Source organism: Sus scrofa, chromosome 11 (genome assembly GCF_000003025.6).
Source record: "Sus scrofa isolate TJ Tabasco breed Duroc chromosome 11, Sscrofa11.1, whole genome shotgun sequence".
Lineage (NCBI taxonomy): Eukaryota > Metazoa > Chordata > Mammalia > Artiodactyla > Suidae > Sus > Sus scrofa.
Window position 1 is genome coordinate 9376066 of NC_010453.5, and position 439058 is coordinate 9815123.

The 439058-nt window shown below is 42.6% G+C and overlaps 2 protein-coding genes and 2 long non-coding RNA genes across 4 annotated transcripts; 3 read left to right on the forward strand and 1 right to left on the reverse strand.

Moving 5' to 3' along the window:
• On the forward strand, positions 51171 to 103186 carry KL (klotho). The gene is made up of 5 exons (XM_021065566.1): positions 51171 to 51980; positions 92523 to 93033; positions 93803 to 94071; positions 100176 to 101283; positions 101825 to 103186. The coding sequence occupies exons 1-5, from the start codon at positions 51171 to 51173 to the stop codon at positions 102160 to 102162; spliced, it is 3036 nt and encodes a 1011-aa protein (XP_020921225.1). The 3' UTR covers positions 102163 to 103186.
• Positions 129202 to 147672, forward strand: LOC102159614. The gene is made up of 3 exons (XR_002336488.1): positions 129202 to 131772; positions 145647 to 145964; positions 147318 to 147672. It is a non-coding gene; the product is annotated as an uncharacterized LOC102159614 (long non-coding RNA).
• On the reverse strand, positions 142070 to 362305 carry STARD13 (StAR related lipid transfer domain containing 13). The gene is given in 18 exon segments (XM_021065185.1): positions 142070 to 144488; positions 145112 to 145288; positions 148638 to 148855; positions 149517 to 149738; positions 150575 to 150689; positions 151235 to 151445; positions 156048 to 156246; positions 163840 to 163999; positions 165412 to 165505; positions 165508 to 165584; positions 166819 to 166984; positions 166987 to 167208; positions 167211 to 167810; positions 167813 to 168215; positions 179452 to 179515; positions 200144 to 200225; positions 203715 to 203786; positions 361922 to 362305. Coding segments are annotated over 18 exon segments (3324 nt in total). The 5' UTR covers positions 362046 to 362305; the 3' UTR covers positions 142070 to 144370.
• Positions 256361 to 256617, forward strand: LOC110255745. The gene is made up of 2 exons (XR_002336489.1): positions 256361 to 256490; positions 256567 to 256617. It is a non-coding gene; the product is annotated as an uncharacterized LOC110255745 (long non-coding RNA).

Below are 439058 nucleotides of genomic sequence, written 5' to 3' on the forward strand. Positions count from 1 at the left end.
AATGAGGTAAATATTAATCCTTCCTGGCAGTGCAGTGACCAACTCCCCAAGGAGGAACTACAAAACAAAGAAGGGAAATCAAGTGACGCAGAGAACAGAAAGGAGGGAAAAAAGAATCAGTAAGCTGGGTTCAAGGTCAAAGTAAATGAGAGGTTACAGATGTACGAGCTCTCTCTTCACATTTTAGACTACTGCCCTCAGATGCTCATTGCTTCTGGAAAGGAGTTTTATGGCATATTCTGATACCTGGGCAGTGTGCCCCCCCTTCCCCGCCACACAGCATGGCTTTTAAGCTCTTGATTCTTGGACCATCTGTGAAGACTATTATGTAAGGCAGTAGTCTTAAACTTTAATATTATATAAATCATCTTTTCAAAATTCGGATTCTTGGGATACATTGATGGGGCGGGCGCCCAAGGATCTGCATTTCCAACAAGCCTCCCAGGTGGTGTTTATGCTGCTGGTCCAAGTACCATACTTTGAGCAGCAAGGCTGTCGGGCTTCCTGGCTGGAGTAAGTCATGGGGCCAGAGGAACCCACGGGTCCTTTCTGGCTGTTAAGATCAGAGGATGATTTAAACCGAAACCAAATTATAAAAATGGAGACTCACTAAATTTTACTTTCTTTGTTCTCTGCAAAATTCCCTGTCAGCATAACCTAATTTTTCTCCCCCAGCGGCAGTGAGGTTTGACGTGATGCTTGACATCATGGTATAGACTCTGTGAATCTTTACTACAGCCCTTTGCAGTAACTGTTACTACTTTTACTTCAAGGTGAGGAACTGGATAGTAGGCATTGAAGTTAGAACTAGAACCCAGATCACTTGTCTGCAAGCCCTAGATTGCACCTCTAAACCACATGTAAACACCTCACAGACCCTAGAGAAGGTGAGAGGGAGCAGATGTCCATAAACCAGCTGTGACCAGTCTGCTGGGGTTGTGACAGATACTTTAGGCGGAGCTGAGGGTTGAGGGAGAAGCAGTGTTAGGTCAGAACACTCTGGGGAAAGAGGGGAGATTGCATTCAGCGTGATCCTCTTCACCTGATGCCCTTTTTTTAAAAAAAACAACTATTCTGGATTATTTCATGATGTATAGTATCTACTTGCATCTTTTTTCTTTTCTTTTTTTTTTTTTTTTTTTTTTTTTAATTTCACAGCTGCACCTGTAGCATATGGAAGTTTCTGGGCCAGGGATTGAATCTGAGCCGCAGCTGCAACCTATGCCACTGCTGCCCTTGACGTCCACTCCCTCCATGACTGCACACAGTCAGGCTGCTCTTAGTCTTATCAGGGGCCTCGTGGTCCCAGAGGCACAGGCCTGGAATCCATCAAAATGAGATATATTTAACTTATTCATTTCCTTGTCCCAGAAGTAATTTAAAGACATTAATAACAATATGCATTTCCTGTATTACTCTTCCCAGGGTAGCTGGGAAGATTTTTGAGAAGAGATTGTTCAGCTTCAAGGACAGGATTTCTAACAGTAGAATTTGGGAGATTTTCATTTGTGGATGTGGGAGGAGGGTTAGTGATGGAGGAAGAGTGTGGAGGAGGGGACACAGCTGCCCACAGAGGCTCACATCCGTACACAGTGGCCCCACCGAGGTTGGGGGGAGGGTGGGGCCCCCACTCAGCACCACTGTGTACCGTGGCTTTTGAAAAGTACTTGACACCATTTGAAAAGATAAAGTATATTAAGGTGAGTTTATTCAGCTGGGTTTGGAAATGGCCATGAAGTATGAACACAGGCTGAGGAGAAGTAAACAGTGATTAATAGCAGCGTCTGCTGGGCTGCTCCAGGGACCTTTATTACATTTTATCTAACAGCCTCATTAATGGTCTAGAAGAGGTGGATGCTAACAGAACTTCAATTAAATTCATGGTGGATATTAAATTGTGAGTGATTGTGAATCTAGGGAAGGCAGAGAGGCATCCTAAGAAGACGTGAGAAGTAGAAGATAAAATGCAGCATTAACAGGTGAAGAGAAATGCCTTAGAAACAAAACGTGACTTTCATGGAAATAGCAAGGGTTTCAGAGGTTGGTGTACTGTGTGCCTGACACTGTCCCGGGTGCTGTCAAGGTGTTGATTCATTTGTTCTTTCCAATAACACGATGGGGTTGTTGGTGGTGTAATTCTCACCTTGCAGGTAAGGAGACCAAGGCAGGAAGAGGTAAAGGGGTTTGCACATGGCATAAAGATACAAGTGGTCTAGAAATTAAAAAAAAAAAAAAAATCCCCTTGCATCTCTCTGTCTTGTATTTCTTTTCCTCTGGGATCACAAGGCCGTAGTAAAACTGCTTTAAAAATGTTTCTGGTTATTTGGTTTTAGTGGAAATGTATATTTTGTGTATTAGCCTGAGGATAACCTATTGAAAGAAACACTTTTCAGGCATTTCTTGTGACATAGCGGGTTAAGGATCCAGAGTTGTGGCTGCAGTGGCTTGGGTGGCTGCTGTGGTGGAGGTTCAGTCCCTGGCTTTAGAACTTCCATGTGCCATGGGCGTGGCAAAAAAAAAAAAAGTGCTTTTCAAACAGAGGTGTTCATATATCCATTTCATTACAGCCATGAATTTGGGCATCCAGTCAGCCTTCTCCGAAAGGGGCAGCCACCTTCAGAAAGCCTACCACGTGAGTGGGGACCTGATCTGCTTTGCTGCTGCTGCGTCACCCAGCTTTTAGATGAGCACCCGGCACTCAGGGGACATTCAAGAAATAATTACTAAATTCATTTCTATTAGGCCACGTTGATTTTGCCTCAACTTCAATTTGGAATTCAGACAGCATTAGGCAGTGGTTTTAATGGTAGCGAGAAGTGCTGTGGATGCCAGGTAGTGACGCACTTCTGCTCCGTGCCCTTGGAGGTTCGAGCTGCGGCACAGTGTGTAACTCGGACAAGGACATCCTCCCGGTTTCCTTGCTCGTAATGAGGGCTCGTGACTGCGCCCCCTCTCCTGCCTTCATGGGGCTGGAGAAGCAAATGAGAGGAGGCTGAGAAGAAGGCATCTGTCCACCGTGAGGCTCAGCACAAGTGCTAGCTGTCATCACACAGCTAGAACCTTACACTGGGCTTACCAGATTTCATACTGTCATCCCAGGCCACTCTGGAAAATAATTAAGCTAGTTTAACCACTCAAATAAATTTCCCATAACACCCGGAGAGGCCAGGATAGTGTGGCTCATCGCTTAAGAACAGATGGCAGCAGAGCATGCTTTCTTTCCAGGTGAACGTCAGAATCCTTGGGGCTGGGGCCAGGAATGTTGCTCCTAAAGCAGCTCCAAGGGATTGTCATGTTACCCCAGGTTTGCGAATAATGACAAGTTCACAAGAAAAGCTGCTTCCTGAGGGGAGAGTAGGAAGGGGTAGGGCTGAGAGAACAAATGGCCAGAAGGCAAGGAAGTGGTCAAAGGATGCCAGCTGTTGGGGAATTCAGGGGAACATTCATTTTTTATTTTTGGAGGGGAAGAGGTCATAGAAGGTGGTGTCAAAGTCAAGTTCAGAGACTGTGCCTTTCAGGGTGAATACAGAGCCTCCCACAACCCAGGTGAAGGCCAGTTTGTTGTTTAGTGTCTGTATTGGGAGTGAAGTGGAATCAGTAACTGCTGGTTCTGGCAGGCGACGCTTGTCTTGCAAATAGAGGGGAGTCAGCCATTGATGGAGCTCTTCCTGTACTGTTTACCAGTCCTTCTTTCATTGTACCTCTGACACACCTGTTTCCCCATGACCAGTGTCTGGTGTAAATTGTGCTCTTTCTTTGACTCAGCAATCATTGGTTGAGCACCTATTATGTACCAGGCCCTCTGTGAGGCCCTGGGAATTCAACAGGAGCAAAACAGACAGGGTCCTCGCCCTCTTAGAGCTCACAACGAAATGGGGGAGACAGGGGTAGTTCCTGTTGTGGCTCAGTGGTAACAAATCTGACTAGTATCCATGAGGACACAGGTTCGATTCCTAGCCTTGCTCAGTGAGTTAAGGATCAGGCATTGCCATGAGTTGTGGTGTAGGTCACAGACGCTCAGATCCTGTGTTGCTGAGGCTCTGGCCTAGGCCAGCAGCTATAGCTACAATTTGACCCCTAGCCTGGGAATCTCCATATGCTGCAGGTGCGACCCTAAAAAGACCAAAAAGGAAAAAAAAAAAATGTAGGGAAGACATGTTGGACATAGTGACATAGTTGGATAAATCCATATAAAAATTTATAAAAGTTTGTACCTGCCATGGAGGGAAATATCTAGGGCCCACGAGAGTTTATAGAAGGGTCTGCTGTGCTGAAAATGTCTTCGATAGTGTTCCTGCAGAAGGACGTTTGAGGAGTTCCCATCATGGCTCAGTGGGTTAAGAACCCAACTAGTATCCATGAGGTTGCAGATTCAATCCCTGGCCTTCCTCATTGGGCTAGGGATCCAGTGTTGCCACAAGCTGCAGCATAGATCGCTGCTGCTGTGGCCCAGATCTGGTGTGGCTGTGGCTGTGGCATAGGCTGGCAGAAAAAAGATGTTTGAGCTGATGTCCAAGGGCTATTGGAGGCTGGCCAGCTGAGGAGGGGTGGGGGAAATGAGTGTTCTGGGAATAGAAAGAATCTGTGCAAAGTGCTGGGGCGTGAGGGTCCTCACACGGAGGCCAACGTGGGCCAGTGTGACTGGAAACAGAGGTGCAGGGTTTTAGGGGCCACATGGAGGCCTGATGGGGCCCACATACAAGCCCTCATAGGCCAAGGTCAGGTTTGGGCTTCTGCCCCTAGGGAAATGGGCGACCCTGGAAGTTGTTACAGGAAAGGTGGCCGAGGGGGTGGGTATACATATGAGAGAGGGAGCGCTGGGGCTGTCATAACAAAATGCCGCAGAACACATTTATGTTCTCATGGTTCTGGAAGCTGCAAGTGTGAGTTCAGGTTGTTGAGGGGCTTGGCTTCTCCGGAAGCCTCCTTCCTCGGCTCGTAGAAGGTGATCTTCTCCCTATGTTCTCACATCGTCTTCCCTCCGTGTGCGTCTGCGTCCTCATCTCCCCTTCTTATAGGGACACCAGGCGTACTGGCTAAGAGCCCACCCTCCTGACTTCACTCGGCATCCATTACCTCTTTAAAGGTCCCAACGCAGTCATGTTCTGAGGTCCTGGGGTAAGGACTTCAACACAGCAAGCTCCTGCGATGGCCCAGGCGTGGCTTAGGCCTCACACCTACCTCTGTGACACTCAACACCTGTGCCAGGAAGGGCTTCAACCCTCCGTCCTATGTCCTATTATATCATTGCATTTTCATGCAGAATATTCTAAGGCTATAAACATCTAAACACGGTTTTACCGCTATACTTTAAAAAACAGTCAAATGAGGCACTACCAAGTTTTACATTGAAACAGTACCTCTGAGATTGAGTTTTAAAAAAAGCAAAAAAAAAAAAACCACCTCCCCTGTCATCTAAAGGCAAATCATTTTTTGTAACTTAATTATGAAAACATCAGATAAATAAAATCATTTTATATTATCACATTTTTTCCTGAAATGTCACTTGAAATAAAAATAAATGAACAGATACTAGCTGTTCTTTAAAATATACTTATCTGACTTGTCAGTTTTAGAGAATGAAAGACCGGAGAAAATGATGTTATTTAGCTACTGAAATTTCATTTTATTTTTCTAGTACTTGATAATATAAGAAAATCTGGAAGAGCAAATGAGAGCAAATCAGAATCATCTCTCAATTCAAATAACAATCATCATCATCACATATTCTTCATAAGGAAATGCTTTTTAAAACTTTAAAAGGCAGCAATATTGAAGAAGCACATCCAGAAAATAAGCTGTGGCCTAGAATGGAAAAAATGACAGATATCAGAATTGTTATTCATTCAACAATGTGTATTTTCTACCTTCTGTGTGCAATAACCCATGTCAAATGTGGTGATGGGCCACTTACATTAGAATTACCTAGGAAGTCTGTCACAAATGCAAATTCGTAGGCCTCATCCCAGACCAAACCCAAACATCAGGACAAAAAGCTGAGGTATCACCAATCTTAAGACATTGTACATCTTAAACCTGGCCACTGTCAGAGATAAATGTATTTTGCACTATGTGGGTAGAAAAAAGGGAAATCAATTCCGTGTGTCTCTCCTGAGGATTTACTGTTGGGTGGGGAAGCCTACACGGGAACATGGAGTCATAAGGAAACATACCATGGCACAGAATTTCTTGACTTCAAGAGAACAGTATATACACACTACTGTATAAAATAGATGATTAGCAAAAACCTGCTGGGTGCCCCTGTTGTGGCTCAGCAGATTAAGAACCTGACTAGTATCCATGAGGTCATGGGTTCGATCCCTGGTCTCAAGCAGTGGGTTAAGGATCCAGCCACTGAGCTGTGGTGGAGGTTGCAGATGTGGCTTGGATCTGGTGTTGCTGTGGCTGTGGTGTAGGCTGGCAGCTGCAGCTCCAGTTCAACCCCTAGCCTGGGAAATTCCATATGCTGCAGGTGTGGGCCTAAAAAGAAAAAAACCAAAACCAAACAAACAAAAACAAGAACCTACTCTATAGCACAGGAAAATCTGCTCAGTAGTTTCCCAATTACCTATATGGGAAAAAAGAATGGATATATTTATATGTATGACTGATTCACTTTTGCTGTAATCTGAAACTAATACAACATTATAAGTCAACTATACTCCAATAAAATTTAAAAAAAGAGAGAGAAAGAACATGACTGTCATTTAGCCTAATGCTTTCAGGTTGCAGTGAGCACCTAACACCAGGAGAACTGATGAAGCCAGGGCCATGCTTGGGAGACGTGCTAGGCTTCTGAATCAGCATTTGATCCGTGTTAACCTCTACCGTCCTTTGCACCAAATACATTCAGGCAGATACACGGCACACGGTCCTTACAGAAAAGGGGGGGGTTGGTTTCTGCCTAAGAAGCTTGGTTCTGTTCTTTAAGTGGACACATAATCTTTGCCTTTTCCAACTTTGAAATAATCATGCAAGCATGCTGCCGCGTATGGCCCTGGGGAAAGCTCACCATCTGTGCTGGTGGATGACTGAACACGGACTGGAAAAAAGAAAAAGGTCACCCAGGCAGGGCTCATGCTTGTTGAGCTTCATTGATTCCTGGAATTCTAAAGTCATCTCCTGGAATTAATTTTTAACTTATCTAGGTATGTTTTTTAGAATATAATATTGATCTTTCTGAGGAAGAAAATAAAGGGATCGGAGTATTTTGTCCTAAAAGATGGAGAGGAAGTTACTATCATCAAGGATGCAAAATGTTTTATGAAAGAACCAGAGAAGAAATAATTATATTACTTTGTGAGGGATTTAAGCTCTAAAAAGGGAGCTACCTGCAGGAAAAAAGTGTTGCCATTTCCTTATCCAATGGACTTTGGAAACAAACGGGTTGTGCTTTTCTTGGGTTTCTTCTAAATCCAAGGCCGTGGCCTCCATCACCGTCTATCCTCTGAAGTCCTCCAAATCCTAATCCTCAGCTCCCACCTCTCCTTGCCTGTGGTCCCTTGGCATCAGGGATCCAAAGTTCCTTGGTAGCAGATAGAGTTGAAAGTTCAGCGGGACTCTTGTTGTGCAGATTTATCCCCGTTAAAGAGCCAGAACTTATTACCCTCTGGAGCTCAGAGATGGAGAGATAGGAAGCCAGACTTTTCCACGTGGTAATAATTGGGGCCAATCCTGCTCACACCCCTTAGTTTCTGGATCCATGTTTTTTTTCCTACTGGGGACAAATCACTCTACACTGGCCACTGGTTGAGTAGGTATACTGTCTTGCAGGAGGCACCCCATCTGTGCAGGGTATTACAGCCCCATTGGCTGCTCAGCTGTTCCTCCAGCAGATAATTCTGTCCCTGTGTTAGGCTAGCAGCTTCTGGGTGATCTGCTATGAGAGGGCTCAGTAGGTTCCCTGGTCGGGGAACCGATGTGTCCTCTGCCACATCTCCTTACTGAAAAGTGAGGTTGCTGATGTTTGGTTTGTGGGCTGCAGTGTGATGAGGACTGTGAGAATGTGTATTCATCACTCTGGAGCCTTCAGGCTGAAGTCCCGGCTGAGGCTCTGTGAGCAAGAAAGGCAAACGGGTGTTAGAATATTGTCAGTTCTGTCAAGAACTGGAAGGGGTGCCATGTGGTTATTCTCCCACCAGGATGATGGTTGGTCTCCTTGAGGGAAGGTGTCACCTTGGGCCCCAGTGTTGGTTTGTTTTGCTGGCAGAGCTGGATCAGCTTTGGCAAGAGGGAGGCCACGCTGCTGGTTCCTATGAGTGGCCTCCACCTCTGCTCAATGACTGCTCCATTCATATGACTATTGGGTCGTCCAGCAAATACATAAATAGTTAAAGTTTTTATTTTAATTGTCAAGTATGGTAAATATTTATAAAAATGACTCAGATAATCCAAGCGTCTCGGGGGAACTATGATTTTTAAGAGTGTAAGGAGGTCTTGAGACCAGAATGTTCAAGAAGCACTGCCCTGGACCAGTGTGTCTCTGACTGGTCAGAACCTCTGGGTCGTGTGCCTACCCCGCCCAAGAGCTGGGGCAGGGGCATTGTCAGCTGCCTCGAAACCCTGTGGACCATGAATGGGGACAAGTAGCTCCCCAGAGACAATCTAGGAGGCATTGTTCACAAAAGCCAGGGGGTTGCATACTGTGCCCCAAACCAAACAAAAAACCCCGCAAAATCGAACACTAGGTATTGAGTGTAGCACATCAGTGCTGTTGAACCCTCAAGGGCCTGCTACCATGTAGAAGGAATACTGTTTGTTCAGTGACGAAGTGAATGAAGGAAGGAATGAAGAGTGGATGAAAACGTGAGTGATGGAGTGAACAAAGGCTGGAGAACGATCCAGATAACACTGAGATCAGACCAAGGGTAACCGGGAGCCAAAACAGGGTAGGAAGGTGGGGCAGCAACAGCTTGTCCATTGCCTACCTCCTCCTCTGCCCCATCAAGGCACAGGCAGATCCACCAGAAAGCCAAAAAGCCCTTGAAAACAAGCTGGGCAACTTGCCACTGCTCTGAAGGGAGGCCCAGGAGTTCGTAGGTAAAAGGCAAGGTTGAATATGATACTTAAGAGCTGACATGGCCAGTCCAGGGGACAGTGAGCTACAGTCAGGCATTTAGGAGCAGCTGCCCTTTGGGAGTGACTAGGGATGCTGTCTGTGTACCTGCACACGAGATACATGTTTAGGGATGCTTTTATAGGGACTCAGAAAAGAGTACAACTCACAGAGCTGCACAGGACTGGGCAGAAGTCACACAGCTATGGGAGGAAAGTGACAGAGATGCTTTTAACAAGTAATTGCACTGGAGGTGCCCCAGGGCTGGGAGATGCTGAAGTGAGTCAGAGCACTCTGTCTGCCAAGAGGGTTTAGTTGAGAGTGCTGATCACAGCTGGGCTCCAAGCCCGTGCTCCCTGCCTCATTGGTGCTAGGCTGCAGCTCTGAGCAAATCAGTACCATGTGTGTGTGTGCGGATTTCTCTTCCTAGAGGGAAGGGCCACTGACTTCCTGGCTTCCAAATGCCTGAAATTGAAATGTGTGAAATTGAATATTGCCAGCAAATATACTGGCAAAGTGCTTTGAAATTTTAGTAGGGACTTCATCATCCAGTAGATACGGTGACTCCTCTTAATTGTAGGGATGGCTTATGTTACAGCCAAGCCCAAGAGGAGGAGTGGGGAGGTCTGGGGGCTGCACCCTGACAGAACATGGCATAATACCTTGTAATTTTTGTTGAAAGCCGACCATGATGTACTGGGTAAAAAGAACTTCTGTAAATAGCCTTTCGAATTGTGGTGGTGTAGTATGGGGGAAGAGAAACATTCTGTAGTCCTATGATTAGGTCTCAGTGTTTTACTGAGACTGTTCCTCTGACTGTGAACTTCAGAAATGCTTTTCAGTTCCTGTCACAAACTCCTCCCTGTCCCTCCACACCTTAGATGAGACAGGATGGCTAGAGGGGGCTAGAATCAGGTATTTATCTCCCAAATCAGGCTCTGATAAAACCCCAAGAGTTTCTCTGGAGAACAAGGCTTGTTAAGAACAGAAGGCACTGGGAGTTCCCGTCGTGGCTCAGTGTTTAATGAACCTGACTAGTATCCATGAGGATGTGGGTTCGATTCCTGGCCTCACTCAGTGGGTTAAGGATCTGGCGTGGCTGCGAACTGTGTTGTAGGTTGCAGACATGCTCGGATCCTGCGTTGCTCTGGCTGTAGTGTAGGTCAGCAGCTACAGCTCTGATTGGACCCCTAGCCTGGAAACCTCCAGATGCTGCTGGTGTGGCCCTAAAAAAAAAAAAAAAAAAGAAAAAAAACAAACCCAAGAACAGAAGGCTCTGATGTATTTCAGAATGATTATTTTTCCCCCTAGTGGGAAGCCTAAGGGTATTTTTTCCCAGTATTGACTGTGAGAACCTGGTAGAACTCTGGGAGGTAAAACTTAGAAAAATGGGGGCACAGCTCCCTAAAACTGGGCCCTCCCTGTAGTTTTTTCTCCCAGACTTGTCCTTGAGCTTCCAGCAATTTGTCTCTTACAGCTCAGGTTTTCCTACCCTGGTATTGTCTCCCACAGAGATTTCTACTAGTAGGTTTTCTACTCCATTTGAGTTACAGTTCTCAGTATCTACCTGTCTCTTTCCAATTTGGGGGGCCATAGTTTGTCTTGTGACCTCAATTTTCTGACAGATCTAAGAAGAGTTGTTGTTTTTCAGTTCATTCATCTTTTTTCTTTGGATGGAAGAGTATGGCATGCTCCTTACATGGTGTGCTGAAGACCAGAAGTATGTAATTCTTTTCACTACTTTGTAACATTTAGAGAGTATCCATTAAGAGTGCTCACTCTTCAACTAGCATAAGTAACAACAAAGTGTATTTAAGGTAATAGCTTTGAGAGACCCTGCACATAGAAATCAGTATGTTCTGGAGGGGATTGTGGATGCTCTGCCCATCTAACTTGGTGGTGCTTCATGTCAGAAGCCCAGGGGGAAAGCATGACAGAAAGTACTGACCAGTGGACAATAGATAAAGATCTTAAGAAGTGCTGACAGCAAAAATAGTGGTTTACCAGATGGCCTCTTAACAGTGTACTAAGACTAATGAGGAAATACTTTTATAAGCAGAATGGGTTATATGAGAACATTTGGGATTTACTTCTCTGATATAGTAGACCTTAGGTAATACCTACTGGTGCTCAAAGTGAGGCATTATACTTTTAAATCGTAAGCATATAGTATTTGTCCATATGTTATAAGTATGGATAACATAGACTTGGCATATTTTGATGTACAGGCAGTAATTTAAGCTTCAAGTGTATGTAATAATTATGATTCCTGATGAAAACAGAGAAATGGCACCACATGGAACAGTTTTTATCAAATGGGAGCCAAAACCCTCTGGAAAAGGGATCAGAGAATTTGCCCAACAGAGCTGGGAAGAGCTCCATGGAGCAGACTCTCCTTCAGACCCCTCTCAGCGCCATCCCCTGTGTCTGATCCTCTTTCCACTGTATTCACATCAGCACTTGCCTTTTATTCTGTCTGGCCTTTGGTCCACTCTTCCAGGTAGCCTGGGGCAAGAAAGAAGGATCATGGGAGAGACAGATGTGGGACCTTGAGAAGTAAAATTAGCCATTCCCGCTTTGTTATTTTATTGTGTTTTGTAATCTTGTGTACAGCACTTATTGTCTGTGTCTTCCATCTCATTAGATAGTGAGGTTCAGGAGTACAGAGTTTGGATTTACTCTCTTATCTTCTACAGGGCTCAGCACATGCCTGTTATACACTGGGTGCTCTATAAGCATTTGGTGGAATTAAACTGGAATGAAATAAATTGAACTAAATTATAGTAAAAATAAATGGTTGTCCGAGGTCTGTATCAGTACCACTTAGTGGTTAAGGGTGTAGACTTTCCAGGTAGCCTTTCTGAAGGCTACAGAATTTCCATACTGAATGGGTTTAGGATCGCCTCGTTGTTTGGAAGAGAGGACAAGGGAATTGTGCTAGAACTACATTCACAAACCAGATCAAGTAGCCTGCCTAAGCTAATGCTTGGTACCACCTTTGCTGCAGACAGATATGGGTAAAAATTTCTCCAAGCCTCAGTTCCACATATGTGAAATGGGAATAATAATGATAATGATAATAAAAGTAATATATATAATTATTTTTATTATTATCATCATTACTAACCCCCAGCAGTGTTGTGACAACTACTGAGAGACTGCGTATGTTGTATATTTAACTTAGGCCTGGCCTATAGTAAGCACTCAAAAAAAAGCTATCACTACCACTGTAACATCTTGAGTTGGTCCTATCCCTAAAATGGTAGAATGCTAGAGCTAGAAGGGGTGTCAGAAATAGTAAAGATACAGACTTTGGAGTCCACAGGCCTAAATGTGGATCCTGTCTCTGCTCCCTCCTAGAAGGATGACCTTGGGCAAATTACTTACCCAGTGAAGCCTCATTATGTAAGAATCACCTGGACTTGTTAAAATTCAGATTCCCAAGGCCCCTCCCCAAATATTCTAATTAAATAGTTTTATGATGAAGCCCGAGGATCTGCATTTTACAAGTTTCCAAGGGATTCTGATGCATGAACCCTGTGGACTCTGGTTTGTGAAATGTTGACTTAATCTCCAGAATTCTGAGGCTTTTGCTTCATACAGTGAGGCAGTGATACCTGCTTCATGGTTTGGGTATGGAAAACATCTGGCTGCAAATCTGGTTTATGGAAGATGTTCAGAAACGTTGAGTCCCTTCCGTCTGGATATTGTCAGTTATTTCATCCAACCATGTGCTCTAGTGTCAGAGAAGAGACCGAAATTTCTAGAATGTGCTAGAAGTTGACAGAAATCAGCTAACACATTCAGGAGCATCAAACCATAGAGGCTGTTAAGCGTCTGTGAAACACGCTAGGTGTATTTTGAAGAATACAGGCTACTAATAGAATGGACTGCTACTCCCTCCATGTAAGTCAGCCGTGTATGGAAATCAAAGATTCCAGTCTGATGAGCACATTTCCCTGCTCTCAAATGCCAGAAGCCAGGGAGCAGCGAGCAGGGTCTGCACCATTACCCCTGGCAGCAAGTAATTTCATAATGAGTTTTGGAAGTCTGACTACTTGCCAGCCTCTGATTCATTAATGTAATATTAGCAGAAAATTAACAGGGGGTGATGACCTCAAAGGACATGTGGGGAGAAGAAGGCCAAGCCCATCCTGAACTGAGACAGCTACTAAGAAAATGGAACTCGTTTGCCCACGAGCAAGGGAGCTTTAAAGGTTCTTGTTTGCAAAATGTGCATTCCATCCTCTTAGCTGGTGATTGCTCCTGCTGTTGCTATAGAATGGAACTTTGAAGCCCTGGTATCTATAATAAGCTAGATGAGCTCACTTGTTAATGCTTTTTCCTTCCTGTTATACTTTTCAGTATGTTAAGCTGCTATTTAGCTTTGAATTGTCACAATCTGTGGCATTATATAATGATATAATTTCTTTGCTATATAATTGGTAAAGAACTTTGTGATACTTCTGATTGGAGGGGGATTAAAAACTGTAGAGAATCATAAGGCTGTGTTTATAAAAATGCAAAAAAACCCCCAAAAAACAAAAAACCATTCCCTCTCCCCAGACCAAGTTGGGCAGAAACCATTAAGATTTCTTCTTTATTTTCTTTCATGCAAAGAATATACTTTCAACGAAATTTTTTTCTCCCTTTTCATCCGTTGTTTGTGGACATAGGATATGTAGCAGCAGGGGAGGAGATGAGAAAAATCTACTGTAGGCTGGTTCTGTTTAACAGCTTAAATTCAAATTTGCTTTTAGAAAGAAAGAGCTTGTAATGTTTTATTCAGGTTCAGCAATGGTAACATCATCAGGATGGAAGCCTGCCTTACGGAAAGAATTTTTATAATTATAAACTCCTAACTAAAGCTTTGAAACAGAATCTGATTTGTCTATAGGGAGGTTTTTTAAAATTTTTTTAAAATTTATTCATGCATTTTCTCATTCATTCAACAAACATTAGCTGCTGTCATCTGTGCTAGACAGTAGGAAGAAGGAGGGGAGAGAGTTGTGCCCTCAAGGAACACTCTGATCTCCTTTTGAATCATCTTCCATGGCATCCTTTGTGCTTCATCACAACGTGCTGGATATTCTGTTCAACAAATACCTGTTGAAAACAACCCCATCAAAAAATGGGCAGAAGATCTAAACAGACAATTCTCCAAAGAAGACATAGAGATGGCCAAAACACACATGAAAAGATGTTCAACATCACTCCATCATTAGAGAAAGGCAAATCAAAACCACTATGAGGCACCACTTACACCAGCCAGAATGGCCAGCATCAAGAAGTCTACAAACAATAAGTGCTGGAGAGGGTGTGGAGAAAAGGGAACCCTATTACACTGTTGTTAGAAATGAAAATTGGTGCAACCACTGTGGAAAACAGTATGGAGATTCCTCAGAAAACTGCAAATAGAATTACAATTTGATCCAGCAATCCCACTCCTGGGTATCTATCCAGAGAAAACTATGACTCAAAAAGGCACATGTATTCCAATGTTCACTGCAGCACTATTTTCAATAGCCAAGACATGGAAACAACGTAAATGTCCATCGACAGAGGAGTGGATCAAGAAGATGTGGTACATATACACAATGGAATATTACTCAGCCATCAGAAGGAACAAAATAATGGCATTCTTAGCAACATGAATGGACCTAGAAATTATCATGCTGAGTGAAGTCAGTCAGACAATGAGACACCAACATCAAATACTTTCACTGATATGTGGAATCTGGAAAAATGACACAATGAACTTCTTTGCAGAACAGATACTTTGAAAAACTTATGGTTTCCAAATGAGACAGGTTGGGGGTTGGGGGGATGCGCTGGGAGTTTGGGATGGAAATCCTATAAAATTGGATTGTGATGATCATTGTATGACTATAAATGTAATAAATTCATTGAGTAATAAAAAAAACCCCACAAATACATGTTGAATATTTCCTTTGTGTCTACATGGTCTCTTCCTATCCCATGGGGCTCTTGTGGGGATTAAGTGGGTTAATGCAGGTAAAGTGCTTGTTAGCATTGCACTGGGGGCCTAGGAGGTATTTAATAGATGTCTGAGGAATTAAGTCACTTAATGCCCAGTGGGAAACTGTTGCTGGGAAAAGATTGATAATGACCCTGTGGTAGTGGACTTCAGTAGGATGAGATAATGGAGAAGCATAGCTTTTACCATCTTTTGACAGGGGTAATTTGGCATATCTCCTGCAGTCATGCTCTTTGACTTTCTGGTCTGCCTATTTTTACTTAGATTTCTCTCTTTGGTTTCAGCCACTTTGTGATTCCCTTCCTTCCTTTCTCCTTCCCACCCTCCCTCCTTCTCACCAGGTTTCCCTCATATTCATTCTACTCATACGGCCACTGTAAAGTTCCAGCAATATTACTCCACCAAATTTATTCAAGGTAATATAAGAGCAGCCTTTAGTGGACAGGCTTCCCAAGAGGACCCATGGAGACACTAAGTCATTGGCCAGTAGGAGTTAGGGCAGGGGCCAGGCTGAGTCTCTGTAGGTTGGGCTGGCCTGAGGAAGGGGGTGGGGGCGTGGTGTCCCTGTTATAGCTTAAAGTATGTAGTTGCAGTTGACTCTTGAACAGCATGGGTTTGAACTGTGTGGGTCCACTTATTTCGATGTTAAATACTACATAGGATGCAGAGGAACTGCGGATAGAGAGGGCCAGCTGTGCCTCATACTCAGGTGAACCCCCATGTGGTTCAAGGTCAACTGCATACATATGTCCGTTGATATTTACACTTGCATTAAATCTTATTCAGGGGAGTTTTGATACTCTGAGTTATACAACAAAAATTTGATCCCTCTGGTGAGAAGCGCTGAAACTAGGATGAGTGACTGGGATATTTGAAGTAAAAAGAGTGAGGAGTTATTGATTCTTAGCGATGGGGGTGGTGGGGTGGTGGCAGGAAATACAACTTGAAGAGTTCAGCTGTCCTTTCCTCAGCACTTATTTAGGTATATCAATTACATAAGATCGTAGGCCAGGAAAATAAATATCTTCTACACTTTAAAAAACTTTTTAACAAAGAAAGGATCTTGTTTATTGCCTCCCAAAGAGTCAGTCCGTAAACATATCTTTTACCTTCCATGAGGACAGACAGTGTCTCTCCTTTAGGTCTGTAAGTTTAAGGAGGGCAGCACCAGGTCTGCTTTTGGTCACCATAAATCCCCAGATTTATGGTATGGTGCCGGTGCCCAAAAGTGCTCAATCCACATCTATCAATGTAAATGATCAGGTGTGTGAAGTCTCTTTGAAATGCTGCATTTTATAGCTCAAATATTCTCAGTAGGATTTTTGACCAAGTGAGAAATTTAAAAACCTAAGAGAACATAGATAGCAAAGCGGAACATGCTGTTAAGGAACAGCTCCACTAATGGGATTTTAAACCACTGGTAAGAGTTCCGATAAGATATTCTGATTTTAGGTAGTAATTGTTTGAAGAACTCAGAATCGACAAGATGATACCCACAATTCTACAGGGAAATTCGTGGCAGAGCCCCAAGGCTGGCCGTTACTGTGATGATCTAAACATTCGTTGTGTGACTGGATTCAGTCTTCAGACTGGGGAAGGAATGATTTATAAGGGAGACATGAGAAAAACAGAACAATCCCTGACTTCACCTTACTGAGAATGATTTTCCAGTTTTAGCATCAGCAAAAAATGACTAGACTCAAGCCATTTGTGTAATCCCTGGATATATAGAACCCAAATAGGTGAACTCAGCAGGGTTGGCTTATTGACAGACTAGAATCAGTATCTAGTCTTCATAATTAGTAGCAGTCAATTTTAAATCATCAAAATATTCATGAAGGGCAAAGAAGTTGACTCAGTGGCTCACCTAAGGCATAGTCACATTCTAGGGATGAGACAGAAATTTAGTTAAGAAATAAAGATAGGGAAAAGTTGGAGTTCCCATCATGGCTCAGCGGTTAACGAATCCGACTAGGAACCATGAGGTTGCAGGTTCGATCCCTGGCCTTGCTCAGTGGGTTAAGGATATGGCGTTGCCATGAGCTGTGGTGTAGGCTGCAGATTCGTCTCGGATCCTGTGTTGCTGTGGCTCTGGCGTAGGCTGGTGGCTACAGCTCCGATTAGACCCCTAGCCTGGAACCTCCATATGCCGCAGGAGCGGCCCTAGAAATGGCAAAAAGACCAAAAAAAAAAAAAAAAAAAAAAAAAAAAGAAAGAAAAAAGATTAGGAAAAGGTTAAAAAAAATGCAAATGAAAAATAAAATCTCATTGTTGAATCTGTCAATGAATTAGACTGTATTACATTGATAAACTGTTGATAAGAGCTGACAAGCATTTTGCTCTATTTGATGGATTGTCCTTATACCTACTACAGCATTTTTCATGATATGTTATTAATAGAGGGTTCCAAACCTTAACTAACCAATAGTTGCTTCCTGTGCTAAGGTTAATGACTTCATAGCAGGAAAGTTTGTTTTAGGGAACTGACAGAGTGTGTCTGCAAACAGGCAGCTGAATTGGACACAACTGAAAGATTTGGTTCTCAAATTTGCTGTGGCTCATTAAGATAGTACTTGGAGCAGAGGCACAATTATTTCTTGGATCCTGGTGTTTGCATCGTTGTATAAACAGGCCACAGAGGAATGGAACGACCAAATCTTTCCCTTGCATCTATTTGACCATGGAAGTACGCATATGGCTGTTATCTTTGGTACCAGTGAACCCAAGCACAAGAATATTAATTTTGAATATTGCCACTATGCTCACTGGAACTACTTACAAATAAAACTATATAAGGAATTTTGTTGTTTTATTGTTTTAACTCTTTTTTGCTCAGTGTCAGTCTCTGGCAGTTTCCTTTTCTGCTAATTACCGTTGAAATGCGTAGTACTCACAGACTGAATTATATGTATATATACACCCAGAAGTGACATTCTCAGATCATATGATAATTCTATATTTAATATTTGGAGGAACCTCCCTACTGTTTTCTGTAGTGACTGTACTGTCTTACATTTGGAGTGTATCTTTATGACGCAACCTCTTTTTGATATGAAAAGGTAAGGCAAGCAGGCCCTCTGCCCTGGAAGAAGCCACCACTGGACTTTTTCGTTGAACTCAGAAGTGTCTCTTCCCTTGGAGCTCTGTGCAGGGGGAGGAGATGGGCTAAGGGCACAAGGAGCTGGGGCCTTATTGATGCAAAAGGGTACCAGTCCCCTTACCGCTTGTGTGATTCACTGCTTTCTGCCCTGGAGAGACAGAGAAACACCACGATGCTTCCCGTGCTACAGCATTAAACTCTCTGGCTATAGAAGCTCGGGGAGAAACTATTAAAATTTCGTAACCATCCTGTGGGCTCTGATATAAAAAAGCTGGCAGGACACAAATTAACATCTTTTTGAACACAATGTTGTGGGCAGGTCAACTATACTTCAATAAAAAATTAACATCTTTTCTTGATAAAAAAACATAGTATGGCAACACTGAGTTCCATGTTAATGTAAGAAATGCTTGGCACTTATTGGAACAGTACTTTGGGTATAAAAAAATGACACACGGAATTACATTGCATTCTGAGTCCTGTTTTAAAAAAACGATACCATCATTTCATTTGTCTGAATGGGAACCAATGGGGTGGAAAAAGCATTAGGGAAGAGATTTCTATTCGTATTTATTTCCTTCTTTCAAAATCGAGCCATTTTATCTCTTTTAAATGAAGATTCTCATCCCACATTCTCATCACTCCTCCCCTCCCTGCACATCAGAGTCATAAAATAGTTTTTCTATATGAGCAATTAATTTCTTTCTCTATACAAATTTTTTTTGGGGGGGTTGTCATTTTATACCTATGAAACAAAAGAAAATTTGATTCAGAAGATTAGAAACACATTCTTGCCTGCTATAATTATAAAGATTAAAAGCACTGGGCCTCATCTCAACAATAAACTTTGAGGACAAATATATGTTTGTCCAGATGTTTGCCAAACTTGAGAGAGCACTGTTTCATTTGCTGCAGCCGTCATGGCACGGAACCTTTCGTGTGCTGGTCCCTGACGCCCCCACACTGCAGCCCTGGGCCATCCTGTTTGTGTGGGAGGACAGTGACACTTAATTCCAGGGCGAGGACCTTGTCAGTGCACTAGGCTTGAACTATTTAAGTGGCACGAATGAAAAACATTGTGTGGTTTTTCTGTGAGTGTTTATGTTTCATTGTACTCCAATGAATAAAACCCTTCTTTTCCACATGTCTGAGTAGATGAAATGATCAAGAAAGAATGTGTCCCACATGTGTTCAAAAGCAGAGGAAACAGCTAGCTAAATTTAGGATGCTATACATAGTCATGACACTAGAAGTAGTTTTTAATTGATCCAATTACTTTCTGGTCATTAAGGACCCCTTTGTAGTTTTTCAATTATATACGTTCCTCTGATAGTTAGTTTGAGGTAACTACTTGGAGGGTGTTTTGGGGTGAGCTCAACATCTAAATTGGTAAACTTTGGGTTAGCAAGTTGTCCTTCCTATTAAGGGTGGGCCTCGTCAAAGCAGTTGAAGGCCTGAGTAGAACAAAAAGACTGGTCTCCCCAGGGAAGTGGGGATTCTCTGGCAGTCGGCCTTTGGACTTCATCTGCACCATCAGATGGGTATCCAGCCTGCCAGCCCGCATTGCAGATGCTGGACTTGCCAGCCTCCAAAATCATGAAACCAGTTCTTTATAATCTCAATCTCTCTCTCTTTCCCCTACTGGTTCTGTTTCTATAGAGAACTCTGACTAAGACAGTTCCTTTCCTATATTTACATTTCCTTTCTCTCCCTTAATTCCTACATTTTGTAAGGTGAACTCAAATCAGTATTTTGTGCTTTTTTTTCCCTTTTACTGGGAAAGTAAGATAATTTGTTCTAGATAATGAAAAAATGATGTAGGAATATATAGGGATACATAAATAAGAATATATCAGTCAGAGTTCTACCAAAACATAGAATTCCATCTAAAAGAATTAACCAAAAAGTGACTACTTACAGATGTGCAGACCAAGTTAAGGGAACTGTAACTAGGAATAGTGAGGCCTGGGGGAACTAACAAAAGCAGGAAGCAGTTAGTACCTAACAGCCTGAGAGGACAAGGATAAGAAACCATGTTCCCAGAGCCCATGAGCCCTGGAGGGGCCACCCAGTGGGGCTACCGTAAAAGGAGGGGTGGCTACAGTCAGACCATGACGGACTGAAGCAAGAGCAGTGGAAGAAAAACGCTGATGGATCATTCTCTCTGATCTCCTGCCAGTGCCTCCTGTTATTGCCTGAACCCAAGCAGATGTCAAGGGCCAGGAGCTGGGAGGTGTAGTCTAAAGAGGCCAGCCTCCTGGAGCACACAACAGGGTGAGAGGGAATGGATCTGGGGAGGTTAACAAGAACAGCACATTTTAAAAATAAGCCAAAAGATTTTGCTACAGGCTAGAGAATTACCACTCTTAACCACCGACGCACCTCCCAGCTTTGATGATGTATGGACACAGCCTGGAAGACTCGCTGCCCTGCCCCCTGGATTTCACCTGACATCCACTGGTTCCACCACCACCTCCAGCCATCTAACCCCAAGCAGAGCAGATGGCTCGCCTCCACCACCCTTGGTCAAGTTGGTTTTGGCATGTTTCCCATCCATGAAGGTTGCTCTGGGCATCCCAGACAGGCTTCTCCCTTCTCTTCTGCAGATGCTGGCCTGGCTCAGCCAGCTCCCAGCAGGCCCAAGAACTGAGTGGTACCTCTTGAAACCATCACAGCTGACAAGACCACTTGGACTCTTTTTATCTGTCATCTGACTTCAAGATGGTGATATATATATATAGTCACCTGCTAATAAAAGCCTGTCTCAGATGATTCTGAAGGACACAAAAATTGATAAAAATCAATCATTTTTTTCTAAAGTTTTTGGAAAGAATGCATGTATGTAAAATTCTAAATCTTACAGTTCAAACAATGTGCCTTCATTTGATAAAAGACTCTCCCATTTCAGCAATAGAGTGTTTTGAAATGATTTATATCAGAATTACCCACTAGGTCTGCAACTAGATCACCTGGAAACTTAATTTTAAGAGAACAGGGCAGATAAAAGGGGCAAGAAGAAAAAATGGTGTTACTTGAGCCCGTGGGAGCTGGGGCCACCGGGGTGAGGTGGATGAGGTGCGTAGGGTTTGAAAGGTAGGGAGATGCTTACTCTGGGCATCTACAAGGGCAGAGTTGGCACTGGCATACGTGCCTCCTTGAATTTTGCACCTGAGGTGCATCTCCTGCCTTGCCCAAGTATGGCCCTGCTGACGTGTCTGTTTTTTCTCCTGAAGAAAGCCCCACCCAGCACTGTGCACTAGCTTTTTCTTTCTGCAAATTTGCCCTTCTTTAGAGGCATCAATGTGATCCTACTCACTGGATGTAAGAGGAAAATTTATAAACGATATAGAGAACCTTCTGAAACAGCCGAGGGTGATAAGACTGGATGGAATTGACACAGGGGTTATTTGCAGAGCATAGGAGAGGAGCCAGAGTCATTCAGAAGCTGAACCTGATCCTGAGGCTTCAGGCATTTAACTGCAGCCAGAGCTGGCAGCCAGTGAGCACAAGTGAGGGCAAAGGAAGGAAATGCTGATTACTTACAAAGATTCCCTGGTATCCTAAATCCTGCCACTCATCCATTCCTTTGGGTAAATGATCTTATTTTAAAAAGGAGACACTCTTGTTTAAGTTGCAGGAGGGTGGGTGGTACAGTTAGATGGCCAACACCATCTTAGGAATTAATTGTTAAGATCGTTCACATAAAAGGGGAGGTGGGAAATGGTGAAAATACATTTCATATTCTTCACAATATTTTCTCCTAGGGTCAGCATGAGACTCCAGAGGCTCCAGTCAGCTGGTGAGACTCTGTTGACCTTGTTTGCCTCTCCCTGTAGGACTTCATATGCAGAGCAGAGAGAAGGCAGCCCAAGAAATCTGGAATGAACGTTTATGCTAAACAGTTGCTGAATGTTGCTGAATGTATCTGTTCCTACGTTACCACCAGCCCCATGTCTAAGCGGCTCAGGCTATGATAACAAAATACGCAAATCAGGTAGACATTGGTTTCTTGTGGTTCTGAAGGCTGGAGAGTAAGATCCAGTGCTCACTGACTTGGTGAGAACCTGGTGAGGACCCACTTCCTGGCTTGAAGAAAGCTGCCTTTCCGCTGTGTCGTCACATGGCAGAAAGAAAGAGCTCTGGTCTCTCTCTCTTCTTACAAGGACACCAGTCCCATCACAGAAGCTCCAACCTCATGACCTCAACTCACCCTAATTACCTCCCAGAGGCTCCCTCTCCAGTCACCACCAATCTTAGGGATTAGGGCTTCAACATATGGACTTTAGGGGGACACAGACATTCAGTCCCTGATGACGTGGTACAAGTCACACACTGTGAAGATGTTTGGAAAGATGCTGGTAGGAGTGTTGTTAAAATGTGAGTGTTTTGACTTCAGCTTGACTTTGATACACTATTCTAATGTTTTGGATAGTTGGTTTCACACACGCTGAGGTTAAATATATTGCATCTTTCTTCACTTGCAAAGGAAGTATGTGGTCCTCCCAGCTCAGCAACAGATGGCCAAAGTTTACAAAACTACTAAAAAAATAGACTCCATGTATTAAGACAAAGTTCACTGCTAACATTGAACCATTTCTCTCATGTTTTGATCTATAAATTCGAATCTGGAAAAAGAAAACACTGGCCATCCTTTAAAAGGCACCAACACCCCATTTAGCTGTTCAGAGCAGTTTCTTTTGGGGGGATTAAAGGCAGTAAATAAGATACTTCTGTGAGCATGGCTATTTGCAGCAGCATTGAGGAGAAAACTGTTGGCGTGAATGGCATCCCACTGCATTCATTGTGATGAAAATTGAATTATTTTCCTCATAATATATTGCGGCTAAAAATTTACTAGGCAATATAGCATTAATGAAAAATCTGAAAAAGAATTAGGAAATAGGCTGTGGCATAGGCTGGCAGCTGTAGCTCCGAATAGACCCCTAACCTGGGAACCTCCATAAGACGCGGGTGCGGCCCCTAAAAAGCAAAAACAAAACAAAACAAAACAAAAAAAACTCAATTGCTGTGGAATACTCCTTCATGTGAACGTGCATAGTTCATAGTTCATTTCTGCATTCATTTGTGATGGGCTTCAGGTTGGTTTAGGGTTTGGCTCCTGTTGCTGCAGGGTCCGTCTCTGTCCTGGTGCAGTGCTCATGAGTCTGTGTGTAGCTGGGAGCAGCACTGTGGGTCTGTGTGCACAGAGTTCATTTTCTGAAGCGAGACTATTTCAGAAGAGGTTGCACCCCCACTGGGTCCCAGGCTTACCTACCATTGTTCCACATCCAGCTGATATTTGATACTGTGTCTTTAATATCTGCCAGTCTGGTAGGTGTATGCATAGTTTTTCTTATGGTTTTAATTCCCTGGGTTATTAGTGAAAATGTTCATTTCATTGCATTCTTGGACTACTTTCTAAGGCTTAAAAAAAGTTTTTAAAATTTTGGTCAAATGCACATAACATAAAATTTACCGTCTTATCTATTTTAAGTGCATATTTCAGGGTCATGAAGTAATTCACACTGTTGTACAACCACGAACATCGTCCTTCTCCAGAAATTTTTCGTCTTGCAAAACTGACACTGTCCCCATGAAACACCAACTCCCCATTTCCTGTCCCTCAGCCCCTGGCTGTCCTACTTTTTGTCTCTGTGGTTCTGACTGCTCCAGGGGCCTTGTGTGAGTAGATCAAACATTATTTGTTCTTTTGCGTCTGGCTTATGTCACAGAGCATAATGCCCTCAAGTTTCATCTGTGCTGTAGCCTGCACCAGAATTCCCTTCCTTTTTAGGCTGGATGACATTCCATTGCATGGATGGACCATGTTTTGCTTCTCCATTCATCCATCAATGGACACATGTAATATCTACATTAATTTCTCATATCTTATAATATTTGTGGAATAACCAGAAAAGCCTATGAATCAAAAATTGTTCACAATTATTTTTTTTTCCTTAAACTTCTTAAGAAAAGGGAAAAATACAAATGGACTTTACTTATGTTCAAAAAAAAAAAAGAATTAGGAAATAATAATTGTTTACATGAAAGCTATTCAGTTACTTACACCAGAAAATCTCTCAACTTCAGCATGGCCTTCTTCTCCAAAGGGAGACTGAACACTTGAATGCCTGCTGTCAGTGTGTATCTATACCTGCATATCTCTGTGTAACTCTCCCACAGATGTTACTCTCGTGGTTAACCAGGATGTCTTGGGAATTGTAGAATTAAAAAATCTAGTGAGGAAATACATTCCTGATATTACAATCAATTCATTGGTTTATTTATATTTAACTGAAGTATGCTTTTGAGAGATATTTAAAAAAAAATCGTTCTGTGCCCACACCCATCTGCATCTGCAATAGGATGATCAAAGGAAGAACTGGATGAAGTTACCTGCCTTTACATAGACGTACATGAATGTATCTGTGTTCCCTTTGTACATCAGCTCACTCCCTGCCGTGATTGCCGGTGTTTTGATCTTGACGGTAAAGGCGAACTCCAGGGCACTGAGTGACGCAGGAGTCAGGGTTGAGAGGCAAAGTGCAGCTCTACAGAGGGGCTTGAGGGGCCTCGTGAAGGAGATAAAAGAGGCAGCCGTTCTGTAGACACCTCAGTCCTCCCTGGAGGCTGTGTTTCTAGGAATTGAATTGTAGCATTGTAACAACATTTATTGGGGAATTTAAAGGGAGGAAGGGATCACATCACTGTGAGGTTTTTTGCTTTTTTGTTTTTTATTTTTTTTTTAGCATGAAAGCAACTCTCAGATACCTAGAGTAAGGAAATAAGGGGTCACCATACGATAAACAGGAGTGGAGAATCAAGGAGAGTAAAGCCATGAAACAGACAGGCTGAAGTTATGCCACGGGGTACATAGTCTTTCTTAAAAGTTTAAAGATGAATAAACCCCTCAAATCCCTAAAGACCATTCATGAGTTAAAATAGTGGACTGTGTCTCCCTTATTTTTCCTTGTCTTCTAATAATGTTATTAAATAACTGAATCATTGTTGATAAAGAAATCACAGTGACCCCAATTTTCAATCATTTGAATGTATCCTAAAGCAATTTTGCTAGTTAGGTCATAGGAGACAATTTCATATGAGAAGACTATATTTGAATTAAATACAGTGATGATACAATGACATGCATTGAATGCTAAACATACGCCAGGCTATTCCAACTGCGTCACTTCTGTTAACTAATTTCGTTAAGTGAGGGAACAAGCATCACAGAAAATATGCATTTTATTGTTGGTAAAGTAACTCGTTTTTAAAATCTGGAACTGCTAAATGTAATAAGGTGAAAATAAAACATTTGTGGTCCCATGGATCACAGGTGACACAAAGATGTAAGACATTTGTTATGTCTAAATTGGACAAGGAATTAACATATGGAATATACAAAGAACTGTGTATCAACAACAGCAAAATACTGCAATAGGAAAAATGGGCAAAATATGGGACAGTTTACAGAGAGAAAATGCTTTGAAGTGATAAACACATGGACAGATGGTCTAACATTATTAACAGAAATGCAAATAAAATAATGATATAGCACTTTGTGCCCATTAACTAGTAACTAATCAGAGAGGCCAGTGTTGCCCACTATTGCCATGGGTGTGAGGTTAGGAGCATTTTGTCTTGTTGGTGGAATAACAGTGTGGGCAGCCATCTGGGAAGCAGTGACACCACTCAGCTCAACTACATGTACACGCAGGGGTGTCAACTGCAGGTTGTAGAGGTGATCTGATGTCCTTCACTGGGAGTGGACTAGTTGAAGGGGAGGGCGCACGCCCGTGGAGGACCATACCACAGCTAGAAGAAGCCAAATCCGCTTTCCATGCAGGAGCATGAATAGATCTTAAAACCGTAGCTGTGAGTGAACAAAGTAAGAAACAGATGAGAAAGAGACATAATTCTATTTCTATAAATAAAAGATATATCCTAAAATTGTATAATTCTTGGAAGAGAGTGAAAAGACAACCTATGGAATGGGAGAAAATATTTGTAAATCATTATCATATATCTGATAAGGGTTTAATATCCAGGATATATATCCAGGATATATAAAGAACTCCTACAGCTCAACAACCAAAAACAAATAACCCAAATTAAAAACAGGCAAAGGAATTGAATAGACATCGTGCCAAAGAAAATATGCAAATGCCAATAAGCATATTAAAAATGCTCAACATCACTGATCACTAGGGAAATGCATATTCAGACCACAATTAGATTCTACCTAGTACTCATTAAGATGGCTGTTATTAAAACAAAAACTAAAACCAGAAAAGAACAATTATCAGCAAAGATGTGGAGAAACTGGAAACCTGTGTATTGCTGGTGGAGACGTAAAGTGGTGAATCCACTGTGGAAAAAAGTGTAGTGGCCCTTCAAAGAATTAAACATAGAATTACCATGTAATCCAGCTGTTCCGCTTCTGGGTATATACCACAAAGAAGTGAAAGCAGGAACCTGAGCAGATATTTGTATATCCATGTTTACAGCAGCAATATTTACAATAAACAGCGAAAACAATCCAAGTGTCCATCAACAGATGAATGGACGAAGAGTGGTGCAGAACACAATGGAGTATTTATTTATTTATTTATTATTATTATTTTTTGTCTTTTTGCTATTTCTTGGGCCACTCCCGCGGCATATGGAGGTTCCCAGGCTAGGGGTTGAATCAGAGCTGTAGCCCCCGGCCTACACCACAGTCACAGCAATGTGGGGTCGGAGCCGCGTCTGCAACCTACACCACAGCTCATGGCAATGCCAGATCGTTAACCCACTGAGCAAGGGCAGGGACTGAACCCACAGCATCGTGGTTCCTAGTCGGATTCATTAACCACTGCGCCGCGGCGGGAACTCCAAGACAATGGAATATTTATTATTCAGCCTTAAAAAGGGAGGGAAAAAAAAAGAAAAGGGAGGGAATTCTGACACATGCTAAAACATGGGTGAATCTTGAAGATATTATGTTAAGTGGAATGTGTCACAAAAGAACAAATGTCTCATTGTACATATATGAGGTACCTGGAGTAGTCAAATTCAGAGGGACAGAAGGTAGAACAATGGTTGCCAGAATTTGGAGGGAGCAGGGAATGGGGAGTTTTTGTTTAATACATACAGAGTTTCAGGCAAAATGATGGAAAAATTCTGGAGATGGATGGTTGTGATACTTGCACAATATTGTAAATGCACTTAATGCAACTCAAGTGTACACTTAAAGTGGTTAAAATGGTAAATTTGATGTTATGCATATTTTCCCACAATTTTAAAAAGAAAAATAAAATTTAGAAGATGACAAAATATGTAGTTTTTTTAGTTTCAGACTAGGAGTGCAGTATTTTTTTTTTAAAAAAGGATAAGGATAAGGGAGATTAGGCTTATGTCTTTACTGATGTGAAATTGTTAAAACAACATGTAATAATTAGGGGTTGATAACTATGAAAAATTTTAAATTAATGAATTCAAGAATATTTCAAGAGAAAAAATATATTTGCACAGAACAACAAATACACACTTCAGGGTATTTGTAAAACTCTAGAATGTTTGCTGAGGGAGGAGAAATGGGTTCGTTACAAGAATAAAAGGAAATAAACAAGTAAATGGAATAGAAGGAGGGAAAAATACTTACAATCTCTCTACTCAATTCAGTTTAACAATTACTTATTAAGGCTCTACTTTTTCCAGATACTTTATTTGTATTTGTTTTTCTGATAGTATCTGAGCCTAAATACGATTTATGAGCATGGGATAATGAATTGTTTATTTATTTTAGTTAGGGAATTTCATGTGCCATAAGAACAGAGAGAAAAATAGAAATTTATTACTAGAGAAAAGTATCTTCTAAGACCCTTTATCTTGCTTATATGATAAGATAAACTGACATATAATAAATGAGATTCTATCTCCAGTGTAGCTTTTATTACAAGCAATGCTATTAAACCATTAAAAGCCAAGGAACATAATTAAAACTAGCTATAACATAAAAAAGTGATAGATTTGGGGAAGATGAAATGTTATTTGGATTATTTGTATATTACTCTTTTATGAAAAATAAAGCCTTAGAAGTATATTTAGGTATTTCTAAGTCCCAAGTTACTGCAAACTCAACATGCTCTAATAAAACTAATCCTTAATGACCCCCAATCATTTATTAAGTCAACAAATATTTATTATATTTCTACCATGTGCCAGACACTGGGGCTCATTTACCATTCTACACCATAACTTTTGAATTTACACTGTAAATCAACTATAATGGAAAAAATAAAAATTGTTTAAAAACCCCAAAAATGGGAGTTGCAGTTTCGATCCCTGTCCTTGCTCAGTAGGTTAAGGATCTGGCGTTGCCATGAGCTGTGGTGTAGGTCGCACATGTAGCTCGGATCCTGCGTTGTTGCTGTGGCTATGGACGTAGGTCAACAGCTGTAGCTCTGATTCGACCCCTAGACCCCTAGCCAGGTCGACCTCCATATGCCGCAGCTTTGGCCCTAAAAAGCAAAAAAAAAAAACAAAAAAAAAAAAAAAATAAGAAGAAGAATTTATATCTCTATCCTAGAATTCCCTGAATTCCAAACCCATGGCACAGTCTTCTTCTGCTTCTTTTTTTTCTTTTGTCTTTTGTCTTTTAGGGCGGTACCCACAGCATGTGGAAGTTCCCGAGCTAGGCATCAAGTCAGAGCTGCAGCTGCCGGCCCACACCACAGCCACAGCAATGCGGGATCTGAGCACAGCCTTCTTTACACGACTGCTTGACTGTATCAGAAGTACTCTTGGGATAGAACATGATGGAAGGTAGTATGAGAAAAAGAATATATATACATGTATAGCAGAAATTGATACAATACTATAAATCAGTTATACCATAATAAAAATAAAGTATCCCAAACGTGAAGAAGGTATTTTAATCCCCCAAAATCTTTGCGATTCACCCCCAAGAAACATTCTTTGAGTTATTTTTCTCCCAGAGAATGGCTCCTCCATCCATCACATTGACACACGTCAGAATCTAAATGTTATCCCCAATTGCTCTGTCACTCGTCTAATCCAGTCCTTTTACCAAATCCTGTTGTTTTCATCTTTTAAATATTTCCCAGATCCATTCATGTCCCTCCATCTTCAGTGGCCATCGCTATCCAAACTACTTTATCAGCTCTTATTTCTTGACAGGGCTTTCTGCTTAAAATATCCTCCACCTCATTCTCTACACTGAAGCCAAACCTAGTCATGTCATTTCCGATCTCTCTCGCCCTCTTAAAAATCTATGTCTCTTCAGTTGAAGGAAAAAACCTTTAAGGTGGCCAGGAATGCATTCGTGGTATGCTTCTACCTTCTCTCCTCGTCCCAACCTCCCCTTTGTTCTCTTTGCCCTTCCAGATGGGCCTTTAAGCCCCTTGTATGCCCATGCTCCCTCCTGCCACAGCATCTTTGCACGTGCTATTCTCATAGAATTCAAATATTCAGCCCCTTACCCTTTTCCTTTTTTTTTTTTTTGCATAGTTTATCCATTCCCTCACAAATGCTTATTGAAAACCTACTACATGTACATGTAGGCAATAAATCAGGTGCTCATGAATCAGTAATAAAAAAAGAAAGCTCCCCCCCCCTTTTTTTTTGCTTTTTAGGACCACACCTGTGGCATATAGAAGTTCCCACACAGGGGTCCAATTGAATTGGAGCTATAGCTGCCAGCCTACATCACAGCCACAGCAATGCCAGATCTGAGCCGCTTCTGTGACCTACACCACAGCTCATATCAATGCCAGATCCTTAACCCACTGAGCAAGGCCAGGGATCAAACACTCATCCTTATGGATGCTAGCTGGGCTCTTAACCCGCTGAGCCACAATGGGAACTCCTTCCCTGCCCTCTTGAAGGTTTCATTTTGGTGAGTTGAATGAATACTTAGGTGGATTAACTGACTTAGTTCAGCGTTCCTTCTTTAGAGAAGTCTGATCAAAGTTGATCAGATCTCTTTGTTACAAGCTCTCAGAACCCCAGGTACTTCTTTTATTTATTTATTTATTTTTTTGTCTTTTTGCCATTTCTTGAGCCACTCCTGTGGCATATGGAGGTTCCCAGGCTAGGGGTCTAATCGGAGCTGTAGCCACAGGCCTACGCCAGAGCCACAGCAATGCGGGATCTGAGCCGAGTCTGCAACCTACACCACAGCTCATGGCAACGCCAGATCCTTAACCCACTGAGCAAGGCCAGGGATCGAACCCACAACCTCATGGTTCCTAGTAGGATTCGTTAACCACTGCGCCACGACAGTAACTCCATGGTACTTCTTACTAGTACTTATCGAAGCTTGTAATTATGCATTTATTTGAGGTTTTATCTGAATAACTAACCTGACTCACCGTTAGTCTGTATGATTTCATTAGGGCAGGGACATCCTGTTTTTATTCATCACAGTATCCTTGGGATCTACCACAGTGCCAGATGCATAGAAGGCCCTTGATCTAGTAAATATTGAATCAAATGAGAACAGAAAGTGGCCACTGTCCTAAGGCTAGTGCAGCAAAAAAGGCAGATGAATAAACAGATGATACATCAGAATAAATAATGCTCAGATGATGTACAAAAGATGGAGGGACACCTAAATCTCTTATTTTATTGTTTGTTTTTTTAAAATAGGAAGACAAGGGAGTTTCCATTGCAGCTCAGAGGTTACAAACACAACTAGTATTCATGATGACGTAGGTGCAATCCCTGGCCTCCCTCGGTGGGTTAAGGATCTGGTATTGCCATGAGCTGTGGCATAGGTCGCAGATGAGGCTCAGATCCTGTTGCTGTGGCTGTGGCATATGCTGGCAGTTGCAGCTCCAATTTTTTCCCTTAGCCAGGAACTTCCATATGCCACAGGTGTGGCTCCCCCCCAAACAAATAAATAAATAAATAAAATAGGAAGATAAGCACATTTATATGCTGAAGGTTAACTGCTAGTGGAGAGAAAAAAGATACAAGAAGGAAAAGCAGTGATGGAGAGGCAGCTTCCCTGGAGAGAGGAGAGGATGGGGTCCAGAGCCCTGTGGGGGCAGATATGTGTGGTGGTAATGGCTGAGGAGTGCTCCCTGATGGTATCAATTTCTTTGTGAGTCATAGACTGGATCTGCTCTGTCCAGTACAGTAGCCATGCATTACATGTGACAATTGAGCCTTTTGAATATGACCCGAAGATTTGTTGTAAGTGCAGAATGCACATAAAATTTTGAGAATTTAGTACAAAAAGTAATATATCTCATTAATAATTTTTTATTTTTATTATTTTATTTTATTTTATTTTAGGTCTTGTTGTCTTTTTAGGGCTGCACCCGCTGCATATGGAGGTTTCTAGGCTAGGGGTCCAATTGGAACTGTAGCCCCTGGCCTATGTCAGAGCCATAGCAACACTGGATTCCAGCTGTGTCTGCGACCTACACCACAGCTCATGGCAACACCAGATCCTTAATCCACTGAGCGAGGCCAGGGATCGAACCCACATTCTCATGGATGCTAGTTGGGTTTCCTAACCGCTGAGCCACAATGGGAACTCCTCATTAATAATTGTTTATATTAATGACTTATTAAAATGATAATGCAGTTATTCACAGTTGTTCTGTTCTGTAAAGTTGCTGTGAACACTGAATTAGTGAATACTGAACCATCGCTCCTAGTAGAAATACAGGATTGGTTTCCTGAGAGCCTCTTGTCACATTTTCACCAAGTGATCAATACATAACCTTGTTTTATGTGTGTTTATATTTAAGGACATCTTATGTAATATCCTTTATCTCATTGACATTGAACTCAGGACTGAATAAAGCTCATCTAACACATGTATTTTTTTCCATAGACACATCACAGCCTTCTTGTGCTCTGGAACACTAGACAACACTTAAGCACTATGCATATTGGGAGCCAGTTTAGGCAATAAAAGCATCAACCAAAAAAGCACAAAAATGCAGAAAAAAAATGGCGCTAAGTAGACTGCAAAAAGGGTACTGTTTTAGGTGTTTAGTGCTATTAGAGCTGAAATAGAAGGCAGACACTTGCCTTTCCTGTGTGAGCTCAGCTGTGATGTGGATCAGGCAACTATAATTTTTTATCATTCTTCACATGTCCACAAATGACCACGAATGTGCTCCTGTAGAGAGTTTGAGGTTACAAATAAATTTTAATGAACAGGCAAATTTTCAAATACGGAATCAGTGTTCTACCACTGAACTGTTAGAACTAATAAATGAATTCAGTAAAGTAGCAGGATACACGGTCAATGTATAGAAATCTGTTGCATTTCTATACACTAATAACAAACTATCAGAAAGAGAAATTAAGAAAATAATCCAGAGTTCCTGTTGTGACTCAGTGAGTTAAGAACCTGACTAGTATCCATGAGGATGCAGGTTTGATCCCTGGCCTTGCTCAGTAGGATTAGGATCCAGTGTTGCCGCAAGCTACCATGTTAAGTCGAAGATGCAGCTCAGTCTGGCGTTGCTGTGGCTGTGTCATAGGCTGGCAGCTACAGCTCCAATTGGACCCCTACCTGGGAACTTCCATATGCCACAGGTGCAGCCCTGAAAAAGACAAAAAAAAAAAAAAAAAAAAAAAGGAAAACAATCCCATTTACAGACAAATAAAAAAGAATAAAATACTTGCGGATAAATTTAACCAAGGAGGTGAAAGACTCGTACACTGAAAACATTGATGAAAGAAATTGAAGACATAAATAAATGGAAAGATATTCTGTGCTCATGAGTCGGAAGAATTAGCACAGCACAGGGAACTGTATCCAGTCTCTTGGGGTAGAGCTTGATGGAAGATAGTATGAGAAAAAGACAGTGTATGTATGATCAGGTCACTATGTTGTACAGCAGAATCTGACACAAATCAATTGACACAAATCACCTATACTCTAATAAAACATTTTTAAAAATCATACTACCTAAAGCAATCTACAGATTCAATGCAATCTGTATCAAAATTCCAATGACATTTTTCACAGAAATAGAACAATCTTAAAATTTGTATGGAACCACAAAAGACCCCAAATAGTCAAAGCAGTCTTAAGAGGAATAAAGCTGGAGGTATCACACTCCCTAATTTCAAATGATATTACAAAACTAATTCAAAACTATATGTATGGTATTGGCATAAAAACAGACACAAAAATCAATGGAACACATATATGGTCAATTAATTTAAAATAAAGGAGCAAGCATATACAATGAGGAAAGAACAATCTCTTCAGTAAATAATGCTGAAAATAGAATAGCCACATACGAAAGAATGAACTTGCACAATTATCTTACACTGTAGATTAAATTCAACTCAAAATGGATTAAGGACGTGAATGTAAGACTTGATACTGGAGATCCTGGAAGAAATGCCCTGCAGGCTGCTTGACATCAAGCTTGGCAGTGATTTTTTTCACTTAACATCAAAAGCAGGGAGTTCCCGTCATGGCTCAGTGGAAACAAATGTGACTAGTATCCATGAGGATGCAGGTTCAATCCCTGGCCTCACTCAGTGGGTTAAGGATCCAGTGTTGCTGTGAGCTGTGGTGTAGGTCACAGACACGGTATGGATCCCATGTTACTGTGGCCAGTGGCTCCAGCTCCGGTTCAACTCCTAGCCTGGGAACCTCCACGTGCCTCAGGTGTGGCCCTAAAAAGAAAAAAAAAAAAAAATCAGGAGCGAAGGCAAAAATAAACAAGTGGGACCACATCAAACTAAAAAGGTTCTGCACAGCAAAGGAAACCATCAACAAAATAAAAAGGCAACCTACTGAATGGAATAAGATACTTGCAAATCATATATTTGATGCGGGGTTAATATAAAAAATATGTAAAGAACTCATACAACTCAATACCAAAAATATAATCCACTTAAAAAATGGCCAGAGGATATGAATATACAGTTTTTCCAAAGACAAATGGCCAGCACACACATCACATATACAAAAAGATGCTCAACATCACTAATTACCAGGGATATGTAGATCAAAAGTACAAGAAGGTAAGACTTCACATGTATTAAAAGAGGGCATCAAAAGAGAGTCAGGGAGCACCTTCCTTGAAATTTCCTAAGGGCCTTTCAGTGCCCAAGAATAGCTAGATGCACACAGAAGGGGTACAAACAATGTGGACAGAAAGCTGGGGGTTCTGGCTGAATTTACAGGCTTGAGGACAGTTGCAGAGTAAAGTCAGAGGAAAGGCACTTTTCTTACCCTACAAACTATCCTCAGTAGTTTACCATTAATAACTGACTCCGAATCTGGCTCATTGCCCTGGACCAAGCTTTCTCAGCCCGGCTCCAAAGTCCTCTAGGCACCTGGGGCATGAAAAGGAGCTGGTGACGCCTTTGTGCCCCTTCCCTGCCTCTCAGGTGTGTTGAGAATAGTTAGGGAATTGTTTCATACATAAGGCTCCTTTTAGGGGACGTGTTTCTGCAGCTAAAATCAAGTTTGAAAGCCATTGCCCTAAGTCCTGTAAATGAAAATTGAGGAGGCTTATGGGACGGACTTGCAGGAGAGCCGAGGCAGGAGGCGGCAGCACAGTTGAGCTGAGGACAGCAACGTGCCTCATCCTCCTGGGGCAAGATGGCCCTGATGAGGGACATGCTTTGCATTAGGTGACTAATTCAAGTGTTTCTGCCTTGGGGAAGGACGTCAGATTTTAAGTGTTTCTGAAAATACTGCTTTCATTATCAGCCACTAGATACTTGAGAACAGAATGAAAGTTCCAAACTAGATTCTCACTCACATTTAATTCTTAACTCCCCTCAGTGTTGCTAGAGGCATGTTCCAAAGACACACAACTACAGCAGAGATGGTGTTTATCTTGGGTTTGTTGAGCAGAAAAGAAAATTAAAGGATGAGATTATCTGTCGTCTTTAGATGGCTACTTTAAAACACCAGTCAGTATCCTCTATCAGTTTCCCCAGGTTATTCCTTCTTTTTGAAATTTCTGTTCTGCCTCACTCCAACTCCCTTTTGGTTTGCAATATAACACAACTTAAGGAAGTTTACTTGAGATCTAAGTTGCTGAAAATGTGTATATGGAATAATAATCGTCATGATTTTTATTCTTCCATATGTATTTGCAGAACTCTACTCTTATTATGATAATTTTAAATTTCTTTATATTTTTACATCTCTGAGGCTTTCCATAACAATAGCCCAAAGAGTGAATTTAACAAATTGTAGACTGTAGAACATAATTCACTTATGGTCAGATTTAAAGGCATATTCCTGTTATGTCATTAGGTGCTATTGTGTTCTTTCCTGTACTAGAGGAAAACCCTTTCTCAACTGCACGTAATTGTATGCACATCCCTCTTTACACGCGGTTATTCTATACCTTCTTAGGCAAACTCATCACGGCCTTGATGAATTATTATTTAATATATACATCACCAACTTGATTTCTTGGTGCTTATTTTCTAGAGAGGTGCAAAATAAAATGACCCATATTTCCTTGAGCACATATGGATCATCTTTAATTTAAAAGTAACATTAGAGTTTGTTTTTCCAATGTTTTGCATGAATACTACTCTTATTCTAAAGGCCAGTTTGCCTCCTTATGCCTTTGATGTCAGTGCCTGCTCAGTAATGCACACAACACCATGAAGGTTTTCATGGCAGCACTCTATATTCTCTTTGTACCAGGGGCCGAATGTCTTGTTACATTTCTGGCCCACTTTCTCTATTCAGCAGATGTCTTCATTAGGCTTCCTCTGACAACTCCTATAGCTTTCCCTGTGCGGTTTCTGTTAATTCCAAAGCTTTTGGTACACATGAATGGCTTACACTTTCCCCCCCTAAAATCAACTTCCTTGTCTTTGTGAATCTTGAGACTCACCAGGCAACCTGCCAGCCAGGAATCAGTTTTGCTGTGCGCTCTTTACTTTTAATGAACTAAAATAACCCAGCAGATTCTGGCACCTCCCAGAACATGAGGTATCTGGCTGGATTTTATGCGTATCAACCCTGCAATGCTAACACCTTTGCATTCACTCTATGGTTTCCTCATTCGACTGGCTGATTTCTCTGGGGCAGTTCGTAAGAGCATTCTCTGGCTGTTTTGCAGGCTTGATGTAGATGTTTTTAATCAACATCCCCCCCCCGATTATACAACTAATAATCTAGAAAATTTGGAAATTATAAAAAGAACACACACAAGAGTTAACATTACTAGGAATCTCACTCCACGGAGGGAACAAGTGTTAATATTCTGGCACATTTTCTTCTAGCCTCTTTGTTGAAACACACAGAGATATAAACACATCCCTACATGTAACGAGATGTCCTGGTTGAACCCGTACTGTGTCCTTCTGAATTTGACTATCTGGAAATTGATTGGCCTGCTCACCCCTCCAGGCATGAGTGTGTATTTGATGTGCTTGGGGCCCTCGTTCTCTAGATGGTGTGTTTTGGGAGAGGGGTTTGCTGGCTTTTTGTTATGTCTCCAAGGGTCCAAGTGAAGACAGATATAAGGACAAAGGCAGCAGGGACCAAGGTGTGATACCTCTTTTCCACCTGACCTTCCAGATGGAGTTGCGACCTTTAAGGAGAGCAGAACTGGCATAGCAATACAATGACTTGCCTTTGGGCAGACACTGAGCATTTCCTGCTGGGTTTTTTTAGCCCTTCATGTGGCTCCACCAGCAGTAGACAATGTCTGGGGGGCAGAAGCAAGGGAACAGGCTAGAGGCCAGGTAGTAACTCTCCTTGAGAGTAAGATATGAGCACATGTGAGCGTCCCTTTGGAAAGACTTTTAAAAGGGAGTCCCCCAATCTGGTAACATAGCCCCAGGTCTGGTCTCCTAAACTTTTGCTTCAGCTTTCCTCCCATGGAGCTTCAGAGAGGTCATGGTGCAGTACGAGGTGATGATAGCTCCCACTTCATTCCTATTTCTGCTTTTCAGGTCTCCCAATTCTCAAAATACATTGTCGCCTGCCACAACACTGCCCTCTCAGCATTTATCGTTAATTTCCCCTAACACCATCCCCAGGTCACTGCTCCTGCCAGGGTGCAGGGATCTCTCCCTTCCTCGAGCTGTGGGGACCGGAGCTGGGTGCCTGCATTTCAGTGACCATAAGTTGGAGTTTTGTAAGAACGATTGATCACAAGCTCAATCATATTGTAGTTGCTATGGCACCTAAGGGATATATGACCTGCCATCCATTTGTTTATTTATCCCGCCCATGTTTACTGAGCACTTTGCAAGACACATGGGGCATTCGCTAGATACAATGCCACAGGAGCAGAGATCTGAGAGGGGGTGGGGGGGCATGCTTCCTCCCAACCACAGGGAATGCTGCTGCTCTAAGCCAGAGGGTCTGTGTGGCTCCTGGACACAGAACTAAGACCCGCTGGCAGAAAGTGCACCAGGTCAGATTCTGTGGAAGGATAATATTTGGTTTGTTGCACGGTCCTCACCAAGTAGCAATTTCCCTGTCACAGCGAATGTTTAGAGAGAGGACCAACAGGATTAGAGGAGACCAGTACATGGGTGGGAGTTTCAATCATAAGCTTCCTTCCAAGTCTGAGATTCCATTTTTTGATTAGAGTGGAGTCTCAGGCTGGATAAAACCATATGATTAGGGGTATTGGTCACTATCAGCTTTGAACTTGACAGAATCCACTCTGGCTGGTTTAAGCAGAAAAGGGATTTGTTTATTAAAGGATATTAAGTCACTCACACAATGGTTGGGATGCTTTTCAAAACACAGTGGAGGATGAGCTTCCAGGAACAGGAAACCACTCCCACTCTTGTTGCCGCCAAGTGTTGGTGGCACCAGGAGGGACTAGATGCCCAGTGGGCTGATGGCTGAGACCTGGCTTCTCTCTCCCTTCCTTCCTGCCTTTGCTGCCTCTTCTCTGTGATTACAGTCCACTCCTCTCCTCCAGACAGTTCTCTCTCTCTTTTTGGCTGTGCCCATGGCATACAGAAATTGCCGGGCCTGGGATGGAACTCAAGCCACAGCGGTGACAACGCGGGATTCTTAACCACTAGGTCACCAGCGAACTCCTAGTCTTCCTTTTCTGATGTTGCCTTCATCAGAATGTGGGCTCCATGTTTGGAACTTCTCTTTACATTATATCGTATCTCTTTTCTGGGAAATAAATAAAGTTGGGAAGGAAGAGACTTAAGGAGATGGGGGATTGTTTCCATTCACGGAGTATCAGTCTTTGTTGGCCATTGGACCAGCAGGCATTGCAATACTGAGTTAATCCTAGTGTGATTATTTAGCTCATAGGTTTCCTTTTCTCGCTCTTTGTTTTTTCTTTCTCCTCTAGGGTAAGGGATGGAGAGTTAGTATTTATAAAGTAAAGACAAAAGGAAGAAAATTCCTTCCTCTGATTCTCTGCCTCAGAGGTAATGGTTTTCTTTATAGATGTATTTTTTATAAATGATGACAAATCATCCTCCGAAGCTGTAAAATTTTCATTTTCATCAGTGCACACTTTCCTGTACTCTAACACTAACTGTTAAATTTTCTCCCATTTTTAGGTAAAAAATGGTGGTCTCTCTCTCTTAAAAAATTTCCTTTGCTTTCAGTGTAGTAGTTCTTGTTTCCTTACGTTTATTGGATATTTGAATTTTTTTTCCTTCGTTGATTTGCCTGTTTGTTTCTTTGACAGTTTTCTTCCTGAGTGGATTATCTTTTTTAAAAATGTATTTATAGGAGAACTTTATAGATCATAGATATTAACTCTTTGTAATTATTTTCTTCTAGATCTGGCTCTGACAAGAAGTAAATTCTAAATAGTGGCTTTACTCGAATTGTTAACTTTGTCAGCCTTTTCCTGTATTTTATCTGGGCTTTGCTTTATGCCAGGAAAGGCTGTCTTTATCACAAAAGTATAAAAATACACTCCTATATATTTTATAGTTTTGAATATATATATATTTTTTCAGTTTGCTATTTAATCCATTAGAACAGTTTTGTTAATACGGTATGAATTTAGAATCTAAATTTATTTCTTTTCCCAAATGAGTGGCTATTTTCCTCAGTCTTTAAAAAAAATTATTCTTTTAAGTTTTAGTTCTTGTTAAATTACTGCATATATATATATATAAACACATATAGATGTGTAGACATCTCTCTCCCTCTCTCTCCTCTCTCTCTATATATATATATATATATATACACACATATTTTTTATGTATGTCCAGAGCTATTTTCTACATTTTAGTTTTACTGCTTTTTCACTATTCCTATTCCAGTAATATATTGCTTTGATTTTGTTAGTGTAAATCCTTCCCACATTCTTTCTTTCACAGTTTTCTTGATGACTTTTGCACAATCAACATTTCTTTTATCACAAATGACGTTGAATATTTTTCGTGTTTCTACCGTACCTGATTTTTCTCCTGTTAATTCCTGGTGTGCATTGCCAATTTAAGCATGCTGATTCTGAGATGAAGGCTTGAAATTTCCCAGTTGAAATGCTGGGAAGGCCCTGGAGGTGTGAAGTGAAAGGGCAAGAAGGAGGTCACAGTGGAGAGACTCACATTTATGAATCACTTTCACAGCTGAAGCCAGGGACTAGTTGAGCTCCCAGAAGAAGGGTGTCAGGACAGAGATGAGTGGAGGGCCAAGGACAGGAGCTGGGGATGGTAAACAGGAGAAGAGGAGCCAGCTAGAATCGCAGAATTCACCCTGGAGAGGACAAGCTAGAAAGATCAAATGCTTGGGCCCATGGGGCCCTTGCCGAAACAATAAGAACTTCAGGCTTTCTGTTTAGAGAGGGACAAAATAGTGCCAGCTCCACACCAGCACCGTTGGGACCATTCTGCTGTCACTTGGTCAAGAGTTCAGACTCTACACCCAAATTTTATTAGTCACTCTCACAGACTGATGCATTTTGGGTCGTTTTTCTGTGCGAGTGATACATTCCAACTAATTAATTCACTTTCCACCTCGACCAAGGCCTCTGATGACTCAGAATACCAATTTCAAGCCTGTGGCTGGGAGCAGGGTGGTAATATGTGAGTCTGAGGCATTTGGATGCTAATTGGGCCATCCAAGCTCTGAACGGTTGACCTTGGTCCTAATCAATAAAGGAGACTGGCCATAGTCAAAGAAACAGTGAGCTTGGTTTTGTACTATATGAAAAGTATACCTGTTTTATTGTCTCAGTGAGAACTAGGTCACAAAATTGTGTATTTTAAACACAAGCATATAGACAACATGAAATACTATGTATCTGAGATAAAGGTGGTTTATATAGATAGTGACTTTTAAAATGCATGCTGTGTAGCTTCAGCCTTGCTGCTCAGTGATGTTTCATCTTCTGTTGACTGTTGAATTCACTGTAGTGATTCTTTTCCTCTTTTTCCTATTCACCTATCGTGTTGACTCTCAGCAGCTGACTTAGGTTTCTAAACTCGCAGAAGATACAAGTCATAAGTTTTTAGTTTCATGTCATTCCCCTGACCCCCACCCCCACCCTGTCAGCTTCTCATCTCAAAATTTGTCTATACCTTCATTTCTGCCTCTGAATCTCTCTGTAGCTCTAACCATATCTCTTCCTTCTCATCTCAAGAAAATACAATTCTTCCTCACTTTGAACCAAAATTTATTGACATCAATGTCCTTTGCATACAAGTAAAAAAAAGTCAAATAATGTTAAAAAGGCTTTGTTAAAAAATCGCCAGTCCCCTGATTTTGCCTCTTTCAACTCTTAGGTGTCTTTTCTTGGTATTTCACCTCCACAATTTCATATAATATGCATGTACCACTTTCTTTTGAATTCATACAATTGCTTAATATGTTATAATTCTCTATAACATTCATATGAAGGATAAATGTGTAAAGTTCATTCATGGCTGAGCCAAGTAGTGTGCTATGATAACATTTCTTTCATCATACAACTTTTTTTTTTTTTTTTTTTTTTTCCTGGAGAAGAAATTTTCTCATTATTTTTCTTTCTTTGAATCTGGTTCTGATTCTTGCTTTGTTTCTTTTCCTTTTAGCATGCCTTTTAATTTTTGTTGAAAGCTAGACATGACATGACATAAAGGGTCAAAGGAACTAGGGTAAATAGGTCTTTATTGTAATATTTTATGTTTATTTGGCCAGGAGTAAGTTGCGTTTACTATTTGTCACAGCCGTGGTATCAGAGGCTAAAATTTCCTCAAGTGTCTTTTTTTTTTTTTTCTGTCTCTCCTATTGTTTGGGATTTGTTTCTTTGTTGTTGCTGTTTCTTTGGCCATGCCCTCAGCATGTGGAACTTCTTGGGTTAGGGATCAAACCTGTACCACAGGAGCGACCAGAGCTGCTGCAGTGACAATGCCAGATCCTTAATCCACTGCACCACAAAGGAACTCTGTTTTTTTTTGTTGTTGTTGTTGTTTTGTTTGTGTTTGCTTGCTTGCTTTGCTTTTTTGCTTTTTAGGGCTGCACTTGTGGCATGTGGAAGTTCCTAGGCCAGAAGTGGAATTGGAGCTGCAGCCTCTGGCCTACACCACAGTCACAACAATGTGGGTCTGAGCCATGTCTGCAACCTATACCACAGCTCTCAGTAAAGCCAGATCCTTAATCCAGTGGGCAAGGCCAGGGATTGAACCGACGTCCTTGCGGATACTAGTCAGATTGGTAACCCACTGAGCCACAACCAGAACTCCCCAAGACATCTTCTTAAATAGGGCCTGAGGCTTACAGTTCTGTTACTGTATTCCCCTGTTATTATACAGGAACCCTAGTGATGTGGTGGTAAGGTGTAGGGAAGGGAATTATTCTGTGGCCCTGTGGCTGAGTCTCAGTCCATTAGTCAAGCTGAGCTGAGTATTTCTCTTTCTCCATGTCAAAGTCTAGATTGAGCTGGATTTGGGTGTTTCCTGTCCTCCAGGTTGATAGGTTCATGTAGGTTGATACAAATGAATTTATTTATAAAACAGAAATAGACTCACAGACATAAAAAGCAAATTTATCGTTACTAAAGGGGAAAGGCGGTGGGGAGGCATAAATTGGGAATTGGGGGTTAACAGATACACACTACTATATATATATAAAACAGATAAACAACAAGGACTTCCTGTACAGTACAGGGAACTACATTCAGTATCTTGTAATAACCTATAATGGAAAAGAATCTGAAAAAGAACGTACATATACACACACATATATATGTGTGTGTGTGTTCGTTTTCTACATACATAAAAGAGAATCAGTTTGCTGTACACCTGAAACATTGTAAGTCAACTATACTTCATTGAAAATAAATTCATAAAATAATAACATTTAAAACAAACCCCACAGATTGATTAGGCTCTGGTACAGCACTTTCCCTTGAAGGCCAGTCTTGTTAAGGAGGACAGAGAGCTCTGCCTGTATGTCCGAGTGGTTACCCTTCCCCTTCTCCTGGCGAAGCCCAGCCCTTTCCTCCATTTCACAGGGAGAATCTGGTAGGGCTCATGGAAGTAAAATTGACCAAAAGGTAGGGGTCCCTTAAAGTTGGTCCCTTCAGAGTTTTTAACTCTCAAGCTCCTCCATACCGAATCTCCAGCAGTCTGTCAGTTTCAGTTTAAAGTGTTCCTGCTGGTTTTGGCTCCAACTGTGGGCTTCTGCTCTCGGTAAGCTGAGCTTCTCTGTAGTGCCCTGTCTGTCTTCCCAGTTGTCAGGGCAGTAGTTTGCTCTGTGACCTCCTTTCTTGGATGCATCTGAGAAGAGCCACTGATTTTCATTTTGTCCAAGCTTTTTGTTGCTGCTCTTGTGAGGATAGAAGGGATGACTTCTGAGCTCTTGACATGTTGACCAGAAAGCTCAAATCCTTTCCTAAAATCTCTGGGTAAGTTTTCTTATTCACTCCTAAAACCCTATGAAATCTCTCTCAACAAAACTCTTCAGATACCTGCCTGTTCTTTTGGTGCATTTTTTGTTTGTTTCAGGAGTCGCCCCTCCTGAAGCCCTCTCTGCTGCTCCTATCTGGAATGCTTTGCTCTAAATTGGCTGCATCCTGAGGCTTCCTTTTGTTACAGTCCTACAGATTTCCTTTATGTTTCTCCTGCCTGCTCTCCTCTGTTTCATCAATCCATGTTTTTTTCTTTTTTAAAGTTTACTTCCTTGTTTTAGTGGAACACTAAAAGCTATTTTTATAGCTTCAGGTGCATGAAAAAGCACTTTTTAAAAGATCTTTAATGTCTGAAATGTCTGCTTTGCTATCATACATGTTATGACTTTGTTGGGGTACATAATTCTAGGTTGAAAAAAATTTTCCCTCAAAGTATTGAAGGCTTGGCTCCCCTGTTCTCTAATTTTCAACATTTCTTTTGAGCAGTTCAAGGCTACTTTGGTCTTGTTTTCTGTTCTTCTGGAAGCTATAAGATCTTATCTTTATCTTTGGGATTCTGAAGTTCTACAATGGGAACTTCATTTGGGAATTTTGTCATTACTGTGCTACTTAGACCTATTTAATTAGAAACTCATGTCCTTCAATTCTGAGACATTTTCCATTTTCTCCTTTCTCTCTGAGGCCTATAAGTTGAATGTTTGATCTCCTAAATTTTCCATAACTTTTCTTTCTTGTCTTCCAGTGCTTTATTTTTTGTACTTGTTTCTGAGATTTTCTTATTTTACTATATCTTGCCAATTAAAATTTTTTGTTTTTACTTGTTATCATATTCTTAATTTTCAAGAGTTCCTTTTTGGTTCTCTATTGGTCCTATTTTTATTCTTCTCCTGTTCTTGTATCACAGATGCAATGTTTTCTCTTAATTGAATATTAATGACGGTTTTCATACTCTTCCCTGAGGAGGTTCCCTCCTTATATCTGGTGCCTCTTGGCTGTGTTCCTTTATATTTAAGAATGAGTCACTGAGAAGCTGTCTGGAATCTTTTTTTTTTTTTCCTTTCTTTTTTCTTTTTTTTTTTCTTTATTGGCCACCCCACAGCATAGGGAGTTTAAGCGCCAGGGATCAGATCTAAGCAGCATTTGTGACTTACCCACAGCCATGGCAACACAGATCCTTTAACCACTGTGCCAGGATGGGGTTGAACCTGCATCCTGGCGCTGAAGAGACACCGCTGATCCGTTGCACCATAGCAGTAACTCCAGCTGTCTGGTATCTTTATGTGCATAGGCAAGGCCTGTGACAGAAGAGCTCTGATGGAGTCCCGGAGCTAGCCTGGGAAAGAAGGCTGGGAGGCCCACTGCTGGATATGCAGTTAATTTTTGTCCCAGGCTTCACTCACGCTCTTCTCGATGGATGCCACCCTGCTGTAGCCTCTTCGCTTCCATTCCTCTGGAGAGAACAGTTCCTTGTGGAGCTAGGGGATGTGTAGAGCCAGACTGTGCTTAGGATGAAAAACTGGATCTAACCACTCCATCTTCAGGCCTCCAGCTGCCCCTCTCCTTTCCTAGTATCTCAGATCTTGAGCCTTTCTGGAGCGATGTTGGGTAAACCATTTGCTTCTCAGGCATCTCTCCCTCCGCTCACTCATGGGTCTTCGTCTTCATTTCCTTTCCATACACTAACCTCTCAACTTCGCTAACCAGATGTCTCTCCTTGCTGTACTGGGGGAAGCTGTGCGGGGAAAAGATCCAGCAGCTCAGTGCCCTAAGTCCCTGATGGCCAGGCTCCTTCACTAGACATGAACTTCGTTCAAGATGGGTTTAGTTGGTGTGCAATCAGTTCCAGTCTAAGGAGGCAGTGATGTTACTTAGGAGGACAGGGCAGAGCGGGAAGTAAAGGACCCAACCCTTATGCCTTCTGCTCCACTCGAAAGAGATGAAAGCGTCCAGGAATGTCAGAAACACACAGATTCCAAGCTAATGTCTACTTGAGCTCCAGAGAGCTCAGCAGAGCTGCAGCTTCCTGGGAACCCACTTGCCTTTTGCTGCCTTTTTAGCGGCTTTTTGTCCACCACCCCAGTGCACTTGTTTTTGCTCCTTTTCCACTGTTACAGCATTCCAGCTGCACACTCTTGTTTTCTGGTCTTACTGTCTCCATTTTAATATGTGGCACCTTAAAAGCCCGTGATCAGCTTGTCTTAGATCACAGCTGATTCATCTTTCCCCTGAAACTTCCAGTTCTCCTTTTCCTTAACTTTCCACCTCTGTGTACAAAATACATAGAGTTTCTCATCTTGAAATATTTTCTCTGAACTCTGCTAACCCCTCAAGTGACCATCCTTTCTCATTCCTTCCCAGCTGGCTTGTTAGAGGAATTTGTACTTGTGGCCTTTATTTTTTCACCTCACACAGACTCATTAATGCCTTACATTGTAATCTGGCTTAAACCCCATTATGACTTAAAACATCTGTCTTCACAGTCACCAAATGATCTAATTTCTAGGTCAGTTGTCTTTTCTCACTAAGTTTGATCATCTTTCCTTTTTGAAATGCTCATCTCCTTAGCTTGAAAAACACATTACCCTAGGATCTCTGGCCCTCCCTGTGGGTTCTTTTTTTCCCTTTCCTTTTTATTCCATTCTACCCACACCCACAGATGGAGATGCGTCTCAGCCCTTGGCAGTTGTTTCTTTCTTGAAGGCTCTTATCTTATCCACTATCCTGGCATCAAACTTTCTGATCCAAATCTCTAGTCTGTAACTGCCTGCTGAGCTTCAAAGCTATAACTCCAATTATTTGCTTAATATCCTTGCTTACACATTCGACTGACACTTCAAATGTAATGTACTTAGCACTGAATTCATCTTTTATCAAAAATTAATTACACCTCCTGACATACTCAGGAGAATCAATGGTGGTGTCATTTTTATTTTCAACTCAGCTCAAAACATTTAAATCATCCTTTACTTTTCCTTCTCACTTACCTCCCAGATGCAGTCAATCTTTTGTATTGCCTCCCCTCTTTTGCTCCTTTTTCTTGGCATTTTTCACCATGCTAGGCAGAAGCCTTCCTTAACTCATTATCTGCTTTACTCTAGTTGCTTTCAAAGTGATCTTCCAGGTTCTAGTGTCTCCTCCTCACTTTATTGCCACATCAGTTGATGGTTGATTAATACCGCCGTTTTCTTAACATAAGTTGAGGCATCTTGCTTTTTGCCCTTGTAACTCCAGTACTCAAAAATATTCAGGGGCTCCTAAGTCCGGCTGGACCTCCAAGGCCCTTACAGATTTAAAGTTCAGCTCTTGGATTGTAAATCACTTTTCCTTTTGTTTTGCTGACAGATAAGCCAAACAAGGATACTAGTGAGTGGCAACAATGCCTTGTTGCCTTCCTAGTTCTTCATGAAGGTGCACCTGATACTTAGTGGCTCTGAAAACCTCTGTGGAATGAGGAACTTGCTAGGTTAGAGAAGCTCGGAGCCCTAGTATCACCCACCTTTTCAATCTTTCTGGGCTTTTCAGAGGTATGCCAGAGGAAGTGGGTATGTTGGCAGTTCACCATTCCATGGTGACATAATTTTGTGTTCTACTTCCTGTTGTATCATCAGACCCATCTGAGGTTTTAGTAGACTAGGCTTGGGCCACTGCCCACCAAAGGACACATGCAGGATGTCTAATACAGTATTGTTGTGACCATTTCTCCTTCCTGTGCTCAGGGCAGACATTACTTGTCAATCACAGCCTCCTTTGTAAGCCAGGATGTGGCTTCAGAATTCTCAGCAATGTGCTTCAGCCATCTCTTACTAATGGTTTCAGTCCTTCACTCCACAGATACATATGTAGCAACTAAACGTGTAGGCATTATTCTAGGTGTTCCAGATACTGCAAAGAAAAAGCCTGATGCCTGTTCTCATGGGGCTTACATATTAGTTGAGGATAAAGGAAATAAATAAGTAAACAAACAGGATAATTTGAGATAGTCATAAGCTCCATGAGAAAAAGTAAAACAGGAGGAGTTCCTGTCGTGGCTCAGTGGTTAACGCATCTGACTAGGAACCATGAGGTTGCGGGTTCGATCCTTGGCTTGCTCAGTGGGTTAAGGATCCAGTGTTGCCATGAGCTGTGGTGTAGGTTGCAGACATGGCTCGGATCCTGCATTACTGTAGCTCTGGTGTAGGCTGGCAGCTACAGCTCTGATTAGACCCCTAGCCTGGGAACCTCCAGGCCACAGGAGCGGCCCAAGAAATGGCAAAAAAAGACCAAAAAAAAAATTTTTTTTTAATTTAAAAAATTAAAAAAATATATAATAAAACAGGAGACTGTAATTGAGAGTGACGAGGTAACTACCTTGGACAGAGAGGTCAAAGACAGGTGCTCTCAGAATGTGGCTTTTGTCTAAGCCATGACTGAGGAGAAGCAGATGGTTCTGAAAAGAGCATTCCTGAGAGACCAGCCTTGAGGTTGGGAGCCAAGTTTGGCTTGTTCCAAGGACAACCAGGAGTCGAGTATGGCTGGAACAGAGTAAAGAGACGGAGAAAGGTATGAGAGGAAGGTAGGGGTTTGGTCGGTTCTGTTAACTGCTGCATTCTCCATGCCTAGAATAGCGCTCAGCACAAAACAAATATTTGTGTAATGAGTAAGTCAAGGCAGAAGTGCTGATGTGATATAATGATAAAACCTATTTAAAACTCTTTATGATCTGACGACCCCACCTACAACTTCAGTCCACTGTTTCCTTCCATATTTCCCTTCCCTGTATCCTTGCCTTCTGGTCTCCTTGCAAGTTTTACTCTGTAAAGCCCAGATATTGTCATGTCTTCTCTGTGAAGCTTTTCCAATCAACTCAAACTAAGATAATTTCCCTTTCCTCTGAATTTCTCTAACACCTGTCATAGGTGCTACTGGTTAACACTCACCCCAATAAAAGAAACAACTTATTTATCACCAAACATTTCACTCTGTTTTGAAGTCTTGAGCTTGATTGTTTTGCCAATGGTGGTTGCTGAGATTGTTGCTGACAACATCAGTGCCTCCTCTGAGGGGCTAGTGTCTCTGCCTGCTGAGCTGAGAGCCCATGGGCTTGGGGTCCTGTTCTGGCCCATGTGAGTCAGTGAACCCCTTTATGCTCCACGGGCAGGGGAGGGCTCTATTGGTCCCAGGAGCCCACAGGAAAAAGACTGGATAAAGGATGACGGTCAGCTTGCTCACTACCTTTAGGTTGTTGGAAATCCTCACCGTGACAAGTCAGTAAATAAGTTCAAAAATCTCCACTAATCTGTTCTCTGTACCTCAAAAAAACCTCCTTTCCCTTGCTGCCTCAATAACTTCACCTTCATATTCAAGCCACAGCAAGTAATGAATCTCTTATTTGTGGAAGAACAAAGCATTGAATGAAATCCACACGTTAGAGGTTGGAAGGGGCCTGTGAAAGAACCAAAATAAAACCGAACAAATGCAAAGCAGCAGCAGCAATTATTCACAGTTCAGGAATCCAGACTTTAATAACCATGAACAGAACCTTGATAAACAGCAAGTTCTGGAAATAAAGTTTAATTATCATGTAATCTTCATCATTCAGTTAAATTAACTATCATATGGGGACATCCTTGCAAATGCTGAAAGCCATGATGTCCAACTGGAAATGCATGTGCTTTATGTCGCCTCAGAGAAGGCAGAACTTCAGATGTGAAGCATTTAGTCACCTTGGTCCTTCTTTTAAATCACTGCTCTAAAAATCTCTCCCCCCTCCCCTTTCTCTCTTTTTAAACTGTTGGTTAAATAGAAGTAGCAATAAATACAGTCTGCCCTGAGCAAACAGTCCATACATCAATAAATGAACACTTAGCCTAGGCTGTTTTCCATGAGACCCATGAAGCATTTCTAATTGAAACTTAACAAGCAACAAGAAGCAGATACTTTAATCTTTAGCTCTAGAAAGGAAATGTGAGCCTGCATACAGACGCAGAAGCTTTTTAATTTAGCTGGACAAGAGTGTGACTCTGTGGTTGTGTGGTGTAATTTTTTTTAATTGCTGGAGTGTCACTGTTTGTTATATCACGTTTATGGAAAAAATGTAGATGCCACATGTAACAGAATAGCAATGTATTGTTCTAGCCTGATGGCTTAATCTTACTAATCATGATAATATATGCTAGTTGGAGTTGGGAATATTTAATAAAATACTGGAATAAATTTTTTGTGCTGGGTGTTGTGTGGCGTAGTGGAAACCAAACCGCTAGTATCCATGAGGATGTGGGTTCTATCCCTGGCCTCCCTCCGTGGGTAGGGATCCAGCGTCCCAGTAAGCTGTAGTGTAGACTGTAGATACGGCTGGGATCTCATGTTGCTGAGGCTGTGGTGTAATTTGACCCCTAGCTTGGGAACTTCCATATACTGCAGGTTTGGCCCTAAAAAGCAAAAAAAAAAAAAAAAATTGTACTTGTATTTTAAGGAAATTAATAAAAGTATCTTCATCTGCAAAATTTAAAACTTGATTGATTTTAAGTTTGTATGAAACAGCAGAGCAGGGATGATCACATGATAAGAATGGATGTACCTTGGACTTCCCACTGTAGCTCAGTGGATTAAGGATCCAACGACGTTGTCTCTGGGAGAATGTGGGCTTGATATCTGGCCTGGTTTGGTGGGTTAAGGATCCAGTGTTGCCATAAGCTTCCAGTGGGTAGGTAGGTCTCAGATGAGGCTGGGTCTGGTGTTGCTGTGGCTGTGGCATAAGGCCTCAGCTGCAGTTCCAATTTGGACCCCTAGCCCGGAGAACTTCTATATGATGCTTAAAAAGAAACAAACCAAAAAAAAGAATGGATGTATTTCTATGAGGATCTTATTCATTACAGATGCAGGTGTGCCAGGATTGAGGCACATCGTATTAGAGAGAAAGGCGAAGATATCTGCAAGAGCTAATACATTTGTTGGGGCTTTCCACGTTTGAGTTCTCTGTGTGCACATCTTTTTTCATGTAAGCATCACAAGCCTCTAAGTTGGCAGGACAGACAGGCCATCTCCATTTTACAGATAGGATCCCAAGGCTTGGAGAGATTGTCCCTCCCAAGATCACAGAGGTGAAACCCGGACTCCACTCCTCTCCAGTTATTCACAGATCAGGTAAACACACTCAAAGGAGACACTGGGTCGCCACCATTTCTGTCTTCGGTAACCGGAAAAACGTCATTACTCTATTTTGATGTAGAGGGTGCTTGGGCTAAATCCCTCCTCCCTTTTCCCTTCACTGATCTGGTAGCCTGTGCGAGACCAGGGGGCTTCCTGAACCGGAGCTGAAAGCTAAAATGTGATTACTCAAAAAACAGATGCAAAGGGGTCGCAGAGGTGGATGATAGTTACAAACCTGTCTCTCTCTCTCTCTCCCTCCCCCCCCCCCAAGGACATTCACAACTGTCATTTGAAGTTTACCATTTCCGCAAGATGGAATTAGAGAACAAGTGGTCTGAGACCATTAAAAGATAACAGTAGGAGGGAGAGGAAAGCAAAGGCCATCGCAAGTCATGCATCTCCTTTGTCTTCCTCGAAAGCACCCTAGACTGGGCCCCACAGGACTTGCGATTCAGGCTGCGCGAGTCGAGTGGGTCTTCACGGGAGCATTGTCCCTGAAAAGACCTCAAGAGAAAATCCACCCCCAGTCCTTCTCTCCAAACATTGCAAGTTCCGACCTGGCCCTTCCTGCCCTGACCTCCCAGTACAATCTCCGCCAGTTCCCAACCGGCTCTAGTAAATGTCAGTCACTCGAAGAGAAAGCAGGTGCTTCCCTGCGGGAGGACCCGGAGAGGTCAGGCAAAGATCCTGCGCCCACCTCGGGAAAGTTGGGTGGCCGCCTTCCTTCGACGCGCCTCGGCTCGGCGGCTTCCTCCAGGAGGGTGCGCGGGTGGTATGTAGAAGGCGGCGCGCAGGGAACTCTCCTCGCTGAACCATCCCTAGCGGCCCCTGGGAGCCGGGAGGAACAGGTGCTTTTTCTCCGACGTCCGGGAGCGGCGCCTGCGGCACCTAGCCAGCTATCGCGCCCGGGTCGCCGGCGCCCGCTCGCCCTTTGCGCCCCCGCCCCCCAACCCAGGGCGGGGGGAGGCGCGGGGCCCCAGGTAATTATTGCCAGCAGGGCCCGCCGGGGAAGCGGGGGTGGGCGCGCCGGCGGGGGGCGGGCGGCGCGGGCATAAAGGGGCGCGGCGCCCCAGCGCCCGGCTCCCGCGCAGCATGCCCGCCCGCGCCCCGCCGCGCCGCCCGTGGCCGCCGCTGCCGCTGCCGCTGCTGCTGCTGGCCCTGAGCGGCCGCTGCCTGCGCGCCGAGCCCGGCGACGGCGCGCAGACCTGGGCCCGCTTCGCGCGCCCTCCGGCCCCTGAGGCTGCGGGGCTCCTGCACGACACCTTCCCCGACGGCTTCCTCTGGGCCGTGGGCAGCGCCGCCTACCAGACGGAGGGCGGCTGGCGGCAACACGGCAAGGGCGCGTCCATCTGGGACACTTTCACCCACCGCCCCGCTGCGCCCCTCAGCGGCCCCCCAGGAGCGGGCCTGCCGTCGGGCGTCCCGTCGCCGACCCTGCCCGCCACGGGGGACGTGGCCAGCGACAGCTACAACAACGTCTTCCGGGACACGGAGGGGCTGCGCGAACTCGGGGTCACTCACTACCGATTCTCCATCTCGTGGGCGCGGGTGCTCCCCACTGGCATCGCCAGCGCCCCCAACCGCGAGGGGCTGCGCTACTACCGGCGTCTGCTGGAGCGGTTGCGGGAGCTGGGCGTGCAGCCTGTGGTGACCCTGTACCACTGGGACCTGCCCCAGCGCTTGCAGGACACCTACGGAGGCTGGGCCAACCGCGCTCTAGCCGACCACTTCAGGGATTACGCTGAGCTGTGCTTCCGCCACTTCGGCGGCCAGGTCAAGTACTGGATCACCATTGACAACCCCTACGTGGTGGCCTGGCATGGCTATGCCACCGGGCGCCTGGCCCCCGGCGTCCGGGGCGGCCCGCAGCTTGGGTACTTGGTGGCGCACAACCTTCTCCTGGTGAGTTCGAGGGGCCACGCTGGGGAGAGGGCCGCAGGAGACGCCAGGGGGCTAGAGGAGTGGCTGAGCCTCCAGTCAGAGGAGGCTCCGTTTGAGCACATCTGTGAGGTCACCTGGGATTCACACCGGGGAGGATGGGAATGGCGGCTTGAGCATCTCGGGCTTCCCCGGAAGGCTTGGAGTTGAAATGGGAGGGAAGCCCTGCAGTTGGTGTCTGAATGAGTGCCCTTTTGAGCCCATTGTCAAAAAGAAATTGGAACCAGTTTCTCCTGTGAGAAAAGGGAGCTCCTTTCTCTGTGGGTAGAGATATTCCTAGAGGTAGGGTGCGGGAGGGCTAGGAGCAGCCACAGGGAGCATGAGGAGCACGGAGGAAAGAAACCAGTTTGTTCAGAAGTCACAGAGATAGCTTTACTCTCTGCTACAGTTTGTGGAAATGTCTGAGTTCAGTTTCAATCCAATAAAATCTATCTTGCTTGTGGCATAAATTCATGCTGCAGAGAATTTGAAGGTGTCAAAATCGCATCTCTTGCACAGCAGAGATGTGATTTGTCTTTGGAAGTTCTTTCTGTAGCAGGACTGAGAACTGCATCCCCCAGCCTTGCTTAATCAGCAGGGGTATGTATCACTCCTTATATAATCTTAAACAAAGCTACCCATAAAATGCAAAAACAATTACAGGGTGATACAGATTGGGTCCTACAACAACTGTATTTCCACGACGCTCTCTCCAGTTGGAAGGATTCCTCAGGGATGAGATTATTAGCCTGACAAAATTGATTTTTAACACCTTGTGCAAAAGGCTTAATAAATTTTGACAGCAGGAAGAATTGATGTGCCATGATAAAGCTGTCTCCCAAATAATTCTTCCTCCTTTTCCTCCTTTACTTAGTGCTCAAGATTAGATCTCATTGATTTGAGGGTTCATTTATAATGTCAGTTATTGGCACACTTTGTACAGAGATTTGTATGATGAGAGACTATTTTATATATATAGTGAAAGTGTTCAAATGTATAACTTTTGGCACCATATTTAGGTGATTTGTAGGCCAACTGGAAGATCTATTTTTAAGTTTAGAATTAAGCAACATACTTTGAACAAATTCAAGATGAAGACCACTGCTACACACTTTTAATTGAAGCCGTAGATAATTGAAGCAGAGCAGTACTGGGCTATCGAGTTGACTTACTGCCTGGAGCTGCTGGTAATGTTGTAATAGTGGCTAATTAGATTGTATGTCAGCTCCACAAAACCTGTTTGCTACCACAGATCATAAAAGAATGTGGGATTTGTTTGACAAAAAATTTGTGATTTTAGTGATTCCATATTGATAGATATTTTTCATTAAGATACTTTAGACCAGTGATAATCAACTTTTTCAGTCTGTTAATTCTTTTAAGGAATCAGAAGACTCCAAATAGTACCTGTTCATGGTTGGTCATAGAAAAACTGTGGGAAAAGCTGGCCCCTCTTTTGAAGAAAATACAAGCAAATTTCAGTTTATACCATAAACAAGAGATTTGTGGACCAAGTGAAGGACCTAATAGGCCACTCCTGCAAAGTCACTACTTTATATTTAAATCAAATGAGTTCTATTTTTAAATGCATGTAATAAGCCCTATGGATATAAAATTATCAATTGTTATTATAGACACTTCCAGGATTGTTCCATGAACAAGATAGGATTTGGGACTACAGGAGCTTTCTAGTACTCTGGTATTTTAAATAGTCAACATGCTTTTGATTCTTGTGCCCACTCTTGGTCTTTTGATTAACTTCCCAGTTATATTTTTGTATCCTTACACAAAACCTTGCCAAACACTAACTATTCTTCCCAGAAATGCAGTGAACTTTGTGTTCATAAGAAATTAGTCACTGGTGGACAGTTGGTTTTGCTGATGCTGCAAACAAAACTATTGTTGCTGTAAAATATTAATTTTGCTTTCACATTTCTTTGGTTTGGAGTGTAGTCATTCTTGCATCTTCTGAAGTAAGTTGTCATGATCAAAAATGGTGTCTTAATGTTTTCCTATGATATTTTCATTCTGATTTCAGTGTTCTTTCTTGGTGTATGTGTTAGGGTGAGGGGGATGGGGGAGTTTTGATCTTATTTGAAAAGATAAAAAAAAAAAAAAAGGGAGTTCCCGTCGTGGCTGAGTGGTTAACGAATCCGACTAGGAACCATGAGGTTGCGGGTTCGGTCCCTGCCCTTGCTCAGTGGGTTAACGATCGGGCGTTGCCGTGAGCTGTGGTGTAGGTTGCAGACGCGGCTCCGATCCCGCGTTGCTGTGGCTCTGGCGTAGGCCGGTGGCTACAGCTCCGATTCAACCCCTAGCCTGGGAATCTCCATATGCCGCGGGAGCAGCCCAAGAAATAGCAACAACAACAAAAAGAAAAAAAAAAGATAAATCATATACCCCAAATTCTGGTAATGGAGTATTTTGGTAATAGAACATTTCATCCGGGGCTTAGATATTGCTGGTAGTAGACACTGAGCTCCTAGCCTATTTATTTGCGTTTGGGGAATCTGATGCTGGTGAAGGATAAAGCTGGCCAGCACCCCTCCCCACCCCATTCAGTGCCTCTGCTAATTTAGGAGTGGACTAAGGAGACCCCTCTGGGGAGGCTGGAAATTTAACCACCCCCAGAGATTCAAGAATCATTGCAGGCCTGCAGGTTGGCAGGACACGCTGCAGGAAGGATAATGGGGAGGAAGATGCTTTGCTCAAAACAGAGGTCTCTGTTTTGGGGAAGGGGGTTCAGAACTTAGTAAACCTTGATAAAAATAGTCTCTGTGTGTGTGTGTGTGTGTGTGTGTGTGTGTGAGAGAAAGAGAGAGAGAGAGAGAGAGAGAGAGAGAGGGTGGGGGCAGACAGACAGAGCCAGAACAAAAGAAGGATTTCCCTGCAGAGCCCTAGGTATCCAATGCTTTGCTCATCTGATTATAACCCAGAAGACACACCTTCTCTCTATGACTTGACGAGGGACTGCTGTGCCTTCACAGCTCTTGAAAAATGGTTCTTGGTGGCTCCTGCAAAACTAGTATTAAGGCATGTAGTTGGGAGTCCAGCTCCAGCGGTGGGTGCCGCTGAGTTTTTGTTCTGCCCATGTGTTTCTGAAAGGACTAGGACCACGCTGAAGATACAGGGGCCACCCAGGAAATCTTGCAAAGGTTTGTGCCAGGAACCTGTGGGAAAAGACAACTTCTTCCATTTAAGGAGGTGAGGCTGAGAGCTATTACTTTGGCATTGTGTATCATGCAGAGCACCTGTGCTCCTGTCTCAGCTGATCTGTCCACAGCATTTGTCCAGCCGCTATTCTCTCTTTCTTAACATACTTCCTCAGCATGGCTTCCAGAGCCCCACTGTCTCTCACTTTTTCTCTCGGCTCGCTGGCGATTCCTTCCCAGCCCCCTTTGCTTCTTGCTCCTCACTCTGCCTCTAAATATTGCAGTGCCTAGGGCTCCCTCTGGGCGGTCTCCACATTCACTCCAAGTGAGCCCTTTGACTACTCTGTATAACCTGATGACTTCAAATGGGGAATCTTCAGCCAGAACTTCTGCCCTGAGCTCCAGACTTGGATAGACAACTGCCTTCTCTACTTCGGTGTTGAATAGGCATGTCACATTTAACATCCAAAGCAAATTTCTCTTTACCCCATCTCCACTATGGCAGCTTTGCCCTTTTAGGTGGTTGGGCCCCAACCTTAGTTCCTTTCTTTTACATCTTATTTCCAGTCCATCACCGATACGATAGCTCTGCCTCCCTTCAAATTGTACACAGAATCCAACCACTTATCTTTTTATCTTCAGCTACAGGTCTAAGCCCCCGACGCATGCTGCCTGGATCATTGGAATAGCCTCCTAGCTGATATCCCTTCTTCTGCCCTCGGTCCATCATGCACTGTAACATGATGGACATGCTCAAGGGTATCATTAGTGTAAGCAAGACAAAGTCCCTTTTTAATTAAAATCCCACTTTTTCTTTAGAAGTAGCTTACATGCTCCCTTTGGCCCCACACTTCCTTCTGTGGGATGCTAGCTCTTCCTTCTGTGGAATCCCACAATGGTTCACTCTGATGTCTCTGACCACACTTTTCCTTTTACTTAATTATTTGCTTCCTTTTCAGTAGCAGGATAATTCCTTAACCGAGGAAAACCGTGTTCCCTTCCTCTATCCTAAAATGCCATCTTGCCCTTGGGAGATGCTCAGTAAGTGGCTTCTGGCTGTTTAATAGCCTGACCTTGCCTTTATAAACTGGCAATCCTAGAATCTGCTCTTTTGTCAATCTTTGCAGCCACTTTCTTATGGAAGGGGGGGGGTTACTAAATCCTAATCAGATAGGAAGATCAGTCAATATAATGGGGAAGAATCTGACATTTTCAGTAAAAACTTAGGGTTCATCATCAAATGTATGAGTCCATTGTAAAAATTCCCAAACAATTGAAAACCGTGTGATGCTATGCAATTGAAAACTATGCAACACTAATATAGTTACTATGCGACACTATGAAGACGTTTTCAGAATGAGAGATGGAATTCTTCTGGCTGGTTTTAGGAACATGCATTGGAAATGACTTTGTTATCTAGTTGAATTTTCATTCCCCAAGTAATAGTGGAGGCAATTTGTCTAGAAGCTTCATGCTCGAATTATACATGCTCTGCACTTTTGGGAAGCACTCTACCAATTTTCCTCTCATTAAGATGTTTTTGGTTTGTGGCTGGAATAGTCAACTGGGTTGAGCAATAATGTATTTTATAAACTACTTAATTCAATAGTGTGTTTAATCAGAAATGACTGAAGTATCTCCTGAAGAGCTTGACTCACTCCTTTTTGAAAGTCTGATTGAACACAGTGTTTTTTGAAGGTTATCGTCAAGTACAAGAAAAAAATTTAACTAAGAAAAGTACTAATAAAATCATTTCAAAATCATAGCAATGTTTAACAATGTCCGTTATTTTGACCTGAAGAGGGAAAGGACAGACTACCAAGCATCCAGGTGATGTCAGTGTGTATATCGCTTAAGTGCAAAATGATGGTGCCCAACCATGACGCCTGAATACGCAGTTAGTCATGAATTTTGCACACAGAAGTATCCCAAGTTGTCCTAATTTTTCAAACAATATGATTGCTACAAGTCAGAGTTTTATAATTAATTTGTACAAAAGGTACATTTCTTTCAATGAATGTTATCTTTTTAACCATAAAGGAAATTTTAGGTGTAGGAAGAGAATAAAATACATGCCTGTGAGAGGACAAGAAATAAAGACTGGGTAAGTTAGTTCCCGTCGTGGCTGAGTGGTTAACGAATCTGACTAGAACCATGAGGTTGTGGGTTCAATCCTGGCCTTTGCTCAGTGGGTTAAGGAACTGGCGTTGCCATGAGCTGTGGTGTAGGTCGCAGATGCAGCTCGGATCCCTAGTTGCTGTGGCTGTGGTGTCGGCTGGCAGCTACAGCTCTGATTAGACCCCCTAGCCTGGGAACCCTCATATGCCATGGGAGCGGCCCTAGAAAAGACAAAAAGACCCCCCCAAAAAACCCAAAAAAACCTTTTACTGCTTATCTCAGTTCTTAGAGCACAAGAAATATTTGACACATTTTTTTAGGGAGCGGCCCTAGAAAAGGCAGAAAGACCCCCCCAAAAAAAACCCCAAAAAAACCTTTTACTGCTTATCTCAGTTCTTAGAGCACAAGAAATATTTGACACATTTTTTTTAATGAATGAATAAATGTAGATGTAAAATAATCTTACTTATTTCAAAGCATCTTTTTTTTTTTTCTTTTCTTTCTTGCAAATTGAATATCCACAACCTTTTTTCTCACCCAGTATCTGGAAAGGAGTTTTAAAGAGTGAGGAAGATAAGGGCAAAAAAATTCCTACCCTGATAGGTATGTGATGTTTGCACATTTCCAAGGCAAATAATACCCTCATTTTCATCCAGTGGACCCAGAAAGAAGGGAAGGGGGAGAATGTGACCTTGTGAGTGGCTGACCTGGAGGCCGCACCATCTCTCCCACTGACCTCGCACTGGCAGAACTCAGTTCCTGATGTAAGGAGCGTGGGAATTCCTGCCGCAGAGCCAGGGGCTCCGCAAATCAAGGGGAACAAGCACTGATTCTGCCACATTGTCCACTGCTCAGCTACATTGTGAAAACTAAAACGAAATCATGCATGTCAACATGTCCTGAAAATGTAAAGAGCTCTGCACCGGTGAGGTATGAATTTTTATTGTCAATCATAACACCAATAAAAACAAAAGTACCTAAGAAATTGTCCTCTTGAGCCGTGTGGGTGAAGGAGTAGAAGGCTTTAGAAACTGTTGCCTCACCTAACGTCTTCATCTGTAACCTGCGGCATTTAATGGGGTAGAGTCTTTGCAATTATTTCAATAGCATTTGACCAAAGATTCTCAAATCATTTTTATTTTCTTTTTCTTTATTTATTTTTGTTTGTTTTTTAGGGCCACACTCGCAGCATATGGAGGTTCCCAGGCTAGGTGTCAAATTGGAGCTACATCTGCAGGCCTACACCACAGCCACAGCAATGCAGGATCCTTAACCCACTGAGCAAGGGCAGGGATCCAACCAGCAACCTCATGGTTCCTAGTTGGATTTGTTTCCGTTGTGCCACAACAGGAACTCCCAAATCGTTTTTCAAATAACCTTTTTTACATAAGATATATTACCAAGTACCTTTTCTTAATGTTTAGAAGAAGTATAATAAAGTATATGACTGACGTAATTTGATATATTGCCTAAACTAAAGATAGCTATTTAGTGAACTTGCATGGCCCCAGTCTGAATAGATTTTTAAATTAATAACATTATTGTTTAAAGTATGGATGTCAGACCACCATCCATGAACCAGTATCATTATAGTTTGATAAAATACTCAAAATAAACTGAAGCCAGTATTGCACATTAAGTTTAAATGTAATAGTTAAGCAGATATTATTTCCATATCTGAGAGTGCACTATTATTTGGCATTTAGAATAAGAGAAGGCACCAGAGCAATCCCAGGTCACATTTTTTCTCAGGACCAGCTCCTTGCGGTGGTCCTGGGATCCTCTAGCTTCTGCTTGACTATTTGCAAAAAGAGGAACCCAGCTCCTCTCAAGTTGCCCTTTTGATTTTATCTTTTATATCAAGTGGAAACCTACGTCTGTACAGATCTCACCCCTGGTTGTCTCTGCATCCCAAATCCCAGAGAATAAAACAAATAGCTTTTTGACGAGACAGCTTTTCAAAGGTCTGAAAAGGCCACTGTGTCCTTCCTAGCGTTTTCGCCTTCATTGTCACACACAGCTCTCCTCCAAGAAGAATTAGAGGGAGCTGGCACTGCCTTAGGACACCTTCCTGGGAGCCTGCTGTGGGCAGACAGGAACGGGGTTGAATTCTGAGAATTCAGATATGGCCCTTGAGAGGCCTCTTTATCTTCAGACACTTGAGGAGAAGGTGGGGAGGGAGGGGGGAGAGGTGACCTTTCTCTCTCCACTGGGGGGGGGGGGGGGTGTCTTTGAGGAAGGAGCCAAGTAGGGCTGTCTGTGTCCACTGTTCTTCCCCAGGGGCTGTGGATAGCGGAGATGACAGAGGGCGCCCGAAACAGGGCACGTGTCCTGGGTCCTGGGTTCTGGAAGCCAGCCGTGCAGCCAGGCCAGGTGGAGTGGTCCGCAGTTCATACCACAGGATCAGTCTGGGGAATGACTGCAGCTCGGGGGGGAGCACACCGAGTAGGAGGAGTGAGCCCAGACCCTTTGGAGGCTTCTCTTAAGATCCGATGTGCTGACACCAAATTGCAGCCGCCCCAGATGTTCAGCGCATATTTCTTGTCCCGGACACCAGATCCTGTCTGTGCCAAGACTGCATGGAGGGTTTCGGCTGTTACCTCCCTATGGACTTGGATTCAGTCATCTAAAACCTCTCAGGCTTTTTTCATTCTTCCCCATGTGAACTACTGTTAAGCCAGACTTCCCCGTCATCTCCTTTTGTCCTTTGTTGTGGAACTTTTAATCTTATTAAATTTTATCCTCAGTGTGCAAAGGTAAGAGGAGGATTACTACAGATGGTGGGTAATTCTTAAAAATGGAAAATAACCTCTATATATTAGGGCGATGGGTTAAAGGAATAGCAGTGCGCAGTATAGTGGAATAAATAGTACTGGCCGTTAAAAAGTTGACATATGGTGATTAAAAAGTTGCACGCGGTGTGTTATCAAGAGAAAAATGCCATTTGATACATCACGCTCCTTACCTCTCTCTGCAGTATGACAAGTGTGACTAAGCAGAAAGCCCTCCCCAGCTCTTTGGCTGTGCTGCGCCCTCTCCAGCTGCCTCCCTTCCCCCAGCTTCTTCCCTGACACACCCAAGCCAAAGTTTGAGATCCCTGCTTCCCCCGCCCCTAAAGTCCCACACTGCCCTTCTTCTAATAATACTTGCCACGTTTTATTGAAATAATTTGTTTGTCATCCCCCTCAAAGACCTCAGCTTTGAGATGCCAGGAGTCATGTTTATTTTGCTTTGCATTTGTATTCAGAGCCTTGCAGATATTTGTTGCAGAATACAAGAATGCTCCCCTCCCCCCGCCACCCCCAATGTAAAAGGAAAAAAGGATGTTAACGATGGGTTATTTCTGGGTGGTGGGATTATGGATGATTTTTTTCTTTCTGATTATCTGGATTTTTCCTAATTGTCCTATAAGCAAAATGTATTACTTTTGAGATGGAGAAACCATAAGTGGTATTTCCAGGAAAAGAAGACAGATTGAGTTTACCCATCTAATTTTTTTTCTCTCTTGAAACGACACGAAACTTCATTAAAGAAACAGTTAAAAAAAGAAGCTGGGGCAGGCGAGGGGAGGGAAGGTGTGAAGGAGGAAGGGAAAGGGAGAAAGACCAGGGTGATGGAGAGAGCAGAGTAGTAACAAAATTTCGGAAGCCGAGAAGCAGATGGATGCGTATTCCTGAGTCAGCGATTCTGCACAAACCAACTGCTAGGTTGGCTGTGGGAGAAGCCACGAATGAATCCCTCGATTGCAGAATCTTCCAGAGGCTCAGAGAATAGCAAGGCCGGGTACTCTGGAACTGGACGTGCAGGGCGTGGGTGCTAAAATGAGCGGAAGAGGTTGAAAGCTGTGTAAGAAACAAGTAGATTTCTGTGTTTCTTCCCCCAGACCCCACTACTGGGCATATCCCTTCTCCACTCAGGGAGAAAACTCAAATCTTCTGGAGAATATAAAATGGAAAGAGTCTGGACTGAAGGACATCAGACACATCTTGGGGGCATGAGCCCCACTGAAATTAAGGACTAAGTGAATATGTGTGGCTGAAATTTGAGACCCACACCACCACCTCCCCAACCTGGTCCCCAGCCCCTCTCCTCCACCCCTTCCCAGCCCTCCACTCCCACCATCCTACCAGGCTCTCGGAATGTTTGTCAAGTGACTTCTTGGCAGGGAGTCTGATGAGCTCATGTGGAAAGACCTGAGATTCTGATCCTCCAAGCTCCACAACACATGGCAGAGCCAGATCCCTCGGAAGTGATGCTCAGAGTCAGCACGCCCCACCCGCATGCCCAGACCTTCCAGTCAGAGTTTTTGTTTCTGGTTCTTAAACATGAGTAGACAATGAAGAATCGATAGGATCTGGGAGTTCCCCTTGTGGCTCAGCAGTAAGGAACCTGACCAGTATCCATGAGGACTTGGGTTCAATCCCTGGCCTCACTCAGCAAGTTAAGGATCCAGTGTTGCCGTGAGCTGTGCTGTAGGTCAAAGACACAGTGTGCTTGGAGCCAGTGTTGCTGTGGTTGTGGTGTAGGCTAGCAGCTACAGCTCACAGCTTGTATTCAAGCTGAGACCCAGTCTGGGAACTTCCATATGCCCTGGGTATGGCCTTAAAAAAGAAACAAACAAAAAACCCCTTTCATTTCTGCCATAATGTATTTAATTTACAAGTGTTCTTTTCACTCATCTGTTTTAGCATATCATCCAATACTTACTTTCCAGATCAAACATATTCTCTTTTAACTCTTTAAGAATTTACTGGGGTTTCTTAAGTTTACTTTTCTTTTTTGAGATATAATCGACATGTATTAGTTTCGGGTGTACAACATAATAATTCAATATTGTATATGCTAGAAATGATCACCAACATAAATCGAGTTAACTCTCATCACCACACATGGTTACTACTTTTTTTCTTGTGAGGAGAACTTTGAAGACTTAATCCCTTAGCCGTTTTCAATACACAACACAGTATTAACTACAATAACCATGCTGTACCTTATATCCTATGATTTATCTTATTTTACAATGAGAAATTTGTATCTTTTGACTGAGTTTTCTTTTTCTTCTTTTGGCTTTTTTTGCTCTCTGTATATTCTCAGTTTCCTCCAAGTTTTCTCCCCGCAAAAAGTTGCTCCCCCCCCCCCACCCCATGCCCTTTATTTAAGTCGGTCTCAGTCTTTCATATTAGAGGCTTTACTTAGTCCTGTTGGTTCTTTTTTTTGGCTAGAACACGTGACTCATTTTCTTCACTGGGACCGTGGCAGGTGAGGTGCAGCAGAAGCTTGGTGACTGCCTTCATGGTGAAACTTTTCTTCTTGGATCTCTTTTAAACAAGGAGATAAGGGCCTCTCTTTAAACTACCAGTGAGACTCTCTGGCTCTCCTCTCTCTCTGTAGGGACCCAGGACAGTGTAGCAGGAACCAGTCAGATCTCCTCTCCTCGTAGGCACTGGAGTGCCTGAATCATTGCACTTCCCCAGGCTATTACTGGTGACATATTTAGCAATTAGGGCACCCTTCGTCTGCTCCCTAAATATCACTCAGAATGGCATTCTCTTTGCTTCCCAGGAAACGAAGCCTCCCTTGGATTTGTCTGGTCTTTCTGAGAGGCACATGTCAGTTCAGCACTAGATAGATGTGCAGGACATTTATTGAGGGGCAACGACTGTGAAGGATAAAGGGGAAGGAGCCAGAGGAGGCAGAAGAGCCTTTAGACCATGAAGCCTATCTGACTCTCATGAAAGACAATGGGCAGGGAGGAGGATGGGGCGGGAACGGTCTCAGGTGGAATTACAGGTCTAAGAAAGATCCAGCCAGGCCAATGAGAATCCTTGAAGCAAGATTACCGTTGGAGGGGTTCATGGCTTGCAGGAATGGGTCTGCCTTAATGCCCCTGCCATGCTCAGCCATAAGGGAGTAAGTCTGTGAGAAGCATGGCCTCAGGTCCCTTGCAGTAGAAGGTCATCAGTCAGTTATGCTCCTCACAGCAGAACGGAGAGGTACGTTTTAGTGGCCACCACAGAGACCAGTGAGTTATGCCATTCAGAAGAAAGGAAGTAAAATTATTTCCAACCAGAATTTATTTATCTCTACTGCCGATCATACATGAGAGTAGAATAATGAGATTTCAAGATATTCAGAGTTTCAAAAAAATAGGTCTTCCATGAACCACCCCCCCCTTTTTTTTTTGTTTTTGTTTTTTTTAGGGCCATACCCATGGCATATGGAAATTCCTAGGCTATGGGTTAAATCGGAGCTGTAGCTGCCAGCCTACACCACAGCAACAGGGGTCTGAGCCACATCTTCAGTCTACACACAACTCACGGCAACACTGGATCCCTGACCCGCTGAGTGAGGCCAGGGATCGAACCCACATCCTCACGGATACTAGTTGGATTGTTTCCACTGTGGCACAACAGGAACTCCATGAATACTTTTATCAGGAAGTTACTGGAGGATAAACTCCACGTAACATGATATAGACAAGAAGGAAGAAGACACAGGATTTTCAAAAAAGTAGGTCTAACCCAAGACTGCGTGGTGAATTATCGACCCAGAAATTCAGATATGCAGCAGACCTAAGGCAACCAGTCCAGAAGAGTCAAAGATTCTGGAAGTGGGTCCCCATGAAAAATACTGAAGGCTGCTGTGACCCTGAAGATGTTTGTGCTAAGAAACTATTGGAAAGAATTAGCCACAGGCACGAAGAAAATCAAGAAAATGAAAACAACACAGTTATTAACTTCAAGGAAAACAAAAATAAGAAAGAAAACTTAGTCTTAATTGGCACATTATAATGCCCAGCCATGAGTAAGAGTCATATTGGCAGAATAACATCAGTACTGAGTATGAGTTATTCAGACCAGAACCTGCCGTATAATGAAATTACCTGTACGCGAAGCTGAATCTTCATCCATCATTACAGGAAGTCAGTGGATACTGTCTAAAGAAGGGCAGTATGCGAGTTCCCTTTATGGCACAGCGGGAAGGAATCCAGCTAGTATCCATGAGGTAGTGGGTTTGGTCTCTGGCCTCGCTGAGTGAGTTAAGGATCTGGCATTGCCAGGAGCTGTGGTGTAGGTCACAAATGCAGCTCAGATCTGGTGTTGCTGTGGGTGTAGTGTAGGCTGGCGGCTACAGGTCTGATTCAACCCCTAGCCTGGGAACCTCCATATGCCACAGGTACGGCCCTAAAAAGCAAATAATAATAATATTCATGAGGCAATCCACCTAATTTCAGAGAATGCTCCCCACTGCCAAGCCTGAGGTTAGAGGCATACCTTCCAGTGTTATTGGAAGAGTGGAGCTTTGGCGCTGCATAGGGCAAAGGCAGGGGTGAGACACAAAGGTGAACATGGGCTTAGCTGGAATTATACCTACAAATTTCCCATCATGTCTCTGATGGGCAGCCTCTCTGTCAGCAGGCAGCGTCTGTCTCCCTGGTGGGGAAAGGGAAGATATTTGTCCACTCAGAAGACCTCGAATGGCTCCAAAGTAAGGATCTCACTCACTGACTTTTGGGGCTGAGCTCCCTAATGAAGTGGCTGGCTTCCTAGCAAATCAGTATAGAGCATAGCTTGTTCCCTATAAGGTGTTCCCATGCCTATAATTTTTGACCAGTTTTAAGTACTTTTCTCTTAACTGTGAATAGAGAGCCAGGATCAAAAGATATTTGAAGAAAGTGCTCAACATGAAACTGGGGATAAAATAAATACACAGAAAGTCTACCCAGGAAAAACATATTATGCAGGAAATAAATATACACAGCCAAAAAAAGGAACAATCAGAAGATGTTAAAAAAAACCAAAATACTCTTGAACAGCTACAAATGTGATGCTTGAAATAAAATGTTTAGTAAAAAGATCAAAAAGTAAAGTAAAAGAAATGCCTTCAAAATTGTACAAAAAAAGAAATGGGGAGTTCCCGTTGTGGCTCAGTGGTTAACAAATCCGACTAGGAACCATGAGGTTGTGGGTTCGATCCCTTCTCTTGCTCAGTGGGTTAAGGATCTGGCGTTGCCGTGAGCTGTGGTGTAGGTTGCAGACGCGGCTCGGATCCCACGTTGCTGTGGCTCTGGCGTAGGCTGGTGGCTACAGCTCTGATTCGACCCCTAGCCTGGGAACCCCCCATATGCCGCCGGAGCGCCCCAAGAAATGGCAAAAAGACAGAAAAAAAAAAAAAAACCACTCCAATTCTCAAATGAGAAGTTCTACCAATCTAGGGGAAGGCATTCCCCTCTCCTGTGAAAGAATAAAGACCATCTAAAAAAAAAAAAAAAATGGAAAATTTTATTTATTTATTTAGTCCTTTGTCTTTTTTTTTAGGGCCACGCCTAGAGGTTCCCAGGCTAGGGGTCGAATTGGAGCTGTAGCTGATAGCCTACACCACAGCCACAGCAACTCGGGATCCAAGCCACGTCTGCCACCTACACCACAGCTCACGGCAACGCCAGATCCTTAACCCACTGAGCGAGGCCAGGGATCAGACGTGAGTCCTCGTGGATACTAGTTGGGTTCCTTAACCACTGCGCCATGACAGGAACTCCAGAAATGGAAATATCAAAGAAAGGGGAAAAGGCTTTCAAAGGTCAAACTAATAGAATGGGAATTTCCAGATGGGAGGAAAGAAATGGAGAACAGGTAATTATTAAAGAAATAGTACAAGAAAGTGCTCCAGAACTACAGAATATAAGCCTTTAGCTCTGAAGACCCTTCTGGGTTCCTCAAACAATGAACACATAGTTATATAGAGATTTAGAAAACTTGCCTTCTGTGTAATCTCCCCTAAGAGGATTTACAGAGTAAATAAATGAAATGAGATCTAGATAAGTATGGCTCCAATCCATAAGAAATAAAGAAAACTTTGGAGTTCCTGTTGTGGCTCAGTGGTAACAAACCCAGCAAGTGTCCATGAAGACTCAGATTTGATCTCAAGGATCCAGCGTTGCCATGAGCTGCAGTGTAGGTCACAGACGTCGCTCAGATCCTTTGTTGCTGTGGCTGTGGTGTAGGCTGGCAGCTGCATCTCTGATTCAGCCCTTAGCCTGGGAACTTCCATATGCTGCAGGTGTGGCCCTAAAATGCAAATGAGAGAGAGAGAGAGGAAGGGAGGAAGGAAAGAAAAGATCCTAAAATGAGAGCAGTTCTAGACAGCATCTAGTCCAGATGGAGCCAGGAGAATGGAAGGTTCTGGCAGAGAATAGGGAGCTCCTAGCAGATGCAACCCTTAAACAAACAAACAAACAGAAAAACTCATTTTATTTTGCTTAGATGTTGTGGGTCAGAATTAGGGATGGGCTCATCAGGGCTGCTTTCCTGCAGGCTGCCAGTCATTCAGGCTTCCACTGGGCTGGACATCGGGGATGGCTGATGCATGATCAGCAGTTGGTGCTGGCTCTTGACGCGACGCCCATGAGCCTCAGCGGCACCGTGGTCTCAGGTTAGTCAGGCTTCCTACAGCAGCTGGCTTCCCCCGGCGAGTATCCCAAGAGAATGAGTTAGTGTCGACTTCTGATTTAGCCTTGAGGTCGAGTAGTGTCACTTCTGTCAGAGCAGTCACAACCCCCAACCCGGGGAAGGGGACACAGACCCCCCAGTGGGAGGAGTGGGAAAGTCCCACGATTGAGGATGTACTGTCTTCAGAAAATATATTTCCCTCCAGCATCTCACACTTTCTAGCTCACAGTGATGTGCTGAAAATGCCTTATTGCACCTCCGCAAGATCTACACATCTTTCAATATATGGTTTAGAGTCTGCCTCCTCCATGAGGACTTCCCTGACTTCTCTCAGCAAGAAGAAATCTCCTTTTCTGTGAATCCCCATTGCGTTTTTGTTGTTGTTATTGTTCCGGTCCCCTTGTGGCACTTTCCTTTTCAATCTTTTGTCATAATCATTTGTGCACCTGGGCTGTGAGCTCTCCATATCCCTTGCATAATAACTTGCCCATCGTATAAATATTTGTTTAGTGAAATAATGATTACATGGGAACTCAACAGTTATGAAAGAGTGCATTTCAATTAAGAGCTCTTTTTTTTTTTCCACAACTAACTCATTTCTGAAAAATGAAAGAAAGCAAACAGTCTCTCACGAGGAGTTATAGCAGAAACCACGTGTGGCTGTTTCCTGGTGTTTATTGCTACTCTGTGAGAAATAAAGATGGGGCAATGAAAACCATGTCATTTACAATTTGATTAAAAAGCTTTTCTTTTTTTTTTTCCTTTCATGTTTAAGCCCTGCAGGTTTTTTTTTAATTACTCAATGAATTTTATTACATTTATAGTTGTACAACAATCATCACAACCCGATTTTATAGCATTTCCATCCCAAACCCCCAGCCTGTCTCCCCACCCCCCAACCTGTCTCATTTGGAAACCAAAAGTTGTCCAAAGTCTGTGAGTCAATATCTGTTCTGCAAAGAAGTTCATTGTATCCTTTTCTTAGATTCCACATGTAAGTGATAGCATTTGATGTTGGTGTCTCATTGTATGGCTGACTTCACTTAGCATGACAATCTCCAGGTGCATCCATGCTGCTGCAAATGCCGCTGTTTCTTTCCTTTTAATGGCTGAGTAATATTCCATTGTGTATATGTACCAGATCTTTTTGATCCACTCCTCTGTCAAGGGACATTTAGGCTGTTTCCATATCTTGGCTATCGTATATAGTGTTGCAGTGAACATTGGAGTACATGTATCTTTTCGAGTCATGATTTTTCTCTGGATTGATGCCCAGGAGTGGGATTGCTGGATCAAATGGTAATTCTATTTGTAGTTTTCTGAGGAATCTCCATACTGCTTTCCACCAATTTACATTCCCACCAACAGTGTAATAGGGTTCCCTTTTCTCCACACCCTCTCCAGCACTTATTGTTTGTAGACTTTTTGATGCTGGCCATTCTGGCCAGTGTAAGGTGTTACCTCATAGTGGTTTTGATTTGCATTTCTCTAATAATGAGCGATGTTGAACATATTTTCATGTGTTTTTTGGCCATCTGTATGTCTTCTTTGGAGAATTGTCTGTTTAGATCTTCTGCCCATTTTTTGATGGGGTTGTTTTTTTTTTTTGGTATTGAGCTGCAGAAGGTGTTTATAAATTTTGGAAATTAACCTCTCATCAGTTGCTTTATTTGCAAATATTTTCTCGCATTCTGTGGGTTATCTTTTCATTTTGTTTAGGGTTTCCTTTGCTGTGCAGAAACTTTTAAGTCCCATTTGTTTATTTTTGTTTTTATTGTCATTACTCCAAGAGGTGGATCTGAGAAGATGTTGCTGTGGTTTATGTGTGAGAGTGTTTGGCCTATGTTTTCCTTTAAGAATTTTATAGTTATCTGGTCTTATATCTAGGTCTTTAATCCATTTTGAGTTTATTTTTGTGCATGGTGTTAGAAAGTGTTCTAATTTCATTCTTTTCCATGTGGCTGTCCAGTTTTCCCAGAAGCACTTATAGAATGGGCTATCTTTTCTCCATTGTATGTTCTTGCCTCCTTTGTCGCAGATGAGTGGACTGCAGGTGCGTGGGTTTACTTCTGTAAGCCCTGCAGTTTGAATTTTCCCCTCCACCATGGAGGAAGACAGACCCAGCCGCTATGATTCTAGTTCCCTGTTCTGGAAACACCCTCATGGGTGGTGAACACATTTGGCCTCAGCTCTGCCCCTTGCCCCTCACTCACTGCCTTCCAGTGAGGAAGGGCTTGCTCTTGGCCGGTGCAGGGTGCTTTTTTCTGGATCTTCTCTCTGCCTGGAATGTTCTCCCAACCCCACCCGGTCTCCAGATCCACAGCTCCCTCACCTCCTTTATGCTCGTGCTCAGAAACCATGTTCTCCAATGAAACACACCCTAAACACCCCATTTAAAATGCGTCTCCCAGCACCCCTTCCTGGGGCCTTGGAGGGGAGAGTGTTCCCCACATTCATAAATACTGCAGATGAAATGTGTGAACACACATTTCTTGGGTTTGGCTTTTAACTTCAGAATAGAAGGCCCTAGAAGAACAATTAAAAAAGCAGAGCAAAAAAAAAGACAGGCACACAGCCTCTGGCGTCATAGTGGCTATTGAAAATGCAGTCTGCGACGCCTTATGCAACCTCCAGACAGAAGCTCATTCTTCAGATTTAGAAGCTGCTCAGCACTGCAGGCCAAGAGGCTTCTGCGTGTTAATTAACACCCTTGATGAACATTTGTAAATGAATCTGACCAAAGCCCAAGGGGACCAGCTTTTTTGTGTGTGATAAAGAATAATCTTTGGGGATTATTTATGGTCACAAAGGGAGACTGTAAGGAAAAATTTTCCTAGACTTGCAAATGGGGCAGAAGGATTACTGCTGTCTTTCTGAGCCGAGGCCCAGAGCAGGCCTGCCCGGGTTAATCCCATTCTCTCATTCTGACTCTCTAGGGGAGCAGAAGGGAGTGTGCCTTTGTCAGATTTGCTGTTTACTGTGGATCAGGGTGTTTGCAGTTCTGTAAGGGGAGATGTTAATGGAGATGGTTCTTGCCCAATAGGAGCACGTAAGGATTTTGTCCTATCAGGATGGAAGATGAAAAGATTAAAACTAAGGCATAGTCAATGCAAGGAAAATAAAGATGCTTGTGAGTGTCACCAAAAAAAAAAAAATCGCATCTCCTCTCCTTGGCACCCAGGCCTCTTTTACTTTAATCCATGATTTTTCATACCGTTTATCACCTTCTAACATTCTTCTTTAGTTTAGATGTGTTATGTTTGTTTTCTGTTGTCTCTCCTTCCGCTAAGATGGAAGTTCCACAAGGGGAGAGGTTTTTGTCTGACTTGTTCAGTTGGATCCCTAAGCGCCAGAACTGGGCCAAGCGTGCAGTAGGTGTTCAATAAATACTCGGAGAATGAAAATATCCCTAACGTAGATCAGTGCCTTTCAAACATTTTTGATCTTGACCCCAACAATAAGAAAGGCATTTTACATGTTGATACAGACACAGCAGAAGTCACAAAGCAAGACTTACCGTTACTACACCTGGAAATCTGATATTTTCAAATTAGTCCTATTTTATTACAATTTTAAAAATTGCTGTGGCTACACATAATTTGATTTCATGACTGGAAACTGTGGTATGAAAAATTTGATTTAACATCATGAAGAAACTGCTACCAGGAGTTCCCATCATGACTCAGTGGGTTAAGAACCCAACATGGTGTCTGTAAGAGATGCAGGTTTGATCCCTGGCCTCGCTCAGTGGGTTAAAGATCCGGCGTTGCTGCAAGGTCCCAGATGTGGCTCGGATCCCATATTGCTGTAGCTGTGGTGTAGGCCTGCAGCTGAAGTTCCAATTCAATCCCTGGCCCAGGAACTTCCATATGCCTCAGGTGTGGCTGTAAAAAGAAAAAAGAGGAGTTCCCGTTGTGGCGTAGTGGTTAACGAATCCGACTAGGAACCATGAGGTTGCGGTTCGATCCCTGCCCTTGCTCAGTGGGTTAATGATCTGACGTTACCGTGAGCTGTGGTGTAGGTTGCAGACGCGGCTCGGATCCCGAGTTGCTGTGGCTCTGGCATAGGCTGGCAGCTACAGCTCCGATTCGACCCCTAGCCTGGGAACCTCCACATGCCGTGGGAGCGGCCCAAGAAATAGCAAAAAGACAAAAAAAAAAAAAAAAAGAAAGAAAAAAGAGAAGAAACTGCTACCACTTAAGGCAAATTGAAAAAAGAGGGGAAGGCAGGCAGATTCCTTTCCACTGTCAGCTACTCCTTAAAACATATTTCATATTGCCATAATCTTAGCCTGCCTGACAAATGTAGAAGCTCTCATACATTCACCTGACACTTTTCCTTTAGAGAAAAGTGATCTCTACGGCTGGGGAAATCGAGTTATTTCAAAAGCAAAGAGCTGTAAATGGGTCTGGAAACTGATAAATGATCTTCAAGTCTCAGAGAATCAAGTCAGTTGGCATCTGCTGTTGATAATTCGAAGCAAGAGAATTGGGTAGGAGGCAGATATACACGCTGAGAAAGTAAAAGTGACTCTTGTGGAAGAAAAACACTTTTCTCAATTTTGTTGAAATCGGAGAGTAGTGGTTTCATGAGGGTATTATAGAATTACTCTGGTGGTTATGCTAAGAGATGTTTACTGAAAAGAGCCTGGTTGACTAATGAAACTTACGGTGCTTTTGCTGATCTTGTGAATATCTCGCTTATCTGAGCCCTTTATCTTCTTGTCGCTTTTTCTCATCTAGCCTGTCTCCTTACCTGTCCCTTTCATTGCTATTAGAAAAACAGATGCAAAACCTTGAAATTGGAACTCCTCTGTGTCTCTGAGAAAGTCGTGATTAATGGACCTGATGGATTCTGGTCACAGGCTGGATATTTTGTGAACAACCTAGGGTCAGTGATTTGGGAGGATTTTCGTAGCAGCAGGATTTAGTATTAAGTAGAATGATTTAAGTGATGTTGATTAGTTCTGTACAGATAAATTAATGAGACAAGAAACCTAATCTCTGATCTGTTGATGTATTTACCCAGAGTGAGTTATGAAATGATTTTTACTTCATTTGAAGGAACTTTTTATTTAAAAACAAATGAATAAGGCTTTTTATGTACTTTGGAAAAATCCAGACAAAATGATCATCAGTAACAAAAGTCCAAAATTACACACCTTGATTTAAAAAATCTGTCTTGATCTTTATCTTGCCTCCTTGTAAAAGTATGCCTTTGAGTAGCTCTTATAGTATCTCAAATTTGATTATGTATATATTAAGGGATTCTGTATTTGCAAATGACCAACCCAAACTAAAACTGATAAAGAGGAGAAAGCGCTGTATTAGGAGGTCGCTGGGGCGATTCACAGAATTGGGGAAGAGCCCCAGGAGCTTTGGGAACTGGACTTGCCAATCACCATCACCATCAGGGAGGGCCGTCTCCCCCCCTCACTTCACACATGCACACGTGAGGGGCTTCTGAACAGTCATCGCCTGTGTCCAAGACCTTAATCACATCTACATTTTGGCAGTAGCCTTCCAACTTTCAGCGTCCAGGCTGTTGGTATTTTAATCCATCCTGTTATGGATGATTTTGATTGCATGATTTTAATCCTCATTGTCTCAGAAGTTTATGCTCACCTGCTCTCATCTATTCTATCAAATCCAAGTAATTTTGTGTGCAAAATTTTTCATATTCTGATCCCACACTTTCTATCATAAATGCCTATTCCAAAAGTCACAGAGTATTAGCCCTTTTCTCTAATTAAGCTAGTATTATTATTTTCACAATGTTGAATAATTTTTTTTTGTCTTTTTTAGGGCCATACCCACGGCGTATGGAAGTTCCCAGGCTAGGGGTTGAATCAGAGCTGCAGCAGCCGGCAAACATCACAGCCACAGCAATGCCAGATCTAAGCTGCATCTGCGACCTACGCCGGATCCTTAACCCACTGAGCAAGGCCAGGGATCAAACACGGAACCTCATGGATGCAGTCAGGTTCCTTACCACTGAGCCACAATGGAAACTCCTTGAATAAATTCTTATATCTGTACCTTTAATCATAATTTGCATGCCTGGATACTCCATTGCCCTCCTCAGGCCCCAGCCGCATTCCACTAAGAGGGGTATTTTAAAAGCTTTTTATCCTCTGCCACCTACCCCAAATTTGGCACAGGCTAGAAAAGAGATTCCAGTTGTTTCGCTTAACACATGGATTGTATAGTTTCGGGGAAAGAATCACAGATGATTTGATGAACTACAGCTTGATCAGAAACATTTTGATGGAGAATAATATAATCAACTAGATCACCTGGTCAAAAATTAATCTCAGTTACTAGACTTTCTGTATTAATGATTTGTATTTCTACAAATGTTTTATGCATTTCTTACTTTTCCCCCAGAAATGATGAAGCTAAAATATAAGAAACTGTTCTTCCATGTTTGTGAAATTATAGAGCAACTGAAATGTATGACAGTAGGAGATCACTAAATCAGTAAGTGTTGAATGGTGAGGGATCAACTTAGTTGGAAAAATGTATGTCGTCTGTCCGTGTGCAAAATATGAAAACATAGTTAAACAATGAGGACAGACATCATCAGTTTAGAAAAGTGATGTAGTGTATAAGTTGAAGCAGAAAATTCCCCAAACTTGAAAATTTCAGTTACTTTTATTACTTAATTTTTCTTATTAGAAAAGCAGTGCATGCTTATTAACATAAAAGTTAGAAAATCAGAGAAAACATAAAAAAATGCCAGGAGTCTCACTCAGTAGAGACAATGATTATCCTTTTGGTACAAATCCTTCAAAGTCTTGTCCTAAGTATATTTATTTTATAATATGTACATATGATTCCACATATGAGGTAATACTGCTTCTGAGTTGTCTATAGCTAACTATAATTTATGCAAATGATCCATGACCATTTGTAGTTAACAGTTAATTTGTTCCACTTAACCTCTTATTCTTGAGTTATTTCAGCTAATCCCTGTTGTTGGCCTTTTAGATTGTTTCAAGTAAGCTAAGAACCATGACCAACACATAGTAGCTACTCAGTAAATGTTTGACTAAAAGAATACATAAGTGGAGTTTCCATTGTGGCTCAGCCGGTTAAGGACCTGATGTTGTCTCTATGAGGAGGTGGGTTGGATCCCTGGCCTCACTCAGTGGGTTAAGGATCCTGTGTTGCCAAAAGCTGCAGTACAAGTCGCAGATGCAGCTCGCATCTGGCATTGCTGTGGTTGTGGCCTAGGTAGCTGTAGCTCCAGTTTGACTCCTGGCCCAGGAATTTCCATATGCTGCAGGTGTGGCTGTAGAAAGAAAAAAAAGGAACAACAACAAAAAAATAATAAGTAAATGAATAATCTCACGTTGTTGGATGTTTTGTTTGTTTCAGTTCAACTCTTTTGCTGATGAACAGTGTACAGTCTGGATGAAAAGCTGCTAATCTATGAAGAAGCATGATGACTACTCCAACTTATGTGTGCAGAGGGTGCTGGGAAAGGAATGTCTAAAGGTGTCTGGGAAGCAAACAAGCCTTCACAGGGGAGATGAGAATTGAGCTGAATAAAGGAGAGAACGTTTCAGAGAATGACTGGGGAGAAATAGCAGTAAGAGGAAGCAGGATTCATCAGGGACTGCTTCTTAGAAGAGACGAGCCCAAGGAGAGGCAGACGGATGCACGTGATGGAGGAAGGGAGAATGTTAGCTCAGGGGTGATAGGTTGTCGTCCAAGGTAGATACAATTCCAGGTGAGGGATAAAGAGAAATCGACCTGCTTGTGGTAGAAGAGCTGGGTTCGGGAGTGGTGAGTTATATATATCGATATGAAATCGTTAATTTGTGGGAGGTTGTGAGACTTGGTGCTTGAACTAGAAATTCCACTTATTTTATCTGCTAAGAAAAAAATAAAGCCGAGCAAGCCCATCTGCTGCCTGTGTCCATGAGTTGTGTGACTGGTGTCAGGGAGGTGGACGTGAGGGCCTGGGCACAGGTTAGGGTCTAGGTGATAGCGGCAGGTCCCAGGCAGCTTTTGAGGAACTGTGCCCAGAGGCTACGGGTTATTTTTATGGATGGCTATTTTGGGGGGAATTATTTATGTGCTCTATTAGATGGTTATTTTGTGGGAGACTGCTTGAAATTCTGTCTGAAGGAACTGCAGTTTACAACCCACAGAGCTTTGCTCATAGACAGACGTGAGAATAGTTTATTTGATAATCACAAACGTTAGGCTGGCTGGTGTACTTGTTTAACAGCCCAAGGTAGTGGTGACTTTTAAAAGTCCTTAGACGTGGAATTGTGATGCTCTTCTTGAACATGTGATAAAATGATGTCAAAGGGGAAAAAATCTCCAGTGCTTTTTGAAATCATCTAGCCCTTTGACCTTTCTCAAAAGAGTGCCCCTTTATTTTAGAACTCAAACAGCATCCTGAGGGCTCTTCTTGGTTAGGGAGTAGACACAAATTAGCTGTTTGAATGATGCTGTTTATGGGCTGTGTTTCAGTTCTTTCCCCATTGGCCTTGGTCCATTTAATTAAGATTATTTGTAGGATTAAATTAATCCTTAAGGAATTATTCCATTTCATTTTTTTTCATCTAAGGAATGATAAAAAAAGCAACCCATTCAGTATTACCTCTAACACACATCTCAATGGTGACTACATCCACGCCTTCTCTAGTTTCAGGCTCATTTACCCAGCTGCCCGCCCGTCACCCTCACTGAGATGTCAAACCCATGAAGTACACAGAACTTGATCGCCTCCCTTCCCCAGTCCCTTGTTTTATTTATTTTTTGCTTCTCTGTCGTCCTTGATTCCTCCTCTGTCCTCACAGGTCATGTGTAACATCTAACTCATCAGCAAGTTCTGTTGATTCTGCCTTCAATGATAGCCCTAATCTGGCCCCTTCTCGGTATCTCTTTTGGTCCAGACCAACATCTTTTGCCTGGATCACTGCAGTAGCTGCCTAACCATCTTGCCCTTCTAGGGTCTGTCCACCACATCACAGCCAGTGATCTTTTAAAAATCATGAATCAAATTACATGACTACCACAACTTGAATAATAAGCTCAAATGGCCAGTCACAACTCTTAAGTGCTTTCCATATACTGACTTATTTAATCCTCAAAAGGATGTGAATATAAGGTGCTCTTATTATCTCTACAGATGAGGGAACAGAGGCACAGAGACTTAGATTATGTGTTCAAAGTCACGCAGATAATAAGGCTACAGAATTAGAACATCTGACTGAATCCATGCTCTTAACCCCTGTGCTAAACCACCTAGTGGCTTTCATCTTATTTAGAATAAAATCCAAGCTCCTCGCTAGGTCTCTTTGGTCCAAGCCTGCCATGGGCCTGGCTCCCTGCCGAAGCCGACCTTGAGCCAAGAAATGCTGTGAGCCGACCTTGAGCCAAGAAATGCTCGTGGAAGTCAGGAAGGGTGTGAGAGCAGAGCTAGGGAAGAGAGGAATGCAAAGCGAGGGTGCCATTTCAGCAGTTACATCCCATAGTTTTCGGCCATCCAGAGGGACTTTTTAACAGCCATGCCTCTTGGTCATTGGCATCTGCTGGCTTGCTTTGGAGGTGGGGCTGGGCGCTAGATCCCTGTTCCTGATCTTCTGTCTCAGGAGGTGCCCCCTTTGCTTGCTTTATGGTCGTTTCTGCCAACCTGCCTTGTTCCCTTCTGGCCCACAGACCTTTCTTTTGTCTAGTCCTCTGCCTGGAAAGCTTTTCCCTTTCTGGGTCTTACTTAGCCTCCTTCCTTTATCCCGATATTGATAGATCACGCCTCGAACATGCCTCCTCAAAGAAGCCTTTCGTATCTAAACTATGCTCATGCGTCCACATCCCTGTCACCTTCCATCCTCTTACTCGGTTTAATTTCCTGTGTTGTCACTCTTCCTCCCTAGAATGTAAGCTCCATGAAATAAGAGTCTTCTTTTGAACTCCGCTAATTTCTAGGAACTTTGACAAGTGCCTAAGACAACACTTGTTGAATGAAATGAGTGAGTGAGTGAATACGTGAGTATTGATCCCTTTAGTTAAAAGTTAAGTAATTTTGAATTTTTTTAAAGTAACAAATTACTACTGTAGTTTCTGAAATGAATTTCTGATTTAGAGCAAATCAGTTTTTTCTTGCCACATAAATCCTAAGTAATTTATATTTCTGTCGCTGAGATAGCTTTTCCTGTGACTAAGGCATTCACCTGCTATTGATCGATTGCTTGATTGACCGATTGATTGATCTTTAAAGTTGCACATTTCAGACATTTAAAAAATTTTTTATTATAGTGGATTTACAATGTTGTGCCTATTTCTTCTATACAGCAGAGTGATTCAGTCATCCATATATATGCATTCTTTTTAAATGTTATTTTCTATCATGGTCTTTCCCACGAGATTGGATATAGTTCCCTGTATGATACAGTAGGACCTTATTGTATATCCATTCTAAATATAATAGTTTGAAAATTGTACATATTTTAACGTTCCGTTTGCTGGGGTTTTTTTTGTTTGTTTTTCTTTTTAGGGCTGCACCTGTGGCATATGGAAGTTCCCAGGTTAGGGATCAAATTGGAGCTGCAGCTGCCAGCCTATGCCACAGCCACATCAATGCCAGATCCAAGCCGCATCTGCGACCTATACCCAAAACTCACTGCAATGCTGGATCCTTAACCCACTGAGCAAGGCCAGGGATCGAACTCACATCCTCATGGATGCTGGTTGGTTTGTTACCGCTGAGTTACAGTGGGAACTCGAATTTGATGAATTTTAACAACAGTATGCACCTGTGTAACCAGCATCCCCAAAAAGGTGTAGAATATTCCTCATCACCCTAGTTTCCTTGTGTCTCTTTGTAGTCAGTTCTCACCATAGGCAAATATTGACTTCTTTTTTTGTTTAATTACACAATTGATTTTATTGCATTTATAGTTGCACAATAATCATCACAACTCAATTTTATAGCATTTCCATCCCAAACCCCCAGTCCATCTCCCCACCCCCCAACCTGTCTCATTTGGAAACCAAAAGTTTTCCAAATTCTGTGAGTCAGTATCTGTTCTGCAAAGGAGTTCGTTGTATCCTTTTCTTAGATTCCATATGTAAGTGATAGCATTTGATGTTGGTGTCTCACTGTCTGACTGACTACTTAGCATGATAATCTCCAGGTGCATCCATGCTGCTGCAAATGCCTCTATTTCTTTCCTTTTTTTTTTTTTTTTGTCTTTCTGCCTTTTCTAGGGCTGCTCTCGTGGCATATGGAGATTCCCAAGCTAGGGGTCTAATCAGAACTGTAGCCACTGGCCTACACCAGAGCCACAGCAACAAGGGATCCCAGCCACGTCTGCGACCTACACCACAGCTCACAGCAACGCTGGATCCTTAACCCACTGAGCAAGGCCAGGGATCGAACCCGCAACCTCATGGTTCCTAGTCATATTCGTTAACCACTGCCCATGAGGGGAACTCCTATTTCTTTCCTTTTAATGGCTGAGTAATATTCCATTGTGTATATGTACCACATCTTCTTGATCCACTCCTCTGTCAATGGACATTTAGGCTGTTTCCATATCTTGGCTATCGTATATAGTGTTGCAGTGAACATTGGAGTACATGTATCTTTTCGAGTCGTGGTAGGCAACTACTGACGTCCGTCACCACGAATTACTTTTTGAGCTTTATGTAGGTAGAAGAATCATACAGTTGTATGCACGTACTTTTTGTGTCTTGGCTTTTTTGCTCTACATCATGTTTTTGAGGTTAATTTATACTGCTGCTTGAAATTGTAATTCATGATTTTTATTGCTTGGTTAGTATTGCATTGTATAAACTGACAACATAATCTTGTTGTTGGACATTAGTGTTATTTTCAGGGGTTTTTTGTTGTTGTTATTTTGAATAAAGCTATTTTAAGAATTCTTAAATCATTTTTTTAAAAGTTTTTATCATGACATTGTACAAGTCTCTTTGTGGATTTATCTTATCACTTCTTATGGGTAAATTCCTAGATGTGGAATTTCTTAAACTTAAAAAGGCCTATGTTTAACTTTATAAGAAACTGCCAAGGAGTTCGCATCATGGCTCAATGGTTGGCAAATCTGACTAAGAACATGAGGTTGCAGGTTCAGTCCCTGGCCTTGCCCAGTGGGTTAAGGATCTGGCGTTGTCATGAGCTGTGGTGTAGGTCGCAGATGCGGCTTAGATCCCAACTTGCTGTGGCTGTGGTGTAGGCCAGCGTCTACAGCTCTCATTCGACCCCTAGGCTGGGAACCTCCATATGGCGAGGGTGCAGCCCTTAAAAAAAACAGACAAAAAAAAAAAAAAAAGAAGAAACTGACAAATGATTTTATAGAGCAGTGGTACTATTTATACTTCCACCAGTAATGTATGAAAGTTTCAATTGGTTTTAATCCTTGTCAGGCTTTGTTTCCAGTCTTTTTTTTTTTTTTTTGTCTTTTTAGGGTTGCACCCTCAGCACATGGAGGTTTCCATGCTAGGGGTCCAGTCGGAGCTGTAGCCACCGGCCTACACCACAGCCACAGCAATGCTGGATCCTTAACCCACTGAGCGAGGCCAGGGTTTGAACCTGCATCCTCAGGGATGCCAGTCAGGTTCATTTCCACTGAGCCACAATGGAAACTCCCTGTTTTCAGTCTTTTTCATTGTGGGCATGCCATTTATTTATTTATTTATTTATTTATTTATTTATTTATTTATTGTCTTTTTGCCATTTCTTGGGCTGCTCTCGCGTCATATGGATGTTCCCAGGCTAGGGATTGAATCGGAGCTGTAGCTGCCGGCCTACACCAGAGCCGCAGCAACGTGGGATCCGAGCGGCGGCTTCGACCTACACCACAGCTCACGGCAAGGCCAGATTCTTAACCCACTGAGCAAGGCCAGGGATCGAACCCGCAACCTCATGGTTCCTAGTCGGATTCGTCCACCACTGAGCCACGACGGGAACTCCTGTGATGGTTTTAATGTTCATTTTCCTGACAGTATTGGTGTTGGACACCTCTCCATGTGCTTATTGAGCATTGGTGTGGATGCTCTTTGAAACATCAGTTCAAATCTTTTGTTTGTGGTTGGATGGGGGTGTTCTTTGCTTTTTATTATTGATTGGTAGGATTATTACATTTTTAAAATATAATTCTTTTGCCAGATACATATTTTAACATTTCCCCTTAGTGTTTTGTCTTTTCTTTTTGCTAATTTTTGATGAGCAGATTTTAATTTTGATGAAGTCCAATTTATCAGTTTTTTAATTTTATGATTAGTTCTTTCGATGGCCTAAGACATCTTTTCCTACACCAAGATCTAGAGGCTATGTTTTGTTCTGAAAGCTGTATTTATTTATTTTAGGGCTGCAGCTGTAGCATATGGACTATACCAAATGTTCCTAGGCTAGGGGTTGAATTGGAGCTGCAGCTGTCAGCCTACACCACAGCCACAGCAATGCCAGATCTGAGCCCCATCTGCAGCCTACACTGCACTTCATGGCAACTCCAGATCCTTTAACCCACTTGAATGGGGCCAGGGATTGAACCTGCATCCTACGGATTCTAGTTGGATTCTTAATCCACTGAGCCACAGTGGGAACTCCTGTTATATAAGCTTTATAGTTTTAGCTTTTACATTTGGTTATATGAGTTGTCTCACATGAATTTTTATGCAAGGTGTAAGATTGGGTTAATTTTTTTCACATATTTTCACAATTGTTGCGGGAGAGTTTGTTGAAAGAGCTTTCCTTTTGTTATATAAGTGCCTCAGTACATTTGTTGGAAATCAGTTGGCCAGGGATTTTTAAAAACTTCTCTATTCCCCTTTGATCTGTTTGTCTATCTTTATGCTAATATCACACTATATTGGTTATTATAGCTTTCTACTAAGTCTTGAAATCAGGTAGTGTGAATGTTTCAATTTTGTTCTTCCTTTTGGAAGTTATTTTAACTGATCTGTGCCCTTGAATTATCATATACATTTTGGAATCGACTTGTCAATATCTACAAAAATTGTGTTGGGATTTTGGATGGGATGGTGTTGAATCTAGAGATCAGCATGGGGAGAATGGATAACTTGACAATGTTGCATCTTATCTGTACAAATGGTACCTCTTTTTATTTAGGTCCTCTTTAACTTCTCTTAGTACTATTTTGTGTTGCAGGTTCAAACATCTCTTGTTAAATTATTCCTAAGTATTTCATGGTTTTGGAGCTGTTGGAAGTGATATTGTACTTAAAATTTATTTTCCAAATGCTTGTTGCTCATATATTAAAATACAGTTGGAGGAGTTCCTGTGTGACACAGCACTTAACTATCTGACTAGCATTTGAAGATGCAGGTTCGATCCCTGGCCTTGCTCAGCAGATTAAGGATCCGGTGTTGCCGTGAACTGTGGAGTAGGTTGCAAACACAGCTCGGACCCTGTGTTGCTCTGACTCTGGTGGAGGCTGGCAGCTACAGCTCCAATTGGACGCCTAGCCTGGGAACCTCCATATGCCTCAAGTGTGGTCCCAAAAAGCAAAAAAATAAAATAAAATAAAATAAAAAAGCTGGAGTTCCTGTTATGACTCATTGGGTTAAGAACCCAACTAGTATCCATGAGGACATGGGTTCGATCCCTGGCCTCACTCAGTAGGTTAAGAATCTGGTGTTGCTGTGAGCTGTGGTGTAGATTTTGGATGCAGCTAGGATCCCATGTTGCTATGGCTATGGCTGTGGCCAGCAGCTGCTGCTCTGTTTAGATCCCGTAGCCTGGAAACTTCATGTGCTGCAAGTTTGGCCCTAAAAAGCAAAAACCAAATAAAATAAAACCAAAAAAACCCAACACAATTGAATATGTTTGTTTTTGTTTTTGCATTTTAGGGCCGCACCTGGGGCTTATGGAAGTTCCCAGGATAGGAGGTGAATTGGAGCTGCAGCTGAAGGTCTACGCCACAGTTGCAGCAACATGGGATCCGAGCTGTGTCTGCAAACTACCTTACAGCTTACGGGCAATGCCAGATCCCTGACCCACTGAGCAAAGCCAAGGATCGAACCTGCATCCTCATGGATACTAGTCAGATTCATTTCCACTGCACCACAATGAAACTCCCTACAATTGAGCTTTGTGTCTTCACAATTTATTCTGTTAACCTGCTAAAATCACTGATTATTTCTAATAGGTTTTTTTTTTTTAAGATGCCATGGGATTTCTATATAGATTATCATATTTTCTGAAAATAATGGAGTTATTTTTCTTTCTAATCAGCATGTCTTTATTTCTTTGCTTTGTCTGATAACATTAGCTAGGACCTCCAGTACAGTGTAAATAAAAGTTGTGAGTATGGTTAAATTTATTTCTAAGTCTTTTATTCTTTTTGGATCTATTATAAATGGAGTTGTTTTCTTAATTTCTTCTTTGGTTTATTCATTGTTATTGTATAGAAATACAACTGATTTTTGAATGTTGATTTTATATCCTGCAATTTTGGCCAATTCAGTTTTTAGCTCTAACAATTTTGTGTGTGCATTCTTTAGCATTTTCCCTATGTAGAATCATGTCATCTGTGAATACAAATAGTTTTGCTTATTTTCAACTTCTTTCCTTTTTCTCCCCCCTTGCGTAATTACTCTGTTTAGAACTTGCAGTGCAGTGTGCCTGTCTTGATCCTGATCTTAGGAAAGCTGTCAGTCTTTCCACTAATTGAGCATGATACTCTGAGTTTGTTTTAAATGCCCTGTGTCTTGTTAAGAAAGTTCCCTCCTATTCCTTTTTTATTTATTTATTTTTTATTTTTTGTATTTATTTTTATTTTCATTTTTTTTGTCGTTTCGTCTTTTCTGGGGCCACACCCGTGGCACATGGAGGTTCCCAGGCTAGGGGTCTAATCAGAGCTGTAGCTGCCAGGCTACACCACAGCTCACAGCAACACCGGATCCTTAACCCACTGAGCAAGAGGGATCGAACCCGCAACCTCACGGTTCCTAGTCAGATTCATTAGCCACTGACAGGAACTCCCGATTTATTTATTTATTTGTTTGTTTATTTATTTATTTATTTATTTTAGTGTTTTTGTCATGAAAGATGTTTGGATTTTGTCAAGCACTTTTTCTGTGTTCACTGAGATGGTCATGTGGGTTTCCCCCTCTTCATCCCAGTAATGTGATGTATTGCGTTGGTTGTACCATCCTTGCATTTGTGGGAAAAATCCTACTTGATCTTTGTATGTACTCCTTTTAATATGCTGCTGGACTTGTTTTGTCAATAGTTTGTTGAATTTTTTATTTTTTTGTATCTACCAATAAGGGCTGTGGGTCTGTAGCTTTTTTTTTTTAACCCCTGTGATGTCCTTATCTGGCTTTTTTATTAGAGTAATGCAATGCTGACCTCATAGAATGATTTAGGAAGTTCTGTTCCTCTTCTATATTTTGAAGAACTTGAGAAGAATTGGTATTATTTCTTCTTTTAATGCTTGAGACAATTTATTGTTGCGGCCACTGGCCTTGGATTTTTCTTAGTAGTCAGACTTTTGATTACTGATTCAATCTCTTATTTATATATCTGTCCAGATTTTCTATTCTTTCTTGAGCCACTTTTGATAATTTGTGTATTTCTAGGAATTTTTCTATTTCATCTAGGCTAATTTGTTGGCCTACAGGTGTTTATAGTATTTGCTTATAATTGTTCTATTATAAAATAGAAAAGATCAGTAGTAATGTCCCCACTTTCATTTCTGATTTTAGTGATTTAAGTCTTCTTTTTTTTCCCAGTCAGCCTAGCTAAAGGTTAGTCAATTTTGTTGATCTTTTCAAAGAATGAACTTTAGATTTTGTTGTTTCTGTTATTTTTCTATTCTCTGTTTTGTTTATATCTACTCTAATCTTTATTATTTCCTATATTCTGCTAGGTATGTGTTTAGTTTGCTCTTCTTTTTGTTTCCTTAAGGCGAAAAATTAGATTATTAATATGAGATTTTTTTTTTTGTCTTTTGTCTTTTTTAGGGCCACGCCCATGTCATATGGAGGTTCCCAGGCTAGGGGTCGAATTGGAGCTGTTGCGGCCAACCTACACCAGAGCCACAGCAGCACCAGATCCGAGCTGCATCTGCAACCTACACCACAGCTCATGGCAATACCAGATCCTTAACCCACTAAGCGAGGCCAGGGATTGAACGCACAACGTCATGGTTCCTAGTCGAATTTGTTTCCACTGTGTCATGAAAGGAACTCCCAAGATCTTTCTTTTTTAATTTAGTTATTTACAGCTATAAAGTTTCACATGAATACTGCTTTTGCTGCACTCCATAAGTTTTGGTATGTTTTGTTTTTGTCTTTATTCATCTCTAAGTATTTTCTAATATTTCTTGTGATTTCTTACTTGTGAGAAACTTTGTGTTGGACTCTGTGAAGGGTACAAATATGTAGAATTTAGCCAGAGAAAATATGTCTATATGTGCTGTGAAATTCAGAGTATTTTACTTGACCTGCAAAATTTGGTGACACTAGCTCACTGGTAGAAAGAAATATGAGATCCATTTTTTCCCAGATTTTCCAGACCCTAGATTTCAGAATCTTTATTGAGGCTAGCAAGGAAGTAAGGAGGTTATCACATACCAGAAGGAAGTAAGGAGTCTGTCTTATGCCTTAAATTGGATTATTGGTGCATTTTGAAGTAACACAGTATTATTCGCCAAGCCATACCAAGCCAAATCCCCTCTAATTTATTTATGTTTTGATTGTGTACCTCTAAGTTCTCTGTTCTCGAGGTGTCAGAAATAAAATACAACCAGCTTATCTTATGAGAAAGTTTTTCTGTCTCGGCTCAGACTTTCTGCCTTTCTGTCTTTGCTTCTATCTCAGACTCAGTGGGTTAAGGATCCGGCGTTGCTGTGAGCTGTGGTGTAGGTCACAGACGCAGCTTGGATCCCACGTTGCTGTGGCTCTGGCGTAGGCCGGGGGCTACAGCTCCGATTCGACCCCTAGCCTGGGAACCTCCATATGCTTCAGGTGTGGTCCTAGAAAAAGACAAGAAAAAAAAAAAAAAGGCAAAAAAATGGAATAGTACTTAGATGAACATTCTCATCTAATTATTTCCCTAAGTCCTTGTCCATAGCTTTGTTAAATCTTAGGATAACAAGCTTATAAGATTAACTTACCTGGAATAATTAGAAAGCAATGCAAACCCATACATAGTAATCATCTCCCTGTCAACCATCCTAAATGGTGACTTTCTTACATCCAGCCCCGTGGCATTTGATTACTCAAATCTACCATCAGAAAGTAGAATGAATTCTTTTCTTTTAAAACAAATAAAGCAAATTCATGTTTATTTATTAACACTGTTTTTAGAGCACATAGCTCTGTTTCTTTAAATCCTTACTTCCCCAAATGCCTGGTAGTGTCTACAGATTTTGCAAATATACTAGGCTTAACTTTCAGATTATCAAGTAATGAGTATATTATGTTTCTTTAAAATAATGTCATACTCCACTCATGTGATACTGAAAACATGGAAATAATGAAATAGCTAGGACTGGATAGGAAAGGGTGGAATAGAGGTGACTCTCTGATGTCAGGATGGGCAGGAACCCTCTTAAGATAAATCAATGCAAGAAACACCGAGGAAAAGATTGATTACATTTGATTATATAATCAAGATACTGACGATAAAAATTTTGAATTTCACAAACCTATCATAACTAAAATTAAAATAAGAAAAAACTTCAAAATATATGAAAAATTGGTTAATAGCTATAGTATATGAAGAACTTTTAGAAATTAAAAGTAAAAATATATTGATCTCCATTTTTTGAAAAACAGGGTGCATATAAATAAATAACAAAAAGAATAAACATGAAAAGATCACATCACTAAAAATAAAAAAAATAATGAGTGCAAGTAAATAGTATTTTCAACAACTAAATTGGCAATTATAAAAAAACATTTTGTTGGCTGAATATGTGTTGAAATGCTGTTCTCATGCTGGAATGCAAATTAGTGCATAGTTTTTAGAAGGAAATTTGACAATGTTTTAAAAAAACCATAGAAATATTTGTATGCTTTGATCCAATATATCCTCCCACTAATACCTTTTTTTTGTTGTTGTTGAGACAAATAGGAAATTTATTCTATACTTTATCCCATTTTGTATGGCTTTCATCCTTAGTATTTAGTACTATCTATTACATTTTAATTTTTCTTTAAAAATTAGCATTATTAAAACTGTTATATCATACAACTAAAATTTATAAAGAAGAAAGCCTTATATACCATTAAGTATTTTATATAGCATAATAAAAAGAATAACTTAACTGGTAAGAATAACAAAATTAATATACCCTCTGAAAATAAGTAAAATATAAAACGCATAAATTGGTTAAAAAACTGTGTAACTGTGTAAATATGTCCTCACAATTTGTTACATCTTATTGATTCTTCAATATAAGCATTACACCATTCTAGGTGATGTGATAAACAAGATTGTACCGTGGAGAGAAATGGCTATTAATAATACAGTTGTAGAACTGTATTATTTAATTGTACAGTTGCATTATTTAATTATAATTATCATAAATTCTTTGATGGAGAGGAAATCAGAATCAGATCTAAGAAGACTTCAGCATTCCAAGAATGATGTCAAATGACCCCCTTCATGGTGGATTATGCACTTATTTACTATGAGATGTATTTCTTTTCCAGAGATTCCTTGTTTGTGTATCAATTGTAGATTTTTGGTTGGCAGTTATTCTGAAGTTTTGATGTAAGAGTCTATATGTATATGAGATTGTTTAAAGTTGTTGTTCTCTTAATGGTAAGTTCATCTCCAGTGTCCTGCATTTGTACCCACCTCTTCTCATGATTTCTGATTTTGGTGGTATAATTGTGCATGGATGATTTTTTATCTTCACTGTATATGTACCTTTACTGGGGAGCCTTGTCATTTGCGGAATTTTTGTTTCCTGTTGCTGTCTTGTCTTTTCTGCCTAGAGAAGTTCCTTTAGTATTTGTTGTAAGGCTGGTTTAGTGTTGCTGAATTCTCTCGGCTTTTGCTTATCTGTGAAGGTTTTGATTTCTCCTTCAAGTCTGAATGAGAGCCTTGCTGGGTAGAGTCATCTTGGTTGGAGGTTTTTTCCTTTCATCACGTTGAGTATGTCATGCCACTCCCTTCTGGCCTGCAGAGTTTCTGCTGAAAAATCTGCCGAAAACCTTACTGGGGGTCCCTTGTATGTTACTTGTTTCTTTTCCTTAGCTGCTTTCAAGATTTTCTCTTTGTTTTTAATTTTGGTTAGTTTGATGAATGTGTGTCTCGGGGTGTTCCTCCTTGGGTTTATTTTATATGGTACTCGTTGTGCTTCCTGGATTTGAGTGAGTGGTTCCTTTCCCATGTTAGGGAAGTTTGGGGCTATTATCTCTTGGAATATGTTTTCTGTCCCCTTCTCTCTCTCTTCTCCTTCTGGCACCCCTGTAATACGGATGTTGTTGTGTTTCACGTTGTCCCAGAGTTCTCTGAGACTCTCTTCATTTGTTTTCAATCTTTTTTCTCTTTTCTGTTCTGCATCTGTAATTTCCACTAATCTGTCCTCCACCTCGTTTATTCGTTCTTCTGCCTCCTGTATTCTGCCATTAGCTGCTTCTAGTGAATTTTTCATTTCAGTTATTGTATTTTGCATCTCTTCTTGTTTCAGTTTTATCTCTTGTATCTCTTTGCTCAGTGTTTCCTGTAAGTTATCCATCTTTGCCTCCAGTTTATTTCCAATGTCTTGCATCTTCTTCAGTATCAACAGTCTAAAGTCTTTTTCCTGGAGGCTGAGAATCTCCTCATAGCTTAGCTGATTTTCTGGGGTTTTTCCTTTCTCCCTCATCTGAGTTATAGTTCTCTGTCTTTTCATTTTTACAGGTTTTTGGTGTGGTGACCTTTTTACAGATAAGAGAGTTGTAGCCTCTCTTACTTCTGGTGTCTGCCCCGCTTGTGGCTGAAGTCGGTATGGGGGCTTGGTGTAGGCTTGCTGATGGGAGGGGCTGATGCCTGCCCACTGGTAGGTGGAGCCGATTCTAATCCCTCTGGTGGGTGGGGCTTAGTCTCTGGATCGGATTAGAGGCGCTGTGTGCCTGAGGGGTCTTTAGGCAGCCTGTTTCCTGAGGGGCGGGGCTGTGATCCCACCTGCATTGTTGTTTGCCTGGAGCTTCTCAGAGCCAATGGGTGGGGCCAGATTTTCCCAAAATGGCCCCCTCCAGAGAAAGGCAGCTGCTGAATAATCCCAAGAGCTTTGCCTTCAGTGTCCGTCCCTCACAACAAGCCACATTCACCCCTGTTTTCCCAGGATGTCCTCCAAGAACTGCAGTCAGGGTTGGCCCAGATTCCTGTGGAGACCTCGCTCTGCCCTGGGACCCGGTGCACATGAAAGTCTGTGTGGGCCTTTTAAGAATGGGGTCTCGGTTTCCCCCAGTCCTGTGGAGCTCCCGTGCACAAGCCCCGCTGGCCTTCAATGCCAGATGCCCCAGGGGCTCTTTCTCCCAGTGCCGGATTCCTGCATGTGAGGGTTTGATGTGGGGCTCATAACTCTCACTCCTGTGGGTGAGTCTCTGTGAACCAGTTAGTTTTCAGTCTGTGGAGCTTCCCACCCGGGAGGTATGGGGTTGTTTATATCATGAAATCGCCCCTCCTACCTCTTGATGTGGCCTCCTCTTTTTCTTCTGGAGTAGGGTATCTTTTTTAAGGTTTCTGGTCCATTTGGGTAGAGGTTGCTCAGCCTTTAGCTGTGAATTTTGTTGTTTTTAGGAGAGAAGTTGAGCTCCAGTCCTTCTGTTCCACCATCTTGGAATGAATTCTTGATGAAACAGAGTTCAGTTCAGTGTAACAGACCATGGGACCAAATGTTTTACCTGTCGTCTGGTGGGGTGGGGGGTGGGTGTTCCTTTAGCCCCATCAGTTGACACATTGAATTGATCATTACACTTTCCAGTGCTACACATTTATGCTGTACTTTTCTGCGCTAGGAAGGGGCCGAGGGACTTCCTTAGGGAGTGTGGTTGGGGAGAGAGGCACGGTCACTTGCCCTAAGTGCTTTAAGGGAGGGAAGTGATGTGAAAGAGCTCAGTGGGGTGGTTCAGGGTGGAGCAGGGGCGGAGGACTTCCTGGAGAAGATGCCATACGTGGGATGACCACCAAGTTGGGTTGCTGTAGAGGGCAGTCAAACAACAGATCAGTGGGGGGTGAGGGTTGGAGTGGAGTGGGGTGCGTGGTTAGGCCAAATGACATCTAAGATGCTTTATATTAGAGTTCTCCAGAGAAGCAGAATCAATAGGATATGTAGAGTTACATAGATATTTTTATGAGGGATTGGCTCATGTGGTTATGGAGGCTGAGAAGTACCACCATCTCTTGTGTGCAAGCTGGAGGTTCCGGAAACCCAGGGATGTGGTTCCAGCACAAACATGAAGGCTTGAGGATGAGGGGAGTCAGTGGTGTAAGTCCTGGTTTGAGTCCAAAGGTCAAAGAACCAGCAGCGTCATCACCCGAAGGCAGGAGAAGATGGATGTCCCAGCCAGTCAGCAAGTTCACCCTTCCTGCCCCTTTTTGCTCTGTTTACGTCGCACTGGGTTGGATCATGCCCACTCACATTGGTGAGACCAGTCTTCCTTACTCAGTCTACCAATTCAAATGCTCATCTTTTCCAGAAACATTTCTTAAATAGAGTATAGGATGCCCCTAGTGAACCTTGGTTCAATAACTGACCACAGGAGAAATTGAAATGGAGAGGTCAGAGGTCCTGGAAGAAGTACATGACACACCTTGAGGGAGGGCAGTCCAGACAGATAGAGGGACAGGACCCTGGACGCATACCTTTAATAGGCTCCATGCGTGAGCACTGTATGGTTCCTGGGCTGGGTCTGGATTGGCCCATTCAAACCTAAAGAGGGGCCTTATCTGAGGGGTGCATAAGGCATATAGCTGATGGGAGGTGGGGGAGATCTTTGGATCACAAGGGCTGTTGGGCAGTCATTTCAGGAGCATATATTTGTTTATGGCTGTGGGCTGTTACCTGAGGTGTGTCCTTGCACGAGGGGACCAGTGTTAGTTTAAGGTCCCTGCAGGACACGTAGTTAAACAAAATGGATATTGATGCAGAACACCATGGAGTAGCTTAGTTAAACTCTTGACAGATGTTTTACCTGCCATCTGGTAGGGGGGAGGGTGTTCCTTTAGCCCAGTCAGTTGACACAGAATTAATCATCACACTTTCCAGTGCTACAGATTTATATTGTACTTCTCTAAAATAATTGATGACTTGAAAAACACTTCCTCTTACATCATACGGTTTTATCCTTGCCCTGTCCCTGCAGGAGAAGAGATGCTATTCCCATTTGTACTAAGTGCCTGAGGCTTACACTGTAACAGGTAGCAGATTTGGGATCCAAACCTAAGATTCTTCTAATCCAAAGTCCAGGTTGCATCATTACATCACATCACTACTATGGGCTGAATTCTTTTGCAGGTGGTGGTTCCTTTACCTGCTGTGTTTTTCCTTTAGTTCTGTTGATCCTTTAGGGAGAGAGGGAATAAGCATTCATGGAGACACTACCATATGGAAACTCCGTTAGGTGTTTTACATAAAGTATCTCATTTAATCCTTATTACAGCCCTGTGAGAGAAACAGTCTGTTAAATTTAGTCTTACCTGCTCAGGTTAAGTAGTGTGGTCTAAGACACACACACAAAGTGAGGGAACGGGAATTTTATCTGACATGGAGCCTCATGTACACTTCCCTAGAGTCAAGGTCATTTGTTTCCTTGCCACACCTCCTCAACCCATGTCAAAGTACTCCAGGTTAGAAGAGCGGGCTGTGATTGTAGGTAGTTCTACTGTATGGCTCGGACTTTAGCTACCTGCAAAACTGACCCAGATCAGGAAGTTCTTGGTTGCTTCCACTCCTGCCTGTTCCTCCAACTCTCCCCATCATAGCACTTGTTCTGTAGAGCTAAGTCTGTTAGGTTTAGGTCATGACTCTCTGTAGGGGAGTGCCCATTGAGGCTCAATGGGTCAAGAACCTGATATCGTATCCATGAGGACGGGAGTTAGATCCCTGGTCTCGATCAGTGGGTTAAGGATCAGCATTGCTGCAAGCTGTGGCATAGGTCATAGATATGTCCTGGTTGCCGTGGCTGTGGCATAGGCTGGCAACTGCAGCTCTGATTCGACCACTAGCCTGGGAACTTCCTATATGCTGTGGGTGTGGCCATAAAAAGAAAAAAAAATGGCTATCTGTAGACCTCACATCAGCCAAATTAAGAAAGTTCCCCTGTCCGTCATCCTGCATACTAGCATGGATTGCTTCCTTTCTTTTCTGTTTAACTGTGAACCGATGAGATTTCTTGTCAGTGGGAAAGAGAGAGGTAGGGTGGTGGAGGTGAGGAAGATAGAGGGAGGAAGGTAGACACATCACAAAGCCAACAGCCTAGCACAGTCCCATGCCCAGTTTCTTGAATCACATGTGCAAATGCCACTATTCTTCTGGTGGATGTTTTATCCTCCATTTCATTCTTGGCATATAGAGAGCTGCTTCAGGTCATGAAAAAAAAGATACAGTCAGAGAAATGAAACATAGTAGATATTTACTAAGAAACTGAAAAGGAAAGCTATGCACTATTGTATTCCACTGAAATGTGTGGCTGACTCATAAGAATGGTGATGAGGCCATTCTTGGACATTTGCACTGAAGTGAACCAAGAGAAGATTATTAAAGAAAAAAGAAGAGTTTGTTTGGCATACAGAGTGCAGTAGTTTCTTCAGACTCAGGGAGTGGAATGAAAATTGGCATGATCATTGGGAGAATATGAGTCAAACAGAATCAGAATGGAGTTTTCCAAGAGAATATTAGGAGAGCACATGGCTGATAAACAACTCTTATATTTGGAGAAAAATAGGGGGAGTAAATCAAGGAATTCAAAAGTGAAGAGAAACTAAGTTCAAGTAAGGGAGGGGAAAAAAACCCTACTATTCTTTGTAAATAGAAAGGAAACACGTGAAAATAAGACGTCAGAAGTCAGTAAGACTTTATGGGAGTCTAAAGTCGATCTTGTGGAAGCAAAGCCCCTTTCTTTGTTGTAGGAAACTTCCAGCTGAGTGTTGACTAACTGGACATTTGATCTTGAAGCTGCATTGAGGTGTTTTTGCCCTTGGCTTGTATCTTACACTCTGGGTCCAGCAGGAAGCCAGCAGTGTCCCAGAGTTCTGGAGGGTGGGCCAAGGTTACATGTTGGAATTCCTTCTTTAATTTTTTGCACCGATTCTTAGAGAAGGACAACAATTGTGAGAACATGTGTTAGAATTTTAGTTGTGAGAGATGAACGCAAAATAATAAATGGACTCCAACAATCTGAGTCAACTTGAAAACTACTAGTCTCTTAGGATAAAAAAATATATATAATCCTATTTTGAAATTCCTGGTGTAACCATGGATGTGGGATTGGTTCTTTTCATGAAGCCTATTAATGAAAAAGTACATAATCCAAAGTCAATTAAGTAGTAAGATGTTATAACAAATTCTTATTTCATTAACTTTTCAAAGTATGAATAATAACTACACATTCAACCCAAGAAATTCATATTTTTCCACTGGCTGCTGAAAAACAATGGATATGGTTCCTGTCATGGAGAGCAGCTCACTGTGAGCTGACCTACCTCTGGATTATTTATTGGTTCCAGGTGACTTTAACATGGTCAAGTTAGTCATTAGGTTAGACTTGATGAGAAACAGATACCACTGGAACTGGGGATTCAAATATGTGTTGTATTTTCCCTCACAATCAGAGATAAATTCACTGTGGTTTTTCTCTTTATAGGCTCATGCCAAAATCTGGCATCTCTACAATGCTTCTTTCCGCCCAACTCAGGGAGGCCAGGTGTCCATTGCCTTAAGCTCCCACTGGATCAGTCCTCGCAGGATGACCGACCATAGCATCAAAGAATGTCAAAAATCTCTTGACTTTGTCCTAGGCTGGTTTGCCAAACCCGTATTTATTGATGGAGACTATCCCGAGAGCATGAAGAATAACCTTTCATCTCTTCTGCCTGATTTTACTGAATCTGAGAAAAAGTTCATCAAGGGGACAGCTGACTTTTTTGCTCTTTCCTTTGGACCAACCTTGAGTTTTCAACTGTTAGACCCTCAGATGAAGTTCCACCAACTGGAATCTCCCAGCCTGAGGCAACTCCTTTCCTGGATTGACCTTGAGTATAACCACCCTCAAATATTTATTGTAGAAAACGGCTGGTTTGTTTCAGGGACCACCAAGAGAGATGATGCCAAATATATGTATTACCTCAAAAAATTCATAATGGAAACTTTGAAAGGTAGGATTGTGGATAAAATTCTAATTTCCTGCCAAAATCTACTGGAAATGATCTGTAATAAACTATGTGAATGTATAGTTTTTAATCGGAACGTAGATATTCCTTTTGGCATCAGTAGGAATGCATTTATGTAACCCCTTTCTCTTTTGGGTCCTTGAGGAACTTAATTTTTAAAATTCATTTCATAAATGAGAAACTGGGTTTATTTAAAATTACTTGACTTTGACAGTTACTGCTCTAGATTTTTAGATTATATTAAATATTAAGTAAATCCCAAGCTATCTAGATCCCTATACACATTTTTGGGTTCAGATTTCTTGTATTGAATAAAAGACTTTATTTTTTTAATTTAAAAAATTTGTTTTATTTAGTTGATTTACAATGTTAACTACTTTTTTAGAAAAGGAATATCAATATTTTTTTGAGCAAAAAGTAAGTAGTCTGTGTCTTTAAAGACTTAGTTCATTTATTGCCTCAGGCACAAGAATAGGTGCTTTATAGAAAGGAGAACAAGCCATCCTGGCCTGAAGAGCACTCACAAAATAAGGGAAATCCAGAACATATTGGAGATAAGCCTATTGGTGAAGACGTTTATTTCTGGAGTTATCTAGGTTTGATTAGAGCCTTTCATCTTGAGAAGGGTCATCAGTTTCCCAAAGTAAGCATATGTAATTTATATCCTCAAGTAGTAAAACCCTCAAATGCTTTTGAATCCTGAGGCGAGTGCCCAGCACAGGGTCACCTTGCTCTTGTCCTCTTTCCTTTGCAGCCGTCAGGCTGGACGGGGTGGACGTCATTGGATACACGGCCTGGTCCCTCATGGACGGCTTCGAGTGGCACAGAGGCTACAGCATCAGACGTGGACTCTTCTACATCGACTTTCTAAGCCAGGATAAGAAGTTGTTGCCGAAGTCTTCAGCCTTGTTCTACCAAAAGCTGATAGAGAAAAATGGCTTCCCTCCTTTACCTGAAAATCAGCCCCTAGAAGGGACATTTCCCTGTGACTTTGCTTGGGGAATTGTTGACAACTACATTCAAGTAAGTCAGCTGACAAAACCAATCCGCAGTCTCACCAAGCCCTATCACTAGTAAGTAGTGCTTCCTTATTAGGTTGTCATGACACACTGTCCTTTCCTCAGGTCACACACGGGTCCTCAGTGGGCACATGAAGGGCACCCTTTGGAACGCTGCACCCTTCCTTCCAACAACCTTCCTGGCTTCGTACTGCACTACACCAGCTCCAAAGGGGAACAAGCTAAAAGCATACGTGTCTTTAAGATCCGAAAAGATAGGAAAAAGATAAAACACTTTCTTTCAGTACAGTGGTTTTCAGTCCCCCTTAAAGCAGTTGAGTTCTTCCGTAAACAGGATGTAATACAGAACTCCATAGTACCCGAGATCTCAGTGGAACTGCTAAGCTTGGAGCGGAAACATTAGGCTGAGCCTTCCTGAGGTATAACTGTGGAACCCCCAAGCTTGTGGAAGTACCTCCAGGACGAAAACGCTTGCACAGTGATTCCGTTATTGGAATGTCATTTCTAGCAAGAGTTCCCGAATGGAGGTGGTAAGGAAGTTCCTCCAAATGGTCCAGTAGTATTTGTGGAGCACCTGCTGTGTGCTTAGTCCTCAATATTTACTGGATATTATTGAATAAATTTACATATAGTATAGCATGATATGTAATATATAGTTATAATATTAGTGAATAATTTTTAAATTGAAATGGTAAGGAAGTTCCTCCAAATGGTCCAGTAGTATTTATGGAGCACCTGCTGTGTGCTTAGTCCTCAATATTTACTGGATGTTATTGAATAAATTTACATATAGTATAGCATGATATGTAATATATAGTTATAATATTAGTGAATAATTTTTAAATTGAAATGGTAAGGAAGTTCCTCCAAATGGTCCAGTAGTATTTATGGAGCACCTGCTGTGTGCTTAGTCCTCAATATTTACTGGATGTTATTGAATAAATTTACATATAGTATAGCATGATATGTAATATATAGTTATAATATTAGTGAATAATTTTTAAAATTGAAATGGTAAGGAAGTTCCTCAAAATGGTCCATCAATATTTATGGAGCACCTGCTGTGTGGTTAGTCCTCAATATTTATTGGATATTATTGAATAAATTCATGTATAGTATAATATGATCTGTGACATATAGTTATAATATTATTGAATAATTTTTTTAATTGAAATGGTAAGGAAGTTCCTCAAAATCGTCAATCAATATTTATCGAGCACCTGCTGTGTGGTTAGTCCTCAGTATTATTTTTAATTTTTCCAGATGTAAAGAATCCATTTTCTAGAATTGGATTGAATACTTTAATGAGCACTTATTAGATACTTAGTGTGTACAAAGCTCTGTGTTAATTGCGTGGGGGTGCTTGGTAGAGGGGTGCACTATGAGAGAAGACCGTGCTTTCGAAGGCTCCTGTTGAGGGGAAATGATGGATACGCAAATAATAGAGTGGACAGAGCCTGGTGGTAAGTGAGCTGGGTGGTTGGCGGAGGGGTGTGTTACTAAACAGAGTCTGAGTGAAAATAGAGACCAAGAAGAAGGCAGAGTTCGGGATCCACGGAGCAGCAATGGGTTTGGCATGTTGAGTGCTTCTGGCCAATTTATTATTTCTGCAGGGTAGGAAAAATAACTGTCCCTCTACCCTCTGAGTTCTTAACTGATACCCCTGCAATAAGAGATTAACACGAGAAAAACAAACTAAATTTATTAACATTTATACCTCATGTATACATGGGAGATACTCTGGGAAAAAATGAGGTGGCTTAGAACCCAGGCTTAAATACCATCTTAATAGGGAAAGGAGATGGGGAAAGATGAATGGGCCTTTAAAAGAATAGGTGGGCACTAGGATGGTTTGTGACAAAGTTTGCCTGAATGTGACAGTGACTTCAAATATCCTCTCCTGTGGTTAAAAGTTGATCTTCCCTGGGGTTCCCGTCATGGCTCAGCGGAAATGAATCCGACTAGTATCCTTGAGGATGCAGGTTTGATCCCTGGCCTCACTCAGTGGGTCAGGGATATGGCGGCATTGCCACGAGCTGTGGTGTAGGTTGAAGACACGGCTCCGATCCTGTGTTGTTGTGGCTGTGGTGGAGACCAGCAGATACAACTCTGATTCAGCCCCTAGCCTGGGAACTTCCATATGCTGCAGGTGCGGCCCTAAAAAACAAAAAAACAAAAACAAAAAAAAAAGTCAAACTTCCCTTCTTCCCTGGTGGGTGGATGAAACTCCCATGAGGGGATTTAGGACAATGCTTTTGAGTTCCTTTTGGAGGGTTGTCTCTAGAGAGGTAAGGGGAGTTCAGAGAAACCCTTTCTCTGCATTTGCTGTTTTTCAAGTGCCTCTAGCTCAAAATAATCAATATACCAAAGGGGCGTCTTTTGGGGTGTCATACTCTGAACTCCTATGGGCATATTTTGGGGTAACATATTCTGTTACCCTTCAGTTCAAAAGACGTATTTGGAAGAAGGCTTGGGTGTGAGAAAAGGCCTTCTAGTTGAAACGGGCTGCTCATTTTTGGTAAATATCAAATTGAAGTCTTTGATTTATGAAGAAATAAATCAACTCTGTCCTCAATACTTTTTTTTTCCTGAGTTGTGTCATTCTTTTGTCTTTTTCAGACCTCCAGTGAGTTTTAGGGGCCGTCTCAAATGCAATCCCTGCTTTACATTTAAAGGCAACCGAGGAACACTGTTCAGGGATATCTGAGCCCAATGGCTTCCTAGCTGCACCCTGTTCAGCTTGGGGTTTTCCTCCCTCCTCCATCCCCCCTCTCCCTTAGCCCACGTCGGGAACCTCGCCATCCTAACCTCGCTCCTGTAAATGGGATCCACAGTGGCGTTCAAATGAGGAGGCAGAGCGGTGTTAGTGCCAGAGGGGAGGAGGCAGGAAGGGAGGAAGGCCATCCTGTAGTCCCTCCGCATTAGTCCCTGGTCCTTGTTCTACCTCTTGACCTTCTGCCGAGCCCCACTTCTGACTGGGTTCTGGACCCCTGGTCATTGAGGGCTCATGATCTGCCTTGATCTCTGATAGCATCTCAGCCAGGGCTGGTAATTCCTAGCTTAGTCCTTGGGGAAGAGAAGGCTCCACCAGCATCTCTGTGCAGACAGTGTGATCAGGGAGCAGTGGGGGTACTGGAAGGAGCCCTTTCACTCCTGCTCTGTTCTCATCCAGGGACTGTGTTCACCTTGGGAATCGGTCAGTAGTGAGAGAGTTTTAGGAGTAGATCTTACTTGCTTGAGAGAGAGGAGAAACTGATCAGATGCGAAAAGTATGGCAGCAAAGAGGAAGGGAGATGGGGGAGAGAATTCCTTTTTCTCCTCCTTAGGAGCTGTTTAGACTTTGTTCTAATGTCAGCCACTCACCAGCCCTGGAGCTTTTCTCTCTGGGTGCACCGCCCTTTCAGCTCATCAGCTCAGATCCTGGCTACGTCCACCTAGCAGAGCCTGGTCGTCTCCTATGCTCCACCAGCCAGACACAAGCCCACTGTGGACACCAACTCCTCCAGAAGCTCTCGAGTGGGAAAAGGCTGCAACTACTAATTGATTCTTTCTGCTTTTTACCTTGAGCTTTGTACTATTTGGCAGCCCGCATCCCAAGCTGATGCCCTAACTGACAAAGTAAAATAGAGTTTTTTGTTAGGGTAGTTCTGATGAGTGTACGAATATATTTTCATTTACAACCAGATCTCTATAATATATTTAATGCATTATATTAGAGTCCTGAGAAGTCAGTTTTAAACCATTGAAATTCATCTTTTCACTGCTGGCTAGTATTTCAAACCCCCAATGTGAATGAGGCATACATTTCATATGGAAAACTTTAAAAATAATATCTCATTAATACAGCAGCTGTCCGAAGTCTGACCTTAGGCTTATGCACAGGGACTGTTACTGTCCTTGGACCTAATTTCCCAGCTCAGAGGTTTGTTTTCCAGTAACTGCTAATGCTCATGTATTTACTACTACAGAACCTGCTACATACTGGGGACATAGAGCTTTTTTAAACATTGGCCACTGTTAGGGGAACATTTATTCCACAGTATACTAAGTATGTACAGTATAACCATTTCTTCTGAAAGGTTCAACTTTATTATTGATTTTTTAAATTAAATATCAACAAATTAATGGAAGTTATGTAGACTTTTGCCTAAATATCCATTTATAAATGTTCTGTGTTTTTAATAAATAGATTTTTTTCTCAGAAATTATACCTTAGTCTCTCATATCTGTTTTCAGATGGACTGAATAAAAGCTGGTGTATTGGAACAGTAGAGTAGAGAAGTTACGAATTTTGTCAACTCAGAGCTCTATAAAAATAATCCAAAGAACTTCTTCAGGTTATGAACACTTTCACTTCTAAAGAGCATGCAACTCTTTTCTCTTGCAAAGCTAAGGAAACATGATTTGTGAGTGCATCACAGTGGAAAAATACTTCTGACGGCATTCCCACAGCATTAGAGGAAATGCATGCGTGGGTGATCTACAAGGAACAATTCTCCAGAAAAAGCAATTTCCCTCTGACATGCTGTTTTTTATGACTTTCCTTTATAAACACAGCACTGATCCCTCTAGAGAAACAGAAGCTCATTTGCAACAGGCCTGAGAAAGGCAAGGAAACCTCTGCTAGGGATTCAAGTCGCAGTTTGACCCTTGCATTTATAGAGGGTCAAACCCCGGAACCAATTCTAACAAGACTACTACTTTCTGCCTTTTTTTTTTTTAGGGCCGCACCTACAGCATGTGGAGGTTCCCAGGTTAGGGTCCAGTCGGAGCTGAAGCCAGTGGTCTACGCCACAGCAACTTTGGATCTGAGCCAAGTCTGCAACCTACACCACAGCTCATGGCAACGCTGGATCCTTAACCACCTGAGCAAGGCCAGGGACGGAACCCGAGTCCTCATGCGAGTCGGGTTTGCTAACTGCTGAGCCACGACGGGAACTCCCATCTAACAAGATTACTTCTGACGGGAAAACTGGCTTAGGCGGCAGGTCCTGAGGATGATCTTTCCGTTTCCATTTCTGCCATGGTTGGCATGTGGAGGGATGATTTTGCGATTTTTGACGTTGCAATTTGTCCACTTTTCCTAAATAACTGTTTTCATTTTGGAGGCTTACAGATCAGAAATTGAGAACCATTATTATCATGATCGCCACAGAACAATAATTTAGAAGATTTTAAAAAGCTATGTTGGAGCTCCCGTCATGGCTCAGTGGTTAACGAATCCGACTAGGAACCATGAGGGTGCAGGTTCGATCCCTGGCCTTGCTCAGTGGGTTAAGGATCCGGCGTTGCTGTGAGCTGCAGTGTAGGTCGCAAGCGCGGCTCAGACCCCACATTGCTGTGGCTCTGGCGTAGGCCGGCAGCTACGGCTCCAATTAGACTCCTAGCCTGGGAACCTCCATATGCTGAGGGTGCGGCCCTAGAAAAGACAAAAGGACCAAAAAAAAAAAAAAAAAAGCTATGTTGAAATATCTCATTATGGGTGGATGACAGTATGGTTTCTACATTGTTTATTACTTTCTACTGTCAGAATGAATTTGCTAAATTCTGTTGTTGACACTGATGCCAATAAAAGGCAGTCATTACGCTTACTTCCTCTATCCTTTATCTAGAGCAAACAGCAATTTAGAACATGATTTTAAGAGGCACAATTTAATTTTAAGTATCATTTCATTTTCTGACTTTCGTTTTCTTTTAAGTTTTACAATTTTTTTTGTCTAGTTGTTTTTCAATTTGAAAGTTTCATATCATTAGAGATTTCTTATACTGAAAGGAAAGCATCCAAATGACTCTGCTTGTTTAGCACAGACCAGAGGTGTAGAGCTCACTAACATTTGTCATCCGGAGGGCCCCTAAAACACGTTTTTTTGTAACATCAAAGTAACCATTCCAGAGTTAGAAAGAATTGTGGGTAAAACAAATGTGTATTGAACTAAATGGAGTATTTTCTTTCCCAGGAACATACTATTTATGCAAAATAGTTTAAAAACTCAGCTAGAAAGAGTTCTGTTTTTGCCCATCTTGCTGGCTCATTTTGTTGAAAGAACTGCCTTGAGCGACTTTCCAGGACTGTCCAGGTGAGGCTAACGGTGACTCTCCTCCTGCCAGGTGGACACCACTCTGTCTCAGTTTACCGACCCCAACGTTTACCTGTGGGATGTCCACCGCAGTAAGAGACTTATTAAGGTGGACGGGGTTGTGACCAAGAAGAGGAAATCCTATTGCGTTGACTTCGCGGCCATCCGGCCCCAGGTCGCCTTACTCCAGGACATGCACGTTTCGCATTTCCACTTCTCCCTGGACTGGGCGCAGATCCTCCCGCTGGGGAACCAGTCCCAGGTCAACCGCACGGTCCTGCGCTACTATCGCTGCGTGGCCAGCGAGCTCGTGCGCGCCAACATCACCCCGGTGGTGGCCCTGTGGCGCCCCGCCGCCGCCGCCGCGCACCAGGGGCTGCCGCGGCCGCTGGCCCGGCACGGCGCCTGGGAGAACCCCCACACGGCCCTGGCTTTCGCCGAGTATGCCAGCCTGTGCTTCAGGGACCTCGGCCACCACGTCAAGTTCTGGATCACGATGAGCGAGCCGTCTACGCGGAACATGACGTACAGCGCGGGCCACAATCTCCTGAAGGCCCACGCCCTGGCGTGGCGCGTGTACGACGAGAAGTTTAGGCGCACCCAGCACGGTAAAATCTCCATCGCCTTGCAGGCGGACTGGATAGAACCGGCCTGCCCTTTCTCCCCCAAAGACCAAGACGTGGCCGAGCGAGTTTTGGAATTTGACATCGGCTGGCTGGCCGAGCCCATTTTTGGCTCCGGGGACTATCCTCCTGTGATGAGAGACTGGCTGAATCAGAGGAACAATTTCCTCCTCCCTTATTTCACGGACGAGGAAAAAAAGCTAATCCGGGGTTCCTTTGACTTTTTGGCTGTAAGCCATTACACCACTATCCTTGTAGACTGGGAAAAAGAAGATCCGACAAAATACAACGACTACCTCGCCGTGCAAGAAATGACCGACATCACCTGGCTCAACTCCCCCAGCCAGGTGGCGGTGGTGCCCTGGGGGTTACGCAAGGTACTGAACTGGCTGAGGTCCAAGTACGGAGACCTCCCCATGTATATAATATCCAACGGCATTGACGATGATCCGCAGGCGGCCGAAGACCAGCTGAGAGTGTATTACCTGCAGAATTACGTAAACGAAGCTCTGAAAGGTAAGGAGCCCCCGAAACAGCAGTCTCTTGAAGGTTATGTCACCTGAGAGCCTGATACCTGGTAGAAACTCTCAAACTTGTACACACACTGTCACCCTCAGAGCAGGTGCTGTCCACTCCTAGCTGCAATGCCGAAGTCCAAGGGCTAGCTAGTGTTCTCCTCAGGGATAAAAGTGGAAGACGGAAAATTCCCAGCACCTGCTTTGGGCGGATAAACGCCTGGACTGTCCTGTTCTCCGTCTCAGACGGCTTCGCAGCTGCCTTGGCCTACTGCCTGAACTTGAAGGTTTAACCCAAGTACATCATAGTAGGTTTAATTATGTAAAACCTACTGTTAAATATAGCTGAATCTGCCTTGCTTTCGCCTCTTTGTTTTTGGATAAAGGAAGCCTTTTCTGATTAAATCTAAGCCTTTTCTGATAAAATCTGAGGTTTTATCAAATGGTATTGAAAATTTCCCTGATGCACCAGGGCTTTGTAAAAGAAAATGCTGTGTGCCATATATTTTAACAACTTTTCTCCTGTCCTTTTGTTTTTCTAGCCTACATATTGGATGATATCAATCTTTGTGGATACTTTGCTTATTCATTTAATGATCGCACAGCTCCGAAGTTTGGCCTCTATCGTTATGCTGCAAATCAGTTTGAGCCAAAACCATCCATGAAACATTACAGGAAAATTATTGACAACAATGGCTTCCCAGATCCTGAAACTCTGGGAAGATTTTGTCCAGAAGAATTTGCCCTGTGTACTGAGTGCAGCTTTTTTCATACCCGAAAGTCTTTGCTGGCTTTCATAGCTTTTCTATTTTTTGCCTTTGTTATTTCTCTTTCTCTTATTTTTTACTACTCTAAGAAAGGCAGAAAGAATTACAAATAGTCTTGAACTTTTTTCCTATTCTTTTGAAATAATTATGCACATATACCAGCTGTTAACCATTTGCACTTCTCAATGTTGTGAAACTATAGATTTTATTTATCTGACTTCTAGAAAACCTTTTTGTGACATCTGACAGAGGTTTTAAAATGAGCATAAGTGATTGTAAAATAATGAATAATGCGGATAGTGCCTAGATTTGTTCTTTTTTTCTTGGGAGGGTATGTTAAAAAAACCAGGGGCCATCCATTTTTGCAACACATTCTATAACAGAAGCATGAGAAATGGGAATCGGTCTGTAATGTTTTTACAGAAATTGAATGAAAAGATTAAGAATATTTTATCTGTGCACATTCCTAAATGTAGTGTTTATCTCGACATCATAATTGCAAGTGTTGGAATCAAAAGTTAGTCCCAAGTAACTCTCTGTCAACTGCCATAGTATGCCTAATGGTCTTTGTTGAACCAAGTTTCCCTTGAAAAAGAAGATGACAGAATAATAGAACAGATGACAAAAGGCCCTAGGCTGCAACATTTCTTTTTAAAAGCAGTGTTTCTATCAAATGCTGCAAATATAAATTTACATATCTGACTAATGATATGCTTAACAGAACGGATTACAGAACTCTGTATTTTATGTATAAAATATATTTATATTTTGAGGCACTCTAAAGCCCAGGTCCTTGAAGTCTTTGTGTCACTGGACCCTGCACTTGGGGACTTTCAATAAATGTGCACAGAAAGATAAGCATGAACCATGCAATGTTGGGCCCTTGAGGAAGCATAAACTGACTGAAATGCATTGTACTACAGTGGCTGGGGGTGGGGAGTGGAGAGGAGGAAAAAGTACTTGTTAGTAGCAAGATTATGATTAATTTGATTATAAACATTTATTTAGAGCAGATCTTGAAATGAATGGGTTGACCTTTCCTGAGAGAGTAAGAATGAAATAACAATTCATTTTATGAGTGGCTCCACTTTCTGTTCCTTAGAATATGCCATACTTTCTTTGAATTGGGTTTTAAAAATTTTTTTTTTTGTTTGTTTGTCTTTTTTTGTTATTGTTGTTGTTGCTATTTCTTGGGCCGCTCCCGTGGCATATGGAGGTTCCCAGGCTAGGGGTCGAATCGGAGCTGTAGCCACCGGCCTACGCCAGAGCCACAGCAACGAGGGATCCGAGCCGCGTCTGCAACCTACACCACAGCTCACAGCAACGCTGGATCGTTAACCCACTGAGCAAGGGCAGGGACCGAACCCGCAACCTCATGGTTCCTAGTCGGATTCGTTAACCACTGCGCCACGACGGGAACTCCTAAAAATTCTTAATAGGTTCAAAAGCATTTGGTCTGTTAATACTGGAAGATTTGTTTCTGTGATTGCTGAGGTCCATTTTATATTTTTGCTGCTGCTATGGAGTTTTGAATGAGTTTTGCTTTGAACTTTTAAACTGAAACATGCCACTTATTTTTAGAAAGGGCTAATTAGGTGTTATCCTTTAATGCCCCTTAAATGTATTGCTGATTTTCAGACAGGGAAGTCTATTACACTGGAATTGAGGATGCTCCTAATGTTTGCTTTATAGATAAGCCAACATCATACCAGGCAAGACAGACCAATATCATACCTGGTATAACATCTTACTGACACATGATTTTAGTGTATAAAAAAATACTGTACTGTTTTATGTATCTATCATCTTTAGAGGTGGTTATGATTTTTTTCATGAAAGATAAGCTTTTGGTGGTACTTTTTAAAAAAAATTGGACTTGTTAAAATCACAGACTGGAGAATAATAATTTATTTCTTGTATATATTTTTTCTGATTATAATAGTAATATATGTTCACTGTAAAAATTTAAAAACAGAAACTATATGTAAAAAAAAAATGAAATTTCACCACCTTTTGGTAGCCACTATTAACATAGCCTACTAGAGTTAGATCATATTGTAAATAGTTGTGTCTTTATTAATTTTCACTGTGTGTAATTCCTTTGTCATTAGTCTTCAAAAGCATGATTTTTAATAGTTGTGGAGTAATTACACTATATGAATTTATTGCAACTTATTTAAACATTCCTATTGTTGGACTAGTTTCTTATTGTTAATTGCTGTTAAATAATAGATGTTGTTTAAAAATGATTTTCTTGTTACAATATTTAATTTCCTTGAGCATAGAGAGAAGTATTTCTGTCCCTTGATAAAGTACTGTAATAAATTTGCCTGCAGCTTTGTCTTCTTTCATAATCAGATGGCTAGATACACTTCTTAAGTTTTTTTTTTTTCTTTTGAGTTGATTAAACCACATAGACTATGATTTGGGTGATGAAGAAAGGGATCTGACAGCCGAGGCTGGGAAACCGGTCACGTTGGGGAGGGTGGCCCAGGCTAGTCCCTACTGTGGAGCCGAGAGGGAATTTCAGACCTTGAAAGCTGAGAGGCACCAGAGGGCAGAAGAGAAATGGCGCCTTAGAACCATTCAACCAAGCTAGAAGGTGAGCATCATGCTGACTCCGTGTCCCCGCAGAGTTCAGGAGTCGTTTGCTCACCTCCCACCCACCGGAAGGATGCGCCGGAAGTCGGGCGGGAGGGGCTCGAAAGGCGGGGCTTTCCCGTCCAGAGGGGCGGAGACTCTTCATTCTTAACCGGCTTCGGATGGTATCACGTTCCTCCATTGATGCTTTACTCTCATGAATTCTGAGTTTTTCACCACGTTACATACATTTTTTAAAATATAGAGACCGTTCCCCTGTAAGTTCCTCCATCTTTGGGGGCCAACTCTGCCGGGGGCGTTAAGTGGTAAGCTGCAGTCCCAGAGGCCTCTGGGCTTGTTTCTGCCGCGTTTGCCTTTGCTCTATTATTTCCAGTTCTTTCCTTTGAGCAGGGGGTGGGGGAGGAGGGATAAGGGGTGGTGAATGGGGCAGGTGTGCGAGGGTGGGGTGGGGGGGTGAATGGGGCAGGGGTTTGGGGGGGAGGGTCAGGGAAGCTGAGGAGGGGAGAATCCGAGGCCTGGGTCCTGCATTTATGCCCCATTCATTTTGCCTTAGTTTGGAAGGATGGTTTGTCAGATTCACTTAAGGACATTTTTCATTTTATTGTTTGACTTCCACAGATAGTAATTAGATTCTGTTAGTGCCTTGGAATCTTTTTTTTTTTTAATATTTATTACAGTGCCCTCCAACAGAGATATAATACATGCCACATATTTTAAATTTTCTAGTAGTCACATTAGAAAAATTAAAAGGCACAGAAAATAAAGCTTAATACTCGATTTTCCCCAGCCTATCCAATATATTATCATTTCAACATAGTCATTATAGGAATAATTGAGATTTTTACATACTTTTTTGGGTCCTAAAAAAGCAGAAGTCTGGCATGTGTTTTGCATGTTCAGCGCACCTTGTACTTAGTTTGGAGTAGCCACACTGTAAGTAGCCGTGTATGGGTAATGGCTACTGTGTTAGTGCAGGTCTAAAAAGAAAGGCTTGCCTGCTAAGAAATTAACTGCATAATTAAGATATCCAAAATATTTAACAAATTAGAAGAGCAAACCTTTTCTTTTTTCTTTTTTCTTTTTTTTTTTGAAGGGCCACACCTGCAGCATATGGAATTTCCCAGGCTAGGCATCAAATCAGAGCTACAGCTGCTGGCCTACTCCAGGCCACAGCAATGCAGGATCCAAGCCACATCTGTGACCTATACCATAGCTCACACTGGATCCTTAACCCACTGAGCCACAATGGGAACTCCAAGAATAAACTTTTTTTCAAGAATCTTATAAGCTCCATAATCCATAGAAATAATTGGCATGTAAATTTACATTAAACTAAAACTATTGATTAAAACAAATATTTGATTTGATTTGTCTTTTTGCCTTTTCTAGGGCCGCTCCTGCAGCATATGGAGGTTCCCAGGCTAGGGGTCCAATTGGAGCTATAGCCGCCAGCCTACACCACAGCTCACAGCAACCCCGGATCCTTAAACCACTGAGCGAGGCCAGGGATCAAACCCGCAACCTCATGGTTCCTAGTCAGATTTGTTAACCACTGCGCCACAACGGGAACTCCAAATATTTTAAAGATTTGTATGGACAGAAGAATTCTGCAGTCTGGCCGACATAATTCAGGCACTGAATTAAACTGCTTTTCATTTTATATAGTATATAATTCAGTCTTTTCTCTAATGCGACTTGCCTATTTCTTAATTAATAGAGCTATTACTATATTGTTCTATAGCATATCCATTTAATATTTAATATTTAATATTGAACAATGCTGCTCAAAATTTCTGCCTGGGAAGGAAAATGTTCATTTGGATGATAGGAATCAATCTTGACAGGTGCGTCTTGGTTTTAGAGGGGAAAACATGTCTGTTTTGTTTTGAGTATTTAGCTCATTGTCTCATACAAAATATTGTTCAATGAAAGTTTAGTTTAATAAATATGGAAATGAATGATGGAATTAATGACGTTAGCTCACTGCTACCGCCTTTGTCCAGAGACTAATTTAATAAGGTCAAGAATCAGAAACTGCTATGTGTTAGATGCTACAGAGCTTAATTTTGTGTATTCAGAGGAAAGAGTAATAACAACTTATATATATTCACCTTTGATAACCTACCAGTCTTTCTAGGTGGCAGGGCAGTAAACTGCTGTCCTATCATCGCCTCTAGACTAATCACTAGGTGAGAGGATTATAACTTTTTTTTTCATTACTCATACTATCCTTCAATTAGTAATCTTTTTGTTGGCAAGACTTGTTATCAGGTTAAGTTCTTTATCTGCAAATAAAAAAACGAGAACTCATCTAGAAGGAATCCCTTTATATCATCTCCAAATACTTATAATTTGCCAGAACATGTAGCTTTTTGCTTAGACCTATTACCTTTTTCAGTTTTTATAACTGTTAAATATTGTTGGAGTTTTGTTTTCATAGTGCATTTCCTGGACCATTTTTGTTTCATACATTTTTCGTAAATACCCATTGTTTGATATCAAAGAGGTCAAGAAAAACCACGAGGAATCTTGCGTAGAGAATAGAAATGCCACTAATGACTGTAACAGGATGACTAAATATGGTGAAATCTCATTTTATGACATGATTGTTACACACCAGCCAAAACTCAGCTTCTTTTTTGATCTAATAGGTTAGAGAAGAACATTTCAACCTACATATTAATAGAGTCAGAAAGGTATAGGGAAGAAGAGTCACCATGTTCAAAATGGTGCTGAGCCTCAGTTTCCTCATCTGTGAAAGGGGAGTAATGTCTGTCACAGCACAGTGCTGAACTTAGTATTCCATAAAGCAGCTACCCTACAAGTATTTTTTTCTGGACTAATTACACTTACTCTTAAGGCGCATGTGATTTTTTTGTTAATCATATTTTTAAAGCTCAGTAGCATAAAACCAGGGACTATTATAGTCAAAAGATTCACCCAGAAGCCCTTTAGTTATTTTAAATATATAATGGCTTGAATATATGGAGTTCTCTTGTGGCTCAGCAGAAACGAATCTGACCAGTATCCATGAGGATGCAGGTTCGATCCCTGGTCTCACTCAGTGGGTTAAGGATCCAGCGTTGCCCAAGAGTCGTGGTGTAGGTCGCAGATGCAGCTCAGATCTGGTATGGCTGTGGCTGTGGCTGTGGCCTAGGCCAGCAGCCTCAGCTCTGATTGTCTCCCTAGTCTGGGAACCTACATATGCTGTGGGTGCCGCCCTAAAAAGATTAAAAAAAAAAAAAAAAAGTATCCATACATTTGCATAGAATGTCCTTAGTAAAACTAAACCAAATAAATAAACCCCCACATTTACTTAATAATACTAGATTATTTTCTTGGATTCAAATTTTACAAATGTTGGACTGATAGAATACTGAAGATAATTTGGCAGAAGATGTTTCTATATCAGTATGTTGTACCATCTGCTCTTTTGAAGTAATCTAATGATACAGACAAACACTGAAATTTGTATATTTGTTATTTAGTTGGTGAATAATTGAAGGCCCATTAACTAAATTTTTATGTGATTCAAAAATCTTTGGTAGAGTTACTGATTTTGGTATAAATCTTTCAATATGTTTATTTATGGTAAACTAATTAATTTTAAATGAGCTCATTTATTTCATATAAATTCTTTGCAGCTGAAACATTGCCCCTTAATAAATTGCTGGAGTAAGCTGACTTGTTTTCTTTTTAAAATCTCAATTAATTAATTTCTAAAATTTGTTTTTTTCTTTCAATATTGTAGCAGTTGTCTAATTATGGCCTTAAGCATAAATGTTGCCAAGGCATTTCAGCCTGTTTTGATCTCCAACTGCATGTGAATCAAAGCTTTAGCTAATTTGGCTCCAAGTTATTAGACTGCAAGTTCTATAGTGTTTCAAGGCCACACTGTTGCATTTAAGACATGAAGGCTTTATAACTTTTTTTTTCTCTTTAAATTATGGGTATTATGAGTCTCTGGTAAGTAGCCCAAAGGCTTCTAAACAAACTATTTCAATCAACAGGGGCAGTAGTGACAAGCCATGGAGCAGTGAAACAGAGATATAATTAGAGCTAAAGATTGATGGATCAGGTGAAAATATTCCATTAGTAAAAGACAACAAGATGAGTAAAATGAACTAGATTTTCTTCCAAATTGGTACCATTCTAAAATGTCCTTATTTTTTTTTATCTGTGCCTGTCAGTCATGGCTCTAACGAGCCAGCAGAACAAACACAGTGGAGGTTACTGGTCCATCAGGCTGACAAGATTAGAGCCTCAAGCCTCCCACAGTGCTGGGGACTGGGCAGCGGTGCCTCACCTAGACGGAGGGCTGAGGTGGGGAGGCCAGAAAGCTCCTGAAGGGACTGGGGAGAGCCTGTGGGTGGAGCAAGGGCCTCAGGCTCAAAGGGTGTTAATTCGAAATGCAGATGACCAGACCTCTCCCTACAGTCCCCACTCTCCAAAGTGCCCTTGGGGAGACGGCTGCAGCACCAGAGGCTGGACAAGGCGCCTCTCCCAGGACAGCCTTGGGGTTACACGGAAGAGTGTGATCAAGGACAGTTTCTGCTGGTGCGAGAAGGTGAGGAAGATCAGAGGACGGGGGACTGAGCCAGAGACTGGAGTTCAGAATTCAAGATGAAGCATTTTGGGTTTGTATCGGGAGGACTGTGCAACGGAGGAGCAATGCCATTCGGGGTGACGATGCTTAGAGTGTTCGTCCAGGGTCCCCGGCAGCGCATTTATAGAGATGCTGGCAAGTCTGAGAATGATTCAGGGCTTATGAGGATGGGCCTAGTAGAGGAGGGGAGGGATGCAGAACAGAGATGAAAAGGTGTGTCCAGAAAGCCAGAATGTTCTAATACAGGGAACAGGAGCAAGTGACCAATTCCTAAGCGAGGGAGCAGAGCCTCCGCTGCGGAAGGAAAGGGCTCCACTCAAGTTCAGGCAGCCTCAGACCAGACTGGGATTTTCTTTATAACCCAGATTTACTTTATAACCCGGAGCAGGTCACCAAGCCCACGGAGGCTTGTCCTTGTCTGTACAGAGAGGGAGTTAAGACCAGTAGGTTGCAACCTTGGTTGTACATTAGAATCATGTGGGAGCTTTTAAAAAGTCCCTGGGCTAATCAAATCAGATTCTCTTGGTGTGGGACCCAGGTATTTTTTAAAGCTCCCTGGTGATTACAGGGGGAAGCTAAAACTGTGAAATCGAAATCGGCACATCTCCAACTGTATTTTTATTTTTATATCTTTTTCATGGTAAGGAAGACTTTAATAAAGACAAATGACTAGGGCTCATGACTATAGCAGTTGAGACTGGGCTCAACTCCAAATGCGTAAAGACGCCGTCAAGGTGTCGAGGCATCAAGAAGAGCGAAGGGGGTCAGTGGATGGAAGATGAGTAAGAGGAGAAGCCATGGGTAAAGGGATTCTTACTAACTGGCTTAACAGGTGTTGGAGAGGAGGCTTCTCTACGGTTGGTTGAGGGATGGATATAGTTTGTTCTAATGGAGATACCGAGAGATAGAAAAGAACTTTTTCTACTGGAATGATGGAAAGGTCTAAAACAAAACAGAGTCATGCCATGGATGATAAACAGGTACCAAATTAATGCTGTCATATGCAGAACTTTAAGATACAATGTCCCAGAGACAGATTCTCACCTTAAATGCATAATGGTTTTTGGAAACAAATTCTCTCCTTTTTTTTTTTTTTTTTGCTTTTTAGGGCTATACCTGTGGCAAATGGAAGTTCCTGAGCTAGGGGTCGAATCAGAGCTACAGCTGCCAGCCTACACCACAGCTACAGCAACATGGGATCTGAGCTGCATCTGTGACCTACACCACAGCTCACGGTAATGCCAGATCCTTAACCTACTGAGTGGGGCCAGGGATCAGACCTGCATCCTCTTGGATACTAGCTGGGTTTGTTAGCACTGAGCCACAATGGGACCTCTAGAAATTCTAGGTCTAAATAAGTATACATTTTAAAATAAAAATAATTTAACATGAGAAGGTTATGGAAAAACAAGACAAATTTTCTCCTCCATATGCTTAACATTTTAGAAGAGTAACTGAATTAAGAGCCTCAGGATGCAAACATGCTATATGCTCAAACGTCTCATGATGATGTATGTTCAATACAAAATGATAGAAATAGGCCCATAGGAAATCATGTGTATATTTACCAATGATATAGATAGGATGTGAATTGAGGCATAAAATAAGAATATATCCAAACATAAACACTGAATGAATAAGCAAATGAATCTGATCTTCAAGGGGGCATTGGTGGGTTGGGCAGTTTGAAGTATGAAAAAATAATATAGTTTTGGAAAGAACTCTTCTAAGCCTGTCACAGACGAGTCCTTTCCCACCTGGAGGGGTCACTGAATTACTTGCTACTTCTCTTCAGTGCTTGGTGCTTTCTTTCATCTGTAAAGTGGTTAATGACAGCCACTTCCCAGGGTTATTATGAAGCTTAAGTGTGTTAATTGCACATGAGAAAGTAGTTCATAATGTCAAAGCCGTATCCAGCTGTAAGCTATTACTATTATCTGGCTTGCTCTCATACTGAATCCCCTCCCCACAGCTCTAGAGAATTGGCATAATTTCTTCCTTAATTTGGTAGAATTCACCAGTGAACCCATCTGGGCCTGGTGCTTTCTGTTTTGGATTCAATTTTTAAATAGATGTAAGTCTTTTCAGTTGGTCTGTTTCTTCTTGTGTGAGTTTTAGAAACTGTGTCTTTTGAGGAATTAGCCCCTTCCATCAAGACTATCAAATTTGTGGTCATAGAGTCGTAGTGTTGCTTTATTATTCTTTTGGTGTTCTTGGCATATATAGTATTGTCGCTCCTTTCATTTTTGATATTAGTAGTCTGTGTCCCTCTCTCTCTCTTTTTTTAAAGTTAGCTTGTCTAGATGCCCATCAACATTATTGATCTTTCAAAGAACCTGCTTCAAGTTTTGTTGATTTTGTGTACCAACGTCCTGTTTTCACCTTCATTGATTTCTCCTCTAATTCTTGTTGCTTTTCTTCTGCTTACTTTAGATTTAATTATTTTAGTTTAATTCAGTTTTGTTTTTTTTAGCTGTGCTATGGCATGTGGGAGTTCCTGTACCAGGCATTAACAGTGCTGGATCCTTAACCCCCTAAGCCATCAAGGAGCTCCTAATTTAATTTTTAATTTAAAGTGGTTTTTCCCTCTGGCTTCGTTCGGATATTTTTTCTTTACTTTTGATTTTCTGTTTGAAAATGATATGCCTAGATGTAGTGGATTTGGGGTTTGGGGGTGAATGTCTGCATTTATTTTGCTTAGTGTTCTCTGAGACTCTTGGATCCGTTGTTTGGTGTCTGACATTAATTTGGGAAAATTCCCCGTCATTATGGTTTCCGATATTCTTTCCCTTTCTCTCTTTCCTCATCTTCTGGTATTCCCCACTGTGCATCTATTTGCATATTGTATCATTTATGGTTGTCCCATAGTCTTCTGGGGATTCTGTTGTTTTGTTCTGTTTTTATTTTTGTTTTTTGGAGGTTTCTACTGAGATATCCTCAAGCTCAGAGATTTTTCCTTGGCCATGCCCAGTCTGCTTTCAAGCCCATCCAAGGCATTCTTCGTTTCTGTTACGGTGCTTCCGATCTGCAGTATTTCTTTTCGGTTCCTTCTTAGGCTTCCCACCTCTCTGCTTACATTGCTCATCTATTCTTGTGTGCTGTGTTCTTTATCCACTAGAGTCCTTAGCATATTCATCAGAGTTGTTTTAAATTCCTTCTCTGGTAAGTCTGAAATCACGGCTGTGTCTGGTTCTCTATCTCTTGAAGTTATGTTTTTTGCCTTTCAGTAGACCTTGGAATGTTTTGATGACTGGGCCTGATGTTTGGGGTGAACGCACCTGCTGTAAACAGGCCTTGAGTGGTGCGGTGGGGGGCTGTGAGGGAGGGGAAGGCATGCTCTAGCCTGTGAGCCGGTCTCAGTCCCTCAGGAAGTCTGTGTCTCTAGGCTGTGAACTTCCTAATGCTCCTCAGTGTCTCTCCCATCTTAGGTGGGACAGGGTGGACCCTGAGCTGGGGCCAGGCATTCCCCCCGCTCCCCCAGGTCACACGGGCTCTGATGATTATCCCCCCATAGGTTGGGTTGGGTTTAACTAGTTTCTCCTGAGGGCAGGTTTTGTTAAGAAGAACAGAGGCTTTTGGCGTATTTCAAAATGTTTCTTTTTCTCCTCTTCCTGCCGGAAGCATGGGGGGATTCTTCTCTGACCTATGTTAATAGAGCTCCTCGAGGTAAATCTCGCAAAACTGTGGGGGCCCCCGTGGCTAGATCCCCCTGGAGTTTTTAACTCTCAGACGTGTCCACACTGAGCCTCTGGCCGTCTGGATTACAGTTCAGGTTTTCCTACGATGGCACTGGGTCCTGACGTGGCTTCCACTTGTGAGCCTCTGCTGGGTGAGCCCTGACTCCCTGTCTGTCTGTCTGTTTCTCCAGGTGGGGGCAGCAGTTTGCCCTGTGCTCTACCCTCTCAGGGATCCAAGAAGAACTGTTGATTTTTCAGTCTGTTCAGCTTTTGCTTATTAGGATGGAGTGATGAGTTTCTGCCCATCACTGCTGAAGAGATAGAGAAAGGCAGGGAAGAGTCAGTGAAAGGTTGTCGTGCTGATAGAGCAAACTGGGGGGGCTACTGTCCCCCCAACTGCAGTGTCTCCAACGTCTCAGTTATCTCCCCAGATCTGGCAGGAAAGCACAAATCTACAAAGTCCAGCAAGGATCATGACTGTTTACAGGAGGGGCTTTTGAACAGTTGGGTCTGGTACTCCTCACCGCCAGCCTAAAGGCTGGACAGCATTATCCTAAGTCACCATTAAAGCGAAGTGGAAGCAGTTGACGTTTGATGCATATGAAGATGACTTGCACTGCTCTTTTGAAACTCTTTAAGAATATTGTGTTAACACAGGAACCTATACTTTACTTCACAGTATTTTGGAATATGGATGAAAAGTGAGTGTTTTATTTCTGGATACAGCTATACACTGACCGCATCATCATAAAAAGTCTCTGCAAATAGTGCTGTCAGAGCATTCATTGTGGATGTCTCTGCTTGCAGGTCTCCCGCCTCCGACCAGACGCATCTGAAGAGGAATATTCATTATCTTTTCTTTCAAACCGTCTCTTCCCTCTGTTTCCTTAATCTTGTCCAGTCAGCCTTTGGAGACGTTCAGGCCCGAGATTCTATGGTTTGGTTTTGTGTTTTCTTTTTAGGGCTGCATCTGCAGCATATGGAGGTTCCCAGGCTAGGGGTCTAATTGAAGCTGCAGCTGCCGGCCTACGCCACAGCCACAGCCATGCAGGGATTCAGCCGCATCTGCGACTGACACCACAGCTCACGGCAACCCCAGATCCTTAACCCACTGAGCAAGGCCAGGGATGGAACCCACATCCTCATGATATTAGTTGGTTTCACTACTCCCGAGCCACAACGAGAACTCCCTACTTTTTTTTTTTTTTTTTCATTCTAATATTTCTAGCATCTGCCCTTCATTTGGATACTTGCAGCCACTGTTCTCTTTGAACCTTCCACTTGGCTTTTTCCAGTAACCCCTGAGTGGGCTTCTGGCGCGTGTCCATGCTGCATGTCAAGGTCATGTTTATTCGGTTGCTTCTATCTTCAAATACTTGTAGTGCAGGTCCTTCCTCCCCACAGTCAGCGGACCTTTGCCCCTAAGTGTCCTGCTCTTGTCCTCAGGCCTCTTGACCCTCACCCCCACTGAGCCTTAGAGTCAGCACCTTCTCCCTCTTACTGAGACTTGCGTCATAGTCTGATCTCTTCCGCGACGATGTCAAGTGCTCTAGGAAGGGACCTCATCTTAGTTGTCTTGTTATTCCCTACCGTGTACATCAGTCGTTTAAGAAACATTCCTTCCGCGAATATGCGCTTCATAAAAAGGGGTAGCAATGCATTACGGATGGTTCTTTAAAAAGAGTTCACTCTTTTTCAGGTGCTAAGGCTCATTGAACTCTGGGGTTTTGCCAATCAGGCTTCTCTTTAGCAATATTTATGATGATAATTGGTGTTCAGAGTGATTACCCCAGAGCTGTACAAAATCTTGAAATGTTTTCTCCGTCATTTAAAAGAAGATCATATTAAGATGTTTGCTTCTAGTTAAGAGATTCATTATATATATCATTATGGATTATCCATTTGAAAAGAATTAAAATACAATTAAAAATCACAATATCACACTAAACACTAATCTTCCTTTGATGATTAGTTCATCCAACAAATGATTAGCACACACAATATGTGCACTAGGTTAGGAGACTTATTAAGCAGGATGTTCTCGGAGTCAGTTTATGTACATTTGAAATGCCTTGTGCATCCGTTGCGCTAGATAATGGTTTACTGTAATCAATTTTTTCAATATACATGAAGCAAGATACAGCTCTTTAAAACAGTATATTTTAGAGAACAATTACTAAACTTGCTCTATGAGGTGAAATTCTATAAATCAAAGCCGGCTCTTGGATATTCCTTTAAAGGTACCTTAGAGCCGCTGGCCATCCTGATTTAGTGGTGTCTTTGGTCTATTTCTGGACCTTGAGCAGTGGTGTGCTGGTGGCGCTTCCCCCCTTGTCTGCTCAGTCTCGGGGCAGATGCAGTCATAGGAATGCAGATTCTACTAGATGCTTTCAGCAGGCTGCTCGTGCCTGGTGGTTGCATTGAAATCACTTGAGGAGTTTCAAAAACCACTAATACCTGCTTCCACTTGCAGGGGTTCTGGTTTCATTGGTCTAGGACATTGCTTTGTGTCTTTCATTGTCCCAGTGCCTGCTGGCCAGGCTCTCCTTTCTCCTGTAGCTCAGAGGAGGCCGTGGCTTCCTGCCGTGGCTACTTGCTCTCCTCTCCATCTCCTGTTGGCTTCTCAGCTCTTTCAGGGTCTCCATAACCAGTTCTTTGCATGATATTCCCTCTGTTATAAAAGTAGTTTCTCTTTTCCTTGTGCAGGTTCTCCTGGGACCTTGATTAAGACAGCTGGCAGTGAAGACAGGGAGAGTGAATTACATGCAGTGGGAGGCAGCCTTGGACAGCCAGGCCTAGGGCAGCTGGGAGGGCAGGAGCAGCTCAGCAAGTGGAGAGGGAGGAGTGGGGAGGCTGCAGGCATCGTGGCCGTTTCCAGGGGCCGCTCATCCAGCAGTAGAAACACCATGACACAGATGACACAAATTCTCATGGGAGAATTTAATGATATGTCTTGATTTCATCCTTTTGGTGATTTAATTTCCATGTAACAGGTCACACTTTCATAAAATCTCTCAGGAAGGAAAGTAATTTCTTTTACCTGATGCCTGTCTGTTTGTGTATAGGTTTGATTAATCAACCCCAACTACCCTCTTCGTCCATACTGTTTCAGCTGAAGACACCAAATATGAATTTCAAATTCAGAATTCCTTGTTACCAAACCCTGCTGTTGTCTTATACTTCAAATTCATGACCAAACAGCAGGTGTTTGAAAAGCCTCATCCCAGTTAAAAAAAAAAAAAAGGCCCTTTAAGAAAATGCCTGTTCTTTATCTTGTGTGGTTCAGAGGGGGTGCTCCGTTCCATATTCCTTATGAGTGCTGTTCCCCTGGGGTCTGCTGACAGCGGCCGTGTAACCCAGAGGTACAAGTCCAGGCATCAGACGAAAGCCTTGTGTGTTTTTTAGTTATTACACATGGACATGCAGAGCCTGCTTTCCTGAAAGCCCGGGAGTGATCCCATGCAGATTCAGAGGCTTTTCTTCTCACAAGCACACATGTGCGTGCACGCACACTCTCTCTCACACACCCACACACACCCCCTCCTCACCCTCACCTGATCCTGCAGCAGCCTTCGCCCAGCCGTACTTTCTGCATGGCCTTAGTGAGCGGAGTTCTGTTTCTGCTCCTTTGGGGACTCCTTCAGAAAGTGGTAGTGAACATTCTCTACATGTTACCAAAACGGCCTGTTAGTCAAAGCTGGCAGTTTTGTTCTCTGGGTATAAGCTAAGAGATTGAGCCCCACGTATCTAGAGTTGAATAGTAATAATAACCTTTTGTCAAGCCTTATCTTTAAAGGTATGCTATTATCCCTGTTTTATAAATGAGAAAACAGAGGCTTACAGAGACGAATGTCATGGCAAAGGCTCGCAGCAGGAAAAGGGGGTTTGCACAGGCAGTACTGTTCCAGAGCCTGCACTCTGAGTTGTGCCATGAATCCAGAACTTCCCTATGCCTGAGCTAATCAGTCCTAGGGAAATTAGGGACTCAGAAAGAGCCAGTAACTGATTTAAGTCATTAGTGACTATTTAGAGTTAGGTTCACATTCGTTTCCTAGAAAAGATGCCAACTGATTTACAAGAAGAGAGACAACTGTTGGCTTAGAGAGCTGCAGAAAACCTCTAGAAGGAGAGACTGTAAACGGCAGATTTACAAGGCAAATTACTTACTAGGTTGGCAATAGAAAGTGCATTAAACACTCCAAAATTGAACCAATAGCGGATGGGAAACCAGAAATCACCATTGCTGTCCATCTGGATTCCCAGGCAGGGCCTTTGTTGAGAAGGGCCCTATGCTTGGTTTAATGTTCTATGATAGTCTTGAAATTCTTAATATAATTTTATCTTTGACCTTGTGTTTTGTGATGAGGCTGATGGGCCAGCGTGATACCCATGCAGGCAGCAGAGATGTGCCAGGCAGCAGGGCACAGTCATGGGTGGTTGGGGGCCAGCAGGCAGCATAGGCTCATTGCAGTTGGCCCAGGACTTCCATGCATGACTTGGGCAGTTCAGGGTTCCTGAGGGTGTGGCCAGGACAGGACCTGGAGCCACTTCGTTGGTGGCAGCAGCAGCAGCAGCATCAGTGACAGCAAAAGCAACTCTACAAGTTAGAGGAAATGTCAGCGGAAACATTAAAATAACACTGTATAAATCCACTTTTAAAGTGAACCACAGACTATATGAAACGCATTTGTACAGAGAGTAAAATCTTTTCAAAAAATTATTCCTCAACCATTACTGGTCCTAAATGTAATAAAATTTATATTTTGATAAAATTTATCAGAAATTTATCTCAACATAATATTTTTAAAGAACCCCAACAAGGTTGTCACAGACTATAAACTACTTTTTGTTTTGTTTTGGGTTTTTGTTTTTGCTTTTTAGGGCCACATATGGAAGTTCCCAGGCCAGGGGTCGAATCAGATCTACAGCTGCCAGCCTACACCGCAGACATAGCAATGTGGAATCCAAGCTGCATCTGAGACCTACACCACAGCTCACGGCAATGCTGGATCCTGGACCCACTGAGCGAGGCCAGGGATCAAACCAGAATCCTCGTGGATACTGGTCGGATTGATTTCCGCTGTGCCTCCAGGGGAACTCCCCATAAACTACTTTTAATAGCCTCAATCACAATTGCACATGCAGAAAGCATCTTCTCAAAATTGAAAATTATCAAAGACTTTATAATCTTGCATTTGCAAGAACCACCAGTATTGCTTTCAATTATATTTACTAAAAATTAAGTTACTTAAAGTATGTATTTTGATGATCTACTAAAACATTTTGCAAAAAAGTGATCCAGAAAAAAATTTTATGATTAATCAAGATACCGCATTAGTAAAGTATTATCATTTATTACATAGGATTTTGACACCAAAATATTATTTGCAAATTCTAAGTTTATGTTGTTTCCCATGTATCACTGTCACCCCTATTACTCTTTTGAAAGTAACAAAATATTCCTAAAAGGAAAGATCTTTATATTTTAGTACTTTAATAGCACTCTTTCCTGCTTTTTCAAAAAGTAGTTTTCATTGTCATTTTGCACTGGGTCCTTCGAGTATCCAGCCCTGCTCCCAGAAGAAGAAGTGATATCGTAGAAGAACAAGGAAGGTGAGGTTTTCCGCCAAGAGTCCAAGCTCCCTTTTATCCTGATGAAAAGTACAGCCCAAAGCAGAGGGAACGGCCAGCTCAGGGTTGGGGTGAGCGTGAGTCAGAGGGATCAGGTCAACCTTCCAGTGTCTAGGGGCAAAGCTGAGTTTAGAGGCAGCCTCTGCTTTTTTCCTGGTTGTCAGAGCAGCGTATCAGGTGCTGAAGGATGTTAAGAAGAAGAAAACTCGAGGAGAATGGATTGGGTTTTTCCCTTAGTCACAACTGTTATAAAAATTGCTGGTATATTTCATGTTTGCTTTTATTTTTCCAGCTTTGCCTTTTATTGCAATGGGACCTTTACAAACTACCCAAGGCTTCCATTCTTCATTTTCTCATATGTGGCGGTGAAGGGGGTGATGACAGCTGATGCATTTTGGTGACACTGCTTTGATTCATGCTAAGGAAGCAGCAGTTTTACCTACCATTGCTTTTGTGCTGTCAGAGCAAATGTCAACACAGCAGAAAAGACACATCCCATGTTAGCATTATTATGAAAGCGTTTTGATCTTATAGGTCCCCTGCAAGAGTCTCAGGACCTCCAGAGCTCTGCAGACCACACTTTGAGAACCATGACTCCCTGGTGTCATCTGAAGACCTCCAGCTGCTGGTCCTGAGCTCCAGCATTCAGGGGAGGCCAGGAGCCCAAGAGAGGAAAATAAGGACAAGCCTTAAAGTGAAAGAATTAAAACTTGAACCCAAATACAGAAATATGTAAGAGTAGTCTGACATATTTTTTAAAGACTTTCTGCATGATTTTTGAACTAAGAGCACTAGTGAATGAATTGAAGGGGAGCAGGAGATCGGTGTTGGGACTTGCATTAGTGGCCTAGAAACTCAACTGGACATAATATTTTAAAACATAGAGCAAAATAAATAACGAGAAAACAATCATGAGGGGAAAAGAGTTTGGGAGGATATATATGAAAAAACTAACATGTGAACAAAAGAAGATCCAGAGAGGAGAAAAGGAACTGATGAAGAAAAGGCAATGCTTAAAGAAGAAAATGTCCCAAGATTAAGAAGGACCTAATGTGTAAATTGTAACTATTCACCAAATTCTAAGCAGAAGGGATGAGAAAGTCGTCAGAGCTAGTCTGGAAAATTTATAAACTCCGAGAACAAAGGGCGCCATGACTAACTTCTAGACGGAAATAACCAGCTACTTTAAGAATCAGACTGCCATATGGCATGTTTTTTGTTACTGTTTTTGTTTTTGTTTTTCCCCTGCCTGGCCATATCTGCAGCATATGGAAGTTCCTGGGCCAGGGGTTGAATCAGAGCTGCAGCTGCAGGCCTACCCCACAGCCACAGCAACGTGGGATCTGAGAAACGACTGTGACCTATACACCACAGCTCAGGGCAACGCTGGATCCTTAATCCACTGAATGAGGCTGGGAATTGAACCCACATCCTCCCGGAGACTACGTCAGGTTCTTAATCCACTGAGCCTCAGAGGGAACTCCCTGTGCAGGGTTTTATATGCAACACCTTAATGGGACGGTGTTGGAATTGCGTCTGACTGTGGAGGGAAAATGACCGTAGCCTGTGTCCTGTATCCACCTATGACGTCATTCCCTTTCCAAATGGGGGCGTGTGATGCGCTGTGAACCGGAGAGTACATCACTCGTGCATACTGGTTCCAGAGGAAAGGACGAGAGGGAAGACTCTGTAACAACTGTACCAGAATCAACCTACCACCATCCTCTTCGTGGAGACAGCGAGACATGAGGAGGAGAAGCCGCAATTCTCAGCAAGGCATATGCAGTTAAATCCAGGTGGACGGGGTAGACCAGGAGTCTCTGTTAGCTACCGCCAAGAAAGATTATTAACATAGAGGGTATGTGGAAGGGTCATTCTAATAATAATCTGGAACTGAAAGTGTGAAGCTATCTCAGAGAAATCTAGAAGTTAGGGGTGAATGGGGAGAAAAGCAATGAAGCAAAGCATTTCAAAGATTGTATCTTGGACCAGGTAAGGGCAGAATTGAGACTAGGAGTGAAAATATTCTAAAAGACTGACCTTATTAGTGTGGAGTGTCTTAGTGAAGGACACAAATTGTGTCTTTAAAGTTATAGAAATGTGTTTTGTTATAAGTCCCTAGAGAGGAGAGGCAAACATTTATCAGATGGAAAGTTACAGAGAAATAGCACTTGTTAAAGGAAAAAAGAAAGTGAAAAGAAACTTATGAAAACCCAGCAAAAACAGCAAAAAAAAAAAAAAAGAAAAGAAACAACAAAGTAAATCAAAGTGAATTCAAACATAAAATTAGAAAGATTAAAATACAAAAAAAAAATGCAATGAGGTCATTAAAAACAAGGAAGTTCTGAGAAACACTCACGGTGACAAGAAGCCTAAGGGACACGAGAACTGTAAAGGTACTGCAGTGTCTTGGATGGGATTCTAGGACAGAAAATTGACATTAGGTAAAAACTAAGGAAATCTGCTTTCGTTTTTAGCTTCAACAGAAAGTGGAATTACAGGACTACAACAGGTCTCACAAACCCAAGGAAAGAGATGCAGTTGGGCCTCTGATTGAAATGTTATTTTTTTTAATCCTTTTTAAATTTTATTGGAATATAGTTGACTTAACAATGTTGAGTTTATTTTAGGTAGACAGCAAGGTGATTGTTATACCTATATAAATCCATCCTTTTCCCCGTAGGTTATTACAGAATATTGAGTAGAGTTCCTTCTTCCATACAGTAGGTCTTTGTTACTCTTTGATTTTGTATATAGTGGTGTGAACATGCCAATCCCAGTCTCTCAATTTATCCCTCCCCCCAACGTTTCCCCTTTGGTAACCATAAGTTTGGTTTCAAAATTTTTGAGTCTATTCCTGTTTTGTGAATAAGTTTTTTTGTATAATTTTTTATTAGATTCCACATATTAGTAATCTCACATGATGTTTGTCTTTCTCTGTCTGAATTACTTCACTTCCTATGATTATCTCTAGGTCCATCCATGTTGCTACAAGTGGCATTACTTTGTTGCTTTCTATGGCTGAGTAATATTCCATTGTATATGTGTACCACATCTTCTTTATCCATTCCTCTGTTGATGGGCATTTATGTTGCTTCCATGTCTTGGCTATCGAAATAGGGACTGAGGCAGGAAATTTTCTTTTCCTCCACCTCTTGATTCTGCCTCTTTCTTGTATGTCTGCTTCAAGATGTGGCTGCCTGGGTTTCCAACCACATGGTGGAAAACTGCCAGTGACTGTTCCTGAATTTAGATCTCTTCTGATTAATAGGCCATTCACTGAGTTAGTCATTCATATAAGAAACATATAGCACATGCCTTCTATGTATCAGGCACTCTACCATATTCAACTGTGGGTTTTTTTTTTGTTTGTTTCTTTCTTTCTTTGTTTGTTTTTGCTTTTTAGGGCCGCACCTGTGGCATATGGAGGTTCCCAGGCTAAGGGTCCAATCAGGGCTACAGCTAACGGCTTACACCACAGCTATAGCAACAGAGGACCTGAGCCACATCTGAGACCTACACCACAGCTCACGGCAATGCTGGATCCCAATCCACTGAGCGAGGCCAGGGATTGAACCCACAAACTCACAGTTCCCAGTCAGATTTGTGTCTGCTGTGTCACAATGGGAACTGTTTTGAGGATAAGATAAAGCAAGCATTCCAATTCTCATGGAAGTCACTAAATAGTAAGAGAGAAAGAGTTTACTGTTATTTATACAAATAACAAGATAGTGACAAATAAGACAAGTACCAAGAAGAAAAATTCTTTGTATGGTGACTCTCTTCCCCAGTTGAGTCTAGGGTATGAGGGGGGGTCTTCTGGGGGAAAGTGATATAAAACTGAGACCTAAGCATAAATACAAGTTTCCCAGCCACTGGGTACAGGTGTGGTGAACATGTTTATAGAAAAGCTAGGCAAAGGGAGAGAGGTGTTTATCCTAAGCTAGTGTCTACTACCAGGTGGATTCAATAAATTCCTATTTATTAAACACAAATTTATTTACTTACTCCTAAAGAACTGGGTTTTAAATGTCCATGCAATATTTACAAAAATAGTTGATCATATTCTTGACCACACAGAAAATCTTAATCTCAAAAGGTAACTAGGAAGTCTAGAAAAACATTAATGATACCCTAGGAAAATATAAATTTTAAATTTTTATTAACGTATATAGATTTGCAATGTTCTGTCAATTTCTGCTGTATAGAAAAATTACTCAGTCATACATACATATACATTTCTTTCTTTAAATATTGTTTTCCATCATGGTCTATCCCAGGAGATTGGATATAGTTCCCGTGCTATACAGTAGGATCTCATTGTCTATCCATTCTAAATATAATAGTTTGAACCTCCTAACCACAAACCCCAGTCATCTCCCCCCTCCCACCTCCTGCTTGGCAACCACAAGTCTGTTCTCTATGTCTGTGAGTCTGTCTCTGTTTTGTAGATAGGTTCATTTGCACCATATTTTAGATTCCACATAGAAGTGATATCATATGGTATTTGTCCTTCTCCTTCTGACTTACTTCACTTGGTATGATAATCTCTAGTTGTATCCATGTTGCTGCAAATGTCATTATTTCATTCTTTTTATGGCCAAGTAGTATTCCATTGTATATATGTACCACATGTTCTTTATCCATTCATCTGTCAATGAATATTTAGGTTGTTTCCATGTCTTGGCTGCTGTAATAGTGGTGCAGTGAACATAGGGGTGCATGTATCTTTTCGAGTTATAATTTTGTCTGGATATATGCCCACAATGAGATTTCTGGATCGTATGGTAGTTCTATATTTAGATTTCTGAGGAACCTCCATAGTGTTTTCTGAAGTGGTTATACAAGTTTATATTCCCACAAACAGTGTAGGAGGGTTCCCTTTTATCCACATCCTCTCCAGCATTTGTTATTTGTAGACTTTTTGATGATGGCCATTTTGACTGGTGTGAGTGGTACCTCACTGTAGTTTTGATTTGCATTTCTGTAATAATGAGTGCTGTTGAAAATCTTTTCATTTGTTTACTGGCCATTCATAGGTCTTTTTTTTGAGGAAAGTCTATTTAGGTCTTTTACCCATTTTTCAGTTGGGTTTGTTTTTGTGTTGTTGAATTATTTGTATATTTTGGAGATTAAGTCCTTGTTGGTGAAATCTGTTGCAACTATTTTCTCCCATTCCATAGGCTGCCTTTTCCTTTCTTTCTTTTTTTAATGGTTTTCTTTGCTGTGCAAAAGTTTGGGAAAAATATAATTTTTTTAAATTAATGAAAGAGTAGGAATTTTGAATAGTCTGAGCACCATAGGAAAGATTAGACAAGAAATGAAAAATGTATTATTGAAAAAGTTAACAGGGTTTGATAATTGCCTAGCTGAACACTATTTAACCTTAAAGGGCAAGCCATTCTGATGTAAGTTAAGTTATTTCAAACTATAGAAGAAGACAGACTAGTTATCATTGTATTTATGAGACCAATATTATTGCTATAACCTGATTTTTAAAAGTACTGCAAAAAGATCAATAGTATACTAGATGCATAAAATTCTAAATGTGATCTTTGCTACCATAATCCAGCAGTATATTAACAGACAATAAGCTATGGCCAAGTAGAGTTTATTGCAAGAATGCAAGGTTGTACATGTATCAGGAAATCAAGCAGTATGATTTATTATATCAACATATGAAAGCAGAAAAATAAATGAACATGGCAGTAGATGTTGAAAAGCCATCTTGATAAACATTCAGCAGCTATCCTTAATAATAACTTGAGGGAAATACATACAGGAGGCGCCTCTGTAAGTACAATGAAGACTACAAAAACTGGCAAACATTATTCTAAATGGCAACCACTAAAATCACTTTAATTATGATTAGAACTAAATAAGACTACTTGATGTTGCTGTTATTATTCAATATTGTCTTAAAGGTTCTAGCAAATATAGTGAGAAAAGACAGTAAAATAATTTGTATAAACACTGGGAAAAAAGGATAAAACTTTTTTTTTGATAGTTATTATATTCCTGGAAAACCCAAGAGACATAAGAAAAAACACTTGAATTGATAAGATGGATAGCTATAAAAATACAAATAACAATAGCAGGAATTACGTAAACATGAAAGTGGGAAAAACTGATTTGTGGTTGCAATAAAATGCAAAGAAATTTCAAGTGAAGACAGCTATAAAGCCCTGAAAACAAGACTCACACAAATGGAAAATCATACTACGTTCTTAGATGTATAGAATGAAAATAACTAAAATGTTAGAGCTTCTCAAATTCCTTATTACATGTATATAACATTTATGTATAACATTAATTGTGATATACACTGAAACTCCAATTAGAATCATAACATTCAAAAATAATATAAAATTACCTTAAAGCTTCTTTGGGAAACTAAAATTTCCAATAATAAAATATATGAAAGAAGACTAGTGGAGTTTCCATCGTGGCTCAGAGGAAACAAATCCGACTAGTATCCATGAGAATGTGGGTTCCATCCCTGGCCTTGCTCAGTGGGTCAGGTATACTCCATTGCGGTAAGTAGGTTGCAGATGTGGCTCGGATCCTGCATTGCTGTGATTGCTGTGACTGCTGTGGCTGCAGTGTAGGCTGGCACCTGTAGCTCTGATTAGACCCCTAGCCTGGGAACCTCCATATACCACAGGTGCAGCCTTTAAAAAAAAAAAAGACCAGTAAGTACAGATATTAAAGCATACTATAATCAAATAAAGAAAACATTGATTTTTGAAATAAACATGGTAGAGGAATTGAATGGAAAATCTTGATATAAATTCCAGAATAGACACCATTTTAATCTATTATGAAGCTGATATTTCAATTCAGTGTGGGAAGGAACGTGCTGGCTCAATTGACTATCCATCTGGAAGAAAATAGAAATGTACACTTCTCTCAGCATTTATAGAAATAAATTCCAGATTACTGAAGACTTCAAAGCAGAGAAACATGAAAATAAATCAATGAATAAATAGATGAATGAATTACTTAAATTATAGAAGAAAATCTAGGAGCCTGTACATATAATTTAGTTCATGGAGACTGTTCTTAACCAAGTTAAGAAAACAAGAGCTATAGAAGATTTTTAAAAAGTCAATGAGAAATTGTAGAATTAAAAATATGTTTGCATCACAGAGGATTAAAAGAAAGTTAATACCTTTAAAATACCGAGTTCTTACTATTTGGCCACAAATAATAGAGAGTAGATATGAATGGATAATTTATCTAAAACTGGATATAATGTCCATAAACATATGGCTACTCAAAATTATCAGTAATCAAGGAAATGCAAATTAAAGCAAAAATGCATTATCTTTTTATAACGTGTATTTAATGATAGCACCATCACTCTCTTTAGAGTAAAAATGCAGAGGAAAAGGTACTGTCATACTTTACAAATGAAATGCAAATGCAATTGCAGTATGGCAATATCTTCTGAAAATAAAAAAATTTACATGCACTTTGATCCACCAGTCTCATTCCTGAGAAGGCATTCCAAAGGAATACAAATACATAATAATGTAATTTCATGAGAACATATGTTCCGTGATGTTTATTAGAGCATTATTCAAACAGGTAAAATTCAGAAACAAAGTCAATCCCCATAGAAAAATGGCTGAATCAATTTTATAAATAAACTTGTTTTGTCTTTTTAGGGCCATACCCATGGCATATGGAGGTTCCCAGGCCAGGGGTGGAATCCAGCTGTAGCCTCCAGCCTATGCCACAGCCACATCATTGCCAGATCTGAGCCGCATCTGTGACCTACACCACAGCTCATGGCAACGCAAGATCCTTAACCCACTGATTGAGGCCAGGGATCGAACCTGTGTCCTCAAGGATACTAGACTGGTTTCCACTGAGCCATGACGGGAACTCCTAATTTTCTAAATAATTTTTTTTTAAATCATAAAATATTATATAGTCATCCGAAAGGATGAATTATAGCAAAAACTGTACACTTGGTTAGGATTTCTATGAAATATTATTGAATGAAAAAATCTTGCTGCAGAGATGTATAGTACCATATTTCTGTAAATAATACTAATACACGAGGATGTCTTGGGTATGTGTGTGTTTGTGAATGTGTGTATTGGTATGGCTATTTAGTGTGGTTTAGGAAGAAAGGAAGGAATAAATAAAAGGGAGGAAGGACTGAACTATTTAGAAAGCCAGCATGATCCCCATTTATATTCTATTTGTGGAATAATAAAAAATCAGAGAAGGCGGGGCTACTGACAGGCAAGCTTTCTGTCACTTCTCATAAGACCTGACTTTCCTACCTTATTGTTCCTACAGGTACTATTCCATCAGCAGTTATGTTCCAGTCAGCACACTGGGGAGAATTTTTTTTTTTTTCCATCTTTCCAGCCTATTCAATAAACACATGTTTCTCCATGTCCCTTTATCATTGCATTTGTTGGGTTGTGTTTGAACCATAGAAAAAGAACATGACACAACCATTTTGCCACACTTGACAGTTTACTGTAACTGCCAGTTGTTGTACCAGCTTTGTATTATTAGGTATTTTAATTAAAGAAAAACTAGAAATCTATACAAGGGAAATTCTGAAGAGCTACCTTTCTCTCAAGTCCTGGATTTACAGTGCATTGGAAAGAGAAGCAGGGATGGTGCCTGTAAAAGGCTCTGCATGGTAACTCTTGACGCTGGGAATGTCAAGAAAACCGTGAGACCAGACCTTCAAGGCCAGCTAGTCTTTTGAGAAGCAGAGATCCCCTGCAGGGGCTGTTACTGGCTCTTCCAGGGTGGGCTTGCTGTACAGTTAAACCCTTCCCCGGATTTTTTTCCTTCCTGTTGGCTAATTCCTTCTTCTCCAGGGCCATCATCTATCTCCCTGGTTTCCTTGACTTTCGTTTTTTGATCTTATCTCTCCTTACTGATAGATCACATGGTTAGTTAAAATCCATTGTTATATTAACTTATGTTTAAAGAAAAAATATCTTTTTTAAAATGATTTTTATTTTTTCCATTAGTTGGTTTACAGTGTTCTGTCAATTTTCTACTGTACAGAAAATGACCCAATCACACATACTATATCCATTTTTTTCTCACATTATCCTCCATCATGCTCCATCACAAGTGACTAGGTATAGTTTCCAGTGCTATAGAGCAGGATCTCATTGTCCACCCATTTCAAATGCAATAGTTTCAATCTGTTAACCTCAGATTCTGAGTCCATCCACTCCCTCCCACTCCCCTTGGCAACTGCAAGTCTCTTCTCCAAGTTTGAGTTTCTTTTCTGTGGAAAGGTTTATTTGTGCTATATATTAGATTCTAGATATAAGTGATATCATACAGTATTTATCATTCTCTTTCTGACTTACTTCACTTAGTATGAGAGTCTCTAGTTCCATCCATGTTGCTGCAAATGGCATTATTTTGTTCTTTTATATGGCTGAGTAGTATTCCATTGTGTATATGTCATGCACCACATCTTCTTAATCCATTCATCTGTCAATGGACATTTGGGTTGTCTTGGCTATTGTGAATAGTGCTGCAATGAACATATGGGTGCATGTATCTTTTTCAAGGCAAGTTTTGTCTGGATATATGCCCAAGTATGGGATTGCTGGATCATATGGTAGTTTTATGTTTAATTTTCTGGTATATATACACAATGGAATACTACTCAGCCATAAAAAAGAACAAAACAGTGCATTGAATTTACATGCTCGGGGACAGGGGGGGTGTCACTCCTTTCTCCTCACAGGAAATGCTGGGTTGGTTTCTTCCTCGAATTCTCTCTTACCAGACTCAGATCACATGCCTCCTTGCCTGTCTCTAGCCTGAGTATGCTGAGATCAACATTTTTTGTGTGTCTCAGAAACAAGCAATTCATGGAATTACTTTGGCTCTTGCACTTATGTGAAGCAGTGGAAGGTCAAGTCTGAATATTTGAGAACAAACCTTTCACAGCCTGTCGTCGAAACAACATGAAACACCATGCTTTGGGAAATTTCAGCTTTCTCAGGAACTGTATTTGACATGCCACTGAGGACTGGCTTGACCTGTAGAGATGGGCAATTATGTGACACTTTTCTGGGAGCATAGCACATTAAACAGTGACAACAAAAGACTCCTTGGTGAATTTTGCCACTTTGCATGACCCCCTCCCTAATCTGAATTTCAGAGATATTTAAATACCACTAAGAAGAATGGCAGCCACAATTTAAATTTGCATTATGATGCTTTGAGCATCAGTTCTTTAAAAACTGCTGTCTTTTGAGGCTGTAGCTACAAAGGAGACTCATTGTTTGTGAATCCTTTGTAGCCTCAGATGTCCACTCTTGAGGACTCTACCTTAATCTATGGGCTCTTATTTTGGGAATGAAAAATCACACAAATGTCCAGCAGGACTGGATATGGTGATTCTTTTTTTTTTTTTTGAATTTTTGCTATTTTTTGGCTGCTTCGTGGCATATGGAGTTCCAGCTCGTCTAATCAAGCTGTAGCCGCTGCCTCGCCAGGCCCAGCACGCGATCCAGCCGCGTCGCCCTCACCACAGCCACGCCGCCGATGTTCCCACTGAGCAGGCGGATCGCCCGCCCATGCCTGGATCGTCCACTGCGCCACGGGAACCTGGTGATTCTTTAAAATGCGCTGTGCCCTGCCAGGGCACTGCCTGACGCCTCAGTAGCTCAGATGCTCAGGGAGGCACCTGGGTGGAGAGGATGGGGGTGGTATGATGCTTTCTGTGACCTGGAGGCCCTTTGTGACTTTTTCACCCGTCCTTCTCCCCTATCCCTCTGTGATGGCTACGTGTGTGTGTGTACAAGGATACAACTATATGTGTGTATGAAAGTTCCTTGGTAAACAGCAAGACCCCAATGCACGCAGCTGTCATTGCTGTCTTCTCACTTTTTCCTTCATATGGAGTTTACTCCACATATGGTTGCTGATGACCCGAAGCAAGAAGATAATAGAGCCCATAGCATACAGGGCATCAGAAAGTTCCCTGGATGTTTACACTTCTAGGTCTGATGTTCTGATTCCCTGTGGTTCCCCTCATTAGGCTTCGAGATTCCGCTTGGAGGGGCCATGGTGAACTGCCATCCTGCACACTGCCTCTTCTGGCCTTGATTCCTCTGTCCCATTTCAATGGCTTTACCCACATGCTGGGAATTACTGCTACTGGAGAATCTCCTCGTTTGTGTGGTCACGCGATGTCACCTTGAGTCTATTTCTGATCTCTGCATAACATCTTCTCATTGGAATGTGGGAACACAAGGAGCTGTTCGTTTTACACTCCCCAGTCCTGGAACAAAAATTACAAAGTGTTCTGTCTTCTCAGAGAAAGACTGTTCCTCTCACTCTTATTCAGTTCCAAGAAACAACAGCTGTTGCTGTGTGTACAGTTGTTTAAAATTCCTTCATTTCATGTAAAGATCCAGCTTGATGCCTGCTTTGTGATTATCTAAGCCCTGAACAGTGATGGAGTCACAGGGCTGCAGGGGAGCTGGGCTGTGTTAAATGTGAATTTTGAGATTTATGGGAAAGATTAGGACAGCCACACAGCCCTCTGAAAAGTGAGCAGGGCAGCCAAACTACTGCTGGCATTTTATTTCAAGTGCTGCATCACTGCTTTGATGTTTTTTTATGCTTTGTACTTACCCTGCTGGAACCACTGCAAACGGATAGAAAACTAAGGAGAAATCTGCTCTCCTTTGCCACTTCCAAGGTTCTCTTGAGTTGAACGATCAGTTTCACGCAGTTCTAGAAGGGAAGCCAAGTTCTGGAGTATGTGGGGTTCCAGAGGGTGGCTCCAGTAGATCCCAGTGATGGATGGTGTCTTCCTGTGCAGCTGCTCTCCAGCATATTTCAGATGATTGGATAGATTTATTTCTCCAAGATAATCTGAACTGCCCATCTCTGTGGAAGTTAGCACACTCTGTGGTTCAAGTTAAATTGATAGTTATGTCTGTTTGCTTTTTATTTTCCCCTATAGATGAGGGAGCAACAGAGAAACTGAAGGACTGTGAGGAAAATCAGTGAATACCCCCATATCTTAGTTTTTGCCCAGTGCTCCCCAATTTGGCGCTTCCTCACTCCATGTCTCCAACTCTTGTCCATTTGGAGTAAGTGGGAATCCTGCCTCCCTTTGCCCCACCAGCCTCAGGAAAGGCAGGATCCCTTCTTCCTCAGCTGCCACCTCTGGATGTGGGTGCTCCCTTGGATCCTCCTTGGGCACAAAGTTCCTGGCAAAGCCGTGCATTACAGGGTTGAGACCAAGTGGTCATCACACGCTATCTTGGGAGTTTCTTTAGAAATTCTTGATAGGTTTGGAACCAAAGGAATGAATGTGGGGATTCTGAGAGAAGCAAGAAGAGATTTAGACTCGCCTTTGAAGTGGTGGAAGGGGAAGGCAGGGGCAGGCAGGAGGAGCCTAGAAGAGTCCTTCTGAATTCAGGCAAAGCTCCCACCCCCACTGTCCCGGGAACACAGAACCAAACCTCCCCAGGGGAATAGGGACTAAGTGGGGAAACAGTCCCGCCCACTCCCCTTGGCTAAGAAGGAGGAGGTCAGGTGACTTTCAGGCTTAGGCTTTTTTGTTTGTTCTCCCCCAAGCGCTTCCTTTTTCCAAAAATGGCTCCCACCTACCTGCTGAAGCCCCAAACCCTCGTAGCAGCTAGCAGGAGACAAAGCCTCTGATGCCCAAAAATGAGATAAAAGGCTTAATCATGCAGATCTCCAGGGGAGCACCTCTGTCTGAAACTCTTTTGTATTAAAATGTCATCGTATTAAAATGCCATCACCTTTTCAGCAGATGGGATGACTGACACCCACGGAGATGGCAGCGGTCTGCCACCCTTTTGGTTAGTGAGTGAGGACAGAGACCAGACAGGTAAGGAAAGGCGAGGAAGCCCTGTTCCGGGCAGCGTCCCTTGTGTCGCAAAAACCACCACGGTGGGTGGGGGTTTCCCCGAGAGACGACCCATTTTTAGGGCAACGGATCCACGTGCGTCCGTGGTGTGAGCGCTTCCGGTGTCAGGGCGGAGCCACGCGGTCGGTGCGCGCAGGAAGGCGGGGCTTCCGCGAGGCGTTTCCGGCTGGCGAGTCAGCGCCGCAGACCCCGGCGTGGAGGTGAGGGATGCTGGGGTCCGTCAGCCCCTGCCCCGGCGGCGGTGTTCCCTCTTCCTGCAGTGGAGGCTGAGCAGACGCGGCCGGGCGGAGAGGTGAGAGCGTCTGGGGTCGGGTTGGGGTCAGTGGGCGCTGAAACTTGGGGCTGCAGCGTTAAGTTACATCCGACCTTGAACTTGTCCCCAGTGTGTTGGTTGCGTCTTCGTCACAAGTGATGGCTGGTCTCAGGTGTGCTGTGGGGTTTTAGCGAAGCACTTGGACCAGCTCCATTAGGGGGTATCGAGGGGAGGGGAGGGCCGGGGCTTCCTCCCCTCCTGGGACTCTGTACCTGCGTGGGGTCCAGCGGGCAGGTCGGCCGGCGCGGGCGTGGGTGCGAGGACGTGGAAGCTGACGAGGGAGCCTGCCTCTGAGCACATGGAGACGCTTGTCTGGAGAACTCCCCAAAGTATCTGGGGGCCTTGGGGCTGTACTAATATCTGGAAATGAGAACCATGAGGAACTTGGTCTTCCGCGGGGAGGTACAAACTTCGCACACGTGCGCTTGGCCAGCTGCAGCCCTGCTTCCTGAGGAGCTAGGAAGACACAGCTGTCACGCATCAGCAAGTGTAGGTCTCAGGCTTCATTTGCTGGTTGGTTGCTCTACTTCTTTTCCTTCAAAGGAATAGGTCCCAGCCAATGAATTGATCATTCTTACCATTGTAATTTTTCCCTCCAAGGCCATTGGAGCTGGAGGGAAAAATTCACAGTGTGTCATTTTGAATAGTTGCTACCCCAGCCCTTGGTAAGCTTTACCCTGACCACCTAATCTGTGTCCTTCCTCTGATTTTTCTCCCCGCAGAGCCTCCCTTGTCAATAGGTATCTTGTTTCTTGGTTATTTTCTACGCTAGACTATAAGTTCCATGAGGACAGGGATTTGGGGGTCTGCTTTATTCACTGATTTATTGTTTTATTTATTGAACACCTAGGACAGTGTCTGGCACATCATGAGTGCTCCACACAGTTGTTGAAGGAATGCGCCAATCAGACTGTCCTATTTTCTGCAAGCAGATGTTCAGCGTTTGCTCATTTCAGAAACAGTCACATTTAACTTCTTGGAAGACCCGCCATTTCTCCATTCTTGGTGCTGGTAGAGAGTTGAAGTAGTCAAGGCACAAATGTAAATTACTTCATTAGCTTTGGAAGACTCCGCACTAGGTTATGAGCTCCATTTCTGGGCTTCTGTCTTCTTTATACGCCGTTTTCCTATGCCCAGCTCATTTTAGAGACTCGCATCATGGTGTAGCGGAACGTGCGCCAGGCGACGGCGTTTCAAAGCTGAGGAAGACATGCTCCACGTCCTGAGAGCTCACAGTCTGGTGGGGGAGGTAGAGTTCTTGCCAGCTAGTGAAGCGAGATACGATTCATGCAGCAAGAGTATTATGTAAGAGATGTGATAAATTCATTTGAGTAATAAAAAAAAGAGTACTATGTAAGGAAGCAAGTGGCTTTCAGGTGGGTGGTCAGGAAAGCCCATGGAGCAAATGATGCCCAAATAGAGTTTTTTTGTTTTTTGTTTTGTCTTTTGTCTTTTTTTGTTGTTGTTGTTGTTGCTATTTCTTGGGCCGCTCCCGCGGCATATGGAGGTTCCCAGGCTAGGGTTGAATCGGAGCTGTAGCCACCGGCCTACTCCAGAGCCACAGCAACTCGGGATCCGAGCTGCGTCTGCATCCTACACCACAGCTCACGGCAACGCCGGATCGTTAACCCACTGAGCAAGGGCAGGGACCGAACCCGCAACCTCATGGTCCCTATTCGGATTCGTTAACCACTGCGCCATGACGGGAACTCCCCAAATAGAGTTTTGAGGAATAAATAGGCTATTCTCACAGGACCAACACGATGGGGAGAGGGTCAGTGCAGAGTCACAGAGGTGGGAAGAGTGGCTTGGTATCACTGGACAATTGTGTGTACGATCAGGAGAGGCAGTGAGCATGGGGGACGTACCTCTAGCTCTGGGCCCTGGTCACTCTCTTAATGCTTCAAAACTGCTGTTCCGTGGGTGGCTGGACAGTTCAGAGTCCTTGCGTGTGCTGTGTCAACGGTGGCACTCCAGCTGACTAGGGTCTCTTTTATTCCTTTGCATAAACTTCCTGAGTCAAAGTTTTATGTGGCCAAATAGCAAGACAGAAGTAGAGCAGTTTCATGCCTAAGAATTCCATGAAGTAGATTCAGAGTGAAGTTTGAATGCACATGCTCCGGGCTCCCAGAACAGCAGTGGTTGCCTGTGGCTGCTCCAGTAACTAGTATGTTCTCTTCTCTCACACAGAAAAGGGGGCAGTTGAAAGCCCTCTTTGCCTATGAAAGCAAAACCTGAGAGGCATTGGAGAAGGCATGAGAAGGCATTTGGGGGAGAGGAGCAGAGCAAAGAGTTTGGATCATTTTTATGGGGCGTATGGTCTTTTGGGCTGCTGTGGCTTTCATAGCCTGTAGCTGAGAACGTTTGAGAGCTTCTACTTTCTTAATTAAGGGCTGCCTTTGTCATCTTTTAGAAGTTAAGCCTAGAACAAGTACAGTGGTTTCTTGGTAGCTACAGGGGATTGGCTGCTGGATCCCCTTTTGATACCAAAATCCAGGGGTGCTCAGGTCTCTTATATGAAGAGGTGTATATTTGCATATAACCTATTCACATCCCTCATAGACTTCATTTTTTATTTTTTTCATTGTTTAAATTATAGTTGATTTGCTGTATGCTGTCAATGTGCTATATAGAAAAGCAACCCAGTCATACATTTTATATATATATATATATATATACACACACACACAAATGCATTCTTCTTCTCATATTATCTTCTATCATGTTCTATCGCAAGTGATTGGACATAGTTCCCTATGCTATAAAGCAGGACCTTACTGCTTATCCATTCTAATTGTAATGATTTGCATCCACTAACCCAAAACTCCTAGTCCATCCACTCCCTCACCACTCCCACTTGGCAACAAGTCAGCTCTCCATGTCAGTGAGTCTGTTTCCATTCTGTAGATAGGTTCATCTGTGCCAAATTTTCGATTCCATGTATAAGTGATATCATATGGCATTTGTCTTTTCTTCCTGACTTCACTTAGTATGAGAATCTCTAGTTGAATCCATGTTGCTGCAAATGGCATTACTTCATTCTTTTTTCTTGCTGAGTAGTATTCCATTGTGTCTATGTAACACATCTTCCTAATCCCTTTATCTATAGATGGACATTTTGGTTGTTTGCATGTCTTGGCTATTGTGAATAGTGCTACATTAAACGCAGGGTTGCATGTATCTTCTTGAATTGTACTTTTGTCCAGATATATGCCCAGGAGTGGGATTTTGGATCATATGCTAGTTTTATATTTAGTTTTCTGAGGAACTTCCATATTGTTTCCATAGTGCTTGTACCAACTTGCAGTCTTGCCAACGATGTAGGAGGGTTCCCTTTTCTCCACACCCCCTCTAGCACTTGTTGTTAAATGACAGCCATTCCCACCAGTGTGAGGTGATATCTCATTGTGGTTTTGATTTACGTTTCTCTAATAATGAGTGATGCTGAACATTTTTTCATGCGCCTGTTGGCCATCCACATGTCTTCTTTGGAGAAATGTCTATTGAGGTCATCTGCCCATTTTTTGATTGGGTTTTTTGTTGTTATTGAGTTGTTTGTGTATTTTGGAGATGAAGCCCTTGTTGATTGCATCATTGGCAACTATTTTCTCCCATTCAGTAGGTTGTCTTTTCGTTTTTTTTTTTTTTTTTTTTCTTTGATGGTTTCCTTTGCTGTGCAAATGCTTGTAAGTTTGATTAGGACCCACTGGTTTATTTTTGTTTTTATTTCTGTTGGCTTGGGAGACTGACCTAGGAAAACATTCGTAAGGTTAATCTCAGAGAATGTTTTGCCTGTGTTCTCTTCTGGGAGTTTCATAGTGTATTGTCTTAGGTTTAAGTCTTTAAGCCATTTTGAGTTTACTTTTGTGCATGGTGTGAAGGTGTGTTCAGTTTGATTTGCATGCAGCTGTCCATTTTCCCCAGCACCACCTGAAGAAGCTTTTTCCCATTTTATCTTCTTGCCTTCTTTGTCAAAGATTAATTGACTCTAGGTGTCTGGGTTTATTTCTGGGTTCTCTGTTCTGTTCCATTGGTCTGTATGTCTGTTTTGGTACCAGTACCACACTGTCTGTAGCTTTGTAATATTGTCTGAAATGTGGGAGAGTTATGCCTGCTGCTTGGTTGTTTTCCTCAGCATTGCTTTGGCAATTCTGGTCTTTTATGGTTCCTTGTAAATTTTTGGACTGTGTGCTCTAGTTCTGTGAAAAATGTTATGGGTAATTTAATAGGGATCACATTAAATCTGTAGATTGCTTTGGGTAGTATGCCCATTTTAATGATGTTAATTCTTCCAATCCAGGAGCATGGGATATCTTGCTATTTCTTGGTGTCTTCTTTAATTTCCTTGATTAATGTTTTATAGTTCTCAGCATATAAGTCTTTCACCTCCTTGGTCAGGTATATTCTTAGGTATTTAATGTTTTGGGGTGTGATTTTAAAAGGTATTTTTTTTATATTCCTTTTCTAATATTTCATTGTTAGTATACAGAAATTTGCAACTGATTTCTGAATGTTAATCTTGCGTCCTCCTACTTTGCTGAATTGGTTGATCTGTTCAAGTAGTTTTTGAGTGGAGTCCTTAAGGTTTTGTGTATATAGTATCATTTCATCTGTGTATAGTGACAATTTTACCTCTTCCAATTCGGATGCCTTTTATTTCTTTTGTCTGATTGCTGTGGCTAGGACATCCAATACTATGTTGAATGAGAGTGGTGAGAGTGAGCATCCTTGTCTTGTTCCAGATTTTAGCAGGAAAGCTTTCAGCTTTTCTCCTTTGAGTATTATATTGGCTATGATTTGTCATAAATGGTTTTTATTATGTTAAGATATGTTCCCTCTATACCCACTTTGGTAAGAGGTTTTTTTTTTTTAATGAATGGTTGTTGGATTTTGTCAAATGCTTTTTCTGCATCTATCGAGATGATAGACTGACTTTTCTTTTGTTAATGTGGTGTATGACATTGATTGATTTGTATATGTTGAACCATCCTTTCAAACCTGGGATGAATCCTACTTGGTCATGGTGTATGATCTATTTTACGTGTTGTTGGATTCATTTGGCTAAGTTTTTTTTTTTTTGAGAATTTTACATCTGTATTAATCAGAGATAGTGGCTTACAATTTTCCTTTTTGGTACTATCTTTGTCTGGTTTTGGTATTAGGGTGCTGGTTGCTTCATAGAATGTCTTTGGGAGTATTCCTTCTTCCTCAGTCTTTTGGAAAAGTTTAAGAAGGATGGGTGTAAGTTCTTCTTTGTATGCTTGGTAGAATTGGTCTGTGAAGCCATCTGATCCCAGGCTTTTGTTTGTAGGGAGTGTTTTTATGACATATTCAATTTCATTTCTAGTAATGGGTCTGTTCAAATGATCCATTTCTTCTTGATTCAGTTTTGGTGGTCTGTATGTTTCTAGAAAGTTGTCCATTTCTCCTAGGTTGTCAAATTTGTTGGCATATAATTGTTCATAGTATTCTCTTTTTAATTTTATTTATTTATTTATTTTTGTATTTCTGCAGTATCATTGATATTTCTCCTTTTGCATTTCTTTCTTTGTTTTCTTTCTTTCTTTTTTTTTTTTTTTTTTTTTGTCTTTTGTCCTTTGAGGGCTGCACCCGCGGCATATGAAGGTTTTCAGGCTAGGGGTCTAATCGGAGGTGTAGCTGCTGGCCTATGCCAGAACCACAGCAATGCCAGATCCGAGCTGTGTCTACAACCTACACCACAGCTCACGGCAACACTGGATCCTTAACTCACTGAGCGAGGCCAAGGATCAAAGAACCTGCAACCTCATGGTTCCTAGTCGGATTCGTTTCCACTGTACCATGACGGGAACTCCCTTTTGCATTTCTTATTGTTTGTTTGGGTTCTCTCTTCTTGGTGAGTCTGGCTAGAAGTTTGTCAGTTTTGTTTACCCTTTCAAAGAACCAGTTCTTGGTTTTATTGATTTTTTTTCTATTGTTTTTTGAATCTCTAATGTATTAATTTTCCCTCTGATTTTATGATTTCTTTCCTTCTGCTGATTTTAGGTTTTGTTTTTTTCTTTTTTGAGAAAGGTCTGTATCTCTATGAACTTCCTCTAAGAACTGCTTCTGTGGAATCCCATAAATTTTGAATGGTTGTGTTTTCATTGTCGTTTTTCTCACAGTACTTTTAAATTTCCTTTTCACCCATTGGTTTTTTAAAGTAGCATGTTGTTTAGTCTCCATGTAGTCAGTTTTTTCACAATTTTATCCCTGTGGTTGATTTCTAGTTTCATACCATTGTCTTCAAGAGATGAGGCTTGCAATAATTTCTGTAGTCTTAAATTGGTTGAGGTTAGTTTCATGCCCCAGTATATGTTCAATCCTAGAGAATGTTCCATGCGCACTTGAAATGAATATATATTCTTGTTTTTTTTTTTGAATGTAATGTTCTGAAAATATAATTAAGTCTGACTTTTCTATTGTGTCATTAGGATCTCTGTTGCCATGTTGATTTTCTGTCCAGAGGATCTATCTGTTGATGTGAGTGGGATGTTACATTCTCCTATTATTATATTCCCATCAATTTCTCCTTTTATGTCTGTTAGTATTTGTTGTATGTATTTGGGTGCTTCTGTATTGGGGGCATATGTATTGACAAGTTTAATATTCTCTTCTTGAATTGACCTGATCCCTTTATCATTAGTGTCCTTCTTTATCTTTCTTATGGCCTTCATTTTAAAGTCTGTTTTGTCTGATATGGGTGTGGTTACTCCCACTTTCCTGTCATTCTCATTCTCATGAAATACCTTTTTCCATCCTCTCACTTTCAGTTTATGTGTGTCCTTTGTCCTCAGGTGAGTCTCTTGTAGGCAGCATATTGTGGGCTCTTGTTTTATTTATCTAGTCTGCCACTCTTTGCCTTTTGATGGGAGCATTCAGGCCATTGACATTTAAGGTAATTATTGATAAATAGGTATATACTGCCACTTTAAACCTTGTTTCCAGTTGATTTTATATCCTGTGTTTCTCCTTTGTTCATTTTTTTTTTTTTGGATGGTTTCCTTGTATTTCATACTTGTGTCCTCTTCTTTTTGTTTTTGTGAATGTAGTTTTTGGTTTTTATTTGTGATTGTCCTGTTCTTCAGGTATGTTAACCTCTTCCTCTATCTGGTTGTTTTAGGCCAATAGTCACATAGCCTCAAACACATTCTTAAAAAAAAAAAAATCAGATTTTCTTCCCCACATTTTACAATTTTGGTGTCCTTTATTACATCTTCACTTTTATCTTTTTGCTGTTCCTTGTGTTTATCATCACTTTTACAGATAGTTTTTTTTTTCTTTTAGATCTGTATACTGGCTTATTTAAGTGATTACTTTCCAGTTGTGATTTCTTCTGTTCTCTATCTTCTTTCCTATTTAGAAGGAACCTTCCAGTATTTCTTTTAGAGTGGGTTTAGTATTGCTTTATTCTTTTAGTTTTTGTTTGCTGGAGTAATTCTTTATTTCTCCTATTTTAAATGATAATCTTGTCAGGTAGAGTAGTCTGGGCTGCAAATTTTTCCCTTTTAGAACTTTGAATATATTTTGCCACTCTCTTCTGCTCTGTACTGTTTTTGTAAAGAACTTAGCTGAGAGCCTTATGGAGATTCCTTTATAATTAACTCTTTGTTTTTCTCTTTCTTGCTGCCTTTTGAATCCTCATCTTTAACTTTTGCCATTTTTAACATAATATGTCTTGGTGTGTGGCTGTGTGGATTCCACTTTTTGGGGCCCTCTGTGCTTCCTCTGTCTTGAAATGTATTTCCCTTTACATTTGGAAAGTTTTCAGCCATAATTTCTTCAAATATATTTTTCAATCCCCTTTTCTCTTTCTTTCCTTCTGGAATTCCTTTTATCCCATAGATCTCTTATATTGCTTTTCAGATTTTTTTTTTCATTTTGTTTCTGTGCTGTCCTGATTGGGTGAGTCCCATTATTCTATCTTCTAAGTCAGTAATTCATTCCTCTGCATTATTCATTCTGCTCTTCAATTCCTTTAACTCACCTTGCATCTCTGCAAATGAATTTACTCATTTTTCTTGGTTTCTCCTTATACTTTCTCATTCCTTTCTAAAGCAATCTGCATTACTGTTCATATCTTCAATATTTTCATTACCTCTTTTTTGAGGTCAGTGTCTGTCAGACTGCAGACGTCTGTTTCATTGTTTGCTCCTTCAGGGAAGTTCTCCTATTCTTTTAACTGGGAATGGTTCCTGAGCTGCTTCATTTTGCTTGTATTTTTCTTATTCTGTGTGATTAGGGAAAAGTTATCTACTGTAGTCTTGGAAGGTTATTTATATGTGAGAGCATCCCTGGGTAGTTTGTGAGGGCTTACTGGTGTTTTGTTTTTGTTTTTGTTTGTCTGTTTTTTGCTGTGAAGGCTGCTTTGGCTTAGATGCTTGCTGTCTCTTTCCTCAGTGTGTGCAGCCTGTTAGCCCCTTCATAGGGGGTGTGCTGGTGTTCGGTCTCTGCTTGCTTTCAGATGGATGGAAGTAGCGGGCAGGGCCTATAGCTAGTGCCTGGTTGCTAGGCCTTCGACAGTGGCAAGGACCTGCAGGGAGGTGGAGGCAGCACCCAGAGCCTTTGCTGGCAGCAGTGGCAGGGCATGTGCATTCCTAGGGGCGTGAGGGCAACAGATGGTGCTCGGTTCCAGAGCCGTCCTCAGCAGTGACCCTTGAGGTGACTGGAGCCGCAGGTGGTGCCTGTTCATGGGACCCCCTAGTGGTGGTGGGCCGTGTTCACCTCTGGAGTCTGAGATGGCTGCTGTGGTCTGTACCTGCCACCCCATAGCCCAAGCAAGAGGTGCCCTGGCAGCTCAGCAAGGCACAGAGAACGATGTTCCTGTGGCAGTCTTGCGCCTTCTGCTCCCCCCCCCCCCGGCAACGGTGCCTTGCTTGTCCTGTGGGTCCAGGTCTCCTCCTCTCTTGGCTGTGGCACTCTGTTCCCAAGCCCCTCAGTTTGTCTCCACAGAGCCAAGCCTGGTCCTCTCCCCAGAACTGACCCTGTAGCCTGAGTCTCAGGGCCCAGCCCTGCCAGTGTCTCAGGCTGTGGTGTCCTGGACGGTGGTGCTGATGGTTTGTGTGGCTCTCTCTCTGCTTGGCCCTCAGTCCGGCTGCTGTGCTTTTCTCCCAGGCTTCGAGGTTCCCCCTCTGTTCCAGCCGACAGGTGGCCTCCTAGGGTGCAGATGGCTTTCCTCTGTCACAGCTCCCTCTCAGGGGTCCTGGTCCTGTCCGGATTCCTTTTTTCTCTTTCTTTCTGTCCAGTTATGTGGGGCGTTTCTTGCCCTTTTCAGAGGTCTCAGGTCTTCTGCCAGTCTTCAGTAGATGTTCTGTGTGAATCATTCTACATGTAGATTTTTTTTTTAGTGTGTTTGGTGTCTTACCTCTCCGCCATCCCGCTCTCCCTCCCATAGACTTTAAATCATCTCTAGCTTTCTTGTAATACGAATTCAATGCAAATACTACATAAGTTATTTTAATGCAGTGTAAATGCTGGTTGCTGGTGCATAACAAATGTAAGTATTGCTTTTTGGAACTTTCTGGAATTTTTTTTTTTTAATTGCTACACCTGCAGCATATGGAAGTTCCTGGGCTAGGGGTTGAATCAGAGCTGCAGCTGCTGGCCACAGCCAGCAACAGCAATGCCAGATCCAAGCTGTGTCTGCAGCCTACACCACATCTCATGGCAAAGCTGGATCCTTTAACCCACTGGGTGAGGCCAGGTATTGAACCTGCATCCTCAGGGATACTAGTCAGATTCTTAACTCACTGAGTCACAACAGGAACTCCTTGGTTTTTTTTTTTTTTTGGGTACTTTTGATCTGTAGTTGGTTGAATCCTTGGATGCACAACCCTCAGATAGGGGGTAGACTGCACAGGGGTGGAAGGCAAGAGGCCCAGAGTCAGATGTGGCTGCAATTCATGGTCCAGTGGTGCAGCCATAAGTCACTTCCTCAAGCCTCACTTTCTTCTCCTCCCAATGAAAATGGAGTGTAGCTAGAGTTCACTGATGATTCTAGAAAAATAGTATAAAAATGTTCTTACAACACTTTAAGAAGAGTGAAATGTAAAAGAAATCCCTACCCATCACGGTAATGCCTTCAGCACAGGTCAGGCATCCAGAAAGGTCTGCAGATGACAGCCTCACTTCCATGTAAAACTTTATTTGGGAGGGATGTTGGCAACAGCTTATTGCAAGAGCTGCCTTGGAGATAAATCTTCTTCCCCAGGAAGCAAGGTTTTTCACTTAAAGGATGAAGCATGAAAATCACCATGTATTTTATAGGAAAGAAAGGATATATTTAATGGATATAAATTTATTTGCCTTGGCAATTATTTATTTACAATTGATGATTGATACCAACAATTGAGGTAAAAAATATACATGAGGTATAAATATAATATTTAAAGGCAATATCATATTTCATTTCCATTGGCAAGATAACAATGAGTAAAATACTGTAGTATTTGACAAACAAGCTCGATGCATCTTTCCCCCCTTTTTAAAAAAGATGCCCTGTGTTATTAATGCAGGAGTGATGTGATTAGCATGTGCATAAAAATTAAAAAGTCAGGTAATGTGAAGAGGAGGGGAGTCAGAAATACAGTCATGTTTGTTTTTATTCTAAGTATCCCCTAGGTCCTAGCTTCTCAGAGTGTGGTCTTCGGGCTGGCAGCCTGGACAGCCCGGCAGCTGTTCAGAATGCAGAATTTCAGGCCCATCTCATACTCGGAATCAGAGGCTCACTGTCACAAGATCTCCAGGTGACCCATGTGCTGCTAAGGCTTTCCTGTTCTAGGCGACACACCACCATTCATCCTGTGTGCCTGTCATATTTCCAGAAACATAGCGCCCCGTCTATGGAGCAGGACCAGCGTGAAGCTAGATTCAAATCCACCAATCTCATCTGTGCATATTAATGTACTCGGCATATATGGCTAAATGAAGATATATGCCAGAAGTGCATTTATTTTGCTCACAGAGCACTGCCGCCGAAATAGAAAATTATGGGTTTGCTACCACCTTCTTAGGTAGGCAAGGAAGCCAAAAATTCCTAGGTCATAATTCAAATAGTATGATTTTACTTGTACCATATAGAACTATATATAGCACTTTTATTCCTCTCAAAAGAATTGCACATTACGGATAAGAGAAAGCATGACATAAATGCATAAAATACAAAAAAAAGGAAATCACTCATTTTTTTTTTGCCTCCAACACAATCGCTAAATTAGGATATCGATCTCTCCCTGATATCAAACATAGCAAAAGCCCTGTACGGCTGTTGAATTACAATAAAAAACCAACTTAATCCATTAGCAATTAGTTAAGGAGAGTCAGTTTGCTTAGTCTGTACACTAATAGATAAGGTTGGGTCAAATGCATCGGTAGCTGACTGGCTAGAAGAAACATGAAATTAACAACCCTATTTTTAAAAACGAATTGAAGAACAGAGTTTTGGTCTTAACGTTCTGACTGCAGATCTCATGAATTAAGAGCATCATACATGCGATGTTAGACCTCCCTGCAGCTCTAATGGTCCAGGACTTACGGCCATCATCTCCCTTTAAATTCAGTGCAACACATTGGGAAGAAAATGCCAGTCAGCTGCGACCACACAGGCCACTGGCCAAAGAGAACGACATTTAAGAACACTATGAAGTGTATCGATGAAAACGCCATGAATCGCAGAGGCTCCCTTTGGCTGTGAACATGCAGAGGCTCTTATATGCAGCTCTAATCAGCAGGGACGTAGTGGTTCTGTTTCAGTCGCTGGCGCTGACTCCAGAGGTCCATGGTCATCTGACATCTCCCTGAAACTGTGTCTGTCTGCTGGCCCCGTGGCAACGGGCCATCAAGCCTTAAATTTGGTAAGGACGTCTCACCCACGTCTTTGCTTTAAAGAGGACGAAGTCGTCTTCCGCGATTTTATCCAAGACGCCTCTCTGTTTTAAATAACACAGACAAACTGACAACATGTCAGAACCATTTAAGTTACTTTCCTTTGGTTGGCTTATCTTTGGTAGAATATCAGGGCAGACTGAAAAATAGTTTCACACTTTGGTGTTCGCAGTAAATTCTGCAGAGCGTATAGGACTGCGGGGAAAGGGGGCCCAGAGCAACTTGGAAAGACCACGTGAGGAAGGGACTCACCGAGTCAGACGCGTTCCTTTTCAAAATAGGCAATAATATACACATTGATATTTTACATATATACAGAAGGCTAGAGCTATATACACATGTACATATGCTGTACATTTATTTACAGTTAAGAATATGCTTCTTAGAAGCCTTTAAATAGCAAATTAGGCAATGCACAAGGAATAATCCATTTAATTTTAAGTAACATAGATAAATGTTCTGATTTTTTAAAATATTATATTAGTAGGGATTTAGCCGTCTCCAGGAAGGCTAGGAAAGTTCTCCAAAGTTCTCGCCCAGCTTCTCTGTGCTTCCGTCTTGAGGCGCTCACCTTCTCCGTTCCGCGCTCTCCCTTGCTTGCTCACGAGCCCGGTCTCTCCCACAAGTGTTTACTCTCGCTTCCTCTTCCCTGAGTTTGTGTCACACCGGGGAAAACTCAGATTTTAGTTTCTGGACCCTCAGCAATGAGGGGCTGAAAAGAGTTTCTAATCCTGGCAACTTCCGCCGCACACAGATGTCCAAAGCCTTTGTTGTACCATTCTGGGGAGTGACCTCTGTGGGGACAAAAATCAGAAAGGGAGTGGGAGAGTCTCTTTCCAAATCACGTCCCTCTATCAGTGCGCCCGCCTGCTCGGGGCTGCTGCTCGGGAGTCTGGGACCCTCCTGTCAAAAGGGGCCTCAACGCCTTTGCAGCCGAGCATTGCGTCTGTCTGTCCCGTGTTCGCCGGGTGCCTTAAAATGAGCGCGTGAGCTCAGGGGTGATTCAGGCCTAAGTCTAGAAGTTGCTTAGAAAACTCAGTTTATATCCACCCAGACCTAGGACTTGGTCCCGCATCGTGAAAGCCCTGACGGGCCTGGATAAGGTAGGGCCTTCTCGAAGGAGGGCCGCGGCGGCGAGCAGCCAAGGGGGCTCGTCCCTACCGCGTGCTGGGCCCGAGGGTTGGTGTGTGTTTGCTCGGAGCAGCAGCACAGCCGTGTGACTGGGCCCGAGCGGGAGATGGAGGCGCGCACAGGCTGCGGGAGAAAGTCGGAACCTTACCCAGGGCGGGCGGAGCGAGGCCAAGCGCGGGGGAGGCAGACACGCTTGTCAGACACGAAGGGAAAAGGGACCGCGAGGTAAGGCCGCAGAGGCGACGCAGGCGAACGTGCGGGGCGCGTGCCCGGGGCGCGTGCTCACCTCAGGTCCACCCTGCAGACGTGGGTCAGCCGTGACTTGCCCGAGCCGCAGGGCTCTATGAGGTACTGCGAGTCCATCACCACGGCCCGCACGCCGCCCAGGAGCGGGGCCTCCTCGTGCTCCACGGAGAGGGACACCAGCGTGCACATCCCTTTGGGCAGGTCTGTCCTCCAGGTCCTGCAGCAGAACAAACCCGCCCGTGAGAATGACGCCCAGAGGGAAGAACGCCGAGGGTGGCGCCCGGGTTCACCCTGTGTCCTCCTCCTGCCCAAATCCGAAGCCCGGTGCTTGGATTAAATAGGAAATGGTTTCCCCGTGAGTGTGCAAAGCTTACACAGTGCAGCTCAAAGCAGGGGAGGGGGATGGCGACACAGAAAGGGGTGGCGTGTCCACTGCAGTGGTCAGAGCAGCATCTCCCTGCCTTGACCCGTGATCCAAGACTTGAAGGAGAAGGTACGTGGACCACAAGGCCCCGAGGGGACGAACTCAGCACCCAAGAGGACTAGTGATGAACCAGACCTGCTTCCTACAATAGGAATTCCTTGGGACCACGAGACAAGAGGTACAGAGTGACCCGGAGGTCGGACGTGTTTTGCAGCTTTCAGGGAGGCTTTCAGAATCGCAACCGGCGGCTGCGGCGGCTCCTGGCCATTACGAAGGGCGGGCCTGACCATTCTGGAAAGTCGCTTGCTCACTTCATACGGCAAACATCTGCTGGATGTGCCGAGCTCCGGGAAGCCACTAAGGTCACACAGATCTCCAGCCCAGCAGGAGAAACAGACCTACGACGAGGATCCTGAACCACCACAGCGAGGGCAGGGCTGTGGCTGTGCAGGGCATCCTCTGAGATCAGGTACCGGGGAAGGCTTCCTGGAGGAGGTGAGGGGATGTGTGAACTGGCCAGGCTTAGACTGAAGAAACCTAGACTTAGGTGGACTGCTCCCTGCCTTCAGATCGCTGGGTGGCTCTTGAGTGGGAGCAGATACACCCAGCTGATTTGACTCTAAACGGCAGGGCTGTGAAGGCGTGTTTCCGTCGGTGCAGAGCAGCGCCGTCTCACACATGCACTCGCCACAAGGGGACGGGCCGTATGAGCAGTGGTGAGCTCACTGTCACCGGGGCTGTTCAAGCACAGAGGGGCTCCCACTTGGGAAAGCGTGTAGATGGATGTCAGGAAGCATGAGAGCATTTCCGCTGTGGCTTAGGTGTGATGATGGCAGTCTCACTTACCTGCATCACAGGTCCTACCCTCTTGCCTCGCTCTCTCATCTGTACCTTCTGGTGGGGTCTATGCACCAGAAAGAGGAACTTAAAAAAATTTTTTTTTTATTTTTTTAAATTATAGTTGATTTTACAATATTGTGCCAATCTGTACAGCACAGTGTCTCAGTCATACCTATATACATTCTTTAAAAAATGTATATTCTTTTTAATATTTAATATTATGTTAATACTATGTGCCATCATGATCTGTCCCAGGAGATTGGATATAGTTCCCTGTGCTGTTAGTAGGATCGCACTGTTTATTCCTTCTGCACGTAATAGCACGGATGCAGCTACTAACCCAAACTCCCACTCCCTCCTCGCTCCCCCCGCCCCCCGAAAGAGGAACTGTGACTTAGAAGGTGGAAAAAGCAAGCCCTGCACAGACACTTCGCAACTTTTCCGCGCCTGTGACCATTCTCTTTTCATGCGTGATGTTGTGGTTGCTAACAAAGCGTGAACGTTGTACAGGTTTGTGGGGAAAAAAGGGAAAAGGCTTTGGTGACTGTCACTGAGGATCTTGAGGAACCAGAGAAGGGGGTGGAGTGAGGAGTAAATGGGTGGCCGCGACCGGAGACCCGCACTGGGTGGCCAGCCCCACAGGAAGACCCCCTGGAGACGGGAGGTGCCTCAGCCCACGCCTCCTCTCGGGCCTGTCCTGTCGCTTTGTACCTCTTGTCTCGTGGTCCCAAGGAATTCCTATTGTAGGAAGCAGGTCTGGTCATCACTAGTCCTCTGGGTGCTGAGTTCGTCCCCTCGGGGCCTTGTGGTCCACGTACCTGCTCCTTCAAGTCTTGGATCACGGGTCAGGCAGGGAGATGCTGCTCTGACCACTGCAGTGGACACGCCACCCCTTCCTGCCCCCCTCCCTTACTTATCTTCCTCCTAATAATTCTCTCCCCCTTACTTACTGTTTCCTGACTTTCTCTCCCTAATGAAACAGAAATCCCGAGCGAGCAGGATCGCGGTCTGTTGGGGTCACTGCAATATCCTGGAGCCTCCGCCGTGCCTGGCACACGGCGGACATGGAAGGAGGCACTGGGAGCAGCAGCTGGCAGGACTGCAGGGTGAGTGGAAGGAGGGCCTTCCAGCCGGGCCTTGGCCCTCGGCCCCCCTGAGGGGGGAACAGGAGGGCTCTGGCAGGGCTCCACCGCTGGGGCTGCCGTCCCAGAACTGATTTCCTGCCTGCAGGAGGGCCGGTGTAAAGCTGGACTTCCACAAGATGACTGATGTCCCAGTAACCGCCCGCTTTCTCCGCCCGCATCCTAAGGCGGCTGAGATAAACACATACACTCGGGGGGAAGGGACCTTTAAAATTCCAAGTCCTCAGGACCAATTCCAAAGGCATAGATAGCCCATGTGAAAAGTCACCTTCAGGTGGCCATGAAGACGACTTTAATAAAGAAACTATCTTAAATACACATTTGGGGATTTCGTGAGTGATTCCTTTTATGTTGCCAATCTACAAGAAGAGGCAGGGTTCACCATTCGTTACCGGTTAAAAAAAGGATGTATTGACTTAATTACATTTTACGGGGCTTTGCTGCTCTCCTCAGTGCCTGGCCTTTCAGGCTCAGTGTGGACTCCCCGGCCCAGGGCACAGCTCTGCTGTGGAAACTTCAATCCAAACCTAGAGAGCAGGGGTCCGGAACTCAACCCACAAATCTGTTAGAAGGGGTGTTTTTCACCGGCAGACACCAGACGCTCAAGCCTTGTCGGGCCCTGAAATCTTTCCGGGCCCCCGAGTGTCTCAGCCGAGTTGGACCTCCAAGGCTGTGCCCAGGTTTCCAGGCATGGTGACGAGTTAGGAACATCCGAAATCATGAATTCTGAAGGTGCACACACTCCGGGTGGAGTCATACAACTAGAGACTTGCTTTCCCAAAGGAGAGACACAAAATCGGGAGAAAACCCAGTCGGATTCAGTGTGCATAATTTGGCAGAAACTACGACTGGACAACAGCAGCTATTCTTGGGACTCTGTTCTGAGGAAATGAACAGTATTTATGGCCTAATAAACCATATGCTCTATAATGAAAGAGGCCGTGAGAGAGCCCGGCAGAGCTGTAAATTGGGTGAGAGAAGCAGGAAGTCGGGCATAAATAAATACAGCCAAGAAGCCAGTTTTCACGGAGGGAGTGAGGACCTCTGGGTGTTCCCCGCGGAGGCTGCACTTTGGGGGGGGGGACTGTGCCAAAGGCCTCAGTCTGCAGCTCTTACCCTGCTTGTGGAACAGAGGCTCTTAAACCCCAGAGACGCCTTACCTGAGAACCACGAAGTCTCTGGAAGGATGGGGCGCCATGCTGTTCAGCACGTACTGGTAGACTTCGGTTTGCTTGTCCAGAGTCTCCACCACCTTCCACTGCACAAAATCCTCATCCCACAGGTGGCGCTCCCTGAGCACGCGATTCAGAACCACCGAGGGGGGCGCTTCCACCTCCACGGACGCCTTCCACAGCCGCAGCGGGTGCCTGTCTCCCACCTTGGGAAGGACACCAGCTAAGGCTCAGGAGGCCCCTGGCTCCAACCAAACCCTCCAACCAAACCACCCCAATTACGTAATTCGGAAGAGTGACTCTGCATACCTCAGGGGTCGCTTTTTTTTTTGCTTCTTAGGGCTGTACCTGTGGCATATGGAAGTTCCTGCGCTAGGGGTTGAATCAGAGCTGCAGGTGCCGGCCTACACCACGGCCACAGCAACACAATATCCTTAACACACTGAGGGAGGCCAGGGACCGAACCCGCCTCATGGTTCCTAGTCGGAGGGAGGCCAGGGACCGAACCCGCAACCTCATGGTTCCTAGTCGGATTCGTCAACCACTGCGCCACGACGGGAACTCCGCCCCCACCTGGTTTTTAATGAGCCTCCTCTGATAGGGGACAGGGGTCCTGGTATTTATATCCATTATGCAAATGAGCAAACGGAGGCACAGAGGGGCATGTGTCTTGCCCTGGCTGAGGACGGAGCCAGGCCTGGGGTCCAGCAGTCTGGCTCCATAGTCTGCAGTCTGATTATGTGCAGTCAGGCTCTAGAGTGGGTCTTTGACCAAGCCCTGGGCACAGAGTGGCCATTTTCAAAGCAAAACAAAGCCCTCAGTGTGAGATGTGGCCCTTTGGGGAAATTTTTTGCACCCAGAGATTACCTTTTTGAAGGCAAGGTCTGTGTTGTCTGCGCTGGAACATGTGACCCATCCTTTGAACTTCTCCTTGGCCTCCCTCTGGAGGCCCTGGACGAGATGCTCCAGGTACGTGCGGAAAGTGGCCCCACTCTCCTCCAGCTGGGTCCCCAGGTCTTCCAGAGTCGGAGGGTGGATCTCAGCCTCTGCATATGAGTTGTGAGACTGGGCCACCATCTCCAGCGGGACCTGAACCAAAGACGCGCGGAAGAGCGACACACTGAGCTACGGAAATGCTGAGACAAGAGAGCAAAGCAGTGTCGCCCAAAACCTCATTTCAGGCGGTGGCCCAGTGCCTCGGGGCAGAAGAGGTTTTTCTAAGCTCAGTGATAAGGGGGCGGGGGGAGGGCTTCCTGAAGTCAGGAAACCCAGCTCTGTTTGAGGCTATAGTTACTACTCAAAACATCGCCCTGGTTCCGACACGTGCTTCCCATTGCCCTTTGACTTTACTTGTATTTTTATTCATTTTGACAAAGCCTGGGCTCGGGACACTTAAACTGCACAGACTTAAGGGAAACGTCAAACATGACTTAGAAACAGCTTTACGTCTTTAGCACACGCCTCCCATTTGCAAATGCCAACTTTGCCACAAAAAGTATGTCAAAGTCTAGTGCGTTGATTCCTCTGGCACATCGGTGGCTGTATTCATAAGCTGTTATTGATTCTGAGTTAACAGCCACTGTTCAGTGTCTCAGTGTCACACCACACACAAACCAGAATCTAATCAAGTCCTGGGGTCAGGTCAGATATACTGCCGTTGGCTGGCTGGCCTGGGACCTGACACCTGCAGTTGATGTAACTTTTCGTAAAAGCTATCAGCATGCTGGGCCCAGGTGTCTTTCACCGCTAAAGCCTCAATCATCAAGCCAGCTCCTCACATTTCTGGGAGGCAGAGACCAGCCCGGTGGAGTGTCCCACTGTCAGTATAAATCAGGAACAAACAGAACTAAGACGTGCATGTGGCCACCCTTCCAAGCATCTCAGCGAGTTCCAAGAGCTAAAAGGAAGCTGAGCCTTGTGCTCACCTCGAAAAGCCTGTTGCATTCCACGATCATGTGGGCCAGCCCCTGAGCTGCGGCCAGATTCTCACTGAGGTCCTTCTGGTCCGGCTTCCCGGTGGCATACTTCTTCTGGATGACTCTGTTGGGGGAGAGAGTGCTCAGAGGATCCTAAACCAAGCTCATCTCTTTGTTCCCTCCTCATGCCCAGATGCCACCCAGAGCCCAGACGCTCTCATCTCCAGGGAAATAGGACCCCACATCTCAGGTAGTCTGAGTCAGGCTACGAGTCTGACCTTCACACTGAAAAACCGTGGAAAAAGACAAGGGCAGGGACAACGGTTGGGGGAGAAATGAGTCTATTTTTCCCAAGTTGGAAACAACTTCACTGCAAGCCTGGGCCTTAAATCTAGCCTTTCAAATTAAAAGATTGTAAAATACTACTTGTGCACCCCCGCTTCCCACCGGCACACAGAAAGCAAAACCACACCCCCGGCTTTCTGGCGCACAAAGGACAGCCCTCCGAGCCACTTTGATAATTGTGCAACGCTGAGCCGCATGGATCAGGTTGCCTCCAAGCATCTTTCGATTATAAATGACATGCGGACAGATCCGCAGGCTGAAGGATGGCTTGAGGCGTGGGGAACACCTGGTGGAGGCGCGGGGCTCTCGCTGAGAACAGCTCACCTGGGGGAGCTTTCTTTCTTCAGTAAGTTCAGATGGAAGAGGGAGGGGGCCAGACACACCGCCAGGTTCATGGGCGTCATCTGGTTCTCCTCCACCAGGTCCACCACGTCCTTGAGGAAGCACAGCAGCGTCTGGAGCACCTCCCTGTTCTCGTCGGCCAGCAGCAGGACGGCGGCCTGCGCTGCCTGCAGCTGCTGCTCCTTGGGGACATCTGTGGAAACGAGGGTGCCGCAGCATTAGAGGGACAGGCGTGGGCGGAGCCAGCGGGGGAGGGTGAGCAGGTGCTCCTTTGCTGTGAAGGGCCCAGGGGCCTCGTTGTCAACAGAGGAGAGCACGGCCGCTGGGAGGGGGGCCCCCGCCGTCTGGGCCAGAAGCCCGGGCTTAGCAACGAGGCAGGGCTTGCCCAGGACGCCCTGTCCTGGCTCTTCACGCTCCAGGAGCATCCCGCCGCCTCCCTATCTTCAGACGTCATGCCCGGTCTTGGCCCTCCCCCCGCAGCTGGGGCGGCCTCGCTCAGGATGCCCAGGGCTTGGGGAAGGGGAAGCAGGTGCCCACTCTCAGGCCTGGGCCCCTTCTAGGTGGTCCCTGGGCTGGAGAAGGTGGTGGTGGTGGGTGCCAGAAGCAGAATCGGCCGCAACGATGGGAGGGAACCAAAAGGAAAAATCGCAGAAAAATAAGTGCTCCGGGCTGGATTTTGCTGCCTTCTGGCTGTGTCTGGTAACCACCTTTGAGGCCTGACTCATCGCCCTTATTTTTCACTCTGAAAGACATGTCAGGAGCTCACTTAGTCAACACCGTTGTCTTTCTCAAAGTACCAGGTTCTAAAGCACATCTCTGTGCTCCGAAGGGGTGTGGGAGGAAACTATTAGAATGTTTCATCTTTAAAAATACTGACTGGCTGTGTCCCATGATGTGTACAATACATGACAATACAGCACAGTCTATTTATATTATTAAGAATACGGCGTTCCCGTCGTGGCTCAGCGGAAACGAATCTGACTAGCATCCATGAGGACACCGGCTCTATCCCTGGCCTGGCTCAGCGGGTTAAGGATCCGGCGTTGCTGGGAGCTGTGGTGTAGGTCGCAGACCAGGTTTGGATCCTGCGTTGCCGTGGCTGTGGCGTAGGTCAGCAGCTACAGCTCTGATTGGACCCCTAGCCTGGGAACCTCCATATGCCACGGGTACACCCTAAAAAAGTAATAATAAAAAACAACAAGTAAGTATACATGCTCAGCTGTTTCCTACTGGTAGGAGTGCCTGACAGAAAAGCTCTTGGCGCTGCTGCTCTAGGGGCTGCGACGCGGCTTCTCCTCAGGTCCTGCCCCTCTCCGTCATCGAGCATCACAGGGCTGGGTACCCCCTGGTCCCCGCCAGCCAGCAAATCCACATTTCTGGAAAAGCCTGGCTGTGGGCTGAGTGATGTGGAGCCTGTCCCTGTCCCCACCATGTTCACTTGTTTCCTGGCACAAGGCAGACCTGGGTTTGGGAGGGAAGGGCCATTTCATCCAAATGATCGAGAAACCTCTTCCTTTTTTCTCACCTGTACTGAAGCAGCAGCAGAAGCAGATACTACTACTGACTTCCCGCCTGTCCCTGACGTGCTCTGCATTCAGCTTGAGCCCTGGAACTGCTTTTAAATACTAAGCTGTTTGAGATGAGATGCCTGTGCATTGTTTAGCTGTAGCTTGCCAACCTTCTTTTCAATGCTGACATTTTTGAAGCATCATGTGTCATGGCCACACGTTGTCTCAACTTCCATCTACTCGTTTCTTTATGCCTCCCCAAGAGGCACTTGTGAAGGTCAATGATTGGCCCTTAAACGCAGCATTAAAACCTTAAATGGGTATTCGCTCCCATCCTCTTTGACCTTTCTGTGACACAGGCTCCTGGGTTCCTGCCTCTTTCTTGGCTCTCAGGAGGCCGCTATAGATCTGCGTTTCTCAGTGCTGACAACCCTCTGACGGTGGCGGGTGGCTCGCAGCGCTCCGACTCCACAGCCCCCGCCCCCTTCCTCTCTGAATCCCCCCAGTCAGCAAGCCTTGAAACCGCAGGGTCCTCTGTGACCCTCCATCCTTCTCTCTCCTGCAGACCCGAGGGTTTCACATATTTTCATTTCCCACCCAACACTCTATTTAGTCCTTTGATGAAAGTCCAAGAGGTAAAAGAGCCACAATTCCCAGTCGTTTGGAAACTGTGACCGCAGACTCTGTCCGGTCTCGCTGCTGGAAGTCACCGCATGTCATCCAGAGCCTCAATTAGTGTGCTGGCTCCCCGACCCTCCGTTCTCATCTTGTTCACCACTTCTGGATTCTCGGGCCAAATATGCAGTCCTGATGGGCATTCCCCTTGGGCACAAGCGTGGCTGTCTGTGAAATGCCTGCTCTTTGCTTCTTTATCTCTAAGCCCCACCTCCTGCTCAGGTTTGGGCTGTGATGTGCTCAGGGAGGATGGGTCCTTCCCTCAAACCCAAGGGATGAGCACGTTGGTCTCAACCAAAGCTGGTGACCCCACTCCTCCTTCTGGAGGTAGGTTTAGGGGAAAAGGTAAAATTTCTGGTCTGTAGGACCAAGATAAATGCTCAACCCTTCTGTAGATGCATCTTCCTGATAAAAAGAGACACATGCCCAAGGAGGGGACCTCCTACGTGCCTCTTGCCTCTGAATGTGGTTTGGGGAAGCCATGACATTGCTAAGTAAGTTGTGGCCGTCCTGCTGTGTGACCGGAAGAGGATAACCCAGGGAGCCTGACTTCAGCCAGTGTCACTGAATTAACTGACTCTGGAAATGTTTAACTCTAGATGTCCTGTCATGTGCGATTATATAATGTCTCTATTGTTCAAACAACTGTTTGTTGGATTTTTGGCTCTGTCTTTACAGCTGAGAGCATGGCAACGGCTCAGCAACACCCAAGGGTTCCCCAGTGATTAATCCATCAAATGCAAACTCTTTGCCCTGATATTCAGTGTCCTTCCTCTGTATGGTGCCAGACTGATTTCTGGAGTCATGGGGTGCTGCAGGGCAGTCCCCCTTGCTGCAAGCCAGACAGATACCCTGCAGTGTCCTGCACGTGTGTGCTCTGAGCTTCGCTCTGCGTGTGCCCCTCGTGTAGCTCAGTCCTCAGTTGTCACAGCCCCACCAGGTCCTTGTTCTTCATCTCAACTCCCGTGGGTTTTCTTTGTAACCTGATTACGGAATTTCTCCAGTCGTGCTGTGGTGTGCTGGTTAGTGTACACGTCTCGTCTCCCTCAGCTGTAAGATGCTGAGGAGCAGAGAGCCATCCACACGCTCTGCAGGGCTCAGCACGGTGCCCTCAACATAAGCGGACTCAGCAAATGTTTGCTCAGCTAAAATAAACGCTGCTTTGATCTGTTCTGTTTTGGTTTTTGCTTGTGAGTCTCACAAAGGGTTAAAAGCATTTATCGCTTGGAAACAATCTGGCTTTAACCTTGGACTAGTGTCAGCCTTAGCCCGGGAACTGATTAAAAGTAAAAACTCATACATGCTACTTCCAAAGCATAAGGAGATTTAATTGAAAAATGCAGCTCTACCTCTTACAGCAGAAACATCATGAATTCCCTGTGATGAGGCTCCAGCAACATGTATCATTCATTTCCCTTAACCTATTCACTGTGACAAAATAATATTTATTTAGTGGGTCACCACTTTATCCTGTTTTTACAAGTGGTACTTGTTATAATCCTTTTTGAATCTGCAATATTGTGGACTCCTGAAACATATTTTGTACAGAATTCCCTGGAGCAGGAATCTTCTTCGCATTGGATCAATTCCATGTCAAAATCTATTTAATGCATGTGTTGCTAAAAACTTAAAAATCCACACACCAAATGTTTCTTCCCAAAGAACTGAGACTTGAACTTAAATATTTATAGTGGACCTTTGAATGACATGGTTTGAACCGTATGGGTTAACAGGATTATTTTTTTCTTTTCAATGAACACAGTCGGCACTCCCTACACCTGGGGTCCTGAATTGGTGGCTCCAACAGACTGTGAATCCTGTACTGTGTTTATGATCTGTGGTTGGTTGGACCCTCGGATGCCCAGCTGAGGGTATGGAAAGCTGACGATGGGACTTGAGCGTCCCCGGCAGGTTCTGGAAGGACGCCCACGTGGCTACTGAGGGCCAGTGTATAACCATAACCCTAACGGTGAGGAGAGTCACGTGTCCGTTTCTAAGAGCTGCCCCCCACCCCGAAATTATCTTTAGCAGGATATGCCTTTAAACCAATAATTGGTATTTTCAACAGTTAATTACAGGGGCTTCGCTGGGAATTATCAACTTCACATTACTTACGAAGTTCTAAGTGAAAATATAAATTGGCTGAATTAAGCTTAAGCCTTGATTAGGTTTGCTTACTTTCCCACCAATGAAAATACACTTGCCTTTTACTTCCAGTCATTTAACACATTTGGACTTTACACAGCCCGAGGCAGTGTTTTCCTTGGATAAAACACCTGTGTACAAAATAAATTCTAGCGTGTCCCCTCTTCGCTTCAAATTTATTTTTAAAAGTACATGCAAAGTTAGTTTTACACCTTAGGCAAAACCTAAGGTATATTGAGAAGGGCTGAGAAGGAAGAATTTCCTTCTCGATTGAGAAGGATTTCCAAATGCAGCCTGGAGGGTTCCACGTCAAACTGTGGACAAAGCTCACTTCTGCAGAGAGGCGTCCAACTGCAACGTCTATCTACGTCTTTATGGGAGCGTCATTATATAAATTATAACGTCTGGCTTCACACACAATCGTTAAAACTCCATGTGCGGAGATGGGCCCGCGCGGCTGCACTCACACTGGTAGATGTGGAGGAAGGTCTCGCTGAGCTTGCTGCTGAGCAGGGGCTCGGGCAGGTCGCGGAAGAACTGCTTCACCATGTCCGCCACGTCGTAAGCCGACTGGTCCTCGTAGCTGACGTTCTCGGGGAAGCTCTCGTTCATCTGCCGCAGGGCGTGGATCCGCGACTTCACGCCTGACTTTCGAAAAAGGCCCACCTGCAACGAGCCACAGGGACGGGTGAGCGAGGCCGCCTGCGCCCCGGACGGCTTCTTCCCGCGGCGGACCCCTTGGGGGCTGAGGAGAAGGAAGGGGGCCAGCGCTGGATGAGCTGGAATAGCGCCCCCCAACGCGCAACCTGCAAATGACTGATTCCGCTCCTTTGGGCAGGAGTTGAACAGACCTCCTGTCCCCGAACATGAAAATCGGAGTAATACTCCACCTTTCAGGGCTGGGGAGAACACACACGACTGTGCTTTGTACCATGTCTAGTCTCATCACACAGAAGATGTTATTTTACGCATTCATTTAACAGGTAGTGAATTCACATCCCCTGTCAGAGGCCTGATGAGCAGCCCAGAAGACACCGCCTGCCCTCCAGCATCTACCTCTAGTGGGAGTGGGGGGTGGTGGGGGGGGGTGGTGACGGAGTTGCAGCAATGGAAGGTCTGGTGGATCCCGGAGGAGTCGCCATACCCAGTGCGCTCCCCCCCCCCCCCAGAGAGAGAGGGGTTTACGCTCATGAAACAAAATAATATCAGAGGCACGTCTTCTGATTGCAAGGCCTTACATGCGTTCCTTCTCTGGAACACTCGCCCTGCGTGCTTCTCCTATGGGGAGCAGCGGCGCTTACCGCTCTGCCTGGTTAGTTCTTAGGTCTGTAATCATGACGATGGCTCCTGAGTGGCTTTTCCTCGGAGTTCAAGACACTGCCTGATGCCTGCTTCCTCCTCCTCTGCCGCCTGACAAATAAATGGAGCAGGAAGGCGCGTGGGGACCATGCCCCTAATAGGAACGAGCACGGGGGAGCAGAGCTCTCTGAGGAGGGAGGCCCCTGCAGGCGTTGCTGGAGGCCCTCCACCATCCCAGAGGCACTGAGCTTCTCTGCGAGCCCAGGCTTAGTGTGAACTCGTACACCTGCTGTTGCTCAACGCCTGGAGGGCCCTGAGTTGTTCCAGATTCTGTCCTTCACCCCCCGTCTCCACCCTCCTCATTCCCAAGGGCTCCCTGGTTGGCCCGTTTCCACGGAGCAGATGGTGGCCACATTCCCAGTGGCTTCTGGAGTCAGCCCTGCTCTTCCTCCTAATACCTGGAGAACCCCTCCAGGCCTCTCGCTGGCTACTCTGTGTGCCAGGCTGGCCTTACCCAAGTGCAGGTGTCTGAGGAGAGCTCTCTTGGTTGTGGCTATAAATGGAGAGCAGCCCTAATTCTTTTAAATTGTAGTAAGAGCAAGGGAAGAATTCCAAGCAATTAGAGAATACTCAGGTTTTTGTATACGTCAGCTGAATGGACCGCGGGGTGGGGGGGGATGATGCCGCTACTTTTTGTGGCAACAGAGACAGAATTTTTAGTAATTCTTCTTTGCATTCCAAGGCTTATCACCCTAATTCCACAGATCAGGATACTCAGGCACCGTGTCACTGAAAGCATTAATTGCTTTCTTTTTTATTTTGAGAGTCTGGAATGTCTAGAAAATGCAAAACGCTGCCAAGAAGAATCCAAAGAACATTTCTCTTCCCCTGGCGAGTTCCCCGCGTCTCATCCACGGGCCTGAGAAGAAAGCACGCGCTGTCAAAAGAGAAACCCAAGATGGCAAACGAGTGATTATCCAAGTGAGATCCAGCCTCCGTGTGTTTACGTCTGACCTCGTCCCGTTCTGCAAGGAGGCCCAGGACTGCCACAGGCTGAGCGACACGGGAGTTCTCCAAAGCCACGTGCCCCGAGGTGAGTTCCTGTGTCGCTCCCAGCTGTCCTCCTGGGAGCAGGCATTACTCCATTTGAGAATTCCGGTTACTATTACTCTTTAATGGTAGAGAAAGAGCGCTCGGGTTCTATAAGAAGACGGCGGACGCGTCTGTGTGCTCGTGGCAGAGCGAGATTCCCCTTCCAGGCTGGCCGGCTTGCATCCTGGCTTCCCGAGAGGGGCAGGTACACGCACAGCCCGCCAGTGTTTCCTTTGTATTGTCCTGTTTCCAAGTTTCTTTCTAGTTTCGGCAAATACTGTTAGTTTAATTATTTTGGTCACGTCGGGGGCTCTCCAGCTGCGGGCTCTGAGCTGCTTGTTCTGACTTAGATCTCACAGGATGTCCAGAGGGTTGTCAGGTATTTATTTGTTCAGCCTCAGAGTCTGACAGGAACCTTCCTGTCCCACCCTTAGCTTCTAAGGGACGTGGGGAGTATCTGAGGGCTCTGTGGATTTTTGGTGCACGTGCCAGAGGAAATTTGCTTCCTAAACCTAATGAAGAAAAGGTGGACTGAGATCCGAATCCGGATGTCGTAGCTGAGGATGCCGTAGCTGAGGATGCCACAGGGAAGAGATGGGAAGGCCCCCCCAGTCCTCAGAAGTGTCACTGAGCTGATGTAGGAACAAGCCTTGGAAGCACCCTACTTCCTGCGTTCCTGCCCCTTGAGCCGAGACGTCCCCGCTGCTTAGGCGTGTGCGGGCGGGGCCCCCTTCGCAGTGGAAAACTCCCTGGGTGTGTTCAGTAGAAGCTTCTTTTAAAGACGTTGAGGAGCTCCCTCTGTGGCTCAGTAGCTAACGAACCTGACTAGTATCCATGAGGACGCGGGTTTGATCCCTGGCCTCGCTCAGTGGGTTAAGGACCTGCGTTGCTGTGGCTCTGGCACAGGCCGGCGGCTACAGCTCCAATTGGCCCCTTAGCCCGGGAACCTCCGTGGGGGTGGGTGCAGCCCTAAAAAGACAAAAATAAAAAAAATACGGATGTAGACGTTCTGGGAGCAGAGGGAAGCCCCTCTACCCGTCCTCATAGAGGAGCTGGGGCCGGGCGCACAGGACTGCCAGCCGTCGCTTCGTCTCCCAAAAGCTTTCAGACCAGTGGTAATGTCTGCATTTTTGGCTAATTTTTGTTTTTTTGATTTTTTTTTGTTTTGTTTTGTTTTTGAGGTAAAACATGGAGGATCAAAGAAACCATTTTAAATCCGTTTCCCCTAAGGGCATCCTTGGCCTCACAGCCCCTGGGAGGCAGCCCCAGACCCCTCAGCCGCCTGACGAGGAAGACCCCAGATGTGTGAAATGTCTCATTTGCTTCGGGTCTGTCACGGGTGGCGGGGACCTGGGTGGTCACGTGGGGCCCACGCGTGGTTTAACGCTCTGCGGTCACCGTTTTGAAAGTCCTGATAATTTCTAGACACCTTCATGTTGCCCAAGACCCCACGATCCATGCCGAAGGGGTCGGCTCCCACCCCTGCTGACCAAGGGGAGCGGCGCGCTCAGCAACGGAGACGCATTTCGCACGCGTCTCTCTTGCCCATCACCTCGCATGTTTACGGGAAGAGGGTGAGTGTCCCTCTGATCTAGTTTTACTTTCCTTTCTCTTTGGTCTCCCACCCCAAACTCCAGCTACGCAAAGGCAAGGGCTCCAGGGGTAAGTCAAAAGCCAGGCCCTCCCTAGCCCGTCTCGGGCCTTCGCTGAGGCAGGCGCAGGCCGTGGGTGAGGGACCCTTGCACTGGGAACAAAGTGTCCTCTCCGCATAATTGGGCTTTTAAAACTTACGGCTCCGGTAGCAGGGCGCGGGCATGAAGCTGCATTAGAATTCACATTTCATCTCAGTGTTGTTCAGTCTCCTACTTGGCGGCCTGTCGACACTCATCCTTTCAGCACCTGATGACGCTTATCAGGACTTACATTTCCTCGTCAGAGGTGTGCTGCTAATGAAGAACGCTTGGCTTTATTCAGAAGGAGCGAGGCCCCCAAGAACGGTATGTGGCGGGGTCTGTCTTGGAGCTTTTCAGGCTTAGCCGCTCAGTGCAGCGACTGCATCTTCCCCAGGAGCAGCTGATGACCCGTTCTTCCGTGCAGTTGATTTAGGGGAGAAATAAAAGCTCAGCTCACAAAGCCTGGCTCCTCTCACACATGGCTGTGTCTGAATACAAACGGTTCTTAATTGAAGACTAAACTCCCTCGTTTCATCTGCGGCCAGCTGCCAGGGCGCCTGTGGGTACATCGTGTCTCATCCCAAGGAAGCTGCTGCACTTGGGAGTGGAGGGCGCTGGGCTGGGTGGGGCTGTCCTCAGCCGTTTGCGATGAACGCCTGCATCTGAGAAGAAGGCTTAGCGTGAGGAGAGAGGCCGGGCTCATGGCAGGAAGCTCCCTCGCTGGAATGAGGGGCTGAGCCTTGCGACAGTCTTGGATGGTGGTTGGTCAAGGGAGGCAGCAGAGACGCCAGGCAAGGGTGGTGTAGAGGAAGGGTGTTCTGAGACCCTCTGGGCTTGCACGACCCTGGGGCTGAGACCTCAAGATCCTGTGCAGACCTGAGTCTCCCATTCAGAGGAGGTGCTGCTGGTGCAGGAAGAACACGGTCTGGTGGGTCTCGTCCTTCCTTGTTATTCTTTCTTGTCCTGTTTTCTTTGCAGAGGCATTGGTTCTGATTTGCTCCAGTTCGCTCTTCCGTCTCCAGGGGCTGGTTTTCTTCGATTCTTGTTTCTCTAGTTTTCCCTTGTCCCTTCCTCTTGCCACCTTCCTTCTCTGCAGGAAAGGGGGGCTCCGTGTGATGGAGGGGAGGCTCTCGCGAGGTGGGAGGACCTGGCAGTGGCGGAAGTCCCTTTGATGTCTTACCGATTCTTTCTTTTGACGGATACAAGAGGTTGCCTTGTTCACTGCGGTGACATTTAGAATCAGTATTTAGGTCCATGAAATGAGTCTTTTTCTTATAAACGTTTTGCCAGCATAGTGTGTTTCAGTGTGGTGTTCTTCCAGATTAAAAAAAAAAAAAAAAGTTATTTGCCTGAAACGGAGACTGGGAGGAAGGCAGTGGGCAGAGGTGGAGGAGGCCCTGGTACCCACTGCCCTTTCTGTTCATATGACTTTTGCTGCAAATGGGAGGCTGGGGATACACATTATTCAGAATTGACAAGGGGCAGGAGGGGTTCCCGTTCCACACAGAGACCATGTGGTGAGGCGAGGAGAAGAATGTGCAGTTTACACCCAATCTTGTTCAGGAAAGCATTCAAGGTGACTTAAAATGATTGATACAGTGTAGTAAGTTTAAATAGGTGCTAACATGAGAACAAAAAGGAAATAACGATAGAAAAGGACAGGCAGAAACTAGGAATGAGGTTTGTCTACGAATCTCATGCCAGAAATTATATATATTTACCAAAGGCAGAACACGAACTTGGCCTCAACAGTAGCCAGTGTAGCGAGGAAAAGACACCCAGGTGAATGAGTCTGGCATACCTAACACGAAATACAGACCAGCCATCCCAAACCAACAGTGCTTTCGGGAGCTGGGGCCGGAGGAAAAACTCTTTCATTCTTACAGAAAAGTCATCACACGAATAATCATCTACATCACTGACAAGATCCCGACAGCGGATTCATCCGTGAGTTGTTTAGGGCCCCGTCTCAAAGTGTCTCTCAGATGGTGTCACCCCAGAGTCCACTGGGGACAAGCAATTCTCATGGGTGGTCTGGTGCGCAGTGGTTAGAAACCCGGAGACAGATTTTCAAGCAAGTGTTGGCTCCGTCACTGCCCCCCGGGGGCTAACCCTGCCCAGGGTGGATATGGGATTAAATGAGGCAAGAGACGCAGAATACTTAGCACGATAGCCCAGGAAACATGCTGGGCGCCCGAGAAAGGTTATTATTATTAAGGAATGGCATAGATGGACTGCATTACTTTAGGCATTCCTGAGCAAACACTGTTCTCTTCATAGAGCTTTTGCTCTTGAGCATGAGCTGGCCATATTCATGGGAATGTCTGGAACAAAATATTTTCTGTGCTGGGAAAAAGGCAGAGCCAAAGACTATAAGAGGATCAGCCAAGAGAGGAGATGATCTTATGTACCCTTATGAAAGTTGAGAAGCTTGGAAAAACGTGTGTCTGAATAAGTCTACCGTCCACGAAATATAATCTTGGGTTTGTACGCACAGCCCAGTAAATGCACAACTGAAGCCACAATGTCTTATGCCGAGGCGCATGGGTGCAGTACTTTTAAGAGATTAATTAGAGTGGATATTTCCAAGTATTCACAGGAGCCCACCTCACCAAAAAAGTTTTCTCAGTAAAATACCCACAGATCTCTCTACCTTTGCTTAATATGTGCTTTGGGTTAAAGCTCTAAAATAAAAATAAAAATCTAATGCTCAGCTAACCGGATTCATCGGATTGCTCTATTGGGATGGTTTTACAAGTCAGTTAATGCTGGGACATCTGCCAAAGATGAGCACCATTAGTTTCAGACAAGTGGTCTGCTGCCCTTCTTTCTGAGAAATAACAGGCAAGCCATCCAGGCCATTCCTCAAACAAAGCTGCCACCACCACAACAACAGTCACAGCAACCACTCTCACCCTCACTGTAGCGTCTAAACATGAAAAAAAAAAATGGTATTCTCTAATTAGGAGTGGGAAGGGAAGACGGAATAATGCAGCTAGTTCAAGCAACGGCAGCATCCGATGAAGAAGCTGCTCTTACTCTTCTCCGCTGAAAACTGCTCTCTGATGCATCAAGAGACCATCCCGCTTCCAAGGGTGACCTCCGTCTTGGGGTGCAGACCCGCATTCCTTCATGAGTTTGTGTCCCGAAGCTCACTCCTGTCCACTGAGCCCAAGGCCCAGGGTAAATCAGCGAGAAGGGCAGAGAATCTTAAGCTGGCACCAATTCTTCACATGGCGCTAAAGAGTACGATGGACAAAAGCCATCATGGAATTGCCTGAAAATGCCCCCACGACTCAAGGCTGCAACTTATCAAGTGGAAACATGGGTTTTACTTCGGACAGAATGTCTAATAGAGAAACTAATGAGCATGAATTTGGGGGAGCAAAGGCTTGGCCTGGTTAAGTATCGGACAAGCTGCACTCTGGGCCGATCCTAGTCCACCACCGTGTGGGCTGGCCCCAGTAGTCCTGCAAACAGAAAATCATCTCCAAAATTTTGGTTAGCTTGAGCTTTTTAATGAGCTCCATAAGATGAGGGAAGCCTGTAAACATCCATGTGTGTATTTTCAAATATTGCTGTCACATTGTTACGGGTTTTTGAGAATTCAGCAATCACACCAACTTCATCTTTGTGAACTGGGATCATAGACGCATTCATCTATGAACGAAGATACATGCGCAGCACAGTTCTTACTCTGATGTTTAATTTAGCAGCTATTATTTTCATATTTTACTTACACATTTTAAAAAGATATAGATAAATTTGTCTTCGCTTTAAGTTTTCCTGGTCATGGTGCTTTTTCCAAAGAAAATAATAAAGGGAGATATAAAGACGTAATTCTATTTCAAACCAACAAAAACGGGGATAAAAGAATTCTGTGACACCCATGGTGGCATGGACACAGTAATGAAAAAGGCAATGCTATAGACAGCTTGACTCCCAGTTTCGGGGAACACCAATTAGGCAACGATTTAACGTGAACTTGCCGTGGTCATTCCAGAGTTTCCTTCAAGTCGTGAGGAAAACCCCTCACAGAGCCTCACAAGGATGCGGCCTGGACAAATTAAATACCGGCCCTGAAGATCACAGTGCCTTTTACTTTGGAGAGGCTCGTCTCGTCTGATCAGGGACAGACCTGGGCCTGGCTGGGACTCCACACACCCCAGCCCGTGCCTGGGATCCACGACCCTACCTGATCGAGGCAGTTGCTGCGCAGATACCTCAGGGCTTGCTGGATACTCTGCGGCAGGGGCTGCCCCGTTCGCTGGACGTGGACGATGAGAGGAACGCCGAAGACAGTCTTGTCTTTGTAATCGGGAACTTTCATCCTCTTCATGAACTTTGGAACTGCCCTAGAATTCACAGAAACCAGGTCATGCACGCCGCGTGGCACACACTGCGGGGAGAGGCTGTGAAAGCAAGAGGAAGCCAAGCTTTTGTTGGAACATCCGAGAGGCACGGGGGTTCAACACCGCTCTTTACTAATCCCCTTACATGGAGGTTGTGTGTGAGCCCTGTGCTCTGTTAGCCTCCAGCTGTGGAACAGTCTGACTCACGTTAGTGGCATGGACTTGGGGCTCTGTTTTCAAGTCAAGCGTTCGACTTTCCACTTCAATTGTGACGGACACATTTCTCCAGTAATAAACACATAAAAAGTCCCCGAGAAGACAAAACAAAACAAATTAAAAAACTACATCCAGGGAGTTCCCGTCGTGGCTCAGTGGTAATGAACCCAACTAGTATCCATGAGGATGCAGGTTCAATCCCTGGCCCCACGCAGTGGGTTAAGGATCTGGCATTGCTGTGAGCTGCAGTGTAGGTGCAGACATGGCTCAGATCCAGCATTGCTATGGCTGTGGTGGAGGCTGGCAGATACAGCTCCAATTTGACCCCTGGCCTGGGAACTTTCATAGGCTGCAGCCCTAGAAGACAAAAAAAAAAAAAGAAAGAAAAAACTACATCAAGAAGAAGAATTTGGTTGGATTTGGGGAAGAAAGGAGGGGACAGAAGATAAAACACATTCCTTGACTATATCTTTAATTTTCTAGAAGCAGTTGTACTTTTTAAAGGAAAATTTAATACACGAGCATATGTTGATTTGACCACACGATTTATAACTTTCTATTTTCATAAAAGCATTGCCGATTCTTCTGTATGCCTAACATATAACACAGGACGGTGGGCAACACATTTGATACTTTTCCAAATCATCTAAAATAGGTCTGCATTCAAGTTCCAACATATGCTTTTGTTACATCCTTATTTCAAAGGGTTACTGCATATTCTGTTTTTATTTGCCAATGACACAAAAGCAGAAACGTACTCGAAGAATTCAGGGCTCTTTGAATGAAGCAGCGCTCTAAGGGTTGAGCTCTGCGTTGGGCCAGAAGGTACAAGAAACAGATGTTTCTTCGCACACGGCCAGAATTACTTTACGGCAAGTTTATTTTTCATGTCTCTGGTCACAACTGATCACCCTTTGCTTGTCTTTTTTCCTCCTTGGAGCCTGACTGCTTTTCCCCGGAAACGGACAGAGATCTGCAAATAAAGCAACGCGTCCTGCAGGCCACAGCTCCTCCAAGCTTTGGCAGCCCAGAGGCGGGCAGTAACACACAACGCGGGGCGTTATTTGCAGGAGATCAGCCGTGAAGGCAATGATGCACAGATGCTTCAGAAATGAGACCGTCAATACTGGGGCGTGCGGGACCGCCGCCTGCTCCCTGGCACGAACGTCCCCCCCCCCCCAGGCGAATGGGCTACGCACCACGTCCAGCCGTGCTTGTTGGACAGGGAGTGCTTCTCCATGATGGCCGTGAGGCGGAGCAGCGAGAGGCGCTGCAGCAGGTTCAGCTGGCCGGCGTCTGGCTGCTGACGTGGGGCGACGCCGTGGATGGCTGGGGTTGGTGCGAGAGCTGGAAGCTGTTCCACCGGAGTCGCCTTTACCAGAAAGACCGTCAGAGAAGCCCGTCACAACGTGGATGCCAGGTCGGGAAACACGGCATGTTACTAAGTGGCTCATCAAAATAGTTTTTTTTTCCCTTGTCTTTTTGCCATTTCTTGGGTTGCTCCCGCGGCACATGGAGGTTCCCAGGCTAGAGGTCGAATCGGAGCTGTAGCCTCTGGCCTACGCCAGAGCCACAGCAACACGGGATCTGAGCCGCGTCTGCAACCTACACCACAGCTCACGGCAACGCGGTCCTTAACCCACTGAGCAAGGCCAGGGACCGAACCCGCAACCTCATGGTTCCTAGTCAGTTCGTTAACCACTGAGCCACAAGAGAACTCCATCATCAAAATAGTTTCTGAGCCAAGAACATCACAAACAAATGGAACAGAAGACACGAGTTTTCCAGGTCGGATCAATTGGAAAACATCACTGTTTCCTGAGGAGGCTTCGAGAAGCGCTCCATTTCATTTGTTTATTCCTAAATTCCTTCTCAAAGTGTGAAGTCAGCTGAGACTCAGGCGTGCGCGTGCGCGTGCGTGAGTGCGTGTGAGCTGTAAGCTTGTCACACTGCTGGCCTGTCTCCACCCTGACTCTCGCTCAGTGACCGGTGCAGATGAAGCACTCCTGAGGCGAGGACACATCGCAGCCCTGGAGACGTCACTGGCTCATCAAGAAACCCAGCAGCACAAACAGTAGCGCTGTCGCCACTGGTCAGGCCCTAATGGGGCCATTCGCTAAGGTGCTTCTGAAATCGTCGTCGTGAAACTGCGCTTATGCACTTTGTCATCAGCATTTTAAGGCCAAAATAAACTTACAAATGCTTCACCTTAGGTCTCAGAGATTTCTCACAGAATTTTTTAAAGTTTAAAGTTTGGGGTAGAGCTGCTTTGCGAGGTCATGGAAAGCCCCCGTGCTTAGGCATTGGGCCTTGTCATCCGTGACGCCCGAGGGTGCCGAGCGTCGTGCACAGAAGGAGCTCAAAAAACGTGTTTCCAACAAAACTAAGGTTAAAGGGGAGACAGAGAAATGAACTGCGTGAAATGGAATCAGTCACCACAATATCTGAACAAAAGACACACGACTGTTCAAATAATTCCCAACCGCATGCATCCCTGAGAATGGAGTTAAATATTTAGAGGGTGCTCTGTAAACGTGTGTTAAACACAGAGACTGCAATTATTACGAAACGGATGAAACGTCATGTCACCAAGTCATGCCACCAACCTGCTGGGCCTGGTCAGGGAGGCCCCTACCCCGGAATCCCTCCTCTCTCTGACCCCAGCGGCCTCCGATTCGCTAAGCGACGTGGCATCTCTTTCCACATCGCTGGGTGTCGTCCGACCTTCAGAGACAGAATTGCCTTCGAAATCCAAGGTGATCTGGTGAGGAGCGGGAAGGGGCCGAAGCCAGCCTCTCCGGCCAGGGCGCTGTGCGCCTCCGGATCAGGGAACAGGGTTTTGGACCAGTCATCCACCACCTCCTGGAGCCCGTTGACGTGATGCAGGATGTCGTCCAAGTGAGGGAGGAGATGGTCCTTCTCCAGCTCCAGAAGGTCGCCGGTGCTGGCGTACAGGTGGGAGCTGGGGACGTTGTCGTAGACGCTGACGCGACTTGCCTGTGGCAGGCCGCCCCCAGCCTGGGCTCCCTGGCCCCAGGGCCCGGCTGCCTGCCCAGGGAGATGCTCCCGGTCCTCCAGTTGACGGCGCCGCCGCTGTCCGTCGGCGACAGGCTTTCGATGGAGAGCGCCTTGGGGAAGGTGCCCGGTTTGTGGTCCTTGGGAACATGCACCACCAGGTTCTCTTGGGAGTGAAACTCATGGGCGTGGTTCTGGTCCCCTGCGGCCCGCAGTGCTGTCCCCGCCAGCACGTCCAGGTCCTCTAGGTACATGCCCCCGCGCTTGTTGGCCTCCTGGCACCTGCGCTCCTTCAGGCCGGGTATGCTCACCCCGCTACTGCTGTTTTCCGACGGGCTGCTCTCACCGCTCCACTTGCTGGAGCCCGGGGGCCCTTTCTGGCCGGCGGCCGGGCCCAAGGTCTGCAGCTCTCCGTTTGGAATCTCGAGGCACTGCATGGCCTTGAAGGACTCGGGCTCCTGCTGCAGCACCGGCCCACTGATCACCAAGCCGCCCGCCCGCCCCAGGCCCTTGTGCCTTCCCTGCACTCCCTTCCCCCGCAGCGTTTCCATGCGTTTCAGAAACGACCTGGCTCGGGTCCGGGGGGCTTCTCGTTCTTTGGGTGGAAGAGGGGCTGGTCGAGGTCCCTGGGGGGCTGAGGGAGGCCGCTGCCAACCAGCGCCGCGTCCAGCATGGCCGGGCCGTCGGCGCAGAACTGCCCGGGGCCCTCGAACGCCTCCCGGCCGGCGCCCGGGCCGCCTGTCTGCCCGCGGCCGTCGCTCCCGCCGCTGCTTTCGCTGTGGATGGAGCAGACCTCGGGCTCGCTCAGATCCGTGAGGACGCTCTCACTGCTGGTGGTGTTTCGCATCCTAACGTCTCCCGACGACCCGTCCCTGTCTCCTCCAGGAAACAGCGCGTGGAGGTCGTCGACGCGAGACCAGCGGCGGCTGGTTCTTTGGAAAGTCCATTTGTTGCTGAGGCACAGGTCCTCTTCATCCGAGTCGTCACCCTGGAAGACATCGAGGAGGACGCTCGTTCCTGGGCGGGGACGGAGAGGGGCCTCCAGCGGAGCCCAGGCCCGCGTCCCCCTCCTCTCTCCTCTTCCCGCCCCTTGGAGCCTGCCCTCTGGGTCTGGGTGCCCCTTGGCTGCGGCCCTCCACTGCCTCTGTGGTCCTGGACCCCCTCACCCCTCCGAGTGACCTGCCAAGCTCCCTTCCTTCCAGTTGTGCTCCCTCCCTCCAAAAAGCTTCCTTAACTGATAACAAGGGGATGGAATGACCAACCGACTAGACCGGCTATATTATAATTAAATATATTAAAACACCCGCAGTTTCCCTTTTCACAGAGACACAGAATCCAGCCACAAAAGGTATTTACTTCTTTCCTGAGACCTCTTCCCAGCTTCCCTCTTCTGAACCCCCGGAGTCATTCTATCCCAAAGCCAACACTGCGTGGCCTCCAGACTGCTTTCTCATCATATGTTCCCTGGGTAAGTTCACAGCAAAATTCTCTCTGAATTCCTGGAAGTAGAAGCTTGGGAGCCATTCGAGAGAGAGCCCTGGTGAGGGGAGTCCTGCACTGATGAGGGGCAGCCTTCTTGGTTTGTTTGTTTTGCTTTTTATCTTTTTAGGGCTGTACCCACGGCATATGGAGGTTCCCAGGCTAGGGGTCGAATCGGGGCTGTGGTCGCCGGCCCACACCACAGCCAGAGCAACACCAGATCCGAGCCACGTCTGCGACCTACACCACAGCTCACGGCAACGCTGGATCCTTAACCCACTGAGGGAGGCCAGGGATGGAACCAGCGTCCTCATGGATACTGGTCGGGTTCGTAACCCACTGAGCTATGCCAGGAACTCCCATGGCCTTCTTGTTTTTCATCAACCCCGAAGGGGGTGCCTTCAGCAGGACAAGCACATCTGGCTGCCACAGCCCCGCTGCCTTGCTCTGTTGTACACGCTGCACCTCCCAACAATCTGCCTCGGTGGCCTGGATTCTGCCTGAATTTACAGCCCCCGAGAGAGGAGAGTTTGGGTTCCTCGGGGGCAGAGATGGCTTTATTTATCTTTGCAATTCCCTCTGGCTGGCCCAGCACAGACCATGACATATAAATAATTCCCTTCCAAGAAGAACTGAATCCTCCTTGTCACCATGTTTATTACCAAGACCTAACCGTGCAGAGTCTCAAGCCTCCACTCCGGCCCCACCGTGCGGGCCTTGGCACCTCTCTCTGGATCTGGTACAGGAAAAACCAGGCCAGAGTCCTTGTCTCCAGCATCTTCCCCATTGAGACAGCTTTCCACAGCGTAATCCAAGTACAATCATAGACTCCCCCAGTTTAGAAGCCTTCCGTTTCCTTTTGTACTAGAAGGGTATTCGAAGCTCTTTCAACCTGACTGCAGTGTCCTTTCAATTCAGCTGTCCCTCCCAATTTTCCTGCGTTCTGCTCCCTGAACCACACTGTGCCCTGACACCCAGCTCGGTTACAGGCCTAAGAGCCTAAAGGATGCGCATGGTCCCCAGGCTGCCTAGTCCGCCAGTCAGGTACTCAGCTCCTGTGTGGCTCTGAAGCCTGTGCTGACAGCCCCAAGGCCAGGACTGCACTCCCCGCTGTGCTCCCCTAGAGTCTCCTTTGGATCTTCTTTGTAGCATTTATTCTGATTCTAATGTAAGCTCTGCAGCCTTCTCAGCCCTCAGAGGTAAGCTCCTCCAGAGCAGGGCCTGTGTCTCTGCCTCATTCCTATTTATATCCTCCCCAGGGCCAAGCACTTGGAGAGAGAGGGGTGCTCCCTCACCCCCTCGCCCTCCTCCCTCTCTCTCTGGTTGACTGAATTAAGATTATTTGGCTTGACTTTGGCATCTGGTTCTCAGACCTGGTTCCCAGGGGCAGTAGCACGGGTTAGACTGACGGACTGTGTACAGGACTCTTCCTCACTCCAAAGTAAGTTCCTATCATTTATAAAAGGGGACTAAAACCAGGCCCTGCCTCATAGGTTCGCTGCGTGGACTAAATGAAATAAGGCACTTCCTGGTCCCTCCCAGAGGAGCATTTATTTGTTTTTTCCAGTGTTTGTCCAGTTCCTGCTGTGCCGCCACTCTGTTTGACACCCACGACTCATCGGTCTTTTTCCACACGGGGCATCCACCTTAACTCCTCTGGACTTGGCCATCGATCATTTTCAAGGAAACACAGAGGGAGGCTCAGTCTATAAATGTGGGACTTTCCCATTCTTCCTGATTTCTCGAAGCTCTAGAGTCACATGGGTGGGGTTAACTGACAAGTAACAAACGTTCAAGCATGAGGTGGGAGAAAGTAGAAAACTCTCGTATTCATAGAGAGTTCCATCGCCGGGGGAGTGCAGCGGGAGGCTACCACTGGGTTTTTAAAATGTCGTATACGACTTTTGTCAAAAGAGTTTAAAAAGTTGCACAACTGGAAAAGAGGCAAGACTCCAGGATGACGACTCAAAAATATACTTTCTTTTGCAGCCTTTTCTCCTTCCTCTTTCCCTGGGAAGGAGATATAAACCCTGACACCTGAGGGGCGTTTGATTCTCAGGTACCGTGATAGGTTGAAGGTGAAGGTTATTGGATTTTCATGTCACATTTCAGGAAGGTGGTGAGGAGAAGCTGACATTAAGCAAACATTCTGAAAAAGCCTTTTAGCCAATAGTTTCTGAGAAGGCAAAAGAAGGATATGCTTTTAAAGAAAATATAGATATTTTAAAATAGAAACTATAATATTTAGTGTTGGCTCCAATGAGTTCTCTAAAGGGAGCCCAAACGTGGTTACTGATGCTAGCAAACCACATACGAGTTGGATAAGGACTTCTTTATGTTGGTTTAGACAAGATGCCAAGCTGGGCACTGTGGGCTGCAGATGGAAAGCCCGCCCCTGTCTGCTGGGCTCTAAGAGCTTATTATACTACCTCTGGGCAGAAAGAGGTATTTACAACCCAACCAAGGCATATGAAAAAAAGGTGAACGGGGAAGAAAAAGAAGGCAAACAGTTCAGGGAAGTTTTGAAGTATGTAGATAGTTTGAACCAAAACAAACAAACAAACCCCAAAGCAATAAAAAACAAAAATAAGACAGAAAAAAAAATGCCCATCTCCTTTAGTACTCTGGGCATGCAGTTATCAGAGTATGTCCAGAGGGTATTGGCATGATTGTGTTTTGTTTTTCCCACCAGCACAGAATTTTTGAAATTACTCATAGGGACATATGAAAAGAGATACATCTTTCATTTATAGGATAGTTGCTAGAGGTGCCATGCACAACATGATAAATACAGTTAATAGTGCTGTGGGTTATCTATGAAAGTTGTGGAAGGTAAATCCTAAGAGTTCATTCACATCACAGAGGAACAGAATTTCTATTTCTTTGATAACGCTGTATCTATCTGGGATGATGACTAAGCACTAACTTACTGGGGCAATCACCATGTATGTTAAGCGACATTATCCTGTACACTTTGCATTTACACAGAGCTACGTGTTAACTGTATCTCAATAAAACTCGAAGAAGAAACAAAAGGAAGTGATCCATATATAGTTCTTAGGACAGTATATGGAATATATGAAGTATTCAATATATGTCAGCTGCTAATTAAAAAAAAAAAAAGAAATACATTTTCCACCACAACTCAGGACACAATGCAAATTACACTAAAGCTAAATACATAAATTCATGCTATCTTAATTATCTTTGTCCTCTAATATTTTATACCCTATTATAAGTATTACATTATTATGTTATTCTTATATCCTATCTATTTCATTTTTTAAAAATGTTGTTTATAATCCGCCAAATTCATCTGACAACCCACCAATGGGCCATGATCCACAGTGTGAAAAACATGCTGCACTAGAGTTTCAGTTTTCTTAATACACCCAGGGCCCAGCAGAAGACCAGGCACATAGCTGACTCCCCAGATATAACTGTGAAAGCGTATTGACTGTTTGAGAGATGATCAGATTTCATCTGTTTGATTTTTTTTTTTTTTGAAGCTAAAAACAAATAAGGTTTTAAAAATTTTTTAATTTATTTTTACTTTTTTTTTTTCTTTTTAGGGCTGCAGCCTCAGCATATGGAAGTTTCCAGTCTAGGGAAGTCAGAGCTGTAGCTGCTGGCCTTCGCCACAGCCACAGCCACACCAGATCCAAGCTGCATCTGCAACCTACACTGCAGCTTGTGACAACGCTGGATCCTTAACCCACTGAGTGAGGCCAGGGACGGAACCTGCATCCTCGTGGGCACTAGTCAGATTTGTTACCACTGAGCCACAACGGGAATTCCTGAAGCTAAAAACAAATAATTTGTGATTATTTAGAAATGCAAAATGAAAATCTCTAGGAGTCAGATGTGTTTATGAGAAAAACACACATCAAACTACCTTTATTCTATATCTCAATGGTTTAGTAAAGCATGGAAATACTATGGACACAGAGTGTCTGGATTTCAGCCAGGAACTGACAAAAGGCTCTTACGATCATTGTGGGCAAGACAGCTAACTGCTGGAGGTTTTGGTGTTGTGTCAGTAGCTGGTTGAGTAACTCTCTCAAAGAATACGATTAAAAGACTGGAGGCAAATGAGGGAGAGATCTCTGGGGGATGCTTTCAGACCATGTCCATTTTAAGAATAACTTGAGGGAGTAAGAAGAATTCATGTTTTTAAAATGTGAAGACGGCACCTATCATGTATGGAATGGAGGATCAGCGGGCACCTGCTGTATAGCAGAGGGATCTCTACTCAATACTCTATGATAACCTATATGGGAAAAGAATCGGTATGTGCATATATGTACTTTGTTCTGCAGCAGAAATGAACACAATATTGTAAACTGGCGATACGTCAATAAAATTTTAAGATTCAAAAAAATTTTTAAAAATGTGATGACTTCACAGGTTACTCACTACGTGATCTTGAGCAAGAGACCCACTCTAAGACGGAAACCATAACAATACACATCTAGTATGGGTTGTCAACAGAATCAAATGAAATGATATGTGAAGATGCCAGATAAATCTTAAAAGTGCAAGATAAAAGTAATTATTATTGTTAGAGAAGAGTGATATTGAGATGCATAGATAGCTTAACAGAACTGAAGGATGCTCTATCCACAAGATGACATTTCATGAAATAAAATACAAGGACCCTGACTTCCCACTCTGTTCGGGGATGTGCAGGATGGAGCAGACTTGGTTCTGATTAAGAGCCCTGAGAGTTGTGGCAGATTTAAGCTTCTTATGAGTTAACCTTGTGATGTGGCTGCTAAGCTAAGATCATCCAAATTAGGACACCTGATGAGACGCATGGATCTCAGCACTCAGAAGCCTGACGCCCCCCTGTCACAAACATCAGGAACATTTTAAGTGGCACATGGAAAGGGATATATTTCTAGGGAAAAGTAATCAGGATGGCCAATGAGCTAGACCCCACAACCTTCTATGAAAGACAATGGAAAGAACTAGTAGTTTGGTTTATAAATAAGGAACTTGGAGTTCCTGTTGTGGCGCAGCAGAAGTGAATCCGATTAGGAACCATGAGGTGGCAGGTTCGATCCCTGGCCTCGCTCAGTGGGTTAAGGATCTGGCGTTGCTGTGAGCTGTGGTGTAGGTAGGTCTCAGATGCGGCTTGGATCTGGTGTTGCTGTGGCTCTGGCGTAGGCTGGCAGCAGCAGCTCCAATTGGACCCCTAGCCTGGGAACCTCTATATGCCACTAGTGAGGCCCTAAAAGGACAACACACACACACACACACACACAAATAAAAGAAATAAGGAACTCTAGAGCAGTGCTACTTGAAGAGTAGTCAAGAGGCTGCTGTCCTCAGTGAGATGAGTTCAGACAATGAGAGCAGCATTAAAATGATTTGTTACCATTCGGCAAGGCTGTGCCATCCAAGTTCATGAGCAGTGGAACTGCATATCTTACTGCACAGGGTTTGACACCAGCTTGGGTGCTGGGCACAGTAGTCCACCTTACAATATGTGGACGTTTCAAGATTGGTTTATGTACCGTAACCCACAGTGTAATTAACCTATCTTAACCCAAAGTGTATCATCTATAGGATCCATTGTTTTACAGAAAGATAATTGTAGAAATTGGCTAGTGATTAAGGAGTGAAGATGAATTTTGAAAATACAGCCTCACTTGGTTCATTTTGAATGAACAGTAAAAAAAGAAGAGCCAAAGCTTTTAAAAATTACTTTAAAGCTGCTTCTTTGATTCCAGTCAACATTCGGTAAGACTGGTCTCTTTATGATGGCTTATATTTTACTTTTTAATTAACTATTTGCTTTTTAGCTTTTTAGAGCCACATCTGAAGCATATGGCAGTTTCCATGCGAGGGGTCAAATCGGAGCTGCAGCTGCCGGCCTATACCACAGCCACAGCAATGCCAGATCCGAGCTGCATCTGTGACTACATCACAGCTCATGGCAACGCCAGATCCTTAACCCAGTGAGTGAGGCCAGGGAGTGAACCCACATCCTTATGGATACTAGTCGGGTTTGCTAACTGCTGAGCCATGATGGGAACTCTCTTATTTTTAAATTTTTAAAAATTTATTTATTTTTAATTTTTGCTTTTTAGGGCCACACCTGCAACATATGGAAGTTCCCAGTCTCAGGGTCTAATTGGAGCTACAGCTGCCAGCCTACGCCACAGCCACATGGGATGCAGACCGCATCTGTGACCTACACCACAGCTCATGGCAACGCCAGATCCTTAACCCACTGAGCAAGGTCAGAGATTGAACCTGCATCCTCATGGATACTACAAAGATTTGCTTCTGCTGAGCCACAAGGGGAACTCCAACAGTAAATATTTTAGATTTACAGGTCATTCAGTCTGTTACAACTACTGAACTCTGCCTCTGCAGTCAAAAGAATGGGTTTGGCTTTATTCCAATACAATTTTGTTCCAGCACAACTTTCTTCCAAAAACAGGAGCAGAAGTTTGCTGAGCCCTTGTCTAGAGAAAGGGGAAACCCATATTCTGCGTTTCTCCAGAGAAGAGAGCTGGAATCAGATGGGCGAGTTTACCTCAAATCAGCTTAGCTTATTTTATGGAAGACTTAGGTAATTAGGAAAAAATAAATTGCCTTGCAATATAACGAACGCATCGTTCTAGATGCTTACGAACAGAGGCTGAGTGAATTGTGATGGATGCTCTAAAAGTAAACCCTGTACTGGACGAGGGGTTGGAAAACATGAGTGAAGATCTCTTCTAACTCAAAGAGCCTATGCTTCTAGGTTAAGGGTCTGGCATTGTCACTGCTGTGGTGCAGGTTCAATCCCTGGTCCTGGAACTTTCACATGCTGTGGGGGAGGCCAAAAAAAGATCCTGTGGTTCCAGAACCTTCACATGTACCATCTTCAACTCAAGACTGTAACACTCTCCAGCCAAGTGAATGATGGGATGAGATGTAACTTCTCTCACTTGACTCTCCTGTTTGGACCTGCCAGGAGGTGTCTTGTTTGGTGGGAGACGGGAGGGTGTGCAAGCTGGTGGTGGGTGGAGGGGGAATTGGAGAACAGACCACTTGACAATGGCGGCAGCTCCTCTGAAAAGCCTGCAGCATCTGGGCCATGAGGTGCTGGCCGCAGGGTGGCACGTAGTCATGGTTTCGGTGTTGCTGTCCAGCTTTGGTCATGATTTCAGAGAGCTCTGTTACAACTATAACTTTAACCAGGATCTTCTCTTGACACCACTCTTGCCCCCTTGGGACGTCTTTGGTGAGAGTCCTGTGTGTGTACGTAGGTAGCCCCCTTTCCTTGTTTAACAGAGAGCCTTTGATCCTTACTGGAGTTTTCCGTCTCCGACTTTAGCTTTGAATAGAACTCATATCACATAAACATTAACCATAATTAGGGGATTTCAATGAGGTCACAAAGCAAGTGTGATTTCTATAGTAATAATGAAGACGAAGCACTCTTCTGAGAAAGAGTAGCTTTGCATGTGCCTCGGTGTTTTTAATTTAGACGAAATTCCAATGTTTGGCTTTTTCTAAAAAATGAGAACATTCTCAGCTGAAATTTTATATGCCTCAGAGACTCGTGCCAACCAGACACTGCATAAGGAGGGATTCTGTATTTTTTAAACAAAATTTGACCATATTTTCACACTGGAAATAGGAGCCCCTACAAATCCACAGCTGGACTGGGGTGGCTCCTCCGCAGTTGGGCAGGAGTTTAGACCTGCATCTTCCTTCAAAGGTGACTGAAACGGGGCAGCGCAGCCCTCCCGGTCAGAAGCACCCAACGGGGCCACTTGCAGCGCTGCAGGGGGAGGAGCCTGAAGCCAGAGGCGGCCTTTGACCTCAGGCTTCCCGGAAAAGCTGGCTTTAGGAAGACTTCTGGCGAGGGGCGTGGCCAAGAGTGAGGCTGCTTCCCCACCCCACTCTCACAGGGGAGGTGACCTCAGAACTTCAGAGGACACTTTTCTCTTCTGCAAATGGTAAGGCACTATCTCGTGGGAGGGTGGGTGCGCTTACATTTCTCCTGGTGCTTTACACGTACAAGGAAAATACAAGCCCGAGCACAAATGTGGTTCACGCTCCTCATCTATTTGTGGATTTTTTTTTTTTTTTCTGTCTTGGGTCAACTCACTAAACTCTTCAAAATTAAACAAAATCAACTAAGAACCAAATTCACAGTAGAGCAATGAGATGCATGACTCACTCACTAGGAGAGATCCAGAGATAAGTTTCCACAAAGACATTAAATAAATCATGGACCTGAGTACAGATAGCAAGAAACGTCTCTCTTCTAAAAACAACAATACACTATTTAATTGTATGGATTGCTGAGGAAGTCCTTCCAGGGCTCAGGCCAGGGGCCAGAAGCTCAGGCCAATACATTTCTGAGTATCTCTGAAAGGCCAGGAGGGGCAGCTTGTGGCCAGAAGAGCTGGGCGCAGATCCTGCCTCTGCTGTTTCTGTGTTGCTCTGGGCAAATTAGCTTCCTGCCCGCCCTTCAATCGGTGCTTCTATGATATGGAGTCAGTACGAGAAACACAGAGCGGCGCTGTGAGAGTTTGCTAACCACACTGCCGAGTGCTGAGCAAGCACGCACAGCCCTATGGGAGCAGAACGTGGCCCCGGATGGTTAGGCCATTTGGGGATGGCATTCTGCAGAATTAAACTCGTCTGGGCCTCTGCAGATTAGCAACGAACATCATATTTCCACTTCTTGGGTTGATTAAAATGGGGACATACCCAGAGGAAACGCGGCCACCTTTTTTTTTTTTTTTTCTTCTCCTTCCAAACAAATTCCAAATTGGTTAAGTGTCCCGTAGTGGTGCTTGGTTCTCAAGTTTCGCTTTCTATTTTTGATCATCAGGCCTCATCCAAGTCTGTATTTATTGTTCATATATATATATATATATGAACAATATATATATATATATTTGGCTGTGAAATAGGATTAGGCTATGACTCAGGCAAGGGGGAGAACACAGGCCACCACCAGGGTCTCCTGCGTCACTGCTGAGACCAAAGCCCTGGTCACGACTGAGATTCACAAGTGGGTAAGGACCACCCACTGGACTGATTTATTTCAAAATTCAGGCCACAAATCCCCACTTTACAATGTGAAAAGCAGTATTTCATTCACGTGCATGCTTCCGTGGAGCCTGCAGCTGCGCAGGGGCTGCGAGGGTGTGCGCCACCCCAGCCAGCGGACGGAAGAAATGAAGACGGTCAGACGCTGGAGCGGCCCATGGACGGAGGTGCTTTTGTGAGGGTCACGCAGACAAGCCCGACCCACGTTCCTTAAGCCTGTCTCACTCGTGGGTTTGGAAAAGCTGGGGGTCAGGTACAAATCCAGTCACACCCTTTGGCTGAAAACAAACCATGTCATGGGTCTTTAGCGTTTGCTTTTGTGATACACAGCAGCTGCCAGGCCGGAGGGGCGGCCAGAGACGGGCGTCTGGGCGGGGCTGTGCTGGGTTTAAGGAGAACCAGGCGTTACAACCACAGCATCTGACCCTCCTGCTTCAAACAGTGTGTACGCTTCTCAAGGGCTCTGTTCAGCCAGACAGCTGTTGGGATGTTTATCCCCACATTTTTGTCTTTGGTCTGGACACATTGCTCATGTGGGAATATGTGCTCGGGGTATTGTTTTTTGCCGTTTTTACCTTCTTAGCTTCAATCTTTGGTTCCTCGCTCAAGCCCCAACATGTTTTGAAGGTGAGGTCAACCAAAATTCATTTGTGCTTTTTTTCAGGTTTTATTTTAGAAATTCAGGTGAAAGTTATTTTTATAGCTTAGGTTACTCTAGAGTGACTTAAAATCCATGGGCTGTACGGACGTCTCTGTGTAGCCCAGAATAAAGAACACTTTCTTTTGACTCAAAGATGTTTTCCCTGCCTCTTCAAAATATACTGAGGCTGGACTTGTTACATATTGAACATGTGAAATGAAAAACGCAGTGAACGATTTTAATTCTGCGTTTCTTAAAAGGATCAATTCAGTGAGAAAGAGAAGGTCTTTCAGTGGCATGTGTAGGGGCCTGATTTTTGGAGTTAGACATACCTGAGGCTGAAACCCTTCTCCTCTACTGGCTGGAAGACCATGGGCAAGGGACTTAACCTGTTCAGTTTTCTTCCTTCTCTAGCAAGTTTATTTCAGAACTGAAATCTCCACTCTTGTTCCCCCAGAGAAAAGAGCACATGCGAAGTCCTAGAAGAGGGAGGGGGCGTCGAGGTGCTAAAAGCTAAGGACCTTCCTTGAGGCTTCGAGTAGAGAGGTGAGGCGCGTCCAGATCTTGTTACACCCTCCACCCCACGCCCACCATGGAGAGAACCTGCCTGCGGGTGAATGAACCTTGAACTTCACCCCACCAAGACGCCACAGGGAAGAGGGAGGCTGGGGGCATCTGGGATGGCCCCACACCTTCTCTTGATCTACAAGGCACTGTGGAATCCCTGTGGAGAAGTGCGTCTAAAAGGGAGTGGATATTTACAATGAAACACATTTCTGAAAGATTATCGTAAAGACTGAAGGCAGTGGACATCTGCATGCAAACCCGCTGATAAAAGCAAGATGAAACACTGGAATAAAAAGACGTCGGCCTAGGTTTATAATGGACTTAGAGCTATGATACGATGGGATATTTGGAGGACCAACATAGATGGTTGGGCACTTCAGAATTTTGCTTGGGTCTGTGTTGCTTTTCATCTGTGAATATAAGCTGCTTCTGTCAGTTTGGTTGCGAGTCAGTGGTAGTAAGGGGCGCCTACCTTTTTCCTTTGGAAGTTCACATCAAGTTTCATTGAGGCACACTTGTTCAACGTATTTAGTCGTCTAAAAAGAAAGAGAAATGTGGTGATCACTACTAGCAGTGAACCTAATTCTTCTTGCCACTTTGATAATCCTCCTTTGTTACCAGGGAAGCTGAAAGTGCACCGACCACCTGTCATGTCCGAAGAAAGAACTGCACCCCCCGAAGGCACCCGGGAAAAGGTTCCCATTTGTTCTCAGCCTCCAGACCTGAGCGGACTTTCTATGAAGCTTGCCAGTCCTTGCCCCTTCCCTAATCGAAACCCAGCCCTTTCCCAGCTTTTCTTTCCACCATTCTTGGGACCTGGGGACAATCGTTTTAGCCATACTTTCACCAGCTCCTCAATTCATCTGCCACCTTGACCTTCCATCCGGCCTCTTCTGCTCATCCCCAAATATGGATCATCGTAACCCTCTGCCTTCTCTCTTGATCTTGTGAGAAAACAACTCCCATTACAGTGCTCAATTATACCTGCCACGGACTGAACAGCACCCTCCCCAAACTCATACCCTGAAGCCCTAAACCCCAATGTTTCTGCACAAGTAATTAAGGTTAAATGAAGTCATAAGGTGAGCCCGGGGCCAACAGGACTAATGTCCATAAGGGAAGAAACCCCAGGATGCTCCCCCCTCTCTCCTCTGGGAGGACACAGCAAGAAGGCGGCTGTCTGCGAGCCAGGAGGCGCGTCCCTACGCTGCTGGCCACCTTGACCCTGGACCTTCCAACCTCGGGAACTGTGAGAAAACAACCCTCTGTGGTTGAAGACCCCCAGTCTGTGGTGCTCTGTTGGGGCGGCCCATGCTGACTACTGCATACATTTTGCAATTCTCCCTCAGTTGGGCTCCTCCAGTTGCTACCCAGCATTTGTTTCAGTTTTTCCCTCTGCTGGGCATCCATTCTTAGATCATGAGAAACATGCCAGTCCCTCAACAGAGGGCCAGCGAGAAAATACAGCTTCAGTCACTAATTCTGTAAACACTTCTTCCCTGCATCATAAAAAAAGGAGACGTTCCTATTCTTTTTCAAAGCGAAGCCTGTATCATGTCTGTGATTTCAACATCCACCCTTCATCTGGGACTCGGATGCCTCCTGTACTCCCTCTCAGCTCAGCACACTCTCAACGGCTTTCTTCTACTCAAACTTCTCCGTCTCAAAAAACAAAAACGACGAACCAAATAGTTAGCAACCTAAGTAACCATACGCAAGCTACCAGTTTTCCTTCTGTCCTCTTCTGTCAAACGGCTCTACTCACCATCCCAGCACCCTCTTCCTTTTATTATTACTCAGTCTGCAGAGAGCATCCTCAATTTTCATTCACGCTGTCTCTCTCTTTTTCTTTTTTTAGGGCTGCACCTGTGGCATATGGAAGTTCCCGGGCTCGGAGTCAAATCAGAGCTGCAGCTGCTGGCCTACACCACAGCCACAGCGATGCCGGATCCGAGCCGCGGCTGGCGGCCATGCCAGATCTCTAACCCACCGAGCAAGGCCAGGGGTTGAACCTGTATCCTCATGGATACTAGTCGAGTTCTTAACCCACGTGAGCCACAACGGGAACGCCTTCATTCACTCTCAATCCCACTGCAATGTAATTTCATGAAATTCTCTTTACCAATGCCCTTATTATTAGATAACTTTTTAAAAATCACAGCATGTGGCTTGAAGAGTCAAACGTTACCCCACATGTCTCTCCATTTACCACTCTTTGGAGGTGACTCTTTCCACTGTTTCCTTTGCTGTTTCCTTTGAACACGCTTATGCTGTTACTTCTCGATTTTTCAGTTTAAGTCATTGTCTCCTGATTCGTTCTATGAAAATTGAATGTTTTTTTACTACCCATTCCCACCCGTCACCCTCCTACATGCATATTCGCACTCTTTACCTCTTATAAATACAGCGGCCATAATTTTTTGATAAATCGATGTTCAGGTTTTACTCTCGTATGACCATAGATATGCTATTCACATGTCTATCATTCTTTGATGCCTTTTCCTTTCATTCTAAACTTTTCATTACACCAGGATTTAATAAGCATCTTATTCCATTGTTTCATACAGTATGTAGCCAATCTGAAAGGCTACATACTATATGATTCCAACTGTATGACATTATGGAAGAGACAGAACTATAGGGACTATAAAAAGGTCAGTGGTTGCCAGGGGTGGGGAGGAGGGGGTGACAGGGATGAATAGACAGCAGAGAGGATTTTTAGGGAAGTGAAATGATATTATGATATCAATATATTATAATGGTGGATACATGACCGTATACATTTGTCAAAATACACAGAAATGTACAAGACCAAGAGAGAAGCCTAACGCAAACTACGGACTTTGGGTGGTAATGATGTGTTACTGCAGCTTCACCAGTTGCACTGTCCCACTCTGTGTGGGATGTTAATGGTGGGAGAGGCTGTGCATATGTGGGTACAGATGGTATATGAGAACCTCCGTACTTTGTGCTTCATTCTGCCGTGAATCTAAAACTGCTCTTAAAAAAGTCCACTGTTTAAAAGTGTAGTCTTCCTTACACTTGATAAAATGGTAAAATAGAAATCATTTTATTTCTTGGACTTTGATCCTACTGTTGTAAAAGGGATCTGTATTTCTCTTGCTCTGAATCTACTTGCTTATTGGTCAATCTACGGAAATATCATTAAAGACATCTTACACATGCACCCGCATGTTCACTGCAGCACTATTCACAATAGCCAAGACATGGAGGCAGCCTAAATGTCCACTGACAGATGGATTAAGAAGATGTGGTGTATATATATATATATATATATATATATATATATATATATATACACACACACACACACACACTGGAATATTACTCAGCCATAAAAAAGAACAAAATAATGCCATCTGCAGCAACATGGATGGAACTAGAGATTCTCATTCAAAGTAAAGTAAGTTGGAAAGAGAAAGACAAATACCACATGACATCACTTATATCTGGAATCTAATATATGGCACAAATGAACCTTTCCACAAAAAAGAAAAACATGGACTTGGAGAACAGACTGTGGTTGCCAAGGGGGAGGCAGAGGGGCAGGGAGTGGATGGATTGGGAATTTGGGGTTAATAGATGCCAACTATTGCCTTTGGAATGGATAAGCAATGAGATCCTGCTGTATAGCACTGGGAACTATATCTAGTCACTTATGGTGGAGCATGATAATATGAGAAAAAAGAATATATACACATATGTGTAACTGGGGCACCTTGCTGTACAGTGGAAGATTGACAGAACACTGTACACCAGCTATAATGGAAAAAATAAAGATCATTCTTAAAAAAAGACATCTTAGAAATTCTGGACACAATTTCCAATATCATACATGTAGCTACTTAACTTTTTCTTTCACAATGTATACATTTATCACACCATGTTGTATACTTTAAATATATTATAAATTTGTCAATTATACCTCAATAAAGCTGAAAAAAAAAAGCTGACTTGTTAAGATGGAGGAAAAAAGAGATAAAACATGCTTTATGGGGGTTTAAAACTAGGTAGACATTCCCAGCATGGTGCAGCATCAGCCTATATTTATTGTGCACAAGATAAACAATGGTGAGACTCTCCAGGAAAACAGAATGGGTGAAACACACACCCTGGAGAGATGGAGATGCGTCTTCAAGGACTGGCTGCTTCAGGTAAAAGAACATATCACATATGAGAAGCCTTCACAGCATTTTATTAAAACCACTGTAAAATTCTGCTGTGATTGCAGCCACTCTGCATTTAGGACAAATATTTAGCATAAGTATTTGTTTCCTTCTAAGTTAATGATAAATAATAAATACAAAACCCTTCAGATAATGTGAGTTAGTCGAACATGGGTAGCCTAGAAAATTATTCCTGCGTGAATAATAATTTTGATCATAAAATGATTTTCTTTGCTGCGTGAATGGTGTGTCTCCCACTGGGTCTCTTCTGAGGCAGGAAGTATAGTTTATTTTTCTCATCTGCATAAGGCCCAGCAGGAAATGTTATACCTGATTGTCTCAGTAGCTTTTCCTTTTTTAACTGAACATACTTTGTCTACATAGGTCCAAGCAGTGACTGACTTTAAAGAGTCACAGTAGACCTTGTATAGTCAGAATAACAGAATTAGCTGATGATAACAGGCTGACAGCTGCACCTTATTTGCATCCCTAATGCCCAGCACAGGCACTGGCTCAGAGAGAATCCACTCAGTAAATGTTTGCTAAGGACAGGCGCTAGGGGCCCTTTGACCTGACCCTCTTATTCTCAAATGAGGAGAATAGGGCTCCTAGAGAAACACTTGCTCAAGGGAACCGTGCGTTAGCTAGCAGAGCTGGACTTCTCCCCGCCCGGCGCTTTCTCTGCCCCTGCCTCCCCAAGGAGAATCTAGAAGAGCCCAGAAAGTGACAGGTCTGTGTCATGTACCTCATACGGGCTAGTCAATCAATGGCAGTTTCCTTCTCTCCATCTTTTCCGTGGAAAGAGGAAACCACGAAGCATGCTAAAGCTGTCTACCCTACGCTTCGAGCAAACCAAATTTACGTGTCAACACAAGCAAAGCAGTTGGGCCCTTTCAGAAGGACTGTCCACAACACCCACGCTACCAGAACCTGTTAATTTCTGCTGCTGTCTTCAGAAGGCTTTAGAGAGGTTAATAAAGGAGAAACAGTCCGAAGGCTCGTTCTAGGAGTGAACTTGAAGTCCTGGTGGCAAAGTCAACAAGAAGAGAAGAAGCCAAGGCAGCTTCATAGAACAGTGGGCCCCACGCACCCGGAACAAGTGAGAGGCTGAGGATGCAGAGGTGAACAAGAGGTGGGCCCGGACCTTGGGGACCTCACAACCCTGTGTGGAATGGGAATATGCTGAATAAGAGAAGAAGCAGTTCATGCTCTGAATGTGCAGGGCGGAACCTCCCAGAGGCGGCAATAGTTGAGCAAAGCTATGAAGGAACAAGAGAAATTTGCTGCCTGTGTTAGAAGAATGACAGGCAAAGCCGAGTCATGACAAGGTGTGCTTTAGTCTAGGAGCCACTCGTATGTGAGTGGGAATCAGTGGGGACGTGGGCAGGGACTGGATCATGGGCGGCAAAAATGAAGACGTTGGGAGCCATCGTGGTAACAAGGGGCTCCTGAGGGCTATTAGGGTAATGGAAGTCCACCGCATCGCAGAAACACAACCGGGGCAGGACGGAGAGTGACCTGAAGAAGAAAGGGTAGGAGGTGGTTATGATGGCTTCGCTGAGGGATGGCAAAGCAGAGCAGAAATAAAGTGAGAGCATATAAAGACTCTGAGTGGGAGTTCCCGTCGTGGCGCAGAGGTTAACGAATCCGACTAGAAACCATGAGGTTGCGGGTTCGGTCCCTGGCCTTGCTCAGTGGGTTAAGGATCCGGCGTTGCCGTGAGCTGTGGTGTAGGTTGCAGACGCGGCTCGGATCCCATGTTGCTGTGGCTCTGGTGTAGGCCAGTGGCTACAGCTCCGATTCGACCCCTAGCCTGGGAACCTCCATATGCCGAGGGAGCGGCCCAAAGAAATAGCAAAAAAAAAAAAAAAAAAAAAAAGGCCAAAAAAAGCCTAAATAAATAAAGACTGAGTGATGTGGAAGCTTGGGGCGGGGGGAAGAAATAGAGGATGACTTCTGGATTTCAGAATTGTCAGCTGTGCCATCAAATGCAGAAAACAGTGAAATAGGGAGGCGGCAGGAGCTAGGATACAGAGAGTATCACAAGCTCACGCTGGGATGCCTTCAGTTCTGGGGGGGCCCTTGTGACATCCCCTTGAGGTGATGCATGCAGACGGTATACACCGAGGATATGTAATAACTCAAGCAGTCATCCAGGGAGCATTCAGAACCCTGGAAACTCCCCTGCTCAAGACCTGGGTGGAGGTGCAAGAGCGGGACTTGGGCAAGTATATCAGATGCAACCCGGTGTAGCTGGTCTTGGAAGCCAGAGACTGAGCGCCACAGAGCAGAGAGACCGGTTAGGGAGTTGTATGCATTATTTAAGAAAGAGTAACGATATAAACCCTAAGGCGTGCCTTTCGGGTGTGGCAGGCATCTCAGGCAGTTTTGGAGAAGCCTGAGTCAAGGGCTGAGCGTGAGGGATCCTTGGGAATCTAGCTCAGAAAGAGAGAGGTTTAACATATTTTGAGAAGAAAATGAATAATCTGTCGCCACACAATGTTCTCTCACATGTAGAAGCGATGACATGATTTGTAAACTGACAGGTTATTTTCTTCCAGGTTCCAGTTTAATTTAACAAAATTATTGAATGGCTGCTTGGCACAGGGCAGCCAGAGCACCAGGCACCTGTGGTCATGGTTCACCCCACGAGACACAGAAGACCCCCAGCTAACATGCCTGGCGTGGGGAGCTGTGTGCAGGCTGCCTGGGCATGGAGGGGGGCACAGAGAGGACACCGGAGGGTAGAGCCGGGGGGCAGCAGCAGATCCAGGGAAGGCGGCATGCTTGCTGAGGGGCTGGGCGTTGGTGGGCAGGTGTGGGCAGAACAGAGGCGTGGGAGGGAGGTCTGGGCCATCTGAAGGGGTCCTCCTCTGCCTCCGTGCCAGTGCCCGGGCACACGAGCTGCCTTCTGCACTTGACCTACACGAAGGCAGAGGAGCCGTCCCTTCTTAGGATCTTAAATTCTCATTTCCCTTTGAAACTGCCAGACTCTGTTCTGGTCGTAGGTCTCCCATGCTGATCTAAAGGCTGGTATCCTGTGATATTTTTCTAATAATCTTGCGAAAGGCTCGAGAGGAAAAATAAGCAGCGTGATGGGTTCATCTCTGACATGCAATTCTGATTAGAGCCGCAGTCTGAACTTCTCACCCTCCTCTCAGGTGTCAGAGGCTAAAGGTTCCTACCCCGCGGCTTGGCTTAGCAGAGTTCTGGGCATGGCCTCAAAGCAGGTCAGAAACAAGTCACCTGGTCCAGGGATCAGAGGGAGCGTCTCCGGGAAGGCGGCGCCTCCCCGCGGGGCCTGGGAAAGGTCCATGTGTGTCTCAGGGTTTATAAAACAGATGCTCCAAACAGCCAAGTCTGGCCTGTACTCAGTCAGGGTGGGGCCTTTCATCACAGGCCATCCAGCAGGATGGCTTTAGGGTGTCCAGAGAGAAATGGCATCTAATTAGGAGTCTGCAAGTGGCTGTCACTGTGCCACAGATGAGCCGGTGACGGCCATGCCTCCTCCTTGCTGGCTGTTTTCCTACCATGTGGTCCTGTGGCGCAGAAATGCTGCACCTCTTCCAGCCCATAACGCCCTACACTGACCCTGGGCATCCGCTGAGAGGTGGGAAGTGGTTAAGAAAGGGTGGAGCTCCCAGTGCCAAGGAAATGAAGTAGTGTGTGTGTGCGTGTGCGTGCGTGTATGTGTGTGTGTGTTGCTGGAGGGGGAGAGGACGCACGTGTGGCACGACGTGACTTGTATCATATATGTTCTCAATTAAGATGCAATTGACGTAAAACATTCTGCAAGTCTGAGGTGTACAACATAAGGATTTGATATTTGCATATACTGTGAAATAATTACAGTAGGTTGCGTGAACATCCACCACCACACAGGTACTAATATTTTTTTCTTGTGACGCGCCTGTGTAAGATCTACTCTCAGCAACGGTCAGACACAATGCGGCCCTGTTAACTGCAGTCACCGTGCTGTCCCTGACACCCCCGGAAAAGAATCTGAAAGACGTGACAGACTCTAATGGTGAGGATGTGGGGGAAGAGTGTAAGCTCCAGAGGCAAATCAATAAAACACATCAGCCACGGTTGCCCAAGGGGGAAGAGCTAACAACAAAAGTCCAGGTTTTCCTGGGCTTCTTTACTTTGTGGATTTTGGACAAAGTTGAAATGTACATGGGCCTGTATCAGAGAAGTCGGATCGGGTGTCCTTAGCCTTTTCACTGTTCACAGTTGATTCTGATCCAGATAATTTCTCTAGTGAGAATCAGTTCAAGTTGAAGCAAGGGTCACACCAGAGATTTCTGAGAAAGGGTCAAAAACTGCAAGAAAGCAAACAGCCCAGGGGAACTGGAGGGTGGGCGGTTACTCACTCCCTGGCTCCGAGGGGCGGGGTGGGCGTCTCTCGGCTCCTCCCCCCCTCCAGCCCCACAGACCCGGGGGCCCCCTCCCTCAGTCTTGGTCCTCTTCTACTCCCCTTACTGCCCCTGGGTGACCTCACCCACCCTCGGGACCTTTCCGCCTTCCTGTGCAGAGGACTTTGCACCTCGGTCTCCAGCTCAGGGTTCTGTCCAGCTCCAGACCCGCACACGCCCCGCTGCACCGTGGACGCGCCCACCCAGCACCAGCTCCCCAGGCGCCTCGGCTCGTCACACTTTCCCTTCCTCAGACCCTGGCTGGACTCCCCTCGCCTCCTTCTTGGGCTGTTCCCTGACTCAAGGGCGTTGCCACCACCCAGCTGCTCAAGCCACCCTTAACTCTGAATAGCAGCAATAGGGATAGCATCTGTTATTCCTAGGTTCTTATGCGAATCAACTGAGATCAATGAAACGTGCTTATTACTTAACACACAGTAACTACTCAGTGGTAGGCGTGGTCATCCGTTATTTATGTGTCAACGCAATGCATTTGTACAAACATTGCTAATGTTTTTAATAATGCAATACAAATATCCAAAAATATGTAGAGAGAAGTGAATAACATTAAAAATATAAACTTTTTTTTTTTGCCCTCTGTTCTAGTTTGTAGCTTCTTGTATATTCTTCCTTGTAGCTTCCTATATATTCTTCCTGAAGTCATTTAGAATAGCTGGGTGGAACAGGTTACGCAAGAGGCCACTTAAAAACACAAAGATCAATGTTTTCTGTACAAATTAATTTATCTATCAATTCTCTATTTTTGATCCTGTCCCCCATGGCTGCCCCTGTTCTATATGGGCCATCCTGGGGTGAGGTTTGCAGTGAAGGTGGGGGTGGGGAATGAAGATGCCTTTCTTGCATATTAAATTAGTTTAAAAAAAGTGAAAGTTGAAAATAGCCACATTAAATTTCATATGCTCTAGTCTGGGTAACTCCTACTGGCCTAAAAGGGTCATTTTTCCAGGATGCTCTCCCTCCGAAACCCTCTCCCCCTTAGCTATCCTGCATCTGTCCTGATCCATCACACGACGTGTCCAAGTACACCATAATTTACTCATTTCTCAACCCGTAGGCACTACGGGTATTTGGGGTCAGATAATTCCTTATTGTGGGGGGTGCCTTGTGCACGGTGGGAGGTTGCAGCATTTCTGGCCAGTAGCACTACCCCAGTTGTGACAAGCACAAATGTTCCCAGGCCTCAAGACAGGGAGAAATGCTACCCCCACCTTGGAGTGAGAAGCACAGCACTGGCCTGAGATGTCAAGGTGAGGAGTCTGTCTTATTTATCTCCAAAGCCAAGGAAGGCCCTCAAGAGACCACCTTGATGAAGTGAAGCAAGGGACACATGACAAAGCACCATCACTCCACAGTAAATCAGTTCTCATCTCTTCAAGAAGAAGGTGCACGTTCAACTCTTAATTATTAATATATTTTTTTAAACTGGAGGTCCATGAAGGCACAAATGCAACCAGAATTTCTAACCCTGAGATTTCCAAGTTAAATTGAAGCTCTCTTAATAAAACCCAAGAAGCAGCCTGTGTGGCTTGGAATCCCAGCACCGCCATGTACCGGTTGTAACTGGGGAAGTCATTTCATACCTCTCTGTGCCTCCATTTCCTCATCTGTAAAATGGGCATGAGAATTAAATGAGCACATCTTTGTAAAATGCTCAGAGTCGTGCTTGGGGTGCACCTCGCGGCTTACTGCGATTTGTATTTATTTATAGATTCAGAATTTCCAAGGCGGAAGTGACGGTGTTATCAGGAACCCCCTGAATCCTTCTCCCAAGGAGCCATCCACGTTTCAGTCTGGTAGTTACAGATTATCACATGGCACAACACAACGTATAACAACTGTTCATTTTCTGTGATATTCTTCACGGGAAAAACTTAAAGTACATTATCAATTTTCATAAAGACTCAGTAATTAGTAATGTTATTTAACATACTCAAATCAAATATGTGCCTTTGTGTGTAGAGGCAAACTGTAAAAATCATTTTGGTTAGCACTCTCCCTCACTCCCTTGCCCCACAGGCTCATCAGTGTCACCAGCTATTCTTTTAAAAACAGAGGGCAGTGCCAGGTGCATGCTGATCCTAGTCAGTGCTGGATCTCCATGAGATAGTACTGAACAAGGTGAATGCCCTGTTTTATACATGTTATAATTCATATTTATTAACAACCTAAGTTAGGCAGATCCAACATCAAAGTAGAAATTCAGAGGTTCCCCCCGGGCATCAAGGCCCTATGTTAGCTGTCTGAGCCAATATCCTAAACCAAAGTGCTAATAGAATACGCCACGTGTTAAAAATCTCATTCAGGGGCTTTGATTTGCTGCAATTTGCCTTAAAGGTGACAAATCTTGCAAGGTATTGAGATACCTTGGCTGTGTCTATGTTCTGATATAGCTAAGCTTCAATTAGCTCATCCTGGTACTTAGATTTGCAATTAGCTTTTCATTACTGACAGGGGAAAATATTTGCAATTAGGAATTCAATCACAAAACATCAAAACAGACTTGTAATTGTGGTTGCTAAAATAACAGAGCCTGCACCATTCCAACTTGCAGGAACACATCTTTTCAGACATCCACCATGTACTGGCGAAGCAGCAACGCGAAGGCATGGTCACCATAAAATAAAACATGACACCTTCACTCAAGACAGCAAACCTGGCTGGTTTCCGAGACCCGAAAACGAGGGCTATGTGTCCACGTGTGCCCGGCCAGGCGTGGGTCCTCCCTGCCGTCGACATCCTGAGTACACTCTATTTTTCCAAGCCAAAAAAATTTCCCATTGTTCAACAACTCTCCAAATGTAACTGGGGACCCAGGATATTAATTGTCTGTCTACACGGGAGAGAAACTTCCAGAACACCAAAGGTGAGTAAAACTGTCCAAACATTTACAGGAGACCTGCAGCTCTCTTGCCTTCATTTGTCTTCCTGGCAGAGGTATCACAATTGTACCCGTCCGCTGGCTATGGTTCCCTTTAGAATTCTGCGTTAGCTCAGCTTTTCAAATATGCATGAGAAAGGTGGAGCCCCCCAAGTTTAAAAATAAAACACGAGACCAGCTCTATCACGGTGTCTGCAGTGCATGAGAAAGAAAACGAATCAAATCATACCCCCTTACTGCTCTCTAGGCATGAATCATTACATACCGTGTGAGTGGGTGAGTAATTAACCCTCCATCAGTCTCAAAGTTTTAAAAGTGCTGTCACTCCCTGCAGGCTGGAGGTCTTCCTTCTGCCTGCTTTCAGGAAATCTGTGTCTTGAAGGAACTCCTATGGAAGGCAAAGAAGCTCCGTCCATCTCTGCCCACCTACTCTGCCTGCTTCCTTTAATCTGAGGCAGGAGGAAGACGGGCTCAGCTGGGACTTGTTAGGCTGAGTAAATTGGGCCTTGCTTCCCTTTGACGCGTCAAGGAGAAAGTTAATGGCAGGGGCTGAGCTCTGCTGGAGGAGAAAGATAAGACGACCACGTCACTCACTCCTGGGCTCAAGGGGACCTCCCCAGCTACACCTGCGCAGAAGGACTTCTAGGGGGCAAAAAGAGAGGGGGCACCAGGCCATAATATATCCTAATAATCATCCCATAACCCTTTGCTCTGGGATCCATCTTGGTCAAAAGATGCGCACGCATGTTGGGCCAGACCCGCGAGAAAAATAAAGCAAGGTAATTGGCCAAAGGAAAACAGAGACCCAGAAGAACCGCCTGTGTAAGTGATTTAAATCACCTCCTTGGCGAGCTCCTCTTCAGGAGGATGCCCGCACCACACCTGCACTCTTCCTTTGGGTGTGTATGACGGCTCTGCTTCTGCCTTCTGTACTCAGACTACTTTGTGTGTCCTCGCACAAGCTGTACTGTGCTTCCAATAATAAACTTTGCACCTGTTTTTACCTCTTTGCCTCCTTGAAACATTCCTGCTTTCAACAGGGGGTAAGAATCAGGGCAGTTGTGCTTTTAGCCTCTAGCTAATCTAATGGCTGGGACTCCTGGTTGTCACCCAGGCTGCCCAGGTTCGTTTCCTGAGCCGGGAATTAAGATCTCGCTTCAAGGCATGGATCACCACTCCTTCTCCGAAATTAGATGCACTCCACTGTGACCACTCCTTTGGCCTCTGTTCTACCCCTCTTGCTCTATGCCCTGAGACTCTCACGCTCATACACCTCCAGACAAACACTTTTCTTATTTCATAATATTTTTGGAGACGGAGCCATCCTAAGAATTATTCCAGTTACAACAACCTCCTGCCACTCTAACCATTTCTACGCAAGCTGGGCCCTTATCAAGAGCACTGTGGTGTCTGGTGGTGTTGCCTTCCCACATATTTACGCAGTAGTGCCTTTGGGGTATGTCTGTATGGATCCCACCATGAGCTGAATCAGAGATGGGTCATGGGCTCTACCAGAGAAGGCTTCCTGATTTTTCTGGCTCATCCTAGTATTATTACTTGGAACTCTTGAAGTGATTTCTGTACTGGCTTATCTATAACATGTCTGAAAGGCACTTTTTTAAACAGTAGACTTGAATGGAAAAGTCCAGAGCTTAGTCAAGGCGCCTCAGATCACATACAGCAGTGGGTGGATAAGGATTTCCCACCCACATATTTGACATTTAAAACTTAGCTCACTGGGGCACATACGTCATCCAGTGAGCAGAACGGCACAGTCAGAAGCAATGTGTGTTCCTGCAATCCTCATGTAAAAATGGGTAATAGAGGTTTTCTTCTTGGTTTACAATGTAATCCTTGGTTTATATTTTAAAATAAAAATTTTAAGAATCTATGTGTAAGCTACTACAACTAATGGGTGAGTTTAGAAAGAGTGCTGGATGCAAATGAACAATATGCCAAAAAAAAAAAAACACATGCTACAATGAACAAGTGGAGACTGAAATGATAAAAAAAAGTACTATTTAGAATAGCACCTCAAAACATGAAATTCTTAATTCTTAGTACTTTCAAGTATGTGTATTATCCATTTGCTGAAAGCTATTTTGAGTCAGGGTTAAAAAAAAAAAAATCAAAAGAAACCTAAATAGAGACTTTTACTGTGTTTATGAATCCGAAGACTCAATACTGTTAACGTATCAATTCTCCCCAAACTGATCTATAGAGTCAACACAATCCAAATCGATACTCCAGTAGGATTTTAGATACCAACAAGCTGTTTCTAAATTTATATGGAAAGGCAGAGGAACGAGAATGGCCAAAACAATCCTGGCAAAGAAGAACAAAGTTGGAGGACTCACAGTACTGGATATAAGACATACCCAAAGCTAAATAATCAAGTGTGATATTGATGAAAGAGCAGACACATGGATAAATGGAACAGAGAGTCTAGAAATAGACCCATGCATATATCATCAGCTGATTTACAACATAAGTGCCAAGGCCATTCAATGAAGAACGAACAGTCTTTTCATCAATGGGATATTGATATGTAAAAAGATGAATCTTGACCTATACTTTGTATCTTATAAAAATTAACTTGGAATGGATCCACTTACATGTAAAACACAAAACTGACATTTCTAGAAGAAAAACATAGAAAATAATAGCTGTGACCTTAACATGAAGCAAAATTACTCAGGTGTGACCTTAAAAACATGAAAAAATTGATAAAATGGATCCTAATAAAATTAAAAACTTCTGTGAAACGCCACTGTTAAGAGACTGAAGAAACCAGCTACAAACTGGCAGAAAATATCAACACTCAATAAGAAGACAACCAAAATTTTTTAAATGGGCAAAAGATGTGAATATGCACTTTACCAAAGAAGATAATGAATAGCAAATACGTACATGAAAAAACATTCAGCATCATTACTCCTTAAGGACATGCAAATTAAAATCACAATGAGGAAACACTAGATAGCTATTAGAGCATCAAAAAACAAAATAAAACACTCTAACACCAAGTATCAACAAAGATGTGGAGCAAGTCAAAGTCTCATACACTGTTGCTGGCAAGTGCAAGTTGCAATACTTATATTTTAACTTTATAAGAAACCACCTAACTTTTCCAAATTGACTATATCATTTTGTATTGCCAGCAACAGTGTATGAGACTTCCACTTGCTCCACATCTTTGTTGGCACTTGGTGTTAGAGTGTTTTGTAGGTAAAACTGTCACTGTATGCAGATGACATGACACTATATATAGAAAACCCAAAGGACTCAACCCCAAAACTGCTTGAACTGATCAACAAATTCAGCAAAATGGCAGGATATAAGATTAACATTCAGAAATCAGTCCCATTTCTGTTTACTAACAATGAAATAGTAGAAAAGGAATACAAAAATATAATACCTTTTAAAATTACACCCCAAAAAATCAAATAACTGGGAATACACCTGACCAAGGAGGTAAAGGACTTATATGCTGAGAACTATAAAACATTAATCAAGGAAATTAAAGAAGATGTAAAGAAATAGAAAGATATTCCATGCTCCCAGGTTGCAAAAATTAATATTGTAAAAATGGCCATACTACCCAAAGCAATCTACAGAGTCAGGCAATCCCTATCCAATTACTCATGACATTTTTCACAGAACTAGAACACACAATCCAAAAATTTATATGGAACCATAAAAGACCCAGAATTGCCAAATCAATTCTGAAGAACAAAAACCAAGCAGGAGGCATAACTCTCCCAGACTTCAAGAAATACTTCAAAGCCACAGTCATCAAGACAATGTGGTACTGGTACCAAAACAGACATATAGACCAATGGAACAGAATGGAGAACCCAGAAATAAACCCAGACACCTATGGTCAATTAATCCTTGACAAAGGAGGCAGGAACATAAAATGGGAAAAAAACAGTCTTTTCAGCAAGTATTACTGGGAAACCTGGACAGCTGCATGTAAATCAATGAAACTAGAACACGCCCTCACACTATGCACAAAAATGGCTTAAAGACTTAAATATAAGACAAGACACCATCGAACTCCTGGAAGAGAACACATTCTCTGACATTAACCTTATGAATATTTTCTCAGGTCAGTTTCCCAAAGCAGCAGAAATAAGAGCAAAAATAAACCGATGGGACCTAATCAAACTGAGAAGTTTTTCACAGCAAAGGAAACCAAAAAGAAAACAAAAAGACAACTTATAGAATGGGAGAAAATTGTTTCAAATGATGCAACTGACAAGGGCTTAATCTCTAGAATATATAAGCAACTTATACAACTCAACAGCAAAAAAGCCGACAACCCAATGGAAAAATGGGCAAGAGACCTGAATAGACATTTTTCCAAAGTGATGTACGCATGGCCAACAGGCACATGAAATAATGCTCAACATCACTGATCATTAGAGAAATGCAAATCAAAACCACCATGAGATACCACCTCACACCAGTCAGAATGGCCATCATTAATAAGTCCACAAATAACAAATGCTGGGGGGGGTGTGGAGAAAAGGGAACCCTCATGCACTGTTGGTGGGAATGTAAGCTGGTACAACCACTATGGAGATCAGTATGGAGATACCTTAGAAATCTATACATAGAACTACCATATGACCCAGCAATCCCACTCTTGGGCATATATCCAGACAAAACTCTCTTTAAAAAAGACACATGAACCCACATGTTCACTGAAGCACTATTCACAATAGCCAAGACATGCAAACAACCCAGATGTCCATTGACAGATGACTGGATTAGGAAGATGTGGTATATACACACAGTGGAATACTACTCAGCCATAAAAAATAACAAAATAATGCCATTTGCAGCCACATGGATGGAACTAGAGACTCTCATCCTGAGTGAAGTTAAGTCAGAAAGAGAAAGACAAATACCATATATCACTTATATCTGGAATCTAATATAAGGCACCAATGAACCTTTCCACAGAGAAGAAAATCATGGGCTTGCAGAACAGACTTGTGGTTGCCAAGGGGCGGGGAGTGGGGTGGTTGGGGAACTTGGGGTTAATAGATACAAACTATGGCCTTTGGAATGGATTAGCAATGAGATCCTGCCATGTAGCCCTGGGAACGATGTCTAGTCACTTATGATGGAGCCTGATAATGTACAAAAATAGAATGTGTACATGCATGTGTAACTGGGTCACAAAAAAAAAAAATTGTATTGGGGAAATAACTATTAAGAACTAATGATAATAATAATAGAAAAGTAAAATGGGGAGAGTATCCTGGCTTATTCAGGTGGGCCCAGTGTAAGCACAAGGGTCCTTCAGTGTGGACATCAGGGGGCACTGTCAAAATGGTATGATGTGGGGAAGACTGCCAGGTCATTGATGACTTTGGAGATGGACAAAGAGCCACCAGCCAAGAAATGTAGATGTTCCCTAGAAACTGGAAACATATGTAAAGCTAATACATGCTATAAATACTATTATTATGAAAGATACTTCCCCCTAGGTCTTTCAACCTTTCCTTCCTTGTCTACTTTCTCACCCCACATAGTTTTAAAAACCTGAAAAAAAAAGGTTAAAATCTAATTTGCACCCCACAATCCCATACTTAAGAACTTGCTCAAAAGAAAAGTTATGTTCACATGAAAACCTGAAAATGAACGTTTATAGTGGCTTTATAGCCACCCAAAGTGGCAACAACTCAGATGTTCTTCAATTGGTGAATGGACAGATAAACCGTTTTATTTTTATTTCCACAGTGGACGACTACTCGTCAATCTTGTTGATTGATACACAGAACATGGATGAATCTTAGGTGTACTGAGTGAAGTGAAGCCAGGATCAAAAGGCTACATACTGTTGGCTTTCACTTCTATAACATCCTGGAAAAGATAAAACTGTAGATACAAAGACCAGATCAGTGGTTGCCAAGGGTTGTGGGGAGGGGGGAGGTTGATGGCAAAGATGCATCATGGAGATTTTTTAGGTGATGGAGTTGTTTTTTTATCTTGGTTGTGGTGCTGGTTACATGACTGTAGGCATTTTTCGAAAGTCAAAGAACTGTACATTCAACATAGTGAATTTTACTTTACATGGGGGACTCCAATTAAAGAAAATATAGATTTTAAATTCAATTGGGATGGTTTCACTTATATGTAGAATCTGTGAAACAAAACGAGATGTTCTCTTGTGGCGCAGTGGGTTAAGGACCCAGCATGGTCACTGCAGCGGCTTGGGCTGCTACTATGGTGCGTGTTCAATCCCTGGCCCAGGAATTTCCACATGCTGTATGCACAACCAAAAAAAAAAAAAAAACCCTAAATAAACAAACATATCTAAATAGAAAGAGTCACAGATACAGAAAACAAACAAGTGGTTGCCAGATGGGAGGGGGCTGCGGCGAAGAGAGATGTAGGTGAGGGAGATTAAGAACGACAAAATAAATGAGTCACAGGCATAAAATGTACAGTATGGGGAACAGAGTCGATCACCCTATAATATCTTTGTAGAGGGGGAGGTGACATCTAGACGTATGGTGATCATTTTGAAATGTACAGAGACATAGAATCACTATGTTGTGTAGCAGGAACTAACACAGTGCTGTAGGTCAATTATACTTCAAACACAAACAGCGAGTTCCCATCGTGGCTCGGCGATTAGCGAACTCAACTAGTATCCGTGAGGACGCGGGTTTGATCCCTGGCCTCGCTCAGTGGGTTAAGGATCTGGTGTTGCCGTGAGCTGTGGTGTAGGTCACAGATGTGGCTCGGATCTGGCATGGCTGTGGCTGTGGTCTAGGCTGGTGGCTACAGCTCCCATTGGAGCCCTCGCCTGGGAACCTCCATATGCCACAGGTGCAGCCCTAAAAAGACAAACAACAACAACAACAAGACCAAAAAACAAACAAACAAAATTACAGGAAGAAACGATCAGACGTGTGGCGATCAGAGGTGGGGGGAAGGAGAAACTAGATGAAGGTGGTCAAAAGGTACAAAATCCCAGGTATAAACTCAGTCGAGACGTAATTACAACATGAGAAAGATAATTCACACTGCGCTATGTCCTGTCTGAAAGTGGTTCAAGAGTAAATCCTCAGAGTTCTAGTCACAAGGAAAAAAGTGTTTTTCCTATTTCTTTAATGGTGTATCTGTATGAGATGCTGGATGTTCACTGGACCAACTGCGGTAAACATTTTATGATGATCTAAGTCAAATCATTACGCTGTACACCTTCAACACACACAGCGCCGTATAGCAACTACATCTTACTCAAAGTTGGGGAAGAAACAAGACAAGACCGAACGAGATCATCAAATAAAGATCTACGAGCATGCGAGGAAATTCAACTGGGAAAAAGATACTGTAACATGATACAATTAAAAATAAAACCTATTTCTTTTAAAAGATGCCAACTTATTAGTAAAAATACTCTTGGTTAAAACTAAGGGAAAATGCAGGATGAGGTGCTGGTTGAATAGTTCCGAGTTGGATGGAGGCGAGGGGTGTCTATCAGCCAAGCTGAGGGAAAAACACTGCTTTTCTATTCACTGCCCTTAAAGAATCACAACCAAACCATCCACTCTTCTTGTAAATGCTCCCAAATGGCATTTTTGTACCTGTTTGTTTACACGTCCAAATAACCCCAGTTCCTGAATATATATATATATTTTTGTCTTTTTGCCATTTCTACGGATGCTTGTGCCATAGAAATGGCAAAAAGACAAAAAAAAAAAAAAAAAAAAAATTCAGGAACTGGGAGGTTCAGAGGCTAAGGGTCTAATCGGAGCTCTAGCTGCCAGCCAGACCAGAGCCACAGCAACGCGGGATCTGAGCCGCGTCTGCGACCCACACCAGAGCTCAAAGCAACACCAGATCCTTAGCCCACTGAGCAAGGCCAGGGATCGAACCCACAACCTCAAGGTTCCTAGTCGGATTTGTTAACCACTGAGCCATGATGGGAACTCCCTGAATTTGTAATTTGAAGAGTTCTTCGCTCTTCTGCTCACTTAAGTAAACCGACAGTATTGTTTTCCTTGCACAAAGATCTTTTTCTTTCTTTTTTTTCCTTTTGGTCTTTTTAGGGCCACACCCTCAGTGTATGGAGGTTCCCAGGCTAGGGGTTGAATCAGAGTTGCAGCTGCCGGCCTACACCACAGCCGCAGCCACGTCAGATCCGAGGAGCCATCTGTGACCTACACCACAGCTCATGGCAATGCTGGATCCTTAACCCACGGAGGGAGGCCAGGAATTGAACCCGTATCCTCATGGATACTAGTTGGGTTCGTTGACCACTGAGCCACGATGGGAACCCCATCAGAGATCATTTCTTAATGCCAGTCCATTTTCTCTTCATAAAGAAGACATAGCGTGACCAGCTCACAAACACAAACATATGCGTCTAAAGATTCATCAATAATCTTAGGATTATTTACACACTATTCTAACATATATTGGTCTCTCCAATCTTGACAAACCTTTGCCTCATTATTATTTTCCTCTTAAACTACCATCTTTTCTATGTCAAACACAGAATGTACAAGAAAGAACGCTGGACTGCAAGTTATGAGGACTGCATTTTCAGGTCAGTTGAGCCCATAACTAGTTCTAGAGCCTTGGAAAAGTAACTCATCTCCTGTAACTAATATTTATCTCCAGCTCTGACCCCTCCCCAGGGCTTTAGTCAGGAAACTTCAAATTCCTACAGACACACACGTCTCCTCACGCAGAGATTTTGATTATGTTGAAATCTCTTATTATTACTGAAATTATAATGATTTTATTTGTTCATGTATGCTTCATGTCTTCAATTAGATTTCTCCAACCAGATTATACATTCTTTTTTTTTTTTTTTTTTTTTTTTGTCTTTTTAAGGCTGTACCTGCGGCATATGGAGGTTCCCAGGCTAGGGGTCGAATCGGAGCTGTTTCCGCTGGCCTACACCACAGCCACAGAAATGCCAGATCTGAGGCACATCTGCAACCTACACCACAGCTCGGGGCAATGCCAGATCCTTAACCCACTGAGCAAGGCCAGGATGGAACCTACGTCCTCATGGATACTGGTCAAATTTGTTTCCACTGAGCCACTATGGGAACTCCCAGATTATACATTCGTTGAGGGGAGGGAATTATTCATACATACACTCTTGCCTCCTTATAGCATCTATCGTATAGTGAAAGCTTAAACATTCCAGATTGCAGACATGACGACTTGAGCTTACATTCTCCAGTTTACTGACAGAATCACTTGTCTTTGCAAAAAATACAGCCGAGTCTGACATACTCCTGGAGGCCTCCAGAGCCTGCTCTGGCCCCTCCTGCTGTGGTCCCCCATGCTGCCTCCTCCCACTAACCCACCCCATCCCATCCCTGTCTGTAGACTCGTCTTGTTGTACAAAATAGCACTGAACACTCCTGAGATAATCTCTCCTTCTCCCTCTCTTTTTCTCTCACCCACCTTCTCTTTACCCAATCTACTGTCTGGAGCCTCCCGCTAGGATTTAAGCTACATGAAACCAGGGACTGATCATGCTCCCTGTAAGAGACTTGGAGCACAGAGTAAGTACTCAATAAATACTTACTGAATTGTTGTTGGACTGGCCCCTTCACATAGTGATAGCTATTAGACACTGAGCAATTGCAACGAGCAAAAATACTTCATGTGATTTACCTGTAAAGAGGTTCTACAAGGTCCTTTTCAAGAAAATCATGATCGTTCTTGACAGCCACAATGTTGATGGGAAACTGTGAGTCTGAAAGAAAGAGACAGAGGGCTTCACCTGCCTTGTTTTATCTGAATGGGCACCCATATCGTCAGGCCGCCACGTACACATGACCAATCTTAACAGCAGTTACTCCCCATGGATGGGTGTGCTGGTCATGTTTAGACAGCAGACAATTTCACTTTTCTCCAAATAACTGGTTTTAAGGGTACAGAAAATATGAAATATGAAAAAAACCAAGTGCTTGACCTTGGCGAGGACTGAATACTAAGTGGCTGCATTTTTATAGCTCATCACGACCACAGAGATTTGTCTGTATGAAGAGCTGTTTCACTCTCACCATGCACCTCGGGGGGAGGTTGCTCAATGCTATCCTAATCAGTTCATAAATTACTTGGTTAGGCTGATTTTATTCTCCTTCAAGAAGGAAGTTTCCAAAAATACCTGAACCTCAATGGCCTCAATAGTTTACTCTGTAGAAAAATCTTGAGTCACCCTGGAGTATCAGCTAAATACTCCAACAACTGGTTCTGTCTAGAAAAAGGGAGAAATTTCAGGAGTTCCCACTGTGGCTCAGTATGTTAAGAACCTTACATAGTATCTGTGAGGATGTGGGTTTGATCCCTAGCCCTGCTCGGTGGATTAAGGATGTAGCATTGCTGCAAGTTGAGCCTAGGCGGCAGATGCAGCTTGGATCTGGTGTTGCTATGGCTGTGGCGTAGGCCTGCAGCTGCAGTTCTGATTCAACCCCTAGCCTGAAAAGTTCCATATGCTGCATGTGAAGTCCTAAAAAGAAAAAAAAAAAATCTGGAGATCATTGGAATAGAGGTCACGGTCAAATCTAACAGAAAAGGTTGGTCCACTATCATTATCATCATCCTGCCATTCTTTCTCTTTCTCACCTTATGCTTGGCACTTGCCAATCATAATAAAGCTAACAGTATATCAAATTTCTTATCGTGAGTTGGAAAGAGAAACAATTCCTCTTCTGGTCATGCGAGTGAATTCCAGGGAGCGCCAGAATGTAGAGACTACCCCACTGTGCTAGGGAGGTGCGAGTAGTGGTGGGAAACAGCGACAAGGAGGCCCAGCTCCTCTGGTTTTAAGCCCTGGCTCTGCGACGCGCCAGCTGTATATTGTGGGAAAGCCACTTTACCTTCACTGGGCCTCTGCTTCCTCATCTGTAAAATGGGGATGGTAATAATTATAATACCTACCCTACAGTATTGTGAATATTAAACGAATAGTATACGTACAGTGTTTTGAGTAGTACCTGTCACATAGTAAGTTCCATCTAAGTATTAATTATTATTATTTTTAATTTTTTGTAGGGCCGCAACCCATAGCATATGAAAGTTCCCAGGCTAGAGATCAAATCGAATCAGAGCTGCAGCTGTCAGCCTACACCACAGGCAGAACAAAACCAGACCCACAGCTCATAGCAAAGCTGGATCCTTAACCCACTGAACAAGGCCAGGGATCAAACCTGCATCCTCATGGATACTAGTCAGATTCATTTCCACTGAGCCACGATGGGAACTCCCTGTTCTCATTCTTATTACACTTATTAAATGCATAGGGCTTAAACACAATCTGATAGGTCCATTTTACTTATAGCTCTACTTAGCCATTTACGGACTCTTCACATTTATAACGCATTAATATTTTGAGTGTACAAAGAGGGTGTACATTACAACAGAAAATATGCTGCATGAAGGCTCAAGAGACTTGGATTTTATTTATTTATTTATTTTTTAATTTCTTTTTAATTTTTTTGTCTTTTTGCGATTTCTTGGGCTGCTCCCGCGGCATATGGAGGTTCCCAGGCTAGGGGTCGAATTGGAGCTATAGCCACCAGCCTACGCCAGAGCCACAGCAACATGGGATCCGAGCTGCGTCTGCAACTTACACCACAGCTCATGGCAATGATGGATCCTTAACCCACTGAGAGAGGCCAGGGACGGAACCCGCAACCTCATGGTTCCTAGTCGGATTCATTAACCACTGCGCCACGATGGGAACTCCGAGACTGGGATTTTAATTCTGACTCTTCTATCCTATAATCTTGTTAAAGTTACTTAACCTTTTGGGACCTCTGTCTCATAATCAGTGAACTGGTAGTTGGGGGGCAGGAATAAGGTTGCTTAGACCAAAACCAGAAGACACTCCTCCTTGTCTAAAAGGCCATGAGTTTATGAAAGCTTTTATCAGAGATTCTAGACTTCGAGGCACATTCAGACATATGTTTTCCTTTACCCTCAGAGCATTTATTGACAGAAGAAGCAGGTTTTTTTGTTTGGTTGTTGGTTTTTTTTTTTTCCCCCCCAATATAAAACTGAGTTTCTAGGTGCATAGATGAGATTCACCAATGCGTAAGGGTTAATTTTGTTGCTTCTTTCCATACTCCATAAATTTTATGCCATCAAAATAGAAGTCTCTACTGTTTGGTATACTACATACCCTCTGTTTAGCTCTCAAGATCCATGTTCCACTTTTCTGTATCCTGCTTTGAGCCCCAGCTGTGTCGATAGCATCCAAGGGGACCCATGTCCTCTGCTTCCTTTTGTGTTTGACCAGTGGGAAGCCGTGGCTGGAGCCGGAAGGAGGCAGGGCTGTGAGCTCAGGACACGTCCCCTCCTGGTTCTCTCCAGAGGCTGCCCGTCATAAGCAGTGTGCTCCACTGCAAGGGCCTGCTCTGAGATGCTCTCTCCTTCTGGGCTCTGGCACCCTCTCCCTCTGTATATGGCCTTGGGCCTATGGTAGTGATAGCTCTGCTGCTGTAAGTTCTGGGCTCCGGACTGGTCCTTGTAGTCCACATCTTTGTAATGAACACCTCTAGAAATAAAATCCTCCTTGGGTTGTCCTGAATGTGCCATGTGCTTACTGCTGGGATCCTGACTAATTCATTATTTATTAGGACTATCCAAGAAGTAGATGCTTTGGTTATAATTTTAGGGGCAAGTTAAGATCTAGGAGAGTAATATTATTAACTGTCAATTAAAATACCAATGAAAGGATGTATGATGCTGGCACTAAAAGCATTTTACTTAAAACCCTGAAAAATAACATCTGATCTGTATTACAGTTTAAACATTTTCATGTAAACAGAGCTCAAGAAAAGTCTCCAGATAATGAGTGTTGTGATTGTCCAGGAAATGTATCAACAATTCATTGATTGTACTTTCAAGAAAACTAAGCACAGTGACGGAAAAGGAAAAGAACAAGGAAGGAGGTGCAGAAAAGCTCCTGATGCCAGAATCCTTGAAGGAAAAGGCAGAGTTGGGATGGGTGGTAAAGAAGTGAGAAGCAGAGAGTGCACAGCAAAAAGTAAAGAAAAAGCTAGGGGCAGAAGCAAGCCTTAGTCTTAAGTAGGCATCAGCATAAGCTCCAGGTGTCGCAAAAGTGGAGTGAAGAAGTAAGGAAAAAAATGGTTGAGAAAAGACTTGGAAGCCAGAACATACTACAGGATATTATTTAAATTTATTCTCTTTATAAAGACAGACGAAAAGCCTAACCTACCCTCGTACAACTGAGCATACTGCGGGAACCCGGCAGCACGGAGCCAGTCGCATGCTTCCTTTGCCTCAATTTCTGAAAAACACAAGGAAGGGAAACGTGTGAGTTTACTGACCACCTCTACCTCCTCGATCAGCGAGGAACTGGCGAGTGCTGGACATGTTATCACAAAGCAAAACTGTTCTCAAGTAAGCTTCATAAAAAGGCCTACCCAGAAATGAGCAAGTATCACAAAGGTACTTGTTACCTGCTAAACTATCTTCCATGTGGATCCATAAGCATTTGGATAATAACAAAACCACAGATTACGGAACACAAAGGCTGAGTTTCAGGCAGGGAAAAATGTCTTATTTATATACTTGGGAACCAGGAGGCCAGGGAGAAGGAGGAAATATTTCTGATGATTTTTTTTTTATTTTTTTTATTTTTTAACTTTCAAAGATAAAGTTAAGTCTATTTATTCCGCATTCCTCTATTCTTTTACTCTTGGGATAATGAGAGAACGAATACAACTGGGCAGCCTGTGAAAATCTGTTTTCTCATGAAGAAAGGTATTACAAAAATCCAATGTTTGATTATTTAATTTTACTAATGGCGTTAATACCAAATGCCTTATAACAAGATGTTCATTCATCAAGCACATTCGAATGATTTCCAGCTGTGAAGTGCAGCCTGAGAGTGTAAGGGTGATTATTTAGAACAGGAACACGGTTTGATGGGGCTGCTAGAATGTGAGGACCAAACCCCAGAGGCTGACATGTCCTTTGGGTGACCAGTTTTGGTGTGGACATACCAAGAGTGCATGGGACCACCTGCTTGGAGAACTTTGGAGGAGATGGGGAGAGCCTACAGTATGTGAACCAGGTCACTTTTTGACCTCGTGAATCCTGGACCATTCCCTAACCACAACTCCACTAGATAAATATGAACGCAAGGGAAAAGAAGTTCATCTGTCAAAAGTCCAGTTTCTCCAAACAAAATTAAGCAGCTGATTATAACAGGTCTCTACCCAGGCCTCTTCCTCTGCTGCTGGGAGGGAGCCCCGTCAGTTCACTGAATTTCCATTTACCCGGATGTTCATTTTTTTCTGTAGCCAGAGTTGGAGAGCACAGGGGGATCTTGGGGTCACTGCACACAAACGACCCAAGCTAACACCAGCCGCTGGCCAGCCACTGCAGTCTACGGTGAAAGCTCAGTGTCTCTGCAGCATAATGTTCGACATGACAGAGCACCTGGTCCATGTTAGGAAAAGAGACCGAAGGCCAGATAATCCACAGGCTCCAAAGGGAAGAGCAAAGGCATACAGCCCATCCCACTGATCTGGTTGGATATGGGCTGAGATTCTGGGAAACAGAGCCTGTGGCGGCCCCTGTCCCAGAGCCCGGCTTCTTTCAGCGTCCCCTAATCCACTGCCATTCCAGAGACTGACAATTTCTAAATTTTGAGTTCTCTCTCTGACATGAGGGTTTTTTACATTACTGCTACCAGGAGAGACATAATAGGTACTTGTTCCTGCCTTGTACACAACATTCAGAAATATCTGGGGCACCAAACTGGAAAAAAAATAAAGGGTGGCAGCATTTCTATGAGAAGGGATGAGACCCACAAGTGCAGTTCAAAATGAACTGGCTAGATTGTCCGGTATTGGCTAAGTTTGGGTTTTCTCTTTGGAAGGTACAAAGGGCATTTATTTGCTAAGTCTCAAAAGTTTTATTTAGCACTCATTTGAGAGTTCTTATGTGAAGGCTTCCACTTTGATAACCACACAAGAATTTCAGAGAAAGCAGGAAAGGTGCACTCTGACTGTAACATGGAGAGAAATATGGTGAATTACTCCTGAGTCAGAGATAGGCTGTTGCCTTCTCAATTTTCAAGCTTCCTATTTGCTTTCTACTTCAATATACTACAGTGGCTACTGATGAGAAAATATCAAATTTCTGGACATGCTCGCAACAGTTATGAGTCAGCAAGTCTTAGAGACATCAAGGCACAGATTTCTGTTAGGTGAACCACATGAGGAGCATGCCTTTTTCTATTTTATTATCACTTTTACTATTATTAGAGTGCAGTGTTTAAGCAGGAAAGCCCTGGAGGGACAGACCATGAAGAGCAAATGGGGGAGAGTTGGAAGGCAGGAGCTCTGCCACACAGGAAGCTCGAAGGAGAGCAGGAAGGGGGCTTGTAAAAGAGCATCCACTCCGTCGGATGCTGGCGTGAGGAGGAGAGAGAGCTGGGGGAGGGGTGGGCAGAAACACTCCTTCTGGAACTAAGACTGGTTGGGCAGTGGAGCAGGGCTCAGGCTAGCCTGGGAGATTTTATTTAAAAGGCTCTCTAGATAACTTCGTGTTGTTTGTTCAAAAGAGCAACATAGATAATGAACTGAAACTCTACCCCATACATAAAACCTGAATAATCACATCTTAACCAGAACCCAACTAAATCAAACCCTCAGATAAGCTGACTTTTCATAGGGGTAGGCATTTCGCTTTGAAGTCTCCAAGGCAAAAGACAACAAAAACTGCAATTAGATAATAGATGAGAAGCCACATCCCAGCCATGGTGGATGGCTCCTCGCCATCACTCTCCACACCCAACTTGCTCTTTCTGAACTGTCTACCAAACACCCCCACCCCCACCCCCTCTTGATATTTCAGTGTAAGGGCAAACCAAACTCTTGTTTACCACCTAATGACAGAGCAAACAGACATAATAATGGGGGCATAATTAACCATTATCAAATGGGACTTTGCCTATCAAGTTGAGTTGGAGAAGAAAAAAAAAAAGGCCCTTACAATTTCCATGGGTTCCCACAGTCCCTACTAACACCTATTAGCCAAATGCTAACGGTTTCCTCAGGGCATATTACCCAGGCAATGGCCAAAATGACTGGAGAATTAAGAAGGAATCATTATTGCCAGTGTCATCATTTCTCGAAGATCTACCTAATGAGAGGTAAATGACATTTGAGGAGATGGTGAAAAAAATCTCTTTTCTACTGACCTTTTGCTAGCCAGCACAATATTGTGTAAACACTTTATGGGTCATTCAGATCTCATGTTGACAGTTTTAATTTGTTTTCCATTTGCAACCCCCACCTGGCCCTGCGGCAGCTCCAGAATTGCAGGCAAAGCTTCAACTTTCTGTAAGTCTCCTTCAGCAAACCTGAGTGTGGGGAGGAACCAGACAAAGCCCCTGACAGACTGGCCTTCATTACCGCATTGTTAACAGAGAAAATTCAATCTGTTGGCTTGGGGGTCATGATAGGGTTTCAATAGAATATTGTAATTATTAAGTGTAAAAAATCATTTCCATTTTGTTCTACAGCAAGTGTCTATTGCTCCCTGGCCAACATACTTGCCCTCTTTCTCGGATAACAGAGTCTCTTTTCTTTGGTTTAAGTGGGGCTGACCCTCCTGGTCCCTGCTCATCACAGTCCTTGGCCCTATCACCACCCACCGCCCCGTGGAATGACCTGCTCCTGAAGAGAACCCCAGTCCCCTAAGTCCCAGGAGACCAAGAAGCTTTGGGAGCCAAGTCAACAGCCTTTTGGGGCCTGACATCAACTGGCTGAAAGGGAGATAACCAGTTGTTCAATTGGTAGCTTGACCTCCACAAAAACCAAGGAAACCTTTCCAATCCCTAAGTTTAGAAGATGGTTTGGTTTGGCTCTTGGCATTCTCTTCTATCCCATATCTGTGATTCTACCTGAGAGTAAGTCAATTGCTTTGCCTCAGTTGCCTTCCCTATATGCTTAGAACATGGTAAGACCTTTGTCCAGAGACAGACACAGCAGAGGGAGGATGGCTCACTGGGGAGCCCAGGTTGTTGCACGTCAAGCAGAGTGACAACAGAGTCACTGTGGAAATTACCATGGCCAGTGACACCAGTTTAAAAAGTAGTATCATGGTTCTGGAGTTCCCGTCGTGGCACAGCAGAAACAAATCCGACTAGGAACCATGAGGTTGCGGGTTGGATCCCTGGCCTTGCTCAGTGGGTTAAGGATCCAGCATGACCATGAGCTGTGGTGTAGGCCACAGATGCGACTTGGATCCGTTGCTGTGGCTGTGGTGTAGGCCGGCAGCTGTAGCTCCGATTAGGCCCCTAGCCTGGGAACCTCCATATACTGCAGGTACAATCTTAAAAAAAAAAGTGAAAAAACAGAATAAGAACCCCCCCCCAAAAAAAAAACCCCAAAAAAACAACAAGAAAGTATTATCATGTTTCTTAATTATTCATGCTCGGTGTTTAAACCTTACAAAAACACAAAAAGGCGCAATGAAAGAAAAAAGTCAACTCTTGCCCCATAACTAACACATAATTCAATGTATGTTATTTGTCAAAAGAGCAATGATGGTAATATTTCGGTTGACTACTTCTTGCATCTAAGTAGAAGACGTGATGAATATTTCCCCACGTTGTGATGTTTTGGTAAAAACAGGAAATTTACTTTGTTTTGAGAATGATGCTTATTTTATAAATACCTGATTTTTGGATACTGACAACTGAGGTGGGTACATCAAGGCAGCCAAGAGGAAACAGTTCAGTAGGATTCTGTCAACAAAGCCCTGATTGTGGCGATGGCTTGAAGTCCACGTGAGTTAAAAGATTTACAAGCTGTTTCTTTAAGGAAAGATCACACGGTAATGTCTGTACAGTCAGGTGGACAAGCTGCGGAGGGCTTCCATCAGGTGAGGAGTTATACTGAGCACAGCAAATACGCCATCCAGGTCTGCACGCCTCCTTCATGTTATGGTCTCATCGAATTTTTAAACTGCTATTTCTAAGTACTCTGATCAGTGTGTTTTCCTAGCTGAGCATTTCCATTATTTTATTTATTTTTTTGTCTTTTTGGCTTTTCTAGGGTCACACCCGCGGCATATGGAGGTTCCCAGGCCAAGGGTCTAATCGGAGCTGAAGCTTTGGGACTACGCCACAGCAACGTTGGATCCGAGCCGCGCCTGTGACCTACACCAAAGATCATGGCAACGCGGGATCCTTAACCCACTAAGCGAGGCCAGGGATTGAACCGACAACCTCATGGTTCCTAGTCGGATTTGTTAACCCCTGAGCCACAATGGGAACTCCACCTAGCTAAGCATTTTAAGCACATGTTTTTGGTTTACGTTAATTCTGGGCATAGCAAATACTTTTTCCATAGCTAACCCAAAGGGATATTATTCTTTCTAAATGACCCAACATTCAAATTAGGGACACATTAAATGTTATTATCATCAGAAAATTAGCTGGCTAGAAAGAACTGGTTTACTGTGGAAAGTTTAAAGCTTTATGTATTTATGTTGTTCTTACAAATCTCCTGGAATTCTGATGGACAAACTGGCTCCAATTTAAGTAGGTCTTCTTTCTTAAATGTTCATTAAACGTACTCAAGAGAAGGAGGGACAAAAAGACATCATGGATCTCAACGTGATTTAGAAAAGTAGGCTTGAGAACAGTGCTTTGTTTTTTTTTCGTCTAAACTGGCTGACATGGTGAGCACCCTGCTTCTGGAAGATTACGGGTGACTCACCCACCACAAGACGTCTGCAGTGGATGCAATTATCACCATTAACGCATAACCAAGGTATTAAGATTTCAACAGGCTCAAGGTTGTTGCTTTAGGATGCTTTATTCGGCTGAATTATTAACGTACTTCTTCAGACAAATGACTCCTTTGTTTTCGGATGGAATTTCTCAGGTGAAGTCCCTATTTATTGAAGCTGTGTTTATTTGGCCATACGCCAGGCCAGATTTGTTTAAACCCAATGCCAGGGTATCCACTCCATCTATTTGTGGATGTGAATGACACAAGCATTGATATTACATAGGACCTTGCACTAGCGCCATGATTCTTCTCCCAGGAGGGCTCTATAACCCTAATCGCAGGTTCAGGAGGGAACATCCAGTTTTGTAGTAACAACAGGCTTTGAATTAGATCCCATGTCATGGCGTCAGGCTACATCTTTTCACATTCTCTGAATTATATAATATGGTATTGCAATGTGTAAAAGTCCTGAAGAAGTCTTAAAGGTATACTAAGTATAATTATTTTCTAACGTGCATAGCACTTTCTTTCCAAATTAAGTCACTAACAGAGTTAAAATACAGGTTATTTAGAATAAATTTAAGGTTATTAATTTCTGAATATTCAAATCAGTGAACCATGTGATAAACACCCATGTTTATCTTCCCATAACTTGAGGCAACTTTTTGTCTGTTGTGTAGAAAAATATCTTGCAGTCAGATAATAGCTAACTATAGAAGAAAGAAATAAAAAGGAAGATGTATTTTATCCCTGGGACACCTAACTGTACTCGGTTAAGATGGGGATTCACGGCTATGTCTTTATGCATACATACTCTCTTCCTGAGAGCAGGAGCTGTCGACATGCTGAGGCATACTACTTTATCGCCGGTCTTTTTTCACAGGCCATGAAGTATCTTCTGCAAACGGGATTCACAGCAAATCTAATCACTTAAAAGTATATGGACGTTTCCAGGCTAGAGGCCAAATTGGAGCTACAGCTGCCAGCCTACGCCACAGCAACACCAGATCCGAGCTGCATCTGCGACCTACGCCACAGTGCACGGCAACGCCAGATGCTTAACCCACTGTGTGAGGCTGGGGATCGAACATGCAACCTCCTGGTTCCTAGTTGGATTCCTTTCAGCTGCGCCACGACAGGGCACTCTAAAAGCAATTTCTATTAGAGTGAAAAAGACTCAAGCAAATTCTATACCTAAGTAGGAGGCCTAGTCCTACTCAGGGTTGTTTTTAATCCCTCTTTTGCAGCCTTTTTGGGGAAATCATAAATATATATATATAATTTAATAGTTGTTTACTATTTTTATATAATTATAAACTAAATTATATATTTAACATAAATCATACAGAACTTTTATAATTATACATTTAAAGTCTAAATTAAAATTACATATTTTCTACAATTATAAATTTATAATGGAAACACACTCACACTCCAATATGTTTCCTAAGAGTCCCTACTCTTTCCGGCTGCCATGCAACTAGCAGTTCTCCCCCAACTAGCACGCGTGAACTTCCCATCCCACTGCTGTCCAGCTTAATCAGCTGACCCACTCTGGCCAAGGAAATGTGGGCAGGAGTAATGTATGCGAGTTTCAAGCAAAACTTCAAGAACCACCGCTGAATTCTGCCAGCTCTCCTGCCCTTCCCTTTCCAGTGAGGCTGGTATGTCTCAGGGAGTGGCTATTCTTCAGCCTGGGTCCCAGAATGACGGCACAGGGAACAAAGCCACATCAGACAAGCTGCTGATATTAATGTGAGCAAGAAATAAATGTTTGTTGCTTTATGCCACGACAACTTGAGGGACAGCTTGTTACAGTGGCATAATCCAGTGTGAGCTAATTTAACACAGCCGCCAGCGGCTCCTTTTACAGATGAAGAGAGGGATGAACAACGGCCTTTTATTTTCACCTTGATGCCATTCCTGGGTCTCCATCAGTGTGTCAGGAATGAACCACATCAGTCTCTGTGATCATTTCGTCCTGGAGTGCTGCCCCTCTGCCTACGGGGCCTGGCCGGTATAAAATTTAAAAACGTAAACAATTCTTTCACACTCATCGGTCCCACGTCTCCTCCACACACGTGTGTGCACACACATTACAAACACACACACACTGTGGCTCTCACACGCACATACACATCTACACAACTGCAACTGAACAAGGAAGGTCCTCGGGAATATACGCACTATTCTCCACGCCCATGTTCCTAACAGTATGAAAAAAAAGTTAAAAAAGGCAATGCCCCCCCCAATCAATTTCAAAGAAAAAGAAAGCCGAAAATATATGCTCTACTAGCCAAAATGTTTTAGACCAGAGTGTTTTGACTCAAGTTTTCCATGAGGCAGGGTAGCTCTTTATTCTCTCCTTTCATTTGGTACAGACTGTTCCCATCAGACGCGTGTGGTATTTCTCAGGGAGGCTGCGTGCATACACAAGCATATGAACATCCCCAGCCTTGGGAGGCTGTGGAGCCACTGCCTACCACTAAATCCCAGGAGATTCTCTGGGTTGGAGTCAGTTATGCAACTGGAATGCAAGGTAGGGGAACAGAGAGCTGAATCAGACAATTAGAAAGAGGGTTGTAATTTGCTGGCCTTGGCCAAAGTACTACCATATTGAATCACCAAGACGACAGAATCTTGAGGAACCTTTCTCGGGACAAGGGGGATGAGATTCTGGCATTGGCTTCTCTCTCTCTCATTTGGCTTCTTTGGCTTCTCTTGGAAAAGTGGAGAGTAAGAGTCCCTGGCAGCTGACTTGATGTTGTCTTTCAGGAGCAGCTCTAACTTCTACAAGGTCAGCCAAACTGCCAGGGTCAGAAGGGTCCCTGTGCATTGAGCATCATGCCCAAGACTTCTTGTCCAGGGAAGAGCAACTGCTTTGGACAAGTCCCACCACCACTAGGAAGTCAGGTATCTTAGCTTTGGACAACTTTTCTTCTATCTTATATTGCTCTAAGGCTTACTCTTCAAATGTTAAAAAAAAAATATTCATGTCTCTAGGGAATCAAACCCTTTCTGTATCTATTTTCAGACATATCTGAATGTCTATACTTAAAAAGGCTTATCTGCTATTTCAGCAGCTTAGTCTCTTTAATAACTGTGGGTACTCTGATTACACCAGAAGCTTTCATGATATCAGGGAAAACTGTACCACTCAGGCTTCAGAAGGAGCACAGATCTGTTTGGATAAAATAACTGCAAGAATACTACAGACCCTTTTCAGGTCTTTCACGCTTTGTAGGGTGGGCATGCCAAGATAGGACGTCACCAAAGCTTCTGACTCTGAACGCAAGGCTTTGTGCATTTAACTTCTCTGCAACTCAAATATCTGGATTAATCAAAACTATTGTTTGCTTAATTTAATCCAAAGATGTCTGCAACTTCAGTGTAATTCTATTATTGGCTATGTATAAAAACTTGATGGTGTATATATGGGTATGTTTTATTTTATAACATCTACTGGGAAAAAAAATACTTACTGAGAATTTTTCAGTGTGTCTGTGCCAGTTTTCTGGAATGCATTCTAGCTGTCTGCAGGGGTATTGGTTCTGGAAGGTTTTTTTTTTTTTTTTTTTTTTCCTAATCATGTTATCACTTGTCCCAGAAAATCAGGGCCAGATTTAAGAAATTAAATTTGTATTAAGTTTTCAGCTAAAGATTCATTTTCCTCCATCTCCTTCCAGGCCAAAGAGACGGCTAAGCTTAGAGGTTTACTCTCTAAATACTGGGATTTTCATTTTGCAAATCATTAGTAGACACCAGCAATATATATCCCTCACATAAAGCATTTTTTCCTTTACAGCTGCACCTGCAGCATATGGAAGTTCCTGGGCTAGGGGTCAAAACAGAGCTTCAGCTTCGGCCTCCACCACAGCTACAGCAACAGGGGATCTGAGCCTCATTTGAGACCTATGCTACAGCTTGTGGCAACACTGGGTGCTTAACCCACTGAGGGTGGCCAGGGATAGAACCTGCGTCCTCAGGGACATTATGTTGGGTTCTTAACCCATTGAGCCTCAACAGGAACGCCAAGAAAGCAATTTAAAATGAGGACAGGTAGTGGAAATAGCTTTACTCTATTTACGGTAAGGAGAGATGAAGCTCCCAGCTGAAGAGATGGGAAACCTGTATGCTGGAATCCCTCCTTTTCATCAAACATAGTGATACAGTACTGATTGGGGTCCTGCCTGTGTGCTATGATTTCAACACACGGCCTACTGATACTAAGTCAACTGAAGGATCCCATAAATATACCATGAATGCAATCAAATAGATTTTTAAAGAGTTACATAAACTATAAAAATTTTTTTTAAGTTTAAAACATGATAAAAGTTTTAAAATCTTCTAACAGTTCAATAGTAGGTAACTTCTAATTTTGTTTTGTTTTGTTTTGTCTTTTCATCTTTTCTAGGGCCGCACCTGCTGCATATGGAGGTTCCCAGGCTAGGGGTCTAAATGGAGCTATAGCCACCGGCCTACTCCACAGCCACAGCCACAGCCACGCAGCTCACGGCAATGCCGGATCCTTAACCCACTGAGCAAGGCCAGAGATCCAACCTGCAACCTCATGGTTCCTAGTCGGGTTCGTTAACCACTGCACCACGACAGGAACTCCAGTAATGTCTAATTTTAAAGAATTCTTTGGGCCTTTGTAATTATTGTTACAAATTTTTTATTGGTCCTCTTCAAATTTTAAAAACTCTGTGGGAGTGTTTTTAAAGACAAAAATAAAGAAATAAAGAAATAAACACCATGGGAAATGGCACAAGCATGTGGCATGTACACACACAACTACTTCTAAATGGGAGTCCAGGTAACCCTACCTGAACAAAATACATATAATTTAATTACCTGATTAACTTTGAGCACAGAACAATTTTTATTAATGCAGTTACTATGATGGTCTTGACTCATATGCTTGCCCAATTACTCATTAAATTCAGATATAAAATGATTATTTCCCTGAAGAACAGAGTTGAATAACAGATAAAAGCAACTTTAAATTCCCTCTTAAATGAAATCCAACAGAAGAGTAGCAAAAGCCAAACCTAAGATCTGAAACACTAGAAAGAAAGACAGAAGGAAAAGAGAAGGAAAAAATCATTTTAATTCTACCACCCAGAGATCAGTTAATACTTTGTTGGGATATATGTAACTTCTCATTCCTTTATTAGGAAAATACGCACACAGAGCTAAGAATAAGACCTATTTTACACAGTCTTTAAATAAAGTTGTAATCTGGTTCTTTCACTTGACAATGCGTTTCAAACCTCTTGCCATGCAAGAGATATCCTTCTCAAACATTCTGCTTGGCTAAATAACATTTCTACTGCCATCACTTTAAAAAGCATCTTCCTTTATCAGTTTAGGCTTCCATAATCATGGGTTAAAAATAATAAATCCAGTTCTCCGGAGGCTTTCATTCTAAATAAAGAATTTTGCCAGAATGTGCATCCTGGTAACTGTAATTCAGGGAGTACTTCTGGGTTGATATTTCTTATATTATTTTACATTCTGGATTAAGACGCATCTCATATGGTTTTGATTTATAGTCTCTGCAGACTTCAAAAAGGAAATTCCAAGTGGAAGTTTATTCATACACCAGAACTATGTTTAAATGATGCTATGGGGATGTCTTAAACTAACACAAGTCAGGAAGTTCAAAGTTGAGGTTAGATCCTGGACCATGTTCCCACCTCTTCCTTCTTGGTATTTGGAAAGTGGAGATTTTATGTAACAGCTGTTCTGCTTGTCTTTGACCTCCTGCATATGTACTCAGACAATTTCCAAGACGCATTTAAAAACTTTACGTAAAAAAACGGCATTTTCTAAAGGGTGTCACTGTAGTTTCAAGGTTACACTTACAAAACAAAACAAATAAACTTGAGCAAATAAAGAACTACTCACCGTGTTGTTTTAATGACTAGATGAATATTTGGAATCCACAAGATTCCTAAAATCTTTTAAAAATCAAAAGCAAAATGTGACCCACGTATCTTAGACTAGCATATTCACCAAGAACGCATCTCTTAGAAGAGCTCGGCTTTCTTTTGGCAGAGTTAATATTATTGCTTCACACAGGCATTCAAAAGGAAGGCACGTTCTAATTTCATTTTGCTCTTCATCAATGGCACACACCTATTAAATAAAACAAGTTTCTTCTCTTGTTGACTATGCCTAGTTCTATGAATTAACTTTTAAAAAGAGCCTGCCCATTTGTTGAGAAAAGGTTTTGAGGGCTATGCAGGCTCACTGGACACGAGAGGTCACATGGCTTAAAGTGTCAGCACCCCTCTTAACCTTCCTGACCTTGGGCAGGTTAACTTCAGCGCCTTTCAGTTTCCTGAACTATAAAGTGGGAATAAGCGGCAGTGCCCACCTCAGGGCATTGCTGTAAGGCTGAAAAGAATTATTGCCTGGGTCTGCGACTACGGCGACTGTGGAGGTGTCCACTGCGACCTTCCGTAACAGGAAATCACGGTTCTGATGGTGTGAGATTCTCTCCGCTCAGCTCTTCTTCGTGTGGCCTTCCGAAGTAGAAGGCATTGGTCTTATTTAGTCAGCAGACACCTGTGGATGCCCGTGATGTGAAAAGCCTGCTGTTAAGACAGTGGCAGGAGGCAGGGCTGATAGGTGGCAGGGTCCTGCCTTGTAGGTCTCTAAGCCCAGCAGGGAAGACAATGACATATCCAGCTATCACTACAACCTGAGAAAGCACAAGCCTTCTCGAGCAGGACAAACTCCTCCAGGACTCGGAGCAAGAGGGGACATTTTAGAAAGGAGATTAGGACTAGTGTGGCGGGTAAGATGAAACGTGAGCCAAAGGATGGGTGGCCAGCCGGTGCTGCTGGCAGCCATCGCTGTTTGCCCACGGACTGATTCTGATGTTGGGATTCCTGTGCAATCCTGAGGAGCTGCTCATGCCTCTCCATCTGCACCTAAAAGAGGGCCTCGGAGCCAAGTGCACCCCCCCATCTCCTACAGACAGATTCTTCTTACGACAATGCATCTTTTCATTCGTGGAAGATTTTGTCACAGTCTTTCTTTTAAATACTGTCGTATTGCAGGAAGCCATGCTTCCACCGCACAATGCTGTTCAACAAGCTGTACTGAGAATCCTAAATGTGACGCTTTGAAAATGTTAGTAAGGGCCTCCACCGGCTGCTACTTTCGGGGTACGAACATCGGACTGGGGAAGACAGTCTGACGATTACAGTTACGATGTGCTTACCAGTCAGTTCGTAAAACACGAGGAATTATGTGCTTGACATGTGAGGATCTCAAGGGCAAAGATATGTTTATTATTATTAGTTTGTCTTTTTAGGGCCACACCCACGGCATATGGAGGTTCCCCGGCGAGAGGTCGAACCAGAGCTGTAGCTGCCAGCCTACACCACAACCACAGCAACTCGGGATCCGAACTGCATCTGTGACCTACACCGCAGCTCACAGCAACGCTGGATCCTTAACCCACTGAGCGAGGTCGGGGATCGAACCCTAGTCCTCATGGATTCTAGTCACGTTCGTTAACCACTGAGCCACGAGGGCAACTCCAAAGATATGTTTAAACATACCAAACACATCGGCACCCTGGGAAAGAAACCTGTAGCAGACAGGTAGCCTTCATTAAAGGAAATGCCATCAGAAGATTAGTTTTCCATGACATGAGGAAAAAACCTGAACAAATAGGTAAATCTTGAACAAGGGATATGGGTTTCCTACAGACTAATGACTGGGAGAAGTGGAGGGTTAATGTGGAGTCCAAGGTCATTAGGCTCAAAAGTCACTACTCGCCTGGACAGGCTTCCTGCCAAAGTTTCCCTGCTATAAAAACATCCCAGGTGCGTTCTCAGGGATCTGCTCTTTGCGGAGGCAACTGGGAAAGTCGTCCAGATACTGTTCAGATATTTCGACCACTGACATCTAAAACCAACGGAATATTTTGCTCTCATGCTTAAAATGATTATAATTAATGTTTCGTGACTTCTGGATCCTAACCCACTGAGCAGGGGCAGGGATCGAATCTGCATCCTCACGGATGCTAGTCAGATTCGTTTCTGCTGAGCCACGACGGGAATACCAGCCTGAGGTTTTTAGAAAGAATTCAGACCTTGGGAACTCCTTTGTATACAAATATTGCTATATAGGTGCTTCATTTGCTGAGACTACAGAGCTTCCATTGAAGTCCCAATTCACTTATTCTACCACGAAACTACTCACATTTAGCCCAAGAAAGAGAAAACTTGATGCACCTTAAGAGGCTTAATTGAAGGCCAGCCTTTCCTTGCATTGCTCCCTGTGGGCGATCAATTTTTCATTTTGGAACGTGGAGAGATAAGTAACTTCTTTCTCTTCTTCTCTCACACACACATATACAAAAGCACAGAGGTGCACATATATTCTGTACACATCACAGGTAAAACTACAGGCACCCTTCAATAAACATGTAGATTCCTGTATCCTCTTAAATTATAACGTTGCAGGCACACAGGACCAGATTGGAGAACAGACTGTGTCTTTGCGGGCCCAGGTCTTAGCCCAGAGCTTTGCAAATGAATGCTGACTGAAAGAGTGAATGACTATATTAAGAGTAAAGTATTTATAGGTTTAATATTTTCAGGCCAGTGAACACCGAAAACATTTTTCAGGTATTTGGGTCTCTCTGAACTCACAGGGCTGTTGTAACATGGGAACTGTATTGTGAATGTACTTTGCAAACTGTAAGACCCTACGTGAAAGTAAGGTTTTATAATATTCTAGCTGTAAATCTGCCTCCAGGAGACACACTCCCAGATCAGTGTCTTTGTAGATCTCAATGCCGCCTATGTTTTCTGAAGGGCAGGGCATTGAACATGGTCCCAGCACAGACTGGGAGAGTTGTTCTTGCTGGCTCCCATCCCTTTCCCTTCCTCTGCATGGAATTCTCGGGAATTCCAAGGCCAGAGATTACTGCAAGATTTAGTCTTGAAAGAATAAGATTTTTGTTTTGTTTTCTTACAAAGGAATCATTCTCCCTTTTTAAGATCAACAAACCTGATTGGGATATATTATTCATACTTGAGAATAGCCAGACACAACCATAGAAAAAAGAATACTGTAAGACTTTCAAATGTTTTAACCATAATCTTTAGTAAGAAATATACTACATATAGTTGTAACCATGTACACACACACACACACAGAAACAAAGTTTCATGAAACAATAATTACACTTTATACACATGCAGTGCCACCTGACATTTTCTGTTCTGTTCTATTAAAAATTGCTGGGTACACCCATCAGCTGACTTTATGACCCTCAGTTTAAACGACATTGAGATGATACTGTTACATGAAAAGCATCTGGTTACATCCATGAATAAGCTGAATCAATAACAAATCAAGAAGCTGGGGGTCTTCCTAGACTCCTTCCCTCTCCCGAATGCCTCACAGTCTCACAAACTCAACCCCAAGACTTGCTAAGTGCCCCTCTTAGATGTGTTTCTCAACCTCCTATCTGCCCACAGATACTCTCTCTGCCTTAGCTCAGAGCCTCCTCGTGTCCTGAGACCACCGCGACAGACTCCTCGCAGGTGCCCCTGCTTCAGGTCTTGACTTCTTCACCTCTCTAAGATGCACGCATGCTCCTTCTCCTTAGAACTCCTTCAGGCGTCCCTGTCACCCGCAGAACGAAGTACCGGCCCGTTACCCTGGCCCACAGCGCCCTCCGTCAACTGGCTCTGCCTCCTAGGGGCTCACGGCCCACCTTGGGCCCAGAGGTGAAGCTCGCCGGCCCCGGGGTGCTGTTTCCCGTCCCACCCTTGCACCTTGGGATGCTTCTTCTCTTTCGTCTGTCCCATTCCTCCTACCTCTCTGCTTCTACCAAGATTCCGATAAGACATGGCTTCCTGTGTCCCAGGTTAGCCTGTCCTTCTCTGGACTTTTATGCCTGAGAGTCCTTACAAGGTAGAGTGAAATGTTTTTGTTACACATCTGCCTCCCCATTAGACACAAGCTTTTCTAGGGCAGAGATTGCCTGATTCACTTTCTGCACCTCTGGTGCCTGGCAGAGCACTTGGAACCCAGTGTGTGTTCAAGGCGAGCATCCTTAAATAAATATGATGCTGAATGTGAAGGTGCCAAGAAGCTATGCTTCTGTTACAGGTGTCCCTTGGGTACCGAGCTTTTGCCAACGTTGCTCTGCATTGATCCCCAAACTGGAATGGAATATTACTCTTTTTATTTATTCCCAACAAAAGACTTCCAGATACTGCCAGTCAAAGGTCTTTGGTGAAGGTACCTCTGGCCCCTGAAAAAGCTTTGCTTTCTTTCTCCTTTCCTGATTTGATTAAGGGAGGCTGAGGCACACACGCTGGCTTTTCACACCTTCCTATGTCCTTCATTTGAGAAGTCTGCTGCTACTGCTGCTGGGGCTGAGGGTGGGCTGAGCGTCAGCTTCTGTCTTAATCAATAACAAATCAATGACATGAAACCTCATGCAGCTTAGAGGCCTTCCAGATGTGGATCTGGAATAGGAATGATATGGTTTAGAGTCATTTCCAACCTGGATGACTCTGGGGGAGGGAGGGTCGGTCTGGTGATGAGCAAAAACTGTTAGGACCCCTCAGGAGCAAATCTGAGCCTCGTTCAGTCTGGATACCCAAGATCTCTCTAGATACACCCTGGAGGGTACCCAACTCCCCGAGGCTGCTCTATTCATCCCTCTAGGGGAATCATCCTGTCAGTCCGAGATGGCACCCCCAGGGCAGCAGGTGTGCTTTCCGTTAGGGTAACGCCTCTCTTGAAAGGTAACCACACTGGAGTAGAGAAAAGGAGTAGAGAAAGCCCCTCTTGAAATATAAGTACACTCAGCTGTGACAATTCTGGTTCTCTGGAGCAGAGGGAAAATGGGTGATATACTGGGGAGACCTTCTTTTGGGCACAAGATTTAGGGGGTTCTTCCTACAAGACCCTCCCCTTGCTCTGTTTAGTTAAAGCTTCTTCTTCCTTGAAGAAACAGCTTGTTGGACGCCGCCTCCAAGAAGCCTTCCCTAAAGCCTTCTCGCACTTAAGAGTCTCCACCCTTCCCTGACCCCTGGCTCTCTTGAATTATTATCTGACCTATTATATGGAACCATAGCTTCCATCTCTTGGTAACTTAACGCCTGAGCGCAGTGAATTGTAAATAGGAGGAGCTCAATACAGATCTGTGGTGGCCGTGCTGTTAGGGCTACTGTTAACAACTAACATGAAATGAGCTTGTATGTTTATGATTTAATAGTTTCTGATTGATGATGATGACTGATGGCCTTTATTCACTCTAGACACAGGAAAGAGAAGCTTGGGAGAAAGAATGAATCTTTTTTTTTTGGCCACCCCCATGGCATGTGGAAGTCCCCAGGTCAGGGATCAACCCCATGCCAGAGCAGTGACCTGACCCACAGCAGTGACAATGCTGGATCCTTCACCCGCTGAGCCATAGGGAATTCCAGGAACGACTATCTCTAATGGGGAAAGGAAGGAACAAACAAGGGAGAGAGGACAGCAAGCTGAGATCAAACCCCTGGAGTAGAGCCGTGGAGAGCAGCATGGAGGGGGGGCTGACCCTAGGGGTCCCTGAGCAAACCTTACGTCTCAAAGTCTCAGTTTGCCCATCCAGAAAATGAGCATAATGTGACATACACCCTTCCGAGCAGCTGGAAGGATGTGAGCGAGACTCCAGAACAAAGACGGGCGTTTTGTGTTCTGCTGAAATTCTCATCCCTGGCACAAGGCTTTGGACTCGACTCTGTGTTTGCATTTGTTGAACAAAATGAATTATGTAAATTGACAAAGAGCAGGCACTTAAAAGTTGGAGCTATTATTATCAACTGAAATGAGTACTTTTCACATTTCCCCACTGAGGCACTCAAACGGCAGAAGAAAATAAACAGCTGTCCTACGTAATTTATTTGACATTTCCATCTATATAGAGGACGACTAAAACATGCCCATCCTTATTTTACTACAAAAAGCTTTCCCTCCAATTTTAAGAAAACCGATGTTGCAAGGCGTACGTGCCACTGTTGACATCCCGTGAGACTCAAGGACTCGGATGTAAATGTAAAAGCTCTCTACGAACGACCACTTTGAGAGATGATTTTTCATTGTTTTTTTTTTTTGATAACAGCTTCCCTGAACACTAGAAAATGCAGAATTCAGGCAAATTCCAACTCCGTTCGAGATATGATGACATTGCTGGACCCAGAGGTCTGACTAGAACAAACTGAGAGACACACAAGGCAGTGGACCGCTGACTGTTGGCTAAGTTTAAGATTAGAGGATGGAGGCAGAATCTCTGCTCAGCAACATGTGATGCTGGCTTGAAAACAAAGACCTTAAATATGTTTCTATAAAATAGCAGAAGATCTTATGTTCTGTAGGCAATTCGTGTATGTTATTCAGGAAGGCAACCAACGTTCTCCAAAGATAACTTCAGAGATAGAACCCAAATGTGTTCATTCGACTCTGCTGCTTCAGATCCTTTAGGGCTCTTAAATCCTTCCAAAGGAAAGCAAACTGCTGAGGACAGTGGACCGTTCTTGAGCTCAGTGTGGGTCCGCAGCACGTCCATCTGCATCTGCACTGGGCACATGCCCCGTGCGGTATAACTCACTGCTCCCTAAAACCAAACCCCCGCCTCCGGCCGCTCTCATCCCCTGCTCCCTGCAGGTACGTTTCCTAAATCCAGAAAGACTTTCTCCCACTTGATCTGACGAGCTAATTCGTCTTCTTTCTCCCCCACCCCACCCCCCCGACTTCTTTAATTTTCCGCTCCAGTTTTACCTTCTCTGCATCTTCCTCCCCATTGCTCCTCGGTACCCTCTGAGTACCTCCTGCCCAGCACTTGCCCTGGCACTGGAATTTTCAGTTTATTCTGCTTTGCTGTTTCTCTCCACAGGCACGGGTCTTTGCATATCCTATGCCCTCGCAGTGCCACAAAGAGGCCTGATAAATGTTTGCATGACAAACTGAGGAAGCTTCCAGCACAGAGGCTCAAAGACATTTAGAGCAAGGAGTAAATGACAGTCCTCGCTCATGCTTCCGGCCACCGACAGTGAGGAAGCAGCTCACTGCTCCTGGGGACCTGGGAGGCATCGGCAGAGATTCCAAACCTCGACACTTCCTTTCCCGCTGTTTTCTCTCACATTAAAAAGGAACACTGTGGAGCTGCATCACAGCCTCAAAGCACAGGGACAGCGGATTGCTTGCCGAACAGAAAGAATCACACACTTTCTCATGAATCGAACCCCTAAAACAGAGCGAAAATGTAAGGTGGGGTGTGTTCCACTTAGATTATCAACAGGGTCTTTTAGTGGCAAACAGCTCTTTCTACTCATCAAGGAACAGCTCAAGAGTTATGATTCCGGAGTTCCCGTCGTGGCACAGTTAACGAATCCGACTAGGAACCATGAGGTTGCGGGTTCGGTCCCTGCCCTTGCTCAGTGGGTTAACGATCCGGCGTTGCCGTGAGCTGTGGTGTAGGTTGCAGACGCGGCTCAGATCCCGCGTTGCTGTGGCTCTGGCGTAGGCTGGTGTGTTAACAGCTCCGATTCGACCCCTAGCCTGGGAACCTCCATATGCCGCGGGAGCAGCCCAAGAAATAGCAACAATAACAACAACAACAACAACAAAAAAGAGACAAAAGACCAAAAAAAAAAAAAAAAAAAAAAAGAGTTATGATTCCAACAGCTTATTGTTTGCTTGAAACTTCCAAATCTTTCCTTCCATGCCCTTAAAGAACATAAATACAGTTTTAAAATATTCCACAGCTGACTACACGTAGCAAAGATGATGTTTCTAAAAGACATCCTTCTTCCTGGTACAAAAAGTCCTCTCGTGTATCCTATAGGTACTAACTGCCTTAAATCCTATACTCCTCTATCAAGTGTGGTTTCTACTTAGAGTCTAAACAGTATACTGCTAATTACATACTCCATAGTGTCACTTCTTTTATAACACAATAACAGTATCAGCAAATTTGAAGTTAAAAATCCCCAAACAACAAAAACCAAAAAAACAAACCAAAAAACAACCCAACAGAAACAAACCAAAACAAATCCATACCTCTTAGGTTTACTGAATTCTAGGTTTTAAATTCTCTTTGACATAATGGTTTCTATTAGCAAAACCCAGAGATTACTAAATTACCAATACATTCTGCCAGAAACATCCTATGAAACTCTGCTCCAAGGATTTACAATCATTCTTTTTAGGCTTCAGATCGCTGTCTCCTTGTTTCCAATCATGCTGTGAAAATAGATGGGAAACATTTCACAGCAGCGCTTTGAGATGCATGTCTGGGAAAGTGGGGGAGTATCCCTGAAGCTGAGGTCATTGTCATTTCTGAAATTCCAACTCCAGTCACTCTCCCATCTGGGCTACTTTTCTAATCTGGAATTCCCTCTCCCAGCCTTCCCCCACTACCCACCTGACCCTGGGGGAACCATGAGTCACTTCCTGTCCTTTAAACTTGTGGCTAAACTTCCCCTTCTGTAAGAGCCTTGAACTGGGGGGTAAGGGGGGTGAGGAGGACTGGGAGGGAGAGGGCTGCCGGGAAGGCAGGCAGAAGGCAGAGGAGTCCCCTCCCTCCGTTTGAGAGTGACTTGACAAGTGCTGCCAACTCTTGATTTTTTAGGAAATAATTATTGTTGTCACAGCCACGACCTTCGCTGTGCATTTTTTACTCCTTGATTTACTTCCAGGATCTGGATTCCACTCTTCACCTTTCTACTGCTTGTTTGCAACTTCAGAAAGGATGGAGGGTCAAAGACGTAAAAAGCAATGAATCAATCTCACGTTTGAAAAGCCTGATGAGCAAATCTGAGACCCACTTAAAAATAAGCGGTTGGACGGGCATCTCTTTTATTGAGATGAGCCTCCTTACTTGTCATTAATATCGATACATGGGATAGAGTACATGAATCCCAGCTCCCCAGGTCAGTTTATAATAAAAGGATATTTTTAAATTGAGAATTTAAATATAATATTGCGGCAGAGATAAGCTGAGTATTGAACAAACTCATGAGTGGACTGTGATTCCCAGCCTCCCCTGTGCACAGGCACTTGGATGCACCTGCCCTGTGACCTACACCCCTCGTCATTCTCCACCCCCCAGCAGATGTGCCAGTGCCCAGGACCTCAAAAGCTTCATGTTGAGTCAGGAGAGCCTCTGTTGGCCAAGATCTGGAGCAGAGGGCCTTGTCCTCAATGTGAGTGGGAAACAAACTTTCAGCTGGTTAAGACTGTAACACTTTGAGGACAGGACCCTCTGCCTTACTTGACATTGAGTCCTCAATGACTGTAAAAGAGTATCCCTTTATGCCTGGAAAATAGTAGGTATATGGCCAGGGTTTATGGAATAATGACTGTGGAATGAATCATAAGACACATGAAAAAAATGCGCATGGAAAGTTAATTCTGAGAAAAATGTCTGGGGATACTTTGCTCTTACACACACACACATAATCAACTTGGCTATAAATATTTCTCAAAAACTCTTTTGTCTTTTACGTCCATTTTTGTTTTCATGGAAAGTATCCAACTTGCAATATGTACCACACACTAAGAGAGATTGTGAAAGAGTTTCTTTTGAAAGGGATTCAATCCTGCCCCTTCTCCTTGACCTAACCCCCATCCCCGAAAACAAATCTGATCTCAGTTGATCCAATGGGTTTATTTCACTGTGCATCAGTTTTAGAGACTCGAATGCATTAAGAAATAGTTTGAGGTTTTCCATACTTTAATGAGGGGGGATGGACTATGGGAAGGTCTCCTGGCTCCACGTTCTCTCCATAAAGAACCTTCTTGCCCCCGTCGAACTAGTCTATGAGTCCATGAAAGTGATACATGTTAAGATACTCTGCCTTAATAACAAGACCCACAAATACCTTATATATGTGTATTTATTTTCAGGCTAAACTTGATTTCTAGGTTTAAGACTATGAAGTGACATTTGGTGTTTCCTTCCGAAATTAACTTTACTCAAAGTTACTCAAATTAACTTTACTCAAATTAACTTTACTCAATCTACTCAGATTCTGGGATAGATGCTTAGAGTCTGTCGGGGAGACGTCAATGACTCCACAACTTTTATTTACGTTTCTCTTCTGTCATTCAAAAACGTTCCGCTCCCTTTCTTTTTATTGCTTACAAATTAACATCAGGGATAGCGTGATGCCTCATAAAATCAGAAGGAAGAGTTACACATCAAGATTTTCAGGAGTTCCCTCATGGCTCAGAGGGTTAAGGATCTAGTGTTGTCATGTTGTGGCTCTGGTTACAGCTGTGGCATAGGTTCGCCCCCAGCCCAAGAATTTCCACATGCTGTGGGTACAGCCAAAAAAAAAAAAAAAAAAAAAAAAGATTTTCAAAGTTCCTGTAGTATATTTGCAAGAGGTGACAGCAGGTCCATTTATAATTCAGTTGGAATCGCCAAAGTGACTTTATCTTTTAACATTAGCATTTAATGGCTAGATATAACTGATTTTTAGTTATAAAAGAAGCAGCAAGGAGAGAGGGAGGGAGGGGGACGAAAGGAAGGAACTATAGCAATAAGCCATCCTCTTAAATTACTCAAAATACTGTCTTCTGGCTGGCACTTAGATGCTCAGTCTAGCACTAGTACTCCAGGACTAGTACTACTACTCCAGCACTAGTACTCGGCTGCGATAAACAAGCCTCTTTCTAACCAAGAAAGAACCTGTTGTTTGGCTTTCCTGCTATATCATTTGGTGCCCTTAGTATGGACAGTTCCTGGTTCACAGCTATTTATCAAGTCAGAAATTATGACAACTTTCTCAATTTTATCTTTATAAGCACAATTTTTTTTTTTTTGCTTGGCACAGTTCCTCTCCCATCAACAAAACGGATCTCTGCACCCTTTACTCCCCGCCTTCATCCTGTCCTAGCTGTGCTGGATTTCGAGCAGGAGTCCAATGACCATCATCGACTAAAATGACCGTCTTCACGCTCACCGCTCTTTCAACCTCAACCCACTCTAAATCTCTTGAAATACGGTGACAAAATGATTATGTCAAATCTAACTCTCTATTTATGGTACTTTAAAATCTGGCTTCCCAATCCCTACCCCGGGGATAAAACAAACTTCTCCCTGTCCTAGGTACCCTGTGATCACCCAGTAAGTTCACATTAACCCATGAGTAAATATTTGGTGAAAGTTCACTGTGGCTAATGAATGCCCGCTTGGGCTTCATTTTGCCCTGAATTTGTTTTATTTAACAAATATTTTATTTTATTTTATTTTATATTTATTTATTTATTTGTTTATTTTTTTCGTCTTTTTGCTATTTCATGGGCCGCTTTCGCGGCATATGGAGGTTCCCAGGCTAGGGGTCTAATCGGAGCTGTAGCTGCCAGCCTACACCAGAGCCACAGCAACACAGGATCCGAGCCGCGTCTGCGACCTACACCACAGCTCACGGCAACGCCGGATCGTTAACCCACTGAGCAAGGCCTGGGATCGAACCCGCAACCTCATCGTTCCTAGTTGGATTCATTAACCACTGCGCCACGACGGGAACTCCTAACAAATATTTTAAAGATTTATTGAGATAGGCACAAAAGCAAAACGCCAAATGTTTTTAAGACTGTGGCTCGTAGCACCATCACCATGATACACCAAAAATAGAGGATCCAGTTGGAATATCGCACTCATTTCTCAATATGCCCGATATAAATAACATACTCTTTTAAAACATCCGAGCATTCAAAACAAACAAAAAACAGCGTTACTCCAGTGCATTATTATACTCAAGTTTCCAAAAAGACTTTGGAATTTTGTAAACAATTTATAAAGTATATTTATTTTAATAAGTTATGACATAAACAGGTGCTAAAATGAAGACGTTAAAAAAAGAAAACACTGTAAGCCATCAGAGAACTCCTGATTTTCAACTTTCTAGATGTATTTTTCTTTAGGAAGTTTTGATGATTGGCCCACCACTGATGATCAGATTGTAAGCTACGTAATTCTGAAGGCCTTGAATTAAAAAAAAAAATTCACTTAGTTATAGTTCGTCTATTGTTTCCAGGAGGTTCATAAAAACTCCCTTTTAATTTTTTTTGAAAAAAAAATATATTTGGGAAATTAGAAAAGAAAAAGAGAGCCTGTAAAAATCCAAGACTTTTATAGAATAACTTTTTTTTGCTCTCAAGGAGTCAAGAGATTCCAAATAAAATGATCAAAGTGACCAGCTAGCTGTGTGACCTTGGGCATAAAACTTAAACCTCTAATCCATTCTTCTTGCCAATAAAACGAAGTCTCTTTTAGCGCTCTAAAAATGCTCTCATTTGTAAGATGAAATGTTATTCTCACAATGTATGAAATCAGTGAGGCCAATGCCTCTTTGGAACCATGTCCCAGGTCTCCCGAGAAGATAAACTAGACCTAAGTTCTGGCCCCATGACTGCAGACCACAGCCAGTCCCTGGCGAACGGAGGCCAAGAAAACCCATGTCGATGCTGTAGGAAAGTCAAGGTTGGTCTAACACTGTTGCTAGGAGAGCATCCTTGATGAGCTCTAATCCACATGCTCCGTATGAGTTCATACTGTGGTCTCTGACATAGCCAGCGAAGCATCTTGAGAAACCACAGTCTCAGCTGCTGTGTCTTTGTCCTGGACATCAACCCCAACTGCAGTTCTTTTTTTTTTTTTTTTTCATATTTTATTCTTACATGGACCACTTCTGATCTTTTTCTGTCTTGTAATCCAATTCTAGTAAAGATAAGAAGTCAGACAGGATTCCGACTGTAGGGAGAGGAATAAAAGTGCATTTTTAAAGGCAGTCAGTTATGACATAAGACGATTACTAAAATGCCTGTGAATCAGCCAGGGAATCTGCTCAGGGAGATGGGAGTTAAAGCAAACAGTGAACGGGAGTCTCTCCACGTTTTAGCAGTTCCCACAGCACCTGTCGCCGTGTTAGGCACACACTGCTGCGGTAAAACTTGTTTTGGCAACTTACTGAGAAGTTATTATTTAAAAATAAATAAGAGAAAAAATTCCAGAGCTTATGTAGGCTTTGGGCATTCTGTAGTTTGATGAGAGAGCTTGATCAAAGTATTTGCTGTGATCGGAGTATTTACTAAACAGAATAAGCTCCTTAGAGGCGAACAGTGTACTGGTAGCCTTGCCACCATCATTCCTTCATTTGTTCATCCTCATCTTGCACGCTTTTATCGGAATTTGTTTTCTTTAAAATGAATACTGTCACTGGAATACTGCAGTTTTCAAAATGCATATTCATGTTTTTTCTGACACACATCGCATGAGGAAGGTTTATAGGGCCACCACATTCATTAGATTCTTCTTTTAATTCTTTTTTTGTTGTTTTGTTTTAGGGCCATGCCTGTGGCATGTGGAGGTTGCCAGGCCAGGAGTCATACAGGAGCTGTAGTTGCCAGCCTATACCACAGCCACAGCAAGCCCAGATCTGAGCTGCGTCTTCGACCTGCACCACAGCTCACAGCAATGTTGGATCCTTAACTCACTGAGCGAGGCCAGGGACTGAACCTGTGTCCTCGTGGATGCTAGTCAGATTCATTTCCACTGAGCCACGACGGAAAGTCCTTGTTCTAATTCTTACATCACTCAAATATTCTGCTAGAGGGCATCTGCATCGTTATTGTTGCTACTGTGTGCCAGGCATTGATGCTCAATCGCTTTATGCTCTCATACACAATGGCTCATTTGATCGTCCCAACAACTTCTAAAGTGGTCACCCCCATCTTACGCAGGAAGAAACTAATGCTCACAGAGGTTAAATAAGGTTCCAGGGCCACACAAGGGGGACGCCATAAGGCAAACCACGGGCTTCTTCCCCAATCCTAGTCCTTGTTCATAACTAAATGGGAATAAGTGATACAGCAGGGCTCTTCCAAAAAAATTGTGAAAAAAAGGTGGGGTATAAATTACAAATAAAAAAGCAACCAAAGGAAGGAAAAACATTCACTCACATAATTTCCCCATTTATTTATTCATACCCTAATCAGTCATTACAGACATATGTCATCACTGCACTAGACAATCTGAGGGGCAGAAAAAGAAAACTGATCAAAGTGACGGCTGTCAGTGATGAGAAGGAGGAGAAAAGCTGACTCATCATGCAGTATTTTTCTAAAGGTCTTGACTCCTTGGGGAAGGTTCTAGGAGGAAACACTAGGGTTCTGCCGAGGAGCTTGAGAAAAGACGAGGAACAGGAACACTTTGGAAGAGCAGCACCATTTTCACAGGACACACACCAAGAGAAAGCCCAGAAGAAGCGTTTCCAGGTGTGATCTCGCACCTTCCTGACTGTCTGAGACAGACACCACCATCACCACACTGGGGGTGAGCGGTAGCCAGGTGTGCACACAGCCAGTGACAGTACCCACATTCAAACCCAGATCTGTCTGAGCCTGAAGCCTCCCGCCTTCCCCGGATGCCATGCTGCTCAATGTGGTCCTGCTGCTGTGCTGCTGCTGGGCAAGAGCGCGCAGCAGGCTAACGCAGAAACGAAAAGGAGGGCCCTAACGTGAGGGGCAGGGGGAGAACGTACACCAAGCCCTAAAACGAATAAGGAGACGTATCTGACAATCTGCACCATTAATTAAATTTAGCTGCCTACTAGCTAAGGAGCTGCAGCTCCATGGTGACTATCGAGCCAGTCAGAATTTCTAATGGTGCTGATAGGATTGATAGGATTGATAGGATTTTGCTTTTCCCCTCTCAGAGCTGAAGCAAAAAGTTCCTCTAAAGCCAAGGTTGTCCTGTTGATTTTTTCAATTAGTAAGCAGGCCAGAGTTACCTCCAGGATTGCTGGAGCTTATTTTCACTTATATAGGGAGAAAGAGAGAAATCTTCCCAGGTAGAGGCAAGAGCGCAGAAACACATGCTTCCTGGCCCTTCTTGCCTCAATCTGGGCTTCGAGTCAATGGACTTAACTCAGCAGAAAAGCCACAGGAATGGGGCAATGAACATAGCCCATGCCTAATAACCTGATAAATGAATGAAAATTTGATGACTCTTGAACCATAATTACACTTCACTTTTAAAAATAGTTGTGATTGCTAACAAACAATATTAAGTATTACCTTAAGTGAGATTTTGAAAACAAATCTTTTTTTCTTTTTTCTTTGTTTTCCATGTGCTGCAGGACCCTATCTGCAGCACATGGAAGTTCCCAGGCTAGGGGTCCAATTGGAGCTGCAGGTGCTGGCCTACACCACAGCCAGAGCAATGCGGGATCCGAGCCACGTCTGCAACCTCCACTACTGCTCATGGCAACACAGGATCCTGAACCTACTCAGAGAGGCCAGGGATCAAATCTGCATCCTCATGGATACTAGTTGGGTTCTTAACCCTCCAAGCCACAACAGGAACTCCCTTGTAAATAAATCTTAATTTAAGTATGAAGGGCTAGAAATATCCTGCTATAAAATCCAGTTGACTAAGGAGACTAACTTTTCTACTTTAAAAAAAATGTTTAAATTAGGAGTTTGGGATTAACATACACACAGTTTTATATATAAGATAAATAACCAACAAGGACCTACTGTATAGCATGGGGAACTAAATGTTTTATAATAACCTATGAGAGAAAAGAATCTGAAAAAAATATATATGTAGATATAACTGAATCGCTTTTCTAAACACCTGAAACTAATACAGTATAAAGCCACTATACTTGAATTTTTTAAAAAAGCATTTAAATGGATTAAGATGTGGTACATATATACAATGGAATACTACTCAGCCATAAAAAGAACAAAATAATGCCATTGCAACAACATGGATGCAACTAGAGATTATCGTACTAAGGGAAGCAAGTCAGACAGAGAAGGACAAATACCATATGACATCGCTTGCAGGTGGAATCTAACATATTGCACAAATGACCGATCGACAAACAGAAACAGACTCTCAGACATGGAGGACAGACTTGTGGTTGCCAAGGAGGAGAGGGGAGGGAGTGGGATGGATGGGGAATTTGGGGCTAACAGATGCAAACTCTTATATTTAGAATAGATAGGCGACAAGGCCGTACTGTATAGCACAGAGAGCTATATCCAATCTCCTGGGGTGGATCATGACGGAAAAAAATATATTAAAGAATATGTCACACATACACATATTCTTTAATATATTATTTATATGTTTATATACATACACATACACACGTATATGACAGATATATATATATATGACTAAGTCACTGCTGTATAGTAGAAATTGGCACAACACTGTAAACCAACTGTAACAAAAAAAATTTTTTAAAAAGTATTTTGATTGCGTCTTAACACAACCCCTCCCCATTTATGTATCTTGTAAATATAGATTTTTTATGGTAAGACAACGTAACATAGGTTAACCAGCATTTAAGTTCAAAAGTACTTAAACATCACTTGAGAGTATTTAAAGTACTTAACAGAATGAAAGTGTGCCGACACAAATTAGATATAGTTTGTATGCTTGTTAGTAGAAAACTTCAAAAATGTATAATGCTTTCTTAGTTTGGGGCAGAATATAGGATAAACTCAAAACAGTGAGGAATTAAGATGAAAAGAAAAACTGTTCTCCACTCCCAGATATGAGCTTCTTTGGAGAAAGTAAAAAAGGATTTTTTCTTTCTTAATGAGAAATGAATGATAAGCTGCTCTTAAAAAGGAAATTATATAGGCTGTTAGTCATTTTAAAAATGACCATAGCTACCATAGAGACTTTGATTCACATTTTTTCTGGTGACACAGCCCCTCTTGTATAAACATATACACATACCAGTATGTTATGTGAACTGCAATCTTGTAGTGACTTCAAGGAAAAACTTGTTTTTCTAAAAGAACTCATATTTTCCCATGCTTCTTCACTTCTTGTGCAAGAACTTTTTATGAGATTCGAGTAAACTGTGTTTTATTTATTTTCCTTTGTTCTTCCCTTCTTACTGGAAGAGAACATTATCTGGATGTAATCGTGTTCAAGGAGACTACATTATGACTAAGGAGACGATTTAAATCAACGACCAACAATTAGGAAGGCCCATCCTGCCACCCCTTCAGATACGGCAGTGTAATTTTACTGGGACAACACATTTCATTTCTTGTAATGCAAGAGATGAACCCACAGGAAGGAAGGCTATTTCAGTAGCCTCCAATTTTGTCTTTGCAGATTTAGCCTCTTTTCTAACCCAGCCAACTAAACTTGAAGTTCTGTAGTGGTGGAAACACAACGTGAAAATCCTTGGCCGACGTCATCCGAGTCCCTGAAGACTTTGTTTTTCTCGCACTTACTACCCCTTAACTCGCCGAAGCACTGTTCCTATTCACTGAACTGTCAGCAAGGCTGTCTGGTGTTCCAGCCACCTGGAGCTGACAAGTATTTTCCTAATAGGAAGGATGCCATAGCAACTAGATGTGTGGCATGGATACGAACTGGGAAGGTGCTATAATTTCAGGTGGGAAAAAGACATACAGCACCCACAACAGTATTACGCCAAAGAGTGCCTTGAAATTCCACATTCATCATTTTTGAGGACTAAGTTCTTTTAGACACAAGACTGCAAGTGACCCCCGCTCTGAGAAAAAAGAAGACAGTAATTAAGACTGGAAAGATCTCACATTTCGAAAATCTTATCTTTCGTCCAAGCAATGGCACCTTAGACAAGTAAATGAACCTCTCTGAACATCAGTTTTTTCATCTGTAAAGTGGGGATAGGAGTCCTGCCTCAAAGGACGGCTAAGAGGATAGCATGACATGATGTCTGTACTGTGGTTGGCAAATGGAAAACACATAAATAATACCTTGTATCATTAGGTTAAGGAGAGAGGCAGTGAATATTTATAGGATGCCAGAGAAAGGGTCTCCGAAAGAGGATACAGATGTATGGATGTGAAATTTTTATTTGTGTTTGAGTATTTTAAGTATTTTTAGATAGTTTAAGAAATCAGTTGTTGGGACAGGATTCAATATCAGGATTGGATACAAGGTGCCCTCACTTAAGCTGCAGGCCTGCTGGTGGTTCCTGAGGGAGCTGGGAGTTGTAGGGCACTGGGAATCATGTGCCCATTCTCCTTTTCAGGACTGCCCTGTGTCATGAGGTACATGCACCTGCTTGAGAACATATGTGGACATATGCGGAATACACTGCTTACTTTTTTTTTTTTGTCTTTTTAGGGCCTCGGGGGTGGCATATGGAGGTTCCCAGGCTAGGGGTCGAATTCGAGGGACAGCTGCCGGCCTACGCCATAGCCAGAGCAATGCCAGGTCCTCGAACTACCAATCAAGGCCAGGGATGGAACCGGCATCCTCATGGATATTTGTTGGATTTGCTTCCACCGAACCACAATGAGAACTCCCCCATTGCTTACTTTCTGGGGCTGCACCCGTGGCACATGGAGGTTCCCAGGCTAGGAGTCCAATCAGAGCTACAGTGGCTGGTCTACGCCAGAGCCACAGCAATGCGGGATCTGAACCACATCTGTGACCTACACCACAGCTCACAGCAACGAAGGATCCCCGACCCACTGAGTGAGGCCAGGGATCGAACCCACAAATTCATGGTTCCTAGTCAGATTTGTTTCTACTACGCCATGACGGGAACTCCCCCCACTACTTACTTTTAACCAAAACAACCCTCCAAAATGGAGAAGCAACTGAAAGATTCCTGTAGAGAAACCATGAAGAGAAGACAGTACCAATTAACAGCTCAAGAGCGGTCAACAAGAAAGTGACAAAGCTGTGATTTCCCTCCCTCTGGTATTGGCAGCAATTACATCTACCAGTTAAGAACAATAGAAATATGTTTAAACCAGATAAGAAGTCAGCTGCAATAGTTTAACTGTCTGGAAGATTATTTGAAATAAAGATGTATATAATTGTTGATGAACTTTGGCCTTTATGATCTGAAAGAGTTAGTGATAGTGGAACATGTATATAGTTTACAAAGTACAGGTAGATACCTTGAAAATAACGGCTCAACATCTTGTTATTGATAAGCATGTACATTCAAAAGAGCGTGGGGCTACCGTGCTAGGGAACGTGAGGGCCGACTCCAGTCCCATCCTTCCCAACCTTTCTTTCTCAACAAGGCCCTCGCTGTATTTGCCCTGCACTCTGGGATCAACTACCAGGCTGCTGGGGGCCCCAGGTTATCAGATGAAGCCTTAGGCTACTACAGGCTCAGCCAGCCCAAGGGCTAAGGGTATTCACCTTTTCAGCAGACCTATATAACCCATTCAGAGCACACCCACATCCATCAGCTGTACCTCAAGGCACACTGGTAGGAAATTCAGTCTTACAGATGATTTACATGCAGCTAATTTTTGGAAAAATACAACTATTTGGTTCTAATTGAATCAACTCTATAGAAAAGGGAGAGAAAGTTGTTTTTTTTTTTTTTTTAATATGGATCTTGGAGGCATCAGTCCAATAAAATTTTAACACAAGTGGGCTTGTTGTGAGAAGTTAAATATTGTGCTGCCTCCTTCTAATCTGATAAAGGAACACATTTTATGTATTTAGAAAGCGTCTCTTTCCTCTGTTAGGGGGCACACTTCGCTTCTGCATGTCCAGCATTCAACACAGCACTACTCATACAGTTAAGTGCTAATATATGTTTGCCCAACAGAAAAAAGAAAAAAAAGCCACAGGTAAACTAAACACTGGCCATCAATCCTTATATTCATACACAGGAAGGTTCTTTTCCTATTCCTCCCAGCAGCTAGTCCAAAACCTTGCCACTGATGACCAGTTCCCAGCCCTCCTCCCATGCTCTTTACTTGCTCTTGGCTGATTTCACCTCTTCCTTTGATGAGGTCATCAAGGCCATCCTACAAGGCTGTCTTCACACCAAATACATGGACCTGAGTCACTCAGTGGAAACCCACGCACCCCCACCCCTGCCACGTTGTCTGTAACCTCTTCCGTATTAACCAGACTCCCTCGTCAGGGAAGGATGCTTTTGTTGAAATAGCTCCTCTCTTTCCTCCTCCTCCTTCTGCTCAACACTGGCTCAACTACAGAGTCAGCTCTTGAGCACTGCAGGCGCATCTGCACAGAGCCTCTGCCTTTTCTGTAGCCTCCATTTGAGACCCTCTTACTTCAGAATCTACAGACACCCTCTGTCATTCGCCGTCATCGTCATTCAGGTCCCTTCTTTAAGAGGCCACCCCCTGCCACCTTTTCACAAAATTTACCGCCTCTTGCTCACCTGCATACAACATTGCCCTGTTTTATTCATTCTCCTTATCAACTGTAACTCAAACGGAACATTTTTTTGCTTATTGTCTGTCTTCTGTACTAGATCACAAGCTCTCCGAGGACAGGACAATTTCCCTGCTTTGTGTATTGATAGATCTCTCTAGCCTAAAATTCAGCCTGACACGCAATGGTACCCAGTTCATAACTCTTGACCCCTTGGAGGGTTGCATGGTCCTGGATGGATGGGTTACTGCAGGGGACCCACATGCGGTACCATCACTTCCTCCCCAATTTAGCCTTTTACCAGAACATTCATCCTAAGTTTAAGTTAAAAATCACCAGGCTCCTCCCAAGTCATCAAGAGCCATGCATGATTTACGAATGACATCTAAAAGCCTTCAAAGATCTAGCTCTGATCTCCTTTTCTAGCCCTATTTCCTGATGCAGCTACCTCCCCACACATCCTGAAGTCTAGCCATGCTGGGCGCACTTTTCTTCAAACTGAGCACCCACTATTGTTATTAACCATTTTCTGTTTGTTCAAGTACTTGCAAGGCTCAAAGAACACCAGACAGAATGCCTCCATCACACAGGGGCTCTTTTCATGGAGTGATGTATGGCTAATTCGAGAATGTGGGTTTCACCTGCTTGCTGGGTTTCTCCTCCCCAGGCTGTCTGTAATGTACATAGCTGCTCACTGGCCAGGCCGGGTACATACGGTCCAGGAGGCAGGATAATAAGCACAGGTGGAAAGAATGGTTCTCAGGAGATGGTTCAACTCATTGTTCTCTTGCGAGGAGTAGAGAACCAATAATTTCAACAAGCTTTCAGAGCATAATCTTCTCTGAGGCTACAGAGTGAGTTTACATTCTAGACTCACGAGCAACAAATTCAGACAGGATCCTTTTGGCCTTTGCAGACTGCAGAGCACAGGGTCTCCGGAGGCCCCTCTGCAGAGGCTGAAGGGCAGGGCATGCCCACCTTGAACTGCTTCCTCTCTGGTTTGCTGGCGGCACGCACGCCCTTCCTTGGCGAGCTGTCAGCGCTCTCATCCACCGCTACCTCAGACAACCAGTGTGGCTCAGCTCAGGCTGCAAAACGGTCCACCATCACCCCTGCAAGTGGAAGCCGCTGGCAAGGCGTCAACTACCACGCCGGCCCCGGGAAGGCGCTTCTCGATCTTGCACAACTTGGCCAAGAAGGAGGCTTCAAGGAGCTTCCCTGGTCATCAAGACTTGGCTTTCGTAGAGTCACCACCCCCCAACCCAGGATTCCACTTCTCCCTGCTCCCTCCCGTGACCCTCTGACTTCACCCTGGGCTTGGTCAAGGCAGCCCCTCTGGGGAGTTGTCTATCACTGTGTTTGTATTCCTTTTTTTTTTTTTTTTTTTTGTCTTTTTCTTGCCTTTTCTAGGGCTGCCCCCATGGCACATGGAGATTCCCAGTCTAGGGGTCTAATCAGAGCTGTAGCCACCGGCCCACGCCAGAGCCACAGCAACACGGGATCCCAGCCATGTCTGCAACCTACACCACAGCTCACGGCAACGCTGGATCCTTAATCCACTGAGCAAGGCCAGGGATCAAACTCACAACCTCATGGTTCCCAGTTGGATTCGTGAACCACTGCGCCACGACGAGAACTCCTCGTATTCATTTTTGAAGCTGGCACTCCTTCCCCATTTACACAGTGAACTCTGGGAAGCAGGGACTTGCGTTACTTATGGGGCCATTGAGAAACATCTTTAAAGGCGGTCCATCTTCTCTGCCCCTTGAAAACAAGATGCCAGGCCCACTGAGGACACGTCCCACCCAGCAGGAGTCCTCTGAATGACCTCTTTACTGAGGGCTTCATGGAGGGGCATTATTAGTGGGGATGTCTTTCAAGGATTATCCCCAAGAACTGCAAGAAGGAAAAGTCTTCCCTCTTGAGCAAAGAGGTAGGCAATGGCCAGCAGATCTCAGAGGTGAGGCCCCTGACCAGCTTATCAGAGACGGTGTAAAACAGAGAGCAGTGGTGCTTCCAAGTCAGCTCGGGGTTCAACGGACCCTGTGATCCTGATTTGATAGAAGATTATTTCCAGTATTCCTGTGATTTATCTTGATGTAACTTGCAGAAACTATTATGATAAAATGGCTTTACTTCTGCCAGTTATTCTATGCAGAAGAAGATTAAGTCAGGGATTATAAAAAGCTTTCACAATTTACATAGTTTTCTTTGTAGTCATTTAACGCGTAGACTCAAATTTTCCCTTTTTAACTGTTTTTTAACCTCAGTTCAAGCGAAAAGTTAAACCAGTGAGAATTTCCATCTTTCTCAGTGACAGTCTGTTTTTTAATAAAAGTGGGTAAGACAGGACTTTTAGGCCTCTCTTGATGCTAAGATTATTGTCCCCTCGGAGAGTTTTAAAACCTTAGCTCCAGAAGTTACCTTATCAACATTTTCTAAATTAAGAAAAGGAAGAGTAGTAAAATTAGCAGTCTGGTAAGATGTTGCAAATGTGATTTCTTCAAGTATACCCTTAGTTCTTTGAAAAGTATCAGGTCAGTACACTTTCATATAATTGATTAGGCAACTTTTAGACTATTAAAAACTTTATTATGATCATTAAAATAATGCTAGTATCAACTTACTTGCCATTTTTCATATTACTTATGAATAATATCATGTTAACTGGCTTTGTTCAGAAATCTTTATTTTTTATTTAAATTTTTTGTTTTGTTTTTTTTGTTTTTTCAGGGCTGTACCTGCGGCATATGGAGGTTCCCAGGCTAGAGCTCTAATCGGAGCTGTTGCTACCAGCCTACTACGCCAGAGCCACAGCAATGCCAGATCCAAGCCGCGTCTGCGACCTACACCACAGTTCATGGCAACACCAGATCCTTAACCCACTGAGCGAGGCCAGGGATCGAACTCGCCACCTCATGGTTCCTAGCCGGATTTGTTTCCACTGTGCCATGATGGGAACTCCCAGAAATCTTTATTTTTTTTTTAACCATTTTCTTAAGATAATTTCCTAGAAGGGGATTTACTGGATAAGAGAGTCTTGATAAATGCAACCAAGCTGCTTTTCAAAAAAGATGATGACATTTTATTTTTAAAACACATCTAACAGAAAAATCAAGGCTTTCTCCAAATAGGGACAGTTGATTGACAGCTTTAATTTTTCAGTGAGCTAAGTGTAATTCGTAGGACACAGATAGGACTAGTAAGTTAACGGTTTGTCTACTGCGGATGACATACACAGCTTTTCTGGCCTGAAACAGTCGACCTGCTCTTATACTATCACGGTCAAATATTCCAGACACACAAATGGGTACCGAGACTCTGTCCCAAGAAGTGTGCGATGATAGTGTACCACGCACGAGGTAACATTTTCAGAAGGATATGGAAACACTGACTAGTTCATTCATTCAACAGACATTACTTGAATACCAGCCAGCCAGTTATGAGAAGCTATCACAAACACTAGGGAATCCAAGAAACATGGAGCTTTCCCTGCCTTTGAGGAGCCCACAGAGGGAGAGAGAGAGATGTAAACAAAGAATGTAGTAGAAGAAGATAAGAACTTTATTGGAAGTTTATCCTGTGGGAACCATGAATGAAGAAGCTCCTGACGCTGTGGAAGACTAGCAAAGCTTCAAGGGCTGGTGATGTTTAAGGCAGGTTTGGAGCATGAAGAGATGATCAAAAGTAGTAGAGAAAGAATTTAGTGGCGCTCGGGGACTGGAACGAGCAGAGGGTGGAGGTGTGAGAGCACATGGAGCGAGCGTTTGGGGCAACAGGCGGGCAGGGAAGGAGGCAGAGGATGGCAAACTGGCCAGTTCTTTCCATGAAGGGCTCTCGATGTTCAAAGGAGGGAGGAGATCAGAAAGAGGGTTAAGGAGTTGCTGCCGTGGCACAGCGGTAACAAACCCCACCAGGACCCATGAGGATGCGGGTTGGATCCCCGGCCTCACTCAGTGGGTTCAGGATCTGGCGTTGTCGTGAACTGTGGAGTAGGTTGTATTCACGGCTTGGATCTTGTGTTGCTGTAGCTCTGGCACAGGCCGGCAGCTACAGCTCAGATTCGACCCCTAGACTGAGAACCTCCATGTGCCGCAGATGCGGACCCCAAAAAAAAAAAAAAAAAAGGAGGGTCAAGAGAAGCCTCTGAATGATGAGCAAGACTTGTTAAGAAAGGGAGAAAAGGAATATTCCAGGAAGCAAACAAATGACTTTAAGGTTTTTAAAGCATTTTCACATATATTATGCCACTTGACCTCCATAACAACCTTAAGTGATAAGGTATACATATCGCATCATATTACATATTCTCATACTGTAGCAGAAGAACTATGAGTCGGTGGGGTTAAGTGACTTGCCCAAGGTCACACAATCGAGTGGCATGGCTCACAGGGCAGCTGCGCTTTAAGAATTCAAACTCAGCGAACAGTGCCCACAGGGATGGTTTTGTCTGGAGTGTAGTGGTATTAGCAGCTGAACTTGGCAGGTGCGACTTCTGACTTCTGACTCCTGATGTCATCTGCACTATACTAAGCTGTTATATTTATCACTTAAAATGAAAATGGTTCAAAAATGAGAATACACTAACAGCTCCTATTTTTTAATATTGTATATACTGTTGCTTTTATTGGAATATTTTAGAGATTCTCTATGTATACACACAAATATCCATATCTTATATGAAGATGAGTATGATTTATTTGAATATGATATATATGTCTATATAAACGTTAGAAAATATTAGGTGACAGTTTGCATTATTATCCACTTACTGGAATTAGGAATTCTAAAAATTATGTATATTTAAGCACACCAGATCAGGGCAGACTGCACCCATTTTAACCTAGCTTCTACAACTTCAACCTGTTTGAGAGAATGCCTGTTATTTCACAATGCAAGGAACTGTGATGAGAAAATCAAACGATAATTACAAACAGAAAAAAGATTAGTACAAGTAGCTTCAAGAGCAGGCTACTGCAAGCAAAAGCATCACTGTATAAGATTACAGAATTTTGTTTTCAGTGACCAGAGTTTTTCAGCTTTTTCAGTCTAAGGACACAGAGGCAACTTGATAAGTGACACACATGCTAAAAACTAACAGCACAGGACACAATATAAATATCTTGCTGACATCTGAAATGTCTCTGGGCGTCAAAGAGATGGCTGGAGTGATTCGCTGTATTTTTAAGCAGTGACACAGATTTATTAGAAGGTTATTCTTTTCCTCAAGGTTGCCGAGGTAGGCAGCATAAGAGGAGCGGCTGAAATCCAAGGCTTCTGACTGTTACCTTGGTCCCTGCAATAAATTCAAAGTGTCTTCATCAGGCCTGACAGGACACTGTCAGAAATTGGCATTCTTTCACACATTAGAAAAATGGGTCTGGATGCTATCCTGTCACCTGTCAGCATATGTCAGCGCATGTGAGCTCAGCACTCGCAGAACATACTGGCGGGCGTATCTGACCCTCACAGACAGATAAGGTATACATCACAGAGAGTATGTTCCAGAATCTCCGAAAGGCCGTCTCGCACACATCTCTAAACAACTGCATAAGCAGAAGCGAGTCTACAGAGAATTCCGTCCACTGATATTCTCTCCCCCCGCCCCCTTAAATCTAGACTCTAGAAACAAGTTAAGCTTCTGAAAAGACAGTAAGACAAAATGTGCAACTTTCAGTTTCTGACTGCCCGAATAAGACAAGACATCAACGTGGCATTTATTACGAAACGTGTGGAAAGGGGGCCCTGTAGAAAGCGTGTGGTTGCTCGGAACAGCGCCACCTCATTCAAAGGTGCCAGGAACACTAACGAGACCAGGATGTCAGCAAAGGCAGAAAGAGATCAATACTCGGCCCCATTCGTACTTGTCCCACCACCGGGCACTCTGCTGACTCTATGTAAATGAAATCAATCAGCAAGGATTTCTGTAAATGCAAAAAACAGTTGTCCTCTAGACTCGGCCCGAAGATAAATGATTCCAGACGTTGGACGGCAGCCACTTTCCCACACATGCTCTGAAGTTCTGACATCCATATTGGGCCATAACACTGAGTGGTTTCTGCTTCTGCCAGTTTACGGCCTGTGCTTCTTCCACTTCTGGTTGGGACTCCACGGCTTGCTAACGCCAGCACAAAGTAAGTCCCTTTTCGCCTGTGTCAATTTTAAGAGAACTGCCTTTTCTAACACAGGGGATCCTGTGATCCCCCTCCAAACTTTCTGCTACTGCTTGTGTAAACGTATCATTCCAAATCACTGCTTTAGATCTCTTTGGAATGAGACACATCCCAGCCTAATAAAACACATGATATGGGACATGAAATGCAGATGTCTTAGGTGTAACACACAATAACAAACAGCACAAGTCCAACTTTGTTTGAAAACTAAGACGTTTGAAAATGTATTAAACATATCCAGCAGGATTGTTTTCTATGGCAGTTTATAAAGAAGATCCAGACGCAGCTTTCTTTAAAAACTATGTCAACACAATAACATTAGGAGGAAAGGCATATAGAAGTTTAGCTCATGTTCACGGCTATTTCTGCAACTGATCTCAGGGAGTTAAGTACCCAATAGACAGCATTTTCTGCCAGCCTCTCACATCTGAGAGGACACTTTCTCGCTCAGTTGCCTTTGAGGAAAGATACAGGTAATTCTGCCCATAGTTCAAAAAAATAAGAAAGAAAACCTGATATCAGTATCTTTACACTAACTGAGATAAAACAATTTTCTGAGGTTAAAGTAAATAAATCTTACTGTAAGTTTCAAATGTTTTTAAAGTGAATAATCAAAAGGAGAGCCACTGCTTTAAATCTTAAATCAAATTCTTGCTACAAGATCGTCCCTCTAAATATCAAGGACACCCAAAGAACACTTTATACACATCCATAACACAACTCCCAGTATAAATAGGAAATAAGTGTTGTCTTACCCATGCCAGGGCCTCTTCAATGGAATACAAACTTACTTTGTTTAAAAACGTCCTTAAGCTGTGCTGTACCTTTGAAACAAAACCATTCTTGTCTTCATTTCATTTTCTGCTTTCTTGAAAATCGCGTCTCTGAAACTGACAGATGGTGCATCTGTCGCTGAGTGTTTCCTCTTGGTTATCTCTGCCAGCTAATATTTCCCCCGTGCTTAGCTGTTGTCAGTGAGACTGTTCCACATCCTTCTAGCCTGGTCAATGCTGTGCCTGGTCTGAGGGTGGTTTTGGCCCCGCCTCTAGCTCTAAGAGAAAAACGAAAACTCACAGCTGGATTTCCTATAAATCCTCTCCTTTAAAACTGGCTCAGTAGCTACGGCACGTACCAGAGGAAAAAAGCTGCTGGTCTGTCCCAGACCAAGAGGGGCGATCCTCGTTTAGGGGTCTCCCCCGGCAAGGGTGTAGGTTATATAACAAATCCCATGGTAAGTTGTCCTCAAACTTCAGAGGACAGGAGGGAGGGTTTTCAACCAGGCGTAGGTTTTTCCATGCCTACAGAGACTCGAAAGATGCCCATGACTGAAACACACACACACACACACACACACACACACACACACACACACACACACACGCATGTGCCCATGACGGGATAACTCTGAACATGTTAAAATTATGAAAACTGATTCCAAGGAAAAAAATGGAAAAGGAAAAAAAATGCCGAAACAGGACATTATAAAACTGGTGTACTGTAGCTTTCTGTCCCCAAACAGAGGTCATCATTCATATTCAGATGACAGGACACCTCCTAAGTGACGAGATTTGCTGGCATTTGTACTATTGATGAACTTGGTGAGTCCAGAGAAGGTGTGGGATGCCTTTCAGGGTCTAGCTAAGGGAAGAGTGCCTACCGGGCAGAGTCAAATGCATAACATGCGTCTGCTCTGGATATCGGCGGGGCACAGGGTGCATTGTTAGGCTTGTTCTGCACAGTAAGCACACCTTATCAGGTAGAAAGGCTGCACGTTTATTGCAAATAGCTCTGTGAAGTGTTACTAAAATAAGGCGAAGGATCTGAAGACCACACTAGGATCCAGAATCACAAGACCCGGGTTCGAGTCTTTTTTGTTTCTTGGATGGTGTCCTTGAACACAAAAGGCACAGAGCAGAGCTCTGGAGCCTTGACAGGTGATTGCAAAATTAAGATGGTAAAATAATGTATTGTTATTGTTTAACTTTTGTATTGTTCTTTTCAGCAACTGAGACTAAAATTAAATCCGCATAAATATTTAATCTGGCAAAGGATGCTACCAAATCAAATACCACGGCCTGTGATAAGGGAAACTAAAGATAAGATGATTCTGGGACTAACATGCAGGGTGGAGAGTCCACGCCGAGGAAAATAGCAACTCAGGTTGTGAGCGTTTGACGTTTACGGCGAGGGCTTTTGCGGTGAGCACAGGTCAGAGCGCGGATGAGTAGTGAGTCTGAAACCTTGGTTTTCCTTCCACATTTCCACAGAAGAATCCCAGAACCATCATCCACCACTTGCCTGTGAGGCCCTCGAGAGCAGGGACACGCACAATTGGTGTCTGGTGAGTAAGGGAATGAGTGAGAAACTCAACTAGGTAAGAGCTGCTTACTCTAAAGGACGACTAGGAGGTGATCCTGAGAAGCCCAAAAGCCTCAGATTGGAAAACCAGCAAACTTCGAAGCCAGGACGACTTGCTGTCCTTCCAGTCCTGACAGACGTGAAGCCGGGATTTGTGGGGAAGGAGGATTTCTGGGCCACTGGAGAGAGAAGAGCGTTGTTGCTGGACCTCTGATCTGATCCGGCTGTCTACGCACGCCCCTTTCCGCCTCCCCTTTCTCACTTCCTCCCACGAGAAGGTCATATGCTGACCCCCAGAATGAGTCAAGAAACAGGATGTTTGTAAACATCCCTGTAATGAAAGCACAGGGATTGTTAGGTACATTCTTCCTAATAGGGGATGCAAGTCCTTCCTAATAGGGGCGGCAAGAAGTGAGCTTTCCAAACCCCAATTCCCTGCGCCACGTGGCCTGTGTCAAGGGCAGCTAGCTGTGCGCCGAGCAGGGGCGAGGAAAGGCAGATGACATGGGCTCCTGCCCGTAGCCTGCTGCCCCCTCGCTGCCAGGGCGCTCCTGTGCTCCCGGACCGAGTACACAGGCAAGTGAATCTCCTTTCCAAGCGGCTTCAGGTGTATGAGCTCTTTCCCACAAACTGAAGGATTACACCAGTTTGGGGTAAGAGAATTTACCAACTGTGAAGATCTAATCCAATGAATACTTTTTTTACTCTTATAATGCGCAAGGATTCTACTAGGAACCTCAGATACAGGCTGCTAGCAGCAGGTTTACTGTGGCTGAAGGATTACAATCTGAAACAGGATATTGTACAGAACAGTGGGGGAGAGGAAGAGTGCGGCTGGGGCTCAGGGGAGAAGGGTCACATCCAGTTTTGGGAATGGGGGCGGGAGAGTCCAGAAAACTGGGCTAGGGTGGTAGCATGAAAGTCTGGGAAAAGATGTGCCCGGGCAGAGATGAGGGAGCACCCTTGAAAGAGAAGGACACTCCTACTGTAAAGACTGAGCTCTAAGGCACAGAGACAGGAGCAAGGCAAACTCCAGAAAGGGTGAACCATCTGGTTCTGCTGAAGCACCAGGAACATGTGGGAGAATGACAGGGTATGAGACTTCCAAGACGAGGAGGGGCGGTTCGGTGGTGCGGTTTTGAATGCTGGGAGGGGACGTGGGAGTTAATACTTAAGTGCAAGCAGCAATCATGACCCTTTGGAGGTTTCTGAGAATAAATGTAACATCATCTGAGTAGTGAGTTCTAGAAATCATGTTTAAGACGGATTATAAAGGAGCGAGTAGGCAGACTGACCCTCTTAGGAGGCTACTGTAACACTTGAAGCAAGAGGTCATAACAACTTGAACTTGAAGGATGAGGGTGAAAAAAGGAGAGATGCCAGAGGCAGCTGCATACCTTGCAGCGTCAACGGACATGAGTTAGAGAGATTCCTATCTTGAGGAATTTTACCTGGAGCTATTTGCAGACAGCTATACACCCGTGCAAGTTTTAATTTCAGCAATATTTGTAATCACCAAAGATTGTCAACTACCTAAATGCCCACAAACAGAGGACCTACAAATAAGTTAAGGTACATTCACATAATGAAGTACACTCAGCAGACATTTAAAATAGACATTCAGTCCAGGAGAGCTGGTGTAGAGTGCTGGTGAGAGGACCCGGTTGCCAGTGGTTAGGAGAATGTGCAGAAGTTGTAGGCAAGGAGTGAATTTATGGCCAAGGAAAGAAAATACTGGGGATTGGAATAAGCCCTGGGTGGGAACCTCAGGATTTGAATTTTACTTTCAGATTGGCATTTGTCTTCCCCAGAAACAGGCCAACCGGGAGTTGTGCAGTGTATAACCTACCCAAGTGTATGTGTCAGCTTTGCCCACAACCAGCAACTTGAAGGTGTCAGAAACCTGTCTGATCCAGCCCTGCTCATGTTCACAGTCAAAAGCCCAATACACCTGTGCCTGGGCAGCATCAGAACTTGAAAAGGAACACCATCCATGTTTGGGACAAGAAATGTTTTTAAGGATTACATGAGATAGCAAGACAAATGGCATGACATCAGAAGCTTCCCATTTTTCTCAGACTCTGGGCATCACAAGCAATATCCATGCTTAGGTGTAAGTGCAGTGCAAGTTTATACACCAAGCACAGCATTAAACATTAGCACTGATCCACCGGTCCTCAGGCATGTAATCCTTCAACTGGGGAACGAATGTTTCAATCATCCCCTTCTTTTCAACTGCAGGGTATCTTTTTGTCTTTTGTTTGTTTTCTTTTAGGGCTGCACTCAAGGCATATGGAGGTTCCCAGGCCGGGGACCGAGTTGGAGTGGTAGCTGCCAACCTACACCACAGTCACAGTAACATGGAATCCGAGCTGCGTTTGTGACCTACACTACAGTGCACGACAACGCCAGATCCTTAACCCACTGAGCAAGGCCAGGGATTGAACCTGTGTCCTCATGGATACTAGTCAGATTCATTTCTGCTGAGCCATGACGGGAACTCCTCAACTGTAGAATATCTTTAATGATCACATACAAGAAGTAGAGTCTAGCCTCACAGAAGGGTTAGGGTTCAACAGCAAACCATGGGGGTCTACGGCAGCTGTGTACTGTTTGAAAGGGCACCCCATCGATCCGAAAGGCAATGGACGTGGCTCCTTGGGGATTTTGTTTTCTTTTTAGCACAGAGCCAGGCCTGACAATTAAACGTTTCAGCTCTGCAGAGAGGAAAAACACTGCGAAAATGGGAACACTAGAGAGGAACACAGCGCATTAAGGGAAGAGTCTTTCCAAACTGACAGACAATCTGTCTCATGCACAGAATCTGTGCAAAGCAAATTAAGGGAAGGATTTTGCAGCCAGGGAGGGCAGTGTGGCTTCATGGGTTAGCACATATTCCCTCTTTCAAGCAGTAAAAAAAAACTGTACTTCATGTCTCAGTGCCTGGGTTCCAATGTTGACTCTGCAAGGTACACGCTGTGTGAATGTGGACAGGTTATTTGAGATCTCTCCTTATTGAGTGGATAACAATAGTAGACCTCTTAGGAGTGCTGTGAAGATTAAGTGGGTTGATACATGTAAAATGCTGGGACAGAGCACGGCTTAAACATTTAATATGTATTCTCTATCACTGCACAGTAAGTCTTAAAATATAGGTGACTACAACTACACCTAAAGGGTTAAATCTGATTAATTACAATTCAAGAACCAGAATTCTCCGCAAGAATAGCTTATCACAGTACTCATCTGTAATTTATTTTAAAACAAGGGAGTATATGGTTGAGGTACATGTGTGTTTTTAGATTAACACTGCTAACATCTGATGGAGCATTCAAAGGCTGAGACTGCCTAGCTGGCCTTCTAAAGAGGGAGCCTATACGTCACAAGCCACACACTGGTGCCATCTCTCCATCAACAACCTCCAGGTAGTATTCTGAGGGTCAAAAATGGGTTTCAACCGGCAAAAAATTGTTAAGCTGACTAGCATGCTGGGTGGAATTAGGATGTTCAAGAAATACATTTGGGCTCAACATATTTCAGTGTGCAGATCCAGTTAAGACCTTTGTCTGTACCTCTGTGATAATGTCCTTGCCTAGATCTTTAAATGGTCCCAGTCATGTAATCAGTATGATTTGGTTACAAGGCTTTGGAGAGAGAAGTAGTTATTCCTCTTTCAACTCAAAACTTGCTTCCTGGGCTACCCTTATTTACCAAAGAGAACCCAAGAGTTGTGCACGACCAATTTGATAATTTTAGTTCACTTTGACAGCTGTGACTTCTAGACGATTCTGCTTGCCTGATATAGGCTATAAGGGTAAGGAAATCTGTTTTTGGAATCTGGGTGTTTGCTTCAAGCCTCTTTTCAATCTTTCATGTAAGGCTGAAGTACCTATACGGAAAGCGAAGAGCTGGGACTTCTCAAAGCTTGTATATAGGTTACATGAATCAGTGTGTGTGTGTGTGTGTGTGTGTGTGTGTGTGTGTGTGTGTGTGTGTGTGTGTGTGTGTGTGTGTGTGTGTGTGTGTGTGTGTGTGTGTGTGTGTGTGTGTGTGTGTGTAGGGGGTGTTTGCTTGTTGCTAAATGTCTATATATCTGACAGGATTTGGTCCTATGTTGAGTTATCAATATGAATTGGTTGTGAGGTTTGGGGAAAAGTAGTTGATGCTCTTTTGCCTCAAAATTCTTCTTTGGCTAACAGTATCTGGCAAAAAGAACGGAAGAGCTGTGCAAGAGCAAACTGACCATTTTCTGTTCCTGAATAAAGACAGCATGGGGCATGGAACCCACAGGGCGTTTAAGAAGATCAGCAAAAGTCCCTAAGTTTGTTTGATCAAAGAGCCCAGGACAAAGATCATTCTTTTGGTCATATCTGGTTTAGATCTTGAACTCTATGTAATTCACCAATTTCTTGGCAAAAGAAATTAGGAAAAAAAAAAAAAAACATGCCCCAAATGTACTACACATTATTTGCTTTGGGCTATGTATATAATTATAAATATGAAAATCTACTTCTCACCCTGTGGTACAGGTTCATTCACTTTTTTTTTTTTTAAGGGCCATACCTGCGGCACATGGAGGTTCCCAGGCTAGGGGTCTAATCGGAGCTACAGTTGTCAGCCTACGCCAGAGCCACAGCAACACCAGATCTGAGCTGCATCTGCGACCTGCACCACAGCTCATGGCAATGCTGGATCCTCAACCTACTGAGCGAGGCCAGGGATTGAACCGGCAACCCCACGGTTCCTCGTCGGATTCGTTTCCGCTGCACCACGATGGGATCTCCAGGTTCATTCACTTTTAATAAATGTTTTGTTATCGTCACAAAGTGAAATCAAAGACTAGCTAACGCATTTTAATAACTAATGAAAATAACTTTTAAATATTTTAATTATACCAAATAATGCTCACTGTAAAAATTAAACAAAAGTCTCTTTTTTAATCTCCAACTCCTAGTTCTATTTCTCTCCCTAGAGGTCATCACTATTAACAGTTTAGTGTCTTTCAAACTTTATATTTTTATATATATATACATATATACACACACACACGTTACATACACACACAGTTGTGTGTAACTTTCATGTATATATATTCATACAATATTGTGTGTGTAAAATATACACGTTTCTGCATACATGTACAATATACCCATGTTACACATCCATTAGACAATTTTTTTTTTTTTTTTTTTTTTTGTCTTTTTGCTATTTCTTTGGGCCGCTCCCGCGGCATATGGAGGTTCCCAGGCTAGGGGTCTAATCGGAGCTGTAGCCACTGGCCTACGCCAGAGCCACAGCAACGCAGGATCCGAGCCGCGTCTGCAACCTACACCACAGCTCACGGCAACGCCGGATCGTTAACCCACTGAGCAAGGGCAGGGACCGAACCCGCAACCTCATGGTTCCTAGTCGGATTCGTTAACCACTGCGCCACGACGGGAACTCCCATTAGACAATTATTTTTGCCTGAATAGAACTATATCACATGTATTATTCAAAGACTTAACTTTGTTCACATAACAGTCTTGGAGACCTTCAAATGAACAAATAAGAAAGCTACTAGCTTAACCTAATGGAACCCAGGGGACTGTTTAGTCAAAGATCTGCTTCCAGGGAGACCAAGCCAAGGAAGTAGCATGGCTCCAGAATGGAGTCAGAAACCTGCCTGTGTCCTTCTGGGTGGGTCACTTGCCAGAGCTGCCCCTCCTGTTCCTTTCCAATAGTTTTACATCCTGGGCAGTATGAAAGGATGGATGGATGAGTGACAAAACCAACTCATAAATAAAAAAAATTAATTGAGTAGAATTCAATGGTATTACTTGCTACAGGTGACAGACGGTTCCTCGAGCATGCACACAGGTGTCTGGAGTATGCCTGCCTTTTTTTCTACCCCATTTTAAGCAGAAAATAAATACCACCTTCTATGGTAGAGTTTCTCTCACTTACAGGAATGGAAATGCCAAAGTTTCGGCTCTGGATACTGAGCTGCTTGGGAGCACGTGCCCCAGAGAGCAAGCAGCAACGTGTGCTACTTTGCAGGGATCCTGCAAACAGGTAGGCCAGGTGCCCCAGTGTGCAGAATGAGGGCTCAGTGACTTCCCACAGTCTCTGGGGTCACAGAACACATTTTCAAGTTGCGACTTGTGGTTTTCAGGTTCTCAGAATACTCTGTGTGCCTCCAACACAATCTCAGTAGCAAACATTCCAGGTAATGTTGAAAACCAAACAAAACCAAGTTTATATTGTGCTTTAAAAACACACTCTCCCCCCAAATCCCCTTTGTAGCATTTAACATTCCTAAACAGGTTTAAAAAAAAAAAAAAAGAAAAAGAAATCCGTCATATAATTTCTATGGTATTTAATCCCTTTCCTTTTTCTGGGGAAAAGTGTCACTTTTCATTATAAAATTATAAATTTCCTATTTGTCACTAATATTATTTAAAATGGAAAATTCTGTGAAATGATTATGTTTTTCAGACAGAAGCAACCGACCCCCTTTTCTGATATACTCTCATTTTTAAGCAAATCAAGGTCCTTGGCTCAGGGCTACTTGGATTACTGACCCTGATTTTTTTTTTTTTTTTTGAAACTTTATCTGAAAAGATTACATAAGGAAAGTTGGCCCACACATCTGCAGCAGGAAGCTCTGAATGAACTGCAGGAGCAATGACAGCTGGACATGGAATCTACTTGATAAGAACTTAATTCCACATCAGGTACAGTTTAAAAATGTCAGCACTGCCTTATCTTTGTGATACATATAGGATTCTACACGTAGGATTTCTACTTCAATATTTGTAAAGTTCCAAAAGTTATAAACTTCTGGCTTATTTTGCCTAGAAAAAAAGAGAGAGAAATAGGGGGAAAAAAATCTTGGCAGCAAAAGTTCATCGTGCATTGTCAAGTCGCACTGAAGATGGAGAAGATGAAATCACGTGGGACAAGAAACACTGTGTTCACAACCAAAGGCTCGGGAGGATAGAGGCAATTAAAAAAAAAAAAGGAATCTTCATCATATCAACATCTTTCCTACAAATCGGAGGCCCTGGAGGGCTGGCTTGTGGTTTCTGATGCCAAGGCATAGAACCTTCTTTGGCACTTTCCTGGTAGGGAAGGCCTGTGAAGTGGCATTCCGCAGCTGAGACCAGAGCAGGGCAGAAAGGATAAACTACCTGCTGGGGCGAGGCCAACTTCACACAGAGGGCACAGGACAATACTGCAAGAACGGATTTGCCTCTTGAAAACTGGCGCCAGTTCGCTTCAGCTTTGTCTGCTTTAATCCCACGCTGGTCGTTTCCTTTCACTCCGACTATTTACTAACCCTTGACCTTTTTATTCCAGTTCCTATTTTCAAAGGCGTTATCTTTTAATTCTGGGCGGAGAAATCCAGAATTCCTGGGTGTAACACCGAGGCCGCTTTAATTATGATGCTAATGGTCAACAACAAGGAAGCTGCAGTTTGGAGGAACAAAGCCCCTGGTCACAGGACAGGTCAGGCTGATCACTTTCTAAACTGGCTTTCTTCCACTGTTTTGAAGATTACCTTGCCTGTCATGGCCTCGCTCAATTTGTATTGAGTGAGAGTTTTGACTTTTATTCAGGGTTACCATCAAAAATTGGATTATGCAATTTTTGATGCATATGCATTTTAATGCAATGAAATTTCTAAAAAAAAAATAAATAAAAGTCTCGGCTCTCTTTGAAAGTTCACTTTGAAATTTCAGAATAAAAGCAGACCTAAAGTAGATCTGAAACCAGCACGAACATCATCCTTTTACAACTTTGCAAACCAAAAGCATGTTCTTCACTTTTTTTGCTCCTATCTGACTGCTTTCCAAAAAGCGCTCTACCTGATTTGATTGAACCCAACTTCAAAACCAAACTTGGAGGCATACTTATCTAAAAGGCTCAGGCACACTAGGATCCTGAACTGTTTTCTCATTTTGCTGTGATGCGTGGGTGGCCATGAGCATTCCTGGCAGCTATAAGGCATTTGCTAATGTATTTGGCTTTTAAAGTTGTTAATCATACTTATCAACACAGGCAAGCAGCACTGGCCACAAAAGATTAGCTACTCAACCATAACGCTCCCAATAATCCCAGGCCAGGAACGCTAGCACTGAGTGATAACCACCTCACCTCCAACGACTCCAGAACTTATTAAAAATCTTAGCTTTTAATAAATCCCAGATTTTGTTATCCATCACCCCCTCCCCGACACACACACACACACACACACACACACTTCTCTTACAGTGGGAGTTAAGACCAAACATTCACAGCGCTGTACATTGTTTGAGTTTTTAAAAACAACTAGGATGCACATTAAAATATCACGCATATTGTGAGTTTTCAAGTGGCCTTTGCTGTCAGGAGATTCAGGTGCTACCGATCTCAAAAAAATGTGTATAATAATCAGGAAAGAGGCTGGTTTCCAGGGAAACTAAACCTTGTTTAAATCCTTTAGAAGTATTAGATTGTAACTGTAGTTTCTCTACAAGGGGAAAAAATATTGCCCTATTTAGAGAACAAGAAAATACTTCACCAAACTCAGAAGTGAGGGCATCAGAGAACTGGGGAACAGAATTAGCCTTGGGGGGGTGGGGGGCGGGGGATGGACATGTAGAACTGAGCCTGTTGGTCTCTGATTGCTGAACAATGCTCTCCCTTAAGGACTCTTCCTTAAAAGACCACACGCTTCATCAGCAGAGACATCTGTGCTAAAGTGCCCAAGCTTGAAGCGTGGCCTTTGTTCTTCCCAGCCCATCTTAACCCCCACATGGCCAATTTTAGCTTAACTTCTACAAAACAAAATGAAACCACTAAGTTTCATCTTCTATTTCAACCCTCAGCCGACTCTCAACACAGGGACCTCTAGACAACCTCTGACCATTTCCTTCATAGTACAACGTGATTACACATTTGTGTGTGTTATCCACATACATACAGACACACACACACTCAAACTGTGTGACACTCTATTCTGCTGACCATGGAAAAGTCAGAGTTTGGAGTCATAATGCTTGGACATGACATGTCATCATAAATGAGGTCAGCTTCATCAATTGGAGATGTAGCTACTTCATGAGTTAGACATGATTAAAGAATATGGGAATGGAAGACTCCAGGAAACAGAGAAATACCACCTTTTCAACGTCTTTGAAGGAAAGCAGAGTATCATTTTCCTCAAGTATCTGAATGCAAGCCATTCTAGAAGCAGAGATGGACCAGATAGCTTCCTGAGATGAAGAATGTAGTTGGTAGCATTTGACTATATATGCCATCTGTCAAGAGCCCACAGGATATTAAATTTGGAAAAAACACCTCCCCTCTCCCCAGCTCATTGTTTCTGGTGACGTGTGCAAACTGAGTACTGACAAAGCACTTGGGGAGGGGTGGGCCAACTGGAGATCGCCCCAACCTCAGGACTTTAGGGCCTCCTACCTCTGTTTCTATGGCCCATTTGAAAATCCTCTCCATCCAGCCCGCCCCTGCCAAATGGGCCACTTGTCAGGCAGGGCAAGGGGGACAGCGAGAACCACTTATATTCTGGGCAAGAAGTCCAGTGTAGCTGACAGGGTTTGTGATATTTGCAAGTGGTGGTGGGCCCCAGAGACATCCAAGTCATGGAAAAACCTGTCCCTCCAGGCTTTCCCACTCACTTCTGTGCTGGATGGCTCTTCCAAATCAGGAAGATTCAAGGAGAAATCTCACAGAGAGAGAAAGAGCGAGTAAGAGAAGGCAGTATGAACCCCTGCTGGCAAGAATGCTGCTGAACCCCAAATAAGAAATGCTTTTGTTAAAAATATTTGTGCAATGTATAAGCTCTTGTACAGCAAAGGAAACCATAAACAAAACAAAGAGAAGCTATGGAAAGGGGGAAAATATTTGCAAGTGATGTGACTGACAAGGCTTAGTGTCCAAAACATACAAACAGCTCATACAATTCAATATCATAAACATAAACAACCCAATCAAAAAATGGGCAGAAGACCTAAATACACATTTCTCCAAAGAAGACAGACAGATGGCCAACAGACACACAAAAAGATGTGCAACATCACTAATAATAAGAGAAATGCAAATCAAAATTACAATGGAACACTACCTCGCCCTGGTCAGAAAGGCCATCATCAAAAAGTCTACAAATAATAAATGGTGGAGAGGGTGTGGAGAAAAAGGAACCTTCCTACAGTGTAGGTAGGAATGTAAATTGGTGTACTCACTATGGAAAACAGCATGGAGTTTCCTTAAAAATCGAAAAATAGTTACTATGTGATTCGGCAACCCAACTGCTGGGCACACATCAAGACAAAACTGTAATTTGAAAGATACATGCATTCCAATGTTCACTGCAGCACTATTTACAATAGCCAACACATGGAAGCAACCTCAGTGTCTATCAACAGATGAATGGAGAAAGAAAATGTGATACATATACACAATGGAATATTACTCAGCCATAAGAAAGAATGAAATACTGCCATTTGCGGCAACATGGGTATACCTAGAGAGTATCATATTAAGTAAAGTTAGAGAAAGACAAATATTAAATGATATAATTTATATCTGGAATCTAAAAAATAATACAAATGAATAAACAAAACAGAAACAGACTTATAGAAAACAATCATATGGAAAACTATCATATGGTTACCAAAAGGGAAGAAGAGGGAAAGCAATAAATTAAGAGTACTATATATGAAATAGATAAACAATAAGGATTTACTATTTAGCACAAGGAACTATATTCAATATCTTATAATAACCCATAATAGAAAAGAATCTTAAAAAGAATATATTACATAAGCTGAAACACTTGGTTGTACACCTGAAATGAGCACAATATTGTAAATCCATTTCAATAACATTTTTTTCCAAATCAAGCTTAATATTAACTTTTTTTAAAAAAATTCAATTTTACTGAAGAATAACCAGCCCAGGCACTATGCTAGGGCCACAGATAAGTAAGGTGAAGTTCTTTGCATCAGCAAGCTCCCAGACTAGCAGGGCAGGTACATCGAGGAAGTGATTATTTATAAAAAGAAAGACAAAGGATATCAACAGTTACTGAATATCTACTTCACAGCAAAGCTTGGAGCAGACTCTATTACACATACATGTACAATCTCATTTTATCCTCATTTTATAGATGAGGAAACTTAAGCTCAGATTTAAATGGTGTCAGAGGCTACACAAAGGTCACCAACTCTACATTCAAATCTGGTTCTCTCTCTAAAACATGTAATTCTAAAGCTCATGCTTTTCCTACCCTGTGATGCTTGTTTCACTTCACTTGTCTGACTCAGAGCAACCTGCTTATCCTCGCTGCTAAATTAAATATTGGTAAGAAATGCTGCCAATACCTTAACACATCAGGGGTACTATATAAATTCAAGATGGTGTTATTGTGACATATCTACTTCATCTTTTCATTCAGTTGTCTGTGACAAGCAGATAATTTTTTTAGGATCTGACCAATCTCAACTTTGAGACTTTGATATTAAAAAGACAGAGAAGGAAACGTGGTGATAGATACATATTAGGTCACATCATTCTATGTTTGGTTGTGCTGAATTCATATGGCAGTGAAAAAACTGAGAAGCCTTGTAAGATGATTTCTTTAAAAGAGAAAGCCTAACTGTAAACCTAGAACTTGAACGACTCTGAAAAATAACAGTATTAGAAATACAGAGAGTTGGTTCCTTCTCTAATTTTGAAAATATAATAGACATGTACTTACAAGACCTACTGTATACAGAGTATGTGTAAGATGAGGGGCTGGATATGAGAATGATTAAAGGAAACCTTAAAATAACGTTCCGTGGAGTGAGGGAGATGGTCACTGTGGGGTACATCTTAGTTCACGCGCCTGACTTCAGAGGCGGGAAGCGGGGAAGGGGACAGTACGAAGATAAACGGCGGCAAGGTTCCAGACTGAAATACTGATGGGCAGAGGGACCGCTGTTAAATCACATGTGTACAGCATCTTGGCAAAAGGTCACAATCAGATCCCCATCCCTGCTTTCATTTTTTCCCTCCAGAGCATCTTCACCTTCCTCCACTCTGTTCAGTCCATTGCTCCTCTGAATGAAAGCTCCCAGAAGCAGGGGTTCTCCTCTGTGTTGTACACTGATACATCTTTAGTGACTAAAACAGTGCCTGGCACATAATGGGCCCTCAAATATAAACTCTACGAAATGAGTAAACCACACCGTGATGGACAGACATGGAAACTGGATGATGGAACAAACTTAACGGCTGGCAATTTTTTTGGAAATAATAAAGGAATGAGTTTTCACAGGGTCATGAAACATAGCCACCTGCAATTCGGGGGGAAAATCCCTAATTATTGATTATTTTAGGTTCTAGATATGAGTATTAGATAGTTTGAGAAATTGGTCCTAAGGGTGAAGATGATCCCTTATCAAAATTAATGTATTTAATACATAACATCTTTGGAAAAGAGACAACTCAAAGATGCTCAGGTACTGATTCCCTTATCAAAATTAATGTATTTAATACATAACATCTTTGGAAAAGAGACAACTCAAAGATGCTCAGGTACTGATTCCAACGGCTTGTACTGCCATTCATCTTTTCTATGCTTCACAACAGATACAAGAATAGCATTTTTGCATTAATAGAAAATACTCTCCCTCTATAAAGTAAACATGGCTGAAAGAATAAAGAAAAGGGCGTGAGCATCAGAGGAGCAGTAGACAGATATTCACAATGGTCTTCATATCCATCGGCCCCTCATCCATTTCGGCTCTGGAAGCGTATTCAACAGCGAATGGACGATTGACATGAAAACACTCATCATGAACTTACTTTTCAAAGACTGTGGTAAAACATACAGCATAAAATTTACCACTTTAAACATATGTCAACGTACAACTCAGTGGCATTTAACACATTCACTATGTTGTGTAATTATCACACTCGTCCACGGCCAGCACGTTTTCATCATCTCAAACGGAAACTCTGACTCCACTAAACGACTCCCCTTTCTTCAGGTCACCACCACCCTGTTTTGTGTCTTTATGTATTTAGTTACTCCAGGTACCTTATATAAATGGAATCATCCGGTACGTGTCTTTTTATGTCTGGCTTATTTCACTTCACACAAGGTCTTTGGGGTTCGTCCATGCTGTAGCACATCAGAATTTCCTTCTTTTTTAAAGGTGAATAGTATCATCCCCAATTTTTGTTACGAATTGGGACTGGAACCTGATCTTGGAGCGAAGACTCACCAGTTTGTCTTTGAGCACACCGGCTCCCCCGCCCCCGTGCCTGGGAGTCAGGCGCACACCACTCCCTTTGAACGAAGCCCTTGCCTGGCTCCAATGCTGGGCCAAGCCACCTCCTTCCTGGAGCTCCAGCTCACGCTCATCCAGTTTCCCCACGCACGACTGGCTATGTAAATTGGGCATCCCAATGCCAAATGACAGTGCAGGCCCCTTGCTCGAAATGATTAATTATTACCATCTCAAAGAGGTATCTACACACACATATTCATAGCAATATTATTCACGGTAACCAGAAGGAGGAAGCAACCTCCTTTTATTCATAAATGGGTGCGTGAATAAACATGGTGTGGTACATTCATACAATGGAATATTACTCAGCCTTAAAATGGCAGGATATGCTGACACGTGCTACAGCACATGCTTGTAGACGTTATGCTAAATGAAATCAATCAGTCGCAGAAGGACAAACGCTGTATGATTCCACTCATATGAGCTTCCTAGAGAGAGAAAGCAACACGGTGGTTACCAGGGGCCAGGGGGAGGGGGAGGGAGAAATGAGGCCTTGTTGTTTAATGTGCACAGAGTGTCAGCTTTTTAAGATCAAAAGAATTCTGAAGATGGATGATGGTGACGGTTGCATAACAACGTGAATACACTTAAACATTACTGCATCTAATGGTTATTTAAAACTTCATCTTTTCCCACAGCCAACATTGACTTATTTTATTGAATAAACAAGTAAAAATTTCTGAATTTGTGCACATCTGCAAAACTTAACGTTCGTAATACATTTAAAAGAGGTTTTGATGGCAATGTTAGGTGTATTTTACCATATTAAAATTTATTACACATTTCAAGATGGCAATAGTATAACGTTAAACCAACAGTTGGGCCCTCCTCAGCTTGGGGGCCCCTTCATGAACAGCAGGGCTGCCTGCCCATGAAGCTGGCCCCACCTCCACATCTTCATCACGCTTCTAGAATATTCACTCCTATTCATCGGCATGCGGAATGTCCTCCCACTAAATTGCGAACTCTTGATAACAGTTTTATTCATTTTTTATTTTCTTGCATCATCTCACACGTGTTTGATGCTAGACGGTATTTATTATGTTCTTTTGAATTAATTCCCATTATAAATTACACGAATGCCAACCATGTATGATTTAAAAATAACTTCCAGGCATTTATAAAGGAGGCTAATATATAATAACCAGATATAGAACATTTCGAGAAGTACTTTCAGCTACCCTTCCCCGTAGCATAGTTAATATCTATTTTTATTAAGTTTCTGTTTCTTTTTCTTCACAGTTCTCTGTGTCAGGGCTGAAGAATGAATAAGATACCCATGGCAGCCATGTAACACATATATGGAAAAGCCCTAAAAATTCTCAGCCGTTTGAAATTTTTAGCAACCAGCAATATGTGTCTAGAGTCCCCCGGGTAATGAATAATGCCACAGAAAGACGACATCCGTAACCTGAGAAAGCATGGCTCTGAGTCTAACTGCCGTTGGTCTTATCTGCTCCCAGGTCGACTCGTCTTAAGACTGAATTAATTTCGTGTTGATCACTGGTGTGCAAAGCCCTGATAAATTAAATGATTGGTAAATACAATAACTTCCAAAGAGAGAGAAGGGTTGGGAATCCACTTTCTACTTTGGAATTATTGCAGAATTTCATTTCTGAAAACAGACCATGGATTAATTGAGTTAAGATCTGATAGTTAACTAAAAAAACTTTGGTGGAAGTCATCCAACTTGCCCTGAATTACCCAGCATTTATTGGTAGTTCTGAGAGACGGGAGAAAGATGTCTAAGAGTTATCTGAGGACGGCAGTTCGCACATTGCCCATAGTTTTAACCTGGGTTCTGCACGGTCAGTGTTTTTTCATTGTTTTGCCTATTGGTCTTTTCCATACAACTGATGCTACCACATAACTGAATTTTGGATAAGCAAAGTATCACTGTATCATGAGTTTTGAGATTATTAAACGCTTATTTTCATTTTCTCAAGCAGAAGTACCTTTGATACTTTTTTTTATCATTTTATGAGATACCATCTTGTATTCTTCTCTTAAATCGTTTCCTTAATTAAAATAATCCCTCTGTATCAGTATATGACTTCCTTCTGGACTCATTTTGCCAAGATAATTTATATTTGCAAATATTTAGATGCATAGTTTAACCTTATTCCTCCTTTTATCTCTGACTAATGGTAAGGTTTGATTACAAATTTAGAAAACTACGTAACTGAAGTAACATTTGCTCTCCATGGCTGTGCAAGTTCCCAACAACTTATTACTAGAGATTAATTTTACTGTGGCCTTTCATTCTTTTAAAAATAAATCATTCTTTCAACCCAACTAAACATTCCAACCCTTCACTTTTGCCTTATATAAGTACAGAAAGTCTTTGGTAAAAGGTTACTGATTGTCGATTACCAAAAGTGTTAGGCTATCTCAACAGCAGTTTTCAAATCGAATTCTATTATCCAGTTAAAAGAATTTAGTAAACAAACAATTGCACAATATATGTAAATGCAATATTTAGCCTAGTTCAGGCAATGTTTAGATTAAAAGTCTATTAATCCGACCCATACTATAAACATACTACCTTTCAACCATGTCTTAAATTAGTAATTCTTTTTTTTTTCTTTTTTTTTTTCTTTCTCTCTTTTTAGAGCTGCACCTTTGGCATACAGAAGTTCCCAGGCTAGGGGTCGAATTGGATCCACATAGCTACTGGCCTATGCCACAGTCACACTGGATCCGAGCTGCTTCTGTGACCTACACTGCAGCTTGCAGCAACACTGGATCCTTAACCCACTGAACAAGGCCAGGGATTGAACCTGCATTCTCACGGACATGGTGTCAGGTTCTCAACCCACTGAGCCACAATGGGAACTCCTTGAATTAGTAATTCTTAACCATTTTTAGGTTTTCAAGAATCTTTCCAAAGCTCTCCCCATTAAATACATGGCATTTGTATAATCATTTTTATCTTATAAAGAGATAAAAGGTCACCAGACTAAGAACCCCAGCTCCAAAGTGTATTACACAAGAACAAAGTTGGCTCTTACAGCAAAGCAAACTCCATTCTACTTCAACAGCCTTAAAAGGCCCTAAAAATGCCTCAGTAGACACCTCAGGGATCAATTGCTTTTAGTTAGTTTCACCCATAACCTGTGAGCTTTGCTCAAGCTTCTGATGTAAAGCCTCAAGCTGTCCTGCAGTAGAGAGCTACCCGTAAAGCCATCCTCTTTAAAGTTTCTTCCTCAGTCCTTTCTAACCTAGTTCAAGGTCTGTCCATCGACCTCATAATAACCTCACTGTCCTCATACACCACTTAAAGTATCTCGGGTGGCTCAATTCTATACTGATTAAAACCTAGGGATAATTTGTTCCAGAACGACATTCCACGTCAATACCTTGAAAATATTTTGCAAGGTTAACCCAAAAGGTGGCAGGGAGGCCCCCTTGCAAAAGAATGAAGCCAGTCTAGTTCTTAGGGAGAAGAGACAGTTATTACTGCATATTCAGAGCCAGGGATTCCACCCCACAAAACACTTATTTCACTAGCAGAGTTGCTTGAATAGGGCTAAGCATTTCATTTCAAATTCAAGGTAAGGTTTACATTTTAAATACCCTGAACAAGGTAATTCAGGGCCTTAAAATCACTCTCAGTTAGAGATGCGTGTGGAGGGGGAGCAAGAAGGGAGGTGGGGTGCTGGATGCAGAGATACCGAGGACAGAAAGTGGCAGTCTTCCTTAATTTCCAGCTTTACCCAGGACAAGCACGGCTAACAATTTGACAATCTATCCTAAGTGCAGGAGCTGTGCTAGGGCCCTCAGATGAAGCGATGATGAGACAAATGCAAAACACAACACTGTGTTAACTGATGGGATCCCAAAGCCCAGGCAGCAGACCCCAACGCCCAGGCGGCAGAAATATATACTTTGCAAGTGAAGGCAACCACCTGAATGTGTGGCTGAACATGTGATAGACGGTAAAAGTGGACGGCACAGAAGAGGTTAACTCTGTTAGCTGGGGGTGCAGAGGGCAGTTATACAGAAAACAACAGACTTGGGTTTCTAAGGATGTGAAGACTCTCACCAGGTGGGGAGGAAGCAGAAAAAAGGCATCATTTCAGGCAAAGGGAAGGTCAAGAGCAAGGCACCGTGTGAGGAGACAAGGGCTCGTGGAAGATCCCTGAGGGCTGGAGAGAACCCCGCTGGATTATGGTCTTTGGGGAAGGCTGGGGGTGCCTCGTGACACGACATCCCACACAGGTCTCTGCAGAGGGACAATAGTTCCAACCCTTTTGAGATGAAACAGTTACATACGGAAATTATTAACATGCCAGAGACTTCAAATTCTTGATTAAAAAAAATGAATTAAGAGTACAGTTGATTTAAAATGATTCGATGTTAAAATTCAGCTGCTGTTATAAAATAGAGACTAAATGGACAAAGAAACTCATTCCAGTTGACAGGAGGGAACAGCTGACAACTTGATCACTGCACCCTGTGGTTAAAGTCAACCAAGACTGTGACTTCACCATTGTTCCTATTTTCCATGCCTTCAAACACACCACTATGCTACTGAATTAAAAGCCTGACGAAGAATACATTTGGGGGATTGCCTGGTGCCCGTAGGTCACACCAGTTTTATACGTTTGAATACAAGCTTCCCGAAGTTCCACCACATGTCCACTAGAGGCCTGTGAAGAGCTTTTTTCCCCCACCACAGTCTCGCAACCAAAAAGGCCAGAATTAACAAGTAGTATTGATCCAGTATCAGTAAGGCAAAGATCAAACGGATAGATAACCTCGTAAAAAGCACCTTAATGGTGGGTAACGTAACCTTCCTTCAAAGCTCCAGGACACTGAGGTGGGAAACTTACAAAACTCCTAACACGTAACTGGAAAAGCTAAGTTACAAGAGGTAGGGTTTGGAAGCCTTCGGCAACCATCCAGAAAGCCACCAGGCTCTGGCCGGCTCGGACCAGGTGGCAACACGCACCATGTGGTGAAAGAGCAGTTATAATAATTACCAGTGTCCTGGGGGGGGGCAGGGGGGCTTCTGAGGAAAGGGGGCTTTCAGATCCTCAAGCACATACCACATACAAAAGGCATAGAGGCCCCCAGGGAAGGTTCCTGGGAGGGAGAGCAAACAAAGTCCTATTGCAGACCCTCGAAGGGCCAAGGAGGGGCTGCCTAAAAGGCGGCTCCAAGGGAGCCAATGGGGAGGCAGGTGAGGAACAGTGGCAACGCAGAGACCCAGAGCGAAAGAGACCCTCCACGTGGAGGGAGAGAGGGCGACTTCAAGCCAAACGCCAAGCACATCCAATCCGCAAAGACGACAGCAGCCTGACTGTGTGCACAGCAGCAGTGAACAGGAGGGAAGCCTCCCTGCCACAGGCTCACCACCCCGTCAGACTCAAAACAGGGCCTCTTGTCATGTGTCAAAAAACAAACAAAAGCACATCAGCGTGCACATCCACCACACCACACACACGTACACACACACACACCACCTCTCATCTATTTACCGAAACGGCCTGTTTTTCACTAGGCTTGGTTAATTAGCAATCAGAAAAGAGTTGCGGCTGAGTTTGAAGAAAGAACCCTTTGTTTGGAAAACCTGTGAAAATATTCCCTCGGCAGCTTGTAACTTTCCCTGCAGATCACCCCGGGCCTGAGGACAAGCCAGGTGCCAGAGGCCTCTGTGATCCCACACAGAGCTCACAAAGGCAGCTCTCTTTGTTGTCCCCTAGGAGTTAAGCCTTAATGGGTTTACAATATGCAGGCTTTTGGGGAGAGCGGCTTGGCGGTAGTTGCCTGCTGCCAGAAACGGAGCAGAGACCAGGCCTGGTGCAGCCCACAGCTGCTGTGGCGGCTCCACTGGAGGGAGGAGCAGTTGCCTGGGGCATTTCAAAGATGTGCAAGAACACAGGGAGACGCTATGACTCCTGGAAGTGAATCTGCAATGACTGCGAGCAGAGGGTCTGCCCACATGATAGGGGAAGGATCTCGGAGCCATGGCCCTGTGCTGAAGACCATGGCAAAGGGGGATTCTCGGAGTCTCTGTGTCCCCCATCAAGTCCTCTGTGGGAAAAGCATTCAATTATAAAGTAATATCATTGTCTGCTGCTAGTGAGCTTTATGTTGCCACAGTCCTGCCTGACTTCTAAACCTCAACAATCACAATGTGGACAGGAATAAGCCAGCGCCTCTGACCTTGGTTACAAAGAAAAATGGGTGCGGCACTTCGGCTGGAACCATGGCAACCACTCATCCCAGTCCCCTGGGTTTCCAGAGATGTCCACCCGAACCCTGCCTCCAGTGTGTCCTCATCCGGCCCCATTTCAGAAAATCTTCACCTTAAGCTGAGACACACGGATGGTGGGATAATGCCGAACGATATTAAGAGCGGCGATTTCACAATCTTTTGTAAAATATACCCACTGTTTTTTCCCCCCCATTATCCTTCCAATCTATGTCTGCTTTTTGATACACGGAATTGTCTTTTGCGGAAATCTCAGTCTCTTCCCTGTTATCCATATGTTAATTCATCTGAGAATCATCCTATCTCTTCCCCCCCGCCCCTGCTTTTTAGGGCTGCACCCGTAGCATATGGAAGTTCCCAGGCCAGGGGTCCAGTTGGGAGCTGTAGCTGCCAGCCTACACCACAACCATAGCAATGCGGGATCTGAGTTGCGTCCTCGACCTACACCACAGCTCCCAGCAACACCAGATCCTTAACCCACTGAGCGAGACCAGGGATTGAACCCGAATCCTCATGGATCCTAGAAGGCTCGTTAACCGCTGAGCCATGAGAGGAACTCCCTCACACCATCTGTTCTAAAACACTGTATGCTTGGTCCATTATGATGCCAAGACTCACTCTTTACTCATTTTGTGTCTGAATTATGTGCTTCTTCAGTTCAAGCAAAAGACTCTTCAGTATACCCCTGACATGCAAAGCACCAGCTAGATACTGTGGAGAAGACAAGGACCACAAGTGCAAGATGCTAAAAATCTGGTGAAGACAATAGAAACACTGGGAGACAATTTGGAGAAGGGCTAAGACGGAGGTGTAATCAGAATGCTGTGGGTATATAAGGAAGAGAAAAAATAACCCCTAACTCCCACTGCAGAGATTGGGCCATTGATTTTCCTTATTTACTTACTGGCTGCACGTGCAGCATATGGAAGTTCCTGGGCTAGGGGTTGAATGTGAGCCACAGCAATGACCTATGCCACAGCAGTAGCAACATCCAGATCCTTTAATCCCCCGTGCCAGGCTGGGGATCAAACCCACACCTCTGCAGTGACCTGAGCCACTGCAGTCAGATTCTTAAGCCACAAGGTTCGGTGCCACAGCAGGAACTCTGGGACATTAGTTTTAAAGGAGATAAAATTTAAGACGGCCATGTGTAAGGTGATCTATCATTCTGGTTTTAGAACCGAAGTCCTGGGTTCCATGAAATCCTCCAGTTGAACACGTGAATGATAAAAGATAATTGGAACTTAGAGTTGATCTCAAGGGAGAGATGCAGTGAGGGATGGTCTCGAGAGCAATGGGCTGAGAGTGGAAGTGAGCGGGCTGGTCAGGCCCAGCAGTTGCTGACTCAGTGGCCACCCAGGCGTGGGGTCCTGGGGGAGGGGGTGATGACCTGGCAGGCAGGACAGCAGTCCCAAGCCTCTTTCTATGCATCTGTTTTGTTCTGGCACACTGCCCAAGGCACTGCTGAGACAAGGCTCAGGGCCTGGCACAGAGTGGTGGCTAAGAGGCTCTCTCTCGACTGGACATGAGCTCTCTCTAGCTTTACAGGACTCTCACAATGCACACATGCCCACTTATCTAGGCCTCTGCCACTGCCCCACAGGCAGATGCATTTTGAGAACTCTGCTTTACAATGAAGGAACTGGAGGAGGAGCAGATCCAGGGAGTTGCTAAGAGGTGTTTGGGACTCTGAGCATCACCTTGAGTTGAATTTCTAATTAAAAAAAAAAAAAAAAAAGGAGTTCCCCTTGTGCCTCAGTGGTTACCAAACCTGACTAGTATCCATAAGGACGCACGTTCGATCCCTGCCCTTGCTTAGTGGGTTAAAGATCTGGCGTTGCTGTGAGCTGTGGGGTAGGCCAGCGGCTACAGCTCTGATTGGACCCTTACCCTGGGAACCTCCACATGCTGCAGGTGTGGCCCTACAAAGACAAAAAGACAAAAAAATAAAAAATAAAAATAAAATAAACAAAAAAACCCTATGATACGCTCTCCTTTGAACTGACACAGACCCATGGGTATAGGAAATGCAAAGTTTAAAGAATGTCCCTGGTCACACAGCCACAGGTAGCAAGGCTGAGGTTCAAACTGCAGATCGCTCTGACTCCAGGACCAGTGACATGGCTCTCACTTTTTAATGCGACCGAGTTTTATCTCAGACTTTAAGCAGCTTAGCAACCTAATGATTCGGTGTCATTAGAGTGAGTGTCCTCTGTCCAATCATCCAGATGGCTGGCTGGTGTAGCAAACCTCATTGATTCTGGGACAGACCAAAAAGCATCACTCCATTTATAATCACTCGCCCCCCTCTTCTCCAGAATCTCGCAGTCACACTCTGGAAATCCCAGCAATGCAGAACAAAGCCCTGCTTAACCGACGCTGACTGAGGCATCACGATGAGCCACAGATATGCAGGACCACATTTATACACTCGTGGCTTAATGTCTACACAGAAACATTGCTAGGCTGCTTGTATCTGCATAGATTCTCCTTAACCTCTTGGCTTGGGGCCCCTGCCGAAGTAGCGATTTGATCAAGCAGAAGCTAAGCATCTACCTCAAAGATGGAGACCTTCGACTATGACCTGCTTTTTTGGTTTCAAATGATTTTTCTGTTCCATTTGTCCTCAAGGGGCTTTACATTCAGTCCTTCTGAGAAGATGCTCCTGAGGATACAGGAACCAGACCTGGTTATTTTCAAAAGTACTCCCCAGCTTTCCTTTCTCTATAGCTCCATTGCTTCAAACTCATCATTATCTTCCCTGGGTTTCCTCAAATGCTTCAGGAACTCCTGCCCTTTTGCACTTTCACAACTGACCACGGGCTTCTTGTTAGTCAAATAGGGCTGCTTGCTATGCACCCGCCTTACGAGATTTTTGAGAAAATTAACTATGAAGGCTGAGGGAATCTGAAGTGAAATAATAGGCCAATTTCTGATAAGCTGTTTGTAAAAGAAAGCTAAAACACTGTAATTTTAGTATTCTATCTCCAACAAATGAAGCTCTGCTTGGCCTAGGGCAAGTCACCTAATCTGATATATCAGTTCCTGTGTGTAAAGCGAGGACGAGAGTCATTACCTGGTTCCTTGGGATTGCCCACTTTAATCAATGATGACTGAAAAACAGCATGGAAAAAGTAATTGCTTTGTAAATGCTCCATAACAACAACTGCACACAATTTTAAGGGCTTTTAACTTCAACTCAGAACTCTCTTGTTGTTGCTTTATTCATTCTCTGATTCTTTCCCTATTCAATTCTTCTCCTATAAAAATAAAAAAATCATTAACAGTAAATTTGTATTTTTTTCTGCAGAGCTTTCCAACATTTTAAGGGTGTTAAGGGCTGTCAGAGAAAAGGAGAAAAAGCTCAGAAAGCACCTGCCGTGTGATCTCTGAGTCACAGTACAATGGTTCTCAAAGCGCCATCCTCAAACCAGCAGCATCAGCAACACTTCCCATCAAGTGCCTGGAGGTGCCCTGGGGCGCAGCAGTAAACGCACAGGGGCACCTTGAAATATTTTACATTTTTTTCAAGGGACTCACAGCAACACTGGACATCTGTCACACACTGTGCAAACTACTAGTTCAAGGCAGCTGCCAACTGCAACATGAGCCCTTCTTCTCAATGCCCCTTTCCACGGTGCCACAGCTTTGCAAAGCTGAGAATTTGACAGCTGCCATGATACAAAGCAAGCTCCTTCTTGAAAATCAGTGTGGAAGAGAAAACATGGCAGTGATATCCAACCTGCTTCCACGGCATTAAGCTGTGCAGAGTCCACTGCGACACACCCATCATGAAGTAACTGTTATTCATAATAAAGTTTTAAAATGACTTTCTTTTAATGTAAGGGTATTTTTGAAAAAATACCTGCTAAAATGTTAAGACATAAATACGTTTTAGGTTGTTGGACTCTACCTACTGAATAAAGGGAACCATGAGGCATTTCTCTCTGCTTAGGAATAGGGTTGGCGCTAGGTCTGGCAGCCCAGCCTGTGGGCACAGTGAAAACATTACGGAGACTTTGAGAGGACCATGAACCAAGAAGATCTGGGAACCTCCGATGTGAAAACTTGCCATAAATGCAAATTCTTAGGCCCCACCCCGGATTCAGTGACTCAAGAAATTCTGTGAGCGGGAAACCATCTGTCTGTTCAACCAGGCTTCCAGGTGATTCTAATGCACGTTCAAGTGTGAGAACCACCACAGCAGTGCACACCCGAAAAGCAAAGCCGTGTGCCAGGGCTTGTGGATGTTCAGTTTGCACAGTCACAACAAGCCACTCTGGGTCTGAATGAGAAAGTACAGAAATGGCCCAACCGGGGCAAACAAAACAGAAATACCAACACAAACCAATTTGTTTGCATAAACATATACTATCTACCTTCTAGCCATTCTATAATTCTATAATTTTAAAATGATGGAGACTTACTGAATTTCTTACACAATTTTTCCTGTGACATTCGGGGGGGCATGACACCGTTTGATTTCTGAATCCCGAAGCAATCTATCACTGAGCTGAGAATGAAATGTGTCACTTCCTTCAGAAGATGACTTTTAAGGCTGGTCATATAACCGTGACCCAAAGCTTTTGACAGGAACTTGATTTTCATTCTCCTCTGCCTTAACACCCAGCAGGACACACCTCAGACACAGGATCGGTATTTCTGTGAAGAATAAGGAAGAACGAGAGGCAAGGAGACCACTGGGAGTGGTGAAAACCACAGGGCTGTTTGAGTGTTGGAAGTTCTGAGTGAAATTTCCTTTGCTGAGGAGCTGATCTCCGCATTTCATCCCAGTTAATCCCATTAAGTCTTTGTACATATGCAGAGATTTTCCAACTTTTGAGCACTAAAGCGGGAGCTTTCGGCAACAATCTTCCTTGGGAGTCCCCCTGTTACCTCAGCAAGACATCGCTGAACACTGAGCATTATAAGAAAGCTAGTCAGGGGAATACGGGGGCGAGAATCTTTGTTAACTGGAATCCTCTTGTGTTGGAATGATCTTAGCATTTGACTTTGAAGGGATAGAAACCAAGCCCCAACAAGGATCAACTGTGCTTCAACTCCTCAAGGGCAGGGCCTCTGGCTCACAGTAGCTGCCCACAGATTTCTTCAGTGTTTTTATTCAATGCCTTAATTGTCAGCAATGACTTTATGGTCATTTTCTAAGGTCAGTACAAATCCATTCATCCGCTTCTTCTGCATATTTCAGTCTCCCCTTCAAAGTTTAATACGATTTTTTTTTTTTGGGCCACACTCATGGCATGTGGAATTTTCCGGGTCAGGGATGGAAACCACAGCAGCCACTTGAGCCACAGCAGTGACAATACCAGATCCTTAATTCGCTGAGCCACCCGGGAGCTCCCCAAGTTAATACTTTCTTGACCAGTATCCCATAGCTGAAGTTCTTTCTTCCGGTAGACATGCTCTTATTATCTTTTGTTTTCTCTGCTTTGTTTTCTTCCTTTTCCCTCTTCTGATGCATATGCTTCTCATGTGTTTGTAACTTCTCTTTTCTCCCTACACCAGCCTTCCCAATCCCATCCACACCAGGGAATTCATCTTTCTCCACCTGCTGATGAGGTGCTGAGCCCTCTTCTGCACTCTGGACCTCTCTTGAAACTCCACCTTTGTCCTCTTTCCAAGTCCCAGATTCCCAACTACTACGTTACTATTGAATTCACCCAGAACCGTACTGAACTCATCATCTTTCCCAGGAATTAGATTTGTCCTCTTGACATACTGAGGATTCTTAATGGAACAACCATTCTGAGCTAACTAGGTAAGAAAAGGTAAATACAAGAAGGCATCCTGTAGTCCTTTTCTCTTGGTCCTCACTTTCAATGAATCCATTAATTCACACAACATCTACATCTGGAGTACCTGCCAGGTGAAGGTGCTTTGTTAGAGCAGGACATTGAAGACTTGGTCCTTTCCAGAAGCTAAACATACATCATTTCATAATATCTTATTCCTCCTGTTTCCACCATTGACATGTTTAAAGTGGCCTTACTTCCCACCTGTACTATCGCAATTGACTCTTTTGCTGATTTTCCCATTTCCAGTATATCTTGTGTCTCTAAGTAACCTATACCTTGATGCTGGAGAAACCTTCCTGGGTCCCAGCACTTACAGTGTGAACCCTTCATCAAAAATTTCCCCTCTCTCCTTTCTCTTCCCGCTCCTACAAGACCCACTTGACCAACCATGTCAAAATTTTCTAAGGAAAAGCCTGCTACTATCTCTCCGATACTCTAAGAGATACTGCATCTCCTCTGAAAAAAAAATTATGCCTTTAAAAATAAACTAATGGGGTTGAAAAAGAGTCTGTTGTGACTCAAAATAAAATGAAACTCCCTGTCTTGCAATAAAAATCAGAGTAAGTCAGACTCAGAGAACTGCTTCAGTATCATCGACAGCCTTTTTACAAAAAGACCAAATTATGTCTTTCAGAAATGTGTCTTATGAAAACCATACACAGTAACTGATGACTATTATTTATGAATATAGCAGTAAAAATATGTTTTGAGACCAGCTCTTCCACTGACTGGTTGTGGGTGACCCTGGATTACTTCCAGTGTGGATAGTCTAAGATCCTGTTTAAAATAGCATTCACTTTTTTTTTTTTTAATTCACTCATATACAAATATAGCATCACACAAAGCCCTAGGAATTAAACAGTGAACTCAGACACAATCCAGCTTCCTTGGAATTCTTCTTTGTTGGTCCAACTCCTGGCTAGTTTCAAAGGCAACGCCAGATGGCAAGACTAAAGATTTAGCTTAAAACTAAAGATTCATTTGTTCTGAGGCACTATGTTGGACTTGGATTGGCTCCCCAAAAGACAGAATAAAGATGGGGTCAAATGAGGTGAAAGATTTGGAGAAAATGAATACACTGTCCCCCAAAGATAAAGTGATAAAAAAATTTTGCATTGGAAGAACAGCATACCTTTGAAAATTCATCTTTTGTTTGTTTGATAATGGACAGACTAGTGATTCTGAAATTTTGGTTTGAGATCCCAGGACCTAATTTTTTTTGTTATTAAGGGGGAAATGTTCAGCTTTAGGAAGCAAAAATAGTGGAAAATCTTTGAGCTCTGAGGTGAGGAAAACTCGATTTAAAGGTCCAGTTCTGTCATTCAGTAGTTGTGGAACCCGAAGAAAATCACTTATCATCTTTAGGCTTGAGGTGATGAATCTCTGGCATAATAATAACTAACATACAAGTACATATGGCAAGTCAAGTGCTGTTCAAAGCACTTTACACACATTATTTCTTTAATCTATGAAAGTCCAAAGGGAGGCAGGATGATTTTTTTTTAAATTGGTACACACACACTTAACATAAAATTTACCATCTCAGACATTTTTAATGGTCTCAGCCATTTCTGAAGTGTACACTATTTTAATGATACCTATATGAACACTGTTTTGCCCAGATTTCCAAAACTTTTTCATCATGTTGAAGGAAAACTCTTTACCTATTAAACAACTCCCCATCCCTCCCTCCCCAATGTCCCAGCAATTACTATTCTACTTTCTGTTTCTATGAGTGTGACTACAGGTATCTCACTTCAGTGGAATCATGCAGAATTTGTCCTTTTAAGATCGGCTTATTTCACTTGGTAGAATGTCCTCAGGGTTCATCTATGTTTTACCACATGACAGGATTTCCTTTTTCAAGGCTGAGTAACATTCCATTGTACGTATCACATTTTCTTATCTGTGCATCTGTCAGTGGACATTTAGGTTGTTGTTTCCACCTCTTGGCTCCTGTGAGTAATGCTACAATGAACATGGGTGTGGAAATCTCTCTTGGGGATTCTTTTTCAGTTCTTTTGGCTATATATGAAGAAGTGGGGTTGCTGAATCATATGGTAATTATATTTTTATTTTTTTGAGGAAGCTCCCTACTATTTGCCTCAGCAGCCGCACCATTTTACACTCTAACCAACAGTGCACGACGGTCCTAATTTTTCTTTATCCTGACACTTGTTATTTATTTTGATAATGGTCATCCTAATGGGTTCAAGGTTAAAATACCTCACTGGGGTTTTAATATGCATCCTCCTGATGATTAGTGATATTGAGCATATTTTCATAAGCCATTTGTAGATCTTCTTTTGAGAAATGTCTCTTCAAGTCCTTTGCCATTTTTTAATCAGGTGGGTTATTTGTTTTGTTGTTGAGTAGTAGGAGTTCTTTACATATTTTGGCTATCAACCCCTTCTAAGATATATGGTTTGCAAATATTTTCTCCCATTCCATAGGTTGCCTTTTTACTCTCTTGCCCTCTTTCCTTTGCTGCACAGAAGTTTTAAAGTTTGTTATGGTCGTATTTACCTACTGCACTTTTGGGGTTATAGCCAAGAAATCATTGACAATGCCAATATCACAAAGATTCTCCCCTTTATTTTCTTCTAGGAGTTACAATTTCAGGTCTTACTTTTAGGTCTTTAATCCATTCTGAATTAATTCTGTATATGGGGTAAGGTAAGGGTTCAGCTTCATTCTTTTGCATGTAGACATATGCAAGGGCATATTCGCTGGACCATTTGTTGAAGAGATTATCTTTTTCCCATTGTGTAGTCTTGGCACCTTTGATGAAGATCATGTGTGACCTTCATGTACATGAAAATCTATTTCTGGGCCCTCTATTCTGTTGCATTGGTCTATATGTCTGTCTTTATCATACCTTTTTTGAGGTCTTTTTTAACTGAAGTATGGCTAATCTCCAATGTCATGCTAGTTTCAAGTGGAGAGCAAAGTGATTCAGTTATACATATGTATACACACATACACACTCTTTTCTAGATTCTTTTCCATTATAGGTTATCATAAGACACTGAGTACAGCAGGTTCCTGTTGCTTATGTATCCTACACAGAGCAGTGTGTATATGTTAATCCTAAACTCCTAATTTATATATCCCCTCACTCCTACTATCCCCCACAGCAGCCACAAGTTTGCCCTTCATGTCTGAGAGTCTATCTCTGTATTGTAACTAAGTTCAGTTGTGTCATATTTAAGATTCCATATATAAGGGCCACAACACTCTTTTTGTCATTCTCTGTCTGACTTACTTCACTTAGTATGATAATCTCTAGTTTCATCTGTGTTGCTGCAGATGGCATTATTTCATTCTTTTTATGGCAGAGTAACTCCACATCTTTTTCATCCATTCCTCAGTCAATGGACATTTAAGTTGCTTCCATGTCTTGGCTATTGTAAATAGTACTGCTATGAACACCAGGTGCACCTCTCTATTCAAACTAAAGTTTTCTCTGGATATATGCCTAGGCGTACCATACTGTTTTGATTACTGTAGCTTTGTATGTTTTGAAGTCAGGAAGTGTGAGGTCTCCAGCTTTGTTCTTGTTTCTCCAGACTGTTTTGGTGATTTGGAGTGCTTTGGCATTCCATGTGAATGTTAGGATGATTTTTTCTTTTTCTGAAAAAAATGCCATTGGGATTTTGATGAGATTGCACTGAATCTATAGATGGCGTTAGGTAGTATGGACATGTTAATGATATTAGGTCTTGCAATCTGTGAACATGGGGATGTCTTTCCACTTGTTTGAATCTTCCTTAATTTTTTTTCAGCAATGTATTATAGTCTTCAGTGTGTAGAGTCTTCTGATTCTTTGGTCAAATTTATTCCCAAGTATTTTATTCCTTTTGATGCTACTATAAGTGAAACTACTTTCTTAATTTCCTGTTTGGACTGTTCAATATTAGTGTATAAAAATGCAAGTGACTTTTTTGTGTTGCCTTTGTATCCTGTTAGGTAGCTGAATTAATTACAGTTCTAACATTTTTCTTTTTTTAAGGGCCCCACTCATGGCCCATATATGAAGTTCCCATGCTAGGGGTCAAATCAGAGCTGCAGCTGCCAGCGTACACCACAGCTACAGAAATGCCAGATCTGAACCATGTCTGGGACCTACACAATAGCTCATGGCAGCACTGGATCCTTTAAACCCACTAAGCAGGGCCAGGGATCGAACCCGTGTTCTCATGGATACTAGGTGGGTTCATTACCACTGAGCCACAATGGGAATGTCCAAGTTCTAACATTTTTTTTTGTGTGTGGAGTCTTTAGGGTTTTATACATATAAGATCATGTCATATGTGAACAGAAATACTTTTACTTCTTCCTCTCCAATTCAGAGGCCATGGTAGGCTGCTATTATTAACATAATGTTACAAATGATGAAACTGTATTCTGTCATATTTATGAATTTGTGAGGATTCTATGAGCTTACAGATGTGAAATTGTTTTATAACCTATTTTAGGACCATTGATTTCTATAATCAATTAAATGTCAAAACAGACCTCCATAAAGGGTAAATAGACTCTAAGATATTTCTTAGCACTAATAGAGGCTGACAAAATCAATAGGATGAGTAAAAGGAAACTACTGAATGTTTAAAATCTAGCTGAGAAATAACCTGGACCTTCAGAATTATTATAGAGTAATAGAATAAAACTGCAAACTAAACTCTGTATGACTGTTAACTAAAACAAAAGCTTTGGCTTGTGATAAAACAGTTTGGTTTCTGCCCCAGAATTTTCTATATTGTTCAGTCTGAGTATATATAAATATGGAAAAAAATTAAATAGTATGAAATTAATAACTTTTATAGTTAAAACTATTTTAAAAATATCTTTATTATGTGTTACGCCTGACATATTTGGAGGTTTAATTGGTGTGTCTTCCTGTTTTTTTGTTCTTGGGAGTTTGCAAGACTTATTAATCCTTCTAGTTAGAAGCTATAAATTATTGCTCACTGCACAACAGAAATAACACCAGTCCCCCTCCAGACTGCTGGTTTCTGGAGGCAGGGATTCAGCTTCAGGAACACCTCTCCATTGCAACACTTCTTCAAGACTGACTGGGTGGAGGGATTCCTGTTTCCTCTCTACTGCCGTTTGGCCAACACAGAGGAGAGAGGTGATGTCCCCTCCTCCCACCGTATCCCCCCCAGCACAGTGCCAAGGGCCTCCTCTTCTTCCTCAGGGCGCTCTTCGGCGGACACTACCAATCGCAGCATCCCTCACTTGAATCCACTACCCTACCTCTGACCGTCCTCACAAACATTCACGCAACAGACATTTACTGCACACGTACCATGTTCTAAAGCTCTGAAGAACAAAAGCAAATGGAAACGTTAAGATGTGTGTGGGAGAGAGAGAGGTAAGCATCAAAGAGATGGAGTTCGGAGTGCAGACTTCCTCTGAAGCGAAATCACAGACTCATGCAAGAGGATGAGCAATTCAGGGAGCTGCGAGCAATGCAGCTTGTGAGGGTGATGGGTTCCTGGGCTGGATTTAGGCCTAAGAATGAAACGTGTTTTATGCCACCTTGAGGAGTTTGGATTTTAATCCAATGGACCCCAGGGATTTTCAAGCAGGAAATTAAAGGTGATTTCCTTCCCCCTCCCCCTGAAACGGTATCTCCAGCAACAGTGCGGAGGATAAACCATAAAGGGGAGAGAGGAGAGATGCCTTGTTGCTGGACCACTAGTTGATAATGGCAGCTCAGACTCAGCTGGAGGGCAGTGGAGGTGAAGACTGGGCAAAATCAGGCTCCCAGTGCCCTTCCGTTTCCTCACATTATCTTGTTCCTTTCGTAAAACGTGGAGATGTTCAAGTTATCACTGTTCTACAAGTTCCTCGGGGGCAGGAGCCACATTAGTCTCATGTACCTGTCAAACCTCCACCTGGCATGGAGCTTGGTACATTTTAGGTGTCTATTTAAGGGAGGAAGGCAGGAACCACGTAGATGTGGCGCAGAGAAACGGAGTGCATGGCTCCCAGGCCCCTAACTGGGGCAGTTATTTGGAGGGATACCTTTATCTGGGGAAGGGATACAGCGAGAGATGCAAATTGGGATGGGGGAGGTGAGGGAGGAGAATCGCGAACTCTCTGTGGATGAGCTGCTTTTGAGATGCCCGAGGAGCATCCCAGTGGACATGTCTGAAGTCTGCCTCTTTGCTTGCCTTCGAGAGGTGACTTGTGAGTGTGGGGGGAGACAGGAATTATTACCATAACCATTATAACAGCTCTTCTATAACCGGCACTTTGCTAGGTGGGTCTATAAGCATTAACTCGAATTCTCACAACAATTATGACAAGGAGGCATTATTCTCAAGAGATGAGGAAACAGGCTTGAATAGGTCAATAATTTCTCCAAGATTACATGACTGACCAGTGAAGTGGGATTCTCACCCCCTTCCACCACTCCTCACCTTCTCACCTCTTCCTTCCAACACACTTAGACTCTTTACAAAAATGGCTGCAGGAATTCCTCCCATCCCTGTGTGTCCCTTTGTGATTTGAACTTGCTGTTTATCAAGAAGAGACCTTGGGGGGGGAGGGGGGAGAGACCTTGAATCTGGGCTCAATCTTGTGAATTGTTTTGATCAACAAAGTTCTGCAGCTTGGGAGCCTGGGGTGGAAGAGGTCTTTCTTCCACGCCCACCCCGGCTCTAAGACAAGAAGCCCAAACTAGCCTCCCTGAGGATGAGAGACCATGGAGAGATGAACCTAGCTTACGACCAAACCCAACCACCAGCATCTGAGGGAGGTAAAACTGGCCACCAGACTCTATCAAGCTGACTTTTAACACATGGCTAAGCCAGAACCCACCAGCCAAATCCAAATTGCCAGCATACCAAATTGTGAACCAAAAAATGATTACTGCTTTCAGTTACTAAGTTTGGAGTGGTTTGTTACATAGCAATAGGTGACAGATGCATCCCTACACTCAAATACACCACATCAGGCTGTCTGTGATGAAAGGAAGAAAGCATCTCCTTATCACTCGCAGGGAGGAAGCAACTGCTGCATGTTAGAGGAAGTTCTAGACATTTCAAGTTACTTAAAACATTAGCTCCTTTTCCCAAAACAAGGAACTATTAATATTATATAGTTGAGTTTCACGGTGAGTTACATGGGTTATTGTGGGTTAGCAGGAATTTCAGGACCCTTTACTGGTGGTTCTACGGGCACATGTTCCTCATTTCGGTCAACTCATTTGTAAACTCACTTGTTGGAAAACTGCTGACTTCTCCTGAGACACAGCACTTTGCTCCGTAAAGGCCAGAGGAAAGAGAGCAGGGTAAGACGTCAGACAGGACATAATCCTCATTTGCATTTCCATCCTTACTGGAACATTTATGAAAGAAACCATCTCTCCGGAATGCAAAAGACTGCAGATGTGCTTCTAGAGTCTTGCGTTCTGGGAAGAGGATGACTCTCAGTCATAACCGAATCATTCGAGGCCACACTCTGTGGGCACCCTAAGGTGATTAGGCCCAGAATAGAGGCTTTCAGAACATCATTTAGCGAAGGAAAACACGGCTGGATACCAGTAATAAAACTAATGCCCCTGAGCTACTCATTTTTTATGACAACCTAATTGAAACGTACAAATTGCAAAACGCTCCCTGCTTGTGAGAGGGGGCAGGACTGAAATTCAGATGATTGATTCTGAAGTTTAGCCACTAAGATAAGGTTTCTTCTTCAAGAGAAAATATGTCAGTGATCTAATTTCTGAGCAACCGAGATAAGTGGAACTGTCATCTGTCCTCCTTTCCTATTGGAAAGATTCTTTGTCTTCCAAGTGAAAAGAAAGCTGCATAGATATATTTTTGTTTCTAAAATAGGTTTCTTTTCTTTCATTCATTCTTTCTTTTTTTTAAGTTATTTAAGGAGTAGATTAAATTAACTGGTAAACTCAAGAGGCCTGATTCTACTTTTAAACACACACTCATGGTAACTGAACGCAGCAGAAGAGAGATAATGGCCTAAGGACGACAATTACATTTTATTCATTGCACAAGCGGGGTTTGCTTGGAAGGTTCAGGAAGGGAGAGGGGTGGGCCTATTATCCAGAGGAACAGCACAGGGAAAAAACTCAAGCTTGGCGAGTTTTTAACAACGATAATTCCTTTCGTGTGCGTGTTGGTAGAAGAACAATGGACTATGTTTGTAGACATAAATGCTTTCCTTTCTTATGAAACAAACAGTAATAAATCCTGGGGTTCTAATATAAGACATGAGGGTCAAAGTGAATGAAGGGAAAGTGACTTAAGATGAATAAGTGACTGTCTTACTTCACAAAAGGGAGCTATGGGCAGTCATTAAGCTAGGTTTGGATAAAACATGACTATTCATTCCCTTTGTATGTGCCTAATTCCCCCAGAAACACGCACATGGATCTCCATTCAACACCGGCTGGCCTGCGTCAGAGATCCGATGTCTCTTTGTCTCAGTTGGTATGTCTGGGAGTAAAAAAAGCATCTCCGAAAACTGCTGATTTATTTTAACAAACACACCTGTCTAAATCCTACTTTCACATCTCAGCTGTATACCTCAATCAACATCGTCTTTGATTTTGTTAAATTCTACTGAATACGGATGTGTGAGCCCTTTCTGTGCAGAATGCTGGGGTAGGCAGGCACGACAGAGGATCCAAAGAGATGTATTCTCAACCTTCATTCAGCTCATTAGACAAGATAAAAATATTCATGACTGTAAACCAAAAACAGATATGGGGAGAGAGAGAGAACAGAATAGGCAGTGAGATTTCAAAGACAAGAAAGATTGTGCCTGTTGGCAAGAGAATTAAGACTGCTTCATGTGAGAAGGGCCTCGAAGGATCGATAAAAATTCAATAGACAACGACGGAATGATGGGGTGTGGTTAGGAGAGTTCTAAGATGGGTCTAATTTAAAGGAATGGCTGAGAAAAGGCCCAGAGGAGAAAGTGCACTGTGACTGAGTTTGGCTGGAGCGGAGATGCCAGGAGGCAGAGAATGAGAGCAGAAGCTCCAAGGGCAGACTCCGTGCTCAACCGAGCAGGCAGCGGGGCCTCGTGGGGAGCACCGTGCTCAGATGGTGGAGCAGCGGGTACAAGCCCAAGAGGAAGCTTTTCCAACACTGCTTCCACGACAATTACTCCAAACCACCAGCACCTCTCTCATTTTTTGGATGTAGTCTTTTATAACATTTTCCCAAGAGACCCAAACATTTCCTATATATATCAGAATATTTGTATATAAAAACATTCATTCATGTGTTCAAAGCGTATGGAGCTCCATGCCAGGCCCTGTGCTAGGTGCCAGGATTCACAGTGAACCAGGCAGACAAAAGCTTTGTCCTCATGTAGCTGACAGTCTATTGAAGAAGAACAGAAGTATGTCCAACTGGAGCTAAGAAGCGCCGGCAGGTAGCAACCAGGGAGGTGGCACAGTGTTGGTACACACACACACAAGTTGCAAAGCCACATGATCCCAATGCATACCTTGCTGCCATCTCCCCAAAGGCATGTTTCTCATCACCAGGGGCATTATCACATCACCTGAGGTGCTTAAGAAATGATAGGCAACCCCACCCTGACACTCCAATCAGGGGGCGCAGACACCCTATGTGTTCACAGCTCTCCAGGTGATTCTAATGAGCTGACAAGGTTGGGAACCCCTGCAAAGACTTTTCATTCAGGCAATTTACATGATCTTCTGAGGGGTCCTTTTATCACAGCACTTCAAGACCCAGCTAAGCTAAAACAGATTTTTTTTTAAAAGGCAAAAAAGAGAAAAAAAAAAAAAAAAAAAAAAAAAAAAGGAGTTCCTGTCGTGGCTCGGTGATTAACGAACCTGACCAGCATCCATGAGGATGTGGGTTCGATCCCTGGCCTTGCTCAGTGGGTTAAGGATCTGGCATTGCTGTGAGCTGTAGTATAGGTCACAGACGTGGCTCGGATCCCGTACTGCTGTTGCTGTGGGGTAGGCTGGAGGCTACAGCTCCAATCCGATCTCTAGCTTGGGAACTTCCATGTGCCACGGGTGTGGCCCTGAAAAGACAAAAAGGCATAAAAAAATTTTTTTTTAAATAAATGGAATATAACGTTGTTAAACTCAGATTTCTACTGTGGTCTTGAGTTCTGAATGAGTCATGTCGTCAAGAAGAAGAGGAAGATAAAAAAGGAAGATAATGCCACAATAGATTCTTTTAATGACGAAGGGATTTTTAGGTGATATAAGACTGGGCATCTATGTCAGCCCTGGGCATGGGAGCGTGTGCTGGAGATATATGCACGTATCTTCACACAACAACCCCCCTGACTCTGGTCTTTAGATCTGGAGTCGCCTCCTGATGTTGGGGGGGAAGCAGGGTGACCTCTATTCCGCCCACATGAGTCCCACCCTGCTCCTGGTCTGGTTCTCCTCCTCGTTTCTCTGTCTCTCATTTCTTCTTCTCCTACTTTGCATTCCTCTCTGTTCCTGCCTCTCCTTTGTCTCCATTTTGTTCCCTCTTCTTCCATCCACTCGCTTCACTTCTTCCCCACCAATACCTCCTCCCTCGTGAACCCCAAACATCTGAATTCCACAATATTTTCAATTATAAGTTGCATTTATTGCACAAGCTTGCTATTTCTCAGTCTTAAATTTTAGGACGGCAAGTTGAATATATCCTCTCGTTCCCTTTAAAGTAAATTTTACATGACGGTTTTTACTTTTTTTTCCATTATACCTGGTGTACAGTGTTCTATCCATTTTCTACTGTGCAGCATGGTGATCCAGTTACACATACATATACACATTCTTTTTTCTCACATTATCATGCTCCATCATAAGTGACTAGATATAGTTCCCAGGCTACACAGCAGGATCTCATTGCTAATCCATTCCAAAGGCAATAGTCTGCCTCTATTAACCCCAAGCTCCCAGTCCACCCCACTCCCTCCCCCTCCCCCTCGGCAACCACAAGTCTATTCTCCAAGTTCATGGTTTTCTTTTCTGTGGAAAGGTTCATTTGTGCCATATATTAGACTCTAGATATGTGATATCACATGGTATTTAAAATAAATTTTAAATAAGCTTCTCTTCGCTAGTAAATGGGGTAGTAGTTTCTGATGAAGAAGAAAATGCACAATAACACTCCTTTTCCACTCGCCTAGATATTACCGATACAAGTGAAGAAATGAAAGCTACCTTTCATAGGAAGCTACCACACGGCAAAGTGCCTCATGCAAATTCTCATGTAAAAAAGATCTCACATTCTACCTAACATTATCATGACTGCTGGTTTTATAAATTGAGAAAAACAAGCTGATAACAACATAACACCATTCCCCAAATGCTGGAAGGATTTAGGGGTGGGGAAATCAACACACACCCAGAGAGTACCACTATCCACAGAATGAAATTCAACCTCAACAAAACCCATTATCAAAGGACAGCAACAGAGAAAACAACACCATTCTGGTCAAATTCTTGACCTTACATTTCCATTTTTTCATTGTTTGTTTCCTGCCTGTAATGGGTTTCTTAAAACAAAGTCAATCTATGCCCATGATTTCTTAAGGATGAATCTCAAAAAAGCATTTCTTCCAAAAATCCTTCCTTGAATTCCCTATTTCCTTCTGCTTTTTTGGGTTGTTGTTGTCTTTTGGGGGGCCACAACCACGGCATATGGAAGTTCCCAGGCTAGAGAACTGGAATCAGAGCTGCAGCTGCCAGCCTACGCCACAGCCACAGCAACACCAGATCCAAGCCATGTCTGCAACCTACACCACAGCTCATGGCAACACCGGATCCTTAACCCACGGAGTGAGGCCAAGGATTGAACCTGTGTCCTCATGGATACGAGATTCGGATTCGTGACTGCTGAGACACAATGGGAACTCCTCCCCATTTTCATTCAATGATTTCTTCTTCAGGGTTTCCTTAGCCACCTACAAGGTGCCAGGCACTTTGCACGGCAGTTTCCCCACATTGTTTCTAATCCCTGAAACAAGTTTGTGATACAGATATTTGTAGCCTCAATTTACAAATGAGAAAATTAAGGCTCAAGAATGTCAGTCAAACTGTCTATATCACAGTGAACATAAGCAGAGGTGGTAATCAAACTCATATTCAGATGCCAGTGCTCCTTCCACTCCTTGAACCCCCCCTTCTCTATTTCCTCCCAATGCCATCATCAACTGCTATTTTATTATCGTACAGAAAGTCGGCATAAGCAATTTGTCTCTTCAATTAGACTAATACAGTAAAAAAAAAAAAAAAAAAATCTGGAAAATTGTATCCTAAACATTGTGAGCAATAGACATTCCCAGGCATTGTTAAGGAAAATCAGCTACTTTGGGATACCAATTACCTCCCACTAGTTCACATATACCAAGCTGAAGAAAAAAGTTCGATATGCACTGCCTAGTAACTGCCTAGGGATCAGTGTTGTCCTTACAGAAAAGCTCTATAGAGAATTAAGGATGTGACACGGAAGTACTGACACCTTTGTTTTAGAATCCAAGCTGGTACAGATACAGTCTAAGACTGCATCCTATTAAAACCATTGCTTCATATTGCTGGGTTTCAAACTTCATCTGAAACCCTATGAAGTCATGTCTTTCCAATTCTGTATTCATTTTACAATAAACCTAAGTAGCACTGAGGGTGGGGCCAGATTTTCCCAAAATGGCCACTTCCAGAGAAAGGCATGCTGATCAATATTCCCAAGAGCTTTGCCTCGATTGTCCTTTCCCCACAACAAGCCACATTCACCCCTGTTTTCCCAGGAGCTCCTCCAAGAACTGCAGTCAGGTTTGACCCAGAGTCCTATGGAGACTTTGCTTTGCCCTGGGACCCAGTGCACATGAAAGTCTGTGTGGGCCCTTTAAGAATAGGGTCTCTGTTTCCCCCAGTCCCGTGGAGCTCCTGCACACAAGCCCCACTGGCCTTCAATGCCAGATGCTCTAGGGGCTCTTTCTCCCAGTGCCAGATCCCCACACGTGGGGGTTTGATGTGGTGCTCAGAGCTCTCACTCCTGTAGGTGAGTCTCTGTGAACCAGTTAGTTTCCAGTCTGTGGGGCTTCCCACCTGGGAGGTATGGGGTTGCTTATATTGTGTAATCGCCACTCCTACTTCTTGATGTGGCCTCCTCTTTGTCTTCTGGAGTAGGATATCTTTTTGAAAGTGTCTGGTCATTTGGTTGATGACTGCTCAGTATTTGGTTGCAAATTTTGTTGTTTTTAGGAGAGAGGGTGAGCTCCAGTCCTTCTATTCTGCCATCTTAATCCTATCTCAATGCACTGTCAGCTATATGAAGACCAAGTTCTCGTCTGCCTTGCTCACTGTGAATCCTGGCACCTAGCACAGGGCCAGGCATGGTGTAGTAGCTCAATACACTTTGAACACATGACTGCACAAAAGGATGGGAAAATGGGACAGGACTGGGAAAGAAAGAGAAGGAAGACATCATAAAGGAAGGAGAGAAAACAGGATGGGCTCAGCAAGATGTAAAGTTTGGAATCTAAGATGCTTAGTGACAAGTTATGTAATGTCTCGGAGTCTCAGATTTTTAATTGCAAAATATCATTATCAACCTCACATGACGGAGCAGAGAATTAAAGGAGATGGTATATGGGCAAATAGCTAGTGTCCAGGATGTGGGAGCCAGCACAGGTTGACAGGTTTCCTTGGCTCCAATCTGAGGGCTGCCAGTGTGATCACATCAATAAGATGATGTGACTCTGAACCCTCTCAGGCCACTGGAGTCTTTGGGCCTTGTCTTCTTTGCACTACCTCTTTCCAAATGAATCACTTCATTAAAATGGAAGCTCTACAAACGCAGGGTGCCAGATTAGCATGCTGCATCCAGCCCAGCTGCGGTCGTCATGAGAAAACCCTGTGCCTTCAGCACAGATGTAGAGACTGAATAGCCACTGTTTGTAGACCTTTTGGTTTCAGAGTCGTTTATTTTTGTATTTTCAAAGAGGAAGTATCTGAGACATCATTATGTCAGCAACATGTAATAGGCTGGTAGACTCTTAGGAAGTGGACACCCATGTTTATACTTCTCAAAGTTTCTTTTTGTCACAAGGTCTAACTGGCTGTCGGTAGCAAGTAAAGCCATATCTATACGTTGGGTTACTTCTTCCCCTAGGGTAAGCCATAACGAAAAAATTTTTAACATAGATGAGAATTTTGAAAGCTATTTCTGCAAGCCTCAGATCTGGCACGCTGTTTAGCTTATCAGGTAAGGCTGCTACTTAAATAAGTAACATCTAATCCTGGATATAATTTCAAAAGTTAATTCACTTCCTTTTCAAAATAGACCAACCAGGAGTTCCCATCATGGCTCAGTGGGTAACGAACCCAACTAGTATCTGTGAGGATGTGCGTTCAATCCCTGGCCTTGCTCAATGGGTTAAGGATCCGGCATTGCCGTGAGCTGTGGCGTAAGTCGCAGACGCAGCTTGGATCTGGTGTTGCTGTGGTTGTGGTAGAGGCCGATGGCTGTAACCCTTAGCCTGGGAACCTCCATATGCCGTGGGTGTGGCCGTAAAAAGACCAAAACCAAAACCAAAACCAACCAAAAACCGTCTCCAGCAAAACCCTACCTTTGCAAATTTCTGATAAAGCCCCCAAAATCCGAACAAACAGGTTTTATTCATCCCGAAAGGCTTCAGATGTAAAAATAATCACATATTAAACAAGGCATTTAGATCACTACTGTGTTTATATTTTCCATATGATACACGGTCCTCTCGCGCCTAAAAAAGGAAACCCCATCACCTTCTACTTCAATTTATTCTGGTTGAATGTATGATTTATCTGAGACTGTGGGTAGCTTTTATGTCTCAGAGGCTGCCCTTTATTTGGAATTCGCTGCCTTTAATCTGCTCTTGGTTGCTCCACCCCCGTGTCCTGCCTATTTTTGACAAGAGGGCGATGAGAACATGGGTGAGGCTGGCTGGGATGGCCTCAGGCCTCAAGAGGCCGCCTCGGCGCGGGCAGCAGCGATAAAGGAGTGCTAGACATTCCATGTGCAACACTGAAATAGCTGCACACCAGTCCCCTGTCATTTGCTTTAACCACACTGAGTCCTAAGAAGGTTTTCGCTCTGCAGGCTGTATTTAGTTCTCCCCCTCTGCATATTTTTGCATGTACTCAACAGTTTCAGTTTTGAATAGGTCTCACTTTATAAATCCCGACGTTCAAGGCCTAGACACAGAACATTTCTAATACGATGTTGAAGCAGTTGGCAGAAAACCAATGTTGTCACCATAAACAGTACTGACCCAGCAGGTATGTACGTGTCTCTCCTGAATTACAGGTGAACTGCTCAAAATCAATTCACGGAAGATCTCATGATCCACGAAGAAGAACATTTGTTTAGATGGTTTTATAACTTTTCCCACATCAAATAATTCAGCAATATGTTCATTTGAAAGTGCTTTTCCCATTAAATTGGATCCTGTGCATTTCACAGGTCATAATCCTGCCGGTGTGCAGGATTTAGGATTGTGAAGGACAGAGACGTGTTTCTTTTGCAGGGGAGCACCAGAGAGACTGGTGGGTTAGAGAATGTCAGTGCCCACGCGGTGCCCACTCTACTCACTGCACAGAAGATCGGGCCCATCCCTGTCACATCCCCTAGATCACAATGTCATACGGGTAACTCTGAGAACCACAACAGAGTCCTACCTTTAAACCAGGGCACTGCGTTTGTGCCCCACCTGCCCCATCTCCACGGTCCTGCAGAAAGCATGGCATTGGCAGTCTTAAGATGACTGTGGACAACCTGCACTTCCTAACAGACGTCTGAGACCCTGGTGGAAACATAGGTGCCATCTTCCTCTTTCAGTCATGGCTTCTTTTTTTTTTTTTGGTCTTTTTTAGGGCTGCACCTGTGGCGGCATATGGAAGTTCTCAGGGGTAGGGGTTGAGTTGGAACTGCACCTGCAGGCCTAAGACACAGCCACAGCAATACTGGATCCGAGCCACGTCTGTGACCTACACCACAGCTCATAGCAACGCCAGATCCTCAACCAATAAGCGAGGCCAGGGATCATACCCGAGTCCTCATGGATACTAGTCAGGTTCATTACCTCTGAGCCACAACGGGATCTTCCTCAGTCATGGTTTTATGCTCACCATTCCTACCCCACTCTTCAGCTTCCTGCAATTAAGGATAGATCCTAACACAAAACTCATTTTTAAAAATATTTTAAGCCAATGGACAGCATAAACATGGTTGGTCACTTTCAAGCTGTGTTAAAATGTTTCATCCAGGAAAAAGAGAATTATTCCAAAGAGCATACAGAACTGAGACTGGGCACTAAATGAGTGCTAAGCCACACCACGGGCCACAGAACTTACCTGTGACCTTGAGCACGGATGTAATGGCAGGGTGGGTGGGCAAGAGAGATGCTCTGGTGAAGGGCAAGGCTCTCTGTCCAGCGGTGGGGTCAGGGTGGCCTTCTCAGCCAGCTCTGCTGACACTTGGCCTTGTGTATCCCTGGGACCTCCAAATGTAATTCAATCAACAGAGCAGGTAAATTCTACTAATGTCTGTTGAGTGTGTCTCTGATTTGTAAGCATATTATCAAAACATGAAATGAAACTTTTAAAATAGGAACAACCTAAAGATGATGTTTAGATTCCAACTGGACTGAAAACAATAGAAATAAAGTCCTCCTTCCAATGGAAACAAGTTTGGTGAGCAATGAACAAAAACATCAAGGGTCACTTTTTAACAGGTCTGCCACAGTCCCCAAGGAAACTGCATACCGACTCCCCAGGTAGGCTGCCAACTGGTAGTCAATTTGTAAAATGTATTAATGCTACAAGTGAACGTAGGTACTAGTGAGATGATGAATTTCACACGTAGGGTGACCAACCAGCTTGGTTTGCCTGGGACTGTGCCAATTTTAGCACCACAAGTCCAGTGTTCCAGGAAAGCCCTGGGTCCCAGGCAAGGTGGGCTGGTGGCACCCAGCAGGTGGACCACTGGGCACAAAGCAGACTGAGGTCAGGGGCACAGCACAAGATCAAGCCAGCTGCTAAGAGGATAATGTGTCTACTTGATACACCAAACACCAGGGAAGCAGAGAAGAGACGGTGAACTCAGGACAATGGCTCTGACAGTGCTGAAGGAAGACATGGATGTGACACTGGGTGTCTTCGATTATTATCGAAGCGAAGGATGAAGACATATCCGGTATATCAAGTGCCTCAGTCTCTAAGATGAACCACTCACACCTGGGGCCCGACTCTTTCCCCCAAGTCTATATAAGGAGGGAATGGGTGGGTAAGCGCTCACGGTGCCGTGAGCCTGCCAACAGCTCATTTCACTGAGACAAGTTCTCTCTTCTTGTCATGCAGGCCATGAGCTCTGAGGTTGCGAGAGACAGAAAAAATCAGATCAGGTGAGAGAGCTCCTCTCAAAACATCCCTCCTCTCGGCCCCACGTCTCCCCAGGCAGGGAGGGGTGGTTCATGGGCCATGAGTAAGCGCTTGCTTGGAACTACAGGGGGGCGGAGGTGGGGGAAGAGAGCAGGTTCTTGGTTCTACTCACCCCGAGTTGCCGAGACAGCACTCACCAGTGGTCCTTCTGCTCATGTTCCCCTAAAGTGACACACACATGATAGTCTGCAGGTAATAGAAGGCCCTTAGTCATCACCAAAGAGTACCCGTATTTCTATTAAACGTAAGTACAGACTGATTAACGTCTTCTGGTCACTTTCTAATGGTGTTCGTTAACTAGGCCTATGGAAACACTAAAGAAGACGAGCATACACTCAACAGCCAAAGGATTGATTTTCAAAATTAACTTGCAAATTAGGTTTCGTGGAGTGCCGAGGGATGAATGTGCCTCGGGCCTGCTGCCAGCCCTGAGCTGTAGCCACTCTGGTGGGTGGATCTGAACCAACGAGGGAGCTGAGAAACCCTCCTGGGTTGATGATGGGCACTTCGTCCTGGCGCCTCTGCCCAGCCTCCCCGGGAGGCCCCTGCCGGCCCGGCGAGGCGCGGAGGCTACGTCCAGTGGGGTTTCCCTTTGTCAACACGCCTCTCACAGCCACGTGAGCGTCCACGTCTCACTTGTTAACATGGTGGTTTACTCACATTCCCGCCGAACCCGTTAGCACTTAAAATGTTTGAAAACTACTGACGTTTTCATTTCAAGTCTGTAGGGAACACATTTTCTCTTCTTTCAATTTTTAAAAAACTTCTACTTTCATTTCCATGGTAATTGTAGTTTCTTACTGGAACTGAATTGCTTTTAAACTTTGAACTATTACTTTTTTTTTTTTAATCAGACCAGAGTTAGTTCAACGTGATTGCAAAAATCCTTCCTAATCAAGCTTAAAAGTGGTGATCAAAACACATGTGATGGCAGAAATGAAGTGATACCCATTGCTGCTAACCCCATCTAGCCAGGGTGAGCAGGACTGATAGAAACTTCAATGAGGGGTAATTTGTTTATATGTCAAAATGTTTAGGTTGAAAGTAAACAGAGAAGTTTCTGTATTTGAGCCACAGTGTTTACGGTGAAAATAAAGAGCTCAATCCTTATGCCAAACCCAAAGATATTTTGAAGAAAAAAATGGTGATGCTTAGAGACTGACTACAGAGCTGAGGGTTAGAGAATTTTTCAAAATGACTCTTAAGTTTCTTATCAAGAAGATGGGAAAAAAAAAACAGATGAAGCTCTAACCACATTACGAAAGGGTTCCAGACAGAAAATTAATACAGTCAGTTATTAAATGCTAATTAGAAGTGACAACAATTATACAATAGAGATGCTCAATAAGGCAATCTGAACTCTGGAGCTGGAAGAGAGGCATAAGGTCTGACTTGCAGATGGAGATCTGGGAACCATCCTTTTGAAATTGGTAATAAAAGCCGTAACTGGAAAAGAAATCTTGGAGAACAGGCTTTGGGGTGGGGAGAGGGGGTAAGATTTGCTGGCAAAGACGTCAGTAAAGACAGTCAACAGAAGCGGCAATGAAGTCAAGGCAAGAGGAACTTTAATCAAGTAGGCAGAGGTCAATAAACTCAAAAGCTTTTCTCATCCACTCTACCCTGGACTGCATGGCAAGCATCACACTAAGCATTGAGGCTGGAGAGTGAATGCTACTGACACCGGGGAAGCTGCCTCAGAGCCTCGGAGCTCAAAGATCACTGGAGCTGGATTCGCCAAAGGAGGGGCGGGGGAGGGGACAGACTGATTTGAAAAAGTGTAGATTATCCCTTAAAAAATCATTAAAAAATCATTTATAGACCATTTATAGAAATACAATCTATGAGGACCCCCCCCCAAAGAGTTCATCCTTACTATTTAGGGATTGAGGTTATTATGTCATCATGAGAGTCATAAATTATTAATAAGAAGGAGATGGGTTATTATTATCAGATTTTGCCAGCCTGTTTTAGTTCCACACAAGAGGGCAACAGAAACAAAGCAGTGAGGCCAAATTTCAGTTTGAACATCTCTGGGAATTTGCATTTAACAAGAAAAGATCATCATTGTAAATATATTTTCCAATTTGTAACAGCTGAGACTCATAAATGGAGATGGTGTGGCATATAACAGCTGACAGATTATCAGCATGTGTTGGCAAGAGCCCTTTGGCTATTAAAAGATAATTAAAACTCACTATAATCTTCCAGCTGCTTCATTTAGTCATTTTGTTTTATATGCACGTGATAAGGCTCTGATTCATTTGAAATGGACAGCTCCCCTTTATCAGCTTCTTGGGTTAAGCTGCTGAGTGATAGTCCCTCATCTGCAAATCTCCTTTCAGCTACAAAATTTATTCAAAGCATCTTCCTCTGGCTCCAGCATCAATGCTTCTAATTACCAAGGAGAATTGGGTTCATCCTTTATCTAGCATAGTTCAAGCAAGCAATAGCCCACGCATACTATGTCACTGGACTAGATGCTTCCACAACTGTCTTCCTAAAAAAGAGATGGGCCTGAGAGCAGTTGTTCTGTGTTTTCAATTGAGGAAAAAAATAAAGACAGCAAGTTTCAACTGGATTTCAAGTAAACTTATAGTTTAATGGCTGTGAAGACCAATAGTATAGAGACAGCTTATGGCAAAGGACCCTGCCACCTTTCATCCTAGAGATTAGGAAGGAGGAAAGAGAGCATGGAGAAGGCAGCAAGGGACAGCTTTTGAATATGCAGTGTTTAGACTCCCGAGCTAAAAGGCCCAGAGATGGATTATAAGCATTTCAGACTGTTTCTAAGTGCAGAGTTGAATATTCTGAAAACCATTCTTGCGGTTTTCGATGAAAGATTTTCAACTTAATTTTATATGTAGGTTTCTATACAAGGATCGCAGAGAGGTATATATACTTTCACAGTCAGACTGATTTAGAGAAGGGCTCCAGTGACAGGGAATTATATGTGCACAGTCATCACAGAGCCACAGTGATCTGTCTAGGCCTCTGCTTCCAAGGAGAAAACAAGATTTCCCCTTAATTTTCTGTTTCAAGAACAGACAGGGCTTTCACATACCTTGAGGCTACAGCACATGAGATTTCCCCCCTATGAATGTGTTTCTTTTCTATCTTTGCTTGAGGGTCTCCTTCAGAAGTCAGTCAAAGCATCCCCTTGTATTGGAAGCTCCCGTAAGGCCCTCAGAGTAGATCCGGGGGCTCCCACGGCATCCTGCATTAACACCTACTGCTGCAGGTTCACCCTGTACTGTCCTTACCTGTGTGTGGCCCTCCATCCCCACCCCAACTACAGGGGAAGCCCCTGGAGGGCACTGCCCTTGTCTTGTCTTGCTCAGCTGCAATAGGTGCTAAAATAAACCAATGGGGGAACGAGGAAGAAATTATCTTTTGACGAAGACACTGGCAAAATTTACATGGTCCTCGTTTGCATGGGGACTGACAATATTCTCCGAGATTTTGGTAGAAAGTAAGAATTAATAGAGAACCATATTGATGAGGAAGGAGGCTATCCAGGCAAGAAGAGTCACAGAAAAGGAGAGAACCTTTTCAAAACAGGCCTCTCACCCGTGTCTCCACTATTAAACGTCACACTTGCTTTGGTGTCAGTCCTGAGGATCTGACGTGAGCTCAACCTTTGCAGGAGATCTCCTTTGCCTTAACAGCACTCCCCTCAGCAACATCTACTTAGCTGTTGGCCGAAGGGAGCATGGAAAGTGGGCCTGGGTGCCTTTTTATTACGTCTCTGAGGTCAAGGGCAAAGGCCTTTCTGTCCATGGTTAAGTTAGGCCCAAGACATCACTAGAAAGTGGTGCCACTTCTGTTTGATTTTAAAAAGCATTCCTGATCATCTAACAAAAACCAAACTCAAAGAGTTTATTTATCGCTACCTACGCAGGCCCTTCCTAAGCTACAATGGCCTTGCTGATCTCCCCTTCTCTAATCAGCATCAGCTCTTTAATAAAATGATCAATGCCCCCGACCTCATCTGCACTGCTTTACTCTGCCGAAGAACCTCCAAGGGTATCTTCGCATGAGAAGCAAAGTCAACTATTTTTGCTCTTGGCTTTTAAGTAACACAGCTGCTCCACAGACCATAAGAGCTTCCTGGTTTTGCTCTTTTCTATCTTCAAACGGCAGTTTGCAACCACAGGGTCACATGCACACCGGTAGGGGGTATATGACAGCGAGTGTGTAAGCTGCCACCAGCCCGTTTTACCAAACGCTTACATCAGGCATTTTTGGGACATCTGTAGTTCTCACAACAATCCTCCGAGGTGGGTGTTATTACTCCAGTTTCGACAGAGAACAAGAAGCAGATAACTTGTCCAAGGTCACACAGCCAGTCCTGGCAGAGCTTCACATTTTTCCTAGGTCTCTCTAACTCTCCAGCCAGGGTTCTTAAGGATTAATTCACACTGCCTTCCACAGAGTTAAAACAATTTACATGATTTAAATTTAATTTGCCTTCACTCAAAACCATCCCTTTTAGAAGGATTCCCTACCCAAATAAGGAAGAAATTAGAATAAATAAGCAATGCTGTTGAAAAAAAAAAATCCCTTTTAATCGTATATTTTATACTTGTTTGCAAGTAAAGAGAAAGGGCAGAGTCCCAACTTGAGTGCTAGGAACTGCTCTCTGTGCTATAGCTTCAGTGGGTCACCATCGCCAACACAGCTCCAGGTGTTGGGACAGCTTACCCTGGTTTGATTTTACTGTCTTCCACATTTTCTGGGGACGTTATCAAATCTGAAGCCTAGAGCAGTGTAAACATACACTTCGGTGTGTTACTACTAGGCAAAGATTGACAACTGACTGCTGACTGCAAAGCACGGCAGACAGCTTCCTAAAACCAAGCCTGGACACCATCAGAGGCTCGGGGCTCACTTAGCCCCTGCAACCATGGTGAGCCAACGGAATCCTTCAGATGCGCTCATGTATATCTTTCGTACATCGGGCTCCTATCTAGAAACTAGGGCATTTTTCTATTTACATTTGAGAATCTAAATATACTTTAATCAATACATTTATAGAAGAATTCAGAGGTTTGGTTTTGGGACTCTCCATAGTGTAATGTCTTGGTAAACATGAATTTTTATCCCCCCTGAAAATAAAGGTCCTTCCTGAATAAATGGCAAATTAAGAATTTCCAGGAAGCCTTGTAATTCAAAGTTAAGACTTCCTCCCCTGAACTTCCAAGTGGAATCCTGTATATTGTCATTAGAGTGCATGCCTGATGTAATTACTTAAATTCAAATTTGTCTGCCCGAAAGTCCCTGTAGGTCAACAATTATGACCTCTTCATCTTGCAACTTAGTCTCCAACAAGATTCTGGCACACATGACGCACTCAAGAGATACTTGTAAAAGGAATGAATGAAAGGATGGATTCAGTCATATCTAGCTATTTTTTAATTTAGATCTGTGGTTCTCAACCAAAGGTGATTTTGCTCCCTTAGGAGCACTTGGCAGTGACATTCAAGTTTTGCTTCTCAACTTGGGAATAGCACACGTCTGGTGTCTAGAGGGTAGAAACCACAGATGCCTCCTAACATCCTACCACGCGCGGGATAGCCTATTTGGCCCCCAAATGTCAATAGTGCTGGGGTTGAGAAACCCTAAATTCGGTAGAGAATATCCACAAAAATTCCATAAGCAGACAAGAGATGGCAAAAATAAGCCAGATCTCCTACTAGGAAAAATGCTACGGCATTCAGTCATATCACTTACAGAAAATATTCCACAGAAACATAAACCAAATTGGAGCACACAGGTGGTCACTTTCATCTCATAGTTCATTTTTGTTTTCCTGACATAAGCCTCAGCCAGATAACATCTTGGGACTTTCAGAACTCAGCATCTGTAGGCTGACCCACAGCCCAGAATAACCCAAAAAACGAGACTTTCATTCAATAACAGTGGTATTATTTTTTACTGTGGGTCCTGACGTATAATATGCAATTCAGCTAAAAGGGAGAGAGATGAAACTTTCGAGATGACTGGCAGGAGAAAACTCTAAAAATGCTCCAGCACAAAAGGGGATTAAAATGTCACAGGAAATTTTTTTCTTGAAAATGGAATGGCTTATGAATGCTTCATTCTTCCCAGAACAGTTAAAATACTGTATGTGCGGGCTGGGCTGCCTGAGTTTGGAAGGCAGGCTGCTTGTCCTTTGTTGAGCTGCTTGCCCCTAAAAGGCTTTTCCTGGTGAACTCGGGCCCATAAGCAGTGAGAAGACAGGAGCGGAAGACGCTTCAGCTAAGGGAATAACCTGGGTTGAATTCGCCCGTCCTTTTGGAAATGAAGAGACTGCCTCAAGCTGGGACGCCAGAGGCTGAGCAGAGATGGCCAAGTCTCTGACTGCAGATCACATTGGCCTGACATTTTAACCAACATCTCTTACCTGAAGACTCATTCGTCTAAGGCAGAGGGAAGCCAGCGCTTGCACAGACATGGAATGCAAAGTGATGAATGGCTCCATCGGAAAGGCTGACTCACAACCAGACACTGTGTATTGGGTGGCATTAATCAGGTGCCCCGTCTGCTTGGGGCCTGCCTTTGCCAGATGCCCTGTAATGTTTTCTCTCCAGTTCCCATACACATGGGGCCCTAGTGTGATGCTGGCAGCACTGGGCCGCAGCTGCCATTTTTCAGCCTGTGTCTTAGATGTGATGAGGGGATATGAGTGTTGGCGGCGGTGGCGGGGGCTGGGAGGGGGCAGTAATAATTAGTGTTTCTTTTCTGACAATCTGCAGATGATCCAAACTTTCTGGGATTTAGATTAATTTCCTGTTCGGCATGTTTGCAGGATGAGAAAACAATTACCTCCAAAATGACAAGTAATTAGCTGTTTGCTTGTCTTTGCAAGATAAGATCTTACTGGCCTCCCACAACACACACAGACACCTGCCCCACCACACACACACACACACACACACACACACACACACACCCCCACACCCCTGTGCCCTGTGCTCCAGCTTTTTAGTCGTTACATTTATAAGTCTCTTTCTGGGAGATTAAAGCACAATTTCTACCCACACCTTGAGCTATAGGTCTCAACTATACCCACGTGAGCACTGCACCCATCTCTGAAGGGTGAAGATGTGGGGGCACAATGTCCATCAAAGGGATTTATGTTCCTTATGACAGGTGTGATGCATCTCACACCGCCTGGGACAGGAGAAAGGTGAGAACCACTGCCCCCTCCAGGTTTGTTCTTGCTAGGCAGGTGCCAGGCTAGCTGAGGTAAGAATGTGAGACTAAGGATCTTGGCCCCATTTCTTACTAGTTGTGGGATCCCAAGCAAGTTATTAGTTCCTCTAAGGCCCAGTTTCCTCATTTTTAGAAGGACGATTATAAAAACTCCCTGTAAAGCAGGCTCTCCCAGCAGTGGTAGTACTGACATTCGGGACCAAATAATTCTTTGGTGTGGGAAGCTATCCCACGCCTGGTAGAATGTTTAGAGAATCCCTGGATTCTATCTACTGGAATCTACTAGGACCCACCTCCCAGTTGTGGTGATCAAAATATCCACGTGTGGAGCAGCATGATCAGCAAGAAAGGGAGAATTAAATTCACATATAAATATTAGATAAGAACTTTATGTGTGAACCTGGAAAGAAGGATACTCCCTTGGGAAGCCAAGAACCTTCAGGAGCTGGGTATTGGGTCAGAAGCAGCCTGCCCTAGAGAAGAAGCTGGCACTGACCCAGAGTTTGGGCAGTGACCTCTAGCTTCTGCTTCTTGGGAGAGGTCATGGGAAGAAGTATGGCTATGACCTTCCACAAAGAGAGACTCTGCCTGACTCACCATGACCTTTTGCCCATCTTGATGTGGAGAGACAGCCATTTGATAAAGAAAGATAAAAGTAGGCTGGACTTGAGGGAAATGGTGAAAAGTTGTTTTCCAAAGAGGAGTCAAGAGACTGGAGCGGAGTGAGAGAATAGCAGGATGTGTGCAGCATGCATTAGAGCATAGCAGAGAATTCAGTATCTTTTGCACATTATCCAAGTAAGCTCATCAACTCCATCACCTGGAGGCTCTCGAGGCTTTTCATTTAATTGGGATTTAACCCGGGGCTAGATTCAGAATATGAACTACAATTCAGGCAGAGAAGTAAAACTTTAATAATTCTTATAAAAATATAAGTATTTTTTTTAATTCAAAACCAGTGGGGCACCTGTCTGAGGCAGAGGGGTGCGATTTCATGCTTTATAAAATACTTTAACATCTTTAAACTACTTCTGGAGCAGTTCATATTTGGAATTCTCTTTTTTGATAAAATAATGACTGGCTGCTTAAGAATTTGGTATAAACACCAAGAACACGTGTCCTATAGGGACATTTGTTTATCAGGTCTCTCTGTAAGTTAATCTCTGGCTTCAAACTCTTTCAGTCCATTGGCCCAATGTAACTGGTATTTTGGTTTATTCACATTTCTGAAATCAGACACTAAATTTTATTTGTGTTTAGGTGCATACTACTCCTAGAAAAGACTTTCTTTGAAAAACAAAATCATTCAAGCCAATTTGTAAGGTCTAGGGGTTTAAAATTTAAATCTCCTTACCACACATATTAAATTCATTCCACATTAGTCTTTATTAACCCCTTACCAATAAATTTTTAAAGAGATCATGCCTAAAGCAGAGGTAAAACATGTATAGTTCTATCAAGTAATTTAATTAAAATCCAGGGATTACATTATAAGTTGACCCATTATTTACTGAGCAAGAATTACTAACGACACAAATCACCAGATAGGTGTCTCCAAGGAGAATGAAAAGGTCTAGTAGAAAATACAGTAATAAAATCCAATGAATGGATTCTTAGAGCGAGTTGGGAAAAAGCCTGAGGAGATAAATGAGGAACTGGAAACACTGAAGTTTTAAAGGCACATAAATATTTTGTCATTCCAAAAAGTTATGGAGCTACATCCTACGTTTATCATCTCTGCATCATCACAGTTAAAATCCTCATTCCTCAGGGTATTTTTCTGGGTAGTCACTGCAACAACACACACACAGCTATAAGGGGAAGCCTTGAGATGTGCAATCAGACAGACTTAGTCTGACAGCCCTGGGTTCAAGGCTTGCGTGTCATTTGGGTTTAATTCAAACAGGTAACTTTAACCTCTCTGGGCCTCAGTTTCTCAGCCTTTAAAACGGGAACACCAGCGGTACCTACCATTATGAGGATTAAATGAGACAATCATTTTCGTCATGCTTCGACACGCAGGCTCAATAATCATTCCTCTCTCTCTATAGTCCATCGACCACTTCAAACATGTTCACTCATTCTTCTTCCTAAACTACTGTTTTCATCCCATTCCTTCTCCACTCAAAGACCTTCCGTAGCTCCTCATTACCTAGCAAAGAAATGCCAAACTCACTGTAGACTGGTCAGACTTCTTTTTTCGCCTTATCGTTTCACTTTCTATCACCCCTCGTTTCACTAGCTTTGGAATATATATATATATACACACACACACATTTTTAACTAAAGTATAGTTGATTTACAATGTTGTGTTAGTTTCTGGTATACAGAAAAGGAATTCAGTTATACGATCGATCCTATAACTGAATTACTTTTTCTTTTTCATATTCTTTTCCACTATGGTTTATTACAGGATATTGTGTATAGACAGTTCCCTGTGCTCCACAGTACGATGGACTACATTCTTAATTATTTAAATCATACTTTTCAATTCATTTTGTTGCGCTACTTAGATTAAGTTGCTCTGAGTTTTGCCTAGTGGAAACACAGCCACTTTCTGTAGCTCAGGCCCAATAACCTTTTTCCTTACCTTACTGCCCTGACAATGCACTCTTATTATGAATACTCATGTTTTAATAATCTGTTGGTTATTGAACCATGTACTCTCTGGAATGGTTGGTATCAGTAAGAGTTTATATGTCTTATCTCACTTAACTGTAATCTCCTTGAGAGCAGTAACCATGTTGTATATTATTCTCCATCACACCCAATACCAGCAAAGATCCTGCAATCGACTTTGAACAATTATTTGTTGAAATATTGACTGTTAGATTCTTCACTAGCATAACTGATACAGAAGTGAAATTCATTCCTAAAACATAGCCTCTCTTAAATGTTTGTATTGGTTACTGTTCTGCTACTAAAGCTGATTGCATGAGAAATTCTCTATTATCCTAGTCCTTCCAGGGGAGCACAAATGCCAGCCTAGCGGGTTGGCATGGAGGTAACAAGCTCTCTGTAAATGATAGGCCTTGACTTTTCGAGAACAAAGGAGAGCAGCAATGCACTTTTCACCAGAGGGAGAGAGTTCCATGTTCGTGGATGAAGGGATACGAGTTATTCAGATTCTAAGGAAGACATGCGGCAAACTGATGAGGCAAAAACAGATGGAATCTTAACTTCAGGATTTCCCAGATGGCTAGTGAGAATTACCCTCCAGTAATACCCGGCATGGCTATTTTCTGCTGAAGGAATGGAAGCTGAAGCAATGAAACACCAAAACACTAACAAGCTGATAGCTAAAGCCAGAACCAAGAGTTCCCGCCATGGCTCAGCAGTTAACGAACCCGACTAGTATCCATGAAGACCTGAGTTTGATCCCTGGCCTCATTTAGTGGGTTAAGGATCTGGCATTGCCCTGAACTGTGGTATAGGTCGTAGATGCGGCTTGGATCCTACATTGCTGTGCCTGTGGTATAGGCCAGTGCCTACAACTCCGATTGGACCCCTAGCCTGGGAACCTCCATATGCTGCAGGTGCAGTCCTAGGATGGCAAAACGACAAATAAATAAATAAATAAATAAAGCAAGCCAGAACCAGATTCTGGCCATTGTACCTCCACACGTCCTGCCTGGACACCATCTCAGCACCTTTGACACTCGGTGGCACAAGTTTAAAATCCCCATTGGATTGTGGGGAGGATTTTCTTTTAATGTGCTGTTATATCCCAAAACCTAATAGCACGTGGCACAGAGTAGGTCATTTAAAAGTGACTCTGTGAGTGGGTGAATGAGTGTGCCCCTCCAGGCAGAAATAGAAAGATCATGAACGAATGTACTTCATTTTCTGTAAGCAGGCTGAGTAGGTTACAACCAAGTTGAGATTCAAGGTTCGGAGTTTAGCAAAACTAAGTAAAAACAGAAGACTTAAAAGGCTGTCTTAGAAAAGAAGCCATGGGGACTGTAGGGTCTGAAGATACACTTTCCTGCTATTTGTGCTGCCTCTCTTCTTCTGGGCTTCAGAGCTGGCTGCACACTTGAGGGTGAGGTGAAGGCGGGCTAATGGGCTTCCTCGGGGCTTATCTCACATTTGACAAGAGTAGTTCGGAGGATGTGTGATTAGTTCCCCACTGACTGCCCTGCTAAGGCAGATGCACTTCATTTGGGAAAGTGAGACTTGCAAGATTAAGAGTTAGATACCTTTCCATCAGCTTCATGCCAGACCTGAAGTTCATACGTGACGTATGGGGTTTGGTCTCATTAGTTTGAGGACTAAAAATACATTCTATGATACTCAGAGTTTGACAGTTATCGGCTTTCAAAGGTAAATTCCATTTGATTAGGAAAATCCTTGTTGAAAATCCCATAGTTTCCAAGCTGCCCTACTCATATATTTCCTCCTCTGAGGAAATGTGAGACATTCTAATTTCAGATCCACTCCAGCGGTGGCTGTTCCTTAGCTTCTACTTTATGTAGTTACCCAAACTTGGGTATTTTTTTTTTTTAATCTTTTCTAGAGGAGTTAATCCACAGTGAAATAGCAGTGTTGCTGGGTTGTAGTGTCCTTTCTGTTTCCTTTCTGAATGAATGTACACTGAGCCTGAGTAAGTGCCGGGCTCTGTGCTAAGCACTTAGCATGTGTGACAGCACTTCATTCCATAACAACTCCAGGCCATGGGTGTTATTAGTTTTGCTCCCACTGTAGATGAGGAAACAGGCTTACAAAGGTCCTGGAACTTGCTCAAGATCACACAGCTAATTCACGTTGGAACTAGGATTTGAACCCAGGCCCAGAGAACACTGGAGCCCACGCTTTTACTCAGGGCACACTGCACCTGCAAACTACAAGTTTCAGAAAATGCACAGCCCTCCAGAGCCAACGACAAGATGTCTGAGAGAGTCTTTCTCTGATAAACCGAGGATCTGAAGGCTTCCTAACGCCTATGTCAAATTATTAACACAAATCACAAAACATTGCAATTTATTTAAATGGCTGACCATTGAACAAAGCCAGCTATAAATAAGAACTGTGTCCTGTAGGCCAAAGACTTCAGAGAAACCCAAAGCACCACGAGTCCGTGGGGGCGCGGAGAGATGTCCATCTTACCCTCGGAGGCAGGAAAGAAAGTGATAAAGTCTTAGCGGTCAGTTTTGCTGGAGTAAAGGTTTGGGGAAACCATCACACGCTTGGATTATTCTCCACCGAACAAGCTCCTGCCTCTTCATTCACAAAGTTTCCCCTCAAAGGCCACTGCACTCAAGACACCAAGCCTTTCCGGGTAATAACTACGTACACAGCGTGCTCAGCAACTTTCAAAGATTTTCACAGCAGTCTGGGCTTAATAATTGCCTTGCTCCTGGAATCCACCACCACCAGCACACTCGAACACGGAGAACCAAACAAACTCATGTTGAAACTACCGAACAAAACTCCAGCATCTTAAAGGAATATGTTTATAAAGGGGGCATCCTTTCACCTTTCTTTCCCGAGGCTTTGCAAGACAGGCTGGGCCGGGCAAGGCCCCAAGAGAGCCCTGGGCACGTCCTTCCTTCATCAGATAATCTGGGCAGGTGACACCAGGTCCCTTCAGGCCTCTCACTCTCAGGCAATCTGCTGTGACCACAGAGAGCACTTACAAGTCTCCAGCTCCACAGTCACACCAGGCTGTCCTGCCTAAAGGAGGACCGTCCACACTGCTGATTGGCCTTGGCAGGAAGCCTGATTTATACTGGAGATTCTTGACTCAGAAAGCATGTGATCTGTGACACTTTGACTTGTCAAAGTCCCCCAGTCGATCACACAGTGTCTTTCACTTTAGAAGGTTTTATTCTGCTCGTGATTGTAAGAAATTATTTATCAAGGGTGAAACAATATTCACTAGCTGAGTAAAAAACACAAGTAAAATTCTCGACATCTCAGAGTGGCAGAAAAATAAGAAGGAAAAGTGGTGTTTCAAATGACCCTAATTAATTACATTTTCCCTCAGAGCACATCAAATATAAAAAAATATAAAAGAGTTAGTAGTGTTGGGCTATTTGGGAACAAATTAAAAACAAAACAGAGTTCTCTTGCGGCACAGTGGGTTAAGGATCCAGCACTGTCACGGCAGCAGTTTGGGTCACTGCTGCGGCGCAGGTGTGACCCCTGCCAGGAACGTCCACATGCTGTAGAAATGGTCAAAAAAAAAAAAAAAAAAAAAAAAAAAAGAGAGAGAGAGAGAGAGAAAGAGAAACAAAAAAAAAAAAAAAAAAAAAAAAAAAAAAAAAAAAAAAAAAGAGAGAGAGAGAAAGAGAAACAAACACTTAAAAAAAAACAACAAACCACAGAGAGGCCCATTATTCTCACATCCTTGAGGGGTGATATACATCACTATTGAAGGGAGAGAAGAGTGATGTTTTACGTCCAGCTGAGGACTGAAGCGCTGGGGCTTGCTTTGCATGGCTCCTGTGCTCAGGCCCTGAGATCCCTTCCCAACAGGTGCCTGGCCTCACTTGGCCAGAACTGAGGAGGACTCCTTTCATCTGAATCAAATTCGCAGCAATTCTCTTTTCTCTTGATAAGACCACTGGATAGCAGGAGCTGGGATGATTCCCATTTGACAGAACAAGAAACTGAGGCACTGGGAGATTAAATCAAAACATCCATGATCATCAGGTCAGGACAAAAGTGTCCTGGAACCAGGCCTCCTGGTTTCCAGTCCCCTGAGCTTGCTCTACGGGTCAGGTTTCTCTTTTCACTCGAGAAACCTCACTATCTTAAGAGTCACATTGTTCCTTTGTCTTCAAGATTCATTTTCCCTGTGGAAGTTTTGTAGCTGAATGTAATTCATGTGTCTGGTTGCTTTCTCCACAATTTAGGCTGCTTGTATTGAAGAAGCAGCACTACCACCTATATCATGGGTTGTGCCTACAAACCCAGTTATTTGAGAAAACCTCAAATCACATGCCACCAAGCACCAAAAACTTAACCGTTTCTCCTTACAAACTCCCTGCCTGGAGCAGTCACACAAGCACAGTCAGTCCCACCAATCTCTTTATGTAAATAGCAGTCATCCAACAAGGGAGGAGGTCTGTTTATTATTTTTGATCCTGTTTTTGCTTCTGGCAAAATTTCACAAACAGCAGAAGTTGGCAGAACATCGGTATTTTCTTCTGACTGGCTACTGTTCTCCAGCTACAAGTGCAGAGCGCAACTGCAGCTATTCTGCTCTGCAGGCCGCGGCTGTGGCTGAGGTCAAAACTGCACAATCTGGGCAAAAAAAAAACAAAAAAACAAAAACCAAAAAAAACAACTCTAGTTCAGGGCTTCTCTCAGGAAATGGAGACCCTGGTTGAACACATGCTTTCCTTCCACTACGGAAGTGATGAGCAGAGGTCCAGGGTCCAGAGAACACTGCCGGTCTGACCTGATTCCCGCCTCGATTCTCACCTGCTACGGCCCCTGGTGAAGATCACATGTGTTGCCAAGCTCCAGGGCCCCAAGATCCCTGGGAAATCTGGGGGAGCACAGCATCCACCCCCGGCACTTTCTAGGAAGAAGGGCGGCATTTTGCAGGGTAGAGAAGGTGGGTAAGGAGTTTGGGGGTGGAGGAATCTGGTTTTTTAACTCCGGTATGCTTGTTCCTACATAACCTTGCTAGATTCCTTGCCAAAGGCCAAATGCTGCTGCCTTGATGTTTACTTTGGACAGGGCGCCCTCGCTGAAGAGCAGCCAGCCCTCAAGAGAGTGGTGGGGGGTGGTTAGTAGAGAGAATGAGCGTGAGGAATTGCTGCTGGTTTTGGATACAGAATAAAGTCCTTCAACAACTTGAGGGGCTGGAGGGGGAGAAGAGGGAGGGAGAGGAGCAAGGAGGTCCCAAGTGATGAAGAAACCCCAAACAGCCTGCCTGGGTGCTGGGTAGACAGGCTTATTACCTAATTACGAGGGTGCCAGGGTTGTCCATGGTGAAGAACGTGGGCTTCTGAATCACAAAGACTCCAGTTCAAAGCCCAGCTCTGCCACCTACTTGCCAGGATACTTTGGGAAAGTTATTTAACTCTGAGTCTTTGTCTATGCCTCTGAACAATGAATATCAAAGGCCTGTTAGGCTTTACTGTGTCTATTGCCCAGGTGAGTAAATTTAATTCTTGAGTCTTTTAAGAAAATTACAGAGTAATATACGTAGTGCTGAAAAGGGTTCCTGGTACATACGAGGGAATCCTCAACAAGAGTACGTGTAAGTAACTGTTAGGGTTTTAAAGATTTTGTCATCGTTTCAAGAGCTAAAATCTGTCGCTTAGAATTGATCAAAAGTCCACATCATCACTCCCCAGATCCAAGTATTTGATCTAAATGCACTGAAATGTTAATAAACGACGGTGTCTCTCCATGACCAATCCAAACTTCCACTTTCCTTTTCCCTCGGGTGACCCAGTGGAAAGTTCTGCCCCAGCCCAGGAGGCATGGCTCGCCTGCACCTCTGGATGCAGCTGCACAAGCTCCAGCAGCCAAAGGAAGCATGACTGACAGTTAATGAGCTGAAAAGAACCTGTCTCAATTCCACGTCATCCCTGCGTTACAGAAGCAAGCGACAGGCTTCCCAGAATAGAAGCTGCCGTGTCCAGGGCCAGTTCTGTTAAAATAACCAAAGATGGGAGAGGAAGACAAAAGTGAGAGGAGAAATGTCACGTGAAACAGAATTAGAAGGGCTCTGTCAGAAACTGAAGTATAAAGCTGGATGTGAGGAAGTAATTTCACTCTACACGGAAAGGGCAAAGGAAAAAGTTGGACTCTGAAACCATTTCTCTTCTACTGGTTAGTTAATGTTTTACAGCCACACGGCTCATTGCCAAGTTTCCGTATTCGATCAAGTGAGTCTACACGTTTCGATAGAGTCCACTCTGGGAAATGGGCTTGTTCACACAACAAGACCAAGTGAAAAATCCATTTCCAAAGGAACGACTTAAGGAAAATGAGGCGAGAAGCTTTCCCAAGTGGGAAAAGCGTGCACACGCCCTCGTCAGGTCTCTGGAAGACGGACCCTAGGGAACAAGGCCTCCCAATCCAAGACAATCAGTACCATCACACGCACCGTGTTCACGACAATAACGCCCGTGGAGCTGCTCCACACACTGCCGTGCAGTCTATTACTACTGCAGAATGCCTATTAGGACAGCTTTTCAGGGGTTTCCAGGACATCATGTGCAGAAATCAAATGGTTCATCTTAAAAAAAAATCCAAGATTAACATGTAAGTTATGATACACAGAGAATGGATTAATGTTCCCACTCTTTGTGGGGGGGGGGCACCAAAATGGAAGAGGACCTAAGACTACATATATTCCATAAACAAATGTAAATGAAACAAAAGAATCCACGCGAGTCCATTCAACTCTAAGAACAAATTTCGACAAACGCTAATGATCATATTCACGTGTAATCTTTTCTGGAGGAGTCAACAATTATGAAGGATATGCCTCAATTAAAAGGAATGAAGTCCTTAGGGGAAATGAGCAATGAAAGCTTCTTAAACAATTTGTTTGAATTAGTGGGGTTTGTATTTATTTATTTATTTTTTAGAGTCACACCTGCAGCACATGGAAGTTCCCAGGCTAGGGGTCAATTGGAGCTGCAGCTGCCAGCCTACACCACAGCCACAGCCACACCAGATCCAAGCCCCACCTGCGATCTACACCATAGCTCAGGGCAGTGCTGGATCCTTAACCCACTGAGCAAGGCCAGGCATCAAACCTGCATCCTCATGAAGACTAGTCAGGTTTGTTACCGCTGTGCCACGATGGGTACTCCCTATTTGAATTATTTTGAGAAACAGAAAGTTTCGTTTCTAAACTGCCAACTGGGCATCAGAAAATTTATCTACATTTTATAGCATTTTTTTCCCCCATGAACTCCTCTGTGCAAAGGCCACTGTCATCCTGGAACATTTCTATAAAATTAAGAAGAATCTCCAAGTTACCTTATCAAAAATCACAACATGTTGAGAGGGGAACCCAGATTACAGATAAGACCATCAGCTATGTAGCTATTAACCATGTATCACTGGTTGATGAGGCTTGTCTAGGGCTTTGCTCCACAGCCCCCACACTGATAACCTCCCTGGTCGTTCCCTCCAGCCTGGTGAGGGCTCAGTCCCCTTTCCTTCAGCACCGCTGCCCTCTCGCAGCTTTAGAGTTTACCACCAGGTTATTCCAAGAGCTGGGAACATTTCCTGCCTCCTTTATGGGTGGAAGGTGGGGATCAACAGACTTTGCTGTTTATCTTTATGAGCTGAAATGTGGCCTAAACCCACCACTTGAGGTCAGTTCAGGGCAACTGAAAGAATAACTGCTGTACAGAGGAAACAACAATTGGGAAGGACAATGGTTTTCGTTGCAGTGTGAGATCAAAAACAAAGAACCACCACCAAAAAGCCCCCACTTCTTTTTTTCAAGTTTTGTGGTAGATCCTTTGAAGGACACACAAAAATGGCAAGGTGGCAACAGGTATGCCTGTCTTAGTAAACTTGGTATATAGTACATGATTTACTCTTCGTTTGCTGATAGAATGTTTTGAAGGGCCAAGTGTACGTGAGTGTTTAATAGAAATGTACTTCCTTCTATTGAGCACTTAGTGTGTGTTCGGCACTGTGTGCTGGGCTTAAGTGTATTCTCTCATTTGTTGCAACAACTCTGAGACAATGACTATTATTAGCTACATGTTGCTTGAAGAGGAACTTGGAAATGTTAAGAAACTTGTCCAAGGTCACTCTGCTGTAAGAGCTGGGGTTCAAATTCAGGCTGCATGACTCTCAAGGCCTCCACTTGTTCCAAAGTTTAGGTATAGAAAGTTTAAAAGTTTGGGTTGAATGGACTAGGACAATCTTGATCTCATGATCAAGAGCAGAAAGTGTTTCTTGAGATTCAATCAACATGTTTCAGTTATTTGCTCCTAAGAACACCGGCTTCATTATCCCATCAACAGAGGAACTCCTGAAAGACTGCCATAGAAGAAGGCAAGCAGCAAATACCCATCTTTCGATGCTTTGTACTACCATTTCATGAGCTGTTCCAAGCAACTCCAATAGATTTGTTGCCCTGGCCAGTGATAACACATAACAATTCAAAAGTTGGATTATATAGCACACTCAGGGTTGGGACCAACAGATGATAAACTCAGTCACTGAAATTCTTTTGCACTATTCAAGCTTTCCTGAAATACTGATTTCCCTTCTTTCTGGCCAAATTACACGCTTCCCCCTCCCCCAACACCTTTTATTTTTTTCCTAGGAAACCAGTAATAAAAATATCTAAAAAACTTTATCTGCCTCAAAACTTCCTCCTAAAGATATAGCAGACATGGTATTTTCTGGTGGCTCAGTGGCTCAAGCATCCAGCTATTGCCAGTGCAGTGGCTCAGGCTGCTGCTGTGGCCCAGGTTCAATCCCTGGCCTGGGAACTTCCACATGCCTCCAGGTGTGGGCAAGAACAAAAACAGAAAACAGACAAACAACAACAACAACAAACACCCATAGCACATAGAATGGAATACTAGTAGTGTAAGGGTAGGAAAGCGAGGGGAAGGGGTGTCAGCAGATGCTCCTATCCAAACCAAGAGATCAATGCAGAAGCGAAGGCAATTTGATTAACAGGAAACTAAGTGAGGACCCTGCAGTGGATTTCATTCTCTATTTCGAGACATGCCTTTTTTTTTTTTTTTTTTTTTTGGTCTTTTTGCCATTTCTTGGGCCGCTCCTGCGGCATATGGAGGTTCCCAGGCTAGGGGTCGAATTGGAGCTGTAGCTGCCAGCCTACGCCAGAGCCACAGCAACGCAGGATCCGAGCCGCGTCTGCGACCTACACCACAGCTCACGGCAACGCTGGAATCTTGACCCACTGAGCAAGGCCAGGGATCGAACCCGCAACCCCATGGTTCCTAGTCGGATTCGTTAACCACTGCGCCACGATGGGAACTCCCCGAGACATGCCTTTAACAGGAAACGTATTGTGTCCTTGAAAGCATTTAGGAGAGATTTAAATTCCTCGACTAAGAAGTCTAGTCTTATTGAGGCGAGAATAGTTGGAATACCATTATCATTGGAATTGTGAATCTTTCTTAGTTCTTATAGTCATTTTAAATATTATAAATAATTTGGGGGTAGTAAAACCTTCTGAAGAAAACATGATTTTATGACTATCCTATTTTTTTTCCAGTGTTTCATCTGTGCATACAAATGTATATGAAATGCTGCTGTTCACTTACAGAGACAGAATACTGATCAAAGGTCTTGTCATCCATATGCATGATTTTCAAAATTACCAGGAAGAAGAGGGTTGGAATGCAGGAAGCTCAAAATACAGACATGCAAATTAGTTACTTGGAGACCCCTGAGTACCTTCACAATCTTCACTCTCTTCTCTACACGGTTTCATCCTGGTGTTTTATCAGCACGTAGACAGACAAGGCAGTGCAAATCACTGGTATCTCAGCTCTGCCTCTGTCAGACCTTTAAAACTGTCAGGATTCCTACGCCTCGTGAGAGACATCATCTGACAGTCTAGCCAGACATTTTGGCTTTATTATTGATTTCCTTTTTCTAACAGCATTAGCATGTTCTATAATTTTAAGTTATTTTCCAACTGCTCCACTTAAACTCCTTTTGATCCTGAGCTTTTCCAAAAAAGAGAATTCACGTCTTTTCAAATGAGAGTGAATAAATTCTCACAGCAACCCGTGCATCTGCCCTACCCTGGGCTGTGCCGTTCGTTCTACAGCGACTGCTGTGGCCCGTGTGGCTTTACAACATGGGGATTTGGCCTATGCGGTCTGGGCAATCCGCCCATGCATCCTCTAGCAGCTTTTTGATATTCTGTGCACTTCTCTCAAAAAATATCATTCATGATACAGGTGCTAATCCGTTATCTCTTTGTTAGCAGAGGGAAAATTACCTTAAAAATAACTTAGTTTTCCAGGGAAACTTGGTTAAGCTGCTCCTTCAACTAAACCAAACAGATTTTACTAATGAAAATGACCCATTACCTATCAGGTCACTTCATTCTGTTGTCTTTAGAAAGACTTCATGTAACCAAAGCTACATTTGGATCCTGACGTCAGAAGCTGACTCTGAGCTACCCATCAAAGCCGAGCTTCCAGGAGACTACCTCCCACGTCACCTAGAGCCAGGAGGAATTTAAGACTCCTACAGAGTTGCCTGTTTCTTTGCTGTGGGGCAGTGACTCTGCTTTCCAGCAGTAATGGAATATTCTGAATTAGCTGCTGTAACATCAGACTGCATTGGAACTCACCTATGACTTCAGCTTTATTACAGGTTAGGCAGATCCAGAGCTAAAGAGCAAGCATTTCTTTCTTCTGGTCCAGTAGTACCTATCTCGTAGGGTTACTTGAAGACTGTATTCTTCTTATAATGATTAACTCTGCCCATATCCTTACTCCTTCAATTTTCTAACTGGCAAATGTGCAGGGGCCACAAATCAGGTTAGAATATTCCTTTGGGTGCTAATTTTAGTGAAAGATAACCAATCTGCCTTTACCCAGTTGATTTGTAAGTATATAGAGCTGACCTTATGTGAAAAGAGAACCTTTACATGTTACTCCACGAGATACAAACTATTTACTGCCCAATTCATACAAGAAACACATTCCCTGAGAACTATCTGAACGAATCACAGGCCTTGAACTTCTCTAAATCAGACTTTCCAAAACGTGTTCCCAGAGAATATTGGTTTTGCAAGATGTCACTTTCTGGTATCTGGTAAAAATAAAAGGTTCCATGATGAAATACACCAATTTAAACAAAGTTACGTTACTTTCTGCAGGATATCTCTGAACCTTTCTTCGGTGCAAATTTCCAAAAAGGAAAAGAGGATGCAGTGTTTCCCAAAATTACTCAACTACAGAAGCACTTTTCCCCTATGCATCCATCAACTAGAGTTCTGAGAAGCAGACACAGAGAAATTATCGCTAGACAGCGCCCATGCCATTTCCAGATTAAGCCAGAGAATGAGATGATTACATACTGAAGCTCCTTGTGTTGCCTCATCCATGCCATCCCCCAATTTTTTCTTTTGTCTCTTGTCTTTTTAGGGCTGCACCCGTGGCACATGTAGGCTCCCAGGCTAGGAGTCCAAGTGGAACTGTTGCCGCTGGCCTATAGCAGAGCCACAGCCACGCCAGATCTGGGCATGTCTGCAACCTACCACAGCTCACGGCAACGGTGGATCCTCAACCCACCGAGGAGGCCAGGGATTGAACCCGCAACCCATGGTCCCTAGTTGGATTTGCCTCCGCTGCGCCACAACGGAACTCCCCCAAATGTTTTTCTTGAATTATAATTTTTTGTTATGCCCCCCCGTTTCTGCTACAGGGTGCTGTAAGAAATGTGCTATTGAATTCACTGTAGGAATGTTTAAAAGTACCATCCATTATGACCTGCAGTCTCTTTTATGGATTTGCATGAAAAACTGCTCTCACATATCAAGTTCTTAGGAGAAAATTCTCCCCAGTATCCAGTCCCAGGGAAAGCTGTGCTGGTATGTTTCTACCTTATGGACTCTCTCCCAGTCATGTTTTCCTCTTTGCTTAGATTAGGAAGGCTCAGGCTGAAATCCCACTTTCAGTAATTATTCGCGGCCTTAAGTTGTAAATTTCTATATAATATCCCTCCTAGTTTTAGCTTATTAATTCACCTCCATTTTTCTTTCCACCAGATTTATCTTTTAAAGCTGAGTTTTATCTTTTCTAAATGACTTGAAATCCTTGCGATAATGAGGGAGAATGCCGATGGATATACAATGTCTTTACCCACACCAAAATCATACTCGGACTGACCCTGAGGAGACGGAAAACGATTTTTACGTGATCCTCATTTCACGCCAATATCTGATGTGCAGCCCGTGGTCATCTTCTCATAGCTTCTTCCCTAGTCTCAGCACCTGTTCTCATAGCGAATGAGATGCAGAGACAGAGCACATTCCCACGGATAACCTGTTTCCATTAAATTTCCACCAATTCGTTTCCCTTTACGTAAGAAGCTTACGAAAACCCACTTGTTATTCTCTCTTTCTAAATTTGTCTGGGCCATCAAATGATACTGCTCAGACCATTAGCGGTGATTTCACCCCCCCCCTCACATTTGTATTTCTATGTCTGCCTTGATTAGGTTGCTAAGGAAATGAGAAATCTTTTTCAATTTAAAAAAAATTAAAAAAAAATTTTTGGGGGGGCCGCGCCCGTGGCATGCAGAAGTTCCCAGGTCAGGGACTGAACCCACATCATGGTAGCGACCCGAGCCACGGCAGTGACAACACTTGATCTTTAACCCACTGTGCCACCAGGGAACTCTTGAGAAATTTTGTTTTATAAGATTCGACTAGTGTCCAGAATTTACTAAGAATTAACGCACTGATTATAGAGGGGAAAGATTTGAGGGAAAAAATGAATCTCTATTCACTCAAACTAATGTCACAAAGCCCAGATTTGGCAATTGCCTGTATCTGGGATATGTGTTTATAAAATCAGAGCTAATAAAAGCAGTGAAGTGCAGCTATGAAAGTCACAATTTAGTTAAAGTTAAACTCTTAAATTTTATATGTGTACAAGCATATTGCTCTTTCCTAATTTCCTTCTAGTACTTATTTCTTGACTGTTCACATTTTTACTATGTGATGATTTTTAAAATACTATTCAAAGGTAGTTGACTTAATTCACTTAACAGATTTTCCTGTAACTTCTGGTTAAACAGTATCCCTTGTGTACAGGCCCTTTCAGTCACCAGCACTGTATAGAAAGAGGCTCCGATTCATAAAATATGAATTTGACAGTTGTCACTTTAAAAAAAAAAATTTGAGCAACACATGACTGATGCATTCTCACCCTGTTTTCTGTGTTCCATCTGTCTTTCTGCCAGCGTACTCACTCTCTATTTCGGAAAGTGGTTGAGTAAGAGGATGCTAAGCATAAAGAAAGGGCAATTCCCAAAGAAGAAATAAATGTTTAATTGGTGGAGGTCCCCTACGCCACGGGTGAGCAATGCCACCACTGAGGTTGGGAAAATCCCCAAGATACCACTTGTCCTGATGGAGGATGAGAAAGACTACATCACTAATGCCCGGTTCCATTCCCTGGGAACATAAAAAAAGGCAGTTTATTGCACTCCAGTTGAGTTCAACTCAGGGGCTATCTCTAAAAATAGTCTCCGCTCAAACGTCAATGAAAGTGCAAGTCCAACTTTCACTAATTCTCTTTTCTACGTTCAGCATTTTCTATTAAGAAAAGAGGTCTTTTGTAAGAAACAGGGGTACATCTATATGGATACTCTCCAATCGCTGTGGTCCTTGCAGTAGGACAGGCACTGCAAAAACTCCTGAGAAAAAAAGGGTTTTTTTTTTAAAGTTTCTTTATAAGTATAGGCTTTAACATTTAAGTAGTTCATAAGACTGGACATCCTAATATTCCTATAAAATTGATAATGAGAGCAATAAACAGGTATCAAAGAAGCATGTTGGGACAGATGGTAAGTGACATAATAAGGAAAATATAAATAAGCATCATCTCTCTCTGAAAGTAATACCTGTGATCACAGAATCCTAGAATTTTAGAGATGATAAGAATATCACATTTACTTAATGCAAACTCTTTATTTTATGGAAGAAAAGAAAGCCCAGAGAAGTTGTGACTTGCTCCAGATCACAAAATTAGCATCAGAAGTAGAACTAAAATCTGGTACCTACTTTACCATTTCCTTGACCAGACAGAAAAATTCCAAGCCACTGATTTATTCTACATTAGACAGCTACTCTGTTTCCTTTTTAGCTTCTGTTACTTTCGTGTTCAGCTTCCCTGCTTTACACACCCTTGTCCAAGGAGTTAGTGACTCAACTGCAGGGAGACCTTGAGAACCAGAATGAGCAATCATAGTCTGACCATCTTATTTTCTCATCAGAAAATGAAGGCCCAGTGAAGTCCCAAAACTTGCCACAGTAAAAGGAGAGTGTCTGAAGAGAGCCTGCATCGCTGTCTCTCTCTTCCCCTTCCCCCCAATAATTCAGTGGACTTTATTGGAATCTGGTCCATATTATGCATGTTTAAAGCATTCAAAATATTTTTTAAAAGTTAATAGCAGGATCAGTTCTTTCACAAAGCAATCCCATTTGCGCATCTGCTTAAATTTGGATTTTCCAAATAATTTGTGTGCGTGCACATGCAGCTATCTAATGACACAAGATCCCAGTTCTCCCTTTCGGCAGCCTCACATGCTTTTCCTCCACTTCCTCGGCATCCTCCCTCCCGTCCATCCCAATTGCCTGCCTGTGAGGGACATAAGGACCCTTATTATTCCCATTCTCTCTTCCTACAACAATTTCCCCATTGATTCAGCAAGACTGTGGGGTGAGGATTATGGGCAGTATGACTTGTGTGATAAGCTTTCACTCTGCAAAACAGCATTCTATTTTACATAGCTCTTCTCTTTTTAACTGTACTTAAAACTCCAGAACTAAAAAGATGGCTAGAGAAATGATGCAAGTATATTTTGGAGCATACCCTAAGATGAGCAAGTTTAGATTCATCCTGAGTTTGAGCAACTAATTCTGATCCTATGCATCATCAAAGATGCCTTTATTTCTCCTCCTTGTTTTTCCTTCCCATGAGTGGATCTGCTGTTGAATCATGTCCATGTCATTCAGTGATTATCTCACTGTAATGAGGTCAGTGAAGAGCAACTTACACTTGTTTGCACTGTTCCCAACAGCCATGAAAGACTAAGTTTTGATGTCCCCACATTATCTTAATATAATGCTAAATCTTCCTTGAGAGATGTATGGCAGAGTAATGCAAACAGTTTTACAGATGTGGTTGTTATTTTAAGATACCGATATGTGAACTACCAAAAATAATAGTGTTATTAATTTAATATGCACTTGATAAGTTTTAATTGAATGCTTATAGGCCATTAGTAAAATAATCTGACATTGTGTATTACTGGGTACTAACTCTTCAAGGGCTAAGGTAAACCACACAGCACTTTACTTTCAAAAAAGAAATAAGACCAGATTGAAAATCTCACAGTTAAGTGACCAGTTTAAATCTGTGATATGGTTCATTGCTATACCCTGAGTGGAAAAGACAGAGATATTACATTATTCAGAAACCAAAGGTTCAGTAGTTTAATACTCAATATAAAAACAAACCAGAAAAATGGGTATTATTGAGCACAGTCTCTAGAGATACATTCAAATACCAGCTCCTACTATGTGGCCTTGGAGAAGTTATTTGAACTCTACGTATTTCTGTTTTCACGCCTTTAAAATTGATATAATAATAGTACTCACCTGCAAGAATTTGTTTTTTGAGGATAAAATAAATGGACATATATATGCAAAGCTCTCAGAGCAGTGCACAAACTGTAAATAATCGATCAGTATCTTCTACTATTACAGTAAGCAATCTACGCATACAGTAAACCCAGTCAAATCATTTTGCTTCTGCTCTCTCAATGTCTTATGATACAATTGTATGCTATTAACAAATAATGAGTTCCTAATCACTGGACTGTTGGAATTTTTTTCAGACTTCCCTATGATGCTAATTGTCACTTCATTTTTAGGCATTCCTGAGCTTCCAAGGTTCCACTGCCCAACATCAAATAGGGAGGATGCTCAGACTTTCTAATGAGGCAACATGAAACATAGACACAGAATACACATTCGATGACCGTGCATGTGCTCCTTCATAACTGCAAGTCTTCGATGGAAAAATAATCTTCATTCCAAAAAGAACACAAGTAATTTTTAACAAAATCAACCCCTGTAAATTCACTTAAGGAGACTGTCAAAGATATTCCAAACTATCTGCATGCGCTGTCTGACACAATACACTCTACACGTATGCCGAGGAACACCTACAGGGTGCAGACTATAAATCATCATCCAACGTTCCTCGAGCCCCCACGTCCATAACGATGATGGCATCTGGTCAAGCACTGTTGTCACACAGCCCTGAAACTAAAATGGAGCTGGTTTTTATTCTAAGCCTAATGTATTTTTAAATCAAGCCACAGGGAAATAATTACTTTTGTTTCTATTCAATCAAGACCTGCACACAGAGAGTTTATGGAATGACATAATATCCTTCCTGAAATCAGACTGGTATGTAGGACCAGTATCCTTCACACATATCCAGTTCCTGAACCTTTAAAAACAAATCCCAATTTCCAAGGAAACAATCTCATCAAATGCTGCTCACTAGAATACATATTGTTCCTTTTGGAAACATTACAATAAGATTTTCATGATTACGAACTCCAACTTCCCTTCTAAAATTAAATATAATCTTAAACTCATTTATTTAAGTGGAAATTTATTTTTATAATGGCTCTAGAAAATCCTGGTCATTGGTGGTTATGTATCACCGATATAATAATTTAGTTATTTAGTTAGCCTGGGAGTGGGTGGTTATAAACTTCATAAACTTATTATGTATGTGGGGGTATGCGTGGGTATATGTCTTTTTCTTAGGAAGGTTCACCTTTCTAGTTTCTACAAACGTACCCTAAGATAAGGGGCATGTTTTAAACTATTACCAGAGAATAATGAGTTTTAGTAATCCCCCCACCCCCAGAATAAAAAGGAACACCCAATAGCTTGTAATCAATTTTCCTCTCCTCTCTGCCTTATGCAGCTGATGCTCCTGTCACAAGATTTGTTTTGAAGTTAGCAGACAAGCTTATCCTTTACCAGAAAAACAGTATCAACAAATCAGTGGCAACTCCTGACGTAAACAGGCAAAGAGGCAGAGAATGTGATTCTGATTGTCAGCCCAAGGGCTTTAAGAACAGAATTTTAACTTTCTCCTGTCAGGTAAGAGTATTGTAAAGAATCTGGGCAGGGTGAAGCTAGTCCTCCGCTCCCCCCCGCCCCCCTTAAATAAACCAGTGTCTAAGTTTTAAACATGACAGGGTGTGAGGAACCTTCAGAGAAGCGCCTAAAATACACACCGAGGAAACCTGTCTCATTTATTCTGTAGACATATACGTAGTTTTGGAAATTTATGATTCGCTGTCCTGCCGTGAAGGTTTTTGTGGACTTAATGTTGAGTTATGTGGCAGCTAAGCGCTGTCACTGTTTGCTTAAAACTGCAGCCTGAAGCTACTTCTCAAAGTTAGGTGCAGCGTGGCAGAGAAACCCATACAATGTAAAGTGAAAACAGCTTTCAAAACTGCGTTAGCACGAAAGAGAGCCAACAGAAATCAGAATTAGCAACAGCCTTCCACTGCCGGCGACTCACCTTGTTGAATTTTAGTCACTAGCTGATGGCGTGCTAGAATCCGGCTCATCCTGTAAGGAGAGCGCCTCGCAGTCTGATCAAATCGCAAATACATCTCCTGGCTCTCAGGTGTCAGGGCATTTAGATAGTAGCAGCCTGAAGCTGGGGTCCTGGGTCCCTGACTGAACATCCCGGCAGATTTTCGTTTGCCACCTCAGTCTGCCCTGTGGCTGTTTCCGTCTGCCTCCAGTCTCAGTCACGGTGCAAGGCACCCAGCCCAGCAGAGCTCAACAGACCCAGCGATTTTTAAAAAGAAAAGGAGTGCCAAAAGCCACAACTCAGAATTCCAACCTCCCCTCCTGGGCCTCACGTGACCCCGCGGAGCCAATCAGAGGCGGGCAGGAGATGAGCCCGTACGCCGTCGGCTGCCGGAGCCCCGGAGAGACCTTGCTCCAGGGGCTCGGGTCCCCGACTGCGCGGGAAGCGAAGGCTCCTGCCCTGCCTCCGAAGTGACTAAGCCCCGAGAAGCTGCACTCACTGAAAGAGCTGAGGGAGAGGAGAAAGGGCAACAGAAGAAAACTAAGCCCTGGGCACAGGAAATCGTTCCAGCTGTAAACGATAGAGAAAGCACACCCGCCTTCTCCAAGGCAGCTGCAGCGAGGTACAGAGATGGGTGTGATACACGATTTAAATGAAAAACTACTTCCAATAAGCATAAACAGCTGAGGATAAATGACCACACTTCATTACAAAAGAAATGGATAAAGCTTTTCCAGGGAAAAGTACACTTCCAGTCCTTTAATGCCCGGAGGAAATGCACTCCAGGCCCCTGACCTGCATGGGAAGCTGAGAGCTCTTACAGATGAAACTGGCACAGGCGAGGGCATCAACATATTTAAGTATCTTCCCCTTTAAAATCTTCTACTTCCTCAATTATTAATCAGCCAGAAGAAGAATACTCTTCAAGTGCCTATTCCATTTAAGACACTGCGGGAATCACAGTAAAGATGCAGATTCATGCAAAGCTGCTGTGGCCAAGCTGCTTGGGATCAGTAGAGAAGTTGTGCAAAAGGGTATAATGCAGGCCTTATGTGAAAGGGCCTCAAAAAAAGACCTAAGAACAATATTAAAGGGGAGTATTATTACTTTTGACTGGGGTGATGATGAGAGCAGGCCACACAGAGAAAGAGACATCTGGGTGGGCTTTTAAGAAATGGGTGGGATTCTGACAGGCAGGGGCTGAGGAGGGTCTGTGCCCACATATATGGACAGGGGAAACCAGAGTGTGTGTTTAAGGAAACTGCGAGTGATTCCACTTGGCCATATCCGAGTGTACATGTGGGAGTAATCAGCATTTCCCCCCTATTTTTTCTCTTTAATATTGTTTGATGTGAAGAGAAAAAAAAAATCTATAGAAAATGTTATTGAATTCTGAGCCTGGGGCTGAAGGAATAAAGTTATTTGGAAAAGAGGCATGTGGCCAAGTTGTTCTTATATTTGGTAGATTCAAACTGAAACACAGCCGGGCCTGGAATTTAGAATCCCAATAATGAAAAACTCTCGATTGGAAGTTCAACAGGACTTAAATTAGGATCTTGATTCTTGGTGCTATGGCTAACTGTGGTCAGCCCCAACACCTGCGGAATTTCTGCACTTCTGAGAAGCAGCTCATTTCGCGTAAATATCTTACTAGGTAAATGAGCACATGAATAAAGACTCCCAGGGCTACAATGGACTCTTCTTTCTCTCTCTGTTCTTCTCCCTCTCTCTCCCTCCCTCTCTCCCTGCACTTGAGAGCCTCTTCTAATCACCATGCAAAAATAAGTAAGGGTCAGGTTTTCAAGTCAGCTCTGATGCAGGAAAGGAAAGGAAAGATGCACTGGGTCCTGTTGTTCCTTTTCCATTTTTCATCAGCCCTTGATCATAGTTTTTCTATTCCAGAGGACCTTTTGTGCATGGTGAGAGGGATCTGAGATCTGGTGCCTCTGGATGTGCCAGAAGCATGGGCATTACTGGCAGACAGGCTTAGTACCCTACTGCAGTTTAGATGCTTGTGAGGCCCACTCCCCAAGCCCAGATCCAGCACTGGCTACCGTGTCATGCCGATGCTGATGCCAGCCACCTCATACACATGCTTTTGGCTTGATGTCCAATGGTGACGACTCGCTGTTGCAAACACCTGGCAGTTATCCCTTTGCAATGGAAGAGTATAGAAGAAGAGTAGAGCGAGAAAGAAGGATGGAACTTGGGAACTTTGGATATATTCTGGGAAGCCAAGCAAAGGGAAGCAAAAGGCAGGAAATACCACACAGGTGTTTTTTAGCTGTGAATAACACTTAAAGAAAGACTGACCTTTCCCAACGCCAACCTCGAAATTCAATACTGACTTGGCTGAGTTTTAGAAATAAACGGAAAGATGCTTCCTGAGAAGCCCTGCAGTGTACCTCAGGTTACTAAATGAAAATCACAATGCCCCTTTTTTTGCTCAATAGTGAACACAGGAACACGTTGAAGGACCTGAGGTGTTTTGTTCTGAAAACATTAAGATCATGCAGATGTATTCTTTGGTACATATATCAACAGATACAGATACTGTGAAGTGTAGTATTTCACAGGCGATGGCAATGAAGAAGGAAACTTGAACGTAAATTGGGGGGGGGATTTGTTTAAAAGAAAGACAACTTAGAAAAGCCCGTTTTTCCCCCCAAAATCGGTCTGAGCTTTAATAAAGGGATCTATGAAGGAGCATATGTCAACATCTCTGTCTTCCCTATGTCATGTCCAACTTGTATTTTATGGTTCAAGTAGTATCTGTAAATCCATGCAATTGCTCACCACGGCTTTGCCATTTTCTGTACTCAAAATACCATATTTAAAGCAGAAAGGTAGCATTACTTCCCCGTTAGCATCACTAATGCCTTGTTTTATGCTAATTGCTATGAAACCTGAGCCCTTTCAATGATTTTTTGAAATCATCATTTGGTCGCAGTGTTAGAAGACTTACCACTGGGTGGGCAGTTCTGGCCTGCTTGTTGCAAATATAAAATTGAGAAACTGCTGATAATCTTCCTTGGGCTGAAATGTCCTCCATGCATCTCAAGAAGAGAGCTCTTCCTTTTCACTGGTGAAGGAGGGAGGGCGCGCTGAAAACCTAAGAATGATGCTGGATTTCTTCCTTTCCAAGTCCTTCATAAATGAGGAAAATGGTTGGTACTTAGTTTTCACCTACTTTTCCTCTTTCCTAATTTGGTCAAGAACAATCTTCACTCAAGACTCTTTCAGGGATGAGATAACAGATGAATATTGAGAACGTCAACAAGTATAATTACCAGGGGAATGGAAAGGGAAGAGTGGCTAAGGACGTCAAGCACCTACTGGATGCTAAGCCTGGTGCTATTCACATTTCATGTCTTTAATTGATCTCCATGGAAACCCTTTGTGCAATCCTGTTTTGTGGAGAAGGAAATTAAGATCCCAGAGGTGAAGCATTGCCCCAGGTGATAAAGCAGCCAAGTGTAGAGCCTCTGTTGCTCTCCAAGCTGACGACACTTTAACTCTTTCTGCTATTACACAGGAGGGACAGGGAAGGAAACACTGGAACTAAAAGGGTGCTGGGGAAATTGGGTAAGGGAGAAAATTTAAGAAGAATATACTGAAAACCAACTTAATTTTATTTAGTTGTATGTGATACTGGGATGGAAATACAGGTATAGGATGACTACCTTCCTAACTTCCTATGGTAGTTGAGATCAAGGTGTCTTTTTTTTTTTTTTTTTTTTTTTTTTTTTTAACCGCCACACCTGCAGCATATGGAAGTTCCCAGGACAGGGGTCGAATTGGAGTTGCAGCTGCTGGCTTACACCGTAGCCACAGCAACAACATATCCAAGCCATGTCTGTGACCTACACCGCAGTTCAAGGCAACACCGGATCCTTAACCTACTGCGGGAGGCCAGGGATTGAACCTGAAACCTCATTGATATTAGTCTGGTTCTTAACCCACTGAGCCACAACGGGAACTCCAGGATCAAGGTATCTTTAGAGGAAGATACCCAGCCCAGAGTTTTTAATTAACCCGTGAGAGCCCTCTCTGGAGTAACCCCGGACTGAGAGTTGGAGACCGAGACCCACCCCTATCCGAATGTTACAATGAAGAGGCAGCCTGACCGCCTCTTTGTTTAACAGTTCCTCTTCTGGAGGGTAGATGGTTTGTCCTCTGCTTTCTGCTCATCTTTAAGGCTAACTTTGCATATTGTATGGCCTTTCCCTGGCATTTCTTCCCAATGCAAACACTCCAAATACAGTCAAAACTCTGAAACTTGACCTCTAAACAAAACTTTTGGTATTTAAAAATTTTAAGACTTTTGATAGATGATCCCCGCTTAGTGCTCAATGGAATTTTGTGTACACATGGCAGAAAGCAAGGAGCGCTTTTACAGAAGCCAAAATGGCTCACTGTGCTTTCATCTGTCTTCTGTTCCTTCTACTCCTTCACACACATTCCAGCCTCCTCATCAGCCGTTTCAGAGGGAGCCAAGGTAGTTGTGCCAAGTAGGAAAATGTTTGAGATACAAGTGGTCGGTGGAAAAAAAAACAGACCTGATCTGCAGGGCTGCTTTTGAAATTACTTGAATCCAAAGGTTGTGGGTTAATGTCAAAGCCTTCCTTTGGGCTCTGAAGCTCATTTTGAGGCTTTCCACCCGTTGATTTGTAACGTATGTGCCCAGTTCTTTGTCAGTAAGCCTTCTCGATACGCATACACCACATGCCCAATGACCAAGGCGGGCAAGCCAGGGATCTGATCATCTGCAGCCAGGACCAGGACCCTCCTTGGAAGGTTTCACAGTGGATTCTCTTTGGATTCATTGTTCCCACTCCCATTTGGAGTGAGTCCAGATCCTACTATAAAGACTTGTGGGTGGTAAGATTTCCCTGATTTTGTCTCTCATCCTCCTTACTCTCTTTAGTTACTGTCACCTCTGCAGGCCTCCCGGAGCACATTTTCTGCCCCCATTCCATCCTCTAGGGATCAACATCAGCTCCAGTTCATGTGGCCAGCAATCTGGTCTGACTTGTCCTGGGCTCATTGCCTACACCCACGCATGGCAGCCAAACCAAAATTCTTTCAGTTTTATAAGTTGTTTCAAAAATCTGGAACTGTGATTTCCTACTCTTTCACCCTGTCAAAACCTATTGCCTTCAGAAACATTTTTATGACTAATGCAAAAACTTTAGTAGTAGCAGTCATGTTAATACCTGTAAACAGTGGTTATGTGGCACATTGATTAGACTAGCTTGTTACATGACCACATGGAATCCATTTGCTCACTGCAACTATTATGGGCATAAAGTTTTTACACCTTGGATTTTGAAAGGATATTAAACATCTTCTAATTGAACCACTCAACTACAAGTCACAGACCAATTAATGAAAACAGACAACATAGTTGAAGTATGCTATTCTCTGGGACCTTTTAAAATGTGCATTGAATTGTATCATTTCCCGTTTCAAATGCCTCAAAAGTTTGCTACTGCATCTGGAAAAAATACCGACTTCTTACTTGGCCTACAAGGTCCTGCATGATCTATTCCTAGCCTGCCGTTTCTACCTCATCAGTCTCCTCACTAGCCCTCTCTAGACTTGGCTGCCTCTGAGTCTTCTTTCTGTACCGCTACTCATTGGCTGGAATGCTCTTCATGGAGCCCTTCCCATCCCTGGCTCCTTCTCAGCTTTCAAGTATCAGCTCAACTGATACAGTTTCAGGTGGGCCATCCTGTTCCCTTTACCTAAGCAGAAGTAGAACCCAGTATGTTGGCTCTATAGAACTTTCTAAATTTGTAATTACTTATTTATTTGCTTGTTGACCTCTGGGTTGCCTTTTCTTACCAGTAGATTGTTGTGTCTGGACTGTGTTTATATCATGCACATTCTAGCTCACTCAAGGCCTGGCACATAGTAGGAAATCAGTAACGACTAGTTGAATAAATGATTTGAGTTAAAAATTGAATACACGGTGATCTGAATTTTTCCAAGGAGAGATTTTGTAATGTCTAGAGGAACAAATGCATATTTGGGGGGCAATCATAAATATGATTGTTGCTGCAAAGCTTGGATTGGGTTAAGGACTGGATAGCAGATAACTCAAGGTTTTCTCCTATGATGAATCCTTTGCGAAGTTCTTTATTAATGCGCCACATTATCTGTTTTGTAAATGTTTGAGATTGCCCAATGAAAGGCATACCATTATTAAGATGGTACGCTGAACCAGAAGGCTGATGACTGAGACCACTGAAATAACATCCTGTTACCTCACTACTGGCCAATCAGAAGAATATCATAAGCAGACCAGGCACCCTACAACCCTCACTTCTAATATTACCTTTAAAACCCCTTCCCTGGAAGTACCTCCTGTGGCACAGTGGAAATGAATCCGACTAGTATGCATGAGGATGTGGGTTCAATCCTCGCCTCGCTCAGTGGGTTGGGGATCTGGCATTGCCGTGAGCTGTGGTGTGGGTTGCAGATGCAGCTTGGATCCCACATTTCTGTGGCTGTGGTGTAGGTTGGCAGCTGTAGCTCTGATGGGACCCCTAGCCCGGGAACTTCCATATCCTGTGGGTGCGGCCCTAAAAAAGCAAAAAATAAAATAATAAAAACCCTTCCCTGGAGTTCCCACTGTGTTCAACAAGATCTTGGGCATCTCCGCAGCATCGGATGAAGTTTCCATCTATCCCTGCCCCAGCACAGTGGGTTATGGGACCCTCCATTTCCATAGCTGTGCAGCTATAGCTGGGATCTGATCTCTGGCCTCGCCTTGCAACCAAAAAAGGGCCCAAAAAGCCTTTCCCTGGGAGTTCCCTTTGTGGCTCATTGGTTAACAACCCAACTAGGATCCATGAGGATGTAGGTTCAATCCCTAGCCTTGCTCAGTAGGTTAAGTATCCGATGTTGTCATGAGCTGTGTGTAGGTCACAGATGCAGCTCTGACCCCCTGTTGCTGTGGCTCCGCTTCAACTCTTAGCCTGCAAACTTCTAAAGCCTTTCCCTGAAAGCCATCAAGGAGTTTGGGTATTTTCAGCTTAGTATTCTAACCATATGCTAGTATATTTCTCCTCTTTATTCTTAATATAAGACCATCAATCTATGCTTTAAAGGATGGAAAGTGGTGCAAGAAGCAGCAATGGCACTAGAACACATTCCATAACAGAGAGAAGCACTAAGAATTTGAGAAGGTAGCGAAGCTCTCTAGAGCCTGAGACGTTGGTATCCGTGGAACTTGGGGTGATTGGGAAGACATTTCAGGGCTTTCGACCGGGCAACAAAAGGAGGTTCCTCTTTTAGGTTGAGAAGAATGATTTAACCAAAGGTGCTTCTGATGCAGTTAAAATATGGTTTTGGCTGGTATCTTGTTTGTCATAAACAGAGACAAAGCCACTAATTAACTATGTTATAGCTTCTTTCATCCTTCCTTAGTAAAATATTTCTCATGTATAGTTCATGCTGGGCACAGTGTCAGGCACCAAAGGTACCAAGATGAATAAGGCACTGCCCCTCTTCTCAAGAGTTTGACTTATAAGGCAGAACTTGAGGGCAGTTACAATTATGGGTCTGTCTTACAGGGCTCTGACAGAGGTGAGTAGAGGGTACCTGTGGGAGCAGAGAAGGGACAAGTACCTTGTAACAAGAGCAGACTCCACAGCAGAAAAAGTAGTGCTGAGGCTGGCAAGATGTGAGCTGGGTGGGAAGGAGGGAAAGACGGTATCAGGGTAAAATGCCCATGGAGAGAAAAAAAATGCATACCTGTGTTCCTATGCTAGAACCCCTTCTTCAATTATTGACAGATTAGTATTCAAATTGCGACATCATAAAGACCTGTCAGACGCAAGTTGGAAGGACAGAACTTTCCATCAATACTCCTTTTGATTCATTTCCACCAAAGCTCTCAAGTTGGGGGTACTCTCAGCTGTGGCTATTTCATGGCGCTAACAGTCCTTTTAGAATAAGGACTGTGGTGCATAATGGTAAAGAACTAGGAGGCAAACTGAATTCAATGTTATAGGCTTGGGCAGAAGCAAGAGGACCGTGCCAGAAAGGCAGCAACAGCATGCGTGCGCAGTCCTGAATCTACCCATCAAGTGGTACTCTGGCTTTGGGAAACAAGCTATCTTTGTCTCATCTATCAGAACTGGTACAATTCTAATTTAAAAGGCAAAGCAGGTTTCAAAACCTAAATCAATAGAAGCTTCCTGGCTGGTGCTCCTTTGAATTAAGGGAAAATGGGGATACTGCCTGGCTGTTATTCCTGTTTTGTAGAGACTTTTTGAGGGAGTTCTTTTCTGTTCGAGAATATATGCATGTGCAGAAATATATAGAGGCTGTCCTGAGATTTCTCATGTTATTACTTCTCCAGAGCTTGATGTTTATCAAAGCTCGCAGTGGCCTCTGGCCAAACTCCGAGAGCACATCATAATCAGACTGTGTCTTATGACACAGACCTGTTTAAACAGACTGAGTACAACAGAGATAGCTGGGCGTGGTTACCTTCCCCTTTGCCGCCCCACCAAGATGACTCAACACTAATCAATCACAGGAAAATACTTACTAAGCACCAAAAATGTGTTTGCTCCACAGAAGGATAGAACATACCAAAAGCTACTCGCAATCTTTGATGAAGTTAAAATACACTCTTTCATTCCCAGATCTGGGGGTCTCCAAGTTTTCACCTCCCCACCAACAAGCAAAATCCCCTTAAGTAATATAGTGGTGACACAAGGAAACACTCAGATAAAGTGGTCTATCTACTTTTAATCCAATTATCTCCTGAAAATTTATTCAGAAGAGGTATTTTTATTAGTGGACTTAAAATTCTAATACAGCGGGATCAAGATGGTGGAGGAGTAAGATGTGGTGCTCACCTTCTCCCACAAACACATCAAAAAAAACCCAACAAAAACTACATATAGAATGATTCACACAGAATATCTACTGAACACTGGCAGAAGACCTTAAACCTCCAAAGAGGGCAATAAATCGTCCATATAACTGGGTAGAACCAAAGGAATAAAAAGAGAGAGAGAGAAAAAAGGAATTAGGACTAGCAGTCCTGAGAGGGAGCTGTGACAGCGGAAAGGAACCCACACCCTGGGAAGCCACCTAACTGACGGGGAGATCAGCTGAGACAGAGGGACCTCAAAGCCTCAGAGAAAAGTGCAGCAGCTGGACTGAGGGCAAAGCACAGAGAGAGCTGCACAGGCCATGGGTACCACCTCCCAGGACACCAGAGCCTGAGATGCTCAGCAGGGAGCTGGGCACTGAGACTCAGGCTCCAGAGGTCAGTTCTGAGGAGAGGACTTGGGTTGGCTGTGTGGAGACAGACTGAGGGGCTAGGGAGCTGAGTGCCATAGCTAAGAGAACCCAGGAGGCGGTCTGGGGCTATAGCAGAAGCAAGGCACCATTGCTGGGGAGGGCAAGAGAAGGAGAGGCGGACCGCCATGGGAATATATTTCTTTGTGCACATACGGACTCTCAGAGGGTGGGACCTAATAAAACTTATAAGCTTTTGCACAGCAAAGGAATCTATATATATATAAAAAACTATCTATGGAATGTGAGAAAATAGTTTCAAATGATGCGACCAAAAAGGGTTTCATCTCCAAAATATACAAACAACTCATACAACGCTACAGCAAAAAAAAACCCAAACAACCCTATTAAAAAATGGGCAGAAGACCTGAATAGACATTTTTCTCCAAAAAAGACATGGGTGGCCAACAAGCACATGAAAAAATGCTCAACATCACCATTTATTAGAGAAATGCAAATCAAAACTGTAATGAGGTACCACTTCACACCAGTCAGAATGGCCATCAATTAGTAAGTCTACAAATAACAAATGCTGGAGAGGGTGAGGAGAAAATGTTGGAAAATTCTGAGAGGGTGTAGAGAATATTCGCTCCTACACTGTTAGTGGGAATGTAAAATGGTACAACCACTATGGAAAACAGTATGGAGGTTCCTCAGAAAACTAAATATAGAACTACCATATGATCCAGCAATCCCTCTCTTGGGCATATATCTGGACAAAACTTTCCTTGAAAAAGATACATGCACCCTTATGTTCATTGCAGCACTATTCACAATACCCAAGACATGGAAATAACCTAAATGTCTATCAACAGATGAAAGGAATAAGAAGATATGGTGGAATACCACTCAACCATAAAAAAGAACAAAATGCTATTTGCAGCAACATGGATGGAACTAGAGATTCTCATACAAGTGAAGTAAATCAGAAAGGGAAAGACAAATACCATATTTATACTGTATCTGGAATCTAATACATGGAACAAAAGAACCTATCTACAGAAAAGAAACTCATGGGCATGCAGAACAGACTTGTGGTTGGCAAGGCGGAGGGGGAGGGAGTGGGATGGACCGGGAGTTTGGGGTTAGTAGATACGAACTGTGGTGTCTGGAGTGCATAAACAATGAGATCCTGTTGTATAACACAGGGAACTATGTCCAAACACTTGTGATGGAATATGATGGAGGATAATGTGAGAAAAAGAATGCACGTATATGTATAACTGGGTCACTTTGCTGCACAGCAGAAATTGACAGAACATTGTAAATCAACTCTAATAAAAACATTAAAAAAATAACATCAGAAGAAAAATTACAGATAAAACCGTCGGTGGCTGCCCCTCCACATCTCTTCCCTCCTTATAATGAGGGGGTTCAGTGTTAGGACCTCAAAACACCTAAAAGTCTCACACTCGCCACTAAAGTTGGCACCATTCCATGGCAGAGACTCAACCAGTAATTGCCATCGATTTCAACGACAAGACAGAGAAGAGGAACAAGAGCTGTTACTCACCCCCCGAGGCTAGGACCTCATGCAGCCCGTGGGTTCCTCACGCAAAGGCAACCTCCAGTAAGAGAAAGTCTTCTGCCAGCCCGCACTCTGTGATTGGCCCTCGGGACCCTGGGTGGGGGCAGGACTTCCGGCCCAGGGCGGAAACGACCTACAGGCACCGTAATTATGCATGGGTGGTTCTCAATCTTTAAAATAAGACTCCCGTTGACCCAGGCCCTGTCCTTGATGATCCTGATTGAATGGGTCTGGGGGAGGCTGTGGGGAGCCAAGAACCTGCAACAGCTCCCCAGGTGATTCAAATGTGAAACCTCCCGGCCGGATCATCTCGGTCAGGTTTTTCAAGCTGGGGACTAGCAACATTTTGAGATGGATGGTTCCTGGTTGCCGGGGTGGGGCTTTCCTGTGCACCGTGGGATGTTTCTCTACCCACTAGGAACCAGTGGCACCATCCAGTTGTGACAACCAAAAAGGTCTCCAAACATTGTCAATGTCCCCTGGAGGACAAAAATCGCCCTTGGTTAAGAACCACTGACATAGTTGCAATTAGGTGCCTCCTCCCAGCATGCCAGTTATATAGAAATGCATCCATATTCTATGTTAAATAAAATGTATATATCCCCAAAATTTAAAAAATCAAAAAGAAATTAATAAAGACTATTCTTTTCTGAGCGCGTAGGAAGAGAAAGTGATTTTAAAGTTAAAAAGCAAAAGAAAACAAACTCGGCCCATACTTTCTCAAATCTGGACCCAGAAAGTCCCTTGGGTCCTGCGGTTGGAGCTGGGAAGTCATTCTGTGGTTCCCTTGAATCTTGCACTGAGGCAACTCCTCCATACTTTACTTTTATCATCCTGCTCTTAGTAATTAGGAGAGTGGACTCGAGCATTTGGAATCAATTTTATTCAATAACTATTTTTTCAACTCCTGTTCTGTGCCAGGCAATGTTCTTAGTGCTGGGAATGCCTCAATGATTAAGACAGAAGATGATCTCTGTCTTAAAAATGCTTATGTTGTAACCAACTAATATAATAGCATGGGTGTATTTATTTGTCATCTGTGAGCCACCAAACACTGCGGCCGTTTGCAAAATTTTGTGCATATTTTTACTTTTTTAGAACATAGGTCTTTAGATTTCATCAGATTTTCAAAAGATGCTGTAGCTATCAAACATTTTTTTTAAGTGGCTCTAAAGTATAGTTCTAGAACACATGGAACCGTGGCTTTGGACTCAAGTCCACTTGTATTCTAAATCAAGCTCTGCTATTTATTTAACACATGGGCTTAGACCAATTAAAAAATAGCTCACTTTTCTGCATCTCAGTTTTATCATCTATAAAACTGAGGTTAGGCCTCATAAGGCTCCTGTGAGGGTCCAATTAGATTATGGAGAGGAAATACTGGGCACGCGGGGAGATTAGCACTCCCCTCCTCTGCTCCCATCTTACAGGCTTTAACCTGAAATATGACTGAGAAATTTGAAACAGGTTCCAAGTACAAAGACGGAATGGGTTGCCTTTGACAGCTAGGAGGTCCTCATCTAATTCTCAAAATAACCCTATGAGGTAGTAGTATTTTTTCCTAATTTTACAGATGAAGAAACTAACCATTGACTTTGCTGCCTCCTGACTCTTCTAGCTCCAGCTTTACACATTTTCAAGTTCACAGAGTTCTAAAGTATAGTTCTGATAGATTATTTATAAACATCAAGAGGTCCTCCAGTGATAAGAGGATAAAATCCAAATTCTTCAGTCTGGCATTAAAGGCCTGTCGTGGTGGACTCCCTTCTTCTTGCCTGAAGAAGCCTGGAAATTTTCATGTTTGAAGGGAGGCGATTCTACCTCTGTCCCCACAGCCTGTGATGCTCTCTTCTTTGTTCCTTCAGTTCCTACCCACTCTTTTTTTTTTTTTTTTTTCTTTTTGGCCATGCCTCTGCCATGTGGAAGTTCCCAAACCAGGGATCAACCCATGCCACAGCAGTGACCTGAGCCACGGCAGTGACGATACTGGATCCTGAACAACTAGGCCACCAGGGAACTCCCCTACTCATTTTTCAAGACCTGACTCAACAGCCCTCTTCTTAGGGAAGTCTTTATAGGCCATTCTTGCACACATGGCTTCCTCTCACCTCTGCATTACCATGAAACTTACTTCTGAAATCGTCACTGGATACTTCAACTAGAGTTGCTTTTTTTATCCCTTATTGCCCTTATATAAAAAACTTCTTGATATCCATGATATGCCATGCATATCTTTGAGCTTTCCTCTTTCCAGGCTTAGGTCTTCCTCAGAGAGGCAGTGTGGTGTAGTAGAAAGAGCAAAGCTTGGGAGCCAGTAAGACTTAGGTTTGAATCTTGACTACTCTTATTGGTTAGGTGGCCCTAGACTTCACCTGCATCTCTCTTAGACTTAGTGTTCATATTTTCAAAATAAAGCGTAAAGATACATACTTTGCATTATACAGTCTATACTATGTCATTGGACATAATAGGGTTCAAGAAATTATTATTAGAATTTATGATAGACAGATGAAGCAATAACTGCCGGCCAGATTCCTAAAGGAGTCTAAAGTCACATAAGGCCTATTATATATTTATATAGAGAGGCATATTTAAATATACACCGATATTTAAATACCACCATGGTAGAGCCTTGTCAGGGCCAAATGAAGGGAAAGAGTATACCACATGCCAAAGATATCCAGGGAGAATTATTCTATGCATTGACATGGTTATAGCGCAGAGCAGTGGGCACATTCATCGCAAAGGGCTTTCAGAAGCCTTTTGTAGTTAAACCATCATTCCAGGTTATTTCATGTAGGAACTGTACCTGGGATCCCACAGCTGCAGGAAGCCTCAAAAGATTTCTAATCCTGTGATGCTTGAAGTGGGGTCAAAAACAGCAGTGTGGGGATCACCGGGGAGCTTTTTGGAACTGCAGAATCTCGGGCCCTGTCTCAGATGTACCAAATCAGAATCTGCATTTTAATAATAGTTGCAGGTGGTCAATGGCACATTAAAACTTGAGAGGCACTGTTCTCCTGTAAGCCCTCTCTTCATCAACAAGGAGGATGAATTTGTGGACTTTCCCAGGTTGTGAAATCTGCCAGCTGCCGACACAGGCGTGGGCCGAAAGCACTTAATTTTGAGGTTTTGAGCTCGCTGCGGAGACACAGATGTCTTACATGGTTAGGTACATATTTTAGGCATATTTTAAATATGATTTATCACTAAAAGTAAAAATCATTTTTCTTAAAGACTTTATTGGTTTAAATGGGCTTGAGTTCTAAAAAAGAGGTAAAGTCTTTTATTGATACCAAAACTGTTTAATTGTTTATAGGAATGTGTTTTAGTATTTAACATTAATTTCATATGATTAAATTCTGAAATCCTTCCCCTTTAAACCTTAAAAATCATTTACCAACATTCCGTGTGATTAAAAAATAATCACCTTAAAAATAACTAACTTTCCCTGAAGACATAAAGATAAGAATTCTGTGTAATTTTTAAACTACAGATCTCTGAATCAAGGAATTCTGTAAATTCTTTGAAGTAGAGTTAAAAAAAAAAAAAAAAAAAACGGTAGAAGTCATGCTCTCCTGGGCATCTACACCTGTTGAAACTCTACTGTCTCTTCAAGATCTGCCCAAAATATTATTAAAATGTATAGATTTTATTTATAAAAATTCTTCACAACAGGACATCATCCTGACTACAAGTGAGCTCCCCAAGACATTTTGCGTTATTTCTCTTTGACTGTGTTTCTATATAGATATTTGTTTACTTTTCAAATTTTCTCTGCAAAGACTTAAAAGGAAACATTTAAAGCTTCATTAGGGAGTTCCCTTGTGGCTCAGCGGATTAAAGCACTTGCCATTGTCACTGCTATGGCGTGGGTCGCTGCTGTGGCTCAGGTTCAATCCCTGGCCCGGGAACTACAAGTATCAACAATTAAGGTAACTCTAGTGAGTATTATGAGCTATTAAAGTACAGGATGCTATGGAAATAAGCAAGCAGTCCTCGTCACCCATGAGCACTTTTTTGGGGGGAGGGCTTCAGATCCAGTTTAAAGGTTGGCATATATTCTCTCCATCTGTATTTTAGCAGTAGACCCTGTATCTTCTAAAGCCTGAGACAGGGATTAGGGTTTCACATGTTATGTTAATCTTTCTGTGCTTATACCGTATCTATCACCTCTCTCTTTTTGGGAAGCAAAATGTGAATCTTCTTGGTCATGAGCTGTCACATTTTTAAACATTTATAATCGAATGTTTAAAATAGTTTCTGGCAAAAGAGCAATTGTGGTGTTTCCTTATTGGTCAGTTTTATCAAAGGGATCGTTCTTCACAGAAGTTTCTGGGCAGATTTCCATTGTTTCATTCGACATTGGATTTCTTGGCCCTCAATACAAAGAGACTATATTTGGAAGGACAAAAGTCCTGCTCCACATGGAACTTTATAGTAGCAGTTGCTTCAGGAGATCTGGCAAAACCCACTCTATTGAGAGTCTCTGGAGGGAGAACAATAAATCACAGCCTTCTCCTCCTACGATGATGGTCACTGTTGTCTCTAGAATTAGTCCATTTCCCAATTAACTGTTGCTTATTTCTTCCTTTGATTATTCTAACTAAAATGTTCCTGGATATATAAGTGAAACACAGCACATGGAGAAAATAGAGCAGGAGTAGACATGCCTGGAATGGATGCGAGAATAGAGCTTACAGTTCCTTTTTTTTTTTTTTTTAATGTTGGAAAAATTGTCAACATCCATATCTGCATTTCTTAAAGGAACCAAACTTGGACCCTATAACTGATCTGTTTACTTATTTTTTTTTTTCAAATTGTCAATCAAACGCCTTGGTGAAACATGATTTGTCGGGTAAGATTACCATTTTCCTCCCACATGGTGCCTGATGGTTGCCCACAGTCAGTGGGCTGTGAACCTCCTCTGTGCTCTGAGGTCAGCAAGACCACCAAGGATCTGATGTTGGTTGCTTTGCCAAGTTCTTTCACCAAGCGCTTAATTCTATGATTCTCTAACAAGCACAGCTTTCTGCAGACTTAATACTGACCCAGACAGCAATGTAGATTTAATAGGAACCACTGGTTGTATACTGGGCAGAGGGCTGAATGTCAAGAATTCTGTCTGGGCCTTTCTGATGTAGAAGAGCCTACATTACAGTGAGTTCAGGCCCTGCCTCCTCCATGAAACCTTCTCTGAATTCTGAAGGAGTCCGAAGTGACATTAGACAGCTGTAGGTTCAGGTGAGGCATCAGGGGTCTGAAGGAAGGGAAGGTGGCGTCTTCACAACAGAGGCAATAGTGAGAACTGGACTCGGGGGTCAGCTGTCTGCAGGGAGACACCTGACCGAACAAAAGCCGGGCCGAGGAGAGAAGGTGGTGCAATGTCTACACTTACAAAACACAGGCAGACACGGTGAGGCAAAGGGAGGGCTCCGAGGAGAGGAGGTCAGGAGAGAACAGTCACGTCCAACTGTCACTTCATTCAAAACCACTCAACACCGATCCTAAAAAGATACGATAATGGGAAACAATTGTCCTGGGATTAGGATTTCCTATTTCTACTCAGGCCATCTGTCAGTTCCTTTAAAATTTGCAGTTTTTCATAGTGTGCAATAAGAGCAGAAAAGACAGTCATAAGGAAGAATTTGCTATTCTAAATTGGGATTAGGCAGTTCCCATCATGGCTCAGTGGTTAACGAATCCAACTAGGAACCATGAGGTTGCGGGTTCGATCCCTGGCCTCGCTCAGCGGGTTAAGGATCCAGCGTTGCCGTGAGCTGTGGTGCAGGTTGCAGACGTGGCTCGGATCCCGCGTTGCTGTGGCTCTGGCGTAGGCCGGTGGCTACAGCTCCGATTCAACCCCTAGCCTGGGAACCTCCATATGCCGAGGGTGTGGCCCTAGAAAAGACAAAAAGACAAAAAATAAATAAATAAAATAAAATAAACTGGGATTAGATGAGATGGGAAGAGTCTCTTTTGAGTAAAAGGTTTCCCTTGGGGGGTGGTTTGAGGCGGGGACAATACCTGCTCTTAAGCCCTGACCAACCTATTCTTAATTTTCACGTTATTCTTTTACACAGCATCACCGTTCTAGTAATTGGCAAGTATTATACATGATCTACCTCAGATTCATTTTTTAGAACCTTCACGTAGAGTCTCCACTGACATTATGCTCTGCTGAGGGGAAGGAAGAGGACGTATGTGCACAAATAACACAGACTTGTAAAGGTCTTTGACTTCCTAGTCTTTGGACAGTCGGGAATACAGCAAGACAGAGCGCGGAGCCATCTCTGCTCTTTTCAACCGCGAGTCTAGATGGCAGCAGGCAGCTGTCACTCACTTGGTTCTCTGGAGAGCATGCTGTTCAGCTCCACCCCCTTCCCACAGCCCCCAGCCCCCCAGCCCCCCAGCCCCCCACCCCCGTGTGCCAACCCAACCCACGCTGGATGCTGGCGGTTCTTCCTGGTATGAATCAGTTCAAGAGAAGAGTACATGAAAGGAAATCATTATAGGGCTGCAAAAGGGAAATATATTTTTTTAAATATCTTCCTAGGATTACAATAGAATGCTTTGCACCCTCTAGCCTTCTCCTCTGTAAGTGAAAGTTATACATCTCTAGGCTATAATTGAGTACATCTGCACAGACTGATAAATAGCAGTAATTACATCATTGCAGACAATCTAGGAGGCCAGGTTAATAAAATACTGCCAACTCTCTTGTGATATTAAATTTGCATTGCAGGTTCTTCTTTCACATTCATAAAGAAGAATAAACCAAATGAATGTGAGCATTCATAAAATGTTATTAATATTCTAAACTCTTCAAAAATAGGATGCTTTCTTATTTCTCCCTGAATAAAATTCAAAATATTAGAGATCATCTTTCAGCTTCTACTCATTGTGCACAATACTTCTAGAGGCAGCAGAATGCAATAGAAAGTATCGGAATTTAGCAAAGCTCTGAGTTCAAATTCCAACTAAATGACTTCATTAGCTGGGCTCTTGGGAGGCCTCTTTAGCCTCCCTGAACTTTTGTTTCCTTATTTGTAAAACAGACATAGGATATAGCGACCTCATAGCATGACTTTGAGGATAAAATACCATACAGTGCTTTGTAAACTGTAAATTTTAATTTATAGTATTATTTATATTTCATCACATCACATCTGAAGTTATTCATTTCTTTACTCATTTAGTCAAAAGAATGTAGTGGACTCCTTTTAGGCTCTGGGGATACAAACATGAATTAATATAGGGATAGAGGCTCAAGAGAAGAAGGTGGGCTCAGAGAGCAGGCAGCCACGGTAGGGAATGCAGCCAAAGGCGGTCGCAGTATAGGTAGAAAGCAACTTAATAGTAAGGGATACTGTTTATACTCTGCTTTCCTTGCATGTGGGTTATCTTATGAAGTTCTATGTAAAAGGCAAGAAGATGGTGTGATTTTTTTTTTTGCAATCACTGAAGAACACAATGCCGTCACTGTGAGAAAAAAGAATTTTCAGGATTTGTCCACTATTGAATGTACAGTTCCTCTCAGAGCAAATGATTATTGGTTTTCTTTAGAAAGTTGTGCTTGAAGCATTGTATCAGACGTCCATGTTCTGTCTTATGAAATACACATAAAGCCACAATAATATCGAACCAATAAAAGATTTTTTACTGTTTATCTTACAGTTTCCTTTGACAATAAACATCTGATGTTCCATAATTTAAGTCCATGCATTTATTAAAGAGAATCACCCATTCTGCCCTAAGGAGAAAATGCTATATTCCTTTTTTCCTTTTTCCTTTTCTCTGTGTGGCAATCATAGGTTCTAGATGCCACCTAGCTGGGGAAAATAGTCTTTCAAGTTGGAATTCCCTTGTCAGGGGTCCTTCCTCCCTAAATTTCTACCTTGAGAAATGCATCGTGCCTTTCCTACTCCTTTCCTCGTTTCCAGTCCCTTCTCTTCACCGCACCCTATCCTCTCATTTTCTATGATTCTACACTTTAGCATCTGTGCTTGACTCAGGGCGCATGTAAAAGTCGAGAGATGGCATCGTTAAAACAAGAAGAAAATGAGAACTCTGTCCATTTCAATGTTTTTGGCACGCATATGTTACTCTTTTTGCTATGAAGACTTGTTCCTTTCAAATGAGTCAGTTTAGATGGCAATGTTAATTTATTTGAGTAGACATGTGGTGACATAGCTTTCCTCTGCAAATCAAAACAAACAAAAACTCTGCTAGGTAAGTATGTAAATTACTGGATTCAGAGACTTAATTGGTTAAGAGACATTGTTTACACTATGCTTTTGGGATTTTATTTTGGAACATCTCATTCAGATCAAAGGAACAACAACATTCCATGAAGTATGATCCATTCGTTAAGTCTTGTCTTTTTATTTATTTTTTAAGCACCTGATTCTATAGAAGCTGATAGGATGGATGGCCACTAATGGCCATGAGTATTTAGTAGGAAAGTTAACTTTTTTTCCTTCTTCTTTTTAAGACTGCACCTGCAGCATATGGAAGTCCCCAGTCAAGGGGTTGAATTGGAGCTACAGTAGCCAGCATATGCCACAGTCACAGCAACACCTGATCTGAGCGGCATCTGAGTGAGGCCAGGGATCAAATCTGCATCTTCAGAGACACTCTGTAGGGTTCTCAAACTGCTGAGCCACAGAACTCCTAGAAGTCTTTTCTTAGGTAACAATTCTCAGTTCTCCCTTAGCCAAATATAGCAAGTTCTGAAGTATTTACATCTTAGTTAGTAGAACAAGTTCTGAACCCCAAACCATAATTTCCTTTTAATTGCCTAGTAAAATGGCTATCCTTGATGTTGAATATTTTCAAAATACTGTAGATTATCTAGGAACACGAATAAGTAAGAATTGTATCAGCATCTAGTAAAGATAAGTATAATTTAAAATGTTATTGTTGGGAAGATTTCTTTTAATATTTATCATAAGTTCATTGCCCTAGATATCTGGATTTTTTTTAGATAAACAGGGCATTTAGAATAAGGAATCCGCTACCCAAGGGGGAAATTTCACTGCCATGTAACATGAATAAGTGCTTACTTTATTAACCAACATTCATATGAATCCGACAGGCAGAAGCCACCAACCCCACTGATTATTTTCACTTGTATGTCCTTCAGACATCCTGATTTGGAGTCAGTAATCTTAGACCCTTTGTTTCCAACCTGCTAGGGCTTCATATCTAGATGTCCTTGTGCATGCTGCTCATCCCTGCCCAGAGCGTCCTTCCCTCCTCATCCTCTGATAAATTTCTACTTATTCTTAAAAACGCATCCTGAGAGTCACTATTCTGAAGAACATTTTACAACCTACTCATTCCAACTCTTTTTCTTTCTTTCTTCTTCTCTTTTTTTTTTTTGGCTCTCTGTGATACTCCCCAGAACACCAAGCAAAAATTACAACTGTCAGGTAGCTGAATTCAAACCCATGTCTGTCAGAGCACCAAAGCCGGCATCCTTCTCCAGTACTAGCTTGTCCTAGTGCTTTACTGCCAACTGTCTAATACCTAGTAATCAAGTTAAGACTAAAAATTGCCTTTTTATAATCACAGTACCTGGCAATATACTCTGTTTAGAATGTATGTGACCACTAAGAATATTTAGTTTATAGAACGAGACAGATAAAACAAATGACACACAAATACCTTTTTCGTTTTGTTTTGTTTTCAGTTTAGGAGAGTCCACGCTTACGGTGACTTACATTAGGTTTATGTAAAATCTGAATGACATGCATAATCAAAACATCCTTTGGGAGAAATAACATAAGACACTTCCTAAAATATTTTATCAAGCTGAAACACAGTTCCCCTTGTCTCAGTAATACAAATGTGAAACAAAACCTACAGAAACTTGATTTAGCCCATGAACACTCCTGTAAAACTTCACTTCTCCACTTCATCCAGTTCATCAAATCTTTCCATTGAACTGAGATCATGCAAGAATATTCTGTATGATCTAAACATCTGGTCAACCTCATTCAGGAGAGGCTGGAGTCACAATTATGTATTTATGTATATACCAGACTTCATCTTTTGTATGCATACAGAAACTTCTTTTAGGGACTTGCAAACAACTGCCTGCGGCATGAGAAGAAAACCTTCAGGGAGTCCTGATTGGCTCAGTGATTATCTATTAACAGCAATGGCATTTAGAGGCTTTTTGTGATGCCTTCATTATTAAGTGAAACAGTTGTTTACAGATTTCAAGAATAGTGTATTTTAAGACATAATCCCAGACTTTGAGATTTACAGACTGGGAATCATTTCAAAAGAAACTTTAGGCATAAAACTGAAGTTATCTACCTTTTAATTTTGCTAGGTCAAGGCATTCAAACACCACAACTATCATTTCATTAAAAAAAAAAATGGCATTTTAAACATCAAAGAGAAGAAAGGCCATAGCCTCAAAGCAAAGGAAAAATTATCAGTTAGAAGCCTCACATAACATTTTTTCCCCTGAAATCATGAAGGTTTCATCAGACTGCCATCCAGGCACCAGTGTTTTGGGAGCAATGGCTGATGCACCCAGATGGCTGTAAATTTATTTTTAAAGTGAATGCCAGGGGCTTTTGTGGCATCTTGAATCCTATTTACCCCCTTGTTCTTCAGCTGAGTAAGCGTAGTTGCTTTACAACTCAAGTTCATGGAGACGCTGAGCTTTGGAAATAAATAAAATGGAAATAATTATCATGATGTATAATTTATCTTTTCAAGATTATATGCAGATTACATTTGTTTTGACATGGTTTACAAGGGTCTTCAAACTCTGCCTGCAGCCCTTATCTCCAACCTTGTCTCTTATTTCAGGCACCCTCCCAACACACATGCTATTTCCCACACATGGTTCCCCCATCAAAATATGCCTCTGGACCTTCTTTGCCAAGAAAGCTTTTAATAATCTATCAAAACACAGAAGTGACTCCTCTTTTGTGAAGTCTTTCCAGTCACCTGGTTACAAAGCAATGGATTTTTCTATAATAAGTAACATAGAATACCAGCAATCTTGGTTTTGGTTGGTAAATTAAAAAATAAATAAAAAGTAAAATTAGTAACATAAAATTGACACTTTATAGTGTGACTGTTGTGGGCCAGAAGCTGTCCCAGGATGGGCTGCTTATCATCTCTAGTCTTCATGGCACTGGTGGATGATTGTGTGATGTCTCTATTTTCTAGATGGGGAAAAATAAGGTCCAGAGACTTAGACAGTTGCTTGCCTAAGGTTACGCAGCAAGCAGGTGCTATGGCTGCGAGCTGAACTCCAGTGTGTCTGACTCCAAAGCTTGTGCTCTTTCCAGCAAATCGTGATGCCTCTGAACTGAATCTCAAATTACATGCATCAGTAATGTTATCGCACAGGCACTACAGCACCTATTCCTGGGACTGACTGCCTGCCGTCGCTGCTTCACCCATTCCTCCCTTCTCTATTTCCCCAACAACCTAATCCTTCGGGCTTCGGTTCCCACCACCCCAGGGCAGCCACATTTCTCGAGGCCACCAGTGACCTCCATCTTGACAGTTAAGTGTCCTTATCCTTCCTGATGTCTCAGAAGTTTCTGACACTTTTGGTCATGCTTTCCTTCCTGGAATTCGTTCTTTCCTTGGCTTCTGAGATTTGCTCTCCTGGTTTTGTGCCACCTCAGTTCTTCATGGATTCTTCCTTTGCTGACCTCTGAGGCTGCCGTGTCTCAGGGCTCATTCCTTGCCCTCTTTTCTGCTCATAGATATATATCCAAGAACATTGAAAACATCTGTTCACACAAAAATATGTAAACGAACACACTCAGAAGCATTATCCATAACAGCTGAAAAGTGGAGACAACCCAGACATCCATCAACTGATGAACAGATAAACAAAAAAGTGGTATATCCATACAATACAGTTCAGTCATACAGAGAAAAAAGCACTAATACCTGCTACAATGTGGATGAACCTTGAAAACATTAGTTAAGTAAAAGAAGCCAGATACAAAGGCACCTAATTGTATGATTCCACTTACATGAAACATCCAGAATAGGCAAATTTATAGAGACAGAAAGTAGCTTGGCTGTTGCCAAGAACTGGGAGAAGGGAGAACTGCAAATAGGCTTTTTGGGGTGATGAAAATTAGAGAGTGAGGAAGGTTGTACAACTTTGTGAATATATGTTTTATAAGGGTGAATTTTATGTGCATTATATCCCAATTAATTTTTTTTCAAAAAAAATGTGATTTTTTTTTTTTTTAACAACAATTAAATTTTCTCCTGTAAAGACGGAAAGGCAGCACCATGGAAAGAGCACTGAATCAGGAGACCTCGGTCCGGCCACATTTCTGCTATACCTAGATCGCTGTGATGCTGAGTCGATCACGTAACTTCTCTGGCCTTCAGAGAGAACTTGTAAGATGAGGAGCTGGCCTCATAGGTGATGAGTTAGAATCTCCTTCAATTCCACAGCTACTGTTTCTAAGTCTACAAAAGCTTCAAATCTGTCCAAACCACAACAGAGACAAGATGCCTATACTCGTATGCTCCTTAGTCTACTTTCAATACAGTTGAGACCCTACCGCCTGAGGGGTGAGGGCACACCTTTGGAAGAACCAGACTGTCCCTGCCTGGAGGCTTGCTAACTGCCTGAACTTAGACAATTATTTCACCTCACTCCACCTCGGTTTCCTCCTCTGTAAGACTGGGTAGCAGCAGTGCCTATTACTGTCATATTAAATGACCCTATATTTACAGAGCCATAATCATGGAGCCTACCAATAGATATTTAAAACAAATCAAGGTGATTACAGCTTTTGGCTTCTTTTGGAATTAAAGAGCGGGGATTCCTGCTGCAGCACAGCGGAAACGAAGCTGACTTGTATCCATGAGGATGCAGGTTCAATCCCTGGCCTCATTCAGTGAGTCTGGGATCCAGCTTTGCCCTGAGCTGTGGTGTAGGTCACAGATGTGGCTCGGATCTCGCATGGCTGTGGCTGTGGTGTAGGCGGGCAGCTGCAGCTCTGATTGGACCCCTAGCCTGGGGACTTCTATATGCTGTGGGTGCTGCCCTAAAAAGCAAAAAAAAAAAAAAAAAAAAAAGAATTAAAGAGCAATTGTTGATATCTAAATTGTTGTAGCCCTGTAGTTAGTGATTTTTTTTTTCTCCAAAAGTAATTTCTTTTAGTCTTTATACAAAGACTATAGGTACCTATTTTACATAAGAGGATAGAGTCAGCTCTGTTGAGTGGCCTGGGCCAGGAGCTCTTTCTCTAGGGCTCTTCTACCCCTGCCCCAGCCCAGAGGCCACACACTAGATTCCAGGGTTCTGCCTGTGCTGGGGTCAGGGCATTGCAGGCTTCTTGGAGTTGTGTGTGTAGTGGTTGGTGAACTAGGGTAAGAACATGGCCTTGTTCTGAATACAACCCTAATGTGTCAGGTCTTCTTCCAGCTCTCCTCACGTGATTGTTTTAGAAACAGTAAATTCCCAGAGTATACTGATACCACACATTTTATGTATGTTTCTCCAGATTACATTTCTACCCACAGATTTTTTTTTTTTTTTTTTTTTTTTTTTTTTTTTGCTTTTTAGGGCCACACACACGGCACATGGAAGTTCCCAAGCTAGGGGTCGAATTGGAGCTACCGCCAACGGCCTACACCACAGCCACAGTAACACGGGATCCAAGCTCCATTTGCGACCTACATCATAGCTCATGGCAACGTGGGATCCTTAACCCACTGAGTGAGGCCAGGGATGGAACCCGCATCCTCATGGATACCAGTTGGATTGGTTTCCACTGAGCTGCAATGGGAACTCCCTGCCCAGAGATTTTTTCAAGTGATCACAATACTGAGTTTCCATGTATACTACTGTAGATGCAAAACTGGACGGGCAAACTTTCAGTCCAAGTGAACAGCCCTCCCTCCGTTAGAATCACATCGGCGAAGGTCAGTCGCTAGACCTACTTCTAATTCTGGGTGTATGGAACCATCTCTAGATTTCTATGACCACGTAAAAGCTTCACAATCAACTTTGCGGAGATCATTAAATACTGTGTATTTAATTTAAATATTTAATGTATTTAACCTGCTGGAAATAATATTTCTCTTGTTTAAAACTGATTAAATTATTTCTAACTGCTCCTTCCTCTGTGCTTTTGTATACAGCTTCTCTGCATCTAACAGCCCTGATTTCTTACTATTTCTATTCCTGAATAATGACAATAAAGAGTAAAAGCTGACACTTTAAGCACTTACCCTGTGGCATCAACCCCTCTCGTGTATATTATTTAACATCACATAACAAGACGATGATTGGCCCTGTTTTACAGATGAGAAAACTGAGTCTGGGGGGTGAGGTATCTTGCCTCCAGCCACAGAGCTGGGAGACGGTGGCAAGAGACACAGAAGCAGGGCTCCCCTCCTCTTCTGGACCTCAACTCAAACACTTATTTTCCTCCTCAGGCAAGCCAAAATCATCTCTGTTCAGAGGCCTTCTACCAATGACTCTTGCTGATAAGACTATGCTTTCTTCTTCCTTTTTTTAGTATTTATAAACTCGGTAGAGCATTCATTGGTAATTTTTGTGATTTTTTTTAAGTGTCATCAAAAATACTTATTTTGTCCATCAGGTTCAATTTTTATTGATTTGCAGAGACTGTGTTCTCCCTCTCTCTCTCTGTCTCCCCCGCCCCTTCTGCCATGACCTGTGAGCAAAAGAATGTCCTTAACAAAGCAGGTGTCCAGCGGATCCCATCCATTCACCATTCATCAATCACAGTGTTGCCATTAGCATGTGAGCAACTGCCTAACAAACACTCTCTCTCATTTCGAAACCAACGTCATTTACCAATTTCGTATCACTACTCATCACTGTCTCTAGCCTCACTTCTATAACTTTGCGATCTGACGATGACAGTCAGCAAGAATGGCTTATATTTCTCCATGATGTACACAGTGTACAAATAAACAGCCCTGAGTCTTAGTGACACGAGTCTTCAAGACAATGCCGTCAGTAAAACCTTGTCTGACAGGTGGAAGGAGCCCAACGTCTGTGGTTTATGCTGTTCTCTACATGGTTGGCTGAGAAGTTAAACCACCAGAAGTACATTAGAAAACATACCTCATATTTTTCATTTCCCTATCAAATGAAACAGAAATTATATTTTGCAACTTGGAAAGGCATTTTCTTCAAATAAAACTTGCACACTTACATCTGTTCATAAAAATGTTGAGCATCTTAAAATATGAACAAATGCTAGAGTTTTAGGAATGACCTAGCAGCTGCTGCACATGCAGATGTGATGTAAAATCTGCGGAAAAGCCATTCAGCTATTCATAAATAGGATCTGGAAAGCCTTCTATTTTGGTACACAAGAGTTGATTGCTTTTCCTCTTTCTAAACCAAGCCTTCCAGAAGTTAGAAAGAAGAGATAGCCATTATCTAAAACCTAAATCAACACATCCCATGATAACCTAAGTTAGTTCACATTTCTATGAATTTGAACTGATATTCCAATTTTTGAAAGATATGCAAGGCACGGTAGATATTAAATTTTCCATGCCATTATGACTTTTTTTACGAGACACAAGAAACATACACTTAAAAACAAACAAACAAACAAACAAAACCAACCAGAGATGGAGACAGAGACAGGTAAAAACCGTAACAGAATAAGAGAATAATTTTGAAGTCACAACATTCTTTCTTTCAGCCAGAAAATGAATAGCACCAACCAGAGCCACTACCATGCACACACAGAATAAAAGTGAAGCAGGCCCCCCAGGAAGGTGAAATGCTGTGTGAACGGCGCCGGTCAGCTTTGTCCCCTACCGATTCTCTGTTTCCAGTCACACCAGTTGCCTTCCAATCCCTGTTCTGACCCAAGAGCTTTCCTGATTCCGACCCTTCCCATACGCTGTGCCCATTGACTTAAATGCTTTTGAAAAACCTGAATGCTAAGGAATGATACTGCGCTCTAGAACTGAGCTCAAACGCTGCTCCGGAGGGAGCGTTCTCCAGCCCTCCAGACACGCTCGGTCCCCTTGCTACACGCCCAGGGCACCCTCCTTCCCCTACCTGGCCCTTTCCACAACGGTAATTAAAAAAATTAAATGTGCTCTTGATGGTATACAGTCAGTCTATCCCTTGACAGCAAGATTTAGGAGATCCTTGCTTTTCAGCTGTACCCACAACGCGCGGCAAAGCGCCTCGCCCCCTGAAAATGCACTCGGTATGTTCATACACACACTTCCACCTCCAAGCATTTCCTCGTATCTCCTGCCTTCTCATTTTCCTACACTTTCAACCCGAGTCTCTGGCCTTCAATTACGTTAGTCCCAGGGAAGAACTGGCTTTGACCAAACACGTGGCCAGAGGTGTAACTCATGCTCACGAAGAGACCGCTGGACCCCACAAAACAGCTCTGGTGAGAAATGCCCTCTTCCCTGCCCGTTGGCCAGCCTGATGTCGCTCCTAATGTTATCCCCTTTGGTCTGGTTTCACAGTCTCCACTGGGGACAAAGGAATGACGGATCTTCTTGCATCCCTCTTGGGAATTTCATAAGCTATTTCCACAGCTGACGATCACTTGGACTTGAGGGGGAGGGAAGTTGTTTTAAAGAGTGCCGTATTTCACAACAGCTGAAATAATTTTCTGCCAAAGCCTGTTTTAAATTCGACGTGTGTTTTCTCTGTATGTACAAGGCAGCCAAAGGTCTAGAGATATAATGTGACATATGAATTCAGCCCTTGAATATGCAAAAACAGAAGATATTTGTATATACTCCTAATGATAATAATTACCATTGACTCTAAAGTAAGCAAATCCATATTTGTTTTCAAGTTAAGGGTGTTACTTGAGAATATTCGAAAACATTTGCTAAAGGGGTGTGAACAGTGCAGCCGCTCATCAAAATCCTTCTGTCTGAATCTATTAACTGGCATTTCCCCAGCTGGGGCATTCCTGCATAACAAAAGCTCCTTATGCCAAGAGTGAGGGCTGATACCTAACTCAGACACCAGATTTACTTTATCCAGAATTAAAACTTCTTAATAGATTTTGTCAGTGTGTGTTTTTATGATGCAGCTATATCAAGCCCAAACCCAAAAGGTACCGTCGAAGAGAAAATTCAAATTCAAGCTTCAAAGTCAAGATATTCATCAAGACTGTTTCTTTCTACTTAAAAAAAAAATTCTCCAACTTGTTCACAAAAACATCTTGAAATTACTCATGTAAATTCTTTAGGGAGAGATATGTACTGTTTTATCGCCTTCCTATCCCCCACTGATCTCACTGCTTTTTTATCTTTCACTCAGTGTTAAAGAGATGTTACAGGTGGTTTTCCAAATGTGTATGTTTTCAAAGGATTAAGGTATTTGGATTACCTAAATTAAAATGAACAAACAAACAAACTCCATTTCCGTCACCTAAAAAGGTTAAAGGTTATATGCGTCTTTTGAGTATGTTGAAGGTGGTAACAAATACTTGCAGACTGATCATCATATGTTGATCTTCTATATCTATGTCAAGTTGATCCCTAAAACCTTCCCTTCTGAAAAGGGGTGCTACTGTCCTAGGCGCTGTAGTAAGTGTCATTCCTACTGGCCCTACCTGGGTAGCTGGGTCTGTTTCACTGTCAATGATTTTTTTTTTTTTTCCTCCTTGTATATCAAAAGTATATATCACATATTTTTCTCTCTTTTTAATGAGCAAACTGAAAGGATTCTGAACCTACATAACAGAAAAAGGTTGTCATTAGTTTGCTTGAGTATCACAGACTACCCACTTTTTCCTCTGAAAACATCTCAGGAACAACTGTGCTTCATGGGCAACCAGCAGTACTTCCTACTGACATTGAATAGTGAAGGTGCACCTTAACCCTTATCTCTAGCCTTTATCCAGCCCTAAAAAGGCTGACATATCAGGCCTCAAGAGCTCCAGAAGAGAAAAGGATGAAGCCTTTCCCATACACTTTGCTTGCTGACATCCACCAATAGCTCTGCCCATAGACACCTCCTAATTATGCTCTGCATAGAGAGGAAAGGAGTGAGTGAAGAACATTTAAGATTAATATAAAATATCTTGATATAACCCAGGATTCTGCATCCCTTTCTTCCCCAAACCTTTTTTATGTGAGATACTTGGAAGAGTTTTAGTTTTAATCCCCTCCTCTTGCCCATCCTGTTATGAGCTTGACTAAGCGATCCAAACGCTACATGCCAGGGGGACAGGAAAAGAAGGGGGCGGGGAAAGAGTCCCCCCGCCGCCCAAATGCATACATTGCCTCCTGTCTGACACATAACTTAGGAACCTTAGGAATCCATCATCAGTCCTATGAAGTCTGACATTGTCCCTGTTATCGACAGCTGAAAAGTAAAGCTGGAAGAATACATAATTCATTAACTCATGAAAAGTGCAAAGAAGATTTATCCCCATCTTCCCTTCCTCCAAAAACATAAACACTACATTTCAATGGAGTTAAACGCAAGAGCTTCCTCTCAGAACAACTGTAAAAAAAAATCACAGGATGTATAAAATCATTTTAGTAGGTAAAAAAGAATAAACAGGAAATCCCCAGCATCCCCACCTGGCATTACTCTAGCTGCTGCTCACGCTGAGGAATCCTGAAGAGATGTATCAAACCACAGCTATTGTGGGAACTTTCTTCACTCGAGCACCACTTTTGTACACTCAATTTTTACGGAGTCTCATCAAGGAAGAGCTTAAATTTGAAATGGATTTGCATTTTGGTGTATTTCAATTAGGTAATGGAAAGCAGATACCGCACCCTATGAACTGAGGGAACTCTGGTTTTAACCTATTGTCTTTGGTTTTCTTCCTGTATTCAGACATTCAGGGAAGGAAAGGAAACCATATTTAGAGCATCCGCTCTGTGATAAAATGGTGTTTCTGAAGTGTGTCTCACAGACCAACAGCTTCACAAGTCTCTGGAAATCATCTTAAAAAGGCAGGTTCCCGGGTCTTCGTCCGTTCGACCTGGCTTTCTGACCAACAGCTCTCAGATTACGTACATTGAAGACACACCCCAGGTGATTCCTCTGTGCTAAAACTCCAGAGTTAATGAAAGGACTTTGTCTAAATGCCTTCACATAGGTCACCTTATTTAGTCACTTAAGAATGTATATACAAAGCAGAAATAGACCCACAGGCATAGTAGACAAATTTATGGTTACCAAAAGGGAAGAGGGGAGGGATAAATCAGGAGTTTGGGATTATCATATACACACTACTATATATAAAACAGATAATGCGGAATTACTCTATTGCTGAACAGGGAACTATACTCAATATTTTGTAATAACCTATAAGGGGGAAGAAACTGAAAAAGAATACACACACACACACACACACACACCACTTTGCTGTACACCTGAAACTAACAAAACACTGTAAATCAACTATACTTCAATAAAAAATAACTAAATTTTATTTATTTATTTTGTCTTTTTCTTAGGGCCGCACCCACGGCATATGGAGGTTCCCAGGCTAGGGGTGGAATTGGAGCTGCAGCTGCCAGCTTCCGCCACAGCCACAGCCATGCGGGATCCGAGCCATGTTTGCGACCTACACGACAGTTCACGGCAAGGCAACACCGGAGCCTTAACCCACTGAGCAAGTCAGGGAACTAACCGCGTCCTCACGGATGCTAGCCGGATTGTTTCCGCTATGCCATCGCAGGAACTCCCCCTGTGTTAAGTATTAAATACAGTAACTTGTGTGCCTGGTACTTTGTTGCATTCAAAAAGTGGTAGCTATTGGAGTTCCCGTCGTGGCACAGTGGTTAACGAATCCAACTAGGAACCATGAGGTTGCGGGTTCGGTCCCTGGCCTCGCTCAGTGGGTTAAGGATCCAGCATTGCTGTGAGCTGTGGTGTAGGTTGCAGATGCGGCTCGGATCCCGCGTGGCTGTGGCTTTGGCGTAGGCCAGCGGCTACAGCTCCGATTCGACCCCTAGCCTGGGAACCTCCATATGCCGATGGAGCAGCCCAAAGAAATAGCAAAAAGACAAAAAAAAAAAAAAAAAGTGGTAGCTATTAAATCTTCCCCTGAGCAAATGGTGCATCTAAGAAATAACTGTATGTTGATTTACAAATAATGCTTCCATCTTAGAACACCACACACCATTTGTGATTATAAAGCAATGTTGTCATTTAAATACCTCTAACAGCCCTCTATCTGCTGTCTCCATCAAAGGAATTCTCTTGGGAGACCCCATTTATTTTAAAAAGTACCGACTGACTGGATGGCTGGCTTAAGATATTTCAAAGTGCTCTTTTGAGCACACTTTAGAAGAATGTAGTGACTATCTTTGGGTGCTTTGTATAATCAGCATGTTATCTTTATAATCAACATGTTATTTTTATAATTCTAAATAAATAAGATTTTAAAAGATGGGGAAATCTGTCCTTTCAAATACGTAACAATCGTGCCAATTTTTTGCACTTTGAGAATGGACTTACTCTCTAAAAACTGTTAAGACGTTGATGGTCAAATGCGGCGAAAAGAAGCGATTAGTTTTCTTTGGGATCCAAAAATTGTAATCTGACCAAAAAAGGAGTGAGACATGTCTTCTTGTGTGGTTCATAAGTGGCAGTTCCCGAGAAGAGCTTCAAGCCTTGTTGGCATAAGGGGCTAGGTCACTAAAGACAATATCATTGGGATATAAATATTTTAGCATATTTTTCAAAACGCCTTATTTTAGTTTAATCATGCCTAAAGCATCACATGTTGTTTATTTTTCATATACTCTCTCTCCATGGGCCTTCTTGAAATAATAAACTTGGTCTGTAGAAGTTGTTTTTCCCACTATGAAGACTCCTATCTATGGCTTTAGGATTATGCAGAAGCCAGGTATAGCGACGACAGGGGATGCGATGTGGTGTATAGTTCCCTCTAAACCAGTAAGTATAGAAATTTGCGGGCTCCCAAGATAGATCACCTGGTTCTAATCTTCACTTTGGAAGAGCCCTTCGCTTTGTGAACCTGGGCCAAGAGCTGCATGCATTTTAGAGCTTAAGTGTCTTCATTATAAAATGAAGATGCTACTAACACCGACCCTGTAAGCCGTTAGGATGAAATAAAACAATGCGTGTGAAATGCTTATTAGCACAGTCTCTGGCACGTGGTAAGGACTCAGTCAATGCAGCTGCTGTCTGTTCTGCTAGGAACTCCATGGAGGGGAGCAAAGCTTTCAGCCAGAGTTGGACATTTCTTAATCATTTTGAAAGGTTGACCAAGAAAGGGTAAGAGGGACAGGGTTAGGGGGAGATGGAAGTTTTTTCTGTCTCAACAGTCTCCCTAAATTTAGCTCGTAATTGCCTTGAGGTCTTAAATACAGTGTTCGTATTTCCCACATTCTAAATAAGGGATTGGAGTCACAACAAGATTTCTAAGGGTACCAGTAAGTTATCAGCAGAGATAGAAATCAAATTCGGCATTGTTGTCAGTTGGGTTCTCCAGCAGTTCACTGCCTTTCATATGCAGATGATTTGTTGTGCAATAATTCAACTCAATGCTTTTCATAAAGAATGCCACAGAGGGACTGCTTCATGTGTGTTACTTTGTTGTTGCCCTGGCGACATCTGAGGAACCCTCAGGCCACTGCAGATATCTGAGGATTCCAGAGAGCAGCTCCATGTGAACAAAAAGAGTGAGTGTTCCAGTGCAGCTGTTCAATGGAGAGTCTCAAGTTGTGCACCACGAATTAGTACTTTCCTTCTGGCTCTTTCCGCCCTGGCCTCTAGTCTGTACGTTGGATAAATAAATCCCGCTTTCCATGAGAGGCTGAGCTTATGCATAATCAAAGAACTCAACTATTTTTCTTGAAATTTTATAAAACCTTTGAAACTACTGACCTAAAACCATTGTATCTTACAATGGTTATTTATATATATATAAATCAGAGAATTATAATACTTCTTTTAAGAATTATAAGAAATCACCAACAGTTGGAAGTTCCTTGGAAGAAAAGATTTTATCTCATTCATATTTGTGTGCCCAGTACCTGGTACCACAATTCTGCACAATGTAGGTCATTAATAAATGCTTATGATTAAATATAAGCCTTCGAGATCCATTTCAGATCTCTTTTTAAGGGGGCACTTTTTAAGTAACTATTGCCCAAAAGCCCTATGAAAAATAGATGAAGAACTCACATTAGTTTTATTGCAGAAATTCTAGACTACCAAGTCTCTGGAATATATCACATGTACATTGGACACACATTTTAACCTTAAACTTGTAAATCCAAGCAACTGTACCAAGGCTTGGTGTGATGAAACCCAAAGAAATGAGTCTGGAAACTGGGAATTCACAGGAGTTTCTGTGGATTCTGCTAATTTAATAGAAGTCATCTTTAGAAGCCACAGAAGACCTCAGATTCTTTGTAACACCCATGCAGGAAAAGATGCTTTAACCATTCTTTTTTTTTTTTTTTTTTTGTCTTTTTTAGGGCTGTACCTGCAGCATATGGAGGTTCCCAGGCTAGGGATCTAATCAGACCTGTGGCTGCTGGCCTATGCCACAGCCACAGCCATGTGGGATCTGAGCCACATCTGTGACCTACACCACAGCTCAGGGCAAAGCTGGATCCTTAACCCACTGAGCAAGGCCAGAGATTGAACCTGCGTTCTTATGGATACTAGTTGGGTTTGTTACTGCTGAGCCATGACAGGAATTCCTAACCATTATTCTTGAAAGCTGTAGAGCAAGATAACTTAGAAAAGATGGATATAAAAATAAACAAGGGCTTGGAGTTCCCGTCATGGTGCAGTAGTTAACGAATCTGACTAGGAACCATGAGGTTGCGGGTTCGATCCCTGCCCTTGCTCAGTGGGTTAAGGATCTGGCGTTGCCGTGAGCTGTGGTGTAGGTTGCAGACGCAGCTCAGATCCCACGTTGCTGTGGCTCTGGCGTAGGCCAGCGGCTACAGCTCCAATTCAACCCCTAGCCTGGGAACCTCCACATGCCGCGGGAGCGGCCCAAGAAATAGCAAAAGGACAAAAAAAAAGTAAATAAATAAACAAGGGCTTGTGATGCTTATACCAAATGCTGATGGACAAAGGAAAATGGATTCATACAAGCATAAAGTCCTAGAATCAGAAAATAATTCACAGGCTCTCTGATATAGCATTGGAAGTCATACATGAGCTCCATGAGCTTGTTGTCTGGACTCTGCCCACCTCCCTACTCTTTCCTTCACTGGCCCTCCCTCCCAACCCAAGGTACCAGCAATACTGAATAATTACTCCTGTAACTTCATGCCTCTGATTCTTTCCATGTGCTTTCTCCTCCCCGCACTTAGAGTGTAATTCCTCTTCTTGAAGGCCCAACTCAGGGGTCCTATCTTCTCCGAAGCAGGCCAAGTTCATCACCCCATCCTCTGATCTACCGCTACATCGTGGGCACTCTTCTACTTCTGCACTTGTCCATCAGTCCTTGAGGGTAAGGCTTAGTATATTTTTCATCTGTTTATTCTCAATGCATAGAAAAGCAGAGTATCTGAAATGTGATATTCATTAAGAAATAAAGGAATCAAGCAATGCCTCCTCATGTGTATTAAAAAAAAAAAAAACCCTGAGAGCCAGAGGGTATTCTTTCCCTCCTTTTAATTAAGCAATGGGCCCTTATGTGACTGGCAACTGAGTATTTGTTTTATAACTGAGATCTACAAGGATTCTACTCTCTCTAACATTTTTTTTTTTTTTCGCGAAAAGAAAGAAGAGAAAACCATGTTGGCTGGTATTTCCTTTAAATATGAAAGACTTTGAATAAACAAATATCCTACCTCTATCAATATCAGTTTACCTTTTCGAAGCTTGCTAGCAAGTGGTTCACAAAAAAAGTAAGAAAGCCTTCTTTTACTTCTTCAACAGCTAGGTTATTTTACCATGTGAATTATATAGTAAGAGGTAAAAGATTTTCCTTAATGTAAAACAAAGTTTCTCTATTATAGCACAAAAGTACTCTTGCTGGTGAGACAAGCACCAGACTGAAACACTCAACAGAGTGAATGGAAGGGCAGGAACTCAAAGCTGAATGAAACTACGCTTGACTGGCTGTGTTGGCCTTGGCCAAGTTTCTTCACTTACCCTGTCTTTGAAATGGGGACGATAACCCTGATCTCAGCATGTCGCTGTGATGGTTCACAGGCTGACACCGGGAGGACGCACAGAGTCAGGGATCTGACCCTCAGTCCTTCCACCCTCTCACCTGCCAGGGGGCACTCAGATGTGGAAGGGAGCGATCACAGCCAGGTGAGAAGGACTTGAGCGGGTCCTTGAAAATGCGTAGGATCCAGGTAGGCAGAAGGCAGGCAAAATGATTAGGACTGGAAGACATTTGCATGACTCAAGGCATGGAGTCTGAAATAACCATGAGCGTTTAGAGCCCTTTCCCGTCACTGGTGAGAGGACAGTACCAAGCAGGCTGTAAGGGCACAACAAATATCACCTAGGAGTCTTGCTAAAAACTAAATAGGAGAGACTCCTTTCTCCCCGCTTTCCCGCCCCAGCACACACACACTCATACACACGGCCCTAGGGATGATTTTGATCCCTCCATCTGGGGAGAAGTATTTTAAAAAGCTGGCAACTAAGTATTTGCTTAGAACTAACCAGAAAGGTGGTTCTGACGCTGAGTCGGGTTTGGGAGCCACTGGGTTTAGCTAACAGTAACTGCGTGATCTGACAGAGAAGAGCTCACGCTTGGCAGCAGGAGCGTGAGCAGAAGGGCAAACACTGGGGTAGGAGCCTGGATTCAAATACCTCTCTGGCCCTCCATGGCCATATGACCTTGGACGGCTACACTCTTGTCTTATCCTCGTTTGTCTCATAATGCGGTAGAGATCATAGCACCAACTCTGCCTACTTTAAAGGACTTTGGTGAGAACCTACTGATTTTAAGCCGCTGTTACAAACTTTAGCGGAGAAGCACCGAACTGCAAAGTGCAACACAAATATTCGGGGTCATCATTAATCATCATTATTATCATGGGGACCCTGGGATGCCAGAATGCCATGGTCACCTCCCCCCATCTCTCAAGATAACCCCATGGTTATCTTGAGGCAGCACTGGGGCAGGGCTCTGGAAAGGGTTCCATATTGTTTGTTATGACATCCGGGAACAGTTACCCCTTCCTCAGGGCTCGACAATGATTCGAGTGTGAGTCCTGGAATCATCAGGATCTCACAGATCTTACAGGTCGTTTGAATTGTGCCATGCTCATAAATCTATACAACAACCAGTAGTGGTTACGTGCCTTGAACAAGTTACTCAACCTCTCCAAGCCTTGGTTTCCTCATGCGTAAAGTGTGGACAGTATCAGGACTCAGGGCCACCACGGACAATTACGAAAGCTGTGCTGTACACAGAAGAAGCAGCCAAGGGGGACCATGGAGGCTGAAATCCAGCCCAGGGTACACTCACTTTGCCACACACCCATGGGGCTGCATTTTCTCAGAGGAGGCACTATTTTCTAATTCATGAGCCAGAGTGGAAGCCTTTTTCTAAATCACAGCAAGCTGCTAACAGTGACCCTGGCAGTACTTGCCCCAAAGCCTGGGCATCAAATGAGACAGCACATGAAGCCTTAGCACAATGCCTGGCATACAAAGGGTCTGATTCAGGGTAGCTGAATCTGCCTACATTTTTACTATTCTGAACTACACAAACACATTCTTGTTTGAAGTAGCTTAAGAGAAAATGAAAATGCATGTACTCTTCTTTTTAATCCAATTGTCCAGATACTTTGCATCAAATAACGAACCTAACTTTCAAACAAAGGAAAATGCCCTTTTTTAAAAACCAAATCAGGAGTTTTATGTCTAGTTTCTGATAGTAAAAGAGGATTGAACCTATGCAACATTATGAGACTAGACTTAGTCAGCTGTAATGTTCTCTACAGAGACAGATGGACATAAGGGTAAGATAAAATGTTCGTAGATTTGTGCTGGAAATCCCTGGTGATAAATGACAGGCTTGATTGCTACATCTCCTAATTTCCTTTTCTTAGTGAAGTAGTCCTAGGTGAGATTTACCCAGGAAATAGCCTTCACAGTTTTAGTACCAATGGTTTAATGAATTAACTGATAATGGATATTGTACATAAAATTTTAATTAAGAAACAGATTAATTAAGAAGTTTTCAAAAACAAGCCTTGGATCTGAAAATCTAGCACACCCAATCTCTTTTTATACCTAACTGCCACAATGCCTTTAAAAAAATTGATTAATATATTTTCTTCAATATACATAATAACGAAAATATAACCATTACAACTCTGTAAACACCAGGGATAATGTTATTGCCCTTCTTTCATAATGATGCGGTCAGAATCAACATACAATAAAAGAAAACAAACACACTTTCCCTCTTGGGAGCTCACCTTCCCCGAGAGCAAAGGGCACAGAGCATGTGGACTGAAGACTGTAGATGCTCAAGGAAAGGCTTTCATGGTCTTTCCAGGTCTAATATCCTGTGACTTTACAAGGCACTTTTATCTTATTTAAATAACACCAAATCACCAAGGACTGTGAACTCACAAATCAAGGCATGATGATGCAAGAGACTGGCTTTCTCTGAATGTAGGGTCAGTTACATTCTTTGCCCGGCCCAGTGTTAAATGAAAACGTGGGTCCTTCCTTCAGCAGTTATTACGGATTTTAAAATGGTGACAGGTAAGCATTAAACCAAGGGTGGGGTCCCTCTGTGCATGGGACCCTGCTCGAGTGGGGCACAGGGACTATTGAGATTCTACGGGTATCTGTGACCGGGATAGAGTAGGATCCTTCAGCAATCGGTTTAGAAATCCCACCAGGGGATGAAGGATAGAAAGGGAATTTTAAGGGCGTTTGGGAGACTGTTGGAAACTAATGACACTCAAGAAGAGAATCCAGTAACCTGGCAACAGTCTATACCACCTTGAAGGAAGACCAAGTGCATCTAAACACCAGACACACTCAAGCCGTGAACCCTAAGAGTTAAAACACAAGACAATAGACATGGGCTCTGAATCTTGTTACATGAAATGAGGGAGTTAATAGCCCTCGAAGAGTTGTATTTCTGCATGTAGTCAGAAATACAGAGGAAAGGGGAAAAAACTAGGTAAAAATGGACGTAATACTGAAACTGAAATGAACGATCATGTTTTTATATGCTGCCACCCTTTTGCTAATACACATATGATTTCAATAGGCCCACGACACTCCGGGTTAACTCATACAGGGTCAAAAGAGGAGCTAATGAGGTAGGCCTTGACGTCTACCCCCAAATGAGGAAGAAGGTGGTCTTCCCCCTCCTTGCTTTTCCTTTGATTATAAAACGCAGCCCTCTCTGCTCTCGCGGCGGCTGTGCTCCCTCACCAGCCCGCTTGTATCTCTCACAAGGGTCCTCTCTTAATAAACACACTCTTCGCCTGCTGCTCTGCCTCACGGGAAAGTCTTTCTGTGATGGGCTAAAAGAACATGAGCTTCAGTAAGGCCTGACACCAAGTTAGCAGTTTTCATTAAAAGACTGTTCTGTAACAGTCCTTGAGTCCTCTCCCAGTCGGGGATTATGGGTTCAAGACCCAATCTGAGGTGCGGGTGGGTTCAAGTCCCAGCCTGTGGGATGGAGTCCCAATCTGAGTTTTGGCTGGGTTCGAGTCCCGCTCAAGAGGAATAGGGTCTCATGTGCAGGCCTTGGACTCCCATCCTGTCTCCCTCCTGGTTCCTTCTCCAGTTCTGGCAGATAGAGTTCCAATAACAGGATGTTCCAGTTATTAAGTCTCTGCTGTTGATGGAGGCTAGGCAACCAAAGCACATGCGGAGTGACACGGACAGGTATTCCAGGGTATACTCTGGGCTTCTGCACTTTCCCAGTCTAGCAAAACATCCTAAGAAATCCAGACAGAAAAGGAACTAAAAGACTTAGGATATCAAGTTTCCTTTATACACACAGTCTTGAGTCTATAAAGTTAAATAGGACCTTTGTCCAACTTTTCTCATTTTAATCAAGTTCTATTTAGGCCAAGGGCATGGGAGTGAATTCTTGGTTGCATAGCTCTAAAGCTATGATAATTTTGATGAACAAATCATAACGGATGATCTTTCAGAAAGAAAATGTTAGCTTAATGAATGATTCCTGTTATAACACTTATGGATTTGCACAAGGCGCTGCCAGCCATGCTAACAACATATGTAGTATTTGAGTTGTTACAAAATTTCATTCAAAGCAAAGAGAGTGAGGCCAATGTCTTCGCACTTGGAAATCCTTGAACTTGGGATCTAGAACAGTTATATACGATACAGAACAAGGCAGATGAATCTAGGTATGAAGAGAATGGGTGGTTTAAGGCTAGAACTAAAAGCATTTCCTTTACCAGAAGATAGTCTATTCTCCACAGAGAATAGATAGAGAGATAGACAGACAGACAGATAGTCAGATACATAAAATAAACCCTTATACATTGTTCATTAAGGGTCAGACATTATGCTAAATAGTATGAAAATACTAAATCATTTAACTCTCATAACACTCTAACAATCGTTTGAGATAAGTACTATGCTTATCCTCCTTTTTAAAGATGGGGAAATTTAGGAACATCAAGATCAATTACCTTGCCCAAGGCTAATTAATAAGTAGTGGAAGCAGGATTCGAACCCACGTAGGCTTGGCTCTAGCAGCGGCTCGCTCTAAACCACTAGATCATGATGCTTGCCAGTAATCTTCCACCATGCCCAGACACCACTAACCCCACCCACCACTACACTGTATACAACAAAAGTAAAACAGCATGCATTTAAGACACTGGGAGATTTACGCTCCCAGCGCTGTAGCCATAGCTGTGGCAAATATTTATGTCAACGTTATGGCTGAACTGAGGCTAATTTCACAGATGTTAATTACCATTACACAGCTGTGATTCTGTACAAATGATGAGATCTCAAATAGCTTCAATCCCTTTTCCACTACCACAGTGCTTCTCTAAAGAGTTAAGAGTACTTTTTCATTTGCTGTTATTGCTTTGATTTAGATTTAAGGACTAGGACTCAAAGACCACAAAGCCTCTCTCCTTTCTCTCCAAAAAAGAATAAAACACCCTATAAGACAACAGCCGAAATATGTAAAAGCTTTTTTTCTTTAAAAAAAAAAAAAACCTTACTTTCATTCTAACAACTTTTCCTCTGTTATGTCTATTGTTTATGAAGTCTTGGTACTAAAATAAAGACACAATTTATTTCCAAGACCATAGGGACAACTCTTCTTGGCTAGGAAAGATGCAATCCATCATTGTTTTTCAAGAGTTCTGCAAAGTATGCAACTCGGCATCAGGCAAAGAAGGAAAGCACTGCCTTCCCATCTTTGCGAGGTCATTGTCACAAAGCATACAGTCTCATGCAGCGGTAGATTAGTTTAACTCATACTGTCACGCCTTCCAGATATTCAACTATTTGTACTTTGAGGATGTTATTCTAGTGGTAAATATTAAATCTGAATGGAAAAAAACTTTCAAAGATCCTTCAAGGAAACCTGGACATGTTTCCATTTTATCCAGACGGAGAGAGGATAAGAAGCATATGATAAGACTTTCCAATTAAATATCATTGCTAGTAAGTGTATTAGTTTTCATGAGGTTTTAAGGGTTCACTTAACTTCATATATAGGAAGGAGAAAGAAATAATAATTGACAAACATGGTATGCTGTGATGAAATATACATTAAAATATGCCCTAGTACACAAAATCACAAAACTGTGAGACTCCGAAATTTTATTTTAGGCAAAAATATTATTAAGGAAATATTTTTCCTGAGACCATAAGGTAGCCTGACACAGCAGATTTGCTAACACAAAATACTGTGTCATCATGGTGCATTCTATACTGTTCTTAAGAACCTTCTGGAAGCCTGCTCTATTTCTGGTTAAATAGATGAGTTAAGTGATTTGAGCAGCGTAATAGAATTTGTGTGCTTTGCCAGGATAAAACCACAGTCCTGAATTAATATCCTGGACTACAGTCCCAACATGCTTTGACAAGGATGCTATTTCATGGCTCGATAAATACTTATTGACTAACTACAAACATGACAAAAATGTTTGTCCTTCAACTCTACTGTTTTAGGACTAAACATTCAAAGATTCTGAAAAAAAGCCCAGGAACATTGCAACACTTTTCAAACCGTGTTTGTTTTCATTTTGTAATATCCCTAAACTTGCAAAAGGGCAGAAGATAAACATACTGTTTGATAACCCCTCAGAAAACTACAAGGTCTCTAACAAACTTTTCTCTGTTAAGTTGTTTTCTTCGGCATAAGATTTAAAAAGCAAAATAAAACAATATAGATTCATTTCACTAGACGTGCTCCATGTCTCCACGATGAGACTGGTGACCGACAAAAATTGTATCAAATGGTCTCCTTAAGGAATCCAGCCAACTGGCAGGGCTCCAGTCCTCTATTCAGAGCAACCACCCACAAATAATGGACATGGTCCTTTCTTTGCTCCAATTCTAGAAAACTGTGTTATTTCCAAGGGTTAGGCAACATATTTCAAATAGGTTATTAGCCCGTGTTTAAGTTACCCTCCACACAAAAATTTAACACATTATTACCTATTTTTTCTCTAAGAAATTTCCCTTAACTCAACTTTATTACGGACAAATCATAATTAGTAACAGTCAACAAATGGATGCAATATTGGAAAATTCAATACAGTACAGAAAGCAAAGGAAAACTTTGATTAGATTATTTCCAGATATGACACCTGAAGTGACCTTTCCAATATAAAGTTCTTACCTCATTACATGTGGGGCCAATAAGTCACAGCAACCACGGAAGTGTTCCTGATAAGACCAGTTTTATTTAATTAACTATATTTTAAATTTTGTGTATGTGGGGCAGCCTTGAGAAGTCTTTCCTTTAAATGCTATGTAAAAATTACTTTTACTTTGCAATCTGATTTCCAAGTTTAAAATGTATATTCCATGAGTGAGATATAGTTTATGACAATTTCTATTAATCAACAGTTCTGGGACCAAATAAATCTGTCACAAAAGATTATGTAATATATCCCTACTATTATTCAGCTATAAGAATCCTGTGTTTAGGAACAGTGCTCTTTATTTTTCTTATTCCCTGGAAATTTAGCATGTAATATACATATATAGTTCATATCCAAATATTATGCTCTAAATAAAGGTTCTAGGATTTGGTCCTTGGCCCCTGTTTTTAAACCCGTCCAGTCCTAAGGCTTTACTCCATAGCAGTCCTATGCCAATACTCGCAGATTTCTCTCTTTGGCCTTGACTTTTCTCCCAAAACTTTGCTTGTGTATCCAACACTTTGACTTTGACTTTGAATGTCTAATAGGCATCTTTGGCCTAATTTGGCCAAAGAGAATTCAGTCTTCATCCATCTTATGTCAAAAAAAACAAAAAACAAAAAACAAAAAAAGTTCCTTTTGCAACTGTCACATGCAAATATGCCCCTTGTCCCCATGTCAGACCACGTTTCTACAAACCCGGGAGTCCTTGATCCCTGTCCCTCACCTCCAACAAAAAACGTCAGCACTGTTGTCTCTACTCCCAAGACATGTTCCAACCCCCCTCCTTTCCACTTCCGTCACTGTCACCCTAGTCGGTGTCACTGTTTCTCTCTCATCCAGACCACTCCGGCAGCAACTTATTCAGGTCCTGTCCTTCCTCTGCTTAAAATCCTTTGCATTTATCACACGTAGAACCAAATTCAAACTTCCTGCCCTGGCGACAAGGCTCAAATTGATCTTATAATCTGACTGTAGCCATAACTCTGGTACGATCTCCAAAATCTCCAACCGCCTATTTGTGCCTTTTGTCACTATGCTCCAGGCACTCTGGCCTTTTTTTTTTTTTTTTTTTTTTTTTTCCCCTGTCCCTGTATAATGACAACCTCATTTCAACCTCACTTAAGCAAACCTTTTCTAAGGGGCTTAGACTGCGATCTTGTACTAGACACAGACTTGAGTTATCCTGTGGTAGTTAATCTAAGTCAGTAATTCTGAACCTGGACTGTGCACTGGGACCATCTGCAGAGCTTTAAACAATACGGATTCCCCAGGCCCCACCTGAACTGAATCAGAGTCTCCAGGAGGCAGCAAGGCCATTCAGGTTTCCAAAAGCCTCCAGGTGACCCCGTGGGAGCTAAGGGTGAGAAGATAGCTGGCACAGGTGATGTGTTATCGTTCTCTGATTTTCATTGTGTATTGACTTGACTTACATTCTCTTCTTTTGTTACGGTTGATGCAAATCACATCTAAACGTAGTCCCTTTTCAAGAGATGTTTACAAAGTAAAAAACCTGACAGTGTAGGATGGCCTGTTCTTAACAGTAAAGCGATAATAAAAAGGAAGGACACTGATGTAAAACACATGAAAAGGAGCAGCTAGTACCATCCTGTACTTTTTGCCACCAGAGAACACATTTAGGTTTTAATAAGGAACTTTTTTATGGCCCATGTTCTATTCTTGATCCGGCTCTGCATGAAAGTCCCAATCTCGTGTTTACATCACACCACAGGATGCTACTGTTGACTCTGAGGATGAATATACCTGTTCTAACGTGACAAGATCACATTGAAATTTGATGGAATTAGCATTTCCAACAAAACTCAAACTTTTCAGTGTTTTAGGCTCATTTATTCTTGGCAACAATATAACTTCCTGTGTCTAAGACAAATGATTTAAAATGAGACTATGAAAGAGATCAAAAGACCTGGACATCAATTAGTTCACAAGCTATCTAAATATTGTTACGTGACTATAAAGGAATCAAACATATGGATTACATTTCCATTAAAACAGAGTAGGGTTTTAAAATAAAGGAGCAGAAAGCTTTAAAAAACTCATTTGGATTTTCTCAGATCTTCACGTTTGAGAAGTAGTTCAAGCTGCGTACAAACACCAAAAGCTAAAGGGTATGCTTCTGTCCAGAGAATTTAATGATGCTATAAAAGTTAAGAATTGTCACCAGTGGTGGCTGATTAGGGAACTAAAGAAGCCAAAAGAACCTGCCACTCACCCACCTTGAAGAAACCTGCATTTAGGCTTTATGACAGCATCTCATCCTTGCAGCCCTTGGCTTACTGTAGTGATGATGATGGGCAGAGCACACCACTGAGGGCCCCCAGCAAGGCAGTGGTATGGCTGTTTGTTTCCGCTCTCCATAAGCCCGTACTCAGCCCAGCCCAACGTGATGACTGGGGGACAAGCTATTTGTGGTGCATAGGGTTATCCTTGTCACTCCAGCAGGAAAGAGCAATTTTTACAATTAATTTGGCTAGTCTTTTAAAAACTAATTGCAAACGACAGAGAGCCATAGAGAAAGGATTGGAGGTCTGTGAGTCTCCAGAAGGCCCATGGAGGAGGCAGTGTGGTATAACACAAAATGGGCACAGAGGACCTTTGACTTCTGACAACCTGAATTAGAATACTTCTTTGAACACTGACGGACTTTGTCATTTTGGGGATAAACAACAATTACCACCATTATTACAATCATCAATATTGAGATGACAGGTGAGAAAAACTCTCGCTGACCCCACGAGGATTAGTCTTGGGTCATTAAGAAGTACATGTTGGCAAAAACGCTCCAATCCCAATGACTATTTGGCAGCTACCACAGAATTGGAACGCCCCCAAAGGGCTCCCAGTATCAGTGTTTTGTTTTGTTTTGTTTTTAAACCAATAACTCCTTTTTATAATTTTCTAATAAAAGGAACATACATGAACATCATTCACTCCTTAGGCTTCCATCGGTTTCATTATTTTCATCATCGTGATGTGTGTCAAGACATAATTTTCCCAATTACATGTAATCCCCTCCTTTGTAAATATGGCCCCACAGCACAGAAATCCACAGGCTATGCTGTGTTTAAACAGTTCTTCTTGTCTTTCTGTTGCACTGACAAGACAGACTTTTGTGGAGAGAACTAAGAGTGAGTTAGAATAGGGATTTCCTGCCTCAAGATGTTAAAAAGCAAAAGGGAGCATCAAATACCTTCTGAATGCTCTAGACAACAAATACCAATTTATAAAAGATCTCTGAACACTGCTCTATTGACTAAGCGTCATAAGTAGAAAATTTTAGGGAAATTAAAGAAGTCCTAACACAAAACTTTTATTTGATAGGAAAAGACTGGGGAAAAAAAAAAAAAAAGCCAATAGCCCCGTATCATCTGTTGGGGAGGGCAGATTCTCTCTGGGGGTTCATCCATTAGTAAGTTATTCTGATATTGTGAACTAAACCATATAAAGAAGACATTTACAAACGAAGAACACTTTCACCTAGAATTGATGCCAACATTAATAACTTAAGTATTTCAGTGTCTCATGGCCAAAGTTCCATATTTTAGCTACCTTTGCAAGAAAACCCAAGAAAATCAATTTGCATCTAAAAGCTCCTTCATGGAGTTGGCTTGGTTTTGTGGCAAGCATCCCAGCTTGCTTTAGAGAAGCAGAGGTTAAAGTCTGCTTCACAGAGGATTGTTTGGTCCCAGCTGAATAACCTGCTGGCATCCACTGTTAGCAGAGTGGTAAGCAGATTATGGGTAATCAGATATTAATATTCTGATTAAACATTTGAAAACCTCATACCGCTATTTTAAAAAATAATTACGCTACTCTGGGAGAACTCTTATACATACCATTCTGAAGCCGCTTTTAGCCTTAATTTCTATATATTCATGATATTAGAAATCTCTACCTATGGTTTATTCCTCAGGTTCCAAACTTTTTCTCTCCACTGCCCTAACTAAACTGCAATGTTTAAAATTCATGTGAATAAATGACTTTCCTGGAAAATCTTAACTGTTTTTAAGTCTTCACATTACACTCTCTTCCTTCCCAGATCTCCTTTTGAAAAAGACAGGGCTGCAGTCATCTTTGGCCTCAGCTTCTATAAAAACCCAGCACAGCCTTGGCAGCCCTCCTGGAAAGACTTCTTGTTTCCTGAGGATCCAATGATTTAACAAACTTAACAAACTTAATAAGAGAAGCTATGAAAGAGACTTTGCAGTAAGCATTGTGAAGTTATGAAGTAACAAAAGTTTACTAGACCACAAAAATTTCTCTGACACCATCTAGCATGTAGATTATACAATTTAGCACAATAACAAGGAAAGTTGTTAATTGTTATTAATTGAGGTCTGCAATGCACAAACAGGTCTTTAAAAATCAACAGTCAAAACTACCGGGTTGCCACAACTTATTTCTGGGTCCAGGCTGCAAAGTCTCTTTCTATTTCTTTGGTGCTACTACATGGGACCACTGTCTTGAAGAGAAAATTCAGGGTGAACATTTTCTGCTGACAATAATGCATGGTGGAATCATCTGTAATCGCTCCCTCTAATTTGACCAGGTAGGCTGACAAAGACCTAGCTCAAGGAGATACAGACTCTGGGCCTCTACTCCAGGATGCTGACTGATTGAGAGAGGTGCCTGTGCGGGTGTAAGGACAGAACTTCTAGCAAAGGACTTCTACAGCTCTTCAATGAGGAAAAGGGGGAGGAGCCCAGACAAGGTGAAATCTTCCTTCTCACCCTTGGCATCCCTGCCCTCTGTCCAGGTTTCACACCTTCTTCTTCTCTAGACCTCTCTTCCGCCCCTGTAGTCACTGGCCCACTCAGAAGATACTGTTGGAGAGACAGGAGGCAAGAAGATCCAGACGCTAGACTCATGGTCAGCTCAGGGGCCCTTCCCTCCACACTTCCCCCACTTCCAGAAACATCCTCCACACCTAACACTTGGGAGAAGCAGTCCTAAATCCTACTCTGCCAGTGAGCTGTGCTGTGCAGTGGGGCCACCTCCCCTTATTGTGACAGGTATGCTGCGGTGACTAACCCCACCTAATGTTCCCAGCATGGGCTCTGAGGAGCCTCAGACCACTGACTGCTTTCCTGGTCCTGCCAGAAAGTAGTTCCAAGGAGCACGCACAGAAGAAGGACCGCAGCCAGGAGGATGAGGGAGGTGCTAAGGAAGGGACTGGCCTTCTGACCTAAGCAAGGATTCTTAAGGACCTCTGAGCTCAGAATAATCAATCACCTCTTCTCTTCCTCTGATTCGCCAGCGATGGATTACAAAAGGGAGGCCTATCTTTTGCAGTCTCTAAGTGAGGAGAGTCTGATCCACAGCTGGCAAGGGTTGTGGGCAGCTACCTACAGGCACCAACTGTCCACCTGTCTTTCCCCAAATCCTCCCCTCCTGCCCCTACAAACATCTGGTCTCCCAGAGCTCAGGATACGCTCCCTAGTCTTGTTTTGACCTCCCCCCCCCCCCCACCACACACACACACACACACAAGCAGTGGACACATCCCTTGTGGAAAAGGAGAAGTTGGGAGAGGGACTGCCCTCCCAAAAGGCCAGCTGGGCTGGCCACTCATTCATTCATCGGGCTGGGGTGGGGCGGATGGCGGCGGAGCGGGGGCCAGGCCACCCTAAGGACACGGCCAGGTAACCCCGCGCGGGCTCCCGCCCCGCGTGCAGCGGCCCGCGGCTGTCAGAGCGCACGGGGTGGAGCCCACACCCACCCGGCCTCTGCGCGGGGAAAGCGGCGAGCCTGACGCTCCCGCCCGCCCGGCAAGGGTGGTGTGAGCAGCCTCCTCCGCCCAACCCCAGACTAGGAAAACCCGAGCTGCCCAAAGCGGGGCCGGGGCCGGGGCCGGGGCCGGGGGCCGGGGGCCGGGCGGGCAACCCGGCCGGCGCCTCCTCCCGCCCCCGCGGTTCTGCGTCTCCGGGGCACCGACCTGCCAGCCGCCTCTCCCGGACGTTCTTCCACAGCCGATCCCAGGCTCTGGCCGTGGAGTCCCGCAGCTGCTCACTGATTGACCTCCTGAGCTGCGTTTGGAAGGGTTTCCGTTTGCCGGTCATTTTTGCTCCGTCCGCATAACGACCCGCGGGCGTGCCACCGTCACTCCCGCGTGGCCCGCAACTCAGACGCCCCGCGGCTCGAGACGCCAGATGCCGGATTCCCGCCCGGGGCCCGGGCCCCGCCGCGGCGCGACATGGGTCCTCCGCCGTCCCGCGCGGGGGCCGGGATGCGCCGCCACGGAGCGCGCCGCGCAGGGGCCACCTCTGCGCTCCGTCAACTCCGCTACTCCTTTCCCACTTTGCCTCCGCTCCCTCCCCTCCCTTCTTCCCTCCCCCCTCACTCCGGGACGGTCCAGCGCCCCACTCCTTCCCCCAGAGAGCTCTCGCCCCCTCCCTCCTCCTCCTGCTGGGTCCGACGGCCCCCAATTACTGGGCGTCCACACCCCGCCCCCGCCACCCCGCTTTTCATTTTCCCTCAGACACAGGGGCTGTACCCTCGTCCTCCCATTTCTTGATATTTGCCATTTTTCACTCTGAGAAACCGCCACCATCCCAACCATTACAAAAATTTAAAACTGTGCCACAGCTGGTGCCGAAATAACTCATCACAGTTTTCCCGAGTTCAAGTCACTTGAAATCGGCTCCTCCGTCTGGCTGACATTCTTTTGGAGTTAGATACTGGTGCTCTCGTATTATATGTCAGTCTTTCCCGGTTTCCTCAGTGAAATGATTACCTGGCTGCAAGCTACAATCACATTGATTTGTTCATTGCATAGCTTTGAGTCTAGAGGAAAATAACTTGTAAATATTAAGGTCAAACCGTGAGGAACCCGCGTAAAATAGATTCACATATTCTGGTAAAGCATTCGAATAGGTATGCAGTTTAAAAAGTAGATACTATGAGGAAGTGAAATGTGAAAATAAAAGAATTTGGAGGGAGTTTAACCAATAACATGACGTAGGCTTATAATTAGAAAGCAACCCTGATTCCTTCAGGTAAGAGGGAGGAAATACACTGGCTCTTTAAGAAATACCTGAGGAGGCGGTGGGGTCCGGCTCATTTCCCTGGGCTCTCAAACTTTACCCCAAAGGTGAAGACAGTACTAGCTCAGGCCTCAGAGTGTCCTGTTATTCTTAAGGCTTTGCTTTTAAAGGGCTTGGAGGACCTTAGAGAAAGTAATTTTGACCATGTTTGATGTCACTCCATGATGTGATGAGTTGATGTCATACGTCTCAAGCTTGGCTAGGGAACTTGAAGTATTTCAAAAGGGAATTTCCGAATTATTTAAACAGTAAAATGGCTTGAATATCATTTCTTCTTCTTGTCTTTGTACCAGGCTGCTAAATAACCCAAGTTTAGTTAGCTGTCTTCTATTTTTTATTTAATTTCAGGTGCCCCATGTAAAGTTTAACAATTCAAGAAAGTTCTTCAGTCCTCTGTTATATAAATTGTTCTTGACGTAAGGAGTGGAAGTTAACAGCCACCTGAAGTATCCCCTCTACCATTCTACATTTTTGGTAAACATTCCCTCTACTAGCTTGTATTGTTAGTAGAAAGTGTGTGTGGGGGGATAATGATGGTAAAAACCATCTTTATTATTTTATTTTGTTATTTCAAGTATTCAAAAATGGTCACTAGTGAAACACTCAGAATGAGCTAGAAAGTAATGGTTGGTTTTTTTTTTTTTTTTTTTTTTTGGTGCCAAACTGCTAAACCTTTGAAATTGTCAGTTATGAAGCAATAAGTCATGGATCAGAAGTGGACTTGAAACTACGGCAGCCAGTTACAGACTAACCCAGATTGCTTTCTGGACCCCTGCCAAATACCCTTTTGATTACCTCCTGTTTTGTATGCATGCAGTGGTAAGGAAGTGCTCTACAAGAAGCACGATTTGTGTTATCTTAAAGTGACTGCTGTACGGTGTAACGACAAAACGTTTCACAGTTGCATTCCCAGGAAAGCCATGTATTTAGCTTAAAAAAAAAAAGATCTCTAATCGAATCAAACAGAGGCAGTAATTGTAACATTATATGCCCAGGAATAGAACATTACAAGGAACAGTCCGGCTATTTCGCTTATCATTTAGCTCTAAAATCCAGGGCCCCTAATACGTTCCATTTTAATACGTTTTATATCCAGATGTCAAGGGTTAGGGGTTTTCCTTAAATGACTAATTTGAAGATAAATTCTGGCTTTGCAAGTTTGTTTCGTTCTGGCTGTTGAAGGGTCCATGAATTCAGGACTGTCCAAGGGAAGCCAGATGAAAGACTGGAATGATTTGCCCAGAACAGGTGCCACACAGCACAGCACAGCTCTCTCTGCCTGCCTGGCTGCTGGCACTGCTGGAGGAAGTCTTACAGCTGTGCGGATGCAGCCGCCACAAATGCAAAGGTTCTAAACTTAAGGGGCTACTTAGAGACTTTTATAGAGGCCCTTGGCATCCACTCCCATTTCTCAGGAGCCCTATTTCCAAGCTGAACCTTAAGTAAGACCCCTCGTGGATTACCCTCCCCTCTGGGGTCTTCCCCTTGAGCAGACAACAGTACCACCTACTTCACAGAAGAGAAATCAGGCAGCTCCTCATCCCATTACCTTCTTACTTACTCCCTTCCCTCCCAGTACATGAAAGAGGTATCTCTCTTCCTACCTAAGATTTGGTCCTTGACCTGTGCTCTGCTTAGTATCTTTTCTTGTTCCTACAAGGACTTGGCTACATCAGTTATTTCCTCTGACTCCTACACTCTCAAACCCCTCCCTCTCCATGGGCTTGACCTTCACATCTGGAGCTTTTTAAAACCACACCCAAACCAAAACAATAACCATAACAAAGCACACTGCCTCTACCCATATCTCTTGGAAAAGAAGTACTGCCTTAACACGGCGATCTGGATGCCCACACTAACTCACTGAAGCCAGTCTTGGCAAGGTCACCAATAACTGCCTGGTGGCTACAGCTAATGCATGTTTCCAGTTGTTCTTACTCTTTCTGGGGCATGTGGATGATGGGACACTGTGGACCACTCCCTTCCTCTTGACACCGCCTTGTCTTGTGGTTGTCAGGCTCCACTTCCCCTGGTCTCCTCCATCTCACACTGTGCCCCACGCAGCCACGGGGTTTGTCTTCAGAGCCCCGGTTCCACCAGCTCAATGTATGTATTCCCTGGGTTTCAGTTCTCAGCCCTACCCCCACTTTTTCCTCTGCCTCAGTGTCCCCGGGTGATTATATTCCTTTCTTTGGTTTCAACCCTCACCTCTGAAGGCTGAGGCTGTGGCTGGAAGCAGAGCCAAGTTTGACTCTGGGCATGTTTTGGTCCCTGAGTGCTCCCTACCTATAGGGCTGTATTGTGGTTTTTTTTAAATGTAATCATTTCCAAGAAAGGATTTAACCAATGGTACCATGCTGCTGCCCAGTCATTATCGCTATCACATTGCTCTCCTATCCCAAATCTTTCCTGAGCCCCCTCGGAGGGGCCTTTTCTGACACCCCATCTAAATAACCCATTACTCCCGCTCATGGTATGCAGCTTGATTTTCTTGATAGCACTTATTACTTCTGGATATTCTCATTTGTTTCCTTGTTTGTGGTCTGTCTCCAAAGCAAACCTTGAGCAACGTGAGGTTGAGGCCTTGTCCGTCTGATTCATCAGCACGTCCTCAGTACCTAGAACAGCCCCTGACAGTTGCGCTCAGTAAAAACTTGCAGAATAAATGACTGGTTTTTCTCTGATGCTACATGCTGTTTACTTTACTAATGGATATTTCTGAAAGTTTCCCTCTAAACCGACTCTTCCATCTCTATTTCCTGCAGTCACCAAGTGATGCTACTACCCTCCCTTCCAGTGTCAAGAGAGAATCTAGAAGACATTTCAGACTCCCAAAGTCTTTCTATAGCCTCGTCTTTCTCGATCTCTCTATCCTCACGGTAACTCGTTTAGTTCAAGTTTTCCTGACCTTCAGCACAGTGAGCGTCACATTAGAAGGTTACTCCTCTCACTCAGTTCTGTATTTGTCTGTATACCTTCCTTCTACTTGAATACCTTTCCTCTGATTCTTTTCTTCACTCATCCTTTGAGATTCAACTCAGATGTCACCTCCTCCTGGAAGCCTCCCACAAATCCCAGTGGCTGGAGTGTTCCTCCTCTTTTGTGTTCCTACAGTACCTTGGGCCCATCTCCAGAGAGCACTTATCACAGAGCACCGTGGGCACTCGTCTGCTTTCCTCTCAGCCTCGCCACCAGCCCTGAGTTCCTCTAGCATGGCTAGTACTTTTATTTCTGAATCACCTGCACCTGTGGTTTTCAATGAACAGCACATAAAAGATCATATACCGACTAAGTGAATATTCCATTAAAGGTTTTTATTTTGATTTTTTAAGATCTTTTTTGGCCAGGCGCTCGGCATGCAGAAGTTCCCTGATCAGGGATCGAACTCGCACCACAGCAGTGACCTGAGCCATTGCAATGAAAACATCGATCCTTCACCTGCTGCACCACATGGGAGCTCCATCCGTGATAGTTTCGGATGGCTGATTATTACTAGAGTCTGCTCCTTAGTATAAATGTGAACTTCATGTTTGTGGCATCATTAATTATCACTATTTGTATAAAGTTTATTAATTTTAAGTAATACATATTGATGGTTACAGATTTTTAAACATAGAAAAGTATGAATAGAAACATTAAAATCACCTGTAATATTACCAGGAAGAAAGAGCCGATAATATATATATATTTTTTTAATCTTTTGTCCTTTTAGGGCTGCACTTGTGGCACATGGAGGTTCCCAGACTAGGGGTCTAATCAGAGCTATAGTCGTCAGCTTACACCACAGCCACAACAACGCCAGATTCGAGCTGCATCTGCGACCTACACCACAGCTCATGGCAACACCAGATCCTTAACCTCCTGAGTGAGGCCAGGGATCGAACCTACGATGTCATGGTTCCCAGCCAGATATGTTTCCACGGCGCCACCAGGGGAACTCCAAGAGCTGATAATATTTGAAAATTATTCTTTTAGCATTTTTCTTTACACTTGAAAAAAATCAGAATAATTTTTATACTTTTCAAAATGTTATTCTGAAAATTTTCTCACTTAGCACTAGATTGCGAGTATTTTCCCAATTTACTGTTGTCTTTTAAAATATAGTTTTTAGGGAGTTCCCGTCGTGGCGCAGTGGTTAACGAATCCGACTAGGAACCATGAGGTTGCGGGTTCGGTCCCTGCCCTTGCTCAGTGGGTTAACGATCCGGCGTTGCTGTGAGCTGTGGTGTAGGTCACAGACACGGCTTGGATCTCACGTTGCTGTGGCTCTGGTGTAGGCCGGTGGCTACAGCTCCAATTGGACCCCTAGCCTGGGAACCTCCATATGCCGTGGGAGCGGCCCAAGAAATAGCAAAAAGGCAAAATATATATATATATATATATATATATATAGTTTTTAAAGAATATATAAAATTCCATTGGCTAAATTGGGTTGGGATGATTGTTGTACAACTATAAATAAAATTCATTTTAAAAATTCCATTGGCTAGATCTACCATAATTTATTTTAAAACTTTCATAATTTTGGATATTTCATTTCAAATTTCTGAAATTAACAAATGATATTATCAGCAACTTTGGCAAATGGAAAAAAGACTTTTTTCCTTTGTCCTTCTCTTAACACTGTATGATTAGACCCATCACCACTGTCACCTTCAACCACAAGTAATAAGCAGGACCTGCCACTCACCCATCTATACACATGAAGCCGGTATCTCTGAATTTTCACTTCTTATCTTTGCTATACCCTCCATGTTCAACTCATCTGTGCCATCTCCCGTTACGCTTAAGAATGGAGAACATTCCGCTGCCCACTTTTTGAGTATTTGCTTGTCAGAAGCCTTTACTTTAGAAAAATACCCAATTTCTAGCTATCCCAAGCCTGCAATCTTTTGCCAGGAGCTTAGGGTCACCGGTCACTATGCCATGGTTTTCAGCTTTACTGTAGGAAATTTCCCTCCTTGCTGTAACCCCTGCCCCTCACGCCCGTCACCATTGCAAGCCTGAAGGGTGACAGCTCACCAGGATTCTTTTCTGCATGTTCCCTCCCCAAGAGAGAGGGGACGTAGCCACCATTCCGTCCATGCTCCCTGCAGGCTGCACTTCAGGTCTTGTTGTTGGAGATTCTGAAAGGAAATCTCACAGGATATATTTTCTCATAAAAAGTGTTTCCATACATTCTGGAGAAGCTGGCTTTCCCTGCTGGGTCCTGAGCACACAGTCTCCAATTTGTGCTTGTCCCACTGAGTGTGACTTACTGCCCCATTGCTGTGCTCAGAATCTGCCAAGCTTCTAATGCTAAGAGTTTTCATGGCTTTGGGGGTTTTATTCTGTTAATTAAAATATCACTGGGCTCCACACTTTTGTGGAAGACTTATTTAGTATTAGCTGTAAGCTCTGTGTTGCCAACCAGTATCTTTGGCCGTGTTCAGTATTTTCCTGATGTAACCTGGTAAATGCCTGAAATCTTCAGGCTTAATGTCATATCATACTATCTCACTGACTTCACAAATATGGTGATTCTTTTTTGTATTTTTCATGGACACTTTTGCGGACCATCGTGACGCCTGTCTATGGGATATTTTGTGTTTGCTTATCTCTGTTTATTGCCCAACTTGCTCCTCCACGTATTGGAAATTCCAGGAAAGCATGGAATTAACAGAGTCTGGAACAAAGTAGGCCCTCAATGAATGCAAGTGATGAATGAATAAATAATACAGCATTTGACAAGAAAGCTCATGCCATGACTAGAAATTGTAAATGATACCTGGTGCTGTCCTGTCTCTTCTGGAGAACTTACTTCTTTCAACTCACAACTGTTTGTCTCCAGCTTCACACCCCTCCTCCCAACCCGCCCCAAGGACACACCCTTGACTGAGTCACCATCCACAATGCCAGCTTCCAAAATGAAACTGTATCTCAGCTTCTAGAAACATCTTGTGTTCTTCCAGCATCCCTCACTCTGGTCTCATAATATTGGTTTTTGCTTTTCCTTACTTAATCTTTCTCCTTGGTTTCACTCCTTTCTAAGCCTTGGGTTAAGCACCATGAGCCAGTCTTCAGCCACTTTCTCATTACACACACACACACACACACACACACACACACACAGAGCTATTTCAGTCCCTAGTTATTTCATGCCTGTTGGCAAAATCCTATATCCACTCTTATATCCAGGCCATCTCAGTCTGTCAATGAAATCCCGGAACTGCCCGACAGGTGATAGAATGCTGATGGAATGAGAGTCACCAGCAAAATTTTCACTGTGTCTCTAGCTGAATCTTGTTTCTGTTCTCCACAGGGGCTGTCTCAAAACTCACCACTTTGCTCAGAGTCTGGACACACTTAAAACATTTTTAAATTTTATCGTGATAAAATACACGTAATATTTATCATTTAACTCTTTGCAAGTAAACAATTCAATGGCATTAAATACATTCACAGTGTTGTGTAAATATCATGACTTTTTATACAATACTTTTTCTTAATCACCAATAAAAGCATTGCACTCATAAATGACACCTCTCTTGGGTTCCGTTCTGGCTCAGCAGTAAACAAACCTGACTAGTATCCATTAGAACACGGGTTTGATTCCTGGCCTCTCTCAGTGGGTTAAGGATCCAGTGTTACCATGAGCTGTGATGTAGGTTGCAGGTAAGCCTGAGATCCCGTGTTGTTGCGGCTGTGGTATAGGCTTGTAGCTGCAGTTCCAATTCAACTCCTAGCCTAGGAACTTCCATATGCTGAGGGTGTGACCCTAAAAAGACAAAAATAAACAACAACTCTCTTTAGCCTCCTGCCTCTAGGCCCTGGCTTACCTTCATTCTACTATCTGTCTTTATGAGTTTTCTTCTAGGTACCTCACTTAAGCCGTGCACACTTTTTTCCCTCTCACCCTCATGCAAATACAGAGAAGGAAAATGGAAGCTCCTTGAATGCACACATCCTCTGGCCTCAGGTCCTTTGCACTAGCTCCTCCTGCCTGGACACATGGGCTCTTCCTCTTTGCAGACATACCTAAGCTCCACAGAGTAACTGTTTCCTGCCCCCATTGGACTGTGATCCCTTGAGAGTATCCCCAGTACGGAATACAGTGCCCAATACATGATGAGTGCTCAGTATATATTTATTGAATGCATATGAATTGGTAATTGGGGCTATAAAGTGGGCTAGAGAAATCTGGGTGTGCCCATGTGTTATCCACTTGAATTGCTGACCTATTTAGCATTAATCCATTAAAAAGATGGAACCTGACACATATGCCCACAAACATATGGGTGTTAAATCACAACTGAAAAAAGAACCAAGAATGACAGGATATTTAATAATAGTAGTAGTAATAAATTATGGGTGACTGTCGTTAACTATTTTAGAATATTTAATCTGATTAATTAATTAAGCTCCCTCTCCCAATCTGCATTTTACACTTGAGAAAACTAAACTTGTCATAATTTAACATCCTCCCTCCACCCAAACTAGGATTGGCATCTAAAGTTTTCTCTGTCAAAATTTAAGTGCAGAGGCATCAGTATCATAGATATGCAAAAGAAAGGAATTAGTTTATCCTTAATATATAACAATGTTCTGTGAATTTAACATGCAAGATAAATAAGTGACTTTCTAAATAGGAATACAATATTGAAAAACAAAAAAATTAATAATGCCCCACCTACTGGAAAATACAATGTTCTGGTGGATAAAGTGTATGTGTTTTTTTCCATCATTTATTTATATTTTTTTTTTTTTCCCTACTGTATGTGGTTTTAAAGAATAAAACCGTGGTTAAGAAAAAGAAAGAGGAGTTCCTGTCGTGGCGCAGTGGTTAACGAATATGACTAGGAACCATGAGGTTTCAGGTTCGGTCCCTGCCCTTGCTCAGTGGGTTAACGATCCGGCGTTGCCGTGAGCTGTGGTGTAGGTTGCAGACGTGGCTCGGATCCTGTGTTGCTGTGGCTCTGGTGTAGGCCAGCAGCTACAGCTCCGATTCGACCCCTAGCCTGGGAACCTCCATATGCTGCGGGAGCGGCCCAAGAAATGGCAAAAAGACAAAAAAAAAAAAAAAAAAAAAGAGGAGAAAAAAACTGTAGGATGTGGATAAGGGCAGGAGGACAGAAGTTAAATGAAATCAGAAGGAACAGAAAGGGACACTAATACAACATAGCAAAGTGGTGGGGTAAGAGGAGCTACTGGAAATTAATCTGAAAGAGGCAACTGAAAGAGGTAAAAACTCTAGAGTGAGACCCATTTGGTCACCTTCCACTTTAGTGTGAGGTAATCACGAAACAAACTGATTTAGGCTCAACTGAGCCTCAAGCAGGAAAGGACTCTGGTTCCCTGGAGAGTGAGAAGGGCAACTGAAAGGAATAGAAGAGGGTCTCAGCTGTTGGACCAAACAAACGTCCATAGGCTCAAAGGATTCTACGGGAGAATTTGGAGAGTAGCAAGAATTGGGAAGTGGAGGTGCTGGAAAGGACTATTCAGAGCCTTCAAGCTGGGAAAGGGGCACTAAGCAAAGTAAAACTACTCTTCTGATGCACATCAGCCATGTACAGCCAGTGTCTGGTGTCCGGAATTTCAGTGACAGGATGAAACTGTGCACTAGAACATCTCTGAATGCTGGGTGACAGCAGTTAGGGCTGGAGATGGGAGCCCTGCCAGAGAAGTTAAGGCAGAGGTGCAAGGCTGGAGACTCTCCCCAACTCGACCCTTAGTAAACACAAGATTTTCTAGCAGACACAATGTCATCAAAGGGGCTTCTTAGATGCATCATGGGAGAGTTAAATACAAAATGCAATACCTTGGCTTTCAAAACCTTGAAAAATAATGTTTTCAGGAACCCTCGCTAATGAAGTATTTACTGCAGGTCAGGGGTCTGACCAAGAAAGCATTTTGCTCATTCGTTTTCTTTTCTTTCCTTCTTTTCTTCCTTTCCTTTCCTTTCCCTCTCTCTCTCTTTCTTTTTGTCTTTTTAGGGCCACACCCATGGCATATGGAAGTTCCCAGGCTAGGGACCAAATCGGAGCTATAGCTTCTGGCCTATGCCGCAGCCACTGCCACGTAGCATCTGAGCTGCATCTGTGACCTATACCACAGCTCATGGCAACTTGGGATCCTTAATCCATTGAGTTAGGCCAGGGACCAAACTCGGGTCCTTATGGATGCTATTTGGGTTTGTCACCACTGGGCCATTATGGGAACTCCTCATTATACTTTTCTTGGTATAACTATTAAACATAATAATTTTCCCTCGAGACATTAATTATCCCTGCTCACAAATCCCTTCTGCTAATTTTCTATTTTTTCTTTAATTGGTTGATTTTATTTTATTTTTGCCACCTTCGCAGACTTAAATAACACCTTCATTAAGAAATTAATGCCACACTATAAAATTCACCCAACAATTGCTTTATTTTAAGCAAGTATGTTCTTAATACTATTAGTTGGAGACTTCTATTGTAGGACTCTATGGCTTTCCCCCATGTACAGTATTGTAGATACAGAATAGTGTGAACTTGTTCAATAAGCAAATGCACATATAAATTTTTTTTCTCTTTAGAGCCACACCTGCAGCATATGGAAGTTTCCAGGATGGGGTCGATTCGGCGCTGTAGCTGCTGGCCTACACCACACTCATAGCAATGTGGGATCCAAGCCACCTCTATAACCTGCACCATAGCTCAGGGCAACACCGGATCCCCCACCTACTGAGTGAGGCCAGGGATTGAACCCATATCCTCATGGTACTAGTCAGATTCGTTTCCACTGTGTCACAATAGGAACTCCCCACAGATAATTTATAGGTGTACATCCCTTGGCTATGATTGTTAAAAAAGCTTATAAATCATATTTCCTAGTATTATATTAGAGTTATCTTAGGAAAGACAGGATAAAGGAGAGAGCCCTGCCACAGATACTGGAGGGATTTAACAAATACTTGTGAGACTGATAAATATGTTTGTTCTTGGGTTTACAGGGTTTCCCTGCGATTAATCTGGACACAATGAATCCTTGGAGCAGGGTTATATCCCAAACTTGTCCTTCATTCTTCCAAAGCAAAATTTCTTAGAAATAACCATTTTAATGTCTGTGTTCCTAACCTTAGCTCTCGTAATATTTCTATAAGGCCATAAAACCTAGCCATGCACCTGCTTTTGATTTTAGATTTCTATTTTTTCCTTTAAATTTCCTAAAGCACCTGTCTAACCAGCTAACCAAGCTTTCCTTCCTTCACCACCGTTCATTCCTGCCACATGACGCTGTTAGGTTTTTTCCTTAGTTCATTTAGCTTTTTAAACACCTGCAGTTCAACAACAAGGATAGCATTGTCTGGCTATTTCACTTAGCAATGAGTTGATTTACTTGTCAAGATAAACTTCACTGTACATATTATTGGTTCTCTGGATTAATGCCTTATAAAACAGCACATTTGCACTGTTCTAAGCCCTTCATAAGCATTAAACACTGATTTCATTTGATAGGCCAGATAGTATATCAACATCTAGTGAAAGGAGCTTATTGCCAGGGGTACAAAGATGATCTATTATGAAAGAAAACCTTGTGGATTGAAGTTAGATGTTTATTTGTTATAAGAGATCTTTAGCAGTTATGACAAGTTATCCACGTCCTATAAAAGAATATTATATAGGTATTTAGTAGTCCAAGTTTGCTTTCAAAATACATTAAAATAAATATATAGATAAATGATTAATGACAGCATCAACAGCATGCACACTCATCGCCCTCTGTCATCATGCAGATAAATATATCAAGAAAATGGGAAATGTGTAGAATTTTCATCAGGTCAGAGATGCACTGTATCATAGTCCAAATGATTTAATTTTTTTGTCATTATTCTTTTACAAAATGTATGCTAGACATAAAAAAGAGTGTTTTCAGCTGTTTCTGGATCTTCTTTTAATTTATTTCTAATAAATTTCTAATAAAGTGTATATATAGATGTGTGTGTGTGTATATACACATAAATGTCTATATATATATATATGTGGGTAATAACTTCAAACTGAGATTTGAAACAGTTCTTTGCCTTAAACAGTTAACTAATAACAGCTGTTTCTGGATCTTCTTTTAATTTACTTCTAATAAATTTATTTATTTATTTTTTTTGTCTTTTTGTCTTTTGTTGTTGTTGTTGCTATTTCTTGGGCCGCTCCCACGGCATATGGAAGTTCCCAGGCTATGGGTTGAATCGGAGCTGTAGCCACCGGCCTACACCAGAGCCACAGCAACTCGGGATCCGAGCCGCGTCTGCAACCTACACCACAGCTCACGGTAACGCCGGATCGTTAACCCACTGAGCAAGGGCAGGGACCGAACCCGCAACCTCATGGTTCCTAGTCGGATTCGTTAACCACTGCGCCACGACGGGAACTCCTACTTCTAATAAATTTCTAATAAAGTATATATATGTGTGTGTGTGTGTATATATATGTATATACACACACATAAATGTCTATATATATATATATATATGTATACGTGGGTAATAACTTCAAACTGAGATTTGAAACAGTTCTTTGCCTTAAACAGTTAACTAATGCCGTATAGAAGCTGGCTTCAATTAAATTCAGTCTAAGACAACTGTGACTTGGTTAGCTGCAATTGACAAAAAAGGTTACAATGATTTACTTCCCAACACTGAATAACTCTTAAAAAAAAAAAAAGGAAGGACAAAAAATGTTTTTAACTAGTAAAAGCAATAATAATTCTTGCTTCAAACATTAAAAAACCATTCTTCATGATTTAATATCCATTTTCTTAAATCTTGAGTGCTGTGTTGTTAAATTTACTTTAATCTGTTCTATTTTGGCTTTCATCTTGGTACGAAAAGTATCCCAAGGTAAAAATGGCAGCTGGCCATGTATCTAATATGCTTTTACCTTATTGTGCATTGGGAACCAATGAAGAGATGATTTGGGGAAAAACTCCATTGTAACTCACACATTTTTCTCCTGCCAGTATTAAACATTTCAGTGGAATGTTTTCCAAGTTGAACTACATTTAAGAAGGTTCGTTGTGTTATGTGAATTGTAGAATGTAGTAATCTCTCACACTGTGGGTAGCTCCTAACTAATGCGCATCAATACAGATCTGTCATTGTCAGATATCTGACCACTTGGGAAAATGCCCAAAGCGCCGGGTAGCTGTGAGAACGCTCCTCCCGCTTCTGATAACAGGGCTTGTGCTTTCCTTCCCCTTCCTCCTTCCATCACTGCTGTCCTACTGCTTACGCCCTGTGTCTCCCCTGACTTCAAACACTTCTTATCTTAGGGGAGTAAACCCTCTGAGTAATCCTTTTCCCCACTTCCTCAAAGCACCCCTCCACCAACTCGTCCCTTAGTGTGTCCTGAGCAGAGTAATTTCTAACCAGTCCCCATCCCCTATCATGGTTTGGCTCCTATAATTTAGAAAAGCTCTTTCGATTAAGTGATATTTCTAAAAAGTGCAGACAAATCTTACGCCCACCCTCTTTGTATTCAAAGATTACGATTAGCATTCATTCAGTCACTCAACAAATACTTTGTTGAGTACATCATGTATACCAGGTTGGGCACATGGTACAACTGTTTTTCTCGAGGGGCTTTGGAAATAAAGAGAAATAGGGAGTTCCCTTCGTGGCTCAGTGGTTAACGAATCTGACTAGGATCCATGAGGATGCAGTTCAATCCCTGGCCTCTCTCAGTGGGTTAAGTATCCAGTCTCACTCAGTGAATTGAGGATCCAGTACTGCCGTGAGCTGTGGTGTAGGTCGAAGACTCGGCTTGGATCCCACATTGCTGTGGCTGTGGCTGTGGCTGTGGCTGTGGTGTAGGCCGGCAGCTGTAGCTCCGATTCAACTCCCAGCCCGGGAACTTCCATATGCGGCGGCCATAAAAAGGAAAAGAAAAAAAAGAAAAAGAAAAAATGAAAGTTTAGGGGGAAACAATTTTATCCTTGTTTCCTGTTTTCTATTATATTATCAGGAAAATAACAACAAAATCATTTGAAAACCCCCAAGACTAGTAAACATTTATTGACTATCCACTATGCATGGCCTGGCTTGTGCTTGGCTCTGGAAAGAGGAACATTAAGTACAAAAGATGTTGTACCATGAAGGGTCTTAAACAAGAATGTGGACTAGGAGAGCTTTGAGGATGAGAAGGAGCTTTATGTCGTGGACAGATATAAGGTGATGGCTATGGACATGAGGGCAGTCAACCAAAACCAGAGCCAGAAGAGGCATCGTGAGCAGCCAGCCCAATGTTCAGTCTTCCAGGGACTTCCATAGGCAGGAGTGTCCAGCCTCCAACTAGACGGCCAATATTCCTTGTTAGAGATCTCATCACAGTCTGCCCCTTCCATCACCACAAACATCACCTGTTAGAATCTCTGACCAGCACCTTGGGGCCACAAGGTCCAGGCTTGGGAAGAGAGCAAGGCTGCCAGATTTAGTGAATAATAAGTGCAGGGTGTCCAGTTAAATTTGAATTTCAGATAAACAGCAAATAATTTTTACTAGAAATAGGTCCTATGTTTTGTCTGTTCTTGTACTGTTATTTATTTTATCTGGCAGTCCTAGAAATGGGATAATATTCTCAGTTCTGTTCACTCATCGGATGATGCAGACATCACTTCAGAAGTACTTTCTCCCACGTGTGGATTCTCAGCTTCTCAAAGCACTGAGACATTCAGCAGGTGTCTCTGTGGTTGTCTTTTTGTGCTGACACAGATGAAACCCTACCTAACCCTTGAATAGACTTTTCAAATACCCTGAAAAGTTGACATCTTTATTCCATTTCAGGGCACTTGATGTTAGCTACCAAATAAAATATGTATATAATGCCCACTCTAAAAGGCTTGTATGTAAATAAAAAACTTTCCTAATGGATACTTATTTATCTGTCCTGGGCAAAGTTTAATGGTCTGGAAACAAGTCTAATGGTTCAAGGCTAGAAAAGTCAACTTGGGACCATCTTTCCTGGGTACATATTTGTCTTCGGATCAACTGCCACTTGTTTTAGGCTTGTAAACAAAAAGTATCTGAAACCTCATTTTTTCTTTGTTTAAAGAATGTGTGTCTGGTATATATTCATTTGCATAGACACACATAATATATATACATATTATCTATAAACAGTAAATGTAAAAAAATAGTTGTATAAAACTACAAACAGTAAATATTTGTTCAGTAAGTCAATAGATTCATAACCTTTTAATTTCTTTGGATACTTCTGATTTTACATTCAAAAGATCAGCTGTCAGGATAGCTCGGGTGACTGGAAATGGGTCTAAGCAATGGGATAGAGTACATGTTCACGGCCTTCATCTAAGATAATGGCTTTTGTCTTTTCCAGTCTAGCTCAGCTACTTGGTAGAATAAGTTGTAGCTTCTCTGTGTCTCTGCTTTCTTATCTGTATAATGGCAATAATAATGCCCTCTACCTCACAGACTATTGTAAAAATTAAATAAGGTCATATTTGTAAAGCATTTAGAGCAGGGTCTGGCACACACGATTGTCAATTACAAGGAATTCTGAGTTCCCCATTGTGGCTCAGGGGTTAATGAATCCGACCAGGAACCATGAAGTTTCAGGTTCGATCCCTGGCCTCGCTCAGTGGGTTAATAAATTGGAGTTGCCGTGAGCTGTGGTATAGGTGGCAGATGTGGCTTGGATCCCGAGGTGCTGTGGCTCTGGCGTAGGCCAGCAGCTGCAGCTATGATTTGACCCCTAGCCCAGGAACCTCCATATGCTGCAAGAGTGGCCCCAGAAAAGACCAAAAAAAAAAAAAAAATTACAAGGAATTCTTTCAAATTATTAGACTTGACCCTCCTAGAAGAGGAAATTAATTTCTGTATTTATGGGCCACTTTTCCTGAGTTTCCTACTTTGTCCTTCTTAGCTGGGTTTGGGAAATGGGGAAAAATGGTTTATATAGCATGATTAGTTTCAAAAGGACAGCAAGAAATTAATCTTCAGCAAAAATCTGCTACTATATCTTTAGTTGAATTTCAATTTCACCAGAACTTTCTCATTCTTAGCTGGATCTGGACAGTAGGAAACAATGTTTTTCAGATTATAATTAGTTTCAGCAACAAAAAAATTAATATACAGTGAAAACTTGCTAGTAGTACTATTTTTAAATGTCCTAGGATTTATTTTAGTCTTTATTACAATACGATTTCTTGAATTTTTGTGTAGTGTTCACATGCAGAACAAATTTATTAAAGAACATTAAGAAATGATTAAGAACATTAAGAAATAGTTTCCTCTAAAAACTGCCACAAGGTTTCGGATCAGTTCACACATCCTTAAATCACAGGGTATAAGCTGTGCTAACAGAATTCATACAGTGGCTCTTCCTCAGCAGAAGAATTTCACATCTGTCAGTTCTTTAATGTCAGTGCTTCTACCATCTGAGCAAAGAGAACTTTTGTAAAGCTAAGTCTTATCTCTCGTCACCTTCACCGGCATCTGAAATACTACAGAAAAGGTCAGCTTTTTTTTTTTTTTCTCCATATATGCTTTGCTTAAACATCTGTGAAACATTACTTCTTCTCTGAAAAGCTGTTAAGAGGCTATGGCCATACCACCCGAATGCACCTGATCTCCTCTGAAGAGCTGTTAAGAAAGGTATCCTGGAGTTCCCGCCGTGGCGCAGTGGTTAACGAATCCGACTAGGAACCATGAGGTGGCGGGTTCGGTCCCTGCCCTTGCTCATTGGGTTAACGATCCGGCGTTGCTGTGAGCTGTGGTGTAGGTTGCAGACGTGGCTCGGATCCTGCGTTGCTGTGCCTCTGGCATAGGCTGGTGGCTACAGCTCCGATTCGACCCCTAGCCTGGGAACCTCCATATGCCAAGGGAGCGGCCCAAAGAAATAGCAAAAAAAAAAAAAAAAAGAAAGGTATCCTCCTTGAACCTGCATACGTATGGAGATAGCAACTATTATGTATTCAGACTGATGTCATTGGGAAGGTCACACTAGATAGAATTTTGTTACTTTGTCAAAAATATTTGCTATTTTTAGCATTCTTCAATAGTTAATGAAGGAACAACATGTAAATGCCAACGCCACAAATGGTTTGCTCTGATGAAAAAGGTTATCGAAAGGATTAACTGAAGGAAGGTGATATGCAAGAGGGAGAAGGACAGTGAAGTGAGATGCCAGGCCCTGAGTCTCATCCTGGCGCTGCCATTAGGAGCTATATAATATTAAGCAGTCCTTTAAACTTACCACTTTCCATCTGCTTCTTCATTTGTAAAGTGAGAGAAACAGAACAGATCTCTGAGATCTCACTTCTGAAATTGTCATGATTTCGGGTACATGTTTGATACCCAAGACATAAACTCCTCCTTTGTAATTTAAGTGATTTAAATGATACCATATTGCTTTTATTCCAGAAGTGAAACTGGGAAAAGTAGTCATGAAGTTTATTTCTGCTTCAGTTCCAACTGAGTCTCAGATAAAGAGGCTGAAAACAATAGGTCTTGTCTCATGAACACCTGCCACGTTTGAGACCTAAGATATAACCAATCAGAGTAGGGAAAGTCCACAGATTCCCTGCTCTAACCCTCTATTCCTACAGCTCTCTTTTAATGTAAATAATGAGATAAATCTCTTCAAAACAGGTTGGTGAACAAGTCAACAGTAGTGTGGAAAGGGGCAGTGGTGATTTTAAAGCACTAAATATAAGCAGTCATAGAAATTATGTAGCCTTTCTGTATCTGAAAGATCATTTATCATAAACTCAGGGGTTTAGTAAATAGGATAAATAGAGAGTTATAATGAAAGGCTAAGTATGTCTCCGGTTAATTGTCTCCGGTTAACCATTATTAGTTCTCATTATGTTAATCCAATTGTCATTGAGTTATAGTTACTCGGTTATAATGTTTTGCACCAGGAATACTAAATACTTGACTCATGCCTTTGAAGCTGTTTCAAAATTCAGAATAAAAATGACCCCAGGAAGGCAATCTCGTAGGGCTTCTAAATGACCTTCTTTTGCCTGACCTTTTATTATAAAAAAATCAAGTAACCTTTTGTTGGGATGCTGTGCTAGTTACTCAAAGGAGTTTTATGTAAGCCTCTCAAATTTGAACCAACCAAAGCAATCAGAATTTCCATTAAGCAGTTCTACAGAGGGCATCCGATAAGAGCAGTACACAACCAATCTGACTCTACAGCCCAAAGCTAATTTGTGGTAGAAAGTTCTTGAACTGAAAATGAATCAGAGCAGAAAGACCAGAATGTGAGTAAGTCAAAGAATTGGAATTGTTAATAGAGTTATTATTAGCAGCTTTCTTGGCTTATAAATTAGCCGAGTAATGCAGTTCAGAAATGACGGAGAACCGGTCACTTCTTCCTACTTTACCCATCCTACAGATATTCACCAGCCTGTCCGGTTCACCACTGCCATACCAAGGACGCATCTGATTACACCAGGGCCAGCAGGAGGCAGGCTTCAGGGGACATTCTAAATTTTCATAAATGTCCTTACTTGCCTGAGAATTCATTCTTTCAGAGTTACTTTCTAGTTCCCAAATGTCTTCCATCATGGGACAGCCCCTAGCCAAAAACAGGAGTTTAAACTTTCATCTGATTGTCCCACAAATGTCTCATCTCTTTCTTGTCATATAACAGTAATTAATTTTCAAAGCCTCCCTATGGAAGTGTCAAAATTCTAAATCTAAGAACAATGATGGGGAATTTTCAGTTCTGAAGCTTCCTCTATATATTCTAGTAGAGTTTAAGTCTGAAAATGTTCACAATTATATTTGAAGTTCTCCAATTTCACTGGCTTTGTCAGAAATAATTTTAAAGCAAAGTTAATTTATATTTAATTTTATCATAAATTTAAGTGCAGTGATAAATAATTAATCATGCATCATTTATGAATTAAATTACATTTAAAATAGGAATATTGATCAGACACCCTTTGAAGACATGGTAGTACGATACAAAAACAATTTCTGTCAAAGAACACGATCAACGAAGTGAAAAGCAACCTATGGAATGGGAAAAATATTTGCAAATCATATTCTGATAAGTTAATATCAGAACATTAGGAATTTTCACAACTCAACAATAACAAAAAAACCCCAAACAACTTGATTTAAAAATGGACGAAGGACTTGAATAGACATTTCTCCAAAAAACATATACCAATGGTCAATAAGCACATGAAAAGATGTTCAGCTCACTAATTATCAGGGAACTGCATGTTAAAACCATAATTTCACCCCATCCCATTAGAATGACTATTATTAGGAACAAAATCCAGAAAATAACTAGTGTTAGTGAGGACATGGATAAATTGGAATCCTTGTGCAGGGCTGGTGGGGATATAAAATAGTACGGCTGCTATAGAAAACAGTTTTTAAAAGCCTCAAAAAATTAAAATTAAGAAAAGAATTACCATAGCAATTTTACTTCTGGGTATACTTGCCAAAGAATTAAAAGAAGGAACTCAAACTGATGTCTGTACAGTCGTGTTCATGGCAGCATCATGCACAATAACCAAAGATTGGAAGGAACGCATGCGCAATAACCAAAAGGTGGAAGCAATCCAGGTGTCCATCACCAAATAAATAAACAAAATATGGTCTGTACACACACTGGAAGATTATCCAACCTTAGAAAATTCTGATACATGCTACAACACAAATAAACCTTGAAGAAATTGTGCTGAGTGAAATAAGTCAGACACAAAAGGACGACTATCGTATGATTCCACCTATATGAGATACTTAAGAGTAGTCAAATTCAGAGACAGAATGTAGAGTAGCGGCGGCCGGAGTTTTGGAGCAGAGGGGAACGAGAAGTTAATGTTCAATGGACAGGAGTTTCAGTTGGAATAATAAAAATGCTTTGGAAACAGATGGTAGTGGTGGTGGTACAACACTGTGAGTGTACTTAAATGCCACAGAACTACACACCTAAAGATGGTTAAAACTGCAAATTTTATGTTACATTTTATCACAATAAAAAAAAGAAATGGTCCCTGCCCATATCGAGCTTACAATATATTGAGGAAATGAGTGTGCATATAAAATTAGTACCTGGATGGAACATAAGTGGAATAATAAGGCAGGAGAAATTAAATACTATGGTGTTCAAAGAATGCAATGATAGTGTTGTTTCAGGAAAGCTTTTTATGGACTATGTAGTGGTTGGGGTTTACCTTTGGAAGATTTAATACAATTTCATTGAATACATAAGGTATGGGCAGGTAGCCTACAAAAAAGAGACCAGTATAAACTAAGCATGGACGTGAAAATCTTGGGATGTGATTTTAAAACTGGGACTCCTCACAGTTAGGTTAAAAGTACAGAGTAGTGCTTCTCACACTGTAATGTATATACAGACCACTCGGGAATCTTGCTAGAATGTAGATTCTGATGCTACAGGTCTAATGGTAGGGTCCAACATTCTTCAGTTCTAATAAACTCCCAGGTGATGTCAACGGGGCTTTGAGTGGCTCAGGTCTTGGTCTTGAGTATATATGCCTACAAATGTAGATCAGTCCAAAGCTGAGGACTTTGAAAACCAAGAGTCTGTACTTCAGAATTAATGAAAAACCAATGGAACCCTTCTGGGTCAGGAAATCCTGTTATTGGAGCTGTTTTGGGAAGATTAACCTGTAATCCAAGTGTAATGGGATTAGAATGGGCAAACACAGACACTGGAGAGACAGGTTTGGGGGGGGGGGTCAATGAGGCTTATTAGCAGTAATAGGCTACTAAGAGGCTATTAGTAGTAACCAGGTTAGATGTGGTGAAGCCTGAAACAGGCAGGTGGGAGTGAAGGTGTCAAGGGCAGACACAGTGGGGGGATAGTGCAAAGGCAGAAGTGTGTCTTGGTAGCTGACATGCAGAGGAATATACGAGGAGAAAAAGTTCAAAAAATGCTAATGATTGCAGTAAGTGTATAATCAGGTTTTCCCAAGACATTCCAAACTTATGACTGTCATCTGAGCATGATTATTAATAGTGGGCACTTCCACCCTTAGAATATCCTGGTTTTGGCATTAAATAATATAATCACCTTAGCTTTATGCACAGGTGACTAACAGGATGTAGAGAGTTAGGCTGGTTTGTCGTAGTTAAAAATCAGGTGATGGAGTTCCCGTTGTGGCTCAGTGGAAGTGAATCCAATGAGTACTATGAGGATGCAGGTTCAATCACTGGCCACACTCAGAGGGTCAGGGATCCCACATTGCCGTGAGCTGCAGTGTAGGTTGCAGATGTGATTGTGGTCTAGGCTGGCGGCTGCAGCTCTGATGTGAGCCCTAGCCTGGGAAACTCCATATGCTGCAAGTGCAGCCCTAAAAAGACAATCAATCAATCAATCAATCAATAAAACTGGTTAGTATTTTTAAAAAATCAGGTGACATTCATTCATTTATTCAATATTTACCAAATGTCAACTACTTGCCAGGCATTGTTCTAAGTGCTGAGGAGACCTGAGTTTAAGTGAAAATGACAGCACCACAAGGCTTGTCCTCACAGAGTTTATGATCTTGTGGAGACTGACACATTCCAAAAGTGGGGGAGGAGGAGGAGATGGAAAGGAAGGAGTTAAATGTGCCAGGGGCAGCATCGAGCACGGAATCAAGAATGAGGGGTTACAATTTGAAAGGGAGGTAGATGCAGGTTTAGATACGGTTATGGTTTAGACAAGAGTTGAGGAGCCCGTGGAGAAGCAGCCAGAGAGGTAAAGAAGTTCTCAGGTGTAACAGAAGCCAGGGAAGCAGGGAGGACAAGGGCCCTCCCGGTAACAGTATCAAAAGTTGCTGAGAGGTTAAGGAGACAAAGTCTGGGACAGGTGAGCAAAGTGGGGAGGTCAGCTTTGGGAAACAATGCACTATGCCCTGGAGAGGGGCCAGTGAGATGCTACGTGCTATTCTGCATGTGAGAAAGGGCAGGACTGAGATTCTTAAGGTGTCCAACTTATTCTTAGATGATAATTTGCTAATATAATTTAAGTATTTCACATTGCCATTTTTTATTATTAATAAAAACTACCTTTTTGTAGTTGTTTCTGAAGCTTTGGAACAAAATTAAGCAAAGGCTCTAAGCAACTCATTTTCATTGATAACATAGATAATTTTCTAACAAGATTACTCTGAAAATGGATTATAAATGGCATTTGTGTGCTTTAGAGATCTAAAGCAACAAACAAGAGCCATGGTCTAGTGAAAATTCAATTTTACTTTATATCTTTTTTTCTCATATGAAGGGACATTTGGGAAGAAAGACCGAAGGTAGTAAGAGGTATGTGTGTAAACCTAAGGATACTGAGTGAAAAAGACTGGGCTTTCTTTGAAGGGAAAAACTAATTTATCCATCTAGAATTGTCAGTACTGAGACTGTTATCATGCCTAATAATTCCAATGGTTTTTCATGACAACAGAAAAATATTATCTTAGCCTCATGGGACCAGATGAAATCTTAACAAAGCATTTTAATTACTCCCACATGACCCCTTATACTACACTCCCCCCCCCCAATCGCAACACACACACACACACACACACACAGAGCCACAAACACACCACTGGCAGAAGATGAGAATATATCCTATTTGCGATACTTCTAGGGAAGACTCCGTAATATTCCTGGATAATCTCTATCAGAATTCAAAATGCTACACTTAGAGCAGGAAGGTATGCGATTAACTTCTGTGGTTATAATGTAGTTCTTTTTAGTTTGGCTGGGAGCAGAGGAAAATAGATGGAACAGGTAAATCGGTAACAACGTATCTAAAAATAAAAATGAACAAAACCCCCGTTGTTAAAACCATTCCCAATAGCCAATACAATTCTGGTAGGAATGTTTGGTAACTTTTCAGTGGCTAAATGACTACCTTTACAGTTCTGGAACAATGTCGCTATTGGTAATTATTTGTCAAATGGAGCTTGAGGGAAGCTTTATTTTGATTGGGGTTGGGGTGGGTGATTGGTGTCTGGCTGTCAGTCTCTGGGGGTGTCTAGACTTTCCTTGGCTATCATACTTGTAATTCACAGAGCAGGTTCCCCGGGGAAAAGGATAGCTACACTTAAAATTCAGGAAGGAAACATGCATGGGTTAGCACGGCATTCCAAACCCTCTCCACTATGACTCAGACTGCACGGCTGGGCTCCCGGGACTAGTCTGAGCCTCCTCCGCTGCCACATGGGAGCTCATCACCCCAAACAGACCAAATGCATTCCCAACATCTGCCCTTTCTCTTTCTTCGCATTTATGTAAATCTTACCTTCCAAGGCCCCCCTGAAGTTCTGTATCCTCTACTATATTTTTGCTCCCGACTCGGGTTTTCGGAAATAATTCCATTCTCTGAAACTCGTGTTTATTATAAGAAATGTATTTTTGACCTTTAGTGTATATATTATTGTCAATTTTCACTTATTTGCACCATCATTTATTTGCACCATTTCCAGCTGAACTGGAAAATGAGATCAGTTTTCTTTACAGAGTTCTCATGAAAATCAAATAAGATGACACTTACTTTAAAGCATGTTGTAAAATAAGAAATACACCCTATAATACTTTTTTTTCTGACATTTGTAGTCTTTTTTTTTTGTCTTTTTGCTATTTCTTGGGCCGCTCCCTCGGCATATGGAGGTTCCCAGGCTAGGGGTCTAATCGGAGCCTCAGCCACCGGCCTACGCCAGAGCCACAGCAACGCGGGATCTGAGCCACGTCTGCAAACTACACCACAGCTCACGGCAATGTCGGGTCCCCAACCCACTGAGCAAGGGCAGGGACCGAACCCGAAACCTCATGGGTCCTAGTCGGATTCATCAACCACTGCGCCACGACAGGAACTCCTGTAGTCTTCTTCTTAAGAGCTGTATAACAATGTTTAAAAGGTGGGCAATCAGGAGTTCTCATCGTGGCGCAGTGGTTGACGAATCCAACTAGGAACCATGAGGTTTTGGGTTCGATCCCTGGCCTCCCTCACTGGGTTAAGGATCCAGCATTGCTGTGAACTGTGGTATAGGTTGCAGACACGGGTCAGATCCCGTGTTGCTGTGGCTGTGGCGTAGGCTGGCAGCTACAGCTCTGATTAGACCCCTAGCCTGGGAACCTCCATATGCCGTGGGTGCAGCCCTAGAAAAGACAAAAAAACAAACCAAAAAAAAAACCCAAAGGTGGGAAATCAGGTCACTTTACAATCAAGTTTTGATCAGGCAGATTATAATCATTACACCATGCAAATTATATTCTCATAACTCCCTTATTGATATGACTTTGACTCTCATCTCTCATTTGACCCTTAATAGAATTTAGAAGAGTAGAAGTGTTTTCTTTGTATATTACACTATTTCATTGTCTGTTCTTTCACTGGGAAGGTATGAGAAAGACACTCTGTAGAATTAAGACAGATAGTACAGATACGGAAATAGATATAGACTAAGATTTAACAACAGCCCTAGGAGGTGGGCAACATTAACATTCCCTTTTTACAGAAAACAAAGCGAAGGACAAAATGGTTTAGTAACTTGCCCAAGATCACACAGATGGTGAGGAGCTGGGATTGGAATCAAGCGTTTTGATCCCAGAGTTCACACATTTCTTCACTTTGCTGTGACAATTTTAACATCAACAGGGGCAGAAGCAAGGAGTTGAGCAATCAATTTCATTTAATTTGAGCACCATTTATTGGGCATTCACTAAGTGCTATGCCCAATAACTGCTAAGAATGAAAAATGAATATGTTATAAAGTCCCTGGGCTCAAGGACAATGTTGTCCTATGACTCTTAGAAACACATAATTTTAATACTTTATGCAGCAATAAGCACAATAATCACTATGTGCAAGACAGAAAAGTTTTGTACTTCTCCCCAGATAGATGTTTTAGAGTTTGACTTACTTGTCTTACTTAAAATACGGAGAATACCCTTATCAAAACCAAGCACGCAGATGCAAATTCAAGTTCATACAGTCAGCATGGACTCTTTCTGTGTTTGCTGGCTGCTCTGTTAGGCAAGACTGTATATACAAACCTGAGCACTGTCTCTTCCCTGCCTCAAAGCAAGAAATACAGCCAATGAGGAGGGAGGAGGCAGAAAAGGGTCAGATAAACAGATAAATGAGAATATAATGGTGTAAGTGCTATAATAGAAGAAAGAACAAAGTCTCCAGGGAAGATGTTTGCACTAGATCTTGAAGAATCAACAAGCCCTTGACATTCAGAAGTGGAACCAGGGGCAGAGGGAGATGGAGCGTAGGGCCTGAGGGCTTTCCAAGCAGAGAGGAAAATGTAAGGTACAGACTAGGGAAAGGTAGGTGTGTTCAAGGTCAGGAAGAAGTACAACCTGTGAAGTGTGAAGTACACAGGCAAGGAGGCAAAAGGTGAAGGAAAGAACTGGGCTGGCTCCAGATGGCAAATGGTCTTATAGGCTCAGCTCAGAATTGGAGGCATAATTGCGAAGGTAATGAAACGGAAACAAATACTAGAACCAAAAATATAATGACTTTTTCCTATTTCAGATCACCTACGTGAGTATATAGGAATAGCAGGTTCTAAGAATGTGTGTTTCAAGAGAAAAAAAAAAGCATCCCCTGATAAAATAAGTTTGGGAGATATCAAGTACTGTATTACCTTACAAGAATTTTGCAATCTATACTAATATAAAAATATTAAACACTTTGACCAGTTGGTCAGTAAGGAAGCCTAGTTAACTTTGTTTAATCCAGCCTTTGTTAAACAATCATTGAGTTTTTTGATTTCACCTCCCACAGAGCACCTATTAAACACCCTACAGTTGACCTATATTCATACTCAGTAAAGGTGGGACCTGCAGTGGCTGTATACATATGGATTACACATCATTTTTTCAGAGACGCATTCATGAAGGAACTCTCACATAATTTTAGAAATCATTATTCTTCAATTATATGACATTAAGGATCTCTTAAAAATTCAAATATTTTTCCCCATTATTTTGTGAAACATGAATAATTTTTTTTTTTAAGGGCCGCACCCACGGCATATGGAGGTTCCCAGGCTAGGGGATGAATCAGAGCTGTAGCTGCCACCCTACACCACAGTCACGGCAACACCAGATCCAAGCCATGTCTGCGACCTTCACCACAGCTCATGGCAATGCCAGATCCTTAACCCACTAAGCAAGGCCAGGGATTGAACCTGCATCCTCATGGATACCAGTTGGGTTCGTTAACTGCTGAGCCATAATGGGAACTCCCAGTAATTTATTTCTTGATATAGTTTTACATAATTATATATCAGGGTCAAAGTACCATCCAGTAATTTCCCACAGCTGTCTCCTCTTGGGCATATCCAGTTTCCTAGAGAATTGATGGTCACAAACTCTGTAAGCGTGAAAACCATCCCAGCTTCGACAGCAGAGACCCGGCTGCACCACAAAATCACAAATGTTGCATGTCCTACCTTATGGGTGCTAAATCATGTGGAATAGAATGCCCGTCATGGAATTATCTGAAGCTTTGGGTTCTCTTGTCATTTACTCTGAATTTTCATTTTTATTTCCTCTAAGAAAATCATATCTCAAGTTAAACTCATCCAGATATAAAAATTGTGCCCATGCCCAGGGCTTTCACAGAGCTGCCTCCTGCCCTCTCCCAACAACCTCTCTTTCACCTCCTCTCTTCCCACAGGTCATTCCTAGTATGGACTCAGCTGAAATGGTACTTTTCCTTCCCCTCTCCCAGACTGGGCGGGACACTCTTGTCAACTCTTGGAATGCCGTTTGCTTTTTTTGTTTGTTTGTTTTTGCTTAATACTGTGCCTTGACACCGTCTGTAATTTTAAGTTCATCCATGTGCCGTTGGTTTACTATTGGTCCCTTTGGAGACCATGAGCTCCACAAGTGCACAGGCTCTGTTTCGCTCCGGTGTCATACGACAGCATGTAGCACACAGAGGTTAAACAAGGACGAAAGAACACTAAGTATTCATAATTTAAGAGAGTGACAACAGTGAGCCTCTTCATAAATTGGTTACAGTCTGGACCTCATTTTTAGAATTTAGGCTAGTTTTGATTTTAAATTATCGAGAAATGCTATTCCATTGATGCTCATTTATTAATACAATAGCTTTATTTTCCTAATTGTAAATAAATACTAGCCATTAATATTACTACTATAATTGGCAAACAACCTAAACTTACCTGCCTTTAATTTTATTCCATGATGTCTAGCTTATAAATAATACTCTTTCTGCATGTGCAATATAATTCTTCACATTGGCATTTATGCACTTCAAATACTTTTAGCCTCATGTCTTCTATTCACTCTCACTTAACCACACCACACATGGTTTGTTCTTTAATCTGCTCCATAAATCACTCTCCCTTATTCCTTTTATTATTCCTATGGATCTTTCCAAACTTCTTCCAATTTATCTGTCCCTTTGAGGCTCTGGAGCGTTACACTAAAAACAGTGCTCTTTGTGTTTAGAACCCAGGGGTCTGGGTTGGGCTGGTCGGTGAAGTCTCTAGTTGGATCTTCCATAATAAGAATGAAAAAAAAAAAAAACCCAGGAAATCAAACTTTCAAAATACATTTAGATTCCTTCACAAGACAAGTAATATTTCTCCCACTATTTCCTTTTGGTTATCCCACAGAAATGCCACACGCGTAGCAAATGCTTCCTTTGAGGTTGAGTTCCCATGGAAGAGTACCTTACATGGAGTGGAATCTGGCAAAGACCAGTGGAAATGGGATGCGGTTAGTATTGCATTTGAAAAACATAACTGCACATCCTCTTTCTAGTCATCCCTCTGTCCCACTCGCCTGGTCCCTCTGTTCTTCGTGAGTTTATTTTCCTACCAGGAGATTTCTTCCAGTGGGGGTGGAGGGGCATGCTGTTTGGACAGCTAAATGTATGCAGCAAGCAGCTTGTTCAAGGGCACGTGGTCAGATGATTAATATGATCTGACGGACCAAGACAACACAGAGGCTAGAATTCGAACTTGGACTGTGTGGTTCTATTTATTTGTCACCTGCAAGATGAATTAGCCTTGGGAGAACAACTTGGCCGGCAAGCCCACCTCTAAAGCAGAGATGATGAGGGACTTAAGAACAGTGCCTTGCATGGTGCGGTCCACTCACAGACCATCTTTGGATGAAAAGAACAGGGAGACTGACTTCACATAAAAAGACTCCGAAGCTGATAACCAATAATTACAACTAGATGGCCCTTCCTCTGGCTTTCATCCTTGCTGTTTACCACTTTGCGATGAATGGAGGGAGATACTCTCTTCAGTTTTATACACCAGTGGTTAAAGCACTGTGATGTTGTCAGTTCAGCCAAGACTCAGGGAAGCAGAGCATTAAAACACAAAGACCACTCAGCATATCTTGTTAAACACTAACCAATCAATACTTTAATGTTCCTTAAGAGTATGCTGAGTCTATCAGACCAAGAAAGCAAATGCTTTGGAGTCAAGTGAATTAATATTAATAAGCTGCAAACAACTTTGAAAATCTAGCAGTAAGTAGCACAAGAGTGCATAAACCCGTGAGTACAATGGGACACTAGTGATTCAGCACAAAAAAATAGATGTTAGATATTCTAATTTGAACTGTAGATTACGAACCCCAAACACAAAGTATTAGAACTGTCAGGATGGTTAGTCAATTACAGAATTTTCTACAGGGATGCAGTCCTCAAACTCTTTAACCCTTTTATCCCCTGTGGCACCCCTCTCCGGCTCTCTCCTTAATCCTTACTTCACCCACCTCTACCCTCAAAGAGCCTTCTGGGCAGAGGGAAGAGGATGTTCGCTAAATGTGCCAATGGCTCCACAGGAAGACCTGAGACTGTGAACCGTAGCAGAGGGCAGGGGCCCTAGACATGGCATCAAAATAGTGTCACGGGGGAGGAAAAGAGCATGCACCTGGAACAGTCAAGAAAAACTGACCAGAGTTTTGACCCAGTGAAGGACAAAGATAAGGGTGAACTCGAATGAGGAACTGGAGATCATTTTAAAAGCCTAATTTATGGTAAGTGTGTTGTACGTCGAATTGAATAATAAGACAATTTGCAATTATTTCCTTGCTTGAAAGTCTTCATTCATTCATGAATCATTATTTATTCATGTGTTATATTTATATCAGCTACATTCAACTCTGGGCAAGCAGAAAAAAACAGCTTCCCTTTTTTTTTTTTTTTTTTTTTTTTTAAAACATTTGGCCTTCAAACCCTTTCTGTTAACAATTTCTTCCTCATTCTTGCTCTTCAGTCTTACTGAAAGCCTCCCACCCCAGCTCTTGTTAAGGGTCACACTGGGTGGGGAAGGGGCCTGAGGTTGGGAAGAGGTCTTAGATGCTGAGCTAGCAGGTCAGATCAGCTCCGTACTGGTGCCTCTGGATGTGGCATGTTCCCAAGGCTGAGTCTTTTCTCACGAGGTCATATTGCTGGATTTCTTGGCAGCCCTGGGCATCTGGTGGCCCATCTTCCCCACTACTATCAGTTGCCCCACATGCTGCTCTCAGAGTGGCTTTTTCTATAAGGTCCGCATCCAGCTCAGCACTAAAGGACGCCGTGCCCTCTGCCACCCATGGGAGAGCAGTTCTCTCCTGCCTCTCCCTCTTCTTGTTCTACAAGTGCGGCAGGCAGTTCAGGCATAGCCTTTCACCTTTATCTTCCCGGAAATGAATGAGGCACCAATTTCTGGGTCCAGCAACATCCAGGGAATATAAGTCAAGTTTCCTGGTTTCCTCAGGCACTGGGTTCTTAGGGTCCCCATATGCGACTTGGAATGAGAGAGAAGCACAGCACCTGGATCTCTCTACCAATAAGAGCTGCCTTTGGAGGTGGTAGCTGAGAACAGGACAGGAATTTTACTACCCTCTTTGCAAATCCTGCATAGAGAGGCCCTCCAGTATCTTCTTCTGGAACTGGGGCGAGAGATAGAGGGATCTGGTACCTGATGTTTTGATTCCTACAGTAGGGAATCTTGACTGAGACTGATTAAAGTGGTTCAGCATTATCTCAGCGTTATCATGAGGTTACAATGAACAGAAATATCGAATCGGTGCCCATGTCATGCTGGGCTCTGTTCTGGCTGCTGGAGATGCCAAATGAAAAGAGTCACCTGTCTTGAGGAGCTGGCCGTGGAGGGAGCACGACCCTCTCCTCCACACGCTGTTTGAGTCGTCTTTGCTCTCGAAGCCCTTCAGTGTGTCCCAGGCTGTGACGCTGGAACAGGGAGAAGCACAAGTGTGGGGAGTCTGAGGGGCTAAACTTTCTGTAAGGCTGGGACTGTGATGTGCAGCTTCTCATGCGCAACCAGGAGAGATGCCAAAATCAGGAGGTGAGCCGAGCCAATGGGAAGGGGAAACCAGGGCCCAGGCAGCCTCAGAGGTACCTACGGGGCTGTAGAATAGTGGGCACTGGAAGTAACTATCAAGGCGGGGGTTCTGAGAACTAAAGTAAAATGGAGCAAAAAATAGCTGGGTTTAGAGGAAAGGGGCAGAGATGAAGAGCAACGGTTTGTGCTTGCCTTCACTCAGCAGGGGAGTGCTATCGGAGTCGGCCGGCAGAGCTACGGGGCAAATGTCACCACGGGACTGGGTCTTGCAGGAGGAACTCTGTGTAGGTTGAAGGAGCTCTTGAGCCCGGTGGTTGCTGCTTAGAGCCTTCAGAGAAGAGGCATAGGCTGAACCCCCAGCGGAGGAAACTGCGTAAGAGATTTCAGAAGCAGAGAGATTCCTGCTTTCTTCCCGGGTGGGTTTATTTAAATTCCACCCTTTCTACAGAACTTAGCCAGACACGTTTTTTCTAGAACCTTGTTGTGATATCTGTCTCCTCTGAACTCCTACAGGAGTCTGGAAATCGTAACATGCTGCCTTGCATGGTCAATTCACTTTTGCAAACACAGCCTGTCCTTTGACTTGCTGAACCATAAGGACCTGAAGTAACCTCCTTGGTTCTCGCCCGCAGCCTGGCAGCTGTGCCGCAGTTACACTGGCAGGCTGAGATATGCCACAGCCTCGGAGGTCAGTCCCCACATCGACAGCCCCACGGCAGACGTTTAGCACTGTGTTGGTCCTGCTGCTGGTGACGCTGGCGTCCCATGCTCCCAGTACTTTGCTGACTCTTTACATTTTTGCTCATATATCAGTCCTTCCGAGGGCAGAGGCTCTGCCAGAATAATCCCTGCCATGTGAGGTGCTTACGACTGGTATACAAGCAAAAATGCCCCACTGATGAAACAGTTCTGGGAGGAAAAGTGGTTCTTTTCCCTCCTCACCCCCTAGAATGGGCTAGAGTAGAAGGAACTCAGGTGGAGGGAAGCTGAGGAGCCTTCTGGTGAAGGAGCCAGGGCGGGACACGGATTGCTTCTCACCACATCCTCTGCACCACCTGCCCCTGCAGCTCTTCATATTCTTGTTAAACCGTAAGAAAACGGGCATGCAAACCTTTTACTGTATACTACCGAGAACAACAAAGGAAGACTTCATTCCCTTGGTAAATTAATCACTCTGATATTCAAATCATACGTTGACATTTAACTCTAGAGCTATGAATAAAAATTACAATTTTATTTTCATTAAATTTATGTTACATGGCCATGTGGTCTAATACTCATGTCAACTGTAAGTAGTTTTCTATATCAATTTAATTTTATCTTTACTTATATTGTTCAAGTGCAAAATAATCTGGCATTCATGGTTAAGAAGCAAGAATATCCTGTGATTTTGACCTCGATACCTTCAAAAGTCTGGAAACAATTCAAAAGGATGTTTAAAGTCACATTGCGAAATATTCGACTTATTTTCTAGTCTTATTTTAAAAGATCACTTGAAGAAACAGAAACAAGAGTGATCTATCTTTCCTTTGTTCAGGATAAAATAAGAGCATGGAGGTCACTTTCAGCAGCAGATATTTCATACCATGAATGGAGCCTATGACCCTAGATAGAAGGGAAGACGTTGGGGACTAGAAAAGTAAAATACCCAGAAAAATCAATAAAAAGCATACTTTATGAACAGCACTTTACAAACTATTGTTAAAGATACAAAAGGAAAAGAAGACATAACTCCTGTGCTTGATAATTTTATAAAAGCGAAAAGAATTGCTGAGCTCAAATCAATTGCCCAAGTCAGAACCAGAAAGCCCTGGCTTTGGTTCTGTGGTTGCTTTGTGCAGCGCTGCCTCCAGAATGACTGACAGGGATCAATTGCTGCAGGATTGGTTTTCCCACCAATCCTATGTTTTGAAAGAATCTGGTTTTGCTATCAAAGGCCCTGTCCACTTGATTTAGTTTGTTAGAACAAGTTGAGGATGCCAAAGGTGCCGGTTTTATCCCTTTTTGCAGCACGAGTCTTGTTCTGTTTTACAATGACATACGGCACTTGCATATCCAACCTCTTCATAAATTTTTATCATTTGTCAAAAAGAAGAAACAAGAGGTTAAGAGGGATCAATGTAAATCTATCAGCATTACTGAAAATATAACTCAAGGCACACACTTTGCTTGTGCAGGAATGCTATGCTCTAGGAAGGTGGTGTTATTTTTGGCCCAAGAAGAGAGAGTTTCTGCTCCAACCCTTTTAGAGAATAAACCAGACTAAACCACACAGCTTTAGCTCTGGTGAAAATTATTCTGATGGCTAGGAAATCCCATCCATCACCAAGACTCAAGAGTTCTTTTCATTTTATGTGCTGGGCCAGGAGGAAAACAACTCTTAAGGGCATCATTGAAAATCGGTGACCTTTTCTACCTCCAAATGAGTGCACATATTTTCAGGTATGGTTTCACAGACTGGTCCCTACTTCTGCATTTCTTTTCCAGGAGGTATCCATTTCAAAGGACATATCATTTGAATTCTTTTAAGCACTCAGCAGGTTATTTTTTAAGTCATGTGTGTGTATGTGTATGTGTCACAGAAAAACAGATTTTAACCCCTCTTAGTAGTGAGAAAATATTAGAGTCTGGGTTATAATAAAAATATAACCAGAAAACCTTATTACTTATTGTTAAGAAAATTCACAAGGAAAACTGACTACTTCATTTTATGTTGAAATAAATGCCTCTATTTTAAGAAGTGGAAAACAATTGAGATAAATTTTAACATTGTTATTGCTTGTCTTTGGTGATGAAAATGAGTGCAAACGACATTCACAATTGGCAAAACAAAAACAGCTGCACATTCCTCAACCTAAACAAATCAGGTATCACCTGTTTTATCTTTCAGTATTCACTGCATTTACTAAAATCATGACTGATTGAAATTTGTGCAATTTATTTTAAAATCAGACTCAAGGTTTTGTTCTGTTTGCAAGCTGGAACGTTACTGTAAATCAGTGTTGCGCGAGCAATGTCTCTTTGGCAAGATATGTGTGCAGAGTACCTACAGGATTGATACACAGGCCCAGCACACCCCGCTTTCCTTAACATATAATTTGGAAACACTTCTTTAAAACCTCAACACATCTAGGAAGGTTATTATGGATGTCACAGAATTGGTTATAAATGATTCTAAGCTGCACTTTACAAAGGATGGAACAGGGAGTGTTTTGGTAAAGATGTCCAGGACAGCTCAGGGAATCAGCAAAGAGCAGGGATCCTATGTTGTCCAATTTGGGTCAAAATTTACCAATCACCCATTACCAACATCTCTGTCCTGAACTGGGCTGTAGAAACCACTCAGTGGGACTGCCAGTGGCCTTTCAGAGCATCATCTACCCACCATGTGAGATGGGCTTCCTGGCAGGACACTTAACAAACATCTCAATTCTCATATGATATTCTGAAAAGAACACAGCCAACTATAAAGCAACTACCTTCTGACAAATCTTCGTAGTGTAATATCTTAGAATGGTATTGCCGTAAGAGGCGTTAGCACACTGTTCCACCAGACAGTTTTTCAGGATGGGCCAGCTCTGGCATAAAGTCCCCAAGCACAGTATGAACTTGATTCTGTTCTGGGAATTCTTTTCTCAACTACGTATTGCAGGAGGAGAAAAAGACAGAGTTGCTCATGATTATATAGATATTGCTATAGACTAGTGGTCAAATTCACATTTATTGGTCAGAAAATTAAAATGCACAGAGGGCTCCCAAGCGTCCTGCGATATGCTTTGCTTCACTCTGTTGTTTTTCCTCCAACTCAGTTGTGTTTGACAATGTGCATTCTTTGCTCAGTGCTCATGCCCAGTGACCCCATGCCAGCCAGGCTAGAAGTGTGGATGGGAAATTATTATACAGAATGCAGAGGTCTCATACTGCCTTTGGATGTGAAAGTTGCTGTGCTCGAGTCTATCATCATGTTTGGTCTGATGTGGAATGAATTTGGTAATCGAGTTATTACCACATTATTATATTCTGCCTAATTAAGAAGAGCGTTCAAGTCTTAATATCACCTAATGTGCACTGGCAGGAACACTTTTTTGAGTATGCGTTGGGAGTCTAATCCTATAAATCTCACATGGGCCACCTTTCCACTGACTTCTATTTAAATTTTGCTGGCATGAAAAACACAGGATAGAGTCCTGAGTAAACTAAATGTAGAAATCAGGCTTTGTTTGATTATTTCAAAGCCCTTTGTCTCCTCCTTGTAAGGTACAAAATGGCAAAGGCTCTTGGCAGATGCCTAAGAGCTTTTATAACTGATGTTGAGATCAGCTGAAACAAAGACACATTTGTTGAGTTCTAGCTTCAGATGCTGGCCTGGCTTTTCAGAGGTAAACCCTAAGTGTTTGTTCTTGGATATGGATAACAGTTTTTCAAAAAATTGATTTGCCGGTGCTTACGCAAGGCACTACTGCATATTGTGAAATATCTGCTTGCCTAACACATGAGAAACGAATTTAAAACACAATAGGAGCATATGGCTGGAAAGAAAGGCAACCCTAGGGAGAGGATATTCCTGGGAAACAGAAAGATTTGCTAAAACCCAGATTAGATTAAGCATTTGGAGATGAAGAAATGAATTAATTAGCATCTCTTAAAAAAGCAAGGTGATTACCAATAATGAAGGCCGCATGGCCTAGTAAGCCATGTGTGGGCTTTGGAGTCTGCAGACAGCTCGGCCTTTGGGGGCTTAGCCAATTTGCTTCAAGTCTCAGTTTTCTTTTATAAAGTGGGTCTATCTACCTGCCTTAAATATCTACCTCCTTCTTAGGTAGAGAGTCAAATAAGATTATGTTCTGAAAGTGCTTTGTCAACTCTAAAGAGCTACATAAATCAGAATACTAATGAAATAATAAATCTGATAAGATAATCTTTATCAGAATAATAATGTCAGCTAACATAATAATAATATCCAATTAGATGGTCATTGTCAAAGTAATAATATTAGCGAACATTTAAATACTTATTCTGTATCAGACACTGCTTTACATGAATTATCTCATTGGGTTGCACGTTATCCTCATCCTCCTCATTTTGCAGAAAGGAAAATGAAGGTTGAATTACCACTGAGGTACACGTGGCATCCGTATTTGTGCTTTAACTTACATACTAAGTTGCCTTCTTTACTATAACTGCTATGAATGCTAACTCAATCCATTTAGGGATGATTTCTAGGTTTCTACATTTCCCATTAAAGTGATCTTTATTGTCTAATATTTTATTGACTAGCCCCAACCACTAACTCAATAGCACTTAATACATGTTTTCTATCTGCAGCACACTCATAAAGGTGTAAGGAAATAATTAATAAACCAGAAACCTGGGGTTATTATTCTAGAGTAACAGAACTTGCATACCAAGGGAAAGTTGTAGAACATTTAAAAAGCTATATGAAAACCAGTGCAAAATTAGGTAGGCTGGATTGTATATAACTAAATCCTGAAGAATGGAGAAAGAAAATAATTTTGCAACCATATAAACCTAGTAGTGTCTTAAATTTTATGACCATTATCCATTTTCATTTTTTTTTCTTGTACTATCAAGAGCTTAATCCTGGAATAACAGTCCTATGTGTTAGTCTCCAGGCCTATGAGGATTCTGGAACTGTGCTATTCATTACGGCAGCCACTTGAGGTAGATGCAGCAATTTAAATTAAATTTAAATTAATTAAAATTCAGCTTAAAATTTTTACGTCCTCCATCACACTAGCCACATGCCAAACACTCAATAGCCATATGTGACTAGTGGCTATCATCCTGGACCATGCAGATGTGTTCCCATCATCGCAGAAAGTTGTACGGGGCATCACTGCTCAGAAACATAAAATCGGGAGTTCCCGTCGTGGCGCAGTGGTTAACGAATCCGACTGGGAACCATGAGGTTGCGGGTTCGGTCCCTGCCGTAGCTCATTGGGTTAAGGATCCAGCGTTGCCCTGAGCTGTGGTGTAGGCTGCAGACGCGACTCGGATCCTGCATTGCTGTGGCTCTGGCGTAGGCCGGCGGCTACAGCTCTGATTAGATCCCTAGCCTGGGAACCTCCATATGCCGCAAGAGCGGCCCAAAAAAATAGCAAAAAAAAAAGAAAGAAAGAAACATAAAATCGGTAAGTATTCTCTCTCTTCACTTTGGTCTGGTGAGCCTAAGACGTTCAACTTATATATTTAATTACCTCAGAGGAGTGGAAACTCTTGGAAAGAGGTGGGACCTATGGCTGATCAACAGGAAAGAAGATTGAGGTATCAAGATAGGACAGATACCTTCACCTGACTCTTTTGCATTCCTTGGTGGGTAAAGCACAGGACTTGCCAGTGACATGTTTACGGGTGCACTGTGCTGAGGTGAGAAAGAGGTGAGAAGAGTGGATAAACAACCTTGGCTAGAGCAGGTAGAGTTGTTCATAGAGGGCTTTTTGGACAGATGAAATGGCCCAAGCAAAGGCATGGAACCTTGGAAGGCCTTCTGACCTGGTTATGGTGTAAAGTGATTCTCAAAATAAGACAATAGCCAAAAATGGTATTGAGGTTAAAACTAGGTTCAAATTGTAATGGGCCTTGTATTCTCTCAAATGTTTTAATGTTATCTGTTAGGCCACAGGGATTCATCAGAAGTCTTCAAGCCGTGGAGTGACATAACTGGCACAACTTCATTTTTCAGGAAAGAAATTACGGCAGAGGCGAGAAGGGTGTCTTAGGTTAGAGGATGAGAAATAGCTTCTGGATTTCCCCTTAGTGTTATTGTGACTCATCACCAATTACAATAACTCAGGGTTCAAAATAAGAACGACTTTTAAGATAGCCACTAATTCTTTTGCATTAAACAATAATGACACTAAGAGGACAAATTAGTGCTTTGTTAAATATGTCCTGGTAAGATGAATTATTAGTATGGCCTGAAAAATTCAGTCTTCTACCGAATAAATGAGAAAGATTTGAAAAGCAGCTTAAATTCTTTCTTGGTCAGTGTATTTATAATAGTGTTCTTAACTGGTTTTACAAGATTATGAAAGGAAAGGGTTGAAATAATGGACAGTGGTCAAACTAGAAATAAAACGAGAGATGGATAAAATATGAAAGATGAGGAAAGATGAGGAATGAGTCTGGGCACTCTCACTGTGCCAGTGTTTGGTTCATTTTAGGAAAAGATTTAGTAAAATGAGTAGCACACTCTTCTCTCAATTCTTCCTCTCCTACTGATTCAGTTTTTAGTTTCCCAAATAAATGAGGATATGCTGGAAACCACTTCTCTCCTGATCAAACCTTGGCATGAACCCTTGCTTCATGGGTTGTAAACCACTGTGTCTAGATGTGGGTCCAGTCCCAAAACTAGCAGAAGGAAGCCATGAGTCTTTGCAATCACTATGAGATTGGAGCTCTTGACCTAATAAGGAAGAAAGAGATACTTCTATTCAGAGCTAACACATTCACTATGAAGTATTGGAGCATCAAAGAAGTCAATCCGACATTTTCCCAAAGGTTTGGATGAATCGCCTTTTTAAACGAGGGGGATGGAGCCGCCTCTGATGCCTTTCTCATGCCTCCCTCATGACTACTTTCGCCCAACGGGCCTTGATGCAGACGGCCTGACCCCGTTAGCCTTTCTGAATGGCACCGTAGACTACATCTCTGCTTCAGAAAAGTACAGGTTAAGTATTCTGCTATTCTGTCCCAGTTTGTGTATGCAATTAAGATGAGCTTTATGTACAGGCAACTTAAATCCGAATTATTTTTTATGATTGTTTCAGAAACTGCGGCAAATAAAGTAACAAAAGGGGACACCTGCTTCTACCATGCTGTAGGAACTGGTACTGGATTTGTGAATTAGGGAAATTGGACAAGCTTTATACAGTCATTGATTCAGGTATGATAAAGGAAACAGCGTAGTTCACTTTCAACCTGTCTTTTCTTCTTTAACTAGAAGTCAGATTTGCATCATAGTTGGATGGCTCTCCCGGCCTTTCCCAGCTCCCTCCACATTTTTTTCTCGTGGGCATTTTCTTCAGAAAATCCTTGCAAATTTAATTTCATTTTGATGTCAGTTTCTTGGAGAACCTTAACGAATACACAATCCAATATTTGATCTTCTTTTATTGCAATCAAGGCTCAATCATGGTTCTTACGCGCTTGTCTTTATCCCTATTAAATATCATCTTATTGCTCTTCCAGCCCATCATCACAACATATCAAGATACTTATGAATCATGATTCCATCATCTTTTATATCTATTATCTTTCCCACCTTCATGACATCCAAAAGCTGGTGAGTAGTTACATGTCTTCAGGTTGTGAATAAAAACATTAGACAGGAATAGCCCAATGACAGAACTTCTTGGTCGTGCAATCCAAACCTACAGCGTGCTTAACAGTACAAAGAGGTCCATCTTTCCACAAACTGAAACAATACTAATTAGAGAATTATAAGAATAGTAAATTATATGTAGCTAGAAGGGAGATAGTATCTTTACAATCAAATTGTACATTTCCTCCTACATTTTGCAGAAGTTATGAATAATCGCTGCCACCAAGACTGCTATGAAACCAGAAAAATGTAGAAAATAATATTTGAAATAAGTGATCTTTTACAGTTTGCTTTAGAAACAAGCTGTTTCTAGATATTAGGGTAGTAGCACAGCATAAAAATTTCAGTTCTTTAAAACAACATTAGCTACCTACTAAATGAAATCTTGTAAAAGCAGTGTAATTGGGAGTTCCCATTGTGGTTCAGTGGTTAATGAACCTGACCAGCATCCATGAGGACGCAGATTCATCCCTGGCCCTGCTCAGTGGGTTAAGGATCAGCGTTGTCGTGAGCTGTGGTATAGGTCCCAGCGTCGTTGTGAGCTGTGGTGTAGGCTCGGATCCCAAGTTGCTATGGCTATGGCATAGACCGGTAGCTACAGCTCTGATTCAATCCCTAGCCTGGGAACGTCCATATGCCTCAGATGTGGCCCTAAAAAGACAAATAAAATAAAAGCAATGTAATTGAATTCCCTTAAATAAGGACTTGGTGGTTTGCTTCACTGTGTGTTGTGACAGTTAAAATTAAAAAAACAAAACATAACACTTAGCTTTAATTCTTTCGTAATAATGGCAAATTTTGTTTGTGTTTAGACTTAGGAATGATTGTGTGGGAGTTAAGGGCTTTCTAAACTAATCATTTTAAGGATAATTTGGTCAGAAGCCAAGGGAATGCCTGGAAAATAATAAACAGAATAAACTATTCTGAAAGTTATTTTTTACATTGGCTATCTCATGTTAAAAATAATTTTTCTGCTATATACTTGAGATGATTCATCTTCCATTAGCTGATAGATTTCATGTGATTTTTTTTTAGGAAAAGAAATGTGATATATAAAATATTTCATAAAGGGAAACAAAGCACCCATTAATTTCCATTTGCTGTGTGTATAAGGAAATCAAACCAGTTCAGTGGTTCAATTCTCTAAATTCTACGGTTAGAACTTTTCTCCCTTCAATTCTTCTGTTACTCTAAGTGTGATTAATAGGAGTGTTTTATTACATGTTTCTCTTCAGACTTCTTGAGTCATAAGCAAACTTTCATCTTGAATTGGTTTAATAGCTAGTGTTACTGATGAACACTAATATGCAGAAGAGACTGGTAATCGCTGGGTTTTCATAGCTGAAACAGACAATAGTGAGGTATATTTTTCCTGGAGAGAGGAAAAAAATTTCTCAATAGCACCTGGAATACAGATGAAGAAACTATAAAAAAGTATACAAAAGATATCTTGATAAGTAGCAGATTCAAAGAGGACATAAAAGGAACTGGATAACTGCCGACATAACTCTTTTCTCTACTGCATTATTTCCTTTTAAAGTCCCCCCCTTTTTAAGGTTAGAGTTCAAAAAGGACATGTTTTCCCACAAACAAGGAAGATCAAAGTAAAATGCTCTTCTGTTATTCAATTGCGACACAGAGCGAGGGAGACTGACTGACCAATGGCGGAAATCAAGAGCCTTAGGCAGAAATGATACAAGGTCTTTAAACAGGTACACGTATTTCCGATGTTTAGAATGCCTGGGTGGTGATGTGGACTAGGTAGTGATCCAGAAAGAGAATCTAAGATATGTCCCTTAAGCCACCTAAAGGCATGACTAAGAACAAGTCACTCTAAACAATGAAGTAAGGGCTAAGAAAACACCAAATGTGGGCACTGAGCTAGAACTGGACATTTTGTGAAGTGACAAGGTGTGTGTTCCCCTCTCACCAGGCAGAAATGTGAGAAGGAAATGTCACACTCTGCCGAGGGGAGGGAGGTGTGTCACAATCACTTCAGGGACTTCTTCAGGCTGCTTTTGCCTCAAAGATATTCTGACAACCCCCCCCCCCGACACACACACACACACACACACACACACACACACACTGCACACAATCGTACTTCCTCCTTAATAATCAGTGCCCATTAGAGCCAGCGTTACTGATCAGTGGGTTATCACAGCCTTTGGCTGGGACAGAAAAGAGGCTAAGAACCACCGCCTCGGGCAGTTTATTTCCCTCCAGGCTTTGTGTGACCATCCGTGTTGCTGGGATGGCTCCCAGTTCTTCAGGGAGGAGAGCCGACTGTGAGTCTGCAGAAGCCACCCCACCTTCTCGCCAATCCTTCCTGCACCCCACAAGCATGGATGCTCACACACACACAATGGGCTTGCGCCGAGAAGCCGGCAAATGTCCACTGTGCTCACACTACTTAGAGCACTATTGTGCAAACTTCAAGACAGATGCACAGGACAGGGAAGACATGATCTCTGCCCGGAGGATGGCAGAGGGCTCTGTAAGCCCACCGTCTGGCACGTATCTAAGTAGGGTCCTCTTTGTAACGCATCTGCTGACAGAATGTCAGCCAGATAGCAGAATGCTGTCTAACTCAATGGACTTAGAAAATTAATATGTCTTGTTGACTAATATGAAAGCCTTCTTGTCCCATAGCTTTGTGTGCATAACAAATATTTGTTGAATGTATGATAAACACAAAGATGTGGGCATAGCTCACCTCAGCCGGGTTGATAAACAACAGATGAATCTTCAAAAGAGCTTCTAATTTCTATCTCACGGTTATTATGCTTCCTCTATTCCCTCAAATATCCCAACCATAAACTCCATAAGGAACAATTCAGAGACAAATTTTCTTCCAAATTTTACTTATTATCGGACTCAGAAAATAATTATAGTTAAAACATAGCACTGCTATATGCAGGGAAGTGTGTTTATTAATTTTTGTGCATCTTGTTAAGGCTCACAAATGTTCTATAAAATGGGAACTACTATTATCCTCTTTTTTTTTTTTTTTTTTTTTTTGGTCTTTTCCAAGGCCGCACCCATGGCACATGGAGGTTCCCAGGCTAGGGGTCCAGTTGGAGCTGTTGCTACTGGCCTACGCCAAAGTCACAGCAACACCAGATCTGAGCTGCGTCTGTGACCTACATCACAGGTCACGGCAACGCGGGATTCCCAACCCACTGAGCAAGGCCACGCATTGAACCCGCAACCTCATGGTTCCTAGTCGGATTCATTAACCACCGAGCCACGAAGGGAACTCCTATCCTCTTTAACATAGATGAGAAAACCGAGCTTCGGGCTTAGACAACTTTTCCATCTGGTATGTAGCATGAAAATCACAGAGCTGGTAAGAGGGAGAGCCCAGATCTATTTAATGACAAAATCTATACTCTTTTCTTTTTTTTTTAGGTCCACACCAGCCTTCACTACAGCCACAACAATGAGAGATCCTAGCCGCAACTGTGATGATGCAGATCCGAGCCACATCTGTGACCTGCACCATAGTTCACTGAACGCTGGATCCTTCAACCCTCTGAACAAGGCCAGGAATCAAACCTGCGTCCTCAAGGGTACTGGTCAGGTTTGGTACCACTGAACCACAATGGGAACTCCAAAATCTATACTCTTAACTATGACTCTGTATTATTACTCTATTTACCAATATGGATATAAACACACTAAAAATACTATTTAAAGCTAACAAAGACTGTCTGAGGCTGTGGTTATATGTGTGTGTGTGTACATATACTTTTGCTGGGGGAGCATGCCTGAGGCATGTAAAAGTTCCTGGGTCAGGGATCAAACTCACATCACAGGAATGACCCAAGCCACAGCAGTGACAAGGCTAATCCTTAACCCACTGCACCTCGAGAGAACTTCAACATATATATACACGCACTCTTGACAACTGACACAGTCTAAGAAAAGTATTTTGCTTAAAAACACCATTGTTTTAGATATCATGCTTGTTCTTCTAATTAAACAGCAAAAATCTTTCTCAGAGTTTTGAAAATATAGTCAGTTTTCATTATTTCTGGTAGTTATGTGCTTTAAAGCAGCTCTTAACACTGAATCACTGCATTCTGAGACACTGCACCTAAGGGAAACACAGGCTTAGGTTCCTGTGAGCCTCTGGTCACATGTTTGTCAACAAATCAACATATACTCTTTTTTTGGTGTGTTTTTCTGTTTAAAGATTATAGATTATATTTAAGCTACACTGAGTAATTGATTTGAACTCACAGCCAACAGCATTATACCTCGTGCCTGAATGTCCTTACCCAACACACCTATTTTCTCTGTAAGAAAAAAATCACAGCCTTCTTACACTTAGGAACCCTAGACAGCTCTTCGGCGCTACACCTGGGGGCCATTTTCAGGAGTGAAATCAGCAACTAAAACAAACACAGAAAATGTGGCACTAAACAGACCATGAAAAGGACCCTCATTACAGTATGAGCTGAAACAGGAAGTGTTCAGCCTCCTCTGGGGACATGCACCACTGCTCTGTGCATGTCCACGGATGACTGGAAAAGCCCCCCAGGATGTTGACTTTGGGGTTACAAATAAATTGTAGAATAAGTGAATTCATAACTGTTGACTTGGTGAATAAAGAAGAGAATCATGTATATATAAATCACATGAAGGAAATCATGGCAGATACACTGAGTGAAGCCAATGTCATACTAGCTCATTCTTTCAAACGGCAGCTCAGCTCATGGGTTCCCACACAGTTTTAGTCCATTTAAACCATTCTCCAACCACACAACCACACACATGAAATAATTTATCTTGGGTTACAGAGGCACATCATCTCGGAATCTGCATTTTTTAAAATTTAATTTTTTAAATTATTTCCCCAAAGCATTTTTTCCTACTGTACAGCATGGTGACCCAGTTACACATACATGTACACATTCTATTTTCACACATTATCAGGCTCCATCATAGGTAACTAGACAGAGTTCCCACTGCTACACAAGAGGATCTCATTGCTAATTCATTCCAAAGGCAATAGTTTGCATCCATTAACCCCAAGCTCCCAATCCACCCCACACTCTCCCCGTCCCCCTTGGCAACCACAAGTCTCTTCTGCAAGCCCATGATTTTCTTCTCTGTGGAAAGGTTCATTTGTGCTGTGTATTAGATTTCAGATATAAGTGATATAATGTGGTATTTGTCTTTTTCTTTCTGGCTTACTTCACTCAGGATGAGAGTCTCTAGTTCCATCCCTGTTGCTGCAAATGCCATTATTTTGTTCTTTTTTATGGCTGAGTAGTATTCCATTGTGTATACATACCACATCTTCCTGATCCAATCATCTGTCGATGACATCTGGGTTGTTTCCATTTATTGGCTATTGTGAATAGTGCTTCAATGAACATGCAGGTGTGTGTGTCTTTTTGAAGGAGAGTTTTGTCTGGATACATGCCCAAGAGTGGGATTGCTGGGTCATATGGTAGTTCTATGAATAGATTTCTAAGGTATCTCCATACTGTTCTCCATAGTGGTTGTACCAGCTTACATTCCCACCAACAGTGCAGGAGGGTTCCCTTTTCTCCACACCCCCTCTAGCATTTGTTATTTGTGGACTTATTAATGATGGCCATTCTGACTGGTGTGAGGTGGTATCTCATGGTAGTTTTGATTTGCATTCCTCTAATGATCAGGGACGTTGAACATGTTTTCATGTGCTTGTTGGCCACCTGTACATCTTCCTTGGAAAAATTGTCTATTCAGGTCTCTTGCCCATTTTTCCATTGGGTTGTTGGCTTTTTTGCTGTTGAGTTGTATAAATTGCTTGTATATTCTAGGGGTTAAGCCCTTGTCAGTGGCATTGTTTGAAACTATTTTCTCCCATTCTATAAGTTGTCTTTTTTGTTTTCTTTTTGGTTTCCTTTGCTGTGCAAAAGCTTGTCCGTTTGATTAGGTCCCATCGGTTTATTTTTGCTCTTATTTCTGTTGCCTTGGGAGAATGACCTGAGAAAATATTTGTAAGGCTGATGTCAGAGAATGTTTTGCCTGTGTTCTCTTCCAGGAGTTTGATGGTGTCTTGTCTTATGTTTAAGTCTTTCAGCCATTTTGAGTTTATTTTTGTGCATGGTGTGAGGGTGTGTTCTAGTTTCATTGCTTTGCATGCAGCTGTCCAGGTTTCCCAGCACTACTTGCTGAAAAGACTGTTTTTTTCCCATTTTATGTTCTTGCCTCCCTTGTCAAAGATTAATTGACCACAGGTGTCTGGGTTTATTTCTGGGTTCTCTATTCTGTCCCATTGGTCTGTCTGTCGGTTTTGGTACCAGTTCCACACTGTCTTGATTACTGTGGCTCTGTAATAGTGCCTGAGGTCTGGGAGAGTTATGCCTCCTGCTTGGTTTTTGTTCCTGAGAATTGCTTTGGCAATTCTAGGTCTTTTGTGGTTCCATATACATTTTTGGATTGTGTGTTATAGTTCTGTGAAAAATGTCTTAGGTAATTTGATAAGAATTGCATTGAATCTATAGATTGCTTTGGGTGGTATGGCCATTTTTACAATATGAATTTTTCCAACCCAGGAGCATGGAATATCTTTCCATTTCTTTACATCTTCTTTTTTTTGTTTGTTTGTTTTTTGTTTTTTTGTTTTTTTGTTTTTCTTTTTTTGTCTTTTTTGCTATTTCTTGGGCTGCGCCCACAGCATATGGAGGTTCCCAGGCTAGGGGTCCAATCGGAGCTGTAGCCACTGGCCTATGCCAGAGCCACAGCAACACAGGATCCGAGCCACGTCTGCAACCTACACCACAGCTCACGGCAACGCCCGGATCCTTAACCCACTGAGCAAGGGCAGGGACCGAACCCGCAACCTCATGGTTCCTAGTCGGATTCGTTAACCACTGCGCCACGATGGGAACTCCTCTTTACATCTTCTTTAATCAATTTCCTTGATTAATGTTTTATAGTTCTCGGCATATAAGTCTCTCACCTCCTTGGTCATGTGTATTCCCAGGTTTTTTACTTTTTGGGGTGTAATTTTAAAAGGTATTGTATTTTTGTATTCCTTTTCTACTCTTTCATTGTTAGTATACAGAAATGCGGCTGGGGTTCCCATCGTGGCACAGTGGTTAATGAATCTGACTAGGAACCATGACGTTGCGGGTTTGATCCCTGGCCTTGCTCAGTGGGTTAAGGATCCAGCGTGGTGAGCTGTGGTGTGGCTTGCAGACACGGTTCAGGTCCCACATTGCTGTGGCTCTGGAGTAGGCCAGCAACAAAAGCTCTGATTAGACCCCTATCCTGGGAACCTCCATATGCCACGGGTACGGCCCAAGAAAAGACAAAAGGACAAAAAGACCAAAAAAAAAAAAAAAAAAAAAAGAAGCGAATGATTTCTGAATGTTACTCTTATATCCTGCTACTTTGCTGAATTTCTTGATCAGTTCAAGCAATTTTTGGGTTGAGTCCTTCAGGTTTTCTATATATAATATGATGTCATCTGCATACGGTGACAATTTTACCTCTTCTCTTCCTATTTGGATGCCTTTTATTTCTTTTGTTTGTCTGACTGCTATGGCTAGGACTTCCAATACTCTCTTGAATAACAGTAGTGAGAGTGGGCATCCCTGTCTTGTTCCAGATTTTAGTGGGAAGGCTTTCAGTTTTTCTCGATTGAGTATTATATTTGCTATGGGTTTGTCATAAATGGCTTTGATTATGTTAAGGTGTGTTCTCTCTATACCCACTTTGGTAAGAGTTTTTATCATGAATGGATGTTGGACTTTGTCAAATGCTTTTTCTGCATCTATTGAGATGATCATGTGGTTCTTGACTTTTCTTTTGTTAATGTGGTGTATGACATTGATTGATTTACATTTGTTGAACCATCCTTGTGCACCTGGGATGAATCTCACCTGGTCGTGGTGTACGATCTTTTTGATATGTTGTTGGATTTGGGTAGCTAAAATTTTGTTGAGAATGTTTGCATCTATATTCATCAAAGATATTGGCCGATAGTTTTCTTTTTTGGTGGTACCTTTGTCTGATTTTTGGAAATAGGATGATGGTGGCATCATAGAATGTCTTTGGGAGTATTTCTTCTTCTTCAACCTTTTGAAAAAGTTTAAGGAGGATGGGTATAATTTCCTCTTTGAATGCTTGGTGAAGCCATCTGGTCCTGGACTTTTATTTGCAGGGAGTGTCTTTATGACAAATTCAATTTCATTTCTAGTGATTGGTCTGTTCAGTTGATCTATTTCTTCTTGATTCAGTTTTTCCAGGCTATAAGTCTCTAGAAAGTTGTCTGTTTCTTCTAGGTTGTCAAATTTGTTGGCATATAATTGTTTATAGTATTCTCTTATGGTTTTTTGTATTTCTGTAGTATCCATTGTGATTTCTCCTTTTTCATTTCTTATTTTGTTTATTTGGGTTTTTTCTCTCCTCTTCTTGGTGAGTCTAGCCAGAGGTTTGTCAATTTTGTTTACCTTTTCAAAGAACCAGCTCTTGGTTTGATTGATTTTGTCTATTGTTTTTTGAATCTTTATTTTATTGATCTCCTCTTTGATCTTTATGATTTCCTTCCTTCTGCTGACATTAGGTTTTGCTTGTCTTCTTTTTCGAATTCATTTAGGTGGTGGGTTAAGTTGTCGATTTGAGATTTTTCTTCTTTTTTGAGGAAGGCCTGTACTGCTATGAACTTCCCTCTGAGCACTGCTTTTGTGGCGTCCCATAGATTTTGAGTGGTTGTGTCTTCATTATCATTTGTCTCCAGGTATTTTTTAATTTCCTTCTTGATTTCCTCATTGACCCATTGGTTTTTTAGTAGCATGTTGTTTAGTCTCCATGTAGCAGGTTTTTTCTCATTTCTTTCTGTGTGGTTTATTTCCAGTTTCATGCCATTGTGGTCAGAGAATATACTTAAAATAATTTCTATACTCTTAAATTTGTTGAGGTTAGCTTTGTGCCCCAATATGTGATCAATTCTTGAGAATGTCCCATGTGCACTTGAGAAGAATGTGTATTCTGTGAATCTGCATTTTCTAACTCAGGTGGACATCTCTTAAGTCTGCTGAGGTCTGTTACCTTGCTTCTTTCCTATCTAGGATACATTCATGGTCTTTATCCCCCCACCACAGGAAAACCCCTGAGAGCTCTGTCCTGCAGTCAGGGCCTAAATGCAACTCATGTCAGGGAAGAAAAGGGTTCAAGCACCTTGAGGGTAGGACCCCAGCAGAAAGAGATTGCATGCATAGCACTGCCTGGGCTTTCGCATTTTTAATTTGTTTTTATTTTGTCCTTTCTTCCTGTTAAGAGAGCATTTTTCTGAGCAATAATGGGCAGAAACAGCTTAATCATGACTGTGAAAAATACTATTCAAAAGTGTTATTTCAGATGGAAATTGTGCTTTTTGTTGTGGCAGGTATTGTTAAAAGCATATAGACAACACGTACCCTCTTGAGGGTTTTTAGTACCCTTATGTCTGAATGTAAATGTATTTTCTCCATTTTGGGGTCAAGTTGAAGCCAGCTGCTGCTTGGGAAAGCTTGGGACTGGAGCCGGGAACATCACTTCAATTGCCTAATGGCAGGTGGCAGTTTTTGCACAGCAAAGTCACAGGAGAAAAATCTATTGTTCAGAAATCATCAAAATGACAATAACATAAATGGCTCTTAATTACACCCTATTCTCACAGAATCTAAGCTAGAGAGTAATTTTTACGATGTAATGTAACCCATTAATTTATATTTGCTAACCCCAAAGTGAAAAGAAATCCAACCTCAACAATAGGAATTGTCATTAGATGTCCCTTTATGTAGCCTCCACCCCCCCATCCCCGCCTCAGGCACACACTCAGAGAGCGCAGATTCTCTGTGCATTGCTTGGTGCACAGCTCCCCTGGATGTCTGTGGTATGAAGGTGAATCTATGTTACTGCATTATTAATTTTAATTTAAAAATTTTTAATTGTGGTGTCATAAACAACATAGTATTTATCTTCTTAACCATTTCTAAGTGTTCAGTTTAGCATTGCTATCATTGCGCAACCAATCTCCAGAAATTTTTCATCTTGCAAAACTCTGTATCCATGAAACAACTCCCCTTTCTCCTCACTCCACAGTCCCTGGATACCACCATTCTACTTTCTGTTTCTATGAATTTAACTACTCAAATTCTATGAATTTGACTATTCATTTCTATGAATGTGACTACCTCATATGAGAGGGATCCTGCAGTAAGTATTTACCTTTTGGTGTCTGGCTCATTTCACTTAACTTGATGTCTTCAAGGTTCACCAATGTTGTTGCATGTGTTACAATTTCCTTTGTTTTTAAGGCTGAATGGACACACCACATTTTGTTTATCTATTCATCTGTTAATGGCCCCTTGGATTTCTGCCACCTATTCCTTTATTTTAAGTAACTAAAATCTAGTGAAACAAGGAGATGGGAAAATAAACCCTTGGAATAAAGTGGATTATTAGGGTCTCTTTAAATTTATGAATTGAGCCTATTTCCTGGAGCTAGATGATTGACCACAGCTTATGTGCTCCCAGTCTATTTTCTCTTTCTCCTCATCCCTCATCCCACTCATTTCTCTCTGGCTATTTTTGCTCTTCGTATAACAAGCAAACTTACTCTTAACCCCAGGACTTTGCCAGTGTTGTTCCCTCTGCTTAGGATGTTTCTTCTCCTCACATTTCTGGAGAGCTCTCTTTTCCTTCAAATCTCTGCTCAGATGTCACGTTATCCAAAAGACCTTCTCTGACCATCCTTACCAATAATAACCAGCCCCACCCTCCCTATTTCTGTTTTGCTTGAGATGTCTGTAACAACCACAACCCTAACTCATATATTGCCTTGTTTTTATCACCTATTTTCCCTGGTAGAAAGTTCTATGAGGGCAGGACTTTGTTTTATTCACCACTATACCTCAGTACCTGGATCTGTATCTAGCAAATAAGAGGCCATCAAAACCAATTCATTTATTTGTTTTTTTGGTATTATTTCTATACTTCCTACTAAGTTCCAGGCAATGTTCTAAGTATTTTATAAATGTTAACTCATTTCATCTTTATAACCATCCTAAGAAGCAGGTACCATAATTCTCCATATTTTACAGATGAGGAAATTAAGGATGTAGAGATATCAAGTAAGTTATCCAAGGTCACCTAGCTGGTATATGATGGAGCTACAGTAAAAACTGAAACGGCAGGTTTCTAAACCACAGTTCTGTGAGTGAAGGAACAAAGAAAGTGACCCTTAAACTACAAAACAAGAGGGAAGGGGTTGCAAATTTTCTCCTTTCCATTATGTGTCACTATGTTCTTGCTGGATGACAAACTACTATGAATGATAGATTCTACAGGGCAGAGAATGGAATAGGCAAATTTCTCAACTGCCTTTCCCTTCAGCTGGCAGAGAAAAGCCCTGGCACATGAAGTTACACTTCTCTCTACTCTGGGTATTATCTTCAGTGTTTGGTTATGGGCAGTGGAAGTTTGCATGGTACCTGCCTGACAAAACAAGAGTCAAATTCGTTTCAGAACCTGGCAGGTTGGGTCATACTAACATCCTTCTGGGAATAAGATTTAGTCATTTATATTTACCAGTCTTAACTGGAAGTGCAAATACCTTACCAAGAAAGGAAGACACTCTGGGATTTCAACTTCACTTTATGCTATACAAAAATATCAACCTTTAGAGCCATGCTTTTCCCAGCATACTCTTACAGTTTAATTGTTCCCATTTTTCTCATGCAGCGTCCTCTTTCTCCTCTCTCCCCTGCCCTGTCCTTCATCATGTAGTGTGTATTTGATATAGTGTCTTGGAATTCCCCTAATGTGCCGCTTCAGTTGAACTTGGAAAACACTGAGGTGATTACTAATTTATTGCTGTCTTCTGCTAAGTGCTTAATGCAAGCCTAATAAAAATCAATAGCTGTGTGTGTCCTTCCATGGTAGAAATATGCTTGTGATATATGACTAGGTTAGGTAGTTGTCAAGTGATTTATTGAAAATCTAAGATAATCTACACCTTCATTTTATCAGTGTCGTGGACGATGTTAATGGTTGTATAAGTGGAAGCAGAAGCAGGGAGCAGATGGGAAGGAGCAGGTACAATACATCCTCTTGTTCAAAAGGCTTGTTGTGAGCAAAGAGGCTAAGAACGTGGAATATGGACATCTTGCCTGATCTGAACAACATCCCAAGATAATTAGAGTTGGGATGCTACACGCATGTGCAACCAAAAGGCCAAGGATGTGGCCCTCGGGCTTTATCTCCTACCTGAAAACTCAATCGTTTCTGGTGACAAAGAAGGACTTGTCCTCAGCCCCACCATTCGCAGCACCTTCCAGAATGCCCGACCTCCTGCCCGCTCTGTGTTGGAGGAGAGCCTTGCTCTACAAAAGGGAGACCTCTGTGCCACATGGGTTAAAAACCATCTCTCTGTACTAAGAGAGAACCAGACCCTTTCTAAAAAACTAATTTCAACTTTCTCTTTCCAGTTATCCTCACAAACAGTATAGCATAATGGAGTCACAAACTGCCTTGAGCTCATCTTTTTCTAGATCTACAAAGAACACTTCAGTCCTCTGGCAGACAGCCCCTGTGCACAGCCTGGGACCATGCAAGAGGTGGCACCTCTCAGTTCCAACTCACACATCGGCAGGACATTCTGTTTTGCTAAAGGAAGAACATGGTGCCTTTTCCTTACAACTTCTAGAAATTTGACATTTCTTCCCAGCCAGGCCTCCCCAACTCCAGCTGCTCTGAGTATCAAAATTGCCTGGCAAACTTTTAGTGTTTGACAAGGTTTTTAAAAAGAGGCTCTTTAATTTGGTACTCTTATCCCTGTGATATTTATGTCTTGCTATTTCATGGCAACGTCTGACTCAAAATATTTTAATTCTCCAAAATACTGGAACATAGAAGCATTTATTATATCATTTATTTGATTAGAAATAACTTCTATGAATAAACTGCAGCTTTTAATTTAAATTTAGAAAATTCCCAAACAGTAAGCTTCTGTGATTCTCCAGAGGAGAAGGTGTAAAGATGACAGAGAGCAGGCTGAGGCCGATCCACCCTCGCTTGTTATGCCTTTCCCCGTTTCCCTTATTTGTCAGAACTGCACTGATTCACTTCAGACTCCAGGCTTTTAACTGAGATTTCAGCTGACCGTTCACTCTCTAGAAGCAGCCCCTTCTCTCCCCACAGATGCATTTCTGCTATGACATTCCACTCCATTCTTATAAGGCTTGGGAGCCCTGGGGCTGCTCCACTGGCCCACACTTCAGCAATGATGAAGCTGCTGCTCTGAAGAAATGCAGGGGAGGTGGGAAGAGTCTTCCACTCAGAGACAAGCCACCAGAGTGCTTTATTTCAGCAGGCGTGTAAAGCGATGGATTTGCTTGGGAAGAAAACGTTTGAAGATAAAGGCTCACTATCTTTCTGGGGGTCAGACAGAGAATCATTGTTTTGATTATTCTCTATATTCTTTAAACCACGAGGCAGCTGCTAGGCTCACTGGTGCTTTGAAATTCCTTGGTTCAGTTTTGCATTTTGCATAGTTTTAGGGGACTTACAAAGCAGCTGGCAAATGGTCAAGGGCTGTGCGTGGGTCCTGTGTTACTGAGGACACCACCTGTACAGCCAGCGTCACTTTAGACTCTCACCTGGTTTCACAAGAGCAATAGATGAATACCTCAGTCATTCAATTCTCTGCAAGATTTTTAACTTCTGTTAGCCTTCTATTGGGCGAGTGGGCTTTACTAACAGATCCTAAAGAAATAACTTCACCCCAAAACTTAATTCTCAATTTCCAAGTGCACATCTCTTTTTGGGTGCACTGATTCACTTTGACTGAAAGGAGAAGTTTGGCGGAACCTGCACTAGGTCCAACACGTGAATACTTCTCCTAAATGAGGGGAAGGGAAATGAAGCAAGAGCATTAGAACTGGATGCAGGGGGCAGGGAAACTGGCTTCTTGTCCTGGCTCTACCACTAACCACCCATCCCTGATGGTAACTCTGAGCAAGGCATCCAGTCAAGGTTTTAATATCTTTGTTTACAGGGTGAAAGGCTGATTTAATTATTGGTAATCTTTTCTCCAGATCTAGTATTCTCTGAATCTAAATGACAAATGGTGATCAATGAAATCAGTTATTTTCCTGACGCTTTCTGTCAATCATATATTTGGGTCTCTAAGAGAGAACTAGAGAAAGGCACATTAGCAGCTCTTGCCTGTGCCACCGCAGCGACAGTGGCCAGACTCTTCCCCTGCCTAGCCGCCAGGGAAATCTGCAGCTCTGGTTTTCTGACATCATTTTCTTGATTTCCAGCAAATGCTTTGGTATCGCCTCTAAACATTTTAGTAATTTTATTTACTATAATTAGAATTTCTCGTAGGTCACAAAATCCATAGGAAAACACTACACTAAGAATGTGCCTATGTGAAATCAAAATCACCAGATTATTGAGTAAAAGAAATTATATGGCACTGCATAAAATAAAACAAACAAGGCTACAAGTTTGGAGAGCAACAGCAAGTTTGTGATTTTCCCTCTAGTTTTATCCATTTATGTGGAATCTTAGAGAAATAACACTGAAGTATTATAATACAAATTGGAGTCATGATATTTAAAAAAACAATATTCTGGCATTCTCTCTCTCTCTTTTTTTCTTTTTATGGTGCACCTGCAGCATATGGAAGTTCCCAGGCAAGGGGTAAAAGAAGAGCTGTAGCTGCCCAGCCTATATCACCGCCACAGCAATGCCAGATCTGGCAACACCAGATCCTTAACCCACTGAGCGAGGCCAGGAATCAAACCTGCATCCTCATGGAGACTATATCAGGTTCTTAACCTGCCGAGCCATAATGGGAACTCCTGACATTCCCTCTCGATAGATTAGACAGTCAAGAGAGAAGATGCACCTGGTCCCTCTTTACCATGCAGAGTTCTCTACACACAGATCTACAGCAACAAATTTGAAAATGTTCAGGAAATGAGTGATTTTTTAAGAAAATGAAAGTTTCCAAATGACTTAAAAAAGTCACACAGACCAACTTCTATAAAAAGGAGATTAAAAAAATGAATAAATATTTCTCAAATTCTGAGTAATTATAAAACCGGATAATTCCAATGACATTCAAATATTTCTGATCATGGAAAAAGTTGGGAATAACTCAAATTTCTTTTATAAAACCAGGATAACTTTATATTAAAGATAGCACAATATATAGAAAATTGTAACTAATCTCAACTATAAACAAACATAGGTGTAAGAATCTAAAATTAAAGAATGGCAGACATTCAGTTATGTTTATTAAAATAATAATACATTATGTTAAAAAAGAGGAAAGCATATAAGACAAAGACGAAACTATGAGTGAACTACAGTATAACCTAAATGTGGGGACCAGATTTCTAACTTTGATCCTAAGTCCAGATGCAATATAAGAAAAGATTGATAAATTCACCTCAAACAAAGCAAGGCATCACAAATGAAGTTAACTTTTACACGGCGAAAACTCCATAAGGAAAAACAAAAGTCAAATGACAAGGAGAAAATATTGTTAACATATATTATAGATAAGAGCTATGTATTAATACCCCTAATTTACAGCAAACTTTTCAAAACTCCAGAGTAGAAAATGGCCGAAAATTGATGAAAAATGGGCAGAGGACATGAACAACAATTCATAAAGACATACAAAAAAACACAAAACAGCCATTATACATATGAAAAGATAATCATTTGCATTCATAATAAGAGAAATGCAATTTTTTTTTTCTTTTTCTTTTTCTTTTTTTTGGGCTGCACCTGCGGCACATGGAGGTTTCCAGGCCAGGGGCCAAACTGGAGCCGCAGCTGCAGGCCTACACCACAGTCATAGCAACTTGGGATCCAAGCCGTGCCTGTAACCCACACCACAGCCCACGGCAATGCCAGACCCTCAACCCACCAAGCAAGGACAGGGATCAAACCCATGCCCCCATGGCTCCCAGCCAGGTTCATCTCTGCTGCACCACGACAACCCCCAAGAAATGCAAATTTGAAGTACACTGAGAGATCATTTTCACTTACCAGACCTGCAAAATTAAAAGACTGAGAATATATTCACCTGGTGAGGCTGTGGGAAATAAGAATTTCCATATATCATGGGTTTGAATGCAAATGGATACAAGACTTTGACTGAGTAATCCCATTTCTAGAAATTTACCTTTTACGTACTCTTGCAATATGAAAACACATATGTGTAAGATTATGCTTTTCAGCATTATTTGTATTTGAAAAATATTGGAAAGTACCTAATAGCCCAAACATAGGAGATAACTTAACTGTGGTCCTTACACACAATGGAGTGCTACGTAGCTATTAAAAAAAAAAAAAAGAATGAAGACTCTCCTTAAAGTGACAAGGAGTACTCTCCAGGGTATATTGTTAAGCGACACAAGAAAAATGCAAAAGAACAAAAATAGAATGCTAACTTTTGTGGAAAAAAAAGAAGAAATAAGAAAGTATACATGTACTTGCTTAGTTTGGCAAAAACAAAGCATGAGTTAACCAGGGAGAATAGAATGTAAATGATAAAGCAAATGGGAAAAATGTTTTTAAAATGATAAAGTGTTAAAATTGGTAAGTCTGGATAATCATTACATAGGTAAATCTGGACAAATAATATGCATGAGTTTTGTGAGTATTTCTCCAAATTTCCTGTAAGTTGGAAATTTATTTAAAAAAGAAGAAGAATGTTAATAATAGCATAATAATAATCATAATGCACTATGACCAGTAAAATTATTCCTTTGAATGCAGAAATGGTGGAAATTAGAACATCAACTTTTAAAAATCATAAAACCAACAAATTAAAGATAAAAAGAAATTAACATATTAGTTGCTATGAAATGGTCATTTAATAAAATAAGGTTATGCAACCATTAAATAGAAATGCTAAAGAGAATAATAATGCTAAAATGATAAAAATTCAATGAGGAATATTTATTGAAACTTAATAGATTTATGCTAAAAAAGTGAAACACATTTAAACTATTTCAGACAAATCAGTTTATAGTCAGGGATTTCTGCTGACAGAAAATGCAATAAGACAGGAAAATACAATAATCTGTCTAAATATTGGGGGAGAGGAGATAAAACTAGTTATTTTTCCCCAAATACTGTGAGTACTGTAGGTTTTATTTGCCTGTAAGTGAGAAAGATTTCACTTTCAATAGAACAAACTGAGTGATGATTTTATAGTTAACTAAAGTAGATCAGGCCCCTCTCAGTAATTTCTGGATAATAAAGAAAAGATACAGAGAAAACATTTGCAAAGTAGACATACCAGGCTATTGATTGTAATAACAACAGGGCTGATATAAGAAATGATAAACATTTCTTATTACATAAAAATTAAAAATTTATATGGAAGAAGATACCATAAGCAAGGGCAAAAGATAACCAATACCTTTTGAAAAATTATTTATAAGGCAAATGGCACATAAAGGGTCTATAATTTCAAAGAGTTCTTACAAATTGAAGAGTTAAAAAGACAAATGACCCAGCAGAAAAAAAGGGTAATAGTCATGAAGGGGTAAATAATAGAAAACTGATTACAAATAGTCAATAAATATGTGAAAATATGGAATAAGAACAAGATTTAGAGCATGAGATATTACTTTGTTCTAAGACTGGAAAAAAATATAGTAAGGTCAATAATTATCACTGGTGGAGATATGGCAAAATATACTAAAATGTAATATTTTTATTTTTTTTAATAATTAAATGTATTACTGGTAGAAATATGAACTGATAAAGTAATCTGGCAAAAGCTATTATAATTTAAAATACACATGAACTTTGATCTCACAATCCCACTTCTAGGAAACTATATCTTAGAAATAAATGCACTAATATGTTAGGATGTGGGTACCAATATAAATATTATAGTATTTTCTTAGTGGCACTAACTCATTAGTAGGGAAAGAGCTGAATAATTTGCGGCACATTCATAATAAGGAATAGTGTGCAGAATATAAAAAATAAATAAATACAATTGCCTCCCAGAAGAAGGCATGCATATACATTTCCCAATTCCTCCTGCTAAATGCCATTATAAACTCTGGACATTATACACAAAACAAATCTAAGGGGCATCTGAAAGGTAGAGGGAAGAATGCAAACCAGCTAGAGGCCTCAGGACCTCAATGTGGTGAGTTCCCTGAGTTTTCTTTTTTGCTTTACATATTCCCAGATTGCTTGGTGGAGAAGCTGGGAACCTGAGAACATCAACGGGCACAGACCAAAAAAAAAAAAAAAAAAAAAAAAGAAGAAAGAAAGAAAGAAAGAAAGAAAGAGAAAATGATCTCCAACAAAAGCCTGCTCTCAGAGTTCCTGCTGTGGTTCAGAGGTAATGAACCCGACTGGTATCCATGAAGACACAGGTTCGATCACTGGCATCACTCAGTGGGTTAAAGCATCTGGCGTTGCCAAGAGCTGTGGTATAGGTCTTAGATGTGGCTTGGATCTGGCACTTCTGTGGCTGCAGCCAGCAGCTGTAGCTCCAATTCGACCCCTAGCCTGGCAACTTCCATATGCTGCAGATTCGAACCTAAAAAGAAAGAAAGGAAAAAAAAAAAAAAAAAAAAAAAGCCTGCTCCATTTAGCCAAATGAGCATGAAAGGGGCAGCCTAGCAAGAAAGGAGATTTTAGAAAATAATCATTCTACTGCAGCTAAACAACATAGGAAAAACCCAAAATTGTGGCTCCCTCCCTAGTCTAAATCAGCAAATAGGGAGCCTAGACTTCCACCCTCACCAGACTTTAGGAAGGTATTCAACACCCCTATCAGGGGTGGTCCTAGAGGAGGCAGAGTAGGGGGCTTGAACTTTCTCCATTATCTGGCAGTAATGAGGTACCTCTTCCCCTTCCCACTGGATTGTACTGGAAGAGGGCCCAAGGAAAGTAGGGACTTGAACCATTGCCCAGTGGTAAGGAGGAAACTAACCCCCATGGTGTCAATGGAGGGCACACGGGAGCAGTAGCAAAGCACTCTTAACCCTCCCAGCTTCTAAGTATCAGTAGAGGCAGAATGGGGAGCCAGAATTTTTATCCTACTCAGCAGTAACAAGGAGCCAACCCTCCCTGCCTTCCACCAGGTATTTATAAAGGCCAAGTGAGAAATCTGGACTTCTACACCCACTAAACAGCAACAAGATGCCCTCATCCCTTTCCTGTCAGAGCTGTCAGTGTCTGAAGAAACCTACTAAAATAGAATGTTTAAATAAGATTCAGGGTTTTGGGGTCCTTGGGGTTAATAGATGCAGACTATTGCCTTTGCAATGGATTGGCAATGAGATCCTGCTGTGTAGCTTTGTCTGGTCACTTATAATGGAGCATGATAATGTGAGAAAAAGAATGTATACATGTATGTGTAACTGAGTCACCATGCTGTACAGTAGAAAATTGACAAAACACTGTAAACCAGCTATAATGGAAAAAAATAAAAATCATAAGAAAAAAAAGATTCAGGGCTTTATGTTTTAACGCCCAAAGTGTCTATATTTCAACATAAATTCACTTGTCATACCAAGATCTAAAAGATTTCAAAGTGAGTGAAAAAAGATAATAAATAGATGCCAACAACAAAATGACAGAGACGTTAGAATTACCTTACAAATATTTTAAAGCAGCCATCATAAAAATGCTTCAGAAAGTAATTATAAATAAGCTTAATATATAGAGGGCCTCAAAAAAGGGAAACTCTCCACAGAGAAATAGTATGATGAAGAATCAAATGAAAAAAATTTTTATTCTTTAAACATTTTTTATTATAGTTGATTAGTAATGATCTGTCAATTTCTGCTGTACAGTAAAGTGACCCAGTTATACATATAAATACATTCTTTTTTTCACATTATCCTCCATCATGTTCCATCACAAGTGATTAAATATAGTTCCCTGAGCTATACAGGATCTCATGGCTTATCCACTCCAAATGCTATAGTTTGCATCTACTAACTCCAAACTCCCAGTACATCCCACTCACTCCCCCAACCCTTGGCAGCCACAAGTCTGTTCTCCATGCCCATGAGTTTGTTTCTTTTCTGTAGATAGGTTCATTTGTGCATATATTAGATTCCAGATATAAGTGATATCATACGGTATTTGCCTTTCTCTTTCTGACTTACTTCACTTAGTTTAAAAGTCTCTAGTTGCATCTATGTTGGTGCAAATGGCATTATTTTGTTCTTTTTACAGCTGAGTAGTATTCCATTGTGTATATGTACCATAACTTCTTAATGTAGTCATCTGTCAGTGGACATTTAGGTTGTTTCCATGTCTTGGGTATTGTGAATGGTGATGCAATGAACAGGTACACATATCTTTTTCAATGAAAGTTTTGTTTTATGGATATATACCCAGGAGTAGGATTGCTGGGTCATATGATAGTTCTATATTTAGTTTTTTGAGGAACCTCCATACTGTTTTCCATAGCGGTTGTACCAATTTACATTCCCACCAACAGTGTAGGAGGGTTCCCTTTTCTCAAAATCTTCTCCAGCATTTGTTATTTGTAGACTTACTAATGAAAATTTTGGAGTTGAAGAAAACAATTGAAACAGAAAACTAAATGGAGGGTTCTACAGTAGAATGGAGGGGACAGAAGAATCTGCACCGAAGTGTAAAACAGAAAAAAATAATAATCATATAATCTAAGCAACAGAGAGAAAACTGACCCCACAAAAGGAGTCTCAGGGACCTGCAGGATTGCAGCAAAAGATCTAACATCAATGTCCCATAAGGAGAAGAGAAACTGGAGGGAATTGAAAAAGTACTCAAGAAAAATTCCCAAATTTGGGAATGAAATAAACCTACAGATTCAAGAAGCTTAGGGACTTGCAAATAGGATAAAATCAAGGTTATCCACACAGAGAGAATAAAAGGTCTAGAAATTAAAGACAAAACAAAAATCCGAAAGCAGTGAGAAAGAAAGGAAGGACTTCTTACCTATAGGGGAAAAGCAATTTGAATGACAGCACATATTCTAGTTAGAAATCATGGCGTGCAAAGGGAGATGGCACCACAGTTTTCAAGTGGGGAAATAAAAGAACTGTCAACCCTAAACCCTGCGTCTAGCTAAAGTATCCCTTAGAAACGAAAAGAAATCAAGACGTTCTCAGGTGAGAGAAAAGAAAAGTCGTTGTCAGCAGGTCTACCCTAAAATAACAGCTAAAGGAAGTTCTCTAAATGGAAAAGAAACAATAAAAAAGGAAGGAAGGAAGAATATGGTAAGCAAAAGATCACGCCAGTTGACTCTCCTTCTCCTCTTGAGTCTCCTACGTTATGTTGATGGTTGAAACAAAACTTTCTATCACTGTTTGATGTGGTTCTAAATGCATACTGAGAAAATATTTAAGGCAATTATAAATGGGGGGAATAAAGGGACGCACTGGGAGATAAGTGTCCTATGCTTTATTTTAACTTGTAAAATAACACCAGCAAACTGTGATAAGTTATATATACAGGTGATATGAAACCTAGAGCAACCACTAAAAAAGCTACATAAAAAGATACACTCAAAAAGAGTATAGACAGTTCCCTGGTGGTCTGGTGGTTAGGATTTGGTGCTTTTACCACTGTGGACTGGGTTCAATTCCTGGTCTGGGAACTGAGATCCCACATTAAGCTGCTGCATGCCAGGGCCAAAAACAAACAAGATAAAAACAAAAACCATGTAGATAAATAAAAATGGAATTCTAAAAAATGTTCAAGTAATGCACAAGAAGTCAAGAAAAAGAAAAGAGAGAAATGAAAAACAGAGAAGACAAAAAATAAAATGGCAGAATTAAGCCCCAACTCATCAATAAGTACATTAAATGTAAAGAGCCTGAGTATCAAAGACAGAAATTCATAGACTGAAGTGGCAGAAATTCATTTTAAATATAATGATACAGGCAGGTTGAAAATAAAAGAATGAAAAGAATATATCATGCAAACAATATTCAAAAGAAAGCAGGAGTAGCTATACTGATATTAAATAAAGTAGGATATAGTACAAAGAAAACTAGCAGAGGCATAGAGCCACATTATAGGAATATAAAAAGGCAAATTCGCCAAGAAGACATAATCATCCTAAATGAGTAGGTACCAACAAACAAACCTCAGAATATGTGAAGCAAACTGACAGAACTGAAAGGAGAAATAAATCTGCAATTACTTAAACACCTCTTATTTAAAAATTAATAGAGCAACTGGACAGGAAACCAGCGAGGGTATAGAATAGCTATTAACTTATTTCATATTCAGGGACATAAAGTGAACCATCAACTAATAGGATATAATAGACATTTATAGAACATTATACCAAACAACAATAGAAACACATTCTTTTCTAGTGCTTATGGGACACATACCAAGATAGATCATATCCTGTACCATAAAACAAATCTCAAAAAAATTTTAAAATTGAAGTAATGCAGAATGTGTTATCTGACCACAATGAAAATCCAACTAGGAATCAAGAGCAGACAGTGAATGGAAAAATCTCCAAACATTTGGAAACCAAACAATATACTTCTAAATAGTTCATGGACCAAAGAATGAATGAACTGAACAAAAATAAAAATAAACCATATCCAAATTTGAGTTTTAGTTAAAGCTTATAGGGAAATTATAGCATTAAATGTATATTAAAAGAGGAAAAAGTCTCAGATCAGTATTCTCAGAGCCCATCTCAAGATCTAGTGGGAAAAAATGCAGTAAAATAAACCCAAAGCAAGCAGAAGAAAGGAAATAAAGAGTAGAAATCAATAAAATTGGAAACGGAATAATAATAATGATAATCAATAAAACAAAGTACTGGTTGTTTGAAAACATTATTAAAATAGATGAAACACCAAAATTAAAACCTTCTTCTCTGTGACTAATGCAGAGAAGATGAAAGGACAAACTACAGACTGGGACAAAATATTTATCAAATCACATATCTGACAAAGAACTGATATCTACAGTGTATAAAAATTCCCAAACTCAACAGGGAAAAGAGAAAATGGCAAAAAATATGAAAAGGCATTCCACTGAAGAGTATCTACAGATGGTAAATAAAGACCCAACTCATTAGTCATTAGGTAAATACATATTAAAACCACAATATTAAAACCTATAAAAAAATGGCTAAAAAAAAAGTGACACCACCAAAAGCCAGAGAAGATGCAGAGAAACTCTATCATTTATACATTGCTGATGAGAACACAAAATGGTACAGCCAAACTAAAAAAATATTTTGGCAGTTTCATTAAAAATTCTAAACACAGGAGTTCCCATGATGGCACACCCAAAATGAATCTGACCAGGAACCATGAGCTTGCAAGTTTGATCCCTGGCCTCGCTCAGTGGGTTAAGGATCCAGTGTTGCCCTGAGCTGTGGTATAGGTCAAAGACTCGGCTCGGATCCCAAATTGCTGTGGCTGTGGATGTGGTGTAGGCTGGCAGCTGTAGCTCTGATTTGACCCCTAGTCTGGGAGCTTCCATATGCCATGGGTGCAGCTCTAAAAAGACAAAAGACAAAAAAAAAAAAAAAAAAAATCTTAATGTGGAACTACCATACAGCTCAGCAACTGTCTTCCTGGTATTTATCCAGAGAAAAAAAAACATGTTCACTTAAAAACTTGTACATGAATATTTATGGCAACTTTATACATAATAGAGCTACACTGGAAATAACCCAGAGGACTCTCAACGGGTGACTGATGAAACAAACTGTAGTAAATCCATACTATAAAGTACAACGAAAGAAAACAAACTATTGATACACAAATGGCCTGGATAAATCTCCAGAGGATTATGCTAAATTAAAAGAGTAAATGATAAAACATTATGTACTATGTGATTCCCTTAATACTCTTAGTGGTTATAATACTGGTTGCCAGGGGTTCAGAAGAGTGGTTCTGGGATGAAATGTGTGTGGCTATAGAAAGAACATGAGTTATCTTTATGGGGATGGAAATATTTTCTATCTTGACTCTACCCTGGTTATGATACTGTATCGTAGTTTTCAAAGATGTTATCATTGGGAGGGAAATGAATAAAGGGTACATAGAATCTCACTATATTATTATTATTTGTTTTTATGACTGCACCCACAGGATATGGAAGTTCCTGGGCCAGGGACTCAATATGAACTCCAGCTGTGGCAATGCCAGATTCTTTAACTCACTGTGCTCAGCCAGAGTTTGAACCTGCACCTCTGCAGTGGCCTGAGACACTGCAGTTGTATTCATTTTTTTTTTTTTTTATCTTTTTGCCATTTCCTGGGCCGCTCCCACGGCATATGGAGGTTCCCAGGCTAGGGGTCCAATCAGAGCTGCGGCCGCCAGCCTACACCAGAGCCACAGCAACACAGGATCCGAGCCGCGTCTGCAACCTACACCACAGCTCACGGCAACGCCAGATCGTTAACCCACTGGGCGAGGCCAGGGATCGAACCTGCAACCTCATGGTTCCTAGTCGGATTCGTTAACCACTGCACCATGACGGGAACTCCTGCAGTTGTATTCTTAACCCACTGCACCACAGCAGGAGCTCTTCTTTATATTATTTCTCATAACTGCATGTGAATCTATAATTATCTCAAAAAGTTTAATTCAATTTCTTTAAGTAATGAAAAAGAAAGGTAATGAGAGGGAAAGAAGAGAGGGAGGGAGGAAGTAAAGGGTCTCTCTCTGTCTCATTCTTTATCAGTTGACTTGGTAGGAATTTCAATGATTAATTTTCTAATAAGGGGAAAATATGCAAAAAAGATGTATAATTTTACCTCATTTTTTGTTAGATGATGACACAATTCATTAAGTGAAAAATGTCTGGAAAGAAATACATCAGTTCTCAGCATGAATTATTTATGTAGGTGAGGTCAAGAAGGTAGGGAGGAAGGGATGCAGGTAGGGAGAAAGGGATTATTAAAATGCAAAAATTATTTTAAAAAGGAGGGAGATGGGATCAAGATGGTGGAGGAGTAAGACCTGGTACACACCTTCTCCCACAAACACATCAAAAAAAAATCATCTACATGTAGAATGACTGGTACGAAACATCTCCTGAATGCTGGCAGAAGACCTTAAAGTTCCAAAAGGGGCAAGAAACCTTCTACATAACTGAGCAGAACAACAGAGAAAATAGAAAGAGAGAGAGAAGGTAAAAAGAAAAAAAAAAAAGGAATCAGGAAAGAGGAAAAGAACACACACCCAGGCTGGGGTCCAAGAGGGGGAACCTCAAAGCCTCAGAGAAAAATGCAGTTGCTGGACTGAGGAGGGAAAACCAGAAAGAGAGCCACACAGACAATAGGCACCATCACCCTCAAACACCACACCTTAGATACTAAGGAGGGAGCTGGGTGCTGAAGCTCAAGCTTCAGAGGTCAGTTCTGGGGAGAGGAATAGGGTTGGCTCTGTAGAGACAGCCTGAGGGGCTGGTGAGCAGAGTGCTATGGAGTGGGGAGTGGAGCACCACAGGTGAGGGACTGCAGGAAGAGGCTTGGGCCTGCAGGAGAAGCAAGGTGCCGCTGTTGGGGGAGGTAAGAGGAGGAGGGGCAAGACTGCCATAGGAATATCTTTCTCTGCGCACTCACAGCTTCTTGGGTGGCAGGGTGCCTCTTGCATGGGCTACGGGCAGTGGGGGCAAACTGCCACAGGCATCTCAGGCTCCAGAGGTGGGTGTGGCTCACCTCAACTAGGGGTCCATGAACAGGCATGACCTATGGCCCCAGTCACCCCTAGGGTCACCACAGATGAGGGCACTGCAACCAAGCCCCAACCATTACTCTCAGTCCCCTGGGAACTCGCACATGCCCTATCATTTCTGCTGCCAAAAGCTCTGGATGTTGCATACAATTTCCCTGAGGGTCACTGCCACTTCCCAGGGCTCTGCAACCAGGAGCAGCCTGTGCCACCCTCCATGGGTGCTCACCACTCTCAGTGGCCTAGCAACCAGGTACTGGCTACTGGCCCTGCCCATTGTCTTCATCCTCCTGGAAGCAAGCATAGGCCTTACACTGGCACATCCTCTATCAAAGGGATAACAGCCTGCATACACTGAGGAAAGAGACAGCAATCATCCAAACCAAAAGCAGCTGCCCCCCCCAAAAAATAGTAAGCCCTCACAAACTAAAAAGGAGCACTCTTACATATAAATAGCCCTCCAAGACTATAGTAGTTGTTTTCTCCAAACTCACAGAATAGGAAAAATATAAGCAAAATGAAGACACTCAGGAACCATTCCCAGTTAAAAGGATAGGAGAATTACCCTGAAGTTGGAAACAATGAAACACACCTCTGCAGTCTAACAGACACCAAGTTCAAAAAGGAGACAGTGGAAATACTGAAGGAATTAAGAGCAGATATGATCAGTAATGCAGATTACTTTAGAAAGGAATTAGAAAATACAAGGAGGAGCCAGGAAAACTTAGAAAATTAATTTGCAGGATGCAAGCTGAGGTAAAGGCATTAAAGAGCAGAATGAATACTGCAGAGGAACGAATAAGTGACTTGGAAGATAGAATAATGGAAATCACCCAATCAGGATGGCAGACAGAAAACCCAAATGAAAAAACAGGAAAACAAAATAAGAGATCTATGGGATAATATAAAGTGGGCCAATCTATGCATAATAGGAATTCCAGATGGTGAAGAAAAAGAAAGGGGGATTGAAAATATATTTGAAGAATTTATGGCTGAAAACTTTCCAAATCTACAGTAAACAGATATCAAGATACAGGAGGCACAGAGGGCCCCAAACAAGTTGAACCCAAAAAGACCTACATCAAGATATATTATAATAAAAATGGCAAAAGTTAAATATAAGGAGAGGATTCTAAAGGCAGCAAGAGAAAAACAAAGAGTTAATTATAAGGGAACCCCCATAAGCTGTCAGGTGATTTCTTTACAGAAACATTACAGGCTAGAAGAGAATGGCAAGATACATTCAATGTTCTAAAAGGAAAAAAAATTACAGCCTAGAATTCTCTACCCAGCAAGATTATCATTTAAAATAAAAGGAAAAATAAAGAATTTCTCCTACAAACCAAAACTGAAGGAGTACAACAATACCAAAACCATTCTAAAAGAAATACTGAAAGTTCTCCTCTAAATAAGAAAGAAGTAAGGGAGTTCCCGTAGTGGCGCAGTGGTTAACGAATCCAACTAGGAACCATGAGGTTGTGGGTTCGGTCCCTGCCCTTGCTCAGTGGGTTAACGATCTGGCGTTGCCGTGAGCTGTGGTGTAGGTTGCAGACGCGGCTCGGATCCTGTGTTGCTGTGGCTCTGGCGTAGGCCGGTGGCTACAGCTCCGATTCGACCCCTAGCCTGGGAACCTCCATATGCCGCGGGAGCGGCCCAAGAAATAGCAGCAACAACAACAACAACAACAAAAAAAAAAAAAAAAAAAAAAAGAAAGAAGTAAGAAGATATAGGATGGAGGAAATTCCAGTTGGAAAGCAATCAATTAAGCAAGCCAGTATACAGTTCTAAAAGGAAAAAAAAACTATTTATAAAAGTGACAGCAAAAGGATAAACATGAAGATATAAAAAAAGGAATCAAAATCATAAAATATGGGGAAGGAAAGTAAAAAACATTTAATTTTTTTTAATGTATTTGAGTTTATATGACTATTGGGCTAAAGCAAGCAGATATAGGAAGGGGTTAACATACCTGAAAAACAGGGCAACCACAAATCAAAACCAAACATTAAATCCACAAAAACTAAAAGAAGTGGACACAAGCATAAAATAAAAGAAAAATCATCCAACCAAAAAAAGAAAGCAACAAAGGAAAAATATAGTATCAACTGGAAAACAAGGCAATTATATACATATTTATCAACAATTACCTTAAATGTCCATTGGCTAAATGCTCCAAGCAAAAGACATACAGTGGCAGACTGGATAAAAAAACAAGAGCCTACAATATGCTGCCTACAAGAGACTCACCTTAGAACAAAGGACACATATAAATTGAAAGTGAGGGGATAGAAAAAGATTTTTCACGTGAATGGAAAAGACAGGAAAGTGGGAGTTGCAATATTCATATTGGGCAAAATAGACTTTAAAACAAAGGCCATAAAGAAAGACAAAGAAGGACATTTTAATGATAGAAGAATCAATTCAAGAAAAGGATATTATACTCATCAATATATATGCCCCTAATATAGGAGCACCCAAATACATACAGTAAATACTAACAGACATGAAAGGAGAAATTGATGGGAATATAGTAATAGTAGGAGGTTTTAACACCATATTCACATTAAAAAAAAAAAAAAAAAAAAATCAGGAGTTCCCATCGTGGCGCAGTGGTTAACGAATCTGACTAGGAACCATGAGGTTGCGGGTTCGGTCCCTGCCCTTGCTCAGTGGGTTAACGATCCGGCATTGCCGTGAGCTGTGGTGTAGGTTGCAGACGCGGCTCGGATCCCGCGTTGCTGTGGCTCTGGCGTAGGCCGGTGGCTACAGCTCCGATTCGACCCCTAGCCTGGGAACCTCCATATGCTGCGGGAGCGGCCCAAGAAATAGCAACAACAACAACAAAAAAGACAAAAGACAAAAAAAAAAAAAAAAAAAATCAATAGGCAGGTGGCATAACTCTCCCAGACTTTAAACAATACTACAAAGCTATAGTAATCAAGACACTGTGGTACTGGCATAAAAACAGATGTACAGACCAATGTAACAGAATAGAGGGCCCAGAAATAAACCCAGACACTTACAGTCAATTAATTTTCAACAAAAGAGGCAAGAATATAAAATTCAAAAAAGTGGTGCTGGGAAAACTGAAGAGCTGCATGTAAATCAATGAAACCAGAACATACCTTCATACCACACACAAAAATAAACTCAAAATGGCTTAAAGACTTCAACATAATACATGGCACCATAAAACTCCTAGAGGAGTACATAGGCATAACATTCTCTGACATCAACCATACAAAGGGTTTCCTAGGTCAGTCTCCCAAGGCCAAAGACATAAAAACAAAATAAACAGGGATCTAATCAAACTTACAAGCTTTTGCACAGCAAAGGGAACCATAAAAAAGCAAACAAACGAAAAAGAAAAGACAACTTATGGAATGGGAAGAAATAGTTGCAAATGATGCAACCAACAAGGACTTAATCTCCAAAATATACAATCAACTCATACAACTCAATAGCACAAAAACAAACAACCCAATCAAAAAATGGGCAGAAGACCTAAATAGATATTTCTCCAAAGAAGACATATGGATGGCTAATGGGCACATGAAAAAAATGCTCAACATCACAAATTATTAAGAGAAATGCAAATCAAAACTACAGTGAGGTACTACCTCACACCTTTCAGAATGCTATCACTAATAAGACTGCAAATAACAGATGCTGGAGAAGAAGGTATGGAGAAAAATGAACTCTTTAACACTGTTAGTGGGAATATAAATTGGTACAACCACTATGGAAAACAGTATGGAGGTTCCTCAGAAAACTAAATATAGAACTACCATATGATCCAGCAATCCCACTCCTGATATACATCCAGACAAAACTTTCATTAAGATACATGCACCCCTATGTTCATCATAGTCCTTTTCACAAAAGCCAAGACATGGAAACAACCCAAATGTCCATCGACAGACAATGGATTAAGAAGAGCTGGTACATATACACAGTGGAATACTACTCAGCGATAAAAAGGACAAATAATACCATTTGCAGCAATATGGATGCAACTAGAGATTCTCATACTAAATGAAGTAAGTCAGAAAGAGATGGAAAATACCATATGATATCACGTATACATGGACTCTAAAATATGGCACAGATGAACCTATCTACAGAACAGAAACAGACTCACAGACCTGGACAGCAAACTTGTGGTTGCCAAGTGGGGATAGGGAGGGAGTGGGAGGTACTGGGAATTTGGTGTTAACAGCTGCAAACTGAAACATTTAGAACGGATAGAGAATGAAATCCTGCTGTATCGCACATGGAAATATGTTCAATCTCTTGTGACGGAACATGAAAGATAACATGAGAAATAGAGTGTGTACAGATATATGACTGGGTCACTGCTGCATAGCAGATATTAACAGAACAGGGTAAAATGACTTTAATAAAAATTTTTCTAAAAAGAGGAGAGAAAAAGTTCGCTAAATTCTTACATACACATGGAGTTCCCATCGCGGCTCAGTGGTTTATGAACCCGACAAGTATCCACGAGGACGAAGGTTCAATCCCTGCCCTTGATCAGTGGGTTAAGGATCCGGCACTGCCCTGAGCTATGGTGTAGGTTGCAGATGTGGCTCGGATCCCAAGTTGCTGTGGCTGTGGTGCAGGCTGGCAGCTACAGCTCCAATTAGATCCCTAGCCTGGGAACCTCCATATGCCGTGGGTGCAGCCCAAAGCAATAGATACCTGACATACGTATATAGGCATGTGAAAGTTAAAAGAGAAAAGAGAATACCGTGAAGAAGAATTTACCTATTAAAATTGGCAGTAAGAATGAAAGCGTAGATGATTAAGTTTTACTTCATACATTTTTACATTGTTTCACCAGTTTCTACAAATATATATTATTCCCCAATTTGAAAAACATCAATAAAAGAAAAATTTTGCAAGAAGAAATAAAATGTTCTATTTAGGTTTTTTTCTCTTTTGTTTTTTTGCTAGAATTGGTGCTGGAAAAGTATCTTTTATTTACTGTTATTTGCTGTAGCATTCTGCAAACCTCGGTTTTGAACAGTTGTATATAATGTGGGTTCTACAAACACCTTTATAAATCAATTTTCTTTAAAAATAAGAGCCGAAAGCATATGCATGGAATGTGGCTGAGGATTGGCAACTGAAACATTCTTAATCTTTTTAACTATGCTCTAAAAACTGAGAGGTAGACACTGACAAAATTGATTTTAAAATCTTCTCAGTAATGCAGTCTGTAAAATACATTTAAAAATTGCATTAGCTCATGAAACATTTTATCAACCTGTAAAATTTTCACTAGCTCTCTCTGTTTTTAACAGTGGTATAGCAATGATTAGTCTGCAGGCAATTTATCAGAAGCATGAGAAAATGATTTTTTCACTGTTGGTTGCAGTTTTCATTTTTAAAAACTTTTATATTTATTGAATACTTGATTTCTTTAGGATCTTCCTGGATTTCTTATAGGCTCTAAACTTCTAAGCCAAGGCCATTTTCATTTCAACAGATTTATATCTATAGTGCCTACTATGTGCTGAATATAGGTGCTGGACAGGTGCTTGGAGAAAGAGAAGGACAGTTTTTTTTTTTTTTTTTTTTTTTTTTTAAGTAGAGGAATTGTCAGTAACTAGATAATGATCCAGTATGAAAAGTAAAGCATTTTTTAAAAATAAACAATGTGCTGCCACTAAAGCCACAAAAACTAGGCAAAGTAGGAGTTCCTACTGTGATGCAGTGGGTTAGGAATCTGACTGTAGTGGCTCTTGTCACTGCAGAGGGACGGGTTCAATCTCCAGACTGATACAGTGGGTTAAAGGATCTGGCATTGCTGCGCTGTGGCTTGGATTCAGCTCCTGGCCTGGAAACTTCCATATGCTGCAGGTGTGGCCATAAAAAAAATAAACAAATAAACTTATATATTAAAAAAACAACTAGACAAAGTAGATTCCATTTGAGCTGGTCTTAAGGATGGCAGGGGTTTGACAAGTAGAAAATGGGAAACTATTCAAAACCGACAGGAAGGACGTAGGGAAGCATGGCTATATGGAAGAGCATAGTATGACTGAGGAAGAAAACATGGCTTGTGAGGATGAAGGGATCCAAAAGACAGAGAGTAGAAATGACAGAGAGAGCACAGTACCGAAATTAAGTACACAGGCCATTTTTCAACAAGGGTGTCAATTCAGTAGGGGAAAGAATAGTTTTTTCAACAAGTGATGCTGGAAAAACTGGAATATCCACATGCAAAGATTGGAGTCCGACTCCTTCCTTAGACCACACACTAAAAATGAATCCAAGTGACCACAGGCATAAACGTATGTGCTAACACCACAAGACCTTTAGAAGAAAACATAGAAGTAAATTTTCATGAACTTGAGTTAGGTTAAGCAAAACATTCTTAGACATAAGCAACATAAGCATAAAAGTAACAAAAGAAGAAAATAGATAAATTGGATTTCATCAAAGTTTAAAAACTTTATATTTCAAATAATAGCATCAAGAAAGTGAAAAGACATCTCACAGAATGGGAGAAAATATTTGCAAAGAATATATCTGATAAGGGCTTGTATACAAGAATATATATTTTATATTTTAAATTATAGTTGATTTGCAAAGTTGTGCCAATTTCTGCTGTACAGAAATGTGACACATTGCAGTATATATATTTCATTTCTTATATTATCTTCAATTATCTTTCACCATGGTCTATCTCAAGAGATTGGCTATAGTTCCCTGTGCTATATAGCAGGACCTCATTGCTTATTCATCCTAAATGTAACAGTTTGTACCTACTAAACTCAAAATTCCAGTCCATCTAGCTCCTTCCCCCCTCCCCTTGGCAACCCCAAATCTTGTTCTCTATGTTTCCAAGTCTGCTTCTGTTTTCTAACTAGGTTCTATATTTTAGATTCCACATATAAGTGATATCATATGGTATTTGTCTGTCTCTTTCTGACTTTCTTCACTTAGTACGAGAATCTCTAGTTGCATCTGTGTTGCTGCAAATGACATTATTTTGTTCTTTTTTATAGCTGAGTTATATTCCATTGTGTATATGCACCACCTCTTCTTAATCCTTTCATCTGTCAGTGAACATTTAAGTTGTTTCCATGTCTTGGCTATTGTGAATAGTGCTACAATGAAGATAGGAGTGAATGTATCTTTTGGAATTATAGTTTTGTCTGAATATATGCCCAGCAGTGGGATTGTTGGATCATATGGTAGTTCTATACTTAGTTTTCTGAGGAACTGCCATACTGTTTTCCATAGCAGTTGTACCAATTTATATTCCCTCCAACAGTGTAGGAGGGTTCCCTTTTCTCCACACTCTCGCCGGCATTTGTTATTTATAGACTTATTAATGATGGGCATCTAACCTGAGTGAGGTGGTACCTCACTGTAGTTTCAATTTGTGTTTCTCTAATAATGAGCGATGTGCATTTTTTTATGTATCTGTTGGCCATCCATATGTCTTCTTTGGAGAAGTGTCTATTTAGGTCTTCTGCCCATTTTTCAATTGGGTTGTTTGTTTTTTTTACTGTTGAGTTGTATGTTTTGTTGGTATGATTTAGAGATTAGGCTCTTGTCAGTTGCACTGTTTGCAACTGTTTTTTTCTCCTATTTTGCAGGTTGTCTTTTTGTGGTGTATGTGTGTGTGTTTAATGGTTTCCTTTGCTGTGTGAAAGCTTGTGAGTTTGATTAGGTCTCATTTGTTCATTTTTATTTCTGTTGCCTTGGGAGACTGACCTAAGAAAACACTTGTACAGTTTATGTCAGAGAATCTTTTGCCTGTATTTTCTTCTAGGAGTCTTATGATGTCATGTCTTGTGTTTAAGTCTTTAACCTATTTTGAATTTACTTTTATGCATGGTGTGTTCTAGTTTCATTGATTTACCTGCAGTGTCTAGTTTTCCTAGTGCCACTTACTGAAGAGACTGTCTTTTTTTGCATTTTATATTCTTACCTCCTTTGTTGAAGATTGACTGTGTCTGGGTTTATTTCTGGGCTTTCTATTCTGTTCCATCTGGTCTGTATGTCTGTTTTTGTACCAGTACCACATTGTCTTAATTACAGTGGCTTTGCAATATTGTCTGAAGTCTGGGAGAGTTATGGCTTATGCTTGTTTTTTTTTTTTTTTTCTTCCTCCCCTCAGGATTGTTTCAGAAACTCTGGGCCTTTTATGGTTCCATATAAATTTTTGTATCATTTGTTCTAGTTTCATGAAAAACGTCATGGGTACTTTCATAGGGATTGAATAAAATTGTTTTGGGTAGTATGGCCATTTTAACAATATTAATTCTTCCAATCCAGCAGCATGGGCTCTCTTTCCATTTCTTTGTGCCTTCTTTAATTTCCTTGACTAATGTTTTATAGTTCTAGACATATGTCTTTCATCTCCTTGGTCAGATTTAATCTTAGTTTTCTTGTGATTTTAAAAGGCATTGTGTTTTAATTTCATTTCCTAATATTTCATTATTAGTATACAGAAATGCAACTGATTTCTGAATGTTTATTGTGTATCTTGCTACTTTGCTGAATTCACTTATCAGATCGAGTAGTTTCTGTGTGGAGTCCTTAAGTTTTTCTATATATAGTAACGTATCCTCTGCATTTTACCTCTTCTCTTCCAACTTGGATATTTTTTATTATTACTGCTTTTTGTTTGTCTGAATGCCGTGCCTAGGACTTCCAACTTGTCTTGTTCCAGATTTTAGGGGGAAGGTTTCGGCTCTTCTCTATTGAGCATTATATTGGCTGTGGTTTGTCATAAATGGCTTTTATTATGTTGAGATATTTCTCTTTATACCCACTTTGGTAAGAGTTTTTATCATGGATGGATGTCAGATTTTGTCAGATGCTTTTTTTGTTTCTATTGAGATCATCAAGCGGTTTTTTACTTTTCTTTTATTAATGTGGTGTATGACACAGATTGACTTGAGGATGTTCAACCATCCTTGTGAACTTGGAATGAATCCCACTTGGTTGTGGTGTATAATCTTTTTATTTGTTGTTGGATTTAGTTGGTTAAAATCTTGTTGAGAATTTTTGCATCTATGTTCATCAAAGACATTAGGCTATAATTTTCTTTTTCAGGGGTATCTTTGTCTAGTTTTGGTATTAGGGTAATGGTGGCTTCACAGAATGTCTTTGAGAGTGTTACTCCTTCTTCAATCTTTTGGAAAAGTTTTAGAAGGATATGTTCAAGTTCTTCTTTGTATGATTAGTAGAATTTGCCTGTGACGCCATCTGGTCCTGGACTTTGGCTTTTAAGTTACATATTCAATTTCATCTCTAGTGATCAGTCTATTAAAATGATCTATTTCTTCTTGATTCAGATTTGGTTGTATGTATGTTTCTAGAAAGTTGTCCATTTCTTCTAGGTTGTCAAGTTTGTTGACATATAATCATTCATAGTATTCTCTTATGGTTTCTTGCATTTCTCTTTTTCTTTTTATGGCTGCACCTGCAGCACATGTAGGTTCCTAGGCTAGGGGTCAAATCAGACCTTAAAAGGGACGTGAGAAAAACTCACAGTTTTGGAGGACCTCCTGTGTGCCAGGGTCTGCGCTAAGCATTCTATGTATGTTAACTCATTTAAGGCCTCCTGCTTTGTACTTAAGAAAAAATTGATTTTGAAAGTGAAGTGATTATATGAACAGGAAGGGGTTCAATTGCAGAACTAGAAGCTCCTGGGTATAGCCTGAGTGATGTCTCTTAGGAGAGAAATATAAACAGCCAGAAGAGGGATTGAGTTGAGGTGTGTCTGACAGTGTGGGAGGTCTGTGGGAGTAAACAGCAGTTAGACTGCTTCAGAATTTTGATTGCCAGACCGGTTTTCTGGATTTTATCCTATAGGTGATAGGGAACATGGACTTGCTTACCAAAAAAGGCCATAAGCAGTAGTGACATGTAAAAATCTAAATTCATCTTATATGTTATTACATAACTCAGTTGTGCCTTTGAGAAACCATGCAATATTACTCAAAATAGACACAGTCTGACAAGTTTTCCTTTAGTGAATTTTTTAGAAGAGAGATTGATTTGCTTCCACAATTAAAACATGACTTTTATAGATGAATTAAAATACTATCCAATTCTGAGAGTTTGTTAATTTGAGCTGCTGATTGTTATCAAATGAAAGATTGATTTTGATGGGCTTTCTGGAGCTAAGAATAGATAATAGAAGTTTTAAAACTCATTGAAATTCTCAAAAGATGAACAAAAATTGCATCTCACTTGATGAAAGAGCTCAGTCAAAGGAAAACCATATATATGTAATTATTCAAATGGAATAGTGGGTTTGCACTGTATACTCATTTATTCAGTGGTGCTTTTTTGATTAGCAGTGTGAAACGTTGCCTGTCTCATACTTGGGAAGAGATTCTTTCAAGGCCTCTAAGAAGCAGAATGTCCAGCAACCATCTGAAGTGACTGGGGGCTGTTAGAACTGGCATGCCACCATGGTCATCAGGCAGTTAAGAAACAAGTTGCAAATGCATACTTAGTCCCTTTCTAGGGATCCCAACCTTGGGTCATGCTGGAAGGTTAGTACCTATGTGTGGAAAGACTCAGTGCAAGGGTGTGCTTTCTCTCTACGCCCATGAATCTCACTGGAGATCTTATACCTCCTAGAAGAGTGCACTTGGGGAAAAATGAGGGAGTACATTTTTGTTCATTGCAACAATTAGGAACTTCTACTAGAATTCTGTGACTATCCTGAAAACCATGGGACAGGCATGCCCACTGAGTAACTGTTCTGCATTCTACATGATTTCCAAATCTTCTGCCACAGAAGTTATCATCTGAACTTCTCTGAGACTAGACCTTAATTCCATTTTACATACAAACAGAAAGTAGTTTTCACATGGTTTTAACACACACCGATTTTTCCAGCAATGAAACTACCATGTAAATTGTGGGAAGACTAATATTTAGTATCATTTAGTCTTATTTTAAAATGTTAAATATCACCATCTGTGTTTAAAGCATCTATTTTTCAGTTAGCTAGGTTTTTCAATACCATTCCCACACATCGATTACACAATTTCTCTGTAGTTTCTTGTAGTAAAGCTTCTTTTTCTAATCCACACTCATTTTCTGTTTCCCATGTTAGGAAATGATCTCCAATGTCTTTTTAAATACAAGCCTGACTGCATGCATTGCCATGTGGTGGAATTTCAAGACAGGAAATAGGTTTTTGGTTCTCTGTCCCACGTTATAACACAAGGAATTAATTATTGTGACACCATACATGAATAAAGCTCAGCTCATTTGCAAGAAATCAAAGTTTCTCATTTTCTCTACATAAGAGTTGACAATTTATCTTGGCATCTAATCTTTACCGTAACTAAGGTTATTTTCTTCTGCCTTTTATCACACACACAAGCCTGTCTGTTGTTATTCATTTCAACATTGGTTTTATTCTAATTCCACCCTTACTTACACTCCTTCATTTTCTTATAACTCTTCTACCAAGTGTCTTCTCATATTCTTACTTCTTTTTAAATTCAAAACTACTCACTATAAGCATCAGACTACTTCATTCTGTCTTCTAATGTAATCAAGCTGAACATTATATATCAAATACACAATCATTTAATTGTAAATTACTTTCCTTTTATTTATTATACTTAAGGTACTACATTGGTTTTTGAAATTGCATATCTTCCATCTATACATTTTCTTTCAGAGTAGTAAGAAGAGGGTACTTATTTGTTATAAAACATTTTATGAAAGAATTGTTATATTATGTGGTCACAGTACATCTATTATTAAAACAAAACACTTTTCACACTTTATATCTGAGGAAACAGAATGTGACTTATCCAAGATAACACATAAAGAATGAACTTTTGTATCTTAAAAGTTAGAGCATCTTGATTTCTCCTTCTTTTGGCAGTGTATGGCCTTGTATTCATCATTAAAATGCTTTATCATTCATCATATGGATACTCAGTAAATATAGGTTGTACTTGGAGGTGATTATGAGAACTTTGTATAGAGCTAATTATCATTAAAAATAATAATGAAAGTAATATCCACCATGTATTGATCACATACAGGTAGCATACTCAGAACTTTCTATTACCTCATATGACCCCATAATAATTACACCCGATAGGTTTGTTGTAATGTATGTTCACAGGTTAGTGAATGAGGCTTATTTCAGTAATTTTAGTTACTTCAGTAACCTACCTTTGATGATGAGACTTGTAAATAACAGGAGCCTACATTCAGTCTTCAGCCTTTCTCTAACCACATGTTCTGTCTCCAAAAAGAACAGTGTTCTTTAGTTTTTCATTAAGATATGTAAAAGATAAAAATATTTTAGATTGCAAAGGAAAGTAGGAGTTGTTTTTGATAAATCCATTAAGGAAATCAATAATCTCTTCAACTATCTCAAATCAAAACGATGGCGGAAAAGACGCTGTAACTCACACTGGTATCTTACTGATTTTCACTAGTTATGCCATAATGATATACCCTTTCTCACCACCTGGAATTGATTCACTAATACTGCTCCCCATAAGACTATATCCAACAGCAAATCACAGAGTGACTTGTAAAAAGATGTTATAATTTGTGTTATCCAAAATGGTGGCCATCAGCCAGCCACATGTGGCTAGCGAACATTAGAAATGTGACTAATCTGAATTGAGATGTGCTGTCAAGTGTGAAATGCTCCTGAGGTTTTAA

Excerpts from the sequence above, each read along its gene's own strand:
- KL (XM_021065566.1), top strand. The coding sequence starts at position 51,171 with ATGCCCGCCCGCGCCCCGCCGCGCCGCCCGTGGCCGCCGCTGCCGCTG. Across the intron at positions 93,034-93,802 it reads CATAATGGAAACTTTGAAAG|CCGTCAGGCTGGACGGGGTG; the intron begins GTAGGATTGTGG and ends TTTCCTTTGCAG. Across the intron at positions 101,284-101,824 it reads CGTAAACGAAGCTCTGAAAG|CCTACATATTGGATGATATC; the intron begins GTAAGGAGCCCC and ends TTGTTTTTCTAG.